The 576,716-nt window shown below is 41.3% G+C and overlaps 1 protein-coding gene and 2 non-coding genes across 4 annotated transcripts; all 3 read left to right on the forward strand.

Moving 5' to 3' along the window:
- The first annotated feature begins 66,807 nt into the window (after window positions 1-66,807).
- On the forward strand, window positions 66,808-66,879 carry TRNAS-GGA (transfer RNA serine (anticodon GGA)). Its single transcript has one exon. It is a non-coding gene; the product is annotated as a tRNA-Ser (tRNA).
- A 77,660-nt stretch (window positions 66,880-144,539) lies between these two features.
- On the forward strand, window positions 144,540-427,504 carry MED13L (mediator complex subunit 13L). Of its 2 annotated transcripts, none has more exons than XM_068989585.1 (31): window positions 144,540-144,631; window positions 177,370-177,607; window positions 289,513-289,597; window positions 302,441-302,524; window positions 365,914-366,059; window positions 368,341-368,535; window positions 368,921-369,109; window positions 373,262-373,427; window positions 375,569-375,673; window positions 379,021-379,752; window positions 380,532-380,757; window positions 381,698-381,800; window positions 382,106-382,230; window positions 388,009-388,108; window positions 392,807-393,027; window positions 393,526-393,731; window positions 397,462-398,399; window positions 402,356-402,535; window positions 403,146-403,369; window positions 405,183-405,375; window positions 406,091-406,517; window positions 407,264-407,483; window positions 408,525-408,713; window positions 413,705-413,928; window positions 414,117-414,259; window positions 417,049-417,207; window positions 418,013-418,189; window positions 419,329-419,483; window positions 422,170-422,331; window positions 423,969-424,081; window positions 425,074-427,504. In XM_068989585.1, the coding sequence occupies exons 1-31, from the start codon at window positions 144,560-144,562 to the stop codon at window positions 425,204-425,206; spliced, it is 6,630 nt and encodes a 2,209-aa protein (XP_068845686.1). In that variant the 5' UTR covers window positions 144,540-144,559; the 3' UTR covers window positions 425,207-427,504. The 2 variants fall into 2 exon arrangements, with proteins under 2 accessions (XP_068845686.1, XP_068845687.1); XM_068989586.1 differs by having other exon boundaries at window positions 392,810-393,027.
- On the forward strand, window positions 319,438-319,544 carry LOC138094193 (U6 spliceosomal RNA). The gene has a single exon (XR_011146223.1). It is a non-coding gene; the product is annotated as a U6 spliceosomal RNA (small nuclear RNA).
- Window positions 427,505-576,716: the final 149,212 nt, after the last annotated feature.

Consider the following 576,716-nt stretch of genomic DNA (forward strand, 5'->3'; position numbering starts at 1 on the left):
AGGCACACACAGGTTAGGTAACTTAACCTCAGTCACTCCAAGGCAAGGCTCACATTTGAACCCAAATGCTCTAGCACCTGGGCTTTGGTGGTGATGCTGGCACAGAAGAGGGGGAAGACCAGGATGAAGAAGCAAGAGGGGAAGGCCTTGAGTCCACTCTCAGGGGTCTGGGGGACACACAGGACATCCCCGCTGTGCCTGGCTGTGAGCCCATGCTCCTTAAACATGAATAGAGTCGAAGCACGGACCCTCCTTTGTGCTGGACACTGTCTTACCACTTGATTCACATCTCAGGGTGTGTTTGATGATTTCCCTTGCAGATGAGGGCCCTCATCCAGCGCCAGGAGACGTCTCTGGGCCAGCGTCACCCAGCCAGGAAGGGGCGAGTCAGAGTCTGCCCTCTCGGCTCTTTGGATCCCAAAGTCCTGGCTCTTTCCTGCCCAGCCAGCTCCCCTCCGGAAGGAAACTCTGCCCAGAAACATGCCCGGTTGGCACTACTCAGCCTGGGAGGCTCGGTCGGCCCAGATCCTGTGAATGCCACCTATGCCGCCCTTCGTCTGGGCCGTAAAGACCCTCTCCTCTCAGCCCTGCCCAGCCCAGGCATGTGAAACAGCGAGACCACCCGAGGTATGTACTCTTCACAATGCTTACTGACAGATGGGGGGCCTCTGTAGACCCCTCACCTCCATGGTCCTCTGCTCTGTGGCTCTGAATAGAGTCCCCCAAACCCAGATGTGCAAGGAGGGTGAAGCTGGGTCTCCACAGCCGAGGATTCCTAGGGAAAACTCTCCGTGACCGCCCTCTTGGGGCCCGTGACCCATCCACACCCAGCCTGGCCTTCAGAGAAGCCTGGGTGTGAGTGAGGTAGACGGTGAGTTTAGCTGTGACTGTGGGGCAGGGCAGGCCTGCGAGCCACCAGAGGGAGATGGGAATGGGGCCTGTGTCAGCTGAGGCAGGCGTTTCCAGGGACAGTCCCGCCCCTACTGCAGGTCAGTTTTTCCTCTTTTGGGGAGCAATCACACACCCACTGCAATCTGCTTCTTTCTTTTTCGTTACTTTTTATCTAAATACCATTTTGGATTTACAAAAAAGCTGCAAGGACAGTACAAAGAATTCCCACACACCCTTCACCTGGATTCCCCAAATGTAAACACTTTATCACTTTTGCCTTATTCTTTTCCATTTCTCTCTAGATAGATATACATAGAAGAGGAAGATTTTTTTTTTAGAACTGTTTCACAGTAAGCTGCAGACATAATACTGCTTTTACCTCTAAATACTTTAGCATGTGTTGCCTAAAAACAGATGACATTCTCTTACAATATGATATCTTCCAATATAATTACCAAAATCAGGGAATGACCACCAAAACAGCATTCTTGTCTAATCACAGACTTTACATGGATCTTGCCATTTGTCCCAGCAGTGTCCTTTATAACACAAGGAAACTCTGGACCCCATATGGCATTCAGTTCATATCTCTCAGCCTCTTTTAATCTGGAAGTGTTCCTCGGTCTTTCTTTGTTCTTTCAAGGCATTGATGATTTTCTTGTAATATTTATTTATTCGGCTGCGATGGGTCTTAGTTGCGGCATGTGGAATTTTAAATTGCAGCATGTGGGATCTGGTTCCCTAAAAGAAACTGAAAGTGTTACTGTTCAGTTGTGTCCAGCTCTTTGTGACTCCTTGTACTGCAGCCTGCCAGGCTCCTCTGTCCTTGGGATTCTCCAGGCAAAAATACTGGAGTGGGTTGCCATTCCCTTCTCCAGAGGATATTCCTAACCCAGGGATCAAACCAGGGTCTCCTGCATTGCAGGCAGATTCTTTACCATTTGAGCCACCAGGGAAGCCCTAGTTCCCTGATCAGGGATCAACCCTGGGTCCTCTGCATTGGGAGGATGGAGTCTTGGCCACTGGATCACCAGGGAAGTCCCCAGACATTGATAATTTTTAAGAGAAGTGGTCAGAATGTTATAGAATGCTCCCTCAGTTTGGGTTTGTCAGATATTTGTGATTATTTTCAGGTGTTACACTTTTGGCTGGATGATCATAGAAATGTCTTGCATTCTTCCCAATGCATCTTTATCAATTTGCCCCATTCTGGTGATGCTGACTGTGATCGTTGGGTTAATGGACCCTTCCATATTTTAAAGCTAAAAAGCAAGCAAACAGCACATACAGATAGCAAAGCTTAAATTCTAGTCATACCCTCTTAGCTCCCAACTCAGAAGTCACAGAAACCCGCACCACCAATTTTTTTGCCCATTCAGAAAAATGTTAATGTCTAAGTTATCTACTGCTGCATAACAAACCATTCTGAGACACAGATGCTTTAAATGTTAACAACGGCTATTTTATTGCTTATGATTCGATGGGTCAGGAATTCAGGAGGGGCCCTGCTGGGCTGTTCTTCACCTGTGTGGCTACACTCTCCTGGGAGCATGGCTGGGTCTAAAAGATCCAAGATGTCCTCCCTCCCCTGTCTGGTAGTTGGTGTTGGCTGTCTGCCGGGGTGCTTGGTTTTCCTCTGTGTGGCCTTTCCAGCTGGATAGCCTGAGCTTCTTGATGTGGTGAACAGTGAAGCTGAAAGGCTTCATAGGGCTGAGGTCTGGATGTTGACCTACCTCACTTCTGCTGCATTCTATCCTGAGGCGAGCCCTGACTGAAGCAGAGGGGAGATAACCCTGCCTTTGGGTGTGAGCAGGGGCACCACCAACTGCAAAAGAGCAAGCTGTTTGCTCAGCTGTCTTTGGGGATGGAGCACACCAAGGGTCCCTGCTTACTCACCCAGAATGTACACGAGAGCACCCAATGAGGAACTGGGCAGTCAGCCTGTGCTGTGCCTTTCCCAGAGGAATATCAATCCCTATGCTTGGAACGTTTCCTTTTCACTTTCCTTTTCAAGTCTGTGGAATGCCAAAAGCCTTTCTGTTATATCGTGATATCTGTGGAGTGAATTTCAGATAACTATTTTATCTACTACTAGGAGAAGGAAATGGCAACCCACTCCAGTGTTCTTGCCTGGAGAATCCCAGGGATGGGGGGAGCCTGGCGGGCTGCCGTCTGTGGGGCTGGACAGAGTCGGACACGACTGAAGCGACTTAGCAGCAGCAGCAGGGGCAACAGTCCCTTAGAAGAAATGGAGTAGCCATCAACAAAAGAGTCCAAAATGCAGTACTTGGGTGCAATCTCATGAATGAAAAAATGATCTCAGTTGATTTCCAAGGCAAACCATTCAACATCACAGTAATCCAAGTCTATGCCCCAACCACTGATGCCAAAGTACCTGAAGTTGATCAGTTCTATGAAGACCAATAATACCAAAAAATAAAAAAGATGTTCTTTTCATCACAGAGGATTGGAATGCAAAAGTAGGAAGTCGAGATACCTAGAATAACAGGCAAGTTTGGCCTTGGAGTACAAAATGAAGCAGGGCAAAGGCTAACAGAGTTTTGTTAAGAGAACACACTGGTCATAGCAAACACCCCTTTCCAACAACCCAAGAGATAACTCTGCACGTGGCCATTACCAGATGGTCAGTACTGAAATCAGATTTATGTTCTTTGCAGTCGAAGATGGAGAAGCTCTATACAGTCAGGAGAAACAAGACTGTGAGCTGATTGTGGCTCAGATTATATATATATTATATTACAAAATTCAGGTATAAATTGAAGAAAGTAGGAAAAACCACTAGGTCATTCAAGTATGACCTAAATCAAATCCCTTTTGATTATACAGTAGAGATGATGAATAGATTCAAGGGATTAGATCTGGTAGACAGATTGCCTGAAGAACTACAGACAGAGGTTCACAACATTGTACAGGAGGCAGTAACCAAAACCATCCCCAAGAAAAAGAGACACAGGAAGGCAAAGTGGTTGTCTATGAGGCTTTACAAATAGCTGAGGGAAGAAAAGAAGCAAAAAGTAAAGGAGAAAGGGAAAGATATACTCCACTGAATGAAGAATTCCAGAGAATAGAAAAAAGAGATAAGAAGGACTTCTTCAATGAGCAATGCAAAGACAGAGAGGAAAACAATAGAATGGGAAAGACTAGAGATCTCTTCAAACAAATTGGAGATATCAACAGAACATTTCATGCAAGGATGAGCACATTAAGAAGAGGTAGCAAGAGTACACAGAAGAATCATATAAGAAAGGTCTTAATAACCCAGATAACCACAATGATGTGGTCACTCACCTTGAGCCAGACATACTGGAGTGTGAAGTCAAATGTGCCTTAGGTAGCATCACCATGACCAAAGATAGAGGAGGTGACAGAATTCTAGCTGAGCTATTTCAAATCCTAAAAGATGATACTGTTAAAGTGCTGCACTCAATATGTCAGCAGATTTGGAAAACTCAGCAGTGGCTGCAGGACTGGAAGAGGTCAGTTTTCATTTCAGTTCCAAAGAAGGGCAATGCCAAAGAATGTTCAAACTACCATGTAATTGTGCTCATTTCATATGCTAACAAGGATATGCTCAAAATCCTTTGGTTATGCTTCAGCAATATGTAAATTGAGAACTTCCAGATGTGCAAGCCAGAGGTCAAATTGCGAATGTTTGTTGGATCATGGAGAAAACAAGTGAATTCCAGAAAAACATCTCCTTCATTGACTACGTTAAAGCCTTGACTGTGTATCACAACAAAATGCAGAAAATTCTTAAAGAGATGGGAGTACCACACCTCCTCACCTGTCTCCTATATCTCCTGTATACAGGTCAAGAAACAACGGCTAGAAACTTACATGAAACAATGAACTGGTTCAAAATTGGGAAGGGAGTAATCAAGGCTGTATATTGTCACCCTGCTTATTTAACTTCTATTCAGAGTACATCATGCAAAATACTGGGCTGGATGAATCACAGGCTGGAATCAAGATTGCTGGGAGAAATATCAACAACCTCAAATATGCAGATGATATTACTCTAATGGCAGAAAGTGAAGAGAAACTAAAGAGCCTCTTGATGAGGCTGAAGAGGAGAGTGAAAAGGCTGGCTTGAAACTCAACATTAAAAAAACGAAGAGTGTGGCATCCAGTCCCATCACTTCATGGCAAATAGAAGGGGGAAATGTGGAAACAGAGACAGATTTTATTTTCTTGGACTCCAAAATCACTACGGATGCTGACTGAAGCCATGAAGTTAACAGACTTGCTCCTTTGAAGACAAGCTATGACAAACCTAGACAGTGTATTAAAAAGCAAAGACAGCTCTTGGCCGACAAAAGTCCATATAGTCAAAGCTATGGTTTTCCAGTAGTCACAAATAGATATAAGAGTTGGACCATATAGAAGGCTTGAGTGCCAAAGAATTGATGCTTTCAAACTGTGGTGCTGGAGAAGACTGTTGAGAGTCCCTTGGACTACAAGGAGATCAAACCAGTCAATCCTAAAGGAAATCAACCCGGAATATTCATTGGAAGGACTGACGCTGAAGCTGAAGCTCGAATACTCTGGCCACCTGTTGGGAAGAGCCAACTCACTGTAAAAGACCCTGATGATAGGAAAGACTGAAGGCAAAAGGAGAAGAGGGTGACAGAGGATGAGATGGTTAGATAGCATCACTGACTCAATAGACATGAATTTGAGCAGACTCTGGGGAGTGGTAGAGGACAGAAGAGCCTGGCGTGCTGTAGTCCATGGGGTTGCAAAGAGTCGGACACGACTTAGGAACTAAACAACAACAACAACATCTGTGGAGCACCTACTGTGTCTGCAGGGCTCAGTGCTGAGGATGGAGGCATGAAAATGAGTTAGTCCTTGCTCTCTGGGAGGTCACCACCTAGAGATAAAACTGACCTGTAAACAAACCATTGCAGGTGGTTGTCAAGAATGTAGGTGTGTCAAGGGTGGAATCCAGAGGAAAGGGGGGCTGAGTGTGCCTGGGGTGGGGGGCCAGTATGGGTGCTGGGGATGGGTCACAGAAGAAACCATGCAAGAGTGGACTCCTGAAGATGAAGCGGATGGGCAAGTCAGACAGAGGGGGCAGCCCGAGATGGGCAGTGGGTGTATTTGGGGAATTACCTCTACCCAGGAATCAGCAAGATATGGTGAGGCTGGGGGAAAGTGCAGAGATCGGACTGAGGGATAATCATTGCTAGAAATCTACAACCTACCAGCGCTGGTATTTCCACCTCCTTCCCTCTCTCCCCTAAGAGTGTTTGTCAGTCCAGTTCTAAGACCTGAGCCTGGAGACTCAGCAGAACCTCCATTCAGTGCAGACATGGGACAAATGAGGAAGGTGGAGAGGACTTGGTAGAGAAACTAATTTCATTTACATATCTAAGAGCTGGGACAATGAGAAAGGACATGCTGTCTGGGAGTTCTGGAGTTTGGAATAGGGGGTGCAAGAATGGGGGAAGGATGAGACAGCTCGTATTCAGTGTTGCCATGGGGTTTGGACTCCATACAGTAAGGATATGATTACTGTTTGATAGCTAGACGGCAGTTCTTCACATACAACTAAGTCATAGAAAGAGCCATATGGGGACCCATAATTTATATTTTTTATATTTATATAAATATAAATTTAATTTTTATACACAAACACAATAGTCATGAGGGAGGTCACAGATTTAAAAGGAATGTATTCTTGAAGATCTTTACATAATAAAAACCTCAACTAATCCAAGCATAGCCCTGAAAGGGGTGGTAAGCCTGTCTGTTTATATCCATTAAAACGTTTCTAACACATGGCAACTGTGCGCCACCATTTAAATTTCACTCGAGCCACTCGGTTTTGAAATTATGCAATTACTGATGTCTTTTTTTTAAAACTGCAGAAATTTGCATGTTTCTACGTTTTGCACCTAACAGGAGGCTTTATTTCCTACATACAGTATTTCTGATTTCAAATTCTTTCTTCCCCATGGTAGACCCACCCACACAAAGAAGGGGAGACAATGCAGTGGGGAGGGTGTCTTGGGAAGAATCCTGTGGTTAAGAGGGGACCCCTGAGGGTTTCTGATGAAGTCTTCAGAATGAGACAACAAACCCTCTCAAAACAAAATAGGGTTCTGTTTCCAAAATGTTACAATGAAAGGCAATGAAAGGTAACAGGGAAATCCCTACTTGAACTCACACAGGTGGGCTGATTTTCCAGTTTAGGCCAAATAACTCAGCGGTGGAGAACTTAGGGTTTTTCGGTCTTTGCCACCTGCCAGCTTTCTGACCTTGGGAGACTCAGTTTCCTCATCTGCAAAAAGTGGTTACTAATAGCCACCTCAAGGTGGAGATAATAAGTAGCAAGGTTCTTAGCACAGGGCCAGGCTCAGTAAATGCTCAGTAACAGGTAGCCATCACAGTTAATTGTTGTTTAGTCTAGTCGCTAAGTTGTGTCCCACTCTGCAACTGTAGCCCACCAAGCTCCTCTGTCCATGGGATTTCCCAGGCAAGAATACTGGAGGTGGTTACCATTTCCTCCTCTAAAGAATCTTCTCAACCCAGGGATCAAACCCATGTTTCCTGCATTGGCAGGCAAATTCTTTACCACTGAGTCAGTCACCTGGGAAGCCCACAGAGAAGGCAGTGGCAACCCACTCCAGTACTCTTGCCTGGAGAATCCCAGGGACGGGGGAGCCTGGTGGGCTGTCGTCTATGGGGTCGCACAGAGTCGGACACAACTGAAGCGGCTTAGCAACAGCAGCAGCAGCACCTGGGAAGCCCTAGCCATCACAGTTACCGTTGCAACATCACCTTGGCCTCCATGCCTTACTTATCTGTTGATGATGTTTTCCCATCCAGACAGTAAGTCCCTGAGGGCTCTCTGGTGTTTACAATCCCAGCCCAGCACACAGAGCTCACCCAGGGTATGCAGAGTGTCTGTTTGACTCCACACAAGTCACCCCACGCAGTACCATGCAGAGAGAGGGTGAGGATAGAGGAGGCATTTAATATGCCCTCAGAGCTCTTTCCCCTCTTCCTTCCATGTTCCAATCCCAGGAGCTTCCTTGCTGTCTCTGGGGTGAGGATGGGTGAAGCAACCCCTACCTTCTCCATTTCAGATGTGCAATTCCCATTTCTCTGGGCCCCACCCTTCTACTCTAGGGTCGATGGAACACTAATAAAAGTCACTTAGCCTCAGGTACTGGGGACTCAAAGGGGCAGATTTGCATTAAAAAAAAAAAAAATCGCAGGGGAGCAAGGGCCTGCCTAACACAGAGAAAGTGCTCTCTAATGCTCATGTTAATGAAGGAAATGTGGAGACTTGGGCCAACTATCTAGGGAGACTTTCTGAAAGAGAATTATCTCCTACCTGCTCAGCCTACAGAGGGCTGGTGCTGTCAGCACCCTAAGTATCGGTTTCCATCCCTAAACAATGGTTGACTGAGACCACAACTTGGAAAGGAAAGAAAAGAACGTTTACAGCACCTGTTGCATCTCTGACTTCGAATCTTGCCAAATTTCCCAACCCGCAGCATTACTGTGACCTCCATTTTGCAGATTAGGAAACTCCTGTTCAGAGAGGTTAAGTGACTGACTGGAGAACACACAGCCTATAGGCTTCAGAGCTGGTATCCAGACCTGATCTGTGCCACGCTTAGGAAGGCCAGTGTGCTTCCTTGCGTCTTTCCCTCCAGCAGAGGCCAACTCAGAGGAATGGAATGTCTGACATTCAAGGGCCTCTCTGACTCCCCCAGAAGCTCCTGGGGGATCTTGACTCATGTGCAGGAAGTCAGTCCCCTCAACCTCCTTGCCCCTAGCCTGCTGGCCGGCCTCCTCCCCCAATCTACCAGATGTCTCAGCGTTCTCAGAACCCACCTTGCCCTCCCCCTGGAGCTTTAGTACATAATGTCCCTGAGTCTGATTTTCCCTTTCCCCACCCCTTTTCCACTGAAAACACCTTCACCTCCTCAGTAATCCAGACCAAGTGTCTCCCTGAGCTTACACATGTAACTCACACCCTTGTTTTTTTCTCCCATTCAAGGCTGCCATGTACCTTTCTACAGGTTGTGCACTGCACAACTCCAGAGGGACTGTTTGCAAAGATCACAGTGACATTGCCTGGAGAATGCCCACGGACAGAGAAGCCTGGCAGGCTACAGTCCATGGAGTCACAAACAGACACGACTGAGCAACTAACACAGCGCAAAAGTTGCGATAATGTCTGTTTGTGGCTATAATCTGAGGGTAAGGAGGAAAGCGTATCATCACCACACCCAGTGCCTAGGACAGGGCCTTAGCCTTAGAGTGTGTTAGTGACTCAGTCTCATCCTGTGATAGCCCATCAGGCTCCTCTGTCCATGGGATTTTCCAGGCAAGAATACTGGAGTGGGTTGCCATTCCCTTTCCCTTTTCTTGCTGATCCAGGGATCAAACCAGGGTCTCCTACATTGCAGGCAGATTCTTTACCGTCTGAGCCACCAGGGGAGCCCCTGCTGCTTAGTTGCTTCAGTCGTGTCCAACTCTCTGCAACCCCATAGATGGCAGCCCACCAGGCTCCCCCGTCCCTGGGATTCTCCAGGCAAGAACACTGGAGTGGGTTGCCATTTCCTTCTCCAGTGCATGAAAGTGAAAAGTCAAAGTGAAGTCACTCAGTTGTGTCCGACCCTCAGTGACCCCATGGACTGCAGCCCATCAGGCTCGTCTGTCCATGGGATTTTCCAGGCAAGAGTACTGGAGTGGGGTGCCATTGCTTATCAAATGTTGAATGAATGAATCTTACAAGATACAACTGTAACATACAGAGACACCCCTCCCCCCCAATACCCCAGTGCTTGCCCTTCCAAACAAGTGTTTCCCCTGCCATAGCCACCCCTCCAGGGACTTACTCACTTATTCCAGGAAAGCTCCCAATGCTTAAAGCCCTTTTGGAACTCCTCTCTGGGGATTTCCTTCAGAGAAAGGCTCCAAGTCACCCCTGCTCATTATTTTGCAATCAAGATATTTTCTCATCCAAAGTGATCCCAGCCAGCTTCATCTCCTACCTTGTTCATCAGACCTGGCTCCATTTAACCTTGGGCTCCATCCAGAAAGCAGTCCACTCTCTAAGACTGAAGACCTGCTGGCCGCTGAGGAAAGTCAGGACAAATTGTTGAGGCGCCAAAGGCTCATCAGCAGCCAGTTCCCGAAGTACCCTGCCAGGGCTGCTGTTCCGTGGGCGGGCCGGCCGGCCAAGGGTCGGGCTTCCCTGGGGCCTCCTTTGAAGGAGTATGCTTTCTTCGCCATATATGTTCTGGTGTGCAGACTTTGAAAATCCACTTCTAATTTCCAGACTTGTCAGGAATTTGACAAGTGTTAGTTACTGAGCATTCATTTGGTGCTACAATATTTTATGAAAATTGTCCCCTTCAATCCTTTTAACCATTGGGTGGGATGGATCTAACTCTTCCCATCTTACAGGTGAGGAAATTGAGGCTTGGAGAGGTAAAGAGACCTACTCAGGGGCTATACTGAGTGACTGAGGAGCTGAGATAAGGACCTGGGTCTGTTGGCCTTCAAAGCCAAACTGTTTTGTTTTGTCTTTTTACTATAAGCACCAACCTTGCCCTTTTGCCCTTCAGACACTGTTTTCTGTGCTGTTTTTACCATCTTAGAGGTAGAAATCTGGATTTCATGTGATTCACCCTTCATGGAGGCATTTGCGGCTCTTCTCTGTTGCCAGCAGGAAGTGCTGGACTCCTGCCCCCAGTGCTCCTCTGATGGGGTTCATTTGTGTAAATCCTCCACACTCCTCCCTGGTCTCTGGTTGGGTCAGGGATGCTGTCACTAGGTATGACACCAGAATCAAAATGTGGCCCTTATTTAGTACTATGCTCTAAAACAGGTAAAACTGGATGTTGTTGTTGTTGTTTTTTCCAGTTAGATACTACAGCTCTTCACCCTTGCATATTCAAAAGTGTGGGTCACAGAGCATTAGTGATACATTTTAGTTGTTTATTAATTTCTGTCCTGGCTCTGTCCTCCATGTTCAACACATTTCAAACATGCTGAGGATTAAAGACTCAGTCAATACCTCCTAAGCACTCCTTCATGTTCTAGAACAGGGGTCAGCAATCTATAGCCCTTGGGCCAAATCTAAACAGACACTTGTTTTTATAAATAAAGTTTTATTGGAACACAGCCACCCCCATTTGTTTACAGAATGTCTGTGGCTGTTTCCATGCCACAAGGGCAGAGTTGAGTAGTTAACCGTATGACCCTCAAGGCTGAAAATATTTACCCTCTGACTCTTTACTGAAAAAATGCTGTGACCCCTGTTCTAGAAGACATTGGGTGTTTTTCTAACTGCCCAGCCTGTGAACCCCCATCTTATAATGAAAGAATCTCCCATCTAATGAGGTAGGGCTCACTGTTTGCCAGAGAACCTAAAAACACAGATACTCACTGCAGTGGGTTGAATAGTGATACCCACAGATATGTCCACACCCTAAACCTCCAGAATCTGTGAATCTGATCTGATTTGATAAAAGGGTCTTTTTCAGAAGCACTTAAGGATCTTGAGATGACGTCTTCCTGGATTATCCAAATGGACCCTTAATCCAATGGCAGATATCCTTATAAAGAGACACACAGAGGGGAGACACAGAAAAGTGGGAAAGGCCATGTGAAGACAGAAGCAGAGACTGGAGTGATGTAGCCACAAGGAATGGTAACAGCCACCAGAAGTCAGAAGAGGCAGGGAAGAATTCTCCCCTAGAAACTCCAAAGGAAGGGAAGCCATGCAAACACCTGGAATTTGGACTTCAGGTCCATAGAACAGTGAGAGAACAAACTTCTGTGGTTTCAAACCACCTGATTGCTGGTTATTTGTTAGAGCAGCCACAGGAAACTAATAAACTCACTTTCCCAGCTTCCCTTGCAGCTAGGCAGAGATGTACGACTTGACTCTACCAATCAGATGCACCTTCCTGCATTAAATGGAAACTAATGGTGGGAGGAAGCAGGAGCCACACCTCTCCCAAGGCCTTCTCCATGCTGGCAAGGATGACATTAGGAGCAGCTCTATCTTATTTCAGGGTTTCCCTGGTGGCTCAGATGGTAAAGAATCTGCCTGCAGTGTGGGAGACCCGGGTTTAATCCCTGGGTTGGGAAGATCCCCTGGAGGAGGGCATGGCAACCCACTCCAGTATTCTTGCTGGGAGAATCGCATGAACAGAGGAACCTGGCAGGCTGCAGTTTGTGGGGTCGCAAGAGTTGGACATGACTGAGTGACTAAGCACAGCACAGCACAGCACCATGGTATTTTCAGGGCTATCAGTGGCTGCAATTTTTGTGGCATTGGCCAGTGTCCAGAGTTATTAGTGACAATGGGGCATGTTACTGTATCTGTGCCAGAGGGGACAGTAGCAACATCATTATTGGATGGCTTTGTGGGTAATATAGGATGTAACTTTTGCTTGCACAAACTCCAGGCTTAATTCACCAACTGGAAATTCTGCAAGCTACCCTCTATCCTCGGGACTCATTTATTTCATGATACAATTAGAGTTTGTGTCTGTTGTCTTCAGGAATGCACTAAGGCGCCTCCGCTCAGTGCAGAAGGACCAATGGTTCATTCCTCTTCCCAGCTCTTTATTCAACAGTGTCATGTTGGTAGCTTGCAAGTGTCAGTGACGGGAGTGTTTACACTATGGAAATTGGCAAGTGCTACAAATCAGAGCTTTTTGTTTCTTGAGGAGTTTATTTATCAGCAGTAACACTGGATGTTTCCAATTAAAGCTCTGATTGATGGAGTATCTCATTTCATCCTTGTACCCAACCGAAAAGACTTTATCATCGTCTTTCTACAATGAGCAGTCTAAGAGAGATGAAGGGATTGTTCAAAGACATACATCTATGAGGTAATAAATCAGGGGTCTGAACTTTTGATTTCCCATCTTCTAAATCAAAATAAGGCTAATGACCACTTTTTTTTCTTTTTGAAAGTGAAGATTTAAAGCTAGGCTGCCCCGAAAAAGCAAACAATAAAAACCACACAAACCTCCACAATACCCAAGGGACACTGTCTGGCCTAAACTCATCCAAATCACCCAAGGTCTTGCAGAAGAACGGCCCCTTCTGGCAGAAAGTTTTTAGGTGAAACTTTGGCTTCACAGGCATTTCAGTTGGACCTGAAGCACAGTCTACCTTGCAGTTAAAACTCCCTTGATGCTTTCAATGAAGAAGGTGACAGCCCTCCACGTTTGGAGAGAAATAGACAGCAGGTGCAATGAACAGGCTTGAGGAAAGCAGACAGTCTCACCTTGATGCTCTGAGTCCAGGTCTCGCGCTGTGGGCACTGACAGATTTACCATTAGCAGGATCCATCGAGAGCCTCGGAGCCTCATCTCCAAGAGAGAGATTTATAATGCCCACACAGCTGTTAGACCACGGCTCCAGCCAGATACTGAGTTCTGGGCAGCTTCCTGTTGGAAGATGCATCCTTACTGGGAGAGGCGGGGGAGGCCACCCCCACCCTCTGTCCTCCACTGTCCTGACTTCATCCCCACTCATCTCCTCTCTGATAGGACCACACCTAGGGAGCTGTAGGACCAGGCTGCTTCCTGATCCCTGACCAGAGAGAAACCCATGAGAACCTTTAGTGGGCCCAGAGACCCAAAGCCAGATGACCAGCTCCTTCCTTTCCCCCTTCCTTTTCCTCAGAAACCTTCCTCAAGCAATCCTGCGGGCCTCTGCAGCTGCAGGTTGAATATAAGAGCAGGGAGGCCCATTTCTGTCAGGAAACAGCCCCTGGGGACTTCTTAACTGGTAGCTGGTGTCCCAGAGGCCCTTGTGCCAATCTGACATGATGCTGGGCAAGTCATCTTACCTCAGAGAGGCTCCCAAGGAACCAGGCTGCACCTCAGTCTTCTAAGACTAGGTTCAACTGTCAGGGACGCCCTCCCAACTTGACAACTCAGCAAGGTTTTTCTTCTATTCTTGTTTGTTTGTCTGGAATCAGAAAACCGTCCCCTGTCACCCCGTGTCTCCAGGGACCACCACAGCAGTTCCAAGACTCTGGGGTTGGGTCTACTCTCCCCAGAGGCCCATCTTACCAGGGAAGCACCGGAGAGGGATATGTCAGCCTTGGCTTGGACTTGGTGAACAGACTACATTCGTTACCACCATTCCTGGATCCTCTCCTAGACAGTGGCCCAGTCCCATTTCCCAGAATCTGGCACATAGGTGGTTCTTTGTAAGCATCTGTAAGCAACTCACCATTATCATTTCAGTCGTCTCAAACCAGTCCATTTACTGATTGCGTTGATCCAACCAACAGAGCTGCCATTTGGGGCCTCTTACTGTGAGGCCTGCAGCCTGATATTTGTCATCCCAAGAGACTGTATTACCGCAGCATTGTTTATTCATTCAGGCCCACACAGCTGAGATTCAGCAGAGAGGGGGTTGGAACACAGGTCTATAGAACTGTGGGTTTCCCTCCAAACTCAGTTCCTTTCCAGGATACCTGCTCCCATCAAGCCGATCATCAGTTTCAGGGTCTGCAGACACATAGTCTTAGTCCAGATCCTTTAGCGAGTAAATTTTTGAAAGTTCCATCTTGGAAATTCCCTGGCAGTCCAGTGGTTAGGACTCTGAGCTTTCACTGCTGAGGGCCCAGCTTTGATCCCTGGCTGAGAAACTAAGATATCACAAGCCATGTGGTGTGGCAAAAAAAAAAAAAAAGTAATTAATTAATTTTTTATAAGTTCTATATTGAAGTCAGATATTCTTGATACAGGGGTTCTCAGAATCTCTTCAGCCCACACCTCCAAGGCTCCCCAGGAACCTAGGAGACAGTGAACTCTTACCAGGAAATCTTGTCGCTGTTTCTATGGAATTGCCCTCCTCCCTTAGCAGCAGTGGCCTGAAGGGTCCAGGAGTGTGGGGTGAGTTTTCTTATCCCCCTCAATAGTCTTTTCACAGGGAGATGATGATGATGATGGTGGTATTATGACTTATGGATTACCACTGCTTGGGTCTGTGCCATATACTGCGCTACACTCTCCCACATCTAATTAGTCCTTAATGAACCCTGTGCCAAAGGACACTATCCCCATTTCACAGATGAGAAAACTGAGGTTCCTGTCACAGGACTCAAACCTTATTCCAACCAGTAAGCCGCCTCTTACTCCATGACACACGGATGCCTCTGGACAAAGCTGACCATAAAAGGGCCTTTCAGAATTGATCTTGCAACTTGCCTCCTTGGCCTACAGGGCTTTGCCCTGGAGACATCAATAAGAGACTCAATTTACTTCTGTCCAGAAACCAGCAGGACCTCCTTGCCCCCAGGTAAGTGGGGCCCAGCATGGGGCCAAGGCTTCCTTGGGCCTCCCGTTGACTTGTCAGTGGATTCCTTCAAATCACCCCAGTTTTCCTGTGTTTAAACAGAAGACTAATCACAGCTAAGCAGTTTGAAGTCCTGGTCTGAAAAGCATCATTATTATCTGCTTGAGGGTCTTGGCATCTCAGGGCCTGAAGAAAAAGAACAACAACAACAACAAAATAATAAAATAAAACCACATTGATTTCTCATGCAAATTGGATTTGAAGAGGATCTTGGACTCTGGGTCTCTGAGTTCCCAGTCACCCACAGAGGAGGGCACACCCCAGGGGGGCTGTTGCCCTGGGCAAAGAATTTCCTCTCATCAAGACAAAACACCAGATATGGTCATTTCCCGCTCTCAGACCCCACCGGAGGCCTGCCCCAGGAATGTGCAGCCTCAACCTAAAGTCAAAGCAGAATTCCTGTGTCTGTGATCACAGGGCTGTTCTTCTCTCCCTCCCTCCCTTCCCTGCCACCGCCTCTTCCCACCATGTGTGTAGACACATGTGCTCGCGTACACATGCACACATGTGTGCTCACAAGCACACACAGTTCTCACACGGACACACAATGCATTTACAGACACTCACATACACACACACACACACTCACTCCCTCACTGGCCCTTCCCTGTCAGTACTTGTTTTTCTCTGGCATCATTTTCCTCGATGTTTTCTTTGTGGTTTTGTCTGCTAATCACCCCCACTCGCAAGACCCTGGGATCTTCAGCCAAGATGTCGAAATACCTGATATATTTGCTCAGAGAGACAAGAGCAAATGCACCTCGGGTTTGATGGAGACTTGGTTCTCGTAAGTCGGCTATCAACTTCACCCTGCCCCCACCCTGCCAAAAAAAAAAGCAAAGGGAAGGAAGTGGATTCTTTAAGGCCTTCTCCCTTCCCGGCACCAGGCACAGCCTTCTCACCCTGTCAGCCACCCTCAGAGATCCAGATTATTTTCTTCATGTCTCAGATGAGAACATCAAGGCGCAGAGAACTCTGTGACTCATGTTAAGTTAATGAATCTTTTCAAAAAGTATTTAGTGAGTACCTACTGGATGCCAGGCCCTGTCTTGGCAGTGAGGAATGCCACATTTGGACAGGACAAAGAACCTGGCCCCGGGCACATATCCACAAGGCTGGCGAGTCGGAGGAGAATGAGGGGTCCCCCTCTAACCAGGTTAGAGACCTGGTTTCTCTAACTCCAGGTCCTTAATTGTTCTGTGTCCCTGCAGGACCACTTATGAGTGCCTTAGTCACTTTTGCCTTTGTGGGTTCCTTCCTCCATAATTATATTTTATGGCTGCTTTGGTATAAAGACAAATATAATCCAGGCCAAATTCAAAACTAAAACATTTTCTTCAACTCTGAAAGTCAGGTTTTTTGCTTCTGATGTTCAAAGGAATGAAGACAGTTTCATGGGCCCTAGGCACTGTGCTGCTGCACACAGTGGGTCCACTGGGGCTCTGTGTCCCTGAACACCAGCGTGGGGTTACCTCCCCTTAAAAAGTGAGCCTTGAGATTGTTCACCACACCTGAAAGGTGAAAATACCCAGTTAGCCATTGATAGGCAGATAAACAAAATGTGGTCCATCCAGACAATGAAATACTGTTCAGACATAAAAAGGAATGAAGCACTGATACATGCTACAACATGGAAGAACTTTGAAGGCATGATGCTAAACGAAAGGAGCCAGTCACCAGAGGCTGCATGTTGTAGGATTCCATCCATCTGAAATGCCCAGAATCTGTAAATCCATAGAGATAGAAAGCAGAGTAGTGGTGGCCAAGGGCTGGAGGGAGGTGGGGATGGGGAGGGGGTGACCACTTAACAGGTGCAGAATTTCCTTTTGGGGTTGACCAAAACATTTTGAAACTAGATCAGGTTGGTAGCATGACCTTTTGAATGCACTCAGTGCCATTGAACACTTTACACTTTACAAGTGTTCATTTTATGTTCTTGAATTCCATCTCAATTAAAACAAAATAACACCGGTGCCTGAGATTTCCCACTCTAACTCACACTGGAGGCTTTGGGTAGGAGCTGCTGGCCATTCCTCCAGTATTTCCACTCCTGTCTCCCTCCTCTCGAGCCGTGGCCTTTTGCTGGAGTGATAGAAATGACCTTGGCCCAGGAAGCCTGGCTGTGCTTCCCATGTCCCAAGGGGCCATAGGCCAGAGATTGCACGTGGTGACTCCAGGGCCCAGTTTGGCCTGCTGACATATTTTCCTTGGCCCTTCCAGTGTTCTTAAGAATTTCCAATAGGTGCCAACATTTCAAAACCAAGAGATTTCACATGAAACAGACATGCATATTTCCAGCTCCTCAGGAGAATTTTAGTATATGCACTGCTGAAGCGAGCACTCAGGAGAATTTTAGAGGCGTGCATCACTCTGAGCACCCATTCCCTTATGGCTCTGGGAAACAGGCTGTTGCTGTTGCCTTGTTAGAGGGCCCCCTTCTCTCCAGTTTGCCACATTCCCCACCACTCCTCATCATCTTGGACACCATTTGTTTCTCCTGGCTGACCCCTTTGGCAATGGAGTTTGTGACCCCAGCCTTGGGAAAATAACCCAACCTCTCCAGGCCCTCTCAGCAAAACCAGACAGGTGGATTTGGCAATGGTTAAGGGTCTTTTCATCTGACAGAGTCTATGATTCTTAGCAACAAACTGGATTGTCTACCTATAACTGCTGGACCCCGGAGTCCGCCTAATGTGAAGGTTTGACAATGGAGAGTGAGAAGTTGTGTTCAAGGATGCTACTGGTGCTGTGCATAGAATCCCTTTACAGAAACAACATGCCTCTTCCCCTGCCCCTGATCTGGAAGGAATTGGGAGTGTTAACTGCCCTTGAGAGGCATCCATTGGTCACCATCACTATCTCCCCTTCCAGGACTGCATGATTTAGCAAAAAAACAAAAACAGCTAGCACCCAGTTCATTTGGAGTTCCAGAGGAACAGGGAATATTTTTAGTATAAGCACATCCCATGCAATGGCTGGGATGTACTTACACTAACAAGGAAGCTCGCAGCACCCCATTTTACAGAGGAGGAAAAGGAGACTTAAGAGGGATGTGTCACTTTCCCCAGTAAGTGGCAGAGCCAGGAGCCCAAGCTGGATCAGTCTGAGACTAGAAGAATCCTCAAGCCTGTGGCCATTAGGACTTCTGGAAGGATCAAAGGAGTGAAAGCGCAGGAAGCCTGGTTTTAGAAGAATAAGCCCTACTTAGGTGGGAGAGGTGGCTACTTGTTTGTGCATCTATGTCACTCTCCAGACTCTTCCACTGACTCCACTAACACGGCATCCAGCACAGAGTAGGTGTTCATGCAGCATTTCGTCCCAGCAAAGTGAAGAATGGATCCTGCAGAATCCTGGGCGTTCGGCACAGGGCCTAGTGCATACTGCGTACTTGTTAAATACTGAATGACAGGATGATCATTTTGACAAGGACAGGAGACATTTCACTCTCTGACTAACATCAGAGGCCACCACACTGCAGGAAGCCCATGGTGGTCGCCTGCTGAAATCTATACACACCTTAATGGCTGTGTCACCACCTACATCTGTCCCTCCCTCACCTGCAAACATGCTCTGAAATGCACTCATAATCATGACGGAAAGCAACATGTTCCCAATTTCCATATTATTAGAAAGAGGCGGAGCTCGCCATAAATGATTCAAGACATGTCAATCAAAGGACAATAATGATGCATTTATTTATTTTTGCCTCTCACGGCGGGCTTGCTTTGTTCCCGAGTCCTCCTTCTGGGGGGTTTCTGGCGCCCTCCTTTTCTTTTGAAGTGTGTTGGCTAATATTTTATTCATTATAGAATTTAACAAAGGCTGCAAGGTGCAAAGAATCCAGCATGGTATATCTAAGAAAATGGTTAGCAGAATGACGTGAGGTCCTCAGGGCTCTGGTTGGTTCCAGAACATTCTGGCTCTTCTGAGTTGTTTCAGCCACTGGGAGAGCAGGGACACCCAGTGAGCAGGGCAGACACCATTCCTGTCCTCGTGGGGCTGACAGTCTAATGGTGACAATTACTGTGTGCCCTGGATGGGAGACTCAGCCTTTTCAGGCCTCCCTTCTCTGATGGTTGGTTCGGCTGCCAACCCCTACTGCAGCAGGAGTCCCAGGGAGCCCATTTTAACATATTTATTTATTTATTTATTTTTGGTTGCACCGAATCTTCATTGCTGCATGTGGGCTTTCTCTCCTTGTGGTGAGCGAGGCCTACTCTCTATTTGCGATGCATGGGCTTCTCATTGCGGTGGCTTCTTTTGTTGCAAAGCACAGGCTCTAGGGCAGGCAGGCTCAGTCATTGCAGCTCTCAGGCTTTGTTGCTCCACGGCATGTGGAATCTTCCCAGACCAGGGCTCGAACCCGAGTCCTCTGCATTTTGCAGGGTGATTCTTTACCACTCGACCACTAGGGAAGTCCCCAGGTAGCCCATTTTAGTTTCCTGGGTAGGGTGTGGATGAACAAGTCCATCAAAATGTGAATTGTCTTTGACACTGAGGCTGCACTCCCAAGAATTTATCTTGAAGAAACAATTGAGGTACCCAAAGACTTAACCACAAGCAGCTTCCTCTTGCCTTCTTTCACAGTGGGAAGAAAACCGGAAGTCCTCTATCCATGCAACAGACTTACAAAGTGGCTCCAGAGTCTGTGGTCTGAAAGTCTACACCGTACACACTTGGTACATAGCTTCTAGAAAACTCTATCAGGGCTTTCTGGTGTCTGGACCATAAGTGGTTTTGATTTTCTTTTTCTTTCTCTTTTGAGTTTTCTACTAAGACCATCCACTGCTTACATACGTTACCAAAAATAGAAAGTAAAAAGAAATATCTGTATTTAAGCCAGTCAATCGATGTGCTGTTTCTGTGTACCTTCTGTTGTGAATGAAACACCCCCATGTCACTGCCAAAGTCACTTCTCCCCAGATCTTGTGGCCACGGGGGCCCCTTCCCCATGCTGTCAGCCAGGGTGTACATCGAAATCTGAGTTGCCTCCCAGTGCCATGTGGGGCTTTTGAAATCAAGGCAGGTTGCGTAAGAACGGCTTGCCCTGGAGACACGGGGCTGTTTATCACCCCCTGAGTTATTTTTATTGGTGTGTAAACTGAGCTCTCTTCCTTGAGAACTTCCTGAGGCTGTAGAGAATCCTGAAACCCCTGCCGAGGCAGGATGAGCAGTCTTGGCCAGAGCCGGCCTGGGATTTTGTAGGAGGCTCCCTGTCCAGAGTCAGAAAAAGGTGTCAAAGGAACTTGGCACCTGGGCTGGCATCCTGGCATGTCTGCCAGACCTGCCTGGTAGAGCTGATGATGATAATCAGTGACATTACAGATAAAGCAGACAGTCCTTACTTTGCACGGTCGTGTAGACTGTAAGAACCTGCAAGCTGAAATTGTGCAAAATGGTCTTAAAAAAGTCAATGTGAGAAAATAAAGATTACTCTGTGACCTTTAATATTCTTTTTGCCAAAACACTGAATACTCTCTTATTGTTAGTTACAGATGTTTAAGGAAATGAATGAAAAACTAGCAAAACGAACATGTTTTTAGGGGCTTCCCTGGTGGCTCAGAAGGTAAAGAATCTGCCTGCAATGTAGGAGACCCAGGTTGGATTCCTGGGTCAGGAAGATCCCTTGGAGAAGGGAATGGCAACCCACTCTAGTATTCAACATGTATTTCAGTCAGTTCAGTCGCTCAGTCGTGTCCGACTCTTTGTGACCCCCTGAATCGCAGCACACCAGGCCTCCCTGTCCATCACCAACTCCCAGAGTTCACTCAAACTCATGTCCATCAGGTCGGTGATGCCATCCAGCCATCTCATCCTCTGTCATGTCCTTCTCCTCCTGCCCCTAATCCCTCCCAGCATCAGAGTCTTTTCCAATGAGTCAACTCTTTGCATGAGGTGGCCAAAGTATTGGAGTTTCAGCTTCAGCATCAGTCCTTCCAATGAACACCCAGGACTGATTTCCTTTCGAATGGACTGGTTGGATCTCCTTGCAGTCCAAGGGACTCTCAAGAGTCTTCTCCAACACCACAATTCAAAAGCATGAATTCTTCAGCTCTCAGCTTTCTTCACAGTCCAGCTCTCACATCCATACATGACCGCTGGAAAAACTATAGCCTTGACTAGACAGACCTTTATTGGCAAAGTAATGTCTCTGCTTTTCAATATGCTATCTAGGTTGGTCATAACTTTCCTTCCAAGGAGCAAGCTTTTAATTTCATGGCTGCAATCACCATCTGCAGTGATTTTGGAGCTCCCCAAAATAAAGTTTGTCACTGTTTCCACTGTTTCCCCATTTATTTCCTATGAAGTGATGGGACCGGATGCCATGATCTTCGTTTTCTGAATGTTGAGCGTTAAGCCAACTTTTTCACTCTCTTCTTTCATTTCATCAAGAGGCTTTATAGTTCCTCTTCACTTTCTGCCATAAGGGTGGTGTCATCTGCATATCTGAGGTTATAGATATTTCTCCTGGCAATCTTGATTCCAGCTTGTGCTTCTTCCAGCCCAGCGTTTCTCATGATGTACTCTGCATAGAAGTTAAATAAGCAGGGTTAAATATACAGCCTTGACGTACTCCTTTTTGTATTTGGAACCAGTCTGTTGTTCCATGTCCAGTTCTAACTGTTGCTTCCTGACCTGCATACAGATTTCTCAAGAGGCAGGTCAGGTGGTCTGGTATTCCCATCTCTTTCAAAATTTTCCACAGTTTATTGTGATCCACACAGTCAAAGGCTTTGGCATAGCCAATAAAGCAGAAATAGATGTTTTTCTGGAACTCTTGCTTTTTCCATGATCCAGCAGATGTTGGCAATTTGATCTCTGGTTCCTCTGCCTTTTCCAAAACCAGCTTGAACATCTGGAAGTTCACGGTTCACATATTGCTGAAGCCAGGCTTGGAGAATTTTGAGCGTTACTTTACTAGCATGTGAGATGAGTGCAATTGTGCGGTAGTTTGAGCATTCTTTGGCATTGCCTTTCTTTGGGATTGGAATGAAAACCGACAGAATGTGGTCCACTGGAGAAGGGAATGGCAAACCACGTTAGTGTTCTTGCCTTGAGAACCCCATGAACAGTATGAAAAGGCAAAATGATAGGATACTGAAAGAGGAACTCCTCAGGTCAGTAGGTGCCCAATATGCTAGTGGGGATCAGTGGAGAAATAACTCCAGAAAGAATGAAGGGATGGAGCCAAAGCAAAACCAATACCCAGTTGTGGATGTGACTGGTGATAGAAGCAAGTTCCAATGCTGTAAAAAGCAATATTGCATAGGATCCTGGAATGTTAGGTCCATGAATCAAGGCAAATTGGAAGTGGTCAAACAGGAGATGGCAAGAGTGAACGTTGACATTCTAGGAATTAGCGAACTAAAATGGACTGAAACGGGTGAACCATTATATCTACTGCTGTGGGCAGGAATCCCTCAGAAGAAATGGAGCAGCCATCATGGTCAACAAGAGTCTGAAATGCAGTACTTGGATGCAATCTCAAAAATGACAGAATGATCTCTGTTCGTTTCCAAGGCAAACCATTCAGTATCACAGTAATCCAAGCCTATGCCCCAACCAGTAATGCTGAAGAAGCTGAAGTTGAATGGTTCTATGAAGACCTACAAGACCTTTTTGAACTAACACCCAAAAAAAAGATGTCCTTTGCATTATAGGGTACTGGAATGCAAAAGTAGGAAGTCAAGAAACACCTGGAGTAACAGGCAAATTTGGCCTTGGAATACGGAATGAAGCAGGGCAAAGGCTAATAGAGTTTTGTCAAGAGAACACACTGGTCATAGCAAACACCCTCTTCCAACATGTATTTAGTATACCTAAATTAAGACCATTGGAAACATTTAGAACTGAAGTGTGGTTATTTCCTTGTGTAAATATGATCAAGAATAGTTTGAACAGTGCTTACCTTCTTCTTCTGGTTGTTTAATAATACAGAGGGAGCAGCTTTTATATGCCTTGGCAAAGTGTCATCTTCCTTTATAAGACTGGGTCCTTTTCCAGCATTTTATCCTTTATTGCTTTGAATGTTGTGAAATATCTCAGAGTTCCTGCTGGCTTCACTTCCTTGGGATGTCTTCATCCTTTTCGTCACAGCCACTTCCCTCATTTATGTCAGTAAATCTGTCTTCCTCTGGCAGCAGGTCTAGAGCCTCTTACATGGAGACAGTGTCAATATTCTCATGATCGTCTGTTTTTTTCTGTAAGCCTGTAATCCTCTCATGGTTAATTTTATATTAATTTGGCTGAGCCAGGATACCCAGATTATTTGATGAAACATTATTCTGGAAATTTCTGTGAAGGTTTTTTTTCAGATGCAATTAACATTTAAACTGGTGGGGTTTAAATAAAGCAGATTACCCTCCTTCATGTGGGTGGGCCTCATCCGATCAGTTGAAGGCCTTAATAGAAAAAGAGTGACCTCCCTCGAGGAAGAGAGAATTATGCCAGCAGATGGCTTTTAGACTCACACTGAATTGTTAACTGTGTTTCCAACTTGCCAGCCTACCATGCAGATTTTGTACTTACTAGCCTCCTCTATCTACCTACTTACTATTTTTCTATCCATCCATTCATCCATCCACCTTTCCATCCATCCTTCTTTGTATCTATCTAGAGTATATCATATCTGTGCATAGTAACTGATGTGTGTTTGTGTGTGTGTGTGCGCACTCAGGCACTCAGTCATCCAACTCTTTGTGGCCCCATGGACTGTAACCTGCCAGGCTCCCCTGCCCATGGAAATTTCCAGGCAAGAATTCTGGAGTGGGATACCATTTTCTACTCCAGGGGATCTTCCCAACCCAGGCAGTGAACCCCCATCTCTTGCATCTCCCACATTGGCAGGCAGATTCTTTTACCACGAGCACCACCGGGGAAGCCCATGTATAGTCTAATATATAGTCTATTATTTCTGTCTCTCTGGAGAACCCTGACCCTTGATGTTCTCCAGCGACAAATGCCTCTGAAGCTTGATTCAAATCTCATTTCCAGCTTTGCTTTTTCATTTCTTTCCTGTGCTGCACTTTCATCTTCTTTGGCCATTCCTTTCTTTTTATCATCTATTTGTGTGAACTGTCACATGGGTTATCACTGAGAGCAGGGAGGCAACACAGCGACACACTCGGGTGTCAGTCCGTGGGCTGAATGGCAGATGCTCAGTGACTAGTCCCCAGCAGACTAGTAAGAAGTGACGTGATGGGTCATGGGCCATGATGCACTTCAGTTACTTACCTAGTGATCTGGAGACTGAAGAGCCAGCAGCAAAGTTTGTACTTTGTGCAATCATTCACACTTAATATGCCATCTTCAGTGTTAGTCGCTCAGTCTTGTCTGACTTGTTGAGACACCATGGACTATAGCCTACCAGGCTCCTCTGTCCATGGATTTCTCCAGGCAAGAATACTGGAGTGGGTTGCCATGCCCTTCTCCAGGGGATCTTCCCAACCCAGGGATTGAACCCTTGCCTTCTGCACTGCTGACAGATTCTTTACTGTCTGAGCCACCAGGGAAGCCCAATATACTGTGGTCAGTGAAATCTGAACCACGTTGGAGAGTGGGGATGGCTAGAGCTATTTTTTAAAGCTTGGTAACCGAAGTTCATGCATATCAGAACCACACAAAAGCAGGGGCTGCTATAATAATAAATAATAGTAAAGACTTCATGCCACGTGTGGGTCACGTGCCTTTTGGATAAAGCCATAGCCTTTCAGAGCCTTTCAGGGCCTCAGCGACCCCCTCTGGAAAAGGGAGAGTCAAGCCCTACCTCATAAAGATCAAATGAGATAATGATACATATCAAGTGCATCATAACTGGCACACAGCACGTGCTCAATAAACATGAACTAGCCTCCTTGTTCCCAGGCAGACGTTCTAATACTTACTCGGAATGGGGGTTATCTGCCCTCTGCCTCCCCAGTGGACTGGGAGCTACTTAAGGAAAATGAGCTTTTCCATCTCTGGCCTTGGTTCCGAGCGCAGTGCCTGGCACAGGGTAGGTGCCCATTAAATGCTTGTTAAACAAGTGAATAAAAACCAAAATGAGCCTGTTCCCAGGCTGCCCATGTTAAATGTATTGATAACTGCAGAGAGTAGCCAGTAACATTCATTGAGAACTTGCCATGTGCCAGCAGCTAACGGTGCCAGGCTGTGTATGTGCACTACCCAGCCCGCCATCCAAGCAGCCCCACAAGGTGGGTGTTGTTTCCTCCACATAGTCCAGTTCCAGGGAGGCAGGGCTGGGGTTTGCACCCCACCTGCAGGACCATCCAACATGTGATCTCTGTCCACCAGGGTCCAGCGGGCTGGCAAGTGGCAGGGGGATTTGAGGGGGTCCACGGGGGTGCTTCCTGAAGGATGAGTCCTCATCGACAGGCAAGGCTGTGGTGATGGTGGAGCTGTACCTGTGGTGCTGCCCTCTGCTCAGGCTTCTGGCTGTAACACTGCACCTCCTTGGTGCTCACCACCCTGCACTGAGCACCTTCCCTCGTGTCTCCTCCCATCCAAACCTGCCCAGTCCGGGGTTTCATGGCTCCAGGCTCCTGCTCTCTGTGCTGATAATGGGTGGTGCTGGGTTACTCAGCTAAACAGATCCTTACTCTCCGTTGACCACCCAAGTCACTGCTGAAGCAATTAATTAGGGAACCAAACGCAGCTGTGGGACAGCTCGTCTGTTGCTAAATTGAGCCGTTATTTAATTTTTTATTGTTCTTCAAGTTTTCACAAGTGGGTTGTTTTGTAAGCTCCCCTTACATTCCCTGAAGTGGCCCTCCCCACCACTCCAGGCTCAGTAGGTATTGATGCCCAGTAGTTGTTCAAGAAATTCTCGTTTGGTTTTCCTCTGGTTATCATCTTTCCTAGAAAATCGAACCACTTGTACCTCCAGAGACAGAAAAATGGGAGCAGATCTGGTCACCATGTCTGGGGAGCCGGAGGTTCAGTGCCACCCACCTGTCAACCCTCTCCCACCTCTCAGCCCCCAGGGGACCCCTAGGACACCAGGTTTGAAAAGCCCCTGATCATTTTGTCAATTGGCCGACTTGTGTGTTTTCTGTAAACCTGAGAACAGCGGGGATGAAAAAAAAGCAAAACAAAAAAATGAACAAAACACCAAGAACTTGGAGCCAGGCTCATTGACTCTGGAGCCTGATCTGACTCTGCTACTTACTACATGCTTGACTTGCATTAAGCCCCTTAACCCTTAACCTCATGGGGCCTCAGTTTCCTCCTCTACAAAATGGGGAGAATCTTCAATACCTACTTCATAGCATTATCATGATGATCAAATTAGCTACTCAGGTACCTTGTAAATTACCAGACACACATGAGTAGATCTTTCTCCCAAAATGGTCTGTATGCAGTAAGAGCTAAAGAGATGTTGGATGAGTGTAAGGTGACAGATTACATTTCTCAGGACCTTTAGGAGTAGACTGATTGGTGGAGATCTCCGGTACTGCCACTGGCCTGTGGGTGGGAGAGGGGGAGGGGAGGGGGAGGGGTCATTCACTGTGCTTCTCAGTCATCTCCATTGCACAACTGCTACTCTGTTTATATGTCAGACTAGTCCTGTCTCCAGTAACTCTCTGGGTTTGGGCAGCAGTTCTTCCCTAAGAGGGGGAAAGAGAAACCACTGTGTTTTTAGATAGCATCATCCCACCCTACTTCCCCAGGGTTCTCTCCAAGCTTCCTCCTCTCCTTGGCATATGTTGCGTGGAGCCAGCTTCCTGTGATTCCATGGAAGGAAAACTGGGCTCCAGTCTACACACTTTTAGCTGCCTGGGGCTCGCCACCTTGCTCATTGGTGGTCTATTCAAATGTGTTTCTCGAGAGATATGTTAGCTGAGCATTTATTTATGATGTGCTTGTGGCTCAGCTAGTAAAGAATTTGCCTGCAATGCAGGAGACCTGGGTTTGATCCCTGAGTTGGGAAGATCCCCTGGAAAAGGAAAAGGCTACCCACTTCAGTATTCTAGCCTGGAGAATTCCATGGACTCTATAGTCCATGGGATTGCAAAGAGTTAGATATGACTGAGCGACTTTCACTTCACCCACTATATGAATATATATGTTTATACACACACACACACACAAACATATATTCTTTTGGAGGAGGAAATAGCAACCCAGTATTTTTGCCTGGAAAATCCCATGGACAGAGGAGCCTGGCAGGCTACAGTCTGTGGGGTCACAAGAGTTGGACACAACTGAGCATCTAAACTACTGCTACTAAGAATTTTAAATGTGTTCATGAATCCTCACAACAGACCTGCAAGATGAGTACCATCATCAATGAGCACCCCTTTTACAGATGAGAAACTGGGGCTTAGCAATGGAAGGGAACCAGCCTGAGTCAGGATTTGGGGGTGAATCCAATGAGTGCCAGAACCCTTGCACTAACCACCACCTTGCACTGCTCCTAAGGCCTCAGCCTCCCTCAACACCGATGATCACACTGTCATGGTCTGATTCAATGAGGCTCTCTTGTTGGTCCTCATAAAAGGAGAAAAATGGCCTATTTCAAGGCCAGACTCTGACCTTGTGCCTGAGGGTCTTCAGGCCTGGCTCTTTGTGTTTTGCAGCTGGGTTTCCCTGATCCTCTGGGGGCCTTGGAGCTCACTCATCAATTTAGAATTTGACACATAATGATGGATCACCCATGCTATGCCACACACTGTGCAGCGCACTGAGATTATAGATACCGTCCTCATCTGCAGAGGACAGAAAGTAAACAGATGATGGTCTTCAGGACCCAGGCCCTCTGCTCTTTCCTGGGGTGGAGTCTAAATCCAGTAAAGGAGACCCACAGAACCTCAGAGTTTGGCAATCTGTCCTTGTCTCCTATATCAGTTACCTATTGCTCCCTAGTAATATTCCCACAGCTTAGAGCCTTCAAACAACACATATTTACTATCTCACAGTTTTTTGGATCCAGAGTCCAGGCAAGGCTTATCTCAGCCCTCTGCTTACCATCCCTCACTGCAGTCAAGAGGTCAGCTGGGGCTGTGATCTCATCTGAAACTCAACCAGGAAAAGATCTGCAGCTGCCTCTTAGGGTCTGGCTTCAGTGGGAATAGCTAAAAGATAATGTTTATCACTGGGAATACTAACTCCTATTGGCTTTTCTACAGCTTACCAGGCTGAAAGAATGTCTATCTTCTTCATAGCTTCATAGCCTTGACTTAACATTACAAAATATCCAAATGCAAACTAAGAAAGCAGTGAGATACCATTTAGTACCCATTAGATTATCAAAAATGAACAAAATCTGATGATTTCAAATGTTGGCAAGAATGTGATGAAATTGGAACTCTTACTTGTTTTTGGTGGGTTGGCAATTGCTGGTGGATTAGAAATGTGGAAATATCACATAAAACTAAAGATACATATACACTGTGCCTCTGCAGACACATTTCTACATGTATGTCCTAGAGAATTTCTCATATAGACATGCACAAAGATGTTTATTATAGTATTATTGATAAGAACAAAATTTGGAAAATAATAACCATCTCTTACTAAGAGAGTAGATTAATATGTGGTGTTTTATTTACAAATTAGAATACTATTCAGCAGTTAACATGAATAAATTTGGTCTCATATAAAAAGGAAATCCTAAGAGAACAAAGCAGATTGTCAAATTTTATATATAAGAGAATGCACTGGTCATAGCAAACACTCTCTTCCAACAACACAAGAGAAGACTCTACACATGGACATCACCAGATGGTCAATACTGAAATCAGATTGATTATACTCTTTGCAGCCAAAGATGGAGAAGTTTTATACAGTCAGCAAAAACAATACTGGGAATTGACTGTGGCACAGACTATGAACTTCTTATTGCCAAATTCAGACTTAAATTGAAGAAAGTAGGGAAAACCACTAGACCATTCAGGTATGACCTAAATCAAATCCCTTATGATTATACAGTGAAGTGACGAATAGATTCAAAAGATTAGATCTGATAGACAGAGTGGCTGAAGAACTATGGATAGAGGTTTGTGACATTGTACAGGAGGCAGGAATCAAGACCAGCCCCAAGGAAAAGAAATGCAAAAAGGCAAAATTGTTGTCTGAGGAGGCCTTACAAATAACTGTGAATAGAAGAGAAGTGAAAGGCAAAGGAGAAAAGGAAAGAAATACCCATTTGAATGCAAGTTCAGTTCAGTTCAGTCACTCAGTCGTGTCCGACTCTTTGCGACCCCATGAATCGCAGCACGCCAGGCCTCGCTGTCCATCACCATCTCCCGGAGCTCACCCAGACTCACATCCATCGAGTCCGTGATGCCATCCAGCCATCTCATCCTCAGTTGTCCCCTTCTCCTCCTGCCCCCAATCCCTCCCAGCATCAGAGTCTTTTCCAATGAGTCAACTCTTCGCATGAGGTGTCCAAAGTACTGGAGCTTTGAATGCAAAGTTCCAAAGAATAGCAAGAACAGATAAGAAAGCCTTCCTCAGTGATCAGTGCAAAGAAATAGAGCAAAACAATAGAATGGGAAAATCTAGAGATCTCTTCAAGAAAATTAGAGATACCAAGGGAACATTTCATTCAAAGGTGGGCACAATAAAGGACAGAAATGGTATGGACCTAACAGAAGCAGAAGATATTAAGAAGAGGTGGCAAGAATACACAGAAGAACTACACAAAAAAGATCTTCATGGCCCAGATAATCACGATAGTGTGATCACCAACATAGAGCCAGACATCTTGGAATGTGAAGTCAAGTGGGCCTTAGGAAGCATCACTACAAACAAAGCTAGTGGAGATGATGAAATTCCAGTTGAGCTATTGCAAATCCTAAAGGATGATGCTGTGAAAGTGTTGCACTCAATATACCAGTAAATTTGGAAGACTCAGCAATGGCCACAGGACTGGACAAGGTCAGTTTTCATTCCAATCCCAAAGAAAGGCAATGCCAAAGAATGCTTAAACTGCCACACAATTGCACTCATCTCACACGCTAGTAAAGTAATGCTCAAAATTCTCCAAGCCAGGCTTCAACAGTATGTGAACCATGAACTTCCAGATGTTCAAGCTGGTTTTAGAAAAGGCAGAGGAACTAGAGGTCAAATTGCCAACCTCCATTGGATCGTGGAAAAAGCAAGAGAGTTCCAGAAAAACATCTATTTCTGCTTTATAGACTATGCCAAAGCCTTTAACTGTGTGGATCATAATAAACTGTGGAAAATTCTGAAAGAGATGGGAATACCAGACCACCTGACCTGCCTCTTGAGAAATCTGTATGCAAGTCAGGAAGCAACAGTTAGAACTGGACATGGAACAACAGACTGGTTCCAAATAGGAAAAGGAGTACGTCAAGGCTGTATATTGTCACCCTGCTTATTTAACTTCTATGCAGAGTACATCATGAGAAATGCTGGGCTAGAAGAAACACAAGCTGGAATCAGGATTGCCAGGAGGAATATCAATAACCTCAGATAAACAGATGACAACACCCTTAAGGCAGAAAGTGAAGAACTAAAGAGCCTCTTGATGAAAGTGAAAGAGGAGAGTGAAAAAGCTGGCTTAAAAACTCAACATTCAGAAAACTAAGATCATGGCATCTGGTCTCATCGCTCCATGACAGATAGATGGGGAAACAGTGGAAACAGTGACAGACTTCATTTTGGGGGGCTCCAAAATCACTGCAGATGGTGACTGTAGCCATGAAATTCAAAGACGCTTGCTCCTTGTAAGAAAAGTTATGACCAACCTAGACAGCAGATTAAAAAGCAGAGACATTATTTTGCCAACAAAGGTCCATCTAGTCAAGGCTATGGTTTTTCCAGTGGTCATGTATGGATGTGAGAGTTGGACTATAAAGAAAGCTGAGCGCTGAATAATTGATGCTTTTGAACTGTGATTTTGGATAAGACTCTTGAGAGTCCCTTGGGCTGCAAGGAGATCCAACCAGTCCATCCTAAAGGAAATCGGTACTGAATATTCATTGGAAGGACTGATGCTGAAGCTGAAACTCCAATACTTTTGCCACCTGATGTGAAGAACTGACTCATTTGAAAAGACCCTGAAAAAAGAAAAGAAAAAAGAAATAAAGAAAAGACCCTGATGCTGAGAAAGATTGAAGGCAGGAGGAGAAGGGAAAGACAAAGGTTGAGATGGTTGGATGGCATCACTGACTCAGTGGACATGAGTTTGAGTAAACTCTGGGAGTTGGTGATGGACAGGGAGGCCTGGCATGCTGCAGTCCATGGGGTCACAAAGAGTCGGACGCGAGTGAGCAACTGAACTGACTGACTGAACTGAGAGCGCTTTCAGAATGGAAGAGAAAGGACTTCTGAAATCCTTCTTCTCCATAAAAGCAATGAGAACTATAAAAAATTGTCAAAAAGAACTTTTTGAGGACTCTGGAAATTAAAGGCTTATGACAATCTAAAGATTATTTTTTAATGACTGAATTTCAGTGACAACAATAAGTTTTGCCTTGTTTTAACTTACCTACCCTAACCCCACTTTTCTCCCCCCTGCTGCTACTAGAGGGATCAAGTGGGTTTAGAGCTCTCCAAAAGTCCCATTCCCAGAGCACTGTCACCATATAACCTGTCTGGTGGCTTGCTGAAAAGGCCCATTCTTAGGTCTTGTCTTTATCTGACCTGACTCAGAGCTCTCCCAGATCTATCTCCATAACATTTGTCAAAAACAATCAGGGGCAATTTTTTAACATCACAGTCACCCAAGGCAGTTCTACCATTTGGGATTAAAAGAAGCTGATCAAACAACAGAAAAAGACAACTGTCCCTAGGGGTCTTTGAAAAGCTGAAATAGACCTGGGAATTTGGAAAGCCTTGCATATATGCAAGGCTGTGTGTATGGTCATAAATACCTTAGAAGGTACTTATAGCTCAACTCTGGCTAACCTTGAAGAGCTGTGTACAAGCACAAGTGAAGATTAAAGCAGTTAGAAAAACTGCCTGCCACAGCATGAAAAGTATAACCCAACACACATAAACCTTCAGCAAAGACTGGGAGACGAACTGGTTCAAGGCATTTATGGAAATCTCTGTTAAATGAAAAAACTGACCACTAAGATAGCAGAGCAGAGATTTCAGTGATTATGCACAACAAAGATTAAAGACTTTATAGAATAAGTCCAGGAAAGTCACTAAACAAACAGTAACAACAACAAAAAGCAAAAGCCCTGGGGAGACAGTTTGATCTCTGGAGTTGCCATATTATATTACTAACAAGTCCAGTTTTCTATAAGAAATATTAGACATTCAAAAAATCAGAATATATGGCTCATACACAGGAATCAGTCCCTTTGGAAGCCAAGACATTGGACTTACCACACAAAGATTTTAAATAAACTGTATTAAATATGTTCAAAGAACTAAAAGAAACCATGTCTAAAGGATAAAAGGATGAGATGAAGTGGGTGTCCGTGGTGGCTCAGTGGTAAAGAATCCACGTGTAATGCAGGAGACACAGGAGACGTGGTTTTGATTCCTAGGTTTGAAGATCCCCTGGCGGAGGGCATGGCAACCTACTCCAGTATTCTTTCCTGGAGAAGCCCATGGACAGAGGAGCCTGGTGGGCTGCAGTCCATGGGGTCGTAAAGAGTTGAACACTACTGAAGGGACTGAGCACTCACACACACATGAGATGAAGTACTGCCACACAGAGATATTAATAATGGGGTAGAAATTACTTTTCAAAGAACCACATAGATGTTCTGGAGTTGAAAAGTGCAATGCCATAATTAGAAAGAAAAATTCATTGGAGGGACTTGAGCAGATTTGAGTTGGCAGAAGAAAGAATTCACAAACTTGAGGACAGGTGAATTGAGAGTATCCAGTTTGAGCAACAGAAAGAAAAATGAATGAAGATAAATGAACGGAACTTTAGAGACCTGTGGTATACCGTCGAATGTATAATGGGAGTCCTCAAAAGAAAGGAGAGAAAGGGGAAGAAGGAATATTCAAATAATATCACAAATTTATTTTAAGGAAAAACTAACCTGCACATCCAAGAAGCTTAACAAACTCCAAATAGGGTAAACTCAAAGAACCCATATCTGGACACGGATATGTCACAGATAGTCCAACTGTCAAAAGAGAAGACAGGAGAAAATCTTGAAAGTAGTGAAAAGTGACTCATTACCTCATACCTCATTAACTATGGATTTCTCATATGAAATCATCAAGTTTGGGAGGCAGCAGGATGACATATTCAAGGTACCAAAAAGAAGACTGTGAACAAAGGATTCCATACCCAGTATATCTATCCTTCAAAAATGAAGGTGAAGACATTGACAAATAAAAAGCATATTTATTGCTGGGAGACTTGCTATACAAGAAATACTAAAGAGAATCATTCGGGTTAAAATTAAAGCTGCTGCTGCTAAGTCGCTTCAGTCGTGTCCAACTCTGTGTGACCCCATAGACGGCAGCCCACCAGGCTCCCCCGTCCCTGGAATTCTCCAGGCAAGAACACTGGAGTGGGTTGCCATTTTCTTCTCCAATGCAGGAAAGTGAAAAGTGAAAGTGAAGTCTCTCAGTTGTGTCCGACTCTCAGCGACCCCATGGACTGCAGCCTACCAGGCTCCTCCGTCTATGGGATTTTCCAGGCAAGAGTACTGGAGTGGGTTGCCATTAAAGCACCCTAGGCATGAACTTGAATCCCAGAAAGCAATTAAGAACACAAGTAAAGATAATTATATTGGTAAATATAAAATAATTCATAAAAGTACTTTTCTTTTCCTTTGTTATTTAAAAGACAACAGCATAAAGTAGTAACTATTAACGTGTGTTGGTGGCTTATAATGTGAAAGATGTAGTTTTTCTGTGTACTGTGTTATGAGACAGCGATAACACAAAGGCAGGGTAAGGAAAAAAAGCTATTTTGAAATAAAGTTTTTGTGTACTGTTGAAATTAAGTTGTTTTAAATGAAGGTGTTAATTGCAGGACAATCACTAAGAAAGTTAACTCAAAAAAATGTAGCAAAAGAAAGAACAAGGAAATTAAAATAGTACCCTGGAAAATGTATATTTAACACAAAAGGAGACAGTGATAGAGGAATAGAGGTTAAAGAAAAAGACATAGACTCATAGAAAAACAAATAGAAAAATTACAGACACCTCATCCAAAATTACATTAACCTCTACCTTATAGTGAAACTGTTAGTCGCTCAGTCGTGTCTGACTCTTTGTGACCCCTGGGGTGTAGCCCACCAGGCTCCTCTGTCCATGGAATTGTCCAGGCAAGAATTCTAGAGTGAGTAGCCATTTCATCCTCCAGGGGAATCTTCCTGACCCAGGGATCAAACTCTATTCTCCTTCATTGCAGGCAGATTCTTTACCGTCTGAGCCACCAGGAAACTAAACACACCACTCAAAAGCAAAATTGAGCAGGATGAATTTTTAAAATCCAACTATACGCTATCTATGTAAACAGTTTAGATGCAAAGATGCAAGTATATTGAGAATAAAAGGATGGAAGAAGGTATATCATGTGAATAGTAGCCACAAGGGAACTAGAATGGCTATACAAATATCAGACAGAATGGACATTAAGAAAAAACTACTTGAGACAAAGGACATTTCATAATGATAATCAATCAGTCAAGGTGATAACAGAGTCCTGAAATGCAGGAAGCAAAAACTGACAGAACTGCAAGGAGAACTAGACTGTTCAGTGATAAAAGTTGGAGATGCCAGTACAGTACTTACCAAAAGGCAGGAGATTAACAAAGAAATAGAAGACTTGAGCAGCACTATAAACCAACCAGACTTCTTAGGTGTCTGTGAAACACTTTACCCCAAAACATCAGTGACCATTCTTCTCAAGCGCACATGAAACATTCTCTAGGAAAGACCATATGCTAGACCTTTGAAAAACTGTCATTAAAATTTAAAGAATTTGATACGTAATTCAATAAACTTCCAATGAAGAAAAGCCCAGGCACAAATGGCTTCACTGGAGAATTCTACCCCACATGTCAAGAATAATTTTTTAAAATGTTAAAAGGGGATAATTAAGACTGTTCCCTTCACACACTCTCCCAAAAAGTAAGAGACGAGAGAATACATCTCAAATCATTCCCGTGGCCAGTATTACTAAGATACTGAAACCAAAGACACCAAAATTACAGACCGTACTGTAGTACGGCCTAGTAAATATAGTATGGTCTAGTAAAAATATCTCTAGTAAACATAGATGCAGAATTTCTCAACAAAGCAAACTAAATCCAGCAACGTATAAGATGGATCATACACCATGACCAAGTGGGATTTATCCCAGGAATTCAAGATTGGTTTAACATACTAAAAAACTAGTCAATGTAATGTGCCATGTTAATAAAATAAAGGGGGGAAATCACACAATCATTTCAATAGGTGCAGAAAGATTACTTGATGAAATCCAAAATCCTTTCATGATTTAAAAAAAAAAAGCACTCAAAAACTAGGAATAGAAGGGAACTTTCTCAATCTGATAAAGGGCATCTAATGGCAACCCACTCCAGTATTCTTGCCTGGAAAATCCCATGGACCGAGGAACCTGGTAGGCTACAGTCCGTGGGGTCGCAAAGAGTCGGACACGACTAAGTGACTTCACTTTCACTTTCATGAAAAACCCTACAGCTAACCTCATACTTAATGATGAAAGACTGAATAATTTCTCTCTAAGATCAGAAGCAAGACAAGGATATCCACTCTCACCACTTCTGTTCAACATTGTGCTGGAGGTTTTAGCTAGGGCGATTAAGCAAGAGGAAAAAATAGAAGGCAACCAGGTTAGAAAAGAAGATATAAAACGATCTCTATTTGCAGATGGAATGATCTGGTATGTAGAAATTCATAAGGAATCCACAAATGCAAAAAACAAAGATAAAAATTATTAGAACTTTAAAATTAGTTAAGCAAGGTTGTAGGATACAGAATCAATATATAATAATCAATTATGTTTCTATACATTAACAATAAACAGACTGAAAACAAAATTAAGGAAACAACTCCATTTATAATGGCATAAAAAAATGAAATACTTAGAGATAGATACGTTTAACCAAAGTATAAGATTTGCATATTAAAAACTATAAAATAACATTGAAAAACTAAAGACCTAAATAAATTGAAAGAATCCCCATGATTATGTTGAAAGACATAATATAATCTTGTGACGATGGCAGTACTGCTCAAATTAATCTCAATATTAATTCAATATTCAGTGCAATCTCTATAGAAATTCCAGCCATCTTCTCCATAGAAATTGACAAGCTGATGCTATTATTTAGATGGAAATGCAAGAGATCTAGAAGAGCCAAAACTCTTGAAAAAGAACAAATTTCGAGGACTGACATGTCCCTATTTCAAAACTTACTGCAAAACTACTATAATCAAGACAGTGTGGTACTAGTATATGAACAGACATATAGGTCAATGAAATAGAATTGAGTCCAGAAATCAGTCTTTACATTTGTATTTGATTGATTTTCAGCGAGGGTGCCAAGACACACTTCAGTAGCCAAAAAACTTTTTTCCACAAAATGTACTGAGGCACATACAAGAAAGACGTCTCCATGTGTAAGCATGAAGCTGGGACCCTACTTTATACCATCTACAGGATTTAACTCTAAATGAATCAAAGGCCTCAATGTAAGAGCTAAGACTATAAAATTCTTAGAAGAAAATATAGGCATAAATCTTTGTGACCCTGGATTAGGTGGTGGTTTCTTAGAAATGACATGAAAAGTAAAAAATAAAGTGACAAATGGAAAAAATAGATAAATTGGACATAATATTTAAAATTTTTGTGCGTTCTTCCCCAGAAAGGGAAAAAAATATTTTCAAATCATATAACTGATAAAAGACTTGTATCCAGAACGCATTTTTAAAAACTCTTACCACTCAATAATAAAAAGAAAAATAACCCAGCTTTTTAAATAGGAAAAAAGAGTTGAATAAACATTTCTCAATTGAAAATACAGAAATGGCCAATAAATATGTGAAAAGGTGCTCAGTGTCATTACCATCAGAAAAATGAATATCTAAACTTCAGTGAGATAACCACTTCACACCCACTAGGATGACTATAATAAAAAAGTTAGCCAATAACAAGTATTGGCAAGGATGCACAGAATCGGAAACCGTCATCATTGCTTGGGACAGAGCAAAATGCAACAGCCACTTTGGAAGACTGTTAAGCAGTTCCTCAAAAAGTTAAACATAGAGTTACCGTGTGACCTAGTAATTCCACTCTTAAATACATTCCCAAGAGAACTGAAACATACATCCACACAAAAGCATGTACGTGAATGTTCACAGCAACATCATAAAATAGCCGAAAAGTGGCAACAACCTAAATGTCTATCAAATGATGTAGGGATAAGCAAAATATGGTCCTTCCATACAATAAGATATTAGTCAGTCATAAAAAGGAAGAATTGATGCATGCTACAACATGGATGAACTTTGAAAACTGGTATTAGTTGCTCAGGTATGTCCAACTCTTTTCAACCCCATGGACTGTAGCCCACCAGACTCCTCTGCCCATGGGATTCTCCAGGCAAGATTACTAGAGTGGGTTGCCATGTCCTTCTCCAGGGAATGTTCCCAACCCAGGGACTGAACCCCTGTCTCCTGCATCTTCTGCATTACAGGCAGATTCTTTACTGTCTGAGCCGCTAGGGAAGCTTTAATAACTTTGTGCTAAATTAAAGATACCCAACAACCACATGTATTTCATTTATATGGAGTGTCCCAAATAGACCAGTTAGTAGACAGGAAGTAGACTAGTGCTTGCCAGAGGTTGGAGGGTAAAGAAAGGCAGGGGTGTGATTATGATCTTTCTCGGGTAACGAAAATGGTCTAGAATTAGATAGTGGTGATGGTTGCACAATTCTGTGAATATACTAAAAGCCACTGAATGCTCAGACAGTAAAGAATCTGCCTGCAGTGCTGGAGACTGGGGTTCAATCTCTGGGTCAGAAAGATCCCCTGGAGAAAGAAATGGCTACTCACTCCAGTATTCTTACCTGGAAAATTCCCTGGACAGAGCAGCCTGTTGGGCTACAGTTCATGGGGTCACAGAGTTACACATTACTGAGCTACTAACACTTTCACACTTTTACTGAATTGTAAACTTTAAAAGGATGAAATTTATGATATGTGAATTATATCTTTATAAAGCCTCAGGTTTTTATAGAGATACAGTGTGATAGCACTTATGTAATACTTTAAAAGCACACAGGAATTAATACTATCAATTATTTAAAGTTGCATACACATGCATGGAAAGTATAGCAATATACACGAGAGTGTAAGACCAAATTCAGGATTGTGGTTCTCTCTAAGGAGAGAAGGAAGGGAAGGGATGTATTTGTTGTGTTTTATATTTTTTTCTTTTCCAAGACAGAGATCAGAGCAGTTATAGGGAAATGTTGACATCTGGTTAAACCCAGTTCTGGGTACATGGAAGTCTGTTATTTTATGTTCTGTGCCTTTTAGTGTTTGGAATCATTAATGATTGTAAGTTTTAGGGGGCAAATGAACACTTAGCCTGTAGCAGGTTGAATGGTGGCCTTCAAAAGATACTTCCACTCGTGGATGTGACCTTATTTGAAAAATGGGTCTTTGCAGATGTAATAAAATTAAGGATCTCAAGATGAAATTATCCAGAATTAAGGGGGGGGGTGTCCCTAAATGTGATGACAAGTGTCCTTAGAAGAGAACAAAAGAGAAGGTGGGGAGATACAGAGGAGAAGGTCACGTGAAAAGAAAGGCTTAGGCTAGAGTGATGAAGCCACAAGCCAAGGGATGCCTGGAGCTGCAGCCGCTGGGAGAGGCCGGGAAGGGGCCTCCCACCAAGCCTTCAGCGGGAGTGTGAGCCTGACCCCGCCTTGATCTCAGACTTCTGGCCTCCAGAACGGAAAGACAGAAAGAGTTCTCTTGTTCTGTGCTAGCACTTGGTGATCGTTTAGTACAGCAGCCACAGAAAACTCATACACTGCCTGTTTCTTCCTGTTCAACTGGCCCCTTCCTTCTCCCAGATGCTGCCCCGACCACCCCAGCAGTCCACAGGCTTCCCTCTGTCTGCATTGCTCTTCTTGATCAAAACATCATCTTCCCTGTTATAGGTAGAAGGAAGGGGTACCCCTGTGGCTGTACCCAGTAGGGCCACATCACACTTGATCGAGGGGGCCACTTTCACTGGTTTTGCTGCTAGATTTGAAGGTCTTGTTGCTCTTCCCGCCAAGTTCTCTTCACCCTTCCATGGTCACTTCCTACTTCTTCCCACTGCTGCCAATGCACTCAGGCCCCAGGAATTGGCTGTTTCCTGATCTCGGGTCCCCAGGGTCTCCGATGCATCCAGATATGGGAGCAGACCCTTGCTTCCCACCACCAGCAGCCTGAATAGCACTTTGCAAATAAAACAACAGGCAAGATGAAAGGCCGTAAGACCCAATGACCATTCTAGCAATGTTCACATATATCATCTCACTTAAATTTATAAACTAGGTACTACTGCTATTCTTGAGGTGCTCAGAGAAGTTATTTAATGAATACATTGCCCAAGATCATGTGGCCCAGCTGAGTTGGCCTTTTAGCTGGGACCTGGCTAATTGCAGACATGCTCAGTGAGCATCCCGGGACAGCTGCTTTCTGGCTGTGTGAAATTGAACCCGTGACTGAACCTCTCTGCCCCTCTGTTTCTGCATGTGTAGAAGAGGTAATAACAGCCATTTCTGACTCAGAATTTTGTTGTGAGGATGAAACAAGGTTTCTGTAGAAAGCCATCACTTGGCTCCTAAGAACTTGATGTCAGGCAATATTCCCCGTGTCAATGGTGGCTCTAGCAGGCTTTGTTCAGTATACATCCCACTCAGTTCAACACCCCATAGGAAAATGGTTTTGTTTGATTGGTTAGTTAAAAAAAAACAACAACACAATGGCTCCTTTTAGTTTTATTCGAAGTCAACATCTCTGCAAGTGGGCCTAAATGTGCATGTCACGGCTTCTGTTCACAGCCTGAAGTCAGGGTTGGGGCTTGTGGCCGTTTATGCCATGTGCTCTGGGACTAAAGGGAAAGTTCTTGAAGGAGCTGGTTGTCGGTGGGGAAGGGCCCCACTGTGCAGCACACCTTTCTGCAGTGAGCTTGCTTCCTTGCAAAATTGAAGATCTCCCAGGCTCTAAGGGCTCCATCAGAGGGAAAATGCCTTCTTCTCTAGCTTATTTGCTCAGGGTTTAAAAGGTATTTCTGGGCTTTGGCTAAGAGGAAATTTAGCTTTTGAGCAAATCCTCATGCACTGGTTTTCTGTAAACATCTGAATGTAGTGTGTGCAGCTTGGAGCCCACTCTGCTTGGCTTTTTCCAGATTTGACAGCCAGATTGGATGGAATGAAGTCAGCTTGATATTTGTAGAATGACGTCAGACTTGACAAGCAGGTTCTATATGTTACTGCTTGGGTTGTCTCCCCAGCACTCTACCAGGGATATGCAGGGAGTTGGAAAAGGGTAGTTAGTTAGCATGAGCATTGGGAAAGGATGGAGGATTAGGTAGCATGATTAAGGCTTTTTTCCTGCATCTCCATCCAGGAAGCTTCCCAGTGGTCCAAGGACCTCTGAGATGGGAGGTCCATTTGGTCCCTTCCAGATGTATTTCCTGAAGATCTAAGGTGTGTCAGGCCCTGCGCTTGACACAGGGGACTCTACCTTTATGAAGCTTGAGTTCTTTTTCCCAAGGAAACCCTAGATCAGAATGTCATTATATCAAAACTCCTTCCAGTAACATCTCCATGAGTAAGGTTAGGCTAGCCGCTATAACAAATAGCCAGTAAAGGTTGAGGTCCACATTATAGTCTGGTATGGCTCAGGTTGGAAGAGCTTGGCTTCTGACAATCACCCAGGGACCTGGACATCTTCCAGAAGAGTGGTTTCACCCTCCCCTAGGGTCTCAGAATGTTCCACGGGATCCTCTGCATCTGAGCAGCAGATAGAGGATCATGGGCTTTTTTTAGGGCCAGGCTTGGGAGTGACCCTCATCACTTACCACACATTCCATTGGTCAGAATTCAGTGGCATGAACCCATTTCATTGCTGTGGTCTGTCTGTGTGTCTCAAAGAATGGAGACATGGGGTTTTGGTGAGCACACAGCACTGCCTTTGTCACAGGACCTATGTGCCTGAGACCATGTAAAGACGTCAGAAGGAGTGTTGATGGTGCTGATGGTGAGTATGGTCAATAAGAACAGGACACATACACTAAGCACCAAGCTCTCAGCTCACAGTGAGGGCAAAGCATCTTCTGAGCCCAGACTGCCTGCTTTCCGCTCACTACCTGGTCTCTGCCCAGCTCTTCTGGGTAATAGCCATGCCTCCTCAGGCAAGTTGCCCTGCTTCTCCAAAACAAGGTTTGCTCAGCTGGAAAACAGAGATGCTAATCACAGTCTCCACGTCACAGTTCCTGTGAAAAACCAAGAGGACTGGGAGTGGAGAAGTATTTTATAAGTCCAGTACCTGCCACGTGGCCAACACCTTATAAATGTGGGTTGTGATAAGATGGAGCTGGACATGACTTCCCTCTGCCACTTATGAGACATGTAATGACTGTGACCTGGTCACCTTGACCCCTTTGAGCTTCAGTCTCTGAATCTCCAAAATGAAGATAATCATCGTCTCTGCCCCAGATAGCAGCAACAGGGTTAAAGGCATTAAATAAAGCCTGCTTGATTTATTGCCATATTTATTAAAAAAAAACAAACACCTTAGCATGCAGCTTGACACATAAGGGCTCAAATGAGGATTAGCTATTATTATAATTATTATTATTATTTAATCCTTTTACATACATGACCTCATGTAAGCCTCATATCTACTCCCTGCGATAGAAAACAATCCCTGAGTCTGCCCATGTGTATCTGTGAGAGAGATGGTCATGTGCTCTGAGAATGAATGAATGAAATAAAGCAGAGAGGAATGAATGAATCATCACAATAACCTGTGTCTTCTGCAGCATTAGGTGCACAGTCCATTTCTCAGAGCAGTGATGAAGTCTGCCAAAATAAATTAACTTTCCCACATCAATGACTCATTTGGCAGAAATAACAGCCTTGCAAACTGAGTAGAGAATGGTGAGGGAGGCGGCCCCGGGGCCAGGGTTGGGATGGGAAGAGGAGCTTTGTAATGACTGGAGATAAAAGAAGCAGCTCTCAGTCTCTCACTCTCCCTCTCTCTGTTTTTATTTTTAACCAAAAAAACAGTATATAAATGTATACATTTTTGAAGGCGGGGAGGTACATAGAGGTGCCAAACTATCGGGTGACTTTGGATCTCAGGAGCAAAGAAGGAAGCTAGACACAGCATCGTCAGCCCCTGGCTGGGTAGATGGGGGTCGCCGTGGCCACATCACGTGTGGCAGGTCAGGCCTCCAGCCAGCACCCCTTCCCTATCCCCCTGGCTCTGGGTGAGCCCCACTCCAGCCAGCACCCCTTCCCTATCCCCCTGGCTCTGGGTGAGTCCCACTCCAGCCAGCACCCCTTCCCTATCCCCCTGGCTCTGGGTGAGCCCCACTCCAGCCAGCACCCCTTCCCTATCCCCCTGGCTCTGGGTGAGTCCCACTCCAGCCAGCACCCCTTCCCTATCCCCCTGGCTCTGGGTGAGCCCCACTCCAGCCAGCACCCCTTCCCTATCCCCCTGGCTCTGGGTGAGCCCCACTCCAGCCAGCACCCCTTCCCTATCCCCCTGGCTCTGGGTGAGTCCCACTCCAGCCAGCACCCCTTCCCTATCCCCCTGGCTCTGGGTGAGCCCCACTCCAGCCAGCACCCCTTCCCTATCCCCCTGGCTCTGGGTGAGTCCCAGGTCCCCTTAGACACTCGCCCTCGCACTGCCATTCTCACACCCTGCTCACACCTCCTTCATTGGCCAAGGAAGCTTCAGGGCAGAGCGAGGAAAGATCAAAGGCCAAGACCACAGGTCCTAGAAAGGAAGGGACTTAAATTACCTGCTTCTTGTCCACACAGGAGGTTTTATGAGGAGGCCACTAGGAGGGGTTCTGCCTGTCTCCTAGAAACCAGGCCAGAGGCTGTGAGCCTGGGATAAGAGATTGACAATAGACATGAAAAGGAACTTTTTGATCTCTGCAGTGATGACATTCCACCCGAAACGTGGCCCCAATGGGCCACTCAAACTTTCTCCAGCTCCCCATCCTGCAGGATACAGGATTTGTGGTTAGGACCATAGGCTTTGTGGTCAGAGAGACCTGGGTTGGAAAGAGTGCTTGGGAAATTCACTTAACTTTCCCAGCCATTACTATGTAAAAATGGTATCTTTGTTTGCTAAGGCTGCTGTAGCAAAGTACTACAAACTGGGTGGCTCAAACAACAGAAATTTATTGTCTCATGGTTCTGGAAGCTAGAAGTTGGAAATCAAAGTGACGGCAGGGCTGCTTGCTTCTGCGAGCTGTGTAGGAAAGGATCTGTCCAAAGTCTCTCCTTAGATGGCCATCTTCTCCCTGCACCTCTTCCTGTTGCCTTCCTTCTCTCTGTGTCCAAATTTCCCCTTTTTCAAAAGACACCAGTCATATTGGATACGGGTCTGCCCTAATTACATCATCTTAACTAATTATCCCTGCAATGACCCAAGCAAGGTCACATTCTGAGGTATTTGATGGGGTGGAGTGGAGGGGAGTAGGACTTCAGCATACAAATTTGGAGAGGACATAATTCAACCCATAAAAAATGAGTACTAGGTAGAACCTGTCTCATAGAGTGGTTGCAAAGATTGAATGAGATAATGCATATGAAATGCTTAGTCCAGGACTTGGTGGATTATAGGTAGCCAGAAAAACATGCCTAGGATAATCATCATTACTGTCATGGACACCCTTCTTGGTCACTCACCAATGACCCCTCCTTTCTTCTTTCTTGATAAATTCCCCTGATGTTCAGAACAGCAGTCTGTCTAGGTCCAGTAATGTGCATGCATGCGTGCTCAGTTGTGTCTGACTCTGGGTGTCCAGTAATGGGTCATGCCTAAATTGAGGGAAAAGAAAAAACAAAACACAGTATTATTTCTCTTTGCCAATGATTGGTTTAGAGATGGGAAGGTGACCTACTTCTACTCAAACAGATGTAATAGGAAGTCTTGTGGGAGGGTGGTCTTGGAAAGATTTTCTTTCCCAAAGGAAAAAGAATAAACCTAAGAATAATTTCTCTCTTTCCTTCTCCTCGTTTTTCTCTCATCCTGTATCTGATACTGTCAGATGAGACTGTGATGTCTGGTACTGTGGCAAGTTGTCTTGCAACCATGAGGACAGACAGTATTGATATTCTGAAACTGGGAGAGTAAAAAAGTGGAAATAACCTAGGATCTCTGATGACACTGTTGAACCCTGACAGTAGTGGCATGCACTGTGTGCTCTTGGTGAGAGGGACCATATGCCTCTTGGCCCCTTGTTAAATAAATAGCCAACTATTGTACAAATTATATGAACTTACCCTTCTTCTGGTAAAAGCATCCCAATATTTCTTGGGAAGATTTCTCCCTACCATAGTTCAAGAGGAGCTGATTTCACCTCTGGCTTGTACAAGTGTGTGGTAGACAGACTTCCAAGATCCCTTCTTACCCCCTCACTCCACCCTGTGATCCTTGTCTCTTGTCGTTCACATCTTTGTATAATTCCCTCCTCCTGAGGGTTGAACCTAGACTGACTTCTAATCAGCAGAATACAGCAAAAGTAATGGGATGTCACCTCTGTGATTAAATTACAAATGGTTGTGATTTCCATGCCCAAGATGGACAAAGTAGCAAATGCCTCTGCAAAACAACTGAGGACATTTGTAGTGAACACAAAGTTCAGGATAAGCATCATCTACCTGGCTTGTTTTTAGAAGGTTGTACTGTTTACCCTGAATGAAAAATGTCTGGTTCACCAAATCCTACCCAGCGTTGACCTCCACTGGAGTTATTTCCCTCCTTGCTAACTTTGCTAGTTTGAAAGTATATATGAATGATTTCTAAGTGTTGTTTGAGGTGTCCTCTCTCGGATAATAGTCGTTGAATTGCCCTCCAGATTTGTTTAGCATCTGTATTTCCTCTCTCACTGTTCTCCAACCGTTTAGTACGGGCTTGCCTTCAATGATATAATTCTCAGGCGTAAGGATCCAGTCTCTCCAGGGCACCCGGGCCGAGGTCTCTGCCCTCCCAGAGACAGAACAAATGATATTTACCAAACGATGAGTGTCAGGTTTTTCTACTATTTGCTGAGCTCATGATTCTTTCACAAGAGGGAACTTGAGTCTACATTAAAATACACATGTAACTGAAAGATGCAACACACCATGCCGGGTCCACGGGGGTCTTCTGCGATTGCAATCCACAATTAATAACATTAACTTAACACTGCACCTCTCCATTTTGAAAAGAGTGGCTAGATTGGAGGTGGGAAACCTTGTTTTGTTCTTGGGATAAGTGAGAGATTAATTGTTAAGTCTTCTTTGAATAACCCTCAAAGGGACTCTAGAGATAAAATGACTTTTAATTGGCCAACCTAGCACCAGCTCTTGAAGGCTTAGGTGAGTGGAATTTGATTTCAGTCTGTTAAAAACCTGACCTTGCTTCTTTATTATTATGTATTTATTTATTTTTGGCCGTGCGTGGTCTTCAAAACTGCACACGGGCTTTCCTCTAGTGGTGAGCAGGGGGCTACTCTCTCGTGGCGGTGAGTGTTCTTCTCACTGCAGTGGCATCTCTCGTTGGGGAGCGCAGGCTTGAGGCGCGCAGGCTTCAGTCCTTGTTTCTCACGGGCTCGAGGGCCTGTGCTTGGTGGTTGTGGTGCACGGACTTAGTTGCTCAGTGGCATGTGGAATCTTCCTAGATAAGGGATCGGACCCGTGTCTCCTGCATTGGCAGGTGGATTCTTTACCATTGAGTCACCAGGGAGGCCCCTGACCTTGTCTTTTTTGTCTCTTTCTCTCCCTTCTTCTCAGGCCAAGGATTTATCTACCACTCTTCTCTGAATCAGAGGTCTTCTGCATGGCTGGCATTCACCAAAGACAAGGCAGCAGCTGGAGATTAGGTAAGTTGGAAAAAAGTGAGCTTCTGGATTTTTTTTTTTTTTCCCTGTCTTTAGGAGACATGAAGGTGTATCCTGGCAGTGGAAATGGCATGAACTTGGATCTTACCCTAGCCCTATCACTTCCTAGCAGTTGGCCTTGGGCACATCATTTAGCATTTCTGAACCTCAACCGCTTCATCTGTTCAAGGGAAATGATTAATACCTACCACAAAGGTTGTGACTACTGGTGCACAGGTAAATATCTGATAATTGGCTCCCAGAAGGAAAACTCTGATTTGCAGCATTTGCCAATTGCTATGGTGCAAAGACTCTCACTGTGGCCAGTTTCAAGCTACCAATATGAGTTCACTGAATGGAGAGCTGGGAAAAGATGTGCAGACAGATGTGCAGTAGCAAATACCATATAGTATCTTCACCGTAAGAGGTAATAGACGCAAACCGATAGCATGGATAGTAGAATAATGCAGTCAATTAAGGGAGGAGTTCTGAATACTTATTTCCTTTGTTAGTAATAGAATTTATTTAATTGTAAGTTTATATAATTTCTTTTGAAAAAATAATAGCTGTGTCTCTCTGCTCTTTCAGAGTTTATACCCCAGGGCAGCAGTCCCCGACCTTTTTGGCACCAGGGACTGATTTCATGGAAGACAGTTATTCCACAAACCAGGGTGACGGGATGGTTTGGGGATGATTCAGGCACATTGCATTTACTGTGCACTTTATTTCTAAACTAATGCTGCCACTGATCTGACAGGAGGTACATGTCTGCGGCCCGGAGGTTGGACAGCCGTGCCCCTACGGGACATAGGTCTGCAGGTAACCAAAGTACAGGATGGCTTATTGGGAAGTTTAGGGCCCAGATTGGGAAGTTGAACAGATTTGTATTCAAACCCTGCCTCCCCAGGTGGGTGAGCCAGATCAAGTAGCTCATCCTGTCTATAAACTAATCATCTTCTCTTGGAGTTACTGCCAGGTCTAAATGAGATAACATAAGAAAGCTTTGAGCACGATGCCTGGCACATAGTAACAGCTCCATAAATGGTAGACAAACTGATTAAGAATGTGATAATTGTGCTAATGGAAAAGTGTGAACGTCATCGTGTTGGGAGCCCTAGCAGTGGGACAGATTAAGGAGCTGGGTTCAAGCCAGGTGCAAGCAAGCAGGCAAGGGCTGTAGTTTGAGCTGGAAGATTGGGAGGGGATTGCTTCAGGCTGATGAGCAGCCCCACCCTTAAAAGAAGAAAAGAAAAAAAAAAAAAAAAAACCCAGATAGGAACTTTGGGCCTGCTCCTTGCTTTGGATGTAAGTCTCTCCTCTCTCTCTCTGGGAACAAGGGTCAAGACGGCAAATCGATGAGCTTGAAAAGTGAGAGCAGGTCAATGATGTGAGGCCCTGTCTGCCTTCCTCGCGGGGCAGGTGGCCGTTGTGGGGCCTTGCAGCCCACTACCGTCCGCCTGGAGAATTGTGAACTCACGGGTGGTGGGAGTAAGAACCTCTGCCGCGCTGCAGGGCATCAGCCAGAGCTGCACTTCAGAAAAGATCTTTCACCTGGATAAGGAAAAGATGCGGTTGCTCAACCCAACCTGTCCTTATTGCCAGGGACCCAGCCCAACGTCCTCTGTGTCTCCTACGGAAGCACCAGGACCCCAGGAGGTGACCAGCTCACATCCTCAGAGGTGAAATTGTGGGGAGCTGGGACTCTTGTCTCCAGCGCCCCCCACCAGGAGGTGGTGCCCACAGGAGCCCACAGGAGCATCATGGCTCCAGTCCAGACAGGAGGAAGAGGCAGGGAAGTGTGACTCCTGTAAAGAGCTGTGAAGATTCCTAAAGAGCTGCATGTGCGGGCTGCCTTGCTATTCCAGTCTGAGCCCCGGTTTTTCTTAAACAAGAAATGACCAGTTATCGTTCACTCTGAAGGTACACCCAACCGGCTCGTCAGCTTAGCTGGCCACCTTTCATCTGCCTCCAGATGCAGCCGGTACTCCCATTGCTACCCCCCAACTTCCTCTTTCCAAGATGCAAATATAGTAACAATAGTCTTAATTGAGAGTCAGGCACTTCTTGGGCAGACTCTCATTTAATCCCCACCACAGCCCCTGAGGTAGGTTTTAACGTATCATACCCATTTTATAGATGAGAAAACTGAGTTCAAATAAGAGAATAGACCCATCCACAGTCACCCAGCTGGTAAGCAGCTAAAGCCAGGATTGAAACCCAGGTCTCTGTAGCTCCAAAGCCCACTTGCTGCCAGTAGCCAAGAATGCCCCCTGTTTCTCTAAAAAGTTACCTACTCCTGGGGGCAGGGCAGGATGGGGGTGACGCAAGCACTGGGCAAAATGTAAGAAGGCACTCAGGCTCAAGTTCATGCCACTGTGGGGCTGGGCCCTGGCACGACTCTGTGAGCAAGTGCCTCCTTGGATTCTGAGCCCTAGGTACCTGCCTCAGCCCTGCCTCTAGGTAAACACCCAAGTTTAGTAGTTTATTGCCCACACCAAGTTCAGGGCAGGTCCTACACAGGAAGAATGTTCTGGTCAAACCAGCTGTGACTAGAGTTTCTTTCTCCCATAATTACACCAGTGCAATTTTCAGACCTCACCCCACCTCACCAGGGACTCTCAGCCTAGGAAAGGACCCCTGAGACAGCAGCTTCTATCTCTTGGACCTCCCATAGCACAGCTACCCGTGAGCTGGCAGCAGAGGAAGCCAGCGCTTGCCTTCTCTTCCGTCTTTCACCACATCCCTCCCCCGCAGATGTGTCCCTTTTGGGTGGACTCAGCAGTAGAGGCTCCAGGCACTGGAGTTAGACCTGGGTTTGAATCCTGCCTTCACTTCCAACCATCTGTGTTATTTTGAACATAGGACTTTCCCCTTCTCTGTGCCTCAATTTCCCCATCAGTAAAATGGAACCAGTGGTGCATGTTTTGCAGGATGTATTCACTTCCTGTGGCTACTCTAACAAATTATTACCAACTGGGTGGGTGAAAACAGAAAATTATTGTGTCACAGTTCCAAAGGCCAGAAGTTCCAAATCGAGGTGTCACCAGGGCCATGCTCCATCTCCAGGCTCTAGGGGAGGATCCTTCCTGGCTTATCCCACCTTCTGGTGGCCCCAAGCGTCCCTTGGCTTGTGGCGCATCACTCCAGTCTCCCCCTCTGTTTTCACACAGCCTTTGTCCTTGTGTCTGTGTCCTTTTCTGTCTCTTGTTAGGATATTCTCATTGGATGTAGGGCCCAACCTAATCTGTTATGATCTCATCTCAATTCTAGCTTAATTGTGTCTGAAGTGAAAGTCGCTCAGTTGTGTCCAACTCTTTGCGATCCCATGGACAATACAGCCCATGGAATTCTCCAGGCCAGAATACTGGAGTAGGTATGGGTAGCCTTTCCCTCCAAGGGATCTTCCCAACCCAGGGATTGAACCCAGGTCTTCTGCATTGCAGGCAGATTCTTTACCAGCTGAGCCACAAAGGAAGACCAAGAATACTGGAGTGGGTATCCCTTCTCCAGCGGATCTTCCTGACCCAGGAATCGAACCAATGCAGGGGTCTCCTGCATTGCAGGCAAATTCTTTACCACCTTAGCTAACCGGGAAACCCTGGTAATTGTGTCTGCAGAGACTATTTCCAGTGAAGGCCACATTCTGAGGTTCTGGGTAAACATGGGTTTGAGGGACACTAATCACCCTCACTGCACAGAAATGGGCCCGACCCTCAGCCCTCAAGCAGCCTTCTCCTCCACTCTCTCCTACTCCCTGACTTGGAGGCTGTGATGGTCAATTTCATGTGTCAACTTGATGAGGCCACATGGTGCCCAGACATCTGGTTAAGCACTTTCTGGGTGTGTCTCTGAGGTGTTTAAGGATGAGATTAGCATCAGGATGGGTAGACTGAGTAAAGCAGATGGCCCTTCCATATCCAATCCCTTGCGGGACTGAATAGAACAAAAAGACAGAGGAAGAGAGAATTCACTCTCTGCCGGCTAGTTTTTGAGTTGGATGCAGTTTTCTCCTGTGATTGGACTGGAACTTACACCACCATCTCTCCCAGGTTTCCAGCTGACAGATGGCAGGCTGTGGGACTTCTCATCCTCTGTAATCATGCAAGCCGAATTCTTGGAATACATCTCTTTCTCTCCCTCTCAATAGATAGATAGACAGATAGAGATAGATGTAGGTTATGTGACATCTATCTCAGATCTATATTTATGAATGTCCATTGGTATATGTGGGGGCTTGGTTCCAACAGATACAAATTTCAAACACGTGCGTTTCCTGGTGGCCTACTGGTTAGGATTCTGGGCTTTCGCTACCATGGCCCAGGTTTGATTCCAGGCAAAAAAAAACACAAAACACCCAACAAAGATGCTAAAGTTCCTTACATAAAATAGCATAGCACAGTGAATACAAGCAACCCTCTGTATCCAGGGATGTGAAGTCCGCAGGTAAGGAAGGCCGGCTGCATACCCAAATCTACATATGGGTTGGTCTGTATCATGTATAGGCTTCCCTGGTGGCTCAGTGCTGAAGAATCCACCTACCAATGCAGGAGACACAGGTTTGATCCCTGGGTTGGGAAGATCCCCTGTAGAAGGAAATGGCAACCCACTCTAGTATTCTTGCCTGGAAAATCCCATGGACAGAGGAGCTGTAGTCCATGAAGTCACAAACAGTTGGATATGACTTTGTGACTAAACAGCAGTAACGTATTATGTCTATCCTACATGTAGGATATCTATTTCATCTCTATATCTCTATATACAGAACTACCTATATAGATACAGTGACAGAGACACGTGTCTCCGGATGGAGAGTTTCTCTGGAGAACCCTAAGATAGAGGCTTTTCTTTTCCCCAGGGGAAGAGAAAGGTCACTTTCAAGGGTATTTGGAGGAGGGGCAGACATTCCTTGTGCTGGTAGCCAGTTCCCTCTTCACCCTGGGGCTCTCCTGTTTGATTTCTGAGTAAGTGTGGGGGAGGGTGAGTCTAGGCTGGATCCTCCCCTCAGCTGAACTGCACTTTCCATGGAAATAAACTTTCCCAAGGAGGCTCACTGCCCTCTGCTCTTCTTCTCCCAGAGGTTGAGTCTACAACCACGTCACTTGTAACCACACCACCCATAACAGAGAAACACCCTGAAGGGGCCCCCGGCCTCTGGGAACCTGGCATGGCTTGTGCAGGGTCACATCCAGTTGTCACAGGCCCGTGAGGAGAGCATAGCAATGGCAATTTGCAGGGGAAGAGCTGAGGGTCAGAGGGGTCCTGTAAGGAGCCCAGGGGCACACAGCTTTATTTGCCAGCAGGTGGGGGTAGGGGGTGAATGTATTTGAAGGTTATGTATTAGAGGTTACGACGATTGCCCTGCACCCCAGCCCTCAGCCCAGGCCATCTGAGATGAGACAGGCTTTGTGACGGGCTGGGCATGATGCTTTGTATTCACTTGCTTCATCCTCATAGCTGCCTTGTGAGGTGGCTGTCACCCCCAGTCAGCGAGCAAGGCTCAGAGAAGATCGAAGAAGGGCTGTCCCGAAACCCCTGGGCTCCTGCAGAGCCTGAGTCCAACCTGAGTGGGCCCATCCCCAAAAAGCCCTCCTCTTCCCTCTCCCCTGACCCCTCCCTCCCAGCTCACTCTTCTCTGTCTTCCCCATCCTTTCCTGGGTGGGGCAGGTGGGGAGACAGTGTTCCCTGGAGGGGGGAGGGGCAAGGCAGGTGAGTCTTCTCCTTCACCTGGTCTGCATTCTCCAGAAAGTGAGAAAGTGCCTGGGCAAGAGTGTGTGAACGTGTGTGACTGGGGGTCTGGGTGTGTGTGAGCATGAGTGTGTGTATGTGAGAATGTCTGCATGTGTGTGTGAGTGTGTATATGTGTGTGCATGTGAGTGTGTGTGAGTCTGAGGGTATGTGTGCGGCTTGGGGGTCTGGGTGTGTGTGACGTGTGTATGTGAGAATGTCTGCATGTGTGTGTGAGTGTGTATATGTGTGTGCATGTGAGTGTGTGTGAGTCTGAGGGTATGTGTGCGGCTTGGGGGTCTGGGTGTGTGTGAGCATGTGTGTATGTGAGAATGTCTGCATGTATATGTGTCAGTTTGTGTGTGTGTGTGTGTGTGTGTGTGTGTGTGTGTGTGTGTGTGTGTGTGTGGCTTGTTGGGGGGCAGAGACGGGGCAGAGGTGGGAACAGACATTCCTCGAGGTTGGGCCAGGGCTGGGGAGACATCACCTCCCTTCTCCCTCCCCTGTCTCTGCCTCTCCTCTCCTTTTCCTCCCCCAGCCCCATTCCACACCCCGCCCCCCGCCCCAGGATTCTATCAGCCTGGGACAAATGAAAAGAGCGAAGCTAGGGCGGGCCCATGGCAGGGGGTCAGGGGGGCTAAGCAGGTCAGGGCCCTCATCTCTGCTTCCCCGGGTTCCTGAGCACCAAGGATTACAGCTTCAACTTCTGCTGTTTAATCAGCTGGTAGCAATTTAACCATTACACCCCAGTGAGAGAATCCAAGACATTTCCTACAGGAGGGGGAGAGGGGAAGACTAAGATGGGAGGAATGCAGGAAGGGGGGCCAGTGGAGACACAAAACAGTTTTATTAAAAAGAAAAAGGGAGGAAGAAAAGGGCCGTGATCTGTAATTGTGTCTCAGTTGAAACAGAACTCCCAGGGCTGGGTGGGGAAGCAGACCCCTGGAGATGCAGGGAGGGGCAGGCTGCAGGGTGGAAATGGGGAAGGTGGGTGCTGGTTGGGGCGCAGGGGAGGGGGACATAGAGGATCTTGGCTGTGGGACGTGGGAAGGAGTTTTGTCTCCTGCTTTGAGGGGCGGTCTCCAGACCCAAGGAAGGCCCTGCCGCTTTCAAGCTGTGCTGGGTCTGGCCCCTCTGAAACTGGAAACAGCAGAGCAGCTAAGCAGAGACTGATTCACTTAGCATCCCGGGTTTATATGTAAAGTGCTTGGGAAATGAGTCGGCAGGTGAGCTGAGATTCTTTATCAAATGTATTTTCACCAGTAAAAAAAGAAAAGAACTTCTCCAGCCCACTCCCATTTTTCTGGGCCCCCATGTGCCTTAAAGTGCTCACACCTGAGTCCAGGTGACTCTGTGATCGGCAGCTGCACTTGGCCCCCAAGCCAAGCAGGAGGGAGCCTCCGCTCTGTGGCCTGATGCTGAGCACCCGAGGACGTCTGTGGAAGAGGACTTGGAAGAAAGCCCGGAAAGCATTTGGGGCATAGAAAGAGCACCACCTTGAAGGCTGGGGTTTCAGGTTTGAGACCCAGGGCTGCCCTCGGCTGGCTGAGTGAACTGGGGCAAGTTGCTAAGCCTCTCTGAACCTCAGGTCTTTACGTTGATTTATAGAGGCCAGCATACTTTTTCTGGAAAGGATAGATAGTAAATATCTTTGCGGGCCGTTCGGTCTCTGCGGCAACGATTCAACCTTGTCACTGTAGTGTGAAAGCAGCCATGGACACACATAAATGAGCAAGGATAGCTGTGTCTAGTACAACTTTATTTACAAAGGCAGGCAGCTAGCCTAGGGGCTGTAGTTTGGTTACCCATCATCTAGAAAATAGGAATGATGATGCTTCTGGGACCCCATTAATTAAATAAACTCAGTGTGGTAGCACATTGTTAGGGTCTGAAACACATCGGCTTCTTGTCTTCCAGACAGGGTGAGCAAGACAGCGGAGACTTCTCTGACCAATGAACTTCCCACCAACTTTCTATCATTTCATGCCAGGCATGAGCAGATGCTACCATTAAGTCAGTAAAGAAGCCACTAGTGGGAATCTAAAGAGTCAACGGCCTGGACATCAAGGAGCTGGGCATTGCAGGGTGAATAGGAGTTTTCCGAGAGCTAACAGTCATACATGTACGTTCTATGCTCACGGACCACATGTACATGCATAGGCACAGAGACAGGTGGGTGGGCTGTGGATATGCAGTGGGTACAGGTGAGAAAAGAGGATGAGAAAGGCAGATGTCAAATATCAGCCTCCTGCCCCTGCCCTACCTTGGGATTGTTCCAGGCTGGAGTGGGTGTTCGAGGCCCAATAACAGAAAGGCTTCTCAGCTCTGCCCACTGACGTTTTCTCTCCATTTCTTCTTAGTGCCTTACAACCCTGACTGATTCTGCACTCCTTCTAGACAAGGAGGCCGCAGGTTGTTGTTCAGTAGCTAAGTCATGTCCAGCTCTTTGTGACCCCAGGGACTGCAGTACGACAAGCCTCCCTGTCCTTCACTATCCCCCAGAGTTTGCTCAAACTCGTGTCCACTGAGCTGGTGATGCCATCCAACCATCTCATCCTCTGCCACCCCCTTCTCCTCCTGCCGTCAATCTTTCCCAGCATCAGGGTCTTTTCCAAAGAGTTGGCTCTTCACTTCAGGTGGCCAAAGTATTGGAGCTTCAGCTTCAGCATCAGTCCTTCCAGTGAATGTTCAGGATCAGTTTCCTTTAGGCTTGACTGGTTTGAGCTCCTTGCTGTCCAAGGGATTCTCAAGAGTCTTCTCCAACACCACAATTCAAAAGCATTAATTCTTCAGTGCACGGCCTTCTTTATGGTTCAACTCTCATCCGTGCATGACTACTAGAAAACCCATAGCTCTGACTATATGAACCTTTGTCAGAAAAGTGATGTCTCTGCTTTTCAATACACTGTCCAGGTTTGTCATAGCTTTTCTTCCAGGGCCTCATGCTAAAAAGCATGGACATTGGAGTACCCCTGATGTGGCTTCCAGTGCCCCATTGAACATTTGCTTGCTATGTATCTTTGGCAAATGTCTTCACCTACCTCTCTGGGTCTCCATTTCCTCATCTGCAAAATGGGAGTTATGATCTCACCTACCCATCAGGTGTCCTGCTGGGAGATTACATGGGATAAGGAAGGGCAATGTGTAACACAGGGCTTGCCTGGCACATAGCTAGCACTTTGTAAACAGAAGCCATCTTAATACCACCATGATTATTGTAATATTTTATGATGATAAAGTATTTTATAATATAAATATAATGTTTTGTAATAGTAATTATTACGATTATTCAGCTTCCCTGGTGGCTCAGACGGTAAAAACACAGGAGATTCAGGTTCGATCCCTGGATTGGGAAGACCCTCTGGAAAAGGGAATGGCAACCAATACAGTTTTCTTGCATGGAGAATTCCATGGACAGAGGAGCCTGACAAACTAAAAATGTACTGTTTAATAATTCAGTTCAGTTCAGTCACTCAGTCGTGTCCGACTCTTTGCAACCCCATGAATCGCAGCACGCCAGGCCTCCCTGTCAATCACCATCTCCCGGAGTTCACTCAGACTCACGTCCATCGAGTCAGTGATGCCATCCAGCCATCTCATCCTTGGTCATCCTTCCCTCCTCCTGCCCCCAATCCCTCCTTTAGCATCATTCCTTCCAAAGAAATCCCAGGGCTGATCTCCTTCAGAATGGACTGGTTGGATCTCCTCGCAGTCCAAGGGACTCTCAAGAGTCTTCTCCAACACCACAGTTCAAAAGCATCAATTCTTTGGCACTCAGCCTTCTTCACAGTCCAACTCTCACATCCATACATGACCACAGGAAAAACCATAGCCTTGACTAGACGGACCTTAGTCGGCAAAGTAATGTCTCTGCTTTTGAATATACTATCTAGGTTGGTCATAACTTTTCTCCCAAGGAGTAAGCGTCTTTTAATTTCATGGCTGCAGTCACCATCTGCAGTGATTTTGGAGCCCAAAAAAATGAAGTCTGACACTGTTTCTACTGTTTCCCCATCTATTTCCCATGAAGTGATGGGACCAGATGCCATGATCTTTGTTTTGTGAATGTTGAGCTTTAAGCCAACTTTTTTACTCTCCACTTTCACTTTCATCAAGAGGCTTTTTAGCTCCTCTTCACTTTCTGCCATAAGGGTGGTATCATCTGCATATCTGAGGTTATTGATATTTCTCCCAGCAATCTTGATTCCAGCTTGTGTTTCTTCCAGTCCAGCGTTTCTCCTGATGTACTCTGCATCATGAAGTTAAATAAGCAGGGTGACAATATACAGCCTTGACATACTCCTTTTCCTATTTGGAACCAGTCTGTTGTTCCATGTCCAGTTCTACCTGTTGCTTCCTGACCTGCATACAGATTTCTCAAGAGGCAGGTTAGGTGGTCTGGTATTCCCATCTCTTTCAGAATTTTCCACAGTTTATTGTGATCCACACAGTCAAAGGCTTTGGCATAGTCAATAAAGCAGAAATAGATGTTTTTCTGGAACTCTCTTGCTTTTTCCATGATCCAGCGGATGTTGGCAATTTGATCTCTGGTTCCTCTGCCTTTTCTAAAACCAGCTTGACCATCAGGGAGTTCACGGTTCATGTATTGCTGAAGCCTGGCTTGGAGAATGTTGAGCATTACTTTACTAGCGTGTGAGATGAGTGCAATTGTTTGGTAGTTTGAGCATTCTTTGGCATTGCCTTTCTTTGGGATTGGAATGAAAACTGACCTTTTCCAGTCCTGTGGCCACTGCTGAGTTTTCCAAATGTGCTGGCATATTGAGTGCAGCACTTTGAAAGCATCATCTTTCAGGATTTGAAACAGCTCCACTGGAATTCCATCACCTCCACTAGCTTTGTTCGTAGTGATGCTTCCTAAGGCCCACTTGACTTCACATTCCAAGATATCTGGCTCTAGATTAGTGATCACATCATCATGATTATCTGGGTCATGAAGATCTTTTTTGTACAGTTCTTCTGTGTATTCTTGCCACCTCTTCTTAATATCTTCTGCTTCTGTTAGGTCCATACCATTTCTGTCCTTTATCGAGCCCATCTTTGCATGAAATGTTCCCTTGGTATCTCTAATTTTCTTGAAGAGATCTCTAGATTTTCCCATTCTATTGTTTTGTTCTATTTCTTTGCATTGATCACTGAGGAAGGCTTTCTTATCTCTTCTTGCTATTCTCTGGAACTCTGCATTCAGATGCTTATATCTTTCCTTTTCTCCTTTGCTTTTCACCTCTCTTCTTTTCACAGCTATTTGTAAGGCCTCCCCAGACAGCCATTTTGCTTTTTTGCATTTCTTTTCCATGGGGATGGTCTTGATCCCTGTCTCCTGTACAGTGTCACAAACCTCATTCCATAGTTCATCAGGCACTCTATCTATCAGATCTAGGCCCTTAAATCTATTTCTCACTTCCACTGTATAATCATAAGAGATTTGATTTAGGTCATACCTGAATGGTCTAGCGGTTTTCCCTACTTTCTTCAATTTGAGTCTGAATTTGGTAATAAGGAGTTCCTGATCTGAGCCACAGTCAGCTCCTGGTCTTGTTTTGGTTGACTGTATAGAGCTTCTCCATCTTTGGCTGCAGAGAATATAATCAATCTGATTTCGGTGTTAACCATCTGGTGATGTCCATGTGTAGAGTCTTCTCTTGTGTTGTTGGAAGAGGGTGTTTGCTATGACCAGTGCATTTTCTTGGCAAAACTCTATTAGTCTTTGCCCTGCTTCATTCCACATTCCAAGGCCAAATTTGCCTGTTACTCCAGGTGTTTCTTGACTTCCTACTTTTGCATTCCAGTCCCCTATCATGAAAAGGACATCTTTTTTGGGTGTTAGTTCTACAAGGTCTTGTAGGTCTTCATAGAACCGTTTAACTTCAGTTTCTTCAGCATTACTGGTTGGGGCATAGACTTGGATTACTGTGATATTGAATGGTTTGCCTTGGAGACGAACAGAGATCATTCTGTTGTTTTTGAGATTGCATCCAAGTACTGCATTTCAGACTCTTTTGTTGACCACGATGGCTACTCCATTTCTTCTGAGGGATTCCTGCCCGCAGTAGTAGATGTAATGGTCATCTGAGTTAAATTCCCACATTCCAGTCCATTTTAGTTCGCTAATTCCTAGAATGTCGACATTCACCCTTGCCATCTCTTGTTTGACCGCTTCCAATTTGCCTTGATTCATGGACCTAACATTCTACGTTCCTATGCTATATTGCTCTTTACAGCATCGGATCTTGCTTCTATCACCAGTCACATCCACAGCTGGGTATTGTTTTTGCTTTGGCTCCATCCCTTCATTCTTGCTGGAGATATTTCTCCACTGATCTCCAGTAGCATATTGGGCACCTACTGACCTGGGAAGTACCTCTTTCAGTATCCTATCATTTTGCCTTTTCATACTGTTCATGGGGTTCTCAAGGCAAGAATACTGAAGTGGCTTGCCATTCCCTTCTCCAGTGGACCACATTCTGTCAGACCTCTCCACCGTGACCCACCTGTCTTGGGTTGCCCCACAGGCATGGCTTGGTTTCATTGAGTTAGACAAGGCTGTGGTCCTCATGTGATTAGATTGACTAGTTTTCTGTGAGTATGGTTTCAGTGTGTCTGCCCTCTGATGCCCTCTTGCAACACCTACCATCTTACTTGGGTTTCTCTTCCCTTGGTCATGGGGTATCTCTTCATGGCTGCTCCAGCAAAGCGCAGCTGCTGCTCCTTACCTTGGATGAGGGGTATCTCCTTACCGCTGCTGTTCCTGTTATTACCATTATTATTATGCCTCTTGTACTCCTTAGCCCCCACTACCAATGGGTTTTCACAGGCTATGGGGACACGTTGGTGCCCAAGTCTGGGAGGTCTGGGTGGTGGCCTGCAATGGGACATGAATTTTGAGCATGTGCTGTGGCTCCCTCATTGTGAGATCGGGGAACCAGGAGATGATGTACCAGGCATAGGTCACACATCACTTCCTCCATACCTTATAGCACTTCTGCCCAATATGCTTTCCCAGCTCCATTTGCCAGATGAGGAAACTGAGGCTTAGTAAGGGCTTAAGTGACTTCCTCAGATTCAAATGACTGTTAAAGTATGGGTGGAGCTGGGGTTTGAATCTAAGAAGAGTGCATTCCAAACTCCAGGCTCTTTCTGTGTCACACCCAAAGCCCCCCTCCTGCATAGAACCAGGATATTCAAGCATCAAACCCACCATCTTGGTAGGGTGACCAACCATCCTGCTTTGTCCAGAACCCAGGGGGTTCGCAGGTTCCAAATGGGGCAGAAGCCCTAGGCAAACACAAGCTCCCCTTACATTTTGGTGTTATGGACGCTAGGCCCTTAAGCTATTGACCCGCACAGTCTGCCTTCCTGTGTGTCTGCTTCCTGCCCTGTGTTCGGACCCTCTTTTCTTCTGTGCCAAGCTGTGTGTGGGTAGAGCCTCCAACGGCCATCTCTGTGAATCCCCGTCGCTTTTCCAAAGTGAGCCTTTGTGAAACCACCTTAGGGCACAACGTCCTAAAATTAAAGCATTAGTTAAAATACATAAAACATGAAACAGCAAAAGCAATGGAAACAGCTGAAATAGTATAATAAAACATGTCATTACAGAAGATTAGGATGAAAAATAGTTCTTGCATTATGCCCTGAAGGTTGGCAAACTGGGACTTCGTAAATATGTCAAGAAATGTACACACAAACGCACACGCAGAGATATTTATATACAAAAATCTCAGAAGCAGTGGAAACAGCTGAAATGATAGAATGATGTGCACTTTGAGTATCTAGTGTGCATTCTTGCCCTAGTTTATAAAACATGATCAGATACCTGTTGGTGGGGGTGGGGAGGCCAGAGACTCTGGAATCTGCAAAGTGTCGCCAGGCTCTGCAATTTTCCATCAAGAGTTCTCTGAGAAGTTAGAAGCAATCTGTACAAGATCAGCTTTTGGGCCCCCGCGCCTTCACCTATCAGAGGTCTCCCTGCACATTTACCTCGGTGTGTGCAGCTCCCCTGCACTCGTCCCACGTGACCCCACATTCCTGCTGCTAATGGGTTCACAATCTGTTTCGCCATATGGGGGGAGGTTGAATTTCTAACGGGAAAGCCGCAAGCCAGCTTCTGCCCACTATTACTCCGACTGGGACTGACTGATACTCACACTTGGGAACCCCGGGAAGGGGATATAAATGGGGTGACCAACCCTCTCCTGGCTCTAGCACTGAAACCTCTCAGTCCCGGGCAAACTGGGATGACTGGACCCTCTACAGTGAAGTCCCAATCCTGTGACTCTTTCAGTGTTCAACTTCTTTCTATTACATTTTAAAATCACAGATGGACAAAGCCACTGAAATCACCTCAACCCATTCCTGAGTCATCCTTCCCCCACTAGATGCAAAAAGAAACATGTAATTCAGGTTACAAAAGTCAGCAGAAAGACATGAATTGTTGGTGGGCCCCCAAATCCTACTGTCCACTGATGATCAGCATATGAGAAAATTGCTTCTGGGTTGATCTTTCTGGCAAGTCTTAGTGTCTGTTTTATTTAACTGACGGCATCTGTCTCTGATAGCAGGGCTCTCTTGGAGTGATAAATTACATCCATATTTACTCTTCTTCCTAAAGCTAATTGTTGGGGGGGGGTGTTTTAAATACCTTTTTGATGTGCTAAGAGCTCCCCGTGAGGTAAATAAACAGACCGTTAGGTTTCACCCAGAAGTGTCTGCAGAAGCACCATCTCCTAATTCGTTGTAGTTAATGGACATTAACCTCTCCGGCTCCCTCTCTCCATTCAACCCTCATCCTATAATCATTGTCATTACTTATAATAACATTTTACACTGGTAGGTCAGCTCTTCTTTCTAAGTGCCCTAGTCTCGTCTAATGAGTAGCTTTTGAATCTAAATAATGAAATATTTGCCCTTCTCAAGTTTCCACGTCTAGGAACAAGAACACTCTTCCCCTGACCTTTGCTTGGAGCCTATTCATGAATGCACAAACACTCATATTCACACTCAGGGAACAGGCACTCACATATGCATACATGCATGTGCACACACACACACACACCCTCTGAATTACCAATGGGAACTAACACCACTTGTCATTTGCTTACCTTCAGCATGCAAATGATCATGACAGCAACTATTTCTGGTGGCTTTCCTGACGGCTCAAATGGTAAAGAATCTGCTTGCAAATACAGGAGACCTGGGTTTGATCCCTGGGTCAGGAAGATCCCCTGGAGAAGGGAATGGCTACCCACTCCAGTATTCTTGCCTGGAGAATCCCATGGACAGAGGAGCCTGGTGAGCTACAGTCCATGGGGTCACAAAGAGACATGACTGAGAGACTAACACTTTCACTCTTTTTCAAATCTGCCCTGTTACGGTGTTAAAGGCACACAGCATACATTTCATTTGTATAGCAATGCTTTGAAGTAGATAATCAGCCCATTCTACAGTCAGGGGAACTGAGGGTCCCAGAGATGCAGTAACCTCAGGTTCACACAGCTAATAAGTTACAAAGAGCCATTCCAAACCCCAAGACTGTCACCAGGGCCCTCACTTTAAGCCACCAGTGACCCAAATGATCCCAGTCAACTCAGAATCCTCAACCACGGTCCTGGGCCAATCCCCCGTGGGAGACGAATGCTGGGAACCCCCTTCTTTTAGGATGCATTTTGCAGTTGCAGATCACTGGAGACAGTTTGCCCGATTACAGGGGCGCCAGAAATGGCATCACTCTTTCTGGACCCGGCGTAATGTCAGGGCAGTCTGGACCTGGAGCTGCCATCTCCCAGAGGACACCAGAATGGGTCTGGCTGGACCTGCTGCACCTTGCAGACGCCTACCCAGGCCCCTGCCTCCCCTTCCGGAAGAATATAGCATTTGTCCGTCTTCCCAGCCAGGAAGGAGGAGGATGTCTGTGGTCGGTGTCACAGCTGCCATGGCAAGGCAAGAGCCTCCGAGGGACAGAGGCCCCTACGGAGACAAGCCTGTGGCAAAAAGAAAACCGATTCCCTCTGCATCCTTTCAGCTGGCAGCTTGAAGCTATTTGAGGCGTCAAACGTCCCCCAGTTGGTTTCGAGGCAAACGCCACTTGGCTGGGGAGGGGCCCCCACTTTCAGCAAGTGTTCTAGCAGAATGCCAGAGACCAAAATTACATGCCTTCCCCTCACGGCTTAAAAAGCAGCCTTCAAGGGGGTTTTGCCCATGTATAATTCAAGAAGTGCCAGAGCTAGAAACTGCAAACTCGGTTAGATTTTCCTTCCCTGGGAGGATCTTTGTCTCAAGCCACAATTGTTTAAAATTGCAGTGTCGTGTGCATGGAGGGGAATGGCTCTGACCCCTTGTTCAGGTGACACTTGTCAGGCCCTTCTCATTGAGGAGCCTGTAAGAAGACACATAGTGGAAAACCTGAGTGGCTTTGGTCTGCGTCCAAGGTTCCTCTTCTCTTTTTCTTTGTCCTTTTCAAGAACACAGAGTTGTGAAGCAAATTGCAGCCCAGTCTGCTGGAGTCTGGTCCTCAGAGTCTCAGAGGCCCTGAGCACGTCTCGCTGCCTAAGGGTGGCAGCTTAAATGCCCAGAGACTCCCAAGCAACCAGCCTGCGCATGTTGCCCAGCCCCCTCCCAAACTAGCAGGCAATCAAGGGGCCAGAAGACTGGGTTCCTCCTGTAGAATGCCTCCACCTTATAGGCCTTGCAGGAGCCGGCCCCAAATGTAATCACAACTTCCATTACCAAGGGACACAGTTGCTCATGTTGGCAGCCCTCCAGACTCTCCCACTTCCTGGGGCATGGCAGCATGGCAGACTCCAGAATCAGCGAGTCTGTATTCAGACCTTTGCCCTGCTACTCAGGGGCTGCGTGACCTTGAGCAAGTTGCTGAACCTCTCTGGACTTTCTTTTCATCATCTATAAAATGGAGCTAGTAATGCCTGCTTTGTGGCACTGTGAAGATTAAAAGAATAAGTGCTTGCCTGTTGTGCCCAGCACTGGCCTCCCCATCTAGCACAGCAGGCACAAGGCCTGTGGACCTGGTACTTTCAGGAGTCCCCCCCAACCAAAATACTTTTTGAAATAAGCAAGATGCATACCTTGACTGTGTTGGTATAAAGGTGAATATATTAATAATTAAAGTGGATTGCATTTATCTTTATAACTATGCAAATATAAAAAATAACTTACTATTTTTAATGGGGAAAATGTTAGTCACTCAGTCGTGTCTGACTCTTTGTGACCCCATGGGCTGTAGCCTGCCAGGCTCCTTTGTCCATGGAATTCTCCAGACAAGAATCCTGAGTGGGTAGCCATTCCCTTCTCCAGGAAAGGAGTCCACAAAAAATCAAGGTGTGGCCCTGTTGATCCCCACTGAGCACATTATAGTCGTCTGCTATAAACCTCACAGCCCTCTGGGGCAAATGTTGTGAGCCCCATTCTAGAGGTGAAGAGTATGGGGCTCAGCAGGACTTGGTGACTGTCGAAGCCACCCTTCCAATAAGCCCCATTCTCTTTTTCTTAAGCTCCTGCTATAAATCAGAAGTCACCTTCATACAACAAGGAACAGAAGAGAAGGTTAGTTTGGCCCTGCCTTCAGCAGGATCACAGGTGAAGCCTTTGACCAAATATCCCCCCACCAGGACGTTGGCCCCATCCTATTATTTACTCAATAAATTTCTTTAAATTATTTGTTAAAATAAATGTATTTTTAAAGAGAAATTGGGGTTTCCCTGGTGGTTCAGTGCCTACCAATGCAGGAGACACTGGTTCAAGCCCTAATCCAGGAAGACCCCATATGCCTCGAAGCAAATTACCCTGTGCACCACAGCTCTTGAGCCAGTGCTCTAGAGCCCAGTAGCTGCAACGTCTGAGCCCACATACTGCAACTACTGAAGACCAAGAGGCCCTAGAGTCCGTGCTCCATAATAAGAGAAACCACCACCCCAGTAAGAAACCCGAGCACCACAACTAGAGAGCAGCCCCCTCTCACTGCAACTAGAGAAAAGCCCAAGCAGAAATGAAGACCCAGCACAGCCAAAAATAAATAAATAAAACTTTTTTTTTTATAAAAGAGAAATGGTATATCCCTACCATGAATAGAAATCTGGGATCACTTGCCATAATTAAAAAAAAAACAAAAACTGTGTGTTAAAATTTTGAAAGTTCATGTGTGGGCCATCTAAGATCATCTTGCATCAGGGTTATAGGGAGATGAGTGAGGGTCAAGGTCATGCCAATGAGAGTCAAGGTCATTTGAGCGAGGGTCCAAGTAGAGTGAGTGAGAATAAGATCCTGTACTTTTATTATAAATTTTATTTTGTTCATCATAGATATTTTTCATGAATCTTAATTCTTCTAATATTGCTTGTGCTTATTTTATCTTGGTGACTGAGTTTTTTGTTAGCACCTTAAATTCTGGACCAGAGGCAAGCATTTCACTAGCATTACATCACCTGTGTTGCATACAGAAGGAAGGTACTCCCCTCTCTGAGAAACCCAATCTAAGGTCAGTGACTTCCTGGGCCAGCATCTTGGAGAAAATCAGACCAAGGAACAGCAGGTGGAGAGGTTCCAAGGAGGCGTAGGCAGGGCGTGGAGATCAGTGTGGGCCGAAGTGGTCGGCAAATGGATTCTGAGAACTCTTTTCAAGGCCGAATTAACTTCCAGGCCTGGAGGGACCATTAACTTCTGCTCTCAGACTCCCCTTAATGGACTGAAGGCTCACTCCCCACCCAAGGTAAACCGCTTACCCCGCCTCCCCTCGCTTGCCCTAGGCCTGGTGTTTATAAAGCCATTTGCACTCCCAGGAGAAGGGAGAATGAATGGTGATTGTTTCATCATTAAGTTAACTCTGCGACAACTCAAACGCGGCGCAGGGGTGGCCCCATCCCTGTCCTCCTGCTGACCCACGGGTGTCTACTGTCTGTAAATACCACCCCACACCATGAACAGGTATAAGATCTGGCCGAGTGAGCCCAGGCTGGGGCTGGAATGCAGAGCTGTGCCTTGAGTGTGAAGGGTTCTCAAGTCTGCAGAGTCCCACACACTTCACAGGCCCTTTCCAGCAAAGCTAATTAACTTCCTGCTCCCTCGGGCACTGGTGCAAGAGCAAGGCACAGGAATTATTAATGTGACCGAGTTTCCTAGCAGCTGGTGGGTTGGGGTCGCCTTCTTGCACTGATCTGAGGGGGCAACTAGGACTTCCAAGTAGACACAGACACATACAGGCCTGAAATTCCACCATTTGATGCCATCAGATTTGGAGGGAGCTTTCTGAAATGGGCTTCCCTGGTGGCTCAGATGGTAAAGAATCTGTCTGCAATGCAGACTTGGATTCAATCTCTGGGTCAGGAAGCTCCCCTGGAGAAGGGAATGGCTACCCACTCCAGTATTCTTGCCTGGAGAATTCCACGGACAGAGGAGCCTGTTGAAGTACAGTCCATGTGGTTGCAAAAAGTCGAACATGACTGAGTGACTAACACTTTGACTTTCTGCAATGCGCTATGCAAATACAGGCCTCCTTGAAAGGGGGACCCCTGAGCCTTTGTCAGTAAATAATCTCACATGATTAGGGTACATTCTTAAAGCTGGGGCTTAGGGTGAAGGGGACAGCAAAGAGAAAACAGGAAGCCTGGGAGAAAGAGATGGTAAAATACACAGAGAAAAGGTGTTGAGTGTAGAAGGCAGTGTGTGAACACATTTGTTCACTGATTCAGACAATATTTACTGAGCATCTGCCATGTGCCAAGCACTGGGCTACAGTCTTGACATACAGTGGTGAGCAAGGGCCCTGCACTTGTAGAGCTCACAGCCTAGGTGGGAGACTAACCAAGCAATGAACCAACTCCTTAGCTCAGCCTCTAAGGCCTTTATGATCTGGCCCTTGGCCTTGTCTCATCTCCTGTCACCCTCCCCGGGACTGCCAACTTCTAGCCACTTGGCTTTCTTTTACTTCTTGAACACATCAAACTCATTCCCACCCCAGGGCCTTTGTACTTACTTTTCCCTCTGCCTGGAGCTAACTCCTGGATTTTCATATGACTCACTCCTTTTCACTTCTCAGATCTCATCAAAAATATCACCTCCCCAGGAAGTCCTCCCTGACAACCCCCACTCTAAATTTCCCTTTCCTCTCTGTCACTTTCCAGCCCATTGCCTAGTTTTCTTTCTTCTTAGCACTTATCACCATCCTGGATAACTGTTGGTTTCTGGGTTCCGTGTCTTTCTTCTCCATGTCAATGCGAGCTCCTTGGGAGTAAAGCCTTTGTCTAGATAAAGGAAGCAAACAAAAAGTTAATAAGTGATTGTGCCTTGTGACGCAGGGAACAGCTCAGTAAGAGAGGATAACTCGGGCAGGTGTGGCCTGTTCAGAGCCGCAGGGCGGGGAGTGGTCAGGTAAGGCCTCCCCAAAGGGTGATGTTTAAACTGAAGCCTGCAGAATGAGAAGAAACTGGCCTGGAAAGCAGGGAGTTGGGGAGGTTTCAGTCAGAGGAGCAGCACCCTCAGAAGGAAACCCCAAAATGGCATTTTTCAAGGAATCAAAAAGACCCCCGCTCTAGACACAGACCTGGGTTTGAATGTCAGTTCAGCTGCCTCCAGCTGTGTGACTCATGGAAAAGTCATTTCCCTCTTTCGGCCTTAATCTCTGTCTTTATAAGATGGGGATTAAAATGCCTTCCTTGAACTGTGTTATTAAAATTACATAAGATAATATAGAGAGAGTTTGGTATACAGTAGGAGCTTAGTAGATGTTCATATCTACCTCCCTTCCCTTCATGAGGGCTTCCCTGGTGGCTCAGAGGTTAGAGCATCTGCCTGGAATGCTGGAGACCCGGGTTCGATCCCTGGGTCGGGAAGATTCCCTGGAGAAGGAAATGGCAACCCACTCCAGTACTCTTGCCTGGAGAATCCCATGGAGGGAGGAGCCTGGTAGACTACAATCCATGGGGTCGCAAAGAGTCGGACACGACTGAGCGACTTCACTTCACTTCCTTTCATGAAGTTGCTAGTGACTCTAGGCCGGTAGAACTGGCCTACTCTAAGACAGGAACCTCTCCACCCCTGCCTCATCCCTACTACCTTTGCCCCCTCTCCTTGTATCTGAAACCCAACCCCCCACACCACTTCTCCCATTTGCACAGCCCACCTGGACCCCTGTGGGTCTTTGTCTACAATCTCCCCACTGAAGACTGCTCAGAGATCTTAGTGGCAGCTTGTCCCACATCAGACCTGAGCTAAGATGAGACCCCAGATCATCTAAAAACAGGACCAGCGTTCCTTCCATGTTACCTACCAACTGAGGCTCAGAGCCAGGAGGTTGCAGTTGTTCGTTATCAAAGATGCTCCCCACTTCAAGTTCAAGACCCAGGAAACAATAACGCTGACCTGCGCACTCTTGAGCTGAGACATCTCTAGCAGGATAATAGTAACTACCAGTTACCCAGCCCTGTCAAGGAGCTAGGTGAGCTGCTGAGTTCTTTACAGGCCTAATCTGATTTTGCAGCCTCATTGGTCACAGGAGGTATTACAGTCCCACTTTATAGATGAGCATGTTAAAACTCAGAGGTGAAGTGACTTTTTCAAGATCCCATAGCTGTGAAGACACAGAGTTTATAGCCCAAGCAAGGGCATTATTATATGTCTTTAATAACCAGCACAAGTATGACCACCTGCCAATCAGAAGAGACATTAGCTTTGAACCCCTGGCCTGGCGTACCTATGAGCATCAGCCCCACTGAGGCTCCCTGCAACCTCTGATGCTGTGGGGCCCCTGGGGGAAGCCAGTGTACTTGGGGTAAAAATGAGGGAGCTCCCTGCTGGGTCGGACAGCTTGGGAGAAAATCAGAGAATATGATATCCAGCCAAGAGGTCATCTCCCTGAGGCTACATAGCACACTTTGAAGGAGTAAGCAAATCTCAGAGGCATGAACCAGAGTCTGGGTGCAGTCAAGTAGAGGGACATGGCCTGGCACATCCAAGTAGATGATCTGAGGTTGGTATTCAGAGACCCAGAGGGGCCTGAAGGCATCTGAACATCTAGGCCAGGGTCCATGTGTCCAAACCTAGTCTGAGCTCCTTCACGTTATTCAGACAGAATTCCTTTACTTTTGTCCAAGACAGCAGCCCTTTGGACACACTGCCTGGACTTGAAGCCCAGATTCACTACCTGTCAGCTCTGCAACCTTGACTAAGTTGCTTAATTCTCCCTGTGTCTCAGTTTCCTTATTAACACAATTTTATTGCAGCAATGATTAGGTAAATTATACTTTTTAAGCTCTGTGAAGCAGTACTCAATACATAAATAATTTTCCCAGGATGGTTTTATGAAATACCAATTGTACCAAACTATTTGCTTTTCTCCCATCACTCTCACACCTTGTGGTGGTGGTGGTTTAGTCGCTCAGTCATGTCTAACTCTTTGTGACCCCATGGACTGTAGCCCACCAGGCTCCTCTGTCCATGGGATTCTCCAGGCAAGAATACTGGAGTGGGTTGCCATTCCCTTCTCCACTCACACCTTGTATTGGTTAGGAATTGTGCTTGGCGGCTGGTGTGCATGCCAAGTCGCTTTGGTCATGTCTGACTCTTTGCAACCCTGTGGACTGTAGCCCGCCTAGCTCCTCTGTCCAAGGGATTCTCCAAGCAAGACTACTGGAGTGAACTGCCATGCCTTCCTCCAGGGTATCTTCCTGACCCAGGATTCGAACTTGTGTCTCTTATGTCTCCTGCATTGGCAGGCAGGTTCTTTACCACTAGTGCCTCCTGAAAAGCCCCAGCTACTGGTAACAGAATAACAGTGGTTTTTAAAGAAATCGGGGTTTATTTTCTTCTCACTTAAAAAGAAGTCCAGGACTGGCATACTATGTCCTCAAAATCATCAATGTCCCATGTTCATTTTTTTTTTCATTTATCCTTGGTTTATGGTTGCCATTATCAAGGTCACAAAATCACTGGTGCAACTCCAGCCATCATGTCTTCATTCCAGGCATGCAGAAAGAAGAAGAGAGAAAAGCAAAAGGGTACAGTGGCTGAATTGACCCTTTTTTAAAAAGCTTTCCTGAAAGCTCTACCCAAATGTTTTCCACATACTGTTTATCAGAAATGACTTGTATAGCTGGACACAAGTTTAAGCAAACTCTAAGTGATAGTGAAGGACAGGGAAGCCTGGCTTGCTACAGTTCATGGGGTCACAAAGAGTCGACACAACTGAACAACAACAATCTGCAAAGGAAGCTAGGAAATGTAAATTTTTTTAGTTGGTCTGTTGCCACTTAACAAAAAACAAAGTTAGGTCACTAAGGAAAGTAGTATAAATATTGCATGGGCAACCAGAAGAATTTGCCTACTTTTGTCCAGGGTGATTTGTGTACTTGACATATTCCCTCCCTGTGAAAATCATACTGATCTTTTGAGGCCTGGCTCAAACGTGTCACTTCCCTAAAGTCTTACCTGGAATCCTCTGTCTAGCCCACACCCCTTTCTACCTTCATTGCTCAACACAGTAGCCAAAGGCAGCCACTAGTGCAACTGAACAACAGAATTCTTAATTAAAATAACTTAATTTTAATTTGTTTAAATTTAAGTTAAAAAACTAATATTGCATTCAGTTATTCGAAAACTATGTTTGGAATAACTTGGGTATGTGAATCTAGTTTTTCAACCATAAATTATAAAATCTAAATACAGATCAAGTATTTTCAATGAAAATTTAGTGTCTGAATTGAGACGTGTTATATTTAATACACAGATTTCTTTTTACTTTAAACTTTTTTTTTTCTTTTGAACTTTTTATTTTGTTATGGGGTATAGCTGATTACTTACATACAGATTTCAAAGATGTTGTACCAAAAAATAAAAAGTAAAATATCTTGCTAATATTTATCTTGATTACATGTTGAAATGATACTGCTTGGGGCATATCGAGTTAGATAAACTATCTTATTAAAGTTAATTTCATCTGAATAATTTCATCTATTCCATTTTGCCTTTTGGATGCGGCTACTAGAAAGAATTTCACTGTATATGGCTCTGAGTATGTTTCTATTGCACATCTCTGCTTTCTGTCTTCTGTATTTGAGTCAATTGTTAACATATCTGTCTCCCTACTCCATGCATATGGCTACATAAGAGCCAGAATCCTAGTAGTATTTATAGCAACTATTTACTGAGCACTTATTCTGTACTAGGAATTATGTTATTTTAACTTAAGGGAAAAAATTTTAATTATTATAGATTCATAGGAAGTTTCAAAAAAGAAATAAAAGGACAAGGAAGATCCATGTACTCTTACCCAGTTCCCCCAAAGGAGAATATCTTGCATAACTATAGTGTAATATCCAAAGCAGGAATTGGCACTGATACAACTGACCAGTTATTCAGATCTTGCTGGGTTCAGGTGTCCTGCATGTGGACATTTCTATGCAGTTTTAACACATGCAAATCTGTGTAAACATCATCGCAATCGAGATAAAGAACTATTCTGTCACCACAAAGCTCCCTCATGCTATCCTTGTATAGCTACAACTCCTCTCCCCCAGTCCCTGGCAACTGCTAATCTAGTCTCCATTTTGTTATTTTGAAAATGTTACATAAATGAAATCCTACAGTATGCAAACTGTCGAGACTGGCTTTTTTCACTCAAGATGCATCCGAGTTCTTCATTCCTTTCTGTTACTGAATAATATTCCATAGTATGGATGTACCACAGATTTTTTTTAACCCATCCTCTAACTGAGGGACATTTAGGTTGTTTCTAGTTTTTGGTAATTCTGAATAAAGCCACAGTAGATATTCATGTACAGGTTTCTATGTGAACTTTGGTTTTTGTTTCTCTGAGATAAAGTGCCGCAAGTGCGATTGCACACTAAATTTTTTAATGTGACATCGTGCCTCCATCTACACTCTGGTGGTAGGCAGCCTATGAGAAGAAAGGGAAGAATATGGGCTTTGAAGAAACACGCCAGGATTCGGATCTTGACTCCATCACCCATGGCAGGAAGTGCTCTCAGTTCGCGCCTCTGTGAAATGGATGTGTTTAACACAACTCTCAGGTTCATGAAGCCGACAGATAAGCAAAGCAATTGTGTGGCAGGTGGGAGGTGCTTTACTGATGCAGGTTTCTTTCCTTGCACACACTGTGAATCCTAGCACAGTGTCAACAACGTGGAAGGCGTGGGATCAAGGAAGGAAGCTGGGGGTGGGAGGTGGAACAAGCGAAGGACGGAGCCCAGCTGGGGTTTCAGAACAGGTGGGCGGGCTTGCAGACTCCACACACAGCCAGGATCTGGCCTAGAAGGGAGGCCGCCTGCTCTGGCTGGATAGGAATCTCTTCTTGGAGTGGCAGGTGGCAGGTGCACGCTGCCTGCTTAGCAGGTGCTTGTGGCTGGCAGTGTCAACAGAGGCTCTGAATTGTTGGTTAGAATTGCAGTGAAGGCTTTCAGAGCCCTCTCTTCCCTTGTTCCCACATTGTACTGGAGGCCAGGGGGAAAAGCCCATCTTTTCTGTGGTTGATTGTCTAGAATTAGCTAATGGTTGCTATTTCTTGAGCATTTACTATGCACCAGACGCTGTGCATAGAACAGCGACACCTCAAGGAGAGACCTTCACTGTCCCCATGTTACAGATGAGAGAAGTGGGGCTCAGCGAGGTGATGTTTCCCAGCCCTATATATGACCCCAGTACCCTTCATTTGATCCTTGTGCTGTACCACTCCAGAATAACCAGTCTCTCCTGTCAGTCACCTGCTGCTGCTGCTGCTAAGTCACTTCAGTCGTGTCCGACTCTGTGCGACCCCAGAGACGGCAGCCCACCAGGCTCCCTCGTCGTTGGGATTCTTCAGGCAGAACACTGGAGTGGGTTGCCATTTCCTTCTCCAATGCATAAAAGCGAAAAGTGAAAGTAAAGTCACCCAGTCGTGTCCGACTCTTAGTGATCCCATAGACTGCAGCCTACCAGGCTCCTCCGTCCATGGGATTTTATGTCATCAAACCAACCCCACCGCCCTCCCCGCAACTAAGTAGAAGGAACCAGGAAGAAACCACACAGGAAGGGGACTAATCTAGCCCTAAACCATCCTTGAGATGTAAGAGTAAGCCTTACCCAGTGATTGGGTATCTAAGTGAGGATTCTTTTTACCAAGTTAACAGACACTCAACCTGATCTGACTTATACCAAAAGGAAAATATATTGGTTCCATTAACTAAAATTTCCCATTTCTAGTTTCAGGCACAGCTGGATCCAGGTGTTCAAACAACATTATCAGAAATCTCTCTCTCTCTTTTAGCTCTTTTTTTTTTTTTTGGTATTGACTTCCTTGTTGAATAGCTTCTTTCCTTATAAAGGCAAAGATGGTCACCATCAACTCCATGCTTGCTTTTTGTCAGTTTAGCAATCTCAGTGCAAAAAGAGAGCACCTATTGTCACAAAGTTCCTATCAAAGTCCCTGGATTGACTATCACTGGACCACACGCACATGACATGCTCAGTCCTGATCCCTGTGTAGCCAGGAGAATGAGACATGCAGGTCAGCCAGGCCTGGGACACATTCCGGTCTCTACAGTTGGGGGGTGGGGCTCCCTCTTAATCCAAACAAAGACTCACAGCAGTGATGGGATGATTCCCCCAAGGTGGGGGTAGGGGGAAATGGATGCTATTCCCAGGAGATAAAATGGTATCTGGACAAACCAAACAACACAGAGTGCCTCCCCCAACTCCCATGAAACGTTTCAGCTGTGTTACATCTCTGCCTGTGCCAATTTGGGGAGGAGGGGTTCCTGTGGTGAGAGATGTTGGAAAAATTCCTAGTGGCTCTAGGAGACCAAATAGACAGCGTCATAGGAACTGCCAGACATTTCAAGGACAGTTGTTTGGGAAAAACAAGCTTTCAGGGTGTGTGAAGCTAGCAGTTATACCTATTTTGTTATTCTTTACGTAAGTTTTCTCCCTCCTTTCTAACAGACTTCAACTCTTCAGAGGTATTGAAATTGGGAACCTCGCATTGAGGGGCCAACTGCTAGAAGCTCACAAGTCAGGGAACTTGCTTCTGTCTTTGCCTTGAACCTGGCAAAGAGAGGTAGGGGAAGTTAGAGAGGCCCCAACCTCCTATGCCTGCATTTCTTGAGCCTTGGCGTCAAGATTGCAGCCAAAGATTTCCACTGAGCTGGCTCATAGACTTTGGGTCAGGCTGGGGCTTCTCAGACACCACTAAGCTGCAGAGGTTCGTAAAGTCCCCATGGCTCTTTTGGAATTCACAGCTTTCCCTCATGTCACTTTTGTTCAAAACACCAGTCAACCCTAAGTAAAGGGACACAGCCACCACACAGAACAAAATGCTCTTCAGCCCTGAGCCCTTCAGCTCTGGCTAGTACACGAACACTTTTCTCCTAACACAGGAAATTCAGGAAAACAGGACCAGCTGACTTTTTTTAAGGGGCTCACATATACAAATAGTAATAATAATAAAAACTTTGCAACTTGCCCGGAAACTTGCCCACGGCACTTCTGGCCACTTTGGGGCTGCGCCTTTGTGACGTCACAGGAGCAATCCGCCAATGGTCGCGTGGCTCCAACTTCCTAATCTGCATATTGGTTCTCATTGGTTCAAATTTCAGGACCATCCTATTGTGGTGGTTTCTCTATATTCAAGGTTACCCAAGTCAGACAGAGGACAAACTCCACTTCTGGCCTCCCTGTCTGGCTAGATTTTTAAGGATTGGAATCAAGGCAGTCAGTCCCTTCTGGGAAAGCGACCTTATAGAGGTTATGAAATCCAGCGGGGCATGGAAGGAGAAAGCGTTGGCAATCTAGAAGGGATGGAGGCAGGAGTTGGCTCCGTGACCTGTGCTTTCCTTTCTTGACCCCACCAGTACTCCTCCTGCATTTCCCAAGTGATTTAATTATCTATTCTTTGTCTCAAAGACGGTTAGCCCTGAAATTTGGATGAGGAGAAATCAGACGCAGGTTACTTAAATTATTGTGCTTGATTTTTATCTTGCTGACTGGTAGCTCAGGCATGTGAATTGAACATGCAAATGTGAGCACAACAACATGCATAATTTAAGATCCTCAAATTAACAAGAGGGAAACAATTGAGTAATCTTACTGCTTTCTCTGAAGCCCAGTTTTCTGAGAATGTTCTTAACTATCCCCCCTCCCCTTAGCTGTCTGAAGGGAGGACTTGGAAAACGGAATCTGAAGCAGAAGGGTGTATGTAGCTACTAGTGGAAAGGAAAAAGTAGGAAGACTGATGTTAAAATATGGTCATATTTCATTTAGGTATCATTTAATTTGGGTCTGGTGTAAATAACCTCAAACAAGCTTCTTTTTACTTTGTACTATCTATAAATATGGCGTCTATTAGACTTCTGGTTCTCAACCCCTAAGGTTTTAATTCAACAGATCTGGGCAGAAATAAAGACTTTTAAACAGGTGTTTTCTGACAGAAGAGGACTACCCTTGAGAAGCTCTGCCTTAATTTTTTAAATATTTACCCCAATGATCTTCATGAACTATTGAAATATCTCAGCAACTGAAATATTTTATTTTATTTATTTTTCACTGTACCACTTAGCATATGGGATCTTTGTTCTCTGATCAGAGATTGAACCCACATCTCCTGCACTGGAAGCACAGAGTCTTAACCAACTGGTCCGCCAGGGAAGTCCCTGAAATATTTTAGCATGCAAACTTTATCTCTCCATTTGCCTGTCATACCCAAAAGCAGAAGCCCCTAGTCCAGACATTCACAGATCTAAACTGAAAAGTGGAGCCACCCTAACTACAGAGAGGTGAAGCAACAACGATAATGTGCCTTGAGGACCTCTTACCACAGGACTCATAGTTGATCGAGGCCCCCAGTGCGGGCTCTGATATCCCCAGGGCTGCTGCTCCCAGCCAGTGAATGAGCACAGCAGCTGCGATCCATGGGCCTGCCCGAATGAATCTTCCTCAGATTGCATGACAGTCTAGGTTGCTTCCCACAAGACCTGCCTTTCCTCTCCTCTTCACTGGGGGTCTGATAATCCTCCTAACTTCATGGCTTCCTCCCTGTTTTTTCTCACATGGACCTTTCCCCTAATAAAATCCTTTTGCTTTAAATCCCACCAGGTTTTGACAAGGAAATTAAAAGAGTAACAAGTATAAGAGGGAAGGCATTTGGGGCCCTTTCTTTATTGAGAAGCTTCTCTCCCTACACATTGTCTGGTTCGTGTTCTAAGGGGAAGAGTAGAGTGAATGTCATCTCAACAAAGCAGCTCATATGATGTAGGGGAAGCCCATCCAGACAAGAGGAAGGGCAAGCACTTTCTTGAGGACCTCAGGCACCATTTCATGAACACAATTCTGTTTTACCAAATGAACATCATATATTCGTTTAAGGAGACCCCCTCCCCTACTTCCTGACATTGCTTCTTTAGCAACCATACTTTCTTCCAGATAATTGAATCATTTCTTTCCAAATAAATTCTAACATTTGAACCACTTACTCGTTTAGACTGTCTCTCCTCACACAGTTCAAATTAGTGAACTCAGATTTCCAGATGCCATGCTGTGAGCATCAGCTAAGAATAGGCATGTGGGGGAGAGGGGAACAAACCTTATTTTTATGGCATTTGTTTTGCTCTTTTCTTCGACATGGTCTGACCCCAGGACTTCCATACTGCGTTGTCTCTTGGTTTCTCATCTCACAGAGACAAGTGCTCAGCTTCCTTCTAATTTTTTTTTTCTTAGAATCAAAGAGCTCTTTCAAAGCCCTGTCCCCATTATCTTGGAGACAGAATTGAACATCATTGTGTTTTCAGTAATTTCTCCAACACTGTCCTTTTAGGCAGAAGCACCACATTTGCTTTGGAGCAATACTTTGGAGAGGGGAGGCTCAATAAAGTCTCCATCTGTGGGGAGTATGCCTGGCTTGCCCTCCAGAGCCCAGTCAGTTATCAGGCCAACTCACATGGCATTGGTGGTTGCCATTCTTGGACCATCAGTGCCTCTCCCCCAGAGGAGGAAGTGGCTCTGGTTTTCAGAGTAGAGGACTCTGAGACAGCAATTCCTTGGGGTTTCCTTTGGCACTCGGCGTCTGGCACCATTTTCATCTCCTTTGTTCTAGTTACGACTTCTTGTTGAGAGGTGCTGTGATGGTTCACAGAGCTCTCTTCCTTCTGTTCTGGCTCTTGACAAGCTACATTGCAGTTGCCTGTTTACATGTCTATCTTCCTGAGAGACTTTCATGTAATGACTGTGTATGTCTAGACTGCAATTAAATCCCCTGGGCCTGGTACAGTGCCTGACACACAGTAGGTACTTGATACTTGTTTGATGAAGGAAAGCTGCCAAGAGAGATCAGGAAAGGCTGGTGTTGGGATTATAAGCAGATCCACAGGTGTAGACATCCTGCTGTCATTCCCAAGGCTGGATAGACCCAGGAGCAAGAAGGCTACAAGATGCCATGGATATAGAGTTCTGGATTTGGCCAAATGTTAACCCAAAGCTGCCAACAGTGATGTAATCAAAGGGATTGGCATGAACCTTCATTGAGGAGAGAAGGCAGAGCTCAGTGACACAATTCTGGGGTAGGAAGTCAAGTGTAACCCATTGCTCAGGAGGAAATTATGAGATCACTAGATATACCTAGAGGATATTAGGAACAAAAGGCAAGCTAGCTAGGTCAAGGCAAGTGATCCAGGACAAAGGCTGTGAATGAGTTGACGGTGTCAGTGGTTCATTTGTACTGAATACTGGCCATGTGGCTGGGGTGAGACCTGCCAGCTTAAAGGCACGTGGCCAGGTCAGGCCCCATCAAATGTCTAAACACTGAAACAAGCTCAGGGACTGGGCATCCTAAACCCAAGCACATGGGGCCAAGAATCACCAGCTGGGCTGGGCACTTGGGATACTTTCCAGGGGAAAGTAGATTCTAGTAATCAAAGTCCAACTAAAACCCAGCCCCAGTTCAAACAGAAGGGTCAGTCAGTGGAGATCAGGTGGATGGATGGCACAGAAGTCAATACATCAGCAACTGTTCCTGGAGAACCAAGATTTGAGACTGGGGACCTATTGTATAAAGAGTTCACCCATCCAGCCATCCATTCACTCATCCTTATATGCACTGGGCAAGCAGGGGTTAGATAAGGCAGTATCCCAGCATCTAATGTACTAACCTGGGAACCTAGTCCCTGGCATTGAGGTCCTGAAGTATGAGCAGGACTAGGTGTAATCGCACTCCTTTCTGGATCTTTGAAGCTGTGAACAATCTCATCATTCTCAGAACAGTGACAGGATAGGACAGACAGTTTAGACGAAGACTGAGCTGGAAGGTAGGGCTTTAAGTAGACCCAGTTTCCATGGATTGGCTAATGCAGAAACAGAACACCAGGCTTGTGCGCACATGCATGCACACACACACATGCGCACACACACACACTCCCCATGCCTCAAATATCAATCAAGTTGACCTTCCTGATATAGTCAGCACTTGACTGCCAATATATGGATTATCTACCTAATGATCCCAACACCTAGCAAACATTCCCCCACCATCACTCAATCTGTGCAAAGTAATTTCTGTGTTAGCCAAAGAAGAACCTAATTAGGAAGGTAAATTTGCAGAATTCAAATTACATAATGCATTCCAAAGTCAAATAGAAATGATTATGGATTAGCACAGATAGTAGCAGGATGGAATCTGCAGGACCCGCTCATTGGTGCGTTCAGTCGCTCACTCAGCAAATGTTTATGCATGGGGTGGGTTGGAGGGGCAATGGGGAGAAGAAGCCACAGCCCCTTGGAGTTTTAAGCCTCCTGCCCTCTCATCTTTCTACCTTATTCTTAGCAGCAAGTGAGTAAAGGAAGAAGGTTATAAAAATAAGACCTCACGAGAATCAGAGAAACAAAATGCCAGGTCTAGTGAGGAAACAGGGCATGCAATGGAGTGGAAGCTCAGATCCAATCAGGTGTCAGGGTATATGAGCCCTTCTTATCTCAGCTGGAGACCCATTCCTCTGGCCTTGACATGCCCAAGCCTGCCGGGTTGGATGGGAGGCACTTCTTCCTCCACCCAGGAATCCATTGTCATGTTTCTGGCTTAAGAAAGGGGCAGCCAGCTTCTCTGTGTTCCAGTCCTAGCCTCACTGCCAGTTCCTGAGTTCTCAGTTGCTGAACCTGCCTTGTGACCTGACTCTAGACCCCAGACAGTCATAACTTGATGCTTTTGATTGATGCTCTTGGCTCTGACCAGAAAGCTTGTCTATGATCAACCCTATTCAACCCACCAGGATCACCTTTGCCACTGACTAACCAAAACCATTACAACAGCTAAACACATGAGGGTCTATCTTTTCACCAAACAGAAATTGTGCTGTTAGTTGAGGTGGCTCAGTCATGTCAGAACTAGTTTCCCAAAAAAAGCTAGGAACCTAGCAAACCTTTCAAAGTACATTTAAGAAGGAGCTGCTGGTGTAATAATATGCTGAGATCACAAGGACCATCTCTGCTTTTCCCTTGTGCTGGTGTTCAGATGACCAAGCCCCCTTCACATCTGGGCCACTGCCCCCTCACCTCCCCACCACCCTGGCCATTTTTCCTTCAAGGGCAACTCACACTCTTCCCCCTACAGGAAGAAGCTCAACCTTTAGGCTGGACTTATTCCTTTTTCCTGCAAGTTACTTGCATTGTGTGCCTGGCTGCACATCTCAACTTTAAGCTCTTTGAGGACAGGAACCATGCCACTCTTGTCTAGAAGAGTGCTTAGAGCTTAAATGTTCAGTTATACAGTTTTGATAAGTCCATTGCTTTTTTTCAATGCCAGTGTTTCCAATGCCTACAGAAGATCTCAAAGTACTTAACATGATACAGAAGCCCCTCAGTGTTGAATAAATGAATGAATGAAATTGATTACAAACCATTCTGATAGGGCAAGATATTGATTACATTTGGGGTGATGAAATTTGACCCATCGACAGTCTGTACCCCTGGAAATAAGGACAGGCCTGCAAATCCTAGGCACTGCTATTTAAACATATCTACTGAAATGATACTAACAGTTGTTCACCAAGACCTACTGTGGGCCAGGCATCAAGCCAGGCCCTTCATGTATGTTGTCTCATTTAATCCACTCAAAAAGCCCATGATGGAGGCCTCATTAGTCCATTTTCCTCTTTGATGGTCTGCTGTGATAAATTGAAGTGGAAGAATTGGGGAGCATGAAAAGCTAGGTAGAGGTGAATGATAAACGAGAGGTTAAGACACGGGGTTTTCAACTCAGAAGTCACAGGCAGCTGGAACAGAAGCTCGGGTGATGGAAGTTTCAGGAAAACTGCAGTGAGAACAGCATCAGAGCCATAAGGAAACAGCAGAGCCCATAGTCTCTGTGGAGTCAGGGGCTTTAGATCACGTATGAGGCATCCACTGTCTGATACTTGTTTTTATTTCCCCGCGTGGTTAATTATTGTAGCCGGTGTCTGATAAGGCAACAGCCCTCCTGCCCAGAAAGCCAGGGTTATCTGCAGTTTTACGGCCCTGTCATGCAGTAATGAAGCAGATAAGCTGCTAGGTGGTGGCTGCTTGGACAGTCATTACAAACTCTGCTGAGAAATATGAGTGGGAAGTGGGGACTATGGAAGAGAGGACGACACCAAGGAGTGATGAGAAGATAGGTAGTGACTGGAGCTGGCCCAGCATCCCCTGGGCCTCCAGAGGGAGGTGCCTGGGGCCTCGCTCAGCAGCCCTGCTCCTCGTTAGGTAAGGAAACTCAATCTTAACACCCCCAAAAGGAAATTCTATTCTAGGTGCATAGCCTGTATTTCCTCAACTTACTCCCAAGTATTATAGGTATTAATACTATAGGTATGGGCTAGCATGAGCCCATCCTCTATCAGAAGAAACAGATTCAGAGGCCAGTGAACTCCTTTCAAGCTTAAACTATTGCTTGTCAGGCTCCATGTCAAGCACTTCCCATGTTTTAACTCAGGAATCAGCAAATTATGGTCCATGGGCCAAATTGGGACAGTCACCCGCTTTTGTATCACCCACTAACTAAGAAAGTTTATATACCTGTAAATTGGAGGAGTGAAATCAAAAGAATAATTTTGTGATATGTGAAAATCACATAAAATTTAAATTTCATTTGCCACAAATAGTTTTTAAACAGCTCCACTGAGATATAATTTATATATTTTAAAGATCTTTTGAATGCACAATTTGATGCTTTTCAGTACATTTAAGGAGGTGCCAAAAAATTCAGGATCAAGATAAGTAATATTTTAATATGATACGTTTTAAAGGTTTATTTATTTATCTTTGGCTGCACTGGGAATTTGTGGCTGCACGTGGACTTCAGTTGTGGTGAGCAGGAGCTACGTTCGAGTTGCAGTATGCAGGCCTCTCGTTGCAGTGGCTTCTCTTGTTGGGGAGGACAGGCTTTAGGCACGTGGGCTTCAATAGTTGTGTTGTGTGGGCTCAGTTGCTACTTGACATGTGAGATATTCCCCTAGCAAGGGTTGAACCTCTGTCCCCTACATTGGCAGGCAGATTCTTCACCACTGGACCACCAGGGAAGCCCAATATGATATTTCTAAAAATAAAAATGGATGCCCCACAATCCATAATGAATAAAAATATCAGCATTTTAAATAAGGACAGGATCAGTAACAGTGTGGTGTACCAAGCAATATGGTGGCCTGAGGCAAAAGGAAAATCAGTCATACTGATCCTGTCTTTATTTAAAATGTTAATATTTTGTTCATTATGGATTTCCCCCATTAATTTTAATTTCTGAAAAAAAATGGGATTAAAATATTTATCATGACTATTGAGATTTTTTTTGCTGTCACTTTAAATTTTGAACCCCAAATAAGAACCTCCATCCCCTCGCGACCTCAGTCTGTGTCAGAGAGCCTCAGGCTGGAGGATACGGCATTTAAGGTGGGCACAGTGTGACGAGGCAGCCAGCAGCTCAGAGGGACACTTTTGCTTAGATTCCTGTAACTTTGGCAGCATTATAAATGGCACATTTTTCTTTTTCTACTGTAAAAACATTTTACCAACGTTTTAAAAATATAATTTTACTTATTGACTGTGCTGGGTCTTCGTTGTTGCGTGTGGGCTTTCTCTAGTTGCAGACAGCGGGTGCTATTCTTCAGTTAATAGCGTGCAGCCACTGCGGTGGCTTCTCTCATTGCAGAGTGCAGGCTCTAGGGTGCTCTGGCCTCAGTAGTTGTGGCTCCTGGGCTCTAGAGAATGGGCTTAGTAATTGTGGTGCATGGGCTTAAGTTGCTCTTCATCATGCGGGATTTTTCCAGATCAGGGATGGAACCCATTTCTCCTGCATTGGCAGGCAGATTCTTTACCAGAGTCACCAGGGAAACCCTTCACAACATTCTTTAATTTTTATGAAAATACCTTCTGATTCTAAAAATAATAAATGATCCTTGCAAAAAATAAAAAAACCCTAAACCTTCAAATAGTAAAAGAAAAAAAGTTTGCCACAAATCCCATCACCCCAAAATAACTGCTATAAACATATTCAATGTCTGTCTTTCCAGATTGTTCTCCACCCTTATAGATAGAGATATAAAGGTGACATACTTTGGGTTCAGTTCCAAGATCATTGTGATAAAGCTAATATCACTATAAAGCGAGTCTCAGGCAGTTTTCAGTTTCTCCAGTACATATAAAAGTTGTTTATACTATACTGTAGTCTATTAAGTGTGCAATAGCATGAAGTCTAAATAAAACAAGGTACATACTTTAATTTAAGAATATAAGCCTGGCGGTCCAATGGTTAAGACTCTGTGCTTCCACTGCAGGGAGCACAGTTTCAATCCCTGGTCCAGAAACTAAGATCCCACCTGCCTTATAATGTGGCCAAAAAAAAAAGAGAGAATACTTTATTGTTAAGTAAATGTTAACTATCATCTGAGGCTTCAGCAAGTCAATCTTTTTGCAACGGTAACATCAGAGTTCATTGATCACCACAACAAATATAAAAAATAATCAAAAACTTGAAATATCGCTAGAATCACCAACCTGTGACACAAAGACACAAAATGAGAGAATGCTACTGGAAAAATAGCACTGATAGACTTGCTCGACTCAGGGTTGCACATACCTTGAATTTGTAAAATAATGTAATATCTGCAAAGCACAATAGACCAAAGTGCAATAAAATGAGGTGTGCCCATATATAAATGAGAGCACACTGCACAAACTGCTGTAAAACATGCGTTTTCCTTCGACATACATCTTAAGTACCTTTCCATCTCAGTAAAAGCAGACCCACAGTATCATTCTTGATTGCTGCGTAGTACTCCATTGTAAGAAAATAACATACACACAATTAACTCCCTCCCCGTGAACATCCGCGCTGTTTCCAATAAGAAGGAATGCTTTAAAAAAAAAAAAAACAGCAAAATTCTGTAAAGCAATTATCCTTCAGTAAAAAACAATTAACCAATAAGAAGGAATTCTTTTAAGAAAAATAAACCTTTCAAATTACTCCCAAACAACAGATTTCTTTTTTTTGCATTCTCTTCCTGTCTGTATGGCATGACAAATTTTTACATGGTTGATATCATGGCAAGCATCCCATTTATATTTTGCAAAGTTTAATGTATTATAAACATTTCCCCATGTTGTTTTATAGTCTTCATCCAGTTTTCTCTTCCTCTAGGGTCAGCACTTCACATATCCTTTGTTTGTTTGCCTTAACAATCTTTTCATAATTCTTTAAAAAAAAGAAAAACATTTTTAGCTTGTTGGTCATATAAAAACAGGTCTTAGCAGGTCTTAGGCTGAATTTGGTCCATAGACTTGCCAGCTAGCCCACAGGTTATTTTGCCACCCTCTGTCTCTATGCTGCTGGGAAGGTCTCTATGTATACAGCTTTTTCCTTCTTTTGAACCACTTCCTTTGGATAACTTCCCAGGAATGAGATTACTGGATCAATGGACAGCAATGTTTTTAATGGGCCCTGCTATATATTGCCATATTATAAAATTGTGCCAGCCAGCAACTTGTGAACATATAGATTTCTTACAACCTCACCAGCACTTATTATTAGATTAAATCTTACTCAAATTTAGGAGATATAAAATGATACCTTGTTTTTAGCTCTATCTCCAATTGTTCTCAAAGTAGGGAGTTTTTTCCTGTGTTTGATTGCTCTTTGTTGAGTAACTTTAGAGAAGCCGAATGTCAGAATCAGCTAAAAAGGAGCTATCCTGAGTCCCTTTCTTCAGTTCAAAAAATGAGATGCTCCTTTGGTTCAAATTCGAGTTCACATGTAACTTCTCAGTGAGTTCTGCTGCATTAAAATGACAGAGAGAAACCCAGTGAGGCCTTATCGCTCTGTGGCAGCAAAAAGGACTGGAAAGTAGGTCGAGGAATTAATCCTGCTGGTTCCAGTAATTAGAGTAGACAATGGGGTCGAAAGTTCAGGCTGAGCTGGGGAATGCAGCCGAAGAGTCTCTTACCATTGCCCCCTGCCTTCAGCACTGCCCTGGACTGGGCTTCCCCATCATGGCAGTCCCAGAGTGTGTTTTCTTTTTCCCCCCTGCTCTTTAGAGAGACATTTTTGGTTTTTCCTCCCATGAGAAGTCCGCTGGTCCTAGAGGCAGGAATGATTACCACTGAGAGCCCTCTCCCTTCCAAAGGGATACTCGAGGTTATTTTCCTCCTCAAGCTTCAGCAAACTGGTGAAAAATATTAGTTCTCTGCTTTTGAGTCCAAAACAATGTGAGACACTCCTTTTATTTTCAGTGCAGATTTGCACGTAACTCTTGAATACATTAGATGTATGAAAATGATGAACAGAGGCTGATAAAGTGGGAGGGACTCTGGTGGAAAGATTTCAAGTGTGAAGTCAGGGTTGAATTGAATGATAGAGTCCTACTAACTGTTTCTCACCAGGCTTTTTACGTAAAGCACAGATGATAATCTCAATTAGCTGAAGCCAGACAAATATTAATAAAATGACTTGAAGTGAAGGAAACATTTGGGTAGAATACAATAGGAAGTGGTGAGAGAGAACTATGGTGAACAAAAGAGTGCACTCATGGGAATTCCCTGGTGGTTCAGTGGTTCAGAATCAGCCTTCCAATGCAGGAGGGACGGGTTCAATCCCTGGTCAGGGAGCTCAGATACCACATGCCTTGCGGCCAAGAAAAAGCAAAACATAAAACAGAAGCAATATTGTAACAAATTCAATAAAGACTTTCAAAATGGCCGACATTAAAAAAAAGATTAAGTGCATTCCTGCCCGAAAGCATTTACACTCAAATGTTTAAAAATCATAGTTCTAACCCAACCAAACATGCTTGCAAGGCTGAAGTAGGGCCCCCAGTCTCCCCAGTTTCTAAATTCTAGAAGCACCACCAGAATCTTCCATTCCTCTATTAGCCTCCAACGTCATGTTTCCATTTCAGTCTCTACTTCCCTATCCTCCTTCACCTCTTGCTAGGGTCACCTTGACTCCACCATGAAAAAAGCCAAACTTTCTCCCAAAGGATCAGTTGAAAATGGGCAGACAGCCCTTCTCCAGATAATGACACTCTGGTCTCTACCAGATAACACAGCTTAGGGCAAAATTGAAAGCAGGTGGTCTAGGCTGAACATCCTGAGTTGGACGAAACAGAAACCTGCTCAGTCTCCCCCAAGTAAGACAAGATTTACTGTAAAGACACAATTCTCTCAGAAACAAAGGACAGAGAATCAATAAAGAACCGAGAAGCCTCCTGAGAAATAGAAAGCCTCTGGGAAGCATTCCAGGGTCTCCTGGGGGCAGACAGGACCTCAGCAATGGGACCTGTGGGCAGGCAGGTATCTTAAAATGGATCTGTTTCATAGGATTTAGGAGCATATTTTCCATTCAGTTTAGTAAGCTTGGGATTTTGACTGTTTTAAACTGAAGATCCAATGAGTGCTCACCAGGAATTCAACCTACCGCTGAGAACCATGCAGACACACCCATCCATCTGTTTTCCCAGCCTGCACATAGAATTCAACTTTCCACCAAGGCATCAAAAATAAGTTGATAAAGGCTCATTAATTAAGCTTAACGAGCTATGTGTGGCCACCAATTAAGAGATATGTGGAAGGATTTCTCCTTCCCTGGGGCCAAATTGGAGCCCCACAAAATGAGCCTGAGTAGTGAGATGGGGAGAAAGTCCACCTTGTCTGATGCCTGGCCTTGTGTTTCCAGAGGGTCTCCACTGGATTCAGTCTAGGGTTTGGTTCATGGGGTCACAGTTGGCATGGGCAAGAAGGATACCCCAAAGAGCTAAGAGTGGGATGAGCCAGAAATGACTGCAAGCTGAATCCTTAGAGAGGTGGACGGTCAAGGAGAGTGAATCTGAGTTGGGTCAGCAAGTCCAAGGAGATTAGAGTGGCACCAGAAACATGAGTCCAAGCCAAAGGCTTAAAAATAGAGAAAAGAGACATAGATTAAGGAGTAAGAACGAGGATGTTCCAGCCATCCTGACCTTCTTCCAGTTTCTAAAAAAGCCAAGCACTTTTCTACTTCAGATCTTTGAGCATGTGATTCTCTGACCTAGAATACTTCACCTGGTTCTTTGACTAGATGATTATTTTGCAGGCTTTAGGCCTCAGCTTTTCTTGCCACTTCCTCAGCAAGGTCTTCAATAGTTGATACAGTAATTTTGTCTGCCCAACATCCATACCAGTTTTGGCAGAGGCAGGGGGGAGCAGGTACACTGTAAAGCATCATTTACAGTGTTTTGGTCAGCTTCGTCAGAGTTACAAACAGCCCCAAACATTGTGGGTCACAACAACAAACGTTTATTTCATGTATGGCACCTTTTTAGCCACAGCTCCATGTATCTCTCATTCCATGAGACAAGCTGAAGGAGAAGCCACTATCTGGGACAAACCACCTGGTGGTTGATGGCAAACAGCAGGTAACAACTAAAAATGTACACTCTCTCTTTTTTTGAAAGAAATGTTTTTATTTTCAAAAAATATTTATTTATTTTGCCCAGTCTTAGTTGTGGCATGCAAGCTGTTAGTTGTGGCATGTGGGATCTAGTTCTCTGATCAGAGATCAAACCGTTTCTCCCCCACCCCATATTGGGAGCACAGAGTCTTAGTCACTGGACCACCAGAGAATTCTCCACCTCCTCTCTTAAAGCTATTAACTCAGACTTGGCATGTGAATGTCAGGCATATCTGCTGATCCTCCATTGGCTTAAGTAAGTCACATGTCCCAGTCTGTCAAGACGGGGAAGGATAGACCACCTTTAGGGGGCGGGTTGCAGTTTACACAGCAGTGAACAAGAGTGTATAAGTTTGCTATAGGGAAGGAAGCCAATGGTTGTGGAAGAGTAGTACAATCTACCACAATCTGCTGAAAATACAGTTGGCTGCAAGTAACAAAAGAATGCCTGACAAACAGTAGCTTAAAAAAAAAAAAAGGTGGTTTATTTTTCTCACAAAGCAAGATCTCAAGTGATTTCAGAGTTTGGCAACACAGTAACATCCTGACCTGTATCTCCCTACTTCTCTTGGGCTTGCTCTTGTGGTCTGTAAGAAGGCTGGTGGCTAACATTCCAAGCTGTTTTTTTTCCACATTCCAACCAGGAAGAAGAGGGAAGTGGTGCTATGGCAACTTCTGTCCCTTTTATTCAAAAACAAAAAGCTTTTCCAGAACCCTCTCCCCCCAGCCCCCAGCAGCTTGTCTTATTGACCAGACCTGTGTCATATATGTGGCCACCTATTCCTGCAAGGAAGGTTTGGAAGGCGAGGAATTAGATTGTATCAGCCTTGACAATGGAAACATGCAGAAGGGAAGGAGGTGGAGAAGTATATTGATCTGGCCAGCCAATGGGATCCGCCATGGGACCCCGTTTCCCTCCCCCTGTTCCACGTGGTCTTGGAACAGCTGCCAGTCAAGGTGTCCTGCCCTTCCACTACTTCTCCAGCAAGGGAGGGGCCCTTGACTCATGGGAACTAAGAATAGGAAATGGTTGGCCATGATACCTCCTGTCTGAGGTATTTAAGACATCTCATTCCTCCTGTGCCCAGGATTCCCAGCATTTCCCTGGTTCCTGTTCTTCCAGCACCTTGTCCGGTTTTCCATTGCATCTGTGAGTCATCTCACATTTTTGCAACCACATTCCAGCTTCATTTTCTGTTGCTTGCAACCACAGAAGCCTGGCTGATAACACCATCCTTGATCACAGTGTTTAAATAGGGCCTCCCCTGCTATTCTCAATACCTTGTTTAGTATTTTAAACCCCCGGAATTACACAATTGCTTTGCTGTTTGCTTGTGTCATGCCTTTTTCTGACCAGACTGTAAGCTGAATGCAGACAGGGAATGTGACAGACTTGATTTCACTGCATGCCCCAGAACTAACCCATGCCTGATATATTTTAAAGTCTTAAAAATAATTTTTTTTGGCTGCACTGGATCTTTGTCACTGTGGGAAGGCTTTCTCTAGTTGTGGTGAGCAGCGGGTTACTCTCTAGTTGTGGTGCCCGGGGTTTTCACTGCGGTGGCTTCACTTGCTGTGGAGCACAGGTTCTAGGCGTGCAGGTTCAGTAGTTGTGGTGCTCAGGCTTAGTTGCCCTGCCACATGTGGGCTCTTCCCAGATCAGGGATCAAATCCATGTCCCCTGCATTGGTAGGTGGATTCTTAACCACTGGACCACTGGGAAAGTCCCTCTTTTAAAGTCTTAATGAGTATATATTAAATGTATGAAGGAGTTCTTTAGGCATCTGGAGGTCAGAACTAGAATTTTATTTATGGATACTGGTTTAAAATGTGTTCTATGGGTAACTTATTGTGGTTTAAATGTGTGCAATCACTATTGATGTAGAGGCAACTGGAAATGTCAGGGCTATTGAAATGTGTTGGGGGGGGGGTCACTAAAGCACCCAGAGAGGAGATTTCTGAATTTCCAGATCCTAGAACAGTGGCTCTCAAGCTCTTTTGCCCCTTTTAGTTAACTTAGGTGTGGCCAAAGACCCTTCATCCAGTCTCCATCCCCAGTTCCCTTTCCAATTTGTGTAGTAGGAGTTCTACAAGGTTGGGAAGCACGGAGCAGGAGCCAGCCTTCCAAGAAGAATGCTGCAGCTGAGTTCTTGGTAAACCCTAGTAACATACTAATTTTAGTTATGACTAGTGAATTGTAGTAACTCAGTAGTTTCCTAGAAAGTGACACTTAGTCACACATAAAGCTGGAAATCCACGGATGTACGTGTTACTTGCTTTCAGGACAAGGTCGTGGCCCTCAGGAGGGAGCGGCGGACCCTCTCAGTGGGCTGGGGGTCACCAAGTGAGGATGGCTCCGCTGTGACCTGCAGGCGGCGGGGGGGAGGGAGTTGGGCTCCAGAGTCACAGCTAGGGCCCGCATGTCCAGAGTGCAGCTGGAGTTATCCACTGAATGAATAAACAATACCTCCCACACATAGACACATGACTGGATTTTCAACACTAGCGCAATGAAAAAAAAAAATCCTTTAAAAGCAGAGAATAAGTCATCATGGCTTTTTGTTGTTAGGCCTTCTCTTAAACAACTTGTTTAATGTACAAGTTGGTGAGATTTTGAGAGGCTCTAAAAAGGGCATCCAAAGGTGCTAAACACTGGGATAGTTGGGAACCAGAAGGGAGAAGGATGGGGGTGCTTGGCTTGGAGCCCCCACCCCGTCCCCCCCACTCAGCTACAGGCCACCAAGGGACAAACTCAGTCCTTACCTTTCCAGCTGGCACCTAACCCCTCCTGCCTGGCCCTTTGCTTCCTGAGGACTGCATCACCAAGGCAAGCAACCAGCTTGCACCAAGGCAAGTTGGATTTGCATAAGCTGAATGTGTGTATGGTGCAAGCCCCTGACAGTAAGTTTTTTGGGTTAATTTTTAAAGTTACATTTTTTTTTAAGTTGTCAGAAGTCCCTTTCTGTCCACCCTTCAGCTCTGCTTTCCCTGGGTTGGCTTCCTTTGCAGGGAAGACCTCCCACCGATGGCCCCCAGCAGCTGCCGGCTCACATTCTACCAGTTTAGCAATCCTACAGAGAAAAGAATGCCTCTCTCCCCATGGTTTCAGCCAAAAAAATAGCTGCCATTCACTGAGTGCTTCTTCAGAGCCAAGCCCACCTCCTGAGCACGTTCCAGGATTCGCTCACTGATTCCTTACAATGACTGTCTGATGTCGCTGCTATTATTATCCCACTTACAACAGAGGAGACTGAGGTTACATAAACTAGCCCAAGGTCACAGGACTACTAAATGACAGCTGATGCTCTTAATCATCACGCTTTACTGCCCGCTGCTACCTCGGACTTTCCTGTAGTTATTTCCACATCTCTGGGATCAGGCAGGGCCTGTTCGTCACAGTTACTGATAATTAGCCCTGTTCAACCTGCTTTGCGGGTATTATCTCATTTTTTATCTCCATTTTGCCTATAAGCACTCTGAAACTCAGAGAGGTTAATTAACTTTCCCGAGCTTGCACAGAGAGAAAGTAGAGCATTAGAGATCGGAACCCCAATCTGCTGGGTTCTAAAACTCCTCACTTAGGGATGTTGCACTTGGTGGTCCCTGGACCTGTAAAACCCTTCTCCCCACCCTGGACCCCAGCATTCATGTGACCCAGCCATTCTTTCCTCCAGTTTTTCCTTAGTGAGGCCACCACTGAGTACAGGCCTTTTATTGTGCTTCACTGTGCTTCACTGAGACCTTTTATTGTACTTAACTTTATAGAGATTCACAGATCTTGCTTTTTTTTTTTTTTTTTACAAATTCAAGGTTTATGGCAACTCTGCTTTGAGCAAGTCTATAGGCGCCATTTTCCCCAATAGCATTGGCATACTTTGTATCTCTTTGTCACATCTGGATAGGAATATTTCAAACATTGTCATTACTATATTTCTTACGGTGTTCTGTGATCACTGACCTTTGATGTGACTATGGCAAAAACTCACTGAAGGCTCAGATGACGGTTAGCATTTTTTAGCACAGCCTTGTCTAACTCAATGAAACTAAGCCATGCCCACAGGGCAACCCAAGACGGGCGGGTCATGGTGGAGAGGTCTGACAGAATGTGGTCCACTGGAGAAGGGAATGGCAAGCCACTTCAGTATTCTTGCCTTGAGAACCCCATGAACAGTATGAAAAGGCAAAATGATAGGATACTGAAAGAGATACTTCCCAGGTCAGTAGGTGCCCAATATGCTACTGGAAATCAGTGGAGAAATAACTCCAGCAAGAATGAAGGGATGGAGCCAAAGCAAAAACAATACCCAGCTGTGGATGTGACTGGTGATAGAAGCAAGATCCAATGCTGTAAAGAGCAATATTGCATAGGAACGTGGAATGTCAGGTCCATGAATCAAGGCAAATTGGAAGTGGTCAAACAGGAGATGGCAAGAGTGAACGTCGACATTCTAGGAATCAGTGAACTAAAATGGACTGGAATGTGGGAATTTAACTCAGATGACCATTACATCTACTACTGCGGGCAGGAATCCCTCAGAAGAAATGGAGTAGCCATCATGGTCAACAAAAGAGTCTGAAATGCAGTACTTGGATGCAGTCTCAAAAACAACAGAATGATCTCTGTTCGTCTCCAAGGCAAACCATTCAATATCACAGTAATCCAAGTCTATGCCCCAACCAGTAATGCTGAAGAAACTGAAGTTAAACGGTTCTATGAAGACCTACAAGACCTTGTAGAACTACCACCCAAAAAAGATGTTCTTTTCATGATAGGGGACAGGAATGCAAAAGTAGGAAGTCAAGAAACACCTGGAGTAACAGGCAAATTTGGCCTTGGAATGTGGAATGAAGCAGGGCAAAGACTAATAGAGTTTTGCCAAGAAAATGCACTGGTCATAGCAAACACCCTCTTCCAACAACACAAGAGAAGACTCTACACATGGACATCACCAGATGATTAACACCGAAATCAGATCGATTATATTTTTTGCAGCCAAAGATGGAGAAGCTCTATACAGTCAACCAAAACAAGACCAGGAGCTGACTGTGGCTCAGATCAGGAACTCCTTATTACCAAATTCAGACTCAAATTGAAGAAAGTAGGGAAAACCGCTAGACTATTCAGGTATGACCTAAATCAAATCCCTTATGATTATACAGTGGAAGTGAGAAATAGATTTAAGGGCCTAGATCTGATAGATAGAGTGCCTGATGAACTATGGAATGAGGTTCGTGACATTGTACAGGAGACAGGGATCAAGACCATCCCCATGGGAAAGAAATGCAAAAAAGCAAAATGGCTGTCTGGGGAGGCCTTACAAATAGCTGTGAAAAGAAGAGAGGTGAAAAGCAAAGGAGAAAAGGAAAGATATAAGCATCTGAATGCAGAGTTCCAGAGAATAGCAAGAAGAGATAAGAAAGCCTTCTTCAGTGATCAATGCAAAGAAATAGAGGAAAACAACAGAATGGGAAAGACTAGAGATCTCTTCAAGAAAATTAGAGATACCAAGGGAACATTTCATGCAAAGATGGGCTCGATAAGGGACAGAATGGTATGGACCTAACAGAAGCAGAAGATATTAAGAAGAGGTGGCAAGAATACACAGAAGAACTGTACAAGAAAGATCTTCATGACCCAGATAATCATGATGATGTGATCACTAATCTAGAGCCAGACATCCTGGAATGTGAAGTCAAGTGGGCCTTAGGAAGCATCACTACGAACAAAGCTAGTGGAGGTGATGGAATTCCAGTTGAGCTGTTTCAAATCCTGAAAGATGATGCTTTCAAAGTGCTGCACACAATATGCCAGCAAATTTGGAAATCTCAGCAGTGGCCACAGGACGGGAAAGGTCAGTTTTCATTCCAATCCCAAAGAAAGGCAATGCAAAATAATGCTCAAACTACCGCACAATTGCACCCATCTCACATGCTAGTAAAGCAATGCTCAACATTCTCCAAGCCAGGCTTCAGCAATACGTGAACCATGAACTTCCTGATGGTCAAGCTGGTTTTAGAAAAGGCAGAGGAACCAGAGATCAAATTGCCAACATCCGCTAGATCATGGAAAAAGCAAGAGAGTTCCAGAAAAACATCTATTTCTGCTTTATTGACTATGCCAAAGCCTTTGACTGTGTGGATCACAATAAACTGTGGAAAATTCTGAAAGAGATGGGAATACCAGACCATCTTACCTGCCTCTTGAGAAATCTGTATGCAGGTCAGGAAGCAACAGGTAGAACTGGACATGGAACAACAGACTGGTTCCAGATAGGAAAAGGAGTACGTCAAGGCTATATATTGTCACCCTGCTTATTAACTTCTATGCAGAGTACATCATGAGAAACGCTGGACTGTAAGAAACACAAGGTGGAATCAAGATTGCCGGGAGAAATATCAATAACCTCAGATATGCAGATGACACCACCCTATGGCAGAAAGTGAAGAGGAACTAAAAAGCCTCTTGATGAAAGTGAAAGAGGAGAGTGAAAAAGTTGGCTTAAAGCTCAATATTCAGAAAATGAAAATCATGGCATCCGGCCCTATCACTTCATGGGAAATAGATGGGGAAACAGTGGAAACAGTGTCAGACTTTATTTTGGGGGGCTCCAAAATCACTGCAGATGGTGATTGCAGCCATGAAATTAAAAGACGCTTATCCTTGGAAGAAAAGTTATGAGCAGCCTAGATAACATATTCAAAAGCAGAGACATTACTTTGCCGACTAAGGTCCTTGTAGTCAAGGCTATGGTTTTTCCTGTGGTCATGTATGGATGAGAGAGTTGGACTGTGAAGAAGGCTGAGCGCCGAAGAATTGATGCTTTTGAACTGTGGTGTTGAAGAAGACTCTTGAGAGTCCCTTGGACTGCGAGGAGACCCAGCCAGTCCATTCTGAAGGAGATCAAGCCTGGGATTTCTTTGGAAAGAATGATGCACAAGCTGAAACTCCAGTGCTTTGGCCACCTCATGAGAAGAGTTGACTCATTGGAAAAGACTTTGACACTGGGAGGGATTTGGGGCAGGAGAAGAAGGGGACGACAGAGGATGAGATGGCTGAATGGCATCACTGACTCGATGGACGCGAGTCTGGGTGAACTCTGGGAGATGGTGATGGACAGGGAGGCCTGGCGTGCTGCGATTCATGGGGTCACAAGGAGTCGGACACGACTGAGCGACTGAACTGAACTGATTCTTAGAGTATGTGATTGGTTTTTGACATCATGCTGTTGCATACTTAATAGGTTACAGCGTAGTATGAACATAACTTTTGTATGTGCTGGGAAGCTGAAAACTTCATGTGACTTGCTTTATTGCCATCTTCACTTTATATGATGATGTGGAACCGACCTCACATCTCGAGGTACACCCGTAATCTGGTTAAAACTGTAACCAGCCTCTCTGCTTCTTCTTTAACCCCTTACCTGGCTCTACTTTATCTTCTGGAAAAAGAAAGGTCTATTTATAACCCTTTAATATACTAGAGAATTTACTCATTTACTGTGATCTATCATTTATTATTTATTCCTCCTGTTGTCAGTTTGACAAGGCAGGGATCTGATATATCCAGAATAGGGCCATGCATAGTAGGTGCTCAATAAATATTTGATAAATGAATGACAGGTCTTGACAGATGGCAGGTCAAGAAATCAGCCCAACATTATATCATAAATTCTGTACGGAGTCCAATCAGAGTGGATAGGAGCATCTGACCACCAGATGACTCGGCAGGACCCCTTTCCCCTTGTACTTGTGTTCAGTCATGTCCAACTCTTTGTAAGGGCACGTGGACCCAGAACATCAGACAGACTGTGATAGATGTGGGAGCCAGGAGGAACCCAAGCCCAAGAAGAAAGGGCCTTGGTTTTGTGTCTCCTTCAGTTATGGAAGCTGCCGAGGAACAAACTCAGTCCTCACCTTTCCAGATGGCATGCAACATCTCCCACCTGGCCCTTTGCTTTCTGAGAATGACACTCACTTCTTCATTACCAGGTGGAGGTCAGGCTGCCAACAACAGCGTGGATGCTCAGAAAACAGTGAAGGGGCTCCATCTTGTTCTGAGTTGTCTATTGATCAGCCACATTCAATAGGAACTCAGGAAAAGCTCCTCAAAGCCCACAAGTGATGCTGTCTCTGGGATATGGGGCCAAGCCCATGTCTCAGCTTCATCCTCTGCAAAATAGTAAATGAACCTTAGTTATGGAGATCAGTATGTGGTTAGGGTTTGGTGATGACAAGGAGCAGAAACAGCCACATGGGCAAATAAATAATTGATTGGAAGGTTGTGGTGGTAGCTCTGGAATTAAAGAAGAGATGAGCCTCTGGGTCCTAGGAAAAGGGTGGACTGAAGCAGACCTGAGGCCCTTGGCCATGACGTGTAACCAACAGATGACTCGGCAGATCCCCTTTCCCCTTGTGTTCATGCTCAGTTGCATCCAACTCTTTGCGACCCCAGGGACTGGAACCCGCCAGGCTCCTCTGTCCATGGGATTCTCCAGGCAAGAATATTGAGTGTGTTGTCATTTCCTCCTCCAGGGGATCTTCCCAACCCAGGGATCGAACCCTTATCTTTAGTGTCTCCTGCATTGGCAGACTGGTTCTTTACCACTTGAGCCACCTAGGAAGCAGGTGCCCACCCTCTATTCAAGAGTCCAACTCCTGGGTGGCCTTGCAATATCCCTAAGGCTAGGTCAGTCGAGACAGGTTTTTTGAGCCCCAACAGTGTCCGAGACTCTGGTCTAAGAGCTGGGAATGCAGCTGGGAACAGGACAGACAAGATCTCATGCCAGGCACCTCATGGCCGGGAAGACAGACCATAATCACCTAAAGAAGTGAGGGAGTCTTAGGTCCTGACCAGTACTTTGAAGAAAATCAAATAGAGCAGAGCAGGAAAAGTTTCCTGGTAGAGGTGGTCTTTGTGCTGGGCTTGAAGGATTTTGATAGGGAGAGATGGAGGGAGAAGTAGGCAAGACTTGAGAAACAGTAAACGCACAAAGGATGGAAAAGTACAGAGCCCATCCTGGGAATGGAAATAAGCCAGGGGGGAGCATGGGTGTAGAAGGAAAAGAATGTTGGCGTCACACCATGGAGAGGTCCTAAGGGCTAAAGGGGTATACTTCACCTCCCAGCTCAGGTGGGTCCGGGGGACAGTGTCAACTCACACATAGTGGAGGCTGCCTTCCTCCCACTAGAAGGATGCTTTAGAATTACCCATCAGAGGTGTTGCCAGAAAAAAGGAGGAAAGAGTGCTGAACTGAGTAAAAAAAAAAAAAATTCACTGTCAGCAAATCCGTTCATTCATTCGACAACAAACACATATTGAGCACTACTCTGGTGTTCCAAGCCTGTGCTTGACATAGAGCCCTGGAATCCCGAGCTTCAGATTCTTCCCTCTAATGGACTCAACTACTCTCCACTTGCCTTCAGTTGTTTTCGTTTTTCAAGTTCAAATCTCTGAAAGACATCTGATTTGCTTGTGTTTTAAGGCCAGCTACATTAACGGCCCAGTGCAGGTCCAGTCAGGACCCACCATGGGACACAAACAACTGACAGTGGTTCCCCAGAGCAAGCCATGGTTGTTTCCGGAGAAAGGGAAGTTGGGCTCCATGTCAACATGATACAGTCATAAGCAAGGATCATGATGGCAGGCCAGCCTCATAGCCTCCTTCACGGAAATCAGTGCATGATTCCTGACTTGGACCGAGAGTTGTTTTCATGGTACTGGCCAGAGTCCTGTGCCAAGGCTGCAGATCCAGTCCCAAGAGCTGGGGAAGAAAGGTTATGAACTTTCCCAATGTAGGCAGTCACAATGATAGGGATGCAAATTATCACTGACAATTTTTTACCACTGCATTTGCATTCAACCATTTGAATATTATTAAATGATTTATACTTTGAAAAGGCCCCTGTTCCCAATTGGGCTTCCCAGGTGGTGCAGTGGTAAAGAATCTGCCTGCCAATACAGGAGGTGCAGGAGACTTGGGTGTGCCCCCTGGGTTGGGAAGATCCCCCGGAGGAGGAAATGGCAGCACATTCCAGTATTCTTGCCTGGGAAAGTCCATGGACAGAGGAGTCTCACGGGCTCCAGTCCATGGGGTTGGTCCATGGACATGACTTTGTGACTGAGCGTGAGCACTGTTCCCCATTTCGGAGGGTGGGAGGCACAATTAACTAATGACTGGTAATCTCTGAGGAGGAGGCGTAAGTGGCAAAGAGTGGAAAAGCAGAAACTCATCTGTTACTGTGGAATTGTACACTGGGCCTGCCTTCCTAAAGAACAACTTGGCAATACACTAAAGCACTAAAAATACCCAATCCCTTTGATCCTGAATTTCTAGGAATTTGTCATAAGGACACAATCAGATATGTATGCAAAAAATGTTCCTCCAAGGTGGCTCACTGTAGCATTAATATAATACTGAAAAATTAGAACTAAATTGAATATCCAATAATCAGGGATTAGTTGAGTAAATTATGGCATGTCTATATGACAGATTCAATACAGTCCAAAAAACAAAACAAAACAAAAAAAACTGCATAGAAGCATATTAAATAACATGGGAGAATGTGGTATATGAAAAGGCAGGCCATAAAACATTATGAACATCATGTCATTTTTGTAAGGTTAATTTTGGAGATCTTTGGGTAATAGGATAAAAAGGAGTAACAGAGGTGGGTAAGGATGAGGGCTTGGAGATAAGACAGACATGAGTTCTGTTCCCAGATCCACCACTTAACCAGCTTGAACACTGTAAGCCTCAGCTTCCTCATCTTTGATATGGGGCTAGGATGGTTTCTGGACTATACCAAGGGCAAGGTACTTATTAAATAAATGTTTCTAACTAAAATGGTGGGTGATAGTATGTGGGTATATGTGTGTATGTGCTCACCGTGGTGCTTCCTGGATGTGTTCAATTCTTCCTGAGTTAGGTTGTTATTGCTTTTGTAACTTGAAACACAGTTATTAACATAAAAATGGAGAGGCAAAAAGGAACCGTGAGAATATTATTCAACATAAGAAATGTCATCAGGACAGGAGGAATGTCAACAGTGTGTTAATTTGCCATCTCTGTCTGCTCTCAGAGTTGTCTGTTTTGAATCATTCCGTGGCATTTCTGTTCCTCTTTTTTTTAAGGACTAGTTCCAAGAAATAGGAAAAAAAAAAAAACACACACACACACACAAACAGAAAGACAGAAAACCCCCAAAGCTTCAAGCCATGTGGGTGAGTACAATTTGCAGAAAAACATTTCCAAAATAATGTAGCCAATATAGGTCATGTTTTAAATCTCAGATATCTGAGCAAATATCTAAATAACACCTGTAAAGTTCTCCTGCTTGGTAACACCTTGCTTGTTGGAGATAATTTAGAGAGAAGGTTCCAGTGTTCATTGGTTTTGCCTGCTCCAGCATCCACCTGCTCTGTATCCCTGCCCACGTTGGCATCAGAATTCAGATATTTCTCTGGGAAGATGGTCCCTTCCCCTAGATCCTTGTGGCTCAAGGTGGGCCTGGCCATGTATTGGCTTTAGAGGTAGGTTAGACCCGGTCCTGACTAACAAGAGTACAGTGTTGTTCTGGCCACTGGGATTGGCTCAGGGATGAGCATATGACCCAAGCTACACCAATCAGAGACAAAGAATGTCAGCCCTGGGATTTTTGGCAGAAGTGCTGATATTAAGAGTGCTCTCCTTCCACTGGGATGCTAAGCAGGTAGAATGTAAGGCTGAAAATGTCAGGAATGGCTTCAACATCATTTAGGCCTGCTTGAGAATGGAGCAAACACAAAGGATGAAAAGGCAGGAAACGGACAAAGTTAGATGCCTGCTGACATCCCTTTAAGCAGGAAGGTTCAGCTCTGCCTAATGTTAACAAACATTCCTTTCTGTTTAAGCCAATTGGAGTTAGTTTTCTGTTGCTTGCAACTGAAAAAGTTCTGACTTCGACAGATCAGTCTGAAGTGGTAGATACATTCATTTCATTATAAGTTCTAAGAGTCTATAGTGTTTATAGTATTTCAGGTGCTAATGACTCATTCAGTGTTTCTTAAGTAGAGCTCCTCTAGGACTGGCTGCAGTGAACACCTAAGAGCCCTTTATAATTAGCTCATTAAAGGAACCCCGGCAAAGTGGTTGTCAACTTGCTTAAAAACAGTTGTCTTGAGTAGGCTAAGCTTTTCCCCTGCTAGCCCCCACACACAATCAGGCTTTGGAAAGACTTTTTCAGAGTTAGAACTAATATAGGTCCACATTCAACTCCTTCCCCGATTAATAGAATTCTCACTAAAATATTTAATTCTTTATCTGTAATTCTTTCATACTAACAGAAACAGTAACACAAACAAAACATTGCAAACAGGTTGTATTTTCTATAGAGAGCAGACCAGCCACTGTTATGCATTATAATGGTGCTTAGCAGATAACGTTAATTCTATTTATTTTTCATTTCATCACCGGGTTTCCACTCCTTTTGGTGTGATTACCAAGCTATAGATTGCTTAAAATGTTGAGCTCCTGGGTGCATCCATGTGTGCTCACTCTTGTCTGACTCTTTGCAACCCCGTGGACTGTATGTAGCCCCCCGGGCTCCTCCGTCCATGGGATTTCCCAGACAAGAACACTGGAGTAGGTTGCCATTTCTCCAGGGCATCTTCTCGACCCAGAGATCTGACCTGAGTCTCCTGCATTGGCAGGAGAATTCTTTACCACTGAGCCTCCTGGGTAAGTGTTCTTTTTCCCTTATCAAAAAATTTTAAAGGCCAGTCAACAGTCTCAGAGGTTGATTCATATCAAAACAAGCTTTACTGAGTTCCTGGTGTTTACATGATAGCATCAGGTTTGAAGGTGACAGAAAGATGAGAAACTCCAGTCTCAGTCCCCTGGAGATGACTGTCTAGTTGGGGAGATAGGAATGTGGTTTAGTGTAGAGGGCCTGGACTACTGAGGTTCATTTACCTCCTAGCTACATTCTTGGGCAACGTACAGAATCTCTGTGTACTTCAGTTTTTCATCTGTGAAATAGGGCTAAAAATATAGAATGTCAAAGAAAAATGTCTAGAACTCAAAAAAGATGTCCAAGTTGTCTTTCTTTCTTATTTTATATCTTCACAGATCTCTTGTATAAGATCTGATTTTGATGTTTTCCCAGTAATTCTCAGGTATATCTTGGGGTCAAGAATCACCATGTTTGGTGACAGTCCCACACATCCCTCAAAAATCCCTTTGGAAGCAGCCATATTGGTCATCTGTAGACCATCTCTCAATCTTGTAAGTTCTGCCCAGTCAGTTTATCCCACATTATTCTTTGGTTGAGTACCAGATAAAGCAGTATCTTTGTATTTAGGAGTCAGATTGTATGAAAAATGCTGACCCTTCAATACTTTAAAAACATTTATAAACACTGGACTGCCAGTCAGGGCAGCCAAAGGCCACATGTAAGAAGAAACTCATGAATCAAGGGGTCGGCCATCCTCTCAGGTCCCACCCAAAAGTCACCCTGGGTAAGCCTACATCCCATATCCTCCTATAGGAACCACCTGTACTTGTTACATTGTTCTTTCTCTCCACAAGACTGTGTGGCTGAATCCGTGAACATTAAAGGCTTATAGGAGGCAATTTCCCTATATTTAATTTGCTTCATAGTAAGATAGTTCAGAAATGTTAGACATCGGGGTCAAGGCTAGGACCTGGGGATCCCAACCCATCTTGACCTTGAAAGCCCTCTTTGTAAAAAGCAGAAGATCTGGAGTTCAAAGCATGAGACTTGAGTCCACAATTTTCCACAGGGTGACCTTGTTACTGGTCACTTTATCTCCTTCAACTTTAGTCTCTTTCTATGAAAAAGAGGCTCTTGAAAATATATACCACCCACAGTTACTGAGAGAATGGAGATAAAATATGCGTGTTAAGTTTAAAAGGGTATTCATGTGTTATTCACTAACTCTACAGTCATAGTATGGGACCAGCGTCTACTGATGATGAGTAAGTCAGTCCCTGACGTCAAGAAGCACTCAGCCATGTGGGAAAATATAGTAGAAATGTGTAATGATACTATGGTGTGGCAAGTATGATGGTGAGTTATTCTGTAGTACCTGCCAACACTCCAGTCTTTTTGTAGTTCCAAAGGAAATGATCTGTTTTGTTTTGACAGTTAGTTAATGCATGTTTGGGTAGTTTCTGTTTTGTGTTGCAGAAGAGAAACACAATTTGAGGTATATGTGTATATATATATATATACATTCTGAAAAGCCCTATCCTTGCTAGCTGGGATGGTGGGAGGATTGGGCAATCCTATCAGGCTTCTTCAGCTCGGGGAAAGAATTCTGAATGACTATTCGTGATCAAATTAGAAAGATTTGTTTCCCACTAGTAAACAGTCACTAATAGTTATTGAGTGTATGCTGTGCATATTGTATTTTCTATTGAAAAGTCATACAGCTTGGCATCAAATGGGCTCTACCATTTACTAGCCATGGAATTTGGGGCAAGTGATTTACCCTGTGTGAGCTTCAGTGTCTCCTCTTGAAATGGGGCAGAAATGGTGTAAACATGAGGATTTAGTGAGATGGTGGGATACCATGGGGAGTGTTCAGCAATGGCAGGTGTCACCACTGGCTCCATGGAAAAGCCTGGGCATAAAAGAGATTCTATCCTGGAAAGATCTTTGTGATCACTGCAGGACTCTTCAGGAGACTGGTGGTGTTAAATTTAAAAGAGGTTTTAGGTTCTCATGTCAGCACATAAGGCAAAAAAGGATGGGGTCAAGGTACACTTGAAAATGCTCTGCCCATAAAAGTAGGGTATATATGGTATTATGTACAAACAACTCGGGTTTGAGAACCACTGAGTCAGACCATCAGACAGAATAAAGGAAAGTTTACCTACAACTGCCTGAGGATTCAAACCATTCTGTGTCCAAGGAAGAGGGTCTCAACTGGGGGCAGTTTTTCCTCTCCCAGAGGACATTTGGCAATGTCTAGAAAGGCATTGTCATAACTAGGATGGGGTATGACATTGGCATCCAGCAGGTAGCAGCCAGGGATGCTACTAAATATCCTGCAGTGCCCAGGGCAATTTCCCGAAGCAAAGAGCCACACAGCCTAAAGTGCCACTAGTGCCAAAGCTGAGAAACCCTGCTGTGAGGTAACTATCAAATCCACATTTAGGGATGAGAGATGGGTGGAGTCTGCTTGGATGGCCTGCTTGTCAAAGGTTGGGGCTGGATGGTGGGAGTTTAATGGGATGCCACATGTCAGAGCCCTTAGTTCAGGGCCTGGCACAAAGTAGGTGCTTAACAAATATTTGGTGAGTGTATAGTTACATCTTGGTTGCTGGGTTCTATCACATACACACTGTTTTTTGAAATGTGGCTGGAGACCTGCTGGGCCACCTGCCTCCTGTCTTCCCAAACTGGAATTTCCACTTCAGCCTCACTCACCGGGGACAGACCTCATGCGGCTGTCTTCCACGAGGGGAGGTTCTGAAGCCAGCAGCAATTCAGATGTGATCCTGCTATATCATGATTATCAAAACTTCCTAATTTGGATTCAAAATTACTGACCTCTCAACTCTCTGTGGAAAGCCTTCCTCATAGCCACATGGTTTTAAGAAGGAGCTCTCACAAATACAGACTCCATTTCCCTCCCCCGCCAAAACAGAGTGGATCTGAACTAGGAGTCCATGTGTCCAAAGCAAAGCTGGGGGATGGTGGTTGGCACTTACAACCTAGGAAATTCTCAAGGACCACAAAGGCCAGAAAATTGCTTTTAAACAAAAGAAATATTTCCATTTCATTTTAGCCCCTAATGTATCACATAACTCTAATATCATTCCCTGTCCAACTGAAATATTTGAATCCAAATAATTCTTAAGTCATTTGGACTCTATTCAAAAGTGAATTCATCTCTTTAATCATCCTTCCCCTTATTTTTTAAATAAAGACTAATATTGAAAGTTGAGTCTATTTGTGGATTCTTTTTTTTTTTAAATGCTCTGTTTCTTTTTTTACAGTCACTGTTGCTTTCTTCCCCATCATTTCTTACTCATCAGTGTCTTGAAAATCCTAAACTTGTCTTTTTCCATTTTTAAATTTTCCTTCATTTAAATATTGTGGACAGCAGGCAGACTGAATAATGATGAATATGATTAATATTCAGACTTAATAAGTCTTATGAAAAGGCCTTTTTCCAAGGAAGGAGGATGTGTGGTTTTGGCAGCATATGGTGTCATGGTGACATAGTCGAATGTAGGGTAACTGGATGGGGGAAAGGCAATGTCCTGGCAATCCTGCCCCTGAGAGGGAGGACATGCATATGGTATCCTCTTCCATATATCCAGAGGAGAAAGGGAAGTGTGCCCCCAGAGTGCATTTCTGTGTCACTCTGTCTCAAGGAGTATTCTTGATTTGAAACATTGTCTTGGTGTGTCTCTGTGACACAGAATGACGCACATTATGCTCAGGTGGGCAGGGCCTTCTCCTTGATGTCCTTCTTTTCCTAAAACACCTGTGATAGAGAAGACCATACCAAGATCCAAGAATGGCAAATACATAGCTGATTCACCTCTGCTCTCCACTCTGCCTACGGCAGACATTACCGATCAATGACTCTTTTCCCCAAATTACACACACAGCCACTACCAGTGGATTTCAGAGTAAGCACATAAGGTAAAAAAAAAAGATTTTTTGCTTCTGCTAAGTGCAAAAGAATAATACTTGAAGAGCATGAAATGTTGCCACCACTGTATCCTTTTCCAGAAACTCCTTCAGTGCTCCAAATCCTAGTTGACCAAAGGTTTGAAAGAGAAGAGAGGTCAGCTTTGCTTTCTCCATAGCAATTTGGTTTGAAAACTTGAAGTCTCTGAGTATGTAGAAACAAGCAGATTGAATGAATTCACCTCTTTTCTTAATAGAACCTCAGTCTATAGTTTTTGAGTGAGGTGCAGATTATTTTTATTTGCAATTTTCCTCTTGAAATTGTATAAAATTAACCTCTCCTCTCCCCTCCAATCCTTATAACTGCTGTTTTTTTCCCTCAAATTCTTTGTGTTTTTACTCTAGGAATTTTTTTTCAAATAAGTTCCTGATGTTACTTTATCTATAAGTCCTCAGTCTGAGATGGAGTTTTAGAAACAATCTAGAACCAAAATTAATTCTACCATTTTATAATCTGCCCAGTCAGATGCAAAAAAAAAAAAAAATATATATATATATATATATATATATATATATATATATATATATATATGGTTTTCAAGTACTTTCTATACTTGAGACTAAAAATGGCATTTTCTTTTCTTTAAGCAAATGCAACTCTCTGGGTACTTACTGTAAGAGGATTTTAGTCATTGGAGACATTTAAAAACAGATCTCAAATGAGAATCTTTCTTTATATTTTTTTCAAAAGAATATTTACTTTGGAAAATGCTACATTTAGAAAAATTGTGCCTTGGATGACAACTGGCCCACTAAGTTGTACTGTTTTTTGAGGGGGAGAAAGGAGCGGAGGAGGTTGGAGGCTGTGTAAAGGCAGTTTTGTTCACCCACCAGCCAAGCAGGATCTGAAAGTTCATTTTCATTCATTTTCATTCGTTCATTCATTCAGTCAGTCAGTCAACACGTATTAAAGACCTGCCATATAGAGAGCATTGTGCTAGACAATGGGCCTATAGCCATGAACAAAACACTCTCTTTGACTTTCCACTTTTCTCAGCTGGGCATGCCAGAGAAAGATGCCCTAAAGTCCTAAGACAGGAGTTCTTGGGCAATGTCTGGAGACCTTTTTGGATGTCACAATTGTGGGAGGGTGCTACTGGCATCCAGCAGGTAGAGGCCAAGAATGCTGCTAAACATCCCATGATACATAGCCCCTCACCCCAAATATCAACCGAATGGAAGTTGAAAAGCCTAACCTTAAGGCAGACAAGATATGTAAGGAACTAACTTCTAGTCAATGCTTCTAGTTAAGCACCATCCTTAGGAGAAATGAGAAAACAGAAGCTCAACTCATTTTCTGTCAGATTTTCTTCTCTCATGGAACCGTGAGTGAGAGAGGTTGGTACCATTGCTCTCAGGGTATGGTCCATGGACCAGCAGCATCAGCGTCACCTGGGAGCTTGTTAGAAATGCAGACACTCAGGCCCCACTCCAGGTCAGCTAAATCAGACTCTGCACGTTGACACAACCTCAGGAGATCTGTGTGCACCCAGTTATAGTATGAGAAGTTGCAGCTCTAATCAGACATGAAACAGAAGTTTTAAGTGACAGTCTTGATATATGCTGAAATCCTAACCCCCAATGTGAAGGTCTCAGGAGGTGGGGTCATGAAGGCAGGAGGCAATTAGGTCATGAAGGCAGAGTCCTTAGGAGCAGGATTAGTGCCCTTACAAAAGAGACCCCAGAAAGCCCCCTCACGCCCTCTATTGTTTGAGGATGTGGCATGGTGTTTGGGACCATGTTTGAGGGTTCACTTCTCACCAGACACTGACTCTGTGTGAAATAAATGTCTGTTGTTTCAGCCACCAGTCTATGATATTTGTGTTATAACAGCCCCAAATGCATTCGAAATGTGGTGATGGAGAAGACTCTTGAGACTCCGTTGGACAGAAAGCTCAAACCAGTCAAACCAGTAAAGGAAATCAACTTTAAATATTCATTGAAAAGACTGAAGCTGAAGCTGCAATACTTTGGCCACCCGATGTGAAGAGCCAACTCATTGGAAAAGACCCTGGTACTGGGAAAGATTGAGCGCAGGAGGAGAAGTGGGTGACAGAGGATGACGTGGTTGGATGGCATCACTGACTCAATAGACATGAGTTTGAGCAAACTCTGGGAGATGGTAAAGGACAGGGAAACCTGGCATGCTGTAGTCCATGGGGCCACAAAGAATTAGACACAACTGAGAGACTGAACAACAACAAGCCCCAGATGGACTAAAACAGCTACAAAGGAACCCACTCTGAGGGGTCAGGGAAGGCTTCCATGAAAAATCAGCCTGTAAATTGAGGGGTGGATTGGGGACCAACCAGGAAAATAGCATTCCTGGCAGCAGGAATATCACTAGCAAAGGCTCAGAGATTGGAGGGAGCTTGGTCAATGGAGGAGCTGAAAGAAGACGCTTTATATCTAGAGTCCTTTAGCATGGTGTCCTAAGAGCCGAGAGAACTGGTCAGACCAGAGTTGGAATCCCATGAATGATAATTGTCCCAGGCGCCCCAAGTCTGACATGAGACAAAGCAAGAACGATCCTGCTGGGAACAAACGCTGCTCCCCAAGCCCTCTGATTTAAGGTTACAGAGCCATTATGTCGATACATTTCTGTACAGATTTTGTAGTTTATGACACATTCTGGCAACGTTTAGATGCAATTTCAATGAGCCAGAATGTAGTACTGTAAACCTAAAACTGGATATCCCTTGAAGCTGTTAGAATCTGGCAGGAGACCTGCTCCCAATTACAAGCACAGTTTCCAACTTCACTGTTCCCTCCTCAAAAGCATTGAAAACAAAATCCATTTTTAGTGAGGGACTACTAAACACTTTGCATTCTGTTAATGTCCCCTTTGGCCTCTCAAGTCTCAGTATATCTTACACCCCAAGAAATGACCCCCACTAACTGATTGGCCAAGGCAAGAGAGTATCCTGGGAGTCTTGCATCCCAGCGCAAATATGGCGACCGAATGGACAGAAAACGAGGGACTCTGTCCCCACCCCCCTCAATCCCCTCCGCACATGGCCAGCTGAGTGCACATGGCCAGCCCTTCTCAGGGCTGGGTGGGAAATCGGGAGAAGTCATCTCAACACACACATCCAGTATACACTTGGCTGCCTGACTCCTCATCTCTAACCTATTACGAATCTTACAAACCATCCATTATCCACTCAGTATCTGGCAAACATGAACTTGGCCCACGTCAAAGCTGACTGATGAGATCCAAGTTAGAAGAAGTGGGAGAAAGAAGAGAAAGTACAAAAGATGAGCCAGACGGTTTTCCAACCTGTAAGAACATGTTGTATTTACCAGGCTGGGTATGAAAGCCAAGCTCCATTCCCGTTGTTTGTCTTCTGCTCAGGGTCTGAGTTATGTTTGGTGCAAACAGGTCAGTACCCCCACCCCCCCTCACTTCCATCCGATGATTGGCGTATTGTTTAGAGGCGAGGAGGGATGATCCTGTGCTCCAGAGGAAGTTGGCAAGAAAGTTTAATTCTATAAAAAGAAACGCGCGGTCAGGATACGGTTTCCTATTCTGAGTCAAGGCAGAGAAGGGAGTCAGAAATTCCAACCCAGAGGGTCAGGACAGGCTCCAGGACCTGTTGAATCACATCTGAAACATGTTCCCCGTCCTCCTTTCTCCTCCTCCCTGTTCTTACAACTGGCCAACTGGGATTACACAATTCGCACTAATTTTATTCCACGTGTGGCTGTTTCTTATTAGGAGGCTGGATCTTATTTTTTTCCTTTACCATATCATCTCTCCTGATTCAGGTGAGTAATTCCATTTCTTAACACGGGGATTCTGTTCACACTCTTGGCTGGACTCGAAAAAAAAAAAAAAGTGCACTCAAACTTTTTCTTAAGTTGTCTTTTTTCTGTGTCTTTTTAACCCCCAAATCTTTGTTTCTCTGCCCAGAATCTTCATCGTTTCCTCATTCTGAAGAGTTGGACTCGACAGGAACCAATGGAAAAGTGAACATTTAAGTCAATCAACAGGAAGTTTTTTAGTCACCCAGTACTCAACAACTATTTCTAAAGGGTTTGTCCCCACCTCCATCCCCCAACCCCGCAACTGGAGTGGTGAGTTTTCTCTTTAGCTGAATTCACCAGATGTTTTGGCGGTACATAAACCTGGCTTTCCTGTCTTCCAAGTGGATGAAATAGGATCCAAATCACAGCACGTCCCCTCAGCTTCTCCAACCAAGTACTTAATGGTTCTTTAGAATAATGTAAAGATGGAGTTCAGTTTTCTTTAGGCCTTGGGCCCATTGGATCCAGGTGTTGGCATTTTCTGGCTTCGCTTTAGAAGATTTCCAGGTGGAAACCCAGATTCATGAGTACGAGTCAATTTCCCCACAGTTACCCTCCTCCATCACTTTAATTTTTCTGGCCACGTATCAGAAACCGTAAAAGTACACCCCAAAATCCCCACTAAGGATGAACTGCCGTAGTGGCACACACGTGATTCAACCACATCTGGAGAAAAAACTGCTCTGCGACTCCCCCTCAGTCTTTGCAACTCCAGGCGCCGCCCCCCACACCCAAGTCAAAGGGGAAACAGGACGCCTTCATCAACCTCCAACCTCCCTCTGCCTTGTGCCCCGTTTTGCTTAGAACAAGCTTCAGCATGCCATGCCACCTCTCCAGGCCTTGCCAAAATCCACGAATGGCACAGAGAGCACATTAAACAGATGGAATGCAACATACATGTAAAGAAATAAGAGCACTGCCAGGAAGGTTGGCAGCAGCGCTGGAATGCTTTAAACAGTGTGTGTGTGGGTAGGAAGAGTGAGCCCAGAGTCGGCGAGGCTGCCTCCTTCTCAAGAGCTGTTTCTTTTACAGCCATGACCTGTTTTGCCAGTCAAAATAAATACGGTGTTAAATGCCCCCTTTTACTGGCTCCCAATACCTTGGCAATGCAACTTGAAATATGACCCGCTTTCATTGGAAAAAATGTCCTTTTAACTGAGTGGAAAGGATGTGCCCCTTCTAGGAAGTAAGTAGGAGGGTCACGGATGGTGGGGCCTTCTGAACACAGACACCCTGAGGAAGCAGGACGGCTGTGGAATCGACACTGCCTGTTTAAAAGTCATCACCTTTAGAAGGTTCCTGGCAGACACAGAGCAACACTTGGGGCTGGCTTTCAAGGCTTCTGTCCCCTGATTTCAGCAGGAACAATAAAGCAGGAGGCCTGAGTGTGGGCTGTCTCACGAGCCACCTTGAGACAGCCAAGTCCTTCCTTCTAGCTTTGCTAACCAGGAGTGGCTGCAGGGTCAACCCATTCACGATGCTATTTAGTTTTGTGTGCTCCCCACGGCCATAGTCACTCCATAACCACATCAGCATCTTGCCACGTGTGTGAGAAGCTAGATGGATTTCCCCCAAAGAGTCATCGTCACATTTTCTGTATACCAGGCACCTCGGATGTATTTTCTGAATCATCCCATTATCACATGATATAAGGATATCACTATTCCAGGGACTTCCCTGGCGGTCCAGTGGTGAAGATTCTACTTCCACTGCAAGGGGCCTGGGTTCAATCCCTGCTTGGGGAACTAAAATCCTGCATGCCACGTGGTGCAGTCAAAAATAATAAACTATTTTTAAAAAAAGGATATTACCACTCCTATTGTTCCCTTCATGGATCACAGCCTTGTTGTTGGCAATGGGGCTTGCATAACTCAATGAAGCCAGGCAAAAGGAGAAGGGGGCAGTAGAGGATGAGATGGTTAGGTAGTATCACCAACTCAATGAAGATGAATTTGAGCAAACTCCAGGAGATAGTGAATGACAGGGAAGCCTGCCGTGCCACAGTCCATGGGGTCGCAAAGAGTCAGACATGACTGAGCAACTGAACAACAATTCCTATTTTACCTATGAAGAAACTGAAGTTCAGAGAGGTTGAGTCACCTGCCCAAGACTGTACAGCAAGTAAAAGGGAAGCTGGAATCTGAACCCAAGTCTGCCTGCTCTCAATGGTCAGGCTGTAAGGGCTCCATGCTGGCTTCTAACAAAACTCCCAAGGCAGCAAACCTGCAGCATCACCTTCTTTATTCTTAGAACCCTGTGAGGCAAGGTATTGAATTCCCTATTAAAGATGCCATAAGATGTGTTCTTATGCAACAAGTTATTGCAAACAAGGTGCTTAAAACAACAGAAGTGTATCCTCCCACAGTTCTGGAGGCCAGAAACGAAGATGTTGGCAAGGCCATGCTCCTGCCCCCTCTGAAGGTTCTAGGGGAGAATCCTTTCCTGTCTTTGAGTGGTTGCTGGCATTCCTTGGCTTGTGACTGTATCACTCTAATCTCTGCCTCTGTCCCCACATGGCCTTCATACAGGTCTCCTCCCCTTCTCTTCTAAGGACAATTTTATTGGACTTAGGGCCCCTTCACATCTTATCTCAAGATGCTTAACTTAATTACATCAGCAAAGATTCTTTTTCCAGTGAGATCACATTCCCAGATTCCAAGGAACTGATCCTAAATCTTTCCTACCACATCGGGAGATGGTGAGATGATTTATAAAAATGAGAGTCTCCCAAATTTTGTGGGTCTGCAGGGCTTATTATAAGCATTTAAAATATTTTTGCCATCCCATATCCTCTCTTTAAAACAAATGAGTATAACAACAACCAATACTTTGTGAAATCTCACCAAGTTCTGCCACTTAGTGTCACTTAGTCCTCACAGAAACTCCACCATATAGACACTGTTCTTTGCTCACCGAACAGGGTAGGAAAAAAAAAAAAAAACTATGAGAGGTTAAGAGCCTTGACTAAGATTTCACAGCCAGGAGCCAGTAAGGGGAGGACTGGAACTCCAGTCTGTCTGACTCTGGAGTCTGAGTTCTCAGGCAGGATGCAAAACTGCCTTTTCTTGGGAATTCAGGATTTGTTGGGAGACCGTGGTTTGGAAGGAGGTGGAAGCATGGGGAATGGGACAATTTATGCCACGTTTTAGCCAAGAATTATTCTTGGGCAGAATATTCAGAAAGGCAGAAAACAAGGCGTTTTGATTGGGAAGGCAATCAATGCATTGGTTTCTCTCTTGATTTTTATGATTGAGGACCACTGTCTTCTCTCTCTCAGGGCTGAAATTGGGGTCTTCCTGCAGAGAAACAGGAAGTTGCAGGCCCACAAGAAAATGCCCATTTTTATTGTCTTCCAGATTTCGGTTCAGTGACATCTGCCAATAGTTATATTCTTATTGCAGAGAAAAGTTCACTTTTGTTGTGCGATTGCCTGACCCGGGAGACTGGGTAGCTCATGGAAGGCAAAAATCAGAGCTGCCTATTCAAGGACGGCTACAAATGGCAGATGACCTCTTTTCCTGTTGTCCGGTGACCACAGTCACCCATTCAGGCCCCCTGGTGAACAAGATCCAACTTCTCTTTGAGTCAGAGCTGCTGAAGGCTAAGTGTTCTGCAGGTATTATTGCCTTTGAGCTTCTCAATAACCCTGTGAAGCTGGAGCAATACTGACCTGATCTGATGCTCAGGAAGGTCAAGTCGCTTGCCTGTGCATGCCTGCCAGCAAGGTCTAGGATCTCTCTGGGTTGCCTGAGACCACAGTCTGAGACCTTTTAGCTGCAGCAATACATTCTCTCCAAACCCATGTCCCAAGATTCCCCACTGTCTCAATTAAAGGAGTGATAGATAAGGTATGGGGGACATTTACTCGCTGTTCACACATCCCTCCATATGAGTTTATCTGTGTCTGCACCACACACCAGAAAAGCCAAAAGAAAACCTTTCACTCATGTGCGTACCCAGGTGTCTGTGTCCAGCACTTTATTGGACTTTGGAACTAGGAAGACACTGACTCAGCCTTAAAGAGCTGGAGAAGACAGATGTCAATTCATCTAGGACAGTGTGGTAAATGCTATGGAAGGAGAGGTCAAGAGAGAAGATGGGGTCAGGGAAGACTTCCTGGAGGAGAAAACCCATAAGCTGAGACTTGAAGGAGGAAGGGGGAAGTGTCGACAGAGAAGAAAGAGCTGGCCCTCATTTTAGGCAGTGGGTTGATGTTCAGGAGCCTGGCTATGTCAGGTCATATATTTGACTACCTTTGTTGTTATTCGGTTGCTAAGTTGTGTGTGACTCTTGGTGACCCCATGGACTGCAGCATGTCAGGCTACCTTGTCTTTCACTGTCTCCCAGAGTTTGCTCAAATTCATGTCCACTGGGTCAGTGATGCTGTCCAACCATCTCATCCTCTGCTGCCTCCTTTTCCTTTTGCCTTCAATCTTCCCCAGCATCAGGGTCTTTTCCAATGAGTCAGCTCTTTGTATCAGGTGGCCAAAGTATTAGAGCTTCAGCTTCAGCATCAGTTCTTCCAGTGGATATTCAGGGTTGGTTTCCTTAATTTCCTTTAGGATGGACTGGTTTGATCTCCTTGCAATCCAAGGGACTCTCAAGAGTCTTCTCCAGTACCACAATTTGAAAGCATCAATTCTTCAGTGCTCCGTCTTCTTTATGATCCAGCTCTCACATCTGTGCATGACTACTGGAAAAACCATAGCTTTGACTATATGGGTTTTTGTAGGCACAGTGATGTCTTTGCTTTTTAATACACTGTCTAGGTTTGTCATAGCTTTCCTTCCTACCTTTGTATTAATGGATAAATAGCCAGTGCCTGCAGCCCACCACATACCTTCCACCTCAGCCTCTCTTTCCTGGGCCTCCATCCACTTCCCGTAATGCAGAGAAGACAAGGCTAACACCTGACACAGCAGGAAGCTCCAGGACTCCACTTCAGCTCCTCAGTCCTTCCCTGGTGGTGCTGATGCCATACTGGTTGTTAGTATTTGAGTTTTTACTCCTGGGCCACTGGGAAGCTGTTGAGCAGGAAGGGCGTGGGGGAGTGGGCAGCCAGCACAGCTAGAAAACAGGGAGCCCAGAAGTGCTGGAGGTGGGGGTGAAAAACAATGAACAGCCCCCTGAGGAAGGACCTTGTATGACAAAAACAAGATTGTCTTGAGGGTAATGTGGAGCCATTGGGGTTATTTTAGGCCCACTCTTTCTTAATTGATGTGCAATGATCCTCAGTGCAGTGCAGTCCTCTGAAGTCTAGTTTGATGAGTTTTGACAAATGTTTACCTCAACCACCTCCCACCCTCGCCACCACCATGGCTTTCCCTGGTGGCTCAGATGGTAAAGAATCTGCCGGCAATGCAGGAAACCTAGGTTTGATCCTTGTATCGGGGTAGATCCCTTGGAGAAGGGAATGGCTGCCCACTCCAGTATTCTTGCCTGGAAAACCCATGGACAGAGGAGCCTCACGGGCTACAATGCATGGGGTTGCACAGAATCAGACACGATTGAGCGATTAACACTTACCCCTCTGTGACCATCACCTCTACATCTATATAGAACCCAACCCATCTAGAGGAAAACAGGAGAGCTCCATGATTACGCTCTGCTTTTCTCAGGCTTGCATTTGGAAAATCTTTTACTCATTTCTCGAGCCCCTCCTGGGTGCTGTGCCCTGTTAACAGCTGTAGAGAAGAGGGAGGGGGTGCTTTCTGGTGGGAAGATGCCTTTTGGGAAAAAGCAAAAGGCGACCATGGCATGCAGAGCCAGTTTTACTGGCGTGTGACCTATGCAGTCACCAGGGCCTCACACTGGGTTTAATACTCTGCTGTCACCATATTGAAATTCCTCATCATTTCTGACCAACGGGATCCATATTTTTATTTTGCATCAGATCCCCATGAGCAAGGCAGCTGGGCCTGGTGGTACAAAGGAAATGAAGGAGGAGGGGGGAGTCACAAGAGAGAGGATGTGGAGGGTCTTACAGAAAAGACCATCTCAAGAGGAATGAGGAAAGAGGCCTGACAGGTAAAGAATGAACATCACCCAAAGGATCCAACCTCCAAAGTTTTTCTCTGTCTAGTGCAGGGGACTTCCCTGGTGGTCTAGTGGTTAAGACTCCATGCTTCCACTGCAGGGGGTGCAGGTTCAATCCCTGGTCAGGGAACTAAGATCTCACATGCCATGCAGTGTGGTCAAAAAACACAACAAAAAATCAAGATAAGTTCAGGGTAGTGAAGACATTTCATATCTGCTGCTATTCCTAGAAATCTACTCAGTGAACATATAGGGATATAGTGAAGTCGCTCAGTCGTGTCCGACTCTTTGTGACCCCATGGACTGTAGCCTGCCAGGCTCCTCTGTCCATGGGATTCTCCAGGCCAGGATACTAGAGTGGGTTGCCATTTCCTTCTCCAGGGGATCTTCCCAACCCAGGGATCGAACCTGGGTCTCCCGCATTGTAGACAGACGCTTAACATACATGGGCTCAATTAATTACAATGACTAACACATCTGACAAGCCAAATGTTAACTCACAAGAACTGAGCATACTTATAAATATTAAGTACAGATACAAATAATTAACAATAAACTCACTGGCATTATTATCATATAATTAATTAACTGTAAAAAAAAAACCACACCTTAATCCAGAGTAAAATTTTTTAAAAAAAGGAAGCAAGATCTTTGGCCAATCTAGAAATGCAGGTGATGCAACGAAGAGAGATACTGTTTGGTAGCTTTTCATCTGCTCTCATGATGATTTAATCAGCCTTCCTTTGCCGATGTCAAAACCAAAATAAGTGCCTTGGTCCCCGTTTCTTCCTGCTGGGGCCAGATGTCTGATGGGAAGAGGCTGGCAGAGGGCTTCCAGGAGGCGTAATTACCAGAGGCTCGAGGAGCAATGCTGGCATCCCCCTTGGAAAAATCCATCTTTATCAGTCTCAGAACGACCTTTCATCTCGTCTCTGAAATTTGGAACAAAGAAAAGGTGAGCTGCAAGGAATCCAGTTGTCTCCTGGCAATTGGCTTTTCTTCCTGAAAGGAATTCTGGAGTTGGGCATTCAATCAAAAACCCCAAATTAAATACCTGGGCTGCAATATCACCAGTAAATATTTCCAACGTGAGGAAATCTAGAAACAAACATTTCCCCCTGACTGATGTTGCCTTCCACACACTGTGTGTGTGTGTGTGTGCTCAGTCATGTCCGACTCTGCCACCCCATGGATTACAGCCCGCCAGGTACCTCTTTCCATGGGATTCTCCAGGCAAGAATACTGGAGCAGGTTGCCATTTCCTCCTCCAGGGGATCTTCCCAACCCAGGGATTGAACCCGAGTATCTAGCAACCCCTGCATTGGCAGGCAGATTCTTTACCACTGCATCGAAAAGGAAGCTTTTGCGATTATTCGAAAAACTTGATATCTAAAATCTCTATTTTTGGCTAAATCTCTAAATTATGTCAGTTTTTGCTGCTTTGGGTTTTCCAGTTCTCTGGAAGGTCCAGAAGTCCTTGTCTTCGTTGTGTCAATGCCTCCTTACCTTTGGTGGCCTTATGACTCACTGCAAATCACACTGGAAACTGAATATGGTCTCTCTTGCTCACTTTCTTTTTACTTATTTCTGGCTGCACCGGATCTTTATTGCTACGTATGGGCTTTCTCTAGTTGCAGCGAGTAAAGGGCTACTCTTTAGTCGAAGTGCATGGGCTTCTCATTTGACATGGTTTCTCTTGTTGAGGAGCACAGGCTCTAGCGAACGTGGGCTCAGCAGTTGTGACTCGCAGACTTAGCTGCCCCTTGGCATGTGGGATCTTCCCGAACCAGGGATCAAACCCATGTCCCCAGCATTGGTGGGCAGATTATTAACCACTGGACCACGACACAAGTCTGCTCACTTCTTTTTAGCTCCTAATCTGCCCCTACAAGGGAGCCCACTCTGATAATAAAGGCGGCTACCATTATTTTGTATTAACTACATGCAGGCTCTGTGATGAGAGCTTTGCCTGCATTATCTTATTTAATCCTCCTGATAGGAAATTGTGTTGGCTCTGCCTTCAGAATGTATTCAGAGCCCTGCCATTTCTCACCTCTATGCCACCACCTTGTCTCACCTGCATTACTGCAGAATGCACGTAACTGATCTGCCCGCTGCTGCCCCTGTCTCTCTGTGCTTTACTTTCAACAGAGCAGATTAAATGATGTTTTTGAGGTAGAAGTCATCTCAGGTCAAAAGCCTACAAGGGCTCCTTTTCTCTCTCAGAGTAAAATCCAAAGTCCTTCCCCAAAAGCCCACAAAATCAGCTTCTTCTGTTCTCCCCCAAATGCACACTGGGCCCAGCATACCAGTCAGTCTCCTCAACTTTCTGTGAATGTGAGAGAACATTCCTGCCTTGGGGCCTTTGCACACCTGTTCCTCTTCCTCCCAGTTACCCACATGACTTATCCTCTTTCTTCCTTCAAGTCTTTGTTCAAATGTCACCTTCTTAGGGAGGCTTATTCTGACCACACCATTTAAAATGCAGACCCTCCCTCAGCCCTCCTGGTCTATTTTTTCCTCATAAAATGTACCACCATCTAACTACCTCATAATTACTTTTAGTTATATTTATTTTTTGCCTCTCCCCACAAGACCAGGGACTGCTGTGTTTTGGTCAGTAAATGCTTGTATAGGTGTAGAATAAATGTTTGTTGAATAAGCCATGAAGTATGTCCTATAACCATATTATAGAGGAGAGAACTGGGGGACCCAGAAGGGTTAAGTGACTTTCCCAGGGTAAATTAGTTAATGCCAAAGTCAGGACTTGAATCCAGGTCCTACTGTCCCAAAGCAACTTAACTACTATGGTTAGTTAATCCCAACTTGGTACTGATCCCAAGTTAAGCCCATCTTAAGATACACTGATAATTACAAGCTACCATTGAGCAAAAGCCCATTTCAAGATCCTGTTCACCTGGTCTGGTGTTTCAGCAATTCAAAGTTAATGCCATTGTGCTCAGTAATAGCCAGAACTATTGAATTTCCACAAGTGGTAACAGAAAGTGAAACTTTCATGGGAAATCCTGGGTTAACCATTTGTTTAATGTACTTTGAATAACAGTTCCCCAAATGCTCATGTGATAGCAATATTTGGAATATCCTAGAAGTGAGATCTTAGCAGATGGTTTTTAAAGCATAGATAAGGTAATTACATAGTAATTATCTTCATCTATGTACTTAACTGCCTAGACTCGGGGGACATGATAGAGAAACTTAGGAGAACTTAGGGGAAGTTTTTCCCATTCAAGCTATGTCCTCTGTGGTCAAGGAAGCTCTATGAGATTTTAAAAGCAAATCTTAATAAGGTTAACCATCTCACCCCACAATTCCATTCCTGTGTATATACACAAAAGAGTAGAAAACAGGTGCTCAACAAAAATATGTATGGGAAATGTTCATAGTATTATTCATAATATCTAAAAGATAAAAACATCTAAAATGTGGATCAACTGATGAACACATAAATTGTGGTCTATCCATACAATGGATAAATGAATGGATAAAAATGAATGAAGTACTGATACAGGCTACAACATGGATGAACCTTGAAAACATCATGAACATGAAAACATCAGCTTTCTTTTTTTCCAAACATCACGTTACATGAAAGAAACCAGACACAAAAAGCCACATATAGTATGATTCCATTTGTATGAAATGTCTAGAATAGGCAAATCCATAGAGACAGGAAGCAGGTTAGTGGTTTAAGAGGGGTTGGGCAGAGGGGAGTGGAGAGTGACTGCTAATATATATGAGGTTTCCTTTTTATAAATAATAAAAAATTATTTACTTGGCTGCATCACTTCTCAGTTGCAGCACATAGGATCTTCATTCCGTCATGTCGGATCTTTCATTGCAGCATGGGCTCTCTAGTTGCAGCAGGAAAGCTTAGTTACCCTATGGGTATCTTAGTTTCCTGACAAGGGATGGAACCAGCATCCCCTGCATTTGAAGGCAGATTCTTAACCACTGGACCACCAGGGAAGTCCCTGAGGTTTCTTTTTGGAGTAATGAGAAAGTTCTGGAACCACACAGTGCTGGTGGTTGCGTAACACTGTGATGTACCCAATGCCACTGAATTGTATACTTGAAAATGGTTAAAATAGTACATTTTATGTTACATATCTTTTGCCATTGATTTTTAAAGTAAGTCTTTAAATTCTGGCCTTGGTAGCAGGACATTTTGGGTTGGTTCTGATTTGGCAGGCAGATAGCTAAGGTTGAAGTCTCTTTGGGACAACTATAAACTAAGAGGAGCTATGACCTGTCAGATTAGGCTATGTAACAGACTTACATCTGTGACTTGATTGGATGGTAAGTGCTGTGGAATTGAGGCTGATTCTCTGCACCCTCAGAAATGGTGGTGAGTACAATGTTATTCATACATGCCAGAAAGTCAACTCTTTATTTCCTTTATCATTGTCAAATTCATATACTCTTGTAAAAAATCTCAGTAATATAGAAGGAACATTTTCCCTCTCATCTGCACTATTCCCACTTTCTGGGTTTAGCCACCACCATCCATAACCTGGTGTGTATCCCTTCATACCTTTTTCTACATGTACAAGCATCTGCATATAAATGGGCACATTTTTTAAACCAAAACAAACTTATACTACACATACTGGTCTTCAGCTTTCTTTTTTTCCACTCAATACCATATCACAAAAATCTTTCCACATGAATACATATGGATTTATCTGTTTCTTAATGGGTACATAGCCTGGAATTGGAGAAGGCAATAGCAACCCACTCCAGTACTCTTGCCTGGCAAATCCTGTGGACTGAGGAGCCTGGTAGGCTGCAGTCCACGGGGTCACTAGGAGTCGGACACGACTGAGCGACTTCCCTTTCACTTTTCACTTTCATGCATTGGAGAAGGAAATGGCAACCCACTCCAGTGTTGTTGCCTGGAGAATCCCAGGGATGACAGAGCCTGGTGGGCTGCCGTCTCTGGGGTCGCACAGAGTCAGACACGACCGAAGCGACTTAGCAGCAGGAGCAGCAGCCTGGAAATATCACCCTTTAATTGACCAGTCTCCTCTTGTCAGATAACTATATTACCTCCAGTTTTTCAAAGGAGGTTGTGAGGAACACCCTGTTTGTATATTCTTGCCTACTTACAGGAGTTTTTCAGTGGGAGAGATTCCTAGAAGTGAAATAGCTGGACTGAAGTCAGATCCTTTCTGTTCTGTGACTTTTCAAGAGCATGTTGATTTGGGACACAAATGTAATTGTCTGCAGTCTCAGGACATAAAGTCTAGAACTCAGAGCTTGTGATCAGCCTTTGCTCAACTTGGCATTCTATCCTGCATCTTGTAATCATAGCTATTTTCACTCATTTCATAGGCTCACTATCTCCAGATTGACTCCAGCAGAGGGAAAAGAAATCAGGTCCTTCTGTGCCATTCTTCAAACATTTAGAGGAAATTGATTTTCCACATGGGCTGTAGCCAAGCGAGGGATGCACTGGCATAGAAGTCCTTGTGACAGGCTATTACAACCAGCACTTGCAACAATTAGACTCAGCCCAACTTGAGATATTTTATTAGCGAGTGTAATTCCTCATCAGGCTAATATTGCAGATTGCCAAAAGCAGCAGCAATCCTAAAATAGGATTTCCTTCATAATCCCTTTTAAAGGGAAGAACTTGTGGAGACTTGAACCGCCTAGAGAAAGAAAGCTTTTACTCTCTTGACTGAGGAAAGAAAGCAGTTGCTCCAAAGAGCTTGCCTTCTGTTTCTGCTCTTACCTCTTTAAGGTGCTTCCTCATGGCATTAGCTGGGAGGCTTTCACCTGCAAAGAACAGAAACACAGTCTCAAACTGGTCTTGCTAACACAGTACATCTTCAATCTGGAAATCCCAAAGGAGGCAGGCTTGGGGTTGGTTGGCTCAACATTTCAACAATGTCATCGCAAATACAGGTTCTTTCCCGAAGAGGTTAAGAACACTGGCTCTAGAGCAAGACTGTTTGGTAGTGGATCTCAAGTCCAGCTCTTAATAGCTGCGTGACCTTGGGCAAATTATTAACCTCTCTGAGCCACATTTTTCTCATCTGTTAAAAATTGGCTAGAAATAGTATGCTGACTCATAGTACTGTTGTCTGTGCTAAAGCAAGGGCAGGCAAACTTTATGAAGGACCAGGTAGTAAATATTTTAGGCTTCCCTCTTGGCAAGGTAGTTGGTAGTTTCTGCCCAACCACTTAACGCTGCTGTTATAGCATGAATGCAATGGTAGACAACAGATAAATGAGTGGGCCTGACTGTGGTCCAATGAAATTTTATTTATGGACACTGAAAGTTGAACTTTATGTAATTTCACATGTTGCGAAATACTGTTCTTTTGATTTTTTTTCTTTAACCATTAGAAAATATAAAAACCATTCTTAGGTTCACTGGCCATTAAAATAGCTGCAGCCGCCCCCCCTAAGCTAAAGCCTATAATACATTTAGAATAGTACCTATAAACCTCTAAATGCTCAAAAAGTGTTTGCTGCTATTATTGTTATTATTAACACATCCAGCATCATTCTCTGGACCCCTCCCCTGTCCGTGTTGCCTTCATCCCCCATTCTGATAGCAAGATGGCGACCAGAGTTCAAGGTAGGGCATCCAGAGGAAAACAAAACACTCTCCTTTCCGGTCATAAATTGTTAGCAAGGAGAGGTTTTCCCACACTCAAGGTCTCAGTTGCTAGAATGGGGTCATGTGGCCCCTACGGAACCAATCACTGGCATGAAGAGGGACTATTCTTTGACCAATCAGGTCCACCCCTGCAGCTGGGGGAGGAGTTACTTCGCCCTGAGTCACGTTCTGAATGGGGACAAGGCGAATGCCTGACCCCAACAGATCTTTTGTTAGGACAGAGCAAAGTAGGACATGGATACTGGGTAGGCAACCAGCACAGCCTACCCCACCCACTCTTTCAAATCCCCATGAATTTATGACAAGCAGAGGACCCGCTAATCTGGTTTATATATAACGTCTTATAACAAGAGCAAGTCTTTTAAAGATTTGAGCTGGAGAACATTGGCGCTACTGACCTTTAAGTCTTTTTAAATAGCCACTGTGGTCATAACTCATTGGATCATAAGCATTCCAAACAACTTTATGGCCTTTTTGAGTTTACTACACACCCTCCCTGTTAGATGCCTCATTTGACCTTCACAGTTCTCTGAGGCAAGGACTATGATCCTCATTCCGCAGGGAAGAGAAGTGACATGACCAAAGGCACATGACATGGTTAGGCCCTAATGCTAGACCTTGAACCCTGGTTTCTGGCCTCTAGAATCCCAACCATTTTTCACTCTACTTCCTGGAGCAAGGAGAGTTTTCCCCACCTTCACGGTCTCAGTCCCTAGAATGGGGTCATGTGGCCCCCATGGAACCAATAACCAGCAAGAGGAGGGACTTGTCAGTGGCTATATCATGGAAAGCTGTGCTATGTGCTAAGTCACTTAAGTCGCGTCTGACTCTTTGTGACCCTATGGACTGTAGCCCACCAGGCTCCTCTGTCCATAGGATTCTCCAGGCAAGGATATTGGAGTGGGTTGCCATCCCCTTCTCCAGGGGATCTTCCTGACAAGGGATTGAACCCGTGTCTCTTACATCTCCTGTATTGGCAGGAGGGTGGGTTCTTTACCATCCAGATCCCATCATGGGAAGGATTAGCGGCTAAGAAAGTATCCCTGATAAGGCAACCAGAGGGATTTTGCCAAGAGTCAACACAGCCCTAAAACATTTGCTTTGGGTAAAGACATTTAGGTATAATCCATGATTTTCTTTGGAATATCTGCAAGTTTAATATACTATGAAATCTCAGGAAATGATAAAATAATAGCAATAATTATTCTGATGGCATACAAATGTGCCTTTCTTTTTAAAAAAAAATGTTTTTGTCTGTGCTGCTGCTTCATTGTTGCATGCAGGCTTTCTCTAGTTGTGGTGAGGGGGGCCTACTCTCTTGCTGTGGTGCAAGGGCTTCTCATTGTTTTGTGACCCCATGGACTGCAGCCCACCAGACTCCTCTGTCCATGGAATTCTCCATACAAGAATACTGGAGTTGGTTGCCATTCCCTTCTCCAGCGGATCTTCCTAACCTGGGAATGGAACCTGGGTCTCCCACATTGCAGGCAGACTTTTTTACAGTCTGAGCCACCAGGGAAGCCTTTCTCTTGCACAGAGCACAGGTATCAGGGCAGGCGGGCTTTTAGTAGTTGTAATAGTTGAAGCTTGTGGGCTCCAGAGCATGGGTGTAGTAGTTGTGGTGCACAGGCTCAGTTGCCCTGTGGCATGTGAGATTTTCCTGGATCAGGGATCAAACCAGTGTCCCTTGCATTTTCAAGGTGGGGTCATAACCATTGAATCACCAGGGAAGCCCAAAATTTCCTTTATCTGATCTCAAAAGGGAAACATATTTGCCCAAGCGTCTCTTTATATTTAAATCATAATTGTAATATGTGCCTCCTTACATGTAAGCCCTATTTTTGGCTTACTAACTGCAAGATAAGAAAAGGGAATCTCATCCCCCACCTCCCAATTATAAAAAATGATTGAGTCAATTGAGTGTACCTAAGGAGTATTATGCAACCGTTAGCTTTAGTGCTTATGAAAACTTTGCAATGCCTTGAGAACTCTGAAGATAGAGCATCAAGGGATAGAAACAGGACACAGAATTACATACAGATAAAGAGATCAGGACCATAGAAAAGATTGGCAATCAAGAAACCAAAGCGTTAACCCATTTGCTTCTGGGTTGTGAAGGCATGAGTGGTTTTCTCCCCCAGCTTCTTTATGTGTTTTTCCTACATTTTCCAGTCTGTCTCCAATACTCATTTTTATGATCAGAGAAAAGCATAAAGTAAAAGCCAGAAGAAGACTGGGTTGTTATGCAGGCTAGGTTTCTTATTATATAGACAGGTTCAGGCAATAAAGGACTAAGTGAGGCAAACCAGGACTCTTTGCAGAGTGAAAGGATGAAAACCACAACTTGAAGGATGCTCATCCTCCAGGGGTAGGTGTATAGCCTCCGCGCGGCTGGCTGATGAGGAAATGGACAGATTCCTCCAGCTATGGAGTCAGAAACTCACAAGCCGTGTGGCTTCTAGCAAATGAATCACTCCGACCTTCAATTTCTTCATCTGTTACATGAGAATAATAATGCCTAGTACATAGGATTGAAATGTTTTCAATTACATATTTTTATTGAGTTCTTAACTGTCGTAGGAGCTAATGATGCAATAGTGAGCAAAGAAACAAAGTCCTTGTTCTCCGCCGGCACATTCATTCTAGTGGAGGGTAAGGGTGAATATTGTCCTGGGGCAGACAATAGCTTAGCGCTTTATACCAGAGAGTGTTCTTATGTGTCTGGAGCTCGGTGCATAGATGGAAGCAGACAGGGAGAAGTAGACAGGGGACAAGCCTGGCAGGCTGGGGCCAGAAACTTTGATTTCATTCTAAATATAATGGGAAGCCACTTAAGGGTTTTTAGCCACAGACTAGCATGATCTGATTTAGAGTTTATGTCTTAAAAAGGCCACTCTCCTGCCATGTAGAGGATAGATTGTAAGATTGTGTGAGACGATCAATACACGAAAGCACTTAAGATTGGGTCTGGCACAAAGTAAGTGTCTTAATAAGTGGTAACTGTTTTTCATTATTATCATCATTATCCTTATTATTATTACTACTCTTTTGTCTGCCTACAGCTGGCTCATGATTCCTGGACGTTGAGCTTCACATGATATTGACAAAGCATTCTGATGAGCTGGTGAATCTTTCAGATTTGTTTTCCTGATGTTTTCACATCCTCAGAGAGGTGATGGTTAGAAGCCAAACACAAGCTGATACCTGTAAACTGAAGAAAAACAACACCACCACAGTGAACAGATTCTTGAATCCAATATTCTTTCATCCTTCAGGGGGAAGCTCTGGTTATCCTGTAGCTCAGAGAAGACCCTGGGTCTTGATTACAGGTTTCAGTCCCCACCAAAGTCCTGACTGAGCACCATCTGTGTTGTGAAACCCAGCTTATGTGGGTATATTTGAGAAGACCTCGCCTCCTGCCAGCTCCTCCTTCCTCCAGACTTGGCTCAGAGAAGATTTTTCTCAGGGAAGCCTCCCCTGACCTGGCCACAGGCCCCCACCCCACACCAATGCTGACATCCCTATGCCCTTGGAACTTGGGCAGAGCCATAGGGTCCGTCTAGTCAAAGCTTTGGTTTTTCCAGTAGTCATGTATGGATGTGAGAGTTGGACTATAAAGAAAGCTGAGGACCGAAGAATTGATGCTTTTGAACTGTGGTGTTGGCGAAAACTCTTGAGAGTCTCTTGGACTGCAAGGAGATCCAATCAGTCCATCCTAAAGGAAATCAGTCCTGAATATTCATTGGAAGGACTGATGCTGAAGCTAAAACTCCAATACTTCGGCCACCTGGTGCAAAGAACTGACCCATTGGAAAAGACCCTGATGCTAGGAAAGATTGAAGGCAGGAGAAGAAGGGGATGGCGGAGGATGAAATGGTTGGATGGCATCACCGACTTGATGGACATGAGTTTGAGCAAGCTCCAGGAGTTGGTGATGGACAGGGAAGCCTGGCATGCTACAGTCCACAGGATTGCAAAGAGTCAGACACGATTGAGCGACTGAATTGAACTGAATGGATAGCATAACACTGCCTTGATTAACACAAATGGCTTCACCTAGACTCTGAATTCCTAGAACCGTCCTGGTTAATACAATGGCCACCAGCCAACTGTGGCTATATAAATCTACATTGAAATGAATACAAATTAAAACAAAACCTTTAACATCCAGTTCCTCTGTTGCATTAGTTGCATGTCAGATCCTCAGTAGCCATGGACAGCACAGACAGCAAATATTTCTATGATTGCAGAAAGTCCTAGGGGACAGAACTGCCCTGAGGGGGTGGGGCTGGAGTCATGTGTTGTTTTCTTAGTTTAGAGCTAGCAGAGTGTTTAAGACACATACTTGAGAGGTGGGCAGACATTAGTTCAAATCTCAGCTTCTAGTCTTACTAGCTCTGTGATCTTGACCAAATTCATCTTCTCAACACAGGTGTCCCCTGCTTATCAGAAAGTTTGCTTCACACCACTTCACTTTCACCATAGACCCACACCAGCACCCATCAGTACATCAGTAACCGAAAGACATGTAAAGAGGATTTTCACTTTTACAGAAAAAAGGCTAAAAGCCAAAATAGTGTTCACTGTTTGTTTTGCTGTTTGGTTGTTCATAGAGGCAACATGTGCCCCCAAGCAGCAGCAGTGGCAGCTCCAATCTCAGCATCACGTCACCTCAGTGTTGAACTGTGAATTTGTGAGCAAGATGTGCATGTGTGCTCAGCCGCTCAGTTGTATCCAAGGCCCCTCTGTCCATGGGATTTCCCAGGCAAGAATACTGGAGTGGGTTGTCATTTCCTACTCTGCAGGATCTTCCTGACCCAGGGATCGAACTTGAGTCTCTTTCATTGGCAGGTGGATTCTTTACTGATGAGCTCCCAGGGAAGTCCACGTGAACAAGATGTGTTGTTGTTCAGTCGCTCGGTCATGTCCGACTCTTTGTGACCCATGGACTGCAGCATCCCAGGCTTCTCTGTCCTTCACTATTTCCTGGAGTGTGCTCAAACTCGTGTCCGTTGAGTCAGTGATGCCATCCAATCATCTCATATTCTGTTGCTCCTTTCTCCTCCTGCCCTCAATCTTTCCCAGCATCAGGGTCTTTTCCAATGAGTTGGCTCTTCTCATCAAGTGGCCAATGTATGGGAGCTTCAGCTTCAGCATCAGTCCTTCCAATGAGTATTCAGGGACGATTTCCTTTAGGATTGACTGGTTTGATTTCCTCGCCTGTTTAAGGGACTCTCGAGAATCTTCTCCAGCACCACAGTTTGAAAGCATCAGTTCTTCGGCGCTCAGCTTTCTTTATTGTCCAGCTCTCACATCTGTACATGACTACTGGAAAAACCATAGCTTTGACTATACATACAGACCGTTGTCAGCAAAGTGATGTCTCTGCTTTTTGCTGAGCGAGATGTATCCTAAAGTAATCGCTTCTTTGCTTTAAACAATCTTGGCTTACAAAGTGTTGTAGGAACACTCTACTTTCAGATATTAGGAGAAACTCTTCCCACCCAATGGTCTGCTTGTGAAGCCTGCGTAAGTTAGTATATATGAAGGGTTGGCAGTAGAGCCTAACTCAGAGTCAGCCCCAAGCAAGTGTTAGCTACTATTATCATCACCTCCAGTAAAATAACCAGCACGTAGAGGGCCCTGATCAGTCTTTACTGATCACCCGAACCAATGAATGAAAGAACCAGTGAATGAATGAACTTTAATTTGAGCTTTCATGAAAACAGACTACTCTCTTCTGAAACCAAATATATCACCATTAATAGTAGCTTCTACTTATTCAGCACTGATTTCATACCAGGTGCTATACTGAATGCATTCCACACATTTCTCCCAAAGTCCCATGAGAAGGAATTGTGATTAACCAACCACCTCCTCTAAGAGATGAAGAAACTGAGGTTCAGAGATCAGAAGCCAAAAGGTATAAGGCCAGCAAGACGAAAAGCTGTACCTCGCTGCCTCGGTGGAGATATTACCACGTCTAGGCTACTGGCTGCCGGGATTGATTCTAGAAGCGATTCGACCTCACCTCTCTGGTTCTGCCCTTGTGGAGGAATGGGGTCTGCAGGAAGATGCAATGTTCCCACTCCTCCCTGACCCCTGGGGAGGCTTCTGGCTCCCCACCTGCAAGGCGACCTGCTCAGTTTTCTTTCCTGCTCCCAGAAAGACTTCTGACCCTGGTTGCTCAGATTTCTTTCTTTCCCCATCCATCCCCGGGTTGCCGGCCCACCCCCTCCCAGCCGCCCCACGTGCACCAGCGAGCAATGGCCAGGCCCACAGACAAGGGCGTCTTTCTTCCAAATGGTTCCCCCTCATCTCATAAATTCTCAGCCCCAGCCTGATTGGCTGCGACAAAAAAGGAGTAAGGCCCCCACTCCGGCTCCTCAGATACAAAGTGAGTTGTGTGCAGCTTTTGCCCACGTGAGGCCAATCACAGAGGCCCGTGCCTCTTAGAAATCCCAAAGGACAAAATACCAGCGGGCCGACACAGCAACTGCCCGGTCACGGGATCAAAATTATCTCTGGCCACACAATGGACAGCAGATAGCCGGGAAAGCCAAGACAATGAAGAGGCACGTGAAGGAGACCTCCCTGGTCACTGCTAACCTGAAGGCTGGAAGGATGGTTAACTCTTCCCCGCCCGAACCTTTCAACTCCCAGACAAACCGAGACCTGTGTACAACTTGGGCTGGTGCCCAAACCTTGAGGGAATGGGACCCAATTCAAACCTTCCTGAGGATTCCTTTCACCACTTTTGAGAATTTGCCTTCTCTATGAAGCATGATTCCAATGTTTCCAATTTTTAGCACTAAAATTAGTCCAAATGTGCCTTCTAATTCTGTAGACACAACCCAGCTTGTGCAAATGTCCCTCTCTCCCATTTCTGGGTGAATTTTTGCATAGTACAGACTGCCAATTTTGTCGCGTGTTCTTGAGGGAAGATAGAAGTTGAAAATCAGCTAGCTGCTTACCGTGAAACAAATGCTGTGGAACGCAAAGTTCTGATTTAGAGAGAATGCTGCATGTAACACTCTCATGAAAAGAAAAACACAGACAAATGTCTTATATGGATCACTGCTGAACACAGCCATAGGAATATGAGCTGGAATTTACTGAATACTTACTATATGTTAACACCTACTTACACCCAGCAAGATTAAGTAACTTGCCCAGAGATGCAGCTAGACATTGACTGAGCTGAGATTGGAACCCAAATCTCTCTGTCTACAAAGGCTGAGTTCTAAACCACAGTGCTTAATAAATGGCAATCATTATTGTTACTGTCATAAAATACAACACATTATCTGTAGGAATACAAAGATTTTCCCAACATATAAGTGACAATACGGGAGACAAGATTGCACATTGTGATATTTTTAAAATAGATAAATGATAGATAAATGGAGAAGAGGAAAAATACTAGAACAATCTTTGCCAAAAGCTTGAGTGACTCTCATGATTTTTTGCTTTCTTCCCCTCCCCCCCCCCCCCGTGGGTGTGCTTTTCTTTGCATTTCAAGTGTTCTTTGTGAAGCATCTATAACCTTTGCCATTAGGAAAGAAGTGTGTGTGTGTGTGTGTGTGTGTGTGTGTGTGTGTGTGTGTTTTAAAAGGCAGAGGGAACAGAGAAGATGGCAAAGTAGGCCAAAGAAGCTGGAATTGCAGTTATTTCAATCTTGCCCCAAATTGCGATTTGGGGAGTTCAAAGTTATCCCAAAATGATGAAGCAAAAGTCTTAAGCCATCTGCCCCCTAGACCAAGCGAAGCCAAGTGGCAGTGACAGTGAGAAAGCCCTTTCAACAATGACCGAGAAGAGGGTGTGCTGTGAGGGGAGGCGGAACCAGATGGTAAAGTTCACCCAAGGAAAAAGAGAGGTGTTCTTCTTGATGGGCTCTCCCTGCATTGTATTTGGTGCTTGGATCCAGTCAGCTCCAGCTTGACCAAGGAAGGACAGAGCAGGCAGGGGAAGCGGCAGAAAACCTTCAACCCGGCCCCCAAGACAAATCCCTAGGAGTCTGGCAGGAGGCAGCCTTGCCGATTCCAGGCCTATATTTTTCATTTCTTGTTTTAACAGTCATAAACGCCTTCCGATGCCAAAGCAGAACATGACTTTAATCCAGATAAAATAAAATTCCCAAACCCTGAAAACTATACAGAGATTTACAAGCCAATTTTGAAAAGCAAAAGCCTCAGTTCCAAGAGTGGCACATTCCACGTGGCCAGAACCAGGGGCTGTTCCATGGCCCGGCCCCGTGGGGATGAGGTCCCAGGGCTTGCTGCTCAGTCCCCGAAATCCACAGCCCCCTTGGCAAAGAGAATGCAGGCCAACTCGGCCCTCGACCTGGACTCTTCTCAGATTCCTGGGCTCTGGGGTCTCTTGGCTTTCAGGCGTCCTAATAGATTCCAGCTCCCCTCTCTCCACCTCCCCTCCACCCCCCAGCTGTTGCAGAAAACCACAGTCAACCTCTTCTTGCTCTCAGCTGCCAAGTTTCCTCTAAGTAAACACAGAATGTAGCAGTAGATCAGCTCAGTTGCATTCCCAGCACTGTAGGTTGGGTCAAGGCTGGCCTGGCACCAACCTCAAGAACCCAGGCTGGGGTGGGCTCTGGGGCAAGCATGGACTGCAAAGCCTCATTATGTGCAAATGCCTTAGGGACATGAACTTGGTTCATCCTACTGATCCTATGAGGTGGGACCTTTGCATATTGTATTTCATCTCTTTGCCCCTCTAGGTCTGCTGGCCCCCCTTTACCTTTGCCCTGAGCCCAGGAGGCTGACCGGGGTGGATGGCACCAGTCGGCTCCCATGCACTCTGGCCTCTGATTGGATTTGCACAAGAAGAAGAGGAAGAAAGGCAATGAACTGGGGCCAGTAATTCCACTCCCACTCCTCCAGACTTCTTGCTGTGTGGCTATAGGTTGGCTCCTTTGGGTGATTCTCTCCATACAGCTCCCCTTTCCAGGTTCTGGAATTAACCCTTCTCCTTGCTCCTATAGACCCAAGACAGGAATAGCGCCTCCCTCTGCTATCCCCAGGTATTGTACTCTGCCTTGGTCTCCCCAAATCCTGCCCGCAACTATGCAAATAATCTATTAATATTAAACTCACCTCAGATTACTCCATTTCAGAGTGCCCTCTGTTTCCTGCCAGACTGCTGACCAGTGCGTTTGCATCACTTCTTGTTTACAGAGGAGAAAACTGGAGCTTGGAGAAATTAAGTCACTTGCCCAGGGGCAATTATCTGGGGTTTGAATTTGGATCAGCCTGAATCCAGAGTCCAAGCTCTTCACCTCCTCACTACTATATAAAAACTAAAATGAAATTAGCTTTCACTCGGTGCCTGCTGCGTGCCATGCAGTGTGCTGAGCCTCTCATGCCTTTGTTTCACAGACTCTGTGGACAACACTACTTACTATTCCCATTTCACAGATAAGAAAACTGAAGCTATGAAATGCTCACTCAGCATAAATAATTTTAGATTCATCCACATTGCTGTGTATCAATACTTCTTTCTTATTGCTGAGTAGTATTCTCTTGTATGGACATACCATAATTCATTTATTCAATTGTTTCTTTGATTGTTTATTTCCTTCCTTCTTTATTCCCTCCTATCTATCTATCTGTCTACCCATCATATAATATTTATCTACCTATCTATTCACTTCCTTTAGAAGTGAGCCTATTTGTAAGGATATTCATCACAGCATTTATATTTAATAGTGAAAGCACTTATAATGACCTCCTTATCTGTCTGATAGGGAAATGACTGAATGAAGTTTAATAAGACCTTGGAACCTCATTGGAGGAGCACCAGATACAGACTCCTGAGCCAGCTTACTGTAATCGCCAGAAGGGCTATGTCACTCTTGGTACATGGCCACCTTTCAACTGTGCCTTGCCACAGTTCTTGATTGGATGGAGAGAGCCATTCACTGACATCGGGCTGCTGCTGCTGCTGCTAAGTCGCTTCAGTTGTGTCTGACTCTGTGCGACCCCATAGACAGCAGCCCACTAGGCTCCTCTGTCTCTGGGATTCTCCAGGCAAGAATACTGGAGTGGGTTGCCATTTCCTTCTCCAGTGCATGAAAGTGAAAAGCGAAAGTGAAATCACTCAGTCGTGTCCGACTCTTAGCAACCCCATGGACTGCAGCCTACCAGGCTCCTCCATCCTTGGGATTTTCCAGGCAAGAGTACTGGAGTGGGGACATCGGGCTAGCATGCCCAAAGTGCCACTTCTTGTTTCTTTGCTTTGTGTACATCTATCCATCCATCTATCCATCCATGTGTTTATCTCTCCATCCATCCCTGCATGTGTGCAGGCTAAGTCACTCAGTCGTGTCCAGCTCTTTGCTACCCCATGGACTGCAGGCTGCCAGGCTCCTCTGCCTAAGGGATTCTGCAGGCAAGAATACTGGAGTGGGTTGCTATACCCTCCTCCAGGGGATCTTCCCAACCCAGGAATCCAACCAGTGTCTCTCACATCTACCTCCACTGGCAGGCGGGTTCTTTACCACTAGTGCCACCCGAGAAGCCCTCATCCACCCTTATCTATCGTCTATTATCTATTTCTTTACATATATTTTCCTCCTTTTCCTTTAACCATCCTTTATCCATCCATTGATAGCCATGAGGTCAACAAGTGTTAATGTCCTCCTGTAACTGGAAGAAGATACCGATTACTTAATAGTAAATGTGACCATCTAGTAAGAACCTATTTAGTTACCAGGCACCATATGAAGAAATTAAAAAGTGCTGCACATGGCCTGACACATATAAGTGTCATGGAAAAAAGCATTTTATTGAATTCCTTCCTTTGTTGGTGGTTGTAATTACAGATCTTTGCTACTGCTTCAATAAAACCTCATTCATTCATGACAGTATGTATGAAGGGCAGGTTAAGAGATCCGTCTGCATTAAAGGGCCTGTTTAGAATCCTTAAACAAAATGAACTTTTCTTTCTTTTCAGTACAGAGGAGCATTTGACAAAGAAAGAGTTCCCAAGTAGTATTACTTCCCAGCTGCTCTAATCAACATTTAAAACTCATCTGGATTTGGCAGGAATTTCTTTGGGTAAGACGAGTTGATAAAAGCCTTAAAACGGTTTATTCCTTTAAAGACATGAGACACTCTTTACACAACCTTCTTTACACGGTTACACTGGTAAACTTTTCTTCACAGGTAGAGCAAAGGTAAACTGCAGCTTAGGCCAGGCTGACTTATAACAAATTCCATTATTAGCACAGTTCAAATTAATGAGATTTTCCTTTACTTCGGTTTCAAAAGAGGCTCAAAGCCACTTAGTAACTTGAGACCTCTTGTGAATCTCATTACTAGAAGAGTTTTTAAAACACAGTTTGGTCTTTGGTTACCATAGGAAATTGCAAAGACCCAATGACTGTGTTTCATTCTGGATCCAAGTTTTATGCCGGATGATTCATTTAAGCTCTGATGACTTTTTAATTTAAAAAATTCCCCATTAATGCTCAAAAAAAAATCTATTAGCACACGGTGAACACATGAGAGGGATACTGTCTTGAGTTCTATGCCAAAAAAATTAAAAATTTTTTTTAAAATTTAAAAAATTGTGAGGGTGAAAAGTAAACAAAACTTTCAAGCTTTACAATATTTATCTTTAAGCCCTTAGTAGCCACAGATGCAAAAGTCTTTCTTCATGTTTTTAAGTCAGGCAACCTCCTAAATTAAGTTGGACTTGTCCCAAGGACCAAATCAGAAAATTAATTCATGAGCTAGGGCCCTCCAGAAGGTTTTTTCCCTTTCATTTTGTTTAGTCACTTTTATAGTCTTTTCCTTCTTCGAAGTAATTTGGATTTGATTGCTTCTTCGTGAAATTCTAATGTCAAGACTGTGTCTAATTCTGTTTTATGAAGAAATCTGGAAACTATACAAAGGAATGAATTGAGATGCAGAGTCAAATAAAATCTGTAATGTGATAACTCTATCAACCCTGCCTGGAAAGAGACTGTATTTCAATTAGATCTCGAGACATGTTCTTACATAAACTGACAGCATCGGATTGACAGCGTTCATCTTCCCAGGGAACACAATTTACAAGGACAGAATGGTGAATTCGGTTCCATATTCCAAAGGTACGTCAGAGTGCTTGCCCCACCCCAGCCTGAATAGAGGTGTGATTTAACAGACAAGTTCTCTTTCAGCATAAAATAAAAATGGCAAACATATGAAAAATTCCCATCAGCACCAAAAAAAAAGAGGTATTTAAAATCTAAAGTAATAATAATAATAATACTTAGCATTTAAACAGTACTTTACATCTTCAAAGCACTCCATAAACAGTGGTTCCAATTCTCCAGGCGATCAGTGGTCTTTGATGTGGAGAAGAACTCCATGCGCAGTGGGGGAGATAAAGCTACAACCACAAGAACTGAGCCCAATTAACTAATTGTAACACTTTCATTTCTTCCCCCCTTTCAATTTCGTTTTATTTTTTTCCCAACTATCTTTTGTTGTTCTCATTTAAAGCCCTCACAGGGTCACCTACGCAGGCCTGCTGGCATTAACCAGGCTCCCATCCAAACTCATCTGCAAGACCCAGGCTGCATTCTTTTCCCCAATTCACAGTGAAATCAGAAAAAAAAACAAGTCCAACCGGATTACAATTAGATTGATTTTATTCTCCACATTTGCCTTTCCAATTTTTCAATGGGGAAAAATGTCCTTTTATTTATGACACCATAGGAGGTGGTACTATGTTTTATAGATAGGTTTGTTTTGGTCTTGATTTTGTTGTTGTTGTCGTCGTCTTCTTTGCTTAGCCAAACAAGGAGCTAGCAGTCTTGCGTGGATCTCTACCATTCTTTCTGGAGCGTGTACCCACATGTGAAATCCAAAAATCTGGGAAGCCCTGATCTTGATGACCCTGAGACCTCCAGCAACATAGATTTAACACATTTATCCCAAGTGACCATCCTCAGTGTAGGTGAGGCTGTGGCAAAGCGTGCAATCTCCAGAAGCAGGCTATCTCCTCCATTCTCGGCAAAAGTGTAAATTGGCATAACCTTTTTGCAGGATCTATGAAAGCTGTGATCTTTTGTAAACTCTGACTCAGCAATTCTACTTCTAGGAATTTGTTTTAGTGGAAAACTCACACACAAGTTTGCAAAGAAATGTAGCCTTGTCTTGAAGTGAAAAACCTGGAGGGTACCAAGGACTCACAGGAAGAGGACTGGCGGAGACATGTGAGACACAGCCAGGGAGCACCATTCATGGTGTTGCCCCGGTGGGTTAATGATGTGGTTCCATGTGTCCTCAGGCGGAGGAGGTCTGCAGGCTTGGGGTTCTTTCATCCTCCACACATTTCTCAAGCACCTCCTAAGTGCCAGGCACTGCTCTAGGCAGAGGATACAGGAGTAATGGAAGGAGACAATGTCCTTGGCCTCATGGAGCTTACAAAAAAGCAAGGAGCGTGGAAGAGCCACTTTGGAAAATAGTCTGGCATTTTCTTGTAAAGTTATATATAGTTCAACCATCCCACTCCTGAGTATTTACCCAAGAGAAACGAAAACTTATGTTCACCCCAAAACTTGTGTGTGACTGTTTATAGTGACTTTATTTGTAGTCACCCCCAAAATGGAAACAACCCTATGTCCTTCAACTGATGCGTGGTTAAACAAAACATGTACAGCTATACAATGGAATATCATATACCAATAAAATATAAGGAGAGGCTAATTCATGCAACAGATGGATTATGTTTAGTGGAGGGCTACATACTCTGTATTTTCATTTATATGACATTCTGCCAAAGGTAAAGTTTAGGGACAGAGAACAGTTTAGTCATTGCCAGGAGCAAAGCATGAAGGAAGGGGTTGAATACAAAGGGGCACAAGCGAATTTCAGAGGATGTTAGAACTGTATTAAGTCTTTAAAAAAAAAAAACACTTATGAATAAGTTCATTTGGCTGCAGCGGGTCTTGTGGCACTCGAAATTTTTAGTTGAGGCATGTAAACTCTTAGCTGCAGCATGTGGGATCTATTTCCTTGACCAGGGATCGAACCCGGGTCCCCTGCATTGGGAGCTCAGAGTCTTAGCCACTGGACCACCAGGGAAGTCCCTGTGTTAAGTGTTTATTGTGGTGATGCTTACACAACTGATGATGTTTTGTTGAGAATCCTAAGAATGCTACACTAAGACCAGTGAATTTTACTATAGGTAAGTCATACCTCAGTAAACCTGATTAAGGGGAAAAACTGAAGTGCAAAAGGTGCATACAATATGATCCCATCTTTGTAAGTAATAATAATAATAATGTTAGAATATGCTTTGGAAAAAAAATCTAGATGAATATCCATCATGCCAAATTATTAACAGTAAGTTATCTGGGTTGTGGAAAGGGGTATTTCATTTTCTAAATTACACATATCTTTGATGTTTGAATATTTTATAGGGCAAGCGTTACTTGCAAAATTACAGGGAGAATCAAATTGTGATACAAAATTTAGTCCTCCATACCGGCCAGGCTACTGTGGGGAGGCACAGAACTCACCTGAGAGGCTCAGGCACATCACGTGACCCTAATCTTGGCTCTGGAGGGCAGTTGTCCACTCAGGGTGTTAAAGATATAGTGTGACTTCGCAGAGCCTGAGAAGCCTAGGGGACACCCTCCTCTTTGGCTTAGGACCCCGTTCCAGGCGAGGAACGGCTGCCGTCCCCTCTAAGCTGCTCCTGGGGGGAGATGGCCCTTCAGCAGTTCCCATGGGACTAAGTTTTCTGAATGGAGGTGGAATGAGGCTCAGGGCTGGCATGACCCTCGTCCTCCTGTCGTGGAGAAGAACTGTCCGTGGCCCAGGGTGGTTTAACACCTCTGATGGTAACAGCCTTTTGTTGACACTTGCTCTGTGCCAGACAGGGACCAAACACTTACCACTTAATGTTATTTTGTAATTCTTTTAATAAACATTTAAATGTTTAACAAACAATGTTCCAGGCACTTGGGATATGGCAGTGAACAAAGAAGAGGAGAAAAGAGCTGTTATATTCTATCACCTGATGTTCTAATAGCGGGAGGGGGAGACAGGCAAAGATATATGAAAGCGAATATATGTCAGGGGGTTTTAGATGCTAAGAGAAAACTGAACAGAGTGAGGGGTGCCAGAGAGGGGGATGAGGCACCCCATCTTAGGTACAGAGGCCTGAAAGGATCTTGTCACTATGGGGACCACTGAGCTGAGGAGCGGAAAGGCCCGCAAGGGCCAGGGCCCTGCGGTTGCATCTGTGAGAAGAACCCCAGGGAGGTCACAGGCCCGTGGCCGAGTGTGTGCAGGGACGCCAGGGCACGCAGGGCTCTGCAGATGGTGAAGGAGCATTTGGCTTTTACCTTGAATGAGGTGGGAGTCACGGAAGCGTTTGGAGAGAGGAATGACCTTGATCTGACTTAGGTTTAGTTAGACTCCTTCCAACTGCTGTGTGGGAGAGAGAACACAGTGAGGGTGGGGTGAAGGAGTGAGAACAGAGAGGCCAGGGGCTTAGACTTGGTGGTGGCACATTCTGGATATTTTTATCTCATTCTTCATTTTTCCCATCTGCAAAATGGGATGATAATAGTGTCTCTTTCACAGGAAGATTAAACAAGCTCATGGTGTTAAGTACCTGGCCCTGTGCCTTGGACAGGGGATGTGCTCAGTACATATGTCCATGTTTGTTGTTATTATTAATTACCAACTCTTCCAGCGAGGCCAGGATAATTATGCCCACATTATGGATGAGAAGACTGAGGCTCAGAGGGCAGATGGCTGGTGAGTGGCAGAGCTGTATTTCTCCAGACCCCCTTGGAACATTTTTGGGGAGGCACACCAGGCTGATGAAGAAGACAAGAAGCCTAGATAAGAGGCAGAGGGTGTCTAAACATGGGGAAGTCTTCTTACCTCATCTGAGTACAGAAGGCAGCAGCGGCCAAGCTTCAGATCCTGTCTGGCTCCTCTAAGCTGTGTGACCTCAGACGAGTCACTTCACCTCTCTGAGCCTCAGCTGTGTCACTTATAAAATGGAGACTGGGATAAAACCTACCTCAAGATAGTTGTGGCAAGTAGATATCTGGCATAAAATGAGCTCCATAAACACATCTGGAAGATAGCACCCTCCTGAAAAGGTGGTACAGTAAGGAGAGTTGTAACCGAGTAAATGGCTGGTTTTTCTGGCTGTACCACACAGCTCTGCTAGGGAGAAGAAAGCCTGTCTTCCACTGTCATTTTGGGAAGTGGCTGATTAGATTATAATGAACCGGCTCATCGGGGTGCACATGCTGTGTAAACAGTGACCTCTTCATAAAACCACAAGTACAGAACCACACAAAATATGCTTTGAGTTAATGCATGGTGAACATGAAATAAAGTCCGCTTGTTGGAAAATCATTTTAAGGGTCTTTTTTCTTTTTTTAAGTGAAGGGAATATTTACCGAGGCATTTTTGGTAGAATAAAGAAGGGGCTTCTATGTTCAGCAACCGTTGTGAAACGCCAGTAGCAAATCCCCATAACACAACTCGCTAACATTTACAGAAGCTGTTGTGATTAAGTGGGAACCAAGCTACCAAAAAATCTACAAGAAGAAGTCAGCAAAGTGAGATCAAGAGACTATAAAGCAAACAATATATAGAGGATGAAATGTAATTTATTTCCTTGGGGAAGCGATCTGTACCAACAGCAGCAACAGAGCACTCCAGATGTACTCCGTTTCCGTCTTCGACAGACTATTGCAGTCAGCACATTTGAAAATTGAGAAATTGTGTGCGCAATTAAAAAAAAAAAACAACCAATTGATTATAACTCACCAGTGTCCTGAGAGGTTGGCAGCCCATTTTAAAAAGGAGAAACTGAGACTCAAGCTGGAGAGATGAGCTGCTTGCCTCATCATTGCCGGGAACCTATAACCCAGGTGACAGGAGGAGCCCGGTGAACCGGTCACTGAGGCCATATGAAGACAAAGTGATGACTCAAGGTTCACACATGGCATTTTTTTATTGCCTCCAAAGTGCTGCTGGAGTGAGGACCCATGCTCTTTCCAAGGGCTGCCTTTAAATAAACTGATCTGTTGCAGAAAGCAAGATCTGGGCTCCAGGCAGGGACCCAGCCAGCAGGCAGCCCGCACACCTGTGCCAGGCAGCAGGCAAAGTGTCCTCTCAGGCTGGGAATGGAAACTGCCAGACAGTTTGGAGGGAACTGGTAGGGTCCCTGGAGGATGGTGGCCTTTGTCTAATGTGACAGGACCTGGATGCCGCTTCTCAAAAAGCAGCATCACATGGCCTTCTCACCTATCCAGACCTCGGCTGAAGTCCCTGACTCAGGCCACCAGCGAAAAGATGTTTGTCTTCCTTACAAAACCCCTGGACGCTTGGGTCTGGCCTGGAGCACAAGAAAGCAGAAAAGCTGAGATGGGCTGGCAAAATTGCCAGAGAAGTTGGCATCTCCCCTCCCAGAGCACAGCCTGACTGTGAGCCTCTCTTGTGAGCACTGAATTCACACTTGCACAACCCTGGAGAGGAAAAGTTACAGAATCCACCTCTTGAACACACTCTTTTCTTAAAGACGATTTTGTTCAGCCTCAAACCGGAATTGGCTGTTGTAAGCGAGGACATTCAGACTGCGAGAGAGAGAGAGTGAAAGAGAGAGAGAGTGTGTGTGTATGTGGGTCCATCCAGAGAAAACAGAATTTAGTTTCACATGATATATTTCACCACCTGCCATGGACATAGCCTGCAACATGTAAACATAGTGGGGGCCGAAAATTTATGAACGTGGTCACTTGTTTTGGGTCAAAGATTTCAGGGGACCTTCCCGTACTTCCTTATTATTGGCTATTTGAAAGTGCTTTATCGTGGTTTGCTAAATTCATTCAAAAATCCACGTTACCAGAAGCAAGAGTCCTTTGTATGTAGGTGTAGGTAAAATGCCACCAAGTACAGTTAATTTAAGCTCATTGGGATTTTTCAAAACTCAAATCATTGCTTAAATGATCTCCTTGGTGGTGTTTGTTGGAGTTCCGTCTCCACCTACATTTTATAAAAGCTCTGGGTCTGAAGAGTCACTGACATTTATTGAACACCTATTATGTGTCGGGTGGGTGCCAAGTGCTTTCTGCGCAGTAACGCACTGAATACTTACAGTGGCTCTAAGAGGACACAAGGATGACCCCGCTTTAGGGATGAGGAAACTGAGGTACAGAAAGGTTAAGTCACTGGCTAACAGCTCAAGAGAGTCCAAGACAGAGCTGGGGTCTGGACCAGCACTGATGTTCTTGCCCTTCCCCAGACTTCAAGCCATGCTCGGAACCAGCAACGACTGCTATTGTTTTTACTTCATCCTCTGCACGGTCTTAGGGGAGAGGTTGGAACAATTAGGAAATCCTTGGTGGTTATGAGCAGAGCTGTTATTGCCCAAGGCAGCCCAGCTTGATTGGTATAAGACCATTCTCTCAGAGGGAACTTAAAAACCTCAACTTAAAAATTGAATTATGAAAGTGAAGGAATGAAAAGGATAGGCATGCCGCATGGAAGCATCTAGAAACATCTTTCTGGAATTATGGAATGAACGGCCTTGTCCACACCAGATGAGAGGGACCCAAGACTCGTGTTTGTCACTGAGCCCAACCCCTGGCTGGTCTCCTTGAGACTACCTTTGGTTCTCCTTCATCTCAGCTGCTGACTTGAGAGTAACAGTAACAACAACAAAAACCCCTCAGGAAGAAACGCAAAGTGTCCAGAGACCCAAGAGAAGATCTACCTCGCTGGAGTTTGAGAAAGCAAATCCAAACAACAATGACACCATTTTTCACCGTTGGGCTGGCAAAAATTTAAAAAGACTGGCAACATGCAAATGCTGGCAGGGTAGTGAGGAAGTATACTGTCTTCCCTTATTGCTTGAGGGAGTGTGGATTGCTACAGTCTTTGGGGAAAGTCTTCCGGCTGTATTTATTAACAATAAAAATACACATTTATTAACAATAAAAAAGCAATCCTATTTTGGGGACTTTATTCTACAGAAATAAAAGTGTCACTTCATAAGGAAATATGGATGAGGATATTTACTGCACCCTTATTTAGAGTAGGAAAAAAAACTGAAAACCACCTGAAGGTTCAGAAATAGTGGAATAATTGGATAAATTATGGCACAGGTGTTCTATGAAACACTATACAACTAATAAAAGACTGAGTTGGATCTAGATATATAGGCCTAGGGGTATATTTGTGATAAATTGTTAAGTGAAAAAAAAGCAGCTTGCAAAGTAATATATGTGACATGATCCCATTTTCGTAAAAAGCAAAAAAGAAAAAAAAAAATCCTCTTAGGAATGTGTGTTTAAATTGTACTGGGTTGGCCAAAAGTTTCATTTGTTTTTTTTTCTGTAAGATGGGTGTAGTAATGCTTAGTTGTCTAACTTCATTTGAAACAGTTTTATTACATTGTATCATGGCAGCTGTTCTATCAGTGTGTATTAAAAAAAAACTTATCAGAAATGGTGAATTTTTGGGTAGCCATTTTAATATTGAAGATGGAAGAAGAAAAGCAACATTTTTGGCATAGTATGCTTTATTGTTTTAAGAAAGGTTAAAAACGCAACTGAACACCCCCTTCCCCCCCCAAAAAAAAAAAAAAAAGATTTGTGCAGTGTATGAAGAAGGTGCTGTGACTGGTCAAATGTATCAAAAGTGGTTTGCAAAGTCTGGCGCTGGAGATTTCTTGCTGGATGACACACCAGTTTGGGTAAACCAGCTGAAGTTGATAGCAACCAAATCAAGACATTGAGAACAATCAATATTATACCATGCAGGAGATAGCCAATATACTCAAAATATCCAAATCAAGTGTTGAAACTTATTTGTACCAGCTTGGTTATGTTAATTACTGTGATGCTTCGGTCCCACATATCTTTGTGCATGTGTGCCCAGTTGCTCAGTTGTGTCCAACTCTTTGAGATCCCATGGACTGAATCCTGCCAGCCTCCCCTGTCCTTGGAATTTTCCAGGCAAGAATACTGGAGTGAGTGGCCATTTCCTTCTCCAGGGGATCTTCCTGACCCAGGGATTGAACCCATGTCTTGACCATATTTTCACATGTGATTCCCTACTGAAATGTAAAGAAAATGTTCTGTTTTTAAAACATATTGTGATGGGCAACGAGAAGTGGATATTGTACAATAACGTGGAATGGAAGAGATTGTGGGGCAAGCAAAATGAACCACCACCAACCACACCAAAGGCTGATATTCATGCAAAGAAGGTGAGATTGTGCATATGGTGGGACTGGATGGGAGTCTTCTATTATGAGCTCCTTCCAGAAAACCAAATGATTCATTCCAACAAGTACTGCTCCCAGTGAGACCAACTGAAAGCATCACTCGATGAAAATCTTCTGGAATTAGTTAACAGAAAACACATAATCTTCCATCAGGATAACTCAAGACCAAACGTTTCTTTGATGACCAGGCCAAAACTGCTACAGCTTGGCTGGGAAGTTCTGATTCATGTCACCGTATTCACTAGATGTTGCTTGCACCTTCAAATTTCCGTTTATTTCAGTCTTAACAAAATTCTCTTAATGGAAAAAATTTCAATTCCCTGGAAGACTGTAAAAGACACCTGGAGCAGATCTTTGCTCAATGAGATAAAAAGTTTGGGGAGGATGGAATTATGAAGTTGCCTAAAAAATAGCAGAAGGTATTGGAACAAAACGGTGAATACGTTGTTGATCTAAATTCTTGGTGAAAATGAAAACTGTGTCTTTTATTTTTAGTTAAAAACTGAAGGAACTTTTTTGGGCCAACCAATATGATCTGGTATGATCTTGGAGGAAGCCGAATAAGGACTCCTAACAATTTGGTTGAGTTCGGTGATCTCAGTGGTAGAGATTTTCCTTGGCATGCTCCCATGTTGTTTAACCTGTTACAGCTAGCATTTTGTTACTTTTGTTATTTACGATAAACTACATCCAATGAAACTAAAGGTTAAGGGGAAAAAAACCTCCAAGTGATGTGACTGGATGCCACATTCGGTTGTACAAGGATAGACAAGTGACTTGTGATTGTTGTGATTTATTGATCACTGTGCTAAGATCTCTCTCCGGGCTGTCGCTCTGGGAGGTCAGCTCACTGGAACAGGGGTTAAGTGACCTGCTTAAGGCTGCGCAGCTAGCACATGGCAGAGCAGAGATTGCAGCCCAGGTGCCTCTTACTCTGAAGCTCTCAAGAATTCTTAACTCCTACAAAATACTCCCACCCTGCAGCTGTGGCGGCTTCCTGTGGTCTTTCTAACAGGGTGGTTCCTCCTCCGGTCAGGTTTTTGCTTCCATTTTCTCTCTGCCATGACATTTGGTAACCATGAAAGGGAACTAACCTGTCATTCTTAGAATAGGACCTGAGACTTGTGCGGAGGGGCCCATCCATTTCCTGCCTGGGCAGTTAGGCATTTTCACAAAGAGGGAAACTCATGAACGTCATGAATGAGGATGCTTCTAATGAGCCCCCCACATGGGGAACTGGACTCAGAAGTGCCTGGTGTCTTGCTGCTGCCTAGTTGCCAGAATGGCTTTGTTTTGTTTTGATTTTATCTCCTGAGGCTCTCCATCAACTCCCATTGCTTTCTCTATTAAGGGCTCTGCAGATGTTTATCAGTCATCTCGACAGTGCAGAGTCAAAGGGTTTCATTGCTAGAAATGACTTAGCATGGAGGATCACCTGGGCTGCCTTTTCGCACAGGAGGAAACGCCCAGAGAGGTTGGGTGGCTTGTCTAAGATAACAGGGTTGCTCAGGGGCCCACTTGAGACTAGAACCCAGTTCTCTTGGGTCCTCATTCTGTTACTCATGTTGCCGGGGCAATTGCACACTGAACTTCTGGCCTTTTCTTTTCCACTCTGGGGCTTTCGCTTGACAGCCGAAGAGATCTCCCTAGATGAGGTTTTCTTTTTTTTCTCTCCCAATTTGCTTTATTTGCTTTCTGTTTATTTTTTATTTCAATTTTATTTATTGATTTGTGTTGTTTAAAACTTACTATATTGAATAGGTAATATACACATTTGGCTAAAAAAATGCAAAACAGTGAAAAGTGATTTCTCTCCCTACTCTCTCTATCCCCAGAGAGAACTGATATTACCATTGTCTCTGATGCAACCTTCCAGGGATATCTCAATTAATAATCTCTTTTTGAGATTATTCTGTATCAGTATACATAGTGCTAACTCATTATTTTTAACGGCTGCATGGAATTAAATTATACTGTTCACTACTCCCCAAATGATGGACATGGAAGTTGCTTTCTACAAAGAGGCTTTAGTTCACATCCTTGCTCTGTAGGTCTTTACACATCTGTGTAGAATTGCTAGGTCAAACGGAAGGTGCATTATAAATTTTGCTCTTTTCCAAATTGACACCCAAAGCTGCAGTGCTAATTTATATTCCCACTGACAGCGTGTACGAGTTCTGCTTCCCTTCACAGTTGCCTAAGCTTTTAAAATATTGTCAATACTTATTATAGCTTTAATTTCTGTTTTTCTTATGATGAGTGTCTCAGTCCACTTGTTGGGCCGCTCCAACAAATTACCATAGATTGACTTGCTTAAACAAGAGAAATTTATTTGTTACAGTTCTGGAGGTTGGTAAGTCTAAGATCAAGGTGCTAGCCAATTTGGTTCCTGGTAAGAATGCTTTTCTTGGTTTTGTCTTCACAGGGCAGAGCCAGTTGAGGTGGGGGAGGGCAAAGTAGGCAGGGAGAGAAAGAGAAAGAAGGAGGGAGGGAGAGAGTTTGGAGGCTGGAAGTCTTTCCTGTCTCTTCTTACAAGGGCACTACTACAATCATGAGGGCTACACCCTTGTGACCTAATTACCTGCCAAAAGCTCTATCTCCACATACCATCACACTGGGAATGAAAATTTCAGCAGATTAATTTTAGGGAAACACAAACATTCTGTCCATTGCAACAAGTGAGGCGGAACATCTTTTTATATATTTAAGAGCAATATGTCTTTCCTACTCTGTAAACTGTCCATGTCCTTTTATAATTTTTTGATTAGGTTGCTTTGAGAGACTTAAAAACAAACTGAAGAATGAGAATCTGTTGACCAGTTATGTAAGATGAAAGCCTCCTGGGATAGAAACACACCTGGATAGGATAGACCATCACTCTGCTTGCTCAGACCCAAGTAACATCATGCATGTTGATTAAGTGCTCTTTTTTCCCCAAACATTTTCATCAATACGTCTTAATAGAAATGCATGAAATTGGTCTGAAGTCAGTGGGTCAGCAACTGGGACCTCTTTCTGATAGACTGGGAAATGAGGCTCAGAGAGTTAAACTGTGGTGGTCAAGGTAATACAACCATGGGTGCCAGAGTTATCTATAGGCACTTGTTGACAGAACCTTCTGGACTCAGGCTTGGGCTCTGAAGCCAGATACACCTGGGCTTGAGCCGCTCACTAACTGGAGAGCTTGGAGATGTCACTGCACTTCTGAGCTTTGACTTACAGTCTAAGGATAATAACGGTATCTTAATGCGGTTGTTCTGAGGACTATGTGAAATAATGTAGGTACATTCGTTGTAACATAGTGTCAATCATAATACATATTATAACATGCTGCTCCTGAGTTTTGCTTTAGCAGTAATTTGTGGTAATTCCAAAGCTCAATTCATATATCTAATACTGTTCTCCTTTTATTACATTGCTTCTTTCTTGTTTTCCATTCGTCCCTGTTTTAATCCAATCCACCTGGCTTTTCCCACGTTTGCGGGCTTGTTAATGAAGAAGTTATCTCCTTCCCACCTTCGAGGGGAGCATGAGCTCTGAGGTCTGATAGAGAGCCTCCTCATACTGGCATTTCTCTGGACTCCCACACTGTTATGCTTGGGAAATGTTGGTTATTGACTGAATGGAGCCAGGCAGGAAGGTCTGCTCCAAATCCAGGCCAGTAGTGTCTGGTAGTTTAAAAAATACATATATTTATATTCTGGCACAAAGCAAGAGGTCAGAAAGCATTTCTGCAACGCATGCATGCATGCGCACAGCGCCTACGAGTAAGGGCTTAAAAAGGCATTTCTGGATTCAGAGCATAGCGCGTGGTACACAGTAAGCACTTCCTGGCCTAGGCTTTAAAATCTTGATGCAAGAGGTCCGCTTCGCTGTGTGCCTGAGCGCAAGGGTTCGAATCCCACCCCCTCCTCTTCCTAGCTGAGCGACCTCGGGTAAGTGTCTTAATTTCTTTGTGCTTCAGTTTTCTCATCTGCAAAACGCGGACCACGGAGTGAGACCTCGAGGAGACACCCCGAAGCACTTGGATCTGCTGTCTGGCCCATGGCGGGCCTCTGCCACCCAGCCGGCCGGGGCGATCGAGGGCACAGGCAAGGGGCCCGGAGCCCTCCACAACCACGGCCACCGGCGTTCCCGGGGCTCGCGGTCGCGCCCAGCAAAGATTCGTGCACCCGAGGGGGCGGGGCGCGGGGCGGCCGGCTCAGCGGCTGACTGCCCGCCCGCCTCGGAGCCGCGCCGCCCGCACTTCTTTCTCTCCCTCTGTCTCCGTCTCCCTCCCTCTCTCCGCCGGAGAATCCAGCCGCACTCGGCTCAGCAGCGCCGCCAGCGAACAGTCGCGGCCGCCGCTCCGGCCCCTCCCCCGCCTCCTCCAGTCCCCCCCCGTGCGGCCCGCGCCCGTCACGTGACAAGGCGCCAGCCAATGGCGGGCCGAGCCGCGGTCGGCGGCCGCCATTGCTGTCAGAGCTAGCGAGCCCAGGGAGGGAGGAGAAGCGAGGCTGACTGGGGAGGAGGGGGGGGTGGGGGAGGAAGAGGAAGGAGGGGACGTCGCTCGGCTGCCGGGGTCGCCCGCTGGCTTCGTCCGCACCCCCCCCTTCGAGAGTTCGCGCTCCGCGGCGGCGGCGGCTCCGAAGCGGCGGCGGCGACTCTAGGGCTCGCCTCCCCTTACGCGCCGGCGGGGGCTGAGGGGGAGTCGGTGGCTGGAGATAAACAAGGCGGCGGCGGCAGCAGCGGCGGCGGCGGCGGCGGCGGCTGAGGAACAGGGAAGGCGGAGGCGGCGGCCGGCCCGCAGCGCCGGCCCGGGAGGCAGCGGCGGCCCTGAGAGGCGGGGAGGGCGCCGGGCCGCGCGGACAGCGCCCCCCGCCGCCGCGGGAGCAGCCGCCGCCGCCGCCCGAGCAGGAAGGAGCCGCGCGGCCGCCGCGGACCCCCCCGCCGGCCCGGGCCCGCCGCCCCCGGCGCGGCGTCGCCGCGGCGCCTCTCGCCCGCCCGTCGGCCCTCGCGCCCTCCCCCGGCGGCGGCGGCGGCCGGGCCGCCCCACGCTCCCCGGCGAGGCGCCGCCGCCCGGCCCGGCCTCGCCTCGGACGCCTCGCTCCGACATGCCCCGCTCTGGCGGCCGGGCTCGCGGAGGATCATGACTGCGGCAGCGAACTGGGTGGCGAACGGGGCGAGCCTGGAGGATTGTCACTCCAACCTCTTCTCGCTGGTGAGTAGCCGGGCTGCGGGGAGGGGGCTGTGCCGTGGGGTGGGGGGGGTCGACCTCCGCCGCCGACCAACTTTCTCCTCCCGCCGCCGGGACTTCGCCCCTCCCTCGCCTCTCCCCGCGGTTCGCCTCTTGCCGATTCTCCCCCTTTTGGATCGTCTCTCCTTCGCCTTGGATCCCATCCAGTGTTTATTTGGCTCTTTAAAAATCATTTGTGAGCGCGGCGCTCGGCGTGGAATTTGCATGTGGAAGTCTCAAAGCTGCGGATTCTGGGTCGCACTTCGAACGCCCACCCTCTGTTGCAGTCGCACTCCCCTTCCCCTCCCTTTCCCCCTCTTTTCCCCCCTTAAATGTGGAAGGCTTTTGCCTTGTGTTGCCCGCGCCTGCGATAAGCAGCTTTTTTTCCCCCTTGTGTCGGATCGGCTGCCCGCCCGCCCGCCTTTTGAATTTTTTAAAAAATTCCATAATGACACCTGCAATTTCGCCCGAAAACAGTTGATTGAATGCGATTGTGTCAGTAAAGGACTCTTGCACCCGAAGCTCCGGCGATTGTAAACATCGACAGCCGCCTGCCTCTCGGGGCTTACTACGCTGGAGAGCCTTAAAGCCATTGCACCGAGCCGACGGAAGGTGGAGAAAGCTTTTTTTTCTTTCTCTCCTCCTGTGTCTTTTAAAAACTGTTTTCTCTCTGCTCACAACGAATCCACACACACACACACACACACACACACACACAAAGCAACAAGCTGGGCGGTTTGATAACATCGCTTTTATCTGCCTTCGCCTCTCTCGCGCTCTCTCTGATAATTGACAACTTTTCCTTCGGATTTGAATCGCCTGCCTTAATCTTGAAGCAGTTAGGGTGTCAATTGTTCTCCTGGAAGCCTGGCATCCGACGACGGCGTCTAGATTCATCGAAATTAAAAATGTATAGGGTTCCAGAAACTCTTTCCTGGCGATGGCAGTGACATTTGGTGGTAAATGCCATCTTTGCTTTTTTTTATTGGGTCGTATTACCTAGCTCTGAAAACATTCACGTTGTTAAACCTGGCGTTTAGACTAATAATTGCAGTGCGTGGTCTTTAAATATGTGCTTTGTGCATGAGTAACTGTATGTATAGCTATGTGCCCGGGAGACTACGAATTTGTTTAAATATTGAGCAAAGATTTGTAAACAGATGTAAGGCAATTATGTTTCAAGCGTGGAATATAATTGGAAAATTGGCTGAACGGTTTGTTTAATTTAGACTTTAAAAAAACCCAACTTTGTTTAAGTGGTGTACCCTTTTTGGAGGACTGCCTTTAGAGAACATGCATTTTGGAAATTGTTTTCCGTAACCTCTGCTGTACATAGAGCTTTATTTCCTCTTAATCTTTGTTTACACTGGATACATAATTTAGTGTTCAAATTGTAATTAGTTACATTTAATTATGGGTAGCATAGATGGTTTTTTTTTTCCTTTGAGACTAGTGGAGAAATATAAATTCTTGCCAACTTTTTAAATAGAAGCTTTATTAAATATATTTCATTATGCAGATTTTAAAAAATGAAGACAAGCGATTTTTACCTACTGAGACCGAGTGACATAGTATCTATGCTTTTACTGTAGTAATAGCAGGTCAGTTTTTTTCCTCCCAACATTTTTATTCGGATATTTAATCTTAAAATTCAGTTACAAGTTGTGATTCTCCCTTTCAGTCCTGTGATAACTTCCCCTTGCCTCCTCTTTTCTTCTGTCTTTCATTTAGTGTCACTCAGATTGTCAGGGACTTCCATAGGTTAGCAAACATTGACTAAGGGGTATTTAAATGGTTTTTGTTTGGTGACTGGTGACCGCGTTGACACTTTATCAGGAAATTAAAATAACCAAGTAGATCAGTATTAGTGAGGAGAGATTCCCCCAAATTACCATATATCATGCTGACTGATAATGGCTTGTATATATGTGGCTATTTTGTATACAGTACCTTTCATGTAGGAATGAAAATACATGTGTAGCCAGTCTTCAGTATATATCATTTCTTTTTTTATCCTTTTTTTTAAAAAAAAAAAAGCTTAAGTAAGAATGATAATGTTTCTAAAGATGTTTAATATTGTTTTGGAGAAAAAATTTGTAGGAGAGGATTCTGTGCTTTCTGACTTTCTAAAGGTTTGTGCTTAAACCAGGAATTGATTTTTGAGTATACTTTTTTAAAACAGAATTATTCTTTAGGTAGCAACTTTGAAATGCAGAAATGCTTTTTTCTTTTTTGAAGGACTGTGTAATGTCTGTATTCTCTTATAGATGGAGGTTGGATAGCTGGTTATTAAAAAACTGCAAATCCGTTAAAGAGCTACTGATACTGTAAATTTTTCTTGCTCCAAATTGAGCATTTTCTTGAAAATCAGATACAGCAGCAACCTGGAATATCAAAAATATGTTGCGTAAAATACATTGTATAGAATAATTAATTCCAAAGGAGATTAAATTGAACAGGTGATGATTTTAAGCATGTATTATAAAAACTCTTAGTACATAATATTAGCATATAGTTTTCTTTTTAACCTGTAGTTTTTTTGAGCAGAGAAAAGTATTGCTTATAGAGAATTTACCTAAATACTCTTATTAATGTGGATTGAAATGTAAGTTAGAGCTGATAAAGTTCTGTACCACATTAATGACCCACCCACTTTCTGTTACCTCAAGGTGTTCACCGGGCTTAGCAGGAGTTGATTTGTGCAGTCAGGTGCCTTAAAGATTTTTGTTAGTGCTTTACTTACTTTGTCTTCTGATATTCTACTGCGTGGCATCATCATATTTCCTAAATTCTTTGTCAACCCTGCCCCTTTTCCTAACATGTGAAAAATGCCATGATATGGGTTATTCTTGCAGTTGTGAGATTTGTAGCTGCTGCGTTAAATGCATGCCTCACTGTGCCTTTGTGACTCAGAACTGTTTTCTCATGCTGTCCATCACATTTCTGGGAGACTCTTGTTATGTATTCCCTCAGTTATAATTCAGTTAAGTGTGTTAAATCTGCCCTTTTGGAGAGTGTACCAATGCCCTATGGGATGTCAACTCACCCTTGTGGAAAGACATGTTATAATTTCCAGATGTAAGTATATATTTACTTTTGTTTCTTTCTGTTTCTTACTCAAGATGATATGGAGAAAAGTGGTTTTATGTCTTCATAAAGTATATATATACTTCATAAAAGTATATACCCTTTGACACAGGGCAGTTTAATTCTTAGTTAGGTATGCCCCACATTCATGTTGTTTTATTTGCATAGAATCTTCCTAACTATGGGGTAGTTGGGGGATGGTATCAAATTCTCTCTTCTTAAATTGAAATACACATTAGTACGTAATTCCTATTAAGGGCCATTCATTCAATATTTGAAGATTTTACAGTAATCTCTCATTGACCTGCTTTCTTTTTTTCTTGAGATTTATTTTAATTTTTTTGCAGAGAGGGAAGATAGTTGTAGAAACTTGGAGATTTATTCTTTTGAGTTAGAACCAGATGGGGAGGACCATCAATTGAAAATGAGGAGAAGAAATGATTAGTTTTATGCCAATACTTTATATAGAGTATTTTTTTAATCTGAGTTTCCAGTGTTAGTATTTACACATGAAGTGTCTTTTTTTCATGATGGTTCATTTTGTTTAATGATATTTGTATATTTTTAATAGCAATAATTGCTTACCCGGTAGTATTTGCCATATTAACCTCCAATTGCTAGTAAATATTTTAAAGTACATAATAGACAGCAATTTAAGGCATAGCATAGCAGTTTACTGGACCGTTTTAAAGAGCCATTTGTACGTGTGATGAGTTCATAATTTAAAGAGAAAATAATGTACGCAGGACTTGTATGCTACAAAATATGTTGCTGTGTTATTGCTTGAAGAGTTCATTGAGAGGAAGTTAGGTTGCGGCTGCTTTGTGAGAATAAAGGCAGGGGGTGCCTTAGGACAGTGAGTGTTGAGTTTATGCCAGGTGCTTATGTAGTTCAGCACTTTCTTTGGAATATTTTGGTCATTTTTTTCATGACTGTATTAGGTATTTGGGGAAAAAACAACCTTTTAAGGCATTCTTTAAATGAAATTAAGTTATAGTAGTGGATTATATTAATTAGGCATGGAAAGATTCATCTTTTTTGTTCACGGGCTAATTTAGCCTGGTTAATTCTGAGTTAATTGTATTCATCAAACATTTTCAAAGGTCTTCTCTGCTCTTGAGATTAATAAGAAAGGTACTCTGTCACCACTTTATACTATAGTGAAGTGAAGTCGCTCAGTCGTGTCTGACTCTTTGCGACCCCATGGACAGTAGCCAACCAGGCTCCTCCGTCCATGGAATTTTCCAGGCAAGAATACTGGAGTGGGTTGCCATTTCCTTCTCCAGGGGGTCTTCCCAACCCAGGGATCGAACCCAGGTCTCCTGCATTGTAGGCAGACGCTTTACTGTCTGAGCCACCAGGGAAGTCACTTTATGCTATAGTCTATGTATTATATATTGGCAAAAGATAGGAATATTCTATAGTAATGTTTAAGTTATTTAAAATTGAGGTGAAATTCAGTGTAAATAGTATTACGATTATTTATCTGGATTTTTTGAAATAATTCAACTTTTTCTGAAAGTTTGATTCAGAGATAGACTAGATTGTTTTCTTTTTGGCCACTTGGATCTTAGTCCCCAGACCAGGAATCAAACCCATGTACTGGAAGAGAGTCCTAACCCCTGGACCGCTTGGGAATTCCCAGACTAGATGTTTTTCTGAATGGTTTAATTTGTTTTCAGTAGAGGAAAAGCATAATCTTCTTTGAAATAGTAGTAGAAGATACTGATTTATTGTTTTGAAAGTGGATGATATATTTATTTCACAGAAGTTAGCTACTGTGAGAGATTAGACAAAGTTTATGAGAATTAGTAATACAGTTGAATATTAGATGTTATTACTGAGCTGTGCATTGCAACCATTTATTAGAAATGGAGAAAAAGAGTTTCCGTGGCATTTCTTTTATTGTCCTTTATTTAAAATGTGTTATGTGCTAACTTGTTTTACAGACTGTGTTGTGGCTACCAGAATTTCTATTTTGTCATTGTATAAACATTGCTATTTCAAGAAATTGCATTTAGTGCATTGCAAAATGAGGTAATTAGGTAGGTAGTCTAAAAATGTGCTGTGGGGGATAGTTAAAAAATTTGCAGGCACACATTTTAGTTTCATAGGACTGGTTTAGAGATTTGGAATTAATGAATCAATGGTTGTAATGTGTATTGGAATTTCGGACTTTTCTTCTCTCTTGAGTCATTTAACTTCTATCCAGTTCAGATAATTTCCTTTTATAGTATGTGCTTTCATTGTTTATTCGAAAGATTTGAAGGTGTTAGCTTTGTTCTGTTGGGGGAATTCACTTCATTACATAGGGGAGATGATTTTCCATTAATCTTGGTAAATATTAACATAAACGAGGAATTGTAAATTCATGTTCATTTGCATGAATGAAATATGTATGTGTGCTCAATTTTTGTTGAGTATAAAGTCACTTATGTACATCAGCATGGTTTTCTGTCTTTGCTTTAGTTTACACAAAAATAGTTTTAAATGCTTTTAATACGTGATTGGTGTTTATTTCAGAGGCAGCTCCCCTAACGTACTGCTTTGTTTTGTACTTAATTTTTGAAATCATCTGTAGTATAGATTGGATTCTGTTGTCATAAATTGGCTATCATAGTCCTCTTTTAGGAACTCCTGTTTCACTTGCATTTATATTAACATGTTTTAGTTATGTTTGTTGGAATAAAGTTGTTTTCCTTTTTTAAGCTAATAAAATGTCTTAGCGTACATTTGGATTCTAGTCAAGAAAGATGAAGGTGTTTTTTTTTTGTTGTTGTTGTTGTTCTTTCTAGATGAGAATTAGAAGAATCAATGGTGTCCAAGGGAGAATGTTTATGCCATTGGCATTTCCATACTCTATAGTTTATTATGTATATTTCTGAATGTTTATTTCTCATTCTAGGTAAATTGTGGTAGTCTTATTAAAGCTGTATTTCTACCACTGTGAAATAGCACAGAGCCCTGGTTGACAGCTTTCTGCATTTTGTACTTCTTCCAAGTACAGTGAAATTCCATTACTGTTAAAGGAACATCCTGAGTTGATTCTTTTAAAATTTCGCTTGTGCCTTTATTTTACATTGTTTAAATTTGTAACTTAAAAAAAAAAAACATGAAAAGGAAGATAAAGAGAATTAGGTAAATTTTCAGGTAAACATGTTTTCTCAGTCTTCACTAGATCTCTTTACTGTAATCATTGTCTTGATTTGTATTAAATCACTACATTAATTGGATATATTTAAGACATTTGGTATTAAAATTAAATTTGAAGAAATGATTTTTTCAAATAAAATATATCATTAATTGTGCACAGAATTCTTTATAATACTAGTGGAAATTACAAAGATTGTTCACATAAAACGTATTAAGTTGCATGAAAACCATGATCCTTCCCCTCGCTCCCATCATTGATACATTTCTGAGGAAGTATTTTTGCATGACACGTAAAGTTCCCACAGTCCATCTGTGCTTAATTTGAGAGCTAATAAGTAAGGTATTCAAAAGAGTAAAATAGGTGTGAAAAAGCATTTTGTGTTGGCAGTTCACAAGATTGAGTAATAATGTCCTAAAGAGAAATAAGGGAAAACATACGTATGTCCAACTCAGGAACCAGCTCCTAGTTTTATTGCACGTGTATATGTTTGGCACAGTCCTCCCCATCTTTAAGTAGGTCAGATGTCATCGCCCTGTGAAGATTTCCTTGACTCCCACAGATCGAACTTGTCACTCTTGCTCCTTCCGTATACCTCCTCTGTCTACCTCTGATAATCATATGAACTTCTATAGGGCAGTGACCCTGTCTTAAGCCATCTTTGCATTCCCTTCATAGTTAAATGCTGGTTAACTCAGTTGAATGAATGAATGACTGGACAACTATTCTCTTCCCCACCTTGTTTCATAAGGGAGTTCTCATTACCCATTTAGGTCCTGATCACAACATGTTGTTATTTTTGAAGTTTATTTAGCTGTTCAGCTCTGTGTTCTGAACATACATTGTTTAGGCTGTATGTACTGTTGCTTGGTAATATTTTAGATGAGTTTTAGGAAATCTTTCTTAAAAATTTCCAGCTGATCAAGAGATGCATCCTTATACCCCAAAGGAGTAGGAATTTGGTTCCTATTTATATTTTGTGTAAGGTGGTAGCAATCTAATAGATTTCGGAACCTGTTGGAGATTTTGTTTGAGGTTTGATCCAAAATTACTCCATTTTCATTCTCTAAGAAGTATCCTGTAAGAAGGCTTTTGCTTAATCTTCAGTTACAGGATTACTTTCTATGAGCCCAGTGAAATGGTAGTAAACCGGTAATAGGGAAAGTTGAGTGGTATTCAACACCCCCCCCCCCTTTTTTTTTTTTAAACTAATGACTATATCTGGTTGGTCACATAATGGTTCTGTGCCTCATTTTCTCCTATAAACTTGATGGAAATACGGGCGTCAGGAAGTGTGAGAAATCATTTTGAGTATCTTTTAAGGAAAGCACTTTGGATGACTAGATAATGTTTTTTAATAGGAAGAGTCTTCTGGCAAATTACAGCTCAAGTTATAGAGTAACCCTAGACAGTTAATCAGGAAGTGGAACAGCAAAATTACTTGTTTTAAGTATGGCAGTTATGTTGAATTTGTGCTTTTTGAGGGGAGCAGAAGATTAAATTGTTCTTGTGTCTTTCTTTATAAATGAGCCATCTTTAGATGTCACAACTTTTCATTTGTGTATATGATTCTCAGGTTGCACAGTGTGTCTTTAATAAGCTGGGTGATTTTGCTGTGCCAACCCTGAGCTCTGACTGGCTGAGACTGGAGATTGAACTGTGACTCTTATTTGGTAGTTTAAGCTATTAATTCTTTGGCAGCTCCAGAGTGCTCTTTGAACTTTAAATAGCAGTTCTATTAACATTTTGAGATTTGTCTCAGGGAATGTCAGAAATAGTACTTAATAAATATCTTTTTCTTTTTAAAGACTAAATCACATTTTAGTGTGACACACATGTCATAACCCTTACTTTGTTTTGAACAAAGTATATATCCTCAACTGCAAGCCAGTTTCTATTTTCCATTTAATAATGTGGCGACATCTAAAAATATTTAGACCTTGTTGAAGGAAGGAAAGCCCCTCTGCCCCAGTCTGTAGTTTTAGTCATGTTGATTATGAACAGTGTCCTAAGTTTTTATCCAAAGTGTAGAATTTTCCATGTAGTGGTCTCTAGCATTCTAAATATTAGAAAAAGTTAATTTGTACGTAAGTTTGCTTTTAAATAAAACCTACCCTTAATTCTGTAGCTACAAATGATGGTTAGCCTATTGTGTTGTACTTAATTACTTGTATTATAGAACTCAGATGCTATTTATGTGAGCATTTTTATGGGAAAGCTTAGGTTATTAGGAGTTCCTTTCCTCTGACTGTAGTGCTGGCCATCAGAGCAGGCCCTGCCTAAAACCCATCTTAGCTCCAGGCAGTGGGAATGAGGCCCACCCAGACTCTGGGCATGTTTGAAGGGTAGGAGAGGATTGCTGTCTGAAAGGTCTTGAAGAGGGCATGGAGAGGTGAGGGTGGCTTCTTCCCAATGGGAAGAACAGTTTTGGAACAAGGATTTAAGCAGATATTCCCTTTCCTTTCTGAGGGTATTTGCTGCTGCTTCCTCTTTGCTGATGTACTCCCTAAAACGTAGGGAGCAGTAACAGGTTCTGTGATGTCATCTTTGCGCTTCAGCTTTTCCCTTCTCTTTTTTCCTTCATTCACCCTTAAAGACAATCTTTTCTACTTGCTATGTTGTGTGATAAATGAGCACTTACGAGTCTCAGTGAAGGGCAAAGGGAATTGGGGGTGAGATTGGATGGGGTAACTAATAAATTAGTATTTAGACAATGTTAATGGTTAAGGACAGGGAAGCCTGGTGTGCTGCAGTCCATGTCACAAAGAGTTGGACATGACTAAATGACTGAACTACAGATGCTTGAGAAATTTAGGATGTATATAATTTATTTTCAAATAATGTACATACATCAGAAATGCTTGAAGTCTGGCTTGGTTTTACAGAAGGGCTAATGAGCTTCCCTAGGGAATAGTAGTAAACCAGTAGTAAAGAATCTGCATGTAATATAGGAGATGTGAGTTTGAAGATCCCCTGGAGGAAGATCCCTTGGAGCGAAACGGCAACCTACTCCAGTTTTCTTTCCTTGGAAATCCATGGACGGAGGAGCCTGGTGGCCTGTAGTCCATGGGGTTGCAAAAGAATCAGAGACAGCTGGCTTAGCAACTAAACAATGAAGGGTTTGATATGTAGGATAAAGACCTGCATATACTATTGATGTACAGTTTTTATAAGATTGTATATGGTAAGCGCGGAGGGAGAGCAACATGAACAGATAGCATAGTAACTCAACCAGAAAAACTTGGAAATTTTAAACTGGGTCTTGAAGGAATCGATGAATATGGCTTCTTAGAGGGGGGATGGAAAGGTTGCATATTTTTTGGAAGCTCAGTTGTCAACTCTCTGTCCTTGAGAATATTTCCTAAGTGGTATATAGGAGAGCACTTCTAATCTATGGTCTTGGTTCCCTTTTAAAAAAACAGTACAAAAACTTACTGAAATCTGCTTTTTGTTAGGTGGAAAATTTGAAGTGTGGGCAGACTGATTTAGGTTAAGAAGTGGTGATGTTAAAATAATCAGTTTTCTAAAATAATTCAGTTTTGAACTTTAAAAAACAGTGCTATATTACGCAAAATGCTAATGACTAAAGTGACAAATATTTCAGAAACTGGACAGACGTGAACTTAAATGAGCAGATGGGATATGAAACTAAAAGTGGGAGATAATCCAAGATGATATAGAAACTACTATGAGAAATGAATTGAGGAAAAACAAGTGTGTTAAATGGTATTACATTTAATAATGTGTTTAAAAGCCTTTCTAGGATTGCTCTCTTAAATAGACAAATTGGAATTGTTGAGCTGTGTAACCTATCATTCTTTAAATTTTGTGCATTTAAAACAAATTAGATTTTGGTCAAGAATTACTTCTCATGAAGCCTAGACATTCAGGTCATGAGTATATATGTTAAAGTGTTTTCAGTAGACAATATAATTTGCTTTATCTGACATAAAAATAATAAAGGAGGAATAATCGTAATTTTCAAAGACAATTGTGGTGGACCTTGAAGGAAAGAGTTAAGGAGAGGAAGATGAGGAAGTTTCCTGTTTGGGCAGCTTGGTACTTGGTTGAAATAATTACATATGCTTATTGAGGGTAGAACCTGAATTACAGCAGCTTGCAAAATGAATAAATGGTACACTTCGCAGTTGAAGAAACTTGATTGTGAAACAAGCGGTGATATGGGAGTGGGAAGGGTAAGAGACTGAAAGGTAGATGAAGGCAGTTTTTCAGAAGGCCAGAGCCTCATTTGTATTTGTAGGTTAGGAGCAACTGTAGTAGAGAGATGGAAAGAAAAATGAAACATACAAGAGTAGTTGATAATCAGTGGAACAGTCAGGCTGGAAATGATGTTAAGAACCCAGGTGATGGAATTAGCACTGGGAAAAGAGTAAGACACCTGAGAAATAAAAGCTGTGAGGGTATAAGAAACGAATAAGTATGAAGGAAGTGGGACAATCTCAGTTGTAACTTGAGTGCTTTTTAAGTTCAAAGACTAAAAGATACTGAGCTTGAGCCTTTTTTTAACTAAAAAAAATTTTGCATTTTACTTGATGTTCTTGTTACTAATAAACATTTTTGTTTTTATTTTCCTTTAATGGTTATTTTAAGTAGGTCAAACGTCACTTGCTTTGGTTGTACATTTCACAATTAGGAAACTAATTTTGAGCTAGTCACACTAGGACTAGAACACATCTGCCCAAATGAGAAGCTTTCTTCAAAGTAGACTCCTTTGAAATGGATCAGATATTGATGCCATTGTCTAGTATCTTTTGGTCTTTTTCTTTTGGAATTTCTTTTAGAGACAGTTTTGTCAGCTGTCCTGAAAAGTCTTATTTTAAAGTATACTTCTTTGGTCAGTGTCTTTTCTCTTCTCTCAGTTCTGCTTTTTGCTGTAAATTATTGCTTATGTCAGTAATTTAGTACCTTCTGATGGGGGTTTTACTGGTGTTGAGCAAAAGTCCTGGGAAGAGCTCTGCTTTTGGCTATACAGTTGACCCTTGAACAACATGGGTTTGAACTGCATGGGTCCATTTATATTTAGGTGTATTTCAATAAATAAATACTATAGTATTATGTGACCTGTTCCCTGGATTGAGTTCTGTGGATAAGGAGAGCTGACTGTGAAGTTACACATGAATTTTCCACTCTGCAGGGCAGGCAGTTCAAGGGCCAGCTGTATTGGAATGCATACATTATGCATATATGCCAAGAGCTCCTTCCATGCTTGTACAACTGCCTTCCAGGTTCTCTGTCTGGTGCTTCAGTGTGTTTGTTTCAGTACAGTATCAGTGGAGGTGGATTTAGTGGTCCCTTGATTGGACTAGATATTGGGAGTGCCATTTTGCTCTCTGGGGATCGAGGCAGATTATCAGAAGAGGAGGAATGGAATTGTAAGTTGTGCTCTGTCTGTGTCTGTCAGGCAAACGTCAGCTATCCTCCTGAGCTTCATTTTTGGCTTCTTGTTGTTTAGTCGCTAAGTTGTGTCTGACTCTTCTGCGACCCCATGGACTGTAGCCCACCAGGCGTCTCTGTCCATGGGATTTCCTAGGCAAGAATATTGGAGTGGGTTGCCATTTACTTCCCCAGGGGATCTTCCTTACCCAGGGTTTGAACCCATGTCTCTTGCATTGGCAGGCAGATTCTTTAACACTGAGCCATGTCGGCAGCCTCCTCAATTTTGGCTAAATGGAAGTAATTGTTAAGAAAAGCCTTAGGATAAATAAAATATCCCATTGAGACAATTTCTTTAGGTTTTAACAGAAAGTTTGGCCTGTGAGACCCAAGTAATTTACCTTTGTCCACTTAGTGTTGCTTTACTCATTTGAGGCTGCCCACGTAGTCAACTATGGGTTTCCCTGGTGGTTCAGATGGTAGAGAATCTGCCTGTAATGTGAGATACCTGGGTTCGATCCCTGGGTTGGGAAGATCCCCTGGAGAAGGAAATGGCCACCCACTCCAGTATTCTTGCCTGGAGAATCCCATGGACAGAGGAGCTTTGTGGGGTACAGTCCATGGGGTCACAAAGAATTGGACACGAGGCAGCAAAGATTAGCAAATTATGTGTGTATTTAGGATTTTACTTTCTCACGGTGGTCTGCCTTAACATTCAGTGTTAGAGGAGGTGGTGCAGAGGATGTTTGATCTGTGGCAGGCATGCCTGTACTGTTTAGATTGAGTTGCAGTGGCAAGGATTATTTTCTGCTTTAGAATTTAGGAATATCATGAGAGTTTTCTCAATCAGCTTTGTTCCTGTGGTTTTCATATTACATAGATGATGTTATTTATAATAATTTCTCTTTAAAAATACTTTTCACATTAAAAAATGAGAATTGAAATCCTGTCAAAAAGTGTGGCACTGTAATCCTAGATCTGTAGGTATTTGGGGAAAATTTACTTAAATGATATTATTTTAAACAAATAATAGGCACTTTAAAATTTTACAGATGTGTTTAACAACTGAACAGTTTAACATTTAGAATTTATACCAGAGCATAAATCTACATTGTAGCTACTGAAGACCATAAATGTTTATCTTCTGAAATATAAGTCTAAGTTACTAAAAACATTTTTCAAAGAGTATTGGTTTATATACAAAGTGTTATCATGGGTATGGATTGAATCAAGTGTTGTGATCCCAAATATACAAATTCTTTAGTTGTCTGTAAATTACTTGAGATACGTATGAAAATAATATTTTGTTGCCATTTGGAAATATCATGGTAAAACCGCGCTTTGCAACCCAGACAGATGGTGTGGTTCTTGAGTCTGTCTGCAAGCTCCTACAACACTTAATTACACAGCAGAATGATTCTCATGAGAACCCAGCCTTTGCTGTGTGTAAGCTAATGAACTGTCTTTTTCAGTAAATTTTATAAATTTGATTTGAAAAAGAAGTACTTGTTTGTAGGCAACTTTTCTAATAACTGTGTTAAGATGAATAGCCTGGTTTGATAGTTTATATGGCGAACTCAAGAAATAGTCTAGATGGAAAACAAATGGGATTCAGTAAGGTAGGTGCTTATCTTCTAAAGTGACTTAGACTTTGTTGTCAAACTTTCTCATATGGTAGATGTGATACACTGTTAACAACTCTTAAGAGCTGATTTTAACAAATTCCAGAAAACTGAGAAATTTGTCAATATGTGTTTACATTCATTTAAAAGATAACTTGATTTTAGAATCCTTGTTGTCTACCTTACATTTTAATATTGGAATTGAAAATTAAAATATTTTAAATAGTGAAATTCAGTTTTAACACATTAGGTGGATAGAACTTTATTTTAGCTATTTTGTAAAAGTTGAGTTGGAGGTAATAGTATGTGGTTGAGATAAATAAATTTATCAGTTACATAAATAATTGCATACATAATACATTAAGAATTCATTTCTAGATACCCTTGGAAATTATTCTTTTGTTGAGTTTACTTATTTTTATTTAATGCTTATAATAGATAGGAGACAATCCTGAAAGATGATGTTTGATGCTATATTGGGTGACATGAAGGAGCTGGAAGTTTATTCTGTGTGCACAGGGGAGTGCCTGAAGGCTACTGAGGAGAATAATGACCTGACCAGATTTATGTTTCAGAGAGAAAACTCATGTGGGCTCTGTGTAGTGTCAGCTGTAATAGCAGAGAAACCCCAAAGGCAGAGAGAAGGCTCTTAGAATAGTCTAAATCTGAGAAATTATGCAGGGTCAGTAGGAATGAAGAGAAAGAAATGGTATCAAATAATATTTTGGAGGTAGAATTGACAGAAGTTGGTAACCAAATTTTGTCATAGGAGAGGAATCAAATGGCAAACAGATATTCTTGGTTTTATAGCATTTGTGTTCTTGTTTATACAAAACAAAGAACTGTTAGTGGCATCCATGAGCTATAGTTGTTAAAAAGAGCTATGCTTTGATCATAGTCATATATATGTATGTGAAAGTATTCACTGAGCCTGAGTTCTTGCTATTAAGTTATGTCCTGTGGAAGTCACAGTTTTAAAATTAATTATAGACAAGAGCTGGGGGCAGAAAGATAAGAGATAGTGGGGAAAAAGTAAAAACAAACCTTAGCCTTTATAACCTGCCTATTTTCAGAAAAGACTTGAGGCAGTGGGAACAAGAGTTCTCTCCTAAATCGAGAATAAGATTTAGGAGCAAGGAGGGGTGAATTAAAAAGGTGAAGGAAGGAGAAGGCAAGACTGGTAGGCCGAGTGGAGAGATGTGGGTGATGAATGGTGGTGGTTTGTAGGTGGGGATGAAGAATATTTTGGTAGCGGAAGAGCTCTTGAAATGTTGATGATCAGAAATGGGTGTGGAGAAACTCTGACAGAAAAGAAGATAGATGGGTTTGTACCCCAACAGCAGTGGCTCTATCAGCATTTGTTACATAAGGCTTCTGCTTTTAATAGTGGCAAGCTCAGAAAGCAGGTTATATTTTCCCTCTGTAAATCTGCTGTGGGTGGTTTTCACTTAGTTTTTTTATTTAAAGGTTTTATTTATATTAAGATTTAAAGGCTTTCTTTATATTTAATTTCATATTAGTGATATTGTTGGTAGGAGGATGAAAAAAACTTTTACCCCTGTTTTTCTTCTTGCCTTTGTGGAAACTACCGGTTTTTAGGAACTGGCATAATGGATAAACTAGAGGACAGTTGTAAAGACCAGAAAACAGTGTGTATCTTTGACACCTCTTCTTTATTCTGATTTTGAGTTCCTTTAAATTTTCATTCCTATCATCCTGTTCTTCCTCAGCACTTAGGTTTCTGGTTGGACAATGTTTTTATAGATACTGAGAGTATCATTGTTATGCCACGTCAGATTTCTACCTCACTTGTTGGGAAAAGTTTTCCCTTCGTCCCTCACTTTCTGCCCATCCCTCCCTACCCCTTTCCTTTTTCAGCACATTCCTGGACTTCCTGTGCTCTGGAGCTTTCCCTACCCGCTGCACTTTTACTTGGCAGCACCAGTTCTCAGTTAAGCGCTAAAATGTACATATGCACTTCAGAACCTTTTGATGTAATCTCCTTGCTGTGGTGGGGATCCTCTCCAGTTGTTTTGAGTGCACTTACTGGCACAGCATGTGCTATCCATTGTCAATTGGCTCTAATTCATTCAGCCTTCTCATGCGGGTAGATTTTTAACTTGGCTACCCTGGAGGTGGAGAGTTGGCTTTCTTGCAGTTGCATTTTTCTGTAATTTCTCTCCAAGTGAGGTCGTACTAATGAAATACAAAATATTTCCAAGAAATAAAACTTCCAAGAAATTTAAACTGCATAAAGTGCCTACGTAATCCAGACACACAGTTAGATCTGTGTGTGTTAGACACACACAACTTTTCTATTCTTGTTAACGTGCAATTTTTGAAAAACAGATATAATCACAGGGTAAATACAGTTCTTTATTCAGCTGTATGCACTAGCGTATTTTCCATGTGGTTGCCATTTTCACAATTATAATTTGAAAAAGTATTTTATAAATTTAATTAATTTTATAATTTAATAATTCAATATTGTTAACAGGAGGTTCCCCTTCCCCCATGTAGGGGTAACTGCCAGTTGTTCTTTTATCATTCCAGGTTAGTTTACTTTTTATCATTCCGTTTTTTTAAAAAATATGTTTGTGTGCTTATAAACTTGCAGTTTCAAATTGTTTTCGTTAGATAATAGCATGTATAAATCGTACATAAGGTACAAACAATCATGATATATTGAACACCCATGTACCTAATACCCAGAGTAAGAAAAAGAACATCTTATCATTTGTGAAGTCCTGTGATTGCTTTCCATTCTCTTTTCTATCCCTTCAAAGGTAACTATTGTGGATTTTATTTTTATCATCTGTTTTTAAACAGAGTTTTAATCATGTGAATTTAGTGTGTTATTTATATATATATATATATATATATATATACACACATATATATACATATATATAGTTTTGGGTTTTGGAACTTTTTATAAATGAACTGTATTCCTTTGCAACTTACCTTTTTATTTAATACTATGTTCCAACAATGTGCAATTACCATTTACTCTTGTACCACAGTTTGTTTATGCATTCTGTTGAAGATGGTCGTATTTGTAGTTAAAAAAATTACAGGTGGGGGCTAATTCTCCCATTTTCCCTGCAACATACGTTTCAGCTTAACATTTAAAAAATATTAAAGTCATAGAATCAAAGTCTCAAAATATTTTCGACTTAGTAAATTTAGATATACCTCACTGTTGTTATTTTTTTAAGCGATTGTATCATGTTTCACAGGATTGGATATTTAACCATCAACTGTGAGAGAGATTACAATTCAGTTTTTTCTGTAATAACTAGTTATGCATTTTTGATAGTTATAACCATAAATTCTTCAGAAAGATGTGTCAGTTTATATTTCCTTGGGCAATAATGTAAATGCCCAATTCCTCTATCCTCACCTATTGTGAAACTTAAATTTTTATGCTCTGAGCAGAAAATATCTCAGTATTTACATTTTCAGTTTCTTTATTTCTAATGAGGTTATGAGAATGCTTTTATATAAACGGGTATACATATTTTGTGAATTTTCTTATTTTTCAAAAGCATTTAATCTCTAGAAAGCCTTCTGTTTTCTTTTTCTATTTAAAATTTCCAACCATTCACTAACAGGCATCTTTATTTCAGGTTACATCTTCACATGTTGCACACATTCTCATGTCAAAGCTTTTGCTCTGAAAGTGCTTACTGAATGCCTGGAATTGCTTAACTTCTTGCCAGCTACATACATTTTCTCATCAAGATCCTGATGAGATAGATACTACTGTTCCCATTTTTCAGATAAGAAAACTGAAGCGAGATTATAGTAACCTGCCTTAGGTCACACAGCCAGCCAGTCCTGGAGCTGAGTCACTGACTTAAAAGCCTGAGCACTTAGCCTAGTGCATTGTATCCTGCGCTCCTTTCTTTTGTCTAAATCCTTTTAGAGTTTTTGTGAAGCTCTTCCTAGCTCTTCCAGACATTATTGGTCTCTTTCTTTTCTGAGCCTTTTAAAAATTAACAGTGTAGACCATATAATTTAGCATAAGCATGAAGGTCGAAGTCACTGGAGCATATAGATTTGCCTGAGATTAATGGAGTGATAACACAGTTTATGTTTTTAAAAAGTTTCATCAGAGATTAATGGAGTAATAACGCAGCTTAAAATTTCTTCCCACAGATAGGCAGGTATTTTTTTTTTTCTCCTAGACTACTTTATTCCAAATAGAGAAATCAGTTGAAAAATTAGGGTGGTTTATTGTTTCGGTCAATGACTGGGCAAGATAAAAACCTAGGTAACTGTATAGTCTCCAAAAAACTCATCATCTCACTAAAAATTTTTTTGAAAATGAAAAACCAGTTGCTGAAATGCTCATCAGAAAAGATTTATTATAGTAACATAATCATGTGCTTATTTCAAAATAAAAATAGCTTAAACAAAGTAGAAATTTCCTTTTTTGCATACATGCAACCTGGAGGCAGCATTAGAACTGGCTTGGTTACTTTTCTTAGTCATCAAGGGACCCAGGCTCGTCCTTTCTTGTTATTCCATCATCTCTAGTTTATCACAAGTAGCATATTGTCCAAGATGGCTTCTCAAACTCTAAGCATCCTGGTGACATTCTAGATAGGAAGGAGAAGGAACTGTAGGAGGGCCACACCCCTCCTTTTAAAGGAAACTTCTAGGGCATTCTTTACAACACGTCTGGCCATGCTTAACCTCAGGGAGGCTGGGAAATGTAGTTCTTCAAGTGAGCACATTGTTTTCCCCAGCATTGGAGTGTGTTACTGTGGAGGAAGGAGCCATTCATGCTTGGGTAGACAGCTAACAATCTCTGATATACAGAGAAAGTAACATAAATTTTTAATTTATAGTCTTATTGCAGTTGGATAAGAAATCATCCCAATGTCACTAATGAACTTCATTAAATAGTTCCCAGATATTTCGTAAGAATTCTCTTTTAGTTAACTTTAATAAATACAAATCATTAATCAGTGTCCCGATATAGTTAGGCATGAAAATAACTTTTTTGAAAATATTGTATACTTTGTAAAAGAGATTCATTTATATTGGAGATACACAATATGGTTACTTTGGCTGTATTAAAAATAGATTTTTTTTTTCTTTGAGAGATTTTTTAATGTAGGTTCTTTTATTTAATACATACATTTTAAAAATTATCTTTATTGGGGTATAGGTTATATACAGTAAAATATTACCCACCTTAAGCAGTACAGATTTATGAGTTTTGATGAATGTGTAGTCGGTGAAACCATCCCCCACCTCCAGGCAACCACTGATCTTCTGTTACTGTAGACTCATTTTGCCTTTTCTAGGATATTTTATGAATGGAATCATATAGTATATAGTCTCTTTTGTGTGGCTTCATATTGTTTAAATAATTCCTTTTTAGTGCTAAGTTGTAGTTCTGTGTATTGATACACCACAATTTGCGTATCCATTCATTTATTGATGATTATGAACTTTCATGTACTGGTTTTTATGTGGGGCATATGTTTTTATTTCTGTAAATATCTGGGAGTACACTTGCTGAATCATGTGGGAAATATAGATTTCACTTTATTAAGTACTGCTCAACTTGAAAAAGGTGGTTGTGCCATTTTTCATTGCAGCCAGCTATGTATGAGTTCTAATTGCTATTCCAGAGTAGCAGAGATTTTCTCTTATGATTTCTTCCAGAGGTATCCTAGTATTTTTTATTAGGTTTAGGTCTGTGGTTAAGTGATCCATTTTGAGTTAATTTTTTGTGTGGTGTGAAGTAAGGGTTGAAGTTCTTTTTGCTCATGGGATATCTAGTTTTTCCAGCACTGTTTGTTGAAAAGACTTATGTTTTTCCCTATACCTATCAAAAATCTATTGAACATATTGAATGTATGTGTGTAGCGTGGCTTGTCGGATCCCCAACCAGGGGTTGACGCCAGGCCCTCGGCAGTGAGAGAGAGGCGTCCTGGCCACTGGACTGTCAGGGAGCTCCCTGTGTTCCGTTCATTTACTCTCCCTACTTCTGCCGCGAGCACACAGTCATGATTGTTGAAATCTTACTGTGCATCTTGAAATCAGGATAGATTCCCAACTTTGTTCTTTTTCAAAATTGTTTTGGCTCTCCTGAGTACTTTGCATTTCAATATAAGTTTTAGAATCAATCTGTTAATTTATTAAGAAAAACTGCAGGGATTTGATTGATGTCTGGTTGACTCTGTAGATCGACTTGGGGAGAATTGATAGATGAGCAGTTTTAGATATTCTAATCCATAAACATGTTCTAGCTCTCCATTTCTTTAGATCCTTAATTTCTCTCAGCACTTTTTTGTAGTTTTTGGTGTATAGGTCTGTAACATACTCAGATTTATCTCTGAGTAGTTCATATTTTTCAATGCTGTTATAAGTGGCATTGCTTTTTAAATATTATTTTTAAATTGTTCACTGCTAGTATGTATTCAGAGAAGGCAATGGCACCCCACTCCAGTACTCTTGCCTGGAAAATCCCATGGATGGAGGAGCCTGGTAGGCTGCAGTCCATGGGGTAGCTAAGAGTCAGACACGACTGAACGACTTCCCTTTCACTTTTCACTTTGACGCATTGGAGAAGGCAATGGCAACCCACTCCAGTGTTCTTGCCTGGAGAATTCCAGGGACAGGGAAGCCTGGTGGGCTGCCGTGTATGGGGTCGCACAGAGTCGGACATGACTGAAGCGACTTAGCAGCAGCAGCAGCAGTTAACTTCTGTATCTTTATCCTGTGCATGCATGCTAAGTCGCTTCAGTCGTGTCCGACTCTTTGTGACCCTGTGGACTGTAACCCGCCAGGCTTCTCTGTCCATGGAATTCTTCAAGCAAGAATACTGGAGTGGGTTGCCATGCCCTTCAGGGGATCTTCCAGACCCAGGGATCGAACCGGCGTCTCTTATGTCTCCTGCATTGGCAGACAGGTTCTTTGTCATTGAGCCACCTGGGAAGCCCAGTATTTATCCCCCACACTGTAAATCCCTAAATTCAATTGCAGTTAAGCCTTTAACAATATGGAGGTTATAAGAAGCAACCCTCCCCACAGTTGAAAATCTGAATATTTCAGCCCTACATACCCATGGTTCCTCCATATCCACAGTTCTGCATCCACAGATTCAGCTAACCACAAATCATGTAGTGCTGTAGTATTAAAAAAATCTGCGTTTTAGTGGACTTGCACAGTTCACACCTGTGTGTTGAAGGTCAGCTGTATTAATTTTAGTAGCTCTTCTGAAGTCCTTTTATCTTTGTAGATGTAAATGATGCTGTTGTCTGTGAATAAATGATGTGTTACACCTTTCTAATCTGTACACCTTTTCTCTTCCTTGCTTTATTGCATTGATTGGGAGGGATCTATAGTTCAAAGTTGAATAGAAATGTATTAAGAATGTACATCAAGTTGCAAGAGTTTCCTTTAATTCTTGGTTTGCTTAATTTTTTGCTATGAATTGGTGTTGAATTTTGTAAAACGTTTTCTCTGTGTCTGTTGGGTTGATCACAAGTTTTGTTAATATGGGGTATTTTATTGATGAGTTTTTGAACTAAACATAGCTCAGTTGGTAAATCATCTGCCTGCAATGCAGGAGACCTGGGTTTGGTTCCTGGGTTGGGAAGATCCCCTGGAGAAGGAAATGGCAACCGGCTCCAGCATTCTTGCCTGGAGAATCCCATGGACAGAGGAGCCTGACAGGCTCCAGTCCATGGGATAGCAAGAGTCAGACATGACTTGGCGACTAAACCACCAACCACCAGACTGAAATTACCTTGATAGATTTTCAAACTAATGCTACTAAGTTTAATACCCAAAATAAACTCCTGTATTATCATTTTTATATAATGTTAGATTTGATTTGCCAATATTTTGTTACTGATTTTTAAATCTATAATCATGAAAGATATTGACATGTAGATTTCTTTTCTTGTAACGTTTTTGGTCTTAGTAATGTTGGTCTCCTAAAAATGAAGTGATAAGTAGTCCCTCTTTTTTTTAAAGTATGTGTAGAACTGGTGGTATTGCTTCCTTAGATGTTTGAATAGAATTTACTAGTGAAGCCATCTTGGCTTAGAGAACTCTTTTAGGGAAGATTTTAATTTATGAATTCCACTTCTTAATAGATAAAGTGCTATTTAGGTCTTTGTGTGTGTGTTACTTTTGTAATTGTTGCAAAGGAATAGTCCATTTAAGTAGTTTTAACTATTGACATACAGTTGTTTATAGTAATTCTATTATCTTTACAGTGTCATTACGATGTGGAGTAATTTCTCATCTTTCATTCCTGATAATGGTAATTTGTCTTTTTGTACCTCTCTTGATTAACCTAGTGAGAAGTTTGTCAATCTTATTGATCTTTTAAAATAACCAGCTTTTCATTTTATTGGATTTGTCTGTTGTTAGTCTGTTTTAAATTTCATTTATTTCTTTGCTTTATTATTTCTGTCAGTTTGCATTTTATTTAATTTATACCTTTTCTAGCTTCCAGAGGAAGAAGCATAGAGTAGTTCTATACATTTCTTCCTTTTTGATGTGAATATATAACGCTACAGATTTCTCTTTGAGCACTGTTTTACTTGTAGCCCTCATATTTCAGTGTATTTTGTTGTCATAATCAGTTCAAGATATTTTCTAGTTTCCCTTGTGTTTTTTTTGGCAGGAGGTGTTCCTGTGCATTATTTAAAGTTATTTGTGGGGGAAGGAAGCATTGGAGATACTTCATTAATTTCTAATTTAATTCTGTTCAGAGATTTCAGCTTTTGAAAATACATTGATATTTATTTTATGGCCCAGCATATGGTTTCTCTTGGTGAATGTTCCATGTGCATTTGAAAAAAAAAAATGTGTAGTCTTCTGTTGAGTTGTAATGTTTTATAAATGTCAGTTTGGTTATGTTGGTTGATAGTGTTCATGTTTTTCTATATCCTTATTGATTTTCTGTCTACTTGTTTTATCAGTTGCCGAGAGGAGGCCTGTTGAAGTCTCCAATTATAATTCTGGGTTTGTCAATTCCTCCTGTTAGATATATCATATATATATATATATATATCTATATTGTAGTTCATATATTTTGAAGTTTTGTTATTAGATACCTACACATTTGGCATTTATGTCTTCTTGAAGAATTGCCATTTTTATCATTATAAAATTTCTCTCTCTAGTCCTAGTAATAGTCCTCTTGGAGTCAACTTTGCTATTAATGTATTCACTTGGTTTTCTTATAAGTTATGCTTGCCTGATACACCTTTTTATGTCATTTCACTTTTTAAGTGCTTTTCTTGTGAGCAGTATATAGTTGGGCCTTTAAATATTTTATCCACTGTGCGAATTGGTGTCTTTTAATTATATAATTATATTGATATGATTGGCTTTAAATCAGCTATTTTGGCTTTTTTCCAATCTGTTGCATCCATTTTCTTTCTCTTTTTTTGGTCTTTTTCTCCTTGTTTTTGGGTTATTTTGAGTTTTGTTTTTTGTTTTGAATGAGTCCACTTTGTCTTCATTATTAGATATGCTTCTTTGTTTTAGTTTTTAAGAACTGGTTACGAGCTTAGAATATGCATCTTTAGCTTATTACAGTTTGCCTCCAAATATTGCATTTTTTCATTTATGTTAATGGAACAATATATATATACACTTTCTCCTTCTGCCTTTGTTCTATTTTAAATTTTTCTTCTGTATCCAGTATCCAGTCCATGATCCACTAGTTTTGCAATAACAGTTAATTAGCTTTTCAGGAAATTTCAAAATGAGATACATGATTTATATTTATATATTGACTGTTTCTGGTGCTTGTTATTCTTTTGTGTAGATCTAGGTTTCCATCTGATAAATTTTCCTTGTAGCAGAAGAACTTTTTACATTTATTCTAGTTACATTTATTAAAGTACAATTCCATTGGCTTCTGTTGATCTAAAAAAAATCAGTATTTTACCTTCATGTTTGAAAGATTTGTGCTTGATCTAGAGTTACAGGTGTGGAGATTTTTTTCTTTCAGCTTGTACCGTTTTTTTGTTTGTTTGTTTGCTTTTTAACTGTGTCGCATATGGGATCCCAGTTAACCAACCAGGGAACCCATGAGAAGAGCAGATTCTTAAGTACTGGACCACTGGGGAAGTCCCAAGTTCCATTATTTTCTGCCTGCATATTTTCTTTTGAGCAATCTGTTGTAAATATTGGTTGCTTCTGCTTATGTGATGTGTTTCTTTTTTCCCCTCTTGACAGCTTTTAAGATTTTTCTTTTTGGGGCTTCCCAGGTGGCACTAGTGGTAAAGAACCTGCCTGTCATTGCAGAAGATTTTCCTTTTTATCTCTGGTTTTCAGATGTTTAATTGTATATATTTTGATTTTCTTTTTTCTTTTGGTTTATATTGCTCTGAGTTCACTGAACTCCCTGGTTGCCTGGCACCTGTTGAATTTTGTTTAAATGTGCAACTTGGTATTTAGCAACAGCCTCAAAAGAGACCCTGTCAGATCGCTGGAGCTCTTTTTCTGCATAAACTCTCTTTTCTGGTGATCTACTTTAATATATTCCAGTTACCTTAGACTTTATAGGACCTGCTTCATTGGTTTTCTTTACCTCAGAGATTCTACCTTTGTGTTGTCTGCCATCCAGTATCTGAAAACAGTTTCTTTTTTTTATTTTTTGGTCTGGTTTTCTGATTGTTTATGGTGGGAGGATAATTCTGGTGCTTCTTATTTATATTTTAAGTGTCATGTTTGTCTGTGTATATTATCCTAGTTTAGGGATGAGCAGGCTTTTTCTTAGAGAACCAGAGAGTTCATTACTTGAGGCTGAACAGCGTGGTTGTACTGTGGAAGTAGCCATAGATGATACGTGGTGTGGTTGTGTACTAATAAAACTAAGTGGCCTACCTGCAGGCCCTGGTTGGCTACCCCCTGAGCTACTTGACTGAGATACAAATGATATTAGAGTTACGGAGTCTTAAGCTTGAAAGGGAGGAATCTTTGAGATACATATTTCATGTTCGAAAGGAACCTTATAAATCATATTGTTTAACCAGCTCTTTGATGTTTGAAGCCACACCTAGTATTGACCAGCTTCTTGCTAACCCCCCATATCTATGATTCTCAGGGATGCCAGTCAGGGCCGTTTTCTTCAGTGACCTCTTGTTGTTTTAGTTTTTTCCATTTGATTGTCTGGTACCACTTGGGTCAGTTCTGAGCAAATTGAATTCATCTTTCCTGCATCAGTCTTCTGTGTGACTAAAGATTTTTCAAATTTCTTCAGCCTCTTAACTTCATTCAACTTAATTCAGCTGTGGGTTTATCTTCTTTTTGCTATTTATTTGATTGAAAGAATTCGAACGTGAAGCCATATAACTTCTAGCCATATGACATGTTTAGATTTCCTCACCCTACATCTGTTAATTTGTTGCACCTTATCTAGATTTTTCTCAAACTAAGGAGCTAGGAGTTGAAAGCAGGATTGACTAGTGACTCTTATAACCTGCTATGTAGGATCTAGATACTATACTTTTATCAATGTAGCTTAGGATGGCAGTAACTTTTAAAATAGTTACTTCACATTGTTTGTGTTTAGGTCATTGTCAAATAAAACACCCCTTTCCACTCATGCTACACTCCATTTTAAAAATCTTTATATTTTTGAATTAGTGTTGGTAAACTGAGGGCTAGGAGGAAAGTTACAGTTGAGGGAAAACGTTATTATGAGTCAGCAAAGGTATGTATGTGTTAGAAAGCATGTTTGACATACAGCTTATTGTATGGAGGGAGTTACCGTACTGCGTTTCTCACAACATGAAAATACCATGTAGATGAGAGTCAGATGCGAGGCCCAGTGCCCTGATGTGCTCCTTGCCTCTGTGGAGGTGATCCCTGGCAAACCTCTCCTCTCGGAGCAGGAAGAGTTTGAGCAGAGCTAGATGGGAGGGAGCATGCAGCTGGAAGCATGTCTCTGCCCACCTAGAGTTTTAATAGTCTAAAAATGGAGAGAAGAAACAGATAACAACAGTTATCTTAACACCCAGTAAAATAAGTTTTTGGCTTTGCAACACAATTTATGGGATATTAAGTTGTTCTTAAGCTTAAGAATTTGCCTAGAATCAGTCTGTAAAAATGTAGAAGTGAGTTCTCAAAATTAGTTTTAACTTTTTATATGTATTAAATATTTTTGCTACATTTTGATTAGTGTTTTTTTAAATTTTAGAACAGAATTGTACTCTGACATAGTTGAAGAATCAAATAGTTCTATAAGGTTTTTGTTGTTCTTTTAACTGCACCACACTGCTTGTTAGGTCTTAGTTCCCCAACCAGGATTTGAACCTGGGCCTGACAGTGGTAACAGTAAGTCCTAACCACTGGATCTCCAGAGAATTCCCAGGTTTAGTGAATAGCATTCCCTTACTACTGGCCCCTATTTTACCCTCTCCAGAGACATACGTGCTCATCTACTTTTGTTCATTATCTTAATTTTTAAATGTTCCTAAATACTGTTTATAATTACTTTCAGGTTTTAAAATTCTGAACCTTCCACTGTTGAAAATCAAGATTTAGCTTATTCTCTCTCCCTCCTACTAAGCAAATATGCCTTTTCCATCCTTCCATTTCACCAAAATAGTTGTATTGTAATTTTGGTTAGCTCAGTATTCAGTGTTAACATTCACTTGATTATGTTAATATATGGCAGAGCCATTGAGTAAACTCTGATTACTTTTTCTTTTCTGTGTAACTGGAAGATGGTAATTATCTGGGTTTTGTTTGCTTGGTTTTCGACTGTTTACTTTTCTATGTATTTTTGACTAATTCATCACCAAACCTTTTGCCTATTATTTGAATCTCCGTTTAAAAGACTTTCGAATATCTGGTATTCTGTCAGTTCCAGATTCGTGACAGGGTCTTCCCTGGAGCCATCTGACCTCTTATAATCTAGATTGGTTGCCCTCTAACTGGTGCACAGTTCACAACCTGGGATCATCTGATTATTGCCTGTAATCCTGGGGCTTCGTTTGCTCTCTCCCATGTTGAATCTGTTTCCTAAATCTCATGGCTGCTGCTGCTAAGTCGCTTCAGTCATGTCCGACTCTGTGCGACCCCATAGACAGCAGCCCACCAGGCTCCCCCGTTCTGGGATTCTCCAGGCAAGAACACTGGAGTGGGTTGCCATTTCCTTCTCCAATAAATCTCATGGCTACTTAGGGTTTATTTCCTCCTTTTCATGGAGTATGCCTCCAGTAGCTTCCTAAGAAAGGATACCTTTTATTTTTTTAAAATACACATTACATATTCTAAAATGTATTCTGCTTTTACACTTCATAGATAATTTAGATTGGCATAGATGTTTAGTTTGGAATACTTTTTTTTTTTAGAATTTTGGAGATACTACACCATTGCCTTTTAGCTTCTAGTGTTACTGTTGAGAAGTCAGAAATCCTTCTGATTCCTGACCCCTTTTTACTATATGGGAGCTTTGAGGCGCTTCTCTTTGTCTGCAGTGTGTTGAAAGTTTACAATGATATGCTTTCTGTGAGTCCCTTTCAGTCTGGAAATTTGCATTCTTGCTTTGTCCCCACCCTTACCTCTTCACCCCCCAAAATTTTCATGAATCATTTTATTGGTCATTTCCTCTTTTTCATTTTCTGTGTTTTCCCTTTCTGAAAGCTCTTTTATTTGGTTTTGAACTTCCTGGGCTGATCCTCTAGTTTTATCTCCCCCCACCCTCCTATTTTTATTTATTTATTCATTTTTATTTGCTTTACTTTCTGGGAGAAACTTTATCTTCCAGCCCTTCTCTGCATGTTTTATCATTTCTGGCATCATTGTTTTAAAGTTTCTAAAAGCCCTATTAGTTCTTTGATAATGATATGCATAAGTTAAATGCAAATTCTGCACCATTTATTTAAACTACTTGAGCATCCACAGATTTTGACAGTTTGTGGAGTGTCCTGGAACCAGTCCCCCGTGGATACTGAGGGATGACTGTACCTGTGTTTATCATTCTTTATAAATTGGGTTGTAGCTTTGCTTTCTCCACAGCCCAGATTCAGTTTTCTTAGGTATTATAGGGCTCCTGACCTCTTGAGCATTGGCTTCTTACCTTTAAAAATCTGGATGCTCTCATCTCTGCTACCTACTGTTGTGATTTTATGATTTAAGGGAACAAAACAAAGAAACAAACTTCTTTACTGGGTTTTTTGAGGGATTTAAGAGCGAGCAAAAGCAGATGTGTGTATTTGTTCTGCCATCTTTACCTGGAGCTGATTAGTTATGTTTTAACAGACGTTTTCTATTATCCTAACTTTTCTCTTTCCTTTGACTCAGTTGAGAGGTGACTTAATATGTTTGTTAGCTGTATTTTTCTGATCTGCTAGGGTAGTAACTCTATCACAGGAGGAAGTGGTGTGAGGCAGACTTGAAATTCCCTCATGTGCTCACGTTAGTCCCAAATGATCACATCTGCCTCTTCTACAGATCATCCTAGAATCCTGCCAAGGATTGGTATTAAGCTGCTTGTTCTATAGTTTGAGATATCTTTATTTCAACTATTTCTTGAAAATTCAAATGTCTCTAATGAGGGTCAGTTTCATTTACAAGTCGCCTTTGTGAGTGGGATGTAATTAGCTTGGGTCAGGAGACGTGAGCTCTTTATAGTATCTAGGTCAACCATATCACCTTACAGGTCGGGAAGCCAAGGTGCCCTGAGATGGAGATTTCCTGATATCATTTAGGTAAATAGTTGAAAAACTAGTACTAGAGCCTCGGTCTCCTGACCTGCAGCCAGTGTTCTTTCCATAATATACCCAGGGTTCATTCTTACCAAGTTACATTAGTTTTACTCCATTCCATGGCCTCTGAATACAGTTTTTAACTTTGGAGAGCCACTTTGCAAGTATTGATGTATGCTGGTCTCACAAGGGATCTGATTGCAGTGGGTCAGTGCAAATAAGTGACCTTCAGTGGGAAAATTTATCAGCTCACTTCTTACATTAGTACCTAAAGAGTAGGATGTTAAGAAGCAATATAAATGTTCTTTAAATACGTTTATGTCATAAGAAAATGCATTTATCCTGACTCTGTTGCAGTTTAGTTAGAACCATTCTGAATTGAGCTGCTGTTTTGGCTAGAAGAGTCTCTTCTGGTTAAGTTCAGTTCCCCAAGGACCTTGACTACCTATGCAGCTGATACTAGCCATTGCTGAGAAAACTTCCCTCCAGTCTCTGTTACTATTAGAGTAGCTATTTTCTTGGTTTGTTATACATACCCTAAGAATTAGCTTGTGTGGTTATGGTCTTACAGTGGTAACGTGTACATGAAGGAGTATGTAATTATCTGAGTGAAATTAATCTCTTCTATTTATGGGATGGTGTAGTGAGCAGTCTTATACTAGTTTTCTTAATAACTCAGGAAGAGTGAAGAAAGATTCATAAACTTTCTTAAATTAGAAAGTATGGCCATGAGATCTTGTCATTGCTAAATTGAGTTGATGACAGTTTCTTTGTACTATTTTATAATCCTCTAAGGCTTCTTGTTACAATTAGCCCTATGAAACATCATGGCAGAGTAGAAAGAGTTTATGCTCTAAGTTCAGTTATGTTTCGGATTTGCCAATTGCTACCTGTGTGGTTATGGAAGAGTTATTTAATTTTTCTGACTACTAATTTCTTTAGCTGTTGGCCAAGATTAGAAATTACATATGAAAGCTTCATATGTAGAAATTACATATGAAGCCTATTAGGGTGCCTCATATTAGAAATTCTATGTGAAGACCCTGTTGTGGTGCCTGGTATTAAGTAGGTGATGAATAAAAATACTATTTATACCTTTGATTCTATATTTTTAAAGCTATATAATCTTAAGCTTAGGGCTTCCCTGGTGGCTCAGTGGTAAAGAATCCACCTGCCAACGCAGGAGATGCAGGTTTGATCCCTGGGGCGGGAGGATCCCCTGGAGAAGGAAATAGCAACCCACAGCAGTACGCAACCCACAGCAGTACTCTTGCCTAGAAATTTCTGTTGACAGAGGAGCCTGGTGGGCTATAGTCCATGGGGTCACAAGAGTTGGACACGACTTAGCGACTGAACAATAACAATCTTAAGTATAAATATGGATTGTTTATCTTTGACAGTGAGAAATAGTTGCATTTTGGGGATAATTTGCATCTAGAAACATTTTAAAGGATTGCCTCAAGAATATTGAGTCTTGGAGATATGAGAAATTGGGTCAGAAATTAGGTCAACAGACCTTTGTGAAATTGATTTTTAACTATAAACATGATCATGGCATATAAGAACATATTTTAATAGTGTAATTGAATATATATCCATGATAAAATTTTTTTCATGGACAAAGTGTTTCAATCATTTTTCCTCTTATCAAATACTAATTCAAAATGTAAAGCTAGATCTTTGAGCATTCATTTTATACTCAGATATATGTTAGGCTTTAATGGTGTTTCATTGTTATATTTTCCAGTGAAGATTGGTATAGTGATATTTAGCTTTAAGGTAAAGGGATAAATTGTTTTAAAATGACTGGACATTTTTAGTACTTCTGGCTGAATTAGTTATAAAGAGATTAAGTTTGTAGCTTTGAAGTAATGTCACTTGCATTTGTATTATGTCACTTGCTGGAACAGCCCCATAAAGACAGAGCAGGTGGCAGCGGCTCTCTTTTACCACTGAGACCATAGAAGCACTGATAGGAAGTTAGTGGACGTGCTGGGATTAGGAAGCCATTCTCCTGAAGCGAAGCCAAATAGTTTTGTCTGCTGAGCGATATTGGATGTTACAGGTGAAAGTATTCTTGTGAGTAGATTGCGGTTCATAGATTTTCTTGGGAACTGACTCACCTGATGTTTAAATAGCTGATATATTTAAATTTTCTCCTTTTAAATACGGTTAGTGTAAACATTAGTGTTAGTCTGTCAGTTGTGTCCGACTCTCTATGACCCCATGGACTCTTGAGTGGTTCGCATTCATTGGTATATTTTCATTCCCCACCTTACCTCCCTCTCCCCTTCACTTCCTCAGGATCCTTGGGCGTAGAATGCTTGTTTACGGATGAAAGAGAAGTTAGTCTTCTAGTGGGAAGAATCTGCCTGCAGTGCAGGAGATGCAGGTTCAGTCACTGTGTTGGGAAGATCCCCTGGAAGAGGAAATTTTCGGCAACCCCCAAATCCCATGGACAGGGGAGCCTGGCTGGCTACAGCCCATGGGGTCACAGAGTTGGACACGAGTGATTGAACAAGTCTTCTACTTTTCTGATTTCAGTTGCTCCCACTTAGTCTTTTTATTTAGATACCTTCTATGATATATATTTAAAACTTGATCTTAGGCTTTCTGATTAAGACATAAACAGATACATACATATTGCTTTTATTTGAAGAAACAAATCTATGTGATAGAAAACACACCTAAAGGGAAGCAGTACAGCTGTGCTAGTAAGATAGCAGTATCCTTTATATTTTTGGCCCTGTGCCAGGCACTGTCCTAAGCGCTGCCTGTGTATACTAACTCATTGAATCAATTTTGAATACCATTATTCTCATTTTACTTGTAAGGGAACTGAGAGACCAAGATTAAATGATTTGCTCTGGGTACTTCTACCTCCAGCTAATAAGTACAGAGCTGGAAGTCAAACCCAGGAAAACTGGCTCCAGTCAGATCAAATACATGATAATGATTTCTCTAAGTGGAATGAGGACTACCAGTTAGTACAAGGACATACCATTTTATTAAACTGATAGGAATTTTTAAAAATAGGCCATTGGGGAGGAGGTTATTTGTGTTGATGAGACTACTGGAAAGCATATGGTAGCATCCTTTTGTGAGTTTGCCAAAGACTAAAATATTTGTAGTCTTTGGTAATTCCGCATCAAACAATCTCTCCTAAGGAAATAATTGAGGAAAATAATGTTCAAGGATGTTTGCCAATTATAATAGTGATAAAAATGAAGACTGTCCAGTTATTGAATAAATTGTTTTCTCCAAGCAGTGAATAGTATGAAAATAGTAATTATTTTTGAATGGTAATTAGTAATATAAAAAATATTTATAATAAATGAAAAAGGATTTGAAAAAATGTTTATGTACAGAAAAACAGGAAAGTATGATGCTGATAATTATTTCTCATATGATAATGGAAAATAATTATTTCTTGTGTGATTAGTTTACTTTTTTGTTTGAACCTTTTCCTTGGCCAGGTATATTTAGTTGGAGGAAAACCCAAGTGGTCCAAAGAGAAAGCCTAAATGATGCCAATACCAGGTTTTACTGAGAATTTTCATTAAAGATGAGATTTCCGCATCTCATACTGTGAAAGGAAAAATTAGTGAATTTCAGACAGTTCTAGTTTGGATGTTTGTCTTTTTGGAATCATTTTTTTTTTTTTTTTAGTGAAGCTTTTTTGGGGATTGAAGAAAACTGATAATTTTTTCTTGGAGATGTTCGTTATAGTGATTGTTTTAGGACTTCAGCTTGTTTTAGTTATGTTAGTTGAAGTAACAGTTATTTTTCTCACCTGTGGTACTTGTTTTTTGAAAAGCAACTTCTTGACAAAAATTACTAACTTGGTGGTTGGGAGTGGTGTGAGGAAGGGGAATATGAGTGAGTAAGGGTTAAATGCAAGGGATACATGGACTCTTTGGTACAGAGTTATGTTATGAATAAGTTTTACTATCAGTTTTGAATACATAGTTGTAGTTCCTAGTCAAGTAAGGAATTCAACTTTTGTTTGTGTTGAAACATCCCTGAAACTTAGTTCTTTTTAAACCTAATACTTAAGAAATTTTAGAATACAAATTCACAAGACAGATCAAAGATAGAGGATCTGCTCTCAGCTGAGTTAAAGTTACTGTGTTTTAAAATGTGTTTAGAAAACAAAAGACCGAAGTACACTAGGGAATTGTTATAGAAGGAAAGCTTTTCTGTATGCCACACACTAAATAGCAGGAATAAATTGCCGATAACATTGCGTTAGTTTATTAGCAGGTTATTTTGGCTTTCATAATGAAGTACTATGTTACTGCATTGTATTTCTCCAATTAAAAAAGATTTAAACTAGAGTTTCTGGATGGGATGAAATTGAGGAAATTCTTTCAAAAAATTATTTCAGTTCTACAGATTCTTACTTGACTTCTAAATATAATTTATGAGTTAAATAAGGAATAATAATATAGAAAGTATTCTAAGCAATAAGTGTAGGGACTTTATAGTAAATAATAGGTAAGAAATGGTTCAACAGGAAATGATTACTTTTTTGCTGTATTTTGATATATAATATATGTAGAAATCTTGATAGGAAGAAATGAACTTTTTACCCCCTTTAAAAAAATTCAAGGATTGACAGAAATTCTTCAGTGGAAGAAATCTTACGGTAATGAGGTGTACTGTAAATATTTATTTTTAGCAGATTTATTTTTCTGTATTGAAGCCTGTTTTTAGTGTTTTTATGTGAAGAAAACAGTCAAAATTGTAATTTTCTTTTTCCAGGCTGAACTCACAGGAATCAAATGGCGTAGGTACAATTTTGGAGGGCACGGGGACTGTGGACCCATAATTTCAGCCCCAGCCCAAGATGATCCAATCCTGTTAAGTTTCATCCGCTGTCTCCAAGCCAACTTGCTGTGTGTATGGCGCCGTGATGTCAAACCAGATTGCAAAGAGTTATGGATATTCTGGTGGGGAGACGAACCCAACCTAGTGGGTGTAATACATCATGAGCTACAGGGTAAGTTTTGTTTTTTTTTCCTTAAAAATTATTTGCATTATATATGTTTTGAATAGTGGTATATTCTGAAAAGGTTATAAAGACTTGCTGAGAAGAAAAATCCAAGGGTTTAATGGATTTGTGTCAAAGGAACCTCCTTTTCTTTTCACCCCTGTTTTATTCAGATTCTTTCCCATTCATACAGTACCTTGAGAACCACTCTATTATAGTGTCCCCTGGGTGTTTGGGTTGGAATTGAGGCTAAGATCTACTGTATTAAAATGATAGTGAAATGAAAAGAGTTATTATCAAGTCAGTGAAATGAAAAGAATTATTATTTTTTTTTTCTTTTTGGACTCTTGCTGTTATGGTTTTTGCCAGCTGAACTCTGGTGGAAAATTGTAAAGTGATAATAGGAACTTAGTGCAAGCCTTATTGGACAGAATTATGAGGTGTCATTTCATAGTATATTTGAAGAAAGATTCATGTAAAGAATCTACTCTGGTTTTGTAGCAAGTTTTCCTGTGTTTTGTTCCTGGTTTTTATGTAAGTAGGTGATTCCAGGAATTATTTGCTCTAATGCTGCCTAATGTTTAACTTCAGATTACCTCTGATATCTGGAAATTTTGAATTAATATAAGACTTTGATTTTTCTGAGCTATTGATACTTTTTGTATTTACCACCAATTTATAACCAGAGGAAATTTTATTGATACTCTCTGAATTTCTTATAAAAACGTTTTTACCTCTTTCCTTAAATGTTTTCATCTAGTATGCTAAAGAATTTTTCTAAATCAGGGCTAATTCTGATTTTTAGTTTGGATAAGCCATTAACTCTTTTTGACTTAGTCTCCTAGAACCAACATTTATAGTGTCTAAATCACTCTTATTAATTTGTGGTTGAAAAATTTCAGTTAGTGTTTGAAATGTTTTGTTAATACGTATATTTAATTTTTTTTATAGGAAGGAGTAAAACTAACTTTAATGTATCTGAGGATCTATTTTAAAGCATCTAAATTTCCCTAAAGGATTTCCTGCCAGCTTCTGCTTGACACCTTCCTCGCTTTTCTTTACAGCCACTTTTTTTAGTCTGTGATATCTCCTGCCACAACAGCCAGAGGGCAGTAAACCACAGTGGACTAATTGAGCTGTTTACTTTATGGTCCATTTGTTCAGCTCAAACCTTTCTTCATAGTTTTTTAGAGTATTTGGTTTATATATATAAGAATCTATTCTGGGTAAGATTGCTTACCTAGCTGGTTAGTCAGCAAAGTCTCAGAATTATATACATCTCAAAGCTATTACATGTAGTTTGCAGTGAACTCAAGGTAAAATTAGTTTTAAACATCTGGTTTCTGTTTAATCAGAGTTTTTAAAATAAGATACCTCCTAAAAGATAGCATTTATATTTATCCATTTAAGTATCAAAGCATATCTTTTTCTTCTTTCACAGTATTTTGCACACGTGGTAGAGGAATAATACAGCTTTTTTTTTTTTTTTTCCGTTTCTTTCCCCTTCATTTTCCTTGATTGTTTCTGACTCAGTTTCACTCTCTTTTTCCCTGTTGATCCTTTATGTTTTAACTTTTTGGTCTGGTCTTTACTGTTAGCAACACAAATAATTTTATAATGAAGATGAAACCAAACCCAACTGTTATTTAGGCTTATTTAGTTGATGTATAAAGTTATTTATCCATACCAAAAAGGCACATGGTCAGTGTTTTTAGAAATAAGTTACTGTGTTATTTCTCATGGATTTTGTTACTGTGTTAATGAAAAGATGTAGCCTGTTTGAATATTTTATAGTTGCTATAGATTGCCTGTGTACATTTGTTCATGTTTTAAGTGGTTTTTTGTGGTAAATATTTAAGATTAAATTCTTTTAGATCGTTTTATAAATTACAGAAATATTACACTTTAATTAGAAAATTAGGGAAACAGAACTGCCAAAGGAAGAGAACAAAAAACCAAGAATCCTGAAGTCTTAAGCAGAGTTTTAATGTTTGGTGTTTCTATGTATAAATGAAAGTGGTATCATACTGTTTTGTAACTCAGCCCTTTTCACTTAACGGTGTCTTATGAATGTTTTTGCCTGAGAATGATTGCCTTTTAATTTTCTTCCCTATTGAGTTTGAAAACAGTGTAAACTGTTTATTTTTTGGTATGTCACCAGGGAAGTATTAGAGTGATGAAACAATCATAACTTTCTTAAGTACATCTACTCTTTTTAATATATTGAATGTGTGAAAGTTATTAGATCAAGGCAAATGATCTTTTCTGTAGGTAAAAGTGGTTGCAAAGAGTAGTTTCATGTTTCAACTAATATTAGGAAATATAGGAAACTTAATTAGAAAAATGAGTGACATAAAGACTGCTTTGTTTCAAGTGAGGGAGAATATTACATGTAGAGCAATCATGGAAAAAGGATACCAGGGGAGTATTGTAATGGTAGTCACACACATTTAGGATACTTGCAGTCTGTTTCATTCTCTAATATGTGTAAGAATGATTCCATTTTGGCTAAAATAAATTTTGTCAGGATCCTTTAATATTAAGATAATGGTACCATTATTTGTAGCATTCTCTTTTTTTAAGGGACATTTTACTGTCCTTTAAAATGCTTTTTAGTTATGTTATTAGGCATTTACCTTTGTTTTTACAGTTTAGCCCAAATAGCATTCTACTAAGAAATGTCACAAAGCATTGTATTTAAATATGTGCAGAAGGAGAACAATCCTATAGGATACACATAGTTTTATATTACATTTTTTGCTCAAATGCTTAAAATACCTGTGAAATAGTCTATAAGAAGACTAAGATACATTTCCAACTGGTCCCTGTCACTTGGATAAACACTTTTGGGCTCTTGTTTAGAGAGTTGTTTATATTGTATAGCATAGTGGTTCAGAGGCTTGGGTTTGAATCCCGGCTTGTTGACTTGCTTGCTGTGTATCTTTGGTCTAGTTATTTACCTTATTCGTGCTTCAGTTTCCTCACTCTAAACTGGGTTACAAGAATAAAAAAAAGTTTAAGTACTTAGAACAGCACAGAGAACAAGCTAATCCAGAATTGTAACTACTGCTGCTACTGCAGTACCAGCAATTAACTCAGACATTAAAATGAAAACATTTTGGCAGTTGGTCTGTGTGGTATAACATTCAGTATTTGCTGATGTTTGTCAAATACTAGTTTTTTAAAGTATACTTTTAGATTGAAGTAATCATTTTTGAGTTTGTTAATGTCGATAACTAAGAATAGTAAACTATTAGAGAACAGTGAAGATGTTCCTCCTCATAGGAAATTTGTCTAGTTAGAGTCTGTAAACAGAATTTCATAACAAACCTTAAATTATGTTATAAAGAGGTCAGAACTTTAAGATTTGACTCTGTTGGATCCCTGTAATGTAGATTTGTAACTTTACTGCCTTCTCCACATAGAGGTATTGAAGGACACTGGCTGAATACTGAATATACAAGTATTTCCTTCTCTGTGTCCATCTCTAAGTACCTGTATCAACAGGTCCAATTATAAGGCTTTGAAATCTCTACCCTTGATAAATTATAGTCTGAAAAGGGTATAAGACAGGCACACAAATATGTACAATGCAGGGAACACTGTAAGTATATAAGAGAAATGTAGTAGATTGACTGTTTTCCACATTAGCAAACATTCAATTCCAGGTGTGTGCTGTGCTGAGTCGCTCAGTCGTGTCCAACTCTTTGCGACCCCATGGACTGTAGCCCACCAGGCTCTGTCCATGGGATTCTCCAGGCAAGAATACTGGAGTGGGTTGCCATGTCCTTCCTCCTCCAGGGGATCTTCCCAGCTGAGGGATTGAAATTGAACCCAGGTATCCTGCATTGCAGGCGGATTCTTTACCGTCTGAGCCACCAGGGAGGCCCTCGATTCTAGGACTAATGTGTAAATAAGGGTTCTATAAAGTTTTCACAAGAACACTGTAAGTCCTAGTGAGAAACCTTGGTTTCTGGTCTGTTTATTCAGTCTCTATTAGGCAAGAGCTGTGATCAGCCCTAGATGTGTAAAAACGAATCCTCATCTTTAAGGAGCTCACAGTCTTACTGGGGAAGCAGCTAAATGAGTCCATAATGATGATACAGTGGAGTAAGCTGCAAATGTTTAAGTTAGGGATCTCGCAGAAGTAGCAGATGCAACCTCAGGGAAAGAGAATAGGGAGATAGGGCTGAAGCCCAGGGGCCGTGAGGCTTGCAGTGTCTTACAGGATACATCTGTTACATAGGTTGCAATGGAATTTGCCCTAGTCAGAGAAAGTAGCCGCTATACATGGGCCTTCGGGCAGTGAATGAACTGTGGAAGAGGCAGGCTTGCCCAGAACGTGGAATATGAGTGAGATAGTTGGGGGAAACAAAAAGTGGGGAGGTGGGCCATAGTGTGGAGTTCACTGAAGCTAGGACTTAATCTGATAGATTTTGAGAAATTGTTAAAGGTTTCTGATCAAGAAAGAGATAATTAGAAAGATTATATATAAGATATTGAATATGGTCAGGAAGACCATAATATTGTAATATTTTATTCTGAATTGAGTTATTAAATGTTTTTAGTTTAGGATACAGATTTAAGTTAAAAAATACCTATGACTATGTACTGAACTCTATATTGATAGTTTTTGCCAATTTTATTTTATTATAACTTGCCTGTTTTTGCTTGCCTAAATTTTTTCCCACATTTTTCAATTTGATTTTTAGAGAATAATATATTATGCTAAATTGACTTCTTATCTACCAAACAGAATCATTTTATAAACACAATTGTTTGGTCATTTCATTGCCTGTTAGTCAGTAATGGGAAAGACATGCAATCTTTGAGTCCCAAAATCATACAAAGAACAAGCACAGACTTCTAGGGATTGGAGATGGCTTGACCCAAAGAACTCCTGGTCCAGAAGAAGTATCTTACACAGATTAGCTGTATATGTGCTTAATAACGTTCGTTGAATGAATGAATGAAAAACCTCTTAAATAATTCTAACATAGCGTGGTTTATCCTTTCAGAAGGTTGATTTATAATAAATACACTTGAAATTTTGAATTATTTGGTAATCTGAGAAGATCGAAACCTAGTTAAGGCATTATTATTTCTGTTTTTGATTCTCAGTGAGGTGTAAATATCCAGTGTAAAGATGCCCTCCTACTTTTGTAACTGTTAAATTTGGGGCTAAACTTTGAGACTGTGATTGTTATTTTCCCCTATAACTTTTCACTCTGGCTTGAGGAAGAACCTGACTTTGAGCCTGTTTAAAAACAGAAGACTTCTTGAATCATCTGCTTTTACAAAAGCAGTTAAAAGTTCAAATGAAGATTGTTCTGAAGTCATAAGAAAGATGGGGTCAGGCAGAGGAGAGAAGAAAAGATGAAAAACATTCAAGAGCTCACAAAGGCAAATTATGATGATCAAGCCAAACTCTGAAAATTAATAGCCACTTATTGCTTAGAATATTAAAAAGAGAAGTGTTGGCATTGAATTTTCATAAAATCATAGACAATGAAGTATGTCTACACAGGAATGTATTACCACATATGTGTATCTTAACAGTGTGAATTGTCAGTTGGGTTTTGGAGATTTCTGATTATCTTTGACTAAATGAAATGAATTTTAGTCAACATTGTAAATGGATTTATTCTCAGTTGCAATGAAAAAGAATTGCTTTCTCTGAACGTAGTGACAGCTTTACATATAAAATTAATAGGAATGAAATTAGGTAAAACTTCATTTAGTTTGAAAATTTCTTCTAAAGAAATTTCTTCTGATCCCTGACGTTCCATTCTGTTTTTATATCTGTTTTGTCATTATTGATAGTTCATTTGTGATTCATTAAAATTAATCTCTGGCTAGATTGAAAAAGCTTTTTTTCACATTGTTTGCATTTATTTATTCTTCAAGTATATAAATCTGATTTTGAAAACAAGTGAATTATACCATTTTACAGCATTCTAGATTTCTAATATTAATATTTTATGTGTCAACATTTATATGGAGATTTCATTACATGGCATTAATAATTCTTGAGATTGTTAACTCAGTGTATCTGAAAAGTAAATGTTACTTTAATTTTTATATTTGCTTTTACTTTGTGGAGGATAATAGAAAAATACATTTATGTTTCAAAAGAAGCTAACACTTTGATGGAAAGCATGAACCGAGTGGTAAATGGTAGCTAGTTCTGAGTAGTTGTAAAGTAAGTATTCCTTGTTTTCACTGTGTTTTGTTTTGAAAGAATTAGCTTGCTAAAAAACTATAAAATGTAATAGTTTTCACTGTATGATTATATAAGCGCTTCTAGTGTGTAATTACTGAAATATTAGATTTAATAGAAAACTATACATTTTATTCTTAAAGAAAGTAAAATACTTATTAAGACTTTGGTAAGCAGTAAATTTATATGGTAAAATGATGGTTAAGATTTCAGAATTCTTTCCTATGAAGAATAGGAAAAGATCTAATGGATTAGATAGAATTATTAAGCTAAATGTGCTTGAAATTGAGAGAATAAGCTGAAGTCTAATTTTTGAATGTAAATAAAATCGATGTGTTACCACAGGCAACTTACTGAACCATGTAATTAGTTTTTTCTATGAAAAATGAGACATTTATATAGAGATTGTAGTGAAATAGCATGTAAAGGACTTATGTTCTAATGATATGAAAATTAAACAGTTGGTAAGAAAAATTACACTTTAAAGATGGTTGCTTTAGGGAAAAGTTAAATCATTTGATTTGCAGGGTATGTGTGTTGGGTGTGGAGATCTACGTTTTGGTAAGTATGTATAAGCATTATATATAAAATTACCTACTCTATAAAGTAAACCTGAATAAAACTCACTAGTAATGAGGTGTTCAAGTCACCACCACAAGTAGGGTTGCAAATTAACCTAAAAGTAGGTAAACTTTCTTGGTGTATTCCAGCTTTTGTTTTTTTTCTTTTTGCTTGAGATGTAAGTAGTTTTAGTGATGAACACAGTTCAAAATCTTGTTCTATTTTAATAGAGTACTTTTAAGATTTAAAATAGGGTTCCTATGTATTAAAGTACTATAAAGATTTCTTTTTCCAGTAAAGCAATTTCTTTATCTCTTGTTCAGAGAGGTTGATCTAAGAAATTAAAATGTGCTAAATTGGAGAAAAAGTTAATTTAAAGGCCTAATTAATTCAAGAAAAAATATGTATTTGGAGATTAAAATTGAGTGATGTAGATATAAAATTACACATTAGAGAACAAAACACTTTTTGCTACACAATTTACAAGCAAATCCTTTGCTGACATATTCAGTCAGTCTTACTGTTTGAAGTGTTTTATATAGAAGATAAAATTAGAAGTCTCTAAAATAAAACTAGGTGTTTTAAAGGAAGGAAGAAAGTGGGGCTGAATCTTGGTGGTTCATCATTGAGAGGACTCCTTGAGTGTCCTGTCCCATTCATTCATTTAAGTTAGCATACCCATAGGGAAATGGATGCTTATAAAAGTCCGTGACTTAGTCATATCACTAGTTGTAATGGAACTCAAATCCATACTTTATACTTTTTAAAATTAAAACCATTGTTGTCTCTAAAGCTATATGTAACATAAACTGTGTGATTTACTCATTTTATAGAGCAATTCTACCATAGCATTTAAAATAAACTGTTAAGAGTTCTATTATCTATGTATGTATCTAATAAAATCTATTTTCTGAGCTTAAAGAAAGAGCACTGACTTGCTTAATTCTGGACATAGGGCTTATGTTTTTTTGACTTTATTTATTTATTAGTATTTTAAAAAATTAAATTGAATTTGTATCTTATATTGGAATATAGTTAATTTGCAGTGTTTCAGATGAACAGCAAAATGATTCAGTTAGGAGCTAAAATTTTTTTGTTCTGTATAAAAAATGTTTTAATGGCAGAAATAACACATAGTATATGCTTCTTTCCTCCCTCCTCCCAAAAGATCTCAAAGGTTTAGAAATGTTTTAAGCATTAGAGAATTATGAAATTGGATTCTGTTGCTTTAAATATTTCATGCCTAAAATTGTCCTGATGCTACCTGAGGAGCTTTTCATTGAGTATCATTATGGCCAGTAAGTGTTCAGTAATTCTCTTTACTGCTTCATCTGTGTACATATTTTTGTACAATTTCCCACAAGTACTGGGCCACATACCTATTTCTTATAAACCCAACACTGATTAAATGTACTCTTGGTATAGTTGCGTCTCGTTTTGATCCTGGCTCTGTCGTACTGTGATTTGTCTGTGACTTCAACAGAATAAGCATTATCCTCTGAGGCCCACTTAGGATTGAGCCTAAAGGCCTTCTGCAGTAGCCACATGATCATACAGTTAGTTGTGTTTTTTTTTTGTGCTGTGATAGTGTAACTGAATATGAGCCAGTTGCCAGGCTGTTGTGGTAGAATAATACCTGTGGTTTGCAGTTGATCATGCAGCAAAACTGCCTTGACTTAAAACATACTAAATATTAAGGTTAAAAATTGGATAGAGTGCTTTTGTGTTGAAAAGGATTGTGTGTATACAGTGGTAAGTTGAAAGGTAGCACATTCACAGATTTGTCATGAAAAACCCCTTCCTCATATTTAATATAATGTTATATGCAAAATATATTTCATTAAAACATTACCTTTATTTATGGCTTTACCAGCCTTAGGGGGAGGTAAGACTTAATGCTAATCTTCTTGAAGGCTTATTCTATGCCTTCAGTTGGAAATAAGTAAATATTTGTAGAGTGACTGCCTAAAGAAGGAAAGTGTGAACGTCATCAAGAGGAGATCTCTTCATTAAGATTATTTTTTCACTGGTAATCTTGGGCTTGTTTAAATGTAAGCAGCTTTGATGTTTGCTATTTATAAGAGGGCAGATTATTCACATTGAAATATATTTAGTCTAAAGGAGAAAAATTTAGATACTGTCAGTTCAGTTTTAGGCAGTATATTTTTAACTTATTTTAAAAGTACCCTAGCAGATACTAATAATGGAAAGGGCGCCTGCCTTGGCACCCTTGGAAGTTTAGGATGCAACTCAGTTTAGAAAGGAAGTAACATTTGTTGGCAGTGACTTTGATGGAGACATTTATCAGGCCGTTTCTTGGTTTCATGAAGAGTATAACAAGGAGGAGCCCTTGATTCCAGTAGCACATCTGGGGTTGGAACACATACCCGGTTGCTATAGAAAAGGTTTCATTAATCAGAATCAGATTGCCAGAGCCCTTAAACCCATTCTTAATAAGCATAAGCCATTGGTAGCTCAGATGGTAAAGAATCCGCCTGCAGTGTGGGAGACCTGGATTCGATCCTTGGGTAGGGAAGATCCCTTGGAGAAGGGACTGGCTACCCACTCCAGTTTTCTGGCCTGGAGAATCCCCATTGACAGAGGAGCCTGGTGGGCTATAGTCCATAGGCTCACAAAGAGTTGGACACGACTGAATGACTTACACTTTTTCAAAGGAAATTTTACCAATAAAAGGGTTAAATGACTGAAATGAAGCACTCTCTGTGATTAGTCCTGATATCACACAGATATCAGTGTGATGTGCAGAATGGTTGGGCAATGAGGTAGAATATACTTGGGCAAGAACATCTTCCTCGGATGTCCTGGAATACTGATTCAGCTCGTTTGCCCCCATGTTTCAATTTATAGTATTTTGTAACAGCAGTAAAATAATGTACAAAAGGATGTTTTAAAAGCATCCTTTCAGCTTTGTAAAGTATTATTGCTCTTTAATGATCTTTAATATTTAGAGTTACCACCATGTATTTAGCCAGCAGATATTTATTGAGTCTGGATTATTTTAGGTGCTGTGCAGAATGCAAAATGAATCAGAAACATACTGTGTTCTTCAGAAAGAAACACTCTTAACAGGGGGCACAACACATGTACCTAGAGCATTACTGCAAATGTCCTGAGAGGAACACACACAGTCTTACTGGAGTTATTTGGAAAGAGGCAGCACTTTGAGGAACAATTGATTCTTAAGCTGAACTTTAAAGAGTGGGTAGAATTTGGTTATTTGGGTATATGACTGCCACGGCAAGAACATTTCAGGTATATGAAATTGCACGTGCAAAGATAGAGTAGGAAAGTTTGCAGTATCTGTGGGGAAAGAGTTAAAGATAAGTTGATTGAAACTGCATGCTTGTGCCTGATGGTGATGGAGCTTAAATACTAGGCTGAGGAGTTTGGACTTAATAGGTAGTTGGGTGCCGGGGTCCTGCCCCAGTGGATCCAGGGTAATTTGAAGGGGAGACAGAGTAGGCGAGGAAAAACTTACTTACTTAGAAATATAAAAAGAGATTAAGAGGAAATAGTATAGTAGGAAAATTAGTGGAGAAAAGAGGCTGAATAACTTGGTTTACGTGGAAAACTAATAAAGTTCCAGACAAGGAACTTGCACCGTCAATGTTAGGCCACTGGTGCTCACTTGAATAGTGGAGGGTGCCCCGCCTTGGGCTTAGAAGCCAGGGCAAGTAAGTAGACCCCAGATGGGAATTCAGCCTGAAAAGGAGAGGGAGGGAGAGGGAGAAAGAGAGAGACAGAGAGAGAGATTTGACACGGGGGAAACCAGTATTTCAGTGACTGGCCCATCCTCTATTGTCCTGAAAGGCCTTTTATACTTTTGATTGTACATAGAGACCAACGGATAATACAAAATTATGCAGCGTCAGCAGCCCTGACTCTTATCGAGACCAGGCTTTCTCTCTGCATACCTAGTTGTATACACAAGTCTTAGGTGATTTACATCATCTTCTGGCCAGAGGGCCAATTAACATTTTACGGCCCTTTTCTGATAAGGGTCTGTCAACCAGAAGACTTATTTGGCTTAATAGTGTTGTTCTTTTCCAAAGTCTGGTGCCACTCTCAGAAAGCACTAAATAAAGTTACATTCTTACATAGCAAGGACACAACAGTTTATAACAATGAAAGAAGTATAGTGATTTATAACAAAGAGAAAAGTAATTAACTCAAGTCTAGTGTTGCTAACATCAAAACTACTATATTCCTATTTCTGCATCCCGTTTACATTGATTAATATCCTCCCAGGTGCCTAAAAGATAAAGGATATGGAGGCCTGGCGGCAAACATTAACTCAACAATGAAGTCCTTCACCAAACTAATTCTTAGCTCTAAAAGGCTCTATATCTTTAAGATGTTTTAAGCTTCGTGCCTCTCTCCGTTGGGGGGCTGTAAACAATTCACAAGTTGTAAAAGTCTGGGCAGAGGGGTCAGGTAAATTAGAAAGCCATCAAAGGGGTTTTTAAATGGAGACATTCTTTTTATATGCAGGAGACTGTTAACTGGACCTCTGAGTTAACTCTTTCCGGAGAAAGGTGGTAATGTCAGAAGAGTATAGTATAGCTGACAGTAAACAGACAGATTTTGGTTTCGGAGTAGATGCTCAGGCAGAGGACCCCTTGAGACCTGACTCGCCTTGCCTGTCAGGCCTCTCCGTATGACCTTGTCATGGGTGGGATCTCCCATGCTGGCTCCCGGCAGTTGGGGATTTGGGGAATTTTTGGATAGGATGAGATGGGAAGCTCCCTGTAGGCTGTGAAATGTGCTGGGGGTAAGACCTGCACCTGACTTTGCCCATTGTTATAACTGCAGGACCAACATAATTCCTGGCACATATTTAGAGGATAGGTTAATTAGTAAATGAATGAGTGCAAGAGAAGTTTGTATGAAGATTACCAGTCTAGCACCATTGGACACTATGAAGTCCTTGTAGTACTCTGGATCACATAGGAAAACATACTCTTACAGAAGACATGTAAAGAAAGTATATGACCACATTTGAAAGATTTTCTTGGTGCATTGATTTCTCTTTTAACTGCATATTTGAAGAAGGCAATGGGACCCCACTCCAGTACTCTTCCATGGAAAATCCCATGGACGGAGGAGCCTGGTGGGCTGCAGTTCATGGGGTCGCTAAGAGTCGGACACGACTGAGTGACTTCATTTTCACTTTTCACTTTCATGCATTGGAGAAGGAAATGGCAACCCACTCCAGTGTTCTTGCCTGGAGAATCCCAGGGACAGGGGAGCCTGGTGGGTTGCCGTCTATGGGGTTGCACAGAGTCAGACACTACTGAAGTGACCTAGCAGCAGCAGTAGCAGCAGCAACTCCATATTAAGAGGACAGTAGTATAATTTTCTTCATTTTTGGGGGGAGTTATTGCTTTTTATAGTTTAATTTTAAAGGTTTTATTAAACTTAATTGAATTGAATTATTTTCCATAAATTATTTTTATTCATTTGTAGATAGCAAGTATTGGGCAGTGGGAAAAAAGCTTGTGTCATGTAGAACAGGGGCTTTGGAAGAGCACTATTTATTGGATTAAAGTGCTTAATGATATTTATGTGTCAGAAGCCTTGTTAACTTATAAATATGTCACAGATTGAATGACCTTGGCTGTCCTCTGTATGTTACAAATCGCCAACCCAATCTTAGAGTTCATATTTGCTACGTAGAAATCATTAGCTAAGATTGCTTGGCTGAGATGCTCACTGGTAAACTACATGTTTTCCTATAGAATCAGATTGAAAGCTTTCAACTGAGCTTTCTCACTGTGAAATCCTTAATTACTGACCTCTTTAAATATCATGTCTATAGACTACATGCTAAAATGAGTTAGTATACTATTAGGCAAACATCTTCAGTGAAATCCTTGACTTTTTGTGTGTGTGTGTGAATATACATCTTTTGTTCTTCTGTTATAAAGATAGCCTTTTGGTTCTATTTTCTAAACATTTAAGATAGCAAGTTGTTACTTAATTAGTTCTATAATTCTAAAATGGCATTTTTCGAAAACTATTCGCAAAGTTGATCTGCCCCTCCAAAGATGCTTGTAAATGTACTTGCATATATATATACCTGCAGTTCCTTGGATTTCCTGTGTTAGTTGAAATTCCATTTGACCACACATGAAATGCAGCCCTGTCTCATAGAGACTGCTTGGAGAACCCTTCCATCTTCAGCAAATCACACCTTGTTGGCTAGGAACCATTACCACTCTGTTTCCATTTGTTACCTTAGCTCAGCCGGCATTCAGCAGAGGTATAGGTCATGGGTTGTGAATTACTCCCTCCTGTTCACTCTCACATATCAAAATGTAGCAGAGGCCAGGAAGAAATTTAGCATTCTTTTATTATTTTTTCTCTTTGTAGAGGTAGAGACCGTAAGTATGATAAGTAAACTAAAAAAAATTTTGAATGTTCACTCCTTGTCTCTCTCTCCTTGTGATACTTGTCTCATTAGAAACAAGTCATTTAAATTTGCTTTGACTTATTCTTGTCTAAACTATGGGAATTACAGCTTTAGTTTATGATACAACATGAAGCAACTATGGAAAGTTCATACATTTTAAGTACTGTGTAAATAAATGCTTTTCATAGTCATACTTTTCCTTTAATGAACTCTGCTTTGAAAATATTGAAATCTTTATGAACTTATTTTATAATTCATAGTTTTGGTCATAATGTCTGCCTGTAGATAAAATTTGAATTCTTTTTCACCTGACATTGTCAGTGTCATCTTAGTTAAATTAACATTTAGCCATTTGATTTTTCAAAGAGTTGTCTCATAATTGTTTTTTTGGGGTTGGCAGTACAAGGACGGTTGATAATACTTATGTCTGTGCTGAAGGGATTTTAGAATAAAAAATTAAAATTGTATTCCATATTGTTCTAAATAGGGATGGTAATCTGATCCTTGAAAATTATGGTAAGTGTATGGTGTATGTGAATTATTAATTGACCAGAGTGTTTTTGACTTTTTATTGACTGTTGCATATAGACAATTGGCAGGAATATTTGATTAACAAGGATTACTACAGATTCATGTTACATGCCATAATAAGCCTATTTTTCTTTCCACATTTTGTTTTTTTCTTTGCAGAGTAGTTTTTATTTATGCTTATTGTTTCTAATTTTGTGGTAGTAATAAATCAAAAATAAATGATGGCTTGAAATAATTATATGTTGAAAGTAGGAACCAGACAATAATAAAATATTTATAGTTCACTTGTTATGTGCCAGGCATCATGCTGGGTGCTTGATGATCAGTCTTGCAGTGGAAGATGATTCTGAATTCATTCATTCTTTTTATATCTTAACTTGAATGATTTAAGGGAAAGATTTCAGAGTTTGTTGATGTGTTTTTATACCTTGTTTTTTTAAAAAATTCAATTTTATTTAACGTGGAACAGATTTAGTAGTTATGAAATAAACAGCAGCCTTTACCATTTTGAGACTGTTAATTTAACTAGTTGAACACTAGAGGGACTGTGAACTAACCACTGAATTTTTTAGTTCAGTTGTTTAGTAGTTGAGGTGCTTTATTTAAATAGCAGAGTCGCATAGCTTTCTCCAGCTTTTTAGTTTTCCTAAGGTTAAGTATTGTGCCCCAGAGTTTACCTGGCATCTTATTTGGTTGATTAACTCTTGTGTGTATGGACTATAAAATTTAACCTCTGCCAGTCTAGGTATCAGAGAAGGCAATGGCACCCCACTCCAGTACTCCTGCCTTGAAAATCCCATGGACGGAGGAGCCTGGTAGGCTGCAGTCCATGGGGTCACAGAGAGTTGGAAACAACTGAGCAACTTCACTTTCGCTTTTCACTTTGCTGCATTGGAGAAGGAAATGGCAACCCACTCCAGTGTTCTTGCCTGGAGAATCCCAGGGACGGGGGGAGCCTAGTTGGGCTGTCTATGGGGTCGCACAGAGTCGGACACGACTGAAGCGACTTAGCAGCAGCAGCAGCAGCAGTTTAGGTATTTCAAACCAAAAAAACCTTTGGTCATAGCCTGCTTTAATCAATCTATGTATTTAGGTGTCCTGCTGAAAGAAGTGGGAAATATGGAAGTCACCTATATAAATAATGAGTTCATAGTTTTCTCTTGAAAGTCTCTAGTAGAAGAAAATAGAGTTTGGAAAAATATTCATTGGAACAGTAATTCAGATTTTTATGATTATTGAATATGTGTTTTGTGAAAAGATTCATCAGTTTATAATAGCACTAACACAGCAAAGTTAATCCATATATTATAGTTTTAGTCTACATAGGTGGCTTTACAGATATTTGTGATGTTTCACATGAAAAGATGTTTGGCAGCTGGACCTAATTTAATAAGAGTTTTCTGGAATCCAGTCTTTAGGCCTTAGAAGGTTGAATATTTCTTGAATAACTGTGGTTCAACTTTGCTGTTAACATTTTGTTCTTAAAATTATTTTGCCTTGGAAATGATGTAAATGTGAAATTACAGAATTTAAACTACAATTGATATACAGTAGATGAATGCTTTTGAAAGTTTGGTTTGTTGGCTATCTTGGGATTTTAATTGGGGTCACATTATGAACATAAAAATGAATCAATCTGCATATTTATATATTTCTCTTTAAGAAGTGCTAAAGATCATTTAAAGATTCATGAAATGAATGAATTGGGTGTAGAATTTATTTTCTTCTGAAATAAATTTATTTTATCATTTTTATATTTGTAATGCTGATCTAAAGTTTATAATGTGGCAGAAATATGTACTATGTTAATAACATAAATATAATTTAAGTTTAATTTTTCATGTTTAAATGTTTTATTTCATTTTCCTTGATTATATATTTTTAAAATTCAATATAAATTAAAAACCAGTACAGTTTAATATAAGAAAAGAATAATTTAAATCCATCTCTTATTATTAATATTTCTATCTTCTTCCAGAATATTTTGAGTTAACTAAAATGATGTATGGAATTAGCTATTATGCTTTAAGTATCCAATGATACTTTCATTCTAACTTATAAGAACTATGGTGTAAATTCTTGAGGTATACATTTGTTTCGATCATTTAAAAATTATCTATCCAACTCATTTGTGTTCCTTTTATAATTGAGAAAGTCTTTAAAGTTATCCTTTGTGGGCTTTTTGATTTCTGCAAATAGTGAAGAAAATTAAAATTACCATGAAATTCTAAATGTAGTCAGTTCTTTGGTAAAATCAGCATTAGGATGTTTAACTGCTAGTCTTAACTGCTTTGCAAAATGTTGGTAAGTACTCTACTGAATTTTGTCTTGGGTTATTTAGAGAAGAAATTTGATATTAGAAAGTCTTTAACAACTTCATTATTTTCTCAGAAGTGTGGTGTTAATGTCATTAAAAAAATCCTGGTGTGTTAAGTATGAAACTGTTTTCTGGAGACTGAATTTCTGGAAAATGCCAAAAAGTACACAGAGTACCAAACTGTGAATTCCAGAGTTAGGATAAAGGCATGTTGGATGTAAAAAGCATGTTTTTGTTATAAATGTTGGCTAGTTGACATGATTATAATTGTTGGCATTGCAGGAGTTGTCTTCAAGTGCCTGATATTTTGAACGGAGTAAAAACTGATCCTGACTTGGTTATAGTTCAGTTCAGTTCAGTTCAGTAGCTCAGTCGTGTCCAACTCTTTGCGACCCCATGGACTGTAGCCTACCATGGTCCTCCGTCCATGGGATTTTCCAGGCAAGAGTACTGGAGTGGATCTTCTCCAGAGGATCTTCCTGACCCAGGGATAGAACCGGGGTCTCCTGCATTGTAGGCAAACATTGTGGCTTTACTGTCTGAGCCACCAGGGAAGTAATATTGAGTGGATTGTAATTGCCCAATGTACTGAATAATAGATTTAAAGAGACTTTATTAGCTTATAGAATAGATTCAGGTTAAGATCAAGGGCACTATTAAGGAGAGTTAGAAAAAAAAGTAAAATCCCATCTTTTATTCTGTGTTTTAGCTTTAAAAAAAGTGTTATTTGAGGTAAATTTGAGCACCATATACTACTGGATTAAAATAAAATTATGTATCTCCTAAAATGACCCAGCAAAGGTTTAATTAGAAAAAGGCTAATTAGATAGTTATTTTAGCAAATCTCTTTATATGTCTTAATACTTGGAGGAGGAGGAAAGTTTGGAATTCATTTCAGCAAACATTTGTTGAGTGCTCAGTACTGTCCTGTGTGCTGGAGATGACATGGTTATTGCCTCCCATACATACATAATTGGTTGTTCATTTCCCCAGAATTTAGATAATGAAAATTTGAGTTTAGGTCATCTTATTTTGATACAGTTCTCAGGAACTCGTAAGGTTTTAGTGAGTTTTGTTTACTCTTGCTTTTTTGTTTGTTCAATCTTCATGTATGAACATGGGCCAGATAATATTTGGCCTTCACTGATAAGCTGAACTTCTTGATCTCTCAGATTTATTCTTTGTGGGACAGTTAGATAAGTACTCAGTACAGTGTTATAAATGCTCTGATATGGGTAGTACTTCTAGGTCGTTATGTTTTTACCTAGATAGATGGGTGCCCAAGCAGCTTCTTAGACTTGTTCGTATGTTGCAGTGTCTTTTTGGATTGTGACAACCTTCAGAGGGTGAGAGAAGACGTTTCAAGCCAATTGAACAAGTATCTTCAATGAATATTCTGTAAAGCTAAAGGTTAAGACTTCTCAAGTTACTAGGTTTGTTAAAAATGTCAGAATATTAAAACTTTCTTCATGTGGAAGACAAATGGGATTTTGCCAAAAGTTTCCTGTCCTTATTATCAACTTTGTGCTCATATTATTTATGACATGTTTTTATGTATTCCACATACCATATCTCCTTGCTAGTTAGTTACATCTTTGTTGAGGATTTTCAGTGTGAAATTAGACATAGAAATAGCATGTTGGTCTTTGCTACTGTTCTCATCTCTCAAGCTACCAGAATGGGATGTTTGTTGAGTATGGAATGCAAGAGGATGGATTCATGGCTGTGTGCTTCTTACATTGACCAGTTTTAAAAAAATGTTTTAGAAAGTTGATTTGGGACATGTGACTTTCGGGGGCTGGAAGAAGAGAAGATAATCTAGTGAAAGTGATTGACCAAGGATAAAGGCACAGTAGAGAAGTTTTGGTCATAGCTGGAATTTCAGCTTGGCTGTTGAGAAGAACTGACTCATTCATTGGAAAAGACCTGATGCTGGGAAAGATTGAGGGCAGGAGGAGAAGGTGACGACAGAGGATAAGATGGTTGGATGGCATCACCAACTTGATGGACATGAGTTTGAGCAAGCTCCAGGAGTTGGTGATGGACAGGGAAGCCTGGTGTGCTACAGTCCATGGGGTCGCAAAGAGTCGGAAGCGACTGAGCAACTGACCTGATCAGATTGAGAAGGGAGTGATAAGGAAAAGAGAAAGAAATAAGATTGGAAAGGTAGTTCACATAATAGGGGGCCTTGAATAGTGGGTTAAGGCAATTAGCACCATTCAGTAGACCATTAGCAGGATCTTTTCAGAATCCAGAGCAGTTAGAAGGATTAATCTGGACTGTAGTGTGTTACATAAATTAGAGGAAGGAAGTTGATGGCAAGGAGAATATTAGAAGTCTGTTCCATCATTCTTGGTGAAATCCGAGAGCCATTAAATAGCATTTTTGTGTATTTTAATCTGACTTTTTGATTTCTTAATATTGAATTTATGTGTGTTTTAATTTGTTGATTTGTTCCTGTCTGCTAAATACTGAGTTAAGCATTGTGGATCTAAAAGTGAGATACGATCTCAGCACTTTTTAGGTTTTTGTATTTTAACAGGGCAGGAGAAGTTGAATTGAGGTTGAGTTAACTGCAGATGTTCAGGGCTTGCTGAATATGTGGTAGAAGAGGTGACTGGATAGGGGAGGGTGGTTGAGGCTGGAAAGATAGAAAGGAATCAGATTGTGTAAGGCTTCCTTGGCTTTATCTCTTAGACAGTGGGCAAAGCCACTGAAAGTTATATGGAATGCAAGGTGACAGATTTCTCTAAGATTGCTGAGAAAAAGAGCCTGTGAATATGATTTTGTTATTTCTGAAAGAATGGTATTAGGGAATGTTCACTTAAAGGAAGTATTGATTTTCACAGACAACATCATTTGTGGGTGAAAGAGAACAGAGATTGTATTATAATATACTATTGAGCGTAGCTAAAGCAAAAATACAATATTTTAAACCACCCCCTGCCCCTGAAACGTTTTTATTGGAACACTTAAAAAATTAATCTATTATTCAGTTTGTACATATATAATGCTACCCTTTGAAATTTTTATGTAGATTTTGATAATTTGTAAAATTAAGAGTGCCCCAGAAATATTAGGATACACTATTTGATAGTTTTATGAGGCTAGATTGGTGGGTATACATTTTCAAATGAGGCAGCCTAAATATAGTTGGTCAGTCCAATAAAGGCATTATCTGTTGGGCAGCAAAAATTATTATGTATGAGGATATTTTTTGGTGATAAAGTAGTGCAGAGCTAAGCTAACCAGATACACTTTGGGGTCACTTTATAGAAATCACAATGAGTTAGATTAAAAGTTGTGTGTGTGTGTGGTTTTTTTTTTTCCTCCAAGGGTTTTAGTTATAATATGGTCTGGGCTGTTGTATTTACTTTTTGTACAAATTGATAAAGTGATTTTGAGCTAACCATTTTTACTTATTCCTATTTAAGTTGTTTGATAGGAAACCAAGAGAAAGAAACTGTTTCTGGAAACCATGTTTTCCTTAGATATTGTGGGTGCCTGAATAGGGGGAAATGTTAGTGTTACTTACATTTCATCCAGATTTGGGACGAATATAAATACTGAAATTTCGATTTGGGGTTAATTCAGTTTTTAGTTAGTATTTTGAAAATATCTGATCTAGCTTCACACCTTTGAAATAGATATTGCAAAGCTATTTTTCCTTTTCCTTTTGGGTTTTTTTTTTAAAGATCATTTGACAGTCTTAAGATAGATGGTTTCTTTGTAAGTAATTCCAGTTTCATTAAATGGCTCTTGACTCTCAGAACTGAGTTATTACATAACAAGATGAGTCAGATGGGAAAGAAACAGCTTAGTATTTTGCTGTTGTGTTGTTACCATGACTGCAACATACTGGCAGGAGGATATTATATTATGTAGTTGTTATTTAACCTGATCTGTTGATTAGGGGGAAAAAAATCAGAACTTTGTATCTAGTAGAGTTGTTCACATCACTAAGGAATCCTACATTTTACTCTGTGACGTAAAGATACCTCCGGTTTTGTTTTTGTTTTCCCTTAAGGGGTGTTGAGGCGGGGCCGGGTGTAACCGATGGAATCTATATAGGATGGATGTAATGCTTTGTTTCCTAGATATAAACTTTAAATTCTGGGCTAATGAGCTTTTCTTGGCTTTTTCTGCCTTGTAACTAAATTTAGTCTTCACCAGTACCCTTTGAAATAAAGGATCTTTTGTTTGGTAGTGATCATTATGTGCAAATAAATCAAAAGCATCAAATTTAGGAATTTGGAAGAATAGTTGCAAAATGTTAGGGAAAATAACCTGTACTCCAGGAGAAACTTGCAAATAATTTTAGTGTTTATTTTTTAGTTCTAAAATATTTGCCTCCCATACTTGCTTTTGCCTTTGATTTGGAAGCTGAGGTTATATAGCTGGGAGGTCTCCCTTTCCTCTTCTTCTTTTGCTGTCCATCTCTCAGTCCATTGGTCCCTGCGTCCTTGTGAAGGGGAATTAATTGGTGGGAAGAAAACCTACTTGGTTTATTGAAAAGTAAAATCTAAACTGTAAAAGTTCATCAGGCCACACAGATGATGGGAACAGTAGGCTTTGTGCTTCATTTACAACATGCTTTTTCTTCCAGTATTGGATTTGTTTTTGGATGCTAGTATTGAGACTATAATTAACGGTGGTAGTTGCTCTTTTCTTTTTAGGATAGCCATCGCTGATTGCCATAGCAACATCTCAGAAGACAGTCTCCTTGATCTAATGGCAGCATGTCAAGGAGTTGCCTTGAGCATTACTCTTGACTTTCTGAGATTGTACTGGGATTTTTAGTTTCAAAAGGAAGGTGATAATGTATGTTGCAATTTTCTCAGTGTCCTTTTTGCAGTAGTTTCATTGTCTCTATGAACAATGTATTTTTAGGAATCACTTGAGTTTCCTGATATTATTTTTAGAAAGCCTTTTTTTAAAGTATAATTTGATCATTAGGGCAGAACGTATTTGATTTTGTTTTCTGTACATGTGTTTTGCTTAGGCTGGTTAAAGTTGTGTGCATGTGAATGTATGTGTGTTTGTTTTGGCTATATGAGCTGCAGGAAGTGAAGTTTGAATACCATGTTAAATTGGAAAACTAGATTTTATTAACATGCTCCATATGTACTATATTTATGGAATAATTTTAACTATCTGTAATTGTTTGGGTTAAAAAATCTCTTTCTAGTAGAAAAACCAAGTTATAAAAAATAGCATCATAGTACACTCTGCTGAAAAGACCAGAAAATTGTGGGGTCAGATTCTCTGGTTCTTAGAAGTTTTGATGGTTTCCCATGAGAAAATGTATTCTTCTTGACTTATATTTGTTCAGATAGGGAAGTAATAATAGTATCAATTTTAATAATTTATAACAATTAACTTAATATCATTATTAAACAATTAGCAGCTTAATCTCATGGGTTTCTAAGAGGAGGTTACTTACAAACTTTAAAATTTAATTACAGAGGTATAATATGATTAGTAGATTTGGCTTCCTCAGGGAAAGTGGTACATATATACTTAGTAAGCATTTTAAAAGGCTGTTTTTCATTATTTTAACTTATTTCAGAAATTATCTATTGAGCTACTATATCCTGTTTGCATGTTGCTTTATAAGAATATGTGACAGTATTCTTAAGAAATGCTACCTAACACAGTCATGTATAACAAAGTTTTAAAATTGAATGTAATCAAAGGTTAAAATATGATACATGTAAGATTAAAATATGATACAGTAGTAATTGAGAAGGAAACTTTTTAATAGGGATGTAGTGATTAGTAGTTTGGGACCTGTGATAAGTAGCTACTTTTTTTTGGCCACACCACGGCTTAGGGGGATGTAGGGGGATGTTAGTTTTCCCATCTGGAATTAAACCCTGCCCCTCGACCCCTGCCCCCCAGCAGGAAGTGTCCAGTCCCAGCCACTGGACTGTCAGGGAATTCCTGCTACTTCTATTTTTAAAAAGTTAAACTAAGCAAAATTTTGGAACTTTGTAGATTTATTTTTGTACTGTATTTCTTCTATCACTTACCTTTCATGCAAGTCATAAAAATTATTCCTAACTCCAAAATTTGGCTGTCTTAAAATATAAATAGAGCAGTTTTGGAATATGCCTTTCAGTAGAGAGGACCCTGTGTGACTGATATGTACAGGAATGTATTCAAGAAAAAAAAATTTTTTCCCCTGAGTTTATACACCTGTTTGAATCAGCCACCTTAAAAGGTACATTTTTATCAGTAAAACTTTTTTCAACAATAAAGTATCAAATTACTTTGACTCTAGAGTTGCATTATTTGGCACGGCAGCCACTTCACATGTGACTGTTTAATTTAAATTAATTAATATTAAATAAAATGAAAAACTCAGATCCTCTGTCACATGACACATAAAGGTGCCTAGTTGTCCTACATGGCCATCCTGTTGGATAGTGGAGACCTTTTCATCGCTATGGAAGGTCTGATTAGCAGTTCTGCTATGGGGGAAAACCAGCAATGGTTGGAAAGGGCAGAAATACCACCCTGAGGAGGCTCTAAAGTGTTCTAACAGAAGACCATTGAGCAGAAGTGTGGTAGCAAGTTTTTTCTCATCTGACTGGGAGCTTTAATAAGGGTGTCTGGAAGTTTTCCTTAAGTCCTCCCTTGGCCTGTCCTCTTTTATTCTGTCCTCTTTCCTCCCTTATTTCCTTTTTGAAATGGTGGTGAACTTATTTACTATGCACGGGATTAGTTTTCTTGATGATTTTCCTAGGCTCTTCAAGTTGACAGCTTCAGGTGGTAAACCTAACAGTGCTTTTCAGCATCTGCTTTTCACGTGATTTATCTTGCTCTCCTGATGAGCTTTCATTTATAAATGCCTCTCCATTTGCATTAGCTTTAGTTAGAGGTTTCTTTCTCTGTGATCTTGCCAGTTTACATTTTTCCTAAACCCAGGCATGATTTGTGGAGGCTTATTTTTGTGCATTTCTGCTTGTGGGCAGATATAAATGTGGTAGATACAATTGTGCCAGTTTTGGATTTTAGAATCCTTGGTGGCTTTTTTGTTGACCCTTTGTGAACAGAATATTAGGTGCTGTACGGAACGTACACATTTTCCCTGAAAGACCTGTGGTTACACTTTAGGGCTAAACTATACCATTATAGAAACCTTCTAAGATTGATTTGGGGATGTTTATTCTATTTTGGAGAAATGGTAGAAAGAAATTTAAGGAGCTATGATATGTGCTTAGTTGCCCTATATGGCCACCCTGTTGGCCACCTTATTTCAGCTTATTGCATAAAATAAGGCAATTCACTCAGTAAGCATTTATTCAATGCCCTCAGAGGTTTGGAAGAAGAAAGAATGTTATTCATACCGTGTGCTTTGTGATTTTTCTGATTTTCTTGAGAATGTAAATGTGGCAGTATTTCAAAGCAGTCTCCTTTCCTCTGTGTAGCTGAAGATCCACGTGTGCAGTCTCACTTTCACTCTGTCCTTAAATGATTTCGCTGAAGATTCTCATCCTTTGAATGTCTTTTAGAGAATGTCTGCATGCTTTTGGGGTGATTGGAATTCATTTTGAGGTGCCTCTGCTAACTCATCATACTTATAAGCCTTATTCTTTAGTCTGAAGCTGCCTGCCCTCCCTCCCAAGCTGCTGTATCTCATGTAGCATGTTGAAATGGGAAAGAAAAGCAGTTGAATTTTTCTTCACTCAAATTGGCTTAGTGTAGTTTGTTGCAGTTGACTGCCCAAAACATTAGAGAAATTTAGGGGAAAAATAGTTGACTTTCTTAGAGTTTTTAGAATTGTTTTAACTTTCCTAGTGTGTTTTTGAAGAGTATTTCAGGAGGAATCATCATTTTGGTGATTCCATGGTTAAGTGTTATTAGCATTAAGAGCTCAGATTATAGTAGAACCGCTTGAAAATCTTCAGGGCTTACCACAGCTGGAGGACTCTGTATCATTTGAGGAAGTATCATCTTGGTTTTATTTTGGCTTTGGGACCATGTAAGTAGGTCTGGAACAAACCTCACTGTGGTAGGAGGTTGGCCCTAATAGTTATCTGACTTACTCGCTCAGCAGTTGATAGGAAGCAGTGAGGAATATTAAGGCAAATACTTAAGAAGGAAAGCATGGTAGAGGATAGTTGGATTTACATACTCCAGTTATGTAAACTGAGTAAAGAGCATTTTTTTTTTTCCTTTGAATCACAGTTTGAAGAAAGTGTGAGATGGTCTTGGTTGTAACTAGACAAGGCATCAGAAATGTCCTGAGGTCAATAATGTGGCACAGTTTTAGTAGTAGTTTTTTTTTTTTTTTTTTAAAGCAAAACCATAAAGTTCAAGAGGAATAAACTCTAGCTTGTGTGATTTTTCTAGGGACAGTTTAAAAATATTTCCTCAGTGTGACCTTAGGGTTCTGGTTTAGTCCAAAATAAAAGTTATTAAATGATGTTGAACATAGTGGTTTATCTCCTTGGTTTGTAATTTATCCTCTGGAGTCAGAAACTTCAAAAGTCTTATCCGCTCTATATCCTTGCAGTATTTAAAGTCCGCTGGTAATAGGTACCTAAAGTGTTGGCAATTTAAAAAACTATTAGATTCTCAGAACTCTACTCAATCATTGATGATTCTTGCATAGATTTAAAAGTCAGGACATATATATACAAAAATGCTGATTGGGATGCATAAAATACACATCGAGACTGTTGTGGAGGGAGAGGGGTTTAACATTTCCCTCTTTTATATCACGGCTTTGACCAGATAATGCTATTTCTTCTTCTTTTTGTTTTTTTCTGATGCTTTACTCTTCATGCAGAGTATGCAAATTAGTTTTGCTCCCATCTCCCTATGAATAGAACATTTAAGTCTTATTAGTTATTACTGAAATGGCAGGTGTAATATGACTAGTATTTGAAGAAAATTCTTTAGTTTAAGGAGTGATAGTCACCTGTTCTTCAGAAACTGACCTGTGAGTTTTTATTTTTGAATGTTTTTAACTCAAGGATTTAAACAGATTGTTTCAGTCAGTTGCAGTTGTCATCCTTCTTGATGTTGCTTGTCTTATTTTCAGTCAGTAAAAACCTGTGCTAGATGGCTTCTGGGTCCTTTTTGTAGCTGGGCTATTGTCGGAGGCCACGCGCTGTTGAGAGTGAGTGCTCCTTTTCCACTCCCTGATGGTGTCCTGGTGCCACTATGAGAGGGACGGCAAGGAACTGGTGTTTGTGAGTGCACGCCAGCTGTGATCACCACATGAGCAAACACCGCTCCTTTCTCTTGGCAATGATATGATGCCTATTCTCTCATCTTAGCCCTTTCATGTATTCCGAAAGGGATCATGTCTTGTCTGCTGCCAATTTGTCTTGGACCCTGACTGGATTAGTTTATGAAAGTAAGATAGCAAGCTGGCATCCACACACACAAAATGAGGGAAGTTTGGGATTAAGAGCAGCAGCCAGGTATACAGGAAGTACAGTGGGTTAAAGCAAAGAAGGGGTGGACCAAAGGAAAATACACATAGTGGAAAGTAAGATGGAAAGAAATGGGTTGTAACTAGGAGAGTATTTAGTGGAGAATGAAACAGGGTTCTATGTTAAAAGTCATGGCAGCAGTCAGACTCCAGGACACATACTAGAGACAAGGTTTTTGGCTAAATGTTTTCATTTGGGACTCAGAGCATCCGTCTACACTGAAAAAGAGGTCTACCAGGAGAGCTGGTTTGAGCCGTCTGCAGCGTGGCTCCTGAGACAACAGTCTTTCCTTGTCAGGAAAGCCCTTTCAGGTTCTCCTTATTGCAGATGATAGCAGAGTGCAGCAATTCACTTTACATCTGGCTGCTCATGACTCTTGAGCAGCTGGTCCAAATCACTAGGGTTTTATGCTAAGTTAGTTTCTGTTAAGTTCTCTTCTCTGTCAAAGTAGACAGATTTTAAGATTGTGGTCTGTAAAATCTATTTGAGAGAGGTACGTCTTGAAGCCGTCTTCAAAAAAAAGTCCCACTTAAAAAATTTTTTTAATAATATACCATTATGACATAGAATTTTCCTCCATAAAATATAATTTTTGCCCTGCCTGGTTCACTCACGAAAAATACTCCTGCAGATGGCTTTTTCTTATTTCTAACTGAGCAATATGGGTCACTGGTTCACTTCCTGAGCGGTCACCAATGACTTTCCTCTCTTGTATTTTTGGCAAACACTAGTCATTCCTTGGACCTCTTCACATCTACCACCAGCTCTAGCAATTGGCTGGTTTTTATTTTTGTGTCCATTTTTGATTAAAACAACCAACTCTTAAAACAGTAGCTTCAGGAAAGTTACTATATTTCTGGCAACAGGTAGAAATAAACAATAGCAAAAAAATCATAAACAGTCCGCTAGTGAAGCTTGTTTGCAAGTGAAATGACGGCTCCCTTTTACCAGTTTCACTTTGCCAGCAGTTCACATTCTAGCCTTTGCAAAAATGCGGTTTACTACATTACAGTGGCCTTCCTTTGCCTCTTGACTAGTTGAAACAAAAAACTTTAAATCTGTCAGTGCAGGGAATTTCTGTTTATTCTTCCTTTCATATGTGGGGTTTTTTTTCTTTTTAAGAAATTCAAAGCAACTCATTTGTAAATTAACACTAACTTTAGCAATAATTGAATTGCAGGGATTTATGATTGTAATCACATTAAAGTTCTTACAAGAGACATGGATGAATTAAACCACATGCATTTCTGTATCCAACTTTCTCGTCAGTTTTCTGGTATTTCCCTCTAAAACTTCATGAAGATACCATTTTAGATATTACCTTTGTCCTGAGGTGGGGATAAATGTAGTATTAAATAGATGTAATCTGTCATTGAATCTGTAGCACAAGCAAATTTCTGTAAAGCAAATCCCATTTTACTGTTAAATTCCATTTCAAAATGATAGCCATCAACTCACAGTGTCAGAGCTTTAAGAACTATTTATTTTGTGTATCACTTGCCAACATTTATAACCAGAACTTAGTTGTAAGAATCTTACATGGAATCCTTACGTGATTTTACCTTAATGTAAAACCAGATCATACATAAAGCAATACAACTGGGTTGCCTGCTTGAAGGTGGTGTGAAGATATTTGTCCCGAGACCTGGGAGGCACTTTCACAGGACCTGAGAGTTCAGAGGAATGTGTTTTGAAAGCTGCTGATTTTAGTGCATACTCATTCCCATCCATACATACAACTTGGCAGGTGAGGAAACTCAGGCTACAGGTTCTACATAGATTTCTGTGGAAAACAATCATGAATCAGATCTGATAAGTTTTAGCAAAGTTCATTGCTCTGGTTTCCAGGTATGTTTAGCATTGGGTCCTGAACAGCAGTGCTTTTGTAAACCTTTGTAATTTGTTTGTTTTGTCCTTCTTTTGCAAGATGTTTTTACATTTTTGAGACTGTTGTGTTTACTGCCATACCTTTTGTGAGAAGAAATTTAAATTTTCCTAAAGCATTAAAATTGTCTTTTAAGGAAGGCTTGAGCCTATGGGGTGGTTAAGGGTTGGTGGTTGCTAGGGGAGATTAAGAGGTTCCTTGGGCATCACAGCTTCAGTCTGTTTGTTTTAAATTCATCTTTACTGAAGTGTAGTTGAATTACAGTGTTGTGTTTCTGCTGCACAGCAGAGCAACTCAGTCATATATGCATTCTTTTTCGCATTCTTTTCCAGTATGGTTTATCACAGGATAGTGAATGTAGTTCCCTGTGCTGTACAGCAGGAGCTTGTTTATCAATCCTGTATATACTAGTTTGCATCTGCTAATCCCAGACTCTTGGTCCCTCCCTTTCCCACAGCTCACTCCATTGGCAGCTAGCAGTCTGTTTTCTGTGTCCTGATTCTGATTCTGTTTCATCGTCAGGTTCCATTTGTGTCGCACATAAGTGATGTCATACAGTGTTTGTCTCTTCCTACCTTCACTTAGTATAATAATCTCTAGCTGCATCCAGATTGCTGCAGACGGCATTATTTCATTCTTTTTTATGGCTGGCTCAGTGGTAACACCTCTGCCGATGCAGGAGAAGCAGGTTTGATCCCTGGGTCAGGAAGATCCTCTGGAGAAGGAAAGGGCAACCTATTCTAGTATTCTTGCCTGGGAAATCCCATAGACAGAGGAGCCTGGTGGGCTGTAGGCCATGGGGTCACAAAGAGTCAGATGCAGCGAAGTGCACACACATGATGATCAGGAGTGGGATTGCTGGATCATATGGTAATTCTCTCTTTAGTTTTCTGAGGAACCTCCATACTGTCTTCAGTAGGGGCTAGACCAATTTACATCCCCACCAGCAGTATAGGAGGGTTTCCTTTTCTCCTCACCCTCTCCAGCATTTGTTATTTGTAGATTTTTAAATTATGGTCATTTTGGCCAGCGTGAGGTGATTCTTCTTTTGATTGGCATTTCTCTAATGGTTAGCAGTGTTGAGCATCTTTTCATAGGCCTATTGGCCATCTGTATTTCTTCTTTGGAGAAATGTCTACTTAGGTCTTCTGTCTTCTTTTTTGATGAGGTTATTTCTGTTGTTGTCCAGTTGTATGAGCTGTTTGTATGGTATATTTTGGAAATTAAGCTCTTGGTAGTTGCCAATGTTTGCAAGTGTTTTCCCCCATTCTGTCGGTTGTCTTTCATTTTGTTTATGGTTTCCTTTGTTGTGAAAAAGGTTGTAAATTTGATTACCCATTTGTTTATTTTTGTTTTTATTTCTGTTGCTTTGGAAGACTAATGTTAAGAAAACGTTGGTGTGATTTATGTCAGAGAATGTCTGGCCTGTGTTCTCTTCTATGAGTTTTATAGTGTCAGGTCTTATGTTGAGGTCTTCAAGCCATTTTGAGTTTATTTTTGTGTATGGTGAGTGTGTTCTCACCTCATTGATTTACATGTGGGTGTAGAACTGCATTTGCTGAAGAGACTCTTTCTCATTATATATTCCTGCCTCTATTGTTAAAGATTAATTGACTGTGTGGGTTTATTTCTGGGCTGTATTCTGTCCATTGATCCATATGTCTGTTTTTGTGCAAATATCATGCTGTTTGGATTCTCACAGCTTTATAGTGTTGTCTGAAGCCTGGGATGGTTATGCTTCCTGCCTTTTTTTTTTTTCCAGGATTACTTTGCCAATTCTGGGTCTTTTATGATTCCATGTGAATTTTAGTTCTTTCTAAAAGGTCATGGGTAATTTGATATTGATTGCAGTAAATCTGTAGACTGCTTTGGGTGGTATGGCCCTTTTGACAATATTAATTCTTATAGTCCAAGAGCATGGGATATCTTTCCATTTCTTTGAATCACTTCAGTTTCCTTGCGCTTCCCAGGTGGCACTAATGGTAAAGAATCTACCTGCCAGTGCAGAATATGTGAGAGATGCAGGTTCAGCCCCTGGGTCAGGAAGATCCCCTAGAGGAGGAAATGGCACCCATCCCAGTATTCTTCCTGGGAGAATCTCATGGACAGAGGAGCCTGGCAGGCTACAGTCCATAGGGTTGCAAAGAGTTGGACACAACTGAGTGAGCACACCCCCTCATTTTCCTTAATTAATGTTTTATAGTTCTCAGTGTATGAGTCTTCTACCTCCTTGATGAGGTTTATTCCTAAGTATTTTATTTTGGAGGCTGTTATTTTAAAAGGTACTTTTTTTTTAAACATTCCCTTTCTGATATTTCATTGCTGGTGTGAAGAAATGCAGCCAATTTCTGTATATTAATCTTGTGTCCTGCTACTCTGTTGCATTCATCATTGATCAGTTCTAGTAGTTTTTGTATGGAGTCTTTCAGTTCAGTTCATTTGCTCAGTCGTGTCCGTCTCTTTGTGACCCCATGAATCACAGCACGCCAGGCCTCCCTGTCCATCACCAACTCCCGGAATTCACTCAAACTCACGTCCATCGAGCCAGTGATGCCATCCAGCCATCTCATCCTATGTTGTCCCCTTCTCCTCCTGCCCCCAGTCCCTCCCAGCATCAGAGTCTTTTCCAATGAGCCAACTCTTCGCATGAGGTGGCCAAAGTTCTGGAGTTCCAGCTTTAGCATCATTCCTTCCAAAGAAATCCCAGGGCTGAACTCTTTCAAAATGGATTGGTTGGGTCTCCTTGCAGTCCAAGGGACTGTAAAGAGTCTTCTCTAACACCACAATTCAAAAGCATCAGTTCTTCAGCCCTCAGCTTTCTTCACCGTCCAGCTCTCACATCCATACATGACCACTGGAAAAACCATAGCCTTGACTAGATGGACCTTTGTTGGCAAAGTAATGTCTCTGCTTTTCAATATGCTATCTAGGTTGGTGATAACTTTCTTCCAAGGAATAGAGTGTTTAGGGTGTTCTATATATCATATCGTATCAGCTGCATGTAATGACACTTTTACCTCTTTCCTTTCAATCTGGATACCTTTTGTTCTTTTTCTTATCTGATTACTGTGGCTAGGATTTACAATACTGTGTTGAAGAGACGTGATGAGAGTGGGCATCCTTGTCTTGTTCCAGATTTTAGCAGGAAGACTTTCAGCTTTTCACCACTGGCATTACATTCTCTGTGGGTTTGTCATAAATAACTTCTGTTGTTTTGAGATACGTTTCCTCTGTACCCACTTTGGCAAGAATTTTTATCATGAATGGATGTTGAATTTTGTCATACGCTTTTCCTGCACCTATTGAGATGACCATGTGGTTTTTGTCTTCTGTTTATGTGATGTATCACATTGATTGGTTCGCATGTGTTGAACCATCCTTGTGAACTTGGGATGAATGCCACGTGATCGTGTGTGTGTGATCTTTTTTTGTCTGGTATTGGATTCAGTTTGCTAATACTTTGTTGAGTAAACCAAGGCATGAAGAGGTAAAGTAACTTGCTCTAAGCCTTACAGTTTGCTGGTGGCAGAGCCAGAAGGACAGCCTGATCGCTAATAAGGCTGTGCTTTCTCCTTCCTTTTCCATTGTGCTGTTTTGCTTCTGTTGTCTAGATGGTTGTAATATTTGAGAGGATGCAGTGTTATATTTCTCAAGTAGGTGACATTTTATCTTAAATTCAGACTCAGGTTCTATAAATTGGTGCTTTTCTTTATCTTTTAAAGAATCTTGAGCTGTGTAAAATTTTTTGCTTTGAACGAGGGATACTGATAACTGCCAAAATCGTTATTGAACTTCTCTAGTCATTTACTTTCTTGAAATTGAAATGAAACTTTTCTGAACACAGCCTTACTGAATATGGGTTTCAGAGCTGTAATAATGCTTCTTGCCTCTGCAGATTTTGAATTGATCTGAGTTTGGCAGTGAATTATGTATGTGTTATTTCAGGAATTTTGCACATGCCCTGCTTTAAACCACTGATTATTTTTGTAAAATGCTGTTGTGTGGATTTGGCTCATTCCATTGACGCTGAACTCATCAGATGGCTATATTGTCTTCTAGGAATGTGACTTGAATTGATTAAATGGCACAGGCAACAACATCTGTTTTGTGAAGCTAGTTTAGTGTCATAAAACTTTAAATTTTCAAATTTACAACTTACAAAGAGAATACAGTGTATTTCTCTTATGCTGTAAAAAAATCTCCACAGAGTTTTATGATAGCTTGTTTTAACCTTATTCTTAAGTGTTTAGCTTTCTTATTGTTGTTTATTGTCAAGGAAAATTAATATTAGGAATGTTGGAAACTTACAGTCTTAGATAAGTAACTCTTAGCTTTTTTAGGTCATCTATCCATCTGAGATCTGTGGAAAGCTTTGGGTGGTCTAGGAAAACCACCTATGCACATACTTCTAGAACTGTACAGTTGTAGGGAGGTGGAGCTCCCTAGGGCAGATCCCCTGAAGTACATTGCTTCCTGGCTGATGTCCTTTGTTTGACTTCTGTTATTAAGTACATTAATAATGTTGTTGACTATGGACCAAAGTTACTTTTTTAATATACAGATTTTAGACTCATTGAATATTTGAGTCACTTTTAAATAAAATACGTTGGTCTACACATGTATTACTTTTCTTTTCCTGCCTTATTATCTATTTTTATTATTTTTCTTTGTTCTTCCAGTTTTTTTCAGAGAAGGAAAGCTATCCTTCTCAGGGTTTCTTGGTTTTTACAGCCATTATTTGGATACATTTGATCATGAAAGTTCATATGATAGATTATATGGTATTAAAGCAACAATGGGCTTATCTGATTTCATTTTGTGACGTTCTTTCCTTGATACTTTCTGTGTGTAATACTTCCAAATGATATTTTCAATGTTGGTATAGAATACCTTAGAGAAAAGTGAAACTTAGGTGGAGATGGATGCTCTTCACATGGCAAGCCGCAGGGGCCTGTCAGTCCGGTGGATGTGCACTGTTGGGTGTGGTTGATTCAGTCGTCTTTGTGTAGTTTTCTTTTACAGTTTGGAATTTTGCCAGTGCTTCAAGGCTAGCATGTATGTTTATTAATTTATCTTGAGAATGACTGCTCTTCTTTTGCAACCTTCTCTCTGAATTGGATTTCCTTTAAACTCAGAGGCTGGACTATTTGTGTTCCCCACTCTGCTTTTAAGTTACAGGAACAGTAGCCATCATATCTACTGTGTGACAGGAACTTTTATGATGTTATCTACCTCCAGCCCTTTATTGTAAAATTTCAACTTGCTGACTAATGTTCTTTAATTTTATCGATAACATTTACTCATTAAGACAATTAAAATTCATTAATAGGAAAGTGAGGTTCAGTGCGGGTACTATCTTGAAGCGTGCTTCATCTGTATCATTGTGTTATCATGGGTTTCATGCTCCCTCCCAGCGGACTGTAGACTCATTGAGGGCAGTCTCCGTATGTATTACGAACACTCTTAGCATAGTGTTTACTAAGGTTTTCAGCAGTAGTTGAACAGTTTTTAGTTGAATCAATTCCCAGGAGTTTTAAAATTTAGGCTTGTGGGGAAGATTATTTTCTTTCTCTTGATGGTTCAAATTATTTTGAACTACAAATGCTGTTCTAATAAATGTGATAATTTATTGTGAATATAATCGATGTCTTGGAAAAGCATCATTTTAACATTGTATAAAGTATGAAAGTGCTTTGGAAATGTTGAATGACTATCACATGGCCATTATTCCTTTTTTCATGGCCTAGGAGGGAAATAAGACCATTTAAAAAGGCAGAGGATGGGTGTCATTTTATCAAACAAACTTTTATGTTGGTAACTGATTTTAATTATATATGAATTTTTTAACAGGCTGCTTAAAATATGTTTGCTTTTCCTCCTTTATTTCAACCATAACAAAGAATTTTGGCTCTTTGCAGATTTAAATTATATTACATAGAACACACAATCTAGGATAAAAGATGCTCTTATGGGGAATTCCCTCCCCCTCCGGTGGTTAGGACTCAGTGCTTTCATTGCTGGGAGCCCAGGTTCAATCTGTTGGGGAGCTAAGACCCCACAAACTGTGCAGTGTGACCAAAAAGAGAGAGAAGGAGAGACAGTGCTCATATTATAAGCTTGAACTTGAAATTATTTTCTTGAGATAATAATTTGCCTTTTTTATTGATTACTATATGAAGTTAATAGTTGATTAGCTTCTTAAATGTGAGAAGTATGGTGTTAGGGTAGATACATTTCTTTATTTGTGGGAATGTGGAGAAGAGTAGAATTTGATACTGGATCAAAATATTATTTCTCTTGGTACAGGTTTGACATCTCCCCACCTTCCCCACCCCAAAAGTGTGTAAGTAGGTAGTCTCGATGGCGTGATCCCTCACCTAGAGCCATATATCCTGGGATGTGAAGTCAAGTGGGCCTTAGGAAGCATCACTACGAACAAAGCTAGTGGAGGTGATGGAATTCCAGTTGAGCTCTTTTTTTTTTTTTCCGAAGAAAAATTTGTTCATTTTAGAAAGATGTCCTTTTTAAAAAAAATTATTTATTTTTATTTTTTTACTTTACAATAATGTATTGGTTTTGCCATACATCAACATGAATCCGCCACGGGTGTACATAAGTTTCCACTCCTAAACCCCCTTCCCACCCAGTTGACCTCTTTCAAATCCTAAAAGATGGCGCTGTGAAAGTGCTGCATTCAGTATGGCAGCAAAGTTGGAAAACTCATTAGTGGCCACGGGACTGGAAAAGGTCAGTTTTCATTCCAATTCCAAAGAAAGGCAATGCCAGAGAATATTCAAACTATCACACGATTGCACTCATCTCACATGCTAGTAAAGTAATGCTCAAAATTCTCCAAGCAAGGCTTCAGCAATACGTGAACCAGATGTTCAGGCTGGATTTAGAAAAGGAAGAGGAACCAGAGGTCAAACTGCCAACATCACTGGATCATTGAAAAAGCAAGAGAGTTCCAGAAAAACATCTATTTCTGCTTTATTGATTATGCCAAAGCCTTTGTGTGGATCACAATAAACTGTGGAAAATTCTTTAAGAGGTGGGAATACCAGACCACCTGACCTGCCTCTTGAGAAGTCTGTATACAGGTCAGGAAGCAACAGTTAGAACTGGACCTGGAATGACAGACTGGTTCCAAATAGGAAAAGGAGTACATCAAGGCTGTATATTGTCACCCTGCTTATTTAACTTGTATGCGGAATACATCATGTGAAACGTTGGGCTGGATGAAGCAGAAGCTGGAATCAAGATTGCCGGGAGAAATATCAATAACCTCAGATATGCAGATGACACCACCCTTATGGCAGAAAGTGAAGATTTAAAGAACCTCTTGATGAAAGTGAAAGAGGAGAGTGAAAAAGTTGCCTTAAAGCTCAGCATTCAGAAAACTAAGATCATGGCATTCACTCCCATCACTTCATGGCACATAGATGTGGAAACAGTCTTTATTTTCTTGGGCTCCAAAATCACTGCAGATAGTGACTTCAGCCATGAAATTAAAAGATGCTTATTCCTTGGAAGGAAAGCTATGACCAACCTAGACAGCTTATTAAAAGGCAGAGACATTACTTTCCCAACAAAGGCCCGTCTGGTCAAGGCTATGGTTTTTCCATTAGTCATGTATGGATGTGAGAGTTGGACTATAAAGAAAGGTGATCACGGAAGAATTGATGCTTTTGAACTGTGGTGTTGGAGAAGACTCTTGAGAGTCCCTTGGACTGCAAGGAGATCCAACCAGTCCATCCTAAAGGAAATCAGTCCTGAATGTTCATTGAAAGGACTGATTCTGAAGCTGAAACTCCAATACTTTGGCCACCTGATGCGAAGAGCTGACTTGTTGGAAAAGACCCTGATACTGGGAAAGATTGAATGCAGAAGGAGAAGGGGACGACAGAGGATGAGGTGGTTGGATGGCATCACCGATTCAATGCGCGTGAGTTTGAGTAAACTCCAGAAGTTGGTGATGGACAGGGAGGCCTGTGCTGCAGTCCATGGTGTTGCAAAGAGCTGGATATGACTAGTGACTGGACTGAACTGAACAGATGTAGTCTCAGTATTAAAGTTTGATGATTATTTAACGAAATGGTAACTGTTTTCCTGAAAGTGCTTTAGTGCTATTGTTTTTATACTTAGTGAAAGTAGAAATTTTAGACGTTGGATGAAACTTTTCTAATAGACAGTGTTTAAGTCAGATGATGAGCTTCTGTAAGCCTCAGGGGTGACACAATTTAGCACTCCTAAATAAGACCTTAGTGTTTACTGCAGATGAGGATATTGCTATAGGAAGCTCTTTGACATAAAAATAAAGTGTGCATGAAGCCTGTACCACTTTTGTGTGAACTCTCTTCTCCATTTTCTTAGGCAGAAATGCCTGAGATTATGTTTATAAAGTCTTATTAAGATCATAGCTTGCTTTACTGCATGGAATAAAATGTGTTTCCCTGGCTGACTAGCATTGTATAAAATGGGCTAGTTCTCTGATGTAAAAGTTGATCTGTAAGAGAAGGTAGAAGAGATGGAGAGACATATGGGACTGGAGAAGGAAGGGAATTCTGGAGGAGGCTGATATCAGATGTTTAGAGCAGACAGAAGGAACAGCAGACAAGAAGATGGTAACTTCTCTGAATGGATCAGACACCAACCTGTACATACCTTACAGTCCTGAATCAGTGTGTCAGGCTGTAAGTATCTACATTTTAGTGGTTCCTAGGAATAGAGAGGGTGGATAATAGGGCTTAGAGAGACGTAGTAGAGACAGTGACTTGGTGTAATTGTATTTGTAAAATCTTACATTGCTTAGCATCTGTGTCTTTATCTAATACAATAACTGTAACTCATTGTACTAGTTTTCTCAAAGTGTGTTTATAGATTCAGTTTTCATTATTCACCAAGCAGTTTTTGCATGGTTACTATGTGGAGAGCTACAATCTCTATGTGGTAAGAGACGTTTCTTGAGGCCCTGCCTTGAAGAAAGCTTTTAGCTAGAGGAGGTGTTAGGCAGAATGATTGCCACTGGATAAGAGGTAGCTATCATGCTCTAAGTTATAGCAACATTAACTGCTGCTCAGGGTCTTTTCCAGTTGCAAAACTCTGCTTGCCCTCAACCTGGTGATCAGAGTTGTCAGACAAGTCTCAATGTAAAGAGGCAGGCCTAAAATTCTATGTGGGATCACAGAAAGAAAGCAGTTTATTCTGTTTGCCTATTGATGAAAACTTAGCAAGCAAAACTGGATGGAGCTACTGCCTTAAAAAAAAAAGAATAATATCCTTTAGAAGAGGAAGGAAAAGCTACTCAAAGCAGATGGTACAGTATAAGAAAGGCATGTTTTTATCTTTTCTATTTACTTTTTTTTTAGTATATGGACACACACAGGATACATTGAATACTCTTAGGTCACTTGACAGAGAATTTTATGTCAGTGGAGGAAAGGGCAGAATGGAGCCAGGATGTAATGTTAGATGGTATAGTTCAGACCTAAGCAGAAGAAAGGTTGAGATACTTTTTTTTTTCTTTTTTACATTCAGTAAAAAATTATTGGGTTTTTGGTGTGTGGAAGGGAAGTAATAAATAACAGCTCGTATTTTGGTTATCTGTCATACTTAAATAAACACTGTTGATGTTATTTCTTACTGTTAATGAGTTTGTGATTTCATAGACATTTTCTAAGTAAGTGTTACGTCTATAAAATTTTTATCAGAGTGATTGCTTTTGTGTGAACGTTTTAATATATATAAGTGTGTATATATATATTTGGCTTACTATAAAAGAGGGTGGATTGCTGGGTCTTAAATGTCAATTTGAAATGTTATGCTCCTTTGATTAAAAAAGCCACGAAGTTTTGCTTTCTAATTTTCACGATTTTAGCTAGCAGCTGGTGAGTAACTGCTTTTGAAGCAGTTGGAACTCCCATTTTTGTTGCAGAAGAACATCTTACTGATGAAAATAGAGTAGTGGTTGTGCTAAATGACTGAAGAATGGACAAAGAGATAAAGCAGAGAACAGAGATAAGCGCTCCTTATGGCAGTGAGCCAGAGGGCTACTGACATTTATAGATAACTGAGAAAGCGCATGGAGTGTTTCTCTACTGTCAGACGGTAGAAATGCCTGAACTTTTCTCATCAGCAAGGCCAGGCACTCTGCTGCATACACAGTTCCGTGTCTGCAGTCAGGCTGCATGTCTGCTGCTGTATTTTTATCCGCTGGAACTCCGAGTAATTTTATGGATCACCTGGGTGGAGTTTTAAACTAAAGTGAGTAAACTGTTCATCACCAGTAAAGAATATGCTTTGTCTTGATGAGGACACTGATGTTCTATCTATAGTTTGTGTTTCTTTCTTGTGTAGTCTTCAACTACTCTGTTTATCTCTGAATGATTCCTAAATACTTATTTCCATCAAAATAAGTGATTAGTGTAGATGATTAAATCCACGTCTGTATAATGGTAAAATTAATTCACTTTTAATCTAGTCATCCTGCTAAAACACACAAAGCTTTAACCAGTTGTGTATGTTAGCTTTAACCAGTTGTGTATCTTAACCTTTTCAGGTAAAACTGTCAAATTCTTCAGCCTTGTAGATAGCGGAACCACCAAAAACTTCAGTGTAAATGCAGGCCCCATTGTCAGTATTATAGTTTTTCTGACTACTTGTTTTAAACTTAGAGGGGAAATTTAATGGATACTTCTCCTTGAATAATTTATTGTTGATAGCACTAGTTTTTGCTTTTTGTTGATTTATGTGATTTTAGTAAATGAGAAATTTTCTTTTTTATTGGAAATCAGTTATTATTCAGTTGTATAATCTACTATTCTATTACTCTTCTATCCCAATCACAATTTTTATTACTACACTTGTGACAAGCAAAGCACTCTCATCTGGTGCCTCATTTCTCTGAGTGTAGAAACTGAACTTGGAGGACTATTGGGTTGCAGATGAAGACGGGTGAGTGGAACTTTTTTGTTAATTACATTTTGTCAACTTTCAAAATACAGTTTTAAAATTAGGTTAGATGAGTTGTTAGTATTTTTTCCCCTGATGTTTGAAAGACTGTACATTAGTTTAAAATGTACCCTTTGTGAATATTTTTTATATGAAAACTATTCACCTGTTTGGAATACTGTATGATTCATTGTGATTTTTCTCCTTTCTACTAATATAAGGTTAATCTCTTACTGTTGCCTCTTTGCTTGTTCTGAGACTGCTATTAAATACATTTTGAAACCTCGGTATCTATCCTTCATAGTATATATTTTTAAAAACTCTCTGTCACATCCCTCATTATTATTGTCTAGTTCATGAATTCCTTTTCACCTTTCCCAGTTTATTCTCTTGTCTGTTGAATTTTTGATTTCGTTACTTATTTAAAACTTATAAACTTAATTTTCCACCTTTCTGATTTTCTCATTTCCACCTAATCTTGTTTAGGTTTTGCCTGTCTTTGACTTTTTTCCTTTTATAAAAGAAATTTTATGTTTTCTAATATTTATCTTTTAGGAACTATCAAACATCTATTTTTCAGGTGTATTTCCTGATTCTGTTTTGTTTGGAGGAATTAAGTACTTCAGTTGCTATGTTTGTAGACTGTCTTTCTTACTAAGTTTTCTTCATATGTCATGGTACAACTTGACTGTCAAGAAGTCCCTCCCCCCCCCCCCCCCCCCCCCCCCGTCTTTTCTTACTCTTCTTATCTAGTGGTTTTGCAGGTGTTCTTAATTGGTTCTTCCTACTGTCCCTTCCCCCAATCCAAAACCAGATGACCGCCCACCCCTGATGCTCGGTATATCTTTGTTCCATTGGCCAGTCAACTAGATGGTGTGGCTTAGGTCCTATGTGTGAAGTTGAATAGTCTGACTTTCCTAGGCACTCAGTTTAGAAGCCACACTTACATGCACACAACTGACTCATCCTGGGGCAGCTATTACCAGGAGTTTTCTTCTGGCCCAATTTCAGCTCTAGTCTCTAGTCTTGGGTGGGCCGTTTTTATTTCTTTGCTCACAGACTCTGAAATCTGGGCCTCTGTTGATATCTTCTAAAACAAGAGCCCAGTAGGCTCACAACTTAAATCCCTCTTACTCTTATGTGTTTCTTCGTCATGGTGTTTGCCTGTTTTTTTTTTTTTTTTAATTCATGCCTTTTAAATTTGTCTATTTTATCTATCATTGCTATATATTTGGAGCAGAATGGGTTTTCAGAGCAATTTATGATGTCTGCTTGAAAGTCCTGAGATTTATTACTTTAAGAATAACTAAGTTAATTGAAAAATTAGAATGGATTCTAGTTTATTGTATTCCCAATCATACTTTATATTTAATACTCCTTTGATTTTTTTTTAAACAATCTTCTGAATCTTTTTGTATTCTGTAAGGTACAAATTTTTGTCCTTCTGTAGTTCAGCAAAAATTTATTTTACTTTGTGGGCTTTATGTTTTTGAAGTACTTATCAGTGTGGTGAAAGTGAATTTGATCAGATGGGTTAAAAATTTATAGATGAAGTAGTCTTAAAATGTATGATTTTTATTATTCCCTCTAATGATTGGAAATCATCCTGTACTTTACAAAAATAGAGGTGTGGCTACAGACAGGATTTTCTTCCATCTCTTTCCCTTCCTTTTTTCCTTCTCTCTACCTTGTCATTTGTGTCTCTCTCTGTTAAAAAATGGAATACAGAACAAATTCTCCTGTAATATTCCTATTTTTGATACATTTGTCAAGTAATCAGTTCCCTGGATTGTATTTCTCCTTTGGACTAGAGGCAGTTTCTGATTGTCACTGGCTAATCCCATGGTGCTTTCCTTCTGAGGCATACATGTGATTTTCATTTCTTTGTGCCTTTTCCTTTAATTTGGGGACCCTGATCATGAGCAATTAGGAATTTTTGCCTCTCTTTTGGGGGTATATTGGTGATTGGGAGGGGCTGGATTTTCCTGAGATTTCTATTTAACGCTAAGTCTTCATCTTGACTAGACTTAATAATGTATTTAATTATATACTTCTTGAGATTTTTTTAAAGAGATAGGTGGCTCACATTTCAAGTTATTGCTAAAATGATAAATTAATATATAGACATTTGCAGTTGATATTTATGCTTATTTAAATTTTAAGTTTAGGGTTTTAGGTTCTAAGACAAAATACTGGCAATATCATACTTTAATATTTATGTTGAAAAATACTTCTGATTGTTTTAAAAAGAAATTAGTTTTTACAGGGTTTGTTTAATTTAGTGGTGAAGTATAAAAAAAGAGACTAGTTTTTCTTATTTGCTTTACTTGTTCTTGTCACACTGTCCTAGAAACTGAAAAATATTGAACTGTCCACTCACTTCCTGAGTAGGTTTGTAATACAAATTTAACGCTGGTGTATTCAGGTCCCCAATATATCTTATGTAACTTAAGATATCTTATGTAACTTAAGAACAGTTCTGCATTTGCAGAATAAGTCCTATGAAATCATACACAGTAAAATCTTTTACTAGTGGTATATTCTATTAATTTTCATTTCTGTTTTTCTCAGTTTTGTTTTTGCGTTTGTATTTCTGTTTTCTTATGCTGCCTTTGTTCACTCTTTTAGATTAAGCAGATAGAAATCCTATTTACTTCATTTATCTTTAAAGCAAACATAACTAACATAGATAATTAGAGAGTTAAATTTTCTCCAACTATACTAGCAATTTTCAAATTTTGGTGTACTTGGTTTAAAAAGTGTTTTGTTATGCTCTGTTGTTTGGAGTGCAGAAGTGCCTGGCTATGGTAGATTAGGAGTAGGGTGTCTTCACTGAGAGAGTATGTGGAGGGGGCTGGTTCTACAGAGGTAATAGCCACAATGCTTCCATAGCCCTGTAAACTTAGAATTCTTTTTGGCTTTGGATGTAAAACTTCAAAGAAACCTTAACTTAATAATTGTATCTGCTTTTCTAGCATTTGAATGTAAACTATTTTATCATAGTTGTTTTATCCACTTTTTTCTATTTATTGCCCTTATTAAGACTAAGGAAATGAATACAGTTTTAGGTAGGATGCAGATTATTAATACTTTGGGTGTATTTGCCTCTCCTTTGTCTTCCCTTTGATAGTCCCTTGGTGATTTGAAATAAAAAACAGCTAACATTATATTTAATAATGAAAGACAAATACTTCTCCCCCCTCCCCCAAGATCAGGAAGAAGGCCAGGTTGTCTGCTTTAACCATTCTTACTCACTTTAACGTTGACGTTCTAGCCAGTACAGTAAGGCAAGAAAAAGAAAGAAGAGGCAGATCAGAAAGAAATAAAATTGTCTCTGTTTGCAGATAAAATGGTTTTTGTAGAAAATTCCAAGGAATCTACCAAAAAAAGAAAAAAGACCAGTAAGTCTAGAAATAAATGAGTTCAAGATCACAGGATACAAGGTAAACATATAGAAATCATTTTTATTTCTGTATATTAGCAATGAACCTGTGGATAAAACAAAACTGAAAATCCAGTACCATTTATAATTGCCCCCAAAATCTTAACAAAAGTGTATAGATCTCATATGCTGAAAATGCATGCGCCTTTTCAACCATTAGTAGTGAAGTAATTAAACATCCAAAAACAACCAAAAAAAGTACCTTGACCCAAGTCTCATACCTTATACCAAAAAAAAAAAAAAAACCTCCATCAGTCACAGGCATTGAATGTAAAACTATAGAACGTTTGGAAAAAACAATGAGTATGAAAATTTCTATGATCTAGGAGTTTTTAGAGCCAATAGCAAAAGCACAATTTATAAAAGGAAAAATTAACAAATTAATTATTTATTTTAAAAACTTACGCTTTGCAGAAAACCTCTTTGAGAGGATGAAAAGTTGCAATGGGAGAAAAGTCTTAGCAAACCCTATATCCGACAAAGACCTAGTCTAAAACATGTAAAGATTTCTCAAAGCTCAGTTGTAAAAAACCAAATAGTTAATATAGAAGAAAATGACCAAAAGACTTGTTGAGACAAATATACAAGGCAATATATGTATGAAAAGCTTTTCAGCATCATTAGCCATTAAGGAAATCCAGATTAAAATTACGATCAGTCATTACTTACCTACCACAGTGGCTAAAGTGAAAAATACTGACAACACCAAATGCTGGGGAGGATGTGAAGAAACGATTACTTACATGTTTCTGGTGGAATTTTGAAATAGTGTACAAAGCCACTATAGAAAATAGCTGGATGGTTACCTTTTTTTTTTTAATATATATACAATTTATTTAATAAGTTAATGTCTTTCGGAATACAGTGCTAAAACATTATGCAGTTGAACACGCTAGTAACATTTGTCATGAGGCATGTGTGCTCATGTTAGATTGGTGGTGCCCCACTGCTGCTAGTGGTTCCTGGCATTAATGCCAGTGCAGCACTGATGGTCTGCTCTTCCGCACCACTTGTGCAGAGAGTTCCTGAGTGGTTCACCTTTCTAATCCTGTCGGGGTGGTTTCTTAAACTAAATGTACAGTTACTGTACAACTCAGGAACTGTACACTTGGGCATTTATCCCCAATATATGAAAATGTGTGTTCACGTAAAAACAGGTTTTTACATGTATAGCTATAGACAAATAGCTGCTTTATTCATAAAAGTTCCAAATTGGAAACAATTCAGATATCCCTCAATTTGTGGAAAAAAAGGTTAAACTGTGATATAGCCATTCTGCTATGGAATATTACAGTTTAATCAAGAGTAGTAAACTGTTCATACAACCACCTGGATGAACCTCCAGAAAATTATGCTGAGTGAAAAAGCGAACCCTGGAAGTTAATACATACTGTCTGATTCCATTTATCTAGCATTCTTGACTTAGTTATAGATGTAGAGAACAGATAAGTGGTTGCCAGGAGTTTAGGTCAGGGTGGGAGAGGACTAAAGCTAGTGTAGCCATAAAAGTGGGAACATGAGGCATCCTGTGACACTGACACAATGTCAGTGTTTTGATTGTGATATTATGTAATAGTTATGTAAGCACTCAGCACTGGGGACCCTGGATATGAGATCTTTGGTATTTTTTTTTTTTATTATTATGGAGAAGGAAATGGCAACCCACTCCAGTGTTCTTGCCTGGAGAATCCCAGGGACGGGGGAGCCTGGTGGGCTGCCATCTATGGGGTCGCACAGAGTCGGACATGACTGAAGCAACTTAGCAGCAGCAGCAGTAGTATCTATTTCCATGGCTGTTTTCATCTTTTTACAGTTGTTTAAAATTGAGGATCCTTGAATAATATGGGCACAGATTTTTTTCCCCCTCTTTACTTTTTTAAAAACATGAATACTTAGCCATCCTCAAACTACTCAAAATATATGGTTTTAGAGATGTAAAATTGGCCTCATTGGTCATAGTACAATTTTTTTTCCCTCCATGTTTAAGATTTCCTTTCAGGACTAATAATAGCAGCTGATAGGACAGTGGTTTTTTTTTTTTTTTTTATAATTTGTTAATTATGTTATGTGAAATGTAACACTGGTGAGAGGTGTTCATAACATTGCACAGACTATTGTAGTCCTGAAAAAACAGGAATAAATCCAATGAATGAGAAAAGTGACACCATTGTTGGCACTCTGAAATTCTGTAGTGACTTACATTGTAGCTAAAATCAACCTTATCTTCTTGCTGCGTTCAAGAGGCTTTTCATTGATTTCAGTTGAGAGGAAAAGCCTTTTTAACTAGAAAAAGAAAAAAGGCAGTACTCTCCAGGCCCTGTGGATTATTAAGATCTTTTAGCAGGCACTTGCTTTTTCTCTGAGAAAATAGCTGTTAAAGTCAGAAGGAACTCTTTAATAGTTTGCATGGTGTTTGATTAAATGAATGGAACTGTTGGATCAGTACAGAGTTCCAGATTTAATGGAGTGGATATTTACTTCTATTAATCCCCCATGATTACCATAGTTATATTTTCTATATTATAAAAATAAGTTTTTAGCATATACTGGTTTGCCTTATAAAATGAAAGTGATCTCTGAAAACATAAATTGATTTTTTTGGGAGAAGACTTAAAAGCATGTTATTAAAATATAACTTACAAATGAAACAATATGTGTCTAGCATTGTGGAATAGTCCTGAGGAGATAAAACTAACTGTGGTACTGGAAGTAATGGCAATGATAGTTACTGACTTTGAAGCATTATCTCCATGCTGGGCATTGTTCAAAGCACTATTTTTTGTATTAACTCATTTTATCGTATCATTGCTGTGTGGTAGGGACTATACTAAGATTTCCTGTTTATATGTGGGGAAACTGAGGCATAGAGATGTTAAGAACTCCCAGAAGACACGGAAGTAGAAGAGAAGGGCATCTGGCTCTAGGTCTTTGGTTTTAACCACTTTATATTGACTTCTGTAGAGAACTGAGAGCACTTATAATAAAATGTGAAATGTGATCTCACAGGTAATAGGCTAAAGTCTCTGAGCTGGAGTCGTTAAGGCAGTTTGCCTGGAGAACACGAAAGATTAGCACAAGTGTGCACAGGAATGCGATAGCAGCCTGAGCACAAAGCAGTGGGTATTTAAGTGTGCTGTGTGTGGCAAAGCAGTAAGCAGCTGTGGGGAGCTGGAAGTTTGGGAGAGCGGTAGAAAACATGGGCCAGATTACCTAGGGTTAGAATTTTGAATGGCAAAGTGTGGATTTGGGAAACACATTTTCTGGGAAGTCATTTAGAGGAACAGCAGGAACCCAATGTATCATAGATACCTTGTGTGTGGACTCTTAGAGCTAGAGAAGACTGTAAAAGTGGCTCTTTAGTCTGTCTGCCTCTATGCTAAGTTCTATAGTTTAGCTTTGCTGTGATTATCCAGAGCAGGGGTTGCTGGGAGCCAGCATGGGAAATCCCGCCCATGACAAAGGTCATGTGGAAGAGACCTGACGGGCAAAGGCGAATCAGGACTCGAGGGACCCCCTTTACCTGCTCGAGCATCTACCCCCAAACCAGAGTCTGTCTTGCTATTTAAGCCTTTTACCAACTCTTCTGACGTTTACCGGGGGCTATCCCCGACCACCTTTCTCTGAAGGAAATCAATGTAGGGCTCTAGTTAATAAGTCTCCCGGGCATAATAGGAGTGTTTCAATTCAAACCCCTCTGATGGCTCTCTAACTTGCCTGACAGGTTTATCCAGACTTTTACAACTACGTTGTGATTGTTTACAAACTCCCAACCGCGAGAGGCACGGGAAGCTTAAATAAAGCCTTTCGAGGAGTTAAAATTATTAGAATGGTACTGATGAAGGGTCTCATTGTTGAGCCACCGTTTGCTGCCAAGTTTTCATATTGTGTGCATTAATTAACATAGTTGATATATAGAAATATAAGTAGTGGCCTTGATATTAACAACACTAAAACTTGAGTTAATAAATTCTTTCCCTGTTATAGCCCACTGCACCTTTGCCCTATAGGAATGCACCTTTATCTAGTGCTTTCGGAGAATGGCGCCTGAGTTTAGAAAAAACACTTTTAGAGAAAATAAGCTTTCTGGTTAACTAACGTTTATCAGAAGAAAGAGTCGTAAAATGTTAGCAGGCCTCCTGGCCAGAAGATGATGTAAATCACCTAAGACCTGTGGATACAGATAGGTATGCATAAAGAAAGCCTGGTCTCGATAAGGGTCAGGACTGCTGACCCTGGATGACCCTGCATCTTCCATTATTCTCTATGTACAACTTATGGTATAAAAGCTCTCTGTGAAAATAAAGTTGCGGGCCTTGCTCATCGAAGCTTGGTCACCCCGTGTATTTTTTCTCTCTCTTGCTCTTTCCATTTCAGGTTGATGCCCTGGAGTGCAGGAGCCCTCTGAGTTCACTTTCTTGCCTGGGCTTCTAAGACCCTCTCTAGAAGCTGCCCAAGGTGGGGCACCTTCGCTACACTGAGAAGGCGCCTGTGGCCTACATGAACAGAGCAAGTCCTGTGCAGGGGCTTTATTGGCTTTCTGCGTAAACCAAGGAATATCAACCTCTTCTTCTCCTCTATTTTCTTAACTGCAACATTCATTCTCCACCCCCTACTCCCACCCCCTGCCCCCACTTCACTGTTGCCGTCTCCCCTGAGGGTATCCCTGGGGGTAGTGTGGTGAAACAAAAGCAGTAAACTAAGTATCACAAAGCTTGGACTGTAGTACCAACTTTTCCACCTCCTTGCTGTAATGACCTTGAAATTGGTTACTTAATCACAGGGTTTCATTTCCTCAGCTGTATAAGTGGGTTCAGTTTAGTTCAGTTGCTCAGTCGTGTCCGACTCTTTGCGACCCCATGAATCACAGCACGCCAGGCCTCCCTGTCCATCATCAACTTCTGGAGTTCACTCAAACTCCTGTCCATCGAGTCAGTGATGCCATCCAGCCATCTCATCCTCTGTCGTCCCCTTCTCCTCCTGCCCTCAGTCCCTCCCAGCATCAGAGTCTTTTCCAGTGAGCCAACTCTTCGCATGAGGTGGCCAAAGTACTGGAGTTTAAGCTTTAGCATCATTTCTTCCAAAGAACACCCAGGACTGATCTCCTTTATAATGGACTGGTTGGATCTTGCAGTCCAAGGGACTCTCAAGAGTCTTCTCCAACACCACAGTTCAAAAGCATCATTTCTTCTGCGCACAGCTTTCTTCACAGTCCAACTCCTGCATACATACTGACCACTGGAAGAACCATAGCCTTGACTAGACGGACCTTTGTTGGCAAAGTAACGTCTCTGCTTTTCAATATGCTATCTAGTCTGGTCATAACTTTTCTTCCAAGGGCTAAGCATCTTTTAATTTCATGGCCGCAATCACCATCTGCAGTGATTTTGGAGCCCCCAAAAATAAAGTCTGATCCTGTTTCCACTGTTCCCCCATCTATTTCCCATGAAGTGATGGGACCAGATGCCATGATCTTTGTTTTCTGAATATTGAGCTTTAAGCCAACTTTTTCACTCTCCTCTTTGACTTTCATCAAGAGGCTTTTTAGTTCCTTTTCTCTTTCTGCCCTAAGGGTGGTGTCATCTGCATATCTGAGGTTATTGATATTTCTCCTAGCAATCTTGATTCCAGCTTGTGCTTCTTCCAGCCCAGGGATTCTCATGTACTCTACATATAAGTTAAATAAGCAAGGTGACAATATACAGCCTTGATGTACTCCTTTTCCAATTTGGAACCAGTCTGTTGTTCCATGTCCAGTTCTAACTGTTGCTTCCTGACCTGCATATAGGTTTCTCAAGAGGCAGGTCAGATGGTCTGGTATTCCCATCTCTTTCAGAATTTTCCACAGTTTATTGTGATCCACACAGTCAAAGGCTTTGGCATAGTCAATAAAGTAGAAATAGATGTTTTTGTGGAACTCTCTTGCTTTTTTGTAGTTTCATATAACTAATTCAGGATTTCTGTGACAACCACGTGAGATATTCCAACTTTTAACTTATTGGACCCATCTAAACTTTTCCTTAGAAAACAATTTACTAAGCAATAAAGCTGCTAAACAGGAATTAAAATGGAGGTGAATGGGAAGACTTTGCTTCTTACCATATCTCTTCTGGCTTTGGGATCTATGGCACACTGATGGTTTTTATTCAACAGGTGTGATTTGGTCACAGGACACTCTGTCAAGTAGGGTAGAGAAACATATTAAGTATAATCATATATGCAAAATGATGCTTATGAAATAATTATGGCTAAAAAGTGAAATGAAGGTGCTCAATCATGTCCGACTCTTTGCAACCCCATGGACTGTAGCCTACCAGGCTCCTCCCTCCATGGGATTCTCCAGGCAAGAGTATTTGAGTGGGTTATCATTTCCTTCTCCAGGGGATCTCCCCAACCCAAGGATTGCACCTGGGTCTCCTGCATTGTAGGCAGACGCTTTACCCTCTGAGCCACCAGGGAAGCCCAATTATGGCTATGGTAATTCAAAAGAGATTATTGCTGCTTGGGAGAAGTGGGAATGCTTTGTAGAGGAGGAAGTGCTGAAAGAGGGAATGTGGTGCTGAAATGAAGAGAATATTTATTTCAGGGGAAGAGAATACAATGAATAAAGGCATAGAGAAAGAAAAACATGTGACCACAAAATTTGGTATTTTTATAATAAGTATCTGGGCCAGAAATAATAGGAAATAGATCAAAAAGATGGGATGGGACTGGATTACCAAGAGGCTTGCTTGGTATGCTTTGGAACTTTAGACCCTGAATGTTGTTAGATGTCAAGATCAGCTATCTTGTTGGTTATCATAAGGTACATTAGTTCAGTTCAGTTTCTCAGTTGGGTCCAACTCCCTGCAGCCACATCGACTGCATCACGTTAGGCTTCCCTGTCCATCACCAACTCCCAGAGTTTACTCAGACTCATGTGTATTGAGTTGGTGATAGCCATCCAACTATCTCATCCTCTGTCGTCCCCTTCTCCTCCTGCCTTCAGTCTTTCCCAGCATCCCAGTGAGTCAGTTCTTTGCATCAGCTGGCCAAAGTATTGGAGCTTCAGCTTCAGCATCAGTCCTTCCAGTCATTTCCTTTAAGGATTGACTGGTTGGATCTCCTGCAGTCCAAGAGATTCTCAAGAGTCTTCTCCAACACCACAGTTCACAGGCACTCAGCTTTCTTTATAGCCCAACTCTTACATCCATACATGACTACTGGGAAAACTAGACTAGACTAAACGGACCTTTGTTGGCAAAGTAATGTCTCTGCTTTTTAATATGCTGACTAGGTTGGTTATCGGAGAAGGCAATGGCACCCCACTCCAGTACTCTTGCCTGGCAGATCCCATGGGTGGAGGAGCCTGGTAGGCTGCAGTCCATGGGGTCGCTAAGAGTCAGACACGAGGCTTTGGCATAGTCAGTAAAGCAGTAGTAGATGTTTTTTTGGAACTCTCCTGCTGCTTTAATGATGTTGGAAATTTTATTTCTAGTTCCTCTGTCTTTTCTAAATCCAGCTTGAACATCTTGAAGTTTATGGTTCATGTATTGCTGAAGCCTGGCTTGGAGAATTTTGAGCATTACTTTGCTAGCGTGTGAGAGGAGTGCAGTTGTGTGGTAGTTTGAACATTCTTTGGCATTGCTTTCTTTGGGAGTGAAATGAAAACTGATCTTTCCAGTCCTGTGGCCACTGCTGAGTTTTCCAAATTTGCTGGCATATTGAGTGCAGCACTTTCACACACTATCTTTTAGGATTTGAAATAGCTCAACTGAAATTCCATCACCTCCACTAGCTTTGTTCGTAGTGATACTTCCTAAGGCCCACTTGACTTCACACTACAGGATATCTGGCTCTAGGTGAGTGATCACAGCATCATGGTTATCTGGGTCATGAAGATCTTTTTTGTGTAGTTCCTCTGTGTATTCTAAACACCTTTTCTTAATATCTTCTGCTTCTGTTAGGTCCATACCATTTCTGTCCTTTATTGTGCCCAGAGCAATTTACTACTTTCTGCTCACTTCTTTGTAAGAGAGTACAGATTGTGTAGTTTTCAGAGTTTGATTGAAATTATCCCAATCTTCAACAGTTTTTTACCAGATGAGACACTTCAAGATTAAAAATGTTTGTATGTTAAAATGTCTTGGTGATAAAATTTCCTGCTGATAATACAAAACAAATCTTTTGGGTGTACTTGCTTCTCTTAGGACTTTTTTGATTCCTCAACATCATAGACACTAACTAGCATGATATTCCTAAAAGTGTGAAATCCCATTGCCATGTACAGTGCTGTTTCTAACAAGCATGGGCCATAAATATTTGGTAGTGGTTGTCAAGTAAACTTTACACAGTATTAAAACTTTAATAATAGTGACTTTTAGTTGTTTTGAAAAACCAAGTGATAGTTATTTAAATCAGAATAATGATTTAATCAAAATTTTAAACCAAAATAATGATTTTTATTGCTTTTGTGTGTGTGTGTGTGTGTGAATGTTTGACATCAAAAAAGTAGTTCAGACTTGCTGCTTAAATAGAGGTCTGGTTTAATTGACATTTCCGGAAATTGTTCAGATTTCAAGTTGAATAAATGATTTATTGTCACTTTAGTGATATTTTGAGTATTTGCCACATAGTTTTTTCTTAAGCTGAGTTTCTTTGAAGCCTAAAGTTTTATTATTCTTATTGCTTCCTGGAAAACTTCATTTCAGTGACAAATTTGATTCAAAATGAGAGGTTGGCTGGTTGCCACTTCGCTGAAAACATCCCTCTTTTCTTTGTTATACAAACTCCACATTTCCTGAAAGTATTCAGTTTCCATTTGTGGACTTTTAAAAACTGTTTTGCATACCATCCATGTTCTGTAATTGTTAATTTACTTTTGTTAGTTTTTGTTATTTAATAGGCAGGAGAATATTGTTCACCACATTTGACCTCCGATTGATTGTAATTATTCTAAAAGTTTAAGGTTTAGCTAAAGATTGTGGCAACCTTACCAGAGGGGCTCTGACTTTCTGAATGTTGAGCAGACTTCTCCAGTGTGTTCTCTATAGCCCACGAAGAGGACATTTGCTGAAACCCTGTATTTATCTAGTCATTTCTTTGGACTCATCTCTGAAGCAGTGGCAACAGGGAGGTTAAGCTGTAGGCAGTAATCCTGTAATGAGGCTTAAGGGTAGTTGGAATGGGGGTTTGTAAATTATTTAGAACTTCTCTGGCTTCTTCTGCCTGGTGTAATGTTCCAGCTTTGGAGTTTGTCCTAACCAGTTGTCTCAAGGAAAGTTCTGTTTCCCAAGGACTCTATTGTTTTGTTGTTGTTCATCTTCTTCACACACACCTTTCTTTTTTGTTGTTTTTTAAACACATGGAGAATTTATAACCCATTTAAGAAAGAATCTGATCTTAATTTCCCCCTCCGCACACACTAAAAAGTAGTGCTGTTTAATTTCAGTGATTCCTATGAATTTTAAAACAGAAATGAAGTGAACTTTCAGAGATTGTGAACATATTGGAGTATTTATCTTATAGTTGAAAATTGACTTTTCACCTTAGTGGTTGTTTTGCTTGTATTATAGAATTAACGGTCTTAGTACTAAAGTACATATTTGTTTATAAATACTAGGAATTGGCAGTTCAGGAATTTATTAGGTGGTGGTCAGAAATTTAAAATTCAGTATTTTAAAAATCAAATGTCCTCCTTGGTGGTACTTAGTCATTTTATTTGGTATGCTTTATGATATCACTTTACGCATTAACTCAGTTTTACAGATTGAGATTTTAAAATGTGCATTTAAAAATTTAGCCCACCAGTCCTATATTTAAGTATCTGTGAACTGAACAGTTGCTCATAGGTGATGTTTCATTTAAGAAGTTTATTAAAATATTTAATTGTTCACAGCAGGGTTTGTGAAAATCTCACGTTTTAGCACAAAATCTGCATAGCTGCTTTAACCACTGTGAACTTATTTCCTAATATTTACACCCAAACAGGTATGTTATAAACTGTTGTCACTTGTGGAGTCCCATTAAGTTCAAATGCTTCTCTGGACCTTTTTAAAGTGCTTGTAATACATTTATTTAAATCAGCTTTTCTCTCAACAGATTTTTGGTAATGTTTTTTTCAGATTTGTAAACTGCAAGAAATATGCAAAAATTCATTCATTCCTTCCTTTGATGAACATTCAGACACCTCAGGGAACTTGAAATCTCAAGAAGGGCAACAAACGTGTATCTTTGTACTTGAAGAGCAGCATGTTAGGGTGATCAAAGCGCCCTGATGGTGCTCTGCTGGAACTTTAAGGGAGAAGGCACTTTCTAAAGGGGATAGTCCTTGAATACTGACCGGGATTTCAGGGTGGGGACAGCAGTCACGTGATATGTGTTGTCTGGAGTCCATTGCTTCCCACATTTTGTTTTGTGCATCTCTACGTTCATGAGAAGGTATCTGTGTCTCTCTGTTTCTCCCTTCTGTTTTTTATTTGCGTTGTATGTCAGGAATAATACAGTAGAGAATGAGAAATTGACAGGTAGAATAGAGGATAAGCAGAGAGGTTAGATAGAATTTGTTGGAGCAGTGTTCTTCAGTAAGCCATAGGAAATGGGGGAAAGTGCAAAAGTGAGAGGTGGCTTCAGATAAGAGCAAAGACATATCTGTGTAATAAGAGAGGAGATAAGAATTGATGAGTACAGATGCAGTAGGTGGTAAATGTGGCATGTGGAATTTCTCCTTCAGTGGTTTTTAACTATCACTGAAAAAAGAAGCAAGGTCATCTCTTGAGAGCAAAGATAGAGGAAGAGATGTCAGAGGCTTGTAGAGGGCAAAGAAGAAAAGGGTTAGTCTTGCAGGAGAGCAGTAAAGTGAAGGGCCTCTGGAAAAGTGATTTAATTCTCTGCATGATGGCGGGAGCCCACTTAAGTTGTGGTTTCGAATTTAAAGTATCACCAGTTTGTGTGGGTTTGGGTTTCATGTAGTCACATTCAACTGTATAGGTTGAAGCACTGATTAGGTGGAGAGTTGGATTTAACTGGAGTTTTGTCAGAGTGTACAAGGACATGAGAGAGGGCCAAGGCAGTTGAAGGTTCATGCACAGAGTGACTCTAATGAGTGACCATGGAATTTCAACTAGGAGAAGGCATGAGAATGAGGGACAAGAAAGGTGGTGGGACCTGTGGGTTACAAACTCCACAGTTTTCCATTTGCCTGAAGTTCACTGTGGTAATACCAATTTGAATTATCATTTTAGGCCTTACTGTTGGTAGTAAGGGTGTGTTAACCATGGCCTCCCTGTACCCCCCCTCAAAAAAAAGTTTATTTTGAGATTCTCCTAGTATTCCATTTTTTTGAAGGCATAATCTATAGAAATACATTTCCCCCTCTTTTGTTCCATCCCACAAACATTATTTTAGTTAAACTTCAGTTTACTTTAAAGAAATTATTGTTTTCCAGTGTAATTTGTGATAACATGAGTATTTTTTATTCTTGTTGTCTAAACTGCTGGTGCCAGATTCCAGCTGGATGATATGCAAAAGAAATTTAGGTTTAGGTGATATCATGTGTATTCTCAAACAGAGGACCAAATGCTTGAATGAGAATTTTTTAAAAAGTTGGATTACACCTTTTTTTTTTTTTTCTTAAAAAAGAAAAGGTTCATAAATGGTATATTTAGATAAAATTTCAAGATATGTTTCTGTTTAACAAGGAACTCCTTTCCAAGTTTTTTTAGAAGTTGTTTTCTACATATAAACATTGTAATTATATGGTAAGGAGGAACTGCTACAGTTTTGATTAGCCCTTTAGGTATGATTAGTGCTGAAGACAGCTTAAAATATAATTACTGTAAGTAAATTTCTTTTGGATCGCCTTAATTAAGATTCTACCTTTTCTTGCACACAAATTGATGTAATAGTGATACTTAGAATTACTGGACCTGTGTCTTATAGTAGGTGAGGGGGATGGGGTCTAGGGCATCTTCTTAGGGACTTGTTAGCAGCGTGGATAATCCATCTGTGTTGGTTTCTCAACCTTGGCACTGATGATATTTTGGGCTATATAATTCTTCCTTTAGAGGCACTGTAAGATGTTTAGCCATGTCTTGGGCCTTGATTCACTAGTTGCTCAGTCTTGACAATCAGAAACTTTGACCTGAGAGGTCAAAATTGCCTCAGGTTGAGTACCAGTGATTTATGGTAATAGAAGAGGGACCGAGGTTCTGGCATTTGGGTAGAGGTAGAGTTGTGCATCTGTGGAAATTATTTTCCAGTTACTTTCTCTATTGAAGTGGAAAGTCAAGTCATGAGAGAAAGAACAAAGGGCAGGCAGGCGGCTGTTTCTGTAGTTTTGTGGCATTTTAGAAATTTATCTTGATCGATCAAGATACAGTCCCAGTAACACTTCAGCCTGACATGGTCAGCTGTAATCTTTATAGACGTATTCAACAAGTCATATTTTTCTCTATATATCCAGTCGAGTTATTTAAAAAATGAAGTTCTCATTCTTTTTGATTTGACTTTGGGCATATCTAACCATTTGTTCAATTCAGAAAATACTTCAGTCCTTGCCTTCTGTTGAGCCTCACTTACTTTTCTTGCTTTCTTCTCCACTTTCTTGAGTTCCATTGCAGCGATAGGCAATAATAGTAATAAAGAGTCTTTTGTTGTAAACATCACCAGGTTGGAGTTTTATGACCAAGGCAGTGTGGTCAAGCCACAGAGACCGAGGTGAAATCCATAAAAGTTGTTCCAGTTAGCAGTTTGGATTGAAGATGGCCATGAAGGAAATCACTTAGATTATAGAGATACTCAAGTAAAGAATGTTGACAGTTATGAGATATGCTGCTGCTGCTAAGTCGCTTCAGTCGTGTCCGACTCTGTGCGACCCCATAGATGGCAGCCCACCAGGCTCCCCCGTCCCTGGGATTCTCCAGGCCAGACCACTGGAGTGGGTTGCCATTTCCTTCTCCAGTGCAGGAAAGTGAAAAGTCAAAGTGAAGTCAGCTCAGTCATGTCTGACCCTACCAGGCTCCTCCGCCCATGGGATTTTCCAGGCAGGAGTACTGGAGTGGGGTGCCATTACCTTCTCCTATGAGACATGACCAGCATCTTTTAACTGGTGCTTACTGTTGTGTCATTGGCATCTTCTACAACAACCCTTTCAGGTAATTACTTAAAATCCTTTCAATAGCTATGCATATAGATTCAAAATACAGCTGGTGGTAGCCAGGTAGGTAACTACTAATTCTGTAATGAGTGAGTGTTCCATGGAGAATGGCCATATCATCTGTACTGTACTTCAAGATTTTCCTGAATCTTTTTGGTTTCTCCTTCCTTCTCCATTTTCTTTCTTCTAGTCTACTCTCCTGTAACATTTTAGAAGCAATTTGTGTCCTGCTCGGGTATGTGGATGTCCCCATTACATGACACGACTGTTGGACCTTGAGAAACCTTCCCACTTATCCTTAACCCATATACACAATATTATTTTTTATCTGTGTCAGCAGTTTCTCTGAGTTTAAATACAGGCAGAATGAGTTTTATATTAAAATTCTATTTTACAATATGAGTTAAGAAAAAGTCTCCACTACTTCTTGACATGAAACTGCTCTCTTTTTAAAAAACCATGTACATATACACACATAAGTAACTGGAGATTTTAAATCTTTTTTCATTATTTATCTATTTATTTATATTTATTTTTAAATATAAATTTATTTTAATTGGAGGTTAATTAGCTTACAGTATTGTATTGGTTTTGCCATACATCAACATGAATCCACCATGGGTGTACACATGTTCCCCATCCTGAACCCCCCTCCCACCACCCTCCCCATACCATCCCTCTGGGTCATCCCAGTGCACCAGCCCCGAGCATCCTGTATGGGAAGAACTTAAACAATTTTGGACCTAAGAAGCAACCATAATTACTCATTACCTTTCCACTTTGAATAACTGTTCTGCTTTCAGTACTCCCCTTTTATACAAACAATTTATGTATGTATTTTCAAAGTGCATATTCCGTGGAGAAAATAAGTATACTTTAAAATGGGTAGTGAATATTAATTCACTTCACAAAAATTCATTCTGATGTAGATTACTTTGCTTATAGAGCAAAACTGTATAGTCTCCAATAAGTTCTTTATATTAATTCAGAACCCACTTAACAAAAAGATGTTAGACTTTTTCTCATTTCACACTCCCTTTCAAATGCTGAGTAATCGGAATATCTTAGGAGTGAATATTGAGTTTGATTGAGCCCCCAATGTTTGGAATTCCTAATATGTGCTACACACTGCAAGGCTGATTAAGATACACCTTTGTTGAGAGACTCCTTAGGTGATCAATCAGGAAGGACGTTATTCTTTACAAAAGAGGTGAAGACAAGGTAAGGGGTGGTTGCTGCTGCTGCTGCTGCTGCTAAGTCGCTTCAGTCATGTCCGATCCTGTGCGACCCCATAGACGGCAGCCCACCAGGCTTCCCTGTCCCTGGGATTCTCCAGGCAAAAACACTGGAGTGGGTTGCCAGTTTCTTCTGCAGTGCATGAAAGTGAAAAGTGAAAGTGAAGTTGCTCAGTCGTGTCCGACTCTTAGCGACCCCATGGACTGCAGCCCACCAGGCTCCTCTGTCCATGGGATTTTCCAGGCAAGAGTACTGGAGTGGGCTGTCATTGCCTTCTCCGAAGGGGTGGTTAAGAATGATATTAATATATCATAGGATTACAGTGTATTTTGGTATTAATAAAAATATATTCATGTTCTTCAGTTTGTATATTGGATACTTCTAACAGTAGGGAAATTGATAATTTTTCTTTCAAATGACTGCATAGCTTTCCATAGTTACATAGTTGAATTTAACTCCAATTTTGACTTTAATTTTCAGAATTATTTATTATAGCTTTGTAGGTCAGTCTCAAAGGACAGTTAACTCTGTAAGTCGTTAAGACTCTAGGTCTTCATAAGTGTGAAATTAGGATCATTTGTCAAATTGTATAAATATTTCAGTACGAAATACTCTGTTATCAAAGTATCTGGTTGACTACCATAGAGGAGTATAACATCTGGCCATCAGAAATGTAACATAAATCTGTAGAGTTAACTCTGAAAATTCTGTAATCTGTGTCAAGAATTTTGCTTTGGACATTTCAGTGAAATAATTGTTGTAAAATTCAAGTTGCTGTTGGTAACTTGATTTATTTCGGACATTGAGTTCTAAATGTGATCATGTACTCTTTAAATGTGCTACTTTTTTTTATATGATAGATTTATATTTTGGTGTGTTTTTAATAAAACAAAATTAACTATGCAGGGAGATAATCAGTAATGAAAGAGGCCTATTAAATATAGTAGGAATAGTGTGGTTGGGTACCAGATTAATAATGTCAGTATAAGATGAAATTTTAAAATTATACTCGAGAAATTTTCATGTGAAATGTCTAAGATTTAAGTCAAAGTAATGTTTCTAAGTGCTTAGACATGGGGAAAATAAGAATCACATTGGGAAGACAGATGAATAACTATAAAAGTGGATGTAAATTATGTAAAAAGTTTTATATTATGTGGTGACTGTTTCTAATTTGTATACCTGTAGCTGAAATTTTTTGCTTAGCCAGTGAAAAACCTTCATCTCTTCAGGTTATTATCTTGTCCATTTATGTAGTATAGAACTTTGGTTAACCTTTACCTACAAATATGGAGTATTGTTCTCACATTTAATGTAAGTGTTTGCACTGGGTTATCCTAGCTTTGCCATTCTTCCTCTTTCTCATATATAGTGTGAAAGTGGAGGTTGCTCAGTTGTGTCCAACTCTTTGCGACCTCGTGGACTATACAGTCCATGGAATTCTCCAGGCCAGAATACTGGAGTGGGTACCCTTTATAGGATTATTCTCTCAGTTGACCCCTTATATAGATAGTCCTTTTTCCTTTTGATTCCTGTAATACAAATGGTGTGATACTGAAATATTTGGTTTTGTTAATTTGGTGTGGTGGAAATGATAATAGAATTGGTTGTATGGGTGATATTTTGTCAGTCATTGGGCCAATATTTAGAAACATTTACCAATTTCGTTGCGTCTCACGTTTCTCTTATCTTGATATCTAACAGACACTCTGTAAGGGAGTCGAGGAAAGGAAGTGTAGTATATTAAATATCTCTGATTATATTGTCTTGCCATGCTTTCAGGGGAAGACAGAGACAAACTATGAAACAGGGATGTGTATTTTTTATTATAGCATATATGTGTTTTATCATACTGTATCTAAAATACCTCTTTTACTACCCTGTATCCTGCCATGTTAAAATAAGACAGTACTATGTCTGTTTCTGAATCATGGTGACATAGTTTCTTGACTTTGTTGTTCTCTCTGCTTGTAGTGGTTTTATTGCTGTATGTAATAATTACATTCAAAGAACACCTACAGTGCCATGCTTAGTCAAGTTATGTTTACCCATTGTAGTTCTTATTTTAAGATCTTAGAGTCATGTTTTTAAAAACATGATAGGTGCTTTTGATTGAAAAAAATTCACTTTGAATCTGTACTGTTTTCTGTGGGTGACAGTTTCTTAGGTTGAGGATTACTAGTTTGGCAAACTTCTTTTTTCTTTTTCTTTGCTTCTAGTGTGCCATGCCCCTGTTTCCAAAGATGAGCAAGGCATATTTTCTGATAAATTATATCACAATCTGTAATGCTGTCTATAAAAGCTGTTAGCTCTGGGACTGGGAGAGACAACTGTTGTCTTCTGTGGGAGCTCAGAAGAACACTTGTTTTTTGCCTTAAATGATTTGGAAGGAAGCATAATGAGGGAATGCTTATTCTTTGGAAGACACTGTGTCAAGAGGGATGGAAACTCATGTATATTGAAATTTTCCTTTGTGCTAGACAGTTTATGAGGCATCTTCCTGTATGTTATCTCAGTTATTATCCTTAGCAGTTATGCTATGATGTATGAAGTGTTCTGAGTCTACCGAGGTTCCAGTACATATTTAGGGTTACACAGATGTAAAGTGAAGGCTCATGACCACTCAGTTTTAAGGTGGTGAAGCTAGGGCTCTAGAAGTTTTTGACTTCAGATCTTTTTTTTAGTATGCTTTGTTGCCTTGGGGTAGATGCTTAATATTCCAGATAAAGTATCTAATAGGGAGTAGAAGATTACCTAAATTCTATAAAATGTACTTTCATTTTCTGTGGCCATTTACTGAAAGCTGGAGGTTTCTCATTTCTAGAGAATAAAAACTGGAAGATGTTCTTTCAGATATATTTACTTGTCTGGAATATATGGCAAGAAGGATCTTTTTGGTAATGATGTCACTAGTTACTCAAAATAATGCAGTTGCACTTTGTTATGACCTTTCTCATTGAAGGTGAAGGGAGAAAATCAAATGCTGGTATCTGACTGAATTTTTTACATCTGAAAACGTGATTCTTTCATTTTAGAAAAGGAACTCTTTGGTCCTTTTCTTGAGTCATTGACTTAGAGGTAAGCAATTGTACAGAATTTTAACTTCTGTGCAAATTAGGGATATCTGTTGGGGAACTTACACCCAAGTGGGTCTTGAGTCTTTCATGGCCCAGAAGGAGATTCTGCAGTTTTATGTCCCTGGACTTTGCCTGTGGTTTTTGTCTTATTAAGCACTTGTTAATTTAGAAACAAAAACAATGGAAATTTTGGATAATGAGAAAGAAGTCATATTTATAAAATCTGCTTAAAGCTGATTTAAAAAATAATAATAAAGTTGAGAGTTTTCAAAAGTTTATCTTTGGTCAGTGTATCTGATTGACAGGATAAAATGTAATAAGGATAAAGGTGAAACCTTGAATTAAGGTTTTAAAAAAGCAGATTGACAGGTATAGATGGAGGAGCTGGGGCTTGACAGTATTGTGAGTAAAAGAAAAGAAGCTGGATGTTTTGGTCTGTGCCTAATGAAGTTTACATGATACCTAGTCTGTCTTGATATAAGCGTTGTGTTCAGATCAGGGTACTTGAATAGTTTTACTGCTCTCTCTCTTCATCAGAGATGTCTGGAATTAGATGCTCATGTTGGAAAGCTTCATTCTAAGGACTTTGAAAACTGGAGCCATGACAGGACAGAAGGGTTGGTTGGGATGGGGCTAAGTCTGGGGACCCTGTTGTACGAGGAGTGGCTATAGCAATTAGATATATTTAGCCCAAAGAGGAAACAAGACACATGTTGGACTTATAGAAACTTATAAAATAGTCTCTGTTGTAAACAAAAAATTATTTTGTATTATTTTCCAAGAAGTAGATGTAAGTTACAGGACTACAGATTTAACTTAGTATAAGAATTATTAGAGGTCTTTATAAATCCATTGTCTCATGAGTTAGGGAGCCTCCATCTTCCCAGTAAAAACAAATCTGTGGGAGAGAAGCCATTTGGCTATCTCTTAACAAGGCTTTCCACAACTTGGCAACTGAAGGACAGCAAGCCTTTGCAGTGCAAGTTTTTTAGATGCTTACTCAACAACCCATAGAAGTCGATTTATAATCCATCAGTTTCAAATATGGTCTGCAGTCATAGGGGTGAGAGGGAGTCCTTTAGTCTCTGTCAGGAACTGAAAACAATTTTTGTAGTATTTGCCTCTTTCACTGTGTTGAAATTTGCGCCGATGGTGCAAAAGCAATGGTGTGTCAAACTGCAGGTGCCTTATGAAATTAAGGCAGAGGTATCAAACTGTATTAATTGTTATTGTTTTATTCTTCATTGCCACACATTGAAAGAAGACAGTACCTTATATTTAAGTGTCACTGATCAAGACATAAAAATTACTAAAACTGTATTAAATCTTGACCCTTGAGTATGTGTCTTTTTAATACCCTATGAGAGAAACTAACAAGCATATACATACATCAGACAGTTATGCTCAGGGTGGTTATCTCAGGGGGAAGCATTTGTGCAGTTATCCGAATTTTGTGTTAAATCAGCTGCTTTCTTGGTTTTCAAAGAGCAACTGACAAACTACAGTTTCAGACCTAGGTATTAGGCAGATATTTTCTCCAAAATGAACTTGAAGTGAGCTTGTCAAGGAAGACTGACGTATTTGTTGGTTATTATAAAATTTGTGATTTCATGTGAAAATTATAGTTTAAAAACTTGTATCAGCTACTGTGTTTTCTTAGGTTCCCAGTACCTAAAGATTTTTCTGATTATTAGATCTTTGGAGGTAATAGTAAGTGTGATTTTATTTTTGGATATTGTATGGTAATAGTAACCCACTCCAGTATTCTTGCCTGGAAAATCCCATGGATGGAGGAGCCTGGTGGGCTACAGTCCATGGGGTCACAAACAGTAAGACACGACTGAGTGGACTTCAGTTAATGGTAAAATGTGTCAGCAGATAGAAGACCTGCATAGCTCAGAACGAGAATCTTCCAGACAATCAGTGCATGATGTTACAAAATCATGCATTGAGTTAACAGGTCCATTTAGAGGGCAAGGCAAACAGTGGGGTTTTAATGTTACAGATGATGGAAAGTTCACTGATACCGGTTTTTAGATTGTATTAATGTTTCTTTGGAAGGAATGATGCTAAAGCTGAAACTCCAGTACTTGGGCCACCTCATGCGAAGAGTTGGCTCATTGGAAAAGACTCTGATGCTGGGAGGGATTGGGGGCAAGAGGAGAAGGGGACCACAGAGGATGAGATGGCTGGATGGCATCACTGACTCGATGGACGTGAGTCTGAGTGAACTCGGGGAGTTGGTGATGGACAGGGAGGCCTGGCGTGGTGCGATTCATGGGGTTGCAAAGAGTTGGACATGACTGAGCGACTGAACTGAACTGAATGTTTAGAGGCTTCCTGGTGGCTCAGATGGTAAAGTGTCTGCCTACAATGCGGGAGACCCAGGTTTGATCCCTGGGTCGGGAAGATCCTCTAGAGAAGGAAATGGCACCCCACTCCAGTACTCTTGCCTGGAAAATCCCATGGACGGAGGAGCCTGGTAGGCTACAGTCTGTGGGGTCGCAGAGTCGGACATGACTGAGCGACTTCACTTACTCACTCAATGTTTAGAAGCTACCATTTATCAGCTTTTGGTATAACACAGCTAATTCTAAGGATTATTAAAATGTTCCTTTCTTCTCCAAGTACCTATTTGCATGGAGTTGGATTTTTTTTTGTAAACTTTAACCAAGACAGCATATTACAATGTATTGCATTTAGAAGCAGATCAACAATTCAGTTGTCTTCTGTTAAGGCAGATTTAAAAGTGGTTAGCAATAATGAAAATCAGCACCCCTTTACTCAACTAATTTTGGTGAATATAGTTATTTTTCCTATGAATAATATATTGTGTGATGATATATAAGTGTAAAGGGATCCATTACTCTCGGTGCATGGCTTCAGCTTTATATTTTCATTGGTTTGCCTAGGTATGATCCAGCTCTGGGAACCCGAGACACTTTCAGAAAGAAGTTGATTTATAATCCGCAGTGCTTGTCAGTTAATTGACAGTGGAGTGAATTGGGAAAGCTTGTTGCTCTCCAGCATGCTTTTTCATTGTGTCTTGGTACCTGGGACACTAAATCAGCAGTGTTAAAGGATTGCTTGGTGAACATGAGATCAAAGGAATTAAATGTTTTCTGGGACATATTATACTGTGTCCCTGCTGCACATTAGTGAGCACATCTTTGCTGTCTAGTGTCTCTTATGTTTACCATGTTTCTGTTTTGGACAGGCTCCTTTTAAATTCTTTAATATATATATATATTTATATAAATATATATATATTTCCCCACACCCCATTGTCTCATAATTGATTCAGTGCTGTAATGTTTTTCTAAGGCCAGACTCTGATCACTTTGATTCAGCTCACCAGACATCTTAGTCCTGTCACATTTTGAAGACTCCTTCAAGCAATTTATGCTTCTTATTGTCTTTCATTTCAGAGAGTGTCCCCCTCCCCTCCCACCCCACCCCCACCCTGACCCCCGACCTTGTCTGTAGCAGCTGGTGGGTTTCCATTTGGATCATAGTCTTTTAAAAAGTGTTTCAGAGTCTATATTATAGGCCTGGCACTTTTTTTTTTTTAACTCCCTCCTACAATCATTGCTGAAATTGTTTAAACTGATAACTGTCTTTTTGGGCTTGTTGAAGAAGAAAATTCTAATTTTAGTTTGCATCTTGGATCTTGGGAGTTTATAAAACAGGGAGACTTCCAGGAAGTATCTTGCGGGATTAAACAGTTGTTTTTTGTAGACTTGGTTGGATTCTATGGGCTTTGGGGTTACTCACATTTAACAGGTTTAATTTTCTCACCTTCCTTCTGATTGGAGGCCAGGAAATATGTGGGGAGAGGAGCCTAATAGTTTCTCATCACAAAGATTTATGCTGTTTATTTGTTCATTCATTTAGAAAATGTTTCCTGAGCACCAGGTACTATTCTAGGAGTTAAAGAGGTGTGTTACTTCTGTTTAGTACTCTTACTTGTCCTCATAATTAATTTAGTTAAATCATTACATAAAACTAATTTACTCACATTGAAGATTTTATATGTAGGAATAAAAATGTCTTCATTTTGAACTTAAAGAACTACATTCACATAAAGATCTTCATTTTATACTTCCAACAGGTGGGTAGCACAAAGATCAGGTTGTCCTAATAGATATTGGTGATAGACTTAGTACATGTAGCTTAGATGGCCTATGAAAATTTACATGTGGTGAATTTTTTACAGTATTAGAAGATTTTCTAAGTTGTATATATTTTAAAAGCTAACATGTATTTTATCTTGAATATTTTAAATGTGGTGGAAATGCCTAGAAAATGTCATTCTTTGAATAAACATCATTAAATAAACTTGTTGGTTAGTTCATATGGGTTTTCATAAAATACAGTCAATCAGTTCCAGGCACAAAAAGCAGTATTATAGCTATTAATGTGATCAATACACATCAAAAGGAAATGTTAGCAATGAAGCAATAATGAATAAGGAAGTCAAGGAAATAAAAATATAGGTGAGGAAGGAACACACTGGAATGTCTACATGGCAGTAACACAGTGTTTTTTAAGGTAACTAAGTTTAAAATTGGTTACTATTTGACATTGTGTAGTCCAGTCTCTCTAAATTGTGTCATAAGGGAATACACATAATATGATGAATTGATCTCTTGACACTTCAGAATAATCTCTACATAAAACCAGTACTTGTAAGTGATGGCCCTTACTTAGAGAATAAAATTTAAGAAGTGTGAATATTATGGGAAAAAATTAAACCTCTACATCCTAAATCAGTATAACTACAATGAGGAAAAATGAATTATACAGTATCTGCTGGGCTGTTGATTATGACATTTTTATGTTAAAGTATTACATCCTTAGCAGGCTGGCATCTAATCTGCGTCCCAAATTAAAATGAAAAAAAAAAAATCAGTTGTTTTAATCTGCCTTCTTTTAAGGGATCCTTTTATGTATAAAAAATCATATTATTCCTTTCTTGCCAAAAATTTCAACCCTAGTATCTTCTTATCTAACTTTTTATCTTAGTGAATTAAAATATATTCTATAAACCATTTTATTCCCTTCAGGAAGTTGCTTTACTTTCTAAGTTGTCTTTTCTACCCCTTTTCCTATCCATTTCTTTATTTTTATGAATTCATCTTTAATCCTTTGTCTCTCTGAAGCACAGTCTAGTTTTTAAAGATTTAATTCTAGAATAGCTTATTTTTATGATGTAAATTCATGGGTTTATATATGAAGAATTTTATCTTCATACTCGAAGTCAAAGGATGAAAAGTTTGATCCCTAAAGAGGAGTTTTGCCAAATTTCCAATTCAGTGAAAGTAAATTGTTGTGGGATTGCAACTGAAAAATGTGGTAATAAATTTTCTTACTGAAAGGTGTATGCTGATTTTTAATCGCCCCTTTTCACTCACTCACTCAGCAGCTGTTAACTGCTCAGTTTGTAGCAGTCACTATGCTGTAAGCGCTGGAGAATACAGTGGTGGACGCAAACGAACGCGAACTTTTGCGGTCTTTGTATTTAAACCGTTGGGGAGATGTAGGCATTGGGAAAGTCACATAAATACACATAAAAAAAATCACAACTGCCGTAAGTACAGAAACTGGATTGTATGGTGCTATGTAGATAGTATGGGACTTTATAAAAGAAAATCAGTTGTCTGAGGAAGCGGTGTTTGAACTAAAATGAGAAAGTAGAGTAGACTTGGAGTGGATGAAGAGAGGAGTGACAGTATTTCTGTGGCAGATGTGACAGCAGCCCGGATAGCAGGAAGCTCTGTGCGTTGCAGGAATGGAAGACCAGTGTGGCTCTAGCAGAGAAAGTGCCTGAGGGAGTGTTATCAGATGAGACAGATCGATCTGAGTGTCAGTGGGTGTAGACCAGGCACAGCTGGGTTACAGATGCCTCTCCAGACATGATAAGGACTTACCCTAAGAACTAGGAGAATTGGTGTTACATATTTTAAGCAAGAATTGGGAGTGGGGGCGCTGAGGGAATGTGTGCAGATGAGAATTGAGAAAGGAAAGGTGTGACTTGGGGCAGAATTTAGTGTGCAAGGTGGATAGAAGAGCGTGTGACCAAAAAGAGGACATGGGCATTCTGCTCAGGAAGCTTGTATAGTCTTCCAGGGAAGCGATAATGCCTTTTTTGTTGTTGTTGGTTTTTTAAAATTGCTGTAAGCCCCCTTTCTGAGGCAGTTTCTAGCACGTTATTGCGTTAGAAGCTTGGATGTTCTTTATCCCAGTGTTTTCCTGCAGCACCAGTGCAGAAGGCTGCTTGTTTCTTTGGATTATTAACACAGATATAATCCAAAAGCAGCTGTATGAAGGCTAGTGTTCATAAGCATGCATTGTAATGTGCTTTTGGGAAACTGATTAAATATGTGTGAGTATAAGGTGATCCTTAATTGGTTTATATTCCAGCTACACATTTGGCAGGTCACTACTGGGGCAGTGTAAGCTTCCGACATAAACAAATGACTAAAAGTGACCATAAGTTGAAACCCTTATTAGTACAAAATAGTCCTTGAATTGTATGCTAGCTGCAGCCTACATTTAAGGCACTTAAAATGAATTCGTTACCTAGGCTTTACTGTTTTGCTCCTTGCTGTGTCTTTGAAACTAGCTTACACCCTTACAGATGTAAACTATGGTAGCAGTTATTTATCACTAAGCTGTGGTCCTGTGTGTAATTGTCAGTGTACAAATACTGAAGCTGTAGCAGAAACCTACTGCCCTCTTCTTTGGCAGATGTGACTGAGAGTGGGAGATAATGCCTGAAGACTTTCGCCAAATAGCCATCTGTTCAAAGTGCCTTGTTTTAAAATGTAGGGACTCATGTCACATCAGTCAGAAGAGGCTCTTTGCAGCTGCAGCAGCTTCTGTTGCAGTTAAATAAATAAACAAAAAGTGTGAATACTTTTTGGGGGGGCCAATCTCTGAAGTAATAAAGGTAAAACTGAGAGGGAGAAATGACTTAATTCTCTTTCTTGATGCACATGGTTATGTGCCTTGGCACATAGTGCAGATAGGAGAAGAATGACATGGACAAGGAGCAGCAAGTAGGTCCCTGTGAAGTAAGCTCACCCACAATATTTGAACCCAGTATAACTTAGGAATCTGTGAGTGGACCTGTATCTTTTTAAATATGTAAAGTTTTATGATAAATATTACGTAGGCCAACTTGCACTGTAGTTTAAAGTGTTTTTCCCTCTTCCCCAAGAGTCTCAGTTTTACGTCTTTTATCGTGTGATGCCTTCTATGGTTGAAAAAATCATTGTTTTATTCTTTTGATATTATAGGCTTTGAAAATGCATTGTTATTAATGTGTTTCATTACTACTAAAGGCCTGCCAACTTGAAGATATTCTGGAGAGTCAGTTTAGATTAGTCTGTTTTATAAAAGTTTTAAAAATACAATTTCAGGTTAATTTATCTCTAAGCAACTGTTGTGTGTTATATTTATGTATTTTTTTAATTTAGGAAACCTTTACTGTGAATCTTTGTAAAAACACTTTCCATGTACATTTAAAATTTATTCACCTTATAAACAATGCAGTTATCACAAATATTTATTATATAAAGAGAGGTGTAGTTAATGAGTATTTTGGATTTAATATATATTTTTCATTAATAAGGGTGATATTATAATTAGTAGCTGAGAAAAGAAGAGAAGCTAAAGGCAAAGGAGAAAAGAAAAGAAATACCCATTTGAATGCAGAGTTCCAAGGAATAGCAAGGAGAGATAAGAAAGCATTCTTCAGTGATCAGTGCAAAGAAATAGAGGAAAACAATAGAATGGGAAAGACTAGAGATCTCTTCACAAAAGTTAGAGATACCAAGGGAACATTTATGTAAAGTTGGGCATAATAAAGAACAGAAATGGTATGGACCTAACAGAAGCAGAAGATATTAAGAAAAGGTGGCAAGAATACACAGAAGAATTATACAAAAAAGATCTTCATGACACATAATCACAGTGGTGTGATCACTCACCTAGAGTTAGACATCCTGGAATGTGAAGTCAAGTAGGCCTTAGGAAGCATCACTACGAACAAAGCTAGTGGAGGTGATGGAATTTCAGTTGAGCTATTTCAAATCCTAAAAGATGGTGTGTGAAAGTGCTGCACTAAATATGCCAGCAAATGTGGAAAACTCAGCAGTGGCCACAGGACTGGAAAGATCAGTTTTCGTTTCACTCCCAAAGAAAGCAATGCCAAAGAATGCTCAAACTACTGCACAATTGTACTCATCCCACACGCTAGCAAAGTAATGCTCAAAATTCTCCACGCCAGGCACAGTATGTGAACTGTGAACTTCAAGATGCTCAAGCTGGATTTAGAAAAGGCAGAGGAACCAGAGATCAAGTAGCCAACATTTGTTGGATCATCGAAAAAGCAAGAGTTCCAGAAAAACATCTACTACTGCTTTATTGACTATGCCAAAGCCTTTGACTGTGTGGATCACAATAAACTGTGGAAAATTCTGAAAGAGATAGGAATACCAGACCACCTGACCTGCCTTCTGAGAAATCTGCATGCAGATCAAGAAGCAACAGTTAGAACTGGACATGGAACAATGGACTGGTTCCAAATCAGGAAAGGAGTACATCAAGGCTGTATACTGCTACCCTGCTTATTTAATTTATATGCAGAGTACATCATGAGAAATGCCAGGCTGGATGAAGCAAAAGCTGAAATCAAGATTGCCAGGAGAAATATCAATAACCTCAGATACGCAGATGATACCACCCTAATGGCAGAAAGTGAAGAAAAACCCTAGAACCTCTTGATGAAAGTGAAAGAGGAGAGTGAAAAAACTGGCTTAAAACTCAACATTCAGAAAACTAAGATCATGGCTTCTGGTCCTATCAGTTCATAGCAAATAGATGGGGAAACAATGGAAACAGTGAGAGACTTTATTTTTTGGGCTCCAAAATCACTGCAGATGGTGACTGCGGCCATGAAATTAAAAGATGTTTGCTCCTTGGAAGAAAAGCTATGACCAACCTAGTCAGCATATTAAAAAGCAGAGACATTACTTTGCCAACAAAGGTCTGTCTAATCAAAGGTATAGTTTTCCCAGTAGTCGTGTATGGATGTGAGAATTGGACTATAAAGAAAGCTGAGCACTGAAGAACTGATGCTTTTGAACTGTGGTGTTGGAGAAGACTCTTGAGAGTCCCTTGGACTGCAAGGAGATCCATCCAGTTCATCCTAAAGGAAATCAGTCCTGAATACTCATTGGTAGACTGATGTTGAAGCTGAAACTCCAATACTTTGGCCACCTGTTGTGAAGAACTGACTCATTGGAAAAGACCTTGATGCTGGAAAAGACTGAAGGCAGGAGGAGAAGGGGATGACAGAGGATGAGATGGTTGGATGGCATCACTGACTCGATGGACCTGAGTTTAAGTAAGCTTGGGGAGTTGTTGATGGACAGGGAGGCCTGGTGTGCTCTAGTCTATGGGGTCACAGAGAGTCGGACACAACTGAGTGACTGAACTGAGCTGATTATAATTAGTTTATTGATAGTAAATACCTGCTTTGGGTGTCTTCTATTATACTTAAACCTTTGTGAATTAAAAATTTTTTTTTCAAGTATATATTAAGCAGCTTTTTTCATAGTTACTGAGAGTTGTAAAATGTTGTATTTTGCATTGAAAAGGAATTGATTTTGTCAGACTTTAATGGTCAGTTGAACTTGAATTTTTTTATTAATTAAAATGTTAAGATGTTGTAAAAGAGAAAAATGGAAGAAAACACTTGCCCTAAACTACAGTTTATAAGGAATTAAATATAAAAATTGAAGGTCAAGATAGGAAATTAATCAAATTATATTACTTCCCTAATAGGGCTATTTGGAGATGTGATTTTATTAATTCTGAAAAAGATCTCATAGTTAATGTATATATAGTACTGACTCAGATCTTTTCAAAACATTGGTTAATTAACTTCTATGTTAGGTTGATACCTGTGATGACATTGAAACTTTCAGAATATCTTTGAGCCTTAATATATTAAGCATAAAGTTATGGCCCTTACCCTCAGTAGAAATTCATGGGCAGATTTTATAAAAATAACCATGCACCTTACACCTCCACACATCTCTTCTGTTAACTCACACCCATGTGGATGTTTCCATAAAGCACTCAGTCTTGAAAGCATATTATTGTCCTTAAAAGAAGTGCTCACATGGGCATACCCATTGTCAGTTTTACTGAGAACAGTAGAGTAAGGGTGAGATGGTTGGAATGTGTAGGGCATAAGGGGAGACTTGGAGGAGTGGTTAGAAAAGTGAGTGAATCCACTGGAGCTAGGACCCTGTCATTTATGATGTATTTGGTTTGTTAGCTTATATGCAGTTTTTTCTGACAATACTTGCCTGACATCTCCAATTTGTGTAAAATGACCCAGAAGGAAATGGCAACTCACTCCAGTGTTCTTGCCTGGAGAATCCCAGGGACGGCGGAGCCTGGTGGGCTGCCATCTATGGGGTCGCACAGAGTCGGACACGACTGAAGCAACTTAACAGCAGCAGCAGCATTGTGCTATTGCCGAAGTATTTTGCCTGTTTGTATTATAGTTGATTGTACCTGTCTCTCCTATAGCTTGGAAGGCTCTTTTTCAGGGAGGGACTGTCTTATTTGCCACTAATCCTCAGGATTTACCTCCTGGTGGATATTCAGTAAATATTTATTGAATGTAATTGCTTTATCCAGTTTCTGATTGATGTTTTTGGAAGCAGCAATGCATGTGGTTGTGTTAGTTTAATCTCAGCACAAAGCATTTGGGAGTTAAGTGCTGGGAAGTGTTTGAGCAGTAGTAAGTATTTTCAGCCCCCCCCCCCCCCCCCCCCCCGATTTCTGACTGCACTCTGCTGAGACCCTAGGTGCTTGCTCGGCACTGCCTCATGAGTTGCTGCTGGAGAGAGTCCAGTGTAGGTCTCCTTCTATCTCTTTTATTCTGGTAGCATAATTGTAGCCAGGATTCTGCTTTAAAAGTTTGCAAAAGAAGTATCTAGTTGAGTTTCTTCCTACCAGTGAGAACCACGGTCTAGGGAGGTAGATGGCTGTCCAGCTCCACGTGAAGGAGTCGGAGAGTGGGCTCTCGGCTCCCGGTGCTCTTGCTCTGTGCTGTGTCTGCTGTGCCACAGTGCTTCTGGACGGCTGCTGTAACGCCTGCCAACCTTTAGAAGAGGAAGTGTGCCTCACTACTGTGATGCTTTCATGGTTCGTATTAACTGTATTGACCAAGTTTGTTTCATTCAGTAGCATTACAATGTATGTTCACATACGTCATAACACTTTTAAAAAAGCTATTGTGTAAAAATTACTTGTTACTTAAAAGTGTAAGCTAATGAATACTTAATTTGGGATTTATATATTCCTTTGTGAAAAATTTGAAATTTCCATTGATTTCATTGTAATTTGACCTCATGATACATTGATGATTTGAATTGTAATGGAATCATTGGAAAACTTGGCTATAAAAATGGTGTAAATTTTTTCTTAGTTTATGTTTTTTTCGTTCCTGTGCAAGTAGTGAAGTAATGTTTATGGAGACGAAATCAGAGTCTGTGTAACTGACTCCGTATGGCCAGAATCATGTCGTGAGTCCTTAAATGGGACAAAGAGATGAAATTTTAATGAAATGTACAGTAATCGTTAGGACCACATTAGCTCTTTATTATTTCACGCTGACACTTTGAAATAAAGAACAGGATGTGGCACATTTATAATTCTTTCCTCTTGAGAACTGGTTAGCATAAAGTTCAAGATTTAATTTAAAAAGCAAGAGAAGCTGGTATTGTGGAATTAAATGTGTACATGCTGCACATAAGATCTACAGATAACTTTACATATTTATATGTATTCACAAACACAATGCAACCTTTCTAATTCTTTCCAGACAGTTAAATAAACCTGTGTGCTCTTTTAATGTTATATCCTTTTTATAGATGTTACCTTTCAAAACAAGATAGCATTGTTGGTTTAGTGCTTTTTTCCCTAAAATCTCTAAAATTCAATTAAAATATAACTTTAAAGTATGTAAGAATATGGACTATAAGGTAAAATGATCAGATATGAATTATTGAACTTAAAAAAATTACCTGGTCACTTCCCAAGTCTAACTATATATTAAAAGTAATGAGAGGAAATTATATTGCAGTGTTACATAGATCTTAGTAGATTTAAAGTAAAGTAGATTTAAATCTGCCCCACTTTGTTTTCTGTCTACTTGGTTAAAATGTACTCTGGTATTCTCTGGGCAGACAGCCAATACTAAAATAAACGCTTACCATTGAAACAGTTTTTGTAATGTCTCTGTAAGCTTTGAGATTGGGACCTTCATTTGTTGGACATAAAAATCTCAGAGCCCCTATATTGACCCTGTTGTATTCAGTGATGCAGGAAAAAGAATTCATTTATTTGTTTTAAGAAGCTTAGCACTATAGACCTTCAACGCTTAACGTTGCCCTTTTTTAAAACTTAAGAGAAAACTCAGTAAAGAAAATTATTTCCTAGAAAGTTGTGTTAGAGGAAGGTGAAACTGAATTTTTTTTTTTTTTTTTTGGTTTCCAAAGAGAAATGAGATGTTAAAGACTATTGTTTGGTGATTGACATGAACCATTTCTTCGAAATTTCTGGGTTTGTTACAGAATAGGAAAACATTTATATCCAAATGAACCACTTGTTAGCCATGTGATCTTAGAAATGTTACTTTAGCTTTATGTGCCTCAGTATCCCCATCTGTAATATGGGGATATTAATAGTATTACCTTGAGGGTTATGGAAATTAATAAATGAGATAATGTCCAGTATCTTTTAGCCATTAACATCATCAAAATGATAATTACATAAGCAATAATTTGGTTTCTTATCTCTTTTTCTCCTTACTCCATTTCATCTCTAGTTTATGTCTGTCATTTTGTTGGTTTTAATTATTTCTTTGTATTTGCAAATGCTAAATTTTTTATGAACGTCCTCTCTTAACAGTGAGTCAGATATATTCTCTATTTCTCTTTCTTTCAGACTCTCAGAGTTAATAACATGCATTGGCTTAGATAACTAAGTCTGACTTACCTCTCCTTATTACTTCTGCATACATACACATGTATTTGTTCTTTATACTCTGGATGCTTTGGTATTGGTGCATAAGGGGGTGGCTGGTGCTTGGAAACCTGGCCTGCAGTGTACTTACCAGTGTTGTTTGACTTGCAGTGAGCATCGCTTTTCTCCCCTCAGATGTATTGAATTTAATTTTGGACTATTAAAGCTTTTTCTTAGGCATTGGGTACACTTCACATTTATTCTCTGCTGCCTTTAATTCTGGAGAAGGGAATGGCAACCCGCTCCAGTATTCTTGCCTAGAGAATCCCATGGACAGAGGAGCCTGGCAGGCTACAGTTTGTGGGGCTGCAAAGAGTCAGAATGGCTGAGCGACTAACACTGCCTTTAATTCAGTATTCTTTCATTAGTAATTTGGAGTAAAAAAAATGGCATCTTAACAGATGTACTCATAAGTTAGGGATAATACATGCTTTAGTGAAAAGTTAAAACTTATTTTTGCTAGAGGACATTCATCATATAGTTGGAGAGGTATTTAGGACCATTGCAAAAACACAACTAAAGTCAGTGAACTTGAACCTTAACGTGGCTAATAGTAATACAGACTTAACGGATTTTACTTTTTTTTTTGAGAAATGAGATCATGACAGTTTTACAGTAACAGAATGAAGAAAAGTTCTTATACTGAATAAAAGACTTAAGAAAAAAGCATTCTAGAATGAATTGTCTATAGAAACATGGAAATAATTGATGTGCAGATATTTTTCCTCTATTGAGTTGAGTAAAAAATTAATTGGAGTATAAATTTATATATACAGTAGTGGAAATGGTTAAATTTGCTTGTTAACTTGTTATTTTAATCATACGAATAGAACCAATGAAGAATACTTAATATGTCAGCAGTTTCAAGCTAGTTTTTAAAATTGTGGTCATAGATAAGTATGAACCAGATACTTGTTTAAGACATTGTTTGGCAAAATGTTTTCCCAGTGGTGAAATGAACCCTTGCACTGTCCATAGTACTAATAGGCTGTGATCAAAAGATCACAGTATTTCAGCTGTGAACATTTTTGATGAACAAACATGAGTTATACCTATTGTGACTTAATGTGGTATGTTTGCTTTATTTACCCCATTGGGCTTCCTTCATTAAATTTTATTAATTTAAAATACATTTGGGATTTGGAAGTATTCAGAGCCTGAAAAAGTAATTTTTTAAAAAAATATGACTTAAAATTTGGGTACTTACTTATTCTTTTATTTTTTGTTTTTTGTTTTTTTTTTTCAGTTGGAAGGTGGCAAGATGACTGTGGTTTATCATTGTCAGTGCCTCTAATTGGCCTTGGCAATACCAGAGTCATAGCTCCAGGCTTATGGCAGCTGTAGGAATCCATTCAAGAGAGCCTGTGTCTCACTAATTAACAGCATGGGCTTTGGTGTTAGACCCAGGTTCAAATCCCATTTCTTGTTGATGCTGCCTGTATGACCTTTGGCAAAACCACTAAATTTCATCTTCATTTGCAAAGTGGGGAATTAAAGTCATAATACTTCATTGCATTTGAGGATTATATGAGTTAATGCAAGGGAATCACTTAGCACATAGTTTAGAAGACTAACTGTAAGCTGTCACTGTGAACACCATCACTGTTTCTGCTCTTGGTGTAAGCACAGTGCTCCGGGCAGCAAGGACTTTCCTTCTTCGTTGCTGTTAGGTCTACTCTTCATTGAGTTTCCTTTCACTTGACATTGATATGTATTTCGGTTTTTTCTGTTTTCTGTTTTTAATGAAGGGATTGTTTCTTTTTATCTGAATGTTGTCAGTTTGGGGAAGAAAGGAACCTGTGAGGCCATGGTGTAAGTCTTCAGTGTCCTCATGGGCAAGTATATTCTAATCACAAAAGGAAGGATTAAGCTGAATATAACCTTTGCATATTTAAGTTAGAAGGTGTTTTTGTTTGCTTACAAAATTTTTTTGCAGTAGGGAAATGGGTTGACGTAGAAGCCGATGTGTCTTGTCTTTTGAGAGGAATCATTTGCTTCCCGTGTGCAGGTGCCATTGGAGTCTTGACCGTCATTTCTTCTAGGAGAGTGAATTTAATGTGCTCTTGGCCTTTTAAGCGTGCATAACTCTTACCTTTAATTTTTTATTGTATGAATAGCTACTGATTTTTATTGTTAATGACATGTCAGATTACTGCTGTTTCACAAAGCTTGATTGCTTCCAGTTCTGTGTTTGTGGAGGTGGAGGTCGTGGCAGTGGGGATTTGTGGCAGCTGTCAGTCACTGTAGTAAGCTCTAGGTCTTCTCTTGCTTTAGCTTCCTCTTTTCTTTGTTTAATTTTGTGGCTTTTAGCTGCCACTGTAGTTTCTTTACAAATATTGGACCAGAAAGACAGTTGATCTTTTACTCCTGGTATCCCTGCTGCCATCAGCAGTAAGTTCTGTATACAGTGGGAAAATAAAACTGTTTAACCAGGTTATTGCACCTTCCAGTAGAAATACTAACAATAATAATAGCTAACCTATATGGTGTAATTACTGTGTGATGGCACTGCCCTCATTACGTTACATACTGATTTAATCCTGAAATAACTCTTAAGCTTAGTAGTATTGACAGATGAAGAACTAAGACTCAAAGAGGTTTACTTTACTTCTCTTTGCCCATCAGTACATGACCTAGCTGGGATGGGAATCCACACTTCACAGCTCAGTATTTTTTTCAAGTTTTTAGAATTCTTTTTTGTTTTTATTATGAAGAATTTGAAATATATGAAAAGCTAGATAGAATATTATACTGAACACCTCAAAAGAGTGTTTTGCCATATTTGCTGCATCATTTTTTTGTTGAAAAATCTAAAACAAGTTCTATATATTATTTCATTATGACTTTTTAAAAATTATTTTCTTATAACCACACTGCAGTATTCACACATTTCATTTAGTATTTTTCTTACCTTTGTTTTCGGTTGTTGAACAGCTTTCAACCTTTATCCCCTGCTCCTTTTTCTCTATTGGTTTGGGTTTTGCAAAGGCTGGGTCCTGTGACTCCAAGTTCTTACTTACTCAGGATCTCTTTTGCTTTCTGAGGCCCCAGTGCAAAGGAAGTGGAAAGCAGAGAGGGCAAGTGTATAGGAATCCTCCAAGGTGCTGTATAAAATGTTATTAAATTGTGTCTTGCATTCTTTGAGTAGTAGACATATGCCAAAAGTTAGAGCAACTTTATCTGAAGACAGAATTTGACCCTTTAATCATCTGTTTTCACCCCTCTGTCAAATCCACAAAATAATACCTTTTTATTATCTCCTTGCGCTTTCCTGATAGCTCAGTTGGTAAAGAATCCGCCTGCAAAACAGGAGATCCTGGTTCGATTCCTGGGTGAGGAAGATCCTCTGGAAAAGAGATAGGCTACCTACTCAAGTATTCTTGGGCTTTCCTGGTGGCTCCAGCTGGTAAAGAATCCACTCGCAATGCAAGAGACTTGGGTTCTACCTGGGTTGGGAGGATCTCCTGGAGACAGGAAAGGCTACCCACTCCAGTATTCTTTCCTGGAGAATTCCATGGGCTGTATACATCCATGGGGTCCCAAAGAGTGGCACAGACTGAGTGACTTTCACTTTCACTTTTTCACTTTATATTAGCACGATAGGAACCATTATTATTATTAAAGTTTGCTTAGATATGGAAACAGTAATGCAAATCTGCTAGAACGTGACTATGCTAAAAATAATTCCAGACTTTGAAAAAATTACCTTTTCATACCTTTCATTCAACAAACATTTTCTGAAAATACTTATTCTTTTACAACTCTTTGGGGCTTTATAAGAACATTCTGACCCCAATGAGTTTATAATCCAGTGGGGAAGAGAGATTCTGTGAAACAAAAGACATTACCATGTCATAGGCAGCAAGAAAGTCCTATAAATCCGGGTAAGTGAAAATGCTGAAGAGATTGTGGCTGGGAGGGGGCGGGGGACACTTCTAATTGAATGTGTAGGGGAGAGGGAAGAAATGATATTTGAGTGATCCAAAGAAGCAGAATTTATCTTTCAGACATCTTGGGCAGACTGAAGAAAACAAATGGAAGGATAGAGGTGAGAAAGCATAGGGAATAGAAGTTGAGCATTGACGTATTTGAATTGAATATCTTTCAAATTTAGGAAATGCCTAATGTTTAGATTTAGGATGTGTGTTTCTTAGAGAGCTACATTATCCTCTGCTTTCCTGTGTGTTTGTACTTACCATCACCTTTGGGAATCTTAACAATCAACATCCATTGATTTGTTCCATTTCCATAGCCACTGTTGACAGAAGGCATCATTTTACTGACATTATGGTTAATTCTGGTTTTCCAAAACTTGCTCTAGGTTTGTTTCTGCAGTGAGGTCTGTTGCAATGTGGCTTCCTGTTGCTCAGGTTCAGGCCTTTCCATAGGATATATACAACACTCCCATATTTCCTACAGGCAGTGCAACTGAGGAGTTCCATTGCATATGTATATTGTTAAATCTCTGTCCTCACCCCCTGCTTAATGTGGTCTCTTCATGATACCTTTTAAAATAATTTTCTTTTTCATCGAAGAAGCAATTTAAAGATAGAACATAAAGAAACATTTTCACTTAAAGCATTTAACATTTCTGACATTTCTGTAGTAGCTTAAGACGTGTCTGATCTCTTAACCAATTATATGAAAATTGGCATCTTCATGGAGACCTCTTAGACACATTTCTTTTGAAAAACAATGTTAAAATTAAACAGTACCCTCCCACCCCCACCCCCCCCCACCATGATTTTGGTTGCATCAAGCCTGGTTAAGATGAAATTGTGGGTCCAGTTTATTCTCTGTCATTTTAATTTTCTCATTTTTTAAAAAAATACTAAGGCGATGTGATGGACCTTTGGGAATGGAGTGAAGGGGTGTACAAAATTGAATGACAATAACTGCCATGTATTAGGTCCTTACTGTGAGCCTAGTATAATGCCGTATGCTTTACATACACTAGCTCTAATTCTTTGAATAACTGGTAGTGATATATTATAGATTGTATTTACAGAAGAGGAAACTGAGAGAAATAAATGAACTGCCCGAGACTATACAACCCAAGAAGTAGCAGATGTAGGTTTCAAGTCAAGCCCTGTCTAATTCCAAAGCTTATATTTTTTCCATTATTCTAAAGTACCCATTAATAAGGTAAGTTTTCACTATCTTACCAGCTTTAGAATCCTACACAGATAACAGTAAAAGTTAGGAAATGCAGTGTGTATGAGTACAGTGAGAGACTCGAGAAATTATATAGATAACTCTGCGTGTCAGTGGAGCGCCCTTAGGGAGCAGGTAGGGGAATTTAAAAGCTGGAGAACAGAGGTGTATTCAGGAAGCGGAAAACAAGACCAAGATCGATGCTTGGGAAATTTGGAATGCTGGCCTGGCGAATTAAGGCTTTCTCGCCTCATTATAGAAATTTGATTTACTGAATGATGATAATATCTAGACTTTAAGAAGAACAGAAGTGACTTTTTGTTCTCCTGGTTTCTTTCCAAGACTTTGTTGTAGTATTTTGAGTATGTTGATAATGTACTGTCCTGTGAGGAAAGGTAGGATCTGGCCTTAGGCAGACACAAGAGGACTACACTTGGTGGTTGTTGCGTGTTGTGTGAAGCTAATGTCCAGTGACACAGTCTGCATGGTCAGCCAGAACAAGAGGTTTGGCTTAGGGCCGTACTGGTATAGCAGCAATCTCAATGTCAGCTTTGATTCCAATTAGGTCTTTGAAAGATTTTTGCAGTTCGAGCCATTCTTTTGACAGCTAAATATCTCAATATGTGCATTTATTAAATGTATATGCTTACTGTATATACTTAATTGGTATATGATACAATTCAAGGCAGATAAGGGTATCTTTTTATGTCACTATGGAAATGTTAGAAACCAAAATGAAGGAAATGTCATCCCTCTCTGAGTTACCCCCACCCCCACCCCCCCGGAAAAAAGACAATTTTATTATCCTTTTTCATCCTGTAAAAGCTATCCTATAACCCCTGTTCTCCCAATTTGTGGGAGAATACTAAATCTTTGTATGTATCTGTGCTTATCTTAATTGCTCCCCCCACTGGCATTCTGTGATTTTGATACTTTGTCAGCATCATTCAGTTAAGTTCAGTGGCTCGGTGGTGTCTGACTCTTTGTGACCCCATGAATCGCAGCACGCCAGGCCTCCCTGTCCATCACCAACTCCCGGAGTTCACTGAAACTCAGGTCCATTGAGTTGGTGATCCCATCCAGCCATCTCATCCTCGGTCGTCCCTTTTTCCTCCTGCCCCCAATCCCTCCCAGCATCAGAGTCTTTTCCAATGAGTCAACTCTTCGCACGAGGTGGCCAAAGTACTGGAGTTTCAGCTTTAGCATCATTCCTTCCAAAGAACACCCAGGACTGATCTCCTTCAGAATGGACTAGTTGGATCTCCTTGCAGTCCAAGGGACTCTCAAGAGTCTTCTCCAACACCACAGTTCAAAAGCATCAATTCTTCAGCTCTCAGATATGCAGATGACACCACCCTTATGGCAGAAAGTGAAGAGGAACTAAAAAGCCTCTTGATGAAAGTGAAAGAGGAGAGTGAAAAAGTTGGCTTAAAGCTCAACATTCAGAAAACGAAGATCATGGCATCTGGTCCCATCACTTCATGGGAAATAGATGGGGAAACAGTGGAGATAGATAGTGTCAGAGTTTATTTTTGGGGGCTCCAAAATCACTGCAGATGGTGACTGCAGCCATGAAATTAAAAGACGCTTACTCCTTGGAAGAAAAGTTATGACCAACCTAGATAGCATATTGAAAAGCAGAGACATTACTTTGCCAACCAGGGTCCGTCTAGTCAAGGCTATGGTTTTTCCAGTGGTCGTGTATGTCACCATCATTATGGTATTAATAATAACTTGCTATTAAGACTTCTGAGGCAGATTCATCAGTGCAAGATTGCCTTCTTTAGTCAGAAAGGGCTCTGTTGTCTGGTGATTTCCAGGTGTGGACTTGTTTCCCCATACCTTTTACAGGGATTGTGTTCAGCCAGGATAGCAATCACAGGAAAACAATTCTGTTTTATATTTTATTGATACTGGTAACAATTACTCATGATGTGAAGAGTCTGATAAGATGGAGCTCTCTGGCAGTTCTCTAAGTTTCACAATCAGCAGTTTACGCAGGCTGTGAGGAAAAGTAGATGCTTTGATCCAGTATAATGTCAAATTGGACAGTATAGTGGCACTAGTGGTAAAGAACCCACCTGTTAGTGCAAGAGACACAAGAACGTGGGTTTGATCCCTGGATGGGGAAGATCCCTTGGAGGAGGACGTGGCAGCCCACTCCAGTGTTCTTGCCTGGACAATCCCATGGACAGAGGAGCCTGGCAGGCTGCAGTCCGTGGGGTTGCAAAGAGTTGGACACAACTGAAGCGACTTAGCACGTACCGAAGTGAGGTGCTGTTTGAACGTGGAATAGTAAGAGATATCAGAGCTTCAGAAATATGGCTGATCCTTAAAATTTTAAGAGGAAAAGCAAAACAGTTTCTGATAAGTTTTTGATTTGGCTCCCTGCTTTTTTTTCTTTTCTTCCTCCCTTCCTCCTTCCCTCCCTCCCTCCATTCCGTTCCTTTTTTTTTCTCCATTGCAAAATCTGGCAAAAACTAATACAGTGGGTTAGCACCCCTGCCCCACCCACAGCATTTCTAACTAAACACAGATTTTTGCATACTGAATATTGGTTGTGGGAGTTCCCTGGCAGTCCAGTGGTTAGGACTCAGCTTTCACTTCAAGGGGCACAAGTTCTGTCTCTGGGGTTGGAGAAGTCCCTGCATGCTGCGCAGCTAAAGGTACATAATAGTCAACAAAGATACATATATTTGTTGAATGTTAGTTAAGTGAATATATGTCTCCTGTCACTTTTGCGGGCGTGAGCCCAGGGGTATAATTATTGTTACAGCTCCAGTAGTTCCTTCTTGCACGTAAACTGCATACCACAGATACTTGAGAGGCGATTGTCTTTGTTTTCATAGATGTACATTTGATATTTTGGTCTGTGCCTTTGCCACTCTTCTTGAGTTGGGACTACTTAGAAGATTTCTTAAAAATTTAAAGTGCAAGTGACTTGAATGTGGGTGTGAACTCCATAGGTCCCAGAGTAGAGGCAGCAGTTCTACGCAGTGCACTCTTGGTGGAGTTCAGGGACGTGGAACCCTGGGTGCAGATTTTCCACTGCATCAAGGGTTGGTGGTGCTAACCTGCATGTTCCAAGGGACTGCTTAATTGTTGTTAGCACAGTTTTTAAACATTTCTTGTCACAGATAGGAAGGGATTTAGTTTTTCTTGATTGTTGATTTGTTTAGATATTGCAGATAACCTGGAGCATGATATTAAAATATTATTATATGGGGAATTTTCAAAATTTTCCCTCACTAGGCTTAGGCTAATTGGTAAAGTTGCAAAAGTTACTCAGAAACTACTATATGCTATTTACTCTGAAAACCATATAGTAATAGGAAAGAACATAGAACCTCAGGACTGGAAAGGGCCTTTAAAGATCCAGAGTCTACCCTGAGACTCTGTCCCAAGAAATCCATCGAGGTGGTTTGTCAGACTATGATAAGGAACTCTTAAAGGAAGCATACTGATGTCCATAGAGGTTAAGTGTCAGGATTCCTTTTGACAGTTTTCATCTGCCATTTAGACCATTGATTTGGTTGACGTTAACTTTGCCATATCAAACAGTATACCAGGAGACACAGAATAACTAAACTTCCTTCCGTCTCCTCTAAAGAGCACTTTGTCTTTCAGAAATTTGGCTCCCCTATTTTGGTATGAGGTGGATTGTATGAGGTTGGCCAAAATGGATAGTCTTGGGTTGGTTTTTAAGTAAAAATAAAAGAAATTTAAATTTTCACCAAGAACTTTACTGAACAAGGTATTCACCATTTTGTTCTAATACTTTCTGCCATTTTTTAGGCAACTTCATAATTCTGTCTTGCCAAAACTTTTTATCTTTTTGAGCAAAGAACTGCTCCACGGGCATTATACAGTCTTGCAAAGAATTAAAACTTTTTCCATTAAGAGAGTTTTGTAAAGACCAAAACAAATGGATATCCAGTGGTGCAATGTCTGCTGAATACAGTGGATGAATCAGAATTTCCCAGCCAGACAGTAACAGTTTTGGGCCTGACATCAAAGAAACATGCGGTCTTGCATTATACTGATGGAAGATTATGCATTTTCTGTTGGCTAATTCTGGACATTTTTTGTCGAGTGCATCTTTCAGTTGGTCCCATTGGGAGCAGTATTTGTTGGAATTAGTTGTTTGGTTTTCCGGAAGGAGCTCATAGTAGAGGACTCCCTTCCAATCCCGCCATCTGCACAACTTCACCTTCTTTGGATGAAGACCAGCTTTTGGTGTGGTTGGTGGTGTTTCATTTTGCTTGCCCCACAATCTCTTCCATTCCACATTATTGTACAGTATCCCCTTTTCGTTGCACATCACAATTTATTTTAAAAATGGAACATTTTTATATTTCAATAAAGAATCACATGTGGAAATACAGTCAAGATTATTTTTGCTCAACTTATTTGGAACCCAAATATGAAAATGAATAGCATAACCGAACTGGGGCAAATGACTTCCAGTGCTTTATTTGGCTATTTTGAGTATGTTGGCTATCTCCCACATGGTATAACGTTGATTGTTCTCAATTAATGTCTTGATTTGGTCACTCTGGTCAACTGATCTACACATTCATGGAGCATCATCCAATGAGAAACCTCCAGCATGAAACTTTGCAAACTACATTTGACACATTCAATCAGTCACAACACCTTCTCCATACACTGCCCAAATCTTTTTTGCATTTCAGTTGCCTTTTTACCTTTCTTGGAGTAATAAAGCATAATATGCCAAAATATTGCTTTTTTATCTTTCATATGAAAATTCACAAAATTTTCAACACAAAAATTCCCAAGTTTTGAGAAGTTTTTTTTTTTTAACACACTTATATATGACAGCTGTCACAATACAATCCAGCAATTGTTTCGAATGATTTTAGAGAGCTAAACACTACTAGAGCCATCTTATGGAAAGGAAAAAACCACACCAATAATTTATTGATCTGAAGAGGATAATTTTGATAAGCCAGTTTTATTTAAATGGCCATGTGAAGGTAATGGGATCATAATATGAAGTTAGTATACTGACAACAATCTTGTGCCCTGCACTGCTATTTTGTTAGGCACATAGACACATGTAATTACCTTTGTAAGTGGTATGGGGTGAGTTAAGTGGAGCAACCATACGGCAGAAACGCTATGGTGATGCCATGAATTGCCGCTTGAAAGCAGTGTAGCGTAGATGTTGATTATTAGGTAGCAAATAATTAAATCTGTTGAATGTATTAGCTCTAGGAGTCAGACTGCTTACGTGCACAGACTACCATAATCTTTTATGGAACATTTACCCTCTGCTGGAGATAGTTTTAGGTACTTTTAGATATTATCTCAGTAAGATCCTGATGCTGGAAAAGATTGAGGGCAGGAGGAGAAGGGGATGACAGAGGATGAGATGGTTCGATGGCATCACTGACTGGATGGGCACAGGTTTGGGTGAACTCCGGGAGTTGGTGATGGACAGGGAGGCCTGGCGTGCTGCGGTTCCTGGGGTTTCAGAGTCAGACACGACTGAGCGAGTGAACTGAACTGAATCCTTAAAAAGTCTCTCGATGAAGTAGTCGGAGTTCTAGAGAACATCCATTCATAGTGGCTATGAATTCATAATGAAAAGTTCAGTAGGTGAGCTATTAGTTATATTAGCCAAATTGATTTTTAGTATAAAGAATTTATATTGAGACTGCTTTGAGCCAAAGTTACATGTTTTGGGGTAAGCTCTCTCATTAAAGAAAAAAAAAACATTTTTTTTCTTTTTTAATTGAAGAATAGATTTGGGAAAGAGATCCTCAGATCTAAGTCAGAATCACCCAGACTTTCAGAAAAGGTATCTGAAATCTGCCTTACTTAGAGTTGGACAGTAGGGGAGCCAAGCTCTTCAGGACGATGGAGTGAGTGAAAGTCACTCAGTCGCGTCCCAACTCTTTGTGACACTACTGATTGTAGCCCACCAGGCTCATCTGTCCATGGAATTTTCCTGGCAAGAATGCTGCAGTGGTTTGCCATTCCCTTCTCCAGGGGATCTTCCTGACCCAGGGATAGAACCCAGGTCTCCTGCGTTGCAGGCAGATTCTTTACCACCTGAGCCACCGGGGAAGCCCTTCAGGGCAGCAGGAGGTAGGGGAATTTGGGGGAATGCTTGGGCAGCAACTTTGCTTCCTTACCCTAGATGAGGATGTGGCCCTGTTGCTGCTAAGTTTGATTTAGGAATGAAGAACGCTGATTTTCAAGCATTACTTTACATGGAATCATGGTGTGCTGCTGCTAAGTCGCTTCAGTCGTGTCTGACTCTGTGCGACCCCAGAGACGGCAGCCCACCAGGCTCTGCCGTCCCTGGGATTCTCCAGGCAAGAACACTGGAGTGGGTTGCCATTTCCTTCTCCAATGCATGAAAATGAAAAGTGAAAGTGAAGTCCTTCAGTTGTGTCCGACTCTTAGCGACCCCATGGACTGCAGCCCACCAAGCTCCTCCATCCGTGGGATTTTCCAGGCAAGAGTACTGGAGTGGGGTGCCATTGCCTTCTCCGAATCATGGTGTGAGTACTTCCAAATGATAAGTTAAGCCTTTGGAACAGTGGAATAGCAAGAATTTCTCAGTCCAGTAAGGATTCCTGCTAGTGTGTGGCATGTGGAACCCAGGGGTAGAGGAAAAGCCAAAGCAAAGATAAGCTGCATATGTGCCTATTCTGTGGTTATGTCTAACCACCTGGCTTTTATTAAGTTCTATAGCATTGGCTAAATAATTGGGAATGGAAGTATGTGTGTGTGTGGTCTCTTTTAGCCAATCAATAACCTGATTTTATAAAAGTAGAAATTACTGTGATTTTCTTTTTGCTTGAAAACAGGTTTTGTATACTCATTTTACATGGTTTAGGATTTGTAACGTTAATCTATCCTGTTGATGAAGGTGAACAAACTTATCAGGGTCTAGCCCTTTCCAGAGAAATGAAGGACAGAAAGTATTCTCAGTCACTCTTTTTTTTTTTTTTTTGCCTTGGTCTGTAGCTTTCTTGTTTTCATAGGAATGTATAGAAAGCATATAAAGTGGTGATGTCTAGCTTAGACTACAAAAGTCAATTAATGCACAATTAAAACCTTTTAGAAGAAAGGGGTCCCAGATAAGAGTAATGGAGGTGAATTAACTCTTTAGAGGAAGTATAAATTAAGGAAGTGTCAGCTGTTATGGACAAACTGGGAACCTGACTGCTATATTTAACACTGTTCTTATGAGAGAACAAAGTTTTGAATTCTAGGTTAATGAATTTACAAATTAAATTTTGGAACACAACCTATTTGTAATTGAGATCTTTCTAAGCCAACTTTCAAGCAGTCATGGGTATACCTAAATTCCCATGGGTCTGGTTATCTTTGTTTCTTTTTAGCTAATTTATGACCAAGAAATAATTTTGTGTTGCATTTTATGTTATGTGCGTAAACTGGCACGATAATTTTCTGCATACATTGTTTTGGCATAGGAGCATGTAAACTCCTTTAGTTTGACACAGAAAGAAGAAAGTATTGCACATTTGTTAAATTTCTGATTTCTTTTGATACTGTGTTACCATTCCTCTCCTGCGTCCCTACTCTGCACAGCAACAAAGCAAAACAAAAACAAGAACCTTTTCTGGGCAATTTTGTAACCTTTTCTTTGGAACATGTACAAGTATGCTATGTGAAAAAAGCCTTTTCCACGTATTACAATTAATAATAATAAGTGACAGTGGAGATTCACGTATGTGTTGAGATGCTTTCAAAGTCACTTTTTAAGAGGTTAGCTATAATACTGATCATCCTAACAAAGGGCATGTGAGAATTTTAAAGGTATGTTATAGGTATAAAGAAAATTCCTTGAGGTTCTTTAGTATTTCCATCTCTTGCTCAAATGTTTATTCTACAGAATGTAAACAGTAAAGAAAATAAAGTAGATCCAGGCATTTCATAATCAGTGGTTAGCTACTGATGTAGTTCAGAATTAAGCAATCAGCACCGATTATAGAGTCATTTAGTGGAGAGCAAACCTGTAATTCTTTCTCTCTCTGAAACCAGCAGAGCCTGAAGCCACAAAGCTTGTCAGTAGATAAGATTAAAAATGTAACAGGCAATTTTGAATTCACCTGTTTGATTTGAGTGGAAGAACATGGCTACATGCAGTTCTTAATATTTGAAGACACTAAAAATAGTTATTTAAAAATATATATATAATTTGAACTTATCAGTATATTGTATTTTAAAGAAAACATTAACATAAAAATATAATTCCAACATTAGGTCACTGCAACACGTTTGACTCAAAGTTCTTATTGCTTTAAAAATGTATGTATTTAAAAAGTATCACTTCATTTTTAAACATACACATACTCGAATTATGCACACTTGAACTTAAAAATAGTAAATAAACCCATAGTACTCTTGAACTTTTCAGGCAGTCTTATGTCTTAAGTAAGAACCAGCTGTAAAATTATTGCTATAAGCTTGTTTGACAACAGGAGTCATTACTGAAAATAGTTGACTGCCGCTACTTACTTACCTGGTACTGTTTACGACTCTGGACCAAACAGTGAAGAAAACATACTGAAATGTTGATTGTTGTGGCTTTCAATTTCTAGAGGAGATAGTAAAGGAACACAAAATATAAAGTGTGTCAGATGCTGATTAGTGTCAGGGAGAAAAGTGAAGCAGTAAGAAACATAGTTGCTATTTTAAATAGAGTGATCAGTAGAAAGTCTCACTGATTACAGTGGCATCTGACGGAGACGTGTGGGAAAAACTGGGGATGACTGTCAGAAGAGCATACCAGGGAGAGAGAAGAGTAAATGCAAAGGCTCTTGAGGTGGAGAGTGCTTGTCAACCTGATGAAGGATGAGTGTGGCTGGAGCGGAGTGAGCCTGAAGAGTAGTGGGGGTGAAGTTGGGGTAGGGTGTGCATGGGGGTGGGGTGCATTCACAAAGTGTATTGAAGACCAAGTAGAGCTTTCCTCTGAGTTGGGAAGCCATTGAAGGGTTCTGAGCAGAGGCATGAGGTGACTTCTAAAGGATCTCTCTAGCTACCCTGTGGAGAGCAGATTGGTTGGGGCTGGGGTGGGGAGGTACAGTGCAGAGGCAGGGAAGTGGTTGTAATGATCTAGGTGAATGCTGATGGTGGCTTGGATTTGATTGGTATGGTGATAAGTGGTCATATAGTACATGCAGTTTTGAAGGTAGGAGTTGGCTGCTTGGATGTAGATTTTGAGAGAACCAATATAAAACAAAAATTTAAGTATGTTTATAGGAAATTGCCAGTGCTTTTTGAAATTGCTCAATTATTTTATTAAAGAATAATTTGAGAAATCTAGATACTAAGAGAAACTATGTTTTGTTATTGTGTTTTCAGTTCCTTTTGCACATTTTATCTGAGTCTGTTTGTGTAGCCCCATTTATGGATCAGGTTTCGATATATGAGGGTATAAAAAGATGAATTCAGGATTAGGTACAGTGTACTGCTGCTGCCACCTAATGTTTATAGCCCTTCATTTATGTAATTACAATAACTGGTTATGCATAGCTTTAATATTGGTTTGAAACAGAATGTTAACAGATTAATTGAGGCTTACTTAATTGCTTTCCTATTAAGTTCCTGGTATGGATCTTTAATATGATAATTGAATTCTCTAAAAATAAGGTTGTAGATTGAAGATTAGTTTTATTGGCATCTTGAACTCTGTATTGAATTCAGTTGAACAAATATTTATTTGTTGTGCTCAGCCCTGTCATCTCTCTGTACTCATGATTATTATGTTCTGTTGGACAGGGAAGAGACTTTGTTTTTTCTTTTGAGTAAGCAAATAATGAAATAATTTGTGATTGAAGGAGACAGACCTTGTAGTATCTGTAGTACCTTAACAGTCAAGCAAAGCGAGTAGACATTTAAAATGTAATTAGATAAAATATCATGTCATTTTAGCCATTTTTCTTGCTGCTTAGTAATGTTAGTTAGAACTGCCCCCCACCTCCCCCCCACTGAAATAATTTACGAAGTTACAGGAATAGTATTGGTTCTGTGATACTCTTCAAGTCAGGGCTGAATCAGGCTTTTGCTGCTGCATGAGAGATGTTTAACATGAGGGATGACCAATTGTTATTGAAGGCTATGGTCTTACACCAATTTTAGTAATTGTCTGCTTTTCTGGATCCTTTTTTTGTGATTAAACGAGTATGTGATGGCTTGCTATCTTAAATATGCCTTTCTTCAGGTACCTGCTAGATAGCAGTATTTCATAAGGGATGAAATAATTTTTGTTTACATGCATATAGCATGTCCATAAGACTTACTCATTTGTTAGTTTCAAATCAGAGCTCTAAAGATGCTGGTGGAAGAAACAAAAAGAGTTCATTCACCATTAAGGAACTCTGAGGATGGATTTGACAGATACTTATTGAATGTTTACAGTATACCAGGGAATGTTCTGAGCCCTGGGGATATAGCTTTGAAACAAAGCATAGAAATCTTTGCTTTCATTAAGCTTACATTCTAGTAGGAGATGGGATAGGAATCAGACAATATACACACATAAATATATAGCATGTCAGGTGGTAGTAAGTGCTTTGGAGGAAGATAAAGCGAGATGAGGAGGGTAGAGTATGCTGGGGGAAAAAAGGAGGCTATGCTTTTTGCTCACTTTATGCAAATTTTCCTTTTCAGATAATTTTGTTCCTAGGCAAGTTATAAAAAGAAAGTACACTTAAAATTGTTGTAAATGTCCTATCTGCCTTGGAAACTGGAACAGATCACATCCATCTATTCATCTAGTAAATACTCAGCAAGCACGTATTACCTTGTCCTACCTACTCTATGAAACAAAGGAGATAAAAGACACATCTCTACCCTTAAGGAGTTTAAAACCAGATTGGAAAGATATATAAAAAAAAAAACACACACATTATGGTAACTTGTAGGAGAGTCATTTATCTTTTCTTTTAAAAAAAAATGGACAGGTATAACAATTTTAGGTTTGACTTTATATGACAAACTATTTCACTTATGGACTGGGACCCCTTGGTGGAATTATAACACTGACTGCTGAAAATCAGTGTTATCTCTAGATATTGTGATATCTTTATTTGAAAAAAGAATCTGCATTATGATTCATTGTTTCTTGCTGAGTGTAGTTTGGAAAACCTACCAAGTTTTCACCAATCCATCATTGAATCACCTTGTGATTTATCTGTTAGTTTATGTAATAGATAAAATAGGTGAAACATAGGATACTATATAAAGTTTCTGGTTTTCAAACTTTGAAATGTTGGCTGGGTTAAAATTTGAGAAATATGTTCTGTGATCTTCTTGGTTCAAAGGCCCCTGGTTAAACAGTGTGAGAGGTTGGCATATCGAAAGCTCAGTTTGTCATCTGTAGCCCACTCATTTCTCGATCTCTTTGTTAACACTAAGGTGGCAATGGTAGATTCAGAGAATCAGAAATATTTTTCAACTATATTATGGTTTTGTGGTGTCCTCCATTCATCAAATGTATTAATTGCTCTGATTTTCAGTAGTTACTAATAAAGTAGGCATTTAAGGGTAGTTTGATTTGAAAATATTGGTTCCTTCCTCTTTTCTTGTGTAATAAAACATCCTAAGGCAGAGATTTTAGTTGTCTTAAGACACCTTGAACTGTAGTGCCTTAGATCATTGGTTAAACAAAACAGAATGGAGGAAATAGTATAGAATAAAAAATTGACACCTTTCACATCTTCTGATAGGTCACAATATTGCAGATGTATTTTGAAGACATACGAGTTGACCAAGGTCAGACATGTGTAAGTTGACCTTCCCCAGATCCATCCTGATGGACAAAGACAGATCTTTGATATAGGAAGACAGTAGTTTAACTCAGCAACCACCTCACTGAATCATAAAATTCTGAAAAGACACTGTAGCTATGGGAGCATTCTAGCTTGGCCTTTGCTTTTCCTGCAGAATAGGGGGTTGAAAGACAACAGAAACCACTCAAGGAATCTTTGGTTCTTCCCCTTTCTTTATAGTCTTTTCCCTGTCAGCCTTCTGTGTCACTGCCATCCATTCTCTATCCTGAACTCAACTCTACCAGGCTTCATACAAATAACACCAGCAAACTCCTTTACGTTAAAAAAAAAATACTTGAAAACTATGAAAATTATTAGTTTTCTAAGTGTAGGCTATACATACCTATAGAATGGGGATTATGTTTTATAAAATTTAATCATTGCAGTTGTATCTTTTGTAATCAGATCTTTTTAGATGTTAACAGCTATAAAACTTAATGGCTTATTCTTGTCTGTATTCTTTACTCAAAGGAGAGCTATTTCAGATTATTGGTAGCCTCAAAAAATAGTCTAAATGGAGGCACCCAGTGTTATTTGGGTGAATTGTGTTTCTTAATCTTCAACATATATAAGAATGTACTTGGGAAGCTTGTTACTTGATTCTCAAGACCATTTCCCTGAGACGTTAGTGTAGTTTGGGTTACCTGAGAATTTCTAACACAGACACTCCTATGACTCTGATATTTCAAAGGCCCATGAATTTTTGAATTCTGACTCCTTCATTAGTTCTTGTGACCTTGAGAAAATTACATAATTACTGTTACCTCAGTTTCCTTATCTGTAAGGTAGAGATTACCACGGAATGAATTTTGTGCCTGGAATGTAAATTATCACTTAGTGAATGATAGCTGCTGCCATTGTCATCATCATCATAGCACCTATAGCAACATTGTCATCTCCTCATCAGCCGTCTTAACGACAGAAATGCATGGAATAACTAACAGTGTTAGGAAGCATGCCTAGGTATGGTGTAGACATTATGTGGGAGTTTAGAGGTACTGAAAAGTATTTGTGCTGGAGTGGTCTGGGATGTTTATACAGAGAGGTGGTACTTGAATTAGACTTAGAAGAATGAAAAATATTTAGTCAAGTAAAGACAAATTGGAAGGAGAAGACTATTTTCTTAAAACACAGAATTATTTCAAAATAACTATTGGTTATTTGCTGTTGATTTACCTCAGTTGCCTTCTATTTATGCTAACTTAAAATAATTGACATAGGTCAGCTGGGATCTTAAGTTTACTCAGGAAAATAAAATGTTGATGAAAATGAACATATAACATGTGAATGATGTGGAAGTCACAGATGTATGGCAGCATTTTATTATGATTCTAGAGACAACGTGGCTAATTCAAAAATAAATGCCTTATACTTATAGCATATATAATTATAAAACTTTAAACTGTAAAAATTTTACGGGTTAAATGTAACCATCAAAACTATATGACCAGTAAAAATACAGAGTAACAACATAGCATTTTATGCTACTGATGTTTACTTGAATATAACTTTCTGTAAGAGTGTGGTGCTGTCTGTTTTGAAAGAGGTCTGTTAATTTTGGCTTGCCTACTTTGTGAATGGTGTGATGACTCCGTTCTTCCACCATTTCCTCCTGTTGGAACTCGTGTAAAACTTTGCTTTGCACAGTTTACTGGAGCTTCATTAGGCCCTCATGTGGTGTGACTACATCCAGCACATTTCTGTGTGAATGTATATACGCACATAGACTGTCTTGTACTTTTCTCATTAGACCTCGATGGAGGAATTACAGGTGCAAATGCAGGCACACAGAAATTGTGTGGTGGCATTCAGTTGACCCAAATAAACATTCATTTTAAAAGATTATTTAATTTTGTAGAGAGTTAAGGGTTTTCTAGAGACCCAGTTTTGAGACACACTGAGTGTATGCATGGTAGACCTAAAGGAATCATAGTGTTTAGTTTCCATATTTAACATCAGGAAACACAGCAGCCAAAGGGATCTTTGAAAGAATGTCCTACCTAAAGCATTACAGTGACTTCCTTGTACACTGAAGATAATTTCTGAATAACTCATCAAGGCGTACAAAACCCTGCGTCATCTGGCCTTTGCCACGTGCATGACGTCTCTCATGCCTCCAGGTTCCTTCCTGCTTTAGGACTTAACACTTGTTCTCCCTTTTGGGACAGCTGTTTCTTAACATCTTCATTAGCCTGACTGCCTGATAGCATTTGTTTCTCATAACAAATGCTACCTTGCTTCCTCCTTGTAGTGGGCTTCCCCTTATCATTTGCTCCAGTTATCTGCTGCTGCATAACAAACCACCCTCTACTTGGTAGTGTAAACGATAACCTTTTTTTTTTTTTTTAATTTAAAAATGCTCACAGATTCTTTAGATCAATAATTTGGGCAGGGCATATAGTAAATCTGTTTTACCTCTGAGTCATGGTGTCTGGGTCCTCAGCTGGGAGAACTGGAACACCTGAATGGCTGGGTGCTAGAATTGCCTGGCTGTGTCTTTACTCATCTGTCTGAATACCATCCCAGTGTTCCATTACATCAAAATATTTCTCATAAAAATGTCCTATATTAATATGTAATGCTGTAAATTACAAATTTCCTATTTCGTCTCAATGAATCTCTACATCTTTGTTTATATTGTACTTGGTAATGAAATCAGTACCTTTAAAATTTAATATTTTCACTGTCAGTATGCTACCTTAATGATTTGTCACCCAGCAATAAATCATCCAGATCGTGTTATATAGCAAGACTAGGGTGAGTACTGTAAGAGCTTTGTTTTTGTGAATGAAGTACTGAATCTACTCTGCCTAGGATACTGATTGCACTGGATAAATTATCTAGTGGCAAAAAAAAAGAAAAACACAAAAAAACCCAACCCAGCTATTTTTTTTATGCCCATTGACTCTATGGGTCAGAACTCCAGACATAATAGGGGCTACTAGTTTGTGCTCCAGGATGTCTGAGGACTCCTGGTATGACTCCAAGACTAAAAGTGACTCTGTGGCAAGGACCTGATATTCTTGGGGATATCTTTACTTACATAGCCTGTGGCTGGTGCTGGCTATTGGCTAGAACTTCAGCCAAGATAGCCAGACCAACCACCTGTGGCTTCTACATGTGAACTGGGTTTCCACACACAGCAAGGTGGTTGGATTCTAAAAATGAGCATTCCAAGAGGCAGGACATGGACACTGCCAGTTTTTGAAGCTTTGAACCCGGAGACTTAGCATAGTGTCACTCTGGCCAAATTTTGTGTGTTGAGGCACTCACAGAGAGCCATCTAGATTCAGGGGAGGTGACATACTCCCTATTACTTGATGAGAAGAGTGACAGTGTCACAGTGTAAAAAGAACAGCTCAGCTGGTAAAGAATCCACCTACAGTGTGGGAGACCTGGGTTCGATCCCTGGTTTGGGAAGATCCCCTGGAGGATGGCACGGCAACCCACTCCAGTATTCTTGCCTGGAGCATCCCCAAGGACAGAGGAGCCTGGTGGGCTACCAGTCCATGGGTTGCAAAGAGTTGGACATGGCTGAGTGACTAAGCACAGCACAGGATGGAATATGTGTGTCAGCCATCTTTGGAAAACAGATGGTATCTGGCTGGGTGAGCTGTGGTGTTGAGGGCCTGTCTGTCTGTATCTGAGGGTCACATGGTCTTGGAGCCAGTTTTGAGCGGAGCGTGAGTTGCACTACAGCTTGGTCTGTAGTCATCCTGGATCAAGCTCTTCTCCATGCTTATGCATTTCCCACATTGTTAGGAGTTCCTGTTTCTACTCTTAGATTGAGCCTTTGCATTTGTAGAGGGAAGCCGAGGGTTGGACTTTCAGGCAGTGCTGACTGGCAGGGTGAGTGTTCCAGGGTAAAGTGCTATGTTTTATGGATGCCCTTCAAGAATTTGAAACTAAAGACTGCTTGTATAGTGACCTGCCAGAAATAAATTCTGTTTTTTTTCATTATTGTTAATGGCCTCTGCTAGTTGAGGGAAAAGTTGCCCCTTCACTCATGTCCTCCTTTCAAATTACCAAGGAGTTTTCCTTTTGTGACAATATTATCATTAGTAAATCCAGCTTACTCATCATTTTCAAAAATCTCTAGTTTCAAAAATTCATTCCTAATTAAAGAATTGCAACTGTGTAGTAAGTAATGTTGAGTTCATTTCCCCTGGTTAGTCTGTTCCTCTCATCATCTCTCCACCCCACCCCCGCTTTTAGTCCTCCTTTTTTGCTCAGTAGTGAGATTGCAGAAAGAGTAGGCAGACAGAAAATGAGGAGAAAGAAAACTGCATTTCCATGTGCAAATAGCATCCTTAATTTGATTATAGGACTTTACTCCAAGTGCTAATATTGTGTAGTATCGTAAAATAATATTTTAAAAGAGATTTTGTGCTATAGACTTAGAGAATAGCATTACATTAGAGGTGCTGCAAAAATGCCAAACTAATCCTCTCCCAGATAACTTGAGTACGTTTGGCAGGTTCCAGAGATGTGCAAGTAAAGTAAGATGGTCATACTGATTTCAATACCCATGTTTTTCAAATGTGTCTACACTTGGATTTTGACTATATACATGCACACACATTTATATGTGTATGCACAGATATGACTTTTTTAACTAGAACGTGAAACCTGGAGAGTTTCATCTCTGATCATCTGTTAAAGTTGACAATTCTGTAAATCGGTGCCTGACATAATGAAGAATTTATTTGAGGAGGATTTGTGACAAAAGTACTGTCAGTATCGTTTGTATATAGTGTTGTAGCAGAGCTATGATTTTCTTCCTGTTTTGCAGAGAGAATACACTTCTCATGCTTGTTAATGGAAGCTGCCTTTTCATTTCCCTCCGTAACCTGGTGAACAATTTAGCCACCAAATCTCTAGATGGCCTTTCCTCTTCATAGTAATATGTGCTTAGCTGATCCACACTATATAGATTATGTTTGAGTATTTTGTGTATGCTTTCCATGAATAAACACTCCGCTTTCCTTATATTCTCTCCCTCCACTCCAAAGTAAACATTAAAATTGAAAGAGTGCAGTTCTAGACTGTCTTCTCAACGAGGTGGTGGTGGTGTAGATACATTTTTGGTTGTCACCACTGGAGGGTAGGGTGCTGTTGCCATCTACTGGGTAGAGGCTAGGGATGATGCTAAAGCATCCATTAACCAGGGATAATGCACAAGAGAGCCCCCTACAGCAAGGAATTATTTCACACAAACTTCAGTATCACTCTGGTTGTGAAACCTGAAAATTAGGCCCACAATGTGTATACATATATTTCTGGTTAACCTGGTCATGAAGCTCTAATAGCTTTTTGAGCAATGTATGGTTTTCATATTTTTTAAGTAAAAAGTGTTACTTTAAGTATATTTGTTCTTTCCTGTTTGTTCTATTTAGTTCTTAGCTTGCCCAGTGTTTAATTTCTTCTTTTTTTCAAGATGGCATAGATACTTGCAGAGAGCTTACATTGTACAATGATCTGCATATATTCAACACCTACAGACTGTCAAAGGACTGCATGCAGCTACTTACCGAATGCCAGGATTGCTTGCATTGTCTGTTGTAGGACTTCTGTAGTCACTAAATTATCAGTCCCCATACAGTACATCACAGGAAGTTGGCAGATACAGTGATCCATCTGTTATCACACCCATCAAGTGCATTGGCTCAGAGGGAAATGGCTGCAGATTGGAGCTCAGTGTGTGAGAGTAGTGAGATTCCAAGATGCTTATCATTCTTTCCAGAAAGTCCTTTCTGGCCTTTAGATGAGCTTCACTTGCTCATTTCTAAAACCAGCTTTCAGTTTATTATATCATTACCTTTTCATTAGTGTTTTCAGAAAAAACTGGATATGTAATCAGATATTTTTCTGAAAATAAGGTTTCAGATATCATCATCTTTTCTCACCAGGGAAATTCTTGGTCAGATTGTCATAGAAAATGAGCAGTGGAAAATTGAAACTGCACAATCTGGAGTTTTATTTTTAAAATAGTTGTTTTTAACCTGAACTAAAGTAAAGCAAGTGTAAAACATTTTTATGTTATTCCATTGTGGCCAAAAAAAATTTTTTTTCTTAAACTTACGTAAGTATGATCACCTTCAAGGAAAGAGGTTGTGACTTTCATTGCTAATAAGAGATGTTTAGGCAGTTTCTTGTGAATTTAAGAAACCTGTTTGTTTCCTGGAAAGTCTTAGATATTTATGAAACCAAGATCACTTACATTTTCTGAGATCTTTTAGACAAAAGCATTGATGCTGCTTTTCATGGTGCTTTGAAGTTTCAGTGACTACCCTGAAGGTAAATGGGGATGTGCTTATGCTTCCTATCTTGTGAATAGTCTTATTTATACAGTTTTTCCCTTGGCAAGGCATATGTCTGGTTTTGGGAGGCAGAAATCCACTTCCAAATTACTGTCATGTATTACATGTTTTTGACTTAATTTGAGTTCACCTTCAAAAGGGCAAAATGGTCAGAGAAAAAAATTAAACAGGACAGCATATGACTAATTGAAAGTTAAAAGGAACCTTAGTTTTTCCAGACTGCAAGATACAAAATGAATGTGAACAGTGAATAGTTGTCTAGTCAATTTAAAAGAGCCATTGTGTTCCAGTTTCTTCTCTATGTACCTTCATTTGTAAACATCTCTGCAGAAAATGGGATTTTCAATAACTAGCTCAAACTATAATATTTGAGTTATCTTCAAATAGATAAAAGACATCTTTTAAATATCATCTCTCAAATTGAGAATTTACTATTGGTAAAGTGATTAAGTTATACTTAAAAATTTAGTTAGAATTTTGTTTGAGAATCATAAAATTTGGTGTCCATGAATAAGCCAGAGGTAAGTTGAGAATAATGCTACTGAAGGTGACTTCAGAAAACCATATAATATTGCCAAAACTTACATAGAAATGGATTATACAGTATTTTTATACCCCCCAAAATATTTTTGCATTCCTTCCTGCCCCCCCCCCCCAAAGTTCCTGTGGCCTTTACAGATGTGGCTTCAGATAACTGTAGAGAGACTTTTGGCTCATACCTTATAGACTGAAACAAGTAGCATGGTTATATATAGTTATAACAACATAGAAGGTGAGTTTAAGGTTGCTAAATGTGTAACTTTATTTTCTAAATTCGATGAATATGACTGATTGTCAGAAATTAGAGGATATTATAAATTCATAGTGACGAAGAGTCCTTATTAATAATAATACTAATAGCAACCATGTATAGTTGATTACTAGCATCAGTTATACTGAGGAAAGATGAGTTAATTTTGTATCTAAATGTTTCTTATTACGATAGAGGTTTTATAATTTAGAGTTATCTGATTTTAACACAAAAAACATATAGGCTCGCGTCCTTACATGAACTGCTTTAAATTGTGATAGTTTATTGCCATTATTTTAAAGCATTTTAATTTAACTTAATTGATTTTTCCCCTCAAGAATCCTTCTCATTAGTCATTCTGATCTTGTTAATGATCGTGGGTTCATATAAGATCTTATTTGCATCACATCTTTCATTTATACTTGTTTCTTTAGAAATGTTTTTGTGCTTTAATTATGACCCTATTTGGTTTCCATGGAAACTGCATAAAATCACAACTCTGAGAATGTGTACAACTTGCCTTAAATCATCAGTGGAAATAAAGATAAGTGTTCTATGGAAATGTCTGTTATGCACAGTGTTAAAAACCTTAGACTCACGCTATACCATGCTACCATATTGTATATAATTCCCTTGTCTGAAAAACTGAGTGACATTAAATTGTCTTTGGGTGATGGGTTGGCTTTTGTTTCACTTTGAACGTTTTTATTTTTCAAATAATTTTATTTATTTGTTTATTTTAGGCTGGGCTGGCTCTTTGTTGCTTAGCGTAGGCTTTTTCTAGTTGAAGCGAGCAGGGGCTACTCTTGTTGAAGTGTGAGGGCTTCTCATTGTGGTGGCTTCTTGTTGGAGAGCATACGTTCTCAGTGCTCAAGCTTCAGTAGTTGGGGTGTGCAGGCTTAGAAATTGGGGCTTGTGGGCTGTAGGGCACAGTCTCAATAGTTGTGGCCCATGGACTTAGTTACTTGGCAGCATGTGGGATCTTCCCGGACTGGGGATCGAACCTGTGTTCCTGCATCAGCAGGCGGATTCTTATCCACTGTGCCACCAGAGAAGTTCTGAATGTTTTGGTTTTTTTGAGATCACAGTGTATTATATCGTTTAAGTACACAAGTATTGACATTCCCCTTGTGCATTTTGGAAGTGGCATTGTTCTGTGTGGATAAAAGACAGTAAACGAATGAATAATTTCATATGATCATGTGTTACAATGCAAATGGTGAAAAAGTGAGTGACTAGGAAAGGATAGGGATACTTTAGCTAAGGGGGTTATTTAGCAAAAAGCTTCTGGGAGGAAATGACATTTTGGGTTGAGATTTGAGATCTGAACCCAGCCAGACCTGCAGTCCCAGGGGAAAGTAAGGGCAAAAATCTCCGAGCTCACTTGTTGCAGAAACAGAAGGTCAGTGCTCTTGAAACTGGTAAGCTCATGGGAGATGAAAGAGATAGTTAGAGATGAGATCAGATGGACCTTTGTAGGCTGTGGTAATGAGCTTGAATAGATTATTAATGTCATGTGAAGCCATTGGAGTAGAGCTTGAAACAGAAGAATGCAATGGTGTGATTTAAGTTTTGGAAAGGTCACCTTGGCTTTACCTCGAAAAATGGGCTTAGAATACCAAGAGTGAAAACAATGAGAGTGGTTTAGAAGTTTTTGCTTCTTGATGAAGCTGCATTGTAAAGGAAATGTAACAGCAATATATGTACTTCACAGAGTATATGCCATGCCTTCCTCCAGGGGATCTTCGCAACCCAGGGATGGAACCCCATTCTCTTAGGTCTCCTGCGTTGGCAGGCGGGGTCTTTACCACTAGTGCCACCTGGGAAGCCCAACAAAGTGTTAGTTTATGTTTTGTCCAGATAATATGTTTCGTGTTTACTGCATTCTATTTTTAGGCTATTTTCTTTATTATCTGATAAATAATTGATTTGCTAAGCCCTTTAGGAATATTACCTTTGAATATATGCATATTTTAGTTAAGATATTTACTTTTATTTTAAGGAGCGTATCCATGTACTTGGGCTTCCCAGGTGGCGCAGTGGTAAAGAATCTGTCTGCCAGCGTAGGAGACACAAGAGACTTGGGTTGGATCCCTGGCCTGGGAAGATCCCCTGGAGTAGAAAACGGCAACCTGCTCCAGTGCTGTTTCTTGCCTGGGAAATCCTATGAACAGAGGAGCCTGGTTGGGGTCACAAAGAGTTGGACGCAACTGAGCATGCCTGCAAGCGTGTACTTAAATTTAAAATTTATAGCAATGACTATGTTTTTTTATTCCATTTTAAGATATTTGGACATGCATTCTTAAAAGTTGTCATTATAGTATATATGCAATTAAATTTTAATCTTATATTATTCCATATATATATTTTTATGTTTTAGGAGCATAGTTGAATGCATACTTTAAAACTGTGAGCTATGATAGAGAATTACATTCAAAATAAATGAATTATTCTACAAAGGCATCTAATATATAGCTCCTGGGAAATTTTACCAGCACTCCAGAAGCTTTTTGAATTTGTTTTTCATTATCAAAACTCTCTTCTTTTCCCTTCAGTGATAAATGCTCATTATGGTAACTTTTAATGGTACTTTATAATAGCAGGTTTTAAAAACTGGAAAGGAGATTCATCATGGACAAACACCGATTGACAAAGTAAATATTGATGCTGTGTTTGCAGAAAGGCCATCTATAAGTTAATAATTTGAAAGAAACATACTTTTTTTCCCCCCTGTGAAAAGCCTAACTGGTGGATAAATTCTAAGGCTAGCCTGTATAGTCTGTTAACCAGTAATGCCTAACTTTAGTGTTGAGTTGCATACTGGGTTTTGTGATTTTGGGGAGGACTTGGCTCTGTATTTGAAGCCCTCACACTTTGTCTTGGCAGGCTTCCTCATATGCTAGCACTCATCCTTAGAATCATGGAGTTGGAGGGCTGGAAACACTCAAAAAGAGTGCAGAGAAGTGTGAAGAAAGCTGAGGTGCCGGGGAGTGTAGTGCTGGAGAGTAGTCTCTGTGGGTTTCTGGTCCTGTTTACTCCGTTTCCTTTTCCAGTGGTTTGCAAGTTCTGTCCTCTTTGCAAACTCTGTACTTATTTATGTTTTCAAATGAATCCTTGGTAGCAGAACTCCATTATTTATATCTGTATAAAACTCTATTCGTACTACTTTAATGTGGACAAGACTAGAGACTTGCTAGGGCTCTTCCATGGGCCAGTGTCCTCCCAGGATCACAGGGACTAAACCACTGCCTCGTGTGTTATTGAACCTACTCAGCCCTTCCCAGCTCCAAATTGTGCCTGATCCAAAATTACTGGGTTGCCCCACCCTCCAATCAAAATGCCATTCTGGCCAAGTTTAGAAAGAAAATAGGATTGAACTCACTCACACCGCTGGGTAAATAACTGATCTTCATTTCCCAAAGCGCTTGCAAGTTTTCGTAATTAAATCTTGTTACTGCAAAGGAATCTTACAGTGTTGAAACACCTTCATGAAGTAGAATGTTGGCTCTGTTGGAGTGCTTAGATCATCTATAAATTTTTTGCTTATGAGTTGGAAACTGTTTAAAAGTTTGTTAAAAGTTTTGGGAAAAGGCAACATCTTAATGTATATGTTTCAATTTAAAGTTTTGGGACGCTTTTAATACTTTCTAATAGGTTGTTTAAAAATTGTTTCTAATGCATAAACTAACTTTGAAGACTTCAGGAAAGACTTACACGGTCCTGCTTTTAAAAGTGAAAAATAATGATTTGAGATCCTTCTAAGAGCCAGATTAATATAATGGAAATTTATATGTAAAACAGCAGGTTATTTGTTAAAGGAAGAATTCATTTATACTGATTTTTAAAAAATAATTAAGTAAGAGAGCCCAAAATAAGAGAGACGAGACTTGGGCACCTGTAGAGTGGAAATTGTATGATTGTTACCTTCTGTAGTAGATGTTATTTTATTCCAGATGATAAAGTTTTTAAACTTATGTAATCCTGATATACTGTGATGCGCATCAGACTTCTCTTCAAAGCACACTGTGTTTAAATGCATGTTAGAGTTCAGTGGTCCTCTTACAGACACATCAAAGACGAACAGCAGATTTCCTAGTTTCTAGCTTGGTGTGGTAGAGGCACAGGTCAGCAAACCTATAATCCAGCAGCTAAGCATTACTTAAACATTTTACTGCTTTACAAAAACTCATTTGCTGTACACAACTGTTTTGGTTTTTTTTAAAGCTGTTTTTAGAACTCAAAAGTTTCGTGAACCAGACCTTTTCAATTATTTGCTCACTTTTGGTTCTTTAATGTTTTAGCAAATGTTCACATGTACAAATTGTTTTGGTAATTATGTAGCACATTCTTGGTGTAAAATAGAGGTGTATTTTAGAAAGCTTAAAAGAGAGACTAAACATCTTTTAAAAAATGCTTAATTATGCAGTCTGCTAACCTTGAAAAGATACTTTCCAATATTTTTGTTTAATGTATTATCTTTTAATTTCTGGCTAATAAATAAACTACCAAGCTCCCCGTAAGTGAGCAACATATAAGCATGAACCCACAAAAGACTGCAAGTGTATGGGTATGTGAAGAAGTAAGAAATCCTGTAAGAAAATTGACTTTACATATTGTCAATATAATGTGGTTTATGACTTTTTTTCAGTTTAAATTAGGTGTTATATTCTTCTATATGTATAATTCAAACCTTTATTGGGTGCAGTGATTGAGGAAGCTGGGTGATAGAAAATAATTATTCTATATCCCTGTTTTTAATCAAAATTACACTTTGTTTGCTGTTACAGTTTGGATAGAAAGCAGATTTTCTGTTTTGGGCTAGCATTTTATGTAAAAGGATAAATTATTTTGAATAATGGAAAATGAGAAGAAGGTTAATAGTACTGTTGAATTTTGTAGTACTGTGGTGAAAGAAGTAGAAAGGAGGTCAGTAATAATTACAGATAAAATGACCAAAGAAATTCTGTAATTTTTACCTATAAAGAATTGGGTGTGTAGATTGAGATTGCTTAAAGGGCCTGTTCTATTTCTCATAGACTGTGTAGCTTAAATATAAGTCCAGGTACCAATCAGTTCTCAAGGATATGGCACTGAGCCTGGTCTAAGAAACCTTTGTGTATGAAGTCTTTATAGTAGTCATCTCTGTCTCTTTTGGGCAGATGTTATTTTTGCTACATTTGCTATTTTAACCTGTCAGTTAAAAAATAATTACTCTGTCAGTATGGCTGGCGGCTCATATAGGAAAAATATGCTGTCTCTTAATCAAAGGTGATTACAGTTTTTTCCTGTCTATAAATGTGCTTGTTGTGCAACGAGAATGCATTAGTCTCAGCCTGATGTACGAAATGAAAGGCAGCAAGAAGCAGCACCATTGTTATCACTCCAGGCGTGTCTAATGAATCGTGTTTCCATGTTCTCTCGGTCACGCCGTAGAGTGCCCTCAGCCAGGGCTAAGCCTCCTGTAAAATGCTCTTTAAGATTATTGTAGCAAGAACAGAAATGCTGGATGAGTGGGGGTGGGGAGAGAATGCCAATGAGACAGCTGCCTTTCAAACACTTACAGCTGCAAGGATTACTCACTGTAATAGCAGTGACAGACAACTGTTTGAGCTTTAGTGTAAAAGGCAATTTGGAGACTTGCTCTGTTAAAATTTTAGTAGCAGTCTGGTGTGTGTGTGTGGGTGGGTGGGTGTGGGTGTGTGTGTGCGCGAGCGCGCTCGTGCCGTCTAGTGGGGGTGTGTGTGTGTTTGTGTTTCAAATCAGGTTGTTTCTGAAGAGTGGAAGGAAATATTTTTAATTTTAACTGCTCAGTTTTGCCAATGTTGAAATCAATAGTTGAGTCATCTTGATTAAAGTCATTGTCAAAGTTTATAAAATGTTCGTTTGCAGTATTGATGGATTTAAATGTATATTCTAACTGAATCATATGTCTGGTTTTCCTTTTTCAAAATTTAATTTAATTTATCTTGTGGTGTTTCCTGTCCTGAGGATGTTACCATTCTTGTAATTTATGAGCATGTAGTTTTTTCTTTTTTTAATATACAGCTCTTTAATAAATAACAGTAGACATTTAAAAAATCTATTTCAGATATGATGTCTCTTTTTAAAAGTAACATGTTCATTAAAGAAAATCGCTAACATACACAAAGAGGTAAAAAAGATAATAATTATTCTAGCATCAAAGATAATTGTTAATTTCAGTGGCTGTGCCTCTAGGCCTTTGTTTGTTTATGTGCATTATAAAATTAAGAGAATATTAATAGCTTGAAAGTATAAAAATTAATAATTAAAAATCTTTGAAAGGAGTAAAAAATGGGGGCAAGTTTAGTTCTTCGAAGTCAGTAACAGCCATTGTGCAAGACTTTTTTTCATTGTGTAGCTATTAAAGTAGCACGGCAGCCTGTTTTCTGTAGCAGCTGTCTTTTGAAGGTCTTATTCAATTTATCTAGAAATTTAGTTCAATTTAAAGTTTAGTGGCTTTACATGGAATCCTGTGATCCATTGAAATGCTAACTTAGGTCATGTCTCAACTGCTTCAGTGGTGTGTAGAAACCGTCATTAAAATTCTGGTTATCCTGCAACTGGCAGAGAACTCATGCTGTTAGAGATTCCTTCGTTAGACATTATACTGTTAAAATTTTGAATTACAGCTGTGCTTCTGTCTGATGAATATTGTCAATGTTCATCATCATGTAAAGTGGCAAATAGGTCGAAACAAATGGAGCATTTTGATATATACCTTATATCAAATTCTTATTTGATTGATTAATTGACATTGGGAAAGTTAAAATCCATTTCAACATAGATTTGTTAAGTGATAGCAAGTATTCGACATCCATGAACAATTCAGGGAAATCAGAGCTCTAGGTGGGTTGAATTTTATATAAGTAATAAGTCAGTCCATTTAGTTATTAATGACTTCAGATATAGATTTTACAAGGCAATCGATGGCAGCATAACTGTGATCAATCAATAGTGTTGTATGTAATTGGATTTTTTATGGGTATTGTGCTATATTTCAGAATTAATGTAGCATTATGCTACTTTGTTACTCAGTTTTTTTTAATGTCAATTTTAAGAAGACACTGTAAATCAGCTATACCTCAATTTAGAAAAAGAAACAACAGATACTTCAAAAAATCTCCATATATTTATCTTGAAAATCTTTATTGCAACCGTTATAATTAAATGGATAAATGATAAATTGATAAATGTTATTATGTTTGCTAAGTATAATTCCTAGGTAGTAGATTTAATTTAAAAAAAGAAGAAAAAAATCCTAGTGGGCTTTACATATTGCAGATAAAGGTTTGACCACAAAGGCAGTGGGAAAATTATAAAATCCTGGATTCAGAGCTGCATTATCTTTATCATTTTGCCTCTGAAATCTAACTGGGAAATAATCTTGTTTCATGTGCCTTGCTTTAATCTGTTTGTATTTCTGGAGTTTGGTGCACAATTTGATTTTCAGTAATTTTAATGGCTGAATCGGGAGTGCCATCCCTGGAAAGTGCCCCTCCCCCCTCCAGTATTTGCAGTGGCCAATGTGGTTACTGAACTCAATGTTCTGGATAATAGGTTTCATTAGTTTTGATGCCTGAGGTAAAAAAGCAGTAGGTGGGAGTAAGAAGTGTTTTTGATGTCTAGACGTTCATTTCAGCTGTTGCTGCAATATGATACATTAAAAGGAAATATGTATCATAGCTCTGAGGAAATATGTATTCTTTGAAAGTAATTCTACTTTTAAACTGTGTAAGGCAGGGTGACCTGAATTCTAAAAGCATGAGCTTGAATTTCTTGAAGGTTTCACAATTTTTATGCTCCTCCCTTACCCTATTTCATTCTCCCTCCTCCCTTTTTTCCCCCTTCAAGTAAAGTATGTCAGTTTCATTTGTCGAATTGGAAGAGATATCTTTCCATGATCTCTGCTGGGAAACACAAAATCATTGAAGTATATGCTGCTTTGATATTTTGCCATATTGACTTTTTTTTCCCCCTGAACGTTTTATATGATTTTTCTTTCAAAGAAGCTTATTAATTCTGCAAGGAACCATGTTTAGCAAAATTGAAAGAATTTGTAGTACAATTTGTGATGATTTAAAAAAATTATTTGTGAGCTAAGCAGTAATTCCTGCTATGTAAGTTTTCGCTTCTAAAACACTGTCTCTCCACTAAAAGAAAACATTTGTATAATAGTTTTACAGTTTAAATATTTGATTATGAGGATTACTATATTAAAAAAGGTTAAATATCAGCCATTTGAACAAATTCTGATTATAGCTTTTGCAATTTAAGTTAGATAACTTTAGTGCCAAAATTGTTTTTCTTTGTAAGTAGGCAGTTATGGTTGTACTTAATTTTATTTTTCAGTTCAGTCTGGCTTTAATCAACCACGAAATATCAAGAGTGTGTTTTAATTTAGGAATTTATTTTGGCTGAGCTTTGCCAGTCATTTTTGGTGCATTCATTTTACTTCTTTTGTTGCTTTTATTTCCTGAGACTGTTAACAAAGTTTTAGAAAAAAATTTCCATTATATAGAGTAAGTGTATTCTATAGAGACAGTCTTCTTGATAATTTATATTCTTAAGGAGTTAATAATCATTTTAAGTTGAAACTTGAAAGATCAAAAGAATTAGAAAGGCTTTCTTTTTTTTTTTTAAGATGAAGACAGTGTGCCCTGGGGAGATTGTAGGTTTCTTAAGGAGAGGGCCTAGCATCTGCCTACCTTCTTGTAAAAACTTCTTGGCAGTTGGCTTTTCTTCTCAGTCCAATTGGAAGGGAGATAGAGAATTAAGTAGTAAATGCACCTCATGTCATTTATAGCATCTTAACCTAGACTAGCTACTTTTTAACTCGTCCGTCTGCCAGCCCCTCCCCCCCTCAAAAAAAGAATACTGTTTGGAAAATCACAATATAAAGTAAATGAAGTATTGGTTTAAATTTTACCTTGGGCAAAGGGTGTGTCAGATATATTAGTTTAAAAAATCTGTTCTGTGATTTTCTTTGAGTTTATAATGGGGTGCCATTTCCTTCTCCAGATCTTCCCGACCCAGGGATTGAATCCGGGTCTCCTGCACTGTAGGCAGACGCTTTACCGTCTGAGCCACCAGGGAAGTCCTGTTGAGTATAGATAACATTTAACTCCAGATTTTTGAATTTATTATGTGACCATCAGGAAGTTTATTTTTTAAGCCTTAGTTTTCTCAAATGGAGATTAGAATAAAGTGTATATTGATCAGTGTTTTTAGCTGCAAACTAAGAAGAGGAGTTGGATAAGAGAATACTGAGTATTGTCTTTTAGGATCAGTACTGCAGATGTGGTCTGAGAAAACTGTGTTACCACCACCAAGCCCTTGATGCTACAGTACCTCAGGAAACTTAATCTTGCAGCCTCTGTTTTTAGTGCTGACAGAAAGTTCTCTCTATCCACTCCCTTTTGTGTCCCAAAATCTAGGGTCAAAATTATGATGTAGGAGCATCTAGCATTTAGCTTATGGATCCTTGTCCCACTTGTAGAAGAATCAGCATTTTCATCTCCTTTTAGGGGTGACTGACCATCTTTGTTCCCAACCAGAGTTGATGAAATAAGCAATTTGCAGTGATGGGAAGAAGTCAGGTATTGAGTGAGAAAAATGAATGCTATGTGTCCTTTTACTCTGTCTCAAAGTGTTGTGAAAAGAGGAACCCCTTCCCCTACATTTGTATGTAGTGTTGTAGTGCTTGGTTCAGACTTGGTACATGAAGCCTCATTAAATGAGAAAGATTGTTTTCTGAATAGAAAACTAACCTTGACTGTTTAAGTTATTTTGCTTTCCTATTAGTGTTTTAAAAGAAAAGACTTTCAGCGTTCAATAGCAGATTTGAAAAGTATTTAAAGTAATTTTGCCTCACAGTGGTTTTCAAAGTCTGTTTGATTTTTGAGAGCATTCCTGATTTATAGCCAAGAACAGTTGGCTAGTGATTATTGGCCAAATATCTATTACCAGACTCCAAAAATGTCATTCTAGATTTTGCTTCTTTTGGAATTTTAGGGATTGATTGAAATATACATCAAATGTACATCACCCTTGTATTTCTGAAAATTCTGTATGTGAAATTGATAGAAATAAAGGATGTTCTGACTTAATGTTCCTTTCTACAAGTTTATTGGGTATATATAAATAGTAAATTAAAAGGGTTAGCATATTAATGCATTATCCTTAAATCCATAGCTTATATTGATGGTTTTTATTACCGTGGTTAATCTTTGATCACAGTTGTTGACTTCCAGTAAATTATTGGCTGCTTTGAAATCTGTAATAAATCATATGACTTACGAAACTTAAATGTTTATATGAAGTTCAAACACTGTATCCTTTTTAATTACCTCTGCTGACTTGTACTTAAAAATTTACTGGTTAACTTATAGGATAATTCATAATTTTGTATTATCGTTTCAGCTTTAGTATACTTTTCTTAAACAAGAGCTTAATGTGGAGGGATCTGTTTTACTTCATGTTACTACTTTCTTCCCTGTTGTTTTATTACATTGGTTCCTAAACTTCGTTATACTGTATGAGGGAGACATGAGAATTTAATTAATTAATAATATTAATAAAGATACTTTTCCAAATTTTTAATATTTAAAAAGCAAAGCATCTTTCTGAATTATTTCCTTCTCTTGGTATGATGGTGGATTAGTTGCTAAGTTGTGTCCATCTCTTGATTCCCCATGGACTGTAGCCGGCCAGGCTCCTCTGTCCATGGGATTCTCCAGGTAAGAATACTGGAGTGGGTTGCCATTTCCTTTTCTAGAGGATCTAAACAACCCAGGAATCAAACCCAAGTCCCCTGCGTTGCAGGCAGAGTCTTTATGGACTGCGGCAGGAAAGAGACTCTCTCTTTGTATTATTTATAGTGATTAACATAGAGTACATACTATAAATAATAGTATATTATGTTGTTTGGGAGGACCACTGTGGTTGGGTCTGTGGTCTCTTTTTGTTTACAACTGTTTTTTGCTTTTAATAATTTAGGTTAATCAAATAGAGACAATCCTTTGAATAAAAATTAAGTTTAGAATATATATTTAGAGTAGGAGTTCTTTTAATTCACACTCTGTTCTCATTTTCAACACTAAAAATGTATTTTAAAAATCAACTCATGTACACCCCATGGTGGATTCATGTCAATGTATGGCAAGACCAATACTGTATTGTAAAGTAAAATTCAAAAAAATAATTTAAAAAATCAATATAAGCATATTCCAGAAGCACCCCCAACCCAACCTCCATGCCCCTTGCCCCGCTTTCTCATGCCCTTATGTTGTGAGCCCTCCTCCCACCACCCCCATCCCTGGAAACCACCGAGCGGTTCATGTTACCTCAAGTTTGCCTTTGCAAGAATGTCATACAGTGAAATCATAAGGCAGGTGGCCTTGTAAGTGTGACTTTCTCCATTTAGCCTAATAACATTCATTCATGTTTTAGGTGTATCAGTTGGAGTAGGAAATGGCAACCCACTCCAGTATTCTTGCCTGAAGAATTCCATGGACAGAAGAGCCTGGTGGGCTATAGTCCATGGGGTCACAAAGAGTCAGACACGACTGGGCGACTAACACTTTAATGATATTCGTTCATGTTTTAGCTGTTTCAGTAGCTCATTTTATTTCTGAATGCTCGGCGTATGGATTTTCCACTGTTTGACCATTCCCCAGTTGAGAGACATTTGGGTAGTTTCTAGTTTTTGTCAACTATGAGGGCAAAAAAAATTTGCTACAGTTTTTCATGTGAACCTAAGTTCTTATTCCACTTGAATATATACTTTGGAGGGATATTGCTAAGCTGTATATAAAGCGTATGTTTAACTTTTGAAAAATCGCCAGTCAGCTTTTCCAAAGTGACTTTACTAATAATTGCATTTCCATTAGCAGTATAGGGCAGTATGGCAACCCACTCCAGTGTTCTTGCCTGGAGAATCCCAGGGATGGGGAAGCCTGGTGGGCTGCCGTCTATGGGGTCGCACAGAGTCGGACACGACTGAAGCGACTTAGCAGCAGTTACCTATGTGCTCACTAGCACTTAGGATTTTCAGTTTTTCTTTCAAGCCGTTCTAATGGGTGATATCTTACTGTGATTTTAATTTGCATTTCCTTAATGACCAATGATATTTTGAGCATATTTTCATGTTTTTATTTCCCATTCGTATATCTTTTTGGTGAAGTGTCCAAATTTTTCTCCATTCTCTAAAAATTTTTTTTAAAAATTGTGTTTTGAGATTTTTTTTTTCAAGAACAGCATTTTCTGAGTACATGTCCTTGACAGATATGTGATTTGTAATTGTTTTCCCTCCATCTGTGGCTTATCTTTCCTATAGCTTACTGTGACTTTCTGTGCTTTTTAAAGAGCTAAGTTATTATTATGAAGCTCTGTTTAACAATTTTTATTTATGAATCATGCTTTTGGTGTCAGCTTTGAAGTCTTTGATTAACCTAAACTTATAAAAGGTTTCTCCTATATTTTCACAGTTTTATAGTTTTAGGTTTTGCATTTTGTTTTATGATCCATTTGAGGATTTTCTGTATGGTGTGAGGTAGGGTTTGAGGCTCAATTTTTTTGCATAAGGATATTCATTAATCCTAGCATCATCTGTTGAAGACTGTTTTCTCCACGGAACTACCTTTGCAAGCTGTGTTGAAAATCAGTTGACTGTATATTTGTGGGTCTATATCTGGACTTTGTTTTCTGTTCTGTTGATCTGTGTATCTGTCCTCTCTGTAGTACCATATTGTCTTGTTTATTCTAGCTTTATAGTTAACCTGGAAGTTAGGTAGTGTTAGTCTCCCAATTATAAGATTTATGCCTAAGAATTTCATGGGCTTTGGTGCTATTGTAAATAGTACTCAAATTGTTAAAAATTTCTAATTATTCATTGTATTGTATAGAAATATGATTATTTTGTGTCTGTTGACCTTAACTAACTTAAACTCAGTTCTGGTTCTTGTAGCTCTTCTTTGTTGATCCTCTAGGATTTTCTAATAGTCATGTCATCTGTATAAAGATCATTTCTTCTATTCCAATTAGTATGCCTGGTACTTACTTTCTTGTACTGGCTGAGACCTCCACTGTAAAGTGGAATAAGACTGATCAGAGCTGACAGCCTTGCTTTGTTTTTGATATTAGGAGAAATATTCAGTGTGTTAACAGTATGATGTTAGGTGTAGGTGTGTTGTAATTGCTCTTTTAAGATTTTTTTCAAAGAAGAATTTCTAAGGCCTATTTTAAAAATTCTTGAAATCAGGATAAGATCATAATGGTATTTATAGGACAGTGATGTAGTTGGCATTACCTGTGCATGCTAAAACTTGTTTAGTAATGCACAGTGCATGACCAGACAGCTATAACCCTTCCACATTTCAGTTAACAAAGTATTTGAGGATCTTTTGAGGAAGAAATAGAGCTCTGCTTGTCTGAGAGCTTTCCTTTGACTTCTTCTGTTAAGATCAAAGTAGTGCCAACATTAAAGAATATCATGAGGAAACAATCAGATGTGAATGCAAGGTATTCTATAAAACAACTAACCTGGTTTCTTCAATAAATAAATGCCATGTTTGAAAAAAGGAGATGAGATGTTGAGATTAAGGAGTCTTAAGAGATACAACTTGACAGGCAACTGATAGACCTTGTTTAGATTCAAATTTTGTATATACTGAGGTACTTTGGAGTGGGGTGTGCTTCAAAAATATATCAAGGAAAAAAGAAAGCAGTGTGGTTGAAGCAAATGACACTGTTGATAATTTGGTGTTGGAATTTATTTGAGGCCTATTATTCTACACTGAAGTATGTGTGAAGGTTTTAATTATAAAAGTTCCTGTGTTTTTAACGTGCAGAATAGGTGCTACCAACTTGGAAGAAAACCTTGGAAAGACGAATGGGATACTTTTTTCATAAATACTGCATCATCAACACTCTTTATGGCACAAAAGACTAATATATAGAAAACGCTAAAACCAGTGACTGCTTTGAAGAGTAATTCAGAAGAGCTGGGCTTTGTTATTAAGTTTTCGGAATTTTTAGCTTATGTTAGGAAATAAGAGCAAATTAATATGGGATGTTCCTTTCATTGAAATATATTAGCTTGCTTTCTCACTCAGAAAAGCTCAACCCCAAAGATAAATGTGTGAAAGCAGAGATTGATGATGCCTATACAGGATTGTAGAAAACATTTGGATGTTTTGTCCTGAGCAGAGATAGTCTGTTGCTAGCAGGAATGTTTATTTGCTGTACTTTTACTTCTGTTTATCTAGTTACAAGTAATATAAAAGTCTCTTGACAGAGGTTAATTTGGAAAAATTTGGTAGGTCATGATTAGCCACATAGGAAGATAAAAAAATTATCTGACATCCCAAGAAAAGAAATATTTATCCAGTTTTATCATTTTTAAAAGAAGTCCTATAGAGAAAACCCCTAAATGTAAGTATACTTTTTCAGATTCTAATTGGAGAATGAGGAGATGCAATTTGAAAGTTAGTTGGTATGGTAAATGCATGAAAAGTGCATTTTGGATTTAACGTGTTTTAATTCTCTGTTACAATTTTCTCTGGTGAGTACTTTTGTCAAGACAGCATGTTAAAAAGGGAGAGGAAAATTTTCATCTGCAAATGTTGCCTGCATCCTTTGAATATTTTGCTGTGTTGAAATGAACTAATATAATTTAGAAGAAAATTAGCTATCTTCTCTCAGGCATTTTATAGTTTTTACATATGAAAAGAATGTTAGGAATGCAGGAGGTATATTGTTGGTCTGTTGAGTTCTCTGGTGTTATAGTTCCTTGTGGCTCTTTTAAGTGATGCTGCAGCATATTTCATAGGCAAATGGTAAACAAATACTAAAACTTCACCAAATGTTAACATTAATGAAATTATGAGTTCAGGAAATGAATTTGATGTTATATTAAGGTTTAATTTTCTGACGTTCTCCCTAAAACCATGTTTTAAAAATCCTATTCAGATAACTGCTTTCAAAACATTTAGAGAAATTTGTGTAATGTCCCCCTTTTTTTTGGATTTTCTTTTTTGGTTTTCTCTCTGAAAATACACGATTACCTGTGTATTACTCTGTGCATTTTGTTACTTTAAGTAGAACCTTAATATAATTAATGTTTGTGACACTATTAGGTAGAAACAGTAATTTGAGATTTTTGGGTGGTTTCAGACTTTGCAGAGGCAGGTTGGTAAGACCTTTGTGTGAGGGGGATGTGCCATGCCCATGTTTCAGTAACTTTAAAATTGAGACATTATTCCCTCTGTACATAAGTATTTTATGACTTTGGGCAGGGATCAAACTTATTTTCTGTTTCAGTGTAAGTTCATCTACTTAAATTAACTCATTAACTTTGCTTTAGAAAAATATTTTTAAAGTTTCTTTTATTTTTATTTGGATGCCCTGCTTACTGGTTCATTTTTTTGTTTTGCTTTGTTTTGTTTTGTTTTCAGTTGTGGAAGAAGGACTCTGGGAAAATGGCCTTTCCTATGAATGTCGGACGCTGCTCTTCAAAGCGATCCACAATCTGTTAGAAAGGTAAGAGAAGGAGCGGCAGCGTGGTGGTTTTGACACCCTAGTATAATGCTAGGTGCTCAGAAGGCTTCCTGTAGCTCTCAAACCATTTTCACACACAGCTTTATGAAATTTTATATAAACTTCTTGTTTTTTTTTATATTGAGTAATTTCAGACTTATGGAATTTTTAGAAGTAGCCCAAAGAACTCCATATATCCTTTTACATAGATTCACTTACAGTTTCTCTTTTGCCCAATTTGCTTTATATTTCGTGTGATTCCTCACCCTCTCACCCACCCCCAACTTTCCACTCAGTGTGTGTTGTGTGTGCACATGAGTGCATTCAGATTTATTCCCAGAAACGTCATTTACACAGTTGAGATCCATTTTTTATAACTCTGAAGTATTTAGGCATACATTTCCTAAGGACAAGGACATCCTCTCATGTAAGCCCATAGGAAATATAACATTGATAAAATACCATTATCTAATCTGTAGTTCAACTCAACTGTTATCGTCTGTCCCAGTTATGTTCTTTTTAGTTTAACCTCTCTCCTGTGCCATTCCCCCCCCCCCCCAGATTAGCCCTTAATCATGCATTATATTTAGTTCTGATGTAATTTTAAAATCTGGAAGAGTTCCTTAACTTTTCCTTTTTTTCCCCTTGGGGTCATCATTGACATTTGGATGGATTCAGGCCATATGTTTTTTATAATGTCTCTCAATTTGAGATATTTTCCTCATGATTAGATTTACTGTATACTTTTTCAGTAGTGACACCATAGAAAAGAATTTGTTAACTATGATCCTTATTTCTGTCTTTGAAATTAATAAGTAATTTGTGGCCAGATCCAGTGTTGTTGTTCAGTTGCTGAGTTGTGTCCGACTGTTTGCAACCCCCTGAAAGCATGCCAGGATTCTCTGTCCTTCACTGTCTCCTTGAGTTTGCTCAGACTTGTGTCCTTTCAAGTCAGTGATGCCATCCAGCCATCTCATCCTCTGTCGCCCCCTTCTCCCATTGCCCTCAATCTTTCCCACTGTCATGTTCATTTCTAGTGAGTTGGTTCTTCGTATAAGGTGGCCAAAGTATTGGAGTTTCAGCTTCAGCACTATTCCTTCCAGTGAATATTCAGGGTTGATTTCCTTTAGGTTGGATCTCCTTGCAGTCCAGGGGACTCTCAAGAGCCTTCTCCAGCACCACAGTTTGAAAACATCAATTCTTTGGTACTCAGCCTTCTTTATGGTCCAGCTCTCATATCCATACATGACTACTGGAAAAACCACAGCTTGGGCTATTCAGATCTTTGTCGGCAAAATGATGTCTCTGCTTTTTAACACACTGTCTAGGTTTGTCTTAGCTATTCTTCCAAGGAACAAGAGTCTTTTAATTTCGTGGCTGCAGTCATTGTCTGCAGTGATTTCTGAGCCCAAGAAAATGAAATCTGACCCTGTTTCCTCTTTTTCCCTATCCGTTTGCCATGAAGTGATAGGATCAGATTCCATGATCTTTGTTTTTTAATCTTGAGTTTTAAGCCATCTTTTTCACTCTCCTATTTCACCTTCCATCAAGAGGCTCTTTAGTTTCTCTTAACTTTCTGCTATTAAAATGGTATCATGTGCATATCTGAAGTTGTTGATATATATCCAGGCAGTCTTGATTCCAGCTTGAGAGTCATCCATCCCAGCATTTCGTGTGATCAAATACAATTGTGTAATGTTCCTATTTGTTATAAAAATCTAAATCACTTGTTTAAGCTTCTGTTGGTGGTTCTTGTATATCATTTATTACTATGTGACTGTGATGTTAATTTTCAAATGTACCATTCCTTCTATTTTTATTTAGTTGGCATTCTTTTGTAAGGAAAATGTTTTCAATTTTTTCCATAGATGTATGCATTTATTCACCTCACTTAATCTTTTTATCTTTATAATTTTGGAAAAAAGGGGTTCCTGGTTATTCAATGAATTATAGTTTATTACTATCATTTAATTTGATGTGTAAGTTCTTCTGGATTTGGCTGGGGGAAGTCCCTTCATGATAGCTCCTGTGGTTTTTTGACCTGTCCTCATCATTGTTTGAGCACCTCCTTACTTCCACGTAAGAGTATGTCCCAGGCTTTGGATGGTGTTTTAAGGGGAAAGAGAGAAGAGAAAGAATGGGCTATTTAAGAATTTTTATGGGAAGAACTTTGTATTTCTTCCCCTGAGTTTATATATAGTTCTTTTAGGTGATCAGAACTGAGAGGGCGTTTTAGTACCTTTGTTTTTTATCCCAGCTATTATCTAGGGTAATAGTGCTACAATATAACTGCTTAGAAAATGTTGTCTAGGTCAGTTTGAAATAACTTCCTTATTTTATAAGAAAGTTAACTGTGTCATATGCAGTATGACATGTAATAAAGCTTGAGTTCTGAAGAACTTTGGGTTAGATCTTGGTTTGGTTTCAGGGTCTGTTACTTGGACAGTTGCCTTGACCTCTCAAGTCTTAGTTAATGCCCTTAAAATTAAGTAGAGGATGAAACTCCAGTACTTTGGCCACCTCATGTGAAGAGTTGACTCATTGGAAAAGACTCTGATGCTGGGAGGGATTGAGGCCAGGAGGAGAAGGGGACAACAGAGGATGAGATGCCTGGATGGCATCCCCGACTCAATGGACGTGAGTTTGAGTGAACTCCGGGAGTTGGTGATGGACAGGGAGGCCATGTGCTGAATTCATGGAGTCGCAAAGAGTTGCATGCAAAGAATTGCGTGCTGCAGTTCATGGGGTCTCAAAGAGTCGGACACAACTGAGTGACTGAACCGAACTATGCATTTTGACTTTTTGTTAGATAAAGTATATGATGCCTTCCACTTAATACTTGACCTGTTTTCAATAATTATTAATTCCTTTTCCCCATAAAGTATTATTTGGCATATTTTGATTTGGATCCTAATATAAGTTTATTTTGAAGCAAAACAGTGTTTCTTAGAGAAAATAATGAATAATTATGCTGTTTGGCTCCCTTCCTACTATTAGAATGGAAGAGTTGAGATTCTTTTGAAAATTTGTAATAGTTTTTTGTCCTTTAAAATAATGTTCTCTTTTCATCAAAATTTTACTGTGCTCTGTGAATGAAAATCACCCTACTCATGAGACGGGAAAGCATTTTGCATGGTTGTTTTTAGCTGTCTTTATTCATTGTCAACAGAAGCTAGGTTGGCCAATACATACTTGCCCTTTTGTTCTTTTCATAGCTTAGACCACTTGCTGTAACTTACTTATCTCTTTACAACCTAAATTTGTTAAAATACAGTTTACTATCTTATTCTGAACAATTTTCTGTTACGTCTTTTTTTTTTAAGTTGTTTCTTCGACTGTGCCAAGTCTTTGCGGCAGGCATGCAAAACTCTTTAGTTGCTGCATCTGGGTTGAACCCTGGCCCCCTGCATTGGGAACATGGAGTCCTAGCCACTAGACCACCAGGGCTCCATTTCTATTTAGATAAGATTGACTTTCTGGTTTGATGAGATTGTCTGTCTATTTCTATTGAGATAAGATTGACTTGTTTCCCAGGTTGAGTATATTTAGAATTTCTAGCATGAAAGCCAAAACTGAGATTATTGAAATGCATCATCAAAGAATGTATCCTTGAAGGGTACTCGTGCTTCCTGAACCATTTTTTCCCTTCCCAGTTTGAATTTTAACAAAACTCCTACAATTTATTTCTTCTCTTAATTTTTTTAGCATACAAAACTGTTTAATTAAAAAGTAATTCCATTAACTATTTTGAGAAGCTCTCACAGCTTAGCAGTAGTCATATAAATTGATTTTCTTTATGGTTGCTAGTGTGTACAGATTGAAGGGTCACTGCATTGATGCATAAAACATAATTTCATTACAGAAATTAAGGTCCCATTGTAAACTTCACATAGAGCAAGATCAGTTCATTCCTTGTTCCTGTGCTTAGATAATACTATAGTGATACTGCGTAGAGATTTTCTTAATTTTAATACTTAAAATTAAATTTTAAAATACTTAAAATTAAAACATTTAATTTTAATACTGTGTAGAGATTTTCTTAATTTTTTCTTTGATTTGTTGGGCTGTGCTGCACAGTCTATGAGATCTCATTTACCCTACCAGGGATTGAATCCAGGCCACAAGAGTGAAAGTACTAAATCCTAAGCACTAGACCACCAGGGAACTCCTTAGATTTTAAATTCTAAGGTAATTTAACTTCAAATATTTGTCGTTTACTCTTGAGTAAATCGTTCATTTACTCATTTCTCCCATAACTTTTCACTATTTGCATACAGTATGTTGTATATGTCTGGCCTGTGTCATCTGTATTAAAAAAGACAGAAACAGAAAAAAAACCCCACCTCACTATTGCTTACTGTAGAGCATTTTCCATCAAGGTGTCAGACAGGAGATAACATATCTGAAATTTTATATGTCTTTCCAGTGGCACCCATTTCTCAAAGTCCATCTCTTGCCTGTCTTCAGAGGCAAGAGATATTTTGGGTCTTGGCTTTGCCAATTATATATGACATGGGCAGACGATTTAAGTCACCTGAATTCCTATTCCTTACCTATAAAAGGGTGAAGGGCTGATTTCCTCAGCACAGTAACTTTCTTGTTAAAAGAGCTCGATAAATGGTTAACTGCTATTAATATTAGTTAACAAAAGTATTGATGTTACTGTTGCTACAGTTGGATACAACATTAATAGTCTGTTTACCCAGCTAGTTCTGGAATTCCAGCCTATAATATCCTTGTTAATGTGGTCATCTGTCCTTTCCTTGAGTACTTCTGATTATGTGAGCCTCGCTTCCTAAGGGAGTTCTTTTTATCTTCTGAGTACTTACTGTTACAAAGTTTCTTATGCTGAGTAGAAATCTGTATGCCTGTAATTTTCTTTTCTTTATCTTGATTCTGTTCATTGGCGGTTGTATATAATTCATCAGTCCAACTTCTGTGTAGTGGCCTGTTCACTAGCTTGGTGTCCTGAGTTAATTTGGAGCTTCCCTGGTGGCTCAGTAAAGAATCCGCCTGTGATGCAGGAATCACAGGAGACACAGGTTCGACCCCCGAGTTGAGAAGATCCCGTGGAGGAGGGCATGGCAACCCACTCTAGTATTCTTGCCTGGAGAATTCCATGGGCAGAGAAGCCTGGCAGGCTACATTCCATAGGGTTGCAAAGAGTCAGACATGACTGAAGCAATTTAGCGTGTACACACTGAGTTATTTATTTTTCCTTGTTTGTGGTTCTTTACTCTATATCCTTATATATTTTTACTATATATATCCTCACCCCTTTCCTTCAGCCTTTTAGGTTTTCCTCTAGTCTAGTCAGTCTAATTCTCTTCATTTTTTATTGCTACTGGCCTAATTTAAGACTTCATGGGTGTTTCATGAAGATTAGAAATTGACCAGATTCTCTCTAGTCAATCTGAGCAAAACTCTAGGAGATGGTGAAAGACAGGGAAGCCTGGTGTGCTGCATTCCATGGGGTTGCAAGGAGTCAGACACAACTCAGTAACCAAACAGCAACAACAACTTCAGTCAATCAGGTTAGACTCAGTTATACTGCAGTAACAAAACATCTGAAAGCCCTTACTGACTTCTGACAGTTGCAGTTCATTTTTTCCTCACGCTCTTGTCCATTGTATCGTTTACTGTAGCACTTCTCTGTATCCTCTTCCTTCCAGGCAGGAATTTTACGGTTGGGGCACCCCTTGTCAAAGACTCCTGGTAAAGAGCAAAGAGCAATGGCAAAATACGTAATAGCCCATTGAAACATCTGTTCAGAAGTGGTATATGGCATTTCTGCTTATATTTCATTGACTAGGACATTTACCACCAAGCTTAAAGTCAGTGAGGGAGAAAGTATTATCCATCACTGAGAGGTGCCAAAGTCCCATGGCCAAGCTTGATGTCAATGGAAAGAAAGCGGTAGCACATACTGGGAAAAGGATACAGTCTACCATGTCTCTTAATTAAGCTCTTCTCCAAGAATTATCCTCCAAACAGAGGCTAGTTATATTACTAAAACCAGATACATTTCTGAAACACAACTATTGGTGTATGTGTACCTGTTTTTAAAACCTTTGACCATGTTGGCTTCTTTTGGTATTTTCTTCACCTGTGATTTCTGAGTCAATTTCAGTATCTGAAAGTATGTAGGCCTTATAAGTTTTATATCATACAATCATTGTTATTTCTCCTCCTGTCTGAGAAAGTGTGCTTTTGTTTTCTTTAATGTTCAGTTATCCCTTTTGGCAAAATGACTAGAATAATAAAATACCATTAATTTCTTTTATTCCTGTAAAATCTCTGCCATTTTGACTTGACTCCACTGTAACTCACCTTTTTTGTGCCTGCTCGCTCTCTTTTAGTAATGCTGTATTTCAAACTTCTTAATCAGTCTTTGCAGTTTTGTATGGGTTTCTGTATGTATTTCTAATGAACTTGTCAAAGGTTACACTTCGTATTTTAGATTTAAGTTGTCTCACACTCCTCATTAATAGAACTACAGTACTTTAGTTGTGAATAAATTTTGGAAAACAAAAACTTGTAGTCTTTTTTCAGAAATTTCTTCATTTGGCACTTTTAATATTACAGATATAATGGCTGTTGCTCTTATAATTTGTATAGTTTCCATAATGTACCATACCTTCCCATATAACTGTTTAAATGAAGTGAAACATTTGATTGAAAAGCTTTTAAAACAAATTCAGGAAATATGTGTAGTTCATATCACCCAGTTTTTATTATTGCCTCAGTGATTTGCACCATATATGGGACTTAGGAAAATCTTGCTTTTGTAGCTTTGAAGAAATGCTTAAAATGCCTGCCATAATGCTGTCAAATTGCAATTATGTGTGGGTATATGTGGTCGTATACTTCAATTTTAATTTTCTTAAGCTTTTAGAATTAAACAGCTGATTTTGATGGAAAGGGTTTTTTTTTTGGTTTTTCTCCCCTCTTTCCCCCCCACTCCCCTCGTCCTCCCCCCTCTAAAATGCAGATCATTGGTTTGCACACAATGGAAGATTACATGGGTTTTTTGATGCTATTGTGCTCTGTCCAGTCCACGCTTACTTCTTGGTGGTGTTTAGTCACTAACCCATGTCCGACTCTTTTTCGATCCCATGGACTGCAGCCCACCATGCTTCTCTGTCCATGGAACTGTCCAGGCAAGAATACTGGAGTGGGTTGCCATTTCCTTCTCCAGGGGATCTTCCCAACTAAGGGATCAAAGCTGAGTCTCCTGCATTGGTAGGATGATTCTTTGCCACTGAGCCACCTGGGAAGCCCCCATGCTTACTTAGAGAGACTTTAATCTGTGGGTATTTGATTTTTGTAAAACATAATGGCTCTTCCGAGTCATCCATTGATGCTGCTTTTTTAATGGATTGTTGGCATATTCCCCCCATGGAAGTTTATAACACAGCTGTAAAATTGCCTTTGGTCTGGAGCTTCTAAGTTTGCCAAGAGTTGGTATTTTAAGTGAAGATACTCAATTTGGAAAAGTACATTAAAAGTAACATGGAAGGATTGGAATTATATGATAACAATAACATTGCATTTGTAAATTAGTAGCTTTCAATACCCTATGGTATTGTGATCCAATAGAGGTGATTATCAGAGGGCAGATGAGCAAGGTCCTTGGACATGGTAGTTCAAAATGATAAATATATTTCAAAATGATAAATATATTCAGTAGAGGATAGTGAGTAGTACAGCCTTAGTTGAAGAAATGGTGATGTAACACTGCAGCCTTGAGGGTTCTGGAGTAATGTAATAAGAGCAGGAAATGACTAATTAATAAATTCTCATTTTATTGAATTGCTACAGTATACAGTTCTTTAAAAGAAGTAGAAAGATGAGGCTTTAGACCTAAGGGGCAGTTATTAATATATTTAGGGCTGGGAAAGGATTGAGACTTTAAATTTTAAATTTAAATGCATTACTATTATTTGTGTGGTTAGAGAGTGGAATCAGACACTAAATGTTCGAAACTGTTGTAGAAGGGGCGTTTCAGGTTAGGCCAGTCCTACAAAAGGCCTTAGCCTTACAGAGATTTTGGAGAGGATGGGAATAATAGGGATTACTTGGTTGGAGGAGACAGCATCCACTTGGGCACAGTAGGAACCCAAAGTACTGAAGATAGAAGGGATCCATTGAAAAAGGTTTCTTTAACCTTAAATTGGGCTTCCCTGGTGGCTCGGATGGTTAAGAATCCACCTGCAATGCAGGAGATCTGGGTTCGATCCCTGGGTCGGGAAAGTCCCCTGGAGAAGGGAATAGGTGCCCATCCAGTATTCTTGCCTGGGAAATCTCATGGACGGAGGAACCTGGCAGGTTACAGTCCATGGAGTCACAAAAATGGGGTTTCTTTTATTTAGTTGGAAATTAGGAGCACTGCAGTTTCTTGGGAAAACACTTCTTTGCATACATGTTTGATATAGATTGGGCTGCTGAGGTGAAGACTGATGCTGGTGAGATATGAAGTTACATAAAATTTAGTCTGTCTGAACAGCCCTGTAAGTAGATGATTGCACAAAGGGGCAGTTCAGTTGAGGATGTGGTGGAGGAACGCTATCCTTGGACTTTTATATCTAGGAAAGCTATAGTACCTATGGAATATGAGGGCTCAGAAGGAGCCGCAGCCAGTGTTGGCTCCCTTCTAAACCTCCCAACTATCCTACCTGGAAAATGGTTGCTGATTTATGCTGTGGTTACTGCTGTGGCTCTTGTGATCTGTCTGCCCGTGGTTTTGGGATTCGAGATTGGGGCTTTCCAACTTCAGAGTCAGGTTGTGCTTATAGTCAATTAAGTTAATTATTTAGAACCATTTGGCATGATGCAGAATCATGCGTACACAAACACACAACTGGATTTCTTTTTTATTTTTTTTTCTTTTTTATTTTTTGGCTCCTGTTTCTTTTCTTCTTGAAATAGTGATTAAAGGGAGGTAATAGGGGACTTGGAATTATTTCCAAAAAGAAATACTTACCTAGAATATTACATTTTATAAATCTGAAATCACATTGTGATCTTTTAAGATACTGTTGTACTACTTTACAGAAATTTGTCGTATTTTAGTAGTAAGGTAATTTTTAAAATCTCAATAATAATGAGTGGGATTACTGAGTGGATAGCCAGGGTTAACTGATAGAAATTCTTAGCACTGTTTGTAACGTTGATTTAAAGCAATTTTTGGCAGATGAGGTATATCTCTAGGCTTATGTATTTGTCAACTTAAATATAAACTTTGTCTCTCAAAAAGAGAATTGTATTTCTGATACACTTTAGTTTTTATACCTTAGCGTTATCTCTTTTGGGATATCCCAGATGGTGCAGTGGTAAAGAATCTGCCTGCCAATGCAGGAGACGCAGTAGACAAGGGTTTGATCCCTGGGTTGGGAAGATCCCCTGGAGAAGGAAATGGCAACCCTGTCCGGTATTCTTGCCTGGGAAATCCCTTGGACAGAGAAGCCTGGTGGACTACAGTCCATAGGGTTGTAAAGAGTCAGACACAGCTGAGCATAGCACAGCATTATCTCTCTTAAAAACAAAAAAGATTTGCTTAATTTTGTTCTTCAGGTATAATTAAAGCATATGAGTAGTAGTGCCAGTATTCCTAAACATTTTTTAACACCTGTCTAATTTTCCACATATTGAGTATCCACTATTGATTTTAGTCTGGAGAGAGTTGTGATGGGCTATAAGGAAATGAAAAAAAAAAAAAATATATATATATATATGCCCCAAACACATACAAGAAAATTCAAATAACAATGTGCGGTTGCCCCTGATTAGTAGTTACAAACGAGGAGTTTCAATATTACACTGTGAATAGGAAAATACTTGGCATATAGCATTCATTTCTGAGATACTTATTGAGCACCTATTACTTTCAAGCAGAACATAAAGCATATTGCATATCATGACCCCAAATATACAAAGCATATTACATGAATCATGACCCGAAAATGATGGCGAAGCAAGGACTTATTAGTATCTCAATATATTATCTGCTACTGAGCCAGCATAGTTCCAGGTATCAGTCAGGTGGCAGAACTTAGCAGAGCCACATGTCTTCTCACAGTTCTTCCCGTAGCTTACAGCACAAGATGGAAATACTTTCTGTAGTGCTTAGTCTTGAAGAATTTATGTGTATCACTGTGCATGTGTATGTGAGAGAGAGAAAGTTTGTTTTTTGGATCAGCCATAGTGGAGATTTAAGAGATTGCGGAGTATAAAAATTAAAAATGATAGTTGCTGAGTTCTTTTAACCTGTTTATTGACTAGAAAGAAACTTTGCCTTCATCTTTACCCATCTCTACATCTAACAGCTTGTCCTTCTCTGCTGAGTTGGGGGTCAGAGGATAGAGAGGGAGCACATTCAGCATCTTCACTCATTTGGCCCCGGCCTTCTCTGAGGTACTTGGTGATTGCTAACTTTCTGTCGCATCACTGGTGACAGGGTTACTTGTGATAGCTCCCTTATGCAGCAGGCAGGCAGGTGGGCAGGCGGGCAGTCACAGATCCAGAACAGTATTAAAAACACGGCTTCATCCAGTGCAATTGTGCATTCTCATGTTTTCCTTTCAGTGTGAGGGAAATCACTGATCACGTAGACACTGGTTATTGGTTGAAAAATCACAGAAGTCATTTATGACTCTGCTTTGGAACCAGATGTTTTTGGATTGAAGGTGCAGTCGTTTCCATGGCTGTTTTGTGTATTAGTGGTAATAACCTTTTGTTGACATTGCCTGACAAAGAAATATGATCTGTAGTGGAAACTCCAGGAGATGTATTAGCACAGAGTAGACCCTCAGCATTTTCATTAGCTTTTTGCCTTTTGCCTTTGTCCTTGACTGTGCATTGCTGCTCCTCCACTCCAGTCCTTTATTTGTGCTGGAATGAAAATTGTGAATAGAATTTGTTCCTTTTGCTTCATAGAAGGGCAAGGGTTTTGAAACAGACTTCATGTTGTTCTCTTTAATGAGAGATATTATACTGTCAAAAGCCTTGGAGTTTTTTCTTTCCATAAACTGTAAATTCATGTTTTCTCTGTTATTGAACAAAATGGGTTTTTTGAATTCTGACCTTTAAGATTTATGAGCTAATGAATACATTATTTAAAAGTGGTATTTAGTAAGTGAAGATGAGTGTCAGTAGAAGACAGTGTTTAATGTTTGGTGTGATTCTGTACATGTCCTATTGCTTTCATTCGTTATTGATTTTAAGATATACCTTCAATTTAGTAATAGCTTTTGGAGAATAAAGAAACATTAATCAATTACAAGATAAACTTGGACTGTAAAAATGAGTTAAGAATTGTAGGAATGTGACACCATATATGTCATCTACCTAAAAAATGCAATTAAGTCTCTTAACTAGAGAATAAACTTAATTTTATTTTTCAGTTTTGCTTCATGAGCACTTTCAGCTTATGGGTTTTCCGTATTTTCTATTCTAACTTTAATGGAGTCATTTGGTCTTTAATCCTAAAGCAAGTTTATTTATAATCTTAGGAGAACAGTCTGGTTACTTTGAAATGATTTTATTTTTCATTGTAAATAAGGAAGTTTGTTGTAGAAATAGTTTTCAAAATAAAGCTAGTTGAAGCCAGTGGCTTTTTGATGCAGCACTGTTTTAAATTGGCTCTGCCCACAGGGAGTTACATTGTGGCCAACAGAAATTATTGCCATTTACTAAGGCATCTAATTTGTAGTGAGTTGGGTGAAGGCTTGAATTGTTTCCATCCTCCTTGATGGAGTGGGAATTACAGAGGCAAAAGCCACGTGCAGAATTGCCTGAATATTCAATAAAGAATTGCTGTGCAGCTCTTTTGCTGGTGGGCAAAACCTTGTATAGAAGAATTACATCTACCTTTCTGACAGGTTTTCTTACAAAATATGTGTCATTTCATTGACTAGTGTTAGAGATTACTGTATTTCATCAATTTCAAAATGCACATTCTCTCCCACATTTTTATATTTTCAAAATCAGGGATATTCTTTACAAAGGATGGCAGCTCACAATTGACTGGGTGGCAGTTATGGTATAGTTGTCATCTGCCTGTATTCCAGTGAACTTGGTCATAGCTATCTGTATTGTTGTCACTTCAGTTGAATTGAATGAGTTTTTGTTATTATATCAGTTGAGTTCACCTGCCATTAACATGTCTTCAGAAGGAGTACCCTGTGACTTAACATTGGAAAATAATGTACATAAAGTAGTGTGAAAACTGAAGCAGGGCACAATTTAGATAAGAAGAAAGCAAATATTCATTAGTGAAGAAATGACTGTAGTTCCTCAGTTTGGCTTTTTTTTTTTGGCAAAGCCATAATGAAGTGCTTTACCATATCTACTAAAGGAAAGTACCTAGTTGAAGAGGCTCTGGTATGTTTTTATTACCAAAATCCCTGCTAAAGAATTGACTGCCACACACCAAGCAAGTCCAGCGTTAAAACTTGCAAAAAATGGCATCAGACACTTAGAAGAGTTTTTCTGAGGTATTCATAAGAAATGCTGTATATATTCCCAACATTCTTGATCACAGAAGAATTAAAGTCACACAGAGGTGTGATTGGATTTGAAGTAATTCAGAAGTGTAAAGTGCTTCAGGAATTTTCAACTAATTCTTTTTTTTTAAAATGTGTAAGAATAATATATAATGAAAGTCTGCCCAAAGTCAGAAGAAAGTTCTTTCAGTTTAGTATAGTGTAAAAATTTTAAGTGATGAGAAAACATTTTGCCAATTTAATTGGTAATGGTTTTATTTTCAGTGGTGGATCTTATCTGATTATTGATTCAGTGACTTGCTAATTTGTTATTGAAACTGTATTCTTGATATAATTATTGTAGGTGCCTAATGGATAAGAACTTCGTTAGGATTGGGAAATGGTTTGTCCGACCCTATGAAAAAGATGAAAAGCCAGTCAACAAAAGGTGAGTCTGTGCATTGCTTTGGGTCTTTTGGTTTCTTTTGCTTGACTGCACCTATCTTTGGAGAAGAGATGAGTGGAGGAAGCAGCTTTTATTTACTTTCCAATAATGTTAATAGTTTAGATGTTTGAAACAGATTCCTGGATCACATTTTATTAAATACTCTATTACTAAGTTTTTGTGGAATATTAAATTCGGCTAAAAAATTATTGGTAACCCATGTCTGAGTTCCTTATAGCCACACTCTTTGGAATTGAATTACTCTATTTTGTAATTCTCACTATTCTAATTTATCTTTATTCCTTAAAGTGTTCTGTGGCATAACTTTACATCAATAGTCAAGTGAATTCAAATGGTGACAGTTTTTATAGAATTGTTTGATGCCCTTAAAAGTTGGTCAACACATCCTTGATAGTTGCCAGACCAGGACTGGGTATTACTTATCTAAACAGTCCTAAACTTTTAACCATCACTTAACATATGCAAGGCTTTAAAGGCAGTCTTTGATACTAAACAAACATCGAATTTTAGATCAGTCAAGCCAGAATCAAAATCCAAAACCATCAAAATCTAATATTTATCTCACTTTCCTTTGAACACATTGTGAATTTAATTGGAAGTTGGTGATTATTTCATTTTTGTAGAACCAAGGACAGAGTCTTGATTCTATTTTACTATTTGTGAAGTTGTCCTAAGCTAAGGGTACCAGCTAGTGGCTGTAGATAGGAGCTCTTGAAGCCTTTTGTGGAAGGTTCAGTTGTTTGGTTAGTTGGCCAGAATTTCAGTTGGTTACTCTGCCTCATCTTCCAATAATACCAGCCTTCTCTCCAATCTGTATGTCATAAAGCTTTGATTTAAATTGTTGTGGAATCTCCTTATTAACTAAACCTAATTTATGAAAATTGGGATTTTTCAAATCAGATAAATTAGGGACTGACTTTTCTTTTTCTTTTTGCCAAATCATCATTAACTTCCTTGAAATATTTCCCCCCTTTTAGTACACTTAGTATTTATTAAAAATTGTGTTTAAGTAGGTAGTAGGTATTGTGGGTATCAAAGTTTGCCTGAAAAAGGAAAATGATTTTTAGAAAAAAGTTACTAATGTGCCTGTATGTGATTCTGTTTACAGATGCTTTGAATGATGGAGAGAAACTTTTTTTTCCTTTTATTTTTATTGATTTCATCTAACTGATGAATGCTTCATGGACATAGTTCATCTTAGCATTTTCTTTAAATTTACAGAGGACTTAACTTTCCTGCTGGTTAAAGTTTGGGCTTTTATTGTGGGGAGTCTGGATGGTGATGCATGGTCTTGGTTTAGTGCAGGGCTCTCCCTTGCCATCCTTAGCGCGCCTCTCTGTGCTCAGTGTGCATTCCCACAACTGGTCTCTGATGAATTAACTGAGCCAGTCCTGAAAGTTTTGACCAAAAGGTACAGATATTTGTGTGATGATTTGTGAGGAATTTGTGGATGAAGAGGAAATGTAGAAATAGGAGTAGCTATTGTAGCTAAATGTAGAAATAGGAGTGGTTGAAGGAGTAGCAATTACTATTTTAATATAAAAAACAGCTTGTATATCTTTACACTTTATTCAGGTACTCAGAGTCTTCCTAACTTTAGCAAACCAGATGTAAATAATGCATGTAGTATGTTTGGATATTTGATTTTGTATACCTGGGAGACTATTGATTTCTGAGCAGTGTAAATTAAGTTATTTTATTATTTTCAAGACTTTATAGTTGTGGTTGAATCTTGTGCAGCTTTTCCTGTAGAAATATTGATACTTTTAAAAAGCTATTTTGGAAGGTGTTAACGATTAGAAAACAATTTAAAGCAAAGATTCTATTAAAAAATTTGGCATATGGTATAATAAAACTTTATTAGGGGTAATGACTTTTTCACTCTCGTTCTCTGAGTGGAAAATAGAGTATCTTGTCGGATGCTGAATAGGATCTCAGTGCTTAAGTCATTTTGGGTGGATGGGGTAGTGCTGTAGAGGAGGTCATTTAGGATTAGAAGAGTTAGTATCACATCCTACACCTCTTTTTACAAGTTATTTGCTTTTATAAAAGTTGTTTAGTTTTTCTGAGTTGAACTTCTGTTTTTTGCTATTATTGAATTGATAATGATATCTTAGAGGATTATTGTGAAGGTTAAATGAGTTAATTTATATGACTAGTTTGTAATTTATTTGAGAAACAAGAAGAACAGATTAATCTTCTTTAAGCTTCTTGTTCTTTTTCTTTTCTTTTTTTTAGTACATACCAGTTTAATAACAATGGAGAGGAAAATTTGCTGCAAATGCTAAATGCATTGTATATACACATTAATATTTTTAGGAATTCCCTAATTTGATATCATTAGACCCAAATAAAAAGAACATACTGTAAACAATAATATTTTAAATATAAAGGAAACTGATACTAGCATATAGATATTTTTAGATCAAAAGCACCACTTAACACACTGCATATTTTAAGTAAGCTAAAATAACTCTAATAGTGGTGACAAAAGAATATATTGATGACTAGGTTTCACCAGTTAGATTAATAATATATTATTTTTTTAGCTATCATTTCTCTCTGTATTGATACTAAAAATAAGTCATTTGCTAAAGGACTCTGAAACTAGAGTTCTCAAAGTTTGATATGAGATGATGTTCAGGATAATTAAAGAAAAATTATATATGTGTATAAATTTATACACACAGATTTGACCAGGCAGGTCCAGGAAGATAAAAGAAATTTATATCATTTTTTGTTTTTGGTATAGTAGTGTATCTCTTGTTACTCATTCTTGGAAATGTAATCTGTAGGAAAGAGAACTTGGCTTTGTCCTTAAAAGTTGTGACAGCTGACATCAAACAAATAGAATTTCTGATTTCTAAGGCATGTTGAACTTGAAAAAGCTGTAGCTTCCAGAGTATTCTTAAAAACCAGTAAAAAAAAATATGTTCTTTTAAGATAACATAAAAATTATTCCAGTGGTAGAGGTTCTTTCTTTTGGAAAGATGTCTATTTTCTACTTTAGTCTAGTTTCAGCCCACATTTGACTGCCACAGAATTTGAAGTTTATATTCCTTAGTCTTTGAATGCCATTTTTAACAGAATAATTGATTGTCCCCAATAGCAATTTGGCTCTTTGATCTTTCCTGGTATCAGATGTATGGTAGCTGAGTTAACACAAATACTTGCCAGTGCATTTCTGAATTAATTTGCCATCTCTTCCTCATGGGCAAACCTGCCCTTCTCTTGGGTGATGCTCCAAGTAGCCTCACATGTTTTCAAATATTTTAATTACTTTTGTGTGTGTTGTTAACTGATGCACAAGCACATACACATTGGAAGTGTATTACTTTGAGTGCTTTTGTGCCATCTCATCTGGATATTTTCTTGACCCCTGAGCCTGGGATTATTTCTTTAACTACCTTTTTATGTTCTTATATTACCTAATGTGCAAGAGATGCACTTGTCCTTTGATTTTAGTAGCAAAAAACAGTTTCTGCGTAACAGGATGGAATATTTTGAGGTACCCATCTTCTTTAGCACTTTAAAACTTTTCTTCCCGGTCTTCCTTCACCCTCCCCTGTCTCTTCACCTCTTCTTATTTTCCTTTCCATCTTCCTCTTTCATGTACTTTCCTTGTATTATAGCCCCAGTCATCTGTCTTTCCCTCTTGAGATACAGAGATAAAAATTCAGGGAAAGGGATCTCATTAGAGGGTAAGCAGATATTTAAACGGGCACTTCACTGTGAAAAGTAATGAGAATCTCTTTATTGGTGTCCAGAAAAATAAGATCATCAGTGATAGCCTTGTAATTTTCCTTATAAATTTACTTTGCACGTGTGTGGTGCCTTTAAGAATTTATGATGGGAAATTAATTTAGAAAAGTAATGAGACAATTTGGATGTATTAATCATACATAATAATTTTACCATATTTTTGTTTGCTTTTGGTGGATCTATAAAATATGTAGTCATTTTCTGCTAGTTTATCTGATGGAAGATATATCAGAAGGTACTGTGTATTATGTCTCTTGAATTTGAGAATTGTATGAAAAGTGAGAAGATGAGGTTAGAGTCCTGGGGAGCATCTGCATTTACAGGATGGGTAGAGAAAAGGGATACATAGAGGAGACTAGGGAAGGTCAGTGAGAAAGGAGACAGACCCAGGAGGACTGGTATCACCAAATCCATGAATTTTTAAAGTGTCAAGACTAGTGAGCTGTCTCTACCAGTGAGGATATATGAAATGCATTCTAAAAGGTAGTCGGGCGGTCATGATGGACATGACATGAGCAGTTTCACTGAAGTGGATTTCAGGTTGTGGTAGCCTAAGTTATGAATGGGAGTTGAAATGAAGATAGGAATGTAGACTTCTTGCTATATTTTGTCACAGGTATCTGCAAAGTGGTAAACTGTTGGATCTATTACTAGGAAGGGAGGAGACATTTAATAAGAGCCTCTGATGAGTCTTAGTGATACTGTCTATCCTTCTTAAAAGTATCTGTCATATACCACGCACTCTGCTTTGTACTTTCACAGACAGGCTTAGAGTGTTAAATTGAAAGACTGGCTCAACCAGAAGTAGCTTGTTTACTTTTTAAAAATTGCTTTCCTTTTTTTCTTAATAACCAAAAGGCAATCATCAAAGTTAGTTTTTGGATTTTGTCCTGTTAGTAGTCTAAAAAGTACACAATAAAAACTTACATCCTGAATATCAGTAATGGATTTTCACAGTTTAAATATATACTGTCCAGTTTCAAAATGGATTTTAAACACCCTACAGTAAGAGATGTGTTGTGCTAAGTCTCTTCAGTCATGTCCAGCTCTTTGCAACCCCGTGGACCATAGCTGCCAGGCTCCTCTGTCCATGGGATTCTCCAAGCAAGAATACTGGAGTGGGTCGCCATGCCCTTCTCCAAGGGATCTTCCTGACTCAGGGATTGAACCCCTGTCTCCTGCATTGCAGGTGGATTTTTCCTTAAAAATGTACCTATATATCTGTATGCATATACATATATAATTGAACATATATATATACACTGAAGAGGTTTTGTGAATAGCATTGTTTTAATTCCTGCTAGAGGACTGAAACTAAGCTGGCAACAGAACTATCCTTGATCACTGCTTTGTCCAGAAATATGGATGGTCTCCCATTAACTATCTGACATTGTGGGACTTACTGAATCCTGTGGACTTTAGTTTTAGCATTTATTATTTCTAAAATGTTTCCAGGGAAATTGTAGAATCTGGGCAAGTCCTCAGTGTATGTGTGTACACACACACACACACACATGCACACACGCATATATATCTTTTCTGCCTTCTTTGTCTGCCACCAGGAACATATTGTTTTCATTGTTTTTCTGTTTTGGCTGTAAGCAGAAAGTAACTCCTTTATTTACCAATTCAAGGGATTTGATTACTGTTCCAAAGGGTCTGAAAGTTTTCAAGAATGTGTCTAGAGAAAGGGGTTGTGTTAGTTTTAGTAATAATGTTCATAATGAAATTAGGAAGAGGGGAGAAGAAATTTTAGGTACCAGTGGGATTTATAAGTAGTTGGTTTACTTCTTTGATGTATGTATTTGGACTGTTACAGGACATAGGGCATTATAAAAATAAAGCTTTTATTAAGTGTGGTTCTTCAAAGGTATTAAATGTCTATCTGAGAACCTGACAGAATGTGACAGTGTACTTCTCATGTAGGGTTTCGTTAATAGTTGTGTAAGTTTGAGGTATTATAACTCAATATTTATGGCTAAAGAATATGGAAGCTGTGAGTGTTAAGATGAAATCTGAAGTTATGTTAACTGTGAAGCTTCCTCTTTGTTGTACTGTTCGGGTCTGGTCTGTTGTTACAGTCTTCTGCCTGTCTGAATCTTCTGACTTCAAACTGCTCATGTTTCTAAATACCCTGTGTATCCTTCTGTTTGACTGCTTTTGGTGAGGCGCTCTCCCATATAAGACCATAATGTGGTGTCAGTGTTTAGGGTGTTACCCGGATTTTATCTGGCTTTCTTGTTCCCCAGAAGAAGCCTTTTGTCCAGACAGAGTTGCCCTTCCCAGTTTCCAGTAGTATGGTTTCAACTCCTTTTCTCTTTTGTTCCTGTTCTTCCCCCACCCTGCCACCCCCCTTCTGTCTTCTCTGGCAACTCAAGTTAACTTTGATCTCTCTTCTTTGAGCTGCTCCCCTGAGGCAACTTTTCTAGCTGGTTTTTTTCTGACATTTTACCTCAATATTTATCAATAGTATGTTTTTACTATTCTTGGTGTGTGTGTGTGTGTGTGTGTTTTATTTAAAAATTTTTATTTTTCTCTTAAATTTGTACTAAGATGAGAACCCATTAAAAAATGATGTCTTAAAATTGATTTAATGTAAAACAAAATAGTTTTTAAGATTACATTCCCATTTTAAACTATTATCTTTTATAAATGGGTTAAAACATTTGTTTCTTATAATTGTCAGTTTTGCATGAGTCTTTTCTCAATATTATTTAGTGATTTGTTCATGTTTCAGGTTTGAGCAGTTGGGCTCTCTTTATGATGGTTAGTTTAGTTTAAGTATTCCCTAAGTAGATAGCACACTTTACCCGTTGGACTTTGCCACCCGTTGCTGGCCTGTGAGTTGCAATTCTGCTAGTGGAAACAGACTTAACATGTTTTGAGTTCTTAACAGATCTCATAGAAAAAAGGAGGCTTTTCTAGTTGGCTGCACACAGAAGAGCTTAGAAAGAATATTGTTGGGGAACATTTGAAGCATTATTATGTACCATTGAAATTGACCCAGTGTTGTTTGCTGAGTTTATCTGGTACTGAAAATGTAAGAAAACAAAGAAACATCTTTAGTATGTATAATTGAAGACAGTTGACTAAAGTATTTCTCTGTTAGGTGAATTGTTTAAAAAAAAAAAAAAAAGACTGTAAGAAGGTACGTTTCACCGAAGGGGAAAATTGGACTGTTAGCTTGAGAATTTTGAGCTTTGTCTCAATGGACTTTAAAGTATTACATCAATTTCAGTGTAAGGGTGCCACCTCCTCTCCTTTGTTCCTTACTTTTAATTTTAAGATCTAAAAGTTAAGCTTTGTATCAGTGTATGGTTCACATCCCTGAAAACGACCACTTTCTTCTCCTAATGATTTGTTGGATCCTTGACCATTTCTAGGCCTTGATTTCAACTAGAGTTTTTTAGGAAAGAAATAAGACATTATGATAGCCCTTAAATACCCAGTTTGTGAAAATGGAAAAAGTGGGATTATATGCTTTTACTTTTTGACTTTATCCCTGTAGCCTTTCCTTTACCTGGTCTCTAAAAACTTTACTGGTTTGAGACACATGATTATGTTCAAGTGCTAAATTAAACATGTATTCTCTAGCATTAACCTTGATCACTTTGTGCATGTTTTGTAGGTTCAAAAAGATAAATTCCTAATAATGGCACTAATAAAGGACCCTAATAATGACAAGGCCTCCCTTTATCTCAACCCTTAGAAACATATGCAGTTACAGATACTCAGGAAAGACTCAATAAAATACTTGCTAAGTACATTTCAAACCAGAGGATGCTTCAGTCGAAGTATATTACGGTTACATTTGACTCTGTTTGAAGTACAATACAGGGTATGTTCTGTAGCTGCTGTGGAAAAAAGCATTCTGTATTTGTGCTTTGATTTACTGTAAACTAAGCTTCCCAACTTTCAGAGCTCTTTTAATTCCTCTGAGTACATATATCATAGAGAAGAAGCCTTCAGTTGGGCCATTGGCACGTTGTATATCTGATCTCTTTTAAGGATTCATGTAGTGCTCCTGTAACTCCTTTGAACACGTCAGATATTTTCAGAAGCAGCTGAGGTCCCTGAGCTGCCAGGTTGGAGTTGATGTGAGGATGACATCAGACAGGATGAGGCAGCTGAGTAGGAACCAGTCATCCTGACCTACCATGTAAGGATTCAGAATCATCAGTATTGAGTTCAGGAATTAGAACTTCATGTACATGTGATTTTTTTTTTTTTCAGAAATTGGATGCACAAATATATACATTATTACAAGTGTTACTGATGGGCCTGCGTCTACCATCCAGTAGACTGCTCCTTTGGACGTAAATGACAGAAGTTTAGGACTGTGTTACGACTCCTGGTTATGCTGTTAGTGTACATAGTCAAAATGATCCACTTACTATATCCTGTGTTTCTGTTCCTATTTTTTTTTTCCCCCTAAACTCTGAGTAGGGATAATAATAAGGGTATATTGATGTTTATATATTGGTTGTTTTGGGGATTAAGTGGGAGATAATTAATATGAATGAATGGATTGACAAGTTATTTAAAGCCTATTTCATAAGTTTCCTAGATTCTTATAACACTTTATATACTCTTCACTGTATTATGAATGAAACCTTTCAGCGTTTCAAAATTAAATGATCATAATTCAGGAATAGCATTGTGTATCATTTTATTTTTCCATTTTTGGATTATTTAATATTGTTTGTATACATCAGAAGGCTTCCCTGGTAGCTCAGATGGTAATGCATTGGTAGCTCTCACATGCAATGTGGGAGACCTGAGTTCGATCCCTGGGTTGGGAAGATCCCTTGGAGAAGGGCATGGCAACCTACTCCAGTATTCTTGCCTGGAGAATACCCATGGACAGAAGAGCCTGGTGGGCCACAGTCTGTGGGGTTGCAAAGAGTTGGACACTACTGAGCAACTAAGCACATATACATCAAAGTTGTATTATTTATATAAACCATGAATTAAAAGTAGATACTTCCCTAATTTTCCTCTTGCTTGAATAGGCATCTGTCCAACCTTCTAGAAACATATTTTTGCACTTGCTTTTTACTTCGCTTTTTTCCCTATTGTTCCTCATAAGGGTGCCAGAAACGGGACAGCTGTTTTCTATTCTTTTTCCTTCTTAAACACATTTATCACTTATGTAGCTTGAAGTGAGAAGAATGATTTAGATAAGAATATTTGATGTGGAGTGAAGAATGACAGGTAAAATTTGGACTCTACTGCAAATATAAAATGAATAAATGCCATATATTTTAATAAACTCATTAATTAATGAAAGAATAAGTAACATGTGAAAACCAATTCAGAGATCATTTGAGTAGCTAGCTTTTTCTAGAAAATTAATTGGTATTTATGCACCTACAACTTAGTAGCTGTTTGAACAAATAATGCACATAAATTGAGAGAATATTTTTTTTTTCTTATCTCGAATTGCTTATAAATAGGACACGTGTCTGTTGAGCACCATGCAGCTTCCCAGACCTTGGAATCAGGTTGGCTGTCACTGCTCTTATTTCCTGTCCCTACTGATCTGACTTTATTGCAGAGAATGCAGTATAGTGTAATATTGAGACTGGAGACTGCCTTGAGCTAGTGGTTTGTGTAGAATCCAACAGATGTCACTTTATTTCCCTGGCCCTGCCAATCTAAAATATCCCGCCACATCCGTGTGAATTTGCCACAGTGTTCTGAGGTGTTGGGTACACAGTTGAGGAACTGAGACACTAGATAATCCTTGGATGGGCATTTTCCCGATATGGTATTGTAAGGACAATCTGTCTTCCATTGACCTTATTTCAGAATTTTGAATAAATTTTTTTATAAAGTACCCCAAGGAGCTTCTAATGCAAATTGTCAAATTTTCTTTCAAAAACAACTTGCAGAATGGTGGTGGTGCCATTGATTTTCCTGGTACTGTCCATGATTAATAAACTACCCCGTGTTTATCCTCAGTCCCTGCCCAGTGTATAGACTGTTCTAGTAGGCCAGTTAATCATGGTGCTGTGATACATTTGAACTATAGTATAGCAGTTTCTTGAACTTTTTGGCTTCAAAACACCTGTGAACGTTATTGAGCACCCAATAGAGCTTTTGTTTATTGGGTTATACTTTTCAGTATTTAAAGAAATAAAACTGAGAAAAGTTAAAATGTTTATAAATTTTAAAAATAATAGTAACAAGCCCACCATATGTTAACACAAATAACTCTTTCTTTTTTAAACTAAAATAACACTTTTTAAAAGATGAAAATATTTAGTTAGAAGAGTGGCACTGTTTTTGTGACTCTCTTTAAAGCTGGCTTAAGGGAAAACAGCTGTATTCTTGTGTCTGCTTCTGCTTATAGTCTGTTGTGACATAAAACACCGTGTAGTCTCTGGAAAACTCCATTGTGCGCTTGGAGAAAATCAGAGTGAAAAGGATAATGTCTTCATGTTATTTTGAAAGTAGTTTTGACCTGCTGCCTGCTTAGCATTGCTGCACTTTAAAAAAAGTTTCAACAAAGATGTGGTTTGTCTGCATTTTATTCTTAGACTGGGGCAGGTAAACTTTTCCTGCACATAGTAAATATTTTCAGCTTTGAAGGGCATATGGTTTCTGTCAAAACTAGTCACATCCCACACTGCACTGGAAAAGCAGCCATAGACAATATGTTAGCAAATAGGCAGTAGACTGTTCCAATAAAACTTTATGTACAAAAAAATGGGTGACCATGAAGTGGAGCAAGACCTAATGGTCCTCCCCTACCTCCACCCCACTCATGTCCCCAGCTTGCCTTTTGTCTGTGGAAAAATTTATCCAAAGAATAAGTTTAATCCAAGAAGTGAGAAAATGGAGAAACAAAGAAAAATCATCAAAGGAGATCTAATGAGCAAAGTCAGGGACCTCAGGGGTTATAGATAATATTCTGAGCCATGTCCTTTGAGCTGTCTTATAAATATTAAAATCCCCACCGGGTGGAAGTTTACATGATGACCAGACTGTAGTCAAGACATAAGCTACCCTAATTCCAAGAAATGGCCTCAGGGAAACCAGTTTCAAGGTGACTGTCAGAGCTGATGGTGCTGTTTCTACATGTTGCTCCCTCTCTCTGTCTGTAAAAGCTCTTGCCCACAATTGTCAGTGGTGGGGAGTTAGCCGTTGGACAGGAGTCTGCTCTCCTGCTGGTTGCCACCCTCTGAAATAAAGCAAACTCTTCTTTTCACCAACTGGCCTCTATTGTCTTTCAAGAGGCAAGCAGCTGAACCCTGACTCTCAGTTACAATGGGATGTAGTTGGTCCTGGTACCTAAATTTGCAGACCTCTGCCCTTAAAAGGAAATTTGCCGTCCAGATAGGCTAAAGTGGTTGGCTGGGAAGCCACATAGCTAGAAAGTCGAGAATTCAGGTCTAGGCATTTCTAGTTTCACAGCCATTATTTTTCCTTAGTTTTTCATGCTGACTTCACTAGTTAATGATTACACCTTTAATGTAGGAGTGATCATTGATTGTAAATAAATTTTTTGAGGTAAATATTTATCTAATTACAGAGTTAATGTAGGGGCTAGAATTTAGAATCTCTATGGATACCCAAGAGATGATTTTGTATGTGTCTTTTTCATAATAAATCTCATGCACAGCACAGCATTTTAATTCTCATGATAATTCACTAAAATGTACATATCTGACAGTGTTTTCTCTTTAACTGAAAAGCTATTTTATCCTATTTAAATTATTATGTAGAATGAGAAATAAATGTATATAGTGTAAAATTTAAACAGCACAAAATTACATAGGTGAAAATATCTCCTCCACTTACTGCCCAGTTTTTTTCCTAGTGTTAAATCATGTTGAACCTGGAAAAACTTGAATGTTGGTTGTTCAGTTGTGTCTGACTCTTTGTGACCCCATGGACTATAGCCCACCAGGCTCCTCTGTCCATGGAATTCTCCAGGCAAGAATACTGGAGTGGGTTGCCATTCCTTTCTCCAGAGGATCTTCCCAATCCAGGGATCAAACACTGGTCTCCTGCATTGCAGGCAGATTCTTTACCATCTGAGCCACCAGGAAAGCCCCCAGTTTCTTTCTGTCTTTCCAGAGATTAGTTTATGAAGATACACAGTGTGTATGTTTATTTCCCTTTTCTGTACACATAGTATACCACATGGTGCACATATCCTACCCATTGTTCCATTGCTTTATTTTACTTTGTAGTAATGATGTATCGAAGACCAATCCAAGTATGTACATATGGAATATAGGAAGTTTACTAGTTTCAAAATTTGTTTACTTTGTTGTCTGTGTTCTGTGAATAGCTTTTCTAACAGTTCATTGTTGTTGTTGTTTTAATGGTTTTATTTTGGTATTTGGTCAACATGAATAAAATAACTTGACAAAGTCCTTCTAAAGATCTTAGTGTTGTCAGGAAGGTAAGATATAAACACTTAAAGCAATTAGGGATAAGACACTATATATAATCAGTGTCTTGGTTTGTGAAATATTAAGCACTAAAGGGGAAAATTGTAAGATATTGATGTGGGTTCTAGTGGAGAGAAAAGATTCATGAAATTAACTGTATTTTGTCAGATCTGAGGTTTGGGTGACTTGGGATACAATCATGGACAGGGAAATAGCAAGGAGACATATCCCAGTGGTGTCTCAAGGAAAGACTTGGCATCTCAAGAGGAAGGTGCAGTGGAAGATAAGAAGAGAGAATTTCTAATAGGAGACCTCAAGTGATCTCGACAGTTACATAGAAGTTCTTTTACGACATTTCTTTGTTGTGGGCCCAAGATGTAGAAAAGATGATAAATTGTTTGCAGGATCTGTGTATCACTGAATTTATGTGCTTGTACTAAGAAACTGTCTAGGTGTTCATTTTTGGTGGAGAGCTGAGCCACAAATGAATTTTGCCTGTAGATACTGTTCTTTCCTTAAGCCACAATGATAGATTTGGGATTTTTATTTATTTTGGTGAATGAATGTGGGCTAAGAATATGTTCTTTGAAAGAGCATAACATCAAAATATCAAGTTTAAAACCATGACAGATTTCTACATTAATGAAGCTTTGATTACTTGTAATAGTTTGTGAGTACAGATAGAGACTTAAACGCTATTTTAGTAATGTCTAAAAATTAGAGTAGTTTGTTAGAATTTAAGAATTGCAAAAGAGCCATCAGTAAGCATTGTCCTGAGAATTAAAGATCTTAAAACAAACAGGAATACCAAGCTTCTTTTTGATGGCTCAGTCCAAACTGGCCACTGAGTTATGGAGATTCATTTATAACTTTTCCCTCTTCCTCTTGACTCCTTGCTTCTGCAGATTTTATTAATGTAGTCTGGGGCTGTTTTTAGTTAGTGCCTTTATATTGTCTTATTTTCTCTCTTGCCAAGGATTTTAGCATTTACAACCTGCAGGCTCTTACTGCTCATGATAAAATTTTTTTGAAGCTATCAATGTCTCACATTATTGCAATTGAGAGGCATCTAAGCCTTATTATAGCATTAACAGGGGTTTCTTTATAGCGCTCCCTGGTGCCACTTTGGCCTCTCTGTGTGGGTTTAATCAACTGGCATCTCCTTCAGACTCGAAGATCAGCAGAAAGGCAGTAATGCTTCCCGGAGTCCACAGTATAGGCTTGGATGTGTTCTCACAGTCAAATTGAAATGGTAGAATAAAAAGCCAACCAAGATAGAGATATTCAGTAGCACAACTTCAAGTTGGAAGGAAAGGGACTAATGTTTCTAAGTTAGGAATATTATTCATTGAGATACTGTGCTAAATGTTGTACATGAATTATTTCCAGTCTTCACTACATACTTGGAGCTTTGTGTCATTTACCTTGGTTTTATAGATGAGACCGTGGAGACCTAGAGAATTTTAGTAACAGAGTTAAAAAGTGCCAGAGCTAAGAGCGCATTTTCCAGGAGAAGGGCAGGACCTTTCTGCATACTGCTTGCTAGGTCCTTCTGTCTTGTTATTGTGGTTCAGTGGTAAAGAACTCGCCTGCCAAGCAGGAGACACAGGTTCGATCCCTGGGTCAGGATGATCCCTTAGAGAAGGAAATGGCAACCCCCTCCATATTCTTGCCTGGAGAATCCCATGGACAGAGGATCCTAGTGGGCTATGGTCCATAGGGTCGCACAGAGTGGGAGACGACTTAGTGACTAAACAACACCAACATTCCTCAGGCTGTGAGGAGAGGCGTGAGCAAAGCTAGACTGCGACCAGGGCACAGCGGGATTCCTATTCTCCCAGGGCTCTTGCCCATGATTTCAGCAAACAAAGAATAAGCACTATCTTCCTCCAAAAAATGGAAAAAGTTGGAGAAAGATAAAAAGTAGAGGCTTACTGTTAGGTGTGACGTCATAAAGAACAAACGAAAAACAAATGACTTCGCTTTTTAGCTCCTAGGCTAACTGTACACAGTGGAAACCTATTTTGTGGAGAAGGGACATAAGAGAAGACAGAGATGGCAGTGTTCAAGGTTTTGAAGGAGATTCCTAATCTTGCTTTTCTTTACAGACCTTGCTTGCACTATAAAGCCCAAGTAGGACATTTAATCGCATGTTTAGAAGGAAGAGTTTCCAGGCCTTGGGCATTGGTTGGGCACTTGGCCTAAGGGTCTAAGCAGCAAGCTGCTCAGTGGAGGGCTCCCTTGTGGTCATCTCCTGGATTGCATCTTCCCCTAGCACTGTCAAACTGGAAGTCTTTCTAGGTATCAGTTTGAATCCTTGGGTCAAAGGAATAGAGATCAAGGGTACAGAGAGGGGAGTTTCTATCTGTCTTTTGAAGTTTTGCCTAAATATTCAGTGACTGGTGCTTAATAATAAGTTTAAGAATATACTTTATTTGTGGCATTTAGCCAAATTTAGAATTTCGGAGAAAATTGTTACCGTCCCCTCATTTATTCATTTATGTATTAGACGAAGTTTGAGAAAAAGCAGCATTCTTTCAAAGCTTAAAAATTGAGCATAGGTTAAATGCTTAAGAAAACTTTAAGTTTTAATATTTAACAATATGTTTTATTCAAGAAGTGTGAAACAGGGAAAAAGTATAATAAAGAGATGCATGTTAGTAGGAAGTTTTGAGAAAGCTGCCTGATAACCACCTAATCCTTGTATTGGTCACATGAAGCTGAGAAGGACAATAAAATAACAAACCTTAGTTTTCTCTGTTAAGAGGGTGAATGTTAAACTACAAAGAATAATTTCATATATTCAGATCCATCTTTAGGGAAATCAATAATTGGGTTAATACTTAGAAAGTATGACCATCAGTCAGTTAAGAAACAAGACAATATCCTAACTCCAGCAGAGTTGTAATTTATGTGATTGATAATAATTTTTAAATTTAGTTACTTTTCTGGCATATGTTTGTAAAGCATTCTAATAAAACATTCAGGTCTAGGTCTGAGTGTATATTTATTCACCTTTGTCAGTAATAGATTTTGGGTTTTCACCAAGTATATCTTTTATACCTTCTTCTCTTTTCAGCAAATTAAACATTTTCAGAACTCTGTTAGATTTGGGCAGGGGGCTGTTAATTATTTTTATTAGAGGGAAGTTAATTTGCACTCTGTCTTACTTTTATTTAGGTCCTGCTGTTATTTCACTGTTTGATGGACACACTTAATGGCTAAATGAGAGAAAAGTAACCTAAGACCAGTTAATATAAAATTGAGTCCAGTGGGATCATAACACACTCAGCAGTCTCATTCTTGTTTTCATGAGAAAGCTAAAATGTTGTAACTCAAATGTATTTCCCAAGGTCACAGAGCTAGACAGAGGCAGACTAGCAATCTTTTCTCCCCGTCTGTAGTCCATTGTACTTTCTGCTTTGTTACCTAGCCTTCAGTGATTGAAGTGCTCCTGAGATTTTTAAAAATTGGAGGTTCAAAAAAATTAGAAAAGTAATAAATGCTCTAGGAAAAATTAGGTAGTTTAGAAGGCAACAAAAACCTCCCTCTTCCGCTGTTTTGCTCCCAGACTCATAAGAGGTAGTCCCTGAGTGGTCTCTTAGGTATTCTTTCAGAATTTTGTTCAGCGGACTCTAATATTGTATCTCTCTCTGTACTAGTAATTTTTCTTTAATTTACCATAAAATTAAGAAAAATTAAACAGTTTTACATTTAACCCAGTTTCCTAGCTTTCACGTGTGGACTTTCAAACTACTTAATGCTGCTTTTTAATAAAAGAATCTGGTTTGTTATGTGACGAGTTGGAAGGACCTGTGAGGTAAGAAAGTCCCCTTAGCTTTTTAAATAAGACGTTAAGTGATTTGCATGAAGCTCCACAGTGTTTAATTCCAGTAAGTGGTTCCAACCTTTAGATTTCTGTTCTTCCCACTGCCTCTCAAGTCATTTTATTGGCTTAAAAGTGAACTGTCTATCATAAACAGGTGTGTTTCATATGTGTTCTAAAGGAGTTGCTTTAAAAAATCCAATTCATCAACTACCCGGCACACAACAGATACTTGAATATTTGGATTTAAATAAAGTAATTTTTCATTACAGTTCATTATAAAAGTGAGGGGGTTGTTATTTTTAAGAACTTTTCCATAGTAAATGTGTATGATTTTAATTTTAGTTTCATTCTGCTCTCAGAGAATCAAGTTGTTTTTCTTCACATTCAAAAGCTATTGTGTTGGTCCTGACCACCTTTCCCAGCAGACAGGAATCTGCTTGGGCCTCCTGCAATGTTTGGTCCACTCAAGTGCCAAATTTCCTATTAATCCGTTTCCTCCAGTTAAAGGGCAGTTTTAAAATTATCTTATGTTGCAAGATGGAACCAGGTTCCCACACATTTCAGATCAGATTACAGCTCTGTTTTGCATACTTGAATGAGCTAATTTTATGAGCCAGTAGTCCCCCCTCATACCAGGGGTGGGGGGAGGGGTATGGCTGGAAATTGGAATATGAAGTTTGGGGCAGGAAGCTGATTGGAATTTAAGTGGTGGTGCTGCTGGTGGTGTAGTGGTAGGGGACAGAGCATGGCCCGTGTAAAACAATGCTTACTGGCCAAGATTTGGCAGGAATCACATCTACCAGTTACCTTGACATAATATGAAATAGTGTGCAATCAGCCATGGGTATGTAAACATGTGAAGTTTAAGGGAACTCTACAGTTTTATCAAATTCATTCATGTGCTCGCTTCGGCAGCACATATACTAAAATTGGAACGATACAGAGAAGATTAGCATGGCCCCTGCGCAAGGATGACACGCAAATTCGTGAAGCGTTCCATATTTTTTAGACATTTCTCCAAAGAAGACATACGGATGGCTAACAAACACATGAAAAGATGCTCAACATCACTCATTATCAGAGAAATGCAAATCAAAACCACAATGAGGTACCACTTCACACCAGTCAGAATGGCTGCGATCCAAAAATCTGCAAGCAATAAATGCTGGAGAGGGTGTGGAGAAAAGGGAACCCTCCTACACTGTTGGTGGGAATGCAAACTAGTACAGCCACTATGGAGAACAGTGTGGAGATTCCTTAAAAAATTGCAAATAGAACTGCCTTATGACCCAGCAATCCCACTGCTGGGCATACACACCGAGGAAACCAGAATTGAAAGAGACACATGTACCCCAATGTTCATCGCAGCACTGTTGATAATAGCCAGGACATGGAAACAACCTAGATGTCCATCAGCAGATGAATGGATAAGAAAGCTGTGGTACATGTACACAATGGAGTATTACTCAGCTGTTGGAAAGAATTCATTTGAATCAGTTCTGATGAGATGGATGAAACTGGAGCCGATTATACAGAGTGAAGTAAGCCAGAAAGAGAAACACCAATACAGTATACTAACACATATATATGGAATTTAGAAGGATAGCAATGACGACCCTGTATGCAAGACAGGAAAAAAGACACAGCTGTGTATAACGGACTTTTGGACTCAGAGGGAGAGGGAGAGGGTGGGATGATTTGGGAGAATGGCATTCTATCATGTATACTATCATGTAAGAATTGAATCGCCAGTCCATGTCTGATGCAGGATACAGCATGCTTGGGGCTGGTGCATGGGGATGACCCACAGAGATGTTATGGGGAGGGAGGTGGGAGGGGGGTTCATGTTTGGGAACACATGTAAGAATTAAAGATTTTAAAATTTAAAAAATAAAAAAAATAAAATTCATTCATATGAAGAATCCTTGCCTTGTTTTGTCACTGTATATGAAATATAACAAAACTATTCCTTGTGTTTAAACAAGTGCAGTTAAAAACCGGGCATTAAGGGTCGTTAACAAAAGTATCTGCAGGATGGCAAGCCTGCTTATTCTCAAATAGCAGATCAACAGCTTGCTTAGAAACCTGTTTGAACATATAATAAAAACCAGCGCTAGCTTAACGTTAAATCAAATGAGATATAAAAGCTGAAAACTTAAAAGTTTAAGTTTCCTGAAATGTAAGGAATTGCTTCCCAAAACTGATGTGAATGCTGATTTACCACAGTTGGAGTGCCTTTAACTAATTGGATTTATTTGAGCTCACTGATTTGATTAACAGATTTAAAATGGCAAAAAAAGATACTTTAAAAGATTATTTTAAATATTAAAACTTAATTATTACTAGTTTGGAGAATTGAAAGATAGCTTAAGAGTCTTACTTGTCCTGTAAATTAGAGTAAGAAAAAAATCATATCAAATTAAGCCTTTATTATGGTAGAAAACCCAGAAAGATTCTGTAAGACTATTGTTCTGAGTATGGCAGGGAAAGGGCAGTTTACTTGAATATATTTCAACACTACTTTCCTTGCCCTTCGCTAGCTGGTATAGGGCTTGGAATTTGAAGGCTCACTTATGAGGACTGTTGATGTTAGTATACTGAAAGTGTAAATAAATGCCTTTTGAATAGGTATCCATCTGAATAGTATTGGCTCTGCCTGGAAGTTGTTTTTCATAGGGTACCCCATTTAGAAGAACAGAAGTTACTTTTCTCTTCTAAATCGTTAACATATATGGAACCAAGCTGAAACATACCATGCTAGAGCAACGCCAAATGAGTGATTTGGTGTCATCTATACCATGAAAGAGAATGAATTATATTTCCAATGTTTGCCATTAATTAGTAATCACTTTCTCAACATGTGACTCGGATTTTATAGAAACTTGTTTAAATTGTTTTAAAAACCATTTTAGTTAGTTGGATTCAGTCAGTCATGTCTGTTGGCTGAACTTAATTTACATTAAGCATAAAGATTAGAGAAAGCATTCATTATATAAAACAATTGTAAGTGGAGTTAATGTTTCTTACTCAGCTGAAGAACATTTCTGTCTTGAAGCACCTTGACATTACTTTAGTTCATGAAATTTCATCTGTTTTCAGAATTGAAAGAAAGTATTATAGCTGTCATCGGAAAATTAAATATTTATCTCAGACTGTATATGATGATACTGAAGTACTAGTGATTGTTGTTTTCTTCTTCCTACCCTTGTATTTCTTGGGGGTTCCCCAGTGGCTCAGCAGGTGAAGAATCCGCCTGCAGTGCAAGAGACACAGGTTCTATCCCTGGGTTGGGAAGATACCCTGGAGAAAGAAATGGCTACTCACTATATAACCCACTATATATATATACACACACACACCATACCAAGTATCAACTGCTAGTTATTTGTTAGATTCATTTAACAATGTTAAGAGAAAAAACTAGGCTCTCAGTGGTGGAGAGTGATCTCTACTACCGTTCACTGCTTTTTACATTCTTAGAGCTGTGTGACTGATTTGTATTTTTAGAGATTTCTGTCCTGTGTATGAGTTTAGTCTAGGAGCACTTGTGCATTTTATGTGTCATCCTACCACTGTGGCCCTCAGCAATCTTTGGGCCTCTGGGGACTGCGCTCTGTGCTAGGCCTCACACCACGTGCTCTATCGCCATTCTTCCCATTACGCTGGGTGCCAGGCAAGTGCTTTCAGTGTTTTGAGAGGCACTTTAGTGTGGTACTTGAGAGTCGGCTTTGAGGCCAGACTGCCTGGATTCAAACCCTAGGTTTCCCACTCACCAGTGGTGTGACCTTAGGTGAGTAAAGTTACTTAATGTCTTTTTTTCCAGTTTATCTGTAAAAGAAAGGTAATTGTTGTTCCTACACCACAGGATTGTTATGAAAATTAAATGAGTTAATACTTACAAAGTGCTTAGAAGTGTGCCTAACATTTATTTACTAGTCAAATGAACGTTCATTTAATCCTCATAATAACCTTTACAGAGAGATGGTTATCTTGCAGATATGAAGAGTAAAGCTCAGAAAGATTATGTGCTTTGCCTAAGGTCACACAACTAGTGATTGAGATTTAAATTCTGGGCTGTCCAAAAATGTGCGTTGGAATTATAAGTGCCTGTTTTATAATAGCCCGTGCATTTGGACACGTCCCCTGGCAGTGATTTTATCTAGTTTAGCCTTTAATGCGTCCTGTCAAAAGTGACTGATGCTTATGCTATATAAAACTTGACGTAATTATAGTCAAGTATGCGTGAAAAAATAATCAGGACTGATTCTAATGGGTAAAAAGGGCATAGGGGGGATTGTATTACCTGTTTCTAAGTCATGAAAAAAGTAACAGTTGTTTAAATTTTATGATACTTAGTACCCATCAACTACTCTCCTACCTACCCACCCTCCCTAAAAAAAGTAAAATACATAGTTTAGAATAGAGTCAACTGTATATGAATTTAACAAGTACTTGTTTGAGTGAAATAAAATTATTGGGAAGATAAACATTATAATAAACTGAGAAAAGGTGTGTATGTTAATATGGAAAAAGCTTGAAACTGCTAATTCAGATATAGGCACTCAAGTCAAATGTGAAATGAAACATGCTCATTAAGAATAAATACACCAAAAAAACTTATTTATCTTGGCTGTACTTTAAAATGAAGCTTAAAAAAAATCCTATTGAACCAATAATAATTTATCTGTATTTTGGTAGTTACATTAAAATTTTTTCAAAAAGTACTTGAAAACCAGCGATACTAATAAAAAGAATAGCAATAGTCTGATGATGATAAATATATCAAGTATAATATCTAGGAAATACTGAAAATGAACACATTAATTAGACCCTTCTCTGCAAATGGTTAATAGATTTAAAAAACAGCCATTTTTTATGAAACAAAGACTCAGTTTCAGTCAGTCTTTACGATAATCTTGATAGCAAACTTTGCAAGAGATGTGTTTTGTTCACCCATCCTATTTCTTAAAACACTCTTGCAACCCCATGGACTGAGGCCTGCCAGGGATCTCTCTGACCCAGGGATTGAACCTGCATCTCTTGCATTGCAAGCAGATCTTTACTGCTGAGCCACCAGGGAAGCCTCCAGATAAATGCAGATGGAAATAAATGGGAAGTATACATTCATATGTATTAATGAAGCAAAAATAAAATGGACAAAACCAAGGCTGGTGACTCTTAAGGGTTGCCTCCACACTTATTTACTGCAACACTTTTTAAAAAATGTTAATGAATCCAGTCTTTCTAGATAGTGATATTGTACTGCAAAACAAGAACTGTAAAATTCATGTTATTCTTTCACCTAGTAATACCATTTCTGGCAAACGGTATTATGGGAAAATTTTTTTTCATTGTTGTTTCTAGTTGTATTATTTATATTTGACCAATAACTGGGACCTCCCCTAATTTTCAATAGCTCAGTAAAATATTTGTTTGAATATGGATCTATATTTTCACTCACACTGAGATTTCTTACAGTATTTAACATTTGCTTCTAAGTAATCAAGAATACCAAATGTGTATGATGCTTGCATTCATATATAACTAATAATGATAAAAGTCCTATACAAATCTTGCTGGGTACCAGTTTCTTTATCTGTAAATGAAGGTGTGAGACAGAATGATACCTGACACAGATTCTGTGAAGCCTGTGAACCAAGGATAGCAAGAGGTGATGGATTCTTAAAGTTATTTTTTGTGGCCAGGAAGTTCCCCCTCTCCCACTCCATCCCTGCTTGATGGTATTTGACTTATACTTGGCTGATGACGAGTGAGTTAAGCACAGGGCCCAGTCTTTTGTTCAGGATTTCTACAAGTCAGTGGATGATAGGTGGATAGAAGAATCAATGAATGGTCCTGTTATAGTTTTTATTTGTTTAAATTTTCTCCCAATTTTATTGAGATATAATTGATATTAACTAGTTTTTATATTTTGTAAAGCTGGCTAAATAAGAAACACATGCTGTTCTTGCAGTATTTTTACCCCCAGTGAGCCTCTTGTTATGTAAAATATATAAATGGAAATAATATCTTAGCACTTACTGGTTAAAGTAGTACTGTTTACTACTTTTATAAGCATTTTTTCAAAGATTATTTAATTCTGATAATAATCCTATTAGGTAATAATTACCCTTGGTTTATGGATGTAAAACCTAAGGTGCAGTAAGGTTAAGTAGCCCAATCAAAGTTGGACAGCTAGCAAGTTAAAGGAGCTGGGCTTTGAGCCTGCCTTCATACTTCCTGCTCTCCCATATCTCTGTTCTTACCTTAGTGCCTTTGACTTTGGTGGATTCTGTGTTAAGACTGGGTAGCCAGAGCAAGAATTTGGGACAGGCAGGGTTTTACCATTGGACCCGGCAGTTCACCTGCTGGTTGGAAATGAGGAGCCCAGGCCAAAGGAAGGAAAACTTGTCAGGACTTGAGTGAAGGAAGCCAGGGTGGATATCATCTTTCAGGAAAAAAGACAAAGGCTAGGCTTGTTTTAAATGAGGGATGTGTTTGGCCAATGAGTCTTGGTTCCAAGTATCAGCTTTAAATAGAGCTGTTCTGGATTCCTTTGGTGTTATTCATTTCTGCCACTAAGTTTCTGACTGTTAAAAGGTATCTACTTGGTGAGCTGTTGCAATGGGAAGATGTCAGATCTTCAACTAAAGTAGACCCTCCATATCCCTTGGGCCTTGAGTTTTTCTCAGTCATTTTTGGAAGCAACATCTTTATCATTCGTGTGGACCAGGTCATGAGTGCTGCATTCTCTTGAGTACCTTGACTCTTGTGCCCAGGTTCCCTTGTTACACCCAGAGCTCTTTGGTTGTGAACTTCAAATTGAGGGCCTGTCTTTTTTCCCCCCATTAGATTTTATATCTTGGAAACATATAATTTTTTTTTTAATGTGGGCTACCTCTGAGCGCCAAAGAATTGATGCTTTTGAACTGTGGTGTTGGAGAAGACTCTTGGACTGCAAGGAAATCCAGCCAATCCATTCTGAAGGAGATCAGCCCTGGGATTTCTTTGGAAGGAATGATGCTAAAGCTGAAACTCCAGTACTTTGGCCACCTCATGCAAAGAGTTGACTCATTGGAAAAGACTCTGATGTTGGGAGGGATTGGGGGCAGGAGGAGAAGGGGACGACAGAGGATGAGATGGCTGGATGGCATCACTGACTTGATGGACAGGGAGGCCTGGCGTGCTGCGATTCATGGGGTCGCAAAGAGTCGGACACGACTGAGTGACTGAACTGAACTGAACCATGAGTACATAAAAGGTGATGCCCGTGCTAGCATATATATGGTTGTGCATAGCAGTGATAGGTATTATTTCAGGTTAGAATCCTCACAATCCTAGAGAGGGCACAGACTGAGTGTCCTTAAAATGTAACGTTCAAGAGTTTGAATCCAAAGCACTGACATTCTGAAAAGCATATGTGGAAAGTCAATTCAAGTTTGTACATAGAACTCAGATTTCTTACTCTGAGAAAAGCTATTGCCAGTCCTAAGGTAATAAACAGAGGCAGCAGGAGTCAGGAAGCAAATTTATAGGCCAATGATTCCTGCTTACCACAAACATTGTCAGTATTTTGCCATCCACCTTTGGGTTTATGCCAAGGTGGAACTCTTTAGTTGACCATTTCGGAAATTCTAAACCATATGTTAGGTGTGTTTATATTTGAGAATGTTAATGTTTGAAATTGATCATCAGCAGAACATATTCTTATATATAGGGCAGGTTATCAATACGTTCTTACTTAAACTAGTATTTGTGTCAAAGGCACTTGTTAAGAAAACCAGATCTTGTTAAAATGAGCCTTGCTGTTTTGGGGAGATTCTTCTGGCTTTGGGTTGTTGAGAGTGTTCTTTGCTGTTCCCATTACTGTTGTCAGTTGTCAGACACATCTGAGGCCCAGAGCACTCCTCAGTGCTATCCCAGTGTTAAATAAGAAGGCAGTATGTGATTTTTGGTGCCGTTCCCTAAGTTGATTTTCCCTCACATTTATAGGTAAAAATGGATTTTGATTTCAGGATTCATCCCGTGAATATTTGTGTTAGAGTGACATCTAAACATGGTCTTGGTGATTAAGGCTGGTTTTTAAGTCAAATACTTTCAGATCCCATCTTTGCATCTCTCACCTCAGATAATCTAAAGTAATTTAAAAGATGAAATTAATTTGAATAAATGATCCCTATGTTGCCATACATTGAGTCTTGCTGAGTTCTGAGAGTTTGCAAAAAGCTTTATGTGCATTTTCTCATTTAATCCCCCATTTTAATCCTGTGATTTAAGAACTGTTATCTTCATTTTATAGGTGAGAGCACTGAAGTGTCTGTAGTGATTTTCATAATGAGTGGCACAGATAGTCATGCTGCAAACCCAGAGTTGTTCAGCTCTGAAGTCTATGCTCTTTACCCCTACGGTTATATTACTCTAATGAAGAGATCGGACACCACTGAGCAACTGAACTGAATGAAGAAGTTAAGAGGGGTGGTAATTCACGAGAAATATTTGTCGTCTGCTTTTTCTCCTTTTTTCTTGTTGAGTTCATCACAGATCGTGTTCATGTGATGTGTAATAAATCCAGTAGAGGAGATAAAACATCGGCTTCATTCAGTAACCATTTGTTGAGATCTCACTTCATCTTCTACCAGTGTCCTTTCATCCTGTATTCTGATAAGGATCTCCAAACTTTTGTGCAAAAGACAAATCTGTTAAAGTGCATGAATAAAACTGTTACTTTGTGTCTTTTCTCCCTTTCTATTAAGAATTCCAGCTTTGTGGATATTTTGTTGTTGTTCAGTCATGTCTGGCTCTTTGTGACCCCACGGACTGCAACATGCCAGTTTTACCTTTGCTTCAGTATGTCCTGGAGTTTTTAGATCTTACGCAGCACATCAAGTGCTAGTCACTCCCTACACTTCTTTGGCTCTAAAATGTATCTCCTCCCCCTCACCACCATCTTAACATCTCAAATTGTGGTGTTTCTTACTTAAGAATTGTAATTAGTGCTTTTTATTCCTTAGTGTTAGTAAAATAACAGTATCTACAATTTATCATATCTTATATTCAATGAAATACAGTTAAGTGTGGAAAATTAGAAAGTAAACGAATAGCTCCATATTGGTGATGTCTGCTCATTTATTTATTTAGCTGATAGGAGTATGTAGTCAAAATGGTTTTTTCAAGTTTTCCCTCTCCTGCAGTTTCCTGCCAGTGTTACCAGGTGCCTGTTGACAGTATAAGTGCTATCCAAATGTCTTTTCCCAAGGCGCACTAATGTGGACTGTTTTAGAATTGCTGAAGCAGGTAAACTGTGATTGGATGATCAACATAGGTATCATAGAGAACTATGTTGTTGTAGCACACATTTCAGTGTTGTGTTGACCACATGATGCAGCCTTGTGGAATCTTAGTTCCCTGACTAGGGATCAAACCCGGGCCCCCAGCAATGTAAGTGCTGAGTCCTACCACTGGACCACAAGGGAAGTCCTGACCTTATCATTTCCTCATCACTAGATTTAGAAATGATCTTGGGTTTCATTTCTGTTGACCATGCATTTTTTTTTTTTCCACTGCTGTTTTGCTTGTTAAACATTGTAGGGTTAGTCATCTTATCAAAACTTCGTGAAACTGAGCATGAACCTGCTGACTATAGAGGTTGAAAGAGCAGATAGTGAAGTGGCTACTTGTGACCACCTGTGCCATCTGTTGGTCACTGGTATAGTTGATTCCTTTGCCCTGGAGATTTTTCTTCTTTTCAATGAAAATTTGAAAGTTGAAAATTCATAAATAAGGATTTTCTCTCTTTTGTTACAGATAAAACTCTTACATGATTTTGTAATGAGATTCTATCTGTAATTAAAAGCAAAGCTCTTGCATTTTTATTACTATAATACTGAAGAGTTCTTGTAATTTTTTCTAAAAGTTTGACAGTATAGTAGTGTGTAAAATAAAGGTCTCACACAGTACTTTAAAATAGCACAATAAAGAGGTTAAAGTAAAGTAGTGGTTTTTAGAAATAAATCTGATATTTTATAACATCTTTTAAGCAAGGTTGAAGATAAGAGTCCAGTTTTAGTCTCTGAACTCCATGAAAATAAATCACTCATTCTTGATATTTCCCCATACCAGATCTGACACAAATTGGTTTTCTTTGCCTGGAAATTATTTCCTTAGATCATAGACCATGTTGAAGAAATATCCTTTATTTTTATGTCTTAGTATTTCCATGGGAAAATATTACTGTTCCCCTCAATAAAAAGTATTGACCTTTTTACTTATGTTTTTCCCAGGGGCATGTGCTTTTCTTTCATGGTGGCTGCCCACAGTCGTCTTACTGAGAAGAGAATGGAAATGTATGTGTGTGACTGATTCTGACTTGTGGTTGCTTTTACAAAATACATCTCCCTCTTCTCACTTTTCTCTTCCCTGTGCCGCGCACCCAGATCCTGCAGAATCAGGTGCTCACGAAGCCCCTTCTCGCACATGGCGGCGCGCTCCACTTGAGCAGAAAGACCGCAACCGCTGCCCTGTTTTCTTTACTGCAGTCATCCAGTGCTGCGGGGAGCAGCTGTCATTGTTTTGCACAGTTCTGTTTTTCCTCCAAAACTGCCTGTGGCAATTTGTACTCATTCTTTATTACCCAGGGGTTTTGCAAGCAATAAAATAATGTATCTGACTACTTAATGGCCTAATGTGATTCCCTTTTCAGAGAAGCAGCAAAGTAGAAGACTCCTTTCACTTTTCCTCTTCACTGACCATGCAGCATTAGGCCTGTTGGGACAGGTTTTTGATGCGCTGCCAGAATGCAGGAGATTCTACTCTATTGCAATCCTGTTTTCTTCAGACTCTTAAAAACTGTTTATAAGTAAAGCTTAGACCTGGTCAGAAATACTATTAAATATTCTACATGTCATCCTGCCTTGCAGGAAATTTATTAATGTGATGTCTTATATTTAACATAATTTTAAAACTCTGTCTTCAGATCATATTGTTAAAAAAAAATCAGTATGATGTGATGGTGAGCATGAAAGCGCTTTTCTTTCTTCTTGCCATCCATTTATTATACTCAGCATGTATGTGTACGTATACATAGATTCCCATCCCAAACACCCCTTTTTAAAGAGCCTGCCGTGTGCCACACATTATGATGGATGCGAGGGCTTTTAACAGTGGGAAAACTGATGTGGCCCCTGTCCTCACGCTGTTTATAATTGAGCAGCGCCCTGTAAAGCAGAGCTTGAGCATGTACTGGTGTGGTGAGTCTCAGTGCTGAAGCAGTGTCAGATGGAGGGGCTGTGAGGAGAGGAATCTGCTCTTTTGGCAGCTTAGTGCTATGGAAGGCTCAGTTGCTTTGTTGTGTATTTAAGCAGTCTTCCTTGTCTGCCTTCTCCAAAGCAGCCCTCTGTTAGACAAGCTGAGTACTAAATGAGATCCTGGGAACGCCCTTCTCAGTCTAAGACTTAACTAAAGCTGTCGATCCTCTTGCTTTCTCAATCATTCTTTCTTCCCCAGGCGATCATGCTCCAAACATCCAGGGCACCAAATTCCAAAGATTTTAAGAGCAGAGAAGTTTAATCAAATTAACGTCTCTCCATAAGAAATGAATACTAACTGCTATTTGTATGTTTGTGTTAATAATAACACAGCAGCACCACAGTTAACAGCACTAGTGTGTGTATGTGTGTAGTACGGTTTTAAGTTGGTATATTCCAGTCAGTTTTTTAAATGGTAGCAGTTAAAAAAGGCTTTTGCCTGATTAATCTTGGGCTCTGCTGATGTTAATTTATCTCAGTCAGAGTCTGTAGCTTAAATAATCCCAAACATTGCATAATTGAAATGACTCTTCCCAACCCCGCCATTTCTCGGAGCACACTCAGTGCCTTTTAGTAATATAAAAAAGTGATCTGCAGGGCTCTCTTCAGGACTGTCAGGGGCTCACACATACCTCGTGAGTGCGACAAGGTCTGCAGAGAAGACAGGTGCCCTGAGTTAAGTAATACCAAGCAAAGTGCTGCCCTGAGGATCCAGATGAGTGGACCCTCATCTGGAAGAATGGACAAGAAGAATAGTTCATGTTCAGAGAGAGGGTTTTGTTCTGGACTGTCTCATAGAGCCTGTGGAACAATCTTGAGCTTCTTTTGAGGAATAAAGTAGATAATAAAGCAGAGGAGCCAGTATTTTGCAAGAAGCCAGGAAAGGCACAAAGTGTGTCCACTTTCTATATGGGACATCATGTACACAGGTTTGCCTGGCGTAGAGGGAGCAGTTCTCTGGTAGGGAGTCTGAAGAGCTCTGGGACTTTGTGTGGTATGCAGGACTGTGAGGCCATCTGAGTGAAAACAGCCTTCAGTGCAGCCTAGGCCACTCTGGTCTTTCCTTTTTGAAGTAGATTGAGATGCTCTGTAACATTTGGTATGAAAGGAAGGCAGTATTGCTGTGAAAGTGAAGTCACTCAGTCGTGTCTGACTCTTTGTGACCCCGTGGACTGTAGCCCACCAGGCTCCTCTGTCCATGGGATTCTCCAGGCAAGAATACTGGAGTGGGTTGCCGTTTACTTCTCCAGGGGATCTCCCCGACCCAGGGATCGAACCCAGGTTTCCCGCGTTGCAGGAAGACGCTTTAACCTCTGAGCCACCAGGGGAGCCCCAGTTTTGCTCAGAAGAGTTTAAAAAACCAGTGGCACAGAATTGATTTAAGGTATCAGTGGTTGGATGTGGCTTGTGTAATACCTTGTTATTTGGATTCTGGAGTGGATTTTCCTTTCTAGTCAATAACTATTACATCCAGAGCGTGATCACATCTTGTTTAATGTTTGTATCTCTGTGAGCTGTGCTTTATCATCTCTATTTTAGAGCATTGAAAACTGAAATAGAGATATTAATTAACTTGAGGCAGTTAATAATGGATCACATTTGATCTCAGCCCTGCCCAGTTGTGAGACACTCTTGACATTGCCTTTCTTAGTGCTGAACAATTGAGAATTGATTGTATATAGCCTTGCATTTAAATAGGCATGTTATGTTTAACTACAATGTATTTTAAAGTTAAAAAAAAATGCATCTGGGCCAAAAATGTTGATGTGGATAACTTTAGAAGGTGGAATTTTAATTTAGAACAAAACTGAAAGTTTTAGAAATAGATATCTCATGACTTAAAAAGGAAAGAAAGAAACCTTTTCCCCAAATTTCTTTAAAATTATACTTTTTTAAATTGAAGATGAAAAAAGTAATTTATATTCTTTTTGTGACAAAAAGGCTTTGAGTTAGTGGTTAGCATGCTTGTAAATGTTAGCTGAGCCTCAGAGATGGAACAGGAAGGAAAGCGCACAGTGGAGAATAACAGGAGACACAGATGCTCTTACGCCCCTGTCCTCAGCTTCCACTTCCTCATCAATATTGGTGTATATATGATTGCTTTTTAATATCTCAGACCTTAAAATATTTCTCAGATTTTTAAATACTAAGTATAGTTAATACAAAGTGACACTTCTTGGCCACTTAATCCGATCTGAAAAAAAATGTACTTGATTGCTATCCTTCTACCTGTTCTCTTTTAAATTTTTCAAAATAAAACGATTTTTTAAAATTTGATGCATATTAGAAATTTGCTTAGTTGGCACAATTCCAGATACCACAATGATACACAGATAGATACATGCTCCAAATTGAAAGAGGGTGATCCTGGACTGTTTCCTGAGGAATCTACAGGAAATATCTTGAACTTACTTAACTTTTCTCTCAAAATATATGAATTTCATATGAGGAATTGTATAGTATTTGCAGGGGTTATTTTGCCTCATAGTTGAGAAAAGACAAAGACTTTTCAGATATTTTGTTTAAGGTGATAATTATGACATTGATGACTTCTATAACAACTTTTTTATGGTAAAAATAATAGCACATTTCTATTTAACATAAACTTGTAAATGGAAGTGATTATTTCACATATCTTTATAAGCATAACAGCTTCTTATTAGAAACATCTGTATGTACTTTTACCATATTAATGTCCTTAATTAATGTATTTGTATTTTACATTTGTGGTTATAAGTCATTCTACTAAAAGGGATGAAAAACTACTGATGTTTTAGAATGTTACTGAGGGGGAATGGAGGAATATAATAATATTTGAGAATACATAAATGTTAAATTTGGAAGTCCATAAACCACTATGTACTTCATTGGGCTGTCGTTGTCTTACAGTAGGCTAAATTGTTTTTAGTTCACCTTTCCCTATAAGATGGTATTCTTTTTCTAGCAACACTGATTAAAAACAGTTATTAGCAACTTATTTCTGAAAGAAAGATTTCTATTTCATCTTTTAATGATCTTAAAAATATTTAGGGAGTTAAAAATAGCTATATAGATGGCCAACAAGATACCACCTTAACCTGTGGTCTGTATTTTTTCCTATTGTAGACATGAAAAAGTGAAAGGTCTTATTGCCAATTCATGCTATAGTATAAACTTATTTTGTACTTTCAATAATCTCAACATTTGTTTTAATTTTGCTACTAATGCAGACATGTGAGCACAATAATTATATAGACCTATCTCCAGCATATATATGAGGGAAATAGTATTTTTGAATTTTAGAAGTTTAACATTGCTTAGGTTGAAAATAAACAAATGAAGATGTATTTTCTTTATGTCCTTGTTCACTTCTTAAAATGAGAGATCAGCTGAGAAGAATGTGGGCCTCAAATCAGAAGCTGATGCCCTTACTTTAGAACTTGTCCAGTAGGAAATAATTGCCACCTTTCAGGGTAAGAGTGCTGGCTGAATTCTTAGGCATGAAGAAAATATAATGTATGTCTTTTGAGTGGCTATAATTGACTTATTTTAGTAATTTAAAAGGCCTAAAAACTTTTGTTATGTATCTTGCCAGAGATAAGAAAAATTAGTGAAGTTCTGGATGAGTCCTTGACTAAATGATAGTTATTTCAGTATGCGTTAAGACATTGGATCACAAAACATATGCAATAATACATTAAAAAAATACATTTTAATGAACTGAATCCTATTTATAAATGTGCTAGATATAGATAGTTGAGTGATTTAAAATAAGCCTGTAAAGTTTCCTTTTGTAACCATCAGAGCTTTTTAAAAACAAAACCAAAGTCTCTTTCCTAAATTTAGATACTTTGAATATCAAATTTTTGAAAAGCAGGGCATATTTTGAACTCTGAGAGTCATCTTTAATAGTTGAAGGAACTGATCATCTTTTGCCAGGTGAATGTAAAAGTATTGAAATTTACTTTTGGACTATCTCCATGTGTAAACTGTTTCAGAGATTGTAATAAGGACCATTAGTCTGAGTATAGGATAGACTAAGCTTATCCAGCGGCAGAAGAGAAGTCACCAATATCTCATAAACAGAATGCTACATCTTCTTTTATTAGGTCACTACCTAGAATTTAAGTGCTGATGACAAGGCTGATGGCAGAAATGGTATGCAACTCTGGATAGCATGTGAATACTGAATACTCATTTAAAGCAGCTCTTCAGCTCTGCTGCACAAAATAAGGGCGGAGAGAACTTTGGAGTTTGGATGCTGGAGATTTGGCTTCTTGGGTTTACTGCCACTGTCTTTGTCATCCTTGACATCACAGACACCACACTTTTGTGTAGAATGTTCCTCTGTCTGCCATTTCAGGAGGATTATTAAATGTAATCTCTTTGGGACTCTTGACTGCCTCGTAGGGCTTTATTTTATAGGCTGTGTGTCTGAGCAACTTGGAATAATCTACTGCCATTAATCCTCAGGTGTTAGCCAGCTTCATTTTCTGTTAAATCACTCTTATTACTTTTCTCCAGAGATTCTCCTGCTGGTCACTTCTGCTTCTAGGTTAACTTTGTTTTACAGTTTTATATTTAATTGTAGGAAACAGTTTTAAAAAAAAGACTATTTTTGTTGCTTTACTAGAACTGTTTGCTCTTTTACTATTTGTGTTAGTTGTGGAGGAAATACAGTACAGTAACCAAATACATGTAAGTAACTGCAGCATACTCCTGATTTTAGTAAATCTGCCAAGTTAGAAAGACAAATTAAAGAGGTCTGTTAATTTTTAAGGATAGAAATAAAGATCAGAAACCCAAGCAAGATTTATCTTTTATCTCTAGTAATTCATTTCTCTAGGATCATTAGGTGCAATTTGAATTAGTACCCAAGATATTAATTTTATCTTTTAATTATGCAGTCATTTATGATGAGATAGAATGTGATTTCTTAAAGAATCTTAGAGAATCTCATCTGATAATGATTCTCTTCTTTATGTCATTGCTACGTGAATTCATAGTAAACAAATGTAGTTATTAGACTTTGAGTTTATCATCACCAGTGTGAAACTAATCCTTATACTTAATGGTGTGTTAACTGAGGTCCTGCAGATGTTCACCTTTAATATTAATAGATACTGTCAAGCAGTTTCCCAAAAGTGACTCCCATCAGTAGGGTATGAAATTTTCTGTTTTTCTGCATCTGTCAGCACTTGGAATTGTCTGTTTTAACCATTTTGGTGTCCGTGAACTTTTTACTGATAGTTGTGTTATTTTAAAAGCATTTCAACTTGACAGAATCTTTACAGATTGACATGTCTAGTTATTAAGATATGTATGAAAGCTACTTTTTGTCATGCCATTTCAGTTAAGGTTGTAAAGTTCAGTGCTTTGAGAAGAGTACAGTGCTTTGGTCAAGTCAGATTTGAATTTGAAAGATGGCCCTACTCTTGACAAATGATGTGACCATGGGCAAGTTATCCTAACTCTGTATCTCTGTTTTCTTATCACTTCAAAATAGAGATAGTAACATAATGCCTGTCTCAGAGTTAACTGTGAGATTTTAAGGAGATAATAAAGCCCTTAGCATAGTGCTTGCCAAAGTGAGCACTCAGTAAACATTAGCTATTTATTAGTATTTCCTTTCCTGCAGTGACTTCCTTCCTAAGCTTTCAGTCTCACATTATCTCACTGAAAATTCTTCGGGCTCAGCCTTAGTCCTAAATCCTCCACATCACCTCTGGATTCCCACAGGTTTTTCATGTTTTAGAGAAACCTATACTTGTCCTCTGGTATTTATCTGTACTTAATTTTCTCCTAGAGTATAATTTCCTTAAGGATAGAGATTGTTTTACTCATATTTTTAACTCCCTAGTTGTGTTTCTTTCCAGGAATTTAGAAGTCACCCAATAAAAAATGATTTCTACTCTTTAAGAAACTCTAAAATTAGTACTGTAGTTTTGTTTTGTTTTACATATTACATGACACATGGAGAACTTTTCTGTAAACCTTTCTTGAAGATAGATATTTGCCTAATAAGTGGAATAATGGATTGTAGAAAATTCCTTAGGTTTTTCCAGTGCGTTTGTAAGATACTAAAGATTAGGTTTTCCTAATATTATTCATTACATTGCCCATTGCTTTGTTGAAATATGTTTGGCTTCCTCGTTTAGTTAAAAGACATTAAACTCTCAATTATTCTTGAAAATTCTTTTCTTGTTAATTTTTCCTACTTGTTTTGCTTCTCCTCTGCACTCCAAACCATTTCCCTTTGCTCTCTCTTCCCAGTCTCTGAGTATATCTTAGAGATGGAACATATAGCCAGGTTGTAATATTAGATAAAGCAAAATAAGATTGGAGTAATTTGTCAAAATCATATAATGCAAACCAGAGTCCAGCACACGACTAGCAATTTTTGTTATTAACTGGGTAACTTTAAGAGTGAATGATGCTTTCCAGCTTTTTTCCCTACAAAGATCACAATTGATTTAATACTATTTTAGAATGACACCAAAGCATTTTTCTCAATGGATAATGAAGAATTAAGTTTTTCATCAAAACTCAGTAAAATCTTGGAGTAGTTTTCCCATTTATTAAATACTTTAAGGCTGTGTCTCCTGCAGAACCAAGCAGATGCCTTTACTCATCCAAAATCGAGGTTTTGTCCCAGTAATACCCACTACCAGTAGTATTGGACCTAACAACACTCTTTCACTCTCAGCCTTTGTATTTCTAAAGACTTTCATCATCCTTTCAGTCTGACCTTTTTGTTTTCTCTGTCCCGTGTATCAGGTCTTCTCTTTGAGCTCACAAAAGACAAGTCACTCAAGGCTTTGAATTCTAATCCTTGCCCCCTAATGGCTCCTTCACACTGTGAAAGACATTTACCCCAAGAAACAGTCATTCTGCTTCTCAGCCATATGAAGTGTGCTTTTGAAAGTTAGTTAAGCACATAATATACTTTAGACTTCAATAACAGAAAACTGGTTGACTGCTGCTGTTAAATTGAGCGGCAGGCTGTCATTTGATTGTGGTTTTTTGGCAAGTGATTTCTCAGCATTCACATCTCTCTAGATGCTAGAAGTGTGGCTGTGGTTCACCTTGTTTCTTGCCTTTGTGTCAATTATCATAGCCCCTTAGGGATTATCTCTTTTGATAAAATGTGTTGCCATTTATTATTACTCTTTGCATGTGACCGTATAGCCAGCCAGCTTTTACTCCTTAATGACAGAGTTAATATCTAGATTAATTAGAATTAATTTTTCAATTATGATTTTAGAATCATAGACATCATACAGATGATTTATTCCCCTTACTGGGAGATTAAAACTGTATTTCTGGATTTAAAAAATTATTTAAATGAAATACTAATTGGATTCTACTATTTTATCTTAGCAAAATATGTCTTATGTTTCTTGGTATTATATAATATTCTTTCATAATATTTATTGTGTGGGAATTGCTTATGATGTTGAAGAATCACAAATAATCTGTCTTTTAGGATTAGACTTTAAAACATTGGTTTCATGATTTAGGTATTTTTATGTATGTTTTTCATGCATACAGTTTTGTGCAGAATGTTTTTAAAGTATATTGTTAAGTATTTTAAAAATTAGTATTTTAAGTTTTAAGAATATTTCTTGAACTATAAGTTTAGAACAAGTGAATTTGGATATATATAAATGGAGCTTGCATAACTATTTAATGAAAAAAAGAATTGCCATCTTCTAACTACGATGTGCTTTTAATTCAGAGAGAAAAGTCTTTAAATTTAGTGCTTTTGTATTAACCAGGCTTGGCTTCTTGCCACTGATGTGTTAGAAGGTCTCAGTGATGTTGGTTCTTGATTCCCCATTCAGTAGACACATTTAGTTTATAGAGGGTTTTTGTCTTGATGTGCCTATTCTGTGTTTACACAGAGAAGTTTTATAGCATGTGCAGACTTGTCTGATAAAGTTTAATGAAATTGTTATACTATTTTCAGATTTTGTGCATCTTCACAATTATTTTCTTAGTGCATATATTGTCCTGGCATGCTGGGATACGAGCATTAGGAAAGCAGTGCTGTCTCTTGTATCATAAAGAAGTTATTGAACTCCCAGAGTCAAAATTTTAACTTTCAAGGAATTAGACCTAGAAGAATCTAGTTGTGAAGTATCCTCTGGGGCTTTAACAACATTTTCTTTCAAAGGCCAGTATAATGAAAAATCTTCATGTTACTTGGATGATCTGTTGAGGTTTACCATAATATTTGATCTTTCAAAGAACTTTTTGATTATTCTTAACTACGTTCAAAGAAATGAATCTTATATTGCAGTCAGCATGTATGTGTTTGTGTCTCTCCCTTTCTTAAAACAAGTCTGGAATTCTGTTACACTTTCTATTCTGTTATATTTAGTTAAAAAGATTTTGATTGAAATCCACTAAATTGGTTTCAGTTTAGACAAGAGGATGAGATGGCTGGATGATATCACTTGACTCAGTGGACATGAGTTTGAGCAAACTCAGGGAGATAGTGAAGGACAGGGAAGCATGGTGTGCTGCAGTTCATGGGGTCACAAAGAGTTGGATATGACTTAGCCATTGAACAACAAGAAGAGATTGGTTTCATGACCCTTACTGTTTGAAAAATCCTGTGCTAGAATTTTATTCTCCAGGGATTTCCTTTTTTTATTTCTTTTTTCTGTTCTCCCCTTTCTTCCTTTCACTTTCCCTTCCTTTCTCTCTTGAAATTCCTTGTTCATTTCCCCCTTTTTAGTGTAAATCTCAAATATGTTCCCTAATTCTCTTTGTAATCAGAATATTCAGACTATATTTAATAGTTCCCAGAGAATGTGGGGCCATCATCATGAATCTCAGTTGTCACATCTGAAATGCTATCATCAGCCCTTTCATTATTCTTTTAGAACCATTTCTCCCCATATGGAAGGGCCCTGGATGCGTGCACTTTCAGTAAGGTTCTGTCTCCCAGGTCTTTTCTTAATGTGTAATTTAGTTTGTTCCATATAGTGGTAAATGAGGCTGAGTTTTTAATTAACCAGCTTTCCTTTACCATTTGCATATTTTGGGCAAAATGTCCATGCATGTTATATTTTTAGACTCAATAACAGTTAGTTAGACCTGCCTAGTTTAAATATGTCTAAATCTTTAACCAAAAAAAGACCCACATAAATCTGCAAATGATTCATATATCTCTCTCTCTTTGGCTACATCAAAGAAATGCTTTCTCTAGAAAAGGGCTGGTTATAAAAGGTAAGAGATTCACAGTTATATTATTAGAAATTATGTAGTCTGTTCAAGAAGATTTATGCTTTATTGATGTTAGGTTCTTTTATTAATATAAAATGTATAAACTTTTAAAAATTTAAGCCACTTTAATTTCAAGCTTTTGGTCATGGGAAATATGTTCATCTGTGATGGTTTATGAGCAGTTATCTCTACTTGCACTGTAATAGAATGACTTCAAAGCTGAGTTTCTTCCAAAAGAGTCAGTCACTAGTATCTAAAAATAAAAGTGGTTTCAGTTACATCTTTGTTTTAATCTAGAATAGAATACCACTGAAAATAGTAACATTCCACACTTGAGAACATGTTAAGTAATATAACCTGGTCCTGTTAGCAGATGCCTGGTAGAAAGTTTTGCTCTCTGTATGAAAATCAGAGACTTGTTTGATATGAAGGCAAAACCAAGCTGGTCATTTTCATTCTGCTAAAGTGCAGTGTCTCACTGTAACATACTTTCTTTGTAGTCAGTAATTATGCAGGGTCTGATTTTGAGAGTTAGCTGTTTCCTTGGGAACAAGGTTAAGTAGAGATGATATAAGTATCATTGTCTCCTCCTTAAAAAAGTTATTAGAAAACAGCAATTTTTAAAATAGAAATCTCTAATAGTAATGGCTATCTGTAACTTGATGCCCTGTCCCACCTCCCAGTTAGAAGGCATAAGAAAAGACTGCAAGTAAGATGTGGATAACTCAGTTAATTTTTCTGCAGGAAACTAATTTTTCTAGATATTTAAAAAGATGAAGATTCTTTCTGATTTATAAGTTAGTTTATGTCTTAAACATTACCAATAGAAGAATGTAACCATTATGATCTCACAAACTTATACTTCTTGGTTTGTCTCCGTATAAAATCTATTTCCTTTTCATTTTCACTGTCATATTTTGATCTTAAGTTTTCATCACTTCACTCTGAGATCCTGCATTAACCTTTTGATACTTTGACTCCCTATCCTTTTCCTGTACCTTACCTCACACCCTTACCCTGAAATGATCACATACAAATCTCAGGGCTACCAGTTCTAATAGGTACAATCTACTGGAGAGATGAGAACTTGCTCTATCCCAGTTTCAAGTGTTAGGAAGGAAACTGGATTGACGGGGTGGGTTAGGTACCCAGCCCTCATTCAGCCCAGGATGATGTACAGTGGTTTCTGGGGAGCTGCCCTTAGGACTATTTCTGCCCTTGATTCCCTGAGTAGGTATTAGTGCCTGTTCACCGTTATAACTGGTGCTAGTCAGGGATTTTTTATTCTCTTCCAAGTTCTTGTCCCCAGATTTTTTAGATGATAGTAAATGAGGTTTTAAGTGGAACAAGTAGAAATAACGCATCTTTGCAAGTACAGCTGTTCTGCAGGTTTCTCATAAAACCAAGTAAAAATTAACCTGAATAAAAACACATTCCGTAAATGTTACAGTTAAGCTTCCCTTTTCCTTAACACTGTGTAGCCTTTCCATATTGTTGAAAGAGAAAGCGAGAGTGGAGGCCAGAACCCTACTTCTAACCGTTGAGTCTCTCAGATAAAATGTGAAAGTTATTCAGATAGAAGGACAGGGTGAGAGTTCTAGTATTGAGCCCTGGGGTTTAATCAGGAAGACTTTGCTAGAGGAGAGAGTGGGACAGGCACTACTAGTGAGATCCCTAGAACTGGCTCAGAGACCCTGGAGAGCATCCTTGAGCTGTCTCTGGATGGTGTTACTGCTGTCAGCATCTCGCTCCCCATTATCTTAATCTAGTTCCTTTAATTTTGTGTTTTTAATCACGGACATTATTTTAACTTAATTTATATTGATTATCAAGAACATAATCACTTGTTCCATGTAGCTAAGCTAGGCAGATTTGTTGGCTAAAGGAAATCCACTTACCGAATAAAATGAAAGCAGCAGATTTCTTCCCCCCCTTCAATATTTTTCTATAAATTTGTAAAACAGCTAGCTCAATAGTTTTATCTTTAATTTTTTTATGTCCTTGTCAGTAGGGTGTTTGTCCTCCTTGTGTCTGAGGAAAGGAACGCATTTTCAGTTTTCTTTTTAAAAAGAAAATTTAATTCACTGTACACAGATGGAAACGGAAGAGAAATATTATGCTGATTTTCTCTGCTATTAAAAATTTCCTTATGAAAGAGAAAGACACCATATGATATCACTTACATGTGGAATCTAAAATACAGCACAAATGAACATACCTATGAAACAGAAACAGACTCACAGAGGTAGAGAATGGACTTGTGATTGCCAAAGAGGATTGGGGGTTGGGGAAGAAAGGATTGAGAATTTGAGATTCAGTTCAGTTCAGTCCAGTCGGCTCAGTCGTGTCCGACTCTTTGCGACCCCATGAATCGCAGAACGCCAGGCCTCCCTGTCCATCACCAACTCCCGGAGTTCACTCACACTCACGTCCATCGAGTCAGTGATGCCATCCAGCCATCTCATCCTCTGTCGTCCCCTTCTCCTCCTGCCCCCAATCTCTCCCAGCATCAAAGTCTTTTCCAATAAGTCAACTCCTTGCATGAGGTGGCCAAAGTACTGGAGTTTCAGCTTTAGCATCATTCCTTCCAGAGAAATCCCAAGGCTGATCTCCTTTAGAATGGACTGGTTGGATCTCCTTGCAGTCCAAGGGACTCTCAAGAGTCTTCTCCAACACCACAATTCAAAAGCATCAATTCTTCGGTGCTCAGCCTTCTTCTCAGTCCAACTCTCACATCCATACATGACCACAGGAAAAACCATAACCTTGTCTAGATGGACCTTAGTCGGCAAAGCAACGTCTCTGCTTTTGAATATGCTATCTAGGTTGATCATAACTTTCCTTTCAAGGAGTAAGCGTCTTTTAATTTCATGGCTGCAGTCACCATCTGCAGTGATTTTGGAGCCCCCAAAAATGAAGTCTGACACTGTTTCCACTGTTTCCCCATCTATTTCCCATGAGGTGATGGGACCAGATGCCATGATCTTCATTTTCTGAATGTTCAGCTTGAAGCCAACTTTTTCACTCTCCTCTTTCACTTCCATCAAGAGGCTTTTTAGTTCCTCTTCACTTTCTGCCATAAGGGTGGTGTCATCTGCATATCTGAGGTTATTGATATTTCTCCTGGCAATCTTGATTCCAGCTTGTGTTTCTTCCAGTCCAGCGTTTCTCATGATGTACTCTGCATAGAAGTTAAATAAGCAGGGTGACAATATACAGCCTTGACGGACTCCTTTTCCTATTTGGAACCAGTCTGTTGTTCCATGTCCAGTTCTAACTGTTGCTTCCTGACCTGCATACAGATTTCTCAAGAGGCAGGTCAGGTGGTCTGGTATTCCCTTCTCTTTCAGAATTTTCCACAGTTTATTGTGATCCACACAGTCAAAGGCTTTGGCATAGTCAATAAAGCAGAAGTAGATGTTTTTCTGGAATTCTCTTGCTTTTTCCATGATCCAGCAGATATTGGCAATTTGATCTCTGGTTCCTCTGCCTTTTCTAAATCCAGCGAACTTCAGGAAGTTCACGGTTCACGTATTGCTGAAGCCTGGCTTGGAGAATTTTGAGCATTCCTCTACTAGCATGAGAGATGAGTGCAATTGTGCAGTAGTTTGAGCATTCTTTGGCATTGCCTTTCTTTGGGATTGGAATGAAAACTGACCTTTTCCAGTCCTGTGGCCACTGCTGAGTTTTCCAAATTTGTTGGCATATTGAGTGCAGCATTTTGACAGCATCATCTTCCAGGATTTGAAATAGCTCAACTGGAATTGCATCATCTCCACTAGCTTTGTTTGTAGTGATGCTTTCTAAGGCCCACTTGACTTCACATTCCAGGATGTCTGGCTCTAGATGAGTGATCACACCATCGTAATTATCTGGGTCGTGAAGATCTTTTTGTACAGTTTTAGCAGATGCAAACTAGTGTGTATAGGATGGGTGAATAATGAGGTCCTACTGGATAGCATAGGGAATACAAGAGTGTATATACATATACACACACACATACATATATATGTATGTATAACTGAGTCACCTTGTTGTAACACAGCATTGTAAGCCATACATTGAAGTATACTTCAATAAAGCTTTAAAAAGAAAAAATAAATAGTACAGATTCCTAAAAACAAAAAATTTCCTTATGAATTGAACAGGTATATTTTGTTACATTTTCATGTGTTATTCCATTCATAGTGTTAAAATACTCATATATGCAGTACTATTGGAGTTGTATTTGTTGAATTATTCAGATTCATTTATCAGAGAAGATAATGGAATATAAGATAAATGCATTGCAGATATTAAGTATCTTTTAAATAGCCATTCCAGCTGTTATTTTGGGAGGTAGAATTATTTGCTGTTGGGTTAGATTTTGCATCACAGTGTTAACAATTTCTTGGGGTTTTTTTTTTTTTTTTTAATGAGTCAGTGGAGGAGAATTCAAGCACCTTTCATATAGATAGTCAATGTGTGTTTGTGTGTGTGTATGTGTAACAATGACTATTTAAAATTAACTGATTCAACTTCTGAAAATAAGAGAAGAATCAGGAATTCTTTTCCTGAGGTGAGAACTATAAACCAGCCTATCATTTGATTTAGACATGGTATGTTAGAGAATAAATAAAGTAAAATGGTTGATTTTAATATTAGTTTTACAACTAAGATGTTTTGTAAACCTGCGAAAATCTCTTCCAGAGTAGATTTTATAATACATTGACTTAGAAATATCACCCAATTTTTATTGATTACCTACTACGTCTTGTTATTGATGGCTCTGAAAGACTGGTTAAAAGCTTGTTTGTGCATTAATAGTTTTGTTGCATTAATATGCTTCTTTTCCAGTTTTACTGGTAACTTGTCTAAAGATGACTGCTGATATAATAGTAACTTTCGACTTGAATCCTCTTTGGTAGTCATAATACTTACTGGGTTATTTATTTGACAGTCTGGTATCTTGATTTTAGTCAAGTGGTGTTCAGTATAAGATTTATAGAAGAAGACCAAATATGCAGTGCCTCATACTTTGTGTCACACTGTAGATTTCAATACTGACTGTCCATAGTCAAGTCTGCACAGCCTGGTGAAGGGAGAGAAGCTATCACACCTGGGGCTTTTAAGAAGTACCTGTGATCCCCATGTAGAAGCCGTGCAACCTCTGCTGCCAGGATGATGAGAGGGAATTGTCCAGAGCAGGTTGGATGGGGCCTGACCTGACAAAGGAGCCCTCTGGCGATGTGGTAAGGTTTTCACTTGCTGTCTCAGCCAGAGGGTATCAGTGTTATCTAGGCCCAGAATTAGGACAGTTAGATTAAAAATAGATAAGAGAAAGGAAAGGTACACCAGTGTTCAGAAAAGACTGTCTAGCATTTTATGATCTTCTTTCGATCAGTCTCCTGAGCTGAATCCAGAAAGTATGTAGCATTTTACCTGTTGAGATTCACCATCTGAGAGTCGCTGAAATAGAATAAGAGTGCATTTTGCCAAACACATACAGAAGGTTTTTCTCCCTTGCATTTAACTGCTGGGATTTCCTTTTTTTAAGTAATCTGGAGGGTCTCTTATAACCTCCCTGTCTGTGACACTTTCAATTCTTGTTTAGCAAGAGGAAACGACACAGAGGCATGTGAGTGAATCCCAGCCACTATGGACTCAAATTAAGATAGACAGTTCCTGCTGATGGTAGCTTGTTGGCTGGTGTGACTTCATATTCTAGGGCCAAGATGATGGTTTTTAGTGATGAGCTTTGGTTCACTTGTTTAATCTTGATTAGTAGTGCTCTATTCCATTCCTCGATGAAAAACAGACAAAAGACTTGTGTTCTATTAATAAATGTTTCTTTGATGTGACTATTCTAAGGATTAGAGAGTAATGACAATCATTCTTTTTCCACCTGATGATTATTTGTAGGTCATAGTTGTCAAACAGAGTCTCAGAGATTGTCAGAGTTCACATAGCCAGCGAAGTAAGTCTCAGTGTGACAGTTAATGTAGTCAGGCTTTTGAATTTCTTTCTGTAGACGGGGTGTGCTCTTCGAGTTGATTACCACGTATATCATGGCCTCTTTTAAAATTATTCCTCCTCCTAGTATTACAGACCTGATCTTACACTTTTGCCATTTGATATCTCTGTGTTGGTGGGGAGTGAACACAGAGCTAACATTGACTGTGTCCTTTCCTCTTTGGAACTGTTTGAACTGGCAGAGCTCCTGAGTCAGCACTGCATTTAGATTATGCCAAGATACAGACTTCACTTTTTTTCACTTCTGGATCTATATCCAAAGTTAATCGGTTAAAATTTTTTGAAAATACTCGCTTATGGGCCATTTGAGAAGTACTTACATTTGCTTTGGAACTTCTGAAACTAAACCCTGCATTTACAATGCATGGTGTGGCCACTAGAATACAAAATTATTCTTGTGGCAAGTAAGATCCAGGCACAGAAAGAAAAAGCGCACTTCCTTCACTTGCTGTTGGTCAAAGTAAGTAGAATTCTAAGTCACATAAACTCTTAATGCTTTCTTGACACATTTATTTAGAGAAAATATTCTTGAATACGAACAGCTTCTTTACATACAGTGGTAAGGAACTTAGGCAACACATGACTATGGCATTGGATTAACCCTGTTAATTAGGCTTCAGAGTTATTCAGGGAAGAGGACAGAGCTTTGTGGCATGGTGCCAAACACAAACAAGTTTGAATAAGATACATGCTTTTCTTTTACTTCTCCCCTTTCCCATTGTTTGAGCATCATCAAGTCATTCCGATTTTGGTTGGAAGGGAAGAGAGCAATCTGATAGCAGTTGGGGGAGGGGCTGTATAGAGTGGTTTTGTGCCTGGATATATATTTTATACATAATCAAAATAAACAGATACATGCATTACACATACCTTGAAAAGGCAGATGAAGGGTGCGTTCTTGGCTCCAGGTTTAACTTGCCTGCTTTAATTAAGAAAATGACGACACTTACACTGATTATGCTAACATGTTTTAGAGCATGTTCTACTTTCCATAAGAGATTTCTCTGGTAATGCATTTCTTTTTCTATTACCAAACATGATTAATGTGCCACATAGTGTTAACTGTGCTCTTTCCCCAAAGACATCAAATGGGAGGCAGCATGTAGAAGCTAAATTATTCGGAGAGGAGTCAGTGATTGATTTAAATATAAAAGGATTAATTGGTCCCTGAACCAGACTATTAAACTGTACTGTGATCTTGACTGAAAGTGGGAGAATTACAAGTGCATTGCATAGAATAAATTAATACATTTTTCATGGCTTTAATCCTTTTTTCTGTATTGCTTATTGTGGTTTTATGTACTGCACTCTATTGTGTGCTTAATTGATGCAGAGGGGATTCAGTGTATAATGATTAAAAGGGGAAAGGGATGGAACCATCCATTGAGTTTTAAGATGGTAATTCTTCCGGGGTCGCTGAAAGTATCTCCAGGGAAAGACTATTTCTAAGAACTCTTACCAGTGATAACCCCAGGCATAGGAGATGTTACTGAATAAGAAATTTAAAAGTTTACATTCTGTGAGTACATTGTTCAAGATGGACTTTGGCTAACAGGGTAAATGGGCTTCCCTGGTAGCTCAGATGGTAAAGAATCTGCCTGCAATTTAGGAGACCAGGGTTTGATCCCTGGGTCGAAAAGATCCCCTGGAGAAGGAAATGGCAACCCACTCCAGTATTCTTGCCTAGAGAATTCCATGGACAGAGGAGCCAGGCGAACTACAGTCTGCTGCTGCTGCTGCTAAGTCACTTCAGTCGTGTCCGACTCTGTGCGATCCCATAGACTGCACCCACCAGGCTCCCCCGTCCCAGGGATTCTCCAGTCAAGAACACTGAAGTGGGTTGCCATTTCCTTGTCCAATGCATGAAAGTGAAAAGTGAAAGTCAAGTCGCTCAGTTGTATCCAACTCTTAGCGACCCCATGGACTGCAGCCTACCAGGCTCCTCCGCCCATGGGATTTTCCAGGCAAGAGTACTGGAGTGGGTGCCATTGCCTTCTCCAGAGCTACAGTCTATGGGGTTGCAAAGAGTTGGACGCTACCGAGAGAGTTGGACACGACCAAGCGACTAACACACCTGCAACAGGGTAAATACAACCCTTTATCCTTGGGAGAATTGAACTGAGATGTCAGCTTCTGAGGGTAAGCAGTGTAATGGCACTATCGCCAGTGAAAGTTTTCTTTGTTTTGTATAACTTTCTATTCAAATGATACTGATTTTTCTCATTCTGACTCACAAGCTGATACTCCAGTCTGACAGGATGCTGTTCTTGAAGGTTATCGCATCAGCCTCATATCTCCTCTCCAGGGAGAATAAATCTGTGTTTATTCACCTCTGTTATAATGTTCCTTTTATAAATAGGTATTCATGTAAGCTCTGCTTTCAAAAAGTAATCCTGGTAACAAAAGGAGAGCAGAACAGTTTGGTTTGGCTGACTGGATTGAGAATTTGTAGGGGTTTGGGGTTAACATGTACATACCACTATATATAAAATACAGAAACAACAAGGGCCTACTGTCTAGCACAGGGACCTGTGCTATATTCAGGATCTTGTAATAGCCTATAATGGAAAAGAATTTGAAAAAGAAACATGTAGCTGGACCACTTTGCTGTACACATAAAACTAACACAACATTGTAAATCAACTATACTTGAGTTAAAAAAATTTTTTTTAAGTTTGTATTTGTGACTTCACTAGCAGTATACATTTCAAGCTTCAGGAATGGTGTCTTCAAGATACTTCTCTTTACCCTGTCTCAATAGATCTTTCTCTTATAATTTGATGTGCTTTGCCTTTCAGTATTCTGCTTCTGAGTAATCATCCCATATGGGATATTTTAAAATGGCACAACTTACCTGAGAATCAAACTGTAGGATTATCAGAATCTGAGGATTGAAGGCACCACTGAAGACCATCCTGTTCCTTCCCCTTTTCAGTATGCTTGAATCTCCTCCACCACACCATTAGGTATAGCAGACATAATGGTGAAAGTCGCTCAGTCATGTCCAACTCTTTGCAACCCTGTGGAATAGTCCATGGAATTCTCCAGGCCAGAATACTGGAGTGGGTAGCCTTTCCCTTCTCCAGGGGATCTTCCCAACCTGGGGATCAAACCCAGGTCTCCTGCATTGAAGACAGATTTTTTACCATCTGAGCCATCAGGGAAGCAAACGTATTACCCTTCTTGTAAGCCATTTTTTATTTAAAAAAACCCAGTTAGAAAGTTTTTATATTGAATTGAAATCTATTTTTCTGTAGTGTCTTTATCAATGGTGCTTGACCACTGTACCTGAGTTCTCTGGTATACCATGAAAATTTGACCAGTGTGTGAAATTGATATTTGCCACAGTTGAGGACAGCACATACTGTTGCAGCAATAATTGTAAAATACCATATTAAACAAAATAGGTTTCATAACATTTTATGCTTGACTGTGGCTTGTGTTTCATTGTTGGTATCTCTTCCCTAGGTTGTCTTATCTCTTTGTTAAATATCTCCATTTCCTTCAATTATTGTCATGTTGGGTGGTTTTAAGTGCTTTTGGTTATTTTCTTTTGAGTGTGCTCCAGTTTACTTAATATCCTTTTAAAATGTGGCATCTAAAATTAAACTGAACATTCTATTTACAGATTTATTATCTTTTCAGTTCTGTAAATCAGAAGTCTGAAATGGGTCTCACTAGACTAAAAGCATGATGTTGGCAGGGTTGAATTCCTTCTTGGACACCTTCAGGGCAAATCTGTTTCTTTGCATTTTCCAGCTTCAGAGGCTGCCCACATTCCTTGGTTTGTGAGTCCCTTCTGTTGTCAAAGCCAGTGGTGGCTTGTTGGGTCTTTCTGACCTTGACTCTTCTGCCTCTTTGAACAATAAATTAAAGACTCTTGTAATTACATTGGGCCCACTGGATAATCCCAGATAATCTCCCTATTTTAAGGTTATTTGATTAAGGCTACAGGTGATTCCTTAATTCCCCCTGGCTGTATAGCATAACATAGTCACAGGTACTGGAGATTAGCACACAGGCATATTTGGGAAATCATTTTTCTATTTGTCATAGTCAATAAGATAAATACTCATGCTTTTACAACTCATTTAACCTGGTGAGGTCCAGAATGTTAACATTTTGCTATATATCTTTCATATTTCATGTTTATAACTTTTTATTGATGTTTATAATATACAGTACAAAAAGTACATATATCGCAAGTGTATAAAGCTTAGTGAGTTTTTCCAAATTGAGTCCATATAGTCCATGGGGTTGCAACGAGTCAGACATGGCTGAGCGCACGTGTACACACACAGACACACAGACACACACACACACGCCCCTTCTCCTGCACAAGAAATAGATGTTACTAGCACACACACACAGACACACACAGACCCATACACAGACACACAGACAGACACATACACACACCCACACACCCACCCCTGCTCCTGCACAAGAAATAGATGTTACTAGCAGCCCGGAAACCTCCCTCATTCTCCTTTCCAGTCACTGCCTCTCCCCTCCCAAGCATAAGCACTTGTTCCAGCAGTTTAATGTGTCTTCACATTTCATATAAATAGAATCCTACATAGATAGCTTTTTGTTTCTGTCTTCTCTTGGTCCACATTGTTTTAATTATTCAGGTTGTATGTGCAGTTGTAGATCACTTATTCTGATTGCTGTAGAGTACTCCATTGTGTGACTATGCCCCAGTTGATTTATCCCTTCTATTCTTGATTGGAGTTTAGGTAGTTTCCAGTCCTGATGTATGTTTAAAGTCAGTAAATAGTACTGTGTCAAAGTCATTCAGTGAGAGAGTGCTAGATGTGATGGAGTCTTGTGTTTTGAGTGGGTGACCCAGCCTGATCTATAGAAAAGCGATATCTAACACATTTCTCCCTCACTTTTATTAGCATAATCAAATAGTATTTTATAACTTCGTTATTTGTTTTCAGTTAATTTTATTACTAAACTTAGTAATAAGTCTTTTTTTAAAGGTGGTTTTGAAAGGAGAAAATTTGAATGGATTAGTTTGATTCAGTTAAATCCATTAAATCCTAAATTGGAGTGAGTATGTGCAGGCAGAGTATGGGGGAGCTTCTCTCATCAAAACTTTCTATTTTCTCTTTACCTGTTTGGAGAAAGATCATTAAAACATGCTGCACATACTGTCTTACTAAAAACACAGTAGCCTTTCCCCTAATGCCCCCATCCCCCCATGGAAGAACCTGAGAATGTCAGAACAGAAGTTGAGTTGCGTTACTTTTTCTGTATCTGGACTCTTTCAAACTCAGACCTGCGTGCTTTCACTCATCCCCTTGGCTTTAACTGCTATCGTTAAGCGAATGTCTTTCACATGAGCTATCTCGATCTTACCTCCTTCCTACTGGTGCATCCACTTCCTTCATAGTGTGCCTGTCTACATGTACTGTTGGTCGCATTTTTGAAGTAGATTTTGAATCCATGTCCCCCCTAAGACTTCACTGCTGCCAACCTACTCTCAACCATGCCTTCTCTAAACCAGCCTTCCAGCTGGTCTTCCTGTTCTGCAGTTATCTCCTTCATAACAGATTATCAAGAAAGTAACTAAAAGTGATCTTTTCAAAATATAAATGAGACCATGGTAATTCCTTTGCTTAAAATCCTGCAGGTTTATCAGTGTATTTAGAATAAAATCCATGCCCCTTCTCAGTATTGAAAGGTTTACATGATCTAGCCCCTACTCACCTATTTGATCTCATTTTGTACTTATCTCCAAGGTGGTGGTAAAGAACCCTGCCAATGCAGGAGATGTAAGAAATGCAGGTTTGGTCCCTGAGTTGGGAAGACCCCCTGGAGGAGAGCATAGCAACCCACTCCAGTATTCTTGCCTGGAGGATTCCATAGACAGAGGAGCCTGGCGGGCTACAGTCCGTAGGGTCACAAAGAGTGTCGGACCTGACTGAAGTGACTTAGCACACAGCAGGCCATTCTGTTCCCCAAATTCAGTAAGCTTGTTCCTGTACTTTTGTATGACCATCTGCCTAAACTTCTCTCTCTGAGGTCTCACCAGGGCTGACTACTCATTTGCCTTTCCTCAAAGAAGACCCCTCCCTTACCCACTGCTGCCTCCCAGCAAACATGTCGTCGCTTCTCCCCTTCAGACACAGCCATCTTATTTTGTTTTCTTTGTGGCTTTTTGTCTCAAAATTATCTTTTAAAAAGACTTTTAAACTGTCTGATTGCCCTAGCTTCTAGAATTTCAGCTCTGTGGGAGTCAGGACTATAGGCCTTCTTCACTGTGGTACACCTGGCATTTTTGGGCAATGCTTGCGTATTTGTAGAATTAACAGATAAACCAAAAGTTGCCTGAGCAAATGATTCTTGATAATGAAAGAAGATTCTCTATCAGAATTTTTTTTTCCTCTAAACCTTTTACCAATTGGTGCTCTTAAAAAAAAGAAAGGAAGAAACATCCATAATTTTAAGCATTCAGATTTTTGATGATGACCAGATACTGACTGTATATCACTGTCATTAAATAACTGCTTATGTAGCTACTGTATATAGTAGACTAGTTTGAAGAATGAATACTACTGGGTGTCTCGAGCATACACTAACTTTTTAGATGCTCCATCCATCACCTGAAGGATCTTGTGTTTTCTGTTACTCTTAAGTGAGATACTAATGGCATCCTTATTTACAGCAACTAGTGTGTTAGTTCCAATATCTACTTTTCTTTGTATATCATCACTGCTAAATTTTAGGAGAAATTGTTTTAACTGTCAAGAATCAAAGTTAATTCTGTTTGGAATTTGTTAAACATATTACAAAACTTGTAGCTCTCTTTGACTTCATAGTCTTAAGTAGATTGTGAGAAAAATGTAGAAGCATCTTATGTTTATTTTTGTTGGTTCTAGCCAGCAGATTTATTTTTCTTGTGTTTGGGATAGGGGAGTTGGGATGGCAAGCAGTGCTGGTGATTTAAAGGCTGCGCTGTGTTTTGATTAAAGAAAAGGAAAACGTAGCTTCCGGTGTAGGCCTGTGGCATGGGAAGAGTATGGAGGATAAACTCTTGCTGATAACAGCATTCTACCAAGTGTCAGCTCCAATTTTATTTTCCTTTAGCTGGGAAATCTGTGACCTCCTTTGAGTACTGGTGAGTGAGACATTTTGCAGCAGTGCTGATTATAAAAGACTCTGCTCTCTGGTTGGCTAATGCCAAATGTTGGAAAGCCTTTAAAGAATTTGCCAAGCCACATTGAGTGTCAGCTGCTAGATGTGAATTAGAGTGATATAAGAAGTTAGATGTTCCTCTTGCTTTGTTTATTGTAGAGAATGTCTTTAAAATGTGACTAAAACTGTCACTGTAAGTAAAGACATAAAATAATTTCATCATAGTTTCTTTATGTATTAGCTCCTCTTACATACATACTATAACTTAACTCTATAGCACTATCAGTTTCTTAAATAGAATTGGGGTATGAGAGAGAAACAAAATCTCAACATGGATCCTTGTCTCTTTTACCTGCTTCATCTTGTTCTGGAAGTATTTAAGGTATGATCAATATATGATCAAGTATTTACGGTATTGATCATATGATCAATATAATGAGGCAGGAGAAAATAGTGAGGGTTGATACTCATACGTGATGGAACGTGTAGTAATGGAGTATGGAAAAATAACACTCTATGACAGCAGAAAGGCTGTATACCTGGCTGCTGCTCTTGCTGTTGAGTTGCTAAGTCATGTCAGACTTTTTGTGACCCCAGGGACTGTAGCCCACCAGGCTCCTCTGTCCATTGAATTTCCCAGGCAAGAATACTGGAGAGGCTGGTCATTTCCTTCTCCAGGGACCTGACCCCAGTCTCCTGCTTGGCAGGCAGATTCATTACCACTGAGCCACCTGGGAAGCCCTGTTTACCTAATACTTATTCATTAATAATTTTCTTTCTATTTTTATCCTCTCTCTCTCTCTCTTTTGTTTTTTGTGTTGGTTTTTTTTTTTTTTTTTTTTTGATCACATAGGTAAAGTCCTACTTGCTATTGTTCACCTGATGAATGGCACCGTAGTGGAATTCCCATCTGCTTTATGCTTTCTGGCAGGTCATTTCTCCCACTGTGAGCTGCTTGTGGGAATCTAGACAGATGTCAGAGGTCTGTCCCTGTGTTTCTTTCAAGCTGGCAAGAACTCCACCATGTCTGCCACTCAGGCTCCTCCTGCAGCAGCAGAATCTGTCATAGTGGTTGGACGTTTGTGTAAAATATAAGCAAACAGTCACTGATTTTAAGATGTACCATTCTCATGTATTTTGTACTTTGGGAAGAAATAGCATTTCAATTTAGCAGTAAGGAGCAACAGAGAAAGGCTGGTTTATCATCTCAAATATATATATATATATATATATTCAAATATATATATGTATTCAAATATATATATGTATTCAAATATATATATATATTCAAATATATATATGTATTCAAATATATATATATATTCAAATATATATATATATATATATATATAAAGTCTTAGCTATTTTAGTGTCAGTTCAGCCTTTTTCTTAGCAATATATAATGCCCAATTGGTATCAATACTTAATGAGAAAAATGGTAGAAAATGTCTGTGATTCCCTATACCCTTCCATTACTCTACCCTTCTCCCCTTCCCCCACTTTGTTACTATCTTTTAAAGTAACAAAAAAATGGATTAAAGGTTTTGTTTTATACTTAATAAAAGAGAAAAGAATCCAAGCATGTCTTAAGTGAAGTGAAGTCTCTCAGTCGTGTCCGACTCTTTGCGACCCCATGGATTGTAGCCTGCCAGGCTCCTCTGTCCATGGGAATTTCCAGGCAATAGTACTGGAGTGGATTGCCATTAGTAAAAGTGCTGTAGTAGTCATGAGTTCCCTCATATAAATGTCTCTTTCATCTGTGTTCTCTGCCAGCCACACTCCCATTGAATTTTCCAAGGGTTGTCCAGCGATTGAGACTAGATAATCTGGCTTAGCTTAGTAACCTCAAGAAGACAACTTTCATAAGTCTCCTCAAATATTGTGTATACCAGCTTCTTCAAGCACACTTCACTGACTAGAGTAACTCTTATGTCAATTTTGGCAACATGAAAATTACCTTATATAGTTTGTCACACTCTTCCTGCCTTTGAATCAAAGACACATTGAGTCAGAGCCTCCACACTGTCATTTGCTCCTAGTGACGTACCCAGGGAGGAACATTTCAGTCTTTTAGGCCACTGGGCCACTGTTTTTGCATCAGTACAAGAGGTGCTGCTGCTCTGTTACCACTGCAAGACCAGGAGCAGCACCTTGTGATGGGGAAGAATTACTGTACCACTCCCGGGCTGAATTTACTGCCAAGGACCAACTTGGCTTTGAGGTTTGGCAGGGTAGAAGGGAATGGTCATAGAGCTCACTGATTTAATTTCTCATGTACATGTGCATGTGTGTATATTTTAAATTTATGCACATGTATATGTATTACATACATACATACCTGTGTATTACATATGTATATACCTTTGTGAAGAAAAATTGTTCTTTGAGGCAATTTTGTATTCAAACAATTTAATTGGTTAACTATTTTTTAGCAGGGTGATTATTCATAAAGTTGTACTTGATAATTTAACAGTTATAATGCAAGTACTCGTGTTTTTTGTTTTTTAAATTATGTGCCATTAACTTTTCAGGACATTTTCATTGCCTTTGTAATCAGGTTTAACTTCTAATTTAAAGAGAAGATACATGAAATGGTGAAAGGATCTCAGGATTTTATAAAATAATTTGATTAACTCTTATTTCACTGTTATAATGTCACCATCTTGTAAAAAGGAGATGAAAGTTAAGAACTGTTCAGTAAGAGAAAGGTCAGTATGCCAATGAGCAAAGGATTCACCATAGTCTTTGTGAAGGCTAACAAAGTAAATGGTGTATTTTTAAGAAAAGAAAATGATAAAGGTAACATTAGCAAAATATTCCCAAATGAGGATCTATAGAGTGAGGCAGATTACCTCTTGAAAGAGATTTGGTTAATGACAACTTGGAAAATTTTAAGATAATAAGTTCATAACACAAAAAGCATTTAGGTGAAATTATCTAAATGCATTCTGCATTGTGAATCTGTTATCAAAACACTTTTACACCCTGAAAAGAACAGGAGTTTATTAATATTCATAATGCATTTTGAAAGCACATGTAATACTTGCATTCTGAAAACTCAGTGTAAGAAGTGAAAAAAAATCGTTCTTAAGATTTAGAATATTCTAAGAGTAAAATGATCTGGAAAATAGTTCTTCCTTTTTTGTATTTTTGCAAGTCTTTTCTCAACAACACAGATGCAGCCTACACCAACCCCTTATATTTGCCAAGTAAACAGTTTTTATTTTTATTTTATTTTTTTAAACAGTTTTTAAAGTTGTTTTTTTCCCCTATCACTGGAAATTACATTCCCCTTCTATTAATAATAATTAATCTTCCCACTTAAAAAGTATTCATTGTGCACATCAGTTTTTCTTGTTCTCTTAGTGATGGAACTTGCTAAAAGAAAAGTAATTTACTCTTTGGTTATGCCTAAAACTGCACTTAGCCGTGCGGTGACTACTAAGGGTTATATGTCTAGGTGCTGAGGATTCAGAGGGCAGTGGGACAGACATGATTCCTCCTTTGGGGGAGCTTATTTTATGATGAGGGAGAAACCATCAAAATAACCAATTGCAAATTATAACAAAGTGTTGTGAAAGAAATAAATTGGATGATGGAATCATTGGATGGGCTTCCCCAGTGGCCCAGCAGTAAAGAATCTGCCTGTAATGCAGGAGACATGGGCTTGATCCCTGCGTCTAGAAGATCCCCTGGAGGAGGGAATGGCATCTCACTCCAGAATTCTTGCCTGAAGCATCATGTAATGTATGGGCCCTTTCTTGAGAACTCTCACATTCAAGTACCCAATTTTAACTGAGGGCATCCTACCAGAATTTCTTAGTCTTCAAATTTCTATTCCCTTTTAAAGTTTTTTGGTGCTTTGCTTAAAAAACAAAGAATACCCAAGGGCTGATTCTGGTCTTACTTCTACATGGCTGAGTCCAGCATAGTGTTTGATACAAGATAGATAGATGTGCTTAGTAAATACTTGTTAATTAAATGAGTTCTTTTGATACTATGGGTATAAACAAGAGGTAAATACTCTTAGTGGCAGAGAATAAAGAGGTCTCTGTGAAAAGAGCTTATATGAGAAGGCCTTTTGTATAAGGCCATATAAAAGAACTTATATGGAAAAGGTAGAAGTGATATTGGACTTTGAAAGATGGGATTTAAGGAGAGTGACAGAGTAGGAAATCATGTGGAGTTATAGAAATGTAGGTGAGATGTGCAAAATATACACTATCTTGGGTCCCAATGAGAGCCATACCATATTATACTCCACAGCTGTCAGTGATACCCCCAAGCAGGTTCCCTTTAGAAGACCAGAGAGAGATTGTCAGAGATTCTCAAGACTAGGGGTAGGTTTCCCCTAATGTATTCTTGACTGGAAAATTACAGGGTTTCTTTTTTTTTTTTCCCCTTTCCCCCTTTCCCTCTTGTTCTTCTGTCTCATGACTCAGAATTCCATGGTTATGTCAGACTCTCAAAATAAAATGCCAGAATATTTTAGAGGAAAGGTACAAAGTATCACAAACTCAAGTGATTAATGCAGTATCTTCCCACTCCACGTTGTTAAGTGTGGGAATACAAAATGATAGATAAAACTTGACTTTTGTCCTCACAAAAGTTAATCAGATGAACTAGACGTAAAACTTAGGAGCATTGAGAGGCTTTGGCCGAGATATATACGGAGTAGTTTGGGTGCATTTTGCCAGTTCTGGGACTTTTAAAGATGATTTCTTAGAAAAGATGAGAAGGCATTAGGTGATGAAGGATGGGAGAAGTTTATTCTAGACAAAAGAAAAGCATGCCCAACAGCAGAGGTGTAGGGAGCAGCAGAGCCTTTGCAGTAAGCGGCTAGCCTTGATGCCAAGTGGTCAGTGCCTCGGGTCCTTCCTCCTCCTGGTTTTCAGGACTGTGTGGTGGCACCCCTCCTGTCTCGCTGTGTAGGCATCTGTCCACTTCCCTTCCTCAGATCAGTTGGCTTAGTGGTTTGTCTTCTTTTAATGTGCTCACAGAACAAGTTTGATTTTGTTAATCATTTCTGTTACCTCTTTTCTCCCCCTACCTCAAGTTTTTGTGTTTTTGTCATTATTTTCAGCCTTCTAGTTTCATTGAGTTGACTTGTTTTTTGTTGTTGCCCCTTTCAACTTCTTGATTTGAAGGCTTATCTCATTTATGTTAAGACCCTCTTTTAGGCATATAAGGATATAAATTACTCTCTAAGTACTGTATCTCTCTGATTTTGACATGTATTACTTTTGTTGTCATTCAGTTTTAAACATTTTGTGATTTCCATTGTGATTTCCTCTGTAAACCCATGATTTATTTAGGGAGTGCATATTCAAGTTTCCAAACAAAGGGATTTTGTTTTAACCTTAAAAGAAAAAAAAGCAAAAACTGTTGATTTCTAACTAAATTGCACTATGATTAAAGAATGTATAGTCTGTGTGATATCAGTTCTTTGAAAATTTGGGTTTGTCTTGTGCCCTAGTTCCCAGTCCTTTTTTGTACATCTTCTATGTGTCCCGGAAAAGAACAGATTATTTATTTCTTAAAAGCCAACATATATACTTGTTTATATATTTTTATATAGTCTTTTTTTTGTATTCTAAATAATTTGCTTATTAAATACTGAAAAAAGTATGTTGAAATATGCCGGGAGCCTGTGTGGGGAATCCCGCCTGTGACAAAGATCACGAGGAAGGAAGCCCGACAAAACGCAAAGGCGTGATCCGGCTTCAGGGGTTCCCCCTGGGTTTTCCTGAACATCTACCCCCCAAAACCAGAGTCTGCCTGCTTTACTGTACTGTGCTTTCCACTCTTCTGACATTCTCTGGAAAAATGTAAATTCAGGGCTTCAGTCTCCTGCATATGAAAGGAATATTTCAGCTCAAACCCCTCTGATGGCTCTCTAACTTGCCTGAAAGGTTCCCCCAGACGTTTACAATTTGTGACTTGCTTACAGCCCCCCCAACTGTGAGAGGCACAAAGCTTAAAGCATCTTAAAGATACAGAGCCTTTTCTAAAGAGCTAAAAATTATATTGGCAACAGGTTTTCACTGTTGACTCAATGACTGCTGCCAGGCCTCCATATTCTTTATCTTTTAGGCACCTGGGAGGATATTAATCAATGTAATTGGGATGCAGAAATAGGAATATAGTAGTTTTGATGTTAGCAACACTAGACTTTTGAGTTAATTACTTTTCTCTTTGTTATAAATCACTGTACTCCTTTTACTTATTATAAATTGTTGTATCCTTGTTATGTAAGAATGTAACTTTATTTAGTGCTTTCTGAGAGTGGCACCAGACTTGGGGAAGAACAACATTTTTAAGACAAATAAGTCTTCTGGTTGACAAACCCTTATCAGAAAAGGGCCGTAAAATGTTAGCCTTCTGGCTGGAAGATGATGTAAATCACCGAAGACATGTGTATACGACTTAAGTATGCAGAGAGAAAGCCTGGTCTCGATAAGAGTCAGGGCTGCTGACGCTGCATAATTTTGTGTTACCCAGTGATCTCTATGTACGATCAAAAAGTATAAAAAGCCTTCTGAACAATAAAGCAAGGACCAGTTTCTCGGGCTAGTCTCTCGAACTAGTTTCTTGGAAATCTGGTTTCCCCCGTGTCTCTCTCTCTCTTTCTCCCTCTTCCTCCCTTTCTTTTTCAGGCTGAATTCCCATCTGGAGTGGGGAGGCTCACCACATCTACTTACTTGCCCTGGATTCTAAAATCCGTGAGAGAGGGAGCCCAAGGCGGGGTACCCTCCGATATTCAAACGGGCGCCAGTGGCCCAACGTAGATGGTGCAAATCTCTTGTCCTGAGGTTTTATTAGCTTTCCCCGTAAACCAAGTTATTCAGCCTCTTTTCTCCACTAAATTTTCCTACTATACTGTTTCTTCTTAATTTCTCTTATATTTCTAAATAAATAAGTTTTCCTCGCCTACGCGTCTGCCCTTCGAATTCCCTGGATCCACCAGGGCAGGACCCCAGCAGAAATACTTATCAATTAAAGATTTGTCAGTTTCTCCTTGTAATTCTGCCATGTTTTTCTTTATCTATTTCTGAGTAATATTGTATACCATATGGCTGTGTACATGCACACTCAAGATTGTTTAAATTTCTTAGTGAATTTCTCTGTTCATTATTCTATAAAGATGAACCTAAGTTTTAAAAATGTTCTGTTTACTAGTATTTCTATACCAGCTTTATTTTTATTTGTATTCACCTGCAATATCATTTTCTACTTTTTTTGTTCAGTTCAATCACTTAGTCCTGTCTGACTCTTTGTGACCCCATGAACCACAGCACACCAGGCCTCCCTGTCCATCACCAACTCTTGGAGTTTACCCAGACTCAGATCCATTGAATCAGTGATGCCATCCAACATCTCATCCTCTGTTGTCCCCTGCTCCTCCTGCCCTCAATCTTTCCCAGCATCAGGGTCTTTTCAAATGAGTCAGCTCTTTGCATCAGGTGGCTAAAGTATTGGAGTTTCAGCTTAAACATCAGTCCTTCTGGTGAACACCCAGAACTGATCTCCTTTAGGATGGACTGGTTGATCTCCTTGCAGTCCAAGGGACTCTCAAGAGTCTTCTCCAACACCACAGTTCAAAAGCATCAATTTTTCAGCACTCAGCTTTCTTCACAGTCCAACTTTCGCATCCTTACATGACCACTGGAAAAACCATAGCCTTGACTAGATGGACCTTTGTTGGCAAAGTAATGTCACTGCTTTTCAATATGCTGTCTAGGTTGGTCATAACTTTCCTTCCAAGGAGTAAGCGTCTTTTAATTTCATGGCTGCAGTCACCATCTGCAGTGATTCCACTGCAGCCACTGTTTCCACTGTTTCCCCATCTATTTCCCATGAAGTGAGGGGACCGGATGCCATGATCTTAGTTTTCTGAATGTTGAGCTTTAAGCCAACTTTTTCACTCTCCTCTTTCACTTTCATCAAGGGGCTCTTTAGTTCTTCTTCACTTTCTGCCATAAGGGTGGTATCATCTGCATATCTGAGGTTATTGATATTTCTCCCGGCAATCTTGATTCCAGCTTGTGCTTCTTCCAGCCCAGCGTTTCTCATGATGTACTCTGCATAGAGGTTAAATAAGCAGGGTGACAATATACAGCCTTGACGTACTCCTTTTCCTATTTGGAACCAGTCTGTCATTCCATGTCCAGTTCTAACTAACTGTTGCTTCCTGACCTGCATACAGATTTCTCAAGAAGCAGGTCAGGTGGTCCAGTATTCCCATCTCTTTCAGAATTTTCCAGTTTATTCGGATGCACACAGTCAAAGCCTTTGACATGGTCAATAAAGCAGAAACAGATGTTTTTCTGGAACTCTTTTGCTTTTTCAGTGATCCAGCGGATGTTGGCAGTTTGATCTCTGGTTCCTCTGCCTTTTCTAAATCCAGCTTGAATGTCTGGAAGTTCATGGTTCACGTATTGCTGAAGCCTGGCTTGGAGAATTTTGAGCATTCCTTTGCTAGCATGTGAGATGAGTGCAATTGTACGGTAGTTTGAGCATTCTTTGGCATTGCCTTTCTTTGGGATTGGAATGAAAACTGACCTTTTCCAGTCCTGTGGCCACTGCTAATTTTTCCAAATTTGCTGGCATATTGAGTGCAGCACTTTAACAGCACCATCATTTAGGATTTGAAATAGCTCAACTGGAATTCCACCACTTCCACTAGCTTTGTTTTTAGTGATGCATCCTAAGTCCCACTTGACTTCATATTCCAGGATGTCTGGCTCTAGGTGAGTGATCACACCATCATGATTATCTGGGTCGTGAAGATCTTTTTTGTACAGTTCTTCTGTGTATTATTACCACCTCTCCTTACTATCTTCTGCTTCTGTTATAGGTCCATACCATTTCTGTCCTTTATTGAGCCCATCTTTGCATGAAATGTTCCCTTGGTATCTCTAATTTTCTGGAAGAGACCTCTAGTCTTTCCCATTCTATTATTTTCCTGTATTCTTTGCATTGATTGCTGAGGAAGGCTTTCTTATCTCTCCTTGCTATTCTTTGGAACTCTGCATTCAAATGGGTATATCTTTCCTTTTCTCCTTTGCTTTTTGCTTCTCTTCTTTTCACAGCTATTTGCAAGGCCTCCTCAGACAGCCATTTTGCTTTTTTTGCATTTCTTTTTCTTGGTGATGGTGTTCATCCCTGTCTCCTATACAGTGTCACAAACCTCTGTCCATAGTTCATCAGGCACTCTGTCTATGAGATCTAGTCCCTTTAAATCTATTTCTCACTTCCACTGTATAATCATAAGGAATTTGATTTAGGTCATACCTGAATGGTCTAGTGGTTTTCCCCACTTTCTTCAATTTAAGTCTGAATTTGGCAGTGAGGAGTTCATTATCTGAGCCACAGTCAGCTCCCAGTCTTGTTTTTGCTGACTATATAGAGCTTCTCCATCTTTGGCTGCAAAGACTATTATCAGTCTGATTTCGGTGTTGACTATCTGGTGATGTCCATGTATGTGGTTTAATTTTGCATGTCTGGTGTAAGTATTATGCAGATGGATTTAGTATTTTTCAGCCATTCAGATGATCTTTATCTTTTTGATAGTGAACACATTATACCTGTATTTCCAAATTCACCTTACAGTTTTCTTCTTCATAACACCAGAGTTATTTATAGATAGGTTATTTAGTGATACCAGTAGTAGTACTACTATTTTACTAATCATTTTATTTACATGTTGATTATTTGACCTTAGTCAATAGAGGGAGAAAGACAAGGGAGCCCTAAAGGAGTAGTGTGTCTAGTGAAGAGCAGGTAAGGCTGTGGAAATCAAGACTACTCCTGAGTGGCAGAGAGTATGGGAGTCCCTTCACAGAGAAAAGGAAAGCTGTAGTCCTCTAGCGTTCTGGGGAAGTGAGGTGTGTGCAGCAGCAGACAGGTATATGGTGAAAAGGAGAGGAAGGATCCCTAAATTTCAAGTCTAATTCCACCTGTGCTTTTAAGAGTGGCATTTGCAAAAAAAAAGAAAATAGAGTGGCATTTGCAGGCCATACTTTTTATCCTTATCTTCTCATCTGTAAAATGAGGAGAGTTAACTTTTATATCAGACAACCTAAATTTGAGTTTTAGGCAGGTTTCTAGATCAGGGTAATATGGTAGTAGTTATGTGTCTGTATTTTATAAAGACATTTGACATAGTCATCTTTCAGATTGTCCTTTGTAGACAAGAAACTGTACATGAGTAGCAGCACTTGGGAGAATTTGTAACTGGAAAATTACCTGATAAAGTGACTCAGGATTCTTTCCTCAGTATAGTCTCATTCACCATTTTTAACACTGACATGGATAAAGAAATTGATGCTTGCTGATTAAATATCCAGCATGTTAGATAACAGACTCAGAATCAAAGATGATCTCAGCAGCCTGCAACTAAGAGCCAAATGTGGTGAGATGAAAGGCTGTGGGTTCCTCTAGTGGGGCCAGCAGGCACTGCACAGGACAGGAGGCAGGGGCTTCCTTCAGATCCTGCCTCCATTACCTTCTGTGTGACCCCTGGCCCCACATTCAAAAAGTAGAAAAGACTATTGAGAATCCTTTCTTTATCCCCTAGTCATACCACTGCATTCCCCAAAGGCAGCCAAAATTATTAGGTTTTTAAAGTGAAACCTTCCAGAGAAATTTTATGCCAGGGTAAGCAGATTGTGTGTGCATATATTTTTCTCCCCACTCTCGCATTTTTGTACAGATTTATACAGATGGGTGTATATGATTCACAACAATTTTGTACCTTATTTTTTTCCTCATCTTTTATGGGTTTATGTGGTAGGTTTTTATGTATCAGTATTTTCTTTTAAGTGGTTACACAGTATTATCTTGTAAGGATGTATCATAGCTTAGTTAACCAGCCCTTTACAATCAGGCATTTTATGTGTTTATAGTTGTTAACTGTTATGGGCAATGCTGTAAGTTCTATCTGTGTGGTCTTAGAAGTGGCAAAAGTCTCCTTAGGTCATCAGTATCGTCCTCCTTGCCCTCTTGTTTCTTGTAATCTTAGGGGAAAAAAAGAATTTTACAGCTGAGAAGGATTTATGTGCCATAAAGTTCAGTGATTCTTGAAGCATGAACCTTGAGCTAGGAGTAGCAGCAGCAGCACTGAGAATTGGATGGAAATGCAGATTTTTGGGGCTCATTCTAGACCTTCTGAATGGGAATTTCTCGGGGTGAAGGGGCAGCAGTTTGTGCCAGCATCTGACTTGACATATGAGGAAGCTGTGATCAGAACAGTGAAGTAACTTACCAAACATTATGTAGTTACTGGTGGCTTCTGTTCTGTTTCTCCCATAACTTGCTGTTTTTCTTGTGTAGTTTTGTCTCTTTAGAAAAATAAAAATGTTTTGTTTTTAAAAGTTATCAATATAGGAAATAGGTCATTGATTCACTTCCTACTGTTTTCATTTGTGTTTCTCTGTGTCTTTTATGAAGTGAAGTGAAGTCGCTGTCATGTCCGACTCTTTGCGACCCCGTGGACTGTAGCCCACCAGGCTCCTCTGTCCATGGGATTCTCCAGGCAAGAACACTGGAGTGGGTTACCATTTCCTTCTCCAGGGGATCTTCTTGACCCAGGGATCGAACCCAGGTCTCCTGCATTGCAGGCAGACGCTTTAACCTCTGAGCCTCTTTTGGAACATAGCAAATTCAGATTGAATTCTATTTTGAGGTTTTTAATCTCGATTCTTTAGATTGAGCCAACTTTTAAAAACCAAACCTTAAATTGGCTCCCTGCTATTTTTCACATGGTAAGACTTTTGGTTGTCTCAAGGGTGACCTCTGACTTCTTTTTTCAGACTCCTTTCCCATCATGTCCTGTTTCTCCTCCTTTTAGAATTTCTAAGCTATATCCTGTTCCTAACTACATCTATTCCTTGCCTTATATTCCATCTCTTACTTTTTCTTTTCTCTCTATACTGAAATCAAACATTCATCTGATTTCTTCTTCTTTGAAGCATTTGGACTTCAAAATTGAAAAAATCAGTACACTTTAGCCTTCCCATGGCATTTTGATTTTCTGTTTCTGTACTTGACTTTATTGTACTGATAAGCATTTATGTCAGCCTTAGTTTATACACTCCTTGAGGACATGAACCATATTTTATTCATTGTCACTGTTCAGACTTCTTGTACCATTCTGACTTCCTAATTGATAGACAAAGGTAGGTTGTGTTTATGTTCATGCACAGTTGGGATTCAGTGGAAGAGCAAGTGCGCTCTGGGCTGTACTCAGAATCTATAACTCACCAGTGGCCTTATAAATATTCGGATGACTGCATGGGTTAATAAGCATGAGAGGGGTATGTCAGATCCTCCTTCTCTACTGGATTTTACAAACGAAAATGACCAGTCCAGAGTCAGTTGATCCGTATGTTGGTATCTTACATGCCTGGCATAATGTTGTGCTTGGGGGATGCTGTGTGTTCAGTGTCCTTTCCATAAATGGAGGCCAGCATGTTGTTGACACTCCTGTATACTTGTATACATTTAAATTACATGCATTGTTTCCTCTTTGTGAACTTCAAACTTAGACATAAGGTGCTAAGGAGATGTTTAAATTTATTATCTTACGATTACTCTGTTGTGCTAAATACCCAAATATCAAGTTTAGGTATGTCTGTCCTATTGAGGAAGCTGCGCATTCCAGTAAAACACAAAATTTTCTCAGATCATTGCAACGTACTTGTCAAGGAAGACTGTATTAATATATGCTTCCCTGTAGGAATAGAGTGAAAATATTGTCATTTTTATTTCAGTTTTCCAAAATCATTATAATTTTATACTTAAATTTTAATTTTTTGAGTGGTACTCAAAATATACTTTATAATATTTTAGAGAACTTTTGAAAAGAAAGAAATCTTGGAAGATGAGTTTTCAAATGGTGGTTGCCTAGAATATAGTGATTTTGGTTCATCGGGCAAATGTTCCTATAAGCTGTCCTGAGAAATGGAGATGTTATGGGTGACTTAAGGCCAAAGTTAACAACTTTGAAAGAATGTGCCAGTATAGTAATTTTGAAATTATTTTTCTCCAAGACATATCATTTTTTCAATGTTTAGCAAATTGTGTGGAAAATGGAGAAGTGGAATGCTTTAATAAAATTTTGTGATCAGAGGTAAATTGTGAAAATTAAATATAATCAATTACCAGTCCATTTAGAAACACATTATCTTAGCAGTTGTATTGGAAATTTACATATAGCAGTGTTGTTAATTGCTATCTTTAGCTCAATAAGTTTAATAACCTTATTGTAATGGTATAAGATTGTAAATTTGATCTTACTGTTATGTCATACCAAACACAAGCAAAACTACTTTGTCATTGTTCCTAGTCATTTAAAAGCCAGTTCAGATAGTAATACACAAGAAGGTAGAAAAATGTTACTCTTTTCCTGTCCTTAGGAGCTTATAGTTGGAGACTGTGCAAAGGAAGCAGAAAGCGTTCTGCACAGTCGTTTCCAGTTTTGCGGTGAGACCTAACTTTCTTTTATCTGGCATCTTTAATTACCGTTGTTGTTATTTGTCCACAGCCAATGGAAAGTTTGTGCGTGTTAATATCATCCAGGGCAGGCTGTGGTGGATGCTCGATAAAGTAAAGCTGTGTCCCGTCTATGTTCCTGTCTGTAGCACCTGTTTATTTCCCACCGAAATGTAGAGCTGAGTTTCTCATTTTGTCTTCTTCTAGTGAGCATTTGTCCTGTGCGTTCACATTCTTTCTTCATGGGGAAAGTAATGTATGCACAAGTGTGGAGATTGCCCAACACCAGCCAATTTATTTGATCAATGAGGAGCATATCCACATGGCTCAGTCTTCACCTGCACCATTTCAAGGTAAGTAGACAGTGATGTCTCTCCTCTCCACCGCTCCCTACCTGGTGGATAGCCACCTTGCCCAGTGAAGTCTCATGGAATGAGGTAGTATCTGAAATGGACATGTTCAGCTAAGCAGGAAGGGTTAGTTTCTGAAGAAGAAAGGGAAGATCACAAGTAAGTGATGATAGCTTGCTCATTTTTTTACTGAAAGCTTCTCTCAGCTACAACATGGTCTTAAGTGTGTCAAAGAATAAAGTGTGGAGGATTTCCTGAAGATCAAAAATCTTATAAGTTAAAGATTTTTCTTGTTTTCTTTGTCCTATGGTTTTAGGACTGTAATGGCTAACAGAGAGTTACTATTAAGCTTTGTACTCTTTGAAATTTTAACCAAAATCAAATTCGTGGAGTTGCATAGTCTGTTCTTTCTTTATTAATACCTTATTTTCTTTTAAGTTTGGACTGCATTGGTTGTAGATATTTGGTTATAATTTAACTTACATTCATATTTTCATGAATGCTCAACTAATTACCTAGATATCAGCAAAATAACACCATGTTTCTTTTTTCTAACTATATATTCTAAAGCTTTGGTTTTAATAGTCAAATGAGTGTTTAGCCTCCATATTATTTATATTGGTTTTTGGTCTTATACAAATGATTGCAAGTTAATTTGATGAAAGCAGCTTTTTCTTGCCCTAAAGATTGCTAAGCCTTTTTTTTTTTTTAAGGTAAAAAAGAACACTGAACCTCATGTAATTTTGTCCTGATTATTGCCTGCATTTTCCTCCATCTAGCAATACATTTTAAACTATGTACTTTATTATTCTGTAGTTTTTTGGATGTTTTATGTATGAACTGCTATATTATTCAAAACAGCCCAGTTCTCAAACTGTACACTTGAGTTGTACAATATGCTCATTTTGTGGACTGTCAGGATTATTTAAACACTATGTTTCCTTGACTCTGAAAGTGCTGAGGATCACCTGACTTTAGATTTCGAGGAGCCCAAAGCATTTACTTAAAGTAACAAAAGGAATTACTAGTCATGAGAAAAGATGACTAACCTAAGTTGGGAAAGATAATATTGGCCATACTTGGTCCTTGTAGACTACTTACTTTACATATTATTGGTTTGTTACTAATATCTTGAATTATGGAAGACTTTGTGGGGCATTATCCTGCTTATTTCCCATGATTGGTGTAGAGAAGGTACATTCTTAGGGCAGGTGTTGATATATAGACAATTATAGTGAACATAAGTAATCATATTGATGTGGGGATTTCTTAGAAGTGTTAAAACAGGAAAATTGCCCTTGATTAGCTGTGTTGCTTAGATCAGTATTTCTCCATTTGTATCCATACAGAATAGCAGAAGGCAACACGAAATATGTGATGTCTTTAACCATCTCTGTCTTGATTGATGTGATATATCATCCAGCAGTTAAGAAAAAAAATCTCTCCCAAAAAGGACCTCCCAGTGAATGCTTATGCTGAGATTTGTTTTTATAAGTCAGGATCAAGGAAAAGTGACTTTTATCCCTAGGAAAGTGTTATTTGAAATGTAGAAATATTCACTGTGAGAATAAGAACTGAGTTATACAGTGTTATGTTAACTGCATTTTTGTGTCTAGCTCAGTGAAAATGACATCAAGGTCAAACAGTGAAAGAATTAGAGAGAAGGACTTTTTAAGTCCTTTACTTTATGTAAAATAAATTTTATTTTAGAGTTGTTTAATCAGCAGACCTCTAAAATTGTTGTAACTGAACTTATACATAACATTATGTTTCAGATTTGGTACATTAATACTTTTCTGCCAACAGACATTTTATTTATATATTATTTTTGAATTACCTCAGATATTTAGGAAGTCTCAGGAAATCATAGGGAGAGCGTTCAGATCCCAGGCTGGTTTCAGGATATATGTATTGAATGGTCTTCTGTCATAGAAGATTCAGTATTCACACTGTATGAGCTATTACCAAATTGATTTTTATATGCTTTAATGTATAGATAGATAATGTATAGATAGCTTACGTATAGATAGCTTATATATTGTGTGTTGATGTACTTGTCTGATGGTGTTAATTATATCTCCTCCCATTTGATTTCCTTCAAAAATTGATTTGAGTTGAGAGGCATATAAAAAGTACTAAAACTAGAAAAAAGAAATTTTTAAAAATTACACTTAAAAAGGAGTTAGGAAATAAAGAGCAGTATACATCAAATGATAGTATGCCTCACCCTAAAACTACCGTGTATGTAGCATTACACCTAATATGTTTCTCCTGTCTGCTTTAGTACTGGTAAGTCCTTATGGCTTAAACGGCACGCTAACAGGCCAAGCATACAAGATGTCAGACCCAGCCACCCGTAAGTTGATAGAGGAATGGCAGTATTTCTACCCAATGGTGCTGAAAAAGAAAGAAGAAATGAAAGGAGAGGAAGAGTTGGGATATGATGATGATTTCCCCGTGGCAGTAGAAGTAATTGTTGGTAAGAGAAAATGTTTTGCCTGAAGAACTTAATTCTATCTTCTTCATCTTGCTTAATTTAAAAAGATAATCATTCAGATTCATCAAAAATAATCTCCATAATTTTCCCATCTTTTTGAATTCTCTTGACACAGTGGTATTTGCTGAGTAGTTATCTTGCCTGAAGCACCAATGGTCCCTGTATTCCAAATGCTATTATGATAATGTTGGAACACATGTTTAAATAGCTATTAACTTATGAAAGGATGGAACCTATCACTTTTGGCAGTGCCTAATGAGCGTCTCATTTTTACTAGTGAGCTTTGACTCTGACCACTGGAATAATAATTTGGCAGTCTGGCATGACCTTTTTCTCAGACCTGTTCTCTCGCTCGCTCTCCTCACAGGTGGTGTTCGGATGGTTTATCCTTCAGCTTTTGTGCTGATCTCTCAGAATGATATCCCAGTTCCTCAGAGTGTGGCCAGTACCGGGGGCCATATTACAGTTGGGCAGCAGGGGCTTGGGAGCGTGAAGGACCCGAGTAACTGTGGGATGCCTCTCACCCCACCCACTTCTCCAGAACAGGCTGTCATGGGTGAGTATGATCCAGGAACATCCTGGGGGTAAGAGATTTCAGAAAGTCATGTAGCACCCCTGCCACGGAACAGATGAGAAAACACACGGAGAAATTCCTGGTGGAAGAGATGGAAATAGACTAATGTGGAATTTTACAAAATAGAGAAGGAAAATTGTAAACAATTGATGTGCTTCAGAATTTTAACCGTGTCTATTAGTCTCTACTCCAGTTAAACACCTTCGTTGTTTCTCTTCAGTTCTACACATGCATCTACCCTTTTACACTGATGTGCATGCATGCACACACATGCAATCAGGAGATGAGATGTGAAAAATACTAAATGAGAGAATAGTTGACGTGCTTGCCCAGTTGTCTGTTGCCAGACAAGGACAAGTCTTGGGTGAATTCTCTTTCCTTGTTATAAAGTTAGTCTGACATCCAAGAGCTCTGAATAGATGCTTTGTCCTTTCAATAATGTCTACACTAATGACAGATATAAATTACCTTGAAAAATTTGTCCATTTCAACATTTTTCCTTCTTGAGAAAATTCAGAAATTATTTAAATTGGGAAGATGTTTCCTTTGTCGAGTAGTATATATTCTATATTAACTTTTTTGTTGTTACAGTTGACTTCATTTTAATTGAAAATATGGTCACTAAGAAAAGGATAATCATCATACTTGAGCTGAAGTAAGATTATTTATAGGTATTTAATGTGGGCCATATTGGCAGGAACATCAGTAAACAAAGTCTTATCCTCTAAACTTTGAAAACAGACTATCAAGCATGATACATGTTCATCACGTGGTAATTTTCATGAGAATGAAATAAGGTAGTATTTAAAAATTGCTGCCATAGTGCTTGACGTGTAGTGACATTCCATAAATGTGCATGGTTGAATAACATATTGGGGAAAAGTATAGACTTTGTGATTGAACACACCTTTTAAAACCTAGCTTTAGTTTTTACTAGATGAGTGACCTTATTTAATTCTCATACTTGTTTTGAACACCAGTTTCCTTCTCTGTTAAATTCTATATAGTTTCCAGGACTGTTACACATGTTAGATCGTGTACCTGACAGTGCTTGATAAACAGTAAAGCAATATACAAACAGTAGGACAAGAATTCAAAGAAGTGCTCAGAACTCCAGTTTTAACACACAGTATTGTTATCAGCTTCCCAGGTGGCGCTAGTGGTAAAGAATCCGCCTGCCAATGCAGGGGGATATAAGAGACATGGGTTCGATCCTGGGTTGGGAAGATCCCCTGAAGGAGGGCATGGCAACCCACTCCAGTGTTCTTGCCTGGAGAATCCCATGGACAGGGGAGCCTGGCGGGCTAAGTCCATAGGGTCACAAAGAGTCAGACACAGCTGAAGCAACATAGCACACACATTAAGTTATCTGGAAGGAATAACCCAGATATTGTGTGAGGGACATAGAAATGAACATGTAACCTTAGGGGTTTGGGGTTTTGGGGGTTGTTGTGGCTGGCCTACACGGCTTATAGAATCTTAGTTCTGCCACCAGGGATTGAACCTGTGCCCCTTGCAATGGAAGCACAGAGTCCTAACCTTTGGACTGCCAGGAAATTCTTAGCCTTTGTTAAGAGCCTTGTAGTTGCTAAGATGGTGAAAAAATGTACTACATCCAGCTCTGAATACAGTAGAGCAGAGAATTTGGATGATCCCTTGTGAAAGGATTTGCCATCAGTTGATTTTTATTAAAACCACTTTTAAACTGAAAAAGCAGAAAAACCCTTGTATAGTCTTTTTATAATTATAATAACATCATAGAGAATATAGATTAATAAGTCTAGAATTGTCAGTATTTTTAAAAATGTTAATCATATTTCATATGCAAGTTTGGATTTTTAACTACAGAAGTCATCAGTTTTTGTTTACATTTGTTACTGTTTTCCCTGGTATTGAGTAAAATTTGTGTTCAGCTTAAAATTGAAGGCCTGCTGTGTGCATGATGCCTTGACCTTTGATTAGTTCAGAACTCTTAAATTCGTAATTCAGAAAAAAATGTTTTATTCTGGTGGATTTCAGGTGTGTACTTTTCCAACTATAGATCTTTAGATTTCTTCCCCTCTAACTCTGTGTATATCATTGTGCTACACCCTGGGTGAATAAATCTCTTGATGTTGCCTTATTTCCTAAAACAGAAACACTAAATGAGAGTGACTGATGTATTTGTCATAAAATTAATTTGTCCAGCTTTATACATCATAACATCAAATTACAGCTTAGGACTCCTAATGCTCCATCTGCGAGAATCCTGCTCAGCCTCATCACTCTGCACTTGAATGATATTGAACACTGCCATGCTTTCCTGGGCATAGGACAAAGGGGGTTACTTTGCCCCTTAAAGTGGCCAAGAGTCTCCTAGATTGGCACGGGACCTGGGAGGGCCAGAGTTCTGGCTTGTGAGAATAGATAGATCAGCTTGCCTCTTCTGTTTATGGAGATAATTTGAGAAGCAGCATTGAGTATTCATTTAACAACATGTAATACAAGTCTCATTTAATTCCATATAAGATACCACCCACATTTTAGTTAAATCATTAAAAGCTACTGAAAAATATTAACCTACGTTTAATCAGAAAAGAGTCTGGCTGGCTTTCCCCACAACCTCTCCTGTTTTGGTCATAAATAATTCCCTTATGATACCATGGACTGATAGTCTGTTTGGTTATACTGTTGAGTGTTTGGGGTCAAAGGGCTGTGCTGTCTACTTCTGTTTGTTGCTTTACTTTGCCTAGTTTTATAATAGGCAAATGAAAATCCATTGTAAAGTCAAAATGAAATATTTTGTCCTGTGAGCCAAGACAGAGAACTTTTAAGATTAAAAGATAGCAATGAAAGATCAAATTTCTTGTCTCTGTTAATTTATCTTATTTATATTATAACAGTACTTTTCTGGGGAACAAGAAAGCTTCAGTTCGTAAGAATGTAAGCATTGGGGTTTGCTTTATTTATAAAAAAAAAAAAAAGTGGAGCTGAGACTAACCAGTCAATTCCATACAATGGTTGTTTTGCATTGATATCAAGAAATATTAGTTTGTAATATTAGGTTGCTTCTTTCTTTTTCACATGAAAGTGAACCATTTCAGAGCACTTTAAAATTATTTCAGTTGAGATAATTTGCATCATAATTCTATCAGGAATAAAACCCTCAATATGTTTATGAAATCAAATAGATAAAAGTAATCGAGTCAGAATTTAATACTGAAAATTGACTTCATTATTTGTCTTGTATGAGATGAAAGTAGTAAAATATTTACAACCAATAACTAATCTTATCAACAGTTAGAGTAGGCATAATAGAAAATGGCCCTGAAGGAGGAAGTGGCAGCCCACTCCAGTATTCTTGCCTGGAGAATCCCGTGGACAGAGGAGTCTGGTGGGCTGCAGTCCATCGGGTTGCAGAGTGGGACATGACAGAGCGACTTAGCATGCATGCCACCGAAAATGTATTGCATGCCAAGTACAGTTGGACAGTCTAAGTGGAAATATTAGAAACCAGTGGATTTCTAATCCTCTGATATAAAATGTGGAGTTAGTCTCTCATTTTTTTAGTATTAGCTTGCATAGGTGGTGTCGGGCATAAGGATGAAGAGTTCCACACACGGATTTGAAATTTGACCTTGTTAAGGATTTCTCTCTCCTACCCAGGGCAGTGTGCAGTTGCTACGCAGCCATTTAGCTATGTGAGCATAAAGCTCCCTCTGCTGTTTTCTTCTGTCTTGAAACTCATTTACTGCATTGAGATGTCATGTTTATATCTTTAATGCTGTCGTGTTTCAATCCTCTTGTGTAAGTCATCTCCAAAACCTCTGAGTAGGAATGCCTCCTGATGGATATGCCATTGCGGGTATGTGAGTGTGGGTATTGATGTGACTGAAAGCTATACTGACGCAGATTTACTCATAGCTATGGATAGCATTATTGTCAGGGGTAGCAGCAAAGCTGCCATGATCAGTTTCAGCAATCAAATGTCTATGTTAAATAAATAAGGGGCTGCCCTGCTGGCTCAGACGGTAAAGAATCTGGCTGCAATGCCAGAGACACAAGTTTGATCCCTGGGTCGGGAAGATCCCCTGAGCAGTCTGTGCACTAGGAGGCCTTAAATTCTGACCTTCCGTATTGTGTTTTCTCTCCTAGGTGAGAGTGGAGGTACGCAGAGTGCTGTCAGTCACCTAGGCTCCCAAGACGGGGGGATGCTAACTATGCACAGTCCAAAGAGGTCGGGGAAGATTCCTCCAAAACTCCACAATCATATGGTCCATCGAGTCTGGAAGGAATGCATCCTCAACAGAACCCAGTCCAAGTATGTGTTTTCCGTTCTGTCTGGGTGGTGGTTTACCTGACATGCCTTTTATTACTACATGAAGAGGATCAGTCACGTGGCACCGTTGTGTGACCAAACCCTGAGGGGTCGTTGCATTAGCTCATCTTTCAGATCATAATAGGGTAAAATTCAAAGCAAAGATGTTAGAATAATTTGATGGTCCAGGAAGACTGTGAAGTTCTTTATCATCTCAAGATTGTCATGGTATTCATCTGACATTTTTTAGCACAGCTGACTCGGAGATTCACCCTGAATATCAGGAGAATAGTTGTGGGTATGGTTTTTCCCTGTATACTTACTAATGAGTGTTTGCTATTTACAAAGGAAAATGACCTTCATTGCCATGTTTTCTATGATACATTAGCCTCATGTTTTAATTGACAGTGTATTTCTCAACTAAATGGATGAGAATTAGAGAAGTGTTTAGTAGCTGCTGTGCTTCTGTTTCTTGATTCAGGGAAATTCTTTTCTTCCTCTCCCCAACTTCCCTTTCTTGTCCACCTCCCTCCTGTCTATCCCCTCTGACCTCCTTCCCTCCTTCCTTAACATATTTTTGTAAAAGAGTAGAAATTGATTGTAAGATGAGATATTATTTTAATTGCATGGATAATAATGTCAAACAGTAGTCAGTAAACACTTTTTCACTTATCAAGAATTATGTAAACATATTCAGCATATTTTCACATGTTTTGATATGACTGAGATGTCCACCTTTTTGGCTGATACAAGTAAACAATGAGTCTTGATTCTCAGGAGCAGAACAAATACGGACGTTTTTGTCACTAATTCCAAAGGACTCATTTAGAAGTTAAGTCAGTGTTTCTTAAGTGACTGCTCTTCAAAGCTTTATATATACACATTTAAGGGCTGTCCTTCAGACCTCGGACCTAGTTTTTAACAAATTCATACTATATATTTATCTCCCAGTTAGTGGCTCTAGAATGGTAGCTCAGACGGTAAAGAATCTGCCTGCCATGTAGGAGACCGAGGCTTGATCCCTGAGTTGGGAAGATCCTTGGAGAAGGGAATGGCAGCCCACTCCAGTATTCTTGCCTGGAGAATTCCATGGACAGAGGAGTCTGACGGGCTGCAGTCCATGGAGTTGCAGAGTCAGACATGACTGAATGACTAACACATATAGAATAGGCTACTAAAGATTTAGTAGAAAAAAATCTAAAATAATTGCAGTGGGAAATCATGTCATGTTCTAGAATTTAAAAGGTAGCTCTGTTTGCTTAAAAATGGTCCTTTCTGTTAGAATTATTGGTACAGATATTTTCATTTCTGTCTGCAATGCCTCAACAATTTCCACGCTAACATTTTCTTTGTCTTTCATTTACCATCTTTGATTTTTATCACCACTAACCTTTCCACTGATTCTTAACAGATCAGAGTCCTTCTGTCAGAAGCACTGCGCGGGGAAGTGAGTCTCCCAGAAAGGCAGGGGAGGGTGGAGAGCAAGCAAAGTCCCTGCAGAACCATCAGTAACCGACAGCATCAGTAGTAGGATCCACAGTGCAGGGGGACTGCCCAGTGTTCCTATTTATGCAGCAGTAGATGTCTTTAGCTGCCAGTTATTATGTAGGAGACATCTTTGATTCTTGTATTTTGGTTCACATTATATACATGCAGTGCTGCCCTTAAATGCTAGTAAATGTCGATGTTTTCAGAGTAATTTAAACAGTCTGTCTAACAAAGAAATAAAGCAAAACAAACAGAACCAAAAAATAATCTGTCTGAGCGTATATGATTCGTAGATGCTATGAAAAGATAATTTTTAAAGATTTAGGTTATCTCTCCAGAATTTAGCTGACTTTTTAAAAAATAGCTGCTAATAGTGCCAGATAATGTTTTCATTGCTATCTGTACTACCCATGTTAAAATGTATATTGATCTTAAATAAAAATATTTTGAATCTGATTTTCTTTCTGGTGCACAGACATAGTAGTTGACTTCCCCTCTGCCCCCCAACTCTACACCTTGGGTTGCTCTAAACTGTCTATCGGCAGGATACTGTTACTGTGTAAGATGTATTCATGTCTTTCTAACATCCTTTTCCTCCCCAGAGGTATGAATATTATCTCATGTTTATACAAACCACATATTTTAACCTTTTTTAGGAGGAGCCAAATGTCCACTCCAACTCTTGAAGAAGAGCCTGCTAACAATCCTGCTACTTGGGATTTTGTGGATCCAACCCAAAGAGTCAGCTGTTCTTGCTCTAGGTAGGTAGGGGCCGAGGCAGAGCAGTAATCAGATAGAATTGGACAGAATCATAGTACATTTTGTTGGTTGTCTCCTGGTCTCTCAGACCACTTCTTCCACATCATTTTGCTTTGTTTTCTTTATAAACCTTCTACTTCTAGTGCTGGAAAAAAAGCTTGCTGTTGTTTTGTTTTGTTTCTGTGTAGAGAATACAGTTTTATTATTGGGACTCAGAATGAGCCTTTTTAGACAACTGACCCTGTTAACAAATAGCTCCCACAGATTTCTTCAGGATAACTCCTTTAGAACTAAAGGCATCAGTTTAACAAGACAATCTCTTGCCATTTAAATGAGTTTATTTAGTTACTCTTAATTATAAAGTTGAGATAAATATCAAGCAAGTTGGCTTGAATTAAGAGAAGTTGGATTAAATAGACCTTCCATAGAAAATTTTTCTTGTTGATGCTGGTGTTTTTTGATGACTGAAGTAGATATGTGGTAATAATATCTGAGGAAAGCCAGAATTGTTGCTCGTTCATTTAGATATTTGAGTGGAAACCCAAATTATTTTCTGAATATTCTCTTCAACTTAGAGTGGCTTTCCTTCCATTTGATACTGCTCAATGGTTATACAAAGGTCAGTTGAGATAAGTATACTTGGAAGTTGGCTATCCACTTCTCTAATTGAGACCATGGGGTTCTTAATGTGGCATATATGAATTGGCTTTAGGGTAGGGGGAGGTTATGATGCCCAGAAATCTCTGCAAGCACACACATGTGTATGCACATGTTTGTTTATACACATAGGCAACAATTTTAACAGATTCTTCCTGTCCCTTCTCCTCTTTCCTATAAGTTGATTCTCTTTTATCAAGCTCTGCCTTGGTAGTCAGCTTTTTGTTGAGAGATGCTGTTTTAAGTACCTAATGAAACCCTTGATTGATTTTTCAAGGAGGATGTTTTCGATGATATTCTTTGCTCATTAAGGGTCCTTTCTCTGAGCTGGTGAGAATCTCTCTAGTTGCGGGATAGGAATGGTGTACCAGCTGAATGCCTGGGCTCCTTTTAGGAAAGGAAAAATGGTATTAGGATTTTTAGGAAAAATGGTATTTTCCTAATAACATTGACTTCTAAACAGCTCACAGCCAGGTTTTGATCCACCTTTAGAAAGTACATAGGATAAAAATTTCAGTGTATTTAACTTCACTTGTGCATTCTTCTTACTTTTTCCTGCTTTTTTCCTTAATCTAGATTTTTTCACTTTTTATAATAACCCTTTTACTGATTTCTATAGCATTTTTATTCAGTACCTTGAGTTATTTTTACCTAAATTATAAATAAACAACTCTTTTTCTTTTGTCCTCTGGAGTTACTGTTCTGTCTCCTTACCAAATTCTTATACCCTTCAGATCTTATTTGTAAATATGCATTCCATTCCATTGACTTCTAAATATTTATATCTACACCTGACTTCTCACATGTACTCAAGCCTTATATTTTGCAAAGTGCTTTTAAGATATACCCTTAATATTGACATCAAACCAGGAACCCTGTTGCAGTCATTTCTGTCAGTTTTCTCCTTCTCGGCCTAGAACTATCATTTATTTTCCTTAATTTTCTAGATCAGTTTTATCATTGTGTTTCACACTGACTTCCTTTGAAATGTCTGTTACAGTCATTCTGCTTTCCTTATTCATTTAGTCACCATATGTTTCTACACTCTTTGGCCCAGCTTCTGATTCCTTCCCACTGGTGCCACATAGTTAGCCTTTTGAGCCTGATGGTCCTGCTGCCGCCTTCAGGGAGGTCCCATACCCACTCACAGATGTGCAGTGGAGGTCTGTTCCTTACTGGTGTATCCCTTATTCTGAAGGTTCCACAACGTAGCTAAGTTGCTAAATGCAATAGAAGAAAATGACTTTATAAGATTATCCACTTTGCACAAAGTCCTTACTTTGAAAAGGCTACTATAAAATATCTATCTCAAAAGATCAGTGTGGTTAAATGCCCTTGGAGAAAATCCACATCAAAAAGTTTTATGTAAAAGACTTTCAGAGCTTAGGTCTTAAAATAAGCACCCTTAGAAGATATAATTGAGATATTTTCAGGTGAGACATTGATCTTTCAGTGTGGTACTGTGCCTTGGAGATTTAAAGTCCAGTTTTTGCCTTTTTGACAGTAGCTTTAAGCTATTGACTTCTTCAAAGTCAGGATTTTTTTTTTTTTTTTTTTTTTTGAGTAGCTAAGACTTTGGCAAGAGTGTTTTCAGATTATCTACTGCAGGACTACCGAACCCATTATGGAATGGTCCACTCCTCACACTATTTAATGGTCTTATGGGGCAGGGTGGCCATCCTGCTGTCCCACTAAACCATCCCATTATGCCACACAAATCCATTTTACTGCCCACTAGGGCATCGTTTAGTGCAATGCAACAGTAATTTAATGCCACCCTAGTGGCCTCAGAGAGTTCCTGATACACTGGCAGGAGAGCTTACGTTTTTCCTGGGAATGATTTATATATTGGGAGGAACTGGCTGACCTGCTGTATAACTTTTTTGTGCAGATTAAACCTTAGCATTATCTAGTAGCCCTTACTGAGCAATTTCTCACACCCATGCCTGCCAAGAAGTGTGTTAGGTTGTGAGCAGACTTGCTGTTCCTACTTAGATAGGGCAGATGCGTTTGTATATATGTGTGGTGTTTTCATACTCACTCACAACCTTTTTACTTCTGTCTCATTTTATCACATTTCTGTAAGATCCAAAGTTGTCTTTTATCCCTTCTTTCTTGGATAACAGTAGCATATAAGGCTCTTAGTATATTTATCCTATTAAATATTCTTAAAACTGACCCTTAGTTTCACACTTTGTGGGAGAATTGCAGTTACCTTGTTCGTGATTTACAGTACTCTAAGCTTTTATAAACCATTCTCTGTTGGAGTTAGCAGGGTGTTGTAAAATAGAGATTGGAAGCTTTTTTTTGCTGCCTTTCTTGACAAATGGTCTTGGTTTTAAAATGCCAAATGAATAGATTGTCTGAGGCCCTCACCAAATTTGAAAGATTCGGGGATTTTCAAATGAGTGTTTTTGAAGAGGTTAGAGGCATATTAATGAATATTTCTTACGGTTCAACTCTTATCTATTTAACTTGCATGCAATTGGTTCATCATTTCTTATCAGAATGTGTTGCGGTTTTTAGTCATTATCAATATATTTAACACCTAGAGCCCACTTGGATGTATTAGTGCGTATAACATGTTCTTGAAAAGGTGTAACCTGGTCAGAGGCATCTCTTCTGTAGTATTGGAATGGTATAGTTATATTTACCTTTGTATTTACTTACTTCATTTTCATTCTCATTTCAGGCATAAACTTTTAAAACGTTGTACAGTAGGCCCCAGTCGACCTCCCACAATATCACAACCAGGGTTCAGTGCAGGACCATCATCATCTTCATCTTTACCACCTCCTGCTTCTTCTAAGCACAAAACAACAGAAAGACAGGACAAGGGAGACAAGCTACAAAAGAGACCCTTGATACCATTTCATCACAGGCCATCTGTGGCCGAAGAGTTATGCATGGAACAAGATCCACCGGGACAGAAGCTAGGCTTGGCAGGGATAGACTCCTCCTTAGAGGTGGCTAGCAGTAGGAAGTATGATAAGCAAATGGCCGTGCCTTCCAGAAATACAAGCAAGCAAATGAATCTGAATCCTATGGATTCACCTCATTCCCCTATTTCCCCTCTGCCGCCAACACTCAGCCCTCAGCCGCGAGGTCAGGAAGCAGAGAGTTTGGACCCACCCTCTGTCCCTGTGAATCCAGCCCTCTATGGAAATGGGCTCGAACTCCAGCAGTTGTCTGCTCTGGATGACCGGACTGTCCTCGTAGGCCAAAGACTGCCTCTCACGGCAGAGGTCAGTGAGACCGCCTTATATTGTGGGATCAGGCCCTCGAACCCAGAGTCATCAGATAAGTGGTGGCACAGTTACCATCTCCCATCCGTTGATGATGCTGAGTTCCGGCCTCCAGAGCTCCAGGGTGAGAGATGTGATGCCAAAACGGAGGTAACCTCAGAGAGCACTGCGTTGCAAAGGTAAGGCGATCCTCCACCCCACCCCCTGACCACACACCAGAAGGCCAAGGCCGTAGGTTCCCAGGAATCAGGGCCTTCAGATCCGAAACTGAAGAGGTCTCTCTTCACCATTCTAGACTCTGCACTTGGAAAGGGCTTAAAAGTCAAATGCTTTCTCCAACGTGATATTTATCATATGTGTCATTATTTAAATGCTGGCCTATAAAGGTTTTGTTGTAAGATTAGCTTACTAGAATTAATTCATTTTTGGTCTGCTGTTTTTCCATATTGCAGTCAGTGCCTTCTTTGTATGTTGACACTTTTGAGGAAGGCTTTGCATGCTTTCAGGTGTGTATCATGCAGCTAGTAACAATTCAGAGTGTTATTGAGCAACCTGTTACTCTAAACAGTTTATACAGATTATCTCATGTCATCTTCACCACAGCCATATTGCTACCTTTAATTTCATAGCTGAGAAAGAAACTAGGGTCATGCAGTTAGTAAATGACACGGATGGAATTTGTGCCCAGACAGTCTGTCCCCAGAGCCCATCTCTGCTGTTAAGTGAAATCAATGGAACCAGAGACAAAAGTATATGGCCTTGACAAAGGCTACTAAGATTTATTTAATTGTGAATATAGTCTCTCAAAGTCACTCGAAGGTGATTTTTTTAGTTTTTTTTTGTTGTTGTTGTCAAAGTTTAAGCTTCCAAATGCTTTTAAATCACAAATGTTGCTTAAAAAAAAAGTCTGGTCTTTTTACTATTTCTTGCTTAAATCATCATTCATTTCCCCTTCTAGACTCTTAGCACAACCTAACAAACGGTTTAAAGTGTGGCAAGACAAGCAGCCCCAGATGCAGCCCCTCCACTTTCTTGACCCATTGCCTCTGTCACAACAACCTGGAGACAGTTTGGGAGAAGTCAACGACCCATATACTTTCGAGGATGGCGACATAAAATACATCTTTACTGCGAACAAGAAATGCAAACAAGGGACAGAGAAAGATTCCCTGAAAAAGAATAAGGTACCACTTAACAGAGAGAGAGGCCAGCCAGGAGTGGGTTTCAGTCTACATCTGTACAACACGTGTGGGAAGACTTTGAGGCAGAATGTTTGAGATAGTCTTGCCTGATTGCTCTGTCCCCATATTCATGCTCTTGGTACTACTGTATCGAACAGCGTATTGTTCCTCTTTATGTCATGGCTCACCTTTGTTCAAAAGTCAGCCGAACATAAATGAAGCCTCATAGCTTCCAGGCTATAGCTTGTACAGCGCATGTTTCCTCTCATATGCTAATTCTTGTTGGCCTATGCTCCCTGCTTATTTCTTTTTAATTATTATTCCATTGTAAGGAAAAATATTGGTGACAGTATCTACCATTTATCAGGCGCTCACTGTTTACTGTGTGAAGCGCTTTACCTCTATATTTCTCGGAATTAATATCATCACTACTCCAAGACTGTCGGTATAATTTTACTGGTTTCATTATCTTAAAAATGAGTACTGGGGGTGTCTGCTGTCTTTAGCCTTAAATTTTAAACCATTCTAAAATACTGGGCCGTTTAATGAAATATTCTTAAGAACAGAGGAAATAAGAGAATGGAAGGAGACCGGTATAGTTCAAGAGAATACTTCCTACACCTGTCTAGATCCAGAAAGCTTAAAGCATAATTCAGCCTCCAAAATATGTTAAAGGCAGCTTTTAACACTGCGGCAGGTCTGTGATCAAACCCCACCAGTACTGTTGACTCAGATTAAGGGGCAAGTGTGGGAGTTTTTGGTTTCAGTTTAAAATCAGGGATGAGGACATATCTTTTATTTCCTTTGGTTGCATAGACCATGGTTTATCACACTTGTGCTCATAACAAGTTCCATTCTGCCCTCTAATTCTTTGTGTTCTCCCTCATATTCCACACTTTGGGTTGCTGTTCATGTGTTTTGTTTGGCTGAATTTATTACACAGTCAGAGGATGGATTTGGTACCAAGGATGTCACTACACCAGGTCATTCCACGCCGGTGCCTGAAGGGAAAAATGCCATGTCCCTTTTCAGTTCTACTAAAACAGGTGTGTACACTGATTATTTGCCTCACTTGGACTGTTGCTAAAGTAAATGCGAGGAAGATGCTTCTTTATTTAACATTATGTGCTGATTGTAATAGCAATGATTTGACCTCATCTGTAATATATTTTTCATAGTTTGTTTTTCAGTTCCTTTCAAAACTGATAAGCATATTTGGCACTAATTGTATCTCGATTTAACTGACAGCGTAAGGAAGCAGTTGGCAGGCAGGGCTTGCTCACTGTCCTCTCCTCACCCCTTCTCCTTTGAGGAAGCTGCTCATTCGGTGCCTTTTGCCTCCTTCCCACAGATGTCCGGCAGGACAACGCTGCTGGCCGGGCAGGCTCCAGTAGCCTCACACAGGTGACAGACTTAGCGCCTTCCCTCCATGACTTAGACAACATCTTTGATAATTCTGATGACGACGAACTTGGGGTGAGTCTGCAGGAGCTACACACAAAAAAACGCACTTCAGTGGATGGACTTAGTGTTTCAGTATTTCTTTATAGTTTGGTCTACTGAATTGGGAGCTCATATTTCAGGTTCTAAATGTTCTTCAAAAATGTTTGTGTACCTTGAAAGGATTCTGAAACTTGCTAGTATAGTCTCTAATAACCCTTGGGTTTTGTTTGTTGATGGCTTTTTTCCATTAGTGTTATTCCTGTTGTAAATATTAAAATCTTTCTTTTTTTATCTTTTACTCCTCAATATGAGAATAACAGGAATGTATTATGTAGTCCCTTTAGCTTAGATTTTAAAAATAATGCCCATGTAGTGGGGCATATAGAACTTTTTGAACTTTACCGTACTGAACTTTATGTCATAGAATAGTCAGCATTTAGAGAGATGATTACAAATATGATTTATACTTTGTAGGATTATGGCATCATAGTCAGGAAATAGAATTTATACACGTAAACATTAAATAATACAAGGTATCATGTGATTGGACTTCCCTGGTAGCTCAGCTGGTAAAGAATCCACATTCGATGCAGGAGACCTTGGTTTGATTCCTGGCTCAGGAAGACCCCCTGGAGAAGGGATAGGATACCCACTCTAGTATTCTTGGGCTTTCCTGGTAGCTCAGATGTTAAAGAATCCGCCTGCACTGTGGGAGACCTAGGTTCGACCCCTGGGTTGGGAAGATCCCCTGGAGGAGGGCATGGCAACCCACTCCAGTATTCTTGCTTGCAGAATGCCCATTGGACAGAGGAGCCTGGTGGGCTACAATCCATGGGGCTGCAAAGAGTCAGACACAACTGAGCGACTAAGCACAGCACAGCACAGCATATGCTTAAAGTGACAGATGAGAATTTATAATTCTCTGGAGAACAGCTGAGCTGAGTCAGGAAATGTGTGTTGTCATCACCCTAACTAAGCTGTACCTTTGTGTAAGCAGAAGTGCCCCTGTTATCTCTGGGGCACCTGGAGATGAGTAAGAGAGGCCTGCTCTTCAGTGAAGTCAAAGCATTAGTCCACTTTCTTTCATTTATATGTTTACTTTCCCATCCATCCAGTTGACATGATATTTGTTAATTATTTAATGATCAGTTCCTTTGTGGCAGGTTCTCTAGGTTTATAGATAAAATTAAATTACCAGTCTTATGCTTGAGGTGCTCACAGACTTTAGGAGAAATAACATATAAATAAAGTTTAAAGTATACTTAGCCCTGTGAGTGCAGTAATTTATCTGAATCTAAAGATGCTACCTGTTCAAGTACGAAGCAACAAGCCTTTAAGTAAAGGCTTGGAGGTTAAATAAGAATCAGGTTTCTAAAGCTCATTCTCACTTTAAAATAAAATATATCTTGTTATTCTAAGTACTTCTTTCTGACTCCATGGACTATAACCCATGAGGCTCCTCTGTCCATGGGATTCTCCATGCAAGAATACTGGAGTGGGTTGCCATGCCCTCCTCCAGAGGATCTTTGTGACCAGGGATTGAACCCTCGTCTTGATCCTGCATTGGCAGGTTGGTTCTTTACCATTAGTGCCACCTGAGAAACCCAACTACTTAGAAGATGGGATAATCATGACCTCAAAAAATGAAATTGACTTGAAATGTGGGAAGACTTGGTTAGTGAGAGGCAGGGGAGGGATGTGTCTTTGAGCCTGGAAGGAGTCTTGGTTCAGCAAAGACCATGAACTGGCTGGGGCCTGGTGGGATAGTGAGCACACTGATCTGTTTCCTAAGTGGGAGGTAAAGATTGCTGGGGCTGGGGAGGTACTTGGCCACACTTCAGGCTTTGGACCTCAAACTTTACTGGTAATGTGCTCTCCTGAAGGCTGCTGAGTGGGGAGCTGACCTGGTAGAAGTGGGTACTGTTTTGCACCAGTCTGATACATGGAAAGCGAGAGTACTATGTGGTAACTTGTTGGATTGAGAAACGAGGACCTAAATTCAGACAGTGGCTGCATGAAGAAAAGGACGTGGCAATGTGAAAAACACTGTGAGAAGAAATGACACGTCCTTATTCTTCGACCCAGGCATTGGAGATCCATTTTGTACCTAGTTGTGTCTGGAAAGCCATGTATTATCTAGGATTGGTTTTAGTGAGGGTTAGTTCAGATGCTTTGGTTTGGTGGTGGTGAGAAGAAAGTGTGAAAAGTAAAGGAATTAAAAATAAGTAGAAAGAGAGATGTAAGAAAAGAAAAAACCAAGCTTTGTAGAGTCACCCAGTTTCTGTTCATATCCAACATCCCTAGTGATTTTTGTCTCTGCTCTGAACCATCGTCCTTACTCTATGTATAAATTGTGAACTACTGACTAAATGAAGAGATGTTTACTCTGTTTTTTAAAAATATATTTTAGTAATGTTAATATGCAAAGGAGAATAGGACAGTTTTAATCTTAATTTCCATTTCTCTGGAATGGTTGTTTCTACTCTGACTTCTGGCCTGGCATTTAATCAAAGGAACAGTTTCCCTTAGGATCATTTTGCTAATTCATTTTATTAGTAACTGGAATTGGGAGACTATTTTCCAGGTTTCGACCCCCAGACTTTAGTTTTTCACATTTCAACTGCATAACATTGAATGTGTGCTTAGTGGCTCAGTCATGTCCAACTCTTTGAGACCTCCTGGACTGTAGCCTTCCAAGCTCCTCTGTCCATGGGGATTCTCCATTGAGTAAGTGAACATAAAAGGCCTTCTATTTGTGAGATTTTTTTTTTTTTTTGCTTTATCTTGCTTTCAATTCATTTGCATTCTTAAACATAATCTTGCCTATTAAGGGACTTAATTCAGGAGCTGACTGTGGCTCAGATCATGAACTCCTCATTGCCAAATTCAGACTTAAATTGAAGAAAGTGGGGAAAACCACTAGACCATTCAGGTATGACCTAAATCAAATCCCTTATGATTATACAGTGGAAGTGAGAAATAGATTTAAAGGGACTAGATCTGATAGAGTGCCTGATGAACTATGGACAGAGGTTCGTGACATTATACAGGAGACAGGAATCAAGACCATCCCCAGGAAAAAGAAATGCAAAAATGCAAAATGGTTGTCTGAGGAGGCCTTAAAAATAGCTGTGAAAAGAAGAGAAGCAAAAAGCAAAGGAGAAAAGGAAAGATATACCCATTTGAATGCAGAGTTCCAAAGAATAGCAAGGAGAGATAAGAAAGCCTTCCTCAGCGATCAGTGCAAACAAATAGAGGAAAACAATATAATGGGAAAGACTAGAGTTCTCTTCCAGAAAATTAAGAGTTACCAAGGGAGCATTTCATGCAAAGATGGGCTCAATAAAGGACAGAAATGGTATGGACCTTACAAAAGCACAAGATATTAAGGAGAGGTGGCAAGAATACACAGAAGAACTGTACAGAAGAGATCTTCACAACCCAGATAATCATGATGGTGTGATCACTCACCTAGAGCCAGACATCCTGGAATATGAAGTCAAGTGGGCCTTAGGAAGCATCACTACAAACAAAGCTAGTGGAGGTGGTGGAATTCCAGTTGAGCTATTTCAAATCTTAAAAGATGATTTAGGAAGTGCTGCAAATATGCCAACAAATTTGGAAAACTCAGCAGTGGCCACAGGACTGGAAAAGGTCAGTTTTCGTTCCAATCCCAAAGCAAAGCAATGCCAAAGAATGCTCAAACTACCACACAATTGCACTCATCTCACATGCTAGTAAAGGAATGCTCAAAATTCTCCAAGCCAGGCTTCAGCAGTACTTGAAATGTGAACTTCCAGATGTTCAAGCTGGATTTAGAAAAGGCAGAGGAACCAGAGATCAAATTGCCAACATCCGCTGGATCATTGAAAAAGCAAGAGTTCCAGAAAAACATCTATTTCTGCTTTATTGACCATGCCAAAGCCTTTGACTGTGTGTATCACAATAAACTGTGGAAAATTCTGAAAGAGATGGAAATACCAGAGCACTTGACTTGCCCCCTAAGAAATCTGTATGCAGGTCAGGAAGCAACAGTTAGAACTGGACATGGAACAACAAACTGGTTCCAAATAGGAAAAGGAGTATGTCAAGGCTGTATATTGTCACCCTGCTTATTCAACATCTATGCAGAGTACATCATGAGAAATGCTGGACTGGATGAAGAACAAACTGGAATCAAGATTGCCAGGAGAAATATCAATAACCTCAGATATTCACATGACATACCCTTATGGCAGAAAGTAAAGAACTAAAGAGCCTCTTAATTAAATGAAAGAGGAGAGTGAAAAAGTTGGCTTAAAGCTCAACATTCAGAAAACTAAGATCATGGCATCCGGTCCCCATCACTTCATGGTACGTAGACAGGGAAACAGTGGCAGACTTAATTTTTCTGGGCTCCAAAATCACTGCAGATGATGACTGCAGCCATGAAATTAAAAGATGCTTACTCCTTGGAAGGAAAGTTATGACTGAAAGTTAGATAGCATATTAAAAAGCAGAGACATTATTTTGCCAACAAAGGTCCATCTAGCTAAGGCTATGGTTTTTCCAGTAGTCCTGTATGGATATGAGAGTTGGACTATAAACAAAGCTGAGTGCCGAAGAATTGATGCTTTTGAACTGTGGTATTGGAGAAGACTTTTGAAAGTCCCTTGGACTGCAGAAAAATCCAACCGGTCCATCATAAAGGAAATCAATCCTGAGTGTTCATTGGAAGGACTGATATTGAAGCTGAAACTCCAATCCTTTGGCCACCTGATGCAAAGAGCTGACTCATTTGAGAAGACCCTGATGCTGGGAAAGATTGAGGGCAGGAGGAGAAGGGAATGACAGAGGATGAGATGGTTGGATGGCATTAGCGACTCAGTGGACATGAGTTTGAGTAAACTCCAGGTATTGGTGATGGACAGGGAGGCCTGGCGTCCTGTGGTTCATGGGGTCGCAAAAAGTCAGACATGTCTGAGCGACTAACCGAACTTAGCAAATCAGGGAAAAACCTTCTTCAAATGTATTGAATATATATTTCAATAATTTTATGAGGTAAGGGTTTTTTTTTCATGAAGGTGAACAGTAACTGTAGAAGTAGGAATGTGTGTGCTCAGTCACTAAGTTGTGTCTGACTCTTTGTGACCCCACAGACTCTAGCCCACCAGGCTCCTCTGTTCGTGGAATTTCCCAGGCAAGGATGCTGGAATGGGTTGCCATTTCCTTCTCTAGGGGATCTTCCCAACCCAGAGGTTGAAACCACATCTCTTGCATCTCCCACATTAGCAGGTGGATTCTTTACCACTTGAGCCACCTTGGAAGCCCAAGAAATAGGAATAGGAAATATCTTTCGTGTGTGTGTGTGTGGTGAAAAATAAGAGTAATAGCTTGGGAGGGCTTGAGGTCATCTCTTTTAGCTGTCTGCTTCCAAACAGAAGGAAAACCAGACTGATGCCCAGTTACTACTTGGAGGCACCCCCTTGATGTGATTATTGTGTCCCTGAAACTGCTTCTCTCATGACCTTGGAGAGGGAATTGGCCCAAGGTCTGGGAGCTCTGCTCAGTTGGCAGTCTGCCCTCCCCTGACCCGTGACAAGAAGACCCAGTCAGTGCGTTTCTCATACTTGATAAGGTTGTAATCATCTCTTCTGTGTCACTGTCTGCTAGTATTTCTGGATGTTCACCTGGTGAAAATTTGTAGGGAAGTGTGTTTCTATTTTTTTAAAATATCAATAGCCATACACTCTAAGCAATAGCTAACTACCGCCCTGCTTATATACAAATGTGCTGTTCGGTTTTAATAATTGTTTAATAATCTCTTCTTAGGCTGTGTCACCTGCACTGCGCTCATCAAAAATGCCTACAGTTGGGACAGAAGACCGGCCTCTTGGGAAGGATGGAAGAGCTGCTGTTCCTTATCCACCAAGTAAGAAAAGGACTGCTCCTGATATATACATAATGTTCTCATCCTCAGTGGTGCCTCACCTGAGTCCCCTCCTTTTTTTTTTTTCTCATTTTAACAGAATACTGAAAATAAAACTTGTATAAATTGGTATTCCTAGGGTGGCAGGTAGCTAAGAGACCCATTTAAATTTGAATTCTTTTGTTTTCAAATTAACTTTCATGGTTTAAACTATGAAACATGTGTTTCAGTTTGTTTTTCTCCTGGTCCTCTCCCAGCAGGGCAGATGCTGCGCAGTGGTTTTCAGAGCAACATTCTGCCATAAGAGCTTGTGTAGAATGTTTCCATTTTCACAAATTTAGTTCATACAAGGGTGATGAATAATTGTTTTCTATGGTCCTTTTTCTGATTGATATTGAAGATTTTGTGTTTCGTTAAAGATAGCAACTAGTTTTGTTATGTATGTGGACGAAAAACTTTCTTTTTTTCCTAAGAAACATTATTCTACAAGAGAGAAGAAAGTCAAGGTTGCTTATATGGGTACTCTGGAACCGAAACACAATTCCATTGCAAATCATTCTTGAATACCTTCTCATTAACTTCAGCTGGTAATGAGAACAAATTGAGGGGAAAAACCACCATGTCATAGGGATGAGTCAAAAAGTTTTATGAACCTATAAATGTACTGCTGATTTACTCAAATGTAGAACTGTGAAGTATACAGAGATTGGATTTTGACAGCTTTAGTGGATCCATAGCTTTTTAAAATATGCAAAGCTTTCTCAAGCATGACATGTATGAAAATGAATAATGATAGCCAGCCAGTTGCTGTAGTTTTTTTTAATTAAACATTTTTCTTTTTTTTATTACTCTGCACTGCAGAATTTTACAAACATGAAATTCACAGATTAAAAGAAACATTATTAAAGTAGATTCATCTGGAATAAGGCAGATGAATGAATTCTTCCCTTGCATTTAACCAGTTGCTGTGCTTTTTTTTGACACATTGATATGTAATTATGTTAGATGTTAAAATGTCTGATAACTTGTCCAAGATTATTCACTCAGAAACATCCTACTTGTTAGTGTCATTGCCAGTAAAGAATATGGTGTATTCTCTCTTTTTTCTCTCATTTCTGTTCCAAAAGGAATTGCTTCAATAAGAAGCTACTCAGAATTTTATGATAAAGTGCAGGATATAAGAATTAATAAATTGGAAATATTGCAAAAATATTGGCATCAGGAAAAACAGATAAACAAGAGTCAGAGGACCTAATTAACATGTCAAAGTATGTGTGCGTGTGTGTTGGGGGGGACATATGCACAGTATTTCCTTCAAAGATGAGACAATGAAAATAGCATGGCAGAAAACTCTTAATTTCTACAGTAGCTTATTGTACATCGACGTTGAAATGTCTAGAATAGCAGCACCATCCAAGACAAGTACAAGGGAAGCCACAAATGAGAGCCACATAAGGTAATTTTAAATTTTCTGTTAGTTGCATTCAAAAGTAAAAAGAACCCTGTGAAATTAATTTTAATAGTATATTTAATTTGACTCAATGTATCCAGTACGTCATTTTTATATGTCATCAGCATAAAAATACTGAGATTTTTACATTCCATTTTTGTATTAACTCTGGAATCCAGGGTACCTTTTACACACAAGCATATCTCAGGATAGATGGGGCCCCCTTTTGGATGCTCCATAGCCATGTGGCTAGCAGATCCTCTCTTGCACAGCATAGGTCCATAATTACTCATTTGCATATGTAATAATGAAGAAATCAACCTATAGTAACAGTTAATTTAGCATCAAGTCTGTGTTAAGTAAGTATTGTTACATTAATTAAAATGAAACATTTCTCTTAGGCTTTATTATAAACCAGTCACTTATGAATTATCTTGGAAAGCATGTCAGTTTGAAGTGTGAGACTTTGAGGAGGCAGAATGAAAGAGTTGGACTTTTGAATTGGCTTTTTATTCTACAAGAGCAGTTACTATTTGTAAGGGATGAATACTGAGAAATTAATCTTGGCGATGATGCTTCTGTTGGAAGGCTTTGGTCTTCTGCATAAATACTTGACATACAGGGTAGGAAATGGAGAGTGTCCTGAATGGTGAGTTCCTGCTGAAGTGCAGCAGGTCTTGAGGACTGGCAGGGATGAGGAAGTGGAGCTTTGTGGGCAAGACTGTTAAACTCCAGTCCATCCTGGTAGCTGTTCCCACATTCACATTAGTCATTTTATGGGGAGGAAATTGAACAGGCGATTCTACTACAGGCAATATTTTTCTCCTTTAGAGCACCAGAATGTTTCTCTAGGTTTCTGTTTTCTTTCTGCCTTAGCTACTTTGAGTCCAGTTCCGTTTTTCATCTCAAAACTTTTTAGGGTCATTTCAGGAATTTCCTGTGACTGAATAGCCTTTTCCATCTTTTTCTAATCAAACCAAAATTAGGAGGGAGGACTAATTATTGCTGACTCTCACTACTTTCTGAGTATTTAGATGAACCTGGCAAACTTCTGTGCATACCTGATCTCATTTAACATGCACAAAAAATATGAGGGAGATATTATTCCCATTTTGTTGATGAGGAAATTAAAGCTATGGAGAGGTTACAAGTCTTCCTGATGAATAGCTCATAATGAGAATGGTGAAGACCGCTTTTTAACATAAATCTCTGGCAAGTGAAATATCATTTTATCCATACTTTTGGTCTGTGTTCTCTCTTACCTTTGACAAAAATGATCAAGGTGGCTGAGGCTTTGAAAACTGAGATATATAACTGTGTTCAGTAGCATTGAAAAAATTGAGGAGCCCTAAATGGCAAATGCCTTTTTTACATTTCTCAGAGAAAATTTGAAAACAAATTGAATAAAATAATTTTGGGATAACATTTTGTACCATAGCTTGAATACTTAATAAATTAGGAAAGGGCTGTGTTTAAGTTCATTGTCATTTTAATTCAAAGTGAATTTATATAGTTTCATTATTTTCCAAATATCTGCTCTGTTAATTAAGTTCTGTAATGTAATAGGAGTTTGAAGACGTGATGAAGCAGACACGTGTTTTAAAACACTCTACTTACAAATTAATTTTATCTTTACATTGAACAGTAGCTGCTCTTTGGCTTGGGAAAAGGAATAGGGACCAAAAGTTAAAGATGATGAATATATTTCAAGAAAAACCTATTTTTCTGTATTAAAGTTTTTAGTCTTATTTTAAAGAAGATGTATTGATTTGGTTGCTGCTGCATCTGAAGACCTGTTTTTCAGCTGCAGGACTTATCAACTATATAATCTGTCTGGTGGTTCTATGATAGTTTCTGGCTTGGCTTGTATCCCTAATACTGTGAATGGTTACATGATCTTAGGGTCAAATACTATTGCAGCAAGAAAGTACCTTGAAGATCATCTTGGGAGTTTTACAATAGGTTTTCTTCTTCTTCGCTCTGTTTTTTAACTTTTTTTCCATAGCAGCAGCAGGTACTGTTTTGTCAAATGAAATCTTATACAGAATTCTATTATAAAAGTTAAATAGAAGTGGAGCTTCTCTAATGGAAGTAAAAGTTGAGATCTGAAACCCTGCCTATTGGCCTTTTTCTCCCCTTGTTGGTCCCTGAGGGCAAGAGAGGGTAGATTATTCAGGATTATCTAATTAACTAGGAAACATGGTAAAAATCATCTAATCCAGAGGTTCTCACCCTTTTCTGCTCCACAGGGAGGCAGCTTTCCCCTCCCTCCATAAACAAAGGGAGAAAGCAAGCCTAATGAGAATCACACTCCTAGTCAAGCCTTTCCTTCTAGATGAAGGAACTAGGCCCGGAGGGAGGAAGTGACTGGGACACAGCAGCGCTGTGGTGGGACCACCTGAGTGGGGGACCAGCCCACTGCCGCTCCTCTGTACAGCTCTGCCTCAGGCGTGAGCACAGGGCAGCTATTCTTTATTAAGTTCTGATCCATTGCTGTAAGTCGTGTTAACATCTGTTCAGTAGTTGCAGTAAATTACACTGCTATAGACAGTAGTTACTGTTTAAATGTTGATGTTGCTAGAAAGAGCAGTGTGGTTGAGAACTGAGGAGTTAGATGTGTTTCTACATCACTGGTTTAAACTTGTGCCTCCAAATATGCAAATACATTTGCTGTACAGGATACCCCCTAGTGGCCAGATTTCATAACCACAACTTGCATTTCATTCCATACACTACTACTTTAAGCATCAGTGCCTTAAAGAGACACTGGAAATGATGATGGTTAACCTCAGGTATATAACAATGATTTTTTTAAAAAAGGTTGAGAATCACTGTTCTAAATATTATTTAAAAGATAATTTTTCTCCAGTTGATTTTCAATAAATTATCTTTTGTTCTAGGTATGATTATTAATCCTGACTATGAAGTTTCATTTCCTTAGATTTTTCAGGGTATCAGTTGTTAGAAGGGGGAAAAAATTATGTTTATGTAGACTTTGTTCACGTAATTAATGTGAAGCCAAATTATAAAGTGTCAAGAGGACAGTGATAAAGATTCAGCAAAGGCTAATTTTCTGCTCATGGCCTTCTTTTTAGGAACTTCCATTATTAGTCCTCTATCATGTAACAGATATGCCCATTCAGTCAACATTATTTCTGATGCCAACTAGGGGGCCTGATTATGAACTGGGATTTTTTTTTTTTAAAGAAGTCAGGCCTGTTAAAAATTTTACTTTATTTATTTATTTTTAGCAGTTGCAGACCTGCAGAGGATGTTCCCCACCCCTCCTTCTTTGGAACAGCACCCTGCATTTTCTCCTGTGATGAATTATAAAGATGGGATCAGCTCAGAGACAGTGACAGCATTAGGCATGATGGAAAGCCCGATGGTCAGTATGGTTTCAACACAGCTCACTGAATTCAAGATGGAAGTGGAAGATGGATTAGGAAGTCCCAAGCCAGAGGAAATAAAGGTAATTGCCAGGATATTACTGTACACAGACATGCATGCATGCTTAGACTCTTCAGTTGTGTCCAGCTCCGTGCAACCCCATAAACCACAGCCCATCAGGCTCCTCTGTTCATGAGATTCTCCAGGCAAGAATACCCAAGGATCGAACCCATGTCTCTCATATCTCCTACATTAGCAGATGGACTCTTTACCACTAGCGCCAGCTGGGAAGCCCATACAAAGGCAGGGTGGTTTTAAAGCACACTTTTCTACAACTTCTTTAAAATAGTATTGTCTATATGCAGTATATACATATGTTCCTAAGGGTTCTCTGAACTAGATCATGTGGTATGTCACTTGGCATATTAATTAGTGTCTTTTGACTAATTTAAATGTTGTCATTCACATTTTTCCATTGATCAGATAAGAGAAATAGTGAATTCAGTCATTTTTGTTGCTATTATGGTATGTCCGCAAGTTGTTTACCAGCTTGATCACCAACCCCACTTTGTTGTCACAGGACTTTTCGTACGTGCACAAAGTTCCAACTTTTCAGCCTTTTGTGGGATCCTCCATGTTTGCTCCACTGAAGATGTTGCCGAGCCAGTGCCTGCTACCTCTGAAGATTCCTGATGCCTGTCTGTTCCGGCCTTCGTGGGCAATCCCTCCTAAAATTGAGCAGCTGCCCATGCCGCCTGCAGCCACTTTCATTAGAGATGGCTACAAGTATGTGCTGGGATCGTGTCAAGTCGCCTGCTGTATTTAATGGGATTTGTATCATTTAACCTAAGTATTTACTTTACATGATGACAGCATTTCATTTGAAACTTCATCGGCAACACATATTCTTTTGTGTTGAAAATATTATTTTCTAAATTTCATATATATGGGAACATTGAGGTTATTTGTGTGGAGAACCATGGTGTTTATGGTCATTCAGTGTCAAATTAGTGTCTGTCACAGAACCAAGCAGTAGATTGGAGTAGATAATATTTTTAGGGTGAGATGGTAAGTACTTCATTATATGTACTTTGATGATTTCAGATGTGTTTACTTAAGGCACTTTAAGGTTAAGTATTCATATGCTAATTTCTGTTGCTGACCCCATGTCATACAAAAAGCAGCAATAGAACGGTGCTGTGATATGGAGGAGGGAAAAGGAAGTATTTGTCATAGCTTGTACGTAGTTTGTACTGTCCCCAAATAATTCTGACTTCAACAGTGCAGAATTAGTTTTCCCTTTGATTGATAATTTCTTAATGACATAATGTAAACGCTTTAAAGTAAAAGGCCACAAACGCAAATGTCTGTCAGGACCAAGTAAGCAATATGTGAATGGAGTGGACAGGGTCGAGCAAAATACTAGCTGCCACTGACATTCAGTGTCGCTGTAGGGGTGTGGGGAGAGCGGGGCCAACAGCAAACTGTTTGAGAGTGTGTGTTGTCCCCTTCAAAGGGACTTTTATTTTTTTTCTTTTTGCTTTTTTTTTTGGCAGTTCAACCTTAGGGAGTTGTTCAGGCAGGAATGTGAGAGATTTTAATGTACATTTCCTTTTTAAAATGTTGATAGTTGGGAATTCCCTGGCAGTCCAGTGGTTAGGAATTGGCACTTTCACTGTGAATGGCCTGGGTTCAATCCTTGGTCAGCGAACTAAAATCCTGCAAGATGTGTAGCGCGCCCCGCCCTGCCCCCCGCCCCCCCCCCCCCCCACACACACACAGAAAAAATTGTTGACAGTTAATTCAGAGTTACATTCTAAAAGCTAAGACAAATTTATGCTGTAGGTCCAGTTTGTGGGCTACTTTTGTGACCTTGTATAGAAATCATCTTAATGAAATCAACTTTAATTTTATAAGCAGGCTTTATGCTTATGTTTGTATAAAGTCTGTATTGTAATGAAAAACTGTGACAGCGAAGTACTTTAAAAGAACCTTAGACTTGGAGAAGTACATGGAGTCATAGGACTCGAATTCCTGCCTTTTTTGTTTAGTCTCTGTATGACCTTAAGGGATTCTTTTACCTAGGTCTTCTCCTCTTTAACATGGAGTTTCAGGCACAAGATTTTTGAAATGCTCTGAGAACTAATGGTTGTGGAAGCAACATGCCACCAACAGGATGAAAGTGTGTGCCCAGAAGCACTCTGTAGGGCAGGGCCTGGCTTATTCTCTGCTGCCGTTCTCCAGTCGTGTCCCAGCTTGTTTTGTCTCAAACTGGCTGGCACAGCTGGAGCAACTAGCACGCCAGGGGTTAGCATGCTGATCACAAGCAGTGCAGCCGCTTCAGGAGCCATTCCACAGCCTAGCCTCTTACACAAGCTCCTCAAACCAGTAACACACACCCCTTTGCTGCAAGATAGTTTCTGTAACTAGATAATTAGATCATTGTTTAGATCGAAATCTGTTGTCTGCCACCCCAGAGATTCTTGGTGTTCTAAACTGGCACTGTTAACTCTCTTGGATGAAATAAGTGTACTGCGCCTTTAAGTTCAGCACGTGGGGCTGGTGGTTCCCTTACTTCCTGGACTGCACAGTTGTGGCCTGTGGGACGTTCTCCTGCTGTGGTCTGCATCACTGTGTGTGTGTGTGTCACTGTGTGTGTGTGTGTGTGTATTAGTTGCTCAGTTGTGTCTGACTCTCTGCGACCCCATGAACTGTAGCCCCCCAGGCTTCTCTGTCCATGGACTTCTCCAAGCAAGAATAGTGGAGTGGGTTGCCATTCCCTTCTCCAGAGGAACTTCCCAACCCAGGGATTGAACCCTGGTCTCCTGCATCGCAGGCAGATTCTTTACTGTTTGAGCTGCAGGGAAGTCCTCCCGCTTTATTACAGAACACACCAGCAATCTCTTGATGCCTCTCATACTTGCCATGCACTGACTTTCCTTCCTCTTTTTTTTTCCCACTGTTGCATACCCAGCAACTAGGATGGGGTTGGTTGGTCCTCAGTTCATTTTTCTTGAATGGGAAAAGTCAGGTTCCTATACACAATAAACCATTTTACTGCCTTGGGAGCAATTTAATTATTTAGGTTTTCAGTTAATCGTTGTAGTTCCTTTTCTGATCTGAACTGCATAATCATTTTAGAGTTTTGTTGAACAGGAAAATTTGAAAGGAGTCCAATTAGAGTAAAGATCATTATTACACACTTACTATTTTGCTCTCTGAGATAGCAGTGATTGCTGATCAGGGTTTCTGGGTCACGCGTTATCTGTACTCAAAGACACCGCTGTGCCTCAGATTGAACATTTCTTTGCAGAGCCTGATTTGGATTTTCAGGTTGGTAGGTTAGGCATAGCTAATTAAAAATCAGAAGAAAATGATTCAAAGAGCCATTACTTTATGACATTCTTCTTTCAAATTATAAGTGAATGAATATGTACTTTATTGGAGGAACATTAGTTTAAGTACAGTATTAATAGAAGAATTTTAAGCATTTAAAAAATCTTATTTCTTTTGATACCTTCTAATTGGAAAGAGTGATCCCAATCTGTTTTATGGGTACCTCTAAGAATGTATATCAAGAACATTTTATTACAATAAGAACTTTTATTACAAAATCGTGGACACTGTTTTGTTTTCTTTGTGGCTGTTCCAGACAGAAGTCACTGCTTATGAGAAAACAGCACAGTGTGATTGTCTCTGGGGATTCAAACTCATGCTGTTTTGCATGGCATATGGAAAATAGAGGATGAACTGCAGTTGCCCACCACAGAAACCTGTTAGCAGTTTGGACACTTTGATGTAGCATGTATACTTACATGCAAAGACCGAATTAATACTAAGTCCTCTTGGCAGCATGTGTAACATTTGTATTCACTGTAATATATGACTGGCCAATGGGTTCCTCAGATAGAATTCCCTCATGGTCACTCATTACGATAAAAATGCTAGCTAGATAGGACTGCATTTTTTGGAAACAAGAAAAATGTTAAATTTTCATGTGCGTTTGATTATAACTACTGTAGAATCATATGTAGATTATAGCCTCAGAGAACAAGTACACTGGCAGACTTTCAGTCTCAAAAAAGGACAAAATTGTAATTGCAAATTAGATGGGAATTTCATCTATGGTCTTCTAGCTAATTTGGCATCTGAGCTCATGTGTTAAAGTTCTATTTAGTAGTTAAGAGTTCTTCAGAACTACTTTGTCCAAACCCAGCATCATGTTTTCTTGTTAAAAATAGCAAAAGTTTCCTCAAAAGATGAAGAGGAGGCTTGCTGAAGTGTGACTAAGTGGAAGGGCACTGCTGTATTGACTTACTCTTCATACCTTGCTGCTTGTTTTTCCACACACTGTACTGACTCCTTTGAATCCTTAAAAAAAAAGAAAACAAAACCAAATAAACCAGGCGATAGCATGCATAAATAAGAAGTGGCCAGGCCGGGCTGGGGTGCTGAGGTGTGTGTCTGGCACCCGTGACCTGCCCCCTGTTCTCACACGGTGCCATCTCTCTTGCAGCAATGTGCCTAGTGTCGGGAGCATGGCAGATCCAGATTATCTGAACACGCCACAGATGAACACGCCGGTGACGCTCAACAGCGCTGCCCCAGCCAGCAACAGTGGAGCAGGAGTTTTACCATCCCCAGCAACCCCTCGCTTCTCTGTCCCCACACCACGAACCCCTAGGACACCAAGAACTCCCAGAGGAGGGGGCACTGCCAGTGGTCAGGGCTCTGTGAAGTATGATAGCACCGACCAGGGCTCACCAGCCTCCACCCCCTCTACCACTCGGCCTCTCAATTCTGTGGAGCCCGCCACCATGCAGCCAATCCCTGAGGCCCACAGTCTCTATGTCACCCTGATTCTTTCGGATTCCGTGATGAACATCTTTAAAGACAGAAACTTTGACAGCTGTTGCATCTGTGCCTGCAACATGAACATCAAAGGGGCGGATGTCGGGCTCTACATCCCCGACTCTTCCAATGAGGACCAGTACCGCTGCACCTGTGGGTTCAGTGCGATCATGAATCGCAAACTTGGTTATAATTCGGGACTCTTCCTTGAAGATGAGTTGGATATTTTTGGGAAGAATTCTGACATTGGTCAGGCTGCCGAAAGGCGCCTAATGATGTGTCAGACCACCTTCCTTCCTCAGATGGAAGGAGCCAGAAAACCCCAGGAGCCACCGATAAGCCTTCTCCTCCTCTTGCAGAACCAACACACACAGCCTTTTGCTTCACTGAGTTTCCTAGATTACATTTCCTCCAACAGTCGCCAGACCCTTCCCTGTGTGAGCTGGAGTTACGACCGGGTGCAGGCAGATAATAATGATTACTGGACGGAATGCTTTAATGCCTTGGAGCAGGGTCGGCAGTATGTGGATAATCCCACAGGTGGCAAAGTGGATGAAGCTCTGGTGAGAAGCGCCACTGTGCATTCCTGGCCTCACAGCAATGGTAGGTTTCCCGGAATACAGATTTACTTTGAGAACTGCCTTGGTATGATGATAACTTGCACACTTGCCTTGCTCTATGTGACAAAATTTTAAATTTTATTTCTTAAAAAATAGAAACAAGTGAGAGCTATCTTGAAATTCGAAATGTAAGGATGGGGAAATGTTTCATGTTGAAACACATTTCGAGAAGAGTAATTACGTTGTGGGATAAAAGTCATCGGGATCAGTGGTCCCTATCCTTTTTGGCACCTGGGACCAGTTTCATGGGAGACAGTTTTTCCACGGACCAGGAGGAGATATGAGTGATGGGATAAATACAGATGAAGCTTCACTTGCTTGCCCGGCTCTCACCTCCTGCTGTGCAGCCCAGTTCCTAACAGGCCGCAGACTAGTACTTGTCTGTGGCCCAGGGGTTGGGGAGCCCTGATCTAGATAACACAGACTGATAATCTGCACACCCTTCTGGGTCAAGTTTCCATGATACTTCTTCCAGGAAGCCTTCTGTCCATTACAGAGTACTTTCTCTTTCCTCTGATTTTCCAGTATTTCGTGTCTCTGGTAACAGTAATCTCATTTTACTTTATGTTGTGGCTCCTGGGGATGTCACTGTCTTAAAAACTCCAGGTGATAAATGTTTTTGGAGTTCGGCTTTAAGAATGCTGAGCACCTGACTGTTCCTTTTCTTTATTCATTCTCTGTCTATGCTGTGATGTGTCCTGGGGGAAAAAGTGGTGAATGAAAGAGACAAGGTACTTGCCCTCAGGGACTTTCTAATCTATTTTGGAAAATGACATGAATCACATAATTACACAAATAAGCATATAACTGCAAACCATTATAAGTGAGGAAAGCATGGGGCGTCAGAGGACACTTCCTTGAAGAAGCAGTAAATATTCAAGATTGCAACACTGGGTACAGGTTAACTGAGGGCAGGGATGGCGAGTGTGGAGGGCCATCCTTCAGAGGAGCCCAGAGGCCAGCAGGGCTAGGTTGTTAAGAGCCTTTGGGGACACCCTGGGCCCTGGGTCTTCAGTTTTAACAAGTCCTTGATGGGTTATGAAGAGACACTGCCATCAGATTTGTGTACTCAGAAACAGTGGACTCTGACTGGAATGAGGACTGAGGATTAGAAAATGGCAAGAGGGGATTGAAGGACACTGAGAAGTTCCTGCTGCAGGTGAAAGAAGAACCAGTAGCTTGGCTTAGTGTCCCAGGACAGGAGATGGAAAAGAAGTGGAAACAGTCAAGGGCCGTTTGGGAGGTATTATGGCAGGACTTGGTAATGCGTTGAGTTTTGGGGATCGGAGAAAGAGATTAAGGAAGTCACTCAGGTTTGTGACTTGTACACCTGGACAGACAGTGGCATGTTGGTCAAAGATAGGTGTTCTGGGGAAAGACTAGGTCTGAAGGTCATAATTGAGTTTGGGAAGTTTTAAAGATCTCCTTTGAGATGTCCAGGTGGACACTTGGGACTTTATGGGATGGAGCTCAGGGGAAGGGGAGTGGATGGCACATGGATGATAGCCCAAGCCAGGGCGTGGTGAAGGAGGAGGGCTCACTGAGAAGGAAGCAGGTGTGGAGCCAGAGGAGGGCCTGGGTTAGAGCTTGACTGCATTCTGCTGTGTAACCAAGCTCCACAAAGAGAGTGGTCAACAGGCATTCAGTAAGCCAGGCTGTTAAGATAAGTGTTAAACAGGTCTTTTGACCACAGTGAGAGCTGTTTGTGGGAGCTGAGGCCAAGCTGGCGGGATTCTATGAATGGAAGAAACATGGAGCCTACTTTTGGAATCATCCTCAGTCTTGCAGAGGAGAAGGTTATGTAAGCAAGGAGACTTCTGGAGGTAGAGACGCCCGAGAAAATATTTCAAGGGTTATACTCATTTTTATAACTCCTTAGGTTTAAGTACAGTGCCTTATACTTAGCAGGCCTTGGATTAATGGCTGCTGCATGAATTTATGAATTAAAGTCTTTCCCCTAAAGAATTATGGGTGATTATCTTACGTGGTTTCTTTTATTAGATAGTGGCCTTCAGATAGAAAAGCAGTCTGGGTGGGTGGATGAGTAGTGTCATCTTTGGATATGAAGAATAGCATGTTTTATTGCAGATGAGATGTGGGTTCTAAATTCAGATGCTGAAAGTACCAGACAGATCGTGTAAACAAATGATGTAGAGAGCCAGCTTTGCAAAAAAGCAGTGTCCTTCCACAATATCCTATTTTGTATGCATAGGAATAGAGTTCACAAAGAATTGCCTCTGCTTTTATTTTTCTTTAACCTGTAACTCTTTTGGTCTGTTATTTTCCTGCATTGGATAGAACCATGGGTACAAGAAGTACTTTACTTTTTTCTTTACTGTAAGAAGAAAAGAAGCACAGGCTTGAAAATAAAGGAGGTAAATTCTGCTTCAGTCTCAGGCAGGCAGCAGAGGCAGGGGTGTCAAAAACTGCCTGAAGGAGGCAGCTCCTCGACTCCAAGAGGTGGTCCTCTGGCAGTGCAGTGGTCTCAGCCCCACGGTTGTCAGACCATTTTCTAGTTTTTCAAGAGAAGCTGGAAATCCATATTTGTGTATGAAATTTCATGAGAAGTCTGTTTCAGATTGCAAAATGAAAACAAAACCTCTGTGCCATGGTTTTGCAACCTGTGTTTGATTTGAGGGTGCACCTGAGAATGTCTTCAGACCCACCGCGTGTCCCAGGCTCAGTTGGTAAATAGGTCACAGGTTTCCATCTGTGCCGCCGTCCTCGTCAGCCGGAAAAGTAAGAGCAAGGAAAGGTCTTGAGGACCCCAGCTCTGTGGGTGCATAGCTGACCACCTCCAACTTCAGTACTTCTTTCTTCAGATCTTTTAGGGAATTTAATGAGCATTATGGACCCTCTCCCCGCCCTGGGAAAAAGTAACACCTGTGTTCATGCATGCACGTGCAGTTTGGGGAGAGTTTCAGAGGTTTTCATGTTCGAGGTTAAGGAGTCCTGCTAGCAGGAAGAATGTGAGTTCTGAAACCGTGACTCCCCAGCTGTTCTAAGCTTCTTTTTAAATTCCTTTTTCCCACTCATCATATAATCAGATAAACATTGATATTTGTGAACAAAAGTAATTAAGAAACTGGAGTTCCCTGGTGATCTAGTGGTTAAGAATCCATCTACCAGTGCAGGGACAATGGCACCCCACTCCAGTCCTCTTGCCTGGAAAATCCCATGGATGGAGGAGCCTGGTGGACTGCAGTCCATGGAGTTGCTAAGAGTCGGACATGACTGTGTGACTTCACTTTCACTTTTCGCTTTCATGCATTGGAGAAGGAAATGGCAACCCGCTCCAGTGTTCTTGCCTGGAGAATCCCAGGGACGAGGGAGCCTGGTGGGCTGCCGTCTATGGGGTCGCACAGAGTCAGACACGACTGAAGCGACTTAGCAGCAGCAGCAGCAGGGACTCGGGTTTGATCTGACCTGCCATGGGGCCACTAGGCCGGTGTGCCACACCTGGTGAGTCTGTCCTCGGAGCCTGCAGGCCGCAACAAGAGAAGCCACTGCAGAGAGAATCCCCACACTGCAACTAGAGAGCAGCCTCCTCCTGTTCAGGGCAGCAAGAAACCTGCGCACAGGAACAGAGACCCAGCATAGCCATACAGAAATAAATGATTTTTTGAAAAGTAAGAAACTAAAAGTAATTATGAAGCTATCATTAAGAAATTTTTGCAGCTCTCTTTTCTTGTGAATACCCTTGGAAACAGGTCTCTATGGTTTTAAAAAGTCAGACCTATTCACCTTTCCACTATTAGGCAGTTCTATAGTTAGCCCCTTTTATTATTTCCAATGATAATAAAATTCATTATTTACTAAGTATCTTAGAGTCTGCCGCAAGTAGACTCTACTGCTAGTGACGTCTCCGTCACGGCCTGTCGCTGAGGTCGTGCAGCCCGCCTTGACGGGTCCTGTCCTGTGCTGTCATTTTTCTTGCAGTGCTGGACATCAGCATGCTGTCCTCCCAAGACGTGGTCCGTACACTGCTGTCCCTGCAGCCCTTTCTCCAGGACGCCATCCAGAAGAAGCGCACGGGCAGGACCTGGGAGAACATCCAGCACGTGCAGGGACCGCTCACCTGGCAGCAGTTCCACAAGATGGCGGGACGGGGAACGTACGGTAGGCCTCTCTCCCTTCCCACGTGCTTCTGGACTTTCTCTTCCGTGAAAAGAGCAGCTCTAGTTCCTGTCAAGTCTTCCTTCGCTGACAAAATAGAATCTGTTCCCTCCTGACTACTACATTTTATAATCTCTCTGTTTTCCAATAGTCCGTTTTGGAGATAATTTTTCTTAATGTCTTTGGCATAATCAAGGTCAGTGGGGCAAATAATGCCTAACTAGACTATTTGCTAGAATCTCCTCATCCTCCCAGTCCTCACTGCCGTTTCATCTGGATGAGCCTCTGAACTAATTCTGTCAACTTCTTTGTAGTCAGGACCACAGTGCCTGTCTCAGAGGAAGGTAGATAGTTTTGTTTGGAGAACTAACACTAACCTGCTCTAGTCTGTACTCACTGAACCTTTATAAGCATGTTCTGACTCATTTAATTAAAGTTCTTCATCAGGGGCCATTTAATTAGAGGATTTGAAGACTACTTTTAAGAGTATCATGTCAGCCTGCAATAAAATGTCCGATGCCAGAATTAAGACAAATTGCCAGAAAATTCGCAGTTGTGGAGGTGGTGGGAAACGGACTCACAAGAGCTTTCCTAAACTGCAGTCTTGTTTTAGGTTCTGAAGAGTCTCCTGAGCCACTGCCCATCCCCACCCTGCTGGTCGGCTACGACAAGGACTTCCTCACCATCTCGCCATTCTCCTTGCCGTTTTGGGAGAGGCTGTTGTTGGACCCATATGGGGGCCACCGTGATGTTGCCTATATTGTGGTGTGTCCAGAAAACGAGGCCTTGCTCGAAGGAGCCAAAACTTTCTTCAGGGACTTGAGCGCTGTATATGAGGTGAGAGTTGTCTGTATGATGCAGGGCCTCAGGTCGCATCTAGTTGTGGCTAAATTTTAAAGGATAAATATCTTCAAAATAGATCTCCAGGAAAATTTGCACATAGTTGGAGGATGAAGAAAAGGATAAGTTGGCAAGTTTTTCAGGAAGTTGTTTTCCCATCATAGCTTTATATTTTATTAGATTGAAAAGATTTTCCTCTACCACCCTTACTAACACATCTTAAAATCCAGTCAGCTGTTTTTTCCCCCATTTATGTGCTTGAGTTTAAAAGGACTACTCACCGGGGGATAGTGATTGTTCAGAACGAAAAGAAAGTGCATCTACTCTTGGGGGTGGGGGTAGTTCCTGAAAACAGTATAAAAGTGTTTAGCTGGAAAATTCCTGAATCACACAGAAGTTTAATGACTCATGTCCCTGTTATATTTTATTTAATCATCTTAATACTCAGTTTTGATACAGATGAATAATGTAATCCTAGTAATGTTAGATAATTTTGTATATTTAGTATATAAAGTCCTGTTACTTTTGAAAAATTAGAATCATATCTGTCTTTAAAGAGTTAGTGTACATTTCTGCTAAAGTACATATACACTAAAGTTTTTGTACCTTATACTCCTAATTAATCTTCATATTTGATGAGAGTAAATGAAATTAGTGTTTATAAAGTGTTTGGAGCATTACATATTATAAGCATTACATATTATAAGCATTACATATTATAAGCATTACAAAAGTGTTTATTAAATAAGATGCCAAGTTGAATTTCAAAAATACTCCATAACAGAAATTGACTATCTATAAATGTATGAGTACACATGAAACAGTAAACTTACATGTTGCTTCAAAGAAAAGAGAAGATACTTATGTCTGAAATAATGCCATCAATTAAGCCACGAAAGGAAACCCTTGGAAACAGTAATTTCTAAACAGTGCCTGGTCCATGATGCATAATAATACTGAATCACAATTACCCTAATGCAGAAAACTTGTCTAAGCAATTTTAAAGCCCAGTCATTCTGTTAAATGAAGCTCTCAGCATAAGTTACAGAACATAAAAGGATTACCCGATCACTTCAGAATTGCTCTTTTGGCAGTAATGTATACCTGCTTCAGAGGAGTGTACACTAGAGGATGTTTTAGGGGTTTGGTAAGCCTTCTGTTCATCAACTCTAGTATGGGCTAGTTATATGGACTCTCCTGCCAGTGAACATGTAGTTAAGTAGCTTACTTTTTGCAGATATATTGTATTCATTCTTTACCATAAGCACCCCTTTAATGTTCTGGAGGTTAATAATAGGATCTCATTGTGCTGAAACAACTATTTACTTTTAAAAAGTGGTCAGCGTGTCCACTGCTTTAGTGGCCTCTGCTCTTGGAGATCTCCAAATGTAACAGTGTAACAGATGGCCCATAAAATGTTAGTGTTATCTTAAGGGAGAACATCCAGAGTAGGGATTACATAAAAGATTTCAGTGGACATATGTCTCCATCAGCCTTCGTAGGCAGGAATCTGGCTCTTTATTTGACCATTAGCAGACAGGTAGCGCTCAGCAGTGTTCCCTTGTGCAGGAGCGGGTGAAGAAGCATTTCTTTTTTTCTTCAGAAAGAACATTTTTCCTTAGAGAGGCTGGTCCAGGGTTTGGAGAGACAGGAGAGCAGATTCAAATGCATTCCTGGTCTGGCTGCATGTGGAGATGCTGAGAGAAGAAGGTAGATGCCTCCATGAGTATGTCAGGCATCTCAGCGGCTGCCGGTGCGCTCTCAGGAGGGAGCGTCCCTGTTCTGAGTGGGGTCTGCTGTGTTCTGTTAGATGTGCCGACTCGGGCAGCACAAGCCCATCTGCAAAGTGCTGCGCGACGGGATCATGCGTGTGGGGAGGACTGTGGCGCAGAAGCTGACGGAAGAGCTTGTGAGCGAGTGGTTCAGCCAGCCGTGGGGCAGCGAGGAGAGTGACAATCATTCCAGACTCAAACTTTATGCGCAAGTTTGCCGCCATCACCTAGGTAAATGGAAATTTACGTGACAAAGTCAAATTTGCGATGTAGAATAGCAGATTGTTTCCCCCCTCCCCCATTCTTACCTGAAAAAATCCCATGGACAGAGGAGCCTGACGGGCTACTGTCCATGGGGTCTCAAAGAATCGCAGGCGACTGAGGGCACAATCTCTTTGTTCTCGGTAGTTAAATGCTAATTGTTATGTGCATGTGTATTTTTGAAAAGCTATTTAAAGTAGCCTAAAGAAGTCCTATCTGATTTACTCCACATTTCGAAAATGCAGCAGCATGATTTGGTATTAACTGGTTAATTTTAACCCAGATTCTCAATAGAATCTTAGATCTAGCTTATAAGGCGTTAAACACATAGGAGCATAATATACCATGATGTCTGAGAATACATGGCCTCTCAGTTTTTAGTGAAGGTGTGTGGAGTTGGTCTGAAAGGAAAATGATTGGTTTTCCTGAAAACAAAATGATTGGTTTTGTCCTTTTTCTTCTGTTCTCCAAATAAGGCTTCCAGAATTTATAATAAGTAGCCCATGTTTATTTCCCTGTTTATGTACAAGCTTGTGTTCCAGTGTGGACATCGTATTTTGGGTGTCAGAACCAGAGTATTGCAGCCTGGAAGCATAGCTCTTTAGAATGTGACTATTCTGAGTCTCTGTATCAGCCAGACCTGCAGAACATCCCTGAAGTTGCTTCTCTGTGTGTCCTCTTTCAGCACCTTATCTGGCCACTCTGCAGCTCGACAGCAGCCTGTTGATGCCACCTAAGTACCAGACCCCACCAGCAGCAGCACAGCCCCAAGCACCGCCTGGGAGCGCTGGGCCTTTAGCTTCAAATCCAGGCTCAGCCGCGCCCTCAGCGGGCAGTGCGTTTAATCCCACCTCCAACGGCAGTTCTCTGAACCCGGCTGCGAGCAGTTCCACCTCTGGCTCTGCCGGGCCCCCAGTCTCCGCATCTGCCTCTGCTCCCATCATCAACCAGATCAGCACTACCTCTTCCTCAGGATTCAGCGGTAGTGTCGGGGGGCAGAACCCCAGCACTGGGGCCAGCGCTGCAGAGAGAACGCAAGGGAGCCTGGGCTGTGCTGGAGACACCGAGCCTGGGCAGAGCTCCTCGCAGCCCTCCCAGGACGGACAGGAAAGGTACAGTACTCTGACCAAGCCGAGTGGCTTCGGCTTGGGCCCCCGGGCTCCCCTTCCTCTGTGCCCCAGCCCCCTCAACTTCACGCATCTCTAAATCTAGTGAAGTGCTGTATTTCTGTTCTTCCCCAAAGAAGGGAACAACTGTCAATCTATGGTTCAGTGTTAAGAAATTTGAGAACTTCTTATCAACTTACTAGTAATTATTGTATTACTAGTATAATAGTATGTACTTACTAATTAATATACTTAGTGTAACTAATATTACTATTAATACTATATGAATAATATTTCTCTGATGGTTCAGATGGTAAAGAATCTGCCTGCAATGCAGGAGACCCAGGTTCGATCCCTGGGTCGGGATGATGCCCTGGAGAAGGGAACGGCAACCCCTCCAGTATTCTTGCCTGGAGAATCCTATGGACGAGGAGCGTGGTGGGCTACAGTTGGACAGAGTCCGACACGACTGAGTGACTAACATTTTCACTTTCAACTTCTTTGTATTAACAGCATTATAAAACATCTTTGTAGAAGGAAACCATGGGGGTGAAAAGAGATCTCCCATTTTAGAGAAGCACACTGTCATTTTCCATCTGTCTTGGTTGCCAGCTGACTTGGTTTGCCTTCATTTTGTACCCTACTGATGTTGCGCTTGCTCTGTAATCGCTGTCCAGGGAGTCAGTCTGCTCTGGAGTTGATGTATTTTTTATAATTTATGTTGCATGTCTCATAAGTGGCTGTGTTTGCAGTGTTACAGAAAGGGAGAGAATAGGAATTCCCACGGAGCCTGACTCTGCAGACAGCCAAGCCTACCCTCCCGCTGTTGTCATTTACATGGTGGACCCCTTCACGTACACTGCGGAGGAAGACTCTACTTCTGGAAATTTTTGGCTGTTGAGTTTGATGCGCTGCTACACAGAAATGCTGGATAATTTACCTGAGCATATGAGAAATTCTTTCATTCTCCAGGTAACTAACTGCAAGTTTATTTACTTTGTTGTTGTTTTTATGAAAGTAAATACATTTTTTAAAATTGTATATATATGAAAACAGAAAAAAAAGTATTCTTAATTCTACCTTTTAGATTCAGACGTTATTAGTTAGTATTTTGGTGTTTCTCTAACCTCTTTTCTGTGTTTGTTTACACAATTGAGATCATATTTTCATGTAATTTTTTTCTACCGTTCACTGTTTTGACAATCTAGTAGTTGGGATTCTGTGCTTCCAATGCCGGGGCCAGGTTCAGCCCCTAGTTGGGGAACTAGGGTCCCGAAAACTGCATAGTGTGACCAATAAATAAATGAATACTGCCAGAATAAACATTTTTATGTGTAATCTCTCTTTTACAATTCAAGTATTTCTTAAAGTGGATTCTTAGATAAAGATACTGATAAATGATGCCAGATTCCTTTCCCAAAAGGTTATAGTTATTTACAGTTCTTTCAGGAGTGAATGCACCTTTGCAAACTTCATAGTGTAATAATTTTTTAAGTTTATAATTTAATAGGTGAAAAATGATGGGTGTTTAGACTTTTGTATCACTGTCCCTTTTAACTCATTTCTGTAGAATTCATTTAAAGCTCCTGGTGTAGTTTGTTGATAGTTTTTCGTCAAAGTCTGTGTCTCACATGATTAGACAATAATTCCAGTGATGCCATGCGTATTAAGTGTAAGAACTGAGGAATATATTAAAAGCAAGTTTTAACATTTGAGGGCATAGCAACAATAAATTGAGAATTTATCCCTAAAATGGGAACAGGGTAATTTCTAAGTGACAATGTAACTTGCCTAGCAGAGTGACACCCTTTCTTAAACTGCTGCTATTTGTAATATAAGACTTTGTGTTACTGAAAGGAATTAAGATTGAATTATATTATGTTTGGCATTTCTGTATTTAAAGACTAAAGTTGCCTCTCCCATTCAAATAAAGAATTCATGCCATTTCATTTTCCAGCTGCCTTGTTAGCATATGAGATCTGTTTCCAGTCTTGTTTGTGTTTGTGTCTGTAGATTGTGCCTTGCCAGTACATGCTGCAGACAATGAAGGATGAGCAAGTTTTCTACATTCAATACTTGAAGTCCATGGCATTTTCAGTGTACTGCCAGTGCAGGCGACCTCTGCCTACACAGATCCACATTAAATCCCTCACAGGATTCGGGCCTGCCGCCAGCATTGAGATGACTCTCAAGAACCCGGAGGTAGGCAGCAGCCGGGCAGAAATTTGCAAAGACTGCTTTTCTACTAAAGATGCAAGCCAGGAGAGTTACTTGCTCGGTCTGTCTTCTCCGTTTACATAAGAGTGGCAGATTTCTCTAATCCTTAAATTGAAAGGGAGGAGGTAACTTCTCTGAACTTACATAATCTTTTGAGAAAGGAGGCAAGCAAACTCCTGCTTTTTTCTTGATGTAAGACCTAAGGCAACAATACACTTATCCTCTTTACTTTACTTACTAATGTTCTGCTTTCCTGTATTGATTTTGCTCATTAATTTTGGAAGCTGATCTGTGTCTCTACCTCTACCTCCCCCAGCTCTTTCCTCCCAGAGCAGCTGTTGTGTGTGTTCACTCTACACGGGCCCCTCACCTTCTCATGCTTTCTCTTCCCCTGGTCTCTGTGCTTCTGTGTGTGGATGAATGTGTTTTCTCTCCATCTTCCTAACTCTATCTTGCACAGATGTGTACCTCCAAAACACCAAGCCAAACATGCTTTAAACCAGAGTTGTACACTGCTGTTGTTTTACTAAATCATCTTTTCCTGAAGATAGATGTACAGGGCAGTGTTGAGGACTTTAAAAGCCTTCAAAAATCAATTCCACAACTTTTGCATGAAAAATTACCCATTAATAAGAGCCAGCAAACAACGCTTTACTGTTAGAGAACTTAATATCCCAAATTGCTAATTTTAGTTGGTAATGTTTTTCTGGAAAACTAAAAAAAAAAAACCAACCTACTACTTAATACCGCATTTGTTGTAACCTGGTTCAAGTCAGCTTGGTCCCAAGGAAGGGAACTGCTTAGCTGACAGCTTACATCCACTCTGGGGTTACAGAAAAGTTCTGTCGTTGGCAATTCTAGGTTAGTTTGTTGAGTTTGTGTGTTGGTGTTTTTGTTTTTTTTTTGGTGAGCAAGTCATCTATTTTCTCTACTACTAGCTTTTTTTAGAATTGTAATATATCCGTTTCTACTTCTTATTTATGTCTGGAAATCATGAGTTTGTCCTTTCTGTATACACTTTAAATTTTTTAGTTCTTTACCTCTTGTGGTTATTGTACAATTCAGATGCAGTCATTCCTTATGCTTTCGTAAGAAGCTATCACAATTTCAAGTGACAGCTAATAGCAGTCTGCATTTTCATAGAAGTGAGTAAAGACTGACTACCTATATTAAGATATCCCAAGGCATTATGTAATGTTTTAAAAGATTATATACTGGCAGAACACTGTGAGAGTTCATGAGACAAAGTGAGGCTCAGATGAAAATAAATTGCAAAAATATGCTTTCTTTCCTTTTGCTTTGGAACAGGAAGAGAGAAATCAGTTGTTTGACTTAATTAAAAACCTAAGAACCAAACATGAATACTTACTGAGGTCCATAAATCTTCACTTGTGTGAAGGTACTGACTCCTGCTAGATGTGGCCTCTCCCTCAGTCTGTAGGTCGAATTTTGTACTTTCACTCGGCAACTGAATCTGAGTGTCTGCTGCCAGACTCTGTGTTAGGTGTCGACTGTGCAGCGGTGAGCAAGATACCAGTCCTCTGCTTCCAGGGATTCGCAGTTTCTGCAGTGGCACAGCCTCATGCAAGCTCCTGGCAGCCACGGTCTCACTTGCTATCTCTGTGGGGTCGCCTGTTCTGGCTGTTTTATGTACATGGAGTCATCCCACATGTAAGCTGTTACGTCTGGCTTCTTGCACTTAACATCATGTTTTCAAGGTTCCTCCATGTCATAGCACATATGACACTTCTGTGGCTAAATAATGCTCTACTATATGGATGGACCACAACTTGTTTATCCCATGAGTGGATGGACGTGTGGACTTTTCCACTTTCTGGCTGTTTTGACAAATGCTGCTCTAAATAGTTGTGTATGAGTTTTTATGTGGCTATGTGTTTTTGGTTTTTCCGGTATGAAATTTCCAGGTCTGTGGAGAGTGAATGGATCAGTGATAAGGTTAGGTTTGAAACTTGAACAAGTTGTTGAATATCTTTGTATCCCTGAAATGAAGGAATTGGGTTAAATTATCTCTAAAATCTCCTCTAATTCTGTAATTCCATTATTACCGTTTCTTATGCTATAGAATTCACGGGCTGGCAACTCTGACTGTGGGCTAAACCCAGCCTGCAGCCTGCATGTGTATGAGCAGTCAGATGGGAGTGATGGTTACATTTTTACAAAGAGAGGATTATGTGAAAGAGACTCACAAGGCCTAAAGTATTTGCTGTCTGGTCCTTTATAGAAGTTTGCTGACCCCTGCTGTAGTCTACTAAATACTGATACGTATGTAATAGCTGTAAACAAAAAGGTTAAATTTCATCACAGTTTATCTAAAATATTTGTCTTCGGTAACAGTTAATGCTTTGATTTCTTAAATTGCACACACATACACATAGTAAAGTATAATATACATACTGAAAAGTGCCCAGTCTTAAGTGTTCAGTTCAGTCGCTCAGTCGTGTCCAACTCTGCGACCCCATGAACCACAGCACGCCAGGCGTCCCTGTCCATCACCAACTCCTGGAGTCCACCCAAACCCATGTCTATTGAATCGGTGATGCCATCCAACCATCTCATCCTCTGTCGTCCCCTTCTCCTCCTGCCCTCAATCTTTATCAGCATCAGGGTCTTTTCAAATGAGTCAGCTCTTCGCATCAGGTGGCCAAAGTATTGGAGTTTCAGCTTCAACATCAGTCCTTCCAATGAACACCCAGGACTGATCTCCTTTAGAGTGGACTGGTTGGATCTCCTTGCAGTCCAAGGGACTCTCAAGAGTCTTCTCCAACACCATAGTTCAAAAGCATCAATTCTTTGGCGCTCAGCCTTCTTCACAGTCCAACTCTCACATCCATACACGACTACTGGAAAAACCATAGCCTTAGTCGGCCAAGTAATGTCTCTGCTTTTCAATATGGTATCTAGGTTGGTCATAACTTTCCTTCCAAGGAGTAAGCATCTTTTAATTTCATGGCTGCAATCACCATCCGCAGTGATTTTGAAGCCCAGAAAAATAAAAGTCTGACACTGTTTCCCCATCCATTTGCCATGAAGTGATGGGACCAGATGCCATGATCTTCGTTTTCTGAATGCTGAGCTTTAAGCCAACTTTTTCACTCTCCTCTTTCACTTTCATCAAGAGGCTCTTTAGTTCTTCTTCACTTTCTGCCATAAGGGTGGTGTCATCTGCATATCTGAAGTTATTGATATTTCTCCTGGTAATCTTGATTCCAGCTTGTGCTTCCTCCAGCCCAGCATTTCTCATGATGTACTCTGCATAGAAGTTAAATAAGCAGGGTGACAATATACAGCCTTGATGTACTCCTTTTCCTATTTGGAACCAGTCTGTTGTTCCATGTCCAGTTCTGACTGTTGCTTCCTGACCTGCATACAGGCTTGTCAAGAGGCAGGTCAGGTGGTCTGGTATTCCCATCCTCTTTCAGAATTTTCCACAGTTTATTGTGCTCCACACAGTCAAAGGCTTTGGCATAGTCAGTAAGTGTACTGCTTGCTGAATTTCTATAAGTAAAATTATGTAACTTATTATGTAACTAAGAGCCAGAAATAAAGCATAACAAGCATCCATCACTAAGGTCCCTTCTAGTCACTCCAGTGGTAATCACTATTTCGACTTGTAACAATGTAATTTTGCCCGTTTTTTTGGCTTTTATATAAATGGAAGTATAATTTACAATCTTTTGTGTGACTTCTTTGATTCAGTGTTGAGAATTATCCATTTTGTTGCTTGTGGTGGTTTTCTCATTCTCTTGGCCATTTAATGCTCTGCTTGTGTAACTTTATTACAGCTTAGCATCCATTTTACTATTGATGGTTATTTATGATGTTTTCTCTTCTGAGCTTTTTTGTTTTTTTTAATTTAAAAACTAAAAGTAGAAGTTTTTATTGATTTCTTTAAATTACTACTACATATTTTTCTTCTTACTAGAAAAGTTTTTAAGCAGTCATTCTTAACTTGACCAAAATTTTAAAAGCAAAGATATTTTGTAAATGTGTTGCAGACACGGGTGACAGAACCCTGCTTTTTCTAAGAGGACCTGCAACTGAATAAAGTCATGAGTTTTTAAGTAAGGTTCCACCAAGTTTTCTGGTAATTGAACAGAAGCAAGCCCACCACGGTTCATGGGAGATGGGTTAGACAGACAGATGTTCTTTCAGTTTTTCCATAATTTCATTCATTTTGTTGCCTGGAATTAACATCACAGTTTTCAGAGGCTTCACTGGTACATCATCAAAGGACCATCGGCCTCCCAGACACGTGTCACTCCCCTCCTACACTGAGTAGTTGAATTTCAGGATTGCCTTCTCGTAGAAAAATTATTCTTCTGCATTTGCAAACATTAACTCATCTTTTTTTGGTTGTTCCATTTCTTTTTGGAATTCTTTTTTCCTGCTTTCACAAACATCTTGCTGATCAGAAGGTAGAAGTAACACATCCCACATGGCTTGTGAGTTTTGTGTGCCTTTTTCTGAGCTATAAAATGGATACTGTTATGAACATGCTTATACCCGTCAGCATATATGTGCGTTTGCAGGGTGGGGGATCAGAGGGTACATGTTTGTTCAGCTTTTACAGATGTTCAGTACTTTCCCAAAGCACATCATATACCAGCAGTGAGAGAGAGTTCTAGTCACCCTGTTCTCATGAGTACTTGATGACGTTTCTCTTTTGTATTTTAGACATTCTGGTGGGTATATAGTGGTTTTAATCCTAATGACTTTCCTAATGACTAAGTTGGGCCAATTATTTATTTTCATAAGGAAATACTGGCTTGATTGAGTTGCCTCGCTCATGTGACTTATACAGTCTTTTTGTACCATTATTTATTTATAGGACTAGTCAGGGTGCAGTCTGTTGTCATTTCTCCCTGGTTTCCCTCAGTGCTATGTGGGTTTTGTTGTGAACACCGAGTTGAGTTGCTCTGTGTTGTTACTGATTTTGATTTTGATTCTTATTTCAGCGGCCCAGCCCGATCCAGCTTTACTCCCCTCCTTTTATATTGGCCCCAATCAAAGAGAAGCAGACGGAGCCGGGAGAGACACTCGGTGAAGCGAGCCAGAAATACAACGTGCTCTTTGTGGGCTATTGTCTGTCTCACGACCAGCGCTGGCTTTTGGCTTCCTGCACTGACCTCCATGGAGAATTATTAGAAACTTGTATTGTAAATATTGCTTTACCAAACAGGTGAGGAGCCTTGGTGTTTATGGTGCATGTAAACTGACACTGTGCCTTTTCTCAGCTAATGGATATTTCTAACTCTCCTACCTAAATACAGTGGGTACCATGGGGGTGGGTTCTTTGGAATTTTCTTGGTTTTGTCTTACTGAGTAATAGCTCTGACTCATTTGGGGACCCTTTTCCATTGATTTAAGGTCACGGAGGAGTAAAGTATCTGCACGTAAGATCGGACTACAGAAGCTGTGGGAGTGGTGCGTCGGTATTGTCCAGATGACATCTCTGCCCTGGAGAGTTGTGATCGGGCGACTCGGGCGTCTAGGCCACGGGGAACTCAAAGGTGAGAAATTCCTGAAGCAAAGGAAAGGAAGAGGGCTGAGCTAACTTCATTAACTAAGCTGAGGGGGAAAACAGTGAAGCTGGTAGTAAGAGTAGATAGAGGACGTTATATTTTCTGATTCTTTTAAATGTACAGGGTAAACTTGTGATTTTTAGACTTTTTATTAGCAACAGAATCATTTACAAAGAAAATTTTAAATATTGAACCTAGCAGAAAAATAATTCTTTATATTAATCTATAAAAGTGACACTAAATTAAAATTTCTAACATTTGTATATTGAGTCAGTGAGAAGAACAAGCAGTTTTTTTTTTTGAACAAGTCAGTTTTACCTGGAAATTTTTATATCAGATTATGGATGATGGTAAATGTCATATACAGCCTTTACTTGCATTTACTTGTTTGTTTTTGGTGGTTGATGGTGAGGAGATTGTATTGTTTTAGTGGCATGATAACAAGATCATCCTTGTTGGCAAGGACAAGTAGTTGCAAACTGGAAATATCACCATTGTCTGATAGTCTGTGGTCTGGAAATTTAAGAGAATAGGTTTTTTGTTTTGTTTTTTTTAAGCTGAATCCACCAATTTATATTCCCTATAAGAAATACAACAAAGGACTAAAAGTAAGTGCCATGTAACACCACTGACCACTGGCAGCTGCCTTGCCTGACGCTAAGCCCAGCTCATTCGTTATCCTCATGGCGCTACTTACACAGTTTTATTTGAACAGGCCTAGATTATTTTAAGCTCCATCAGTGGCGTATTTATAAAAAGTCCAGTATACGCATATAGATGTGATTTTTTCTAAGGCGTGTGCAAAAGCAAGCCTGTGTCACAGATTAGCCTGGTAGTTTTGCGTGTGTCAAGTGTATATTAGGGCAGAGTTGGCCAACTTTCTTTGTAAAGGGCCAGAGAGTAAATATTTTGGACTGTGCAGGCTAGCTGGTCACTGTTGAGCAACCAGCTGTTCTATTGTACTGTCACAATAACCACAGACAATACCCCCTTGAACGGGCACGGATGTGTTCCCAAAAGACCCTGCTGACATCAGGTGGTGGGCACGACCTGGCCTGCGGACCGGTTTGCGGACCCTTGTGTTGGAGTGTGCGTAGTATTTCTTTGCGTGAAATTTATATCAGGTATTTTGGAAAACCCTGAAATAAAACCCCTGATATGGAGATAACTTGTCTTGTATCAAGTGCCCAGAGGGGTTAATTATTAGGGTTTAACAGCAGTTAATACAAATATATGTATTAAGTGTTTGCTTAGGAATCTTATACACAGAATTTTTTTTTTATTAAATCATACTCTAGGCCAATAGGAAAATATCACCCTTTTCATTTTAAAAAGAATATTATACTTATAATGAATCTGTATCAGTAGCCTGGAGGTCTAATTCATAGGGGATTCATCATTTCATTTCTGTCAGAATTCCTGTCTTCTCTCCTGCTATACCTTTTAGTCAATCTTATTTTTTAAAGGCTTTAAGCTACTCTTAACCCTTGGGAAAAGTTAGAATATAATAGAAAAGAAGTAGAGGGGATGAAAATATAGCCTAGTAGTCTAGTTATTTGGTGTTTTGGAAAATTATTGGAGCTGTTGCCCTCCCTTGTATGATTTTTTAGAAGGGACACAAGTGTGACCAAGGACTCCATCAAAAGACTGAGAGAAAACGTACCTTCAAGGAGTAAACACAGAAAACAGCCTCGTGTACAGGACACGGGTTTCTTCCTTTGGGGAACCGAGCTCTGTACCACCTTGCATTACTGTGGGGCAGTAGCAGATACGGGTCCACAGATTTCAGTTTTATGAATCTCTGTTCTTTATCACCAGAGTGTGTGTGATAAAAAGAATCATAGTGGCTTTTCTTTCTTATTTGGTTTTTAAATACTGAATTCACATCTCGGGTTTTTCTGTGGTTTTTTAAACATACGCCCTCCTCCATGCTCCTTGACCCTTTTTATTTCAGCCACTTCAGTTCGCTGTTCATTGGGAATATGAAATGTGAAAGTTTTGGGGTTTTTTAAGCTGCTTTTTAAGGGAGAGTAGGCATGTGGCGGTGGAGAGGTGGAGTGGCGTGCCTCTGGGATGTGACAGTGTGTGGCTGCAGTCCTGTGACAGTGATGCGCTTCCTTTGTGGCCAGGGTCAGAATAAAGGGAGGGCCGAGTGCTCTTCAGTTCCCAGAGTAACATTACCCTTTGCAGTTTTGTGATGAGATATCCTGCCTTTGTTTGGATAATAGAAAATTTGTGCCACCTTTTTAATCTGAACAACTAATGTGGCATTATCTGGAGCATGTTACTTGTACCCATTGCTTATCAGCTGTTTGGGGCATGCCAGGAAAGGGTCTGCTTGTTTTTTTTCTGCTGCTTGCCTTTGATGAAACAACCAACCTAGAGCAGTAAACAAAACTGAGGTTCACCCCCAACTATGCTCTCTTCTGAAGAAAAGTATCTGTGAGGGTGTGAAAGAGTCAGGCCTGGAGGAGGGGGAGAAAGGACAGAACAGACTGGCATCCCCAACAGGAAGTTTGTGCACATCTGCCTGGGTCTGTGCTGGGCCCGCGTAACCTCAGTCTCCATAATGGCAGGCCTTTGTTCCCTTGTTAATGAAGTGTAATCGAGGTCAAGTAACATTTTCTTTGTAGCAAGGAGGGGAACCTGTATAAAGACATATTCCCTTTAGGGCCCAATCCTGGAAATTCAATTATCAGGCAGAACTGGTAAAGCACTCAAAGCTCACATCAGTGTGCATTTCAAAGACTGTGTGAGACTGTGGTATTTGATTCCAGATTGGAGTATCCTCCTCGGAGAATGTTCACTACAGACAATCAGTAAACGGCTCAAGGACGTATGCCGGATGTGTGGAATCTCTGCTGCAGACTCGCCTTCTATCCTTAGTGCCTGCCTGGTTGCCATGGAGCCCCAGGGCTCCTTTGTAGTGATGCCAGGTAACTCTCTTGTCAGTTTTCTTAATTAGGTATCAGAGTACTTCAGTCCATTTATTCTGAAGTTCACACACAAATATAGATTGTTATCTTTATTATCTTTATGGAAAACGATTGTACTCAAGGCTCAAAAGTGGAAACCATTTGGTCTCTTCCAAGGGAGTGGTTTGTGACTTTATCTGTTAACCCTCACTTGGGGGAGAGCCTGAGTCCTGAGTGTGATCCAGAGCTCTTGGAGTCATGGCAAATTATTTGCCTGACCCCAACCTGTTGGGCAGGTTACATCATTTCTTTGTGCTCTGTCCTCCTTATGACATGGGGTAGTAGTTCTTACCTCAAGATGCTGGCTTTGATGATTGAATGAGATGATATGAGTAAAGATTTAGTACAGAATCTAGCATATAGTATGCATTCAATAAATATGCATTTTAACAATTTTTAGTTGAATGGTATCGTTTCTACAGAATTGTGCTGTTAGGAGAACAGTCCTTTATAAATTATTAGCAATCACAGGAGAACAGAAGGTTTTACTTTTAGAAATACTTATTTAATTAAATCATATTTGGTTGACTCAGTCCAGTTTTATCTTAACTTTCCTAATGTGAAATCTGGCTTGGGTTATCATAGGTAAATGCTCTGAGTCAGTTTCTTGAAAATATTTGAACAAATGGGCTCAACTTTAAATGTGTGTCCATCATGGCACTTGTGTCAGACTCGTATCAGTCCGGCTCAGGTCCTCTTAGAATGTATTTCTGGAGTTGTTCACTGCTACACAAAAGGAATGAACCCCTTTTCCCTGCCTTTTAAGATGCTGTCACAATGGGCTCTGTGTTTGGTCGAAGCACTGCACTGAACATGCAGTCGTCCCAGCTCAACACCCCTCAGGATGCTTCCTGTACACACATCCTGGTGTTCCCAACGTCGTCAACCATCCAGGTGGCTCCAGCCAACTATCCCAATGAAGATGGGTTTAGCCCCAACAATGGTGAGTGGACACGGAGCAGCTTGACTCCTTCACCAAAATGCCGTGCCACAGCAGGGAGTCACTGCGCTGCGGCAGGTTCTTCTGTGTCGTAAGGAACGGCTTATAGAGCATGAGGGAACTGAAGGGCTGAGAATCTTTCTGGTCTTGAGGATTTCATTTATACTATTGCCAAGGCCATATAAACACTTTCCTCTCTTGGGTAATTACTTTCTGCCTTTCATTTAATGAAAAATAGGTAACTTTCTCCTATCTGGTTGTGTCCTGTGGTGTCACTCTTTCAATAAATATTTCTTAGCTTTAGCTGGTTTGAATTGAGTGAAGACTACTGGGCAGTAGTCAGATAGCATCTAATTCACTCTGAAACAACTCCTTAGTTGATAATTCTTAATAGATATTCTTGGTTTGAATATCTTAAAGCATTTGTTAACAAATGAGTATAAACTATAAAATGCTCAATATTATGCAGCCATTTACAGTGATTTTTGAGGAATTTTTAGCAGCATTTGGTCCCATTAAATGGGGAGGGTAAAAGGATATCATCCTGCATGTGTGTACACACATAAGATGTGTAGTATGATCGTGGTGTAATAATACAGAAACAGAACCAGCGAAAATGTTCTTGGTGACTAGGTTTCGCATTTTATACTTTCCAAGCTTTCTGCTCTGTGTGCACCTTACTTCTATGATAGAGGAGAGGATTTCATAGGGACAGCAGTGTGCTTTGATCTGCTGGTGTAAGAAGCCTCCAGTTTCAGGCCAAGTTCACACCTATTAGCATGCATTAATTCAGCCTTAAGTGTTTTTAGATGCTAATTGGATATACAGATGGAGTCTGCTGTTTTCTTGGATGGTGTCAGTTTTAACTTTCTTTAATAATTAAATTGCTTCTTTAGCTGCTTTGCCATCGTTTTATGTTCTTTATTTCTCCATTCTGTGAATACTTCACGCTAGGAGATCACTGGAGAGAGGACACAATGAAAGGCTTATTTGCAGCACCTTGAACCCAATGGGCACACGTTAAGTCTAAGTGGTTAATGATACATACCTAGAACACTCCTAAGCCAACAAACCATGTTTTGCTTTAAGTCGGGGCTGTGGATGAGCTTTTTAATTTTTGTGTTTTTCTCTCTCCCTTCTAGATGACATGTTTGTTGACCTTCCATTCCCAGATGATATGGACAATGATATTGGCATATTAATGACTGGGAATCTCCATTCCTCTCCCAACTCCTCCCCAGTCCCCTCCCCAGGCTCTCCTGGAATCGGCGTGGGCTCTCACTTTCAGCACAGTCGGGTAAGCCTGACTTGGGACACTTGGCACGTTTAAACCCACCACAGCCTTGAGGGGAAGGCCCCTGGAGATGCCGACCTCCGTTGCTACATCTGCCTTTCCTCCCAGTGGTCCTGATACAAGTGAAGTCCATGTGGCTCTGTTGTTTCATTTTGAGCAAAGGCAGGAATTCTAAAGAAATGTGTTACCATTCCTGATGACTGTTTAATCAGAAGAATAGTCCATTACAGCTGGCAGAGTTTTATGCAGTTGTCTTCTGAACAAAACTTAGTTTTGGTTGCTTGCCGTTTCCCAGTTAATTGTAATATTTTTGCCAAAACAGCAGCTTTTCAGAGACTAGTTCAATAATCCTGCTTATTCAGCATGCAGAATAACTGTTAACTGAAGAACACACTGTTGATGGTTATTCGAAAAGAGGCCTCCCTTGTCTTGGTCTGTGTTTTGCCACCTTTTTTAGGCAGTCCGACCTCCTCTGTAGCCAGCCTGCAGGGATGGGAAGAGCCCACAGGTGGCTGATTGTGAAGACATGTCCACGTTAATGCCAGAGTACTAAGGGACAAAACAGAGCTTACAACTAGTTTCCTCTTTAAATATTCTAGGGATATTAGAGGTGAGCTAGCAGAAGATTGAAGCATTAAAGGTTCCGCCATAAAGCTAGGTGATGCATGCTTTATCCTGGTATTGTACTTAAAATACTAAGATTGAGGGGTTAGACACAGAAAAATAGCTGTCCAGTATCTTAAACTGGACAAGTAAAAGCAACCTGTTTACCCTCATTCAGACACAAAGATGTTCTTAAAGGACTTAGGTTTCTGTCAGGTGGAACTTTTATTGCCAGCCCTGAGTTTGTTGAAGGACAATCAAGAGAAAACAAGATGGAAAACTTTAGTCACAGTGCGGATGAGACCAAGGAACAGCAACTCAGTAGTCTGCCTTCGTGTCACTGCCTGCCCCCTAATTTTCCCTTCTGGGGGAAGACTGTAAGTGTCTTGACTTCCTCCTCAAGCATTTGCCAGTTAATGACAATTTATGGGTTCACTGGAGATTGTTGTGATGGGGACGGAGAACACACTTTTACATTGAATGGTTTAATTTAGGATTACTGTGAGTTCTAGAGGCCAGTAGCGCTGCAGCTGGGAATGTGTGCCCTGGAGGCTGAAAAACAGAGCTCTGAGTTAAAGCTCACTAGCACTGTGTGACCTTGGACAAGTTTACTCTACTTATCTCAGCCTTAGTTACCTTATCTGTGAAATGGAAATAGTAGCAACTATCTTCCAGTACTGGTTGTTATAATTCAGCCTGTCCATTAACAAAGAATTGGCAGCTGAAGTATAATGTTAGTTTTGTGAGAAGCAGAGGTGTGCTGTCTGTCTTTTCTCCCTTGGTTGGCACCTCAAGCCATTGAATGTCACACTTCAAACAGTTCTGTGCTGAAGCTGGTCAGGTGGCCTTTTCCACTCCTGAACGCCTGCGGCCAGGTAGCTCTGACAGGCTTTCAGCATTTCCTCCTCCTGAACCATTAAACATTCTTTGATATTCAGTTAAGACATTACAACAGGAGAAAGCATTCAAAGTTGCAGTTAGTTTTTCTTAACTCAGAATTGCTACAACTTGGTGTAGGAGTTGAGGGGTTTTTTTCCTTTGAAACAGAAGGCTTTTGAGAACAAATGAATTATTATTGCTTGCATAAAAGGTACATTTTCAACTCTTGAAGCTAGCTAAGAGATTAAAAGATGAGGAAAATGTCAATTACCAAAAAAATAAAAATAAACGCCCAGTAAGGCTGTCACAAAAATCCCTTATTCCTGGGATTGCTGTAAATTGAAACAAGACTTCAGGAGCAGACCTCCCACTGCTGGCAGGTCAGAGAGCTTTGAGTTGGTACGACCTTGTTGACAGTGGACAGTCAGGCGCACTCATGTGTTTTGGGTGACTGCAGGGGGAAAGAGCAGATGGGTGTGGTGAGTCCGCTCCTTCCATTTTTAGTTTGTTACCTAATAATGCCATGGAGCAGATTTTATGTTCTGCAGAAAAGGGAGCAGAGAAAATAAGTCTGTTTACTCAGCTGACGTTAGCTTTATGTATATATCTCATCAGATGTCCGCGTGTGGCAGACACTGCCTCCCCTGCTGCCCTTTCTCGGTCAGTTAGCCACTATAGTGCACAGTGAACTGATAAAAAGCTGGGTGACGGTGTCAGAGGACGAACTTCCCGTTACAAAAGAAGTGTCCGCAGATGTAATAATGCACAGTTAATACCGCATTGTGAGGACTCCCCTGGGGGTCCAGTGGTTAAGAATCCGCTTGCCAATACAGGGGCAGAGAGTCCATCCCTGGTCCACGAGGACGTGCCACGGGACAGCTCGGCCCGTGCTCCACAGCCCACGCACCGCAACAAAGACCCAGCACAGCCAAAAACAAATAACTTTAAAACACCATATTGTATATTTGATAGTTGCTACGCGTAGATGTTTTTAAAAAGTTCTCATCAAAAGAAAAAACGTAGAGCTCTGTACATGGTGGATGTTCACTAGCCTTATCGTGATTATGTCCCACAATTGGGACCATTGTGCTGTACACCTGAAACTAGTATACATGTCAGTTATATCGATTTCTTTTGAAAAGATGATTTTACAGAAAGCTTTCTTTGGTGATAAATGCTGATCACGCTTTGGGACTTTGTCTTTCAGAGCCAGGGTGAGCGTCTTCTTTCTAGGGAAGCGCCCGAGGAGCTGAAGCAGCAGCCTCTAGCCCTTGGGTATTTTGTGTCAACCGCCAAAGCCGAGAATCTCCCCCAGTGGTTTTGGTCATCGTGTCCCCAGGCTCAGAACCAGTGTCCCCTCTTCCTCAAGGTTGGTTTGGTGTCATGTTTGAAGTTTTGGGGGGGATGAATGACTTAATGCTCAAAATTTGGTGACAATTTGTTCCCTGATTCTCTCATGTCTACTTGAAGTCTGAGGATGTTTTACTTACAGCTAGAGCAGAGAGTAGAATTTAGGAGAGGAACCCAAAACCATATCACAGAGGAGTGACATTTGCCCAGGCAGGAGACCTCAGGTCGCCCTGTGGTTCTGTGTAAGATTACTGCTGTCAGGGAAGTTACGCCTGGGGAGGGGAAGGTCAGTAATCACTGGTTGTCCTCTTCCTCCCCTGCATGGGGGCCAGCATTCTTTTTTAGAGTAGGGCAGGAGTGAGCTAAAAACCCTGTGTTTATGCATGCCCTTTCCTGTATATTTCTTGGAAATTTTTACTCCAAATTAAAGTGAAAAGCAAAAGATCTCACTTCAGTTTGAGTGAAAGAACCTAGAAGCAATCCATAGATTGGCAAAAATGCAGATGTTGAACATCATACTCTCTCAGCAGGACTGTGGCATTCCCCTTCTGATGCAAAGTCCCACCACAGAGGAATCCATGTGATACACACATAGACACCTGATGGTTAAAACCAAAAACAGTTTTCTCTTCCTGATGACTTCGACACAGTATTATGAGATCAAAGAATTTATGTTAAAAATCCATAATCTTTTCCTTCAGTTAGAATTTTTATCTTTTCCTCTCTAAGAAATATACATTTTTTAGCTCTGTTTACTGAAAAGACTTAGACATGATAGCTTAGTGGCAATAAACACCTTTCTTGACACATGTATTATTTCTCAATACCACTTATCATTCAAAAGTGTGAGAGTTCTTTGAAGAATGACGGATTCCAGGACTAAAGTAAGAAATCCATGATATCCTGAGACAACTTCTTTTCATGCCTAAAAGCATGGAAGTTACCAAAGATTATTAGAGTCTTTTCAAAGAACCAACAGCCAACTTGGAGGGGTTCCCATTGCCCAGGGATAGGATCGATCATTTGGTCATTAGAATGAACAGTGGTGGCAACAGACTGCTGAAAGTCTGTGGGTTCATAGTTGTGCTGGAAAACAAAACATTTAAAATAATTCACATTTTGAAGGAGAATCAAGCATTTATGTGGCCTCTGCTTTAAAATTATTACTTCAAAATTGATAAAGTAAAACTATGCTAAAACCCTTATGTTAAAGATTGATGGGGAACTTCATCATAGATAGAACATGCTGGTACCTGCTGAACCCAGGGCTCTGTCATAGTGCTTCAAAGGGGACAGCATGTGCCTTTGGACGTGACGCTGGAAGGGCAGCACACCAGTGATGGAGCGTGGAGGTCAGGAGAGAGGACCACAGTGACACCGTGAGCCACCCAGACTGTGGGCCTCTGCAGATCAAAACCTGTAGAGGGACACTTTTAGTTATTTGTAGTTATTTGCAAAGCTAGCTTTTTCCCGCTCTCTATTCTAGGATATGGCGTTATTTGGAATCACCTTGGGGGTACTGAGCAGCTTGAATTCAGGGATTTATAGAAGCCCTGACTCCTAAGGGACTTTAGACAGCGTCTGCTGCTGGCAGACGTGGGCTTCCTTCCCAAGTTGATTAGGCCCGAACGGTAACATCCTCTGTTCTTTTACCAGGCTTCGCTGCATCACCACATTTCTGTAGCACAGACGGATGAACTTCTCCCCGCCAGGAATTCTCAGCGGGTTCCACATCCTCTTGACTCCAAAACCACGTCTGATGTTTTAAGGTAGATTCAGACCTAGACAACATAGCTGTACAGTTTGAAATTTTATATTTTAATGAAAGACACCTTGGAAAAAAGAGTAAAATGTGGTGCTTGTGGAGGAGATGTTCCCTTTTGTGCAGTGGAGCACTGTTGGATTGGCCAGCGAGAAGCCACATCCCTCCAGCACATGCCTTGGACAGACAGACCGGGCAGCGGACGCCACCCCAGTAGATGGGCGTGAGCACCAGTGCTGTCACTTCCTGTTCCCAAGAGGCAGTCGTGGTGATGAAAATAGACCAGGATTAGGCGTGCAGAGGTAGAAAACCGCGTCTAGAGCTTAAAGCACTTGACTTTGAACACATTTTCTACCCTCCCTGACATAGATTATATACATAAAGTAAAACAAATTCCATGGTTGGGAAATCTCTCTCAGAATTCTCTTGCACTTGAGCAAGCTATAAACATGCTTCATATACCTAGAGAAGATATGCAAGCTTTTTCTAATGTTTTCTAACTCTTAAATGATTTGAAAATTATAATTAAAGCAAGAACCTAATCTACATGATTTTGGCTTCCAGAGCCTCTAGAGCAACACCATCCAATAGAAGTGAGTCAAATAATTACCATCTTAATATGGCTACTAGAAAAATCTTGAAATTTTAGTAATATAGAAACATATATGATAATGATCATATAAATAGTATCATTTGAATGGTAATCAATGTAAAAATAGTCATGAGCTATTTTCTATGCTTTCTGAAATACTCAGTCCCTGAAATCCCTATGCCTGTTCTCTGCATATAGCATATCTGAGTTGATGAGGGGCGGTGGCTGCCATATTGGACAGTGCAGGGCTAGAAGGAAGGGGAGACAGGAGCTCCGGGCTAGGGCCCAGAACCACTTCCAGAATGAGGTCACGCCTTCCTCCTGCCGACGTCTGGCACATCAGAGCTTGCGGACCAGCCTCCCTTCTGTCATGCCGGGCACCCTAACCTGTGTGTTCTCTCCGGCAGGTTTGTTTTGGAGCAGTACAACGCTCTGTCGTGGCTCACGTGCAATCCGGCCACCCAGGACCGTACCTCCTGCCTTCCCGTCCACTTCGTGGTGCTCACTCAGTTGTACAATGCCATCATGAATATACTCTAATTGGAAAAGCACTTGTTCTCTCTGGCTCAGTTCCTTCTCCCTGCAACCTCAGTCCAAGGAACCTGCGACACTCTGCAAATACCCCACTTCCTCCTCTGGAGACCACTCTGCACAGTCCCGCACTGTGATTCCTTCTCAGCAGGCACATGTCATTTCTGCAGTGTTCAGTACCAGAGTGACTCACTGACACTTCTCTCATGGACCTGGAAACTTCCACGAGCAGTGACTTGCAGCCAGTGTTACAGTGTGTGCGGCCCCAAACCACTGGGCCACAGGGAGTTTTTCTGTTGGCTTTTAAGAGGGAAATAGAAGAGACGGTGTCCTTTTGCACAAGAGTCTGCGTTTTCAGTCTCTGTTTAACATGGGCAGTGTAGCCCTCTGATGAAACCCTCCAGTTCCTGGTGTATGGCCTGTGGGTTACCTGAACTCCATAATCTGGGACTTTTGAAAAATAAGAACCAGCTCAAGTACATGATTTCATCATAGGGTTTCTATCTCCCTAGTGCTCCCATCTAGACTGGCGTGAGTGCTTTGGTTGACTTTATACCTGTGTGTAGATACAAGAGGTCTGGAGACATCTTCATTTTGTTTATTTATTTTAGGTTGTTCTGTCATGTGACTTTCTTTTTTTTTTTTTTAAATTCGTGAGGACCAGGTACAGTAGCTAAAACCCAACTCAGATCCACCATAGGATTCTTTGACTACATACCTCTGTCCTAGAAGCCGGAAAAGGAGTGAATACAAACTGGGGAGGATCATGCCTACAAAGTAATAATATATCCAAAACCACCCAGCAGTAGGTTTTGTTGAGAACAAACTGGGTAAACATTCTGCCATGTTCCTTATTAGAAGTGGCCAGCGTTTCATGAAGGACATTTTTACATAGAAGGCAGTCAGGCTCCACCCGGAGCCATGGAGGCAAGTACCTTCATCAGCTTTATATAGTCACAGTGGAAATATATTTTCTAGTGAATTCTTACTGAAAGCCAGGTCTCTCCTCTCATTAGATCAAAAGGGACTCATGTACATATCACAGTCAACAGTGTTTGTTCATAACATCAGTTATAAATACAGTGAATTTTTTCTGGACCATAGGAATATTATTTCAAAGAAATATTACAACTTAACCATTAAATTAGTACTTGAAGTTGAGCCTTTGTGGTGGAACTTTTTAAAAACAAACATACATACATGCCTTTTTAAAGCATTAAGGCTAACTGAAGTATTTCATGAGTCCTCATCCCAGGCCCAAGCGGGTTGTCTTGAAGACCCCGTCTCTGCCCCCTACCTTGCTGTGCGTTTCTGTCCGAGGGCAGTGGGTGTGGGCTTGCCTCCCGTGAGCCGCTCTGGTCAGGCTGTAGAGTTCTAGTCATCTTTAGAGAGAATCACGCAGATTTTAAAAGTTCTTCCAAGAAACTTCCATATTCTGGTTATTAACAAAAAAAAGAAAAATGTAATAACTGATGATTTTGTAAAAGTATTTTTCTTGAAATAATCTAACGTTTAAAACATTTAAAAAAAAATTGTGTGGTGGGAATGTGAAAGCAGAGAAATCACTTGTAAATGGATAATTTTGTTCTCTGTACCACCAATTGAGGGGGAGGGGTTGACTTTCGCAATGTATAGGTTAAAAAATCTGATATATCAAACCATTTGTATCTAATGTGTACAGTGTAAAATTGACTTTAAAAATATTGCAGTGCTATTTTTTCTTAATCAGAAAGGAAAAATTCTCAAGGCCTTTTGAAGAGCATAAGATGATGAAGATTGTAAACTTGTATAAAATTATCTTGGTGAGAAGACAAATTGTAAAGTAGATATTTGTAATCTTTTACCACTTTGGGGTTGCTTTTTTTCCCAGAATTCATCAGAACTTTGAATTTTTTTTTTAATGGGCTGTTTTTAATGCAGGGGCTTTTCTTCCCTAGAAACCCAGTTCTCAGCAAAAAAAGAAAAAAACAAAAAACTAAAAAACCCCTACAAAAACTTAAAAAAAAAAAGGCAGCAAAGGGTAGTTTTCATCTGGTGTCTTTTATTTAAGTTTTTTAAGTTAAGAAAAAGCTAGTGACATATTTATACGTTTTTGTGCAAAAATAAATGAATGGCAATAGATTTTAAAAAAAATCTTATTATGTACTTCTGTGTGAAAAAGTCTGTATAATATTTCCCTTAAATATGCATTATTTTACTTGTGAGTTTTTTACTGAATTAATCTGAAATGTACAAGCCCTGGATTTGCTACAGAGTGAGAACTTATTTTATTTTTTTTTTATTTTTAATTTTGGAAATTCTGCAGAAATCAGAACTCTTACCTTGGTTTGAACTAAAGAGGGGACATGGGGAGGGGAGAGGGGTGGGTTTGTCCAGCATGCTTGTATGTATATTTCAGAACCTTTTTTAAATGTAAAAGCTGTACATTTCTGGGAAGTTCTGAATTTCTTTTGTTTCCTTTTTCCTTCAAGCATTTTGCAGTGAGCTTCTTTTATATATAGCAAACAATTTGAAAGAATACAAAAATATGTGAAGTTCATTTAAAAAAAACTACAGTATAGCGCTGGTACAGTACACTAAAAGACTTTGATAAAAAGAAACAATACTAAAAAGCCTCCATTTTAAATGTCATTCATATATACCTTGTGAATGAGAGCTATATACTTTTACACACTTTTTTAGAGGAATAAATTATTGAATTACTGAAACATTGAGTGGCTTTTTTTCCCCCTTCCATCCTGCTTTTGTAATAAAAATGATTACACCTATTCAAAAGGTGTTACGTACTATGGATTGAACAGTCCTTGACCAGGAGCCAGGCTCTACCTTCTATAGTAAAGTTTTACTCCCCTGACCACGACACCTAATAGCTGTTGTTACAGGTTTCACTTACTCCAAGATACAAGTGCATTCATGGATCAAGGTTTGAATGAACACACATACACAGCATTGGAGTTGGAGCTCTGGTGTTTTTCTTTAGGGTTGAGTAGATCGCATCTAACAGTGATCTACTGTCTTCCAGCTCTTGAGACTGCAGTCAGGCTTAGACTACAAGTCTGTTTTCTGCTCCTCTCTCTTCATGGGCTCAGCCAGTTTCCTTTTGTTGTTCCTTAGAAACAACAGTTCCAGCTCTACTGTTTTCCCAACACACAAATGAACAAGACACTCACCGACTGCATATCCCCACTGCCTGTGCTCTCCTTGGATCCTTTCCGTAGGAGAAACCATCACAGGGGCAGAAGCTCTCGCTAAAATAGTTAACACCAGGACTTGGCAGAGCCTACTGTCAAAATCTGAGTAAGCTGAAAGACCTTTAATCTTCCTCCAGCTCGCTAGCAATATACATTGATCTAACTCTGAACCTATAGATAAAACTGTTGACACTATTCAGCCTCAGTTATTTCCTCTGCAGTTGAGTTGAGGGCAATTCCATCTCAGCTGAAAAGCTGTGTCCATGTTACTATAGTTGTACTATTGAAGAAGGCTGAGAAAAGTGAGACCACTTCGGTTAACAGATAATGTTGTTCTCTGTCTTGTCCAGTTACCACGACTTTATACCTAGTTCCCAGCCCTCTTGGACACGCCCCTGGCCAAAAAGCATTAAACAACTGCACACTTCCTAGATTCTATGAATTCGGGTCAGTCCAACTGTTTCTGTCTCCCTGTAAAAATCAGAACCAGGTGGTATTTTTCCAACCAACTCATTTTCTTGGGTTCTGTGCTCATACATCCAGTGGCACTTAATCCAACAACCAATGAATGTTGGCTTTATTTATACTCGGAACTTTGTTTTCATGACGTTATTAGCCATATCAACATCAACAGTAGTGAAATCTCTGAGATAGAAAAAACTATCAAATTCATTCATTTTGCAGATTCCATGTAGCTAAGTCTGACCTGCCACTCCAGCCATTGGCCTCCAGGCATTCGCTCTGCTCAGATTCTGCTTAAATCAGTTCATTCCCCCTAAACCGTGCCATCCAGTAGTTTTACGTCCTGGCCCCAACTGGTATCAAAGAGCTCATGAAAAATCTTTATTAAAAAGTGCAGTTTGTCAGTAGTTCTTAAAGACAGACTTGTCATGAGACTTGGTGTCTGAGTGTGAGACACATACTGGAAACAGATTTTGTTCCTTGTCATCTATACAGCACCAGCTACTCTATAAAGATTTGTTTCCCTTTTGAATTTACCACTTGCTACAGTCCTAATAAGATGCAATCTTCATGTATTACATTATCTTGGTGTTAAATGATTAGTTTGTTTATATCCCCTTGACAAAAAGGTCACTCTACCAGGAATTAGTTCATGTCATTAATACCTAATGAGACACCATTAGAAAACTCTGTTATGCCAGGTAATTACAGGGTTGCAACAGTTGCCCTGGGCATCTTACTCTGCTTGGAACCAGATTTACCAAGTCCCACCACTTCCCTTGAAATTCTCAGGTCAACTTTAAAAAAGATTTTTTTTTTGGCACTTAACGGCTTCTAGTTAGAACAAAGTAATAAAGCAGGTAAGAAATAAAAGTTGAGGAAGCAAAGCTTGGCAAGACTGAAGTATTGATTTTTCTCTGTAAAGGTTATTTTCCTCAATGAACGTTAGGTACCAGGGAGGATGCAGATGCAGACAGACACCGGGCCAGTCTCACTTTTTTCTCTTTCAGGCACGCAGGGAGGCATGGAGAGAATGTTTTAGTAATCCAGAAACAGCATTTGTCCGGGCTGCAGCTTGGTGCTCTGCTCAGACTGGAGTCTAAGCAGGTGTGTCGCGGTGTGTTTAAAGTCACCCACACCTCAGAACAGGCAGACACGTCGAAATTAACAGCCCCTTCAGCATCTCTCTGGCCAGTGCTCCCTAGTTTATGCCTTTGTCTCCTTGCTTGCAAATTAAACAGGTTTCAATTTACCTGTTTCATAAAACCACATGATATTCAGGAGAACTGGCCCTGCCAGATAGATTTAAGGTGAGAGGGCTGACTTGGAAATGTTTGCTCTGGGAGGGTCACCCATTTAACATGTAAGATGGTCATTGTCTTACTTAATTTGAGCTCGAACACTTTTCAGAAAGCATTTACTCTTACTTAGCTTCTCTTATTTAAATCTTATTTTGTTCACTTAGAGGCTTGATGGAGCTCTTACTAATTTATATGTTATTTAATATATAAAATTATTTACTATCTGCCTCTTTTAAGTATGTGATTTTTAATTGTAGAAGAGAATGTTTATGTAGTTCTATCTATGTGCACACGCCAGGTTTTGGGTTTTTTTTTCCTGTTGACCTCTCATCACTACAAAACTTAGGAATTTATCTCCCTATCAGGTCTAGGAATCAAGGTCATTTTTTGTCTCATGGGATGAACTAATGACTTTCCAGTCGTTTCTGTGAACAGGAGAGTTTACTTAAAATGACAAAAACGACCTTAGATTGGGCTGACTATATACTAATGCTGTGAGTAGGCACACGGGAAATGTTTGTTGAAAGAATGGAAAACACATCAAAACTGAAATTTACCAGCAAATTCACCACCTGCTGCTGCTTTTTGGAGGAGCAGAAAATATATATTTTATATACTAGAAAATAGAAGAATTCCTTTTATTTTTCTGTTATTGATTTAGGTTTTCTATTTCTTATGCCAATTTTGGAAATTTGAATTTTTACAGGGGAAAAAATTGAGTTTTCCAACACAGTACTACTATGCAATTGTGCACAGTATTCCCTTAATTTTGAACCTGTTGTTTTTGGTAACGTATGGTTGTTCTCATTTCTGTTTATGCATTTTTTTTCTTTTTCCTTTCTTGATGGATTATTCTAGCAGTTGCTGTTTTTTAGTTTTTATTTTTTCCAAAGAAACAGCTCATGGATTTAACAATTTTGCTGTTATTTATCCTGGCTTTTAATCTTGTTCCTTTTCCTAGTTTCCTTGAGGGTTTTATTTTCCTTGAATCTTAATTGCCTGCTTAGTTAATTTATTTTCTGTTTTGATGATACAGGCATTTATAGCCTGGGGCTTCTGGATGTGTGTGGGCCTCCTGGAGTTAGAGGCAAAATTCTTTGTGTTCGCATTTTTTCTAGGGCGGGGATCTATTGTATCAGATTCTCAGCGGAATCTGATCCTTAAAGGGATAAAAATGACTGCTCTGGGACTATGTTAAAGCTGACTGCATCCTACAGGTTTTGATGTTTAATGTTTTCATTTTTATTTTTAGACTCGGTGTTTTCTTTCTTTTTTGATCTGCTTTTTTTTTAAATAAAGGAAAGTTCTCTTTGGATTTCAAGTCTCTTGGACTGTAATTTTCTCTTACTACACATAATCTAATAATGATTGGGTTTTGCAAACAGTCTCCAAAACCTTCAAAACAAGGTGTGTCCTATTTAGCTCTGCCCCTCAGAGGCCCTGGAGAAGGGAATGGCTACCCACGCCAGTGTTCCTTCCTAAAGAATTAACATGGACATAGTACAGACTTTTAGACTCAGTGGAAGGAGGAGAGGGTGAGATGATTTGAGAGAATAACAATGAAACATACACATTACTGGGCTTCCCTGTTGCCTCAGCTGGTAAAGACTCTGCCTGCAATCTGAGAGACCCAGGTTTGATCCCTGGGTTGGGAAGATCCCCTGAAGAAGGGAATAGCAAGCCACTCCAGTGTTCTTGCCTGGAGAATCCTATGGACAGAGGAGCCTGGGGGGCTACAGCCCATGGGGTCGCAGAGATCTGACACAACTGAGTGACTAGCACACACACATACATTACTACATGTAAAGCAGATAGCCAATGGGAGTTTAACGCATGGCGCAGGGCACCCAAGGCCGGTGCTCCGTGACAGCCTGGAGGGAGAGGGTGGGAGGGGGTTCAGGATGGAGGGACACGTGTATACCTATGGCCGATACACACTGATGCACAGCAGAAATCATCACAACATTGTAAAGTAAGTATCCTCCAATTAAAATAATTTAAAAAAGAAGAATCCCATGGACAGAGAAGCCTGGTGGGCTACAATCCACGGGATCACAAAGAGTTGGACAAGACTGAGTGGCTAACGCAACAGAAATATAACGCGAGCCACATAAATGTAGTTTTATAATTTCTAGTAGCCACATTTAAAAAGTGAAGACAACAGGGGATATCACTTTGAATAATATTTTTCTTTAACCCCATATAGCTAAATTTTATATTTCAATGTGAAATAAAAGTTATCAGATATTTAGCATTCTTATTTTTGCAGTTAAGCCTTCAAAATTCAATATTTATTTTGTTTACAGCGTATCTAATTTGGATGCTAAATTTTCAGTGGTTAAAGCAAAATACAATTGTATCAAAACAGGCTGAATTTAACAAAAAATTGTATATTGCCTCAGGTTTTAAATTTTAATGAAAATTAAATAAAATTTAAAAATGAGTCCCCTCAGCCATGTTCGCATCTCCAAGTCACACACTCACTATCCCACTGGACAGTACAGCGCTAGAATGTAAGATCTGAGATGGCTTAATTCTGCCTCAAGCATCAATATATTTTCTATATCTTCTGTCTAGACCTCAGTTGAGGTCCAGATAGGAGGAGTTAAATTTCCCACTGCAATTTGGCTGTCCTTTTTCCCTCTGCCCTACATTATTGCTGCATAGAGGTTTATGATGTATCTGTTACATAATTTATCTCTGTATAATGAATTCTGCATAGATTTTTTGCTTTAAATTATCCTTTGAATATTACCAACACTATTTCCTTTAGTTAGAATTCTGGTTATATCTTTGACCAACCATTTATTTCCAACCTTTCTCATTCTGTGTTAGTCGTTCTTCATACAAGTCATTGCGTTTCATTGCTTCACAGAATTATAATCTCCTTTCAATAGCGTAATCTCTACCATTTGCATTTCCTGTTCTGTGTTGCCCTTTGACCTGTCAACTAGTTCTTATAAATGCACATATGATTTGTTTGCTTCCTTTCTTTTTTCAGTTTAACCTTTTTGTGTATGAACTTTATTTGTTTTTATCTTTCAAAACATTTTGAAGAGAAACGTTAGTTTTCAGTTAGTGACGGCCTTACAATGATCCGCAAACATTCACAATGCACTTATCTACACGTACCCATCTAAAAAAAACCCTTCCTTAACCACAAGTCCTAACTCCACCTCCATCCTTTTCTCTCAAGACTCACTCAGCTGTATTCATCTCCCAGGCCCTGTGGAGATGTGTGAATCAGAGCAGAATTTTTGTCCGTCTTCATCCTCCTTTCCCTTGGATGCCGCCCTGCAGGTTTGAGCAGCTCCCTTAGTTACACGCTTCTCTCCATAACAAAGGCAGAAGCCTCTTCACAGAACTGTAACACATCTGCAGAATGAATCTGAGGATTCTGTCGACAGATATTCTGTGCCTCTCAGGTGCCAGGCCCTGTGCTAGGGGGTGAAGAGATAACCCCGCACTCCCATATCCTAAGGACAGAGGAGGCCAGCATCTGTGACACAGAGTGGACCAGCCTCTAAAAGAGCCCCGCAGAGAAATGCACTCCCCAAACCAGCCTGGGCAATGGGCAAACCCATTCCTGTCTCCAATTTGGAATCTTCTTCAAACAAAGGATATGTAATTTACAATGCTCAGTTTATGGTGTATAGCAGAGCAATTCAGTTACATATTATATGTGCATGGAATTTTCCAGGCAAGAATACTGGAGCAGTTTGCCATTTCCTCCTCTACGGGATCTTCCTGACCCAGCCATTGAACCCGGGTCTCTTGTGTCTCCTGCATTGGCAGGTGGATTCTTTACCACCAGCGCTACCTGAGAAGCTCCATATATGTGTATACATACATATCTGTGTGTGGGTGTATATATGTTCTTTCCATTATGGTTTATTACTGGAGATTGAACATAGTTCCCTCTTCCACACAGTAAGTCCTTATTGTTTCTTTTATATCTTATAGTGTGTATATGTTAATCCCAAACCCCTAATTTATCTCTCTTCCATCCACTTTCCCCTTTGACAACCAGAGTTTCTTTTCTAAGTCTGTGAGTCTGTTTTGTAGATGGTTCACTTGTATCATATTTTAGATTTCACATGTAAGTGATCAAGTGATGCCACGTGATGCTTGTCTTTCTCTGCCTTGGCTTAGTATGATCATCTCTAGGCCCATCCATGTTGCTGCAAATAGCATTATTTTGTTCTTTTTAACAGCTGAGTAATACTTAATTGTGTTGATGGATATTTAAGTTTCTTCCAAAATGGTTGTCTGAGGAGGGCTTACAACCAGTTGAGAAGAGAAGAGAAGCAAAAGGCAAAGGAGAAAAGGAAAAACACACCCATATGAATGCACAGTTCCAAAGAATAGCAAGGAGAGACAAGAAAGCCTTCTGAAGTGAACAATGCAGAAATAATAGAGGAAAACAGCAGAATGAGAAAGATTACAGATCTCTCCAAGAAAATTAGAGACACCAAGGGAACATTTCACGCAAGGATGGGCACAATAAAGGACAGAAATGGTAAGGACCTAACAGGAGAAGATACTAAGAAGAAATGGCAAGAATACACAGAAAAATTGTACAGAAAAAGGACTTAATGACTTAGGTAACCACAGTGGTGTGGCCACTCAGCTAGAGATGGACATCCTGGAATGCAAAGTGAAGTGGGCCTTAGGGAGCATCACTATGAACAAAGCTAGTGGAGGCGATGGAATTCCAACTGGGCTTTTTAAAATCCTGAAAGATGATGCTGTTAAAATGCTGCACTCAATAAGCCAGCAAATTTGGAAAACTCAGCAGTGGCCACAGGACTGCAAAAGGTCAGTTTTCATTCCAATCCCAAAGATAGACAATGCCAAAGAATGTTCATACTACCACACAATTGCACTCATTTCAAAATATGCCAGTAAGGTAATGCTCAAAATCCTTCAAGCTAGTATGTGAACTAAGTATGTGAACTACTTAGTATGTGAACTAAGAAATTACAGATGTACAAGCTGAATTTTAAAAAGGCAGAGGAACCAGAGATCAAATTGCCAACATTTCTTGGATTATAGAAAAAGCAAGGAACTCCAGGAAAACATCTGCTATTGCTTCACTGACTAGGCTAAAGCCTTTGACTGTGTGGATCACAACAAACTGTGGAAAATTTTTAAAGAGATGGGAATACCAAACCACCTGAACTGCCTCCTGAGAAATCTGTATGCAGGTCAAGAATCAACAGTTAGAACTGGACAAGGAACAACAGACTGGTTCCAAATTGGGAAAAGAGTATGTCAAGGCTGTATATTGTCACCCTGCTTATTAATTTATATGCAGGGTACATCATGTGGAATGCTGGGATAGATGAAGCTCAAGCTGGACTCAAGATTGCTGGGGAAAATGTCAGTAACCGCAGATAGGCAAACGACACCAACATTATGGGCAGAAAGTGAAGAACTAAATAGCCTGTTGATGAAGGTGAAAGAAGAGAATGACAAAGCTGGCTTAAAACTCAACATTAAAAAAACTAAGATAGTGGCATCTGGTTCCATCACTTCATGGAAAATAGATGGGGAAACAATGGAAACAATGAGAGACTTTATTTTCTTGGGCTCCAAAATCACTGCAGACAATGACTGCAGCCATGAAATTAAAAGACACCTGCTCCTTAGAATAAAAGTCAGGACAAACTACACAGTGTATTCAAAAGCAGAGACGTCACTTTGCCCACAAAGGTCCATCTAGTCAAAGCTATGGTTTTTCCAGTATCATGTACGGATGTGAGAGTTGGACCATAAAGAGAGCTGAGGACCGAAGAACTGATGCTTTCAAACTGTGGTGCTGGAGAAAACTCTTGAGAGTCCCCTGGACTGCAAGGAGATCAAACCAGTCAACCCTAAAGGAAATCAACCCTGACTATTCATTGGAAGGACTGATGCTGAAGCTCCAACACTCTGGCCACCTGATGTGAAGAGCTGACTCATTGGAAAAGACCCTGATGCTGGGAAAGATTGAAGGCAGGAGGAAAAGGGGGAGACAGAGGATGAGATGGCTGAATGGCATCATCAACACAATAGACATGAGTTTGAGTGAACTCCAGGAGATAGTGAAGGTCAGGAAAGCCTGGCGTGGTATAGTCCATGGGGTCTCAAAGAGTAGGCCATGACTGACTGACTGAACCACATGTCTTGGCTAATGTAAATAGTGCTGCTATGAACATGGTGTGTCCGACTGTGCAATCCCATGAACTGTAGGAGGAGCTGCCAGGCTCCTCTGCCCATGGGGATTCTCCAGGCAAGAATACAGGAGTTGCCATGCCCTCCTCTAGGGGATCTTCCCAACCCAGGGATCGAACCCAGGTCTGTGCAATGCAGGCAGATTCTTTACCATCTGAGCTACCAGGGAAGCCCATGAACATAGGCGTACATGTATATTTTCAAACTACAGTTTTCTTTAGATATATACCCAGGACTGGGATTGCAAGATCATATGATAATTCTATTTTTAGTTTTTAAAGGAACTTCCATACTGTTTTCCATAGTGGCTACACCCATTTATATTCCTACCAACAGTGTAGGAGGGGTTCTCGTTCCTCCACATCCTCCCCAGCATTTGTCATCTGTAGACTGTTTAATGATGGCCATTCTGACTGGTATGAGGTGATCAGTTCAGTTCAGTCACTCAGTCGTGTCCGATTCTGCAACCCCATTGACTGCGGCACGCCAGGCTTCCCTGTCCATCACCAGCTCCTGGAGCTTGCTCAAACTCATGTCCATTGAGTTGGTGATGTGATACCTGACTGCAGTTTTGATTTGCATTTTTCTCATAATTAGCAATGTTGAACATCTTTTCATGTGCTGTTGGCCATCTGTATATCTTCTTTGAAGAAATATCTGCTTAGGTCCTCTGCCTTCTTTTTTGATTGAATCCTTTGGGTTTTTGTTGCTGAGTTACATCAGCTGTGTGTATCTTTAGGAAGTTAAGCTCTTGTCAGTTGCAAATATTTTCTCCCTTTCGGTCATCTGTCTTTTCATTTTGTGTATGGTTTCCTTTGCTGTGCAGAAGCCTAGAAGTTTAATTAGATCCCATTTATTTTTGCTTTTTTCCCTATTGCCTTAGGAGACCGACCTAAGAAAACAGTGCTATGGTTTATGGTACCAGTCAGAGAATTTTTGCCTATGTTCTCTGTTTTATGGTGTCATGGTGTCAGGAGTTTTATGGTGTCATGTCTTATATTTATGTCTTTAAGCCCTTTTGAGTTTATTTTTGTGTATGGTGCTAGGGTGGGTTCTCACTTCATTTGTGTACATACAACTATCCAGCTTTGTGAAAGATACTTTTGCCATATCAGAGAAATCCAGGATGGACCTCCATTATGGGTTGGCAAGTCTCCAAAGAACTCACAGAAGCATTCCATGACAGAGTGAGATTCAAATGCCTTCCAAGAGTGTGTTTTGTTACTGTTTTTTTTTTTTTGGCTATGCTGTGAGGCAAGCAGGATCTGAATTCCCTGACCAGGGATCAAACCTGCACCCTCTATACTGACAGCGTGGAGCTGTCACCACTGGGCTGCCAGGGAAGTCCCTGTGTTTTGTAACTTAAAGGGGCCAGAAGACTTAGCATTACCTAATAGTGACCAGAGAAGTTATGAGGCCTCCCCTAGATTCTGTCTAGGAGCGAGGGAAGAACTGTAACTGTAGAATAAGTTTAAGGGGTCAGTGGAAAACAAAAACAGTTTTAAAGTGACCTCCCAGGGACTTTGCCAGTGGTCCAGTGGTTAAGACTTCACCTTCCAGTGAAGGGGGTGGGGGTTCAATCCCTGGTCAGTGAACTAAGATTCCACATGACTTGTGGCCAGAGAACCAAAACACAGAACAAAAGCCATACTGAAAACATTCAATAAAGACAAAACAAATGGGTCCACATTAAAGAAAAAAAATCTAAGTGACCTCCCAAATGCTGTGCTATTTCAAAGTACTGGCTACATTTGGAATAACTAAACCACATGTAAAATGGCTAAACTAGAGAAATGAGTATCAGTGTAGGTTTAGCTTTCCCAATATCACTCGCTGAAGGGACTATCTTTTCTCCATTGTATGTGAGTGTGAAAGTGTTAGTCACTCAGTCGTGTCTGACTCTTTGTGACCCCATGGACTGTAGCCCACCAAGCTCCTCTGTCCATGGGGTTCTCCAGGCAAGAATACTGGAGTGGATAGCCTTTCCCTTCTCCAGGGATCTTCCCAACCCAGGGATTGAACCCAGATCTCCTGCATTGCAGGCAGATTCTCTACCATCTGAGACCCTGGGGAAGTCCATTGTATATACTGCCACCTTTGTCAAAGATTAGTTGATCATATGTGTATGGGTTTATTTCTTCATTTTACTTATATTTCTTTGAGTTTGGAAGAGACAGTCATCTACTGTGGTCTTGAAGGGCCGTTCATCTTGTGGGTCACCCCTGTGCAGCTTGTGTGACTCTAATATTTTTGGTGTGAAAGCTGTTTTCAGTGTCAGTGTCTCAGCGTGTGCTGGGCAGTCCCCTTGAAAGGGGATGTGGCTGGCGGTGCACTGGGCACCGGGCGAGGTCTCCTCTTTGTTTGGGGTGTCACAGCCCTTGTCGGGGGCAGGGTCTGCTCCTCAGTTGTTGGAGCTGAAGCCCGCAGATCTGTCTCTGAGCTGCGGGGTGAAGGAGGTACCTGGAGCACTGCTGGGTGAGGGAATTCCATAAGGCTTTTAAAGTGACGAAAGAGAAAAAACTACATACAACCAAGAACACTCTACTCAGCAAGGGTCTATTCATATTTGATGGAGAAATCAAAAGCTTTACAGATGAGCAAAGCCAAAAATATTCAGCATCACCAAACCAGCTTTATAGCAAATGCCAAAGGAATTTTTTAGGCAGAAAAGAAAAGGCCACAACTAAAAACAAGAAAATCACGAAATAGAAAAGCTCACCGGTAAAGGTAAACATACAATAAAGGTAGGAAGTCATCCACGCCCAAAGCTAGTAAGGAGGTCAAAAGACAGAAGGGGTAAAATCATTTGTGTCCACAAACAAGCAGTTAAGGGATAGAGAAAATGATTAGATGTAAAATATAAAAACAAAAACAGTAATCCTGAGAGGAGACTACAAAGGCAGTGTGTCTAAAATGTGTCTGAAATTGAGAGATTATCAACTTAAAACAGGCACATATAAATAAAGTCTCCTATACAACAACCACATGGTAACTACAAAACAAAAAACACAGACCAAAGCAAAAGGAATCCAAAGAGAACACTAAGAATTGTCATCAAATAAGAGAACAAAGGAAGTGTGGGGAAAGACCTATGAAAGCAAATCCAGGGGAATCCCTGGCGGTCCAGTGGTTAAGACTTCACCGACTGATGCAGGGGGTATGGGTTCAATCCCTGTTCAGAGAGCTAAGATCCCATGTATCTTGCAGCCAAAAACCAAAACAGAAAACAAACAATATTGTAACAAATTCTATAGACTTTAAAAATGGTCCGCATCAAAAAATTCAAAACATTTAACAAAATGGCAATAGGAACGTACATATCAACAATTACCTTAAATGTAAATATCTAAATGCTCCAACCAAAAGATAGCTGAATGGATACAAAAATAAGACTCATATTTGCTGCCTACAAGAGACTCGCTTTAGATCCAGAGACGCGTATAGACTGGAAGTGAGGGGATGGAAAAAGATAGTCTATGCAAATGGAGATCAAAAGAAAGCCAGAGATGCAATATTTAGACAAAATAGACTTTAAAATAAAGACCATTACAAGAGGCAGTGGAGGACACTACACAATGATTAAAGAATCAACCCAAGAAGAAAATATAACAATTATAAACAACTCCTTATTACCAGATTCAGACTCAAACTGAAGAAAGTAGGGAAAACTGCTAGACCATTCAGGTATGACCTAAATCAAATCCCTTATGATTATACAGTGGAAGTGAGAAATAGATTTAAGGGACTAGATCTGATAGATAGAGTGCCTGATGAACTATGGAATGAGGTTCGTGACATTGTACAGGAGACAAGGATCAAGACCATCCCCATGGAAAAGAAATGCAAAAAAGCAAAATGGCTGTCTGGGGAGGCCTTACAAATAGCTGTGAAGAGAGGCGAAAAGCAACGTAGAAAAGGAAAGATATAAGCATCTGAATGCAGAGTTCCAGAAAATAGCAAGAAGAGATAAGAAAGCCTTCTTCAGTGATCAATGCAAAGAAATAGAGGAAAAGAACAGAATGGGAAAGACTAGAGATCTCTTCATGGAGAAGGAAATGGCAACCCACTCCAGTGTTCTTGCCTGGAGAATCCCAGGGACAAGGGAGCCTGGTGGGCTGCTGTCTATCGGGTCGCACAGAGTCGGACACGACTGAAGCAACACAGCAGCAGCAGCAGCAGCAGAGATCTCAAGAAAATTAGAGATACCAAGGGAACATTTCATGCAAAGATGGGCTCGATAAAGGACAGAAATGGTATGGATCTAACAGAAGCAGAAGATATTAAGAAGAGGTGGCAAGAATACACAGAAGAACTGTACAAAAAAGATCTTCACGACCCAGATAATCATGATGGTGTGGTCACTAATCTAGAGCCAGACATCGTGGAATGTGAAGTCAAGTGGGCCTTAGAAAGCATCACTACGAACAAAGCTAGTGGAGGTGATGGCATTCCAGTTGAGCTATTTCAAATCCTGAAAGATGATGCTGTCAAAGTGCTGCACTCAATATGCCAGCACATTTGGAAAACTCAGCAGTGGCCACAGGACTGGAAAAGGTCAGTTTTCATTCCAATCCCAAAGAAAGGCAATGCCAAAGAATGCTCAAACTACCACACAATTGCACTCATCTCACATGCTAGTAAAGTAATGCTCAAAATTCTCCAAGCCAGGCTTCAGCAATACATGAACTGTGAATTTCCTGATGTTCAAGCTGGTTTTAGAAAAGGCAGAGGAACCAGTGATCAAATTGCCAACATCCACTGGATCATGGAAAAAGCAAGAGAGTTCCAGAAAAACATCTATTTCTGCTTTATTGACTATGCCAAAGCTTTTGACCGTGTGGATCACAATAAACTGTGGAAAATTCTGAGAGAGAAGGGAATACCAGACCACCTGACCTGCCTCTTGAGAAACCTATATGCAGGTCAGGAAGCAACAGTTAGAACTGGACATGGAACAGACTGGTTCCAAATAGGAAAAGGAGTTTGTCAAGGCTGTATATTGTCACCCTGCTTATTTAACTTATATACAGAGTACATCATGAGAAACGCTGGATTGGAAGAAACACAAGCTGGAATCAAGATTGCCAGGAGAAATATCAATCACCTCAGATATGCAGATGACACCACCCTTATGGCAGAAAGTGAAGAGGAGCTAAAAAGCCTGTTGATGAAAGTGAGAGAGGAGAGTGAAAAAGTTGGCCTAAAGCTCAACATTCAGAAAACGAAGATCATGGGATCCAGTCCCATCACTTCATGGCAAATGGATGGGGAAACAGTGGAAACAGTGACAGACTTTATTTTGGGGGGCTCCAAAATCACTGCAGATGTGATTGCAGCCATGAAATTAAAAGACGCTTACTCCTTGGAAGAAAAGTTATGACCAACCTAGATAGCATATTCAAAAGCAGAGACGTTACTTTGCCGACTAAGGTCCGTCTAGTCAAGGCTATGGTTTTTCCAGTGGTCATGTATGGATGTGAGAGTTGGACTATGAAGAATGCAGAGTGCTGAAGAATTGATGCTTTTGAACTGTGGTGTTGAAGAAGACTCTTGAGAGTCTCTTGGACTGCAAGGAGACCCAACCAATCCATTCTGAAGGAGATCAGCCCTGGGATTTCTTTGGAAGGATTGATGCTAAAGCTGAAAGTCCAGTACTTTGGGCACCTCATGCGAAGAGTTGACTCATTGGAAAAGACTCTGATGCTGGGAGGGCTTGGGGATAGGAGGAGAAGGGGACGACAGAGGATGAGATAGCTGGATGGCATCACGGACTCGATGGACATGAGTCTGAGTGAACTCCGGGAGTTGGTGATGGACAAGGAGGCCTGGCGTGCTGCGATTCATGGGGTCGCAAAGAGTCAGACACGACTGAGCAACTGAACTGAACTGAACTGACCCAACATAGGATCATCTCAGTATATAAGGCAAATGTTAACAGACATAAAAGGACAAAATGACAGTAACAATAATAGTGGGGACTTTAACAACACACTTATATCAATGGGCAGTTCAGCCACACAGAAAAGCAAAAAGGAAACACAGGCATTAAATGATATGAGAACAGTTGAACTGATATTTATAGAGCATTCCATCTAAAAGCAACAGAATATATATTCTTTTAAAATGCACATGGGACACTCTCCATGACAGAGCAAATTCTGGGCCACAAACAAGCCTTGGTACATTCAAGAAAACTGAAATCATATCAGGCATCTCTTACAACCACAACTCTATGAGGCTAGAAGTCAACTACAAAGAAAACAACAACAAGAAAAAATAACCACACACACGCAGAGGCTGCTAAACCATATGCTACTAAACAACCAGCGGATCACTGAAGTAGTCAAAGAGCAAAGCAAAACATACCTAGAGACAAATACAGATGAAAACCTGGTGATCTGAAACCTCTAGGGTACAGCAAAAGCAGTTTTAAGAGGAAAGTTTATAGTGACACGTTTTCCTTAGGAAACAAGATAAATCTCAAATTAGGAACCTAATCTTACACCGAAAGCAGCTACAGAAAGAACAAACAAAATCCAAAGTTAATAGAAGGAAGAAATCATAAATATCAGAGCATAAATAAATGAAATAGAGATAAAAAAAAAAAAAGAAAGAAATCAATGGAACTAAGGGGTGATTCTCTGAAAAGATAAAGAAAATTGATAAACCTTTAGCCAGACTCATCAGGGGTAAAAGGGAGAGGGCCCAAACCAATAAAACCAGAAATGACAAAGTAGAAGTAACAATTGACACCACAGAAATACAAAGGATAAGAGACTACCACAAGCAACTGTATGCCAATAAAATGGACAACTTGGAAGAAATGGACAAGCTCATAGGTAGGTATAATCTCCCAAGACTGAACCAGGAAGAAGTAGAAAATACAAGCAGACCAATTACCAATACTGAAATTGAATTAGTAATTTTAAAACTCCCAACAAGCCAAGTCCAGGACCAGAGGCCTTGACAGTTGAATTCTACCCAATGTTTACAGAAAAATACTTCTGCTCCTGAAACTACTCCAAAAAAATTACAGAAGAAGAAATATTTCTGAATTCATTTTATGAGGCCACCCTGATACCAAAACCAGACAAAGATATATCACACAAAAAAAGAAAATTACAGGCAATATCACTGATGAACATAGATGCAAAAATTCTCAACAAGACACTAACAAACTTACTCTAGCAATACATTAAAAAGATCATACACCATGATCAAGTGGGATTTATCCCAGAGATGCAAAGATTTTTCAATATTCTTAAAATCTATGTGCTATACCACATCAACAACCTGAAGAATAAAAGCTGTAAGATCATCTCAATAGATGCAGAAAAAGCCAAATTCAACATCCATTTATGATAAAATTTCTTCAGGAATTGGGCATGAAGGGAATCTACCTCAACAGAATAAAAGCCATATATGACAAACCCACAGCTAACATCATTCTCAGTGGTGAAAAGCTGAAAGGTTTTCCTCTAAGATCATAAACAAATCAAAGATACCTGCCCTCACCACTTTTATTCAACACAGATGTGGAAGTCCTAGTCACAGCAATCAGAAGAAAAAGAAAGGGAATCTAAACTGGAAAAGAAGTGAAACTATCACTGTTTGCAGATGACATGATGCTACACATAGGAAATCCTAAAGATACGACTGAGAACTAACAGAGTTCATCAATAAATGCAATAAGGTTGCTGGATACAAACTTCATGTTCAGAAATCTGTTACGTTTCTATACACTATCAACAGAATATCAGAAAATTAAGAGATTGGAGAATCCCTTAATTTCTTGGATTGGAAGACTCAACATTGTAAAAATGTTCATACTACCCAAAACAATCTACAGATTCAAGGCAATCCCTACCAGATAATCCGTATTTTTCACAGGACTAAAACAAAATTTTAATTTGTATGGAAACAGAGAAGACCCTGAAAACCAAAAACAAATTTGAGAAAGAACAACAGAGCTGGAGGAATCATTCTCCCCGACTTCGAGTATACTACAAATCTACAGTAATCAAAGGAGTGTGGTTCTGGCACAAAAAAGACATAGATCAATGGAATGACAGAAAGCCCAGAAATAAACTCACACACTGTGATCAATTAATCCGCAACAAAGGAGGCGTGTATACACATGGAGAAAAGACAGTCTCTTCAATAACTGGTGCTGGGAAAACTGGACAGCTACATGTAAAATAACAAAATCAGGACATCCTCTAGCACCATATACAAAAATAAGCTCAAATGGATTAGACCTAAATGTAAGACTGGATACTATCAAACTCCTAGAGGAAAACGTAAGCAGAACACTGACATAAAACACAGCAATATTTTGGGGGACCCAGAAGGAAATGGCAACCCACTCCAGTATTCTTGCCTGGAGAATCCCATGGAAGGAGGAGCCTGGTGGGCTACTGTCCATGGGGTCGCAAAGAGTCGGACACAACTGAGCGACTTCACTTTCACTTTCATCTCCTAGAGTAATGGAAGTAAAGATGAAAAACAAACAAACGGGACCTAATTAAACTTAAAAACTTTTGCACAGCAAAGGAAACCATTAACAAAATTAAATGACAACCTACAGACCAAGCATCGTTTGAAAATGATGCTACTGACAAAGCATTAATTTCCAAAATATACAAACAGTTCATACAGCCTAATAAAAAAAAAAGGCAGAAACAAAGAACCTAATAAAATTGAGCAGACGACCTAGATAGATATTTCTTCAAAGAAGACATACAGATGGAAAACAGGCAGATGAAAAAACACTCACCATTGCTAATTATTAGAGAAACGGAAATCAAAACTGCAATGAGGTATCACCTCAAACCAGTCAGAATGGCCATCCTCAAAATGTCCCCAGATAATAAATGCCGAAGAGGGTGTGGAGAAAAGGGAACCCTCCTATACAGCTGGTGATAATACAAATTGGTGCAGGCACTATGGAAAATATGAGGAGGTTCCTTAAAAAACTAAAAACAGAGTTGACACATGCTCCAGCAATCACACTACTGGGCATATATCTGAATAAAACTCTAATTTGAAAAGATACATGCACCTCGATGTTCATTACAGCACTATTTACACTAGCCAAGACATGGAAGCAACCTAAATGTACATCAATAGATGAATGGATCAATAAGATGTGGTATGTAGACAATAAAATATTACCCAGCCATAAAAAAGAATGAAAGAATGCCTTTTGCAACAACGTGGATGGACCTGGAGATTGTCATACTAAGCAAAGTAAGTCACAGAGAGGAAGACAAATACCACACGACATCACTCGTATGTGGAATCCGAAAAAAATGATACAAATGGACTTATTTATCAAACAGAAACAGACTCACAGACACAGAAAACAAACTGATGGTTACCAAAGGGGATAGTGTGAGTGGAGAGATAAATTAGGAAAACACATAAGTTGCCAACAGGAGGCTGGATCATCCCGTGGTACCCAAAACTAACCGGAAGAACCCTGTGGGCTTCCCGGGGACAGACCCCTCCCCCATATCTTCTGCTTTAGCTCCTCTGTGAAGTGCCTGGATAACAGTGTCTGATGCATATCTCCTGAGTTATTTTTCAGCTCCTAAAACCACCAAGCGGAAGAATTTAACGACTTTATGATCATGCGCACGTAGTCCTTGACCTTCCGGTGTCTAAGGACCATTCACCCCAACCAGTAAGAGAACTGTGCACGACTTGATCACAGACCCAGGAAGCCCCTCCCTCGCCTCACCTCCTAAAGGGCTTTGCTGAAAGCCTGCAGGGAGCTCAGGGTCTGGGGCAGGACCACTTGCCTGCCCTCTATTGGCACCTGTACACTAAAGCTGCACTTTCCATCGCGACCACCAGGTGTCAGTAGACGGGATTCACTGCTCACGGGTGAGCAGATCCAAGTGGGGCTAGGTACAGAAGTAAAACTCATGTAATTTACTCTGGCCAATTATTTTCATATCATTGACTGAGAATCTGCTTTCCCCTATGAATGTGGGAAACACCCACAGTGTCTTCACTGATCTTTCAGAAATTTAACTATTCAGGACAAAGCTAGAAAAATTCAGAAACTCAGCCTGTTCTCAGCCAGTCTCTGGCTATTTCTTACGCCTTCTCACTTTGGGGACTTGAAAAAGAAAAAGAGTGGCTACAGGTGTGAGTTCCCATCAGCAAGACGGTGAATAAATATTTCTTCAACTAATTTATTAAAAAAGCAAAACTAACCTATTCCAGGCACTTAAACAGCCTCAGGTTTGAAAACTGCCATGTGAAGTACGTAATACAGAGCCCACTTCACCAAGGAGACAATTAAAACTCAGAGCGATTAAGTGACTTGACTAGGATCACAGAGCAGGACAGGAGTGAAAACAAACTCAAACCCAGGTCAGCCAGATGGCCAGGCACACTCAGAATGCATGCATACGGTCGGCTTGCTCAGGGCGGACTCCCTTCAAATGTCCACTCCCAGTGGGTCTTGCCAGGAGTCTGCCAGCTGAGGGAGAGAGGAGACAGTCAAGACACACAGGCCTGGCCCGTACTCAGACTTGGCACTGCTTCCAGCACACGGCCCGCATCCAGCTGAGCTTCCCGTAAGTATAGCCCCTGTCAGGCACCCTGGTCCAGCTACAAGTGAATGTCAATCTAAACAAACAACTCGGGAGACACCAGACCCCACGAGCTTGAAGAGCAGAAAAGGCCTCTGAGGATACATTCAAAACCCACTAGGCTAGGCCCCGTGTACCACTCCCTCCTCCTAGCCCCAAGCCTGGAAACCATTTCTTAAATATTCAAACATGGCCTCTAAGCTGGGAGATTAACCAAGATGCAGCCTTCTTATCGCAGGTAGGACTTTCAGAGGCCCTCCTGGTGGAACCGTAACAGGATCCCTCCAGGAGGGGAACTAATTGCCCTGAAAGCTTCTGAGCGTGGAGGGCAGGCAGGAGCAGAGAGTCCGCCCCACCCAGGCCAGCCTCATCCCCGCAGTGACCCACATACAGGGAAGAAACCTACCTGCTGCAAGACTGGGCTCCAGCCTCCCCGAACGTGCAGAACCCAGAGCTGCAGACATGAGACGCAAGCAATAGCCAGACCCATTTCACAGATGGGGTTCATCAAGTCACACTCAGGAAGCCCTCCAAAGCCCGGATGCCCAGGGTCCTCTTGCAGTTGTCCTAACCAGCATGGCTGGCCTACCGTCCCATCTGAAGGAGGCTCCAGGTGCATGCTGGACAAGGATGGTTAAAGAGTCAGGAGTTTTGTGAGTCAGTAGTTGAACTGTCGGTAGCTTGAACTCAACCAGGGCAATCCTCCTGGCAACTTTTTTTTTTGCTCAGAGCACAGGCATCCCTTGGAAGCCCACATGCCTGGGTTATCACCCTAAAGGCAGAATGAGATAGCAAAGAATTTGAACTTTAGAACCCCACGTTGTCTCTATCAAGCACATACTATGTGCAAGAATCACACCACGAGAAACATGGGGATAAAGGGATGAGCTGGGGGTGTCTGCACGTGAGGGAGGTTGAGGATTTGCAAAGGAAACAGGACCAAGCTCTCAACCATCAAGCTGCAGGTCTTCCCCGAGTCCCAGGCTTTCTCATCTGTAAACAAGTTCTAGGATCCAGGTCGCGGGGTTCTGTGAGCACTATATGAAACGGTCGCTATGTATACCTGTAGCTGATTCATGTTGATGTACGGCAGAAACCAACATAATACTGTACAGCAATAATCCTCCAATTAAAAAAAAAACCAACCTACATACAGTATTAACGCAGAGAAAGTGTTAAAAAAAATGTTCAGTTCAGTAGCTCAGTCGTGTCCGACTCCTTGCGACCCCATGAATCGCAGCACGCCAGGCCTCCCTGTCCATCACCATCTCCCGGAGTTCACTCAGACTCACATTCATCGAGTCGGTGATGCCATCCAACCATCTCATCCTCTGTCGTCCCCTTCTCCTCCTGCCCCCAATCCCTCCCAGCATCAGAGTCTTTTCCAAAGAGTCAACTCTTTGCATGAGGTGGCCAAAGTACTGGAGTTTCAGCCTCAACATCAGTCCTTCCAGTGGACACCCTCAATAGGCATTAAATAGTGGCACTAAGCCCCAGAAGGTATCAGCATTGGGTGCTTTGAAGTGAAGGGTAAAAAAAGTGATGAAAGGAACCCTGGCCCTTATGCTCTCCTTCTGGGAAGAGTTCTATCAGTTAGGATGTGCCCAGTGGCAGGTCATAGACTAGCTGGCCTTAAACAACCAAGTCAATAGTAATTTCCCACCTAACAAGTCCAGTCCAGGGTTGTTCGTGAGCTCAGGGAGGCCAAGGTTCTGGATCAATATCACTGCAACTCTCTAGACCTCAATTCCTGGACTCAGCTTTGAGGTGGCCCTGGCCTGCCAGCCTCCAAAAGCAGTAAGGGGGTGGAAGGGGTGAGGGCACTGAGAATAAATAAAAAGTAATTCAATTAAAATAGGGTGTTATGCAGAATCTTAAAAAAAGGGTACAAATGACATTATTTACAAAACAGAAATAGCGTCACAGATGTAGGGAAAAAATCTTATGGTTCCATGGGGAAAGGGGAATGGAAGGGGAGGTAAAATTTTGGAGATTAGGATCAACATATACACACTGAAGGTGAAAAAGCTGAAAGTATTCATTGCTCAGTTAAGTCTGACTCTTTGCGACCTCATGGACTGTAGCCTGCCAGGCTCCTCTGACCATGGAATTCTCGAGGCAAGACCACTGGAGTGGGTAGGCATTCCCTTTTCCAGGGCATCTTCCTAGCCCAGGGATCTGACCCGGATGTCCTGCGTTGCAGGCTGATTGTTTATTGTCTGAGCCACCAGGAAAAATGCAGAGCACAGGGAGCTCTTCTCAGTACCCTGCAGTGCCTGCATGGAAAAGAGCTGTGCTGATGCTTACTTCCTCTTGGCTCTGCTCGTGTCTGTTGGGTGTGCAGTCTTTCCCAGTGGTGGCGAGCAGGGGCTGCCCTCTAGCTGTGACACTCAGGCTTCTCGCTGTGGTAGTTTCTCTTATTGCAAAGCATGAGCTCAAGAGCACCCAGGCGTAGCTGCCCCGAAGCCTGTGAGATCTTAATTCCCTGACCAGGGACTGAACCTGTGTCCCCTGCTTTGGCATGCGGATTCTTAACAACTGGATCACCAGGGAAGTCCCAGAAAAGAATTTTTTAAAGAGTGAATATGTAAAAAAAAATTTTCTTGAAGTATATTGATAAAGAATTGTGAAAATAAAATAGGGTGTCTCTCTCATAGGGTGAGCAAGCAAGGGGAGGAACAGCATCAGAACTCGGCCTCTGGGCTCAAATTCCTAGCCTGCAACTTGCTAAGTGGATGCTGTGTGACTCTGAGCAAGCAACCTCACCTCTCTGATCCTCTCTCTGGCCTCTGTAAAATGGATATAAGAAAACTACCAAGCTCAGACAGTTATGAAAAGTGAAAGTCGCTCAGTCCTGTCCTACCCCTGGCAACCCCAGGGACTATATAGTCCACGAAATTCTCCAGGCCAAAACACTGGAGTGGGTAGTCGTTCCCTTCTCCGGGGGATCTTCCCAACCCAGGGATAGAACCCAGGTGGAGAGAGCTGTGTTGAAGCTCAAATGGGAAATGCATGCCACACACTGCTTAATGAGTCGAAGTCATTACTCACAGAACCACAGGAATGCGCCTCAGGGATCTGACAAGACCAAGTACGCTGGGGCCCAGAGAGGGAAAGGACTTGAGCAGTCACCCAGTGGGGAAGAGAGCCAAGGAGCACGGGCATCCAGGTGCCAGCCTGGCCACCTCCCTCCACCCGCGGGGCCAAGGGAGCCTGACTCACCTGGTCCCCAGGCGCGGGGCGGGGCTTCCGGCTCTCACCTGGCGCTGCAGGCGGCCCCCACCTGCCACCCGCCTTTCATCTCCCCTCCTCGTGGCTCCTGGCACCGCTTTCCCAATTGCCCAGGCGACGCCAGAGCCCCAGCTCTTGGCTTCCACGGGGGGCGGGGCGGGCCGGTGAGACCGCCACCAGGTGAGGCCGCCCACCGCACCTCCTCGCCTCCTCCCGGTCTGTGGCGACATCTGCTGGCAGTCCCCGGAGGGACACAACCTCTGCTCTGATTTCTGCTTCAGTTCAGATTAATCCCCATTAATCCCTGAGCACCTCCTAGGGGCCCCCTACGGTGTTAGGTGTCAGGGATTCGCACCATCCCATGTCTCCAGGAATCTCAGACTACCTGAAAGCTCAGATGCAGAGAAGACAAAGAAAAACTCGCAAGTTGCAATCATTCTTTGCTCAGATACAGAATAACTTTAGTTGGGGAGGTGCCAGCCCATCCTCTCTGAGGAGATGTCCCTGGGAAGGCTTAAAAGAAACCTAGAAAATCTCAGGGAAAGGAAGGAAGTGAAAGTAGTCCAGGCATAGGAAGGCACCTGGCCTTTTACAGGTGAAAAGCCCAGAGGCTGGAACACCATGGCTGTGGTATGAAGTAGGCAGAGATCAGATGAGACCTTCTATCTACACTCTCAGTGTTCCCACGGGAAAACCAGGACCTGGGAAAAGGACTTTCCCTCTTAACAGAGTGAGGCAGTGACAGCCAAGCCTGGAGGACTCTTAGCCCAGAGCTCTCTCCAGGCTCCACCACCCTCTCCAGTCTCAATTGCTATTGGTATCCAAGGATCCATTCACTCATTCAACAAACACTTCTTGAGCAGTTATTTATGTGTCAAAGACTGTGCTAAGCATTAAGAACATAGTGGTAAATGAGACATATTCCTTGAGATCCTCCTAATCTAGTGAGGGCATCACACCTGTCTAGGATGGTTAGACAAGGTTCTCCCTCCCACACAAGAGACAAATCCAAAGGAATGAATCTCTAATAGCAGAAATCTGGGACAAGGAGAGGCCGGTAGAGGACGTATCTCAGCACTCCCCAAAGCATCCCGCAGGAACAAGTCATTTTAATCAATCCCTAGCCCCAGGTTTCACAGAATTGAAACATTAGATCAGAGAGGGATGGAGTCAGGTTAAACAGCTGAATCTCCTCTGAGATACCAAAATCCTGGTGGTAGATTCAGCTCAGGGAATGCGTTAGTAAAAGGAGTTCACCCCTAGGTTCCCAGAGGAGAGAACTTGTGCTCAGAATTCTGCAAGAGGGTCCTTATTACATACGGGGCAGTCAGGCTGATGGGCTAGTGTGACCCACGCCCTCCTCCTCTTCATCGTCATCGTCTGGAATGATCATCATTGGCACTATTGAGAATTTACTCCCTACCAGATTCCAGTTCTTGATTTATTAAACCAAAGAAAGTTTATTAATCACCACTGCTGTCCCAGCATTCATTTGGGGTTGGGACAGGCTCCGAAAGGTGAAAGCCACCCTTGAACAGCTCACAGAACATGCATGTTAATGCTGAAGCAAATCATTTTAACCTGGTGTCACAAAAGTGCTGCAACGGTGGCAATTTACACTGGGGAGGAGCACAGAAGGCCACGGATTCACCCTGCCTGGAGAGGTCTTAAGAGGGAAGTCCTACTGAACCTTGAAAACCTTCATCTAAATCTCCAGTCCCGCGGTTCTCAGAGTGTGGTCCGAAGCAGCAGCATTTCCACCCCTCAGGGACTTTGTCAGAACTGCAGATTCTGAATCTGCAACTCTGTGTTTTAACAGCCCTGCAGGTAATTCTGATGTGCCCTGAAGATAGAACCTCTGTGTGAGGCAGAAAGACCAAAGAAGTCTCTAAATAGGTGTTTTCATTAAGCATCAAGACAATTTTCCATGACCTCAGGGTCTGGGAACAGTACTGAAGTTGAAACTATTGAGTTTTCTTTTCACTCAGCTTTTACATTCCCTTTCACTTCTATGAGTGCATCTGTTCTCACAGACTGTCAGGACCACACCAAAAAGAACAAGAGTGGTCAAACGGGATAAAGTGACTAACCATTGAGTTGCCTGGGACACTGTTTTAACAGTAAAAGGCCCATGTTCTAGAACACCTTTAAGTTTTAGGCAAACCAGGACAGTCATCATTAGCAGGCATTTATATATGTGCTTTACTGTGACTTGGTCTTTGGAAGAAAAGCTATGACAAACCTAGACAGCATATTAAAAAGCAGAGACGTTACTTTGCCAACAAAGGTCTGTCTAGTCAAGGCTACAGTTTTTCCAGTAGTCATGTGTGGATGCAAGAATTGGACTATAAAGAAAGCTGAGCACTGAAGAACTGATGCTTTTGAATTGTGGCATTGGATAAGACTCTTGAGAGTCCCTTGGACTGCAAGGAGATCCAACCAGTCCATCCTAAAGGAGATCAATATTCATTGGAAGGACTGATGCTGAAGCTCCAATACTTTGGCCACCTGATACAAAGAACTGACTCCCTTTAAAAGACCCTGATGCTGGGAGGGATTGGGGGCAGGAGGAGAAGGGGACGACAGAGGATGAGATGGCTGGATGGCATCACTGACTCTATGGACATGAGTTTGAGTAAGCTCCGGGAGTTGGTGATGGACAGGGAAGCCTGGCGTGCTTCAGTCCATGGGGTCACAAAGAGTCAGACATGACTCAGTAACTGAACTGAATTGTGATTAAATAACACAAAATGCTGAGAAAATTTTTCCAGTTACAATGTCTTCAACCTTTTACGCCTCAGTTCTCCAGTTCTCTGCCCTAATACAGCCCACAGCGATCTTGATTCTCCTGGTTCACGACATTGAGAACATCATGCTGACTGGCTCTACTGAGCAGGAAGTAGCAAGGTCTGAGATGCTTTCAAAAGTTATACAAACAGGAGAGAGAGAAGACAACCACCACAAACATTCAGGGCCCCCTCCTCGGTAAGGAGTCTGGGGCACAGTGATCTGGAATGTGTGGAGATCCCGCTCCCAAGGTGAAAGTCAAGTTACTGCACCTCCCACCCTCTGCCACCCAAAGCCAGATGCCACGTGTGGTGGGCCCTCTTAGATTCTGGAGGCACTGTGTGAGCGAGCTCCTTACCCACGCCACGTCCAGAGCCACCCAAGGGGTGCCAGCTTCAGTGGGAACCAGAGCAGGGGAAGGCTCTGCGGAGCGTCCCGGCTACAGCACAAGCTGCTGACAACCCGGGTCCCTGGTCTGCTGGACACGCCAGTGCGGCAGCGGCTGCACAGGAGAGGGAGAGGAGGCCCCCCGGGTACCATGGACCCCAGCATTTCCATGCCAGACAGTGAAGGTGGGTGGAGAAACGCAGCAGCCAGCAACGGCAGGGGGGTTGAAGACTCAAAAACTCAGAAATGAAGGTTCGGGTCACAACCACCAAGTCAAAAACCTCCAACAGCTGGAGTTCTGGCTGAGAGTGGGGGAAAGAGAAAATGAGAGGTGGAAGGATGAAGCTGTACGTATCAATGAGCCTCACGACCACAGCTGCAGAAACGAGGCTGTAAGGACTTCGTATGTTTTCTATTGCTGTGTTATAGGGATATGTGTGTTTTTATATGCTAGCCGTCATCTTTTTCTTTCTTCCTACTATTTCACACGTGATTGTTGGCCGTTAAGTTTAAACTTTAGCCTTTAGGGACTAGAATATTCAGTGGCACTGTGACTGAATTTCAGGGGTGATGTGTATATGATTAGCCTGTATAGATTCACTGACCTTTGAAACTGCGCGTCTCCTCATTTTGAAGAGCAAGATTTACTTGTAAGAAGCATGGCTGTGTCTTGTCAGGAACATAAAGTTGTTTGTTGTGTATAAAGTTACAGTGTGGAGGCAGGGTGCATGTGGAAGCTGAATCATGGGAGGAGACTGCTGTTTTCAAGTTTTTTCTTCTAGTTCCAAATGCACCCAATTTTGCCTGCACTGTGGAGAGGAATCTGAGCTTCTTAATCATTTTCCTTTCCCACATGAAGTGAAAGTGTTAGCCACTCAGTTGGGTCTGACTCTTTGTGACCCTGTGGACTGCAGCCCACCAGGCTCCCCTCTCCATGGAATCCTCCATACAAGAATACTGGAGTGGGTTGCCATTTCCTTCTCCAGGGGATCTTCCCGACACAGGGATTGAACCCTTGTCTCCTACACTGCAGGCAAACCGTTTACCCAGGGAGCCACCTACATGGCACGATGTTCAATGTTGCCAGCAGAGGGCGCTGGAGACACTGCAGAAGGACAGGGCTCTTCCTGGGGCAGATGGGTTGCTCACCAGGCTTCCCGGTGCGCCCTCCAGTGGCCGGCTGCTGCAGTGCAGGGCAATCAGCAGCACCCAGAGGCTCCCTCCACCAACAGCCCTCTCTCCGCAGGGCAGCTTCCGCTTACAGAACGCCTCCAGGAAGACCCCTGGCACAGGCAGGTTTCTGGCGTATTTCACCAGCATGGCACCCTAGCACTTCTCTGCCATCTGGTGAACCATGACCATGCCCTCCAGAAAACAAAGTCTGGATCTCAGCCCTGTTGGGGGGCCTGGGTGTGGGGGTCTCTTGGGTGGTCTACCTCAGCCCTAGGGGAAGGAGCTGAAGGGGTGGTTGGAGAAGAAGCCTGCTGGCCATCACCTGTGGGACAGAGGCCAAGAACTTCCCCCCACCATGTCTTTCGGGGGGACCTCCTCCCAGTTTCCTCCAGAAAACAGATTCCTGACCTCAAGGAAAAGGTTTCTGGAGGAAAATACATGCAGGCTCCCACCCAAAGTCCTCCTTCCCCCAAAAAACTCCAACACCCACCCTATAAGTATCTACACCCCAGAAAGAGTCTCTCCCTGCCTGAAGCCCCCAGAGGCAGAATTAAACACCCAGCCTTCCAAGATGGAACAGCAGAATGACATGCACTCATCTCCTCGTGTGAGGGCACCAAAACTGCAACTAGCTGCTGAGCAACCATCAACAGGAGGACGCTCAGGTCAGTGCAGCTGCTCACTCGTGTCCGACTCTGAGACCCCACGAACTGCAGCACGCCAGGCCTCCCTGTCCATCACCAGCTCCCGGAGTTCACTCAGACTCACGTCCATCGAGCCAGTGATGCCATCCAGCCATCTCATCCTCTGTCGTCCCCTTCTCCTCCTGCCCTCAAGCCCTCCCAGTATCAGAGTCTTTTCCAATGAGTCAACTCTTCGCATGAGGTGGCTAAAGTACTGGACTTTCAGCTTCAGCATCATTCCTTCCAAAGAAATCCCAGGGCTGATCTCCTTCAGAATGGACTGGTTGGATCTCCTTGCAGTCCAAGGGACTCTCAAGAGTCTTCTCCAGCACCACAGTTCAAAAGCATCAATTCTTCGGCGCTCAGCCTTCTTCACAGTCCAACTCTCACATCCATATATGACCACAGGAAAAACCATAGCCTTGACTAGACGGACCTTAGTCAGCAAAGTAATGTCTCTGCTTTTGAATATGCTATCTAGGTTGGTCATAACTTTTCTTTCAAGGAGTAAGCGTCTTTTAATTTTATGGGTGCAATCACCATCTGCAGTGATTCTGGAGCCCCCCAAAATAAAGTCTGACACTGTTTCCACTGTTTCCCCATCTATTTGTCATGAAGTAATGGGACCAGATGCCATGATCTTTGTTTTCTGAATGCTGAGCTTTAAGCCAACTGTTTCACTCTCCTCTTTCACTTTCATCAAGAGGCTTTTTAGCTCCTCTTCACTTTCTGCCATAAGGGTGGTGTCATCTGCATATCTGAGGTTATTGATATTTCTCCCGGCAATCTTGATTCCAGCTTATGCTTCTTCCAGCCCAGTGTTTCTCATGACGTACTCTGCATAGAAGTTAAATTAGCAGGGTGACAATATACAGCCTTGACGGACTCCTTTTCCTATTTGGAACCAGTCTGTTCCATGTCCAGTTCTAACTGTTGCTTCCTGACCTGCATATAGGTTTCTCAAGAGGCAGGTCAGGTGGTCTGGTATTCCCAACTCTCTCAGAATTTCCCACAGTTTATTGTGATCCACACAGTCAAAAGCTTTGGCATAGTCAATAAAGCAGAAATAGATGTTTTTCTGGAACTCTCTTGCTTTTTCCATGATCCAGCAGATGTTGCAATTTGATCTCTGGTTCCTCTGCCTTTTCTAAAACCAGCTTGAGCATCTGGAAGTTCACGGTTCACATCCTGCTAAAGCCTGGCTTGGAGAATTGAGCATTACTTTACTAGTATGTGAGATGAGTGCAATTGTGCGGTAGTTTGAGCATTCTTTGGCATTGCCTTTCTTTGGGATTGGAATGAAAACTGACCTTTTCCAGTCCTGTGGCCACTGCTGAGTTTTCCAAATGTGCTGGCATATTGAGTGCAGCACTTTGACAGCATCATCTTCCAGAATTTGAAATAGCTCCACTGGAATCCACTAGCTTTGTTCGTAGTGATGCTTTCCAAGGCCCACTTGACTTTACATTCCAGGATGTCTGACTCTAGGTGAGTGATCACACCATCGTGATTATCTGGGTCGTGAAGCTCTTTTTTATACAGTTCTTCTGTGTATTCTTGCCACCTCTTCTTAATATCTTCTGCTTCTGTTATAGGTCCATACCATTTCTGTCCTTTGTCGAGCCCATCTTTGCATGAAATGTTCGCTTGGTATCTCTAATTTTCTTGAAGAGATCTCTAGTCTTTCCCATTCTGTTGTTTTCCTCTATTTCTTTGCATTGATTGCTGTGGAAGGCTTTCTTATCTCTCCTTGCTATTCTTTGGAACTCTGCCTTCAGATGCTTATATCTTTCCTTTTCTCCTTTGCTTTTCACTTGTCTTCTTTTCACAGCTATTTGTAAGGCCTCCTCAGACAGCCATTTTGCTTTTTTGCATTTCTTTTCCATGGAGGATGCTGGATGCTGGAACCCACCAAAAAATAGATATCCCACGTCCAAACACAAAGCAGCAGCCACAGTGAGAGGGTAGGAGGGGCACAATCAGGATAAACTCAAACTCCACACCCACTGGGTGGTATGGAAACAAACTGGAGAACAGTACTACCAAAGAAGCTCTCCCATCTTTGTGAAGGTTCTGAACCCCAGGTCGGGCTTCCCAGCCTGGGGATCCAACAGAGGGATGGGAATCCCCAGGGAATCTGGCCTTGCAGGTAAAACTACAAATTGGCACTTACCAAGAGCATTGCCAACAACTGAACAACAAAGGCATCTGTCATCTGCCTCTGTGGAGGCTGAAGCCCATGCTGCTATAGCTGTCGACCTTCACCAACCCCTGCGGGAGTTCAGGGTGGAGGGAGGCACTGTGTGCTCCAGGGAATCTGGTGGGACTGGTCTTTAGATAGTTGGATGTTTTTAGGAACAGATCTTATGATCTCAATCCTCGCATCTCCCCATTCTAGAGAAGCATTAAATCCCCTCATGGTGCCATCAGACCCTCATGACTCACAAAAACCTTCTGTAAGATGAGTGCCTCATGGTATTGAACTCCTCCTTCACCAAAACCTTATATTGACTTCCCCCCAGTGCTGCTTTGGAGCAGTCTCTCAGAGCTATCTTAGATGCTGCCTCCTGGGCTGCAGTCCTCATTTTTCCCCAAATAAAGCTTAACTCACAACTCTCAAGTTGTACATCTTTATTTTAGTCGACACAGGCCAGTGGGCCAGTGGGATTTGATTACAGGACTTCCACAGGACTAGGAGAAACAGAGATCCTACCCTTGGGGGGGGTGGGTAAAAACAAAATCCTGCATGCACCAAGATCCAGAGGAAAGGAGCAGTGACCCCACAGGAGACTGAACCAAAACTACCTGCTAATGTTGGAGGGCCTCCTGGGTCGACAGGAGCTCACCACAGGGACGGGGACACTGGCAGCAGCAGGCTGGAAGGTCCCCTTTGGAGTTCACCACTAACCCTACCATAAAGCAGACCCCAGGGCTGGATTGCCTCAGGCCAAACAGCTACCAGGGAGGGAGTGCAACCCTACCCATCAGCAGATAACTGGATTAAAGCTTTACTGAGCAAGGCCCTACCCACCAGAGCAAGATCCAGTTTTTCCCATAGCCAGTCACCCCCATCTGGAAGCTTACACAAGCCTTTTAGCCTCACTGATCAGAGGGCAGACAGAAGAAGAAAGAACCACAGTCCCACAGCAGCTAAAACAAAAACCATATTACAGAAAGTTAATCACAATGAAAAAGCAGTTATGTTCCAGATGAAGGAACAAGATAAAACCCCAGAAAAACAACTAAATGAAGTGGAGATAAGCAACCTTCCACACTTCCCTGGTGGCTCAGATGGTAAAGCGTCTGCCTATAGTGGGGGAGACCCGGGTTCAATTCCTGGGTCAGGAAGTTCTCCTGAGAAGGGAATGGCAACCCACTCCAGTATTCTTGCCCTGCCCCCCCAAAAAAGGGGCTCAAAGACATATTTTTGGAGAAGGAAATGGCAACCCACTCCAGTATTCTTGCCTGGAGAATTCTGTGGACGGAGGAGCCCAGTAGGCTACAGTCCACTGGGTTGCAGAGAGTCAGACACGACTGAGCAACGTCACCTCACTTCAGTGAAGATGATCCGGGATCTAGGGAAAACAGCTGAGGAGATGAAAGAAATGTTTACCAAAGAGCTGTAAGAACTAAAGAACAAGCAAACAGAGATGAATAATACCCTAGAAGGAATCAACAGCATAAGTGAGAACAGTGAGGCAGAAGAACAGGCAGAGGAACCAAAGATCAAACTGCCAACATTTGTTGGATCATGGAAAAAGCAAGAGAATTCCAGAAAAAACATCTACTTCTGCTTCATTGACTATGCTAAAGCCTTTGACTGTGTGTATCACAACAAAGTGTGGAAAATTCCTAAAGACATGGGAATACCAGACCACCTTACTTTCTTACCTGTCTCCTGAGAAACCTGTTTGTACACCGAGAAGCAACAGTTAGAACTGGACACAGAACAAGAAACTGGCTCAAAGCTGGGGAAGGAGTACATCAAGGCTGTATACTGTCACTCTGCTTATATAACTAACATACAGAGTACATACGGGCTGGATAAACCACAAGCTGGAATCGAGATGGCCAGGAGAAATATCAATAACCTCAGATATGCAGGCAACACCACCCTTATGGCAGAAAGCAAAGAGGAACTAAAGAGCCTCTTGATGAAAGTGAAAGAGGAGAGCGAAAAAGTTGGCTTAAAGCTCAACATTCAGAAAACGAAGATCATGGCATCTGGTCCCATCACTTCATGGCAAATAGATGGAGAAACAGTGAAAACAGTGACAGACTTTATTTTCTTGGGCTCCAAAATCACTGTAGATGGTGATTGCAGCCATGAAATTAAAGGATGCTTGCTCCTTGGAAGAAAAGCAATGAAAAACCTAGACAGTGTATTAAAAAGGAGAGACATTACTTTGCCGACAAAGGTCCATATAGTCAAAGCTATGCTTTTTCCAGTAGTCATGTATGGATGTGAGAGTTGGACCATAAAAAGAGATGAGCGCTGAAGAATTGGTGCCTTTGAATTATGGTGCTGGAGAAGACTCTTAAGAGTCCCCTGGACAGCAAGGAGATCAAACCAGTCAATCCTAAAAGAAATCAATCCTGAATAATCAATGGAAGGATTGCTGCTGAAGCTCCAATACTTTGGCCACCTGATGTGAAGAGCTGACTGACTGGAAAAGACCCTCACGCTGGGAAAGACTGAGAGCAGGAGGAGAAGGGGATGACAGAGGATGAGATGGTTAGATGGCATGACCTTCTCAATGGACAGGAGTTTGAGCAAACTTTGGGGGATGGTGAAGGACAGAAAAGCCTGGCATGCTACAGTCCATGTGGTCACAACTGAGCAACTGAACAACAAGAATAGATAAATGACCTACAGGACAGAATGTTAGAAATCACTGCAGAACAGAATATAGAAAAAATAATGAAAAGAAATGAAGACAGCCTAAGAGACCCTCTGGGATAACATTAAGTGCACCAACATTTGCATTACAGGAGTCCCAGAAGGAGGGGAGAGAGAGAGAGAGAGGGGACCTGAGAAAACATTTGAAGAGATAAAAGATGAAGACTCCCCTACTATGGGAAAGGGAATAGCCAACCACGTCCAGAAAGCACAGAGTCCCAGGTGGGGCAAACCCAAGAGGAACACAGCAAACTGACAAAAACTGAAGACAAAGAAAAATATTAAAAGCAACAAGAGGGAAATGACAAAGAACATATGAGCAAACTTCCGTCAGGCTATCAGCTGATTTCTCAAGAGAAACTCTACAAGCCAGAAGGGAATGGCATAATATATTTAAAATGATGAAAAGGACAAATTTACAGCCAAGAATGAAGTGAAGTGAAGTGAAAGTCGCTGAGTCATGTCCGACTCTTGGCGATCCCATGGAATTCCCCAGGCCCAGAATACTGGAGTGGGTAGCCATTTCCTTCTCCAGGGGATCTTCCCAAGCCAGGGATCAAACCCAGGTCTCCCGCATCGCAGGCAGATCCCTCACCAACTGAGCTATCAGAGAAGCCCTATAACCAAGACTACTACACAGCAAAACTCTGATTCAGATTTGATGGAGAAATCAAAAGCTTTCCAGACAAGCAAGAGGATTCAGCACCACCAAACCAGCTTTACAACAAATGCTAAAGGAACTTTTCTAAACAGGAAACATAAGAGAAGGAAAAGACCTACAAACAATAAATCCAAAACAATTAAGATGGTAATAGGATCATACATACTGATAATTACCTTAAATGTAAGTGGATTAAATACACCAACCAAAAGACAGAGACTAGCTGAGCAGTCTGATCAAAACATGTTCTTGTATATACTTCCACTTACCACATCACTGCTTGATCCCCCAAACTGTATGTAACTATTGTATATTGTTAAGTTAATCATGTTCCCATTATGGCTTACAGTAGTAATTATCTTTTATTTTTTGTCTGGCTATTGACTGTGAAAACTGATAACATCTTTTACTATTGTGATTAAGTAACTATTACTCATTTAATACCATTGTATCATGATAAGTCAACAGAAAAATAGAACTCTGTATTGTCAAAACTAGGATTTAATAGAAAAACCTGTAATCACTTTTTAAAATCCAGATGCATATCAGAATTATCTTGAAATTTTTGAAATATTCAAACGCCCAGGTATTGCCTTTTCTCCTCCAGAGCTCCAGATATGCTTCTAATGAGCAAGTCATGTTTAAAAACAACTGCACTATATGATGATCTTTTACTTTTATCCAGTTTGTTTCACTTTTTCTATTTCATATTTGGTGCTCCCATTTCATTTAGTTTATGTTTTCCAGTTTCTACATCTCTTCTTTTTATGTTCTCTCTCAAGCCTTTATTAAACATAGTAGAAAATTTTTGCATACATATATATAAGTAATACTTATATCTTTCCTTTTCTCCTTTGCTTTTTGCTTCTCTTTTCACAGCTATTTGTAAGGCCTCCTCAGACAGCCATTTTACTTGTTTGCATTTTTTTTTCCATGGGGATGGTCTTGATCCCTGTCTCCTGTACAATGTCACGAACCTCCGTCCATAGTTCATCAGGCACTCTGTCTATCACATCTAGTCTCTTAAATCTATTTCTCATTTCCACTGGATAATCATAAGGGATTTGATTTAGGTCATACCTGAATGGTCTAGTGGTTTTCCCCACTTTCTTCAATTTAAGTCTGAATTTGGCAATAAGGAGTACATGATCTGAGCCACAGTCAGCTCCTGGTCTTGTTTTTGCTGACTGTATAGAGCTTCTCCATCTTTGGCTGCAAAGAATATAATTGATCTGATTTCGGTGTTGACCATCTGGTGATGTCCATGTGTAGAGTCTTCTCTTGTGTTGTGGGAAGAGAGTGTTTGCTATGACGAGTGCGTTCTCTTGGCAAAACTATTAGCCTCTGCCCTGCTTCATTCCATACTCCAAGGCCAAATTTGCCCGTTACTCCAGGTGTTTCTTGACTTCCTACTTTTGCATTCCAGTCCCCAATAATGAAAAGGACATCTTTTTGGGGTGTTATTTCTAAAAGGTCTTGTAGGTCTTCATAGAACCATTCAACTTCAGCTTCTTCAGCATTACTGGTTGGGGCATAGGCTTGGATTACCGTGATATTGTATAGTTTGCCTTGGAGACAAACATATCATTCTGTTGTTTTTGAGATTGCATCCAAGTACTGATAAGAAAGCCTTCCTCAGCGATCAGTGCAAAGAAATAGAGGAAAACAACAGAATGGGAAAGACTAGAGATCTCTTCAAGAAAATTAGAGATACCAAGGGAACATTTTATGCAAAGATGGGCTCGACAAAGGACAGAAATGGTATGGACCTAACAGAAGCAGGAGACATTAAGAAGAGGTGGCAAGAACACATAGAAGAACTATATAAAAAAGAGCTTCATGACCAGGTAATAACGATGGTGTGATTACTTCCCTAGAGCCAGACATCCAGGAATGTGAAGTCAAGTGGGCCTTAGAAAGCATCACTACGAACAAAGCTAGTGGAGGTGATGGAATTCCAGTGGAGCCATTTCAAATCCTGGAAGATGATGCTGTCAAAGTGCTGCACTCAATATGCCAGCACATTTGGAAAACTCAGCAGTGGCCACAGGACTGGAAAAGGTCAGTTTTCATTCCAATCCCAAAGAAAGGCAATGCCAAAGAATGCTCAAACTACCGTACAATTGCACTCATCTCACATGCTAGTAAAGTAATGCTCAAAATTCTCCAAGCCAGGCTTCAGCAATATGTGAACCATGAACTTCCAGATGTTCATGCTGGTTTTAGAAAAGGCAGAGGAACCAGAGATCAAACTGCAACATCTGCTGGATCATGGAAAAAGCAAGTGAGTTCCAGAAAAACATCTACTTCTGCTTTATTGACTATGCCAAAGCTTTTAACTATGTGGATCACAATAAACTGTGGAAAATTCTGAGAGAGTTGGGAATACCAGACCACCTGACCTGCCTCTTGAGAAACCTATATGCAGGTCAGGAAGCAACAGTTAGAACTGGATATGGAACAACAGACTGGTTCCAAATAGAAAGAGTCTGTCAAGGCTGTATATTGTCACCCTGCTTATTTAACTTATATGCAGAGTGCATCATGAGAAATGCTGGGCTGGAAGAAACACAAGCTAGAATCAAGACTGCCAGAAGAAATATCAATAACCTCAGATATGCAGATGACACCACCCTTATGGCAGAAAGTGAAGAGGAGCTAAAAAGCCTCTTGATAAAAGTGAAAGAGGAGAGCGAAAAAGTTGGCTTAAAGCTCAGCATTCAGAAAACGAAGATCATGGCATCTGGTCCCATCACTTCATGGCAAATAGATGGGGAAACAGTGGAAACAGTGTCAGACTTTATTTTTGGGGGCTCCAAAATCACTGCAGATGGTGACTGCAGCCATGAAATTAAAAGACGTTTACTCCTTGGAAGGAAAGTTATGACCAACCTAGATAGTATATTGAAAAGCAGAGATACTATTTTGCCAACAAAGATCCGTCTAGTCAAGGCTATGGTTTTTCCAGTGGTCATTTATGGATGCGAGAGGTGGACTGTGAAGAAAGCTGAGCGCCAAAGAATTGATGCTTTTGAAGTGTGGTGTTGGAGAAGACTCTTGTGGGTCCCTTGGACTGCAAGGAGATCCAACCAGTCCATCCTAAAGGCAACCAGTCCTGGGTGTTCATTGGAAAGACTGATGCTGAGGCTGAAACTCCAATACTTTGGCAACTTCATGTGAAGAGTTGACTCATTGGAAAAGACCCCAACGCTTGGAGGGATTGGGGGCAGGAGGAGAAGGGGACAACAGAGGATGAGATGGCTGGATAGCATCACCGACTGGATGGACATGAGTTTGGGTGAACTCCGGGAGTTGGTGATGGACAGGGAGGCCTGGTGTGCTGTGATTCATGGGGTTGCAGAGTCAGACACAACTGAGCAACTGAACTGAGCTAAGTAATATGTATAATATATGTTTTAGAAGAACTACGAATTTTTGCCTAACTAAGAAAGGTATGACATTTTGATGCCACCTGTTGACTTGATATAAATAGAATGCTTGATTTCTAATTAAAATAATAGATATGCATCTAGCAACAAAGGTTTACTGTATAGCACAAGGAAATAGTCAATATCTTATAATAATCTATAAGGGAAAATAATTTCAAAAGTAATAATATATGTGTGTGTGTATATATATATATATATAAACTGAATCACCTTGCTGGGCACCTGAAACACTGTAAATCAACTGTACTTCAATAAAATATATATATTAAGAAAAAACAATCAAGCCTTCCTTCTCCCTGTTTGCCCAGGCTCTGCCCACCTCCCCTCCTCTCCTGGAACTGGATCCCTTTCAGCCTCCTTCCACCTTCTGCCCTCCTGGAGAGCAGAGTCCCATCACTCATTTTCACAAATGTCCCTGTGCTGCCAAGAACATGAGTCTGTAATTGTGTGCCGCGAGGCATGTCCATTAGAGCTGGGCTGTTAACTGTGTTGCTCCAATGTCTTCTGTGTTCTTACTTCCTTATTACACAGCTGTCAACTTCTGAGAGGCCTGTGAAAATCTTCCACTGTCATTGTGGATTGGGGATGTTAAGTGCACTCAAGTTTGAAATAATTATAGCTTCCAGTGAATTAAGTCTTAACGTTACATTGTAAGCCTCATTTCTGTCAGTGCTCTTTGAGATCAAGTCTTTTTGGTTGGATATGAATATAGTCATGCAAGTTTGCTCTTAGTGTTTGCCAGATTAATCCTTGCATTTCTCATCTTTCTGTGCCCTTATAGTTGTAGCTGCATCTTCTATAAACAATGAATAGCTGACTATTATTTTTGTTCTTCACCCAATAAGACATGGTTTCTTATTGCTGCTGCTGATGAACTTAGATGCATCGTGACTGCTGATGTAACTGAATCTATATCTACCATCTTTTGGTGCTATTTTCATGTGTTTTCTATATATTTCTTTTTTCTTCCCTCTACTGGATTGACTGAGCTTTCTCTATGTCCTCTTTTTTTCCTTTGGAAGCTGTGTATTTTGCTCAATTATTTTAATGTTGACATTGAAATTAAAAATTATCCCCCCTGGCTTCAAGGTTACTGTGGGTAACTAAGTTCATCAATATCAATACATATCTCCAGCAATACAAAGATTTAGAACACTTTAATTCAGATAATCCCAAGAAGGGTTTACTTCTGCATGGTTTTACAACCTCCACACAGTCGCTATTTTCTCTAATCGGTGCATTTTGATTTGTCCATCTATTTACTGCTTTCTCTTCACCCCTTCTTCCTGTGGTCCACACTTTCTCCTGCATTTGTTTTCCTTCTTCCTAAAGGATGTGCCCCAGCAGTTATTTCAGCATGTCAGGTGATGATTAAAGCGTCTCTTTTGTCTATTTGAAAATAAAAACACCTACTTCTGTTCCCATTCTTCACATGATAGTTTCACTGGGTATAGAATTTTGGGCTTTCAGTTACTGTGTTCTCAGCGTTTTGCAGACGGTGACTGTCACCCTCCGTTGCTGCTGCTGAGATGTGTGATGTCAGTCCTCCCTTGGTGATCTTTCCATTGATTAAGGTTATTTCTTTGGCTCTGTGTTCTACAGTTGTATTACAATGTGGATTTATTTTTATTTATCCTGCTTGGTTTTTATATATGGTGCAACATTTTTAGGTATTCTGTAAATGCAGGGGTTTTTGGTTTGATAGTTCACACTACAGTGCGGTGTGTGTGTTAGTCACTCAGTCATGTCCATCTCTTTGCAACCCCATGGACTATAACTCACAAGGCTCCTCTGTTCATGGAATTCTCTAGGCAAGAATACTGGAGTGGGTTGACATTCCCTTCTCTGGGGTAGCAGAGGGAGGGGAAGCCAGAATCACTCTTGGAGGAGCCTGTGTGTCCCCAGCACTGCCTGGCCCAGAGCCCACAGGCAGCTTGGGCAGGACAGGGTGGAGTCAAAGATCCCAGCCTCAGCTCTCAAGGGAGCCTGGTGTTCAGTTAGTGCCCTGGGAGCAGGACATCAGGGTGGGAATAACTGACACAAATAAGTAAGATCACTTGATAGACACTCAGTGATGCTTCTCTTGGAAGGGGATTCTCCATGACTGAAACCAGAGAGGGGGAAGAATTCCTGCAACATGCCCATGCTGGTCCAGATGCTGAGGGAACAGGGATAGGTGAAGTGAGGACACCCTTTTGGGAGTTCACAGTCCAATAAGGCAGGCTGCTCTAATGTAACAGGGAAGCCAAGGAGGCTCCCAAGTGCTCCCCCAATTGTTAGCAAACATGCACCCACGTGATAGATGCTTGGTGCATAGGCTGGTTCTCAGCAGCAGTGATGCACGCATGAAGCACTCTTCATAGTTACAAACTGATTTCATCCTCACAGCAGTCTACTGAGCCTCCCATTAAAGATGGGGAAGCTGAGGTTCAGAGGGCAAAGAGTAACTTCTCTGTGCCTCCATTTCTTCATCTGTCATATGGGATAATGATGGTTACAACCTCTTTGGGCTGGTGTAAGAATGAAATGAGTTCATCTATGAAGAGCATTCGGAGGAGTAGGAAAAGTGAAAAGTGAAAGTGAAGTCACTCAGTTGTGTCCGACTCTTTGTGACCCCATGGACTATAGCCTACCAGGCTCCTCGATCCATGGGATTTTCCAGGCAAGAATACAGGAGGAAATAGTAAAAGGAATATTAAAATGTTAGTGATGAATATTATCCACTTCACCCCAGAATCCAGCCCTCCCCTCAGACCCTCAACACCTTCCACCACAGTGTCCGGCATCATTTTCTTCATAGCACTTATCTTGCGTGAAACCCCACATTCATTTACCTATGCACCTGTTTTCCGTGTCTTCCCCATTGATCCCCTGTGCCATGGGGACAAGACCTCACCTGTTCATTCACTCAGTGTCCCTGACAAGATGGCACTCCATAGTTGTTTCTGAGTCTCAGAGTAACAAAGCAATTGATGGAGCCTGGATTTCAAGAAACTGCTGATTAACCTACATCCACAGGCCAGCCACCCACTCTGACCCACAGAGGGCAGCCTGTGGAATGCATATCCCTGGTCAACTACAGCTGCATCTAGAGTCAATGTCGCCCCATGCAGCTCTGTCTCCTCCAAGGGCATCCTCATCCCCAGGCTACTTCATTTTTTGCTTCTAATACTCTCTGCTTAGACCTCTATTTTAAACATCTGTTGGCAATTATTGATTCCCTGCACAGCCAGGGAAGGTTCTCATAGGCAGGAACTAAGTCAGTAAGTAATCTGAGTCTCTGGCACATGTCAGGTATCTGGATGGTGTTGGAAGGAAGGACAGATTATTGGACGACACCAGGAAAGGGACACCAGATATAATACCCCTAGTTAAAACTGACTTCCCTGGGGGCTCTGTGGTTAAGACTCCATGCTTCCCCTGCAGGGGACATGAAGGGGAACTATGATCCCATGTCATCTGATATGGAAAAAAATTGAATTTCAGATAAATGATGGGTATGTTTTAGTATAAGTATGTCTGAAATCAGATTGATTATATCCTTTGCAGATGAAGATGGAAAAGCTCTAAACAGTCAGCAAAACAAGACCTGGAGTTAACTGTGTCTCATATCATGAGCTCCTTATTGCAAAATTCAGGCTTAAACTGAAAAAAGTAGGGAAAAGCACTAGGCCATAAATCAAAACCCTTGTGATTATACAGTGGAAGTGACAAATAGATTCAAGGGATTAGATATGATAGAGGGGCTGAAGAACTACAAGACAGAGGTTTGTAACACTGTACAGGAGGCAGTGAACAATATCATCCCAAAGAAAAAGAAATGCAAGAAGGCAAAATGGTTGTCTGAAGAAGCCGTACAAATAGTTGAGAAAAGAAGAAGTGAAAGGCAAAGGAGAAAGGATAAGATATACCCAACTGAATGCTGAATTCCAAAGAATAGCAAGGGGAGATAAGAAAGCCTTCTGAAGTGAACAATGCAAAGAAATAGAACAAAACAATGGAATGGGAAAGACTACAGATCTCTTCAAGAAAACTGGAGATAGCAAGAAAATATTTCATGCAAGGATGGGAACAATAAAGGACAGAAATTATAAGCAACTAACAGAAAGAGAAGAGATTAAGAAGAGGTGGCAAGAATACACAGAAACTCTGTACAGAAAAAGGTCTCAATGACTTGGGTAACCACAGCGGTGTGGCCACACACCTAAAGCTGGGCATCCCAGAGTGTGAAATCAAATGGGCCTTAGGGAGCATTACTATGAACAAAGCTAGTGGAGGTGATGGAATTCCAACTGGACTTTTAAAATCCTGAAGGATCATGCTGTTAAAGTCCTACACTCAATATGCCAGCAAGTTTGGAAAACTCAGCAGTGGCCACAGGACTGGAAAAGTCAGTTTTCGTTCTAATCTCAAAGAAGGACAATGCCAAAGAATATTCAAACCATTGCACAATTGCACTCATTTCACATGCTAGCAGAGTAATGCTCAAACTCCTTTAAGCTAGGCTTCAAGTGTGTGAACACAGAACTTCCAGATATACAAGCTGGAGACAGAAAAGGCAGAGGAACCAGAGATCAAATTGCCAACATCTGTTAGATCATAGAAAAAGGAAGAGAATTCTAGAAAAACATCTACTTCTGCTTCACTGACTATGTTAAAGCCTTTGACTGTGTGGATCACAACAACTGTGGAAAATTCTTAAAGAGATAGGAATACCAGACCACCTTACCTATCTCACGAGAAACCTGCATGCAGGTCAAGAAGAAACAGAATTGGACATGAAACAACAAACTGGTTCCAAATTGGGAAAGGAGTACGTCAAGGCTGTATATTGTCACCCTGCTTATTTAACTTACATGCAAAGTACATCATGTGAAATGCCAGGCTGCATGAATCACAAGCTAGAATCATGATTTCCGGGAGAAAGATCAATAACCTCAGATATGCATGTGACACAATCCTAATGGTCAAAAGTGAAGAGCCTCTTGATGAAACTGAAAGAGAACAGTGAAAAAGGTGGCTTAAAACTCAACATTCCAAAAATGAAGGTCACGGCATCTGGTTCCATCACTTCATGGCAAACAGATGCGGAAAATGGAAACAGTGACAGACTTTATTTTCTTGGCTCCAAAATCACTGTGGATGGTGATTGCAGCCATGAAATTAAAAGATGCTTGCTCCTTGGAAGAAAAGTTATGACAAATCTAGGTAGCATATTGAAAAACAGAGACATCACTTTGTTGACAAAGGTCCGTATATTCAAAGCTATGGTTTTTCCAGTATCATGTACAGATGTGAGAGTTGGACCATGAAGAAGGCTGAACACTGAAGATCTGATGCTTTCAAACTGGTGCTGGAGAAGACTCTTGAGAGTCTCTTGGACAGCAAGGAGATCCAACCAGTCAATCCTAAAGGAAATCAACCCTGAATATTCAATGGAAGGATTGCTGCTGAAGCTCTAATACTTTGGCCACCTGACATAAGAGTCGACTCACTGGAAAAGATCCTGATGCTAGGAAAGATTGAGAGCAGGAGGAGAAGGGTGCAACAGAGGATGAGATGGTTGGATGGCGTCACCGACTCAATGGACATGAGTTTGAGCAAACTCTGGGAGATGGTGAAGGGCAGGATGGTGAAGTCCCTGGTGTGCTGCAGTCCATGGGGTACAAAGAATCGGACACGACTGAGAGACTGAACAACAACAAAATATGGTATGCAATATACTTATGCTAAAAATCGTCTATTGGTTCTCTGAAATTCAAATTTAACTGGACATCCTGTGTTTCCATTTGCTAAATCTAGCAATTTTATAGCAGAATCACCTGCAAGGGACAGGAAAGGGTGACAGAGGTCAAATGTGCCTGCAGGGCGGGGGTTGCTGGGGAGGTGGGCACAGCTGGCAATGTGGCAGCAAGATCGTTCTAAAGTGTGGCCTCGTATTATCTGACCATGGAAGGTGGCCAAGGGCCTGGGCTGAACCCCCCAGCCTCTGATCTCATGAAGGGACAGTCAGGGCATATTTAGGAAGGGCGGCTCAGGGAGTGTTGGGCAGATCATTCTAGAGAAGGTGGATGCTCTCATTTCATCACCTGGCACTCTCAGACTCTAGTATATACCAGGTCCATAACAAATGTGTGTCAAGGGAAAACACACACCCCCCCCTCAAGGCCGGCTCTACTCTGCCTTCCCCACGCTAACCACGGGCTTCAGACATCAGCAGGGGTGTGAGACATTTTATCATCAGGGAACCTGCTACTTCCCCCAACTCAAAAACAAACAAAAAACTATCTCATACATTTCTACAGATTTATACAGATTCTAAAAAATAATTTTATTTATTTCTGGCTGTGCTGGGTCTTCACTGTTATGCGTGGACTTTTCTCTCGCTGTGGTGAAGCTGGGGCTACTCTCTAGCTGCAGTGAAGCTGGGGCTGCTCTCCAGCTGCAGTGTGTGTGCTTCTCATTGCGGTGGCGTTTTTGTCACAGAGCACAGATTCTAGGGTCCATGCAGTCTTCAGCAGTTGTGGCTCCTGGGCTCTAGAGCACAGGCTCAAAAGCTGTGGTGCACAGAGGGTTAGTTGCTCTGCAGCACGCAGGATCTTCCTGACCCAGGGATCGAACCCTTGTCTCCTGCACTGGCGGGTGGATTCTTTATCACTGAGTCACCAGGGAAGCCCTATACAGATTTTAAAAATTGAACTCTTTAGGAAATTTGCAAACATGCACAAAACAGAAAAGTATAATCACCCACACAGTCTTCACTCAGATTTAGCGATTATCATTTTGCCAACCTTATTTTATTTATGCCCTCTCCACTTCCCCACAGCACACATTTAATTCCCCTTTGAGTATTCTTAAATCTGAGACATCATTTTATCCAGCTTTACATTCTAAGGAGTTTACAGACCCACCAATTTCATGGGTGTTGTAATTCCAATTTACACATGTGCAAACTGAGGCCTAGAGAGCTGAAGTTCTTGTCCAAAGTGACAGGGGCACAGTAGACTGACAACAAGCCGTCAAGAGCCCTGAACCTGAGACTCCCCTTCCTCCATGAGGCCCCCCAACCAGCCCTCCTCCTTTCCCCCATGGCAGGGCTCCCAAGGCAGACTTTGATTTCTGCCAGGGCCAAATTCCAGGCAGAGGTCTGGCCAGCCAGCTCAGGCAAGGCGATTGATGGGGTGCTGATGATATCAGGGTTTACAGACAAGCGCCGGGCTGGCCCAGGACAGGCTGCTGAGGGCCGATTGTCAACCTTGATGGGAACCAGACCCCTCAGTCCCCTGGGGCCTGGAAGAGAAGATGCGGGGCCAGGATGGGGCCTGGGGGTTTCTCACCCTGCAGTAGTCACAGACTCGAGAGTGCGCGTCAGGCGGGATCAGATGGTCTCGGTTCCTCAAGGAGCTCAGGGAGGCCCTGGGGGCGTCAGGGATGTCCTGAACCTCCTCCACGTGGGATCTAGCGGGAAGGGCTCTCGACTCAGAGTCCAGTGTTGGCCTCTGAAAGTGACCTCAGACCATCTTTCGCTCTCTGGGCCTCAGTCTGCTCACCAATAACAAAAGAAGCTGAGACTAGATCAGGGGTCAGCACACTTTTCCCATAAAGGGCCAAATACTTCAGCTTTAGGAACTACACAGCCTTTACTGTAGCTACCAGGTTCTGCCACTGTAGCCTGAAAACTGCCAGAGATGAGATCTAATGGAGTGGGCATGGCTGTGTTCCAATAAAGCTTTATTTACAAAAAGAGGTAGCGGGCCACATTTACCCTCCAGCTGTAGTTGGTTAAGCTGTGGACTAGCCAGTCACTAAAGGTGATTTGAAGTCTGCAAAATGTGCACGTCAGACTAGGGTTCACAGGGCAGTCATGTGGATGAAGCAAAGCCAGTGGAAGGCATCAGGGAGCGGTGAGGACTGCAGGGAAACTGCAGTCTGTGCCCTGACTAGAAGAGATGGCCGGGGGTACTCCCTGCTTCGGCCAATTTATGCTGAGTGGATACCAGATATAAACGATTATTCAAAACATGCTGGAAATCTGCTTGTTAAAAAATGTGAGTTGCCCCATTTTGAAAGGTTGGTTACAAACTCAGACTTGTAAGAAACATAGCGTGGCCGCAATCCCATTACACTGGCCATGTGCTGTATTTGGCCAAGGGGCCACTCTTTGCAAACTCTGCCCTTCTTTCAGATCCTCCCCCCACCTCCCCACCTACTGCAGACACCGGGTTAGTGTTTGCAGAAGCACAGAGACTGTTCTGGGGGCTCACTTCGGTGGACTGGTGTTTATGCCCACCTTGGACATCAACAGGCCAAAGGGAAAGTTAGGAACGCTGATGAGGAAGAACCTGGCCTCAGTCATGGGCCTTCATCCCTCGGGGCCTGGACCAGAGAATCTCCTGGGGAGGCAGCTCTGCTGCTGGCCTAGAACAGCCATCTGCCAGGCTCTCCGTCTGAGATGGGGGAGCACCGAGGCTTCTCCTCTTGGCAGGAAGCAGGCAAGGCTGTCACCTCAGCCACTTTCCCTGACGTCCCCGATGGCCACCAGCTCAGCCTTGGAAGTGTGTCCCTCTGCACCAGCTCTCCAGGAAGGCCCACATTGCTCTGGTCCATTGCCATTTTCCTGGCTGGCACGGAAGGGGCCAGGTTGCCAGCCTATGGGTGTTTCATTGCCAACTGTCTCAAAGGCAACATCCAGCCAATGTGTGCAACTCTAGAAGAGCTGTGAGAAGCAGGGGACCATGGGCAGAGACTTGGGACTAGGCTGGGATGGGGGTGTTTATTTTTTGGAGTGGGGAGGGGAGCCTATAGGCCTAGGAGCCATAAAAAATGCTGATTATTCTTCCCACTGGTCTCAGGGAATAAAATCAGAGCCCGAAATGAGTCTGGAGCTATGCGGACCTGGGAAAGATAACAGAAGTTCCGCCCGTATGAACTGAGGAGAAAACGAGACACCCTGCTATCTCCCCTCCAGAGCCATCCAGTGGGGTCTGTCTTCTCAGGTGCCTTTGAAAATCAGGTTTACTGAAGTATCATTTATTAAAAAAAAATACACCCATTTTGGTGTGGCTGCTGTGGAAAACAGGAGGGAGCTTCCCTAAAAAACTATGAAGAGAATGACAAGTAATCCCACATCTGGGTATTGACCCTCAAGAACTGAAAGCAGAGTCAAGAGACACTCAGGGCCAAGTTCAAAGTTGCATTTACTCACAGCAGCCAAAGGCGGAAGCACCCCATGTGCCCATGAATGGACTAACAGAGTACTGTCTGTTCTAACAATGGAATGTCACTCAGCCTTCAAAAGGAAGGAGATCCCGACGAACACACCACCTGGACAGACCCTGAGGACATCACGCTCAGTGACTTAAGCCAGACACAGAAAGACAAACACTGTATGATTCCACATATACAAGGTTCCTAGAGGAGTTGGATTCGCAGAGACAGAAAGTAAGATGGTGGGGACCAGGGGCAGGACAGGGAGGGAGAGTGGGGAGGTGTTGTTTCATGGGGGCAGAGTTTCTGCTTGCAAAATGGGAAAGTTCTGGAGATCAGCTATTAGCTGTGAATATACTGAGCACTACTTAAAAGCGGTAAGGTGGTAAATTCTATGTTGTGCCTTTTTTTTCCTACAATTAAACTTCAACATTTTAAATGATGCACGCATTTCATGTGTACAGTTCCTTGGGCATTCCCTCATTCATAAAGCCCCTTGTGCCTCACTCACTGCAGTCTAAGGTGGTTTTAAACTTTTTGCTGAATGAAAGTCTAATTTGAAGGAAATTATCTCCCCCCCACCCCCGCCCAGGATCTCCCCCAAGTCTAACCCTCTGTGGCTGCAAGGAGCTGCTCCTACCTGGACTTCTGTCTGTGGGAGGGAATAGGAGGGAGCCAGGGAGAGACATTTACTTCGGCTTCTTAACTTCTAATCAGCTGCAAAGGGATTGAAAGTCACAGCATGAACCACTGGCTCGACAGACGCATGCCTACCCACCCAGACACACACCCACACACCCAACACCCAGACACACCAACCCCCATGGCAGCTGTCCAGCCTGGGCTCACTCCCCCGTGTGCTATAAATTTGCCAAGTAGGAGCCAGGCTGTTCTTGAAAACCACCCCAACTATTCCAACTGGCCCTAGTGTGTAGTGGGTAGGGTGTCCCCCGGGGCTGTTCACCCAACTGAGGGTGGGTGAACAAAACAAAGCAAACTCAGGGAAAGGAAACTCAGGCTAGCCTCCCTGAGCTAACCCTCCACTCAGCAACCGCACGCCCCTCCACCCTCCCCCCCCCCGCAGCCTTGACCTTTAGTTCTCAAACTCCCTGCCTCTTGCTTGTGAAGATTGGTAGGTGAAGGTCGCCCCCTGGTGGAATATTTTGGACATAACAAAAATATGTTGGTGTCTTCGTATTTCAGTGAATTCATTTAATTCCAAGTATCTGAGGGGGGAGATCATGACAGTGGAGAAAGCTGGAAGACACCTTAACCAAGTGATCAGGTCCACGTCACCTTCCAGAGGACAGGGGGACGTCATGTATCTTCGACGTGACACACTGAGAAGAGTACCTCCTTTCTCAGGTATCCTTAATGCTCGAATCCCTCCTATTTTTGCAACTTCTCTGTGATCCTAAATTATTTCAAAAATTTTTCTAAGATACAAAAGTATTTCACAATAAATATTACAGTGTTTGTGAGACCTCCTGCATGTGTGGAAGGCACTGATCTTTAAAGTGGAGATATTTGCCTTCATGGAACTTATGTTCTTAAAGGAGAGAAAACACACATACCAGCCCAGTAGTCGCATCTATGTCAATAGTAAGAACCGGAAAGCAAAAAAAGCAAGGCCGAGGGTTAGGGGTGAATGGTCAGGGAGGCTGGTGGTCGGCAGTCAGGGAAAGCTCTCCCATAAACACATTAATTCAACAGATTATTATCCCCGAGCTCACTATGTGCTAGGCAGCTGAGAACACAGCAGTAAGCAGACTTTTGTGTCCCTTGTAGAAGGGCAGAGAAAGAAATTAAGTCCATAGGTAACACTGTGTCCCACTGTACTCAGTGTTGTGAGTGAGAAGCCCACCGCTGGACCTTTGCGCATCCTGTTCCTGGCACCAGAAACTCTCAGACCTTTCCCTCCAGGCCTCTGTTCACCCACCACTTGCCTATTGCCTAGTAAGGCCTGTGTCACACACCAGCTGTTTAAAGAGCACTGTGCTTAGTTGCTCAGTCGTGTCTGACTCTCTGCGACCCCGTGGACTGTAGCCCGCCAGGCTCCTCTGTCCATGGGATTCTCCAGGCAAGAATACTGGAGTGAGTTGCCATGCCCTCCTCCAGGGGGTCTCACAACCCAGGGCTCAAACCCAGGTCTCCCACATTACAGGCAGATTCTTTACCGTCTGACCACCAGGGAAGTCCAAGAATACCTGAGTGGGTAGCCTATTCCTTCTCCAGGGAATCTTCCAGGCCCAGGAATCAAACCAGGGTCTCCTGCATTGCAGGTAAATTCTTTACCAGCTGAGCCTCCAGGGAAGCCCTTAAAAAACACATGCATCCCCTTTCTCATCCATAGGACTGCATGTGATCTAACACACAATAGTACTTATTAATGAAGGAGTTTATGGGGCTCCCCTAAGCCACTTGGGGCCCTGAAACTGAGTATCTCCACAGAAAGCTCACCCCTGACCCTTCGTCTTTCCTTACTTTGCTTTCCAGCCCTTATCATTTGACATAGATGCAACTGCTGGGTTTGTGTTTTCTCTCCTATGAAAACATAAGTTCCATGAAGGCAGATCTCCTCAGTTTAAAGATCAGTGCCTTCCACATAAGCAAGGAGGCCCACAAACACGCTATTTTTAAAAAACAATTTTATTTTTTGGCCCGCAGGGTCTTCAGTACTGAAAGTGGGCTTTTTCTCTAGTTGCAGCAAGCAGGGACCACCCTTCACTGCACTGTGCGGGCTGCTCACGGTGGCGGCTTCTCCCGTTCTAGAGCAGGGGTTCTAGGGCGTGTGAGCTCAGCAGGTGCAGTTCCCAGGCTCTGGAGCACAGGCTGAATAGTTCTGTACCTACGGCTGACTGATGCTGATGTATGGCAGAAACCAACACAATATTATAAAGCAGTTTTCCTTCAATTAAAAAAATAATTGTGGGCATAGGCTTCCTTGCTCTGCATCATGTGGGATTTTCTGGGACTAGCGACCAAACCCGCATCTCCTGCAACAGCAGGTGGATTCTTAACCACTGAGCCACCAGGGAAGCCCACACTATCTTTTTATATTGAAATAACTTTGAAATTTTGGAAAAAAATTTGAAATGATTTAGGATCACAAAGAAGTTGCGAAAGTAATGGGATTTGAGGGGTAAGAATACCTAAGACAGCCATCGTCGGGGGTACATGCTGTCCCCCTGCCCCCTGGAAGGTGACGTGAATCTGATCACTTGGTTAAGGTGTCCTCTGGCTTTCTCCACTGTCATGATTCCCCCCCTCAAATATTTGGAATTAAATGAATTCAATGAGATGCAAAAGCACCAACATATTTTTATGTCCCAGATGTGCCACCGGGGGCGACCTTTACAGACCACTCTTTACCGGCAAAGTCAAAGGTCAAGACTAGGTGGGAGGAGGGTATGAAAGGAGAACTCGAGGAGGCCGATCTGAGTTCTCTCTCCAGGGAAGTCCTCCCTGGGGTGAACAGCCCCAGGGGACAAACTCCCGGCAACACCAAGGACCAGTGTGGGGTGGTTTTCAAGAGCAGCCTGGCTCCTTTCTGGCAAATTTACAGCACATGGGGGAGTGTGCTCAGGCTGGGCAGCTGCCAAGGGGGGTTTCTGTGTCTGGGGGGCATGTGTGTGTGTCTAGGGGGTGTGCGGGTGTGTGTCTGGGTGTGTGTTGGTGTGTGACTGAGGGGTGTGTGGGTGTGTGTCTGGGTGTGTGTGTAGGGGGGTGTGGGTGTGTCTGAGGGGTGTGTGGGTGTGTGACTGAGGGGTGTGTGGGTGTGTGTCTGGGTGTGTGGGTGTGTGACTGAGGGGTGTGTGACTGAGGGGTGTGTGGGTGTGTGTCTGGGTGTGTGTGTAGGGGGGTGTGGGTGTGTCTGAGGGGTGTGTGGGTGTGTGACTGAGGGGTGTGTGGGTGTGTGAGGGGTGTGTGGGTGTGTGTCTGGGGTATGTGTGGGTGTGTGACTGAGGGGTGTGTGAGTGTGTGTCTGGGTGTGTGTGTAGGGGGGTGTGGGTGTGTCTGGGGGGTGTGTGGGTGTGTGACTGAGGGATGTGTGGGTGTGTGTCTGGGTGTGTGGGTATGTGACTGAGGGGTGTGTGGGTGTGTGTCTGGGTGTGTGGGTGTGTGACTGAGGGGTGTGTGGGTGTGTCTGGGGTGTGTGTGGGTGTGTGACTGAGGGGTGTGTGTGTAGGGGGGTGTGGGTGTGTCTGGGTGTGTCTGTTGAGCCAATGGTTCATACTGCTACTTTCAATCCTTGGGCAGCTGATTAGAAATCAAGAAGCCAACGTAAATGTCTCTCCCTGGCTCCCTCCTGTCCCCTCCCACAGAGAGATTAGAAGTCTAGGTAGGAGCAGCTCCTTGTAGCCACAGAGGGTTAGACTTGGCCCAGATCTGGGGGATGGGGGGAATCATTTCCTTTAAATTAGACTTTCATTCAGCAAAAAGTTTAAAACCACCTTAGACTACCGTGAGGCCCGAGGAACTGTACACATGAAATGGGTGCATCATTTAAAACGCTGAAGTTTAATTGTAGGAAAAAAAAGGCACAACATAAAACTTACCACCTTACCACTTTTAAGTAGTGCTCAGTATATTCACAGTTTGCTAACAACTGATCTCCAGAACTTTTCCATTTTGCAAGCGGAAACCCGCATGAACCAACACCCACTCTCCCTCCCGCTCCTGCCCCTGGTCCCCACCATCGACTTTCCGTCTCTATGAATCCAACTCCTCTAGGAACCTCACACACGTGGAGTTGTGCAGTATTTGTCTTTCCACGTCTGGCTTAAGTCACTGACCATGATGTCCTCAGGGTCTGTCCGGGTGGTACATGTGCCAGGATCTCCTTCCTTTTAAGGTTTGAGTAAACTTAAAACCTTTTTAACCTTTTTAAGGTTGAGTAACACTCCATTCTAGACAGCATATTAAGAAACAGAGATATTACTTTGCCAACAAAGGTCTGTCTAGTCAAAGCTATGGTTTTTCCATAGTCGTGTATGGATGTGAGAGTTGGACTGCAAAGAAAGCTGAGTGCCAAAGAATCGATGCTTTTCAACTGTGGTGTTGGAGAAGACTCTTGAGAGTCCCTTGGACTGCAAGGAGATCCAATCAGTCCATCCTAAAGGAAATCAGGCATGAATATTCATGGGAAGGACTGATGCTGAAGCTGAAACTCCAATACTTTGGCCACCTGATGCAAAGAGCTGACTCACTTGAAAAGACCCTGATGCTGGGAAAGATTGAAGGTGGGAGGAGAGGAGGAAGACACAGGATGAGATGGCTGGATGGCATCACTGACTTGATGGACATGAGTTTGAGTAAACTCTGGGAGTTGGTGATGGACAGGGAGGTCTGACGTGCTGTAGTCCATGGGGTCGCAAAGAGCTGGACAAGAGCAACTGAACTGACTGATCTGAACATCCCATTGTTGGAATAGACCATACTCTGTTAGTCCATTCATGGGCAGGTGGGGTGCTTCCACCGTTGGCTATTGTGAATAATGTGGCTTTGAACATGGCCATGAGTGTCCCTCTGACACCCTGCTTTCAGTTTTGGGGGTTCATACCCAGAAGTGAGACTTCTAACTGGCATGGTCATTCTCTTTATAGTCTTTTAGGGAAGTTCCCTTCTGTTTTCCACAGCAGCTGCACCAAAGTGGGTGTATTTTTTAAAAATAAATACCTCAGTAAACCTGACTTTCAAAGGTGGCTGAGAAGACAGACCCCACTGGATGGCTCTGGCGGGGAGATGGCAGGTGTCTTGTTTTCTCCTCAGTTCACACAGGCAGAGGTTCTGTGTACCTTTCTGAAGTCTTCATAGCTCCAGACTCATTTCGGGCTCTAACTTTATCCCCCGAGACCAGTGGGAAGATTAATCAGCATTTTTTATGGCTTCCAGGCCAATAGGCCCCAAGCTAAACACCCCCATCCCAGCCTAGCCCGAGGTTTCTGCCCCTGGTCCCCTGCCTCTCACAGCTCTTCTAGAGTTGAACGTCTTGGCTGGATGTTGCCTTTGAGACAGTTGGCAACGAAATACCCATAGGCTGGCAACGCGGCCCCTTCCGTGCCAGCCAGGAAAATGGCAATGTGGGCCTTCCTGGAGAGCTGGTGCAGAGGGATACACCTCCAAGGCTGAGCTGGTGGCTATCGGGGACGTCAGGGCAAGTGGCTGGTGTGACAGCCTTGCCAGAGCAGAAGCCTCGGTGCTCCCCCATCTCAGACGGAGAGCCTGGCAGATGGCTGTTCTAGGCCAGCAGCAGAGCTGCCTCCCCAGGAGATTCTCTGGTCCAGGCCCCGAGGGATGAAGGCCCATGACTGAGCCGGGGTTCTTTCCTCATCAGTATTTTTTACTTTCCCATTAGCCTGTATGTGTCCAAGGGTGGGCGAAAACACCAGTCCACCGAGGTGAGCCCCCAAAACAGTCCCTGTGTTTCTGAAGTAGGTGGGGAGGTGGGGGGAGGATCTGAAAGAAAGGCAAAAGGTGGCCCTTGGGCCAAACACGGCACATAGTGTGATGGGACTGTGGCCACGCTATGTTTCTTACAAGTTTGAGTTTATAACCAGCATTTCAAAATGGGGTATCTCACATTTTTTAATGAGCAGATTTCCAGCATCTTTTGAATAACCATTTATATTTGGGAGTAAGTTGGTCTCCACCTGGCAACAACTGGCTACAGCAGGGAGCACCCCAGGCCATCTCCTCTCACCAGGGCACAGCCTGTAGTTTTTGCTTCAGTCCTCAGCACTCCTGAGTGCCTTCCACTGGCTTTTGCTTCATCCACATTATCTGCCTGGCTCCTGTGAGCATAGGTGTTTGTCAACCCTAATCTCTGATGTGCATATTTTTCAAAGTGCCTTTGAAAGTGAAAGTGGCTCAGTCGTGTCCGACTCTTTGCAATCCCATGAACTGTATAGTCCATGGAATTCTCCAGGCCAGAATACTAGAGTGGGTAGCCTATCCCTTCTCCAGGGGATCTTCCCAATCCAGGGATCATACCCAGGTCTCCTGCATTGCAGGTGGATTCTTTACCAGTTGAGCCACAAGAGAAGCCCAAGAATACTGGAGTGGGTAACCTATCCCTTCTCCAGCAGATCTTCCTGACCAAGGAATCAAACCAGTGTCTCCTGCATTGGAGGCAGATTCTTTACCAATTGAGCTATCGAAGAAGCCCATCAAAGTGCCTTTAGTGACTGGCTAGTCCATGGGTTAGCCAACTATAGCTGTAGGGCAAATGTGGCCCTCTACCTCTTTTTGTAAATAAAGCTTTATTGGAACACAGCCATGCCCACTCCATTAGATCTCATCTCAGGCAGTTTTCGGTAGCCTGGTAGCTACTGTAGCTACCAGGCAGAATCTGGTAGCTACAGTAAAGGCTGTGTAGTTCCTAAAGCTGAAGTATTTGGCCCTTTATGGGAAAAGTGTGCTGACCCCTGATCTAGTCTCAGCTTCTTTTGTTATTGGTGAGCAGACTGAGGCCCAGAGAGCGAAAGATGGTCTGAGGTCACTTTCAGAGGCCAACACTGGACTCTGAGTCGAGAGCCCTTCCCGCTAGATCCCATGTGGAGGAGGTTCAGGACATCCCTGACGCCCCCAGGGCCGCCCTGAGCTCCTTGAGGAACCGAGACCATCTGATCCCGCCTGACGCGCACTCTCAAGTCTGTGACTACGCAGGGTGAGAAACCCCCAGGCCCCATCCTGGCCCCGCATCTTCTCTTCCAGGCCCCAGGGGGCTGAGGGGTCTGGTTCCCATCAAGGTTGACAATCGGCCCTCAGCAGCCTGTCCTGGGCCAGCCCGGCGCTTGTCTGTAAACCCTGATATCATCAGCACCCCATCAATCGCCTTGCCTGAGCTGGCTGGCCAGACCTCTGCCTGGAATTTGGCCCTGGCAGAGATCAAAATTTGACTTGGGAGCCCTGCCATGGGGGAAAGGAGGAGGGCTGGTTGGGGGGCCTCATGGAGGAAGGGGAGTCTCAGGTTCGGAGGTCCTGATGGCTTGGTGCCAACCCCACCATTTCCCTGTCACTTTGGACAAGAACTTCAGCTCTCTAGGCCTCAGTTTGCACATGTGTAAAATGGGATTACAACACTCATGAGAAACTGTTTTTGTAAACCCCTTAGAATTGTAAACTGCATAAAATGATATGATGTCTGAGACCTGCTTTAAGAAAACTCACAAAGGAAGTAATTGTGTGCTTGTGGGGGAAGGGTGAGGGTATAAATATCAGTATAAGGAGGGTGGCAAAATTTTGATAATTGTGAAATCATGTGAGAGATATATGGGTGACTGTTACATTCTTCTGTCTACTTTCATGCATGTTTGAAAATTACCTAATGAAGTTAAACTTGAAAATCTGTCCAAATATGTAGAAATGTATGAGAGTATTTGTTTTTGAATTGTGTAAGGTGTGGAGGTTTCCTCATTATAAATGCAATGTGTCACACCCCTGCTGATACCTGAAGTGTGTTACTTTGGGGAAAGCAGGGTGGAGCTGGCCTTAGGGGGTGTGTATTTGCAGCTGACACACCATTCCTGAGGACGTGGAATATGACATGCTGAGAGGTCCAGACAACGAAACAAGAGCATCCCCCTTCTCCAGAGCGATCCTCCTGACATCCCACTTGTCTTCCCAGCCACACTCCCTGAGTAGCCCTGACTGTCCCTTCACAAGGCCAGAGGCAGGGGGTTTGAAAAGAAGCCCTTGCCACCTTTCTTGATCAGATACTTGGAGGTCACAGTTTAGAGTCCACTGATCTTGCAGCTGGATTGCCCGCTGCGCCCACCTCCCCAGCAAGCCCAGCCCCACAGGCTCGTTTGACCTGCCTCCCCTTCCCGTCCCTTGCATGTGCCTGTCCTGTAAGATTGCTAACAATTTGCAAATGGAAATACACGCTATCAAGTCAAATTTGAATTTCAGAGAATCAAAAAAATGGTTTTCCACTTAGGTATATCCCATGCCATACTTGGGCCATACTGATACTAAAAATATTCATCATTTATCTGAAATTCAATTTGCTTTTGTAAACTGTGACACACGACACCCAGGATCTTAGTTCCCCTCTATGCCCCCTGGAGCAGAAGCATGGAGTCCTAACCACTGAGCCCCCAGGGAAGTCAGTTTTAAGTGGGTGTCATATCTGGTGACCCTTTCCTGGTGTCATCCAATATTTTGTTCTTCATTCCAATACCTTCCAGATACCTGGCACATGCTAGGGACTCAGATGACTGATTTAGTTTCTGCCTATGAGAACCTTCCCCAGCTGTGCAGGGAATCAGTAATTGCCAACAGGTGTTATAAACAGAGGTCCAAACAGAGAGTACCAGGAGCAGAAAACAAATGTAGCCCAGGGATGCCCTTGGAGGAGAGCGAGCTGCATGGGTTAACACTGACTCTCGGTGTGGCTGTGGCTGACCAGGGATGTGCGTTTCAGAGGCTACTTTCTATGGGTCAGAGTGAGTGACTGGCCCACGGATCTAGGTTAACTGGGGATTCCTTGAAATCCAGGCTCCATCAGCTGCTTAGTTACTCTCAGGCTCAGAAACATCTATGCTACCTTGTCAGGGACACTGAGTGAATGAACATGAGGCTCTGTCCCCACGGCGCAAGGAGTCTAAGGGGCAGACACAGCAAACAGGCACACGAGTGAGTGAAGGTGTAATTTCACACAGGGATAGAGGTTATGAAGACAGTGATACAGGACAGTGTGTGGAGGGGCCAAGAGAAGGCTGGATTCTGAGGTGAGGTGGGTAATATCCATCACTAACACCTATTATCTTCTCCTGCTCTACAGAACACACTTCATAGACATCACCTCATCTCATTCTCACACTAGCCCATAGAGGTTGTTACCATTATTATCCCACATGACAGAAGGAGAAACTAAGGCACAGAGAAGCTGCACGATTTGCCCTCTGAGCCTCAGTTTCTCCATGTTTGAATGGGGGGCTCAGCAGCCTGCTGTGAGGATGAAATCAATTTGGTACTATGCAGAGTGTTTCATCGGTGCGTTGCTGCTGCTGAGAAGCAGCCTGTGCCCCAAACCCCTACCACTAGGGTACACGTTTGCTAGCAACTGCAGGGGTGGGCGCTTGGCGTCTCCTCATCTGCCCGGCTACACGAGAGCAGCCTTGCCTTGGGCTGTGTGCTCCCCCAAGGGGGTCCTCACCTAGTCCACCCCCGTTCTCTCAGCACTTCATGGCAGGAGTTCTTCCCTCTCTCTGCTCTCAGTCAGGGAGAATCCCTTTCCAGAGGAAGCATCACTGTCTATCAGGTAATCTTACTTGTTTGTGTCAGTTATTCCCACCCTGATGTCCTGCTCCCAGGGCGTTAACTGAAGGCCTGGCTCCCTTGAGAGCTGAGGCTGGGATCTTTCTGACTGCACCCTGTCCTTCCAGACCTGCCTGTGGGCTCTGGGCCAGGCAGTGCTGGGGACACACAGGCTCCTTAGAGTGATTCTGGCTCCACCCCCGCTAGACTCTGAACTACCAAACCCAAACCCCCCATTTACAAAATACCTAGAAATTCTGGATCATATATAAAAACCAAGAAGGATAAATAAAAATGAATCCACATCATAATACAACTGCAGAACACACAGCAAAAGAGACAACCTTAATTGAAACAAGACTGGCAAGGAAGTCCTGCCATCACACGTCTCAATAGCAACAACAGAGGATAAAAGTCGTTTGCAAAGTGCTGAGAATGTAGCAACTGACAACCCAGAACTCTATACCCAGTGAAACTATCAAGTGAAGAATGAGAGCTGAAGTAGATATTTTCGAACAGACAAAAGGATAGCTTTAATCATTACCTGAAACACAAAAATAAGTACTGAGGCACATCCTTTAGGAATAAGGAAAACAAATGCAGGAGGGAGCATGGACCATAGTAAGAAGAGGTGAAGAGAAGTCCATAAATATGGGCAAACAAAAATGTACAAATTATAAAAAAAACAATGATAGAGTATTTTGAGGTTATAAAACCATTTGGAAATAAAACCTTCCCCAGGATAATCTGAATAAAAGTGATCTAAATCTTTGTATTGCTAGAGGGGAAGGTATAGATATTAACTCAGTTACCCACAATTAGCTAGAAGCCATGGAGAAAAATTAAAAATCAACAGTAAAGGGCCAGAACGTACAGCTTCCAACACGAAAAATAAAAGGAACAGAGAAAACTGTCAATCGAGTTGAAGACAGAAAAAGAAAGAAAGAAGTGCATAGGAAAAACAGGAAAAAGTGCAAACAGAAGATGGTAGATATAGATTAAAATACATCAGCAATTACAATAAATCTTATTGGGAATAGCAATAAGAAGCCATATCTTATTGAAGAACAAAAATAAAAGTTAGCTATAAACTGTTTATAGAAGATGCAGCTAAGCCTACAAGGCACATCAAAGTTCAAGGATAATGTACATAATACACACATGCCTGGCAAAGACTAGCAAGCTTATATGACTATATTCACATCCAGCTAAATAGACTTTACGGCAAAGAACACTGTCAGAAAAGAAGAGGCTTACAATGTAAAGACTCAATTCACTGGAAGCTATAATCATTTCAAACCTGGGTGCATGTCACATGGCCCCAGTGCACACTGACGGGGGAAGATTTTCACAGGCGTCTCAGCAGTTGACAGCTGTGTAATAAGGAAGTAAGAAGACAGGAGACATTGGAACAGCGCAGTTCACAGCCCAGCTCTAATGGACATGCCTAGAGCCGCACAACTAGAGACTCACATTCTTGGCAGCATGGGGACGTTTGTGAGAATGAGTAATGGGAGTCTGCTCTCCAGGAGGGCAGGAGGTGGAGGGAGGCTGAAAGGGACCTGGTTCCATGAGGGGAGGGGAAGTGGACAGGTCCTGGTGAACAGGGAGAAGGCTTGATTTTAATTCTGTCTCTGGGGGCTTCAGGAGGGGAGAGACTCTTCCTAGGGCGCAGTTACTTAGAGGGTGGATGTTGGAGCTGTCGGTGTGGAAGGAGGATTCTGGGGGTGCTGCATGTGTGTTCTTTCAGGAGCCTGGGAGGGGCCCCATGGAGACAATGGAAGGGAAGTTCTTCTTGGCCGCAGACCCACAGGTGACAGCCAGCGGGCTTCCTCCCAGCCCTGCCTGGGCTTGGGCCCTTGCCACCCCCTCGGCTCCTTCCTCTCCATGTTGCTCCCCTCACAGGGCAGACCCTGCCTCCTCTCTCCCAGGGCGTGCATGGCCAGGCGCCATGCTGGGCTGCCCATGGAGGCTGCAGACTGGCACCTTGGGGTCACCCCGCCTGAGCTCTCAGGACAGAGGCTCACCCAGCTCTGATTCCCTCTGTCCCCTCAGGCCCCACTCTCAGCCATTCCCGAGCAACTACTGTGTGCCAGGCCCTGGGCTAGGTGCTAGGGTCCCTGCCTGCTTAGAACTCCCAGAAGAGTCAGAGCGTGGCTTTAAGGAAACAGAAGAATAAGCATCCTGTTGTAATCCAGTCATTTTCTGATGCTCTACTTGTGTCCCAAATGCTCTCTCCACCCATTTATCCCTTAGCCTGACTATGTGCTAGCTCCTGGGCTAGATGCTGCCATGCAAAACATGCTTAGAGAAGTAAGGTGACGGTCCAGGCATCTGTGGGTCCGTTCATTTGCACATTCATTAATCCAGCAATTGGGTTCTGAGGCTTCTGTGGGCCAGCGACTACTCTAGGGGGCTGTAGGGAGCACACGCTGCAGGCAGAGTCTGAGAAGCACCTCTCACCTTCCACAAGTATCAGATGACACATTACATGAAAAGCATTTCACGAACATCCTCACTGACTCTCTGCTACACTGTATGATTGCAAAGAAGCAAGGCTCTGGAGCCTGACTGCTTGAGTTCAAATCCTAGCTCTGGCATTTATTAGCTAGGTAAGCGTGGCCAAGTCACTCAATCTCTCTGTGCCTCAGTTCCTCCATCTATAAAATGGGAAGAATAATAGCCCCTCTTTCATTAGCTTGTTGTAGGGATTATACATATTAACTGAATCAAAGCGTTTAGAATGGCACCTGGCACAAAGAAGCTGTTTCTACAAATCTTTGTTAAATACATAAAATGACACAAAGGAGAGGTCATTTTCATTTTACAGATGGGAAGACTGAGGCTTGGAGAGAGGACCTGGCCAGCCTTAAGTCTGTTTGTACATTTCATACATTCATTATTCAGAAATATCTGTTTTATTACAAAATGCTTGTATGCACATTATAGTCAAATATCACCAGAGCCTAGGTTGAAGGTGATGGTGTTTGCATTCCTCAACATCTTCATCCTTGAGGTTATGATTTGTAACAAGGTGGGGCTTAACCCTTTCAGGTTTAATGGTAAATGTCATGTTCACATACACATTTAAACACTGGTTTTGTTTCCTCATTAATGTGTCATAGACATGCTTATAAAATGGGAAGAATAGTCCCTCCCTTGTTGGCTTGTTATATTGATTCAATTAATATATATCAATATACAGTGCTTAGAATGGTATCTGGCACAGAGAAACTGTTTCTACAAACCTTTTTAAATAGATAAAACTATCTGAAGGTGACTTCCCTGGTGGTCCAATGGCTAAGACACTGCACTCCCAATCAGAGGACCTAGGTTTGGTCCTTGTTGAGGGAACTAGATCCCACATGCTGCAACTAAGACCAGGCACAGCCAAATAAATAAATATTTAAAATAAAGATAAAATTATGTGAAGAAAGTCCTCCCCATTTTACAGATGTGAAAACTGAGGCCCAGAGAGAGGATTTAGCCACTCTTAAGTCTGGTTGAGCATTTCATACATTCATTTTTCAGGTTGGCGATCTCAGATTTTTCTGTGTAGATTTTTCAATCCACAGTCACTGAAGGAGTTTTGCAGAGGCAGGTGCCAGGAAGCGCCTGAAGGGATGCCAGTGCTGTGTGGGGCTCTTGGCTGGGGCGGTGACCATGCAGCCCTTTGTGACTGCCCTGTGCCTCTGCCCACCCCTTCTTGGTGGGACATCACAGGGAAAGAGAGGAGCCCTCTGCCAGGCTCTGAAGCAATCGTCATCTCAAGTGCACAAAAGTCTGAGCTGCTTACTTTTCAAAGAGGGAGGGAGGGTGGTGATAAAGACAAGGAAGGGGAGGAGGGAGAAGGGGACAGAGGAACAGATGAGAAACGGTGGGGGGCGGGGGGGATAGTCAGAGGTGAAGAAAACAGGAGAGGGGAAGGGGAGGGAGGACAGTCCTGAGAGGCGCCGGGTAGTCCCCCTTCCTCACAGGCAGTCTGAATTTGCCCTAAGTTGTTAGCGTGAACTGAGTAAGAAGTACAGACATCTAAAGATCCAGGAAGAGCAGCCCCTCCCCCGAGGGCGGAGGTAGACCGCCCAAGAGACTACCACACCCAGGTCCCCCAACCGGGCTGAGATCCAGGCTTTGCTGGAAGGACACGGCTCTGGTTCACCAGCTGGCAGAGAAGTGCTGGGGTGCCATGCTGGTGGAACACAGTGGAAACCCGCCCCTCCCAGGGTGTCACGGAAAGCGGTTATTGGGCGGGGTCTCCCTGGAGGCACCCCATTCAGAAAGTGCCCTGCGGATGGGGTCGGTGGTGAAGGGAGCCTAGATGCTGCTGACTGCTGCGCACGGCAGCAGTCAGCCACTGGAGGGAGCGCAGGAGAAGCCTGGTAAACAGCCCATCAGCAGTAGAAGAGCCCTCTCCTCCTTCAGTGTCTCTCCTGCGCCCTCTGCTGGCAACACGTAACCTTGTGCCATGTGGGAAAGGAAAACGGTTAAGAAGCTCAGATTCCTCTCCACAGAGCAGGCAAAAAAGGGTGCATTTACAACTAGAGGCAATAACTTGAAAACAGCACAGTCTCTTCCTTCCACGATTCAGCTTCCATATGTACCCTGTTTACACAATTTTATATACAATTGATTAACTTTATGTTCTTATCTGAACAAGATAACAGCCACGCTTCTTACAAATAAATTCTCACTCTTTTCTCCAAATTGACAGGATGCAGTTTCAAGGGTCACTGAATCTATGCTGATTAATAATATACACATTACGCCTGAAATTCAGTGACAGTGCTGCTGAATATTCTAATCCCTAATGGCTAAATCATAAACTTAATTTCCAACAGTCATGTGTAAAATAATGGGAAGGAGGAAAAGATAATTATTAGTATATAAAAATAAACACATCCCTATAACATAGCAAAAGAAAATATACAAAGTCTTTATATCCTTGTTTCTGAATTGTGGTTGTGAGGCTGCCATCCTCCCTTCCACCCCTCATTCTGTGTTTCCTCCACTCTCAGCCAGCTGGTGGGGGTTCTTTATTTGGTGGCTGTGACCCAAACCCTTGTTACACCATCTTCCTTACTCTCACTGAACTGAAGCCACCCATTTCAAACTGATCCCTGTTAATTTTCACTTGCTAATGGGGATCAGCCTCTGTCAGTAAATTAGCTCGTTTCCTTCGCCAGTTCAGCGGTATGAGGGGTCCACAGTACCCGGGGGGGGGGGGGTGGCCTCCTTTACCTCTCCTGTGCAGCCACTGCCGCACTGGTGTGTCCACCAGACCAGGGACCCGGGTTGTCAGCAGCTTGTGCTGTAGCCGGGATGCTCCGCAGAGCCTTCCTCTGCTCTGGTTCCCACTGAAGCTGGAAGCCTTCTGAGTGGCTCTGTAGGTGGATAAGGAGCTCACTCAGATGTGTTCTTGTTGCCTCCAGAATCTAAGAGGGACCTGCAATACATGGCATCTGGCTTTGGGTGGCAGCAGGTGGGAGGTGCAGTAAGTTGTCTTTCACCTTAGGGAAGAGATTTTAGCAGAACCCATCAGCATGATGTTCCCAATGTAGCATTAGCACCTGGTCTGAGCTAAACCCTCTCACTCTGAGACACAGCTTTCTCATCTACAAAATGAAGAGTTTTATGGGTCAATGAGGGAGTAAAAGATGAAAATTTAAAAACACCTTGAGATAAATTTGACAATGAAAACATACCATACAAAATTCATTGGAAGCAGCAGTCCTTAGAGGGTATTCTTACCCATATGGGCCTCTCTCAGCAAGCAAGAAAAATCTCAAAAACCTATACTACCACTTAAAAGAACTGGAAAAAGAAGAAACAAAACCTAAAGTCAGCAGAAGTCAGGAAATACTAAATATCAGAGAGGAAATAAAATCAAGACTGAAAAAAAATAGGAAATAAACCCAAGAGCTAGTTCTTTGAAAGGATAAACAAAATCAACAATCCTTGCCCAGACTCACCAGGAAGAGAGGCAAGAGGACCCTAAGAAGTAAAATAAGAAATGAAAGACAAGAAATAACAAGTACCACACTGTGAGCAAGTATATGAGGACAAACTGGACAACCTAGAAGAAATGGAAATATTTCTTAGAAACATACAACCAAAAACTGAAAGAAGAAAAACAGATAATTTGAACAGACCAATTACTAGACGTGAAAGAGAATCTGTTAAAGAAAAGTCCAGGACCAGGTGGCTTTACTGGGGAATTCTACCAAACATAAAAAATTTACACTGATCTTTTCAAACTCTTCGAAAAGCTTAAAGAGGAGGGAACACTCCGAAAGTCATTCTATGAAGCCACCGTCATCCTGATACTAACACCAAAGATATTACCCAAACAGAAAATTACAGGCCAATATATTTGATGAATATAGATGCAAAAATCTCAAGTATTAGCAAACCACATCCAACAATACATAAAATTAAAAGTCATACAATCAAGTTAGATTCATCCCAGGGTCACAAGGATTGTTCAGCATGTGCAAATCAATGTGATAAACCACACGAACAAAGGAAAAGACAAAAACCACTGGATCATCTCACTAGATGCAGAAAAAGCATTTGATAAAATTCAACACCCATTCATGATAAAAACTCTTACCAGAAGTGAGTATTGAGGGAACATATCTCAACGTGATAAGTTTTTATGACAAACCCACATGCTCAATGGTGAAAAACTGAAAGCCTTCCTGGTAAAATCTGGAAAAAGACTAGTGTGCACACTCTCACCACTTCTGTTCAACATAGTATTGGAAGTCCTAGGCACAGTACTCAAACAAGAAATAAAAAGGACTGTAAACTGGAATGGAAGAGGTAAAATTTTCATCATATGCAGATAACACAATACTATATACAGAAAACCCTAAAGACTCCATACAAAAACTACTAGAATAAATGAATTCAGCAAAGCAGCAGGGTACAAGATTAACATAAAGAAATCTTTTGCATTCCTTTACACTAACAATGAAATATCAGAAAATAAAAAGTTAAAAAAAATCCCTTTTACACAGGATAAGAGACTACCACAAGCAACTGTATGCCAATAAAATGGACAACCTGGAAGAAATGGACAAACTCTTAGAAACGTACAAACTTCTAAGACTGAATCAGAAAGAAACAGAAAATATGAACAGATCAATCACAAGTAATGAAATGGAAACTGATTAAAAATCTTCCAACAAACAAAAGTCCAGGACCAGATGGTTTCACAGGAAAATTCTATCATTTAGAGAAGAGCTAACACCTGTCCTTCTCAAACTCTTCCAAAGAATTGCAGAGGGAGGAACACTCTCAAACTCATATGAGGCCACCATTACCCAGATACCAAAACAAGACAAAGATATTACAAAGAAAATTTCAGGCCAGTATCACTGATGCAAAGAGATGCAAAAACCCTCATGAAAATACTGGCAAACAGAATCCACCAACACATTATAAGAATCATACATCAAGTGGGATTTATCCCAGGGATGCAAGGATTCTTCAATATACACAATAGCAATGTCATACACCCTGTTAACAAACTGAAGAATAAAAACCATATGATCACCTCAATAGATGCAAAAAAAGCTTTCAACAAATTTCACTGATTTATGATGAAAAAAATGTCTAGAAAGTGGGCATAGAGGGAAACTACCTCAACATAATAAAGGCCATATATGACAAACCCACAACATACATTATTCTCATGGTGAAAAACTGAAAGCATTTCCTCTAAAATCAGAAAAAAGACAAAGATGCCCACTATAGCCACTATTATTCACCGTAGTTTTGGAAGTCCTAGCCATGGCAATCTGAGAAGAAACAGAAACAAAAGGAATCCAAACTAGCACTGAAGAAGTGCAGATAACATAATACTATACATATTAGGTTGGTGCAAACATAACTGTGGTTTTTGTTGAAATTTGCTCTTGATATTGGAACACATATTCAATAAATATGGTAATGTTACATATCATTTTAATGCACATTTCTTGCTTTGTTTTTTGCTAAAGACTTACTACTTGCTGTTTATTTCATATTTATTTTAGACTATGGAAATGATGTTAGATAAAAATAAATTTTCTTATTTAGCTCAAATGGGTTGTAAAGCAGCAGAGACAACTCGCAACATCAACAATGCATTTGGCCCAGGACTGCTAATGAACATACAGTGCAGTGGTGGTTCAAGAAGTTTCGCAAGGGAGACAAGAGCCTTGAAGATGAGCAGCATAGTGGCTGGCCATGGGAAGGTGAAAATGACCGACCGAAAGCAATCATGGAAGCTGATGCTCTTACAACTGCACGAGAAGTTGCCAAAGAAATCAACATTGACCATTCTATGGATGTTCAGCATCTGAAGCAAACTGGAAAGTTGAAAAAGCTTGATGAGCCGAATGCTATTCAAAAAAAATCATTTTGAAATGTCATCTTCTCTTATTCTGTACAACAACGAACCATTTCTTGATCGGATTGTGATGAAAAGTGGGTTTTATATCACAACCGGCAATGACCAGCTCAGTAGCTAGACTGACAATAAGTTCCAAAGCACTTCCCAAAGCCAAACTTGCATCAAGAAAAGGTCATGGTAACTGGTAGTGTGATCCTACAGTTTTCTAAATCCCAGTGAAACCATTACAGCTGAGAGAAGTATACTCAGCAAATCAATGAGAGGCACTGAAAACTGCAAGGCCTGCAGGCAACAGTGGTCAACAGAAAGGGCTCAATTCTCCACCACAACACCTGACCACATGTCACGCAACCACCTTTCAAAAGTTGAACAAATTAGGCTATGATGTTTTGCCTCATCTATCATATTCACTTGACCTTTCACCAACTGATTACCACTTCTACAAGAATCTTGACAACTTTTTTCAGGGAAAATGCTTCCACAACCAACCAAGAGTTCATCGAATCCCAAAGCATGGACTTTTATGCTGCAGGAATGAGAAGTCTTATTTCTTGTTGGCAAAAATGTGTTGATTGTAATGGTTCCTATCTTGATTAATAAAGACGTGTTTGGGCCTAGTTATAATGACTTAAAATTTATGGTCTGAAACTGGAATTACTTTTGTACCAACCTAATAGAAAATCCTAAAGATGCCATCAGAAAACTACTAGACCTAATCAATGAATTTAGTAACATCTCAAGATACAAAATTAATACACAGAAATCTCTTGCATTCCTATACACTAATAATGAAAGATCAGAAAGAGAAATTAAGGAAACCATCCCATTTACCATTGGAATAAAATACCTAGGAATAAACCTAAAGAGGCAAAAGACCTGTACACAGAAAACTAAGATATGATGAGAGAAATCAAAGACAATACAAATAGATATCAATATGGTGAAAGTGACTATACTACCCAAAGCAATTTACAGATTCAATGCAATCCATATCAAATTGTTATTGTTGTCTAGTCGCTAAAAATTTGTGTCCGACTCTTTGCGACCCTATAGATTGTAGTCCATCAGGCTCCTCTGTCCATGGGATTTCCCAGGCAAGAATGCTGGAGTGAGTTACCATTTCCTTTTCCAGGGGATCTTTTCTGACCCAGGGATTGAACCCAAGTCTATTGCATTGGAGGGTGGATTCTTTACCACCAAACCACCTGGGAAGCCCCCTTATCAAATTACTAATGGCATTTTTTCACAGTACTAGAGCAAAAAATTTTACTATTTGTATGGAACACAAAAAAACCTCAAATAGAAAAAGCAATCTTGAGAAAAAACCAAAAAAATGGAGCTGCAGGAATCAGGCTCCCTGACCTCAGACTATATTCCTTGACTTCAGACTGTACTATATTTCTGTACAAAAACAGAAATGTGGATCAGTGGAACAGGATACAAAGTCCAGAAATAAACCCACAAACCTATGGTCACCTAATCTATGACAAAGAAGGCTAGAATACACAAATGGAGAAAAGACAGTCTCTTCAATAAATGGTGTTGGGAAAATTAGATAGCTACATATAAAATAATGAAATTATACTGCAAAAAAAAAAAACAAAACAAAAAACTGGAAAGGGGTGTGAGGCTGTGCTGGGCTGAGGCTGCTGCCACCACCTCTGTCCCTGTAATAAAACCTGTGAGTACTGCAAAAAAAAAAAAAAAAAAAAAAAAGAAATTAGAACACTAACACCATACACAAAAATAAACTCAAAATGGATTAAAGACCTAAATGTAAGGGCAGACACTATAAAAGTCTTTAGAGGAAAACAGGCAGAACACACTTTGACATGAATTTCAGCAAGCTCTTCTTTGACTCATCTCCTACAGGAGGGGTCCCCAACACCGGGTGTTAGGGGAACTGGGCTGCAGGAGTTGAATGGCAGGTGAAACTAGAACCATCCTCCCCAGTCCATGGAAAAATTGTCTTCCATGACACCAGTCCCTGGTGCCAAAAAGGTTGGGGACTGTTGTCCTAGAGTAATGAGAATAAAAACAAACAAATGGGGCCTAACTAAAATTAAAAGCTTTTTGAGCAGCAAGGGAAATCATAAAAAGAGAACATGCAGAATGGGAGAAAATACTTGCAAACGAAGCAACTGAAACAGGGTTAATCTCCAAAATATACAAACAACTCAATATAAAAAAAAAAAAAACCACAACTCAATCAAAAACTGAGTGGAAGACCCAAACAGACATTTTTCCAAAGAAGACATACAGATGGCCAAAAAGCACAGGAAAAGAAGCTCAACATTACTAATTACTAGAGAAATGCAAAACAAAACTATAGTGAGATATCACCTCACACTGGTCAGGTTGGCCATCATCACAGAATCTACAAACAATATGTTGGGACCCAACAAATGCCATGATAGGCTTCAGGGACTAAGGTAGGACTCACGGGAAAGGCTGAGTCATTGCCCAGTGAGGTCATCCCCGAGGATGCCAGGACTTGTCTAATCAGCATACTCCCCGTAACCTGGTTTGAGTTTATCAGGACGTAAAAGACATCCCCCTGCAGCCAATAGCCAATTAGTAAATACCAGGAAACCCCTGCAGCCAATAAAGATTAGCCAATTAGTAAATACTAGGAAACTCCTGCAGCCAATCAGCCCTTGCCAACTCTCTGTTCTAAAACCTATAAATACTGCTGTAAATCTGGGCTCGAGGCTCCTTGCTCCACTCCACTGCGTTGGATGTGGCAGGAGCCCTAGCTCGAGCTAGAAATAAAACCCCTTCATGCTTTTGCATTGCTGTGGACGTCTTATTCTCTCAGTTTTGGGAACTCAGACTCTGGGCATAACAAATAAATGCTGGAGAGGGTGTGGAGAAAAGGGAGCCCTCTTGTATGGTTGGTGGGAATGTAATTTGATACAGCCATCATGGAGAAGAATACGGAGGTTCCTTAAAAAACTAAAAATAGAACTATCATCTGACCCAGCAATCCCATTACTAGGCATATACCGAGAGGAAACCATTAATTCGAAAAGATATGCACCCCAATGTTCACTGCAACACTATTTACAGTAACTAGAACATGGAAACAACCTAAATGTCCATCAACAGAGGAATGGAGAAAGATGTGGTGCATATATTTATAATGGGATATTATTACTCAGCCACAAAAAGGAATGAAATTGGGTCATTTGTAGAGATATAGATTGGCATCCAGGGTGAAGTCAGAAAGAGAAAAACAAGTCTCATATTACTGCATATATGTGGAATCTGAAAAAAATTGGTATAGACGATCTTATTTACAAAGCAGAGTAGAAACAGATGTATAAAGCAAATGTATGGCTCTCAAGGGGGAAAGGGGGGTGGGATGAATTGGGAGATTGGGATTGACATGTACACAACCATGTATAAAATAGATAACAAGTAAGAACCTGCTGTATAGCACAGGGGCCTCTACTCAATGCACTGTTATGACCTAAATGGGAAGGATATTGAGAAAGGGGGATTTATATAGCTGATTCACTCTGCTGTATAGCAGAAACTAACACAACATTGTAAAGCAACCATACTCCAATTTAAAAGAATTCTTTTTAAAATTGCATAAAAATACTTAGGAATAAACCTGACCAAGGAGATGAAAGACTTACATGCCGAGATTAGAAGAAAAACACTGATAAAGGGAACTGAAAATGATGCAAAGAAATGGAAATGTGTCCCGTGCTCTTGGACTGGAAGAATTAACATTATTAAAATGGCCACACAACCCAAATCAAACTACAGACTTAATGCAATCCCTATTAAATTCCCCATGACATTTTTCACAGCAATAGAATAATCCTAAAATTTATATGGAACTGTAAAAGATCCAGAAGTGCCAAACCAATCCTCAGGAAAAAGAACAAAGTTGTAGGCATAACTCTTCCAGATTTCAGACAATACTACAGAGCAACAGTAATCAAAACATCATGGTATTTTTGGGCACAAAAACAGACATGTAGCTCAAGAGAACAGAATAGAGAGCCCAGAAATAAATCAGCACATCTATGGTCAATTAATCTTCAACAAAGGGGAACAATATACAACAGAGAAAAGACAGTCTCTTCAGCAAGTGGTGTTGGGAAAGCTGGACAGTCACATGTAAATCAATGAAGTTAGAACACAACGTCACACCGAACCCAAAAATAAACTCCAAATGGCTTTAAAACTAAGGCATGACACCACAGAACTCCTAGGAGAGAACACAGGCAAAACATTGACATAAATTGCAGCGGTATTTTCTTAGGTCAGTCTCTAAGGCAACAGAAATAAAAGCAAACAAAAACAAATAGAACTTAATCAAACTTTTAAGGTTTTGAATAGCAAAGGAAACCATAAACAAAATGAAATAGTCTGTGGAATGGGAGAAAATATTTGCAAATAATGCAACTGACAAGGGCTTAACTTCTGAAATACAGAAATAGCTCATATCACTCAATAACAAGAAGCAAACAACCCAACAAAAAATGAGCAGAAGACTGAATAGATATTTCTCCAAAGAAGACATGGCCAATAGGAACATGCAAAGATGCTCAACGTCACTGAGAGAAATGCAAAGCAAAACTATAATGAGGTTATCATGTCACACTGGTCAGAATGGCCATCATTATAAAGTTTACAAATAACAAATGCTGGAGAGGGTGTATATAGCAAGGGGAATCCTTGTACATTGTTGGGAGTGAAAATTGATTCATTATGGAAAACAGTATAGAGGTTCCTTTAAAAACTAAAAATAGAAAAATAGAAATACCATATGATCCTGCAATCCCATGCCTCTGTAGATACCTGGAGAAAACTCTAATTCAAAAAGATACATGCACTGCAATGTTCACAGCAGCACTCTTTACAATAGCCAAGGCAAGGAAGAAATCTAAAGGTCCATTAACAATTTAATGGATAAAGGGGCCGTGATGTGTGTATATATATTATATATATATAATACATATATTATATATATATTACTCAGCCATAAAAATGAAATCATGCCATTTGTAGCAACATGAATGGACCTAAGTGAAGTCAGAAAAAGACAAATACCATATCACTTATATGTGGAATCTAAAATATGATACAAATGCACTTATTTACCACCAAAACAGACACAGAAAACAGATTTATGGATAGCAAAGGGGAAAGGGGGTGAGGGGAGGGATGAATTAGGAGTTTGAGATTAGCAAATACAAGCTACATATAAACAGATACTAGTATATAAACAACAAGGTCCTACTGTATAGCCCAAGGAATTAAATTCAACATCCTGTAACAAACCATTGGAAAAGAATATGAAAAAGATATATGTGTATATGTGTGTGTGTGTGTGTGTATATATACACAAAACTGAATTACTTTGCTGTACACCAGAAACTAACACAACATTGTAAATCAACTATTCTTCAATTTAAAAAAAGCAAATACAGATCACTTAAAGGCAGGGAAATTCACACAATCCGTTATCAAAATCAGCATTCCAAGTAAACTTGTTCTCTCGAGAGAGGAACAAAATCTAGTCCTGTGCCAGCCTACTTTTAATAAAATCCATTTACTAAGTTTAATATAATCTCAGCCTGACCAGTCACAAAACTCCTTATCAGGACTCCCTTTCCACAAAACCTTCCACAGCTTTCTGTATCCATCTTAGCTTTGTCCTTAATTTTTTTCCCCATCTAGAAACAACCAGCTCCAGAACCAAATCCCTTTCTTTTTCTTAACAAGACGCAATTCCTTTCCTCATACCTTCTTTTACTTAAAACGTATATCCTATTTTCCTACTGTATACTGAAGTGTTTCCTTTATTATTCTAACTGCTTTAATTACATATTTAAATTAGAATCAACTCTTAAAAGCCTTAATCTCTAGTGAAAACCAAGAAATATTTATAAATGTTTATATTAGCATTCTGCAGTTTGGCAAACATAAATACCAATAATACTTTCTAAAAACATGTGCTTTTAATAGAAAACATCTCAGTGGCACCATTTAGTAATAGTCCTAAACACATTTAGTTTTTCTGTAAAGGGAAGCCAACATCCAGTTATTAATGTTTCATTAATTTTGCTTGCTAATGACTTAACTATAAAATAAACTTCCATTATTTAACTTAATTTAGCACAACTCTGAAATTTCAAGTTACCACATTATTTAGAGAAATCATTTTTAAGTAGACATTCCTAAAACAATTATTTGTAAAAGTTCACCCAAAAGCTGTTATTTTATTTGCATGTAATTTACATATAAGAATTTCATCATACAAGGTGGCTCAGACAGTAAAGCGTCTACCATGCGGGAGATGCAGGTTCGATCCCCGGGTTGGGAGGGTCCCCTGGAGAAGGAAATGGCAATCCACTCCAGTACTATTGCCTGGAAAATTCCATGCACAGAGGAGCCTGGTAGGTTACAGTCCATGGGGTCGCAAAGAGTTGGACACAACTAAGTGACTTCACTTTCACTTTCAAGGTAATTAAATGTTTCTTTCTGCTGACAAATTGCAACAAAACTAACAAATTTATCATCTTCAGTAACCTGAGGTACAACAAAATATATGTCTGTATTGATTCTACCAAACTTATACTGGCTTCAATACCAGATATTACACTAGATCTTAGCCAAAAGGCGAAGAAGCGACAATACCAGATATTAATTAGATATTACATATTTCCTAGACCAAGTGAACCTGCAATTTATCTGGCTAGCATCTTTTATACTTAGAAGTATTTATTTTGTAAGCATTTACTTTTAACTCAGAGCATTTTTCTAAGTTAATTTTTACAAATACATAAAGACAGAACTAGAGATTTCAATTTTTCTGCTTGAGTTTAAAACATGTATTTTTCCTCAGCCTCAGGAACACGGATTACTAGGTAAGTTCCTGAGGTTCCAGGCCGATATATCCATCTCAAAGACGCAAGAGAAATGTAGCTTCCTCCTTGCAAAGTGTCCAGCCACCTTGATCATTTTCAGAAACGTTCTCCCCCAGTTTCCAAACACCCAATTCAGTTGAAACAAACAACAGTTATAGAAAAGAATGTATCTATCATTTGCTCAGAATCACATGCCTCACTTTCAGCAAAACCAGGAAGAGGGAACAGGATTTGGACTTAGGTGCGGAAACACACCCCCTCTCCGCCCCCCGAGATATTAATAACAGCCAAAGCAATGGAAAATGCTCACTTTGATAGGAGAGCAGAACCGCTGAAGCCTCTGTTCTCCAGACCTCAAGGAGAACTGAGACCCACAGTGCTGACAACAAAAACATCACTTTCTTTCATTTCTGATAGCATAGCTGAAGTTCTCCCAGTTTCGCAAAATTCACCCGTAGGGGGATTTTAAGATGGAAAACAGAGATCTGAATACCCATAATTAACTCTTCACCGCAGGTGTTGTGAAATCTACCGCAATGCCAAACGGTCTGTTTCTCAGGGTCAAAGTTTCCTAGCCCCTGAGAGGCAGAACCTCAGTCCCATCAGAGATGAGGCTGAAGGAAAGCCCAAGGCGGGTCCAAGGGGGGGGAAAAACCCAAGTAAAGTTCTACCTCAGGCAAGACCAACGTTATGGCGCTGGGTACCCGGGCATCATCCCACTCGAGCTCCATTACTCACCGAAGACGTCTCGGTCGGCCACTACGAGGGTCTCATCTCCATCACCTCTAAACTCCAAAGCGCCAAGGGCCAGGGACGCCCGCCGGCCAGTTCTGGGGGTGACTCGGAGGCAAAGGTTCTCAGGCAGCCGCTGGCTAGGTCCCGGGAGCCGCTGCCGCCGCCGCTGCGGGTTCTGACACGCCACAGGCGAGGCGTCCACGCGCGAGCAACCCACGCGAGACTGGCCTCCACGGACTCCTCGCTCATGCGCAGTAAAAGCCAAGCCGTTGACACCTGGTTGTAGTGAAGGAAAGTATAGCTTTACGGTAAATGCAAGGAGGACAGGTGGCTCGTGCTAAAACCCACCCCCGGAGCTCCTCGAGCTCCAGGCTTCCAGCAAATCATTTAAAAAAGACCAGGTGAGGGAGGGGCGTCCCAGGGTACCTGATCAGCTCCTGACAATTCTCTGATTGGTTGATCGTGATCAGTCCTGAAGGGGCAGGAGGTCGAGGGCTACGTGCTCCTGATCTTCAAGTCCTTAATTTCTTCCATTTGGTGACGGGTTTTAGGAGATGAAAAACTACCCAGGAAATATGCATCAGGTACTGTTATGTAGGTACTTCAGAGAGGAGCTAAAGCAGAGGATTTGGGAGAGGGGTCTGTCCTGGGATTGCCCCCTAGGGTCCTGCTGAATTAAAATACATACAGCTTTGATTCATTTGTTTTTTGGTACGGTGTGATGGTCCATTCTCCTGATGTTAACTTACATTGTTTCCACATCTCAGTGCAAAAGGATCTCTCAAGACACTGACTACCAATATAACAATTAACTTTTCTTCCACCTAATTTCTCTAGAAGTTTCTCCTAAAAGCAGAATCTCTCTACCATAGAGTGTACATTTTCGACCTTACGCTCAAGTTTTAAGGATACTCCTGAGTCATAAAAATAAAGTGTGTAACATTTTGCCTCTGAGTTTTGTTAAAGTGGATCAGAAGCCATGAAGATGATTATGATGAAGATTACAAAATTGAATTTGGGATTAGGACTGGCGTAAAAAAGGTTGCCGCCATTATAATTCAATACTCTCAGCATTTAGGTTGTTTGATATTTAGTCACAGTAAGGCACAGGTATAAATGCCTACTTAAGATGACCAACTGTCCTGGTTTGCCCATGACTTAAAGGTCTTATGGGATGTGATAATTTCAGTGCTGTAACAGGAGTGTCCCATTAATGACTGGTCATTCAGCCCCGTATTTGACCACACTTGTTCTTTTTGGTGTGGTCCTGACAGTCTATGAGAACAGATACACGTGTAGAATTAAGATGAGACAATATTCTGAGACAAAATAAAAAGGAATGTAAAAGCTGGGTGAAAATAAAAATCAGTAATTTCCATGTTAGTACCCTTGTTCCCTTGTTGAAGACACCAATTTATAGGCTCCTCTGCCTCTCTTTGGGCTTCCCAGGTGGCTCAGTGGGAAAAGAATTTGCCTGCAATGCAGAAGACACAGGCAGATGTGAGTTTGATCCCCGGGTCGGGAAGAGCCCCTGGATGAGGGCATGGCAACCAACACCAGTATTCTTTCTTGCCTGGAGAATCCCATCGACAGAGGAGCCTGGTAGGCTACAGTCCATAGGGTCGCAAAGAGTCAGACATAACTGAAGCAACTGAGCATGCACGCATGCTGCGTCTTTCTGCCTCACACAGAGGTTCTGTCTTCAAGGAGCATCAAAATCACCTTCAGAGCTGCTAAAACACAGATCACTGGGACCCACCCCAAAGTTTCAGATTCAGAATCTGCAGTTTTAACAAAGTCCCTGAGTGGTGAAAATGCTGCTGCTTCAGGACCACACTCTGAGACTGGAGATTCAGATGAAGGTTTTCAAGGTTCAGTAGGACTTCCCACTTAAGACCTCTCCAGGCATGGTGAATCCACGGCCTTCTGTCCTTCCTCCCAAGTGGAAATTACCACTGTTGCAATCACTTTATCACACCAGGTTGAAATAATTTGCTTAAACACCAACCTGCCTCTTCTGTGAGCTGTTCAAAGGTGGCTTTCACCTTTCTAAGTCTGTCTCAACCCCAAATGAATGCTGGGACAGCAGTGGTGATTAATAAACCTTCTTTGGTTTAATAAATCAAGGACTAGAAGCTGGTTGGGAGTAAATTCTCAATAGTGCCAATGATGATAATTCCAGACGATGATGATGAAGAGGAGGGCTAGTGGGTCACACTAGCCCATCAGCCTGACCACCCAGTATGTAATAAGGACCTTCTTGCAGATTTCTGAGCACAGGTTCTCTCCTCTGGGAACCTGGGGGTGAATTCCTATTACTAACACATTCCCTGAGCTGAATCCACCACAAGGATTTTGATTTCAAAAGAGGTCCAGCTGTGTATCCTGACTACATCCCTCTCTGACCTACTGTATCCCTTCCGCCAAAAACAAACAAACAAAAAACCTGGGGCTAGGGATTGATTAAAATGATTTGTTCCTACGGTATGCTTTAGAGAGTGCCTAGATACCTCCTCTACTGGCCTCTCCTTGTCCCAGATTTCTACCATTAGAGATTCATTCCTTTGGGTTTGTATGTTGTAGGGGAGGGAGAACCTTGTCTAACCATCCTAGACAGGTTTGATGCCCTTACTAGATTAGGAGGATCTCAAGGAATATGTCTCATTTACCACTCTGTTCTTAATGCTTAGCACAGTCTTTGGTGCACAAATAACTGCTCAAGAAATGTTTGAATGGATCCTTGGATACCAATAGCAGTCCAGGCTGGAGAGGGTGGTGGAGCCTGGAGAGAGCTCTGGGCTAAGAGTCCTCCAGGCTTGGCTGTCACTGCCTCACTCTGTTAAGAGGGAAAGTCCTTTTCCCAGGTCCTAGTTTTCCCGTGGGAACACTGAGAGTGTAGATAGAAGGTCTCATCTGATCTCTGCCTACTTCATACCACAGCCATGGCGTTCCAGCCTCTGGGCTTTTCACCTTTAAAAGGCCAGGTGCCTTCCTATGCCTGGACTACTTTCACTTCCTTTCCCTGAGATTTTCTGGGTTTCTTTTAAGTCTTCCCAGGGACATCTCCTCAGAGAGGATGGGCTGGCACCTCCCCAACTAACGTTATTCTGTATCTGAGCAAAGAATGATTGCAACTTGCGAGTTTTTCTTTGTTTTCTCTGCACCTGAGCTTTCAGGTAGTCTGAGATTCCTGGCGACATGGGATGGTGAGAATCCAAGACACCTAACACCGTAGGGGGCCCCTAGGAGGTGCTCAGGGATTAATGGGGATTACTGTGAAGAAAGCTGAGCGCCAAAGAATTGATGCTTTTGAACTGTGGTGTTGGAGAAGACTCTTGAGAGTCCCTTGGACTGCAAGGATATCCAACCAGTCCATTCTAAAGATCAGTCCTGGGTGTTCGTTGGAAGGACTGATGCTGAGGCTGAAACTTCAATACTTTGGCCACCTCATGCGAAGAGCTAATTCGTTGGAAAAGACCCTGATGCTGGGAGGGATTGGGGGCAGGAGGAGAAGGGGACGACAGAGGATGAGATGGCTGGATGGCATCACCGACTCGATGCACATGAGGTTGGGTGAACTCCGGGAGTTGGTGATGGACAGGGAGGCCTGGCCTGCTCCCATTCATGGGGTCGCGAGGAGTCGGACAAGACTGAGAGACTGAACTGATCTGAATCTGAATTGAAGCAGAAATCAGAGCAGAGGTTGTGTCCCTCCGGGGACGGCCAGCAGATGTCGCCACAGACCGGGAGGAGGCGAGGAGGTGCGGTGGGCGGGCCTTCCGCGGGGCGGCCTCACCTGGTGGCGGCCTCACCTGCCCGCCCCGCACCCGCGGAAGCCAAGAGCCCGGGCTCTGGCGTCACCTGGGCAATTGGGAAAGCGGCGCCCGGAGCCACGAGGAGGGGAGATGAAAGGCGGGTGGCGGGTGGGGGCCGCCTGCAGCGCCAGGTGAGAGCCGGAAGCCCCGCCCCGCGCCTGGGGACCAGGTGAGTCAGGCTCCCTGGCCCCGCGGGTGGAGGGAGGTGGCCAGGCTGGCACCTGGATGCCCGTGCTCCTTGGCTCTCTTCCCCGCTGGGTGACTCTGCTCAAGTCCCTTCCCTCTCTGGGCCCCAGCATTCTGTTTCTGCCAAATTCCTGAAGTGCTTTCCTGTGATTCTGAGTAACAATAACTTTCATTCATCAAGCAATATGTTGTATACATGTCCCATTCGAGCCTTAGCATAGCTCTCTGAGGTCAGTAGTTTCCTTACCTCCATTTTACAGAGGAGGCCGGAAAGAGCATCAGAGAGGTGAGGTCGCTTGTTCAGAGTCACAGAGCATCCACTTAGCAAGTCGCAAACTAGGGATTTGAACTCAGGTCTGCCTCCAGAGACAGCTCTGACCTTGTGCCTTCCCTTGCTTGCCCACAATGTTCTGACATTCTGAGAGACACACCATGTTCTTAATTGAATTTGTATTCATTTTCAACCTTTTGTGTGTGTGTGGTAAAATATACATTACAAAATTTAGCATTTTGAAGTGTGCAATTCAGTGGCATTTAGTCCCTTCACAATATTGTGCAAACACCACCTGGATCTAGAGCCGGAACACTTCCATTTCCTTTTAGAACCCGGACCCAGTGAACAGTCCATTCCCCCCTCCTCCCAGCCCCCAGCAGCCATTAATCTGCTTTCTGTCTCTATGGATTTGACCATTCTGGATATTTAATTGCAGCTCAGTCTTCATTCTGTATGAGGCCATCCTTTTGCGCTCTCACAGGATGCCAGGAAATCACCATCCTTGTCCCCAGACTTGGCTGCAAGTAGGAATCACCTGATGACTTAAAAATGAAGCAAAACAAAAAATCGCAGATTCCTGGCTCTCATGCCCAGACTTCCTGAGTTAACTGACCTGTGATCTGATGAGGGTATCAGAGTTTTGGAAGATCCCAGGTGTTTCTGCTGGGCAGCAAAGTTCAAGAACCCCTGTTCAGAACCTCTGGCTCATGGAGCATCATTCCTTTTACAGGCAGGAAAGCTGAGGTCCAGAGAGAGCCTTCCTGGCTCACACAGAACCTCTGTGGCTGAGCCAAGAGTGGAACTAGAATCCCTGCTTCTCACTCACACCCATCTCATCCCAATGCTTTTCTAGGTATGTAATGTCTTCTGCCTCAGTTTCCTCATTTATTACATGTGGGCCTTAACTGTAACTCTTCATAGGGTGGCTGTCTGACCAACTGAGATTATACCAAAAAGTGGGGCTCAGTTTACAGCAAATGATATGCATTTACTGTTGCTGTTGTTATTATGTACTTGGGGTACAGGAAAGAGTGAGGTGCAGGAAGGTTGTTAGCTCGTGAAGGACAGGGCTGAGGGCTCCTCCCTCTGTGCCCAGCATCTGGGGCAATCCCTGACATTTCATACAAGTGTTCTCAGTGTGGGGAACAGGTTCTTGGCTGGGCTCACTGACCCTCTCTGCATTGGCACTGGCTGACCCCCTTGCCTCTTCCACCACCCTGACCTTACTCTGCAGACCCGGGACACTGAGACCTACAGAATCAACCAGCCTGGAGCCATCAAAGGATCCACTCTTTAGACAGCTGTGTGCATGTCTTGTAGCTGTGACTTGTCTTTATTGTCCTTTTAGGGGCAGGAGCCAGGTCTCCTGTACCCCCTACTGTGTCAGGCATATGGACCGGGAACACAGTTTGCATCTTATAAGTCTCACCTGAGGCTTTGACTGACCTTCAGTTCCTGGGGGCACTGGGGACAGGATCCTTTCTGCCCCCTCATTTTGCTCTTTCCATGTGTACATCCAGGTGTTGTGCACTGCCAACCTCTTCCTTGATGCTCCTGCTAACAGAACCTCGTCACTTGTGGGGAAATAAGGGGCTTGTCTAGTTTGCAGGGAAGCTGGGCCCAGCCCCAGGGATGAAACATCGCGAGACTCTGCGTAGTCTTGGTAAACCCACTCCCGTTGCCTAGGTATCCTTGGCTTCTGGGTACCGACGTGACCCAACTCTGGTCAGCCGGACCTGATGGCAGCTCTGGAGCTGTGGGAGGTTCCGGGAAATGTCCCTTCCCCCACCCCCACTGCTTTTGGAGGCTGGCAGGCGAGGGCTACCATGGAGCTGAGTCTAGGAATTGAGGTCTAGAGTGTTGCAGTGATATTGATCCAGAACTCTGGCCTCCCTGAGCTTGCGAACCCCGGCAGCCCGCTCTGGGCTTGTTAGATGGGAAATTATACTCGGTTGTTTAAGGCGATCTAGTCTGTGACCTGCAGTTGAGCACACCCTAACTGAGCAAGAAGAAAGAAAGCCTTCTTCAGCGATCAATGCAAAGAAATAGAGGAAAACAATAAAATGGGAAAGACTAGAGATCTCTTCAAGAAAATTAGAGATACCAAGGGAATATTTCATGCAAAGATGGGCTCGATAAAGGACAGAAATGGTACGGACCTAACAGAAGCAGAAGATGTTAAGAAGAGGTGGCAAGAATACACAGAAGAACTGTACAAAAAAGATCTTCATGACCTAGATAAACACGATGGTGTGATCACTCATCTAGAGCCAGACATCCTGGAATGTGAAGTCAAGTGGGCCTTAGAAAGCATCACTACGAACAAAGCTAGTGGAGGTGATGGAATTTCAGTCGAGCTATTTCAAATCCTGAAACATGATGCTGTGAAAGTGCTGCACTCAATATGCCAGCACATTTGGAAAACTCAGCAGTGGCCACAGGACTGGAAAAGGTCAGTTTTTATTCCAATCCCAAAGAAAGGCAATGCCAAAGAATGCTCAAACTACTGCACAATTGCACTCATCTCACATGCTAGTAAAGGAATGCTCAAAATTCTCCAAGCCAGGCTTCAGCAATATGTGAACCGTGAACTCCCTGATGGTCAAGCTGGTTTTAGAAAAGGCAGAGGAACCAGAGATCAAATTGCCAACATCCGCTGGATCATGGAAAAAGCAAGAGAGTTCCAGAAAGACATCTATTTCTGCTTTATTGACTATGCCAAAGACTTTGACTGTGTGGATCACAATAAACTGTGGAAAATTCTGAGAGAGATGGGAATACCAGACCACCTGACCTGCCTTTTGAGAAATCTGTATGCAGGTCAGGAAGCAACAGTTAAGCACTGGACATGGAACAACAGACTGGTTCCAAATAGGAAAAGGAGTACGTCAAGGCTGTCTATTGTCACTCTGCTTATTTAACTTCTGTGCAGAGTACATCATGAGAAACGCTGGACTGGAAGAAACACAAGCTGGAATCAAGATTGCTGGGAGAAATATCAATCACCTCAGATATGCAGATGACACCACCCTTATGGCAGAAAGTGAAGAGGAGCTAAAAAGCCTCTTGATGAAAGTGAAAGAGGAGAGTGAAACAGTTGGCTTAGAGCTCAACATTCAGAAAACGAAGATCATGGCATCCGGTCCCATCACTTCATGGCAAATAGATGGGAAACAGTGGAAACAGCGTCAGACTTTATTTTTGGGGGCTCCAAAATCACTGCAGATGGTGACTGCAGCCATGAAATTAAAAGACCCTTACTCCTTGGAAGAAAAGTTATGATCAACCTAGATAACATATTCAAAAGCAGAGACATTACTTTGCCGACTAAGTTCCGTCTAGTCAAGGCTATGGTTTTTCCAGTAGTCATGTATGGATGTGAGAGTTGGACTGTGAAGAAAGCTGAGTGCTGAAGAATTGATGCTTTTGAACTGTGGTGTTGGAGAAGACTCTTGAGAGTCCCTTGGACTGCAAGGAGATCCAACCAGTCCATTCTGAAGGAGATCAACCCTGGGATTTCTTTGGAAGGAATGATGCTAAAGCTGAAACTCCAGTACTTTGGCCACCTCATGTGAAGAGTTGACTTATTGGAAAAGACTCTGATGCTGGGAGGGATTGGAGGCAGGAGGAGACGGGGACGACAGAGGATGAGATGTCTGGATGGCATCACTGACTCGATGGACGTGAGTCTGGGTGAACTCTGGGAGTTGGTGATGGACAGGGAGGCCTGGTGTGCTGTGATTCATGGGGTCACAAACAGTCGGACACGACTGAGCCGACTGGACTGAACTGAACTGAGCACACACAACCTTTCCCAGCCCAGGTCCTCGCTCTGTTTGAAGACAAAAGGAGAGCCCCAAGCCCCGGGTTCCTTTCATCACTTTTTTTCTCCCTTGACTTCAAGGTACGCAGTGGTAATACCTCCTGGGGTTTATTACCACTAATAACAAGCACATCTATAAATACTAACTGTTTTTACCTTTTCTCTGTGTTAGCTCTTTATGCGGGATGTTTAATGCTCACACGGTGTGGATCCTAGAACATGTTTACAGATGAGGAAGCCTGGGACTCAGAGGAAGTTCTGCAGATTGGTGATTCGGAGCTTGGACCTGTTTCCTGAAGCTGACAAATCCTGCTCTCCCTGCAAATCGGCCTCCCTTATGTCCAGCCCCCGACCCATCCCTTTATTCCCATTTTTCTCCTTGTGCCATTCCTGCACACAGTAGGTGCTTGAGAGAGAAAGAGTGTGATATTCACTGTCTGCTGTCTTACATCGCCAGCCATGTACCAACCAGGGCAAGCAGAGCACCCCTTGTGTTTAGAGCGGTGCACGTGTCTGCGTCTGTTGGGGAGTGGGTGTTTAGTTGGAGAAAACGGGCCTTGTCCGCAGTAAAAATAACAACTCCCATTAATCGAAGGAGTACCTAAGGTACCAGTCTTGTGCTTTACATATTTTTGTTTAAGGTCTACAGTAGCTTTAGGGAATTTTTTTCAGGAATCTCAAGTCTCTGGGACGTCAAGTGGTTTGCCCAAAGTCACCCAGAGCAGATGGGAACCAGGTCTGTGTGTCTGGAACTTGTGCCTCAGCCCAGAGCAGAGAAGGTCAGCATGTCCGGAGCCAGAGGGAGATTCCCTCCTCTGTAGGGAAGCTTCACTGCGCAGGAGGCACCTGAATTGAGTCTGGAAGGATGGGCCAGACTCCCAGAGCAGGAGAGGGCTTGGGCAAACTCGTGGAGATGACACAGTGTCTGTTTCATTGGGAAATGGGGGATTATTATGAAAAAAATCAGGCCAGTTGGCCCCTGTGTACCTCTTGTGATAGAAGGTATTAATCGTGGGAGGGGAGTTTGGGGCAGAATGCATATATGTATATGTATGGCTGAGTCCCTTTGCTGTTTAATTGAGACAATCACATTTTAAATTGGCTATACCTCAATTCAAAATAAAAAGTTAAAAAATGTAATGGAGATGCAGACATAGAGAACAGACTTATGGACACTGCGGGGGTTGCTTAGGAAGGAAAAAGTGAAAGTCGCTCAGTCGTATCTGACTCTTTGTGACCCCATGGACTATACAGTCCATGGAATTCTCCAGGCCAGGATGCTGGAGTGTGTACCTTTCCCTTCTCCAGGGGATCTTCCCAACCCAGGGATCGAACCCATGTCTCCCTCATTGCAGGTGGATTCTTTACCAGCTGGGCCACCAGGGAAGCCCAAGGAAGGAGAGGGTGGTACAAATGGAGAGAGTAGCATGGAAACATATACGCTGCTGCTGCTGCTGCTAAGTTGCTTCAGTCGTGTCCGACTCTGTGCGACCCCATAGACTGCGGCCCATCAGGCTCCCCCGTCCCTGGGATTCTCCAGGCAAGAACACTGGAGTGGGTTGCCATTTCCTTCTCCAGTGCATGAAAGTGAAAAGTGAAAGTGAAGTCGCTCAGTTGTGCCCGACTCTTAGCGACCCCATGGACTGCAGCCTACCAGGCTCCTCAATCCATGGGATTTTCCAGGCAAGAGTACTGGAGTGGGGTGCCATTGCCTTCTCTGGAACATATACACTAGCATTTGTAAAATAGATGGCCAGCGGGAATTTGCTGTATGACTCAGGGAATTCAGACCAGGGCTCTGTGACAACTTAGAGGGGTGGGATGAGGTGGGAGGGGGGGAGGGAGTCTCAGGAGGGAGGGGACATATGTATACCTATGGCTGATCCTTGTTGATGTATGGCAGAGACCAACACAATATTGTAATTATCCTGCAACTAAAAAGAATTTTTAAAAAAGATGGACATAGAAAAAATAAAGGCTTTAGATCTTTTGAGTTTAAAAAAAAAAAAGAGGTATTGATTAGAATAGCAGCTTAGGTTCCATGATACCACTGTCTTCTGAAGGGTAACGCCTGGGTGAGTATCTATTCTCCTGGCTCCTCTGAAGAGAATGTTTATTCTGCTGTTGGCAACAGAAGATGAGAAAGGCAGTTGTTAATACCTCTGTGTTGATTTCCTTCAATTAGAATTTACTGAGCACCAGACCCTGCCTTAGCAGGACTCACAATCCGGTAGAGGGGATCTGCCGGAAAATGACCCCTGTGTCAATTTCATCAGCCTCCCTGCCCTTCAGCAAGGCCATGCATTTGATTTACAATTGTTTGTTTCTTTTAATCCTTGGAGCAGCCTTGCTGGTAGGTGTCCTTTCTCACTTTAACTCAGGAGATGAGGATGGGGGCCAAGCAGTCACGTGACTTAATCAAGCACCTGAAGCTAGTCAGTAGCTAAGGCGCTGAGACCCTGCCCCAGGTCTCTGGGGTTCTAAAGTTCAAATTCTTTAGTTACCTCCTTCTGCCTGCATTACATGATAACTCAAGCATGTGGGCTTTCAAAGAATGCCCACAATCTGGGCCGTACTTCTGACTCTAACCTGCTTCCAGCATGCACCTGGAGCATCCTTCAGATGGGCCAGCCATGCTGGTTAGGACAACTGCAAGAGGACCCTGGGTGTCCTGGGCCCTGGAGGGCTTCCTGAGTGTGACTTGATGAGCCCCATCTGTGACATGGGTCTGGCTATTGCTTGCGTCTCATGTCTACAGCTCTGGGTTCTGCACGTTCGGGGAGGCTGGGCCCCAGTCTTGCAGCAGGTAGGTTTCTTCCCTGTATGTGGGTCACTGCGGGGATGAGGCTGGCCTGGGTGGGGCGGACTCTCTGCTCCCTCCTCCCTCCACGCTCAGAAGCTTTCAGGGTGATTAGTTCCCCTCCTGGAGGGATCCTGTTACGGTTCCACCAGGAGGGCCTCTGAAACTCCTACCTGCGATAAGAAGGCTGCGTCTTGGTTAATCTCCTAGCTTAGAGGCCATGTTTGAATATTTAAGAAATGGTTTCCAGGCTTGGGGCTGGGAGGAGGGAGTGGTACACGAGGCCTAGCCTAGTGGGTTTTGAATGCATGTATCCTCAGAGGCCTTTTCTGCTCTTCAAGCCTGTGGGGCCTACTGTCTCCCAAGTTGTTCCTTCAGGTTGAAGTTCACTTGTACCTGGACCAGGGGGCCTGACTGGGGATTGTATTTATGGAGAAGCCCAGCTGGACTCAGGCCATGTGCTGGACTGCCAAGTCCAAGGGCCAGTGTCCAACCCTACTCCCAGCCCCAGCAATTCCAGGCCTGTGTGTCTTGACTGTCTCCTCTCCCTTAGTTGGCAGACTCCTGGCAGGACCCACTGGGAGCAGAAATTCAAGAAGAGAGCCAGCCATGAGTGAACACCAGGTGCATGCATTCTGAGTGAGTAGGCCTGGCTGTCTATCTGATCTGGGTTTGAATTTTTCTTTACTCCTTTCCTGCTGTGTGTTCCTGGGCAAGTCACTTGACTGCTCTGAGCTTTCATTGTCTCCTTTGGGAAGTGGGTACTATAGGAGGTACTTCACGTGCCTTTTTTTAGACTTTCATAGGCTTTAAAGTGCCTGCTAGTAGGTTAGTTTTTTTTTAAAAATAGAGTATTTAGTTGAAAAATTGTGTATTCATTTGTAACACTTGCTGGTTGGAACTTACACCTGTGCTGCTGCTGCTAAGTCGCTTCAGTCGTGCCCGACTCTTAGCAACCCCATGGACTGCAGCCTACCAAGCTCCTCTATCCATGGGATTTTCCAGGTGAGAGTACTGGAGTGTGTTGCCATTGCCTTCTCCGACTCACACTTGCATCCACGGTTTTTTCTAAATGACTCTGCTGTGAGAAGTCTGGAGAAATAGCCAGAAACCTATAGGCCTGGTTCCTGAATTTTTCTGGCTTTGCCCAAAATAGTTAAGATCTGAAAGATCAGTGAAGGTGCTGTGAGTGTTTTCTACATTCATAGGGGAAAGTGGCTTTTCAGTCAACAATATGAAAATAATTGGCTGGAAGTAATTAGGTGAATTTTACTTCAAAATACATCACCAAAGCATTCCTCCCATAAAACAACCTTCTATTAAGACAATTATATGTAATGTATATTGCAAAGTAAAAGTTTCTATTTTTGCATTTGAACAAAACATGAAACTATACTGTATGTTTTATTTCTTAGTCTGTGTTAAGTTGCCACCCTTTCTTTGTGGAAAAAGATGATCTTATGCCTTTTATTTTTTGTGATTAGAAAACACGCTTTCTCTTATGAAATGATAGTGGTGATGGTTTTAAGTTTTGGAAACTTATTAGTGAATAGGCAATATACATAGAGAGTTCAAAGGGCTCCAAAGATAAATAAAGTGAAGCTCCCTCCCTTCCCTAACTCTCAGTCATCAGTGTCTCTCCCTGAAGGAGGAAGATTCTTATAAATTGCTCGTGACCTAGTCTAGTCTGTGCATGCTCATGGAAAGAGGGCAACATCGTTCCTAATGGGGCAAAATTTGGTTCTTTGGCAGAGCAGTGAGCATGGGAGTTAAAAAGATCTTAGATGTTATTTCCATTATAATTGTGTATGTATGGTTCCACTTTGTGTCCTGTTCTGGTTTGCTTGGGACCCAGGCATTGGGTGGGTGCACCAAGTATAACATTGTTCTTCTGGGGAAGTGGGATCTACTTTATGATAACTCGATTGCTTCTATTTTTGGAGGCCATCTCTGAGGTCTTTAAATGAGCTGTGGGGGGTATTAGTGCCTGCACCCAGTTTCCCTCTTATTGTCTTAGCACATGTTTATGAGCAAGCTCTACGCTTTGTGCTCATGGAACCTCTTGGATCTCAAGATCAGATCTAGAAATGTGCATTTGCTGATAATGATGTTCATTAAAGGTGGCAGGTGAAGACAGCCCAAGCTTCAGGCTGACTTCCTGCTCCTGTGCAGACAGCACTAATCAATCGATCATTGCACACTTTCCTGCGAGATCAGACAGACCTTAGAATCCCACTCAGTGTAATGTTCTAGGGTGTGAGCAAAGGAGGTGACACTCACTACAGTTCTGCTATAGTGTCTTAGTACACTGTTTCCCACCCTTTGGTATTTTACAGATCAGTGGAATTCCTGAAAAATCAGATGAACTAATGTGAAAGTGTCCATCACTCAGTAGTGTCTGACTCTTTGTGACCCCATGGACTGTAGCCCACCAGGCTCCTCTATCCTTAGGTTCTCCAGGCAAGAATACTGGAGTGGGTAGCCATTCCTTTCTCCAGGGGCTCTTCCTAACCTAGGAATTGAACCTGGGTCTCCTGCCTTGCATGCTGGTTCTTTGCCATCTGAGCCCTGGACTAATGTTAGGTGTCAACTCATTGTTTTGGCAGGTACTGCTGCTGCTAAGTTGTTTCAGTCATGTCCGACTCTGTGCGACCCCATAGACGGCAGCCCACCAGGCTCCCCCATCCCTGGGATTCTCCAGGCAAGAACACTGGAGTGGGTTGCCATTTCCTCCTCCAATGCATGAGAGTGAAAAGTGAAAGTGAAGTTGCTCAGTCGTGTCCGACCCTCAGGGACCCCATGGACTGCAGCTTTCCAGGCTCCTTCATCCATGGGATTTTCCAGGCAAGAGTACTGGAGTGGGGTGCCATTGCCTTCTCCATTTGGCAGGTGCTAGAAAAATTTAAAAATAGCTGCTGTTTAAAAACCACCATTCGTTCTTTTTTTTTTTTTTTTAAGAAAGTACATTTTTAACACCAAAAAATTTGGAAAAAGCTTTCAGAAGAAAGGACAACGAGCATGGTTAGCTTCATTTTAAAAAGAAAATTTTTCTTTCTCTTCTCATTTTGCTCCAGACACCTAAAGTCTTCATTATGAATTGATAGCAGTTGGTGGTCTAGAGTGGGTAGAGAGGGAATCCCCCCATCTCAATGTGTTCAACTCTCTCTGTAGGGGCATTTCTTTGCATCTTAGGGTTTTGTAAAGACTCATGTCTGATGGGCCTATAGATACATCTATTAAAAATCCACATCATTACCTTGGTGGATTGAAAACATATATCTCAGTTGCAACTGAGTGAGTGAGTGTTTGTCCAACTCTTGTGACTGCATGGACTGGAGCCTGCCAGGCTCCTTTATCTATGGGATCTCTCAGGCAGGCATGCTAGAGTGGGTTGCCATTTCCTGCTCCAGGGGATCTTTGTGACCCAGGGATCGAACCCTAGTCTCCTGCATTGCAGGCAGATTCTTTACCAACTGAGCCAACCAGAGAAGCCCCCAGTTCTAACTGGAAGGTCACTAAAAAAGATAGTTAAATAATCTTTAAGAGCACAGACCTACCCTTTCAAAGATAACAGGAAAGATTAGGTTACAAAAGATCATGACCCTTATCTGAGGTACATTTTTGCCTTTCTTCTCCCCCAGGCACACCATCATGAAACTCCAGAAGTCTAGTGATAAAACAGAATGGAAATCAGCCAACTTTTTCTATGAAGAGCCAGAATTGTATTAATAAATATATTTGGCTCTGCAGGTTACACAGCTTCTGTTACAACTACTCATCTCGACCCCTGAACCGGAAAAGCAGCTGCAGATGACATGTGAGCAAATGGGTGTGCCCGTGTGCCAATAAAACTTTATTAACAAAAGCCGTCCGTGGTCTTGCCAATGCTGAGCCACTGTCTGTTTCCTGATGTGGTATTGTCTGAGCCAGTGGGTCTCAAAGAGTGGTCCCTGGTCTCCCATCATCAGTGTCACCTGGGAACTTGTTAGAAATATACATTTCTTGGGTCCCTACCTCAAGCCTTCTGAATCAGAAACCCTGGGGTGGGACCCAGAAATCTGTGTTTTAACAAGTACTCCACTTGATTCTGCTACATGCTCAAGTTCAAATTTTGATCAAATTCTTTCTCCATATGCATCTTGGCAGCATATCTTGTCCCTAAGGACACCTTCCCCTACAGCCCTCTTCAGGGGGATTGTGGGTTTCTCCCAGCTCCAGGAGAACTCAGTTACCTGCAGGAGAACTCAGTACCTGCAATTAAATTTTTTTTAATTGGAGGATAATTGCTTTACAATGTTGTGCTGTCTGTTGTACAATGTGAATCAGCTATATGTATACATAAAGCCCCTCCCTCTTAAGCCTCCCTCCCACATGACTGACACTTTGAAATGATCTCTACTCATTCCCTCATCAAAACTTCCAGCTAATATGAAGGGCTTTTCAATAAACTCTTGCCTGGCTTGGCAGCTTCTCTTTCCACCATTTCTCTGACCATCGTGCTTCTGGCTTCAGCCGTGACATTGAAGATCAACATTCAACACTCTTCCTTCTCAGTTCCTAGACCTTCTTGGCTCCAGTGATTATTTTCCTTGCCTTTCAACCATCCACTTACATTGTCATGACTCAGGACTTGACTTAAATGTCACTTTCTCAGAGACACCTTTTCTAAACTAGCTTTCCAGAGGCAAGCCAGTCCTTCACTGCAGTATTACCATATTTAACTTATTCCCAGTACTGATTAGCACCTGGTAGTATCTCATTTAACAATTTACTTGTATGTCTGTTGTGATCTTAAATCTAGTTCCCTGAAAATGGAGCCTGTGATGGGAATATTAGCCAAGCAATTTATTAAGAGAGTTCTCTTAGGAGGTGAGGCATGAGGGAAAGATGGTAAGTCAGGGGAAAACAAATCTAAGCAAAAGTATGACCTCAGGGATAGACAAATAGATCAATGCAACAGAAACCAAGATTCACACACACAATTTTTAGCAAATGCCCCAGTTCCATTAGGGAAAGGAAAGTCTTTTCAACTGGATAAATGTTTGAAAAAAGAAACCTCAATTGTTGTTCAGTCACTCAGTCGTATCCGACTCTTTGCAATGCCATGGACTGCAGCACACCAGGCTCCCTGTCCTTCATTACCTCCTGGAGCTTGCTCAACTCATGTCCATTGAGTTGGTGATGCCATACAACCATTTTGTCCTCTGTCATCCCCTTCTCCTCCTGCCTTCAATCTTTCCCATCATCAGGGTCTTTTTCAATGAGTTGGTTCTTCACATCAAGTGGCCAAAATATTGGAGCTTCAGATCAATCCTTCCAATGAATATTCAGGACTGATTTCCTTTAGGATTGACTGGTTTGATCTCCTTGCAGTCCAAGGGACTCTCAAGTCTTCTCTAGCAGCACAGTTCAAAAGCATCAATTCTTTGGCAATCAGCCTTCTTGATGGTTCAACTCTCACATCCGTAGATGACTACTGGAAAAACCATAGCTTTGACTAGACAGATCTTTGTTGGCAAAGTAATGTCTCTGCTTTTTAATATGCTGTCTAGGTTTGTCACTGCTTTTCTTCCAAGGAGCAAGCGTCTTTTAATTTCATGGCTGCAGTCACCATCTGCAGTGATTTTGGAGCCCAAGAAAATAAACTTGTCACTGTTTCCTTTTTTTCCCCATCTGTTTGTCATGAAGTGATGGGACTGGATGCCATGATCTTAGCTTTTTGAACATTGAGTTTTAAGCCATCTTTTTCACTCTCTTCTTTTACTTTTATCACAAGGCTCTTTAGTTCCTCTTCACTTTCTGCCATAAGGGTGGTGTCATCTGCATATCTGAGGTTATTGATATTTCTCCTGGCAATCTTGATTTCAGGTTATACTTCATCCAGCCCAGTATTTTGCATGATGTACTCTTCATATAAGTTAAATAAGCAGGATTACAGCCTTGATGTAATCCTTTCCCAATTTTGGACCATTTCATTGTTCCATGTCCAGTTCTAACTGTTGCTTCTTGACCTGCATACAGGTTTCTCAGGAGGCAGGTAATGTGGTCTGATATTCCCATCTCTTTAAGAATTTTCCAGTTTGTTGTGATTCACACAGTTAAAGGCTTTGACATAGTCAATGAAACAGAAATAGATGTTTTTCTGGAATTCTCTTGCTTTTTCTATGATCCAACAGATATTGGGTATTTGATCTCTGGTTCATCTTCCTTTTCTAAATCCAGCTTGAACATGTGGAAGTTCTCGGTTCATGTACTGTTGAAGCCTAGCTTGGAGAATTTTGAGCATTATTTTGCTAGCATGTAAAATGAGTATAATTGTGCGGTAGTTTGAACATTCTTTCGCATTGCCCTTCTTTGAGATTAGAATGAAAACTGACCTTTTCCAGTCCTGTGGCCACTGCTGAGTTTTCCAGATTTGCTGGCATTTTGAGTGCAGCACTTTCAGAGCATCATCTTTTAGGATTTGAAATAGCTCAGCTGAAATTCCATCACTTCCACTAGCTTTGCTTGTAGTGATACTTCCTAAGGCCCACTTGGCTGTGCACTCCAGGCTGTCTGACTCTAGGTGAGTGATCACACTATTGTGGTTACCTGGGTCAATAAGATCCGTTTTGTATAGATTTTCTGTGTGTTCTTGCCACCTCTTCTTAATCGCTTCTGCTTTTGTTAGGTCCATATTGTTTCTCTTCTTTATTGTGTCCATCTTTGCATGAAATGCTCCCTTGTTATCTCTCATTTTCTTGAAGAGATCTCTAGTCTTTCTCATTCTGCTGTTTTCTTCTACTTCTTTACATTGATCACTGAGGAAGCCTTTCTTATCTCTCCTTGCTATTCTTTGGAAATCTGCATTCAGATGGGTATATCTTTCCTTTGTTCCTTTGCCTTTAGCTTCTTTTCTTTTCTCAGCTATTTGAAAGGCCTCTTCAGAAAACCATTTCACTTTTTTGCATTTCTTCTTCTTGGGGATATCTTGATCACTGCCCTGTACAATGTTATGAACCTCTGTCCATAGTTCTTCAGGCACTCTGTCAGATATAATCCCTTGAATCTATTTGTCACTTTCACTGTATAATCATAAGGGATTTGATTTCGGTCATACCTGGATGGCCTAGTGGTTTTCTCTGCTTTCTTCAATTTAACTCTGAATTTTGCAATAAGAAGTTCATGATCTGGAACGTAAGTTGTTCCATGGAATCGGTACTCCTTTACGGGCTTTTGCACCACCATGCCAGACTCCCCTACAGAGGGATAGCTCAGCCTCCTGGAAGAGGTGGTTCCATTTTGGCCAATTATATGGAGAATGAGTCAGCTCTGAGTTATATTCAGCCAACAACAGTGCAGCTGGGGGAATGGGTGCACAGTCCAGCTAGGAGGATTTGGATAGGACATCAACATTGCCTGCTACAACCCACCCTTTGGAGCCATTTGTTTCTCACATACATTCATTTCATCTAGGTGGAGTTTCTCCAGGACTCTGATTGGTCATAAATTTCTGAAGACATTTCTAAGAGGAGGAGAAGTGGGCTGGATGAGAGCCCCCACTGTTGCAGATGGTTTCATGTCATCAGCCATTCCATGGACAAGTGTTTCCATGTCATCAACCATTACATACATGAGTATTTCCATGTCAAACACTCATCATCTTCCTCCCACTCACCGTTCATTCCAGGGTCCCCTCTTCCTCTTCTGTTCTGAGCAGCTGGCCTGGTGGGGTGACCCAGATCCTCATCCTGAAGGGGCCTGAGCCCATGGTGACCCCATCCTTATCAGGCTGGGGTAGCTGTATAATCCATGTTTAGTTACTCCTAAGCATGGGGACAACAGGAGGTGCCCTAGCAAACTACCAAACACAAGCAATTACCTTCCTATCTCCATTGTGTTGGGCTTCCCTGGTGGCTCAGGGATAAAAGAATCCACCTGCCAATGCAGAAGACATGGGTTCAATCCCTGGGTCAAGAAGACGCCTCGGAGCAGGGAATGGCAACCCACTCCAGTATTCTTGGCCTGGAGAATCACATGGACAGAAGAGCCTGATGGCTTATACTGTCCATGGGGTCACAAGAGTCGGATATGACTTAGTGACTAAAAAACAAAACCCATAAAAATCCCACTGTGCTGCAGCCCTGTCTCCTGATGATGATCCAGGTCAGTGGCCCATGCCAGCACGTTGATTGCTCTGCCTTCTGGAGGACTGGTGTGAATTCCTCAAAATGACCCGGAAGCAGCCGTAGACTTGAGTTGAGTGGGATTACTGTTGAGTCCTGGGATTATTAGTGAGCCTCCCTCTGAGTACTAGGGTCTGTAGACCCAGAGAGTTCCAAGTCACAGGGAATTCTTCAAGTGAGTTGCTGGGGAGTGATGCTGGGCAGAAGCCTCCTGCATCTGTCTTCCTGCTGTTAAACTGTCAGACCTTTGGAGACAGCTGCTCTCTCACTATTCACCACTGTATCTTCTATGCCAAGAACAGTACCTGGCATGTATTTACCACTTGGTTATTATACTTACAGACCAATTGCCAGAGACTGACTTGATGCTTTATGGGGAATGTTTAAGGAGTATCAAACGATACCAGTTTTCTTTAAGACGTTCTAATTTATTTAATGATGATAGAGTTATAAATGTTCATTGTACAGCATTTAAAATATAGAAAAAAACGGGGAAAAAAAATCAAGATCACCTGGAAATAACCTATGGTAACCAGAACTATGCTGTGAACCTGCTTTGCACAGGGGCATTTGAGAATCTCTTGGGAGCACTGGTGTCTCAGAGAAGGGGCTTCATGACTTGTCTTGAGAGTGAAGGGGAGGGTGTGTCTCCCCCAGAACAAGAACTCTTTTCACAATTTTATTGAAACTTTGTTTGAAAAAAAGGATTTGCAGCAAAAACTCTCTCTCTATATATATAAAAGGTTGAAATCTATCAGTCTACACTGTAGAGCTGACAGTTTTTATTCATCCGACTTTCAGTTTCATATCACCATCAATAAACAGTAGAGATGATCCCGGCTCTGCTATCGTCCATGGCAGTTCCTGGCACTTGACCAGCCCGTGGTGTAGACTCCTCTTCTCCTCAGAACACCGCAGAGTTATGTGACAGACAAAGGGAAACTTTTACTGCAAAAAACCAGATGTTGCCGACTGGAAGAGACCAGTGGTGGTGGAAAACAGAACCATGAATGAGTCATGTTCAATCATCTCAGACAAGCATAAAAGTATATAAAAGATTAGTGCAGAAGAGAATTTATACCAGGCTCTGGGCTGTCTGAGAACATGATTTAGATTAAAAAGAAGGAAAAGAAAATATCTCCGAGCCACCTGGAACACCATAGGCAGAAGGCTTTTAGGGTTTGGATTTCAATATCCATCACTGTAACCTTTTAGATTATAATTTTTATTTTTTGAGAGCCTATCAAAACAACCAGACCTGCATTCAGGCAATATGTCAAAGAGAGATGACTGTCCACGTGCCTGCTGGCTCTCCACCCTCAAGGTTCAAGCATACAGTTATGTCAGAGATGGCATATCCATCTTTTCCCCTTTGATTTGGTGTTGAGAGCCTCTTGATGAGAGTGGAAGAGGAGAATGAAAAAGTTGGCTTAAAACTCAACATGAAAGAAAGCTAAGATCATGGCATCTGGTTCTATCACTTCATGGCAAACAGAAGGGAAAAAGGAGAAGTGACAAATTTTATTTTCTTGAGCTCCCAAATCACTGCAGATGGTGACTGCAGCCACGAAATTAAAAGACACTTGCTCCTTGAAAGGAAAGCTACGACAAACCTAGACAGCATATTCAAACTCAGAGACATCACTTTGCCTAAAAGGTCTGTCTAGTCAAAGTTATAGTTTTTCCAGTAGTCATATATGGATGTGAGAGTTGGATCATGAAGAAGGCTGAGTGCTGAATCCTTCTTGATGGTTTTGAATTGTGCTGGAGAAAACACTTCAGAGTCCCCTGGCCTGCAAGGAGATCAAACCAGTCGATCCTAAAGGAAACCAATCCTGAATATTCATTGAAAGGACCGATGGTGAAGCTGAAGCTCCAAGACTTTGGCCACCTGATGCAAAGAGCTGATGACTCAGTGCAAAAGACCCTGATGTTGGGAAAGATCGAGAGCAGGAGGAGAAGGAGGCAACAAAGGATGAGATGGTTAGAGAGCACCACTGACGCAATGCACATGAATTTAGTAAACTACGGGAGATAGGCGTGCTGCAGTCCATGGGGTCACAAAGAGTCAGACATGACTTAGCAACAGGACAACAACAACATTCAGCTGTGGTTGGGTTTATAGCCTTAACAGGGAAAAGCAAGCTGGATGAGGGGCTTAGGAGGGAGGGCTGGTGAATCTGCCTGCTCTCTGTGTTTACACTGAAGAGCTAATTGGTTGATTTGAAATCTGTAGTCAATTGCTGTGGTTCTTGGTTTCCTTCAGTTTTGGGGAACCCAGTTACCATACAGCTTGGTCTGATGAAAGAGGAATACTGTAGGACCACATCCTCACCAACACTTGGTATTTTCCAGCTTTTAATATTAGCCATTCTGGTTGGTATATAGTAGTATCCCATTTTCGGAGAAGGCCATGGCAACCCACTCCAGTACTCTTGCCTGGAAAATCCCATGGACAGAGGAGCCTAGTAGGCTGCAGTCCATGGGGTTGCTAGGAGTCAGACACGACTGAGCGACTTCACTTTCACTTTTCACTTTCATGCATTGGAGAAGGAAATGGCAACCCACTTCAGTACTCTTGCCTGGAGGATCCCAGGGACTGGAGAGCCTGGTGGGCTGCCATCTATGGGGCTGCACAGAGTTGAACATGACTGAAGTAACTTAGCAGCAGCAGCAGTATCCCATTTTGGTTTTAACTAGCATTTCCTTGGAAACTAATGATGTTGAGCATATTTCATGTGTTTATTAGCCATTTGGAGAAATTATTTTTGCTACCAGCCTATTGACTCAAAGTCCATTAAAGAAGAATGGGAATTTGGGTACATTTGTGCTGAGGAATACTATACAGCAATGAAAATGGGAGATCCTGCCTGGATCAGTCCTTGGATGTGGGTCACCCTGTATTAAGCATGTTTTTGTTTCCTGATACTATGATATCTGTGCTCTTGCTGACCCTGGAGGAACTGCCCCTTCCAGGACCAGCCACTCCCTTGGTGCCTCTTGCTAATTCCTATGAGAGTAATCTTATGTCTAACCCCCTGCCCCCACCCAGGGCCCACTTCTCACTCAGGGGAAAAACAAAGACCTTCCTGTGCCCAGTGAGGTCTCCTGGGATCTGACCCGTCTCCCACTGGCCTCCCTGCTGCTCTGTCCCAACACTAACCCCTTCACTCTTCCTCCACAGGCACATCCCTCCCCAGGACATTTGCACATCCTTTCCCCCCACCTGGAATGATCTTTCCCTAGATCTATCCTTGGCTCACTCCTTCACTTCCTTCAGATCTTTGCCATCTATAACCCCTTTCTGGGACTTCCCTGGTGGTCCAGTGGTTAAGACCCTGTGTTTCCATTGCAGGGGTTATAAGTCTGATCCCTAATCAGACAACTAGGATTCCATATGCCATGTGGCATGGTCAAAAAAAATTATCACCCGCTCCTTGGCTACCTGCTCTAAAATTCCAGCATCTCCCCCATCCCTGGTGCTTCCTGTCCCCTTCCCCTGCCTTTTTTTTTTTTTTTTTTCTGCAAAGATACAATGTATTTTACTTACTATTTTTTTTCTTTTTGACCATACCATGTGGCTTTTAGGATCTTAGTTCCCTGATCAGGGATCAAACCTGGGCCCCCAGCAGTGGAAGTGCACAGTCCTAACCACCGGACTGCCAGAGAGGTCCCCACCTACGATTTCATTGAATGGCTGCTTTCCCTGCTTGAATGTAAGCTCCAGGGGGAAGCAGCGGGATTTTTGTCTAATTTATTTGTTGCTGGATCCCCCCTACCAAAACCAGGGTCAAGCACACAGCTTTGGCAAGTGATCTGTTGGCTGAATGAAGAGGTGCACATTTTGGAAAAGGTCTGTCCCTGCTCCTCCTTTGAATAAATGGTGGTCCAGCATCCAGAGTGTACAGTTTAATTACCAGTGCATCCTAGTTTCACCCTCTCCGCTCTCTCGTATCCCTCTTTCATGTCTCCTCCCTCCCTCTCCTCTTTCATATCCATTTTCTTTCTTTCTCCCACTCCTTCCCGCTTTTTGGTACTTGATGGAATCACATTAAACTAATAAAGCTTTCATTACTGGGTTGTACCCGTAATTACGCACACTGAGAGCTGGGTTTGTTTTGATTTTCTGTGGACTTTTGGTTGCTCATGCTTTTGAACACTTGCTTTTATTCTTCAGTTGCCACTTGACCCCCCTGTTTTTAAAAAGGATGAAAAGCTTAGAAAAACATCAGAAATATCCTTTTATTTTTTTTCCTGCAAATTGATTTCAAGGGTTTTGTTTTGATTTCCCTCTTGGAAATAGTGGGTGTTAAAAAAGAATCTCACATTTCTAAACTGGTCACCAGGCTGTGAATTCTGGGATGGGAAGGAGAGAAGGTCGATCATTTATTGGAGGGGGGCTCTGGAAGAATCCACACTAAATGGAAAGTGTGGTATAGTCCCTATACCTCCACGGTGGCTGGGAGAGGTTGGATTAGAGCAGGGTCTCTCTACCACAGCACTGGGGACATTTGTGTCTTGAGTATTCTTGTGGTGAGGGCTTCCCTGATGGCTCAGGAGTAAAGAATCCACCTGCAATGCAGTTGATGTGGGTTCAATCCCTGGATTGGGAAGATCCCCTCGAGGAGGAAATTGGCAACCCACTCTGGTATTCTTGCCTGGAAAATCTCATGGACAGAAAAGCCTGGTGGGCTACAGTCCTTAGGATCACGGAGAGTCAGACACGACTGAGCAACTGAATAGTAACTGCTGCAGCATTCTTGTGGTGGGGCTGTCCTGTGAATTGTGGGACATTGATCAGCATCTCTGGCTTCTGTTCAGTAGATGTTAGTAGCACCTTGCCTCATTTTTGACAATCAGGAGTGTCTCCAGATGTGACCAAATGTCCCCTTGAGAGTGAAAAACAAGGACCCTTGGTTGACAACTACTGAATTTGTTCAAATTTTGTATGGTAAAGCTAAAAGGTGGAGACAACCCAAATGTCCATCAGTGGATGAAAAGGTAAATAAAATGTGGCCTATCCATGCAAAGGAATATTATACAGCCATAAAGAGGAATGATGTAATGATACGTGCTACAACATGGCTGAATCTTGAAAACATCATTCTAAGTGATAGAAGCCAGACACAAAAAAGATAATTATATTGTATGTTTCCATTTATATGAAATGTCCCAAATAGGCAAATCCATATAGACAGAAAGTAGGTAAGTAGTTATTTTGGGTCGAGGGGAAGAGAGAATATGGAATGATTGCTTAATAACTGTGGGGTTTCTGTTTGGGCATTGAGTAGTGGTGATGGTCACACAACATGGTGAATGTGCCTAATGTTGCTGAAATGCACACCTTGAAATGGTTAAAATGATAAATTTTATGTGTATTTTGATACAATAAAAAACTCAGCAGCTCATGTGAACTACTTTTACTGGCTTGTAGGACAACCGCACACATATCAGGACTTTGAAAGATGAAAGGTTTGGTCCTTCTGTCCCTTTCTACAAGAAGGGTTCCCCGCCCCCCATCCCTTTTACTCCAACTCAGGGATGGGCATCACTGATGTGGATAATTCAGGTTCCAGTCCACTGGACTGGAGAACTCTTTCTTGGAGGATGGATATTTAAAAGGCACTATTTCAGTTATCTCTCGCTGTAAACAAGAAATAGTGGCTTAAACAGCAACTGTTTATTAGCTCGCAAATTTGTGATTTTCCCAGGGCTGTGCTAGGACCACACACGTCTTCTCTGTGGGGTTGTGGGCTAGGGTCATTCATATGGCTGCAGTCAGCTGAGAGTGTGGCTGGGGCTGGAATGTCTGAGGGGACTGGCCATTGGTGTGGCTCTTAGACAGGGGTCTCAGTTCTCTGTGTGTTCTCTCCCTCCAGCATTCTGGACCAGCATCTTTGCTGCATGGTGCTGGGTCCCCAGGGGATGAATGTGGAAGCTGAACCCCTAAATGTCACTCCTAACCATTTTCTATTACTCAAAGCAGATCACGAGGATATTATGCTAAGGGTAATAAGCCATGAACTCACATGTGGAACCTAAAATAGTCAAACTCGTAGAAATAGTAAAGGATGGTAATTACCAGGGCTGGGGGAGGAAAAAATGTGGTCAATGGTCTAGGGGTACAAAGTTTCAACTATGCAAGATGAGTAAGTTCTACAGATCTAATGTGCAGCAGGATGAATTTGGTTAATAATATCGATACCATATATTAATGTGTGCATTTGGAACCAAGAAAAATGGTACTGATTAACCTGTTTGTAGGGCAGGAATAGAGATGCAGAGGTAGAGAATGGACTTGCAGACACAGCGGGGGAAGGCGAGGGCGGATGAACTGAGAGAGTGGCACTGACGTATATGCACGGCCATGTGTAAAATAGACAGCTAGTGGGAAGGTGCTACGTAACACAGGGAGCTCAGCCCAGTTTCCTTTGATGACCTAGAGGGATGGGATGGGGGCGGTAGAAAGCTCAAGAAGGAGGGACATATGTATACTTATAGCTGATGCACGTTGTTGTACAAACGAAACAATGCCACGATGTACAGCAATTAGCCTCCAATTATAAAAATGTATAGTATGCTTAAAATTTGCCAAGCGGTAGATCTTTAAATGTTCTCAACACACACACACACACACACACACACCCAGAAGTATGTTAATTAGCTTGATTGTGGCAGTTATTTCCATAATTATTCATAAATCAGACATCAAGTCATATACCATATGCCATCTTTATTTGTCAGTACCTCAGTAAAGATGTCAAGAAAGCGATAGTAAACAACATTAGAGAAAGTTCAGGGAAAATGCACAGGAAGCCCAATTAGAAGACTGTTGTGATCATCCAGGTGGGAAATAAAAGGTGAATCCCTGCATTAAAAATAGAGGTGCTTAGGGAGCTCAGCTCGGTGCTCTGTGAGGACTGATGGGGGGTGGGGGTGGGAGGGAGGCTCGAGAGGGAGGGGAGAAGTGTATACATGTAGCTGATTCACATTGTTCAGCAAAAACTAACACAACGTTGTAAAGCAATTGTCCTTCAATTAGAAAAAGTGGTGATGCTGAAATGTAAGTTTAAACGTAGGGAATGAAATAAATGAAAAAAAGCTCTGGTCTGCTTTTGTTCTAAGGCTATGGTGGTGGTTGTTTCGTCACTAAGTCATGTCCAACTTTTTTGCAACCCCATGGACTGCAGCCCTCCAGGCTCCTCTATGGGATTTCCCAGGCAAGAATTTTGGAGTGGGTTGCCTTTTCCTTCTCCAGGGGATCTTCCCAACCCCGGGATTAAACCTGTGTCTCCTACATTGGCAGCTGGATTCTTTACCACTGAGCCACCAGGGAAGCTCCAGGGCTGTTGTTCCCAATGGGTCTTTCCATGACCCCCTGGGATAATTTGAGTTATGCATGAGAATTTAGTGTCAGTCTCCAAATTCACCTTCCATGTGTCCATCCCTCGCATGGAATTGCCTCAGGACCTCATATGGTCTGGGACAGGGTTCCAATATTCCTGAATCCTCTGGCCATAGTATCATCCCAACTAAATTAGACCCAATTTCAGCTGGACCCAATTTCAACTTTCCCGCACCAACAAGCAATTCTCAGACACCAGCAGGGTGTCAGCTCAATCCTGACACTAACTATGTGGAAATAGAATTAGATTTCACAGGTAAAGAGCTCAGTCCTAGGATTTCCCTGGTGGTCCAGTGGCTAAGACTCCATGTTCCCAATCCAGGAGGCCAGGGCTCGATCTCTGGTCAGGGAGATCCCACATGCTGCAACTGAAACTAAGTCCTGGCACAGCTAAATCAATACATAAATATTAAAAAAGAAACAAAGGCTCAGCCATGCAAGACTTCACACACCAATCCAATCGCACGTCCAGGTTCAGAAGTCCTTCTGACCCACTGGCTACAAATGAAGGTTCCAGTGACCCATTTCTTGGGTTCAGTGAATTTGCTAGAATAGCTTACAGAACTCAAGAAATCCGTGAATTCACTAGATTACCAGTTTATTAATGTTGTTTAATCACTAAGTCGTGTCCAACTCTTTGTGACCCCATGAACTGCAGCAAGCCAGGTTTCCCTTTCCTTCTCTATCTTCCAGAGTTGGCTCAAACTCATGTCCATTGAGTTGGTGATGCCATCTAACCATCTCATCCTCTGTCACCCCCCACTTCTCCTCTTGCCTTCAGTCTTCTCTAGCATCAGGGTCTTTTGCAATGAGTTGGTTCTTCACATCTGGTGGCCAAAGTACTGGGGCTTCAGCTTCAGCATCAGTCCTTCCAATGAATATTCAGGGTTGGTTTCTTTTAGGATTGACTGGTTTGATCTTGTAGTCCAAGGGACTCTTAAAAGTCTTCTTCAGCACCACAGTTTAAAAGCATCAATTCTTCATCGCTCAGCCTTCTTAATTGTCCAACTCTCACATCCATACATGACTCCTGGAAAAACCATAGCTTTGACTATACAGTTTACGATTCTAGTTTATTATAAAATAACTCAGGAACAGCCTAATGGAAAAGATTCATTGGGCAAGATACTGAAAAAGAAGCTTCTGTCTTCCTGGGACTTGGAGCCGAGCACAAATGGCACATGGATGTGTTTTGGTTCCCCATCGAGGAAGCTCTCAACCCCTTCCTTTTTGGGCTTTTATGGAGGCTTCATTAAATAGTCATGATTGTTTAACTTACTGGTCGTTGGTGATTGACTCAACCTCAACTGATTGGCTAGTGGGAATTATTGGAGAAAGACTAGAGGTCAGGAGGGAGGGAATGACTGGGTTATTCTATTTCTCCAGCTCCTCTTGGGTGGCCTCTCTCCCATGTCCCTCACCTGGGAACTCTATGCCCCTTCATTTGGCTGCAGGTGGTAACAGCTCCCCACCCAAGGCTGACCCTAGGAATTTAAATATCCTTTGCTGATTCCTTTAACCCTGTTCACACCTGTGAAAATAGACCCCTTTATTAGAGTACCAGAACTTATCAACACTCTATTATGTACTTGTAATTTGCTAAGAGAGGAGATCTTACATGTTCTCACCACAAAAAGGAAATGGTTAGTATGCGACATGAAGGAGCTGTTAGGAAAGCCAGTAGCAGTGGTTATCTTACTGCAATATATAAATGTCCCAAATCAACACTTTGTACACCTTAAATTTATTCAATGTTACATGTCATTTGGGCTCCCCGGGGGCTCAGTGGGTGAAGAATCTCCCTGCAATGCAGGTGACCCAGGTTCGATCCCTGGGTCAGGAAGATCCCCTGGAGTAGAGAATGGCAACCCACTCCAGTATTCTTGCCTGGAGAATCCCATGGACAGAGGAGCCTGGAGGGCTACAGTCCCTAGGATCACAAAAAGTCAAACTCAGCGACTGAGCACACACACACACACACACACACACACACACACACACACACACACACGTGTCAGTTGCATCTCAATAAAGCTGGGGGGAGAAACGTGGCTGTACATCTACAAAAAAGAGAGACCCTTTATTAAGCCCTCATCAGTTAAACCCTTTGAATGTGCCACTTATTTCCTGCTGGGACCCTGACTGATGCCATAATATCCTAGAGGCTTAAGGGAGATCATGACATAAGGGCAAACGTTCAATTCACCTGTTGCTGTGGTCATATTATTATACTCCTGTTGTTTTCATTACTGTTATCTCAATGTAACTAGAATGATAGGCTCTGCTAGTTGGGGAGAAACAAGGAAATGATTGCCTACATGGTGCTAAGAGAATAGCGCCTGGCCTGTGTTTATTGTGTAAGTCAATGACTTTTTTTCAATGGGACACACCTCTCTTTCACACTTCACATCATGGGGGCTCACTAATGGAAAAGATAGCCTCTTATTTCATTGGATGGCTTTGCTAGTCCTACCAGGAAGATAAGCAAACATGGGGCAGGTTATCTAGTGTTTCACTGCCCATGGCTGGGAGGGTTGGAGGCAGGGAGGAATCATGGGGACACAGATCTGAGAACACAGAGACTGCAGACCAAAAATATATTCTCACCCACATCCTCAACCATGCCAGGGGACTCTCATGGGCCAGCAGGAAAAAGTCAGTCCCCAAGTCAGTATCAGCTACAATCTTCAGAGTCCCCAAGATGGAAAAGCATCTAGAGTTTTCCCAATTTCCCCTGATTTCCAACATAAACTCACAGGAGACACTCTGCTGAGCAAAACAACTTTCATCACAAAATGATCTGCCAAAATCAGCAACTGAGGTGATGGAGGCAGGGTCAGGGGGCTACTGTTTTTATTCTCACGGGACCAGAAGGTCCTGAAAGAAGCTCCATAACTTTTTTGGTGATTCTTACCGACACCTTGGCTGCACCTGTCTTGAGATCGACACTGCAGATGGCAGATCCAGAGGGGAAAAGAAGTAAATAAACACATGCATAAAATCAGACAACATCGCGGGCTTGGCTGTCAGCCCCTGTGGCCCCAGGTGCACCAGGGAGAGCGCATCATTTTGCCTTTGGACTGCAATCAATGAGGCAGGCAGGAAATAAGAGGAAATTAATTTCTTCCCCCCTCCTCTTTTCCTCCCCTGCTGTTCCTCCTATTTTTACACAAGGGCCTTTTAAAATGTTGGTTACTCTCTGATTACAGTGCCATAGAGGTTCGAAACAGCCTCTTCTGGAATAAACTCCCTCTGCCCTTAACCAGAATGATTGGCCGGTTGCCTTGGTAATTGTCCTCATTCGCTGCATAGAAGCCACAATTATGAAGGTTTTTCTGGGTACTGATCCTCTTAGTGGCTTTTTCTTATAAGTTCACAACAAGATGGGACAAAGGAGACCTAATAGATTTTATTGCTCTGGCTCCTTGGAGTACTCAGAGCCCATGAACATGCGGGCCTGAGCTGTGAGTGCCATTTAAATTGGTTGGCTTTGCCCGGAGATAAAGCTTTACCTTCAAGAGAGTGGCTGAGGTTCTATTAGCTGGAGAGCCCAGGGCCGGAGAATGAAACTCATAGACCCGGTTGGTCTACCTCCGCTCATAATGGAAAGCCTAGATGGGTATCTAGGAGCTGAGGCCTGGGGCACTTAACCTTTCACTGATAATCGAAGAAAATGGACACGTAACTGCTCTCTCGAAACTCAGGCATGGTTCAGGTTCAAGGCAGGAGAGCTCCATGGGTTGTTGAAGAACCCAGGCTGGAGATGTTTGGGGAAGAGGCTGTTTTCTACCTTCTAAAGAGAAACAGGACTCCATTAACTGGGAGGGGGGGCTGTAATTGGAGAGCAGAAAAAGATGGAAGGATGATAATGTGGTTAATCACCATCACTATAATCATATAATTTAGCTGTAAAGGGTATAAGATGTTCACGATCATTACCTTAGCCAGTCCTCATAACAGCCTGGAGGGTTATTGTGTGTTCCTTTTTGTAGATGGGGAGACTGAGGTTCATGAAGGTTAAAGTGACTTGTCAAATTGGAAGGTGTGTTTGAAGAGATGGTGTGCATGTGTGCTAAGTTGCTTCAGTCATATCTGACTCTTTGTGACCCTGTGGACTGTAGCCCACAGGCTCCTCTGTCCATGGGATTCTCCAGGCAAGAATACCGGAGTGGGTTGCCATGCCCTCCTCCAGGGGATCTTCCCTTCCTGAGGAGCAAACCCACATCTCTTATGTCTCCTGAATTGGCAGGTGGGTTCTTTACCACTGGTAGTGCCACCTGGGAAGCCCTTGAAGAGATGCTATTCAGACACAGAGAAATCTGACTGCTAGAATCTTCCAACCACATAGAACCTTAGTAAATTTACCAAAGTAAAATCAGTCCTAAGTTTCGATGGGAATAATGTATAGAAGACTTTGAGTGGTACTTTGTCGATTATCCATCTAGATGTTCCAGGGGCTATGGTGCCTCCACTAGAAAGGCTCTGAAGTCTGATGAGTCCCTGATTAGAACAGAAAGCTCTCGGAAGGAGGTCAAGTCCATGGTTATTTCATGCAGGAGGTTGTTTTATTTGCTTGGTAGTAGCTGTGTTGAGGATTCTGAGGTTGTGTCTGGATTTACTGATTAAGGATGCCATCTTGATTAGTAATGTCTGCCTGAGAAAGGGTTGGGGAGTCATGTGTTTGCCTCCGCTGCAGGCTTATCTGCTGAGATTAGTTTGAGTCGCGGGCTAAGTCACTTCAGTCGTGTCCGACTCTTTGCAACTCTGTGGACTGTAGCCCATGAGGCTCCTCTGTCCATGGGATTCTCCAGGCAAGAATACTGGAGTGGGTTGCCATCCCCTCCTCCAGGGGATCTTCCCGACCCAGGGATCTAATATCCAGATCTCTTATATCTCCCCCTGCAATGGCAGGCAGATTCTTTACCATTAGCACTACCTGGGAAGCCTGGAGATTAGTAGTTTACTGGATTGGTTTTCAGATGTAACTATAATATTATTTGAAAATCCAGAACTGTAATCTGGTGGTTCCAGATTCATTCCATCATTTGCAAAACTCTTTCCATCAGGAAGTAATTTCAAACTTGTTGAAAAATTTCAAGAACAAAAATAGCATGAAGTGTATCCTTCCTTTAGCTGGAGTCACTTGCATTTTACTCTGCTTTTTCCTTTTCTCTCAAATGTGTATAATATTTCTGAAACATGTAAGAGTAAGCTACATATATGAGGGTCTTTTATCCCTAAATATTTCAGCATATAAGAATGTGGATAGCCTCATGTAACCACATTACAGTTGTCGACGTCAGAGAATTTAGCATTTATACAGTATCTTCATCTCGTCTTCATCTGTAGATCAGCTCTGTCAGTGGACCCAAGAATGTTCTTTACAGCATTCTTCTAGGACCCAGTCCAGTGTCAGGGATTACATTTAGCTGTCATTTCCCTTTAGCTTCCTTCCATGTAGCTGACATATTTGACATTCTCAGAGTTTTGAAGTGTCCTGGCAGAGAGGTTTAAAATATCCATGTAAGTGTTCAGTCTTTTTGAGACCCAAAAGTGTGTATCTGCCAGGTACTGGGCCTTACAAGGATGAATTTGACAACTCTTGCCAAAAGAGTTATCAGAACAATAAAGCTAACGTTTCCTGAGTACTTGTGATGCGCCAAGCACTTTACATGCATGATCTCATTTAAACCCACAACAGTCCTATGAGGTGTGGGTAGCATGATGGTTCTCCTTTAGAGATGGGGAAACTGAGGCTCAGAAGTGTGAAGGAGCTTCTTCCACACCATGCGGGTGGTAAATGGACTTAAAATCTGGTCTCAGGCAGCCTCACAGAAAACACAATTTTTAAAATTTTATTGAAGTATAGTTGATTTACAGTGCTGTGCTGATTTCTACTCTACAGCCAAGTGATTCAGCTATGCATATTTGCATTCTTTTTCATATTCATTTCCATTATGGTTGATCACCGGATATGGAATGTGGTTCCCTGTGCTATACCATAGGACCTTGTTTATCTATTCTGTAATTAGTTGGCATCTGCTAATCCACACTCCCACTCCATTCCTCTCCTACCCTTGTCCCCTTGGCCACCACAGGTCTGCTCTCTGTGTCTATTGCCTGTGGGAAACCACTGCATTAAAAGCCTGCTTTTAACCACTGCATTCTTCTGTCTTTGAGAAGTAAATTCAACAGCATGCTAGAGATTGGATAATAACATGTAAGCGATTCATACGTTGATTCATTCATTGATTAATTCATTAACTGATTCATTCAACCATTCATTGATCCATCCATCCATCCTTCAATTTGTTCATGCCTCCTGTGGTCCCTTCATCCAAGGTAAGGAGCAGCGGCTGCGCTTTGCTGGAGCAGCCATGAAGAGATACCCCACGCCCAAGGGAAGAGAAACCCAAGTAAGATGGTAGGTGTTGCAAGAGGGCATCAGAGGGCAGACACACTGAAACCATACTCACAGAAAACTAGTCAATCTAATCATACTAGGACCACAGCCTTGTCTAACTCAATGAAACTAAGCCATGCCTGTGGGGGAACCCAAGATGGGCGGGTCATGGTGGAGAGGTCTGACAGAATGTGGTCCACTGGAGAAGGGAATGGCACACCACTTCAGTATTCTTGCCTTGAGAACCCCATGAACAGTAGGAAAAGGCAAAATGCTAGGATACTGAAAGAGGAACTCCCCAGGTCAGTAGGTGCCCAACACGCTACTGGAGATCAGTGGAGAAATAACTCCAGAAATAGTGAAGGGATGGAGCCAAAGCAAAACCAATACCCAGCTGTGGATGTGACTGGTGATAGAAGCAAGGTCCGATGCTGTAAAGAGCAATATTGCACAGGAACCTGGAATGTCAGGTTCATGAATCAAGGCAAGTTGGAAGTAGTCAAACAAGAGATGGCAAGAGTGAACATTGACATTCTAGGAATCAGCCAACTAAAATGGACTGGAATGGGTGAATTTAACTCAGATGAACATTGTATCTACTACTGCAGGCAGAAATCCCTCAGAAGAAATGGAGTAGCCATCATGGTTAACAAAAGAGTCCAAAATGCAGTACTTAGATGCAATCTCAAAAATGACAGAATGATCTCTGTTTGTTTCCAAGGCAAATCATTCAATATCACAGTAATCCAAGTCTATGTCCCAACCAGTAATGCTGAAGAAGCTGAACGGTTCTATGAAGACCTACAAGACCTTTTAGAACTAACACCCAAAAAAGATGTCCTTTTCCTTATAGGGGACTGGAATGCAAAAGTAGGAAGTCAAGAAACATCTGGAGTAACAGGCAAATTTGGCCTTGGAATGTGGAATGAAGCAGGGCAAAGAGTTTTGCCAAGAAAATGCACTGGTCATAGCAAACACCTTCTTCCAACAACACAAGAGAAGACTCTACACATGGACATCATCAGGTGGTCAACACCGAAATCAGATTGATTCTATTCTTTGCAGCCAAAGATGGAGAAGCTCTATTCAGTCAAAAAAAACAAGACCAGGAGCTGACTATGGCTCCGATCATGAACTCCTTATTACCAAATTCAGACTTAAATTGAAGAAAGTAGGGAAAACCACTAGACCATTCAGGTATGTAGTATGTGGTAGTCTCTCAGTCGTGTCCGACTCTTTATGACCCCATGGACTGTAGCCTGCCAGGCTCCTCTGTCCAAGGGATTCTCCAGGCAAGAATACTGGAGTGGGCTGCCATTTCCTTCTCCAGGGGATCTTCTCAACCCAGGAATAGAACCAAGGTCTCCCACATTGTGGGCAGACTCTTTACTGTTTGAGCCACTAGGGAAGTCCAATCCTCAGTGGAAGTGAGAAATAGATTTAAGGGCCTAGATCTGATAGATAGAGTGCCTGATGAACTATGGAATGAGGTTTGTGACATTGTACAGGAGACAGGGATCAAGACCATCCCCATGGAAAAGAAATGCAAAAAAGCAAAATGGCTGTCTGGGGAGGCCTTACAAATAGCTGTGAAAAGAAGAGAGGCGAAAAACCAAGGAGAAAAGGAAAGATGTAAGCATCTGAATGCAGAGTTCCAAAGAATAGCAAGAAGAGATAAGAAAGCCTTCTTCAGCGATCAATGCAAAGAAATAGAGGAAAACAACAGAATGGGAAAGACTAGAGATCTCTTCAAGAAAATTAGAGATACCAAGGGAACATTTCATGCAAAGATGGGCTCAATAAAGGACAGAAATGGTATGGACCTAACAGAGGCAGAAGATATTAAGAAGAGGTGGCAAGAATACACAGAAGAACTGTACAAAAAGGATCTTCACGACCCAGATAATCACAATGGTGTGATCACTCATCTAGAGCCAGACATCTTGGAATGTGAAGTCAAGTGGGCCTTAGAAAGCATCACTACGAACAAAGCTAGCGGAGGTGATGGAATTCCAGTGGAGCTATTTCAAATCCTGAAAATGATGCTGTCAAAGTGCTGCGCACAATATGCCAGCACATTTGGAAAACTCAGCAGTGGCCACAGGACTGGAAAAGGTCAGTTTTCATTCCAATCCCAAAGAAAGGCAATGCTGAAGAATGCTCAAACTACTGCACAATTGCACTCATCTCACACACTAGCAAAGGAATGCTCAAAATTCTCCAAGCCAGGCTTCAACAATACATGAACCGTGAACTTCCTGATGTTCAAGATGGTTTTAGAAAAGGCAGAGGAACCAGAGATCAAATTACCAACATCCCCTGGATCATGGAAAAAGCAAGAGAGTTCCAGAAAAACATCTACTTCTGCTTTATTGACTATGCCAAAGCCTTTGACTGTGTGGATCACAATAAGCTGTGGAAAATTCTGAGAGAGATGGGAATACCAGACCAGCTGACCTGCCTCTTGAGAAATCTGTATGCAGGTCAGGAAGCAACAGTTAGAACTGGACGTGAAACAAGAGACAGGTTCCAAATAGGAAAAGGAGTCCGTCAAGGCTGTATATTGTCACCCTGCTTATTTAACTTCTATGCAGAGTACATCATGAGAAACGCTGGATTGGAAGAAGCACAAGCTGGAATCAAGATTGCCAGGAGAAATATCAATAACCTCAGATATGCAGATGACACCACCCTTATGGCAGAAAATGAAGAGGAGCTAAAAAGCCTCTTGATGAAAGTGAAAGAGGAGAGTGAAACAGTTGGCTTAAAGCTCAACATTCAGAAAACGAAGATCATGGCATCTGGTCCCATCACTTCATGGGAAATTATGGGGAAACAGTGGAAACGGTGTCAGACTTTATTTTGGGGGGCTCCAAAATCACTGCAGATGGTGACTGCAGCCATGAAATTAAAAGACGCTTACTCCTTGGAAGAAAAGTTAGTGACCAACCTAGATAGCATATTCAAAAGCAGAGACATTACTTTGCCAACTAAGGTCCGTCTAGTCAAGGCTATGGTTTTTCCTGTGGTCATGTATGGATGTGAGAGTTGGACTGTGAAGAAAGCTGAGCACCGAAGAATTGATGCTTTTGAACTGTGGTGTTGAAGAAGACTCTTGAGAGTCCCTTGGACTGCAAGGAGATTCAAGCGGTCCATTCTGAAGGAGATCAACCCTGGGATTTCTTTGGAAGGAATGATGCTAAAGCTGAAACTCCAGTACTTTGGCCACCTCATGCGAAGACTTGACTCATTGGAAAAGACTCTGATGCTGGGAGGGATTGGAGGCAGGAGGAGAAGGGGACGACAGAGGATGAGATGGCTGGATGGCATCACTGACTCGATGGACGTGAGTCTGAGTGAACTCCAGGAGTTGGTGATGGACAGGGAGGCCTGGCGTGCTGCGATTCATGGGGTCGCAAAGAGTCGGACACAACTGAGCGACTGAATTGAACTGAACTGAACCGAACCTGTGGTCAAGGCACTGTGCTAGGTTCTAGGAATACACATGGTGGAAGAGAGCAGAAATGATCTCTCTTCTCAAGACACTTGCTATCCAAAGGGGAAAGACAGATAATAAAGAAAGCACAATTAGTGTTGTGATAGTAAAAGTATAAGAAGTAGGAAAATCTAACCTTATCCAGAAAGTCAGAGAAGGTTCCCCTGACAAAGTGGCATTTAAACAAAGTCCCAAAATATGTGTGGAAGTTAGCTGAAAAGAGGAAAGGGTTGCTTCTCTGTAGCAAAAAGGAAAGAAAGCCTCCTGGAGGAGGTGGCACGTGAGCTCGGTTTAATTTTACTTTTTTACTTTTTGACCATGCCACATGGCATGGAGGCTCTTAAGTCCTGGACCAGAGATTGAACCCACAACCCTGCATTGACAGTACAGAGTCGTAACCACTGGACCACCAGGAAAGTCCAACAAGCTGGATTTTAAACTGTGGGTGAGATGTGAAGACTCAGAGGCCAGCGGAGCATTTCCCAGGTGAAAGTAACAGCCGAAACCAAGGCGGGGCACTGGTGGGAGTTCATTAAGGGAAGTCTCAACCGTCTGATCTATTCTCGTAGCAGCACAGATGTCATCAGTGGCCATTCCTGCCTCTGGGACTGTTGGTGGAGAGAGAGGCAATGGAATAGTCTTAATGCAACTGCAGTACTGGGGCATCTAGATCTTCTGTTTTCCTGACCCGGTGCCCTCAAATGGATAGCACTTTGGATACAGAGCTGCCCCAGCCCTACGTTCATCTGTTGAATCCAGGAGAGGTGGCTCCTGAAAGCTCGTTCTAGAGAAATGCATTACTTACCTCATGGCAGCGGTTAATCTAGGTGCTGGGTACAGTAGTGAACAAAGCAGAAAATAATCCATGCGTTGTCGAGCTTGTTTCTGCGATTTTAATTTGTAATCTGAATTGCAAACTTATTAATAATTTACAAATAAAAGGCATTTTGGAATTTGAAGATCCCTCTGGTTTGAATACATTGGTCCAGAAAAAGTGGGAAAACTCGTAGCATCTGACAGGCAGATGACCTACAGTCAAATCTGGAGTGAGTCAGCCTCTACCCTGAGCCTCAGTTTCCTCATTTGTCAAATGAGTGGGCTGGGTGAGACCTTTAAGACCTTCCCAACCCTGAACTTCTTGGATTCTCCAAACCAGAAGAGCAGACTCACCCTGGGAACCGCAGGCGTCTGTGTCTGGGCGAACCTGGACATTTACTGCTTTTGTTCCCTGTTTTGACAAGGGGCTCTGGGGCCCCTTCCTGACAGTTCACCCCTCTTGGCTAATCAGAATTCTCTTTCTGTCTGCCTTGGTTTTCTGCACTTCGACTTGCATCATAAATTATTCTTTCTCTAAATGGCAGGCGTAGGTAAGTTACCAAAAGGTCACTCAGAACCCCAATCAATCCCAGCTGCTTTAATTACTTTAGTGCTGTTTGGACTTGCGTTTGTGTGTTGTGTGTGTGTGTGTGTGTGTGTGTGTGTGTGTGTGTGTGTGTTGGAGCAGCAACCCAGAGGAGAGGATCAAGAACTGTTTTTCTCAAAGGCGATGGAATTTCCTTAAGGAAAGTTAATTGAGTTGGCTTCTGTGTGTGTTGGGAAAACCCCCAGGCAAAGAGACCTTCAGATATTCGATATATAAATTACAAAATACAAAAAAGAATATATTTGAAGAGGCATCCCTGGTCTTTGAGAAGCTGATGGCAAATTCTAGAGACTAAATAAAGGATAGAAGAAATATGAAACTAAGATTAAAACCAGATAAAAACAATCTGGGGGGGTATTTATTAAAATACCCCTCCCAATACATCCCATAGCTTTGTCTCAAAGCTCCCACGAAGGTTCTAGATATTGTGTTTCATCTTTAGTAGGAATTTAGAGGCAAAGCTAAGTGTGGTAAATACAACTTAGCTTCAAGTCTGCTGGTTTCAGTGTGGCTGTCTCCTGGCTGACCTGTGGGTGCAAAGAAAGACATTTTTACACTCAGTGTCTTTGGCTAAAGGCTCAAGTCTTAATAGCTTTTGGGAAAGGCAAGAATCTTGGTGCTCTTTTCTTTGCTATAAAGGAACTTTTCCCCTTACTCTGTTGATTCAGTCTCTTCTCTGTAAGAAATATAATAACAAAATAATAATTTATAATTAATCATATTATAATATAATAATAAGCTAACTTTCCAGTGTGCTTTTTTTACAGGCATTCTTCTAAGCATTTTGCATTAATTGTCTCATTTAATTCTCAAAACTGTTTTTACTCCTATTTTATATCCAGGAAACTCAGGCACAGAGAGGTTATATCAGCTGCCCGAGGTCACCCAGCTGAGAAGGGATGGAGCCTTGCTCATTCTAGACCAGACAGTAGTTAACAGCTGACTTTTATCCTGGTATACTGAGTTCCCAGAATGATGTGAAATACTTTGTATTTAAAATGTGAGGATTCTCACGCGAACACTGTGGATCTGGTACTTATTCTGCTGAATTTCACATGGGGAGGCCGAGGCTCAGAGAAGTTAGGTAGCTTATACAAGGACGCACAGCACAGCGCAGCTGGGATTTCACAGATATTCCATTTGAATCTGGATCCTGGGTTGGTAAGCTTATGGCCCACTGCCTGTTTTTGTAAATAAAGTTTTATTGGAAACTGGCCATACCCATTTGTATGTGTGTTGCCTGTGGCTGCTTGTGCATCGCCTTTGTGACTGTCTGGCCTGTGGAGCTGAAATACATACCGTTTGGTCCTTTTCCCCACTTTTGACTGCACCATGCCACATGTGGGATTTTAGCTCCCCAACCAGGGATCAAACCCATGACTCCTGCACTGGAAGCACGGAGCTCTAACCTCTGGACCACCAGGGAACTTGTATACTGTTTGGTTCTTTACAGAAGTTTGCTACCCCCTACTCAAGGCCCTGAGTTCTCAGCTTGCTTTCATCTCTTGCTCTTCTATGTACCATGATTGCTAAGGCTGGTGGTCCCGATGCACTGGTCTGATATGCAGCTTGATCTTAGCCAGAGGTGGAGAAGCTATCTCCTGTGACTTCCTGCCCCTCTTGGGTAGATGCAGGAGTTTGAGGGGTGTGGGTGTTCTGATTACTGGGTATGCATGTTTTTAAAGGGTGACATGAATAAGGCTCACTTAGAACCTGAGAAGGGCAGGGATTCTTGCCATTGCCCTGAAAACAATGCTTGTAATTTTACAAGCAGATGCTTGTAAAAAAAAAAAAAAATCAGTCTTGGGACGCCATCCCAAAGATCTGCTGAATCAGACTTTTGGGGGGTGGGCCCTGGGAATCAGCATTTTGGTAAGCTTCTAGAAGGGGCTAGTGGTCACCAGTGTGTGTGATGCAGTTTTCCTGAGTCCCCAGGTGGGCCTGGGTCCTGTGGGAATCACACTTACGTTGTCATTCTCTGAACCATGGGTAGAGCTAAGCCCCAATTATTTCTTCAGTTCAGTTCAGTTCAGTGGCTCAGTCGTGTCCGACTCTTTGTGACCCCATGAATCGCAGCACGCCAGGCCTCCCTGTCCATCACCATCTCCCGGAGTTCACTCAGACTCACGTCCATCGAGCCAGTGATGCCATCCAGCCATCTCATCCTCTGTCGTCCCCTTCTCCTCCTGCCCCCAAGCCCTCCCAGCATCAGAGTCTTTTCCAATGAGTCAAGTCTTCGCATGAGGTGGCTAAAGTACTGGAGTTTCAGCTTTAGCATGATTCCCTCCAAAGAAATCCCAGGGTTGATCTCCTTCAGAATGGACTGGTTGAATCTCCTTGCAGTCCAAGGGACTCTCAAGAGTCTTCTCCAACACCACAGTTCAAAAGCATCAATTCTTCGGCGCTCAGCCTTCTTCACAGTCCAACTCTCACATCCATACATGACCACAGGAAAAACCATAGCCTTGACTAGACGGACCTTAGTTGGCAAAGTAATGTCTCTGCTTTTGAATATACTATCTAGGTTGGTCATAACTTTTCTCCCAAGGAGTAAATGTCTTTTAATTTCATGGCTGCAGTCACCATCTGCAGTGATTTTGGAGCCCCCCAAAATAAAGTCTGACACCGTTTCCACTGTTTCCCCATAATTTCCTATGAAGCGATGGGACCGGATGCCATGATCTTTGTTTTCTGAATGTTGAGCTTTAAGCCAACTTTTTCACTCTCCTCTTTCACTTTCATCAAGAGGCTTTTTAGTTCCTCTTCATTTTCTGCCATAAGGGTGGTGTCATCTGCATATCTGAGGTTATTGATATTTCTCCTGGCAATCTTGATTCCAGCTTCTGTTTCTTCCAGTCCAGCATTTCTCATGATGTACTCTGCATAGAAGTTAAATTAGCAGGGTCACAATATACAGCCTTGACGGACTCCTTTTCCTATTTGGAACCTGTCTCTTGTTTCATGTCTAGTTCTAACTGTTGCTTCCTGACCTGCATACAGATTTCTCAAGAGGCAGGTCAGGTGGTCTGGTATTCCCATCTCTCTCAGAATTTTCCACAGCTTATTGTGATCCACACAGTCAAAGGCTTTGGCATAGTCAATAAAGCAGAAGTAGATGGTTTTCTGGAACTCTCTTGCTTTTTCCATGATCCAGCGGATGTTGGTAATTTGATCTCTGGTTCCTCTGCCTTTTCTAAAACCATCTTGAACATCAGGAAGTTCACGGTTCACGTATTGTTGAAGCCTGGCTTGGAGAATTTTGAGCATTCCTTTGCTAGTGTGTGAGATGAGTGCAATTGTGCGGTAGTTTGAGCATTCTTTGGCGTTGCCTTTCTTTGGAATTGGAGTGAACACTGACCTTTTCCAGTCCTGTGGCCACTGCTGAGTTTTCCAAATTTGCTGGCATATTGAGTGCAGCACTTTCACAGCATCATCTTTCAGGATTTGAAATAGCTCAACTGGAATTCCATCACCTCCACTAGATTATTTCTTAGTTCTCACTAAGACTGCTTACCTCTGCCTTGAATGTCGTGTCCGACCCTTTGCAACCACATGGACTATCACCTGCCAGGCTCCTCTGTCCATGGAATTCTCCAAGCAAGAACACTGAAGCAGGTTGCCATTTCCTTCTCCAGGGGATCTTTCCGACCCAGGGATCGAACCCGTGTCTCTTGTGTCTCCTGCATTAGCAGGTGGACTTTTTACCAGGACTTCCCTGGTGGCTCAGATGGTAAAGCATCTGCCTGCAGTACAGGAGACCCAGGTTCGATCCCTGGTTTGGGAAGATCTCCTGGAGAAGGAAATGGCAACACACTCCAGTATTCCTGCCTGGAGAATCCCAGGGACGGAGCCTGGTAGGCTACAGTCCACGGGGTCACAAAAAGTCGGACACGACTGAGCGACTTCACTTCACTTCACTTCACTTTTTACCACTGCACCATCTGGGAATATTATCCCATAATCATTGCCACTTCTCTAAACTCTTTGCCTCCCAGATTTGCCCTACCACAAACCCCTAAAAGTATTTTCTTTTTTAAAAGAAAGGCCAGGGGCTTTCTCATTTTCACCAGGTCCAGTGCTTAGCTGGTTTACAAACCATTATCTTAATTACCTCTCCCACCATCTCTACTAGATTGTTTTATTGTTAGCCCCATTGTACAGGTGAAGAAACTGAGGATCTGAGTGGTGGGGGCCTTGCCCAGGTCACACAGCTGTGTAGGGGCATGGCTGGATTTCACTTAGTGATTCTTCTGGTTTCACTTTCAACCATCGCTCTTGTGTGACCTTCAGAGCTGGAAGCTGAGCCCCTTGGCAGGCTTGCCCTGGACATTTCTGAGACCCAGGGCAGGAGGACATGGGGAGACCCACATACCCAAAGGGCTAAAATTTAAATGTTGTAATGTACTTTAAAAAACTGTTAAAATAAAATATGTTCTGGGGTCCCTTCTTTAAATAAAAAATTTTTTATTGGAGTACAGTTGATTTATTGGGTTGGTCAAAAAGTTTGTTTCATTTTAAGTAAAAATAAAAGACATATTTTTCATTTTCACCGAGAACTTTATTGAACAACATATTCACTAACCAAATGAACTTTTTGGCCAACCCAATACAATGTTGTATTTGTTTCAGGTGTACAGCAAATTGAATCAGTTATATGTATACATATATCCACTCTTTTTAAGATTCCTTCCCATATAGGCCATTACAGAATATTGAGTAGAGTATACAGTGGGTCCTTATTGGTTATGTATTTTATATATAGTAGTGTGTATATGTGAATCCCAGTCTTTCAGTTTACCCCCTTGCCCCACTCCATGGGGTCCCATCTTGACATATACAACTCATAACAACAAAATAAAAAATTTTGTGTGTGATATGTTTTTTAATAACTGAAAAGTCAGCAAAATAGCAAAGATGACTGAATTTAATTACAATCATGCAAGACTTGGTCCTCTGTTAATGGGTAGGTTATGTTGAATGAGCTGTAAAATAAAGATATATATAATATTAATTGCTCTATATTCATAATGTAAAAATGTATTTTCTTACTTTAATTTCAGCAAAATGATGAATTATAGGTTATAATCAATATTTTCTGATAATTTGTGATCTATTGATGATCCTGCCAATTTAGAAAAATCTTTCATCGGGCAAGGCACTTCTTAGGTAGTTTTTTCTGAAACGAATTTTTATTTATTTATTTAATGGGCTATAATTTATATGCAATAACATGCGCACATTCTAGTTGTGACATTTCAATGAGCTGTAACAAATGTATGTACTCATGTAATTAGCATGAGTTAAGATTTCCATAGTTATTTAAAAATTAATTTCTTTTTGGAGAGACCTTGTTCTGCCGAGGCAATGGTTACTGCAATTGTCAATAAACATTTTAAAACAATTCTCTGGAAATAAACCATGGATTTCAAATTTTATGTTTAAACTTTACACTTGAGTCACATATGATAAATTATTGATAGTGCAGAGAGTGTTCTGTAACCCTCCTCCCTGTTCTGCCAATATAGCATGTTTCATGAAGACAGAGATTTTACCTGTTTTTTAATTTTTTGAACAGTTTTTTTAAACAGTATAGCCAATGTCTAGACCAGCAGAGTTGAATAAGTAGATGTTCAGCAAATATTTGCTAGATGAATAAATATAACTTGGGTTCAAAGGTGTCCTGAGTTCTATTTGACACCACCTAAATTTAGGCAGGACACCAGTAGTAGAAACCTCTGCTGAAGGTGAGAGAAATGTCAGCTGGTGTGGCAGACAGTTTCTAAAAGGCTCCCACTGCCCCACCCGCACCCTCCCGGCCCCCCTGCCGGCCCCCGCTCCCCCTCCCAGCCCGGACTCCCACCTCCTGTGTAATTCCCTCCCTGGGAGGATGGGCAAGACCTATGACTTGCTTCTAAGCAAGGGGAAAGAGAAAACATGATGGGATGTGACTTCCATGATTGTATTATTTAAGACTGTAAACTCTGTCCTGCTCAGACTCTCCCCCTGGCTGGCTTTGATGAAGCAACTTGCCATGTTGGGGAGATCCATGTAACAAGGAACTGAGGGTGTCTTCTGGTTAACAGCCAGCTGGGAACTGATGCTCTCAGCCCAATAGCCCAGAAGGAACTAAATCCTGACAACAGCAACATAAGTGAGCTTGGAAGAAAAACCTCCTCCAGTTGAGCGTTCAGATGGGACTCCAACCTTGGCCAGTACTTAGATTTCAAGCTTGTGAGAGATTGGAAAAGAGGGAACCTAGGTAAATTATGCCTGAATTCCTGATATGCAGACACTGTGAGGTAATAAGTGTGCATTGTTTTAAGATGCTAAATTTATGATGATTTGTTATGCAGAAATAGATACCTAATAGAACCATGGATAAGAAAGGTCTCATAAAAGAGGTTCCATTTATATTGATTTAGACTATACACTTTATTGACATTACTTTATGAAATCCATATAACAACTCTAAGAGCAAGTTGTTACTATTCACATTTTATAGATGAAGAAAACAAGACTCATAATTTAAGGATCTTGTCCAAAATCATATAGTTGGAAAGTAGCAGCTGTCTGACTCAAAAATGACCATGCTCAAACATTTTCTACATATATTTCATCCAGCTCCATAAAGACTAGAGACTAATGTCTTTTTCTTGGAACTAGTTAGAGACCTAGAGTACCGAAAACATTATGATTGCCCTTAAATTCAATTTTTGCTATTATGATGACTTGTATGGTTTTTTTTGGAGGGGATATAAAATATGAAATACTCAAAAAATTTTCCTCTTAATTTTTGATACCCTTGTTTTGCTGATACTTTAAGTTCTATCTTTTAAAAACATGTGTTCACCAGTTCCTATCACAATGCCTAGCACATTGCCAGCAATTAATAAGACATTTGTTTGAGTGAATATATGGAAAATATATGGAAAAACTGTGTCTTCAGGACAAATGCAGGTTGCTGCTACCTAAAGAAGACTGTTTTATTTTCTGAATTGGTTTATTGGAGAGGTGCATCTATTCTGAGAGCCAAGTTTACACTTGGTCTCGTGAAACCCCTTCATGATATGTGCTGTGCTGTGCTAAGTCACTTCAGTCAAGTCCAGCTTTTTGCAACTCTGCGGGCTGTAGCCCACCAGGCTCCCCTGTCCAGGCAAGAATATTGGAGTGGGTTGCCATTCCCTCCTCCAGGGGATCTTCCTGACCCAGGGATTAAATCTGTGTCTCCTGCAGCTTCTGCATTGAAGGCAGACTCTTTACCATCTGAGCCACCAGGGCTTCCTCAAATGCATGAGTCCAGAAATGGGCTTGAATTTATAAACACCTGGAAGGGAAGGTGTCCTTTAAAGGACAGGGTCTGTCCTATAAAACTGAGTGCTTCCTGAAGCCTAGGGTTTTGTTGATTTGAACTGCATTCTGAGAGGAGGTAGTTGACCATAACTTTTGGGCAACAAAGCTATGGGCCAATGGAAAGTCTGCCTTACCTCGATGAATGCTTTCCTGGAGGGATCCTGTGCACTCTTACGGCATAGTGGTCAGGAACTTTCCATAGCACTGGGGTCAGTTATCCCAAGTTTGAATCTTGGCTCCCTGCATTACCAGTTGGGTGACTTTGAGCAAATCATGTGTTCTTCTATGGAGATAGCTTCCTCAGGGTGTGTTGTGAGGATCAAGAGATTCTAACAGGGAAGAGTCAATTTTGACTCTTCCATGCAAGATCTGTTTCTTTGATTTTAACTCTTTGTTTTTTTTTTTTTTTTCTTTTTTACTGCTTTTGTTATTATAATTATACATAGTGGCTGGCCTCAGAGAATCTTGCCCCTCTGTCTGTTAAGCTAAAGAGGCTTTGTTAAGCCTTTCCACCTGTAGATGGCAGGAGTGAAGAAATTAACACATCCCCTTGCCTGAAGCTTGCCGTTCTAGGAGATATTTGCAAGATTAAATGGCCTTTTTACTTGTGTTTTTCATGTACGCCCCCCATCTCTGGTCCATAAAAGAACCTGGTGTCAAGACCCCAACAAGAAGGTTATTTTGAGACATTAGTCTGCCATCTTCTTAGTCAAGCTTCTTATGCTAAGCTTTCCACATATTCCTTGCCTTAAGCCCTCACCTCTTGGATTCACTGGCCTCTTGTGTGATGAGCAGAGTGAGATTGGACTTAGTATCAAAACGTCATGCATGCGGGAAGTGTGTTCTCAAGGGTAACTTCTATAACTGCCCACTATTTCTGTTTCTTTTTTCTTTTTCTTGGCAGTACCACATGGCATGTGGGACCTTAGATCCCTGTGCATGCACTTAGTTCCCCGACCAGTGCTCAAACATGTGCTTCCTGCATTGTAGTGCGGAGTCTCAGCCACTGGACTTCCAGGGAAGTCCCCTCATTGAAGCATTTTTATACTGTATTCAATTCTCTACATATGAATCTGTTTCTTTGATGAAGTGGTGAGCTCATGGAGGAGAGACAGAACCTGTCACTCATCCAGAATCCTATGGGGGCTCCATCAATATCTGTTGATGCATGCTATTTTATAAAGAAGCAGAGTCAAAGAGTTTAAAAAACTCAGATTCTGGGGACTTTCTTGGTGGTCCAGTAGTTAAGAGCCTGTGCTTCCAATGCAGGGGGAACAGGTTTGATCCCTAGTTGGGGAACTAAGATCCTACATTTTGCATGGTGTGACCAAACAATTAAAAAAAAAGAAACAGAAAACACGTCAGTTTCTGGAGTCAGGCTGTCTATGTTTTAAAATCTTATTTCTGCCATTTACTAACTAACTGTGTGATTTAGGCAGTTGACTCAACTTCTCTGAGCCTTAGAACTGACCTGCAAGGCTGTGATGAAGTTTGCACAATGCTGTATTTATAGGCATATAAAATGCTTAGCACAGAGCCTGACACATGCGAAGCACACAGAAAATTGTGGGCTGCCTTTATTGTTATTATGGCTATTACTGTTGTCATTTTTAAAAGGAGTGTTCTAGCAACGAGAAAATCAATAATCCCAGTCTACATTTAAGTCAGGACAATTTCCATCTGTGTCTCAGTTTCCACATCTATTAATACGAAATTAGGAGAATTTTTTCTAAGATACTAGCCAACAAGTTTCCCTCCCTGTGTTTCCTACCAGCTATAAAACATTCAAGTGGTGAATCAGCATTTATCTTCTATGTCCATCATACCATTACCCCCAGTCTGACTAGTTCAGCCTGTCAGGGCACTTTCTGACCTGAACTGTGCTGGGAAAAACAAACAATGAACAAAAATACTATTTCTTTCCAATCTGGGCCTCACCAAGCTCTCTGTGCTGGGCTCCCCAGGTGGCTCAGCAGTAAAGAATCCGCCTGCCAGTGCAGGAGACACGGGTTTGATCCCTGGGTGGGGAAGATCCCCTGGAGAAGGGCATGGCAACTCACTTCAGTATTCTTGCCTGGAAAATCTCATGGACAGAGAAGCCTGGTGGACTATAGTCCCTGGGGTCATGAAAGAGTTGGAGATGACTTAGCATCAAAAACAACAACAAACAAAGCTCTCTGCCCTAACGCTTTTATAATTCCTATCTGCTAGATTCCATCCATTTTCTCCCTTCTAGGTTGGATGAGGCCAACCTAGATTTAGAGACCTGGGTTCAAATTCCAACTCCAACACCTAACTAGCTGGCTAACTTTGGGTGAGTCACTTACCTCTCTAGCATTACCTGTAACATAAAAGTAAGTACCTCTTAGGGCTTTTGTATTAAATGAGAGAATACACCCAGAGAGCTCAGCAAGAACGTTTGGTGCATGCATGCTAAGTCACTTCAGTTGTGTCTGACTCTTTGCAACTCTATGGACTGTAGCCTGCCAGGCTCCTCTGTCCATGGGATTCTCCAGGCAAGAATATTGGAGTGGGTTGCCATAACCCCCTCCAGGGGATCTTCCCAACCCAGAGATCAAACCTGCACCTCTTATGACTACTGCAATGGCAGGTGAATTCTTCACCACTAGGTCGATGCTTGCAAGTGATTTATAAAAGCTGTGCTTGTTATGTCTAAGTCCTCATTATTTCAACTGTTTGGGATTAGAGATTATTCTTTTTTTAAAAATTATAATTGCTTTACAATGTTGTGTTAGTTTGTGCTGTACAACAGCATGAATCAGGCACTAGTATACATATACCCCCTCCCTCTTGAGCCTCCCTCCCAACCCCTGCCCTTTCCTCCCCTCTTGGTCATTGCAGAGCACTGAGCTGAGCTCCATGTGCTCGATAGCAGGTTCTTGCTAGCTGTATGAAGATGAATCCCACTTAGTTTTACTGCCTCAGTTTCTCCAAGGCAGTGGTTTTACCAAGAAAATTCTCCCAAGGCCATTATCTCAGTTTCCCCAAGGTCAAAGTGATTCAGGCAAGGCTTCCAATTGAGGGCACGTGCCCCTGGGTTATTAGCCAAGGAGGGCTGGTGAGAAAGAATTTCCTAGAGAGGCTCACCTCTGACTGATGGGTCCCCTTCTCCTCTAGGACAAAGCACATCGTTGGTGCATTTAGGAAATGATGCTCATCTCTGGAAGCTCTGTTGATCAGAATCCCAGCTGATTGCCTTCCTGGGCTCTCAATCCGTGACCTTTTAAATGCCCTGGAGCCAGCCTGTCTGCTGCTGGTGTCCAATGCTCCACTAATGGGTAGACAAGGCATTCTGACATAAGAGGGATTGGGCTGGGTCCCATCGGAGAAGACGGTCAGGCTCCATGCGCACCTCTGCCCCCAGTGACACTGATGGTTCTGAAGTTATGGGGGAGGGCAGTTCATTCTCACCTTACGGATATCCATTCAGAGCCAGAAAAAGATGCAGAGAAAGTTTGTTTCGTGAACAGGTGGCAAGGTTGTGGATGCTAAAACCTGAGAGATGAGATTATCTGCGTTTCCCACTCATCTGCCTTGCTTCAGGCACTACAAAACAGCGATCTGTAGCTATTAGAAGTGCAGGGGCTTCCTTGGTGGTCCAGTGGTTGGAACTCCTTGCTTCTGCTGCAGGGGACAAGGGTTTGATCCCTGGTGGTGGAACTAGGATACCATGTGCTATGCGGTGTGGCCAAAAAAATTTAGAAAGAAATGCAGGCAGTGACGAGCAGCTTTGCATTATGTAGGGAAACTGTTTCCTATCTCACAGTGATTCGACCATCCTAGACAGTCATTCCTTGGACTCTGTCTGCATTTTACAGAGTGCCTATAGCACCTGCCGTGTCCAGTGTGTGCGCGTGCTCAGTCGAGTCCGACTTTTTGTGACCCCAATGGATTGTAGCCTGCCAGGCTCCTCTGTCCATGGAATTTTCTGGGCAAGAATACTGGAGCTGGTTGCCATTTCCCACTTCAGGGGATTCTCCTGACCTAGGGATTGAAACTACATCTCTTGTGTCTCCTGCATTGGCAGGTGAATTCTTTACCATTGGGCCACCTGAGAAGTCCACCGTGTTTAACAAGGACTTAGTAAATACTTCGTGGGTCCCAGTACTTGCATATGAGGCTTGTTACAAAAATTGGACTCAGAGAAGGATGTTCAGAAATACATACATAAAAAGAGAAACCAGCTCAGTTTGTTTGAGGGTCTTTATCACACACCTTATTTAATGCCTTCCAAGATCAGAGCCCAAAATTCCTTTTAAACTTTCTCCTACTACTTACCACCATGTATGCAAGGCTACCTCCAAGCAGAGGATAAAAGGCTAGTAATTTTGGGTTAGAATCCAGCAAAGCCAGTTCTCAGAATCCTAGGTTGGAATTTGGAACACACTCTCAAGCTGGAAGAATAGCAGCATATTTTGAAAGCCGTCATCTGTCAACAGAACATAGCAGTTAAAAATCTGTGCTTGCTGTTTACAATAGCCAGGACATGGAAGCAACCTAGATGTCAGTCGGCAGACGAGTAGATAAGAAAGTTGTGGTATATTTACACAATGGGATATTACTCAGCTATTAAAAAGAATGCATTTGAATCAGTTCTAATGAGGTGGATGAAACTGGAGCCTATTATACAGAGTGAAGTAAGTCAGAAAGAAAAACACCAATACAGTATATCAATGCAGATACATGGAATTTAGAAAGATGGTAACGATGACCCTATATGTGAGACAGCAGAAGAGACACAGATGTGTAGAACAGGCTGTTGGACTCTGTGGGAGAAGGCAAAGGTGGGATGATTTGAGAGAAAAGCTCTGAAACATGTCTGTTATCATATGTGAAGTAGATCGCCAGTCCAGGTTCGATGCATGAGGCAGGGTGCTCAGGGCTGGTGCACTGGGATGACCCTGAGGGATGGGATGGGGAGGGAGGTGGAAGGGAGGGTCAGGATGGGGAACACATGTACACCTATGGCTGATTCATGGTGTTGGAGAAGACTCTTGAGAGTCCCTTGGACTGCAAGGAGATCCAACCAGTCCATCCTAAAGAAGATCAGTCCTGGGTGTTCATTTGAAGGTCTGATGTTGAGGCTGAAACTCCAGTACTTTGGCCACCTGATGCGAAGAGCTGACTCATTTGAAAAGACCCTGATGCTGGGAGGGATTGAGGGCAGGAGGAGAAGGGGACGACAGAGGATGAGATGGCTGGATGGCATCATCGACTCGATGCACATGGGTTTGGGTGGACTTCGGGAGTTGGTGATGGACAGACCTTCATGGGTTTGCAAAGAGTCGGACACGACTGGGCGACTGAACTGAACTGACTGACGGCAAAAACCACCCCAACATTGTAAAGTATTTAGCCTACAATTAAAAATAAATACCTACTGTACAGCACAGGGTACTCTACTCAATATTCTGTAATGATCTATATGGGAAGAGAATTTTAAAAGAGTGGATGTATGTTATGTATAATTGAGTCACTTTGCTGTATAGCAGAAACTAGGACAACATTGTAAATCAACAACTATACTCTAATAAAAATTAATTTTAAAAAAGAAGAATCTGTGCTTGAATGTCCAGAAAACCTGAGTTCAATTCCTGCCTCTCTATCATCATCTGGAAAATGAGGATATTACCTTCCTCAGGGGGTTTTTTGGGTGGGTTCAATGAGATGACACGCGTTAAATATTGGGTTGGCCAAAATTTGTTTGGATTTTTCCATAAGTTCGTATGGAAAAGCTCAAACGAACTTCTTGGCCAAACCGATACCTTGCCAGAGCTTCCCAGGTGACTCAGTGGTAAAGAATCCACCTGCCAGTAGGAGATACAAGAGACACAGATTCGATCCCTGGGTTGGGAAGATCCCCTGGAAGAGGAAATAGCAACCCACTCCAGTATTCTTGCCTGGAGGATCCCATGGACAGAGGAGACTGGCAGTCTACAGTCCATGGGGTTGCAAAAAGTCAGACACCACCGAGCGACTGAGTACCTATACCTTGCCAAGTACCTGTCACAAAATCTCTCCTCCAAAGCTGGTCATTGTGATTGTAATATCATTATTTCTATTCTCATCAATCATTATTATGAACTATTTGTTGTTATTATTATTAGGTTTCCTAGAATTATGGTTATGGCCATGCCTATGGCCAAAAAAAAACCTGCCAGAAAGCAAAGTGCCAACCCCTTCTCTGCTGGGAGTGTCCCCTGGATCAGTGATCAGATAACGCCAGAAATACATATGCACCAGAAACACGTACCAGGAACAGGGGAACAGGGCACGGAGCCTATTGCTGGGGCTTTAGTCTAATTATACCTGGTGGCTCATGGCCTCTGAGTGAGTGGTGCCTGTCCCTGGGAGGACAGATTCCATTTCTTCTGAGTAAGCCGTCTAATGTCACCTTCTGAGTCCTGCAGAGTTATACCCCCGCCCCCACCTCCTGGTCCTTTTGACCACATCTTGACGTCTGAGTGAGCTCTCCCATGGGCAGGGAGAGGGGCTGCAGGTGGGTGCATGAGAGGTCATGACTGTTGGGAGTGGGGGGGCACTGTGGAGCAGGGCAGAAGTTACTGAGCTCCTGGAAACAACCCCTGGATTGGAAATGGAATGATCAGGAATGTTCAGCTGTTTGTGGGTCATTCTGACCTCCTCCCAGGACAGGTCACACATGTGCTTCTGCTGCACATGTCAACAGAAATTAGATACCAGACACACCCCCACGCCTACCACGGGTTCTAGGCAAAGGTCCATTTCTGCTTGCTCATCCCCTTCCCCACACACGTGCTCAATCTCTCTTTCTCCTCCTGTTCCTCCTCCTTTTTCTTTTTCTCTTGCTTCTCTTTCTTCTCCTCCTTCTCCTCCTCCTTCTCCTCCTCCGTCTCTCTCCTAGGTATGGAATACAAAGTCACTATATCAACTTGGCCCAGTTCAGTTCAGTCGCTCAGTCGTGTCCAGCGCTTTGCCACCCCATGGACTGCAGTACGCCAGACTTGGCCCAAGGAGGTTGCAAAGCCCCAGATGATGAATCAAGACACATGTTCCCGATTCCATCACCTGAGAAATGTATGGTTCAAACCAGGCAGAAAGTCTCGGAGTCTAATTTCAAGGTCTCCCCGACAGCCATGGGTTTTAAGAGATCTGGGGGGTGCTTTGTCTTTCTCTATTTTGAATAAAACTTCTCATCACTCTTTTATGTATTTCTTCATGTACAGGTTGTTAGATGTTAGTCTAGGTACTTGCTGATTTGTGTAGAAAGGAAAAACAAGAAGGAACAGACCTCTGGCATACTTTGATCTTGGACATTTCAAAGCGCCTATTAGAGATTGTTTAGTTGGCATGGCTGGGTCCAAAGACAGCCAGGGCCAAGATGACTTAAAGAAGACATGAAATGAACCTCAGAAATCCAGAATTTGAGTAATAGTTATCAGTTGTTGAATACACTGTGTGCCAAGCACAGCTCCAGGAGATCACTGTATATTATTATTATAGATCATTTCATTTCATTCTCTCTACCAGCCTGTGAAGGCAGTACAATGACTCCTACTGAGTTCAGACCCAGGCTGTGGATCATAATCATTCTTAGTTCTGTTTCTTCATTTCCCAGTTTTCTTTATAGCTGGAGGGAATGTGGCCCACTTTTGCCCAAAAGGGCTGTCACAAGAGAGTCTGGGGAAAACCTTATTCTCCTAGAAAAAGGGGGCACATGTGGTGCCTTCCCCCTCTTCTTCTTCTTCTTTTTTTTTTTTTTTTCCTGTCTTAAATTTAGATGTGGTGGCTGGAGCTGTGGCAGCTCTTTTGTCAAAACGTTGATTGAGCTGCTGAATCAGAGTATGTCACCGACTTCCCCCCGAATTCTTGCTGTGTAAGAAAAATGAATGCCTATTAATTTAAGGCACCATGGCGAAATATTCTATGACTTGAAGCTGAATGTATTGCTAATGGACAAAGGGATGTTCCCAACCCTTTCCCTTAAATGTGAAATGAAGTCCCAATATTTATGAACTTAAACTGACCCAGTCCTCCTTCCCTCAAAGACTTTAAGACCTTTCACTCTGTGCCAGAATAAAACTCTGCTGTGCCCATCTAAAAGATGATCATGCAGAGGAGTGAGGGGCAGCGATTTGCCGCTCAGAATTTCAGAGAGACTCCAAGAGCCTTGAAGTACATGACGCGGCTTCCACTCACAGACCACATGCTGTCTGTCTCTCATTGGCTTAACACACTATCCATATTCCCTGGAAGGATGAAAGGGCCACATTGATGCTGCCAGAACCCCAGACAGTGGTTCCAGGGAGTCTGGAGGGTTGAAACCCAGCACTTAAGGCTTCCACACTGCTCTTCTGGCTTGGAAATTTATCCCACAGCTTTGAAATCCTGGAATTCATTGAATGGTGATTTGTGACTGTAAGGGGTCCTTAGGCAGTAGAATTGCTTGCATCTTCATGAAGATGGCAGACACTGATCTGAGCCTCCAAACTGTTAATATCCTCTATATCATCAACATCCGCACACCCATCAGCGCTCAAGCTTGGATATTATGCTGACAGAGAAGGTCGTTGAGAGCAAGAGGGGGTAGGAAGGAAGACTTACCAGGAAATGTCTAGATGTTTTCTCCCCCAAAGGAAACCACCAAGTCATCAATTCCAAATGTTGGATACAGTGGAGCTTTCTCTAACAAAGAGGCTGACTTATGTTCAGCCTTTCAAGCCTGACTCCTTTATACATTTTCAGCATCTTTTCACTTAGCCCAAACCCATTTTAACTCAATTTTCTTAGCTATAAATATCTTGGTCCAAAATGTAATCCCATCATCATAAGATGCTTTATTTCCAGATTTGTGATTTCCCTTTGTTTTTTTTTCCCCAAGGCTTTATTTGCTTTATATTTCACTGAAGATAATTCTTACATTGCACTTTTCCCAGGCTTCTATAGCCATTCCATTTCTCTTTTATACTATTTTCAGAAATGTCCTGTCCTTTACAGTCATTAAAAAAAAGTCTGATTTTTACATAGTCTTTACCATATGCTAGATGCTGTTGTAATTGCTTTACATGTATTAATTCAATTCTCACCACACCATATGCTGCTGCTGCTGCTGTTGCTAAGTCGCTTTAGTGGTGTCCGACTCTGTGCGACCCCATAGATGGCAGCCCACCAGGCTCCCCTGTCCCTGGGATTCTCCAGGCAAGAACACTGGAGTGGGTTGCCATTTCCTTCTCCAATGCATGAAAGTGAAAAGTGAAAGTGAAGTCCCTCAGTCGTGTCCGACTCTTAGCGACCCCATGGACTGCAGCCTACCAGGCTCCTCCATCCATGGGATTTTCCAGGCAAGAGTACTGGAGTGGGGTGCCATTGCCTTCTCCCCACACCATAGGAGGTAAGTACAATGATTGAGCCTTGTTTTACAGAAGAGGTAACTGAAGCACAGAGACATTATTCAACTGACCCAATGACACACAGCAAGTAGGTAGCCAGGCCAAGAATCAAACTAGGCAGTCTTTTGCATTTCCAATATCAGTTTTCCATTGGAACACCCTCTCTTCTCCACTACACTTCTTTGCCTGGCTCATTCCTGCTTATTGCCCTCTCTCTGGAGACTCTTCCAAGGCATTCCCACAATCTGATTCATATGCCCCAGCTCTGTACGGTCAAGTGTCTGCCTGCAATGCTGGAGACCCAGCTTCAATTCCTGGGTCGGGAAGATCCCCTGGAGAAGGAAATGGCAATCCACTCCAGCACTCTTGCCTGGAAAATCCCATGGATGGAGGCTACAGTCTACAGCCTACTGATAGGCTACAGTCCATGTGGTCACAAAGAGTCAGACATGACTGAGTGACTTCACTTTCACTTTCTCTGTGTGTATATGACCATGTACCATAATAGCTGATTTACTAATCTATTTCCCAAGCAGACTGTGAATTCTTCATACAATATATATTCATGTAAACCAAGTATTGAAAATACCAGAAAGTATAAAGAAGAAAGCAAAAAAAAAAAAAAAAAAAGAAAAGAAAAGAAAAGAAAAACCACTCCAGTCCTCAGTAGCATCTAGGCATCTCTCCTATTTTTTGAAAGAAATATTATATATACATATATGAGATAGATAACATAAAGTTTATCATTTTAAGTATACAATTCAGTGACATTAAGTACATTTAAAGTATTGTACAACCGTTACCACTATCAGTTTTCAGAACTTTTTCATCGTCCCAAACAGAAACTCTGTACCTATTAAATAGTAACTCTTACTCCCCCCAACTCCTGGCAGCCCCTATTCTATTTCCTATCTTTATGAATTTTTCTGTTCTGGGTAACTCGTATAAGCCGAATCATATAATATTTGTCCTTTTGGGCTTCACCTCTTTTACTAATCGTCATATTTTCAAGTTCCTCTATGTGGTAGCAGATGTTAAAACTTCATTTGTTTTTAAGGCTGGATAATATTTCATTGTAGGTACATGTTACATTTTGTTTATCCAGTCATCTGTTGATGGACACTGGCGTTGTTTCCACCTTTTGACTATTGTGAGCAATGCTACTGTAAACATTGACGTACAAGTATCCATCTGGGCCTCTGTTTTCAGTTCTATCATGCATACACCTAGGAGTGGAGCTGCTCGATTATATAGTAATTCTATGTTTAACTCTTGGAGGGACAGCCAAACTATTTTTTCACAATGACTGCACCATTTAACATTCTCACTATTGATGCATGGGGGCTATGATTTCTCTGCATTTTTACCAACACTTGTTATTTTGTTTTCCTTTTGGTAATAGCTATCCTAGTAGGTGTGAAGTGGTATCTTATCTCACTGTGATTTTGATTTGCATTTCCCAAGATCTGATGCTGGGAAAGACTGAGGTCAGGAGGAGAAAAGGGCCACAGAGGATAAGATGGTTGGATGGCATCACTGACTCAATGGAGATGAGTCTGAGCAAGCTCCAGGAGATAGAATAGCGAAGGACAGGAAAGCCTGGTGTGATGCAGTCCATGAGGTCGCAAAGAGTTGGAGACAATTGAGCACATGGGAGCATGCACACAAGCATGAGCTCTCTCTGAAGGCTCCAGGGAGGATCCTTCCTTCCTCTTCCAGCTCTGGGTGTTTCTTGGTTTGTGGCTGCATCCCTCCAATATCTGCCTCTGTCTTCCCATGGCCTCTTCTGTGTGTATCAAATCTCCTTTCCTGTACTCTTCTGAGGACACACTTATTGGATTTAGTGAAGTGAAGTCGCTCAGTCGTGTCTGACTCTTTGTGACCACATGGACTGTAGCCTATCAGGCTCCTCCATCCGTGGGATTTTCCAGGCAAGAGTGCCTGAGTGGATTGCCATTTCCTTCTCCAGGGGATCTTCCTGACCCAGGAATCGAGAAGCCTGGTCTCCCGCATTACAGGCAGATGCTTTACCGTTTGAGCCCTAGGACCATCCCTAATCCAGGATGATCTTTCTTGACCCTTGTCTTAATTACATCTATAAAGACTCTATTTCCAAATAAGATCATAGTCACAGGTACTGTGGGCTAGGACTTGGACATGTCTTTCAGGGGATGCAATTCAATCTGTGGCATAGCTCCCCCAGTCAAGATAAAGAACAATTGTATCAACCCTTTCCTCAGATTCCATTATTTCCCCTGATGGCTCAGATGGTAAAGGACCTGCCTGCAATGCAGGAGACCTGGGTTTGATCCCTGGGTAGAGAAGCTTCCCTGGAGAAGGGAATGGGCACTCACTCCAGTATTCTTGCCTCGGACATCCATGGACAGAGGAGCCTGGCAGTCCATAGGGTTGCAAAGGGTTGGACACAACTGAGTGACTAACACACAAATAATCAAGATGGAGCCACAGTGCCACACTGCACTGGGTATTTGTTTTGGCACGCAGGCTTTCTCTAGTTGCTGAGCATTGGGCTCTTTTGTGACATTCAGTCTCTCTAGTTGCCCCACGGCATGTGGGATCTTAGTTCCCTGACCAAAGATCAAACCCACGTCTCCTGTATTGCAAGGCGATTCTTAACTACTGGACCACCGGAGAAGCCCCCTCCTTACTGTTTTATAACCTGCCTCATCCATGTAATGCTGGACTCTACCCACCTTTTACACGTCAATCCATTCAGATCAAAGTGCTCCATAAATAAATATATATTCATAGATATGAGTTTCTCAAATGACATGGTGTACTGAACCCTCAGGGTCTCGCCTATTGCCCAGTGTGTAGTAGGTGTCTGAGCCGTGTTTGTGGAGTGATTAAATGGAGGCATGACCTTCCAGAAAGCTGTGAGGGTGCTGCTTATGGCAGGCCTGGGTTCTTAGCATTTCTGAGCCCCACCCCCGCATCCTTTCTAGGTGAGTCTGGCATTGTCCAGTCCCAGATCAGGTCACAATGACTTCCTTCCCTTGCCTTCCCTAGAAGCCTCCAAGAGACTTTGCAGCTGACTGCCTGGGAGATCAGAGGTGTTGTTTCTCCCCACTTTGGACGCTCCCCCGCCTTGAGGGTTTTCATTCCAGAGAGGGCTAAGTCAACTCTCTCCAGGTTTTATAAGCTGATAGAACAGGGCTGTCAAATGCTTTTTATGGGATAAGAAACAGGAAGATGGTTTGTTTTGCAGACAGCAGGTTATTGGGTAATTACATTTTTATAGAGCGGTTGTGGGACAAATCACGGGCCTGCTGTCTCCTTTGATGCTAAAAGGCAGACGGCCCCATAAAGATCAGAACAAGGGAAGGTGAAAGGGGTCAGGGACAGAGGTGCCCCTTGGGGATCAGCTTCTGCCTGGAAGCCCCCTAACCAGGTGCCCCTTGGGGAAATGACCTCCTTCTCTTAGGGGTTTTGGTTAGAGTCATATTCATCTCAAACTCTACCACCCAAAGGAAAGACAGAAAAAACATGGGGACCCTTGGGCGCTCCCTGAGGGGGACCCTGAGGGGACTATCACTGTTCCTTCTCAGTCTTTGACATGCTCATTCACTCATTCAGTCACTCATTCATTCATTCAGTCACTCATTCATTCATCCACGCACCCGTTCGTTCTCATTCATTCATCTGTCATGCGTTCTTTGCCTCATTCATTCTCTCGTTCATATACTCATTCATTCATTCTCTTAGTTATCTCTCATTCATTCATTCTTTCTTTCATTTGCTCATTGAGGCATACATTCAAGGGTTTGGACACTTACCTAAGGTATACTCACATTTTTTTCCCTCCAGGGTCCATTGATTTCTTCATCAAACAGATATTAATTGAGGGCCTACTATGTGTCAGGCACTATGGCCCTCATGGTGAGCACAGCAGAAGAAATGGAGAAGAGTGGCAATTAACAGTCACACCTGCATCAGGTGTGAAATGCCCGCTGTGATAAGCATGGACGGTGTATGTTGTGGAGAGAGGGCAGGTGCAGGAGAGCCCATTACACAGCATCTGAGTTGTCACAGTGATCAGAGGAGGCTTCCCTGGTGGACTGAGGTCTAAAAGATGAGGTGCTGGTGGTGGAGGCAGTGAGGGTAGTCAGGAGAGAATGTTGAGAATGTTCCAGACAAAATGAGAAAAGTCTGCCCGGCTCTGTGGAAGGAGAGAGTGTGAAGCTTTCAAGAGAGGGAAGCACCAGTGTGCGAGGCAACCTGGCTCTTGGAGAGGTCCCCTCCTGGATGGATGCACTGTGGCCAGGAATTCGCTGTTCAGACCTCGTCTTGGCTCCATTTTACAGACAACCTCCCTTTGCAGAAACAAAGCATGCTGCGGGGCTATCATTTTAGCCCCAGCCAGAAATTCAGAGGAAGCTATGTGGGGACAGGTCTGCTGGAGGCTCAGGCTGTGTATCCAGCCTGGTGGTCTGGAGAAGGCCTGTCTTTCTGCCCTGGAAGGTTCTAGGAAACCATTCATTGCACTTCCTTTTCCTGTAAGGTTTGAATCCAGGTTGAGGGCCACTGCTTTTACTGGTCCCATCTGGAGACAAGTGTTTCAAATCAAGCTTTCTTCCCTGCTCTCTCTTAAAGATGCCTGCTCTCTTAGGGAGGGAAGTCTCCGACCCTCATGCTGGTTTCCTGCTGCGGAGACAAGTACCTTAATAAATGTCTGTTTATCTGGCTGGACTGCCCTTCTGTGTGTGTTGGTTTCCTGCTGAGACCTCCAGCCTGAGTCCAAAGGTGTCTTTCTTAAAGGGGTAGAAGAGATGCAGGCCTTTTCCAATATATCTATATAATAGATTGGCCAAAAAGGTCGTTTGGGTTTAGTACAACATTGTACTGACAAACCCGGATGAATTTGGCCATCCTATTTTTTTTTTTTTTCCTCTGTATTTGCTATGAGCTGACAATGTTCCACTAGGAGGCTTTGCTCCAGGGAGGCCTCCCCCATACCCCAATGTCTCCCTCTCATTCTGTTAGCTACAGGTCCTCCCAAGATCCCCTATGCTGCTGGTTGGGAGTACTGGCTATACCTCTAGCCTTGGGGGCTGGAGACTAAGGCAGCAGCAGCCCCAGGAAAGAAAGAAACAAGGATTTGGATTCTAAGAGATCAACACATCTGAGCTGTTGTTGCTGGTGCTCAGAGGCCATTTTCCACCTGGGGTGGAGCCAGGTTAAAGGAACCATCTATGTCTCCCTGCTGAGGTCATGCACTGTCCCCCATGGACTTGCTTTTGTGCAAGCTTTGCCCCTTTGCCTGAAACACCCTTCCCTCCCACCTCTTGGGAGAACTAGTATTTACCAGGGGCCCTAAGGATGAGAGATCCTGTTCTAAGTGTCCAGAATGCAGTGATGAGTGAAACAGAGGACATACCTGCCTCCATCAGGTTCATCTTTAAGGACGAGACACCAATGAGCAGATATGTGGTGGTGACAAGTGCCAGGGAGAGAGAACCCAGCAGGATAAGGAGGTAGGGGATCAGGAAGGACGGGCTCGAAAAGGGACACTTGTGTAAGATCCGAAGCGGGTATCATGGGAAGAGTCCTCCTGGCAGAGGGAAAACAGCGTCTAAGGACATGCAGGCAGGGAGGAGTTGGGTGTGTTGGAGGTACCACCAGGAAGCTGGTTGACTGAGTTAAAGTGATGAGTGAGGTAAAGGATGAGACCCGAGAGGGAGATAACTGGCCCTTCATTGTAAGGATTTTGGCTTTTATTCCAAGTGAGATAGGAGCCTATGAAAGGGTTTGAGTGGAAGAGTGATGTGATCTGATACATGTTTTTAAAAGGCTCACTGGCTGCAGCAATGAACACGTCTGAGCGTATCTCATCTTCATAATTCTAGGAGGCAGTGCTTTCATTGCTCCTATTTTATAGACACAGAAACTGAGGCACAGAGAGCTGAGGCAACTTGCTCCTACGGAGAATGAGGCAGAGCCAGGATTTGATCTTATTTCGTTTGGTGACAGAACCTGTGGTCAGGCACTGCTGCCTCCAGGAAGCCCCCATGTATGCTCTGCAAAGCTGGGTGAGGAGACCTGATGGACTTAATCTTGTCTGAGCCTCAATTTTCTCTACATTGGGTATGATAGATACCATCCTTGGGACTTCCCTGGCGGTCCAGTGGCTAAGACTCTGTGCTCCCAGTACAGAAAGTCTGGGTTCAATCCCTGGAACTAGATCCCACATGCTGCAACTAAAGATCCCACAAGTCACAACTAAGACCAGCACAGCCAAACAAATAAATGAAAATTTAAAAATTATACATACATTAAAATTTTAGATAGACATTGCCAAGTTGCATTTCCTAGAGACTGTATCAATGTACACCATCCATCAGTAATGAATGAGACAGCTTATCAGCTCACAAGTTTGTCAACATGGTAAATTAGCAAACTTAACAAAAACATACTGTGAGATCTTGTTATACATACTGCTTTTTGATTTACTATTAAATTACAAACATCTTTCTGTTTCAAAAAATATTTTTCAACAAAATAATTTTTGCTAATTATACAATATTCCATTGCACAGGCATACCGTAGTTTACTTGATCAGTTCCCTGTTGTCAGATATTTAGTTTTTTAAAAAACAAAGAAGATGAATAAATTTCACTGTTAAAATCAAGAATTTTGCTCTCAACAGACACTTTATAAGGTTAAAGGGTGAAAAATACATTACCAACTGGGAGAAAATGCAATACACACAACTCACAAAGGAGAGTATTATCAAGCATATGTAAAGAATTTTTTAGAAATTAATAAGTATAGCTCAATAACCCAATAGAAAAATGGGCAAAATACACAGATATTTCAAATGAAGGACATATGTGGCTAATAAATACATGAAGAGAGACTATACAACAATTAATTGTCAGGCACATCAAGACCAGAATGAAATAGTATTTTACACTCATCTGTTTGGTAAAATATTTTAAAAAATCTGACAAGTCAGGGTTAGAAAGGATGTGAGGTGCAGAGGGAATGCAAATCAGTGCAAGTGCTTTGAAAAACAGCTTTGTGTCATCATCTCACATTGAAAATTCATAATCCTCTGATCTAGTAATTTTTCTCCTGCAGGCATGTGCAAGAGAAATAAGAATGTTCTCAGCTAGAAACAAACTAGTGGCTAGAAACAAACTGAGTGCCCATGGGCGATAGAGTGGATGAAAGGCATGAGGTATTTTCAAACAATGAAAGGTAATACAGCGGGCAAAAAAAAAAAAAAAATCAAGGATCTTGATAGCAACAACTTTGGCACAGGTGACACTGTTGACACCTGACCCACCCATAGCCCTGTGCTTTGTATCTTCAGCGCCACCAGCTGGAGCCCTCTTATTTTGCTATTCCCATTGCTGGCTGGAACTGCTATATTTAAAGTGGATAACCAAGGAGGACCTGCTGTACAGCACAGGGAACTCTGTTCCATCTTATGTGGCGGCCTGGATGGGAGGGGAGTTTGGGGGAGAATGGATACATGTATGGTTGAGTCCCTGCGCTGTTGCTGAAACTATCACATTATTCATCGGCTATATGCCAATATAAAATTAAAAAAATTTTTAATTAAGAAAAATAAAAAAGGAAATAATATCCCTGAGAGGGAGTGTTCTCAACCCTGGACTGAAAATTAACACCCCAGGTCCCTCACTGCATGGGGGAGATAACTGATGTATGTGGAGCTCAAGTTTCTCCAGCAAGATTAAGTTCGGCACTGAGTTTAAGTAATTAAGAGATTAAATTATCCACAGCGTGGTTGGTTTGATCATTTGCTTCAGAAATGAGAGAAAATTCGTATAACATAAACTACCCATTTTAAACTGAATGATTCAGTGGCCCAACCTCTTTTTAGTTCCAAACATTCTCATTATCTCCAAAGGAACTTCCTGTCTATGAAGATGTTGCACCCCATATAACGTGCTTTTCAAATTTCATTATTGCTGCACTGGATCTTAGTTGCAGCATTTGGGATCTTTTGTTGTAGCCTGTTTTACTCTTGGTTGTGGCATGTGGGATCTAGTTCCCTGACCAGGGATGGAACCTGGGTCCCCTGCATTGGGAGTGTGGAGTCTCAGTCGCTGAACCACCGGGGAAGTTCCCCCATGTAATGTGCTTTCATTGGCTGTCTTTCCCTCTGCTATGGTCTGAATGTTTGTGTCCCTCTCCAGATTCCCAGATTGGAACTTATTGCCTCCACCCATAGGTGATGGTATGATGAAATGAGGCCCTTGGGAGGTGATGAGGTCAAGAGGGTGGAGCCCTCATTGATGAGATTCCTGCTCTTTCGTATCACAACCTGGATCACACTGGCTCCTTGATTTGGAAGCATAAAGTTCAGTTCAGTTCAGTTGCTCAGTCGCGTCTGACTCTTTGTGACCCCATGAATCGCAGCACGCCGGGCCTCCCTGTCCATCACCAAATCCCGGAGTTCACTCAGACTCACGTTCATTGAGTCCGTGATGCCATCCAGCCATCTCATCCTCTGTCGTCCCCTTCTCCTCTTGCCCCCAATCCCTCCCAGCATCAGAGTCTTTTCCAATGAGTCAAGTCTTCGCATGAGGTGGCCAAAGTACTGGAGTTTCAGCTTTAGCATCATTCCTTCCAAAGAAATCCCAGGGCTGATCTCCTTCAGAATGGACTGGTTGGATCTCCTTGCAGTCCAAGGGACTCTCAAGAGGAAGAGTCAAAAAATTACATACTACCTAAGTCTGTGTGTGTGTGTGCACGCACACGCGTGTGCTCAGTTGCTTCAGTCGTGTTCGACTCTTTGAGATCCCATGGACCAGATCCCATCCACCAGGCTCCTCTGTCTGTGGGATTCTCCAGGCAAGAACATTGGAGTGGGTTGCCATGCCCTCCTCCAGGGGATCTTCCCAACCCAGGGGTCGAACCTGAGTCTCCTGTGTCTCCTGCATTGCAGGCAGATACTTTGCCGCTAAGCCCCTGGGGAGGCCCTAAGTCTATGTCACAGCAGCCAGTGTTTCACTTGTATGACTGTACTGAATTCTGCAGTGTGTCCCCAGCCCTTCTCCCCTTGTCTATGATAGTGGGTAAATCCGTCCTTTAAACTACATTGTTTTCTTCCCACAGAAGTCATGTTTTCTCACCAATGTCTCTTCCTCCCCATCTTTAAAGCTCTTTGAAAAACATTTCCCCTTCTGCTTGCTTCTTTTTCCACTCCCTTGGCCAAGTCTATGTCCTTTGGCCTAAAGTTGCATTTTTGAAAAAAAGATTAGTTGCTATAAAACATGTTGTTCATCGGTGACATAGATGAATGTTAGCGGCATTATTGTCCAGTGTATAATTTGACGACAGGGTTCTGGGAGATTCTGCATGGGGAGAAAACTTCTGCCTCTGACATTTGAAAATTCAGAGATGTAGCAATTTTAGAAAATTAAAAACATGAGTGGCAACAACAGAAGAAAATGAAAATTGCTCCATGATTTGGGCAGAGTGGTTTTTCTTCCTTGCCTCACTTCTGCCTGGAATGATTTCTTCTTTATGTGTCCTCTGGCAAACTTATTCTTCTGCCTTGACATGGAGACTAGGGCCTTTCCAGTGGCTGAAATGGTAAGGAAATTAGATACAACTGTATTTCTTTTGTAAAAATTATTCTGCTAAAATATACATACCATAAAATTGAACACTTTAATGAGTTTCAATATGTAGTTAAGTAACATGGAGTACATTCACAATGTTGTCCAACCATCATCACCATCTGTCATCTCAAACTGTAACTCCATACTCTGAAAACAGTAACTCCCCATTCCCCTCTCCCCCAATCCCTGGCAGCCACCGCTAGTCTCCATAAATTTGACTATTTGGGGTCATATGAGTGGGATTGTGCAATGTTTGTCCTTTGGTGTCTGGCTCGTTTCATTCAGCATAATGTCTTCAAGGTACATCCATGTGGCAGCATGCGGTGGGGTTTCCTTCCTTTGAAAGGTTGAAAAATGCTGCATGGTATGTATTAATAGATACCACATTTTGTTCATGTTTTTTCATCATCTGATGAGCATTTGGGTTGTTTCCACCTTGTGGCTATTATGAATAATGCTGGTAGAAACAAGGATGTACAAAAATCTGTTCGAGTTCCTGTTTTCAATTCTTTTGGGTCCATGTCTAGAGGTGGAATTGCTGGATCATATGGTAATTTCATATTTAAATTCTTCTTTTACTTTTTTAATTGGCAGCTATGTGCTTTACAATGTTGTATTAGCTTCTGCTGCACAACAATGTGAATCAGCCGTATGTATATACACATACAGCTCCCTCCTATCACCCCCTATTCCACCTCCCTAGCTTGTCACAGAGCACCAAGCTGAGCTCTATGTGCTATACAGCAACTTCCACTAGCTAGCTATTTTACACATGGTAGTGTTTATATGCATATTAGTGCTACTCTCTCAGTTCATTCCACCTTGTCTTTCCCCTGGTATGTTCACAAATCCATTCTCTATGTCTAGATTTAAATGGCAATCTCATTTTTTTAAAGATGCCTTTACGGTGACATACAAACTGACATACGTTTGACCAAATATCTGGGTATCATAGTCTAGCCATGTTGACACATGAAATTAACCATGAGGCCATTGCAGTACTCCAGATAAGATGTTCCGAGAGTCTTAGCTTAGCATACGGGCAGGGAAAATGTAGAGGAAGGGATGAACAGAAGCATTGCTGAGGTGGAGACATCGACAGCACTGAGCAGGGGACACTCGTGAAGACCCGGTTTCTAGCATAAGTGCTGGGGCAGATAGTGGTAATATTTAGCAAGATGGGAAGAAAGAGGGGTCTAAGTGACTCCCAGGTCATTACTGAACAGTTCCTATGCCCGAAGCACTGCTCTGGGTTCTCAGGATGTGCAGCTCTGGAGGTCAGACGTGGTCTCTCTGAGCTGAAATCAAGGTATCAGGGACTTCCCTGGCGGTCCAGTGGCTAAGACTCTGAGCTCCCAATGCGGGGGACCTGGGTTCAATCCCTGGTCAGGGAACTGGATCCCACATGCTGCAACTAAGAGTTTGAATGCTTCAACTAAAAAGATCCCGCATGTTGCCACAAAGACCTGGTGCAGCCAAATAAATAAATAAAAATAAATAAGTTTTAAAATAAATAAAATCAAGATGTCAGCAGGGATGTGGTCCTTCTGGAAGCTCTAGGGAAGAATTCATTTGCTTGCCTTCTCTAGTTGCCTGAGGCTGCCCTCATTCCTTAGCTCATGGCCCCTTCCATGTTCAAAGCAATACTGGCTGGTTGAGCCTTTTATATCATATCATTTTGAAACTGACTCTTCTTCTTCCTTCTGCTCACCTCCCTTTACATCCCCTCACTGGGTCCACCTGGATAAGCCAGGGTATGTTACCGTCAATTGGGCAACAGCCATAATTCTACCCACTACCCGAATCCCCCCTTGCCACAGAAACATAGCAGTCACAGGTCCCAGGAATTAAGATGTGGCCATCTTTAGGGATGCCTACTTCACCTCATTAATTTCCTTCTGGCTTCCCTGGTGGTTCAGACAGTAAAGAAACTGCCTGCAATGCAGGAGACCCCGATTCGATCCCTGGGTCAGGAAGATCCCCTGGAGAAGGGAATGGCAAACCACTCCAGTATTTTTTTCTGTAAAATTCCATGGACAGAGGAGCCTGGTGGGCTACAGTCCATGGGGTCACAATGAGTTGGACACGACTGAGCGACTAACAATTTCACTTTCAAATAAATTTGCAGTCATGGTGTGTGCAGTAGGAACAGAGAAGGAGGGGAGGGGCAAGGGCCCATGGTGGGCAGACCTTTCTCCATGGATCATTCTAGAATGTTGGGGTTGTTTCCAAAGCATCAGACTGGCCTTGAAGAGTTGATGTCTCTCCTGCTTCTCAGACCCCAGAATGGTTCTCCTTTAAAGATGATGGGACACATGAATTGATGGGTGGTGTTAGTCACTCAGTCATGCCCGGCTCTTTCTGACCCCCATGGACCCCACCAGGCTCCTCTGTCCATGGGGATTCTCCAGGCGAGAATACTGGAGTAAGTTGCCATGCCCTTCTTCAGGAGGTCCTCCTGACCCAGGGATTGAACCCAGTTCTCCTGCATTGCAGGCAGATTCTCTATTGTCTGAGCCACCAGGGAAGCCCATATGAATTGACGGCTGGGGTTTATTTTTCCACCTGGTCCACCTGGTGCTGATAGATGAACTTGGTCCCTCTTTCATGGGAGAAACTGGGGTGCTGTCTTATCACGGTGGTGTGAGGTCAGGGCTCCCTTCTCCCCACTACCCTCCTTAATTGAACAGTGGCTTAACTGCGGCCTGATTTGCATTTCTTCTCCTAGATTCTCCCTCCTTCATCCTCTGGCTCAAAACTCAGGAAAAAGAAGAGGATGCAGGGCATGGCGTGGGTGATTAAATGCATGGACTTCAGGTTAAGACATAACCGAGCTTTTAGCCCAGCTGTGCCACTGAAGAGCTGTGTGACCTTATGAGGTCACCTACCTTCAGCCCAGACTCCTCATCTGGCCAATGGGTGTGGCAGGACCACCCACAGCCTGTCGGGTGGATTAAAAGAGGTAGCCATTTGACTTATGGTCGCTGGTGGGGGTTGGAGGGAGGAGAAAGGGTGATGAGATAGGGAGTATGGGATCAGCATGCAGACACTGTTATAATTAAAATGGATAACCAATAAGGACCTACTGTATAGCACAAGGAGCTCTGCTCATGTTCTGTGGCAGCCTGGATGGGAGGGGGGATTGGGGGAGAAAGGACACATGTGTATGTATGGCTGAGTCCCTTTGCTGTCCACCTGAAGCCATCACAACATTGTTAATTGGCTATATTCCAATATAAAATAAAAAGCTAGAAAAAAAAGAGCTAGCCATTTGGAAAACCCTCTGCATGGTGAGTGCTGCATACAGTGGGCACTCAGTAAATGCTCAGTCTTGTGATTATTGCTCTTGTGTTTTTGAAATTACCTGCTTCACGTCCCAGCTCAAAATTTACCTCCTCAATGGGGACTTCCTTCCAGGTGTCCCTACCCTGTTCTGGACATGACTGTACTCTGTGTTATTCCAGGGAGGTCTGTGCCCCGTGATTGCAGACTGGATGCTGTGTTTGACTTGTCATAGTGCACCTTAAGGGCTTCCCAGGTAGCTCAGTGGTAAAGAATCTGCCTGCCAATTCAGGAGACACAGGTTTGATTTGTGGGTCAGGAGAATCCCCTGGAGAAGGAAATGACCACCCACTCTAGTATTCTTGCCTGGGGAATCCCGTGGACAGAGGAGCCCAGTGGGCTCCAGTCCATGGGGTTGCCAAGAGTTGGACACGACCTAGCGGCTGAGCACAGTGCACATTAGAGAGGTGCCCAGGTTCCTCCATGCTCAGTGCCCCTCCTCTGCCCACCAGATAGCTCTGGGCTTTCTCTTTCCCAGAACTCACCACATTGCATTTTAATGGCCTCATTTTATCTGTCTCCCAGGGACACTGGAGGCTCCTGTGGGCAGAGGCTGGGTCTGGTTTACTCATCGCTAAGACCATGATGCCTCTTCTTGTATCCTGGGGCTGCTGTAACAAGCCACCACAAACTGAAACACAGAGACGTCTTCTCTCATGACGCAGCAAGTCAGGCGTCTAAAACCAGGGTGTCGTCAAGGCTGGTTCCCTCTGGTGACCTCCGAGGAGGAATCAGCCTGTTGCTTCTGTCCCAGCATCCAGTGTCCCAGTGATGCTTCACCTTTCTTGGTTTGTGGCTGCATCGCTCCAGTCTCTGCCTCCATTGTCCCGCGGCCTCATACCTGGGTGTCTGTCTTCCTTGAAGGGCAGCAGTCATAGGACTTAGGGCTCACCCTGATCCAGTATTCTTTCATCTTAACCTGATGACTTCTGCAAAGACCCCATTTCTTTCTTCTTTTTTTTTTTTTTTGGCCACTGTGTGGCATGTGGGATCTTAGTTGCTCGACCAGGGATTGAACCCATGCCTCCTGGGGGGTGTAGAGTCTGACACACTGGACCTCCAGGAAAGAGAGCTCCCCCTATTTCTAAATTAACTCACATTCACAGGTAAATGGGGTTAGGATTTGACATATCCTTTGGGGGACATAATTCAGCTCACAACAGTGCCAGCCACATCTATTCATCCTAAATATTTGATGAAGGAATGACTTTATGGAGAAATGAATGAATTGATTCTGGTTGGGGGGGGGTCCCTGTTTCTCTAGGAAATTTCAGACTGAAGTTGAGAATAGGAAAATAAAATGTACGGAAGTGTTTGGGTGAAATACACACATACATGCACACACTCTCTCTCTCTCTGTGTCCTTGTATGGGCAGCTCTGGGAGGAGGCTAGAAGTGGTGGCCTTTGGGTGGGACCCCAGGTGGTTATTCCACCCGCCCCCCCCCCCCCAACCTGTCCCCCAGGGCCATGCTGCGGTGGGGCCCAGGCACCGTTTTATTAGTTGTGATCAACTGTGGTTAATTCCCTTAATCTAGACTTGCTTGCCCATAAAGCCCAGACCTCAGCTATTGGATTTCCCTGATCAAAGGGCGGTGTGTGGGGGGCGCTGCCCAGGAGGGCTTGGCGAGCCTCATAAACACGGCCGGCCCAGGACACAATATGCACCCTCCTGAAGATGGGCTGATCAATGTCTGGAGCAATCCCATGTGAAATATTACTGTTGCTTAAATGGTGCTCGTGGGATTTACGGCTGGGTATTAATCGGCCCTGCTTAATGCATTGACCTTTGCCCTCCAGCAATTCAGGGAATGGCACTGGTGGGGCCAGAAGCTAATTCTGTGGATTAAAGCAGAGAGAGCCCCCTGCATTTGGAAGTGTCAGGGACAGTTTAGGCACCAGCAGAATGTCTATGGCTTTCCTCATCAGAGCAGCCAGCAGTGGGGGCTTCCTAGCAGGCTACATGCTAGAAATGATGCTCTGTGCCATCGGTTTCTTTTTTATTTTATTTATTTGTTGGTTTATTTTTGGCTTTGGTGGGTTTTTCGTTGCTGCGTGCTGACTTTTCTCTAGTTGCGGCGAGTGAGGGCTCCTCTCTTGTTGCAGTGTGCAGGCTTCTCATTGCGGTGGCTTCTCTTGTTGCAGAGCATGGGCTGTAGAGTGCGTGAGTGTGGCTCATGGGCTTAGTTGCCCCATGTGGCATGTGGACCAGGAATCGAACCTGTGTCCTCTGCATGGGCTGGCGGATTCTTCACCCCTGGACCAGCAGGAAGGTCCCATTAATTTCTCTGTCTTGTTCAGCCCTATGATTATTTAACCCCTCTCCCCTTCTGCTCCAGCACTTTTCACATCTGTTTCCTCCCCCTGCAATCCCCTCCTTTCCATGCATCCTCAGTTCTAACCTTAGATGTCAGTTCCTCCAGGCAGCCTTCCTGACCCCCAAGCCTTGTTCAGCCCGTCATCCCAAGATTGTTTCACAATTGTCATTGTGATTTTTCTAGCCTGGCTCTTCCGACAACCTGTAAGTTGCTTGAAGACAGGAGCTGAAATGTTACCCAGATCGCCTGTATACAGACCAAGCTCAGAGTAGACACTCCATAAGTATTTGATACATGAATGACTCAAAAGAGGTCTAGCAACAGTCAAGGGCACAGTTGACAGATTTTAGAGATGACGTAGTTAAATTTGGTGTGTTAAGTCTTTTGACCACGGATGAGCAGGTGGAGCATGGAGGACTTTTAGGGCAGCGAAACTACTCTGTACAATCCTATCATAGTGGATACCTGTCATTATACATTTGTCCAAACCCACAGAGTGTCACCTGTGGACTTGGGTGATGATGGTGAGTCAGTGTATTTCATGGATTGTAACCAATGTCCCCCTCTGGTGGAGATGTTGGGAATGGGTGAGGCTGTGTATGTGAGGGAGTTAGGGGGTTTATATAGGAAGCCTCTGTACCTTCTGCTCACTTTTGCTGTGAAAGTAACACGTTATTGACCAGGGGATTTCTGCAGAAACTAACCCCTGTGGCGGGTGATTTGTTAAGTAAGTGAATATTGAAACATCTCTGGTCAATGACATTCAGTAACAAAAGATGTGTTAATATGTCTCTCGTCAACAAGTTTTAAAACTGCTCTGAAAGGGGTTCCCTGGTGGCTCAGTGGTAAAGAATCCGCCTGTCAATGCAGGAGACACGGGTCTGATCCCTGGTCTAGAAAGTTCTCAAACACAGCAGAACAACTGAGGCTGTGTGCCACAACTACCTCTGGAGCCTGCATGCCCTGGAGCCTGTGCTCAGCAAGAGAAGCCAGCGCAAGGAAACGCCAGCACAGTGAAAAACCCGTGCACAACGAGAGAAAAGCCCATGCAGCAACGAAGACCCGCACAGCCAGCACGTTAATATTAAATTAAAAAAATTATTTAAAAAGCTGTTCTAAAAAATGAAGTCTGCTAAAAAAAGATCTATTGACCCAACACTAAATATCAGATCACATTTAGTAATCTTAACCTCTCAGCCTAAAAAGATGGGCAATCTAGCCACTCTGGGCTCATGTCCTGATTGCCAGCAAGATTGGTAGAAGGTGAGCAGAGGCAGCCCTTTCAGATGGGGCATGTGGCTCTAGTTAGCCACAGTCCCCACCACTCTGCTATAAGCACCTATATATTTATGCTCAATGCCTTCTTTGCTGGTCTGTGTTCCTCACTTGATGTTGACCCAGAGGGAGAAGACAACATAAGGAAGGGCAGAGAATGCAGGGCAGGGCAGGCTTCCTGGGAGCAGAGCTGGCAGAGGGGGCTGACCTCATGGTGCCCACGCTCTCATTGTCTCCTGCTGCATGCTTGGGCTGGGCTCAGCTTGTCCTGTCCCAGGTGGAATGCCAGGAGAGGCTCCTCTGTGGTTCTACAGAGCTACAGGGAGCTGGACACATGGGAGCTTTCTGTGGGGAGAGGGAAGGGATTGGCGGGTTGAGAATTTTCTTGATCTAAGATGACAGTCGTGCAGGAGAATTTGCATCCAGGACAACCTGTGTTGTCCAATACAGCATCCACCAGCCATACGTGGCCATCAAGCAAAGTGGCATCAAGCAAAGTGTGGGTGGTCCGAACTGAGATGGGCTGTAAGTGCAATGCATGTGACTCATGAATGATATAACATGTAAAATCTCTATTATTTTTCACTTGATTGCATGTTGAAATGATACTATTCTTCCTCTTTGTAGTCATAAAAAGCTTGTATTCATTTGTTGTTCAGTCGCTCAGTTGTGTCTGACTCTTTGTGACCCCATGAACTGCAGCACGCCAGGCTTCCCTGTCCTTCACCATCTCCTGGGGTTTGCTCAAACTCATGTCCATTGAGTCAGAAATGCCATCCAACCATCTCATCCTCTGTTGCCCCCTTCTCTTCCTGCCTTCAATCTTCCCCAGTATTAGGGTCTTTTCCAATAAGTCGGCACTTCCCATTGGGTGGCCAAAGCACTGGAGCTTCAGCTTCAGCATCATTCCTTCCAATGAATATTCAGGGTTGATTTCCTTTAGGATTGACTGGTTTGACCTCCTTGCTGTCCAAGAGACTCTCAAGAGTCTTCTCCAGCACCACAGTTTGAAAGCATCAATTCTTTGGTGCTTAGCCTTCTTTATGGTCCAACTCTCTCATCCATACATGACTACAGGAAAAACCATAGCTTTGACGAGACAGACCTTTGTTGGCAAAGTGATGTCTGCTTTTTAATATACTGTTTAAGTTTGTCATAGCTTTTCTTCTGAGGAGCAAGTGTCTTTTAATTTCATGGCTGCAGTCACCGTCCGCAGTCATTTTGGAGCCCAAGAAAATATCTGTCACCGTTAGCAATTTTTGCTTAACTAGGAGAAGGCAATGACACCCCACTCCAGTACTCTTGACTGGAAAATCCCATGGATGGAGGAGCCTGGTGGGCTGCAGTCCATGGGGTTGCTGAGAGTTGGGCACGACTGAGCAACTTCACTTTCACTTTTCACTTTCATGCATTGGAGAAGGAAATGGCAACCCACTCCAGTATTCTTGCCTGGAGAATCCCAGGGACAGAAAAGCCTGATGGGCTGCCGTCTATGGGGTCGCATAGAGTTGGACACAACTGAAGCGACTTAGCAGCAGCAGCAGCATGTTATGGAGAAGTTTTTTTTTTTTTTTTAAAGATCATATTTATCATATCATTTCTTCAAAAAGTATTTGACTTCCAAGTATCGTCCAGGCAGTATTTAGATGGAGAGGACACAGTAATAAACAGGGCAAAGGCCCTCATCTCAGGGGATATACCTTCTAATCTGGGGAGTCAGATGAGAAACAAAGGATAGTATCTGATTTTCCAAAAAGTTCATTTGGGTTTCCCCGTAACATCTTGTCGAAAAACCTGAAGAAACTTTCTGACCAACCCAATATTATAAAGTCAATTAAGGTAGGATACTAGGTCTTCATAAGTAGGGTAGTCCAAAAGACCTCTCTGATAAGGTGCCATTTGGGTGGAGATGTGGAGAAAGTGAGGAAAGTGAGACATGCAAATATTGGACTAGGGTGTTTCAGGCAGAAGGATTTGCAAATGCAAAAAGTGCAAAGACCCTGGGGTGGGCTGTGCTCAGCGTATTCAGGGAACTGCCAGGAGATCTGCAAGGCTGGAGCAGAGTGAGTGATGGGAAGGGGGAGGAAGACGAAGTCAGAGGTCGAGGGACCTGGTTACATAGTAGACAGCAGTAAGGACTCTGCATTCTACTCTGAGTGAAACAGGACCTATGGCAGGGATGTGCATAGAGGAGGGACCTGATCCAACTTACTACTACTACTACTAAGTCGCTTCAGTCGTGTCCGAAGCGACAGCCCACCAGGCTCTCCCATCCCTGGGATTCTCCAGGCAAGAACACTGGAGTGGGTTGCCATTTCCTTCTCCAGTTTTCCTTTAAAATTGGAGGAAGTTACAGTTCAGTACACACAGGCAAAGTCGTATCCGACTCTTTGTGACCCCATGGACTGTAGCCCACCAGGCTCCTCTGTCCATGGAATTCTCTAGGCAAGAATACTGGAGTAGCTTGCCATTCCCTTCTCCAGGGAATCTTCCGATTCAGGGATCAAACCCAGGATCTCCTGCATTGCAAGCAGATTCTTTACTACCTGAGCCACCAAGAAAGCCCTTTCACACGCAGGCAAAGGAGCCACAGGGGGCTCCTAAAACCTGTAAAGTCATTCTCCTGTTCCTTTAATGTGAGATATAAAGAAGTTTCCTATCTAACATCTCTTTTCTGTTGAAAGAAATCTGATGGATTTTGCCATCAAAACCTATTATTCTTTCTTAAGTTCAAGCTGGTTGGCTCCCCATTAAGTATAAAAGTGATTTGTTTAGACAAAAATGAAGTTAAGGTGGCTATGAGCTCACATGTCAGATATACATTTGTTTACCTAGCTCTGTTAAAGCATATTTTAAACCATTCTGCATAGTATGTCAGGTTATAGGCTGTTCTGGTATCATTTCTTGAATAAATTTCTAAATTCTTGTTATGATTAAGGCAGTATTACAGTCACTGCTGGATTATACAAGGATAACAACAATCACATAGAACAAAGGAGCAGAACTGAAGAGTTTTAAACCTCATCCTTATAAAGGATGAGGCCCACTCTGGTGGCTTTGCTGAGTGGATAGACCGCTGTTGCTGCTGCTAAGTCACTTCAGTCATGTCTGAGTCTGTGCAACTCTATGGACTGTAGCCTGCCAGGCTCCTCTGTCCATGGGATTTTCCAGGTAAGAATACTGGAGTGGGTTGTCATGCCCTCCTCCAGGAGCTCTTCCCAACCCAGGATCGAACCCGGGTCCCCTGCACTGCAGGCAAATTCTCTACCACTAAGCCACCAAGAAAGCACCGAGTGGATGGATTGACGGGTGCAAATGTGGAGGCAGGGAGACTTCAGAGGTGATTGCAGTCACAGTATAATCAAGTTTTAGCCATGTTTTAGGGAAACAAAAATATCACTGTATCAACTGTACACATCAGTTCTAATGCATATTTGGATTTCAGAATGTTTTTTTCAGAATCAAGGAAATAGGGCACTGAATGTTTTTATCTATTTATTTTTTTAAATTAAAAAAATTTTTTTTTGGCCACACTTCATGGCATGTGAGATCTTACTTCCCGAACCAGGAACTGAACCCATGCCACCTGCATTGGGAGCTTGGAGTCTCAACCACTGGACCACCAGGGAAGTCTCTTTCTTTTTTTAATTAAAAAAACAAGTTTAATTTTTTTTTTTTTCAATTTTAGGGCAGTGGACGATTTTTAGGGCTTCCCAGATGGCACTAGTGGTAAACAGCCTGCCTGCCAAGGCAGGGGATGTAAGAGACTCAGATTCAGTCCCCGGGTTGGGGAGATCCCCTGGAGGAGGGCATGGCAACCACTCCAGTATTCTTGCCTGGAGAATCCCATGGACAGAGGAGCCTGGGGGCTACGGTCCATCGCACTGTGCATGACTGAAGCGACTTAGCATGCACACATGCACTGGATGGTTTTAATCGGAAGAATCTGTAGTGGGAACTCAGTTTATTTCCAAGTTTTGTCTTTTTTTTTGCTTCTAGGTGGTTGAGAGTAAAAATTATGTTTCTGTTACATCATTGGAGTTCCACTGTGTAATACATTATGTGTATGTATTTACATGTATTAATTCTTTTAATCTGTAAAGTGAAATCTCAAAAGCCAAATCATTAGGGTCTGGGGACTACCTCAGTTGACTGGAAATAGGAGATGTGTTCAATGATGCATTACTGAATATGAGATTCTGGTTAATCCAATGTGCTAGTGGATTCAGCTTTATGCTTTACAATATCTGGGTATGGCACCTTAACTCTAATGATGCTAAATATGAGGTAGGAATTGGACCTTAAAAACATCTGTTTGGTCCTATGACACTCCCTGAATCCTTGCTGGTCCTTTTATTTTATTAAAAAAAATAAGTTTATTTATTTTAATTGGAGGTTAATTACTTTACATTATTGGTTTTGCCACACATCAACATGAATCCGCCACAGGTAAACACGTGTTCCCCATCCTGAACCACCCCCTCTCCTCCCTCAATATTGGAGGACCAGCAGCATGCCTATCACATGGGACTTTGAAAGAAATACAGAGTTCCAGGGACCAGCTAGTATCTAAATTTTAGCAAGGTCCCTGGGAGATTTACACGCTTTTTTAAAGCATGAGAAATACAGGTTTGACTGGTTCCACTTGCCAGTAAGGAACTGAGATTATCAGTCCTACAACCTGCCAGAAATTGGATCCTGCCAATGGCACAGGAGCTTGAGAATGGATCCTTCCCCAGTCGAACCTTCCGATGAGACCACAGTCCTGGTTGCCTCCTGAGAGATACTGAAGCAGAGGCTCCAACTGAGTCATGCTCAGATTCCTGACCCACACAAACCAAGAGACAACGCATGTGTATTTTTTGAGTCCCTACATTTGTGATAATTTGTTATACAGCAATAGAGAATTAACACAGTCACCTAAGGAACTTAGAGAAAAAACACAATTACAGCTGCTAACATCCAAGTCCAACTTTTGGCCAGCTGAACCAGAATCACCAAGGTTGATCCAAGCAATGATATTTAAGAAGCTCTTCCCACGTGTTGATGGTGGACAACTGAGGCTGAGGAGTCCTGCCCAAGATACTGCTGTTGGAAAGAAGTCTCCAGTGATTATAGGTTCCCTGGGCACTCTTTCCCACACTTCACCCCAGTGTGTGGTCATTTGAGCTTTCTGGCTGCTCATCCCTGGGTTGCTGCTGTTGTTTACTCGCCAAGCCGTGTCCGACTCTTTTGTGACCTGATAGACTGTAGCCTGCCAGGCTCCTCTGTCCATGGGATTTTTCAGGCAGCAGTACTGGAGTGGGTTGCCATTTCCTTCTTCAGGGGATTTTCCTGACTCAGGGATCGAACCTGCATCTCCTGCCTTGGCAGGTGGATTCTTTTCTACTGAGTCACCAGGGAAGCCCCATTTCTGGGTTTAGCTGGAGGTTAATCTTTTCCCCAGCTTTCTTCCACCAGCCTCACTCTGAAGAGAAGGGTTTCTGGTGCCCTTTCTGTCAGAATGATGGAGACCTCTGGGAAGATGGCCCCACTGCAGTGATATGTGATGGCTCCATCCATCCATCCATCCATCCATCCATCCATCCATGGGAAAGGATCTTAATAAAGAGCCTGGGGCCCCAGAGGCTGGAGCCTCAGTCCACAGAGGCTTTGAAATCGGAGCTTTCATATCATATTCACACATCTGAAACACATCAGCAGGTGAAGGGCAGACACAACGAGGTAAGGGCTCAGAGGGGATCTGGCAAGAATTGGGACAGATGAGAGAAGATCTCCGGTGACTTCCCTGTGGCATCTCTCTGGGTCAGGTCATTTGCAGGGGGAGGGGAGAGTGGGCTGCTCTGCTGCTATCACCTGGCTAGAATGTCAGGAGCATTGCCAGACACCTCGTGTCCCCTGG

This window comes from Capricornis sumatraensis, chromosome 17 (assembly GCF_032405125.1).
Source record: "Capricornis sumatraensis isolate serow.1 chromosome 17, serow.2, whole genome shotgun sequence".
Taxonomy (NCBI): Eukaryota; Metazoa; Chordata; class Mammalia; order Artiodactyla; family Bovidae; genus Capricornis; species Capricornis sumatraensis.

Excerpts from the sequence above, each read along its gene's own strand:
- MED13L (XM_068989585.1), top strand. The coding sequence starts at position 144,560 with ATGACTGCGGCAGCGAACTGGGTGGCGAACGGGGCGAGCCTGGAGGAT. Across the intron at positions 388,109-392,806 it reads TGCTGTTCCTTATCCACCAA|CAGTTGCAGACCTGCAGAGG; the intron begins GTAAGAAAAGGA and ends ATTTATTTTTAG. Across the intron at positions 408,714-413,704 it reads TGACTCTCAAGAACCCGGAG|CGGCCCAGCCCGATCCAGCT; the intron begins GTAGGCAGCAGC and ends TTCTTATTTCAG.